At 44.9% G+C, this 515,713-nt stretch overlaps 1 protein-coding gene and 1 non-coding gene across 4 annotated transcripts; both read left to right on the top strand.

Annotated features, from left to right (window-relative positions):
* The first annotated feature begins 30,687 nt into the window (after positions 1-30,687).
* On the top strand, positions 30,688-372,789 carry LOC142436063 (thyrotropin-releasing hormone-degrading ectoenzyme-like). Of its 3 annotated transcripts, none has more exons than XM_075539994.1 (10): positions 30,688-30,840; positions 33,847-33,960; positions 60,272-60,409; positions 126,693-126,758; positions 146,104-146,169; positions 146,784-146,971; positions 152,297-152,385; positions 158,925-159,058; positions 159,162-159,217; positions 372,734-372,789. In XM_075539994.1, the coding sequence occupies exons 1-10, from the start codon at positions 30,721-30,723 to the stop codon at positions 372,753-372,755; spliced, it is 993 nt and encodes a 330-aa protein (XP_075396109.1). In that variant the 5' UTR covers positions 30,688-30,720; the 3' UTR covers positions 372,756-372,789. The 3 variants fall into 3 exon arrangements, with proteins under 3 accessions (XP_075396109.1, XP_075396107.1, XP_075396108.1); XM_075539992.1 differs by lacking the exon at positions 372,734-372,789 and adding an exon at positions 238,682-239,221; XM_075539993.1 differs by lacking the exon at positions 372,734-372,789 and adding an exon at positions 193,896-194,226.
* LOC142436065 (U1 spliceosomal RNA) lies at positions 91,480-91,644 on the top strand. Its single transcript, XR_012781758.1, has one exon. It is a non-coding gene; the product is annotated as a U1 spliceosomal RNA (small nuclear RNA).
* Positions 372,790-515,713: the final 142,924 nt, after the last annotated feature.

The following is a 515,713-nucleotide window of genomic DNA, read 5'->3' as shown; positions in this document are numbered from 1 at the left end:
AAGCATACAATTTTCTACACCTTGCCTATTATAGATGATATTCTTAAATATGGGATTATAAGAAAACAATATCTATTATCTTAAAAATATTTTAGAGAATGCAGTGTGCTATCATGGGTTAGTCCAATTATAAGAAAGCAGTTTTGGAAGAAAATTCAAAGAAAGATAAAGAAAAGAAAAACAATATGAGCATTGTTATATCTCATATGTGTTTGCCTTTGGAGATAAGCAAACTTTAAAATTTTTACTATTGTCTTTTCATATATGTAGACAAGTGTAACACAATGATTTAAGCTAACTCTAAAAGTAAAATGGATCCTTTGCCTTTGTGCTTGAAGTGTAAGTGACTGGCTTATAATGCCACTTTACCACCTGCTGTTATGCACAGAGTGGAAGCGTCACTTTGTTAGAGTGGAGCCACCAGAGCTGTGTCCTATGTATTTTCTTAATTTAAGAGTGCCAACAGAGCATGGTTTGCATCTAATCTCAAATTTTCCCTTTTACTTGAAGGTTTGAAATTTCCTACTTCTTAATATAGAGTATTTATGTATGAGAGAAGACGGTTGTGATGTTTTTCATTAACACCAGATAATATGCCATCCTACTGAATACAAGCTCTCACTTAGTAAGGAGCAACGACATTTATAAAATAGTAATCTAGCTGAACATGTGCATGAACTCATTGGAACATGGGCAAATGAATTTATGGGAAGTCTACTGAGAGCCCTGGTACAATACAATTCTACAAGGACGGCTTGTGCAGAACTCATCGCCAGCATCCCATATAATAAACCTGGAGATTTTTGTTTGTTTATTTTTTTCTATATAGTAACAGAAGATGTCTATGTGATCAGCATTTTCAATTCTTTTGTCCATGTTACGAACTGCCTTTATTATTTTTCTTTTTTATCATTTTATTGGAGGCTCATACAACTCTTATCACAAGCCATACATCCATCCATTGTGTCAGGCACATTTGTACATTCATTGCCATTACCATTCTCAAAACATTTGCTCTCCATCTAAGCCCCTGGCATCTGATCATTTTTCCCTTCCCTTTCTGCTCCCCCTCCCTCATAAACCCTTGATAATTTATAAATTATTATTTTGTCATATTTTGCACTGTGCAACGTCTCCCATCACCCACTTTTCTGTTGTTCATCCCCCAGGGAGGAAGTCATATGTAGATCCCTGTAATCACTTCCCTCTTTTCACCCCACCCTCCCTCCACCTTCCTGGTATCGCCACTCTCACCCCTGGTCCTGAAGGGATCATCTGTCCTGGATTCCCTGTTCCTATATGTGCCAGTGTACATCCTCTGGTCCAGCCGAATTTGTAAAGTAGAATTGGGATCATGATAGTCGAGGGGGTAGGTAGATTTTTTTTTTGAAAAAGATTTTTTAAATAATAAGTTTCACTTCAGGCTATGTAGTATAGTAAAGAATAAAAAGATAGATTGAGGTTAACCACAGTTTTTTCACATTTAAATGCTAATCCCACCTATTTTTGACATATTTGACCTTTAAATGAATATCTTTTTCATAAACATTAGCTAAAGAACAGATGCATCGAGATTAATGACATAGCTTCTCAAGCAAAGTAGCCTAGATTTTAAGTACCTGAAAAAAAATTTAAGGTATATATGGTAATAGTCCCTCGGTGGTGCCAATGGTTAACACTCTTAGCTACTTATGGAAAGGTTGAAGGTTTGGTTCCATCCAGCAATGTCTCAGAATAAATGTTTGGTACCTCTCTTTCAAAAAAGTAAAAACCAGCTATCAGGCACCCTGTGATGCTCACCTTTCTGACATGATCGCCGAAGACAAGGCAGGTGATTAAGCAAATGTGGTGAAGAAAGCTGATGGTGTCTGGCTATCAAAAGATATAGCATCTGGGGTCTTAAAGGCTTGAAGATAAACAAGTGGCCATCTAGCCCAGAAGCAACAAAACCCACATGGAAGAAGCACACCAGCCTGTGAGCAGGAGGTGTCAATAGGATCAGGTATCAGGCATCTAAGACCCAGAATAAAACCATACCCAAGGTGAATGGGAGGGGTGCCATGGAGTGGAGGCCCAATGCCCATCTGTAGACAGTTGGACATCCCCTCACAAAGAGGTCTCAGGGAATAGCACTGATGAAACACACAACTTTCTTGTTCTTGATGCTTCCTTCACCCCACTTTCATGACCTCAATTCTACCTTACAAATTGGGTTAGACTAGAGCATGCACACTGCTACAGATAAGAGCCCCCAACACAGGGAATCCAGGAAAGATAACTCCCCCAGGCCAACAATGAGAGTTGAGATACCTGTAGGATTAGGGGGGAGAAAGGAAGACTCGATCATAGGCATCTATTGGAATCCCCTCCCAGGGGGATGAATAATGGAAAAGTGGGTGAGGGGCGACAGAGGATGGAGTAAGTTATGGGAATAATAATCTATAACTTATAAAGGGTTTGTGAGGGAGGGAAAGTGGGAGAGGAAGGGGAAGAAATGGGGAGCTGATATCAGGTCTCAGGTTTCAAGAGCATACTTTGAAAATGATGATGGTACCCTCCAGATTCCTGTCCCTCTATGTATTGGTCTATGTATTGGTCTGAGTGGCGATAAAAGGAGGAAAAGTAAAGCTGAAGTGGACTTGGAGTCTTGAATGACCTGCAAGCTCATTTCAAACATAAAAAAAAAATGATGATGGAGGCATGTGTGCAAATATGGTTGACACACTGGATGAATGTATGGATTGTGATAAGAGACATAAGAGCACCCAGTAAAAGTATTAAAAAACAAAACCAAAAAGACCTATGGAGAACCATTCCATTTGGACAGTCATGGAGTTGCCATTCATCAGAATGTACTCCCCTCAACTGGTTTCGTTCATAATGTTTGTTGGAAGGAACTTCGGATGTCTCCCAGGATCAACATATTCTGTCTGCAGAGACAAGTGAATCAAGGTAAGCAGGCTTGGCAGGCAAGCAACACACCAAATGAAGACCAGACGAGTGGAAGTTGGAGGTGTTCAAATGCAGCCTCATCTTCTTACAACTGCTTGATACCTCATAGCGGATCTCATGGAGGGGCTTTGGCATCTTGGGATCCCATGCTACCTGCTGAAATGTTTGACAGTTGCCCGTTCTTTTTGCTATCCTGACTCTGCATAACTATCTTCTTTGGATACTTCCAGAGTCTTTGAATCTTTTCATATTGCAAAATAGGCTTGGGTTTCTTCTTTAGTTAATCAGATGATTCTTCATTAGTTTTAGAAATGATGGCTTTGTTCACCTCATTTAGTTTTAGGGTTTTGCACATTTCATTACAACGCTTTACTTTGTTTCTGAAAGCCACCCTTGGCATCTTCTGTTCAACTTTTTATTTAAGCACATCTTCTGCTTGCTTTCCCCACTTGTCAGTCAGCCTGTCTTACTGTGGCGGCTTGTGTCTTGCTATGATTTCAGAAGCTATGCCACTGTTTCAAACGTCAGCACAATGACCCAAAGGGAACAGGTTTCAGCAGAGCTTCCAGACTAAGAACAACGAAGAAAGAATTGGCTGCCCACTTCAGGGAAGTAGCTGCTGAAAACCTTATGCTTAGCTTCAAAATATTGCCAGCTTTTGATGGCTTGATGAATGGGAGGAAGGCTGCGTGGGAGATAGTGCTGGAGATGAGCCCTTCGGGTCAGGGGCACTCAACTGTGACTGAGGAGGAGCTACTTTCTTGGAGGAGAGTCAACCATGCTGGCATGAATGGTGTGTAGGCTTTGGAGTCTTCCTTTGTTGATGGGCTATGGGGGAAGAAAGAGCTGAAAAATCTGATACTGTTTGGAACTCGGAATGTGCAAAGTATGAATTTGGGAAAATTGGAACTAATCAAAAATAAAGGGGAATATATAAAGATTAATATCTTAGGCATTAGTAAGCAGAAATGAACTGTCATTAGCTTTTTTGAATCAGAAAAGCCTGTGATTTACTATGCCGGGAATGAAATAGTCAAGAGGAATGGCATGCCTTCATGGTCCAAAGGCACATTTCACGATCTACTCTGATGTATAATGCTGTCTGTGATATGGTTATCTCTGTCCACCTTTGAGGAAATCCAACCAATACTATTATTCAAATGTATGCACCTGCCACAAAAACCAGTGCTGAAAAACTGGCTAGTTCTACGAATGTCTTCGGTCTGAATTTGATCAAACATTAAGTTGCATTTGTACTTATTGAAAGTTGAAACGTACAAGTAGGAAGCCAAGAGGGAACAGTAGCTGGGGAAAGGGGGACATGAGGCTAGAAACAAAGCTGAAAAGTCCATGATTGAATTTGAAAGACCAACGACTTAGTCATAGCAAATACAGTTTTTCAACAACACAAAAGTCTGCTATACACACTGACTTCTCCGGATGGAATACATAGAAATCAAATCGACTACATCCCTGGGAAGAAACGATAGAGAAGCACTAAAACGAAGCCAGGAAACGACAGTGGGATGAACCACCAATTGTTCATATGTAAGTTAAGTTTGAAGTTGATGGAAAATAAAACAAGTCCCCCAGAGTGGAAATATGGCCATGCGTCTACCCCACCAGCATTTGAGCACATCTGGACTGATTTGATGAACACTTAAGTCACCGAAGTCCAGATGATCTGTTGGAGGACTCGAGAACATCATTCATGAAAAAGCAAAAGGTATTAAAAAAGACAGGAAAGAAGACAAGATTACAACCTACTCAATGGCCCCTAACAACAATTATCTCTTTGCTTTGTATACTCTATGGTCAGTGCAGTTTTGCAGTTATTTGTGACTCCATTTTGGTTTGTTCTTTATTTCCTGATTTTTATTTAATCTTCTTTGTTTTCTTCACGTGCGCTCCCTTAGCTATCTTTCCACAACTCCTGTTGTTTTATGTAATTAGTCCACAATGTGTCAAACCTGTTCTTGAAATGATCTCTGAATTCAGGTACACTATTCTCAAGGTCTATTGTGGCTTTTATGGACTTGTTTTAATTTATTAGCTTCATTTTGAACTTACATATGAGAACCTGTTGGTCTATTCTCTATTTGGCCCCTGGCTTTGTTCTGACTGATTATCCTGATGCAGATATGAAGTCTGTAGATAGTGATGCTTCAGAGATATAACATATTTGGGGATAGACTACCACAATAATAGATGAGGAGGTGCCCCCCCCTAAGAAAAACTGTAAAAAGCTCTGCTGATGTGAGGGAGATAGTGCATTTGGAGTCCATTCCACCAGGTCAGACTGTTAATCAAGCTTTCTATTTAGAGGTTCTAAAAAGATTGTGTAACATAGTATAACAAAAAAAAGACCTGATTTGTGGCAGACAGGGGGCTGGTTTTGTCACCATAAAAAAAATGTGCCTGCTTACAGTCATCTCAGTGTACCAGTTTGGGGCAAAAAAACCAGAATACTTTTCTTGCCCCATGCACCTTACTCACCTGACCTCGTTTTGTGGGGGTTTTTTTGTTTACACAAATGAAGAGGGACAGAAAGGCCAGCGTTTTGACAACATAGGACTGAAGAAAAAATGAAGGAGTTACTGTCAGATGTCCATACAGATGAGTTTGAGAAACGTTTTCAAGAATGAAATTGCATATTTATCAAAGGTATTAAAGTGTAATGAAGTATACCTTGAAGGTGATAAGGTTGTTTTGAAAAAAAATTTAAATACATAGCTTTGAAAACAAAACTTCTGGTTTGGGGCGGAGGATATGCCCTCATAGATATTGCCGTATAGTAAGCCATACTTTTTTTATTTCTTAGTCCATATAAAATTATGTTTACATTAAATACTGTTGGAAGCTTGGTCATGTAGTGAGTTCTGTACTGGGCGGAAAACCACAAGGTCAGCAATTTGAAAAAAACCACCTGATCGCAGGGAGAAAGATGAGGATCCAGTGAAGATTTGTAGTCGCAAAACCCCACAAGGCTGTTCTACTGTGCCCTGTAGCTTTGCTATGAGTTGGAACTAGTGCATGGACAATGTGTCTGACTCTCCGTCTGGTAGTCTATCAATGCAGTAGCATTGTGAAGGAGTTTGAAATATTTTAAGGATTAGATGTTACATAGTCACAACATGTTCACATGCTCCTAGAAAAATGGCTTCCATGGATATTCCCCTGAGCTCATAAAGTGAAGTGCAGTAAAACAAGGCATGCCGGCATTCGCTCTGGAGGGATCCATGTGCACAGTTGCCCTTTATGCTATTTAAAATGGTATTTATGATTAAATTATTCTTCTTGTAAAAATCTATCATGCAATCTCTGCATTATTTCTATCACTAAAGCCATGTTTTACAACCATTAATTCTTCTTAGTTTCCAAATATTGCATTACAGTCACTTAGTTAATCAATTTTAGAAGGCAGAGTTGATGAAAGTCCTCAATTTCTTCATTTTTGGCATCGCGACTCCTATGTAAGTATGAGCGTAATCGTCATATCAACTGGCCTTCCTTTTGGGTGTCTGGGTGTTATTCTATCATTGACTGCATTATATTTCAGGTCATATCTGCACTGTTCTTTTTGATGTTGGCTGTGACTCCGTTCTTCTTCAATTTGTCATTCTTGGGATATTAGACCATATGATGGTCCGGTTCAAATGTCCAGGACCAGTTCGTGTCGGTTCACCAATGCCGTGGATTAGTAAACAATCCATCATGTTTTACAACTTCCAGTTTTCTTTTATCCATATTTTATATATTTCAGTTTCTGATTTTTAGTTAATGTCGCATTTGTTCCCATTTGAATCGTGTTACAGTAGTAAATGAAGGTCTTCAAAGCTTTGCTCCATTCATGTCATCAAACTGACAGTACCTTTAAGAAGCAGCTCTTCCCAGTTGTATTTTTATTGCTTCCCAGACAGAGGGGCTTATCTGCCGCCACTATCTCCTGCAATGTCAAGCCACAATCTATAAGGTTCCCCTGGCCTTTTTTCCACCCAGAAACAGCTAGTCGGGTCTTAACTTTCAAGTTTGCTTTAATCTGAAAGCTCCATTGAAAATTTTCCACTGTGGGTGACTGCTTATATTTGATACACTTGCGATATAGCTTCAGTTTTTATCGCAACATGCAAGCCAGTACACAACATAATCTGACAAAGGAGTGGCTGGTATAACATGCTAATTATCTAATTAGATAATATAACTCATAAACCCATTAATTGGGCATTCATATCCTCCACGTATCCTAACTCCTTCAGGGTGAACTAATGAGAAGGGCAGTGCTGCCAATGTATGGCATCTTGGTAAGGATCTACTCTCCAGAGTATTGTTAATCCCCACCAAATGATTGGATAGGAGAATGCAAATAGGGTCTATAGGACTGTATGTTTAGAGAATTTTGCCATTCCAGTGGGAATCTGAGAAGCAGGAATGGCGAATTCCATGACCATTAAGAAAGAAGAGCCACAAACAAAGTGAACTTTGTTATCTGGACTAATATCTTGGCATTGAGAAGTGGTGGTGGTGGTGGTGGCAGCATGAGACAGCATGGTGGAATTCTTGACCCAGCAGACAAGTAAAGCTGAGTGACTCTGGGAAGAAGCCTGGCTGGTAGAGTACCTTGGTCTTTGGGAATTTATCAGCATCAAGGAAGCTATGAAACACTAACCCAACTGCTTCAGAGGACAATGAGCCAAAGGCTAAAGTCAAGAGGTAGAGAGCTTTCTACTACATGGCTAAAAAGAAATACTGGTCAATTGAACTGTATCCTTAGCATTTTTAATTCTGACTATTAGACTGTTAACTTTCCTGATAAGCCCCATAATTGTATTATTTATGAGTTTTGTGTGGGTAATAATTATTAAACCAAGCCAAGATGTAGAGTATGGTGGGATGGACAGTAGTGTAATGGTAGGATAAAGAAGATTGGAGGATGGCTATGAATCATACTTGGCCAGATGTGGAATGAGACCCTTCTCCCCTCAAGTAAAGTTGGAGGAGCCCCGAGGGAGGGGGCCCATGCCATTGCTGCAGTATGGAGTGCCTGTTCTCGCTTTGGGTTCTTTGATAAACAAACCAAGGAGGGACATCAGCTCATCTGTTGAATGATAGAAACGATTAGTCTATTTACGTTTACATTAAGCAGAAATAAATATAAATAGAACAACTTCTAATTTACTCTCACACCTTAGTGAATGGCCTTATGAAAGTTGTGAAAGACACCCCCACGTTGGGACGGTTTGCTTCTGAAGCTTAAATGTACATATGAATCTGCTGAGTATATTGTTAAAATGCAGATTCAAATTCTGTAGGTCTGAAGCTCCGTGGGAGATTCTACTTTTTAAAAAATTCCCAGGTGATGCTCATGACTCGAGAAAAGAGTTATCTCTTAAACACATACTTTTCTAGGTTCTCCCAAACTTGAATCAGGGCATATAAAGTTATACATATTCTTCCCATTTTATTTGTTTGCCTTCTAACTTTCCACTTGCCATTTCCATTCATACACTTGGTATTCTCAATGCTGAGCACTCTGACCCATCTAGTGGATACATTGTTTTTTCGCACGTCACTTTGAAGAGCTCTTTAAGAGAGTGTGGAGTTAAGAATAGGGAAAGGAGGCTACTTAATTAGGATCTGAAAGTTAATGGCTATCTCATATTTAGAAATTTAATGCCTTACACCATTCACAGAATTGGAAAATGCCAAAATTTTCTAATTAATCACTGTAATAGTTTCTTTTAACTACTCAGAGTTATTTTCCTTAATAGAGGCAATAAACAAATGATGTATCTTTGTGATATAATGATAACCACAACACATGTGGTATGACTCAAAATCTTGAGAATTTTCAAGTGTTTTATAATAACATTTAAAAACATTTTTATGAATAAAATATTTTGAAATATTGACAAATACTTTTGCAAAGGTCAATTTTCAGCTTTTGATTATTTAATATGATTTTTGTATTATCCTGTATAGATTCAAACACCTTTCTGAAATACTTCTATACTCTACTTCTGAATTGCATACCACATCATTAATTTTTTCATAGTTTATTTGTTTTGAGTAACACATGGCAGTGTTAGATCCAGCAATTACATTAATATATGAGGACACACTGAGTGCTCAGCAATTGATGGGAATTTAGGGGTGGTAGTGTTCAGGAGGGCAGGAACCAAACACGCTGAGTTTTTAGAAGTGTCAAAAGCAAAACTTCTAAGTATTTCTGTAGCCACCTCGGAGACCTTGGAAATTATTTTTGAAGAATATTAGTACCTGCTGTTATCAAAATGGATCTCTTGTCCTGAAAACCGGTCTTTAATGCTTAGATCTGTTGTAAGTTACACAGCGCTAGACTGATAGAAAAGAGCCCAGCGGCACAATGACAAAGCCCCGACCTGCTAACCAAATGGTTAGTGGTTTGAACTCACCCAGTGTCTCCACAGCAGTGACAGCTTGATGCTCTGACCCTGGAAGATCACAGTCTAAGAAAGCAAGCCCCAGAGGATCTCTGTGGGTTGGAATTGATTTGAGGGCATACAACACACACAACACACCACACACACACACACTCATACAGAGATACAGCTATGCCCAGTGTGAATTAGAATCATGGATTCATAGAATTTTATATGCTTAAATTCAGTTAACTTTAGTGTGTATATGCCTCTATGTGTCTCTGTGTGTACATACTGGTTTATTTATATGGAAGCCCATCTGGCATAGTGGTTTAAAGTTCAACTTTCAACAGAAAGGGTGGTATTTCAAACTTTCTAGCTGTACACTTACTAGCTGCTCTGGGAGAGAGGGATGTGTCAGTCAGCTTGCATAGATTTACAGCACTGAGAACCCTGTGGGGGCAGTTTTCCTGCATCCTTCAGGTCTCTCTGAGTTGGAATCAATTCAGAAACAATGGTTTACTCACACACACACATCCATATGCAAACATACATTTGATCTGGAAATGATTTGTATGAGTGTTATATATATAACACATAAAATTTAAATATACACAATATGTAATAAGTAAAATTTATTATTTGTGTACTAATAGATACATATTGTGAAACTTAATGGGAAGTAATCTATTATTTACTGAAGAAACCTTGGTGGCACAGTGGTTGAAGTGTTAGGCTGTTAACTGAAAGGCTGGTGTGAATTGACCAGTTGCTCCGAGGGAAGAAAATACAGCAGTCAGCTTCTGTAAAGTTCTAGCTTGGGGTGGGTGGAGAGTGGGCATGTGGGCTACAGTCTTGGAACCTATGTTGGTATTGCTAGGAGCCCTCCAGTCACCTCTGACTCATAAGGACCCTGTGAACAACAGAAACACTGCATGGTCCAGAGCCATATTGGCAATTGTTCCTATTCCTGAGCCCCTTGAGGCAGTCACTATGTGAGTACCTCTCACTGAGGGCCTTCCCCCTTTTCTCCACCCCTCCCCTTTACCAATCCTGATGTCCTTCTCCAGTGACTGGTCTCTACGATACGTCCAAAGTATGTAAGACGAAGTTTTAAGATGTTTGTCTCTAAGGAACACTTTGGCCTTACTATTTCTAATACAGATTGGTTAGTCCTTTTAACATTCCATGGTACTTTTAATATTCTTCTCCAGCACCACAATGCAGATTCATCAATTCTTCTATGGTTTTCCTTATTCATTGTCTAAATTTAGTTCAATTAACACCTTATGCATAAAACTCTGTGGAGCAGTTCTACGCAATCATATAGGATCATTATGAATCAGAATCTATTCAAGGCAAGTGGGTGGGTTATGTGTTGAGACCCAGAGATGTAGACACACAAAAATCTCTAGGAGGCAGTATAGCATTGATGAAACACGTAACTATCCAATATTTCCTCCCCTTACTCTTATGGTCTTAGTTTTACCTCATTAATCATGTTGCACCTGCATATGTTCATTTGCATAACTAAAATCATTTGATACATTAAATCCAAGATAGCTAAACACTTCAGAAATAGTAATTGGAGTAAGAATTCCCCGAGGGTACTAGAAGAGGGCGGGGGGGGGGGGGGAGGGAGGCAGGGACAGGGGAACTGGTACAATGATGACCGGATAGCCCCACTTACGGGGAATGAATAGCAGAAGTGTAGGTGAAATGGCAACATTGGGTGGTGTAAGATATGGCAAGATAATCATCATCATAATAATAATAAAATAGTTAGGGTTCCTGGCTAGGGGAGGGCAGGGGGGATAAAGAAGAGTTGATATCAAAGAGTTCAAGAAGAAATAAAATGTTTTTAAAATGATGGTGGCAGCAGTTGTATAACTATGCTTAATCTAATTGGAGTATGGGTTGTTATACTATCTGATATAATGATCTAATTGAATGATGGGTTGTTTAATTGGAAGAGCTCCCAATAACAATAATAATTCTCCTTGAGGTAAAACGTGACAAATATTTTCAAATGCTTCCTTCCCAGGCCATAAGGATGGCTAAACTATATGGGTGCCATCCCCCATGTATGGCCTGGCTATACCAACTGCTATAGTCAAACATGAGCAGATGTTCTATTGTTCTTGGACCTAAGCATTTTAGTGCAGCAGTTCATGTTGTTTATATTAGAATACTGGTTCCCATTTTAATTACTATTCAAACAGACTTCAGGTATAACAGTAGAAAATTTGCGTAGTATATTAGGATGTGAAGGAAAAATAAATAGTGATCTGTTAGTCTGGGTACATTAGAGAAACAAATCCACAGAAACTCATATGTATAAGACAGTTTCATGTAAAGGTTAAATTCACATCAAGAAAACATCCCAACCCACTGCTGCCCAAGCCCACAGTCCAACATTAGCCCATAGGTCCAAAACCAATCCACAAAGTCCTCCTCCATCTCACAAAACACACACTATGATGCCGACTGCAGGAGGAAAGCCAAATCAGTGAATGTGTAAGCATCTCAGCACTGGCAGGGGTCTCCACATGGGTGCTCCAGCACCCAGGGCTGCACCAGGGTAAGTCCATGTGGCTTTTCCTCATGGGACGTCTTGCAGGAAGTGAGCCTTGCAAGCTGAAGCAGGAAATTGGCTAAGGCAGCTGCACCCTGGTCTGACCATCACAAAGCAAGAGACTCCAGAACTAGAAAGGCAAGGCTCACTGAGCTATTTATCTCTCTGCCCTTCAATTAACCCCACCTGTGTTTATTGACCAGGTTGACACAATAAACTTTATCTCAAGTGAGCTGGCCAATACTATTTTGTTCTTCGTAGTCTCCCTGCCATAGGATCAGTTACCTGTGGCTTTGACCTATGGAGTGCTCATGCTCAATTAACCGCGGTGCTAGGAAAATGGCTGCTGGCAAATTTCCATCTTGTCAATTCCATTAGGAAGCTACATTTTTATGATAGGTACAAAAATTTTCTCTTCTTTGCATTTTCCCATTAGGCATATAAAATGTTGTCCTTTTTATATAATATACTTTAGAACTATAACTTAGTGATGCACATTAGATACTGGAGATTGGAGAGGTAAAAGGTTCAGTTCAGTCTCTGGCTCATTATTAGTTCTTTCTGTTTTTCATTTCTTGATCTAATGTAAATTGAACTGGGAAATATTTGGAACACTAGTAATGGGTTTTGAGGGGAGAAAATCATTGAATAAAAGCCTTTAGAAACTGTTCTGTGAAGAAAAGTGGAAAAGGTGGATTCTTTATATTCTCAAGAAGATATTTATAACAAAGCATCGGGTACCTTCAGTAATGAAAAACATCGTTCATATTTTGATCAATACCTCCCAACTGATACATAGTTCAGACTGAATGGGACATGACATTCATTTTTCTTCACTACATTGAGTGACTTGATACTACATCGAAATGGTAAATTTATCGGCTTGGATTATAGAAAGAAAAACGTTTTGCATGTCACGGACTAATTGAGAAGAGTTATTCTTTTCCTTTAAAGGAAAATTGGCTGTATGATAAGGTTAGAATATCTTAAAGTAACATAAAGTTACCACATTTTATTTTCTTATAATTGTACTTTAAAAATTTGATTTCCTTTATATTTCTTGTCTCTCTGCTTTCATTACCCCAAATACCCTCAGAGGTTTCCCTAGAAACCTCTAAATTCACAGTGAATTCCAGTATCCCTGTTTATACTACTAGCACTCTGATTGCCTAGATGCCAGTTAGAATTAGGTAATACTTTATACTGCAATGTGAAGTGATGAAAAAGCCACTGGCTGTTAGTAATTTTGTTATTTTGACATCAACAAATATTTTATTTTATTTGAAATTAATGCTACATAGTTTTAAGATAAGAACCTAACATTGGTTCCTTTACTTCCACTTGCTGCATTTATATAAATAATTCCTTTTTGAGATAACTTCTGTTTAAAGTGCATATGAATTTGGGAATCCATTTTGCTGAGAACTCTAATTTCAAAACTTAAGGGTGCTCATTTTTCATACTTTTATACGGCATGCAGATGTGTATCTGTCAATTTAATAGTGTATGAAGCTACCCCAAATCTCAAAAATGACTGCGGCTGTATCAGAATTTTAAAATAACCAACTCTTGAATTCTAGATTGTGGGGCAGCCCTAATCTGCTGTTATTGTCGGGTGAAATGAGTCAGTTCTGATGTACAGAAGAATGACAAATACCCGGTCCTGCACCTTCCTCACCATGGTTTTTATTTTTGAACCCATTATTGCAGCCACGGCGGCAATCCATCTAGTCAAAGGTCTTCCTCTTTTTCACTGCCACCGCCACTTTACCAAGTAAATGTCCATTTCCAGGGACTGTTCCTTCTTAAGAATGTGTCCAAAGTACGTGAGATGAAGTCTCACCATCCTGGCCTGTGAGATGCATTCTGGCCTCCTCACTTCTTCTAAGACAAATGTGTGTTATCTTGACAGTCCATGATACTTTCAATCATTTTCACAGCCCAATAGCTCAAGTGTATTCATTCTTCTTCGGCCTTCCTTATTCGATGTCTAACTTTCCCATGAATCTGAGGCGAATGAAAATACCATGGTTTGGGTTGGAGAAAACTGAGGGCTTAGAAGAGTGGATGTGGCCTTATTTCTACCCTCACAACCAGGGGCTGGGAAATCCAATTCTACTTAGATGAACAATCTCCACCGTGCAGAAAGTGTGCCCGTCTGCCCCTGGCACAGTGGGGTGAAACACATAGGGAGAGCAGCAGGGCAGCAAGGGGAACAAAATAACCCAGTCCCTGAGGTTTCCGGACTTCTGATGTGGGGGACAGTGTTAGAAACCTCATCAGACTTGGTCAGAAAACCTACATAGGGGTCAGCAGACAGACCTGCAACTACCTACTTATTTTTATTATTTTTGTTTCTTTTTCTTTCACCCTATGTCTATCTAGATAAGATTGGCAGGTCAGACAATCCTGAGGAGAGAAGAAAAGGACTGGCTGTTCCAGGGGAGACTGGGAGAGGAGGGGGGATGGAAAGCCTATACACTCAGGGATAAGATAACAACAGAGATCTAAAATTGATGGTGAGGGAGGGGTATAAAGCCTGGTGGGGTTTAATGTATCCTAAAGGAATTATGGAGAGCTGAATGGAGAGTGAACAAGATAGTGGGTTGGGAGGAAGGGGAAAGTAAATAGAGGAAAGAAATAGGAGGCAAAGCTATTTATAGAGGAAAGAGATAGAGGCCAATGTAAATATATTTATATTTTATGTTTTAAGATAGTAGATGGGCTTTGTACCTCTTCTCAAGGCCCCCTTAACACAAGGACACTTGTCTAATAACCTGACATTCTTTGATACTCACCTTTCCAACACCTTTCCAACATGGTTGCCGAAGAAAAAATGGCTGCATAAGCAAATGTGGTGAAGACAGTGGGTGGTGCCTGGCTATCAAAAGATACAGCATCTGGGGTCCTAAAGGCTTGAAGTTAAACAAGCAGCCATCTAGCAGGGAAGCAAATAAGCCCACATGGACAAGCACACCAGCCTGTGTGATCACGAGGTGTCGACTGGACCAGGTATCAGGTATCAAAAGATCCAAAACAAACAGCTATATCGATGTGAACAAGGGGGTTGGAGTGGAGAAACAAAGCCTATCTGTAGACCATTGGATATCCCCCCCACAGAAGGGTTATAAGGAAGGGATGATTAAGCCAAGGTTCAGTACAGCAGTGACGAAACACACATCATTCCTCTAGTTCCTGACTGCTTCCTCCCCAACACTACCATGACCCAGTTCAACCTTACAGATCTGTCTAGACCGGAGAACATACATAGGTACATATAAGAGCTCATGGTTTTCATGACAGATAAACGCCTCAGGAACAGTAGTAGGAATAGCGATATCATGGTAGGGGGATGGTTGGGGAAGGGGCATGGGGAGAAAGGGGGAACACATCACAAGGTTGGATATATAGGCCCTTCCAAAGGCAATGGATTACAGAGATGTAGGTCAAGGGAAACAATAGACAGCTTAAGATACAAAATAATAATAACAATATAAAATATATCAAGGATTCATGAAGGTGGGAGGGGAAAATAGGGATTTATACAAAGGGCTCCAGTAGAAAATGTTTTGGAAATGATGGCAATATATGTGTAAATATGCTTGATACAATCAATGTATAGAATGTTATAGGAGCTGTAAGAGCCCCCAAAAGCAAAGTCACTCCTAAGGACCCCAGTTGCTTCCTCTGTACCCCAACCTTGAGTCATGCACATCTTAATCATCCAAATAACATACTTGCTTTTCAATACTTTACATTGAGATTTACCCAATGTAACATGCCATTGGAGCTCTTCACTGCTGCTTCCATGAGCATTGGTTGTGGTTCCAAGCGTGGTGAAGCCCTGACAGCTTTCACTGCTTCTCTGTGTACCATGATGCTTTATTTTTGTGAGGATGTTTGCTTTCTTTGAATTAGGTTTAATTCTTAATCTTCGCAAGATTTTTGCTTCAAGCCCTCCTCACTTTCAGAAAGCAAGATTGTGTCCTCTGCCTCCAGAAGATTGTCAGTCAGCCTTCCTCCAATCCTGATCCTCCATCCTTCTTCATAAAGTCCATCTTCTTTGATTGTTTATTCAGCCTAAAGGTTAAATAAATATAATGCGACTATGTCACCATTTCTGGGTCTTGAACGATGCAATATTCCCTTCTGTTCTTACAACTGGCAACTCTATCAACCGTCATCCGTAATTATTGACTGCCCGTAACACAGTGTTGTTTTTCCTTTGACATGATGATACCAGTGTATATGATTAGACTTTGTGTTATGTGTTAAAATATTTTATAACTCATTTGAAATTCTGTTAGTAATGAAGTTGGAAGGATGATCATGGAAAATTAGTATTCTCTAAAAAGTATTAATAAAATTTAGCTGCTTAAGTTTATATTATATGTATTTTATAAATTTACTGAAGCTATTCACTGACACTGTCACCTTACCTCTCCTTCTTTCTGGATAGCTCACTATTCTTGACTAACGTGATGTCACGTGCTCTTAGTTTTCTTCCTGTCTTTATGACAGCACAATCTCAATATCCTTTTTGTACTTTGTACCTATTTTTCCACTTCTATGTCTCCTAAATCTTTATTCTCCTCAGATATATAAATGTCCTCCTATAAAGAGGAACAACAGTCTCAGAAACATACAGAACCAGTTCTGCCTTGTCCTGCAGGGTTGCTCTGAATCAGCATTCCCTCAATGGCAATGAGGTTGAGTCTTCTAGTAAGTGCTTTTCACAGTCTCCTACAACTTAATCTGTTAACCATATCTTCAATTACTTCCCCATCCCAAATTTCCTCAGTCTATTGGACTTCCGCAGTCAGTCTCTTAGTAGACTAAAGCCTATAGCTAATGAGTTGATACTGACTCAGCGTGACCTTATGGGACAGAGGAGAGCTGTCCCTTTGGTTTTCCAAGCTGGGAAATCACTATAGGAGAAGGTAGCTTCATCGTTCTCTTTTGGATCAGCTACTGGGTCTGAATGGCTAGCCTGGTAGCTAGCACCTCAGCTCTTAGCCCGCAGCACCACCAAGCTTCTTGCTTACTAGACTAGACAGCTCTAAGGTGATGTTGCAGATGCAGCTCAAACTCAGCATGTAAGAAACAGGGCTGCAGCTTCATGCTACAACCATGTTGAATGATCAATCGTTCCTAAAGATATCACGCACTCTTTGCATTCTTTTCTATTTCTAACATACATCTCTTTCAATTTATTTATTTTTCTTGTAATTTGGATACAAATTTACAGAGAAAACTAGTTTTCCATTCACCTCTGTTGTGGCATTGACTATAATTCCAACAATGTAACTCCTTTGCAATGTAAGGGTAAGTCAGAAAGGTTTGGCAACTGGGCTTCTTGTTCATACAAATGTGCATTTATTTCAAACAAAGTATGTTAATTAACTTTGTGGTGAAGTGAAGTTACTTGATATGGTTCTTCTATCCATGCCCTTGTAACTCTTACCCAATGATTGGTTGGAGCCATGCAAAAAGGGTGTCTAAAACACTAATAGAAGGGATTGATTGGCTTTAAAATTCCTTTGGATATGTAAATGAGCAGAAAGAGAGATAATCAAGACCCAATTTAGAAAGACAAGCCACGTAGGGAACTTGCGCAAGATCCCTACCTCTGAGGCGATGGAGGCAACAGAGGTCCTGCCACCCAGACCATGAGACAGAGAACAGGAGCAGCATTGAGACCACTATGTAGTGCAGAGGAGCAGCACTGAGCCTGTGAGGCAGGCCACTGGGTACACTGGTTCCCAGAGCACCGCAGAGGTCAATGGATCACATGTTGAGATAATGAGAACCAGTGAGAGGAAGGGCTGGGAGCTTGGCTAAGAAGAAGAATTGTAAAACAAAACAAAACAAAACAAAAACCCTTAGCATTTTATAACCTGTTGTTGTTAGGTGCTATCAGTTGGTTAGGACTCACAGTGACCTATGTACAACATCATAAAACCCAGCCCAGTCCTGCCCCATCCTGACAACTGCGCCCATGGATGAGACTAAGCATACTATTCTTTTCTAAGGACAGATCTCACCTGATAACACGCCCAAAGAATGTGAGATGAAGTCATATTTCTAAGTAGCAGTCTAGCTGTACCTCTTCCATGACAGATTGGTTTGTGCTTTTAGAAGTCCTTGGTACTTTCAATATTCTTCTCCAACACTATAATTCAAACGTTTAATGCTTGAGGTATCAGTGGTAGATACAGATGCAGTTGGGGTCTTTGACAGACGCAGACCCTTATTGGTGAGTAACAGAGAAAACCCCTACCCTGGAATATTCAAGGTAAGCTCTGCTATGCTCTGCAGAAAAACAGCCTTTAACCTACTGGGCTACTGGGCCTCAGTGGAGAGTGGAGAGTGAACACCTCAACATACACCAACAATCACCATGTAGCCTGAGAGTTTTTCAGCATGCCCTGAGCGCTGCCTGGTCCAGAATAACGAAGTTGGACATGCACGGCAGCACTCTGTCATTAAATGGAAGTGGTATATACAAGACCAGGCTAGAGCAGGATCTGACGGTACAAACAAACGGCATGAAGAAGTAGGCTAAAGTCCTATGGTCTCCACTCCTGCCAGCATACTATCTTTTTCCCCAATCTTAACTTATGATTTCATGTGGAGTGCCTTATGATCAGCTGACTGAGAAACAGGAAATGCAGGCTTGATTTACTGATGGTTCTGCATGGCGTGCATGCATCCTTCAAAAGTGCACAGCAGCAACACTGTGTAGCCCCTCTCTGGGACCTTGCTGAAGGAACTGGTGAAGGGAGTTCCTCCTAGTGGGCAGAATTTTGAGCAGTGCATCTTGGAGCTTGCTTAGAAGGAAACATGGGCAAATGCACAACTTTATATTGATTCATGACTATTGCTAATGGTTTAGCTGGAGAGTCAGGGACTTGAAAGGAGTATGATTGGAAAATTGATGACAAAGATGGTGTGGGGAAGAAGTATGTGAAAAGGCCTATCTGAATGTCTCATTTGAATGCTCAAAAGAGGGTTACCTTCCCATGCAGAGGAGGATGTTAAGAATCAAGTGGATAGGATGTCATGTTCTGTAGAAATCAGTCATTCTCTTTCCTCAACAATTCCTGTCATTGCCCAAAGTGACAAAATATCCATGGTGGCAAGGATGAAGGTTAAGTGTGTGCTCAGCAACACAGACTCCCACTCATCAAGGCTGATTTGGCTACTGCCACTGCCGAGTGTCTGATGTGCTGACAGCAGAGAACAACACTGAGCCCAAGATATGGGACCATTCCTTGGAGAGATCAACTTGAAACCTGGTGACAGGTTGATTACAGATCTTCCTTCATAGAAATGACAGTATTTTATTCCAACTGAAATAGATACTTACTCTGGATTTAGCTTTGCTTTCCCTGCACACAATCCTTCTGTCAATACTACCACTCATAAACTTACAGAATGTCTTATCCATGAGAAGCTTACACAGACCATTTCACAGCAAAGAACTGTTGCAATGGGCCCATGACGATAGATTCCACTGGTCTCCCCATGTTCCACTGTCCTGAAGCTGTTGAGTTGATGGGAGGATGGACTAGATTTCTAAAGACACAATTACGGTGCCAGCTAAGTGGTGAGTTGTTGCTGGGCTGGGGAATGTACTCCAGGAGGCTGTATATGTCCTAAATCAGCACCCAGTATGTGGTTCTTTTTCTCCAATAGCCAGGGTCCATGGGTCCAGGAACCAAAAGTTTAAATGTGAGTGACATTACTCACTATTATTTCCAATGACCTATTCATAATACTTGTGCTTCCTTTTCCTGTAGCCATATGCTCTTATGGTCTGGAAATCTTAGGGAGGAATACTCCACTGGAGATAAAGCATTGATTCCATTGAACCGTGAGTTATGAATGCCTCCTGGCCATTTTGGATACCTCATGGATCAACAGCCAAAGGAGAGTGTTAATGTTCTGAGTGGGATGATTGATCCTGATTGCCAAGGGAGAATTGGGTTGGCATTGCATAATGGAGGTATAGCAGGGTATGTGTAGAACCAGGATATCCCTTAGACTGTCTCCTTAATAATACTCTGTGCTGTGATTTAAGTCAAGAGTAGACTGTAGTAACCTGATTCTGACATTAGGATTGGGTCACCCCATCAGGCGAACGAACAACATGATCAGCTGAGAGTAAAGGGAATTTACTAGCCAAGAGTAAAGGAAATAAAGAATGAGTAGTGGAAGATGGTAGTTCTTAATACCACCGACAGCCATGTGATCAGTTACAGAAATAGCGATTTGTTGGAAATGTTTTCTTTGTATATGTGTATTAAATAGTTTTATTTTGTTTAGTTATAAAATATAAAATTTAAATGGGGTGAGTGCATTTTTTGGTTCTGTGCATATTAGTTATATAATATTAGCTGCAAGTATGACTTTATTACTGTCTTTGTTTGTAGACTATATAGCAGTGGTTCTCAGCTTTCCTAATGCTGCGACCATTTGATACAGTTCCTCATGTTGTGGTGACCCTCCAACCACAAAATTATTTTCGTTGCTACTTCATAACTATAATTTTGCTACTGTTATGAATTGGGGGGCCCCTGTGAACAGGTCATTAGACCCCCCAAAAGCGGTTGCAACCCACAGGTTGAAAAATGCTGATGTATTATTTAAGGAGATACTAAGCTGACAAAGGGGTGAACTGTGATAGGTTTGTGTTAAGTTTGCCAGGACTCTCTTATGATACTATCTAACATAGTGTAATCAACTCTGTGAGAGGATCTTCTGTGAAGCATCAAACCAGTTTGTGGAGAAAAGACTCCTTAATTTGATCATAATCTTGATACAATTAAGGGAGTTTTCATTCAGAGTTTGGCCTGTCTTATAAATTGACAGTGTGTGGGAACTAGCTCACGTCTATTGCTGAATTTGGATCCTGCAACTGGTATGTCAGCCTCCTATTTTATTGTCTGTCCATTCCAGGAGTCATCAGCAGACTGACGACTTTGAATCCATTCAGCCTATCTCAGATTCATCAGCATGGCATGCATCAATCTTTGCTCTTCCTACTTCATTTCCTAGCTTCCTGTTAATCAACCTATCTAGTTAAAGAGTCAAGAGAAGTCTTCTGCTTGCATCTGATACACATACTTGAGCCAGAATTGACTTGCTCACTTTTACGATTATGTGAGCCATTTCTTGTTATAAATCTGTATCAATACACACTGAACTGCTAATGCCAAGGTCAGCAGTTTAAAACCACCAGCCAGAGGGAGAAAGATGAGGCTTTCTTTCCCCCATAAGGAGTTATAGTTTCAAAAACTCCAAAAGGCAGTTCTATGAAACACCGTGTGTTTGTTTGAAACACCTTGTTCTGTGGTGTTTCTGTGAGTTGGAATTGACTCAGTAGAATGACTTTTGACTTTATATATGTACACCTACAAGTGCCAATGATTTTGCGTCTCCAGAGCACCCTGTTGAACATATCCATCCACTCTACAGTCTATGCTCCTTTAGACTCCCGTTCCCTCTGTAGAATGTCCTAAAACTCCAAGAACATTTAAAAGGAACATGGTTTGAGTCCCCTGAGGATGCTAAAACTACAATTTTATACAAATTGTGTAAGTCAACGTGTGCAATCCTGTTTGATGGCATTGACATATGGAATAATATATTTCTATTTTCCCCGAATAAACTGGCTTTGTAAAACAAATAAATAGCTTTGCAGTTGGTAAATTACAAATTTAATTTTAATACAATTTTATGGAATGTAAATTTGAAAAATATTAAAATGGTATCGAAATTGAAAACAAACAAAGAGCACCCAAGCCTATGGGAAGGTTTAGAAAGAGAAACATCATCGTCAGAAATGTATAGACCTAGATGGAAAATATGTGGAGAAACAACAGTTTCATATTTTTATCTTCTCGTTATCTGATGCTAAAACAGTGTTTTTAAAAATGTATCCTGGTTTATGGTATGTATTTAAATGATTTGCCTTGCACATGCGTAGGCACTGGAAAACCTCAAGTTTGTAGGATAAGTAAGCAGGCTATAATCTGAAGCAGAAATTGGTGCTGCAGTTTGGGGACTGAATTTTTTCTTTTGGGATCCTCAGCTTTACTCAAGGTGTTTTACTTTACTGAACAAGGCTCTCTACATTTTCAAGGCTAGTCTCCTTTTTTTAAAGCAGTGTTTCCAAAATCAGGCAACATCACTCCATGGGGGACACTGGAATGATCCAAGGAAGCTGCAAAAACAGATACCTACACTTTATCGTGGATTATGGGCTACAGTACAAAAGTTTTTAATAGTCAAGGGAGTGCTGAGTATTTTATTTTGTGAAACAAGGTGACAGGCCAGATAAGGTTGGGAATCTAAAATGATATAAAGTCAATGGATTATTGTATTAACCACAGCTACAAAATACTTTTGTACAAAATAAGATTATTGGTTGACTCAGGCGCTATAGACTAGTTAAACTGACATACAAAAATAACCATCACATAAGTCTAAAATAAACGTTCCCTATCAGCTTCTGATAATTAAGTTTTTGGTATTAGATTACTATGCAGACAATCCAGAATTTTCTTAGAATTCCCAAGTAAATTAGCTTCCAAAATATTTGAATATTTTTCTGTTTTCAAGGCATTGAAAAATTGTGCTTGCATATTTTAATTGATGCAGCCTCATTAAAATTCAATTTTTAAATTAAATTAATTTCAGATATTGTGAATTAATATTTTCTTCTTGAGAATGGAGCAAAGGAATATTTGTTACTGAAATATTTAAAATGTAGAATTTGATATTTTAACATTGTATAAAGTCATGTGCATATCATAACTAAGAAAATGAATCGATTATCTTCAAAAAATTTCTATTGCTTCATTGTAATTTCCTCCCACCCTATTATTTTTAATTCTATTCATCGCTATATATTAGTTTTCATTATCTACACTTGTATATAAATGAAATCATGCAGCATACATTCTTTTATTTTAAGTACAACTGTCTAGATTTACATATACTTTTGTACATATTGATTGTTAATTCCATTTATTGTTGTATAGTATTTAGTTGTATGGAAGTATCATCCTGTTAATTCCATTTATTGTTATGTAGTATTTAGTTGGATGGAAATATCACCCTGTTATTATTTATTCATCTGTTAGTGAGTACTTGGGTTGTTTCCAGTACAAAGCAATATAAATAAAGTTCTTATGAGCATTGTTTTAAAAGTTTTTATATACTTATATTCTTTTATATAGGCAATTATATTGATCATTAATACAGATATCATATCATTCCATAGTTCAGTTACATCAAGCAATATTGTACAAATGCTACCACAGTTTCAAAGCATCCTTTTTTTTCTTGAACTCCTTGTATCCTCCCACCCCCATTACCACTCTACCCCCATAAACCCTTATTATACTTTCTGTCCCTGTAAGTTCCGTGTACTGAAAAACAATGACCATAATGACAAATATTCAAGAGGGACACCTCCAATGACAAAACACATCTTAAACCAAAATATGAACAAACAGAAAACCCTCTCTTTTATCTTTGACCTGTCCCTCTAATGTGGATAAAAGGAAATCACCTGAGGCTTATTTTCTATGTAGATCCCACAAATGTATCTTGGACTCCTTCTGACATCCACAGCCTTCTGCAAACCTGATTCTCACAATTTAGGCTCTGATACTATTCCTTCCTTTGACTTTGGATTATATGATTTTTAAATCCATCAGCCACTGATGGTGGTGTGCTTCTTCCATGTTCTCTTAGTGACATCTCACTTAGATGGATGCCTCTGTGGAAACAAGCCTTTAAGAAGCATTTTCATATGACACCCAGGCACCATATAATTTCTTCACCATACTCTTCTATAGCTACCATAACTTCTGGGTTTTCTTCCATTGGGCAGGGTCATGAAGTAAGAATTAATTGTACTTAAGTTGGATCCAATATTTAATATAAACCCAAAACTCATTCCTGGATCTATGTTTGTTGTTTTTACAAATCAGCTTTTGGGTGCCATGCAGAATCTTCATGTGATTTTGTGGTAGAGAGTCTTATGGACCATCCCCTGGGGCATTAAGATCTTCTATTATTAATGTCTTTGAATAGCCTCTGGTGAATTTTTAAATTTTAAAACTATCACAGGTGATTCCTTGAGTTTTTAAGGTATAGAGAAGAGGATGGTTAAAATGCCTTTCTATATTTGTTAGAACAAGCAGTGCTTTATTTGGGGGGAGGAGATTAAACTTTTAAAAAATATTTTTATTAGGGGCTCATACATATCTTATCACAATCCATACATACATCAATTGTGTAAAACACATTTGTACATTTATTGCCCTCATCATTCTCAAAACATTTGCTCTCCACTTAAGTCCCTGACATCAGGTCCTCATTTTTCCCGTCCATCCCCACTCCGCCCTCCCTCATGAAACCTTGATAATTTATAAATTATTATTTTTGTCATATCTTGCCCTGTCCGATGTCTCCCTTCACACACTTTTCTGTTGTCCATCCCCCAGGGAGGAGGTAACATGTAGATCCTAGTAATTGGTTCCCTCTTTCCAACTCACCCTCCCTCAACACTCCCAGTATCACCACTCACACCACTGGTCCTGAAGGGACCATCCACCCTGGATTCCCTGTGTTTCCAGTTCCTATTTGTACCAGTGTACATCCTCTGGTCAAGCCAGACTTGCAAGGGAGAATTCGGATCATGATAGTGCAGGGGAGGAAACATTTAGGAACTTGAGGAAAGTTGTATGTTTCATCTTGCTACATCGCACCCTGACTGACTTGTTTCCTCTCTGAGACCCCTCTGCAAGGGAATGTCCAGTGGCCTACAAATGTGTTTTGGGTCTCCACTCTGCACTCCACCCCCCCCTCATTCACTATGGTAAGATTTTTTGTTCTGATGATGCCTTATACCTGATCCCTTTGACACCTCATGATCGTACAGGCTGCTGTGCTTCCATGTGGGCTTTGTTGCTTCTGAGCTAGATGACTGCTTGTTTACCTTCAAGCCTTTAAGACTCCAGACGCTTTATCTTTTGATAGCTGGCCACCATCAGCTTTCTTCACCATATTTGCTTGTTTACCCTCTTTGTCTTCAGCGGTTGTGTCGGGAAGGTGAGCATCATAGAATGCCAATTTAATAGAAGAAAGTATTCTTGCATTGAGGGAGTACTTGAGTGGAGGTCCAATGTCCTTCTTCTACCATAATACTAAACCTGTGAATATATGCATATAGATCTATTTCCCCATCCTCATACATAAATATATTTGCATATGCACATGTATTTAACTAGACCTCTATAAATGCTTTTGACCCCCAGCTCTTTCCTCTATTTCCCTTGACTTTCCTCCTGTCCCACTATCATGCTCAGACCCCATCAGGGTTTCAGCAATTCCTCTTTGTTACATTACCCTTGATCATGCCTTACCAGGCCTCCCACACCCTCCTCACCACCAATTTGGATTACTTGTTGTTCCCTTGCCCTTGGGTTTGTTAACATCACTTCCTTCCCTGCCCCTTCCCCTCTCCCATGTCCCCTGGAACTGTCGGTCCCATTGTTTTCTCCTCCAGATTGTTCATCCAGCCTATCTTAGATAGACCTTCAGAGATAATAACATGCACAAAAACAAGACAGAGCAAAACCAAGCAACAATATACAACAAAACAATGACAAACAAAACACAACAAAAAAAGCTTGTAGTTAGTTCAAGGATCATTTGTTGGCCTTTACGAGTGTTTTCCAGTCCAGTCTGTTGGGGCACCGCGCCCTGGCCCCAAAGTCCACCATTCACTGGGGATCTCGCCACTCCATTACCTTGATGTTCTGTTACACCTCCTTAGTGTTTTGCCTCGGTATGGAGGGATCAGTTCGGGTGCAATTCACACACTGTGTCTCCGGTGTTGTGCCCTGTAGGGCCATGGGTCAGTGAGGGGCGTCATGTCTCATAGTGGGGCTGGCCATGTGGTCCTCTCTGTGAACATTCTGCTCTAATTGGGGTCATCGTCCTCAAGGCCTGGTGGCTCAGGATGTGCTCCACTCTCTCTTCCTCCCCTTTCATCTGCTTCTGTGTGCTCTGACCAGATATGTCCGTCTCAAGGAGCTGCATATTCAATGCTGTCTTTTGAAATAAATTCTTCTGGGGGAGGGGCAGGTGTCCACTTAGTAGTTGGGATTGGGGCCGGCCCCCCAGTCCTCTCCACTGGTTCCCTACTCCATGCTGGCATGTTGCATTCACATCTTGCAGCTTGGGTTGAAGTGTGGTCCTTCTTTCCCTGTGGAGATATAAGCAATACCCTCCCCTTGGGTAGATTAGTACCCTGTGCCCCAGCTACCCATTTCTTTTTATTATTATTGTTATTTTTTTCCTTGATCCACCTCCTTTTTAGTTGTATACCATGTGTATCCCTGTATTTGATCTGGTTCCTGCCATATTACCTGGTCCTCACCCCAGGAAAGTTTGTGTACAGTAGCTTTTTCCCTACGACAAGCAGTGTTTTCAATGCTTTGTTAAATGATTGCCTGCCCCCACCCTCCACACACACACCATCTGTAGACATTGTTTTCCATGCCTTTTGTAAAGCCTCTCTCTATTAGTCTGGGTTGACTAAAGAAACAAATTTATAGACACTCATATGTATATAAGAAAGAGATTTATATAAAGAGTAATTGTATATTAAGAAAACATCCCAGTCCAGATCAAGTCCATAAGTCTGATATTTGCCCATATGTCCAATACTAGCCCATAAATTTCTCTTTAGACTCACACAACACATGCAATGATGCCGAGTGCAGGAAGATCACAGGCCAGTGGGTGGAAAGTCTTGTGGATCCAGTGGCAGTGGAAGTATCTTAGCACTGGCGTGGGTGTCCATTTGGTTCCTACAGCTCCAAGGCTCTGGCTGCCTCAGCATAGCTCCACGTGTCTTGTCAAGAGAGAGAGGAAGCAGAGAGCCGGTGTGTATCTGACCTCCAGTGAGCTATTTATCTTTGTTATGGCTCCAAACGAGGTTATCAAGCTGCGACCACGACCGCATTGAGTTGACCCACATGAAATCGAACCTTTAAGTTGGTGCATATTGCTGTTAACTTCAAGGACGGCCTGTCCTGATCTTACTTGCTTCTGGATATGGACTTCACAAGGTTCCCATTGGAATGAAGATTCTTCACATCAAAGGATATGATTATCTCTTCAGAGCACTAGTTTGATATAAGTGGGCAATATAAAAATTGGATACCCAAAATGGTGAGGGTAAAGACATGAAGTGTTTGGCTTATAAACTTTCATAGGTGGGGGAATATGTTCTTAGGATCATGGTGTTCACATAAGTATAGAATATTTTTGTTTGGTTCAATTGTAGAATGTTATGTTGAAAAGGGGTGTCACATTTTTAAATTGTATGCCTTTAGTTTTATCCTGTTAGGTACAGACATGATTTTATTATTGTTTGCTTGAAAATTATATATGGCTAAAGAGTTGTGTACAAGTGCCAAATTGACCAGTGGTGGTCTGTGGCAGTTACATAATCTTGAAAAGGCATGTAGTCTAGCCTATCAGGCCCTAGCCAATGAGGCCTCCATGTGGGCATGGCCTTCTCGTGAAGATTCTGGGAACTCCTGTATTCCTCCCTAGAGACAAGAGACACTCTCTGCTTAGTCTTCCTGCTGACAAGCCACATGGAGCTACACTGATGAAGCCAGAGTCCTGGAGCTGAAGGAGCCACGTGGAGACTCACACCAGTGCTGAGATTGGTATCGGCCACATGGTCTAATATCGGACTTATGGACTTGATCTGGCCTGGACTGGGATGTTTCCTTAATATACAATTGCTCTTTGATATAAGTTCTCTTTTGTACACATATGAGTGTCTCTGGATTTGCTTCTCTAGTTTACCTGGATTAACACACCCTCTGTATTTTATTCTGTTCATCAACCACTTCATCTGGAATCCAGTTGCACTTGCTAAAATTCTCTCCTCTGGTTGATATGTAACTTCATTACCCTGGCCTGACTTGTGTGCTTTTATATATGTGGATACCAATGAGTCACCAGCAACATGTTTTGATCACAATGATCGATTTCTTTGCCACCATTTTTAACTGTTCCTCCCTGCCCCTCACGATACCTGCCTGTGCTATGAGTCTTTTTTTTTAGCTTAATCTCCTGTGTGTATCTTCTTCTTTATCCCGGATCCCTCGACTATTTAGCCTCTGTATTTAGAATCTTCAATTGATGTCTTTTGAACCGATCTAAACTCTATTTTGGAACGTGAGATTTGCTCACTTAGTATTGAAAACCCACCTTCTCTGTGCTCTTGGAGAACTATAGCATGCATAGGTGCCTCCACTGTGTAACAGGCTGGATCCAAAAAGATAGGTCAGTAGTCCCTGAAAACAAATGACTGTAGATATACAACGCCTTTTGCCACATATTGGTGGCAGACAGTCATTACACTGTTTTTCTATTGTCTGTTTTGTTCTTATTTAAACCAGTTCTTAAATTAAAATCTTAAATCATCATTCTTGGTAGTCAGGTTATAATGGAGCTTACAGACTAAGACAGGATAAGAAGAAGACCTGACTGTCTGATTCCAAGATTTAGTCAGTCAAAAAGCTATGGGTCATAAAAGAGTACCGTGTGATAAAAAAATGGAACATGAGTACCATTAGCAGAATGCATTGTGGCCCCAGCAATGAACTGGGACATACCAACGATTCTGAAGGTGGCATAGAGCCAGGAGGTGTTTTGTTCTCTTGTACATGGAATCACTCTGAATTGAATCTGAGTTGACTGCAATTAAAAACAAAAAACAATAATTTTAAGTGTTTTTTAAATTATCACTGTTGCTAGGGAGAGTACTGGCTAGAATATAGTGGTAGGATAATTCATTTCAATTGTTGTATAATGCTCTTGTACATGGTGATTTCATAGTTTCTTTGTCCATTATCCTGGGCAGAGGCATTTAGTTTCTCATATTCCTGCTCCCAGTGAGTACTAGAGTGGGCATTCTTGTAAAGTTTTCCGTGGCATTTTAGAGAGTTACAAGAAATGTATCAAGAGATGAAACTTCGGAGCCAGAGACCGAGAAAACGATAGGATTGTGATTAAAAGTGGAGGTGCTGGAGGCAAGCTGCCTGGGTTCAAACCCCTATCCTGTCACTCTTCAGCATTCCCAGAAAGCCGTAGGCACAGCTTCTTTCAGCCCATTTTCATGAATGTATACCCTACCTCAACTCATGCCATCCAACCATCAGCTTGGCTTAGGTTCCCTCGGCTCGGGTACAGCCTGTCATAGCCAATGCCCAGCTACTACTGCCTGCTTCTGTCGCCAGAACCCCACAGGCCTGTGGCTTCGCAGCAATCACCATTTTGTGTGTCTGTACCATTTCTGATCCATGGAGAGATTTATTTTTGAGTCCGGAGGTGTTTTTGGTTTTCTCTTTTAATCTTTTATTTATACCTCTAGATGTCTGGAGCAGAGGAAGCACATCAAAGCATAGGTTATTGTGCCATCTTCACCCAAAAGTTGATCACACTTCTGTGATTTAAAATTAAACGCAGATCTTAGAATCATCTAATCAAAGACTTTTGAAGCTGGAGAGAGTTAGAGGGATGATTAAGGCAAATAAGCCAATTGCAATAGGTAAGGGGTCTGCAGTCTTAAGAAGTTACGTGATTTACTGCTACCATGTACCGGTTCATTTTAGGGCAGGACAACAGCTAAAGTGTTGGGCTGCCTCAGGTGTCCTTTGCCGCTCTGTCCACTGCCATATGACCCTCTACAGGCTATCCTTAAGTGCCATGTTTCCTTCAAACAGAACCTGGAAAGAGATATCAATGTAAGCAATCAGAAAATGACAAGTCTCATTTTAAGACTGATAGATAATACTTGTTTATCCTTGAGAAATATGGAAGTGAAAGTCAGAGCATAGTATGCCCAGTACTGAATTGAAAATACCGTATATACTAGAATATAAGCCGACCCGAATATAAGCCGAAGTACCCAATTATTACCTGGGAAACCAGAAAAACTGATTGACTCGAGTGTAAGCCTAGGGTGGGAAATGCAGGATGTGAATTAACACAGAGACCCGAGGGGAGAGACAGAGCGCAGCCACAGACACATCCTTACCAGTTCAACTGTCTACATAAGTGAATCACTACGGGTGCTTCTGCGAATTGGAGCCATCCACGTCATAGGACGCCTCTGATTGGTTAGATGTGAGTAAACAAACATTCAAAGCCCTGCAGTGTCAGCGGGGCTTCAAATGAACAGTGGAGGAACGACAATCGCCCATGAGATGTTACACCTCGCTGGGGTACCACTGACCCGTGCATAAGCCGAACCTCAGTTTTTCAGCACATTTTTTGTGCTTATACACGAGCATATACGGTATTTTCTTTAGAAGACCCAGTGCATTTGACTTTGTGGATGTCTATTGCCTTGGGTTTCTCTACGTTCCTGCAACTTACGAGATCAGTAATAGTGCCAATACTTCCAGCCACCCATATCATTGGGTTTAAAAAGCAACTGTGATGAATGGATCTGACCATCATTTACAGGGATAGCCTCTATTTCTGCTGTCATACAGACATGACAGGTAGGTTAATTTAGGAAATAAAAAAAGAGTGACCAAAATAGAGCAATACTCCCTTCTAATTAGGATTTCTGAATTTATTTTAGGATACAGGTTTAGAAACTGGTATTTTTATTAAAGTCTTTGGAACTGTTTTATTCTGTTTCTAGATCTTTTAGCTGTGCCTAAGCATCCGTATGCTGCTATGGAGAACTGGGGACTAAGTATTTTTGTGGAACAAAGAATACTACTGGATCCCAGTATGTCATCTATTTCTTATTTGCTGGATGTCACCATGGTCATTGTTCATGAGATATGTCACCAGGTATGAGAAAAAAAAAGATCAGGTGTAAGTATAATGTGCAAACGATTGAGAATGTAGAATGATTTCAGATACATAGATTAGGAGCTAAAGTATCATCCTTCTAATTAAGTTTTAATTATCCACTGAGGACTGCTTAATTCTTCCTAGAAGATAAGTCATTTTCCCCTGGATGGCAGCACAAACAAAACAAACACACAGTATATTGAAAAAGCAACTCTTATTCCGTTGACTTGAGTCATGAGGCGGCTCTGCCACTCGGCATCCTGTGTAGAGTCCTTCTCGGGCCACTGTTCCTTGTCAGCTCTGCTTTATCCTCTGTGATTATTGGGGTGTGTATATGGTAAATGCAGTGATAGCAATGATTTATTGCATTGCTGCAAGATGCAGCTGAATTTTGTGTATGTGTCAAAATGTGCTTTTGCTGAAATCAATTTGCTATTCCCTTTTCCCCATTACACAGACACTTAGGAAGTCTTTCACTAACTCAGCCGTAGACTCTTTGTTCTCAAATGATTGATATTTTTTGCCTTGGCATGTTTAGAAATTCATATGCAAATTAGTCAACTTTGTAGTGAAGCTAAGATAAAATTAATTTCACTTTGATTTTATACACTTGCTTACAATGAGTGGAAAGAATCGTCGAGCTTTTGCAGGGCTTATGGAATCCTGAATTTATTGAAGGAAAAAAAAACACACCGAAAAACATACGCTCATTCTAGTAAGAAGTAATAATTGCCCTGATTACCACAACTGTGTACAGGCTTTAGCTGAAAACATTAGGCATTTTATCATGCTGCAGTATGATTCTAATTTATCATAATCCACCAAAAATATAATCTATCAAAACTTAAAGAGTGGGGTGCAAAAAGGTTTCAGTGAGAAGTGAAATGCTAAGTACCAATAAATGAACTGGCAAACGATTCTGGAGCTCGGGATCCTTTCCTTAGATATTTGCCTTTTGCAGTGAAGTTGTGATGGAGAGATGCTGGTACCGGCATCCTGGTCACGTTGGGGATGTGCGCCTCTTTATCTGAGGTGCCATTGCTCAGATATCCAGGGCTTCTCTTTCATGGGGGAGAATCTAGTTTTCACCTAAGCATAAAATTCTTTGCAGGAAAAAGCACTTTTTCCTTGAATGTTCCTATGAATGACAAATTAGAAGCATTAACAAAGCACAAACTCCCTACCGTCAAGTCTACTCTAACTCGCTGAGCAGAACTGCCCCTGCTTCCAAGTCTGTACATCTTTACAGGGGTCAAGAGCCCCATCTTTCTCACCTGGAGTGTGCCAACTGCTGACCTTGGAGTTAACCACCCAGCGTGTAACTCACTTTGCCCCTGGAGCTCCTGGTTAGAAGCATAGTTCTGTAGCGGTAAGGCCGCACTGCTAATGCTTCAGTGGCTCATTAAACTGGATTCCCTTTATTCGATAGTCTACATAACTTCCTTGTGATCATTTAGTGGTGCTGTGCTATTTACTGTGAAAGAACAAACCAGGAAATAGGAGACACCTCCAAAAATGTTCAACTATTACTGCTACTTATATTTTATGCCATTCTGCCATTCTTCATTCCCGCTAAATACTCATGTTCCTGTGATTCTTACAATAGACGTATTTTAAAGGTAAAACGTGCATTTTTAAAAGTAAACATTATTTTTAAAAACTTTATATTTTGTGATCAAGAACTTTAGGGTACTCTCTTACTTTATTTTCTTAGAGATCTTCTTGGGTAAATGATACTTACTTTTGGATAGTGGAATGTTCAGTCATCGCAGTCTTTATTGTGACTCTTAATGACTGTTTATAACCCGCCTCTTCCTTGCTCCTGTGGAATGCTCCTGGCTCGCCTGGCCTAAGGCATTGTTGCCCCTTTGGCTTTTTTGTTTCCTAAACAGTTCTTTTCTACCACAGTGATGGCACCAACCATTACATCTGCCTGGAATCTTCTTCCCCATGGCTTTCTCATGGCTGGTTCCTTCTGTCATTAAAGTCTGAGCTCACATGTCACCTAGTTAGAGGGATCTTTTTTTTGGTTTTATTTTCCAATCTAAAGGGACCTTCTCCCCTGATCATATTTTATCGTGCTTTATCACAATCTGAAACGATAGGGTTCATGTGCTTCTTTATTTTTGCCTTTCTCATTTCACACCATCCCCAATAAAATGTCAGCTGTCTGAATTTTCACTGCTGGATTGCAAAATCTTTAGGATAATTCATGGAATATATACATATATATATTTTCCAGCAATAAAAAGCACATACATATATATGTATACTTTTGAAAAATGAAAGATATTTATTTACCCTTTTGTTGAACTATTAAAGGGACTCAGAATAATGCATCATGATTTGATCAGAGGCCAGAGAAATTGCAGTATTTTTCTTGAAGGGACATGGAGGAATGTTATGCCTCAGTTGCTCATTATAATAATATCATGTAGAATTGGGTGTGGAGCACCTTAATATTCCTTCATTCCGGCACACAGCTGGTGTCTCCTGTGAATATTTCTTGCCACTGGAAGGTGATGCTTTGGTACCTTCTGTGATGAGTTGTTCACTATCTCTGGAGACAGTAGTTTCTATCTTCAGGCGTCTTTCAGCAGACATCTACTAACCAGAACTTTCATCCATTGGTTCTGGTTCACCCTTTGTGGGACCACCAGAAACAATCCTTCTTCTCATCCACATAAGAGACCTTCAGCTATTCGAGGACAACTGTCATTGACTTTTTTTTTTCTCATTTGTACTTTTTTTTTCAGATTAACTATTCTTTTTGTGTTTCTTGATAATTTTTCTCATCCTTCTTTGAAATATATGTGTATTTGACAAGTATAACGAAGCAGTTGAATAAATCAATACAGTCTTGCCACACATATTTTAAGATCATAAAATCAATGGGGAATGACTCCAGTTATGATGATTACAGTTTGATATATTTAATTTTAGATGAAATAATTCTGGACCATATTGTAAGTATATCTGTATCAATTCATTTTGTCACGACAGTGGTTTGGTGACCTTGTGACGCCTGTTTGGTGGGAAGACGTGTGGCTGAAGGAAGGCTTTGCTCACTACTTTGAATTTGTTGGCACAGACTATCTGTACCCCAGCTGGAACATGGTAAGTGCACTCTTCCAGAGTCAGATGGAAGCCCAGTGCCAGGCTGAGCTGGTGTTGCTTCAGGCTATTGGTACGGTCCAACATGCTTGAAAATACAAGCGATGCATGAAAAATATACATATCTAGTAATAAAGGAACCAGTTATAGAAATGATAGTGATATAAAAAGTTACCTTGTATTAGCAATGAAATAGCAATTTGTTTATTATACATTGATGTTGAAATAGTACATCTTATCCAAGTGGAAATATTTAACATTGTGGTATTTGATAATACAGATAAAACATCCTTCACAACAGAGAAGGTAGAAGGAATTGATAAGTGATATTTTCAATGTATACTGTATTTCAGTATGTGGCTATGTGAGACCTTACTATTTCTTGCATGTGATGAAACAAACAAAACATAGCTGAAGTATTTGGTGCATTGTGCTCAGAGATTTATGTAACATAACAGTAAGCTTAAATCATGTAAGTATGCGTTCACTTTACTTATGAAGAACAGTGTAAATTTTGCTCAGACTCCAGCAAGGTACTTACACATTTGAACCTGAAGTCGAGTTGGTTGTTTTTTATGTAGTGATGTTCAAGCACATTTGTAAGAAAAATGGGGAGATAATGTGGTTTGTATATTCCTTATTTTGTAAGTTTTCCCATCTTATATAAGCTTCCATTAATATTATTAATATTAACATTAAGTGTGCTTATATCAAGTAAAAGGATTTTAAATTGCACCCTGGATATATGGAGGTTTGCCATTTAACATTTTAATTTATTGTAAGTAGTAATGTGTAAAAATTTCTAAGTACAGAAATTTAACCAACTTAAAAAGATAGAATTTTATCTGTGATACATCATAAGTGATATAGTTTTTATACCTTTTTAGATATTATAAACTAAGATGAATAGGTGATTATCTAATTTCAAGTCATTATTCCAAGTGTGATGTTCAGATAATGTAAACCAAGGGGAAATCTGGAATATGAAAGTCATGTTGCAACTTCTTTACCATGAATTCAACTAACTCATGCTGATTAAATAATGTGACCTTACACATTCCTCAGAGGAAATGCTGCAATGGTAATTCCCTTTTGATATCTTTTAATTATGTTCCTTTAGTTTTGCCCATGTCTTCTAAAAGCAAGGTGTTTACTTTGAATAAATGTATGTTTACTTAGATTTGTATAGCTGGGTGTACACATAAAGAATTTTGTTAAAATCTTATAAGAATTATTTTATTATGATACTGGTGGTAATTAAAAATTCTTCATATATATGCAAAAATATCAATAATCACAAGAAATATTATTTTATGTATTCTTTAACAAAAATGAAATATTATAACTTAAATGTTTAAGGATATTGAAACATTAACAGAAGTACCTTTTGGTTTTTTGATGACTTTTAACCAACTTTGCTTATACTTTTCATTTAATTTTTATTGTGCTGTGGATTATTACTGATTTAAAATTTCATTATGTTTCAATATTAAAAGATGTCCTTATTACAAATGATATGTTAATCATACTGATAAAGGTTTTTCTTTTTTTTGTTGGTTTCGCTTCATTAAGAAATAAAACTTGTCCATTCATAATTATGAAAAAGATGAGTACCTCTTAGATTAAAAATAATGAACAGAATTACACATGCCATCCTTGATAATCATTGAACAGTAAGATTAAGGTTAAATAACTGAATTTGTTTTTGAGAAATTTTTGAAAGAAAATATTTCTTCATCATTTCCCATTGTTATCAACATAGGTCACTGATAATATTCTTTTGTAAGGGGTATTTAAAAAATCATGTCTCAATAACATAAGTGAGACTTTGCCCTTCTTAGAATACAGGTCAAGCAATGAAAGAGCAGAAACCTGTGGTGATCAAGATATCAGCTATATGTCTTTGAAATCTACATTTTATCATTAAGAACTGGACACCATTACAGTGAGATGGAAAACTTCCTTATAAAACTAAGGACATTTATTCATGAGAAATAACAAGTCCTATGATGATAATTCTGCATTCCTATTATAAAAATTAAAATACGTTCCTTTTTGATGACACTTTTTTTCAGTAGCTTGCCTTATTTGGTTTATAGAGAGCTCCCAATGTATTAAACACACACAATCTGTAAGAAGGAGCCCTAAATAAATGGACTTTTTAGATACTATTATCTCCTTTTAGAGAAAGTCTTAAGTTAGCCATATAAAAAAGAGAGAGTACTAAGTGGGTTCACGGCTGTACCAGCAATATTTTACATAATGGCGTCAGCAAAAGAGAGAAAGAAATACGCAGAGGAATAGGAGAGACAGCTGCGTCAGCAGTAACTCATACTGTTGTGAGAGGCACAAAAGCTTCGCTAGAAATGCACGGCTTAGGCTTCACAAGTGCTGAGACTAAAATAGAAAAACCAAAAGTCAGGCCCATGTCAGGAATAAAAAAATTAGGAAGCTGACCTCTTTTACTTTTAATTTCAAAACAATACTTTAATTCTTTTTAGGCATGAAGGCTCATGCCTTGAAATTCGATTTAAATTTATTAAAGAGGTTTCTTTGGTCTATCTACCTTCTGTAGAGTATCGGTAAAGTAGCTTCAAATTATTTTGTATTCTTAATAAAGCTTCCATATTGATCGAGGCTAGTATATAGTTGCTTTGTCTGCTTAACTATTAGAGAAATCTGACGATGTGTGTGTGTTTTCAGAGCCCATTTATAACATAGAAATAATTAGTTTTTACAGTTGTAACACAACATGTGTGACTATTTGGTTCATAAACAAAGAAGTCAACTTTGGATATTTCATGAAATATGATTTAAGGTGGGCCAATGAATGGGAGACATTCTCTAAGTATTTGTACCTCACTGGCTCACGCTTATCATTTGAAAAATTGGACTCTGTTACTGATGTACTAAGCTCACTGTTTGTTTGCTTGTTTGTTGTGAAGATAAAAAGACTTATGAGCCTTTGAAATGTTTGAATTTCTAAACAAATGTGAGCAAGCAACCTGGACCTGGAAAATGAATGCTCCATTAGAACCGTGCATCGATTTTATAGAGAGAATTCGCTAACATTTCCAACCTTAGTAGACCACTCTGACACTCTATAGATTTATATCAATTATGTTTAGATTACAAAATAATTTCTATCAACTTTATATCAGGACTCAATCTCACCAAATCAATTCTTCTCTCTACTGGCAACAGAAACTACTGTACTCTATAGGAATATAAGCCTTAGATAATGTTTCATTCATCAAAGAGAATTGTCAAGATCATTAGAAGCAACTTCCTTAGCTCAGGGCTAAGGGTACATTTCAAGGGGCAAGTGGTCTTTTTGTTTGACATTATTTTATCAGAGTTGGCTGTTAGTGACAACTTTATTGGATGGATCAATTTATGGTTTGCTGTTGATAGCAGCTGTATTAAATCTTATTGTTTCCTCAAAGGATGAAAAAGAAAGACTAAAACAACATGTGATTGCTAGTCTTCAAGGGGTCTTTATCATTTGAAACTGAAAGAGGCTATGAAAGATGCACAAATAAAGGCTGTGACGAACTCTTTGTTCATAGATCCAATGGTCATGCATGTTACATCAGAGGCCTGTGCATATTAGATAGTCTTTCATTGTAATTAGGATAGTCCATGTTTTTCTATTGTCAGTGTGTCCTTGAGTCTCCTGAAGGTGGCATTGTAAAGGAATGCTTCTACAATGACAATCATTTTACTTGGGCCTATGTTCTTTTGTTACATGAATTGGCATGGTACAGAGCCTTATCCAATAATAAGGTTTTGAGTTTTACACTCATTAAGGTCTGCAGACTGGCTATTCTTCCTCGATTTTGACAGAGACAAATTGGCAGAGTGACAAATAATGTCGAATCATGAAGTTCACTTCATGGTGCTTACTGCTTAGGACATTACAAAATATATATATATATATATGTATTAAACCCTTGCTAATTGTCCTCAGTGATTTCTAATGTGGGCAAAAGTAAGAGAATAAAAATGAATGGTGCCAGTAGAGTCAGTTTCTTTGTAATGTGCACCAACAAAGGAAACTTTAATAGGCATGACAATAAATTTACACTCACCTTTTAAGTAATTTTATTTTCATTAAAAAAGAAGTAAAGAAAATTATTGGCAAACATAAATAGGCATAAACAAACTTATTGAGTTCATGTTTTTCTAGTTTAAATGTAGAGATATAATTCTTGTGAGCAATAATACGCACTCTGTTGAATATTTGGCAAGTGGGGAATAGAAAATTAGAAAGCTTGGTTAACATTTCATTTGTTCTGTTGTTTGGTCCTGAAATCTTATTGATGTAGGGAATACTTCCGTAATCTTCGCACAGTTTCTTAGTGTATATCCTGGCAATAGCTGGCACATGATTGCTGTTGCATGTAATTTATCATTCAATATCTACTTGTTCACCAGAGCTGTGGGATGAGAGACACGGTGTTTGTGAAATGTTTATTTTAGAAGTTTACATTAGAAGTATAGAATACCAAGTACAGTTTTCTATATAGTTGTGCCTATCTATGGTGATCAGAACCCACATTATACTTTAATCCTAAAAAAAACCAGTCAATTCGAAAGTGATTCAATCCTTTGCTACTTTTGGGGATATTTTATTTTCAAATGACAAATACGTACATAGCACATACATAAATGTGAAAGCTTCAAAGTCTTCTCAGAGCTAGTGCCAGAGTCTGTAGTCATGTTGATTCTGTTCAGAAGCCTAAGAGTGGAATTTGCATAGAAAGAATTGAGGAAAGTTAGAGAACTTGCCTGGATCTCTTGAGGTCAGTCTCCCAAATGTGGGAATGAGTTTTCCCCTTACAACTTTTCTCCCCTCTCCCATTTGGAAGCAATTATTTAACCACTGAAAATAGGTATTTCATTTTAAAGAATAGGAAAAATAAGACAATAATTATTCTCCCCCTTTGAGAGGCATCAGGGATCCATAAGTCCCTATTCTGTAAGAAAAGTTTGCTTTTTCGGAGCGTTAGTGGACAGTTTTTGGCGTTGGTGGATAATGGACCTGTAACAAAAACAAAGGAAGTAAACCAGGGCGTACTAGCTGTGCTGAGAACAGCAGCTAATGCCATGAAAGGAAGCTATGTAGCGGAGGTGCTTTAGCCGGATTCACAGTAAACGCAGAGGGAATCCCAAGGTGCATGTGTCCAACACAGCGAGGGTTACACCAGGACTCAGAAAGTGTACAAATAAGAACAATTCAAAGGATTCTTAGTGTTTGGAAGCAGGACCAAGGGTCAGATTCCAACTAATGGTAATAATAGATATTAAGAATTTCATGAAAGAACTTACAGTTATCAAAGAAACAGTTTAAGCAGGTGCCTGTTATAATAAAGAGCATGGGGGGGGGTCGTATTTGACCTCTGGTTTTCTTACTGCCCAGAGTCAGACATGCCTCCCAACATGGTCCATCCTCTTTCTCCCACTGTGTTAAGCTGAGTTGTCTAGAGAAGCAAATCCAGTGACTCGTATGTGAGATCCAGGCCCACATCTGGATGCGTCTTGAGGGGCAGTTGTGTGATTGAGGGGTAAATTAGAGAGACACGGGGCAAGGCATGCATGGGCTCACCTTTTCCATTGGAGATCAGACCCAGATGAGGCAGTACTGTACCTTCTCCAGCCTTACATAATTTCGGGCAAAGAAGCCACAGTAAGCACATACATAATAGGAAGTCGTTATATTTAGAGACATACGTGTAACAAGAGGAGGACGAGCTAGGGGTATACATACACTAGAAAGGGGAGATCCTAAAGGCATACATGTGACAGGACGGCGCATACATAACAAGATGAGTAGATGCTAGAGTCAAGATGGCAGCCGAACCTTAGTCATCTCTGAGCTGGCTTGACCACAGGTGTCTTTGAACTCTTCTCCAGGGGAACAATTTATGATCCTTACAAAAGGGAGCGGACCCTATTCTTAGCATGGGGCCGACATTAGGGTCTGATTGCTTTTGATGGCAGACAACCTTCAGGCAGATCGCTTTCAAGCAGTTGACTTTCAAGCATATATTATAATAACAAGCATGTGCATGCAAGCTCCTTAAGATTGACATTATTATGGGAGCGTCCTGGGGAATAACTTTTACTTATGAAACTGACAGGAATGTATCTCCAACCCATGAATGTGAAGGTGTCTCTCGAAGGGAGCCCCAGCCTCCCAGACTCCTTAATACATAATCATAGAAAATTTATTCGTGGATACTCTCTTCCCGGTTCTGTTTCCCACACATATATGTATAAGAAAGAGCTTATATCAACAAGTAATCTTATGTTGTCAAAAGAAGGCATGCCACCCAAGTCCAACTTCAGTCCATAACTGAGATTGTAGTTTATAAGTCCCTCATCATACTCACATAGGTTCATACTGGTGACACAGAATGGTGAAAATCACAGGCTGCTGGAAGCAGAGTTGTGTGGATCCAAGGTTGCTGGAAACATCAGGGTGCCAATAGTCCTCAGGGTAAAGCGGCCCATATGGGGCCACCTTTGGAGGTAGACGCAGCAGCCCAGGGAACTCCTAAAGAGGAGGAAGGCCAAGTGATGAGAGGGAGGCAGTTTTCAGAGCCCCTTACTCATACAAAAGGCCACATCGCCAACGAGGTATCATAACTGACATTTGATAGGTCAGACTCCACCCCTAGTTCAGAGTGTATAGTTGGCATAAAATAATCCAATCACCACAGGCCATCACTTGTCAATTTGACACCTTTACAGATGTTTTTAGCCATAAATAATTTCAAAACAGATAACATTGACTTTATTTGTACCTAATATGATACAACTAACAGAGGTACTACTGAAAATACACCAGCCCTACTTAAGCCCTTGTGGTAGTTACATAATCTGGTGCCAATTTTGGACCTGCCAGGACTAAGAGTGAAGGCGTACAGTCTAGTCTGGCAATCAGGTCGCAGCCAGTGAGGCCTCTGTGTGGGCATGGCCTTCTGAGAATTCTGGGAATTCTGATATTTTCCTCCTTAGAGATGGGAGACATTTTTCCTCCCTCTCCTCACTCCCTCGGAAATGCTCTACTGAAAAGGCTGACTCCCTGGGGGACATCCCTGAGGAGAAGTCACATGGACCTACTTGATGCAGCCCTGGGTGCTGGGGAAGCCCTGTGAAGACCCCTGCCAGCGCTGAGATGCTTGCAGTGCCACCGGATTCATACGACTTCCCACCTACTGGCTTATGATCTTCCTGTCCCTGCATTGGTTTCATCTGAAGAGCAATTTATATATTGGTATCACACATATGGGCTAATGCCAGACTTATGGACTTGATCTGGACTGGGCTATAATGTTTTCTCAATATTTAACTGCTCTTGTATGTAAACCTCATAGGCATATGCATGTTTGTGAATTTGCTTCTCTAGTCTACCTGGACTAACACAGCCTTATATTCTATAGGTGAATTAAGCAAAACTATCCTCTGCCTAATGATTACAGCTTTCTGACACCCACACCTCAATTCCATAATCCTATTCATATGTTCCCCCACCTCTGACACTTTGTAAGCCAGCCACTTCATGCCTTTATCTCCGCTATTTTGGGAACTCTGCTTCTAAACTGCCTATTTCTCTGGTGCTCTAGTGCTCAGAGTAAACAAGCTTGATCTTTGATGTGAGGAATATTCCTTCCAGTGGAAACCTTATGAATTTTCAAACAGAAGGGAAGTCAAGTCGACATTGGTCATCCATCAAGTCAGCAGGCAAAGTGAACCAGCTCACAAGGTCAAATCACTTCTCTTCATCTGGTTGAGTTCTGGTCACTTCAGTACTAGCCATTCCTAGCTAGGTCAGTGGGTACACAGTAAGCTACGGAGTTCCCCACAGAACTCCCTCTGCTTCAGAACAATGGCCCTTCACAAAGTCTCTACAACTCTAGCTCCATAGCACTGTCATGCCATCAACATAGACTCTGCAAAAACTCTTCAAACTTCAGTTTTATCTGTTTCATCTGGCCTCTAAGTCTTGTACACCAAGTCTAAAGTATCAGTGTCCAAACTCAACATGTCTCTCTGTTGCTGCATTTCCTCCACTTCAATTCACCAAGTGGATCCAGGTGGTCACCTAGCAAGCATTTTTGGCTGCCCACAGATGCTTTGTGACCTTCAATCCTAGAGGGAGCTTTTCTTCCTGGTTCCCAGCTTAGGCACAAGCTGCTGGAGCACAATTCAAAAAGGCAAAGACACCTGTTTTTCTTGTCTCCCAGCAATTGTCTCTCTTTGTAATTCTTTCAAAATGCAAACGTGTTGCCACTCAAAGCACTGAGTGGGGCTTAGCTTTGCTAAACCTTCCATGCAAGCCATTCCTAATTCCCATTTCACAGATCCAACTGTACAAGAAGCCAGTGAGCTTAGAAAGTCTCTGTGATCATTAAATTCAACCTTCATTTCTGCCAAATATTATGTCAATAAGTAGGGAAAACAACATAATCCCAGTACAGTCACATCTTAAACATAATTCTTAAAGCAGTCAAATCCAATACTTTCTTAGTTAACTGTCTGATTCAGATACAATAAGACCATAGGCCTCAGGCAAGACCAAACCAGGCTTGGGCCTTCTGTCACTATAGAAAAGTCCTAGAAGAATATTTGCCCCCTGAACTCAAATTTAACATCCTCTGCACTTATTTTCACCATTACAGTAGAAATAACCAAGTCCAGCTTATAAGAATCAAAAATGTCACTTCCCATGTCCTTGATAGATAACAGCCAAGCAAAGCACGTGGCTATATCCGACTTTCTCCAGCTGTCCCAGGAAGAAAAATCCAATCCCATAAGGCAGAGGTCAGAGAATCTCCGCTGTGCATCTTATGATTTATGGTCCCATGACTGGACCATAATGAGTTAGGCTGGGTGTTCTAGAGAACAAACCCAGTGAAACTCATTTCTGTGTAAGAAAGAATTGTATCTCAAGTAATTGTATCCCGGCACAGTTGAACTCCAGTCCATGATGCCGGTCCATAAGTCCCTCTTCAGACTCACGTAACTTCAAGCTGCTGCTGCAGGCTGGTGCAGCAGAAAGATCACAGGCAGGTGGGTGCGGAGGCGCATGAGCCCATGGGAGCTGCAAACATGGCAGTGCCCATCACCTCTCAGATTTGGGCGGTCAACGTAGAGCAGCCCTTGGGTCAGGCACAGAGCCCAGAGAAGAGGACGTGGAAGAGCAAGGCAGTTCCTGCAGCTCCTTATGCTCATGCGCGGGGGTGAGGACGTGGTAAAGAAAACTGACCAATCCTCTCACTTAGTGTTGTGTACACCCTATGTGCATAGTACCATACAATCATTTGGCAGGAGTTACAAAGAAATGAGTAGAAAAATCATATTTCGATATTTCACTTGTTATACTTGTGTATTAAAATAGCTGTTAGTGTAACTAATATATAAACAAATTTTATGTATGCTTGCTTTCTTATTATAAGGTTAATTCTATATGTTTAAGTCAAATGTGATGCTGACTCACTAGTGGCCATGCAAAGGGCATCAATCAGAAGCAAGACTGTATCAGGATATACAGGTGTTAATTGTTGAAGTGTATTAATTGGGTTTGAAGCTTAGTGGCAAATAAAAGAAAAATTGATTTATGAGTGTAATAATACATCAGTGAAGAATAAGTAATTCATTCACACGGTAAGGTTTATTTACACCTTTATTTCCTTTACAAAAACTAGGACTTTGGGCTTCCGTTTGGTTTTTAGTGGCTTTTGAAGAGCTTGGAGGTTATCAAGGTGTGTCATTTAAGTCTTGGGACTGTAAGTCTTCTTTATTTATTGCTTCAAATGGCAGAATAGCTCTTTTAGGCAAGACATGTTAGACAGGAAAGAGAAAATAAACATTGGTTATTAGTATTCACACCTGTTTTCCTCCCTATAAATCCAGGTATGTGCTTTGGAGGTTTGTTTTAGTTTCATTTCCTCAAATTTTTATTTGAATTTTTCAAATTTAAAACAAACCTTCAAGTTAGTTCTACCTTACAAATCTGGCTAGGCCAGAGTATGTACACGGGTTCAGATGAGAACTCTCAACACAGGGAATCCAGCATTGATAACCCTTCAGGACCAATAACGAGAATAGTGATACCATGAGGGTAGGGGAAAGGTGGGGGGAGAAAGGGATAATTGAACACAATGATCGACATATAACCCCTCCTAGGGGGATGGACAACAGAAAAGTAGGTGAAGGGAGACAGCAGACAGTGTAAAATATGAAAATACAAATAATTTATACATTATCAAGGGTCCATAAGGGTTGGAGGGAGGATAAAAAAGGGCTGATACCAAGGGCTCGGGTAGAAAGAAAATGTTTTGGAAATGATGATGGCAACATGTGTACAAATATGCTTGATACATTTGATATATGGATATAAGAGCTATAAGAGCCCCTAATAAAATGACTTATTAAAATTTTAAAAAGAATTTTATATATGTTCTTAGTCAATGATTTTTAAAAAACATGAATTCATTTTAGAAAATACTGTTTTGAGTTTTGAAACTAGAGATAAAAGATAAATAAGCATTCCTTTCAGAATAAGGAATTTTCACAGAGAACCGTTTTAAGGCATTTTGGGTGTCAAGGTCTTTCTGTATGTCCTGAGGACTTTTAAAACCAAGTACTAAATGGGGAAAAATCATATATTTCCCAGTTAGAAGACCATTAATGAACGTGAAGCTGAATAGTAATGCAAGGATACCCCTTATATAATTTTATAATATTGTAGGGAAAGTTACTCTAGTTATTCCTTTTTCAAATAAGAGCAGTAGGTAAGCAAAATATGCCAACTTGCTAAATATATATATACACACATATATAATCATTTGATAAACTAAAATTTTGATAACACCAAAAAGAGATGCCAAAACTATGAAGTGTTCTGTCAGATATCCGTGCCTTTAAGCATATCTTTATTACAGTGGATTATGCTGTTCTCCTGGTCACCATCTCTGATAGCAGTGTACATCTCCCTATAATAATTGTTCAGCATCAGATATCATTTAGCATGTTTCCATGTTAGTTAAAAATAATTTGTCTTACAAAACCTATAATGACACACAACCAACAATGAACACTGGGGATTAAAAAGATACCTAAAAAATAATGAATTTGTAATTATCACTCATATTTAGCCAGGCAGCTATGCGATCTAAAAACCCTTACAACACAATGCCATGTCTAAACTAGTGAAACTGGGCTTGTTTTGCTTTTAATTTTCATAAGATTACTTTACCACTGCGCAGATGACACCAGAGAAAGGTCATCAGTCAAAATAAAGAAGAGCTCTACGTTAATATGTTATGCAGGGCTTTCTACAGAAACCAAACCAGGGCGCTTATGATTACAGATGATAGGTCGATACAGAGATAGTAATTTATAGAGTGAAACAAATTAGCAGCAAAGTAGTCTGCACAGCAACACAGAGATCTCAGGCCAACTCACTTTCATGGGACATTTAATATAAAAGATACTCCAATTTACATGGTCACTAGCCCAAGGCCAACGAAGCAGACAGTAGGATGAGGAAGTAGTGAGGTGGAGCAGAGGCAGGTAGCTCAGGGAAGCAAAGCAGGTCTCGGTGGAGCCTGGAGGTGTAGTGATACGATGTAGCTGGCAGTTGTTGCAGTGTATGCAGTGATGGCAAGACAAGCGGAGTCAGCCCGCAGGTTGCAGACAGAGCAAGGTGGAGCAGCACAGTTACAAGGTCCACCAGGTGGAGCAGAGCTTTGCACATCCCACAGCTAAGCTACCACAGCACACCTGTTGAGATGGGGCAGGCAGCTCAGGCAGCTCACTGGCTGGTTCAAGCACCTGGGAGAGAGGGAGAGAGGCCTGCCTCCAGAGAGCCATTGATCTTGGTCTCACCTCCTAAGGAGGTCATCAAGCTGAAACCTGATTGACAGGCTATCCTCCACCCACATCTTCCTACAGGTTCCTTTTTGGCACACAAAGAAACTATCACAAGATCTTTGTGAAGAGAAAGGGGGGAAAAAGAGATGTATTTGTCATCCATTAATAATGAAAGAATTTTACCATTAAAGAATAGGAAACATTTACTATATAACACAAAACACATGGCATGTATTCACTTATCCCGAAGAAAGATAATTTACTAAACCGATCCTTTGAGAGTACACGTCTTCTCTATTGTTGCTTTTCTCAAGAGTGTGAAGTGTATTATATGATTCCAAACCACCATGCTTTACACCCTTTAGGTATCTCTCTGCATCCATGAAGGATCCCTGGTGGCAGAGTTGGTTACACACTGGACTGCGCCTCAAAAGAAAGATGAGGCGCTCTGCTCCCATAAAGATTTCAATTCCTGGAAACACTAAAGGTCAGGTCGACATCCTAGGTCAGGTAGTCACTATAAGTCAGAATCAACTCGATGGGAGTGGGTTTGGGGTCTGCATCCATGAACCCTGAGGTAGTTAGTTTACTGTGCCAACCTGGCTGACAAACACATGTGGGCTCCATTAAAGGACAGAAAGATAAATGGCTCAGTGAGCCTCGCCTTTCTAATTCTCAGGTCTCTTGTTTTCTGATGGTCAGATCAGGGTGCAGTTACCTTAGCCAGTTCCCTACTTCAGCTGGCAAGGCTCACTTCCTGCAAGACATTCTTGAGGAGAAGCCACATGGGCCTACCCCGATGCAGCCCTGGGTGCTGGAGCAGCTGTGTGGAGACCCCTGCCAGCGCTGAGATGTTTACACGTTCACTGATTCGACTTTCCTCCTGCAGTCGGCATCATAGTGTGTGTTTTGTGAGATGGAGGACTTTGTGGATTGGTGTCAGACATATGGGCTAATGTTGGATTTGTGGGCTTGGGCAGCACTGGGTTGGGAGGTTTTCTTGATGTTCACTTCCCCTTTATATAAAACTCTCTTATACATGCATTTCTGTGCATTTGTTTCTCTAAAGTACCCAGACTAACACAAACCCCAAAAGGTGATTTATATTTTATCAATTTAGTTTCATTATTTTCTAAATAAATCAGCAAATGGAGTTAATATAATCTTAAAATCAATACAAGGAGTACAACCTGACACATGTTTACAATGAAGTTCGATGAATCTTTCGGCTACCCTACCATTTATAAAGGAGCCCCGATGACATCGTGGAAGTTGGACTTGCTACTCCAGTAAACAGTTACAGCCTCAGAAACGTGAAGGGGGAAGTTCCGAACCTACAGGATGAGTTAGCATTGACTGGCCTATGTTATGAATCAGCATCAACTCTCTGGCAAAGAATTTTCCATTTTGGTTTTTTTGGGAACTGACTCAATAGCATCCAACAATCACCAACACTGGCCCATAGATTCAAATTTTGGTTCTCTTTCACATACTAACAATGTAATCTTATTTATCCATCTCCAAAATGTTCTTTATATATTTAAAATCCCTGTACTGCTTCAGTCATATGGTAATTTTAAAGATAAACATTAAGAGTGTTTCCCTATCATTATTACCAATACCATTGTTACTGTGAGAAGCAGACGTACAGTTTTACTGCACATAGAGCCCAAGAATGTTTTGTGATGGAGAGTTTTATGAATCATTTATTAAAATTTATGAGACGAGCAGAAAAAAGAGGATCTTCACATATATTTTGAATATGTCTCTTCTATTCCTGAATAATTCTGAAATGTTGATAATTTAATATTTCTATACAATACAAATGGATTGATAATTCAGAGTTTATATTCCATATAGGGAATTGTCCTCAACTAATTCAATAATCAGTTTATGGATATGATAGCTTGCTTTATAAAATAAGGTAATATTTATTTGGTGGGGAAATAAAAATGAAAACTATTTCTGAATTGGGTAATTTTCTGGGCCTGAGATTCTCTGTTCTGTATGCTCCTCGGGGCTGGAGTAGTTGTTGTACATTACTAAACCTTCAAATCAGAAAAAGAAATAATTTTTAATTTCACTGAGATGATAAAGTCTTCTGTGATCTGATAGCATGTGATCAGGGCAGGTATTTGATGAACTGCCCAGTTATATCACTAAATATTGAAATTAAAGTGTAAAAATGAGAGTATTTCATGAAACTACTCATCAAGTCAATAAGAATTTGTTACAGAATTCAAGTTACTTGAATTGCTATTTATTTCATAAATTAAAATAATACAGAATAAATTAGCAATTTGGTTCATATTCTAAAAAAGTTAGTGTTGCCTCCCTCAATGCATGAATACCTTCTTTTATTAAATTGGAACTCTATGATGCTCACTCTCCCGACACAACGGCTGGAGCCAAAGTGGGTGAACAAGTAAATGTGGTGAAGAAAGCTGATGGTGCCCGGCTATCAAAAGAGATAGTGACTGGGGTCTTAAAGGCTTGAAGATAAACAAGCAGCCATCTAGCTCAGAAGCAACAAAGTCTTCATGGAAGAACACACCAGCCTGTGTGATCGAGTGGTCCCGAAGGGATCAGTTACCAGGCATCAAAGAACAAAAAATCATATCATTGACTGCACACCTCCATGATAGGATCGCTGAACACAAATGGGTGCATAAGCAAATGTGGTGAAGAAAGCTGATGGTGCCCGGTTATCAAAAGAGATAGTGTCTGGGGTCTTAAAGGCTTAAAGGTTAACAAGCGGCCAACTAGCTCAGAAGCAAAAAAGCCCATATGGAAGAAGCACACCGGCCAGTGCGATCACGAGGTGCCAAGGAACCAGGTATAAGGCATCATGCAAAAAAAAAAAAAAAAAGATATGTGTGTGTATGTATGTGTATATGTGTGTATATGTATATATGTATATGTATATATGTATATATATACCATATTAAATGAAGGGGGAAGTGCAGAGTGGAGACCCAAGGCCCAAGTGTCAGCCAATGGAGATCCCCTCATAGAGGGGTTTAGGAGAGGAGATGGGTTAATTAGGGTGCGAGGTAGTACCGATGAAGAACACAGCTTTCCCCCAGATCCTGGATGCTTCCTCCCCCCAACTACCATGATCCGAATTCTACCTGGCAGGGCTGGATAGGGCAGAGGTTGTACACGGGTACATATGAGGGCTGGAGGCACAGGGAATCCAGGGTGGATGATACCTTCAGGACCAAGGGTGTGAGGGGCGATGCTGGGAGAGTGTAGGGTGAGTGGGTTGGAAAGGGGGAACTGATTACAAGGATCCACATGTGACCTCCTCCCTGGGAGAGGGACAGCAGAGAAGGGGGGGAAGGGAGACTCCGGATAGGGCAAGATATGACAAAATAACGATGTATAAATTACCAAGGGCACATGAGGGAGGGGGGAAAGGGGAGGGAGGGAAAAAAAAAAGAGGACCTGAAGCAAGGGGCTTAAGTGGAGAGCAAATTCATTGAGAATGATTGGGGCAGGGAATGTATGGATGTGCTTTATACAATTGATGTATATATATGTATGGATTGTGATAAGAGTTGTATGAGTCCCTAATAAAATGTAAAAAAAGAAAAAAAAAGTTAGTGTTGCTTAGCTTATCCTTGTAAATTTTCAGACTGAATGATTTTAAGATTGAAACAGTGTTGAAATATGTTTAAGAAAATTAGTAGGCATTAACCAATACTATGAATTTCATTTTACTAATCAATATTAGAGTACCTTGATTAGCTTAGTATGTGTGTCTGAAAAATGACACAGATTTCTTGTGATGATGTGAGGAATACATGTGCCAGGACTTAAAAGGATTGCCAAATTTTATTTGATTTTAATGTCTTATCGGCTGTCAGAAAATTGAGTATAGAGATAGAGTATAATATTCTCAGTGTCAAAGTAGAGATAGGATTATTGAAAGATGAGAATCTTGTCAGAGGTAATATCTCTCAGAAGCTTAAAAAATCTGGGCAGGATCCTGAAATGACACACTGAAATGAAGAGTCAGCAGGCTTGAGTCTGTGTGAAAAGATGGGGCATTGGTGTCTCAGTGGTAGAATCTTCAAACCAACAGACCCAGAGTTAGCTCCCAGCCCACGCACCGCAGTCCTGCCACCATCAGTCTGTCTGTGGAGGCTTACATGCTGCTATACTGCTTCTATAGAAATTGCAGATGAAGATGAACTAGGAAGAAAGACCTATAATACAACTTCTGGGGATCACAACAATACAGTCCAACAGCCATCGAAAGACTGATGCCTTGACCGGGGCCTCCAAGACCTGTGAGCTGACTCATTAGCAGTTAATGATAACAAGTATTACAGGAGAGGAAAACAGACTCCCCTGGGAGATTACACCATATCAGGGACAGTCTTGTTTACCATCACGTCTCAACGTTTCACCCGAACTACAGCACATAGGAAGGGCTTCATCATAAAATCGGACAAAATAACAATAATTATGAAATGAAATAATCAGATAAATTATGAAAAACATTAGTTCCCGTGTCTATATCAGGACTGCATTTATTTGACTAAAAATAATATAGAGATTAAAAATACATGAAACAATATTGGACATGTATTTGGAGCAAAACAGAGGAAGAAGTTATAAAATCCTCAAAAAATAAGGGGAAATTAAATTACTTGTGTTAATTAAGAGGGTTGTAGGAAAACACTTAGCATATGGTGATTGTTCACAGTAATTTTTGGGGCCACTAGAATCAGAATGAGCTATGTAATTAGAAAACCTGTTCATAATTATTACTATGATTGACAGTGTTTGGAGCATCTTCATGATTATTGTAAAAGACCTAAGATTATCGTAATTAATGAAAACTTGAGTGATGGATTGATGATAACATCTGCCATGCCAATATTGCACTGTAGCTTTAAGAGGATTGAGTAAGTCTGTGGGAATTCCAGGATTTGATTGCTTATAATCCAGTGCAGTGAATGTTCAACCTTAGCATTTTCTCTGAGGTGCTTCAGGTCTTGGCTATTAGGAAGTATGGCACAGGGATCTTGAAAATTACAAAGGACACACAACAGCTGCAGGATGTGGTTGCTGAAGGGACCCACCATGTGACCCACGTTCTCTTGTTTGAGAGCGTGCTGCTGTTCATTGCTGTCAAGCCAGCAGCTCCTAAAGTCGTGAGCCAGGAGTCACTTAAGTCGCTGATAAAGTTGCTCAGGACATTCTTATAGAAATAGAGTTGCTTTCTCAGTTCATACGTTGATTCAGACACATTAGCAAACTTATGGCTTTGCAGTAGATGAAAAGTGATCGACAGTTAAAAGAACCCCATACTTATTTCAGATAGTTACTATACAACAGAAGAACACAAACTCATTTCTTGTCCACAAGTCAAATTTGACTCCTGGTGCTCTTATAGGACGTAGATGAACTGCCCCAGCCTATGTCCAAGGCCTTAAGTGACCCTGGGTGGCAGAGGGGATAATAGGTGATAGCATGGTTCCTTGAGTTCCGAAGGAGCTTATTACTGAGATCCTGGCATAGTGTAGTGTCATAAGAGAGCTTCCTGAAGTTTCTGTTCATGTACTATTTTCTCTGAAAACTTTTGTCTACAAATACAGAAGCAAACCTTGTGTTTATTGCATTGAACACATTAAAAATGATTGCTTCAAAATTTATTTTTAATGCCCAGTGTATATGTATTTGCTTATACAAGTTTGACTTCAATATAAATATTGTGTTTCTATAACCTATACATGAAAATAATGTATTTCATTTTCTCAGGTGTCTTATTTTAACTGAATTTTGAAATGTTAATTTTTATATACATTGTTATATAGAATCAGAAATTATTTTCAATAGCTATTTTTTAGTCTTACTTTATCTACAAGTATGTTTAAGTTATCTATAAAATATAAATTAGTTAGGTTCTTTTAATATCATAGCACACTTGGGATCCAAATAATTTCTAAATTTCAGAAATATGCATTTATATTATGTGTTTACTTATGGTAATTGAAAAGTTAACTAGATACCATGTCACTGTGAAGCATGAATGAAACCTAGTAGATTTTATTCTTCAATACATTTTCCTCTAGTTTGAATTCTTGATCATATTCTTCTACTTTCACCTTTGTCATGACATGAATAAATCATGAAGAATAAGAGTGGAAAGCTCAGCTGTGTGTGTGTACCTGTCTGTTTTATTTTAACCTTGTATAGTTCTGGGGTTCATGTTAGTAATGATACATGCGGCGAACTTTTGAACTGAGAAACCTTTTTAATCTTGTTCTTATGATAAGATAGATTTTCATAGAAATGAAACATAGATGGCATATTACATCTTATTTCTTTATGGTGTATTCACTTAGTGCCATCGAGTCATAGTGGGCCTATAGGACAGGGTGAAGCTGCTCCTGTGAGTTTCTGAGACTGAGTAGTCGGTACAGGAGTAGAAAGCCTCATCTTTTCTCCCAAATAGATGAATTAACTGATGTGAAATTAACAAGAGCATAAGTCCAGAAAAAACATTTTACCCTTAAATTTCTCTCTAATCGCTACATCATTATAGTTTCTTTATGCTAATAACCTTGCATGTGTCACATGATGTTAACTGATTGTACTCCGGTCCACTGTTCTTTACCTACTGGGAGTTTCTTAGAGGCAAGAAAAAGATTGTAGTTATATTTGTTTCTGTAGCCTTTTAGTACTAATACAGCCCCTCTCGTACAGTAAACAGTCAGTAAACAATTAGGTTTAGATTACATTGTTGAATAATTTAATCCAATGTTTTTATTGATCAGAAACCATGGATTAGAAAAGTACCTATATTACGTAAGAGAACATTATGGGCTTTAAAAACATTCAGTGTTTCATAGTGATTAGATTTAATTTACATTTAGAAAATATATTTTGGAATAAGGTATTATTTCAAATATCTAAGAAGGAATACATTTCATTTATTTGGTTATTTTCATACATACATGAATATATATGTATATATATATGTCTATCTACGGGCAAGTCAAGAGAATCGATAGTAGGGTTTCAGTTTACATGAGTTTATTCCAAATAAAACACTTGTAAGCATGTCTCTGTGATGAGTGGGTGACTGCAGAAACATTATTGCAGTGATATACTCTTATTACTCATTAATCATCACTTATCTGTCAAATACTATTGATTGCCAAAGGACAAACAAATATTTCCTAGAAGAAGTATAGTGAGAATGCTTCTTAGAGGCAAGGGTGGTGAGACTTGATCTCAGATACTTTGGATGTGTTGTCAGGAGAGACCATTCTCTGGAAAAGGACATGAGAAAAGATGAAAGGCATCAACAAGACAGACTGACAGCGGATTCAAGCGCAAGAGCAGTGAGAAGGTGGCGCAGGAGCGGGCCATGCTGACTTCGCTTGTATGTAAGGTCCATAGGCGTTGGAACTGATTCGATGGCAGCCACAGTCTGTCGTTGGGGTACCGTCAAAAGGGAGGTCCAACCAAGCAGCGACTTCAGAGACGATCTGCTGGGCCCATTAAATTCAGTCACAAAGGTCAACTCAGAAGGTCATGGTGGTTGTTTGGGGAGATTCTAAAGGAATGATCCTGATTGGTTTCTCACAAAGGAAACAGGGCGATTACAGGGATGCATTATGAAGACGTTTTTAAAATACTGAAAACTGCATTCACAATGCAAGACTGTGAATTCTGGTTCTTTAATTTTGGTTCTTCCAGACAACTCTTGCTTCCTCCAACGAAATGAAATTTATTTTCTCGATCAGTCTGGATAATAAGGTTGGGGGAAATACTGATTGGATTATGATTCAGCTGTAAGTAATTGCTAATAAAGTTAATCGTGATTACCATACCAATGGGTATAAAACAAGCCATCTCAGAAACCATTGGGGAGAATCACTACTAGGAAGAAAGAAAAGCCAGGAGAGGGGTGTGTCCTTTGGACCCTAAGGTCCCTGCACATGCACTTGATCCAAGAGACCGCCGTGACACCAGAGGAGTGGCAGAGGATCCGCAGCCAGACCAGGGGCTGGATGATGAGACAGACTAGTGGGTTTCCCATACTGCAGAGCAGGGAAGGTTGAATGTTTGGGGGCAGGACGCTGGCTTATGAAGTGGGGTTCTTCTGTGCACCTAATTTAGGGAGCTTGGCTTGTTGACCCGTGGCGCTAGAGCTGAGTCACTTCTGGGAGAGGCTTAGAGTGGGTGACAGATTCTTCGGGCATTTATTGGCAGCCTAAAAGAGCTTTGTATCATTGCCAGAGCAGGGCCGGGGTCCACCAAGAGGCTGAGGGCCAGAGAGGGGCTGAGTATGGGCACTGCAGAGAGGAAACGGTCCTGAATGAATCCAGTATCCTGAGCATTTCTCACATGAATTTAACTTCGTAAAGCCCCTAATAAACCTCATAATTGTGAATTTAGTTTTATGTGGCAATTTCAGTTAGCTTGAAAGTCAGCAGGAAAGCCGAGTCCTGTGGGAGAGAGAGCAATGAATGTAGAGAGTGCTGTGGGGACAGCCAGGACAGGGGTACTAGTTCTCCTGGGGTAGCAAAGTGTGCTCTATTTTATTGGGAATTTTGTTTGGCAACTTTCCCACATCCACCTTACCACCCTGATCTTGCCACTTCAGGCTTCTTTTTATTAAGGAGCCCCTTCAGAACAACAGAACTTCTGCTTTGAAGGTATAAATCGAAGAAGGATGAGTTATTTGGGTAAAGGTGAGATAGAAAGACTGCCACCAGCAGTGGATAGACTTAGGAGGTTTATTGAAAAGCAGTAGCTTCACATTTTAGTAATTTTGCTTATATGATTTTATAGTAATACTTTTTGACTTATCCTTACATCTCTATTTAATTCAGACATGAAGTATATTATTTTGTTTGATCTCCATTGGTTACCCCCAAATTGAATTAAATTTGAACGAAACAATTGCTAACAATATTTTGTGATCACAAAGCTCCAGTCCATATTGTAAACCTTGTGTGGAGTTAAGAAATGTTGTTTGCCTCTTGTTTTCTTTTTATTCCTCACTCTTAATTCACAGTTAAGTCTCTACCCATGAATATGATAAAGTCACTCCTCTAGATTCCTAGACTTCCATGAGAAATGCTTGAAAACTTTTCTCTCTCTCTCTCTCTCTCTCTCTCTCTCTCTCTCTCTCTGTTCATCCCCAACCATTTATCCCATTTTGTTTCTGATTTTCATTACTCTGCCCACCCAGCCCTGTGTGCCGAAAATATCCCTTTCTCTTTCATTCTCTTAAAAAAGACAACTCAAACTATCACCCCAGGCACCTTCCTGGCCCTTCACCAGGCCAAAGAATATAAAACCACTGCTTTCTCTGTGTAGTCAAAATATATCTGGAACCCACTTTTATTTTGTATGTAGAAGAAATGGTTTTTCACTGTTTGTTTTCACCCCTTTTCCCTTCTATAACTATAGTCTTTGAAGGTAGGGCCCATGCTTTGCACCTCGATGCTCATGACCACCCACACCATCTGAAATGCAGCAGGAGTTCAATAAATAGTTGTAGAACAACACATGTTCTTCTTCTCTGTTCATAACCCCATATACTTACAGTTGAGAGACACTGAGGTCTGAAAAGGCTCAGCATCTTGTTCAAGACCATACAGTGAATGAGAGGTGTTTTTCTTTTAATCAGGGCTATTTTATCAAACTTTGAGCACTGTTAATGTATTTTATTTTAGGAATGCTAAAAGATCCTTTTATGGTTACATCCCTCCTTCTAGATAATTGAATCTTTTAAGCTACTCTGATGTAACCTACATCTGCTGTAGGCATTTCTTTCCTGATCTCTCCGTGCCTGTGCATACCGCACCGTGTCTTAAATTGGGTCACGTTTCACTCAGATCCTCCTAAACTTGGCTTCATGTATCTACCTTTTTTTGATAGTCGTTCAGATTTTTCTCTGCTCTTCCACTCTGACCCTACCCCTTGTCCCTCTCATGATACCCTTTACTTTCCCCCTACCCCCAAGACAGAGTCAAAACCACTGTCTGGTCTTACCCTTTATTAAAATGATTCCATCTCATAATCGATTTAAATGATACTGACCTCTTCCTATCAGTTCTCCTTATCTTCAACCTATCACTAGTGACAGATGCTGACTCGTAGTGACCCTATGAGTCAGAATCAGTAGAACTGTCCCATGGGGTTTCCAAGGCCGTAAACCTTGATGGGAGCAGAAAGCCTGTGGTTAATGGTCCAGTGGCTAATCTGCACTGCCTGGGCTCTTTGTGACGGTTGTTAGACGGGGCCTATGCGGTTTAGCTTATCACGCTTTGACATGTTCGGGTGGAGCTCATGTTGAGATATCAAAGAATAGAATAAATGACTCAGGCATATTTAAGAATGTGATAATAATTCTAATTCTTTCCACATATAATGGTAAATGCTAACGAATGAAATGCTAATGTAAGAAATAAAAAATAGATTCTGACATTACATTGATTTTTCTATACAAACTACAATTTATTGGCAACATTTTGACCATTTCCCTTTGCTCCGGGACTCTGGCTTTCCCTGTAGTTGCCTGTTGTGCATCTCCTTTTGAGTCATGGTCCCTTTCATCAGAGGATATTATAGCTGACCTTGTAGCTTGCCCTCCAAACCAAACTTTCTCTCTGATTCCTGTTAATGACTTCATGGTTTTTAATTTGTTTTTATTATTCTTTCATTTTGTAAGCCATGTGAATCTCTGAGAATTCCGTCCCCATCATTTACAAGTGGACTAAGACATCAATGTCAACTTAATTATCATTAAAGATTATCTCTGAGCTCCACCCATCTTTCATTAACACCTGTTCTAATACTCCACCAAAAGCTCTCTCAGGTACTGTGGCCACTTCCTGTCTCCTGTCTACATACCTCCAACCTCCATGAATACTGCAGTTAAGTTAATTTTACAAAGACATAACTTTTACTGTACATTATTTCTGCTACTGTCTAAAAACCAAACTCTTTAAGTTGGTATTTGAGGATTCAAACAGTGTGGAGTTTGGTGGGTTTTTTTTATTAAATACTTCTACTGGGGGCTCTTACATCTCTTATCATAATCCATTGTATCAAGCACATTTGCATATGTTGCCATCATCATTTTCAAAGCATTTTCTTTCTACTTGAGCGTTTGATATCAGCTTCTCATTTCTCCCTCCCTCCATCCCTCCTGAACCCTTAATACATTATAGATTATTATTTTCATATCTTACATCATCCTCTGTCTCCCATCATCCACTTTTCTGTTGTTTGTCCCTGTGGGAGGCGGTTGTATGTCAATCCTTGTGCTAGATTGTTTTCTCTGATTATAGTTTACCATTTTGAGCTGCTTCCCCTATCCATCTGAGCAACTCATCCTTCAACATGCATTTTCCTATAAAAGAATATGTATCAAAGAGATTACGGAAACTATTTAGATATGCAGATATTAAAAAACTTAATACAGTGCTTGTATTGTAATAATAGGAATCATTGCACCTATTAACATTAAGTCCCCTTTAAACATAACTCAGGTTCTTCAATTTGGCTTGTTTTGCTGATTCTGTGACCATGGTAGACTGGCCACCCCTTTGACATTAAACTATGAAATAAAATTAGCTTTTGACTAAACACCACAGATAGATTTTTTTCCCTACAAAACACAGACATCCATCCATCTTTTCTTGTACTAAAAAGTTACTTTCAGTGTGTCAGTGTGGGCTCCGGATGCCATGCCGGGTCATAGTATAGAAGCTCATTAAGTTTGACTTTGTTTTTAGTTCCCAACCCCTGGTAAACAACAGACAATGAATCAATACTTAGTGATTCCTTTGTTCTTGTTGTTGTTCTTCCTGTTGCTGCTGAGGAGGGTCACTGAAAATTAGGATGCTGTATATAATTTTAAATTTTGTAGTGACATAGGCATAAGTCTTTGTAGAATATTAGTATGTTTTCCCCTTGAGACTCTGAGGTTTTCTGAAATTGGACTTGCCTCTGGCTAGGATCTTTCTCGCTTTCTCCTCAGTTGAGGGTACTCCTTCTTCAGGATTCTGTGAGGGTTTTCCTGCCAGGATTTTTCCCTTGCTTTTCATCTCTTTATGCACATAAGCCTTTTTTCTCAATTACACAGTATCCTTTTTTCCAACCATGTAGATGAATTGTTTTGCTAATAACCTGACTGTACTATATTTACACATGGCTTATGGACATTCTACTTACCGAAAAGAAAATGTTTGTTTTTTTATTGGTGTAAAAATATTCACTGTACATATATAACATAACAAAATTGATATATGACAAAATTTCCTACAATTTGATTGTTTTTATTTTTAAGATTACCATTTTTAATATCATTTAAATATTACAAATTTTTAAAAGGGGGTTACTACTTTTAATATTGATAATAATTTTTAATATTGATAAATGTGTGTATTATGTATTGCTAAATATTAGGAACTTGAATTCAAATAAAGCATCATTTTACACTCGGTTTATATACTATAGTTTTAGATTATTTGTGTGAGGAATAGGTATTACAGGAGGTGACCACTATTTGAAGATGTATGTTTTTATCTTCAGAATGGAGATAGCTCACCTTCAGCTAGTACTTCTTAAAAATGTTCACTAGTCAAGTTGAAGTAAAATGATATATTTTATAATTTCCTCCATCAATTCTAAATCAAGTAACTTTTAATGCACATTTTGAAATTACATGAATGACAGGTATGAACATTTGCTTAGAAGTAAATCAATTGTAAAATTGTTTTGAATTGGTGCATGATTTTCCATTATTATATCAATCCAGGTCATTTGTCTAAAGCCTGAGTATGTCTTTTTTAGTAGACTCAAGATGAGATATGTATGTATTATTTTATTTATTATTAACCATTTAAACTATCATATCTATTTGCATTTTATTTAATTTGCCTTGAAGTAGGACGTTTATTTGAGAAGAAATATAGCCTATTTATGCCATATTCTCATATAATTCAGTCAAGTGTAAACTTCTTATATATGGCCTCCCGGGATCTGGAGCACTCCTCTGTAATTGAGAATGTGGTTTGGTTCAATTGTTTCAGCATTGCTCTCTTTGAGAGAATACAGCTGATTTCTGTAGAACTCTTAATGTAAAAGAGGAATAAATAAGCCCAATATATAGCCACTGAACTGTACAAAGTAAACAATGATGAACAAAATATTTTTTAAAGCATGAGAAAAAGGAATGTACACTTACATGTGCTAGTTAACTATTCTTTTCATGGTATATTTATTCTCCATTTCTATTTTATTTAACTCCAGGACTAGTCTTCTCTCAGCTTGAAATTACAACTTGCTCAGAAATAACATACTGTTTATCTGCTGGCTCAAACCTGGGACGCTCCAGGACTGAGCTCAGAATGATTTGAGCAATTTAACTCTGCAGCCTTTAATCTCCATAATGATACTCTTTAGCTCCTAACTGTCTGGGGGCTAGTTAGCCCTTGTTATCCCTTGCACCTTCTTTTTGATTTCACTCCTCCCCCCTTGGAGGCAGGAGGCCAGGAGGACTAAGAGCTGCCAGCATCCTTGGTGTGCTGGCGACAAAACCCAAGCCACTTCCTTAAAGGAGGATATATTAAAATCCAAAACAACAGAAAAGTACTTTTTACTTTGTTTTATTTCTACCATAATAAATTTACTTTTAATAGAGTAGAGACTGATATCTCAATGATACACAGAAGAGAAGTCTTGTAATTTTGACTTTTTATAATTTCATGGTAAATTATTATTCTTATGCATTGTTATCTGCTTTGTGTTTGTTATTTGGAATTCTCATATGCATCACATATGTTATATCTTTCATTACTTGTGTTCTCTTCACATTCTTAAGGGGGGAGAGAGAGAGAGAGAGAGAATGTGTGTGTGTGTGTGTGTGTGTGTGTGTGCGCGCTCACTCACAGGGGGCATGGAAAGGGGAGGGAGGATGACCTGTTCACATGGTATTAGAGATTAGTGATACTAAATAGTGAGACAGTACTGTAAGCCTGAAATCTAGTTAGTATTCTTATACTGAATGCACTTACAAAGGCACTGTGAAACCTGGATTGTCGTCTTTATGTTGTAGCACACCCCACGAAGCCTGTATCCTAGCCACTTTCATTATGTGTCCACTGTCCAAATTTTGCTTTCCCCACTGTTAAACAGAGTCAATTTTTTTTAAAAAAAATCTCTTTAGAGCCCAGAGTAGTTCATTGATTTTGTTTCATGCCGTGCTCAAAGCAGCCGCCTACATTTTCAAGTAACTTAGGAGGCATTTTATTTACTGGGTTTCACTTGAGTCTCACCATCTAAGACTAATGAGCTTCATCAATTAAGTGACACATATTCTGTAGCAGTTGTCACACACATTCTGTCATAACCCTGAATCACCTATGATATTGACTCATCTGTATTGCAGGAAAAGCAGAGGTTCCTGACAGATGTTCTGCATGAAGTGATGCTGCTTGATGGCTTGGCCAGTTCCCATCCGGTCTCACAGGAAGTGCTACAGGCAACTGATATTGACAGGGTGTTTGACTGGATCGCATACAAAAAGGTGGGAATAAATAAGACCCAAATGCCGCTTGGCTGTTTCACAATGCAGGGAAGTCAAATTGCTTCATGCTGCGTGGATTCTATGTATTGCCTCCTCCTAGCAGATAGAAATGGACTGTGAGCTGGAAAATATGAAGTTAGTAGGCTCATGCCACTTTAAGAGTTAGGGCTTTGTTTTATAAAGTAGAAGACCAGATATGATTATTTGCCAAACCATGCATAGAAATATTGGAAGTACTAATGAATAAATGTTTGGAGACACAATATGAGATTGCTGTACAAACGGTGTTATATAAACGTCAGATATTATTAACAATAAGAAAACAGACTAGTATAGTGACAATTATTTTTCAGTGGTAGCTCTTAAATATTTGTTTATTTTGGTTGGCTAATGTAGAAGGATATAGGCAATGACCTGCTATGTATATTTTATAAACAATATGGGAACATTTTGGGAATTAAGCCTTTTATTGGAAATAAGAGTAATAAACAAAAACTAGAGATGAGACTTAAGATGATATAGTGTGGGGGTGATAGTTGAATGGTAGTTGTTCAATGGTTAAGTGCTCAGCCAGTAACCAAAAAGCCACTGGATGGATCTCACCAGCCCACTCCGAGGGAGACGGGCGTGGCTCCTTAAAGATACACAGCCTGAGGAAGAGAAGGGCAGTTCCCCTCTGTCCAAGGAGTCGGGATTGGTTCAATGGTAGTGGATAGATTTCTTTGTTTGGGACAATAATTAGACTTAGAGCTAGGATCTCTTGCATGAACTTTTTTTCTGTAGTTAGCTGGGCCAGGATAATGATGTTTCTTTGTACCTCTCTCCCCCGGTTCTGTTTTTAACACTAGCATGTGTCTCATTATTTCTTACTTATATGGCAATGAATTTTGTTTTACTGGAGCTGAAATAATTGTTAAAGTAGGTTTAATGTCTCCAGTCATCAATTTTAGGATGTTATGAATTGTACCCATTAGGATTGGTTTGTACTTTATAGATTGAATATTGTTTCTGTTTTATTAAAATTACGAATACGGTTTTCTAGAAAATATATCCCTTTTTAATAAAAATGCTTTTACTTTTGCATTCTAGTAGTGACTGTCTCATTGCCAATGAGTTTATGTTGACGTATAATATATAAAAATATGAACTGTTTTAATAGAAACCCCCATGTACAATTACCCATCAGTGCAATGATTAAAAAGTGTGTTTTGGTGTTTTATTAAAATAGGCGACATTAAGTTCTGTGTCATTAGAAGTCTTTGCGTGAAGACCTATCTGTGCACAACAGAACAGAGCACCAAAGTCGTTATGTTTGAGTCCACTGTTGCAGCCATTTTGTCAGTCCATCCTGTTAAGTGTCTTATTCATTTACAATGACCGTGTCTTTTACCTCCCATGATGTCTTCTTCTGAAGACTGGACGCTCCTGACTCAGTCTCACCAGGCGAGCTTCGAAGAAGCATTTTGGCTGTATCTTCTAAAAGACTTTTGCTTGTGATGGCATCATTCTTTCAGTATCCTTTTCCAACCCTCTAATTGTAAACGCATAAATCCTCTCTGATCTTCCTTTATTATGAACTAACTGAAGACACCATGGCATGGGTCTGCACGTCTGATTCCTCAAAGTGACGCATTTGCTCTTTCACTCTTTAAAGAAACTTATACAATAGATGTGCCCACTGCAGTATGTGACTGTCATTTGATTTCTTGGCTGCTGCCTTTATGAGCATTGAGTGTAGATCCAATTATATCTCTGATCAATGAAATCTTTCTACCGTTTATCCTGATTGGCTTAGTTGTGAGGATTCATGTTTTTTTAAATTGAGTTGTGGCTCATATTGAAGGCAGTAGTAGGTCTTCAACAGTAAGTGCTTCAAGCCCTCTTTTCTTTCAGCAAGCATATTTCTTAACTTGTATGTTGCCAGTTGTTAATGAGGCTTTTACAGAATCTGATGCCACATTATTTTCCATCTCATCCAGGCTGAGGATTATTTGTTTCACATACATGTTGAACGAGTATGGTGAGAAGGTCCAGCCCTGATGCTTACCTTTCCTGATTGCCTGCATACTGTTCCCTTGTGCTGTTTGAATGAGTTAAGTGTTCCTGAATTCCCATTATTTGCAGTGTAATACATAGTTTGTAATGGCCCACACTGTTCAACATCTTTTCATAGTTGTGATACACAAGTAAACATCTTTCTGGTATTCTTTGCTTTCAGCCAAGACTAATTAGACATCAGTAAAGATGTCCCACGTGCAGCTCCCTGACGATGTTGAATTATCTTCAGCAAAATTTTACTTGCCAGTAAGAATGGGCTCAAACACGGATATCTTTCAGTTGGTTGGGTAGGTTATGCCAGTTTCTTGAGGTACACTAGTGAGGGCTTCTACTGCTACATGAGAGTTTTAAAGTGTTTACTTTGATATTTTTCCAATTTCTGAAAACTTGTTTTTAACTTCCACCTTCAGTGAAACTTAGGCTTCTTTCAGTATCACCTGTTCTTGATACAATGCTACCTACTGAGTGATTAAATGCAGACCAATCTTTGTGATATGGGTGCTTTGTGTATTCCTTCCATCTTCTTTTGATGTATATATAATTTAATATTTTGTCTGTAGAATCCTTCAATTTTAACTGGAGGCTTACTGTTTTTCTTCAGTTCGTTCAGCTTGACATCTGCTCATCCTCTTCTGCCCTTGGGGCTTTCCAACTGTAGGACTTTCCACATGTTGTTAAACTGTTTTCCGCTGTCTTCTCAAGCTGCCGTGTTTGGTTAAGATCTTTTATTATCTCTTCTTTTGAAATGCACTTGTTTGTCATGAAAGATGTCAGGTCCATTTCAATTTTACTTTTCTTAAGCCACTCACACCAATATGGAGAAATTTTTCTGGTGCTGTTTTGCTTTTAGAAGAAACATAATACCTGGATGCTTCCTCCCCCCAACTACCATAATCCGAATTCTACCTTGCAGGGCTGGATAGGACAGAGGCTGTGCACTGGTACATATGAGGGTTGGAGATACAGGGAATCCAGGGTGGATGATACCTCCAGGACCAAGGGCGTGAGGGACGATGCTGGGAGAGTGGAGGGTGAGTGGGTTGGAAAGGGGGAACTGATTACAAGGAGCCACATGTGACCTCTTCCCTGGGAGAGGGACAGCAGAGAAGGGGGGAAGGGAGACCCCGAATAGGGCAAGATATGACAAAATAACGAGGTATAAACTACCAAGGGCATATGAGAGGGGGGAAAAGGGAGGGAGGGGGGGAAAAAAAAGAGGACCTGATGCAAGGGGCTTAAGTGAAGAGCAAATGCCTTGAGAATGATTGGGACAGGGAATGTATGGGTGTGCTTTATACAATTGATGTATGTATATGTATGGATTGTGGTAAGAGTTGTTGGAGTCCCTAATAAAATGTAAAAGAAGAAAAGAGGAGAAAAAAATGATTAGGGCAAAGACTGTACAGATGTGCTTTATACAATTGATGTATGTATATGTATGAACTGTGAAAAGAATTGTATCAGCCCCAATAAATTGTTAAAAAAATAAATAAAGAAAGAAAGAAAAAAAATTTATCATTTTGAACAAAAAAAAAAGAAGAAACATAATATATAAAAATTTCTCACACTTATTTTTTCATTTCTACCAGTTACTTTAGCTACTGTATGCTCAAAAGCAAGCTTCTGAGTCTTTTATGACATTGATTTTGCTATTCTCTATTTTCCTGTCTTTTTAATAGTCCTTTGATGTTATCCTATATTCATCTTTTCTTTGGTTCTTCGTGTTCAAGGCAGAACATCTAGAGATGATCTTTAAATTCAAGTACAATATACCAAAAAATTGAATTCTGATGCTAATGAACCTGTATTTAGTTTTCTCAGCTTCATCCTGAAATTGCCTATGAGGTTTTTGGTTTGTTTCACAGTCAGCCCCTGGTCTTGGTTTGACTGATGCTATTGCATTATTTCATTGTCATTTCACGCAGATGAGGTCATTTTCATTCTTCCATATTCTTCATGGTGAAGTCTATATGGACTGAGGCTTTTTATATTTTGAACAAGGATATTTGCAATAATGAAGTTATTGCTTTTAAACATATTTTATTATATGATTTCTAGCATTCTTTATCACTAAGGCCATATTTTCCAATTATTGATTTTTCCTTTTCATTTCCAACTTTGGAGTTTTAATCATGAATCACTATCAGTGCATCTTTATTTTATATTTGTTGAAGTTCAAGCTGAAGAGTTATGTGGTTGGTGTATGAATTTGAATAATAATTTTGCTGGCTTCATTGTCCTTGGTAGATATCATCCTATCACAGACAGCGTTATACTTCAAGATAGATCTTGAAATACTCCTTTTGATATTATCTACTAATCAATTCTCTTGAATTTGTCATACTAGAAATAATAATCCCTATGACTATCTGACAAAAAAATATTGGTCAATATTAGCCTGTTTTGGCTGTTACATATCTAGGATATTGGACTTTATGTGTTTCATTTCTTTTGTTTACAACTTCTAATTTTTCAGAGTTTAACTTCACATATGCCATGTTCTTTTGAAGCTGTTCCTTCTCATTGTGAGTTGAGCCCCACCAGTAAATGAAGGTGCAGAAAGATGTTCTCCATCCGTGTCATTAGGTTTACTCTAACTTGAGGAGGAAACTCATTAAGATTTAAAACATAATTTTTTTAATAGAAAAAAATCCAACCTCCTTGCTTTTGGGTTGATTTTCAATTCAATTGAGCTTCCTCATAGGGTCTTCCAGGCTGTGATGCTTATGGCAGCTGACTGACACATCTTTTGTCTGAGGAACAGCTTGGGGTTTTAAACCTCCAACATTTTGATCAGCAAGCAAGCACTTTAAACAACAATATGCGGGTTGGTAGTCAACGTCTATATAGAAGTCATCTTACGGTTCCATGTTGAGCTGGGATCTGCATGGTTTGCAGTTTGGAACCACCAGGAGCTCTAGGAGGTCAAGATGGCACTCGACCCCCCTAAGCAGTTCCCATCTTGGAAACCCACAGGGGTCGCTGTGAGTCATCATCACCTCCATAACAGTGAGTTTTTGTTTTGTAATATTATGTACACATCAAAGGAGCTTAACAATAGTGTAATTCTCTTTCTTTCTTCTTGTCAGTTTTGTTATTTTTCATATATTTCCTTTATACAGATATATTTAAAAGCTAATAATATATTGTTATTATTCAATTATTTAAAATATATTTTAATAATAGGAAATATCCTATATGTCTATCTATATAGTTTCTATTTGTTATATTCTTCATGAATTTGTTTTTTATTTCTTCTGTATAGCTTCACAGCCTTGTAACTTTATGGAGTAGCTGTATTCTATCCTTTAGGGCCACTCTGAGTTAAAATTGATTTGATGGCAGTGGGTTTTTTGTTAAAGGATTTCTTTAACATTTCTTGTAGTGAGAATCTGATAATAATAAATTCTTTCAAATGCTATGTGCCTGAAGAAATATTTAATTTTTGTTTTGTTTTTGAAAAATCATGAGGAACCAATGGAGAGTTTAAAAAGGAGGACTAAGAATTACATTTGTATTTCAAGAAAAATATTTATAAAGGTGTTATAGATATTGGAATCAATAAAACAAGTATGGATATCATTAGAGTACCCAGCATTTATTTTATTTTATTGTAATGTATTATGTTGTTACATTCAATTAAATTTTACTTCTGTGCCTCTGCACTCGTCTTCCTTTGTGTCTCAGTTGCTAGTCAATTTTAACTTCTGCCAACGATCAAGCCTCTCATTACATAGATGTTATGCTAGATTATCATCTCTGTAGTTATTTACTTAATAATTAATCTAATTATTCCCACTTCTGTTTCATTGATCTTCCGGAATTGTAACGTCACCCTGATTTAAATATTTTCATAATCTTAGGATAGAAAGAGGAAGAATGAGAACTGTTCTGTGAAAACAGGTTAGTTAGCTCAGTAATCTTTCATAATAGCTTTAAAAAGAGAATAAATGATAAAAGTGCAATGAAAACAGGAAAGCACTGTCCATAAACCGGAAAGACTGGAAAGGATGGATTGAGACAGTCTCTTTGTTCTAAAAGCACAAAGAGAAATAAGAATCAATGACCCAATGACCTGGATGATGAGAGTGAGAAAATGCTCATTAAATTTACATAAGATGCTAAGTTGGAAAGGTTTAGTGTAAGCTTAGAAGTGAGAAACAGATTTCTAAATGACAAGCAAATTTAAAGACGATCCTTTAAATGTGAACGTATTTCATCACTTATATGAAGATTACAACATTTTAGAGACCAGCTACAATGACAAAAAACAGAGCTGAACAATATTCACAAGGAACAAATTTGAAAAAATAGACATTTTAACTTGCAATGTTCTGGTGGTATAACTAAAGTTTTTAAATATTCTTGTACCTATTAGATTAAACATATCTAACTTATATGTCTTCTACACAAATGGACATGAAAAGCCAGCCTGTCCTTTAGAACTGCTGGTTCTATTGATACCAGGCTCCCCATCTTTAGCATTACGTCATCCAGACCCTGGTTAATAATCGGGAAAGTGCACAGATTAATTCTATGCACAGAATGTATTGGTTCTATAGAACAGAAATGAAATTAGAGAGTGCTTTCTCAAGAATGTTGTAACCTAGTGAACAAAAACCCAAAACCAAACAGTGCTGTGAAATCAAGTCTGACTCAGAGCCACAGTACCTTCAACAATAAATTGTTTCTCAAGCCAGTGATTACTTAAATTATATCAGTTTATGGTAATTCCTGGATACTTCACAATACTCTTCAGCCCCCCTTTCTCTCATTCTGTTTGCCAGGACATTCTGTCAGCTCTCCCCTCAAAATAATTCCAGAGTTTGAACCCTTTTCCTCACCAACAATATTGCTATCTTGTTCGAATGACCAACCCCTTGCCTTAGTCGTAAGAAGCTCTGGTGGGGCTCGAGGTCAGCAGCAGTTCGAGCCCATTGCTTGCTCCATGGGAAAAAGACGAGGCTACCTGCTCTCAGAGGTTTTCAGTCTCAGAAACCTGTAAAGAGTCACTGCGAGTCAGGACAGACAGCATGTCAGTGGTCTTTGTTTTCTTTCTTCAGCATTTTCCCAAATAGTCTTTCTGGAACTAATCCTGCTCCTGTACAGTTGAATTTTAACCAGTCAGCTTGATATATTTTTTTACCCTTAAGTCAGATGCCATCTTTAACTGTTAAGGCATTATCTAATGTCAAAACTTTTACAATGACTCCCTACCAAAGTGGGGATAAAAGCCAATCTTTACAGTGAACTCATAAGACCCAACCTCTGATCTCCCCTCATCCAAATCTCCCCAACTTGCCAGTGACCTTAACTTCCCTCTTCCCTCTGTGGTTTTGCCTCTTATGACTCCCTTCTCAGGTCTCCTTTCTCACCACGCCCTGATTTCTGATGACTACATCCAGTTCGATCCCAGGGTCAGGCCTTTGTGACGGGCTGTCTTCTCTACGTAGAGTTCTATTTAAACCATTGTCCTGATTCTGTTAGCTGTACCGCATCTTCTGTGTAAAAGCCACCTTTTCAAAGACGACTTCCATGTAAAAAATGACAGCGAACACGTTCATTCTTCATTTCCCTTATTTTGATTCATACATCAATTTGTCCCTTAGCATTTGTCACTTTATAACATATATATATTTTATTCTATATTATATTTACTATGTCTACTGCTCTACCCCTGCTTACTAACATCCCACACCTCCACTGTAAATGTTCTAGAGAGATATTAGCCCGTACTATTCACTCATGTGTATCCAGTATTCATTAAATGGTATACAGTATATATTTAATAAATACTGATTGACTTTAATTAAAGTGGCTATCAGAAAAAGCAATATAAGCAAAATGCCATGATATTTATGAGAGAAATATTGCATCTTTTTATAAGAATTAGAAAAATGAGTTGGTATTTGAACTAGGATGAAGACGTTAAGGACATAATGTCATGTCAATTCAGGAGGGGAAATGAAGATTGTTTTGCCCAAGTATTTTGTTCTCTAATGGGGTCTCCTGGGTCCTGTCACATTTAAGCTGACCCCTCAGCTTTGACCCCTGGGGACCTCTTTTCGTTCACTTAGCTCTCCTCCTGTTCTTTGAACTCTCCGCCTCGGGCACAATCAACTTCCGAGTTCTGCAACTTCTTCCTATTCTGTTTTTTTAATCACTTTATTGGGGGCTCATACAACTCATCACAATCCATCCATCCATCCATTGTGTCAAGCACATTTGCACATGTGTTGCCATCATCATTCTCAAAACATTTGCTTTCCACTTGAGCCCTTGATATCAGCTCCTCATTCCCCTCGTCCCCCCACCACTTTTCTGTCCCTCATGAACCCCTGATAATTTATAAATTATTATAATTTTGTCATATCTTACATGTCTCCCTTCACCCACTTTTCTGTTGTCCACCCCCCAGAGAGGAAGTTATATGTAGATCCTTATAATTGGTTCCCCCTTTCTACCTCACTTTCCCTTCACCCTCCCAGTATCGCCATTCACACCACTGGTCCTGAAGGGATCATCTTCCTGGATTCCCTGTGTTTCCATTTCCTATCTGTACAAGTGTACATCCTCTGGTTCAGCTAGATTTGTAAGGTGGAATTGGGATCTTGATGAGGGGAGGGGAGCATTTAGGAAGTAGAGGAAAGTTGTGTTTCATTGTTGCTATTCTGAACCCTCATCTAAACAATCCTTCTTCGCCTTTGCTGTCTCTATCCATAGTCTCAACTACATTTATACTATCAAATGTAGTTAATGACTGTTTTGTTCTCTTCATGTTCCCATACATGGCGTATATATGAGGGGGTAGCCCCCCAAAGTGGAATTTTTTCAAAGCTATGTATTTATTAATTATTATTATGTTACAAAACAACCTTATGATCTTTAAAGTACTCTCCATTAAACTTAATACATTTGTCAAATCTGTGATTCCATTATTGGAAACATTTTCCAAACTCATCTGTTTGGATGGCTGACTGCACCTCCCTCATGTTTTTCTTCACCTCTTCTGTGCCTTGAAGTTGCTGCCCTTTCATGTCCTTCTTCATTCATAGAAACAAAAAGAAGTCACATGGAGGTAGGTCAGGTGAGTAAGGTGCGAGCGACAAGAGAGGCATGCTGTTTTTTGCCAAAAACGGGTGCACTGAGATAGCTGCCTGAGCAGGTGCGTTGTTGTGGTGGAAATCCCAGTCCCTCGTCTGCCACAAATCAGGTCTTCTTTGTCATACACTGTTACATGATCTTGTCAGACCCTCTCAGTAGAAAGCTTGATTGACCTGGTGGGTAAACTCCAAATGCACTATGCCCCTCACCTAAAAAACAAACAAATGAGCATCATCTTGATCTTTTAGTTTCATTTGATAAGTGTTTTTTTGTTTGTTTTGGGGGTACAATTAAAGATGGCATCTTCATTGGCTTGATTGATGTTTGCTTTCAGGCTCCTAAGAATCGCACCATGTCTCCTCACTAGTAATTACCTTAGAAAAAAAGAAAAGTCTGGTCGTTTCCTACCTGTTCTTTTAAAGCCATGACATGCTTCTACTGGCTGCTCCTTTTCCTGGCCAATGATTACCCGAGGCACCAATTTCCTAGCAACCTTTCCCATTCCCAAATCTTCAGTTAAAATTCACTGAACTGAGTTGCAATATAATCCAGCTAGTCCTCCATCTCATCCGTGGTCTCTTGCTGGTCCTCAAGCACAAGTGCATGAATTTTGTCAACATTTTCTTCTGTGCAGGAAGCTGATGGACTTTCCATAACAAGGGTTGTCATCAGTTGACATTGTACCTTTTCAGAAATGAGAAACACACCCATGCACCTGTTTTTTCCATACCACTGTCCTAAGCTGTGTTCAACATCTGCCAGGTTCTGCAGCGTTTTTCCCAAGCAGGAAACAAAATTTCTGACCTTCACACTGTTCTCTTAAATTGGCCATCACAAAAAAATGAGCTTTAAGCAAAACCGCCTTTATGAAGATATTCACTGTGGCCAGACAGAGCCCCATGTAACACCAGAGGTGCACTAATTTACAGCAAGTTGCTCTCTGTAGGGGGTAAATGCACACTACAAATGCTCTGCCTCAGGAGCTTTTTCCCTTTATTGGGCGGAGGAGTGCCCCTGATGTTGGTTAACATAGTCTCTGTGATCACTCTCAGAAACAAAGTTGGAGAACAGACTTTTGGTCAGATTTATGAAGGTATTAATATTAATATACATAATAGTAGCAATTTTTGTTAGCACCTTTTGTTTTAAAGAATTTACACTATTATCTTTACCACTCCTGTAAAATAGATATTATTATATTCAATTTATCAATCAGGAGAGATGCAAATAACTTAATGATTTAAATAATTAATGATTTAAAGCTGTGCTCATGCTTCTAGGCAGCAGAGATATCTATCCATATATTCTTTTACTTCTCTAGTATATCATTCTTTAAATAGAAATATGATTTGAGATGTAATCTTTTGCTATAGATGTAAGTAAAGCATATGTGCTTTTTATTAATATTCTGTATGAATAAGTAAATACAGTGTATTAATGTATAGTTTACATTAAATGAAGGCTTAAGAAATGGAGGTTATGTGATCTGGGAGGTCACTATCAATATTCAGAGAGTACATTGGAACTGACTCAATGATAATGGTTTGATTTTTTTATTTTCAATCATCTCAGTTCAAAAATGTGAATAATATTAAGAGACTGAAAAAATTAGGTGAAGACGAGAGGGGCAGAAAGAGGATCCGAGGTGGCGGGGGGAAGCGAGAGCAGTTACATATATTCCCTCTGCAGGCTAGAATTCTAAGAGTTAGTAATTGGCTTCAATGCATGAATGGTCACCATAGGAAAACCAGTCACCACAGTTCTGTCAACATCAGGGTCAGAATAAGATAAATGGCCCGAAATTCCAGTAGCAAATTTCAGATGATGTAAGAAAGAACTTTTTGGTATAAAAAGCAATTCAGTATTTGCATGTGAAATACTAAAGATAATAAGAATTGATTTTTAAATGTATTTGAAAATTAAATTACCAAAATAGATTAGAAGACCATTGGAAAAATATTTCTCAATGTTGGTTTCATAGTACATGGTAGTTGACACATGTAATGCACAGCCTTTAATTTATTAAAATTAGTTTTACTTGAATACATTTCTGCTTGCATCATCCCTTCTCTACTTTGGTTATAAATTTACATTTAATGGTAGGAGAAGCTAATTACTTGCTTCTAAGGTAAAAGAAATTAATATTGAAGTAATTTCTGTCTATCTGGCTTGTCTGCTGGTATCTCTAAAAAATCTTGAAAAGAATTTTCCAGATGAAATATACTTTTCACTCTTATTCTTTATTACTTGAGTGTCTTGGCTTAGCTTTTGGCCTTGAACGACCGTTAGAATAGGCCAGAGGTGATTTTAAGACATAGTGTAAAGGAAAAGCTTCTTTGTTCTTGTAAAGAAAATGTACATAGTGAAAGGACATGATTTTATTGGCATTTCTATGATAAATGCCTTTACCACTTACTGGTAAATTATTAATTTGTGCTTTTTGCTGAACGAAGTAAGTTTTCTCTTGTCCATATTTAGTTCATCACTGTTTGAATGCTTTTTTTTTCTATTTTCTTGGGCAAAATTTAATACCAAGAACAGCTTCTTTTTTCTTCTTTTTATACTTGGTTGAGCTTGTAGTTCTCCTACCTAGATGTTCTGGACTTATTTAGCATTTATTTGATAAAACTGTCTTTTATTAAGTGAAAATAGGTAAAAGGCTCCTTACTTGTATTCATTTCATTACTAGATTAATACAGGCAGAGATTATAATGCTTTCTCTGCTCCTCTTGGGTCAAATTATTTTGTTGTTACCTAGTGTTTTAGCTATATTAATTTTAAAATTCCTTTGTTGCATCATGTTCAATCATTTTTATTTCACTAAAATGTTTAAATAAGTGCAATACTTGTTTTGAAATTATTTACCTAGTCTTTCGTATGATCCTTTCTGGTAGTTGGAATTGTGATAACATGACACACACACGCACACACCGCTATCCTAGTTTTATCTTATATAAATTGACTGTAGTAAAATTCTACTTTGCAGTGTTCTCAACTATTTCTTTGGCTACTCTTGTTATTCTTAGTATTTGCATATGTAATGAAAAGCCTAATTCTAATGACTTTTGCACTTATTTATGTATTCAATAGCTTTAATTAAGAATAAAATTTGCCTTGTAAATTAGTACACATGGCGATGTACAAAGATTATGCTATTCCCACAACTTACTATCCTGCTATCTATGGGACTTACTATCATCTATGGGACTCTAATTCACTTAGGCTAGGAGGTACCTTCACTGCATTTCCAGTGGAGCTTCAAGGTCAATCCAATCCTGAATCTGTCTGAATCTCAGATTGTTTTATAAATGATATACAGAGAAGAAATGGATATTGAAGACAAACAGTGAAAAGAAGTGGAAATAAACCAATGCATATTCCCACAGCACATACTTAGTAAAGGGTGTTTCGAGAATGGAGAGATTCTATAATATTTAGAAAAAGGACAAATAACAAAGTTAGAAATGAATTGAGGCTTAAAAGACAAACGAGCAAGTCAACTGGAATTAAACGTTGACATATTTCTACAAACAAGAAGTATAGAAAAAGCAAATGAACAGTGATATAACATCTTTTATAAAAATTAGTTTTGGGAGAAAACGCTAAATAAGTATATTCACAATATACATAATCTGATAGTAGTGGAAAATATGAGACATTTAACTTAAGCAAATTATCCTGTAGAATAATAATGTGTTGTTTTAGCATCTTATAGGCTTTTTAGTCATCATAAACATTAGTCCATTTAAAATCAGCCTGATATACCAATGTATACTATAAAAATTTTGAAAGCTATATCTGATTACCAGATACATATAGAATTCAAAAGTTTCATCATCAGGCCCACTTTAATTATCTCTTTTTATGTAGATCCAAAGCTATGCAGTACTTATCAGGTATCAAACAGTTCACCTATGTTAATTGAACAAATTAAAATCTCAGTCAGAATTTCTGCTTCAATTAGGTCTAATACTGAGGTATCACACAAGAAAGACACAATTCTGTTCCGAGCTAACAAACAAGCAGCCATTATTGGCTCAGGTTACATTTTTGAAAGCAAATACACTATTTCTTTTGAAATAATGAAAAAAAAATGGCCACAGTTTTACAGGTTTTGCCAGGATTTATTTTAGGAAGGCTGTTGGCTATTTGATAACCTACTGAGAACATTATCTGGAGACTACCTCTTCACTTCATCAGTCATTCTATTGCATATTGCCTGGTAACACTGATAGCAAGTTGCTGCTTTTTCTGTTTCTTAAAAATAGAATGTCTTTCTGGTTTCTTTAGTGAGTTTTTTTTATATAAGTATTAGAACACTTGGCCCTGGTTTCATACAGCATAATCTTAACTTTTAAAAAAGAGAGAGAGAGGTTAAAAGAAATACTGAAGTGAGCTTTTGTCTTGAGGACATTTTTTCCAACGAAGAGAATTTGCACATATATTTTCAAGGTTTCATGTAGTGACAGAAAGGGAGCAAAGCCAATGGTGAGAAATTTAATGAGATAGTTTACAGAAAGAAAAATGAAAAAGTGCCCCTTTAGCGCAAAGGGACTACAAAGAATTTTTCTGTTCTAAATCTAGGTGGTGAGTGAAGAAGAAAAGAACCTTTCCCCTAAAATTTGGAATTGCATTACAAACCTTAAGTCTTTATTTTAAAATGCTTGGTTCACTAATCAAAATGCTCCAAGATTCCAGGCTTAATGTAAACAAAATACATTCTAGATCAACCCAAATGTATATACTTCATTACAAATTATTTCTACAGATTATAAAGAGTACTTTATAGTAAAAAAATCACCATTTACACAAAGAAATATGGTTCCATGTGTGGGTATATGCTAATAGAGGAAGTAGACATAAAAACAGTCATGTATACAATTAAGATAATGAATATGTCAAGTATGAGGTATAAATATTATATTAATAAATTGAGGAAATAAGATATTTGAACATATGACCAAAATGCAAGCAGTTTTGGAGAACAACTGAGGGGGAAATGAAAATGGAATTATGTTTTGAAACAGTAAATAAGTTTAATGTAGATTAGAGGAAACTGAAGAGAGACTTGTGAACTGAATCACAGGAGTATGGAAAATCCAGAGTAAAACATAAAGGGAAAGAGAGAAGAGATATCAAAGAGAGACAATGGGGGATAAAGAGAAAGTCTAAGGTATGGACCTTCCATTGGCCCAAAGCTTTGTTTCATTTACATTATGTTTCTACTCTTTGTTTTTTTTATTTGAATTATTGCTTTTTAACATCAAGACCTATAGTTTTTGCCTTAAAGACTGATCTCATTCTTAGAAACAGAACTTTGCTTAATCTATGTTTTTCTTACAGTGATGAATTCTACACATGAGAACCACTTAAAATAATTATCTTTATTGCTCTTTAATGGCATCTTTAGCAAGACAAAGGTACTGTGTTTGTTTTAAAAAATAAACACTACATATGTTTTTACATTGTTGCTGGTACATTGAGTCAGTTCTAACAACAGAATGAAACACCGCTCGGTCCTGTGCTATACTTGCAGTCACTGTCATGGCGAGCTCAGCATTGAAGCCACCATGGAAATCCATCTACTCCAGGGTCTTTCTTGCTGTTTTGTAAGTACTTACGTCACTTATTTGAGCTTTCAACGAGCTGAACCATGGGTTAGTACATTGTCTGCCTGGGGTCATACTGTCCATCAATAGCAGAGCAAAGATTTCAACCTGCTTTACCTGACTCCAAATTCTGCCTTCTCATATATATTGACCTTTTAGCAGAGCATTTGTTTGATCTCTGTTTTGGAGAGGCCTTTAGGTATAATTTCCTGCCTGTCCAAGGGAATTGCTCTCCTACATATATGGCTTCTAAAATCGCTTTTGATCAGAGGTTTTCTTTCTCCCACTCTTACATAATTTGCCCTAGTTAACTTTTCCTGGTGTGTACTCCCATTTTTGTTTAGACAAGGAGTCTAAGGGATGCAGACAACGGCTGTCTTGAAGTTGGAAGTCTCCGAATAGCTATCTGGAAGAGAGAGGATGGAACAGTGTAGGCTAGAGGATGCTATAGGCATGGTTAGGCTTTCTTAAAGGGCAGAGCAGACCCCAAACCAATAGACTGGTTTATCTCAGTAGCCTGATTGTAATACTTTTCTAATGAGAAGCAATTAATTTAGCAATATAAAAAGATCCAATTTACGGTAGAGAATTTTTGGTGTACATGCCCTTGGTAAGCACTTAAAGCTAGCGTGAAAAAAAAGATCCTCCAGTTGAATGTTTGGGCTTTGTCATATAGTCCCCAAGTTGATTTTCAGCTCCATCCTGATGAAGTGGAAACCTTTTGTTGCCACACCATTTTCCTTCCTGAAAGATATCAGCCATATCAGTAACTTCATGACTCAGTTGCTTCCTGCTCTTCCTGAAGCAATTAAAACAATTAAAACAATTTCAGTGTTAATTAAAATGTCCAAGAAATTTTTTTTCAAATTTGAAATAAAGCATGGATGTAAGACTGGGGGAAAGTTACCATGTTCACAGATGCCTGAAATGGCAACGCTTGTCATTATTATAACAACCTGTAAACAATGTGTGCCAGTTGATTTTGTGTAATTTTCCTATATTCATTAAGTTATTTAATACTCATGACAACTAAATACTTTAGACACGGTTTCCATCCACATTGTATAGATGAAAAACTAAGACAATAATTTAAATAACATAACAAAATTAACAACTTCCGAACTCAGGATTAAAACACTGGCAGTTGTAGCTGTACCTTTTAATAGATATGTGTGTGTGTGTGTGTGTGTGTGTATGTGTGTGTGTGTGAAATGTTTTCAATTGTGAATTAGGTCAGGGAATTATATTTCATACCTTCAACCAGGGAATTATAATTCATACCATCAACTGCATTCAACAGTTCAAACTACTCCTTAGCACAGCCCCCCAATTTCTCTTTCCTTCTTATGGACTCCCATCCTCCCTTTCACAGAATCCATTACCTGTCATTATTGAAATTCCAAGCTTTCTCTTCCCACCCTCTCTCCCTAGGGAACCTCCAAGGTCTGATCCCTTTGATATACAAATCTTGCCCTTGACTTTTATCTTTATAGAAGTGGTCTGCTATGTTATTTGTCCTTATTTGATTGATGAACTTTGCTCAGCATAATGTTCTCCAGGTCCATCTGTCTTACGTTTCATGTTTTCATCATGGTTTTTAGTGATGAATAGTATTCCACTGCACAAATGTTTCTTTATCTGTTTCCTCTCATGGGAATTTGAGTAGTTTCCAACTTCTTGTTATTTTGAACAGTATTGAGATAACCACGAAAGTGCATATGTTTGTTTATATTATGGCTCTTATCTCCCCAGCAGACACTTTGCTGTATTAGATGGAATTTATATTCCCAGTTCTTTGAGGTGGTGCCGTTTGCTTTCCACGGTGGTTATGAATAGACCGGCCGGCAGCGTGTGAGATTGCAGTCTCACTGCACCTTCTGCAGCATTTGCTGTTTTCTGTTTCGTTTTTAATTGCACTGTGTTGTCAATCTTTATTTTGACTTGCTTCTCTTGGATCGGTAATTATTGTTAACATTTGTCTCATGTTTTGTAGCCATTTGGATATCATTTTTGGTTAACTGTTTATTCATATCCTTAGCCTACTGTTAGCAGTTTCACTGATGTGTAAGTTATATATTATTCAATTCAAAGTTCAGTCATATTAAAAACAGCTGTGACATCATTGCCACAGTCCATTTTGAAACCTTTCCTTCTTCCTTGTGCTCATTGTTGTTAGCTCCTTGTTTCCCCTCCAAGTTTCCCAGCGTGTCCTTACGAAACTCCTGAGGCAGTTTGTGTCTGTATAGATTGGCTTACCCTGGATTTAATTTACAGAAAACAACAAAAAAAGTAAACAAAAATAACAACAAAATAAACCAGAGAAAAACTTCAATTAGAAAATATTAAAATTTGGAACAACTTTAAATGGGTCTACAAAGAGATGACATGATAGCCATATCCGTCATAAGCTACAATGTACTCTGTCTTGAAGAGCAAGACTATTTCTCTCCCTAGTATGTGGTCAGAGAGGATTCTCCAGAGGTTTAATCCACATGCAAATGCATTTTAGGCTTTCACTGTCATCCGTAACCTCAGCAAAGTATGTAGATGCTCAAAGTGTACGCTCTCATACTGTTCCACCTCTGGATTTGGATTTGATTATTGACAAGCCTCTCTCAGATGGCTGCTTATTTTAAGATTAAAAGACCCCAGAAACAGTTCTTTTAGATAGCTGTGTACTATCTGAATTCTTCACCACACTTTGTAATGGATTGTCCCCATATTTTCGGTGAACTCTCCCTGAGGACAATAATCAAGTAGAACCATGATAGAAGAAAGAATTGTTCTCATGAGGGAGGGTGGGGAGAGGAGAGAGCTGATACCAAGGCCTCAAGTAGAAATTGTTTTGGAAATATTGATGTAAATATATGTACAAGTGTACTTAATATTAATGAATAATGGATTGTTAAAGATTTGGAAGAGCCCCCCCAATAAAATGATTAATTTAATTTAAAAATAAATACATAATTTTTAAAGAATTAATTATTCTTAGGGTAAGGCTATAATTAAGTGTAAACTCAGAACTCATTCATATATCTGTGGTTTATATATGTCTCTGGTTCACTTTAGAAACATCAGTATCATTTTATTGGAGAGCATTATAAATCATCCCCATGAGACATATGATCAATCTATTGATATTATCATTAATTTATCCAGTGGGATAACATTCAAACCCCTATTGAAAAAAGGAAATTATGCATGTGAAGGTTAGCTTTTTAGACCAAAATACATGAGTTATTCCCTGGACAGATTAAAAACGTCAATGACTGGACATTGTTTACACAAACAGCGAGGATTGGAGATCATGGAAAACTGTAACCCTGATTGACAAAGGCAGAGTCATGCCTGCTAGATTTACACATGCCGTAAAAGAGCAAAGAGAGCATGAACATTATAAACACATGTAGTCTTGAGCCATCATCCATCAGGCACCCTTAAAGTAAGAGATCTGAACCGAAGTCCAATGGCCGTCACATCCCAAACCTGGACACGTAGCAATCATCTGCTTTTTCTCACGCTGAGCCTTTCCAGCCTAAGTCCACGGGAGTGTTTTAGTTCCTTAAATCTGCTACAGATGAGTGCAAGGTAACAGCAAGTTCCTTTAGTGTGTTTTCTAAATCAGATCCTTCTAGACTCTATAGAGTGATCTATGAAGGATGTTGTGCACCTTTATTTACTTATTTTTTGATGTTTTCTTCCTTTTTAAAAATCATTTGTAAGGCAGAATTGGGATCATGATAGTCGGGGGAGGAGGGAGCATTTAAGAACTAGAGGAAAGTTGTATGGTTCAGCAGTGCTATACTGCACCCTGACTGGCTCGTCTCTTCCTGTGATCCTTCTGTAAGGGATGTTCAATTGTCTACAGATGGGTTTTGGGTCTCCACTTTGCATTCTCCCTCATTCACATTGATGAGATTTTTTGTTCTGAGTCTTTGATGTCCAATACCTAATCCCATCAACACCTCATGATCACACAGGCTGCAGGCTGGTGTGTGTCTTCTCTGTGGACTTTGTTGCTTCTCAGTTAGATGGTTGCTTGTTTGTCTTCAAGTTTTTAAGGCCCCAGGAGTTTTATCTTTTGATAGCTGGGCACCATCAGCTTGCTTTGCCTCATTTGCGACGCACCCATTTTGTCTTCAGAGATTGTGTCGGGAAAGTAAGCATCATGGAATGCCAGGTTATTAGAACAAAACATTCTTGCGTTGAGGGAGTACTTGAGTAGAGACCCAATGTCTGTCTGCTACCTTGATACTTAACATATAAATATATGTGCATAGATCTATTTCCCTATTGTTATATATAAATATATTTACATATGTACACGCCTGTATTTATACCTCTATTAATGCCCTTTGCCTCCTAGTTCTTTCATCTATATCCTTTTACTTTCCTCTTGTCCCACTATCATGTTCGGCCCTCATTCAGGTTTCAGTAATTCCCCTCAGTCACATTGTCCTTGATCAAGCCCTACAGGCATCCTACACCCTCCTTGTCATCGATTTTAGATCACTTGTTGTTCCCTTTTTCCTGGGTTTATTAACCCCCACTTCCTTCTTTCCTCGAGTCTGAAGGCACAGTTCTATGTAGAACAGTTGTCTGTGGCCTGAGTCACCAGGGGCTAGATAAAACACAGTTCCAAAGTATCCAGTTAGGAACATATTATTTTGCCACTTTTAATTGGATCATTTTTTTTCTTGTTGAAGTACTGCAGTTTTCTATAGATATTAGAGTTTAGTTCCTTGTTTATTGTCTTGTTTCCAAAGCTTTTTATCCCTGTTGATTGCTTCTCTTTTTAATCTTTTGATAAACCCCTTTGATGCACATAACTTACTTTTAGTTGGTCCCACTCATTTATTTTGTTTTTACCATGTGCTTCCTTTATTATATTTCATAGTAAGTCTGTACACTGAAAGAGGGCCCTTACATTTGTGCTTAAATTTTCATTTATGACTTTTATAATGATTGGATTTTATGTGGGTGTTTCATCCCTCTTATATTCAATTTTGTACATGAGGAGCAATATAGATCCTTTTTTCATTCTTCTACAAATATAGATCACTTTTGGCAGCACCTGTTGTTAAAGAGACGATCTCTTTCCCCTCTGAAGGTCTTTGGATCTTGTCAAAGATTGGTTATTTGTAGGTGGGTGAATATATTACGGGGTTTTATATTCTGTTCCATTGGTCTATGTATTTATCACTGTACCAGTGACAGGCTGTTTTGAATACTGTGTTAAATTTCCATGCATTTGACTTTTTGCCCATGTTCTTTCTATTGTTGATTTATAGTTTTATAGTGTTGAGTTCTGAGAAAATGGAATGTATAATCTTAATATTTTTAAATGTATTAAGTCCTGATTTGTGGCCTATCATATGGTCTCTTCTAGTGAAAGTTCTTTGTGCACTTGAAAAGAATGTATAGATACTGTGATAATCCTTGTTGGAGTGCACTGTATATGTCTAGGAAGCCAAGTTGGTTAGTTGTTTTATTTATTTCTGTATTGCATTTCTTTACTGATGGTCTGTCTCTCTTTGATTGTGCTGCATTGAGATCTCCCATTATTATTGTTTTATTTTCTATTACTTTCTTTAACTCTGAAAGATTTTGGTTAATATATTTTAGGGGTCTTTTCCTGTGTGCATAATATGTTTATTAGAGTTATGTCTTCCTGTTCTACTGTTCCTATAATTACTAAATGTCATTTTTTGTCTTTAATAATTTTATTTTTTTAACATGAAGATTTGTTTTATCAAAAATTAATATTTCCACTCATTCTTTTGCCATAACCAGGTAAAATTTTCTCTGCATTATACTGTCTAGTCTATTTTATCTTTGTTTCTAAGATATGTTTCTTATAGGAAGCATATTGATGGAACAACTGCTACTTAATCCATTGACATTCAGTGGTATTGTGTGACTGTGTAGTTTACTGATTTCTTTGTTCTTCCTATACTTTTATGGTGTTTTGAAAAATTATTTTAGTTTGTTGGTCTTGAGGTTTTATTTTTATATTCTCTCAGTTTCATTGAATGTCGTTAATTCTCTCTCCATCATGTTTCCTTTAATGTTTTTTTTGTAATGCTGGTCTTATTTTAACATATTCCTTAAATATTTTCTTGTCTGAGAATACCCTTATTTCTCCCTCATATTTGAGGGTTAGTTTTACTCGATATAATAATCTTGCATGGCAGTTTTCTCCTTTCAGGATGTTCTAGTGGTAAATCCATAGACTTCTTGCCTCTATAGTTTTTGCTGAGACATCTTATCTTATAATTATAGGTCCTCTGCTCTTTTTGTTAATTGTTTCTCCTGTTAGTTGTACTTGGGAGAATATCTGCAAACATACTAATTTGGTTTCCATGTATTTGATTCTATTTCTCTGTCCTTTTGCAATTATGTCTAATTCTGTTATCTTATAACTTATCTTCTGGAATTATCTCTGGTGTAGAATTTCTAGTTCTGCTATTCATTGCAGTGTTCTCTTGAGCATTTTCCCATCCTTTGAAAGTACCTGATCATTCTTCAGAATTTTATTGCTGGTAGTTTCAGGGCTCTTTATTCCAAATATTCCTTTATCTCTGTGTGCTTTTCATTTGTTTCTTCCTGTTTTTCTTCTTCTTCTAATTGTTCAGTTTTGTGTGTGTGTGTGTGTGTCCCATGATTGATACTATTTTGACAGCACCATGGTGCAGCTGTAATTTTGCATTGCCGCTGTGTCGTGTTAGAGTATTTGGTTTGTCTTGCAGGCCATGGGGACAGTGGGGGCTTCTTTGACAGAGCTGCGATAAGCCAGGGCCTCTCTTACCTGGGTGTGGGGATGCACATAGCCTTCCTTGTCATGTCACAAGGACAATCAAGGCCATTCTTCCGAGGGACAAAGGATGTCCAGGCCTTTGTGGACAATGTTGGGAAGTCTAAGTCCTACCTTGCCTAGTGATAGGGCTGGGATTTATTGCCTGGCCACAGGAGTGACAGGGACATACATTGCCAGCTCGTAAGGATGGCCAGTGACTTTCTTGCTGGGCAGCTGAGCCTGCAGGTGCTCTTTTGTGTGGGCATTGGGTTGGCCGGGTCTTACTTTCTGCAGTAGACTTCTTAACTTTTGTTTCTTTTCTCTATTTATAGACCATATTACAGATATCGTAAAGCAGATGCATTAATTTATTTTATAATAGAGCTTTTGTAATCATAAATACATGCATGGATCTGTTTACTTAGACTTTTTATAACAGACCATAGATCTTTAGCACTAAATTATCACTTGGGTCAGTCAGTTCCTTATAGAGGTAAGTGGAGCTTAGTTGAATTCTATTAATTGTACCCATGAAATCCCCAGAGGTATAAATGTTGTAATGCAAATTTAATTTCTGTTTCAGTTAGAGTTGCCCTCACAGCAGTGAATTGTGATATACATTTTTTAAAGGTGCCATATAAAAAAATAAAATAAAAGGTGCCATATATACTTGAGTATTAGCCAACCCGAATATCAGCTGAGGCACCTGATTCTACCATAAAAACTGCATAAAAAATGTGCTGAAAAGCTCAGCTTATTAAAAAAAGTTTATACAGTATTTACCATGAAAAAGAAAGTCAGTATATCTCTATGATATTTCATATGAAGCAAATCATAATTTCTTCAATACCCATATTAATTTAAAAAATAGTTCTTTCTTTTTTCCCACAACCCTGAGACCAGAAATGGATGGTGTATAATTACCAATACCACTTATTCTGAAAGGATAGCTTTAGAAGATCTTAGCAAGGGGAACTAAAGCACTTTATTTTGACCTCTTCCCACTTTTCCTGAAATGTAATTAAGATTAAAATTTGCCTGGCTTATCTCTATTCCTTCCCTCAATTACACAGTGGCTCTCCCTATCTGATGATCTCTGACAACCACTATCAGCTTCTCATAACACGGTGGTGGCGGGAGTGTGAGGGCCGACTGGTATTTCAGAAACCAGAATGGGTGCTCAGGGTGAACAGATTTCAGAGGAGCTTCTCAACTCAGAGCCCACCATGACAAAGGAAGAGGAATTACCCGCTGAAAACTTGATGAATAGCACCGCCTACTGACAGATACAGTGCCAGAGATGAGCTCCTCAGGTCAAAAGCACTCAACCTGTGACTGAGCAAGAGCTGCTTACTCACACTGGAATTCACCATAACGATGGGATTTGCTGATGTGCATAATTCAAAATGAGAATAAACATCTGTAAAACCTACTTTTATGGGAATATTAAACATACAAAGTATAACTCTTGGAAGTCATCAAAAATAAAATGAAAGAAATAAAGGTTGGTATCCTAGGCATTAGTGAGTGGCATTGGACTGGCGTTGGCCATTTTGAATCAGGAAATCGTACAGCTTACTATGCTAAAAATGACAGATTCAAGAGAAATTGTGCCACATTCATCATCAAAGACAACATTTCGAGATTTATCTTGAAAGTGAAACACCAACCACTAAAGCTCAGCTCAACCCAAATTACTGCCATTAGGTTGCATAGCATTGCCCCCTGTAGGTTGCTGAGACGATTGCTATCACTCTTTCCAGCAGTAGCACGCACGGGCTTTCTCCCAGGTAGTGGCTGGTGCTTGTGAATGGCTGATCTCATGGTCCGCAGTCCGATGTGTAAACACTTTGTCACCAGGGTTCCTATCCACTAAAGCAAGTGATAAGGAAACTCAAGGATTCTCCCAACCGACCAGTCTCAGATTTATCAAACGTGCAATCAAGATGCATTGATCATGATTGATTGTGAGATTTTGAAAGTTGGAAACAAAGAGGAGGAGGAAATACAGCACTTGTGGTAGAAACGAAGCTGGAGATGATATGATCAGATTATGGACGTTTAAGGATTTCTCTATGGAAAAGACCGCCTTTGCAGCAAAATAGACAAGTGTGAACAGGGTCCTCCACATGCACATGGAAGATACAGGAATCAAATTGCTTAAATCAATTGTAAGAGATAACGGAGAAGCCCAAGATTACCAGACAAAGTTAGGCCAAGAGCTGGGTGTGAAAGAGATCATCATTTATTCACAGATTAAATACAGCGTTAAATGGAGGAAATTTAAAATAATTCCACAAGAGTCAAAGTACAGTCTTCGGTAGGTCCCACCTGAAATTTGAGAAGGCCTCGAGAATAGACTTGACTCACTCGGATCCTTATCACTGAGGATTTGATGCGCTGTACAGAGGGGCCTCCAGAGCGTCATACACAAAGAAAGCACAAAGTCATAAAAAAAAAAACACAAGGAAGAAAAGTTCAAAGTGAATGTCAGAAGGGACTCTGACACTTTCTCTTTAGCATAGAAGAGTGAAAACAAAAGGGTTAAGTGATGAAAAGCTGAACAGAAAAGTCAAAGGGCAGCTCAAGAAGAAATAGTGAAGTTTTATAATGAAATGCGCACCTAAAGTAAGAGAGTCAAAAAAGAACACATTTAGTTTATCTAAATCTGAAATAACTAAGGGAAACCCCAAGCCTCTGGTTATTTTATTGAAGGATTTCATGGGCAAAGTATTGAAATATAAAAAGGATCAAAAGATGGTGAAAGAGATACAGGAGTCACGATACCAAAGATTATTGAATGATGTTCAATCATTTCCAGAGTTAGAATATGAGGAAAAACCAAAGGCACTTACAAAAAAGGTCCTGACTGTTATGAATGCATTAGTGAAAAATAAGGCTTAGGCATTAATGAAATGTCTGTTGAATTGTTCCGATAAGCAAATGAAGCACTTAAAGCAGCCCCTCTTGTATACCAAGAAATCTGGAACACAGTGTTTTAGCTAACTGACTAGAAGAAATCCATATCCAAAAAAAGTAATACTCAAAATATATGTGGTGATACCCCACAAAAAACAGAACTTTTTTCCAATATAAGTAATTAATTTTTTTTAAAACCAGCTTAACACCTTCAAAATACACTCCATTCCACTTAATACATTTTTCAAATCTTTAATTCTTTCTTTGGAAACATTTTTCACACTCATCTGTTTGGAGGGCTGATAGCACTTCCCTCATTTTTTTCTTCACCTCTTCTCAGTCATCAAATCGCTGCCTTTTCTTTTTGTTTGTTTGTTTATAGTATAATTTAAAATCATTTTACCGGGGACTCTTATAGCATCTTGATCCATCAAGTGTATCAAGCATATTTGTGCACATGTTTCCATCATCATTTTCTAACCATTTACTTCCTATTTGAGCCCTTGGTATCAGGGGTTCAGAGGAGAAGACTCAAACCCATATGTAGAGAAGAGGACAAACCCTCACACAAGCAGAACAAGGAAGGGACGAGCCAACCAGGGCAGGGCGCAGCATAGCATTGATAAAACACACAGCATTCCTCTGGTTCTTTGATGCTTCCTCACCTCCCACTAAATTATTACCCCAGTCCTACCTTTCAGCTCTGGCTGGACCGGAGCATGTACACCGGTACAGATAAGAGTTTTCAACACACAAAATCCAGGTCAGATAAACCCCTCAGGAACAGAATTGGAAGTACAGGAGGGTAAAGAGAAGGTGGGGGGTGCTTGCTGAAGACAAAGCAGGTGCATAAGCAAATGAGGTAAAGAAATCTGATGGTGCTCAGCTATCAAAAGATATAGCACCTGGGGTCTCAAAGGCTTGTGGATAAACAAGTGGCCATCTATCTGAGCAGCAACAAAGCCCACCTGGAAAAAACACACCAGACTGTGTGATCATGAGATGTTGATGGGATCAGGCATCAGGCATGAAAAAACCAGAACAAAAAAGTCATAAGATTGTGAATGTGAGGTAGTGCAGATTGGGGACTCAAGGCCCATCTGTAGGCAATCAGACATCCCCTTACAGAAGGGTTGCGGGGAGGATATGAGACTGTCAGGGTGCAGTATAGCACCAATGAAACACACAACTTTCCTCTAGTTTTGTAATGCTTCCTCCCCTCTCCCTACTATCATGACTCCAATTCTACCTTACAAATCCGGCTAGATGGGAGCATGTACATGCATACAGATAAGAGCTGGAAACACAGGGAATCCTGGACAGATAAACCTATCAGAACCAATATTGAGAGTAAGGGTAAGGTTCAGGTTGGGAGGAGGGGGAATGAGAAAGGAGGAACTGATCACAATGATCTACATAAAGACCCTCCCAGGGGGATGGTCAACAGAAAAGTGGGTGAAGGCGGACATCGGTTAGTGTAAGACATGAAAACATAATAATAATTTATAAAACATAATAATTTATAAAATTATAAATATAATAATTTATAAATTATCAATATTTCATAAGGGAGAGAATGTGGGGGACAGAGGAGAAAATAAGAAGCTGATACCAAAGACTCAAATAGAAAGAAAATGTTTTGAAAACGATGGCAACAATTGTACAAGTGTGCTTCATACAATGGATGGGTATATGGATTGTGATAACAGTTGTATGAGCCCCTAATAAAATGATTATAAATAAATAAGTAAAGAAATAAATAAAGTTAAAAAAAGAATGTCAGGGAGGAGGGAAGGAAGGGGGAACCAATCTCGCAGTGATTGACACATAACACCCCTATCCCCTAGGAGGATGAACAACAGAAACGAGGGTGAAGGAGATAGCAATGGGTGGAAGATATGAAGACAAGAATAATTTCTAATTTATGAAGGGTCATAGGGAGGGAGAGGGAGGGAAAAATACTGCAGTCCTTTCACATCCTTTTGCATTCACAGAAACAAAAAGTAATCGAAAAGAAGAGCAATCGGGTGAGTCAGGTGCATGGGGGGGGGGCAGCAAGAGATGCAGGCTGTTTTTGGCCAAAACCTGGCTCCCTGAGATGGCTGCGTGAGCAGATGCATTGTCATGGTGGCAAAATAGTCCCTCATTTGCTAAAAATCAGGCCATTTTTATCACACACTGTTATGAAATCTTTTCAGAACCTCTAAATAGGAAGCTTGATTAACAATTTTACCTGGTGGAGCAAACTCCTAAGTCACTAGGAGTCTACATTTTTGTCCATTCAGGAGGTTGACAGATGTCCGCAAAGAGGTTTGTCATCAGTCAATATGTCTCCTTTTCTGAAATGAGAAAACTGTCAGCACACTTGAGTTTTTCCCATAGTGCTGCCCTTATAAGCTGTGTTCAACATCATGACAGTTTCTGCAGCCTTTTTCCCAAGCAGGAAATAAAATTTCACAGCTGCATGCTGTTCTTTTAAATAGGCCATTACAAAAAATAAGGTTCAAGCAAAACTTTTTAAAGAAAAAATTCACTGTGACCAGAGAGACCTTACCAGGGGATGATGCTACTGGGTCCACTAACTCAGAGCGAGTTGCTGGATGCTCACCTAGCGGGAAGAATGCATGCTACCAGTTCCATTGTACTCAGCACAGTTCCCGGTTTCTATGGATACCCCCTCGTAGGATCGTATTATTGATATAACTTGGAAGTAAAATTTTGCTGAAGATGATTAACTAATAATTACAGCAATATATTGACAGATTGTTGTCAGAAATTGGAGCTAGATTCAGAAGATTATGTGGAATGGGGAATATTATTGCTCACGTGAGACGGATCTTGGCTAGAAGCCGGGAATACTAGAAGGACGATGCAAAGACGTCAGCAATGTGAATCATAACAGACTAAGGATAACTTTGAGAAGACTTGGAATTTCATTGTTCTCTGTACTACCTGAACATCGATCAAGAGGAAGCTGTTCTTATAGAACAAGGGTTTAAAGCATAATTTAAATCAGGAAAGATCTTGCTTTTTGATACATAAGACAAAGTCTTGCCAACCTCTCTTCTAAGAAGCATTCTAGGTATACTTCTTCCATGACAGATTAGTTTGTTCTTCTGGTGGTCTGTGATGACTTCAATATTCTTCACTAATACTATAATCCAGTGCATTAGTTTTTCTTACATCTGTTTATTCCTTGTCCAACTTTCACCTGCATATGAAACTATCATGGCTTGTGTCAGTTCAACTTTAATCTTCCAAGTGGCATCTTTGCTCTGTAACACTATAAATAGGTCTGTGATGCAAATTTGCATAATGAAATGGATCATGTTATTTTTGACTGCTACTTCTATTAGCATTGACTTTGGATCCAAGCAAAAATGAAATCCCCGACACCTTAGATCTTTCTCTTACTGAGTTGTGCCTGACCTCAGCCGTAGTATTTTCGATCATGTCATAAGCATGTGAAAGTTGGACAATGAATAAGGGAAACCAAAGAAGAATTGATGCATATCAATTGTGGTGTTAGCAAAAAATATGGAAAGTACCATGAACTGCCAAATTTGTTTTTGGAAAAGTACAGTCTACATGCTCCTTAGAAGTGATGCTTTGGATGTGCTCTTAGGAGAAACTCGTGTATGAAAAAGTACATTATAATTGGCAAAAAAAGAGGAAGCTCCTGGCTTTACCCAGCGACTGCAATAATGGACTCAAACATGAAATAAATTATGAGCATGGTGCAGGACTACACTGTGTTTCATTGTGCTCTACGTTAGGTCTCTGTGAGTCAGAGCTTACTCGATGGCACCTAAATACACCAATCCTTCGCCAAGCCAGACAGGCAGTTTAGAACTACAGAGAGCATTAACCCACATACCTGACATGACGGTCTTGGAAACAACAGCAAACTGCCACTAAATGTCCAGATATTATTATTACAGAGATCCAAAACGTTATCAAATATAAGGGTGGCAAAACCAGAAAGGCCCTCAATGAGCTGGATTCACCCAGTGGCTGAAACAAAGAGCTCAATTTTAAAAACAGTTTTGCGGATGGCACTGGAGCAGGCAATGTTGAGTCGCTTGTATATAGAGTCTTCATGAGTGGGAACCAACTTTACGGCACCTAGCAACAACATGCTGAATCTGATGGGCCCATATTTTTCTCCCTTATGACATTTTTATTCCTAATTCTAATCTTATTTACTTTAAGACATAAATCTTCCAAAGTTATCCACTTCTGCAAGGACAAATATTTTTTGTTGTCTCAGGACCAAATATATTCATTAAAAAATCATTTTATTGGGGTCTCTTATGGCTCTTATCTCCATCCATTGTATCCAGCATATTTGGACATATGTTGCCATCATCATTTTCAAAACTTTTTCTCTCTACTTCAGCCTTGGTATCAGCTTTTTCTCCTCCACCCAAAGCCCCATGAAGCCTTGATAATTTATAATTTTTTTTTTCAGTCTTACACTGACCACTTTCTCCCTTCACCCACTTTTAAGTTGTTTGTCCCCTTAGGAGGGGTTATATGTCCATTATTGTGATCAGTTTCCTTTTTCTCCCCCCATCTTCTCCTAACCCTCCTGATATTGCTACTCTCATTATTGATCCTGAGGGATTTATCTGTCCTGGATTCCCTGTATTGCAAGCTCTTATCTGTACCAGTGTACATGTTCTGGTCTAGCTGGATTTGTAAGGTAGAATTGGGGTCATGATAGTGGGGAGGGGGAAAAAGCATTAAAGAACTAGAGGAAAGTTGTATGTTTCATCAGTGCTATTCTGAACCCTGACTGGCTCATCTCTTCCTTGTGACCCTTCTGTGAGGGTTGGCCAATTGTCTACAGATCGATTTTGGGTCTCTACTCTGTCCTCCCCTTCATTCACATTGATAAAATTTTTTGTTGATGCTTGATGCCTGATCCCATAAACACCTCATGATCACACAGGCTGATGTGATTCTTCAATATAGGCTTTGTTGCTTCTCAGCTAATTGTCATTTGTTTATCTTCAGTCCTTTAAGACCCCAGATGCTATATCTTTTGATAGCTGGGCACCATCAGCTTTCTTCACCACATTTGCTTATGTACCCATTTTGTCTTCAGCAATCCTGTCAGGAAAGGTGAGCATCACAGAATGCTGGGCTATTAGAACAAAGTGTTCTTGGGTTGAGGAAGTGGAGTACTTGAGTAGAGGTCCAATGTCTGTCTGCTCCCTTTATACTTAACATACGTGTATATGTACATAGGTCTATTTCCATGTCATTATATAAAATATATTTACATATGTAAATGCCTGTATTTAGACCTCTATAAATGCCCTTTGCCTCCTAGTTATTTCTTCTCTTTTCTTTTACTTTCCTCTTATCCCACTCTCATGTTTGGTCATCATTTGGTTTTCAGTAATTCCTCTTGATACGTTGCCTTGGATCAAGCCCCACCAGGCAACCTAGGCCCTACTCACCATAGGTTTTAGATCACTTGCTGTTCCCTTGTCCCTGGGTTTGTTGACACCCTCCTTCCTTTCCCTGGCCTCCCCTTCTCCCATATCCCCTGGGAGTGTTGGTTCCATTGTGTTCTCCTTCAGAGCATTTATCCCGCCTATCTTATTTAGCTAGACATGGAAAAACAGTGATAAGCGTAAAACCAAACCAAAAAGATAACAAAACTCAAAGCAACAACAACAAAAAAGAAAAGGCTATAAATAGTTCCAGGTCTGTTTGTTGACCTCAAGAGGATTTCGGTTGAGTCTGATGGGGTGCCACGCCCTGGCCCCAAAGTCTAGTTTTGGTATTCCTCACGGCCTTCATTGCTTTGCTCCCTTTGCTGCTCCATTGCTCACCCTTAGTGTTTTGACCATGTGGTGGCGTCAGATCGGGTACAGTTCCCACCTGTGTCTCCAGTGTTGTCCCCTGTAGCTCTATGGGTCAGTGAGAGACGCCATGTCTCATGGTGGGATGGCCCTGATATTTTCATCAAATATTTTCATCAGCTCATTTTAATGCCTCTCTTCATTGACATTGCTGATAGCTAAAGTCATGATGTTGCTGGTATATAAATAATTTTCTATGAGTAAAAAACATCATCTTATCCCCCCCTCAAAAATAGAACCTAATAATAATTTAATTTTTCATGTTTGAATTTATATTGATCTATTTTAAAGCACACCAAAGTCAAATTGCCTCTAGTTTTCTAAAATGGAAAGTTTCTACTTCATGTCTAATGGTGGTTTATTTCTTCTAGACATAGAAATAAGTAATTTTTCTTGTTTTGGTTGATATAAGAAGAATCCAGGGAAATTAGGCAAATTTTGCTGTTGCAAACAAGCTAAAGTTAAAATGTAAAAACAGAACTAATTAAAAACCTAACCAACTGTCATCTAGTCCATTCCAGTGCATGGTGACAGTGACATGGTTTCTGAGGCGCTATGGTTGTAGGAGGGCAGAGAGCCTCGGCCGTTCCCTCGGGGCAGCCTATGGTTCATAGTCCACTGCTTACCCTGTAGAACCACCGGGGCTCCTCGGTGTTGCCTGTGGAGTGCCAAGTACTTACTCATCGCCACTGTGCATTTTTACTCATCAATCTTAGGTGTTGGCAGGGGAGATACTGTGATCAGGAAGGTGCTTTTCCAGGGGAAAGCTTATACATTGCATGCCAGATGCGCTGACCCCTGTGATTTCCCCAAATGTGGGAAACCTGACTGCATAATTTGTGGTGGTGGGGGACGCATCCGCGCTCTCCCGCTGTGAATATATATATAAATCTTAGGCATATCTTTTTCCTGTGAAGGTTGGCTTTCTTCACCTTTACCCATATATTGGAACTTCAGATTTAATCCAATTTAGCTTATTCTCCATATAGAAAAACTTACGGAATTTAAATAGTGAAAATCCCACATTGTCTTGCTGTGGTAGTTCTGCCAAGATTATGCCTGCTTGTTTTGATATAAAAGTGTCGACTGTTTCTTTCTGTTTATAACCTGCCATTGTTATGAGTTTGCGTCATGTTAAATGACTTGTTACTTGTTACTTTGTTTCCCTGGATGATACTTTTGAACTTGAAACTCTCCAGAGACAAACATTGAAAACACTGAGAAACCTGAGATGAAAGCTGTCTATATGTTTTCTGACAGGTGATTGTGAGGAATGTTTACTTTACTGACTGACTTCCAGATGTTGCCAAGCCCAGAGTTGTTACCGGCTCCCCATTACACTTTGGCAGATACAAGAGTCCAAGTTGAGGTTATGATTGCCATCTCTCTGGAGAAGCAAGTAAACAAGTCATCTATTTTTCAACGAAATTAGTGAAGAAGCTAATTTATTTCCTTGAGAAGAACTGAAGGTAGTTTCATGAAATTTTAATCTGAGTGTTTGATTCTTTGTGAACTCTGCGAAGTTAGAGTAAACGAAAGAAACTTAGAGAAAACCGTATCTGTGCAATCATTTCCAGTAACCTGCGAATACAAGGGGAAAGTAAAAGGCATTTCTACTTGAGTCCCGGTTCATATACACATGGATTTACTCTAAATAAAACATGTTTGAACATGTCTTTGTGATCAGTGAATGAACACAGACAAATCCTCTTAGTATATACTTGCCATAGTTTCATGAAGGTACTATTGAAAAAATAAAAATTTTAAAGGCCCAATCACAAGGTAACTTCTGAGGGGATCTGCTGGAGCAGGTAAGGGCAAGGCACAGAGCTCAGCTCAGATGATTCTGGTGCACGGTTGTTGGATTTAAAGAGATCTGCAATGGAGAGTTTCTCAGAAAGAACAGGATGATCACAGGAATGCAAGACGAAGACGTCTGAAGAAAACTCAAAACTACATTGAAGTGAAAACGACCCAAAAAGTTGCTCTGGGGAATTTCGGGAACAACTCTGCTCACCTACCCTCCGTGTTCTGGTCATTTCACTGGGAACCTTCCATGCCCGATCTGGCCTCTTCAGATTTCTTGGTATTACCCAAACTCAGCATGAAAAGGAAAACACAGTTGGAATCCCTTGGGGACACCAAAACTACATTTTTGATAGGGCGTGCATCGCAGTGTGCAGGAATCTTCAGAAGTGCTGAGCAGGAAGGAAACACGGCCTTAAGAAGCACATGGACCTAGAAAGTGGAAGGTTTGGTTGGTTTGTTTGTTTCATAAGGGTTTCTATGATTTTTGTAGACTTATTTGGCCCTCATGTAGTGAAATAATCCTCTTAGCTTCTAGAAAATCAGGTATGTCATGTGTGAAATCAGGTATGTCATGTGTGAGTGATTCCAACAATGACAGTTAAAAAGTTTATTCAATATCAAGTGCGTGCCCTGGGCAAGTTGTTTTACTTCTTCCTTGCCTGTTATGTACACGAGTAATAAAATGATGTGCGGTTCTCAGTTGGTCCATTTCTTTTGTGGCTTAATTGCAGTGATTGGGGCATTAGTTATGCTGGCGTTCCCTTTCATTACATATTGTACTTATCCGGGATATCCTAGGGTGGCAAATTTAGTTTGATAGCACAGTGAAGTTTGAGGTGCATGCCTGTGTTCAGTATTGTTCTTGAACTCTGCGATGTCCTATCGGTGTAAATAATCCCATCCACCTCCTGTGTGAGCCCATCCTTGAAGATCTCCTCATATGGATGCTTAATGAAAAATATACGACGCCTTTGTCCTTGTCAGCGGTGTCAGCACATGTGAGATATTCAGCACAAGTGCGAAATAAAGCTTCTGCTCTAAGAGGGGCCTGGGGACATTTTGTTTGGATGAGTAAACAATGTGTGCATCCTGGTGTCATGGAAAAAAGGACTCTCCTGAGTTCATAGGAAGGACATTGCTATTGATGGGTGACCCTGTGTAAGACAGCCGATCTTCAGAGAGTGTTCTGGGCTATTCTGTCTCCAGGCCTTTCTGATTTGGAATTATTTTTTCAGGTTCGAACTGCCGGCTAATCACAAACCACCTGTGTCATGCAGGCTCCTGTGCACGGGGAAAGAGTGCTTAAAAGACTGTTTAAATCTCCCTGCCTTGAATTTATTTGTTTTTCCGCAAATTTATCACCCACCTTCCAATAGATGTACTAAATTCAACCTATTTGTTACAATCAAGAGGTTTTTATCATTAGACCAGCAAGCCATCGACTTTTACAAATTACCTTATGAATCTGGTAGTACTATAATGTACTAATTTTAATGTTGGAATAGAAAAAATGTCACAGGAGCACATACTTGGTTTTGAAAAATATATTTTGATAATTTTGAATTTTCTTCAAAAATTGAGATAAAATATTTTTGGATACTTAATTCTGTACATATGAACTCTTTTGAATCTAAAGGCTGATATAATAGAGTAAAATAATTTAAAAGGTAATCAGATAATGAACTAAATAAGAAAATGATTCAGTTTAGTATACGTTGGGATAACTCTTAAAATTTAGAGATGTATTTTTTTACCTTTATACAATGGAATCTTGACATGCCACACTAGTTTTTGTCTATTATCTAAGTATGTACGCATTTGTATAAGTAATTGGTGATTTTTAGGGAGTGAGTACCTTTGCACCAAGTTTTTGGATCATAGGCAACCAGAGATAGGATTGATAAGAATGAAGATTGCAGAATACTTCATTGTGCTCATGCGGAACCTAGTCATGGCTCAAAAGGAAGGGAGAGGGATGGTGCTGGGGTGAAAGGGGGATGATGTCAAGGAGTCTATGTAGGAGAAGAATGTTGAGAAACTGATCGTGGTAGCAAATGTACAATTCTACTTGAAGTGATTGAGCTGTAGAATAATATGCTGTATGTATTTAATCCCAAGTCATAAAAAAGGCAGCTGCTTGAATAGAACAATGGAATATTTCATGGTTCAAAGCCCCGAAAGGGCCACGTCCTTTCGCAGTACTTATTTAATCTGTGTGCTGGGTAAGTGATCAGAGAAGAGAGACTACATGAAGAAGAATGTTGCATCAGGAATGGTGGAAGGTTTATTAACCATCTTTGATAAGTGAGTGATATAACCTTGCTTGCTGAAAGTGAGGAAGACTGAAGCGCTCACTGATGAAGATCAAGGATTACAGCCTTGTTCAGAAAAAGGAGTCTGACTTAATGTCAAGAAAACAAAAATCCTCACAACTGGGCCCATAGGTAACATCAGGATAAATAGAGAAAAGATGGAAGTTGTTAAGAATTTTATCTTGCTTAGATCTAAAATCAATGTTTATTGAAGCAGCAGTCAAGAAATCAAAGAACCGATTGCATCGGGAACATCTGTTACATGAGAGTTCTTAAAAGTGTTGTGCCTGACCTAAGCCATGATTTTTCAGTTGCTTCATATACCTGAGAAGGCTGGACTTTGAATAAGGAATGCACTTGAATTCTGGAGCTGGCGAAGAATATTGAAAGTACAATGGATTGCCAAGTGAGTAACGCATCTGTCTCATAAGAAGTACAGCCAGAATTCTCATAGAAGCAAGGATGGTGAGACCTCGTCTTCGGTGCTTTAGACATGTTATCAGGAAAGAAAAGTCCCTGGAAGAGGACAACATTCCTGATATGCTAGAGGGACAGCAAAAAAAAAAAAGAAAGAAAGAAAGAAAAAGACTCGACGAGACTGGTTGACCCGGTGACTGTAACAATGGGTTGAAACCTAACAATCGTGATGATCATGCTGGTTGGGCGACAAGTCTTTCTGTTGTACCAATGTGCCGATTAGTCCGACCGGCTTGATGGGACCTCACAGCAACCTTTTGTTCCTAAAACAAATCTTTATCAGTTATGATGAAAAAGGATTTCAGGACAACAACTATATTGGTAGGAAATTGGGTGTTTGGTTGAATGAAGAATTGGGGAAAATCTGTTAGTTTGGAAATGGGTACAGCAAGAATTTACATAAAGCAATTTGATGTTTGCAGGTTTAGTGGTGAACATACTCTTACATCCAGGCAGATTAAAGTTGAGATCTTGGATGCAAAAGGAGAATATAGTTTTATTCAATTTACCTTTTGAAGAACAGTATATATTTGGTGAAAATCTCCAACTCATAATGTTGTCATGGTTAAGGGATATTTTCTCATTTTCAAGAATCAGTGTTTTAGCCATGTTATTTTTTTGCCCATTCAAGGCAGTTTCTCTTTAATTCTCAATAGACTCTGAGTTCCACCAACCACATATTCATTATATCCCACTTTCCTTAAGTTTAAGACTATCACAGTTTTCTGGCTTCTTGTTATGTAAGGGAAAATGTTCACATAAAAACAAACAAACAAACTTACCTCCCTGTTTGGATTGTCTATGATGCTTCTTCAACATATTTATGTGTATAATTTTCCTTTCAATATTCAAAAACATAGTATTTCTAGTCATTTCAATGTGGTTTGCACACTTGAATCTCAGTATATTCTTGAGCAAAAATGTCATGCATATTATTACTTTTTAACTTCTGAATTTATTTATATATATTCAAATAAATTATTCTAAAATCCTATTGAATAATAATAACAATTGCTTACTGCTTTTCAAATGTTGGTAGAAGTTTTAGAAATATGAGAGCAAGACTCTAGCTATTTTAAAACTATTTCAAGGCTTCTTTTGTCCTGGTTACTAAGCTTGAAACGGACATGTTTTTGGTTGGGATGACTGTACTTTCTACATTTCCTGTTGATAACAGTATAAACAGTTCAAACAGAAATTCAAGACTGGGGTTGGAAAACACAGGAGCCTGGCCTTACACAGAAATAGAACACACGACATTCAAACGATCAGATTCAACTTTGTCATAACTTTGAGAAACAAAGGTTTACAGCAATTAAGACAACACGGAATTAACAAAAAATAGCAACTTAAAAATGAAAGGGTTGTTTTGTGACATTTTGTTTGACCTTGACACACCCTTCTCCAACACTCCCTGGTTCAACTATTGTTGAATTCAGTAGCTCACATTCCCTGCGTGGTACTCTGATCCCTCTTTTTGTAGAAATAGACCTTATTTTCATGGAATTCTAGTTTTCAATGAATAGTATTCAAAATGCCGTGTTTTAAGCAAGAGTACTCTGAAGCATGCAAAAAGACAAGGAAATGTGAGTTATCTCTTAGTGTCATTGTGTGAATTCCAACTCATAGAGACCCTATCCTACAGAGTAGACTTGGCCCTTTGAGTTCTGAGGCTATAAGTTTTATTTTTTTAATTTTTTTTATTTTAACAATTTATTGGGGCTCATATAATTCTTTTCACAGTTCATACATATACATACATCAATTGTATAAAGCACATCTGTACAGTCTTTGCCCTAATCATTTTTTTCTCTTTTCTTCTTTTACATATTATTAGGGACTCATACAACTCTTACCACAATCCATACATATACATACATCAATTGTATAAAGCACATCCATACATTCCCTGCCCCAATCATTCTCAAGGCATTTGCTCTCCACTTAAGCCCCTTGCATCAGGTCCTTTTTTTTTCCCCCTCCCTCCCCAGTCCCCCCTCCCTCATATGCCCTTGGTAATTTATACATCGTTATTTTGTCATATCTTGCCCTATCCGGAGTCTCCCTTCCCCCCTTCTCTGCTGTCCCTCTCCCAGGGAAGAGGTCACATGTGGATCCTTGTAATCAGTTCCCCCTTTCCAACGCACTCACCCTCCACTCTCCCAGCATCGTCCCTCACACCCTTGGTCCTGAAGGTATCATCCACCCTGGATTCCCTGTACCTCCAACCCTCATATGCACCAGTGTACAGCCTCTGTCCTATCCAGCCCTGCAAGGTAGAATTCGGATCATGGTAGTTGGGGGGAGGAAGCATCCAGGATCTGGGGGAAAGCTGTGTTCTTCATCGATACTACCTCACACCCTAATTAACCCATCTCCTCTCCTAAACCCCTCTATGAGGGGATCTCCATTGGTCGACACTTGGGCCTTGGGTCTCCACTCTGAACTTCCCCCTTCATTTAATATGATATATATATATACATATATACATATACACATACATACACACACACACTTATATCTTTTTTTTTTTGTTTTTGCATGATGCCTTATACCTGGTCCCTTTGGCACCTCATGATCGCACTTGCCGGTGTGCTTCTTCCATGTGGGCTTATTTGCTTCTGAGCTAGATGGCCGCTTGTTCACCTTCAAGCCTTTAAGACCCCAGACTGGAGGCTATACGTTTTTATAGAGGAGAAAACCTCATCGTGTGAAATGGCTGGTAGTTTCAGACTGCTGACCTGAGGTGAGCAGCCCAGTGCCACTGTAACTCATTACGTCACCAGGACTTCTTTTGTGGTAGTCATACACAGAATAAATTAATAGTATTTGTTCCTAAGGAGCTTATACATTAGAATTACCAAAGACTTTAATTCACTGTTATAAATCAAAAGCTAAAGGACCACATGAGCAAATGGAACCATTAGTTTGGTGTGTTAACAAATAAATAAAAATTCAATTAAAAGAAACTATAAATAGGACCAAAACAAATTTTGGAGCAGCAAAGCATAACAGAAATGAAAAATTCACAAGAGGATTTTAATAGCAAATTTAAGCAGGCAAATGGGGAAAACCCACCAGCTTAAAGATCAGTCCATTTGAAATATCTATTCTGAAGAGCAGGGAAAAAATGATGATATAAAATGAATGAACCTAAAAGACATATCGCAAATCATCAAGCATAGCGGTATATGCATATTGGGAAAGCTTAGGAGAAAACAGAGAGAAGGAGAAAGATTATTTGGAAAAATTTAATGAAAGAACTATTCCAAAATCAATAAAGACATGCTTTTCCCCTATAAGGAGTTCAAGGAACTTCAAGAAAGATAAATACATAAGGCTCCACTCTGAGATACATTGATTGATACAGTTTAAAGAAAAATGAGGTAACACTGAGAGCAGTAACGAAGAAGTGACACTTTACATACAAGTGACCTTGAAACCACTGAGGACAGAAAGTAGTGAGATGACATTTTTAAATTGTTGTGAGTAAGTGAGAATTTTTCAGTCACGAATTCTGTATCTCAGAAATGAAAAGAGGAGAGAGAGAGAGAGAGAGAGAAAGAGAGAGAGAGAGAGAGAGAGATTCACAAAGAAAAATAGCCCGGTTGTTGTTGTTTGTTGTTACCATTAAACCTGCCCCCAAATGAAAGAAAAGGCATCACAACTGGGAAGGTTCACATAATCCCTGCCCATCACACTTGGATTTATGAATACATTTCCGAGAACAAGATTCAATAAAATAATGTCTCTGCAAGAGGTCTTTCAGGCAAGGTAAGTTCAGGGCGGTGATGTCAGCTCCGAAGATGGTGGCAGCTACCTAGAATCCTTGGGTTGTCCAACGAGTGCTATTTACAGAGGATCCATGAGAACATGCAGTGATCACAGATGCTTCTTGGGAGAAGGTGTCAGAAAACAGAACACTACACGGATGGCGAACGGTCAGGGAGCTGCGCCGAGTATTTATTTCGTCATAGACAGCATACTTGTTCCTTCCTCAAGGGCATCGGCGTTGTCCGGAGAGAAAGTCATTGGTAAACCTTACCCCATCTACCCTGCTGCCCTGGTGTTTTCCTTTCAGAAGCCCAGAACCTTAACCCCCTGGAGCAGTTCCGTTCTGCACGTGTGGGTTGCCACAGTCAGAATTGACTCAACAGCCACTGGTTAGGGTTTTTTCATTTTTATTTCAGCTTACAAGGATTTTTATTTTCAACTTGGGTCCAAAAGCAGCAGTCCTAAGAAGCGGCAGTCAAGAAAGTAAGCAACATATTTTTCCGGGCAAATCGGGTGCGTGAAAGCTTTTCATATTGTTAAAGAGCAAAAATTGTCATCATGAGGATTAGGAGGCGTCTGACTCAAGACAGGACATGTTCAGTTGCCCCACATGCGTATGAAAATTGGAGCACGAATGAGAAAGATGACGGTGTAATTGCTGCATGTGGATTAAGGGGTGGAGAGAGTGTCTGAAGGACCTTGCGTGAGGGCCCAAAGAACACACAGAAAGTTCTGGGAGAAGTCCAGCCGGCTTACTGGGTAGAAGAAGTTAGGGTGACAAAATGCTGTCTCATCTATTTTTGACTATTATCAGGAGGACAATCCCTAATAAAGGACATCTCACTTGGTAAGTTAGAGGGTCAGCAAAAAGAGTGGAAGGGCCTAAGTGAGATGGCTTGACAGGGGTCGCAGCACTGGGCTCAACATGATCATTGTGACGGTGACACAGGCCTGGGGAGTGTTTCCTTTGTGCGTAAGGTCGCTGTGGGTTGGAACTGACTCATAGGCACCTAACAACAACAACAACCATGATAGAGAAATGCTGGGTTTTCAGAACCTGATTCATATTCTAGTAGGGCACCCGATATGGTTCTTTATAAATTCTTAAAATTAGACAGACTGTGCTATTTACTGAACCACATTTTAAAACAAGTGCTATTGGAGAAAGGAGAGAATAATTTAATTTGGACTTAACTCAGGAAAGATTTCTTAGAAATGTTATACAAGTGTCTTCCCCTATAACGTTAACACTTTGATGTGTGGAAATTGGACAATTTCAGGCACGGAGAAGTTGTCTCGCGATAAAGATAAGGGAAGATGTAGAATCTGTTTCCGGAAGAGCTTTCAGAGGAAGAAGGACCTATCAGCAGGCTGGGGATGGCTCTCTTAGATGCTCTCAGAAAATAATGAGAATGGAATCTCAGAGAAGAAGCAGATGCAATCATTCTTTTTCATGTCAAACAGCCATCATCTTTCTTCTTTCAATAAGTCAAATTTAACCAAAGAAGGAACTAATGTGTTACAGATGTCATTTATATACATCTTGATATACATGGTAAAATAAAATACAAGTTGTATTTTAAAAGAAAACAAATGACTATAAAGGAACCATGGCAGCATGAGTTTAACCGTGTAACTAAATCTTGAATTTTAAACTAGTTTATAAATAATTGTACAGATATTTGGTTAATTTGGATTTTGATAGCTAGGTGAAAAGGTAACTATTTCAATTATCAAAAGAAATTGCAACTCAATAAAATTGGTACTTTATTTAGGATTAGTTCTGTACTCTATATTTTAGGAAAAATATCCATCTGACACTAAAATTGCATGATATTCACAATATTCTGTTTTTTGAAAAATAAACCATATAAGTTATTACTTTTCAACTAAATCCAGTAATGAATCTTAAAAAAACACAAACCTTGCGCCAGCTTTGAGATAAGGGAGAAATTAGGGAATTGTTTTACATTCAAAATGTACTTAAAATCTAATTTGTAATGATTCTGTTCATTACAAATGTGTATAATTTGTAACGATCCTGTTAATTTGTGACATTTGCTAGCACAATATTGTGCAAGTGTCATTTAAAAGCCTTGTTTATATAGCATGTTCGACAGGCCTTGTTCACTAGCATTAATTCATGCCGCGCTTTTTCTTAATACGCTAAATTTCGTATGGAATTCCAGCTGTGAACATCTAGTCCTAGTGCTGACAAGGAGCAATCGTCCAACAGTGAGTGACCAGGATGCCGATGGTGGGCTGATCTTCCAAAACACAACTGGTGCCGGCATCTTTATGCGGTTATTTTATATCCTGTCTGACTTGAAATATAAAACGAATTTAGGATGAAATAATATATACTTTTTAAGAAAACTTGTGTATTGAATCTTTAAGACAAAGTAGTTTCACTTATTTAAAATTGTAATTGAGATTTCTCCATTTGGTTTAGAAATTTAGATATATGTATATATAGTATTCATTTTCATAAACATATATAATACTTTTTTGTGAATTAATGCTTTGCTAATATCCTTTATACCTTGGGGAATATGTCCCGGATGCTCATTAGACGCAAAGGCAGGAAAAGTATGTCCACAGGCTTCAGATATGTGGTCAGGAGGAACCAGGCCCTATGAAAGGACATCACGTTTGGCAAAGTGGGAGGTTAGCGGGAGAGGAAGATCCTCAAGAATCTTGCGGACACGGTGGCGGGCCCAGTGGAGCCTGCCTGGGAACTGTGAGGGCACTACAGGCCCGGGAGTGTTTCACTTTGTTTTCTGTAGGTTGTTACGAGTCAGAGTCAACTCAGTGCCAACTAACAACATTTATTAATTTTAAAATAAAATTTTTAATTGTAAGATTTTAATTGTAAGATTTTAATGTTTTAAAGGATTACTGCAAATAATGTTTTAAAGGATTACTGCAAATATTACTGCAAAAATTTTAAAGGATTACTGCATTAATGCAAATGCAATTTAACCCATCTTTCTATTGATTCTCTACTATATCTACTAAATCCGTTTATTTTAAAGAATAAAAAAACTCAGAAAAATCCCATAACAAAAATAAAAACTCAGAAAGCTCTCCATGTATGTTATGAAACAGGGATATTCCACCGGAAAAAATTGAGATAAAACATAGAAGACTAAACTGAAATTAATCTCAGATGTTCTAGTTTAGCAGGACACATATTACTTTTAAAATAAAGCATTAATTAATAAATATTTTAATCCTAAAGGGAATATCAGGCATAATCTCAAGCTCTAGACTCAAAAAAATATCAGCCTTTTGTTAAAAATATAGTAAAACATGCAAACACTGGAACTTGTGCATAAAAGAAGTCTGTGAGAGAAGGAAACCTGTACTGTTCCCACGAACAGAGCAATCGGGTCGTAGGAAGACTGCTCTCTGTCAAAAGTGGAAAACATGCTGGGTTGTAAAACACAAAGCAGGTCTGTTGAGTTCCAGCTTTTAAAGATTCCACTATAGCTTCTTAGACTTTTATTGAAAGAAATAAAACAGAAACGAATATATATAGAACTGAGTAAATGAAACAGAATTGAAGAAATGTAGAACTGAGTAAATAAAACAATTGAAGCACCTAATCCTCTCCCTGATCCCACCCCCATCCCTGAGATAACCCTTCTAATGTGGTTGTTTTGTGCTCTAGAGTAGAACCCCTCCCATAGCGACCCTGCAGGACCCTACACTCACCCAATTGGGTTTTCTTGGCTGTGATCTTAACAAAGCTGATTGCTAGATCTTTCACCCAAGAGACTGTGTGAGTTTGAATTTACGACCTTTGGTATAGCAGCCAAATGCTTAAACATCGCAATACTAGGGCTTCTTAAACATTAAGCCTACTGTCATCTAAGAGATTCCAATGCATAGTGATCCTATGGATGGTTTTGAAGGCTATAATTTTTTTAAAATATCATTTTATTGGGGTCTTGGACAACTCATCACAATCCATCGACCTATCCATCCATGTGTCAAGCACATTTGTACATTTGTTATCATCATCCTCCTCTAAACATGTGCTTTCTACTTGAACCTTTGTCCTTATTTTTTTTTTCTCTTCCTCTCCCGCCTTCCCTCCCTCAAGAACCTTTGCTAATTTATAAATTTTTTTCATGTCTTACACTGTCTGATCTCTTCCTTCACCCACTTTTCTGTTTTCCGTCCCCCAGGGAGGGGTTTTATTTAGATCGTGTGAACGGTTCCCCCTTTCTCCCCGACCTTCCCTCTTACCCCACTGGTATGGCTACTCTCATCATCTGTCCTGGGGGGGTTTTACTGTCCTGGATTCCCTGTGCTTCCAGTCTTATCTGTACCAAGGGCTATAAATCTTTATGAGAGAGGATAGCCTCATCTTTGTTGAGTATAGTGACTGGTGGATTTGAATCACCACCTTTTAGTTAGCATCTCAATGCTTACCCAATGCTCCCCCAGAGCTCCTTCCTTAACCAGTGAGGAGACTGCAAATTTATCTCATCCATATTTTCTGTCATTCATGTTTACTAGTTTATAATATTGGTCTAAATTTGTTTGAAACTTTCATCTTTTATGAGGTACTGAAATTAGAAACTGGAAATTAGAAACAGTATTGCAATTATATCTTTTTATATGTGTCCTTTTACTTGCATTTTTCTCATGATGGAATTGCTGGATTATAAGGTATATATACACATATTCCAAGTCAATTTACATTTTCTCAAGACCTATTTTTTCTGTTCTTTAAAGTATCGCATCTTACAAGTCTCTCTGAATTATTGATATTCTTCTTATTTCACTAAATTATATAAACAACAAATATGTCGAAATTCTTTCATATCAAACCTATAATTCCACCTGCACATTCCATAAACTCTGCTTTCTTTTCTTTTTTTATGAAAATGAAGAATATCTTCTTCTATCTAGGCCAAACACTCCAGTGGATGCTGTAACTTTCTTTCTTGTACATTCAAGGATATTTCTCATGCAAAGCCATACTCTATTAAATCATCAGATTTCCTGCTTGACACATTAAGTCTTACAAACATGCATTAATATTTAAATATTAATATTCCCTTGACTCCTTTAATCTCAACTCTTTTATATCTTTGCATCATTATTAAAAATTCCAATTCTTTTACCATTCTCTTAACCAAAATACTAAATCAACTGCCATTGAGTTGCTTCAGACCAGCAACTGTATAGTACAAAGTAAATTTCCTCCCTAGGATTTCTGAGACTGTAAATCTTTCCTGGAGGTTACAGCCTCATCTTTATTCTGCAAAGCATGTGGTAGATTTGAACTTGTGACCTTGAAGTTAGCAGCCAAATAGGTTAACGAGGGAAACCTCTGTATGTCTGAAAGCCCATCCCTTTAAGACTTCTTAATATTAAGGCTTTACTAATATGATCGAACTATTGAAATATAAAGTGTGTTAATTATAGCTAGATAAAAAATTTTTAAAAGAAAAAATTTGTAAGGGAAGCCAAAAACATTTTTTACTTGAAAATTATTTTTTAATGTATATAGATGTCAATTTTCCCCAAAAATCTATCTATGGAGCTAATATAATCCTAATAAAAAATTTAGAAGTTTTATGACAAAAATCAATACTCTGGTTCTGTCTTCAGTCTTACTGTTTTGTCATATCGCTCTTGTTATATCAAAATATAGCTTCAGTTCACCTTGGTTGACTTTCTTTCCCAGTACATTCTAGAGTCAGGATCCATCTCCTCTTGAAACAAACTTGATTTCAACTGTTGTTGTTAACAATTTCACTGTCCATTTCTCCTTCATTTCTTTTGGTGGCTTCTCCCAGGGAGCCCTGGTGGTGCAGTGGGCTACACACTAGTCCACAAACCACAAGGACAGCCATTGGAGACCAGCAGCTACTTCCTTTGAGAAAGCTGCAGTTTCTACTCTCACATACATTTAGAGATAGAAAACCACGGGGCAGTTATGCTCCATCCTACAGGGTCACTCTGAGTAAAAATCGACTTGATAACAAGTGTTTGTGTTTTAATTCCCTGACTTTACTCAGTAAATCTTGAAATGTCCCAGACTTGCTCTTCCTACTTTGTGTGTTTGTGTGAATCTTTTCCATTTATACTTGCTCCTTCTGGCTGTTAGCTCCTATCTCTCTTCTAAATTCTAACTTTCCAAATGCATCGATATTCTACTATTTGTCTGGAATGCTCTTTCCCTAAGTACAACAGAACAAAACACTATCCATTTCTGCACCATCTTCACAATTGTTACTGTGTCGAGCCCATTGTTATAGCCACTGTATCAATCAAGCTGGTTGCAGGTCCCCCTCTTGTACACTGACCTTCTGCTTTACCAATCCTGATGTTCATTTCCAGGGACTCACATCTCCTGATAACACACCTAAAGTATATGAGCCAGTCTTTCCATCATCGCTTCTAAGTAGCATTCTGACCACGCTTTGTCCAAGACAGAGTTTTCTATTCTTTTGGCAATAAGTGGTATTTTCAGTACTGTTCACCAGCACTGTAATTCAAATACTGTATTTACTCAAGTATAAGCCAACCCAAATAATAGCCATGGCACCTGATTTTACCTAATTATATGGTGTATCAATTCTTCTTTTATCTTCCTTATACTTGGATTACTTTTAAATACATAATGTGGAGATTATATTGTATTGCATATTGTTTACATATTGTTTACATTGATGAGTTAGAAGATACATGGAGGAATATGTATGTATGTATATATATATATAGAGAGAGAGTTTATATTTATATATAAGGAAGATTCAACAATTCCATGGGCAACTATAGCTTTTAATTCTATTTTACCATGAATTTCTGATGCTCTCTTGGATAAGAGGGCAATATCCCAGATGTTTATATTAAAATTTTATAATGTAAATTATCAGTAACCCTGTGGGAATAGTGGTTATGAGTTGGGCTGTGATCTAAAAGGTCAGCAGTTCAAAACCACCAGCTTCTCTAATCTTAGAAAGATTTAAGGTCTCAGAAGCTCACAGGCATTTCTAACCTGTCCTATAGGGTCGCTGAGTGGGAATCCACTCAATGGCAGTGAGTGAATGAATATACATGATAAAAGAGCTCTGCTGACATAGTAGTTACATGTTGAAGTGCATACCACAAGGTCAGCAGCTTGAAACTCCCAGCTGCTGCACGGGGGAAAGATGAGGCCTCTTATCCCATAAACAGTTACAGTATTGAACCCCACAGAAGCAGTTCTCCTCTGTCCTGGAGAGCCATTAAGAATCAGTGAGTGAGACTGGTACAAACCATTTGTAATCAGCTGCTAACTTAAAGGTTGGGGCTTTGATCCCACTCAATGAACACAGGAAGAAAGATCTGGCAATACAGCATTGTAAAGATTAACAGGGGAAAAAAAAAACCTAAACGTGAAATTTCTATGAGCCAGGGGTCAACTAAATGGTATCTATCAATGACAAAATACATTATATACATTTTCTATATATTTATAAAGGTGACTGTAGTATGAAACTTCACATAATGATGTTAAGATAGATCCATGAAGGAGGAGAGCTTCTTGTGGGATTTTCACTGAGACACTTGGAATAAAAGCTGTGTGGAGATCGAGGCATGACTTCTGGAATTTATAATCCAGAGATCACCCCAAGGCTAAAGACTGGGACCCTGGGGCATGCATTCTGTTTTCTTATGCCAAATTAATTCCTTTCCATTTTTTCTTCTTCATCTACTTTGTCTCTCATCCTTCCTTTATGGTAACAAATTTGTGAGTGGGATATATTCAGGATTAGGTATTTCTTTCTATTATTCCTTTTTTTAACCTTAGAGAAATATAAAACCAAATAAATCTATTCTATTCTTTAAAAAGAAAACATGTCTAAAAGGGAGAATTATTTAAGATATGCTTTATTCCAGAACAAAAGTCATTCTTAAATAGAAAAACTACACTTGAACTTCAACTTATCTTCACACGTATCTAGGTTTAGTGCCATGACATCTTTCAGAAATTTGCATTTTAAAATCTACTTTGCTTTTAGAGTCAATAGCCTGATTGTTCAGCAACTTAAATGATAAGAAATCTCAACTCATAAGTCTCTGTGTCTAATTGAAGGACTCACCCAAGTGGAAGAAAGCTGGTCTGGAGGAGCGTTTAAGGAAGTACTGTGTTTATTAGACTATACTTCTGAAAATGTGAAGAAATTACCTGACACCTTTGCCTCAGTCTGTCCCACAGGCTAACTGAACTAATGATTCATGTTTTCCCCAACCTCATTAAAAGGAGGTTCAGGCCATAGGCAAACACCTTTGTAGGATGCAATGTTTACCCATTAACAGACTGGCTGAGAAGAGTAGAAGAATAAAGCTGGGCTTTGCATGTGGTTTCCCTGTTCTAGAACATATTCATTACTAACTTACTACAGTTACCTGCCATCCAACAGTCTACACTTGCTTAAACTCAGCATTTAAAATTGCTTTTCTAGGTTACTTCAGATCTACCAAGAAGTAGATCTATGATTGTAAAGAAGCAGGGAAAGGCAGGGAGAACTTTGTGTTCACATTATATGGTAGGTTGGTCGCCTGGGCAAGGAGATGGTTGGAAGGAGTATCAGTTCATAAGGCTTTCAGATTGTGCTCCAATTGCAAACACATTCGAAGAAGCCACTGAGGAGTCCTTAAGCGAGGGTTGGACGAGTCACTCGAACGAACCCCTGGAATTAACTTGCGTTAGTTGCATTATCGAGCCCTGGTTGTACAGTGGTTGCATGTGGGGCTGATCGTTGCCAAGTCAGTAGTTTGAAACCACCAGCTGCTCTAGGGAGAAAGACGAGCAGTTCTCCTCTGTCCTACAGGGCTACTGTTCGATGAGTCAGAATTGACTCAATGGCAGTGAGTTAGAAATGTGTTTAGTTCCCCGATTGTGCTCAGCCATTGACTGGTGGGACCTAGTGGAAAGTTTAGCTGGCTTAAATATGATAGGGATGGCAGTGGGACGTCAAAGAGGAATGATTTCATCAGCTCTACATGCACATATAGCATCTGATCAGTCAAAATTTTCACTTTTGTTAGCCCAATACTTTTCTTTTCATCTATTTTATTTTTTCATCTATTTTATTAATAGATTCCCTTCCATTACAGATCTTAGGCATCTTGTTCAATTACATCAATTCTGATCCCATTGAATTAGATTCCCCTTCACAATCCTCTATCAAAACCTTACTGATTCCAAACAGTGTTTCTGGAGAGAATCCTGTAGCTATTTTGATTTGTGAGGATAAATTGCTCTGAAGTGCTCAAGATTACCAATTTTGGAGATGCATATAACTGAGGCCTTCTAATCCTAGCTCCATTACTTACTGTGCATCAATTTGGGTAAGTAATACAACTTTCTAAACTTTAATGTTCTGATCCAGAAAATAAAGTTTATAGTACTTATAATATTATATCATAATATCGCACTGGTGATATAATAAGTGCTTAATAAATACTGAATATATTATTAATAATGTCAACTAGGATTTATGACTTTTTAACTTATATGACTTTTGTACTTCTTTTGAATCTCTATTAACTTCTCACTGGAGTTAGTTCAAACTTATTGTTACTCTTTAATTTTCTTAAACCTGTGTCCACATAGTCTACATTGTTAAGAAGTGAGAGACTTTCAATCAGTTAGCCAACTGGTAATTTATTGCGAATCTTTTGCATCTGGGACTGTTTATGACAGTGATTCCATGGTGGTGACCTGGGCAAATGAAGAGTCTATCTTGATTGAGCAAACAGTTTAGCCTCTGTAGTATATTATCATAAGTTATGAATTTACATATCAAAGTCCCCCATATATTTTACTTCCTTTTTATTATGCCTTTGTGCTATCTTTTCTAAGACTAACCTTGATCTTGTTCTTACTTGGCTTTTCTGGAGACTGGTTCCAACACTTGGCTTTTGCCATGCCGCATTTTCAGTCTTTATCACAATCAGTTCTTTTCACAAGATTTTCTCCCATAATTTTAAAAGAAAGAAATATAATTTACTTGAATGTATTTCTGGCTCTTTTTCCTTCCTTCTCTTTTCTCATTTTAGTTTCAATTTGTTTTTCATATTCATGAGCTTATACAAGGATCTCTCACAAAAGTGATCCGCTGTGATCATTGAAATTCCAAATATTTATTCTTATATGATATCTTTTATGATGCCACTTCTGTTTTTAACACAATATGCCATTCTTTGCACTTCATTCCATTTCTTTATTGATTCCCTTGAGTCATGAGTATAGTTCATTCATCTCTTGAGAGGCTATCATTGGTCCTCAAGTGCTAGTAATACAGAAGCTGTGGATTGGCTATAAGACTCTCGTTTCTTTGTCTGTATTTGGACTCCAGCACTTTTTTTGTTGCTAGTCTTAGCCACTTCAAAACCCAATTTGTATCTTCAGTCAATCTCATTCTCATGTTCACATTTTCTTCTGTTTCGAAAGTTCCTTACCCGTTCTTCAAGCCGCATGTGTTTCAAACTGCGCTGTAGGCACCTGAATAGCACTGCTTTTTCCATTCTTTATATTTCCTAATGTCACCTTCCAATCACTCAGATTTTAAAATTCAAAAATATCTTGGTTTTTTTTCCCCTTAAACGTACCTCTTCTTTTTATTTTCATTGAAGCCATTTTGCTTGGGTTAGTTTACTTTCTGGAGTAGCCTCATCACACTAATCATGCTGAGTGCGTGTGCTTTATTCTTCCACATATGTATGATACTACAAAGGCCACTTCTGCCATCTTCATGCCATTGTGTGTTTATTTATACTTTATTTGTGTTCATAGAATTCCCCCCATCCTGAAACGTCCAATACAATTACTACTACTTAAAACCTTTTAATCCTTCATTAACCAGAAATAACAATCTTTCCCCATTGTGAATATTTTATTTTTTCATTCCTCTATGTAAAACGGTGGGGAGGTTACTGTGTCTGGCCTCCCTGGCTTCCCTTTGCCATGAGGCCTGGTTCAGACATGCTACTACCTCCTTCCCTCCCCATTCTTTACCTTATTCTGACACTACTGTACCTCTCAGGGTACTCCACTTCTAGGCGAGGTGTGAGGATTTATTGAAATGATTACACAGAACTCCAGACAGAACTATGGGAATTCATTAGGGAAGTCCCAGGAGCCATCCTAGATTACTAGAATCGTGTTTTTGCACTGGGCTACTCACTTCTGGGTCAGAAGTTTGGAATCACCAGCCACTCCTTGGGAGTAAGATAAGGCTTTGTCCTCCTTTAAAGCATTAGAGTTTCAGAAGTTCTGCCTTGTCCAGAAGATCACACTATGAGTCAGAATTGACTGGATGGCAATGAGGTGTGTTGTTGTTGTTGGTTGGGATTAGGGTAGTTTTTGTTGTCAGGGGCTGTTGAGTCAGTTCTGACCCATAGCACTCCTGTATAGAACAGAGCCAAACACTGCCCACCCTGAGCTCTCCTATGCTTTAGCCCATTGTATCCATGGTGTCAATAGGCTAATGGGAAGTTAATAGGTTAGCACAAATCAGGATATCTGTAAGGATACAGTCATCATCCAGAGCAACAGCTCTCAACAAACAACCAAGTCTCTCCCTGGTCTTTGGCTTCTGCTTCCATGGCCCAGAAGCACAGCTCTGCCTCACAGCTTCATAGTCCTGATGCCGCTCCTCTGTTCAGACTCGTGATCCCTTGCCTTGGCCTCAGATCATGGACTGGGTCTTTCTGTCTAGTCCATATTTCCATGCCATGCCCTCCGGTGCCTCTGGTTCAGGCCCCACCTGCTCAGGCAGAGATCTATGATGCTCTCATCCATTGGTCCTGGGATTCTCTCTGTACAGAGATGGCTCTTATGTCCAGAGGAACAGCCGTGATGGATAGGGTGGGCTTTTGTTTTTGTGTCTTTTAGCAGAGTGTAACCCCAGGAAACGAAGGGCTTGATTTGGTTCATACCCTCTACTAAATTTTGGACTTAACTCTAGCTCAATCCTGTCCATTAGATTAGCATAGAAGTCCTTCTAAAGTAGGGTTACAGTCACAGGAATAGAGTCTAGAATTCTAATACACCACATAAGAAATTGTGGCTAGGAGGGCTGTCTTAACTGACTGCATCTCATTATCTCATACTGTTTTGCAGCTTCTCTTTTTTTGACATAGGCTCCTGAGAACCATGAGGACAGAGACTTGTGACATCTTCATTTATATTCTACAGGATAATAGGCATACTACCTTGCTTAATAAGCATCACTAAAAGAATAAATGAGAAGCTCTCTCTTAACACCGAAGTATACCAGTGAAGAAATAAACTCTGTAGCCCAGCTGAGTATCCAGTTTGCAAGAGCTCAGAGTAGTGGCGATGTCCATAGGTACTGGTTCTTTCTCTCTCCCCTAATTAATACCCTAAGGGAGCGCAGCCTTACTGAGTAGGCGCTGGGGATGGGGGCAATGGGGGCACGAGGACACAGCGCCTTCCCTGGAATTATTGAATGCCTGCAAGACTGACATGCATGCAATTTTGTATAATGTGGAATAAAATTAATTTTATGAAGACATCTGAAAAGGAATACTCAAGGTATAAAAATTACTACATGATCAATATTTCATAAGCAAAGTGTTGTATATTATTCTTTTTGAAACCTGGAAAAAAAAGAACCCATAAAAGTCATTTCCCGCCCCCCACTATTTCCCTGAACCTGTGTTTAGCTAACACAGTGGTGAATGTGCACGAATTAATTGGAAGCTTTCAAGAATCTTACAGAAACAAGTACATTATCCCCCTGAGCTTCTTAGGCTTCCTAAAGGTTCACTTTCTAATGTTGGGGCAGGAACTTGGCTTCTGAATATAAAGTACAGTGTGTAAACACTACTTCCTTGGTGAACACACGCTTTATGGAATCGTGACAAAGACTGTGGTGGTTAATAAATGCTCCCAGTAGCTCCTCATAGCGGGTGCTGATCACGTGCTGGCCTCCTGAGACAGTTGGCGAGCTATCGGGGTATAAAACTCTATGAAATAGGGATGTTTACATTTTTGCGTTGGAAAGAAAAGGTTACATTAAATATAGAAGAGTGCATGCTACTCTGGAGACGTTAAAATGCCCAAGTGCGCAATGTAGACATGTGGTCTAGAAGTTAATTAAGCCACAATTAACGGAGTGGTGATAGTATGTAACTTTTAAAATATTGATATTTCTAGTCTCTATTTCCTGTTAGAACAGGGCTCCAACAACCCAGACAGAAAAGGAGCACATTCCTTATGATTAGAAAGGATTTTCTTCATCATTAGATGATGGGAAATTGATCGTTTTTATAGCCTGTCAAGAGACCAAGTCGTCATTACCTGGAGGGAAACACTTAAATCATCTGAAGACGGGGATTCTGCTCTGAAGGGAAGTTTGAGTTGACTGCTGGATATTTTAAGTCCCGCTCCCCAGATGGCCTGGTGAGATGTGCCGCAAAGCTGACAGTTTACAGCCTTGGGGTGGGCCGATTAGATTGGAAATGTATAGGAGGGAAGCTTGTCAAGGAAATTCAAGGAGCAGAAATGATAGGTCCTAAAGGGAATTCTAACCTGGTCCCAAGATTGAATCATAAATGCTTACATTTCATGAGCTTACACAAGTGTGCAGAAATAAGGAGGAGGGCACAAAAGAAAGGGAAAAAATGGTCAAACTTGTGGGAGGAAAAATATATCAGAAGACTCATAAAATTTCTGACTTGTCCGGCTCATCATTTATTGATTTGTGAATAAAATTTTGAAGAATTTTGGTGGTAAAAGAAACTTTTCCCAGACACATCTTCAGTGGATATCCTGGGAGCTGAGTGTGGCATGGCTTTAAAATTCTCGTTGTACGGGAAACAATCTGCATCACAAGGAATAGAAATACTTTCTTGCTTCTCGTGATCGGCTACAGCAGTCTGTCCTGGGCAGGCTGAGGATGTAGGCAGTTCTTACAGTTCTCTTGTCAAAATCGCAACTGGTAGGAGACGACTTATAGAGGGGATGCCTTCCTCGGAGGACCAGGCTACCATTGTATTTAAGCTTGTGTTGCGGTGAATAGACCGAGTCCAGGGCAATATGTGTGGCTGGGGGTAACTGTTCACAATCCAGAGCACCACAGGCCGAGAATTTTGCATGGATATAGATGCCTTCTTGAAGGCTTATTTATATTTGTTCAAGTCACTGGTTGTTGTTAGCTTCTATTGAGTCCCTTCCTAGTCACAGCAACTCCGGAACAACAGAATGAAAGACTCAGGAGCCCTGCGCCAGCCTCCCCGCTGTTCTGTTTGAGCTCCCTCTTGCAGCCACAGGTCAATCCATCCTTTACAACTGTCCCTCCCCTTTACCAGCATCGTGTCCTTTTCCAGACACTTCTGTCTCCTGACAACAGGTCCAAAGTGTAGCAGATTTCACTTGCCGCTCTCAATTCTAAAGAGCATCTGGCTGTACTTGATCTAAGAGAGTCTTTTCTTCTGGAATTTCATGATACCGTCAACATTTTTCATCATCATAACCCCAATCCAGCCATTGTTCTTCTGCTTTCTCTATTCATTGTCCACCTTCCACAGGCACACGAGCCGACTGAAACACCGTGGCTTAAGGGAGGTTTGTCTCAGTCCTCTAACTGACATCTTGGCTCTTTCTCATTTTAATGCAAACTTTGAATCAGATTTGCCTCATTTGGTTTATTATTTAATTTCTTGGCTTCCCTTTCTATGAGCTTTGATTTGGTATCCCAGGAAAATAAGATCATTGATAACACTTTTCGTCTTTTCGTTTATTGTGATGTGGTTTATTGGTACTACTGTAAGGGTTCTTGTTTCTTTTGCATTCAGTTGCAGTCTGTACTACTGAAGGTCGCAGTGGTTAATATTCATTAGCAAGTGACTCAAGTCCCCATCACTTCCTGAAGCTAGACTGTGTGCATACCGTGGGTGGTTAATCTGCCTTTCTCTAATCCTGATGCTGAAATTTTCTTCCATCTAGTCCATCTTCTCAGATTATTTGCACAACATACAGATTGAATAAATCCAGTAAAAGGTTGCGCACCCAACATATGCCGCTCCTGTTGAAATCAACCCATACTCCCTTGTTCTTTATGAATGCTGCCTTTTGGTCCTTGTACTGGTTCTGCATGAGCACCAATAAATGTTTTCAGGCTCCTTCTTCACAATGTCATCTGTAGTTTTCTATGATCCACCTAGCCATCTTTGCTACATGTAAACATCTTTCTGGTCTTCTGTTTCCAGCCCAAGATCCATATAATATCAGCAACAATAGGCCTGGTTCCCCATCGTCTTCTGAAGCTGGCTTGAATTTCTGGTAGCCCCCTGTCAATGTAAACCTCTATTTTCAAATGATCTTTGGCAACCATTTTCTTGAAAGTGATATTAATTATATTTTTTGTTAATTTCTACATTCTACATTCAATTTTACATTCTTTAGAATTGTTTACTCTTATGGCAGATACATATTTCTTCCTGTACTTTGGCTAGTTAGCTCACTACCAGATTCTTGGCACAGACTGGAACCGTATATACTCAAGTATAAGCTGACCTGAATATCCAGCAAGGTACCTAATTTTACCACAAAAACGGCATTAAAAATGTGCTGAGAAGCTCGGCTTCTACACGAGTATATGCAGTAAGGACTTCCAGAGTTAGGTGATTTGCAAACATATTTTGATCGGTGTCTTTTCAGCTCCCAGGAGCCTGGGTTTCACCCGTGTCTTCAGTGCTTCTGCCTTCAGTACAATCAGTTCTTGGTCATACTCTACCTCTAAATGATTGAAACCAAACCATTATTTCTCTTATGTTGAGTCTGTGTACCTTCTATCTTCTTTTTATGCTTCCTGTATCATTTGATATTCTGCCCAGAAAAAATAAATCCATGTTATTAAGTTAATTGCAACAGGGGCACCCTCTATTGAGTTTCCCAGGCTATGAATTTTTACAGGAGCAGGTAACCTCATCTGTCTCCTGGGGAATGGCTGCTGGGTTTGAACTGCCAACCTTGTACTCTGAAAGCCAATGATTGCAAATCAAGCCTTGAATTTATCTCACTTAGAAGATAATCTATTATACGTATACAATCAAATCTCTATATAGGCTCACTCCCATTGAGTTGGTTCAGACTCACAGCAACTGTGTAGGACAGGGTGGAACTGCTCATGTGGCTTCTGAAGCTGTAACACTTTATTGCAGCAGAAAGCCTCATTTTGACCCTGAGCAGTAATTAGTGGTTTTGAACTGTTAACTATGCAGTTAACAGCCAAACACAAAACCTCTATGCCACCAGGGTTCCATATATAACAGTAGATATTACATATTCAACTATAGGATATTAGTGGATATTTTACTTTCAAAACTATCTTTTTATCAGTGACTTTTAATGGGCAAAATATTTATAGAGGCACATATTTACATTTATTGGAGTTAGTTTACACAGACTAATTCAAGCAGATGAACCATCAAGCATTTGTAACAAAGTTAAAAAGACAAACAGGATAGTTCCTGGCAACTGACAACCTTCAATGATTTGAAGGGTGTTGATATTATTTTGGTGAAACCCAAGGCCTTGGATTAAAAAAAGGAAAATAACTCCTTTCTTCCCAGTCGTACCTATCTCTGTACAGTAGAACCCCGGACCTCGACGCTAATCAGTTATAGGAGGAGCATCAAGATGCGATGCAGTCGAGCTCTGATTCAGTTTTTCCCACAAGAGACAACTGAGCATGGATTAATGTGTTCTTGACCACCAAGTGTTTACCTTAACCTTACCTTTTTATATCAAACATTACACAGAAATTTCAAAGTGAATGCGTTCAGAGTTAAATTATATAATTTAAACAAGAAACACAACATTTAAAAGTTTCTAACAACTACAGTCTGACCCACACCTTGAGATTGATGAGGATCTGGATCTGTGGACACGGATGTGGAGAGAGAGTCACTGTTTGGGCAAATCAACTGGGAGCTGCTTTTGAGGTGTTTTCCCTTCTTTGCCTTTTTTTTTACTAGGACCTGGCTGGCTTTCTTAAAAAAAGAAAAACATATTCTGTTTAATATGGTCTGTGGTTGGCATTTCCTTATCTGTTTTCTAAAAGGGTTTACTAAGTTATCATCAACAATATCAATAACAAGGTTAACCAGTTCCTTATCATGATAATTCTTTTCAAAATACTCTTTTTTTTGAACCCATGTTTTTTTTTATTATCTAAAAACAGTACAGAAAGCCACGAAAACTAAGAAAAGAATAGCAAAAACCCTTGGAATGCAGCCGCAAAAGGTTTAAACAAGGCCTAGACTGACAATGCCAGCTAACGCACGTGACCGAACCACGAACTGCTTCCTTTACAAAAATCACGTGCGTCGGGTCAGGTTCTGATGTTTTGTTTGAGCTCTGATGCAAAATGCTCTCTACATTTCGCATCAAAATCCAATTATGTCGCTCACTGATGCAGTCGAGTACCGGGTTCTACTGTAGATAGATTTTAACCTTTTCCCCGGTGAAGCATGTTGATGGCAGCAGTTTCTGTTTTGGGTGCTATTTGTAAAGCATCAGGTAGGCGGTTATTACTGTTATTGTCCGTGTTAGGCGCCATGGAATAGAGTCTATCGTACTTACCCCCAGCCTGGACGTCGCCCAGCCACCATTCGGAGGTTGGAGCCCATGGTTGCAGGCAGTCTGCATCCTGGTTGGCAAGGGTCTTTCCGTCTGTTTGGTTTTGCCTTTCTACCATGCATACGGTGACCTCTTCCAGGACTTAGCTGTTGATAGCAAGATCAAAGTCCATTAGAAATGTCTTGCCAACCTCACTTCTTTGGAACATTTTCAATGCACTTCTTCTAAGCGATCCCTCCTCCTTTTTCTGGTACTGCGGGCTACCTTCCACAGCCTCTCTCAAGTGCCCCCGTGCTTTGGCTTTCCTTACTCAGCGCCGAACTTCCCCTGCCTATGAGGCCACTGGAAATACCAGGACTGGAGTCAGGTGCCCTTGATTTTCAAAGTGATGTTCTTACTCATCCCCATTTGAAGAGGTTTCTGCCGCAAGTTTGTCCTGTGCAGTATGTCTCTTCACTTCTTGACAGCAGTTCCATGAACATTGATCTAAGGAAGATGAAATCCTTGACCACTTCCATCTTTTCTTCATTTATCATGGTTTTATCTACTTGAAAGATCCAGGATTCAGTGTCCCGTGCACCTCAGGCCTTGGCCAGGGTCCCCAGATGCATTCAGAACCCTGGTCAATGTGGTCCATCCAGTGCATACTGGCAAAGGCACTTCCCCCCTCCCCCCCCCACCCTGCCGACTGTCCCCCAAAGCATTTCCACTCATTCTTTCCCACACCGGGAAGTCAGGCCTCTCGCTTTCCCTACCGACAGGTATGGCTTGTGTTCCCGGGTTATGTTTGCTCCCTTTCCCTTGCGTTGTTTGTTCCCTTACGTTGTTTTCCCATGTGTATGTCTGCTCTCTCTGATAGGGCTGTCTACCCGGCCCTGGGGGGGAGGGGGACCTCATCAAAGATGAACATGTCAGCCTCTTATTAGACACCTCTACCCTCTTGACCCGTTGATCCCAGCTGAGGTGAGGCACCCTCAAGCCTGGTGACCTTAGGAAATCTAGAACAGAGGGTGTACGGTTCGTTGGCACCGGTCAGCCTCTCTACCAGACTGTATGGCCCTCAGCCAATAGATGAGAGTCCCACAAGTGTGAACTTTGATGCTTTTTCCTCCAGCCGCGGTCTCATAAAGGGCTCGTCCATGCGTGCAGACTAATTTCACTCAGCAGACTGACTTCCAGCTCCTTCCACATCTGAAGGTGTGTCATGGATTCACAGCTGTTTTTTGGGATGTGTATGGTTCCATTGTTTGTATATACCCGTGTTTCTTTATCCAATCATCTACTGGTAGGAATTTAGCTGTTTCCAGATTCTTGCTATAGTGAACTATGCTGCCATGGAAACGGGGGCCCAAACGTCTGTTGTAATCTGCTTCTTGTTTGCGTTGGGTATATGCCCAGTAATGGTATTGCTGGATCATATCATTTTTCACTTGTTTGGTTTTTTCACAATTGGTTTTTATTCATTATGGTTTATCATATCACATAATTATGATGCAGAAGTAATAGCAGGTATGAATATGGTAAGTTACTTCAAAGAAACAATTCAGACACTTTTATGATGAGTTACATTGTCTACACCTTACCACAATGACATATTACTAGAATGTATTTGCTATTGCTATGTGTTGTCTGTTAATCATCTGTGTTAGGTGTCATCATATCACCTTGACAGTGGCTGTACTTATCTACAAGCCCACCAGCAGTGGATCAGAGTTCCAATCTCACCACACCCTCTCCAGCATTTGTTGTTCTCAGTCTTTTTGTTCTTTTTTTTTTTAATTGGTCAGTAGTTTTGGGTGTTAGGTGGTATCTTATGATTGTTTTGGCTTTGTTTTATTTGTTTGTTTGTTTTTACTTACTTTATTGGGCGATCTGATGGCTAGTGACCCGAGAGCATTCCTCAGGTGTTTATTAGCCTTTTGAATGTCATCCTTGGTTCTTGCTCACCTTCTCAGGGGATCATTAGTTGTTGTTTTTTTATTGTTGTAGATTTTTACATACTGTAGATTTTAGTAATTAGTCATTTGTTTGTTGCATCATTACTAAATATCTTTTCCCAGTATGTGGGCTCTCTCTTTACTCTTTTAAGGAAGTTTTTTTTTTACATTTTATTAGGGGCTCATAGAACTCTTATCACAATCCATACATATACATACATCAATTGTATAAAGCACATCCATACATTCCCTGCCCCAATCATTCTCAAAGCATTTGCTCTCCACTTAAGCCCTTTGCATCAGGTCCTCTTTTTTTCCCCCTCCCTCCCCGCTCTCCCCTCCCTCATGAGCCCTTGATAATTTATAGATTGTTATTTTGTCATATCTTGCCCTATCTGGAGTCTCCCTTCCCCCTTCTCTTAAGGAAGTCTTTTGATGTACATAAGTGTTTAATTGTTAATAGGTCCCACTCATCTATTTTGTCTTCCATGGATTGTGATTGGTTTGTTATCTCTGATAGCCCATATATTCCCTGCCCTAGGGCACTTTACAATTGCCCCCAATTGTCTCCTGAATGACCCTGATAGCTTTGGGATTTACATTCAGGTCTTTTATCAACCTTGAGCTTATCCTTGTGCATGTGGTGAGATATGGGCCTTGTTTCATTCTCTGCAGGTGCATAGCCAATGTTTCAGCACTGTTTATTCAAGAGGGTATCAGCTTCCCAATTAAAGCCTTTTGGACCATTGTCAAAAATCAGTTGCCTGTATGCAAATGTTTTTACTTCTGTGTTTTCTGTCCTGATCTTTGGTGGGTGTTTCTGTCATTATACCAGTACCAGACTGCTTTGACAGCTGGTACTGGTTTTGAGGTCAGGGAATTCAAGACCACCTAATTTCTTTTTTTTTTTTTTTGGACTTCTTAGCTTATCCTGGGCTGTTTTCCTCTCCAAATGAAGTTGGTAATAATTTTTTCCATTTCTTTGAAGAATGATGCTGGGATTTGGATCGGGATTGCACTGAATCTGTAGATTGCTTTAGGTAATACTGATATTTTCACAATATTGAGTCTTCCAATCCATGAATATGGGTATCCTTCCATTTTTGTAGATCCCCTTTAGTCCTTTGGAGTAATCTGTAGTTTTTTTCATACAGATCTTTTATTTTTTTTATTAGATTTATTGCTAGGTAACCAGCTTCTGTGTGGCTACTGTGAATGATATTGTTGCCCTGAAATCTTTCTTGGTGTTGCCCCCACTGGAATATAGGAATCCCATTGATTTCTGCTTGTTAATCTTGTATCCTGCTATACCACTAAACTGCTCTGTTGTTTTCAATATCCTATTGTGGACTCTTGTGATTCTCAATATATAAAATCACATTATCTATAAATAGCGACAGTTTCACTTCTAATTTAGCCACGTGCACTCCCTTATTTCTCGCTGTTGTCTTAGGGTATTAATAGGCTAGGATGTCTAGCACAGTGTTGAATAAAAGTGGCGATAAAGGACATCCTTGTCAGGTTCCCATATTCAGAGGAAATATTTTCAGCTTTTCTCTATTGAGTGTAGTATTGGCTATAGGATTTTTGTATATGGCTTTTACTATATTGAGACTTTTCCCTTCTGTCTTCTTGAAAGTTTTTATTAGGAATGGGTGTTGGATATTATATTATCAAATGCTTTTTCTGAATCAGCTGATTTAATCACATGCTTCTTATCCTTTTTCTTGTTAACATGGTGCTTTACATGCATTATTTTTCAAATATTGAACCATCCCACCATCCCTGGTATGAATCCCACTTGGTCATGATGTAAAAATCCTCTTTTTACAATATACATGTCATTGCCTTTGAATTTGACATCTTAACGTGGTAAATTGTAGGACTGATTCAGAATGGTCAATGCTAAACCATTTCTGGTGACTAATGGCTAGGATATCCATCCTTTTGCTTTCCATTTGATTTCTGAGAACTCACAATTTTCCTAGATTCAAACAACATCACACATCTCATATTAGGGTTATTAATACATATTTGCAGCTTCTGCTCCTCATTGTGAGTCACGCTTCAGCAGCTACTAGTCTTGCAGGCTGCACTCCATCTCCATTATTATGCTCAGCTGTACTTTTGAGAAGGCAGCTCTTCAAGGCATATTTTGAGTGACTTCTAACTTGAGTGGCTCATCATCTTGTGCTATATCTGTGAATATCCCCCTACTAATCATAAGGTTTTCAGTGTATCTCACAATGCTCTGCTACTATTTATAAGGTATTCCACAGCGAATCCCTTAGAAGTTGAGAGCTGATTTCTTCTTTATAGCCTATTCCTAGTCTGGAAACTGTTGAAAACTTCTCACCTCAGGTGATCCTACTGGTATTTGACCCATCTTCTAGCAGTACAGCAACCTGCAATCTACCACAGTACAAGAAACTGACAGCTAGCAGTATTGACAAAGTGATTACTTAATTTTAAACCTAATGCTTGAATGAATGGTCTCTAAAAGAGGTAGACAAGCCTACAGTGATATCGCAGGTGTACCTTAATTTGAAGCCCTGTATGTGGGTGGTTCTTTTCATGTATTTTATCAATTTATCATTTTATCTACTAAAATAATATAATATGCCTCCCATTTCTTATCAAAGTGTAAAACATACGGTAAAGTAACGTAATATCAGGACTCGCATGGCTCTGTACCTCCCTGCTTCACAATCTTTCTCAAATGATGTGTGTTAAATCGCTGAATGTAACCATTCGTTGCTGGGGTAGAAAAATGTTCAGTATAAGATACATTTTGAGGAAACTAGGAGGTTTTCTATGAATTTATTTGCTGTTTCCAAAATCTACAGTAAGAATGTTGTCTTCAATTCTAGCCCTGTTAACCATTTGTACATTCTTTGTTACCTCTGTGTGAGCCGAAGGCCTATTCAGTACGAAATGACTCTTTAACAGAGGGAAGGAAAGGCCAGGGGGGGATAAAAGATATGTAAACTAATTTTCTTATATATTACCTGTGACCTGAGCAGCATTATATATATATATATATATATATATATATATATATATATATATATATATTTCATTTCAAAATAACTGAAATAATTTGTTGTTTTATGAAATTATTGTAAACAATGATCTTGTGCTTTCTGATAGCAGAAAGCTTTACAAGTAACGCATGAATTAATATCCACTTATCTAGTCTCTGCTTTTTTGTGTGAAAGTTATGGTGAATAATTTTTTTGCTATTTACTAGATGACTCCATATAGGTAATGTTAGCTGTCAATAGCCGGGTCTTTAGTGTTTTCCTATGTAGATATTTAGACTAGATCAGACTTCCTGGGTCCCTAGCTCTATCACTTACTAGCTTTGAAAACTTGGATAGCTATACAGGCATGTATATATATAATTACATTTATATGCAATGACAGGGTACTAGAGCTCTACACGTATATTTATTTATAAAGTATTACAGTAGCAGATGAACATTGGGCTTCCACTCAAGTACTCCCTCACCCCAAGAACAATGTTTTACTAACACGGCACTCTGTGATGTTCACCTGCTCTGACATGATTGCTGAAGACAAAATGGGTGCATAAGCAAATGTGGTGAAGAAAGCTGATGGTGCTTGACTATCAACAGATATAATGTTATTGGATTGGGGAAAGGAACGCGAGCTCACCTTGGGCGCACGGAAGAATTACAGCCAGTTGAGATGCAAATGCGGCAAACGGAGTTTTATTTTTCTAGCTCGAGCTAGGGCTTTCTTCCCTACACTGCCCAGCGCAGCGGGACCCAGCGTCCAAAAGGGAATCAGCCCCGAGTTCTTTGTTCCCTGGGCTTTTATGGGGCTAGGGACCGGGGGCAGTCCAGTGTTGCTGTTCTTTAAACTTATTGGAGAAAACTTCTGGCATCAGCGTTGTCCAGTGGTGGTTGGTGAGTAGTTCTGCACGTATTTTCTTGACTGGTCAATTGGGGGTGGTGGTCGCTGCTCCCTACTGGTCCGTCTGGGACAGGTGATGCCGTCTCTGATAGAATTACCTCAGTGTCCAGGAATCTGAAATTAGAGCTTAAGCCTGCCCCAGACTTTGGTTTTATACGGCCTGTCATGGTGCTAGTGCCGGCAGTTGTAAACCAGGACCCCACAGTGTCAGGGGTCTTAAAGGCTTGAAGAAAAACAAGTGGCCATCTGGCTGAGAAACAACAAAGCCCACATGGAAGAAGCACATCAGCCTGCGTGATTGCGATGTGTTGATGGGATTAGGTATCAGGCATCAAAGACCTCAAATAAAACAAACAAATTAAAGCATATCAATGGGAATGAGGGGGAGGGCAGAGTGGAGACTCAAAATCCTTCAATAGTAAATTGGACAACACGTGTCAGAATGGTCACAAGGAAGAGAAGATCCAGTCAGGGTACAATATAGCACCGATTAAACCCACAACCTTCCTCTGGTTCTTTACTTCTTCCTCCTCCCCCACTATCATGACCCAATTCTATCTTAAAAATCTGGGTAGACCAGAATTTGCATACTGGTACAGTATACACATTGAATCCAGAACAGATAACCCCCTCAGGACCAATAAGGGGTGAAAGCGATACTAGGAGGGTAAAGTTGGGGGGTGAGTAAGGGAAATACCATCACAATGACAGACATCTGGTCCCCAATCCCAGGGGGATGGATAGCAGAAAAGTGGGTGAAATGAGACAGCAGAAATTTAGACATGAAAAAAAGAGAGACAATAATTTACAAACTATCAAAGGGGCATAGGGGAGCAAAAGTGGGGGATGGAGGAGGAAAAAAATGAGGAACTGATGCCACAGGCTCAAGTAGAAAGAAAATGTTTTGAAAAAGATGATGACAAGATATGTACAGATGTGTTTGACACAATGGACATTTGTATAGGTTATGATAAGAGCTGTATGAGCCCTCAATACAATAAAATTAAAATGAAAATATATATCTTATTTATTGGGTCCTTATAAATTAAAATGTATAAAACTTTTTGATAACTATTTAACACTGTATGTGTTCTGTCAGCATTATCATCATAGTTATCTTCATCATTACCACATCACAAACATCTTTCTAGTCTGCCTAGTGTTGGGAAGATAATGAATCCTGTCTAGCCTTAATGAAGCAAGATCATAATTTTAAATGACAGGTTGTCCTTATTCACATGAACTCATTCATGAAACAAATACTTAACTGAAAATTTGCTGGCCAAGTTTCTATGCCCGAGGGATAGTGCGAGCAACAAGATAGATACATTTCTGCTACCGTGGAGCACATGTTCTGTGACGAGACAACAGAAAACAGACAAATACGTAAAATAATAAATGGGTAATATAAACAATAAAATATGTGACACAATAAAATTGGGATATTTTAATTTTAAAGAATTCTGTTTTGATGAAATATATGCAATAACATGTATAATAAAACATTTCATTTTCCCTGTGTTATCAAATGACATTAATTACATTTAATTATTATATAAAATGATCATTATCTATGTCCAATTGTTTTCATTCCCCTTAGCAAAATCTCTGTATCCCTCAAGAAATACCCATTTGCATTCCCCTTCAACACAATGAAAGTTGGTTTCCAAACATTTGCTTATTCTTGATATTTTTTTTAAATGACCTTGTTCTTTATTTTTTTTTAATTTTAACAATTTATTGGGGCTCATATAATTCTTTTCACAGTTCATACATATACATACGTCAATTGTATAAAGCACATCTGTACAGTCTTTGCCCTGATCATTTTTTCTCTTTTCTTCTTTTAAATTTTATTAGGGACTCATACAACTCTTACCAGAATCCATACATATACATACATCAATTGTATAAAGCACATCCATACATTCCCTGCCCCAATCATTCTCAAGCCATTTGCTCTCCACTTAAGCCCCTTGCATCAGGTCCTCTTTTTTCCCCCCCCTCCCTCGCCATTCCCCCCTCCCTCATATGCCCTTGGTAATTTACACATCGTTATTTTGTCATATCTTGCCCTATCCGGAGTCTCCCTTCCCCCCTTCTCTGCTGTCCCTCTCCCAAGGAAGAGGTCACATGTGGATCCTTATAATCAGTTCCCCCTTTCCAACTCACTCACCCTCCACTCTCCCAGCATCGCCCCTCACACCCTTGGTCCTGAAGGTATCATTCACCCTGGATTCCCTGTACCTCCAACCCTCATATGCACCAGTGTACAGCCTCTGCCCTATCCAGCCCTGCAAGGTAGAATTCGGATCATGGTAGTTGGGGGGAGGAAGCATCCAGGATCTGGGGGAAAGCTGTGTTCTTCATCGATACTACCTCACACCCTAATTAACCCATCTCCTTGATATTTTATATAACTTGTTTATACATATTCTTTTTATTCATGTAATCCATATAGCAAGTCTTTTCATGTTTCATACATATCATAGCACACATCAGGACTTTTTCTTTATGAGTTACAACTCAATGAATGTCTGTATCACATGGTATTTGTCTATTTCTCTGTTGATGGACATATCCGTTTTCCTTGTTTCTATCTTTTGGTTATTGTGGATAACACTGCAATGGACATTGGTGGACAAGTATTTCTTTGATTTACAAAGATTGTTAGCTCAAAGCAATTTGAATGCTGTAGCTAATTTACTATTTTCCCTTTCTACTTTTGTTTCTGTTGTTGGTTTCTGTTCATCTGGCTTTAGCCATCCATCATTACTTGGAACATCACGTTGACTACGTGCCTACCTTTTTGTCCAGATTTTGTTCTGTTATAGTAACGATACTTAATGTGAGTAGGCAGACGCCCGTAGTATTTTCCCTGACTTGCTAAGTATTCATATTAACCACATTAGTTATACTTACATTGTTTTATCTGTATTTGAGTAAACATTGCTTCTCAAAGATCTAGCACAAAACTTATGTAGTGAGGTGATATAATATTAATAACTAACACCCATATACGTTGTTTATACGTGTCATGCAGTGGATTCTTACTCATAGCGACTCTGAGAACAACGCAGACTTGTCCCATTGGGTTTCTTAGGCTGCTTGAATGTTAACTGAAAAATCAGCAGTGTGAACTCACCAGCTGCTTAATGCAGCAAAGAGGCATCAATCTACTTCCGTGAAATTCTTAACATTGGAAACCCTGTGCGGCAGCTCTGCCCCAGCCTGCAGAGTTGCTCTGAATTGGTTTGAATTGACAGCCATGGGCAATACTGATGTGAGCAGAGCGCAGGGCTGTGCTCTATGGAGCAGCCAGTAGGTTTGAACTACTGACCTTTTGATCACTAGCTGAACTCTTAACCATGGAGTTATCGGGGTTCCTAACACATGGTGCTTAGTATTTTTAAGATTCTGTTCAAACAATTTGCATTTGTTAATTAATTTAATCTTGGGAGCAGCCATATGAAATATGCACACAAGGAATGTGAGATGAGAGGAGCACTGAGATCGTTGTCCCAGGGATACCTGGACAGTAATTGGCAGACACACTGTTTGAGGCCAGCAGTCTGGTGCAGAGTTTGAACTGTTAGCCAGTATTCCAAAGTCTCCAGTCCCACAACAATTCTATTCCGCATGGAGCCAGGGGTGCATTCAGTAGCTATGTCACTCTACATTTATACTTTATTATGCTTATTAATGTCATATCTTCCTTATTAGTTTATAAACTTATAGTGGAACTAATTTTTATTTACTTTGTAGATGGCTCAGTATGATTTTTATTTCACCCAAATTATAGCTTATTATTGTTCTGAGATATTCTTTCCAAGAATTTTCTATTCTGCAACGATCAGTATTGCATCCATAAAACTTTCAGATCTACAAAACAAATAAAGTTCTTCCAAGTGGTATACGTGTTCTTGCTTTTGTTTAAGGCATATTTTAAAATAAATTACAAGAATACACTGTGTTTTATTGGTGTCAGAAAATTTTGGAATCATATCACTAGGTTCAAATTCTTTTATTTTTTAAATATGTTTTCTACAGGGTGCTGCTTTAATTCGAATGCTGGCTAATTTTATGGGCCATTCAGTGTTTCAAAGGGGTTTGCAAGTAAGTAAATTGCTTTGTTTTCTCTTAAAATTTTTCTTATTTTATGCTATGCAGATGTTTTACAGTTTAAGAAATTACTGATATAAGATTACTAAATGGTATGGAAAAGTTTAAGATGTATAAGGTTAGCATCATCTTTCAATATGAGAAATGAAACTTATAAATACCATGTTCTCAATAGCACCAGAATAAGCTTGAAGTATTGTGTGATTGAGAATATGTTTAATTTTCATTTTAAATTAAAATTATAAGAGCCCAAATAATTGATATAAAATATTTAGAATACCTACTTCTCTCTTTTTTCTCCACTGATAAGTTTATGTAAGGTAAGAAGTGATAATAACCTTAGGAAAATTATATTGTGAAGAAAAATCTTAATAGTATTTTCAGCTACGTGTATTTTGTGTTTCTGTTGCTCCGCTGTTGATATATATATATATATATATATAGATAGAGATTGTTATTTATCTGATGATCATTTAAATTTTTCTTTTTAATTAGAAAATACAGTGCTGTACAAATTAAAGGAAAATAAACAATTTTATCAAAATGTATTTGCAGTAGGAAGTATGAGATTTAGGAGTAAATTTCTTAGAAAAAGAGGCTTCTTAATGGCTTTTAAAGTAAATACAAATACAGAAAAATAAAACTTTTACTCCATTGAAATCTGCTAGAGCAAATCATGTTCCTAGCAGCTGTGATTGATGAATTATTTATGATGCATTCTGCTACTTAGAAGTGTCCTTTAAAGTAAATTGATGTTCACCTGAAATACAATTATGCTAAGACAGAGAGAGCTATCAATCTTATCTGTTCTTAGTAAGCTTTCATTTTAAAATTTTAATAAACTACATCTGAGATCAGGTCATATTTTAGTAGTATAATTCTATGTTTACCCCCCACAATTTTTAAAGGTAAAATACAAAGCAAGAGTTAACTATGTTTTGACAAGGCTAGTTATACGTAGCACAACAAAGCAAAACTATAAATTTCCTGAAGAATAATTTCCCTTAGAAAATATTTTCACAGATTTGTTCCAGCAGTGGTTGGAAGTTACTTTACTCAGCTCCTTCCATTAGGGAAACCTTCAGAATAGCTGAATCCATGGAACCTATTTTGTTGGGGAGAAAGGGTCTGTTCTGATCACATAGTTGGATTTCTCCCTCCTCTCGAGGAGCGCCCTCCAAGAATATCAGAGGAATGTCCTTCTCTACCGCCATTTCTTTGTTTTCCCCATTGATGTTGTAGCATGACAGTTCTTGAAAAAATCTAAACTTGTATAAGAGCAATACAAATTGAATTTGATTTCTTGGTAGCTAGTTGATGTGAAATCATTTTCTGAGTACAGTTTTTGTTCTTTTTCTCATCTGTCTGTATAGATTTGCTCAGCAGATTGAATAATCATAGTTATTTTATTTGGAAAGGATTATTATTTTGCAACCTTTTTTGCTTTATTTTGTCATATTTTCCTTAGTATGCAAAATGTGTACATTTTAAATATATCCTTTTATATTGAAGTATATTTAATAGACTTCAGATCAAGTATATCTGAAAAAACTATTCATCTGATTCTCATTACATTAAACTTGGATATAAAACTTGTTTTAATGTGTTACTTATCCTCTGAAACTTGATTTGGCTTTAATTTTCAAGTAAGGGGCTCTATGTTTGTCCACATTGCATTTTATTTGCATTGTGACATCTCATTGGTCAGATAGATCTGTATCCTTCAGTACTTCACTTTCAGCTTTATTTATACTCATCACTCAAACTGATTTAGTGTATCACCAGCAGTTTGGATTAGTGTACAGTAGATCTCTATGTCGGGGTGATAAATTATCATCTCCTGAGCATGAAGATGTATGGGATGCATTTTGAAGATGACCTCCTGAACAGACACTTCATGTCATGATGCTGACGGGTCAGAGTTGATATTAATATGCTTCCTTTCCAAAGGGGCTCAGGGGAGTATTGGTTTGCATGTTGTTGAGACAGCTAAGCCTGGCTGTCAGGGTTTACCTCGGCTGGACAAACGATGAATTCTTTTCATAATAACTATGACTATTTTCTGTTGACAAATAGAATTTTTTCATTTGCAAATAGACACTAGATTATGTTAACAGTTATAGGCAATATAAAATTTAAAATTGTATGTTTTTTCCTTTTTTTATTTTCGTTCCACCTCCCTACTCTTCTGGTCTCACTCGAGCATGCTCAAGCTTGTTCTGCCATCTGTCTGCCTGCCGGTCTATCTGTCTATCTCTTCTATTTATTCTCTGTTGTTTTATTTTTTGTATTTGCAGCTTTATCTTCATGGTCCACACATGAAAAACATTACAATGATATTTTCTGTTAATTTTCTATATACCTAAATTTTTCTTTTCTGGAAGTTTCGTGTAATATTTGACAGTAAAATTTTGAGAGAAGAAACATTGAATCCTTTTGTTGTTGAGTTAATATACCACTTATAAACAACATACATATATTTAAAGTAGGTTGCTTATATTTTTCCAAATGTGCACTCTCTATATTGTTCTTAAGATTGCATTTCCCAAAATAATAGCAAACATATTTCAGAAAGCATGACACAGTGAAATGAATACAGAGCAAAAATGATAGTCTTATTTATTTAAAAAATATTGGTGGGATTTCTGCAAAACACTAAATCTCCCTTATCCTCTGGTTCCAAAGTTTACAATTCAAAAGTTGAACTAGATAATCTCTAAGAGCCTTTCCATGTTTCATCATCTCTGAATCCAAATTTTATTTAATTTGATTTGCTAGTTAGACAACTTGACTTTCATGTGAAACTAGTGTTCATAATTTGATGTGGAGAAATGTGAATAGATGGGCAAAAATATGCCACTGCTCTTCTTGAAGCTTGATTTAGATTCTGAATATTAACTCCATTTGACTTCTAGGGCATATAATACCTTAATTTTAGTCCATCAGACCAGCATTTATTGTTATGCAGAGTTTTGATAGTGACTTATTTCTTTTTGTCAATATTTGACATACATATTTGTTTGATTTTAGTTACCTAAAATCATTTCATGATTTGCTATGGATAATTTACATTTTCATAGTTAAGACTTTATCTGTCTTAAATTATGTTTTCGAAAAACTAAACAGTGCTTGGTGAATTTTACTGGATATTCTATCTCAATGATATTCCTTTTTAACCTGACAGGACACCTTCTTAAGTACCCATCTTTGAAGGTTTGCTTCAGGAAACCATAGCTGGTATATAATGCAGTAGCAAAGCATAGCAATATCATTCTAATATTTCAAGCACAAAGGGATTTAGCATAGAGAATATGGGTTTTATAAAACAGTTGGGAGGGATAAAAGAGTAAAAATGGGGAAGACTTCATAAAATCAAAACATTCAGGAAACACTATAAAATGACACTCATTTGCTTAGTTGCCAGCCGTACACCTGGAAGCCACCAGCAGTACCTTCTTCTGCACTTGACTAAGGGAAGTGTTTCTTTCTTAGTGCCTTCCCGATAGCTTGTGCCTGCTTCTCACCTGACAGACATTTGCCTTGGAGCCAATTAGCAAGGGATTCTGAGAAATGTGGCACCCAGGCCTCCAGCCTGCACAGTGCTCAACAGGGTATAGAAGGTAGCAAGGGGACAGGTGAGCTGACGACAGACAATTGAACAAACGTAATCGATCCATTTTGTTGTTGTTTTACTTTAGTGATTTTATTATTATTTGTACTATATATGTAGCTTTTTGTATTACGATACAGAGCTTTTTTATTTTCTTTTGTTACTTTAGTGATAGCTCCATTATTTTTGTTCCTTCCCTAATCATTGTATTACTTACTGCAGAAACATGTTCCCGTTTCCACCGGGTTTGTAATCTCCAGGCCCCTCTGGGAGGGACTGGACTGGCTTGGTGGTGTCAGGGTGAATCAGTACTGGTATGATATGTCTGAAATTTCCAACTATCTAATTATGACACTTCTAAAATAAGCGCTGACGAAAAAAGACAGGGGAATTGACTATTATAAAAGTTTTCTGTTTTTAATTAACTTAATATTTTAAACTTCTGGTTTACGTGATCGAAACTGTTGGCTCTTCAGTCTACTCCCTTCACCCCCCTCCTACTAGGATATGATAAATATATGGAGAAGAAATTAAGCAGCAGTTTTTCTAAATTACATTTAATTTAAAATCAAATATGCACAGGACAAAAAGCCCATCTGGAAAGTGAGCCAGTATGGCGTCCCAACCTGTATGTCTTCCTCACTGTAAGTGTCTGTCCAGTGAGAATTGTTGTTAAAAAAAATTACTGCAGGCTGTGTTCCCAATGGAGACTTAAATAGAGTTAGTGAAAACGCAGTAAAGAATTAGCAATAACTAGAAAGTCTCCTTGCACGTCGGGAACAAGTTATGCATCATATAATGCTACCTTTGAGGCCTCATTTTTGACTGTGTTATGCATATATCAAACAGCTTCCTAGACCAGTCTGTGAAGAGAAACTCGAAGCATCACTTTGGGAGGTCTGTATTCGTTCTCTACCGATCACAACACCCCAAACTCGTGCCGTAACCTCATTACTACCCTTTCCGCGCGTGGACAAGTTTCCGTGCTCAGTGCTGTTTTCCTTTCTTTCCCCGGGGTAACTGGAACTATAAATGTAATGTAAGTGTGCTCCTCTTTCGTCTCTCTATAAATTCTTGGTGATTGGACATGTCCCTCTGCAATGTCTCTTGCAACTCAAACCTTCAAATCCATTACAGATATTATCAAACAACATCCTTTGGTAATAGTTACATCTCTAATTTGCCAGAGTCTGTGCGGTTTCCATGCACACGCCTTCATCGTTACGCAGAGGAAGCAGTGTATGAGGTTAACGTGGGGGTGGGATGGGGGACGATCAACAAAGCAGGACAAACGAACTGGGATCTACTGCCTTTGTGCCATTCTTTCTTCCTAATTTGAGTCCGTTTAGTTCAGATCCTAGTTCTAGAAGAACTCGCAGGATTACTTTTAAAGTAACCAATTCAGATGCTGATTCTTTGGACTTTTAAAATTACACAAGTGCTTTTAACTTCATTTATATTTGTTTTAATCTCCCTAATTACATTTTCTCTTGTTTTTCGCCCAGTAATAAAATAGTAAAGCTATAATTATAGGATCCTTAGATAACATTGATTGGCCCAGTAGCTATTACAAAAATAATTAGTATGTAATACTATTGCTTTTTCCTTTCAAACAAAACAATAATGTTTTAATGATTTGGGCCTGGTTGTACCATTCTTCATGTTGTTATGAGTCCACATGAGGGAATTAAAATTGTGAAGAAAGATCATTGTTAAGCTTGATATAAACCCAAGCCCTAAAATCTATGTCAGAAAGTGGGTCACCTTCCTGCTGAACCAGAGAGAGTAATTTAATATCATCTAAAATATGGTTGAATAGAGAAAGATTTCTCTTGATTAGTATTTAACTGCTCTTTTCCATAAGGTAACCTACAACACAGTGTTTGGGTCCAATTATCAAGGTGAAAATTGCTTATGCAAATCAATGTAAGGCAATGAGGTGTGGATAAAAAGCAAAAAGGAAATATCATTATTATTGGTTTGTGCTCATAAAATTCTGATGGCCTGAAGTAATGACAGGCACGATGCTACAGGGAGTATTAGCAGCAAAGCATGCTCAGTAACTTGTGTTCCAGGGAGATGCTGCTGTCTGTTAGCATGTGTATGCAGGACTTTTGTTTGAGACCTGCAGGCTTACAGTTGTGAAAGACTGCTCCCTGCATGTGGGTTTTCACGAAAATGAAAACTCAGATAGTAATAGAAGAGCAGACACAGTGTGTCAAAGTTAAGGTCCTTTCTGTGGAGATGGTTTGTGTTTCCGTCCAGATGGTGACTCAGTCACACTTAATCTAAAATGAATGGCCATGGACAGTTTCTGCTCAAATGTCTCTCTGTTTCATTTAAAATACGGCACAGTTTTATATATGTGATAGGGAAAAGAGTTACCGCTTGGTAATCATTGTTTGTGATGATACTTATGATAGTCTTACAAAACCGATTCATCACAACTGGTTCTAGCCATTTGGACTTTACCAAATTAGCATTTATTAACAAGTTAAATTACAAAGGCAAGATTAATGAACATGTAAAAGAGAAAAACATTTGATTTTTATTGAAAGATTGCTTGATGTGAAAATAGTTTCATGTGTAACAAATACTTTTAAAACTTAAATAGCCATGGCTATTTATATCTCTAAATAAAAAGGGATTACTTTTTGTCACTGAATTTGTTTATTGGAAGGCTTACACACGGAATCCTTACCATGTGCTTCTGAACTGCAAGCTTTCCTGTGACCTCTGCAGCTATATGGATGGAGCCATGCCTTAAGCATTTCGGTGCTAACTGAAGAGTCCAAAGTTCAAACCTCGTAGTTTCTTCTCAGGAGAAAGAAAGGCCGTCTGCCCCTGTAGGGAGTGCAGCCATGAGACTGACCGGGACAGGGCGTCAGTGCCCACCGACGGTCGCTAGGTATTGGAATCCATACAGTAGCAATGCGTTTCTGTGTAAGGATACAATTATTTGTAATCAACCAAAAAGCCTTTACTATTAAAGATGCACCCTTTTCTCTCCTTTTTTTAATTTGGACATTGCTTAAGTAAGACCAAAAAAGAATTGATGCATCTGAATTATGGTGAGAACATTTTTGAAAGTTCCACAGGCTCCCAAAAGGACTAAGAAGTCTGTTTTGCAAGAAGTACGCCCAAAGTACTCCTTAGAGATGAGGACTTCAAGCGTTCATCCTAGATCCTTACATACTTTTTACAAACAAACTGACATCATGTTTGGTAAAGTAGAGGGCCGGTGGAAAGAGGAAGGTCCTCAAGGAGATGCACTGACTCAGTGGCTGCAACATTGGGTACAAACCAAGGCGAAATGGTGAGCACGGTCCAGGACAGGGCAGTGTTTCATTGTATGTGAATCGGGTCGCTATTGGTTGGCACTGATTTGATGGCACCTAATAGAAACAACACATTCATTTTATTTATACTTTTATGAAGATTTTAGCCTTGTGTTTTATACACTTAAAATTGCAGCCTTTACTCTCCTTTTCAAAACTTTGTACAAATGCATATGCACTACAGATACTGAACATTAACATTTATATTGAAAATATCCTTCTCCCCTGGGATATCAAATATCTAAAATCATATGAAAGATGACATTTTGTAAGTTGGTGACTTAAAAGAAATCTGTAAATACTGCTCCTGGTCACGTGTTTGAAAACTTACAGTAAGATCGAATGTGTTGAAAGACCTCTTTTCGGTCAATGGTAATCGTGCTTTAGCTCTCCTCTACCTTCTAAGTCTGTCTTGAGAAAGACACAACTTCACCTTGGCTGAACAAAGAGAGTGTGGGTCCTGCAAGCTATGGCCTTCAGACATTCTTTTAACTCAGACCTGAAGCCAAGCCTGAGACCACCTTTCAGCTGGTGTGTGAACAATAACACATGGGTGAAACTAACATGCCCCTCAGAAAAATCAAGTATATACACCTGAACAGATAGTATTTATCTAAAAGCAAAATCAAGCAGAATTGTTTCCAGTAAACTAACAGAAAGGGGGCAAACCATGGCTAATGAAAACAGGAAAACCAAGGCAGGAATGTGGGAAGTGCTGACACCTTGTGAGAATTGTAACCCCGGGCCAGGGAACTCCCCATGCATGCATTGCTGGATTAGAAATGAATTTGCTCTGGAAACTTTCATGTAAATCATAATAAATATTTTAAAGACAAAAAATGGTGGCATCACTTGCTTTCCTCAATATGATTCCATTTGTAAGCAATCTCCAATAGCCACCATCTGTTTGTTGGCTCAAGGCCTCCACCTGTGATTTTTAAAAACATTTAAGAACACTAACCATTTAAATATAAAAATTGCCTGTTAATACTTTGTGCTAACAGAACAAAATTATAGTTTTTCTTCCTATACTAAAAGCTATACTTAGTTATTTCTACAGCCCATATTTATGACCCATTAAATATCATTTATTCTATACATTCTTGTTATGTACTTACGGTAAGTAGTGAGTATTTAGTGCATGCTGTATAGAGCAGGTATAGTATACATTTCCATGAATCATAAAATATGATAAAGGATTCAAAGACAAATATATGGTGCTAACTGTGTTAAATGCTACGAGGGAGTGAGAGGAGGTAACTTTATCGGGTACTTAGAAGATCTTTCTTCAGAAAATGGATGATACACAAAGTTCTGAGGGATATAAAAGGGCTGAGGGGAGATCATCAGGAAGAGGAAAGAGCTTGTGCAAAAGGTAAGAAAAATTGAGCATGTCAAAGGAAGCAAGCTAAGGTGCTTGAGAAAAGTTGGAAGGACAAAAGACAAGGTCGGAGAGGTACGGGTAGGAGCCCGTCATGGGGTATCCAAATAGACTTTGCGGAGAAAATTGGATTTTATCCTAAGTATAGTGGGGTGTTCTTAAAGGGTTTTAAACTGGGATGTTCTCTATCTTTCTGCAAATATTGCAGTGGCCTTGAAAGAATCAGCCTACCATTACGGTAACTGGCTAATAAAATTAGAAGGGAATTTAAGTATCTGGTAAAAGAGGATGAAAGGTTGGATATGGCATAATTAGGTATGCAGAGGCAGGGACATATTCAAAATGTATTTTGAAGGTACAATTAGCGGGGACTTGGCGTACATTGGACGAAGAGTGAGGTGTGGGAGCAGAGGGAGAGAACAGAGTCAAGGACGCCTCTGCGGTTTCCTGTCTGAGGGCCTGGGACCAACCGGGAAGGACTGTACCGGTTGGGGGTTCCGAGAAGAGGGAGGGCCACCTCAGATCCAAATGGAGCAGCTACCAAGGCAGGCAGAGTACCAAGTGTGCAGTGTCGCCAGTGCCTGGAGAGAAACACGTTTCAACAACAAGAAAGCGAGCAGCAAGGTTAAATGTAAGATACATGTGGAGTAGGGGAAAAATGGAAACGTATTCTTTTGGAAGACTGCAATTTTATTAGGTTGAGTGGAATGGGTATAAGCGCATACTTTTTAAAAATTGCAAAAGAAGGATATTAGAAAAGTGAAGTAATTTGCTATAAAGGATATAAGGACTCACAGAAAGCTTTTGTTTTATTGACTACTTCAATATGGGAGCCCGTTGTACTAACAAGAAAAGGAATTTGGTAGTGCTCAAGAAGAGAAAACTGGCATCTCGGTCCTTGCGGTGGTGAAGGGACTAATTTTTATAGTAGAAAGATGCTTTCAATAAACTTGAAAATCTGGTAGTGGGGAGATGAGGGAGCTCCTTTCTAATTGTGCTTTTTTTCAGTGTTGTTTGAGCAAGGGTCTGTAGTGGAAAGCTGAGGATGAGAGGTGAAATGTGAGCATGTAGGTCTGAGAATAAAGAGGCACACCTACTAACTACTGATTGCCTCTTTGAGCTGGGTGATTATGAACGTATCATAGACTGAATCTGCTTAATTACAGGATTTTCTCCAGTGACGTTCAGCTGCACGAGTGCGGGTTTAGAGAAGAAAAATACTTGAATTCATCTGGAATTGTTTTTTTGCCAAGCTAGTATAATTGAAGAACAGAACTGAAAAGTTGAGGTGGCTATTTGCCAAGAATTGATTAAGATGAACTATGAAATCTAAGGAAAAAGAAGACAGAAAGTATCTCACACACATTAACAATACGAACACAAATAATAAACTAGTATAGTGTGTATGATTTTAGCACTGAAGAAAAGAAATTGCCTCTGAGAATATAATAAATTTAATGTCCTTATAGAAGTGTCCTTAAGCCCATAAATGTAAAAATGTTCAAGGAAACCTTACCAATCTAGAACATGTGGGGCGGAACCTTCTGGTCTCGATTACATTGCTAGGCAGTCGTAGGTCCTGATGTCATGGAATGTGTAGGTATTGGAGAGAAGTGGAGATAGTGCGTATTTTTAAGTGTTACCTGTACGTCTTTCCAAACCTCTCCTCTTGAGGTCAATGTCTGTACATAGAGGTATGGCGAGAATGAATGTCGTATGCCCATTTTCTGGGCTAGCTGCTAGCAAACCTGGCATCTCAGTAAATGGCTGCATAACTACATGTGCTAGGCCTTACAACTTCAGGAAATCTCTTAAACTCAGAGGGGAATTAGTTTTTTTCAGGTATAAAGTTTCGACTTCAACTTTTTCCTCCGTGCTTTTTGTGTTTAATTTGTTGTTATTTTAATAGTTTTACTGGGGGCTCTTACAACTCTTATCACAATCCACACATGCATCCATTGTGTCAAGCACATTAGTACATAAGTTACCTTCATCATTTTCAAAACATTATCTTTCTACTTGAGCCCTTGGTAACAGCTCATTTTCCTCCCTCCCTCTCCCACGCGCCCTACCTCATGAACCTTTGATAATTTGTCATTTTTTTTCAGGTCTTACACCAATCTCCTTTCACCTGCTTTTCTGTTTGTTGTCTGTCCCCCTGGGAGAGGGTTATATGTTGACCATTGTGATCGGTTCCCCCTTTCTTCCCCACCTTCCCCTTGCCTTCCTGGTATCACTACTCTCATTATTGGTCCTGAGGGGGTTAGCTGTCCTGATTTCCCTGTGTTGCAAGCTCCTATCTGTACCAGTGTACATGCTCTGGTCTAGCCAGATTTGTAAGGTAGAATTGGGGTCATAATAGTGGGGAGTGGGGGTCACGGAGGAAGCATTAAAGAACTAGAGAAAAAGTATGTGCACACTGACTGGCTCATCTCTTCCTCGTGACCCTTCTGTGAGGGGAAGTCCAATTGTCTACAGATGGGCTTTGGGTCTCAACTCTGCCCTTCCCCTCATTGACATTGATGTGATTTTTTTTTATCCAAGCATTTTTCTCCTTTAGGTTAATTCGTATAATTTCCTTTCATTGGCCCTCTGGAACATTTTGACTTCTCTTGGAAGTAAAGTTGAACAGAGAGAGGTTCAACCCAGATAGTATTTTTTTGAGCTTGCTCATAAAGTTTCTAATGTATCCTGATCTTTTTTGCATCATGTATATTTTTCTAAAGATTTATACTGTTTTCTGAGCACATGCTTGTAAGGTATACATTAATATTATCAGATGACTGGTAAGAGCCAAATTCCTTACCCAGTTCTTCTGAGTGTGTTGTCATTGAGTTGAATTTGACTCGTAGTGAGTCTTTGTGAAACTGACAAACAAACAAACACCACACTGCTTAGTCCTGAGATAAACTCACAATTGTTATATTTGTGCCACCATATATATTTATCTTACCAAGGATTTCCTTGCTGTGCACATCCAATATCTCTCAATTAAAATGCATTTTCGTTTCCTGTAGTCTCCTGCACTGGGTGCTGAGCAAGAGTAGGGTGGGGGCGGTGATGGTCATAGACGTGACTTAACGTCAGTGCCCTCTTGTTTCCTAGGAAATAGTGCATTTTGCCAGCCAAGACCAAATATGTCTGTTTGGTAAGCTTGTAGTGGTCTAAGTCCTTTACCAGGGCATTCAGCAAAGGCAGTTCCCAAACTTCAGTTTTACCAATAGATACACTTTATGTCTGAGTAATATTTCACTCTCGCAGTGAAAGTGAGAAGTAGGGCTATTTTAGTACTCCAGAGCACCCCAACAGACTATTACTTTCACACTATTTCACTTACAGGTGTAGGACCCTGTCAGGTTGTTCTGGAACACAGTACACATCCCAAAATAGAAATAACTGCCTTTCTGCTGGTGTGCCTGCATGTTGGAGTGTGATCTATAATTAATACATAAAATACATATAAAAACAAACCTGGTATAAGAATGTTTCGCTGTCTTTAATTAAAAATCAAATGAATAGACAACTAAAAATCTTCATGGACTTACAGTTTATTTTGAGTGAAAATCGTCTGCCATACTGAGTAGCTTATCATGAAAGTATGAGTTTTAAAATACTCATTAAGTAGAATGATGAAATTTTTAAACGTGCAAAATTGCATTTTGCTCCTGGAGAAATATCTGGATCCTCCTATAGCCAATCAAACTACTTAGGGAGATAACTTTTGGCATAAACACACATTAAAAAAAAACCCACAGAATCAGAATGACATATCAACAATAAACTTCTTTTCAGCGATTGTTCTGCATATTTAAATAGCTTTGTTCTTAAATGGCACCTTGCTGTTTTATGGTGGCTGGAAACCTCCAGATCTTGACAAGTGAGTAAGGGTTCCAAGAGATCAAATGTTCTTCTGGGAAGCTTGACAACAGTTGAATGGTAAATATGGACAATTAATACCTGTGCCTCTGTTTCCTCCTCTGTTCTTCTCTCTGATAATGAACATGTGAACTTTACTGCTTTTATTTTGTTTTATGCTTTGTCACTGCTTTGATGCTCATTTTACATAATCTCATAATCTCTAACTAGTCTTCTCATATTACCTAAAATAGCATCTGGTCTATACTCCAGCTTTGTGGTATTTTACTTTGTCATCTGTCACTGTGTGAGTCTCCTTGCTGCTTTCGTTCAAGGTCAGGGATTGTAGAGACATCCTCTGAATGCTGGCACAGGCCAGCATTCCAATAGATTTTATCCCACTCTCGGTGACATTGCTGTGACCTGGCAGTTTGTAATCTGTGGTGGTGGTGTTCATGGACCCCTTCAGGTTACCACACTCTCACAGTGCACACACTGGCACAGATTGGAGTCCGGAGCTCGTGGTCCTTCCTCTGCTTATGGACCCCGGCTGTGGAAGCTTTTGTAAAGACAAGAAAGTAGCTTATTATAATTATGCACTGTCGTCGCTGTCGCTTTATGTGCACCTCCGTCGAAGAGCTTCTGCACAGGCTGCATCCCTTTCAGTTTCTGTGTGTGTACAGGTTTGTGTGTGTGGACTTTAACCTTCTGGTCTGCCTCTTTTGAAAACTTTCCCCGATACTTATTATGCGGAGCCCTGGTGGTGGAGGGGTTCTGTGTTGGCTGTGACTCACAGAGTTACAGTCTCAGAGACTCACAGGGGCAGGTCCCCCGTGCTACTGGGTTACTGTGAGGAGTCATCCACTCGTTGACAGTGAGTCCATTTTATAACACACACAAAAGCTGGTGGGTTATTAGGGAAATTTAGCCATATCTTTGTTTTGTTTGTTCAGCTTACGGTACCTTTTAGTATTCTATCAGTTAGGGTTTGGAGTTGCAAGCCACAGAAGCAAATTCCAGCTGTATTATCCAGAACAAATTTAGTGCAGGGTTCAAAGGTAGCGCATTGGGTCAAAAGAAAGTCTAAATAGCTGGGCTTTGGAAATAGAGTAGTAACTAAAGGGTTCTGTGAAATACAGAGAGGCAGCCAGAGTCGAGCTACAGAACTCTCAGATCCAGTTGCTGACATGGCCCCCACCCAGCTCCTGTCACCAAGACAGGACATACATTTCAATGATCTTCCTTCCCTTCTTTGCTCTACTCCACGGGCATCCACAGACCTCGAAGGGAGCATGGGGTTGTCTGAGGACAGGGGGCACGCCCATCCTCTCTTACCAGAGAGAGTGGCAAGTGTGCCTGTAGTATTGTGTCCCTCTCCTTGCTCTCTTATAAAAGTCCGTATTGAATTATTGCCCCCATAGAAAAGTGCTGTTTAAATGTCGGAAAGCCAAACACTGACATATTTTGGTATCAATTGTTCAAGGCACATTTTATCGTGATAGAAAGAAATAATGTTTTAAACCTGTTTCAACCTTCCTGCCATACAGTCAGGAAAAAAAATCAATGCCTGAATTTATTTATCATTTCTCAAACTAGTCGTGCAAGTAGATGACATCCTCATAGCAGAGTCACTGCGTGCAACATGGGGCCTGGTCTCACTGTAGAAAGCATTGTTCGTGGTGTGCTCATGAGCGAGTCTTCCCTTTTACTCATGAACTGAATTCTGACTTTGTTCAACGTCTCACCTTCACCTACTCTAGGCAGCCATATCCTGCTAAGGACTGGATTCTGCCTTTTGCAAGATCCAAATGGTACTGCTTAGTGCCTCAGAAGCATGTTTTAGCTAGGTTGGTTAAATTATATACTAAATAATCCTAATATGTATAATTCATGACATCATAAAATTCTGATAAAGGAGAAATTTGAGGTATTGGCTGCAGGATCTGAAGCAAAGGTCTCTTGAGTCTTTAACATCTGATGGAAGGAACAATTCTGTCTCTGCCGACTGTGATATCTGAATCTTGTGCTTGGGCCTCAGCTGCTAAGAGCCCAAACTGGAGGAAAGATTCCACTAAGGGGGCTCAGTGAAGTGCTCCGGAGGGAGGGGCTGCACCTCTACTGTAATCTTCCTTTTCTTAGAGGACGGGACACGTTTTTATCACTTTGAAAGTCATCCTGGGGAAAAAAAATAAAGAAAAGTCATCATAGGGTAAATTTTCGTTTTACTTTCAGCTAAACACATCTAAAGTACGTCATGCATCTTTGGTTTTTATTGAATGGTCCCTCTGTAACCTGAGGGATAGACTACTCATGCAGCTAATCTGCTGCCCTAACACACGGAAAGACTCATTAATAAGAAAGTAAGCATTCCATAACTATTTGCATGTAAACCTTGAAAGATAATAGGCCTTTACTTCCTCAGCTCAACATTTTACTTTCCCTCTGGCCTTTCTTAGTCCCACTGGCTTTTATATATGAAACGTTATGAACTGTACTACTTGTTAGCCAAAAGTGGAAAACCAAAAATGGTATTATATTCAATCATTCAAAATCTTTTGATATGGAACTGCATATGTATTAATGTAAATTATATATAACAAATAAACACTGAGAAAAATGAGTTTGAGTATTTGAGCGAATCTGGTGTGAATAGTAAGGAGCACTGTTGGTGTGTGAGCTGCTAATCTCAAGGTCAGTTGTTCAAACCCAACAGCCACAGAAGAAAGATGAGCCTGTGCATGCCTGTCCAGATGTGGTTGGGAAAGCCTATACAGAGTTGCTATGAGTCAGAATGAACTCAGTGGCACTGGGTTTGGTTTTCTTGCTTTTATCAGTGTAATAAATCTTTTACTTCATTGCAAATTAGTAATAGAAAAGCATATTGACTAAGGAACCTCAGAAAACACACGCAGATTGAGCATTTATTGCGTACTATATTGGGAACACAGTTTGGTTAAACAGTGATAAGCCAAAACAACCAGGTCCTTACCTTACACAATAGAGCCCTGGTGGTATATTAGATCACTTATTGAACTGCTAAGTGCAAGGTCAATAGTTCAAAAGTACCAGCTGCTCTATATGATTTCTGCTCCTGTAAAGATTTATAACTTTAGACACCCAAAGGGGGCAATTCTACTTTGTGGTATACATCATAATCAATTGGATACCAGTACCATTTTGTTTTTGACCTTATGGGGAGAGGCGCTAGTCCTGCAGTGGGGAAGTGTTCTGTGCTAACCAAAAGCAAAGTAGTTTTAACCAAACATGGCAGATCTCTGTAAAACAAAAGAAGCAAAATTCTAGGAAATGCTACCGGAAGTGTGACTCCCTCCTACAGGACGACCATGCAGTGGAAACAGCTGGATGCCAATGGTTTGGGTGGGATTTACTTAGGGAGTTTTTAGATTATGTGGGCAGTTAAATTAATGAGCAGGCAATTGAAACACAGAGTAATATGTCTTCTGATAGGGTACAAGGTACTTGGCTCAGAATTAGAAAGGAGGCAGAAGTGGGCAAAGATTCTCAGGGAAAATGCATTAAAATTGAGACTTGACTATTAAAGTGAATTTGCACAGTAAAGGAGAAAGGTAAAGTTTGAGTGGAGAACTAGGAAATAGAGAAAATATTGTATTAGGCATCTTCAAATAAAGTAGCTAATCTGAGACTGGGCAACAAGTGCTAAGAGGCTTGAGGAAGTACAGCGGGGCTAGTCCATGAGGGAGCTCAAGGTGTAGTGTTTTCTGAGCACACCATATTGGCTGGCTAGCACAGTGGTGTGTGGTAGGGTTGAAAGAGAGAAGAAGCAGTGGCAGGCGCTGTGTCCAGGTGAGAAGCTGTAATGTGTAGCGTGGCACCTTAGAGGAAGATTCAGGATATCAGAGCAGTAATGTGACGGGAAGGACAGGAAGGCGTGAAAGATGACTCTTTGGTTCACATTCATCATTGGGGAAAAGCCCTCAAGAAGAGACAGTTTGGGGGAGGAGAGTGAGTTTAGCTTTCTTTGAATATGACCCTTAATTATCTTTGGGGAATCTAGTGGATATTGGGCTGTAGACATATGTATGGGGTTTGGATATGGACCAGGGTCTGTGATTTCAAATTTCCTGATATCTTAAATGATTATATTACCTATCCCAATGTTATGTGAATTAAGTGAAGGAATATAAAGCAATTCAGTGTTAAGAGAGGCAAATGACATTATAGTTTTTTATGTGAAACATTCCTTAATTATTAGTGATGCTACCCTTTGGTTGGTTACGTAATTCAGTTTCCTATTCAGTAGCCTGAGCTTATTAAGAAGATTATTGTAGCTAATATCACCTCAATCACTATTGGTGGTGTAGTAGTTACGTGTGGGACTGTGATCCACATGACTGGCAGTTCAAACCCACCAGCAGGTACATGGGAGGAAGACAGGGCTATCTACTCCCGCAAACAGTTACAGTTCAGAAACCCTCGGAGGGTCACTATGAGTCAGCATTGACTTGATGGCAGAGAGGTTTGGGTTATATAATATTGAACCTTCCTTTCAACTACATTTTAAAGTAGTTCACTTCACTTTTAACTACTATGCATGTTGGCTTTCCCATAGGTAGATATATCAGAATATGCTTTCGGTTAATCCCTTTTTAACTTGTAATCAGTTTATATTGCTAGATAGGTCTCATAAGTATATCCAACTAATCATCTTCATTATTTTCAACTTCTTTCATTTCTGAAATATCTAGTATAGACAGCCCATCACTGTTCTTACAGTGGATGTCAAAGCATTATACTTTATACATTTATATTGTAATGTCATATCTAATGTTGGATTTTCATATATGTGTCTATATTTATTAATAAATTTCTTATCCAATCATTGTCATATTCATTTACTGGTAGGTTAGAATAGAACTTAAAGTCGTTCGATGTAAACATGCCCCAACCATTGGAATTGCTTTGGCTCTGTAATTTTTGGTCCAAGACTTTCACAGCTTCAGTCACAGGGACCTACTCAAATTGCATCTTGTTATTTACATTTTTTTCTCAACGACCTTTTGCCCATCACTGTTCCTCCATTCCCACGAAACCTTCCTGGTCTATACTAAGTGCATTATACAATTCATGGAAATAAAAGAATAAATAGATGATATGGTTTTTAATAGGCATGATCCTCACATTTTCTTTGTAATTCTCCAAAGACTAAGAATATATTTCCATATGTATATCGTTGTTGTATAAGAGAAAGGCTGGGATAACTAAAGAATATGTGTTTGGGGAGGAAAGACAGTTGAAATCTGAAGAATTCCAATGCCATGAATATTGAAGCTGATGGGATTCCAACAAAAACATACCATTTCTATCCTGAATATCCAGCCTGGCATATGAAGACCCCCTTCTTAATCCTGACTGATTGCCATTTCAGCTTGTTAGAAACAAATTGGAGCCTTATACAGAATTGGGAGAGTAAAAAAGACATTGAGCTAATGATCAAAATCAAGCTAAGATCCAACCGATCTCATGGTAGACTGACTGTAGATATTCTGATCCACCCCAAGGGGAAACCTGTATTCCTGCATCGGTCCTTTCCAGATCCGTCGGTGTCCCTTTGCTGCCTCTCTTTTATTATCCCAATACCTCTGCATAAACAGAACTCAACAATAATAGTTCTCATTTAAATAGATGTTTCACATACATTTATAAGTTTCAATGTCCATTGTTTTTCAGTGTATTCAAGAGATTCCCCCAAGATACACACACAAACAAATTAAAAGCAAAATTTCTAATAATTTTAACACCTAATCAGAAAATGATTTAAATCCTAGTCCCAGGGTTCAAATAGAGAGTGCTTCATATAGCTCTCCTACCCAAAGCTAAACTCCAGGTTCAGATTAGTTCTTTGGAGATCTAAATTCGCAGTAAAGTTGTCCAGAGCATCTTGATGAGAAATCTGTCATTGCTAAGTCAGTGTGGATGTTGCTTCTCCAGGCGTCTGATTAAGTGGGAGGTGCCATCTGAACATGTGAGTTGCCCACAAAAGCTCAATCTGTCACAGGTGCTACAATTTGTATTTCAGAAAATCTGCTTCTACAACTTTAATTATCTCCAAAGCATCCCACTTTACATAAAGTTCTCAATGGAGTCAGCATTTTTCTCCCAGTTTCAGAACTGGCATGTAAATTAAGCATTTGCCTGTTACCTCCAAGTTCTAGGGCTGAAAGGATCTCAAATGAGACACTTTGCTTAACATCATCTATGTTCTTCTCCTTCTCCCACTTCGACATCGGAAAACTAAGTGCCCAGTCGTCATAACTGAGGACGCATTCACCGCGATGCATCCATGCCTCCCAGAGAGGAGGAAGGCTTAAATTAGAAAGAGAGTGTGTAGGTTTAACTAATAGTTGGGAATTCCTAAATTAAAAAAATATTAGACCAGGATAAAATTTCTTTTTAATAATACTTTTTCATCAAGTCAATGAAAAGCAATGTTTATCTCTGTGATAATAGGCACCTTCGCACTAGAAAGCCTGTGACAACAGTCCTCTTTGGGCAAAGTGATACCTCTTACCTGTTTGACTAACAGAAGGCCATTGGGACTCATTTACACTGGCTACGTAGACAAAAATCAGCCAGTCCCACTTGACCAAATCTTTCTTAGTTAGGCCTTCTGATAAGGGTCACACAAAACCACACATTGCTTTCATTTTATACTCTTCCATGGAATCTGAACTCGAAAGACATCCACCGCAGTAAAGATTTGTTATTGTCAGAGTTGTTCTTATCCCATGAAATATTTTTTTAGATTCCAGTCTAAAATCCTGATGGGCAAGGTTTCCCAAAATATTACACTGGGGAGGTAATTTAATTCAAAAAGCCAAGGTTGACATGATAAATGAAGGGATGTTTTTTGACCCCCCCAAATCTATAAATGATTCAACTCTCAAAAATAATTTTTAAAGATTAAAGTTATTTGATACTTAATTAGAAAATATGCTATGCTTAAGTTTTTTTTGAATAGTTTAAAATTTAATTCTTATAAACCTTTATGAGTATTTCTCTTTGTATCAATATAAGCACAGCAAATAGAATTGTTTATTTGATTTGAGAAATGATTATATTAACTGGTAATTGCTTAGCAGTTAAATTGTAATTCAAATCTTATTTTCTTTGTAGGATTATTTAACCATTCATAAGTATGGCAATGCAGCCAGAAATGATCTCTGGAATGCCTTCTCAGAGGTAAAGTATAGGAAGAAAAAGAACCCAAACCATTGGTAACTTTTATTGACGCTGACAGTATGTTTTCATTTTGAGCTTTTATTTCCTTTGTCACATATTATTTATAAATGTATAGTAATGAGCTATATAAAATGTAATAAAAATACAATGGGATTTAAATGTACTTAATGTTATTGATGCCTTTCATACTTTAAAAAGATAATAATTATGGAATACAATTTTAATATATTTGGGAAGTGAGTCATGCTAAAGTGAGAAATACTGCAAGTTTTTAAGGAAATATGTTTTCTTGTGTGCATGACAAATATTTAAATATACCAACTAGACACACTGGGGATATTTAATGATGCTGCATGTATTTACTTTACCAGTAAAATGTATTTTATTCTCCATTATGTAAAAAAAATTAATGCTAATGAAACTTCCATATATATATGCATGAAGCCTAACTTAAGGTGAGAAAATTAATTTTAGTAACACATTATATTAGCTTCACTGATCTTGAAATGTTTCATATTTAGGTAAATATTAAAGGTAAAAGTGAAAATGATTTAATATAATTATATGTATAATTCATGCTTATAAAGCTCATTTATCCAATTTGGGTTCTAAAGGCTTTGAAGAGGAATGGAAAATATGTAAATATACAAGAAGTCATGGATCAGTGGACGCTCCAGAAGGGCTATCCTGTTATCACCATCTTGGGAAATGCAACAGCCGAAAAGAGGGTAACCATTACCCAGCAACGCTTCATTTATGATATAAGTGCTAAGACCAAAACCTTTGAACATCGAAACAGCAGGTACCACTGACTCTCTTTTAATTTAACATGAATATAGGAACTTTTCTTTTTGCCATTCACCTTTTAATTTTAATATTTTAAGATAATTTTGACAACATAATTCTGAAATATAAGTTAAGACTCTTTTTATTTCTTTATTTCCATATGGTATTTTTGATTCCTTTTACTGCCGATACCTTACATATTTTAACCCCTGATTGATGAGCACACTTATGGTATTTCATTGAAGACTATTTTAAATTATTCTAATCATTTTATATGTGAGATATGATATTTTACTTTTTGTTATAATATTTTTTAATCATCTTTAAGAAAGTTAAGGTGTGTTGTGAATTGAATAGGATCAATCTAGAAAACCAAATCATAAGTATTTAGATAATAAATATTATCCTAGTTAACAAAACTCAAAAACTAAATAAATACCTTAAGGTGATCTTAAGTAGAAGTGGCAATATGAAAATATATTCTCTTTCCCTCAAATGTGGTGTTTAAAACTATAGAAAACACACCTGAATTTTGATTTGCTATAAATTTAACATTGGGGAACCCATTTAGTTACTTAAAATTCAGAATATAAACATTCTATCCAATTTTTCTAGTTTATTTTTACTACTTTGTTTCAGTAAAGACTGAGTCAATGTAAGAAAGTACACTTCAAATCAGGCAGTTTTTAAATTTATATATAGAATGCCCTGGTAAGGGATTGGAGGGGTGAAGGGAGGGCAAGTATAGAGATCAAAAGTAATAAGTAAATAGAAGTGCTCATATTAGTTTACTCATGCTGTGTCCTATCACCTTGGGAAATTAGGATGCTGGGCTTCATCATCCATTATTATGTAGGATTGGTGGGGAATATTTTAAACTTACATGAATGGATAGCATCTTCAAGTTAGCTTGATGTGAATAAAAGTGTTAGGGAGATTCATGAACATTTTCTGGTGGCTGATATTGGAACTCCATTTAAGAAAACATGAAGTCTTCACTGTTGTATTGAGATAAATACTGGTACAGCAGCTATACTATACAATACGATACGATACTATAGTATACGATACGATACTATAGGTGTAGGAAGGAGCTGGGCTCCACAGCAGTTAGAATGGAAAGATTGGCCCTGGGTTCTCACCCAGCCATGCTGCCGGGGACAGACTTGCAGGTCTGCTGCCATACAGATGAAAACCCAATTCTGCGCCATCAGGTTGATGGCGACTCCTAGCCCCCCTAAACACAGGGTTGAACTAGCCTGGGAGTTTCTGAGACTGTGGCTGGGGCTGGGAGTAGGACCCCCTTCTTTCTCCAGCGGAAGAGCTGGAGGCTTCAAACTGCTGACTTTGCAGTTTGTTCTACTCTCGTCAAGATGGGGGCACATGGAAGTTAAAGGCTCAAGTAGAGAGAGGCCTTCACCAGGTATGAGGAGTTGCCTTTTGCAATTAAACTGCCCGAACACGCAGAATAACACTCCTCCCTTCACCCTGTCGGGATCTGCCTGTCACTGCTTCGTCCCCTTCTCTGGGTCCCCACAGCTGTCAAAGGCTGCCCTGATCACCCACCGTCTGGCCCCAGGCGAAACACGCTTCGGCATGGACCACGAAGTACACAAAAACGACTTGACTGTGGCGAAGCCAGATTGGGGCCATGCCTTTGAGAATGAACAGTCTGACACAGGCCTCCCCGATGCAGAAAAACAGAAAGGACACCCAGATGACAGAACAAATATTGAACAAAAATACTCTGCCAGCCCATAACCTGCATCAGAGGTGTCAGCCAGGAGCCTGGCTCTTCACGGGGGAAAGTCTCTCAGCATGAGTAAGCAGTTTTAGCACAGAGCGCTTAGCTTCTGCTGGCATTATAAAACCACCTGGATGGTTCTGAATCTGAGAAATTGGTATATAAAAATGTTGAGGAAAATTAAAATCCCCTTGGTGGCGTAGTGTTAAAGTGCTCAGCCGCCAGCAAAGATGGCATGTCGAAGCTGCCAGCCACTCCCTGGCAGAAAGGGGGAGCAGTGTGCTCCCATTAAGACAGCAGACCGGCACAACCCTAAGGCAGTTGTACCCCGACCTGTTGGAGGACCATGCATCAGAATCCATTTAATGGCAAACAGAGCAAAAAAAATATATACATGACATTCTATTATTTAAAATAATTTTCCTAGTAGGACAGAATCCATCTCTAGATGAGAATTTACTATTCCCCACTTAGATTATTGCTTAATTTATATTAATGTTCAGTTAAAGCTTGAAAATCAAGTCTGTGTGCTCCTTGTACAAGCCTTCCGAGGTCTCTAGAAGAGACATTCCTGACGTGCTAAAATAAATGTTTCCCACGGCTCTCGACTTTTCAGCTACTGACTTGGATCGTTCATTGGAGGGGCAACTGGGAACTCACAGACAATATTTGAGATTAAAGGGTTTTATTTAAGGAAGTTTACAGGTTACATACAATCAAGGTGAAAAATACATAGGACATGGTTGTCCTGTCAGGAGAAGTCACCAAGTTCTCTTCCAGGTGATAACAAAGACCCAGCAAGCATGGCACTCCTGTGTAAGGTTCAGCCCAAAGCACTTAGCTCCAGCTCTGTGCATCAGCAAACCCAGTTAAGTGGCCAAAGGCCCCCCACTCTACAGGCCAGCTGTAGGTCCCAAAGCACCCAGCTTTACTGATCATGACTTTCGCTTTGCCATGACTGTTCTGTGGGACAATTATCATTACCTCTTACCTGGAACATTTTTAATGTGTAATGTAATTATTTTTCCATATGTAATAAATGTACATCCTAGCTGTTAAGTAGAGGAAGAATGAATCTTTGCTATTTCTAACAATTGCATATATTTAGTAATGTGTTTAAGTGCATAAAATCCTTGGTAGGACTTTGGTACACAGGAAGTTGTGAATTTTCGTAGTTTGTTTTTCCTTCATTTCATTATAAATTTAATACATTTCACTGTTAACTAATACCACCTGAAGCATGGGGCACCTCCTGGGAGTCTTGGGCAACAGGGCATTCTGTGTGTCCGCACACTCACCCTTTCCTTATGGGCCCCGCCTGCAGCAGTCTCCGGAGGGTTTCCCTGTGTGCATCAATGCTTCGTGAATGTTAGTAGCAACTCCTGGGTGTGATTTTTCTCATTCCACTTTTTAAAACGTACCAATTCTTTTCCATGTTAGTACAATCAGAGTTCTTAAGAACTACTGAAGAAAGGGATATATTTTTTGAAAATTTTCTATTGTTACTTAAAATATGATATCCATATGATCAGTTAAACAGAAACAACAAGAACATAATCTAACTACACACATTAATTTTTTCTAATCACTTTTTAAAATATTACATACTACTAGAGTCTTAGACTTATTTAGAGGGTCTTTAGATGTTTTTAGTCATATATATTGTTTGCTTTTTAATTAATATCTGTTTGGCTTCACAATTTAGATCGTCAATTCAATGTGGAAGATATACACCTATAAAGTCTTGTTCATAAAGTTAGTCTATGTCTTACAGAGAAATTGATTTGGTCTTTCATTTTACTTATACTCCACCCAGTTCCTTTCGGTCTAATTACAGAGAGTAATTAATTGAATGTCTCCAATATCTATTGTTTGCAAGTACACACAAAAAATAAACTTGTGTTTTAAATTGAAAATTAGATCCAGCATTTAGATTAGATCCAGGTACTATTGCCTCTTAACTTATTTTTCCAATTAACCAAAATAGATTAATTATCTTTGGTGAGGGATGCTGTTTAAAAAATAATAAAATAATCTGGCTGTGATGTTCCCACGGTGTGTCCATTGTCATATATTTATCACATGTTTTTCATTGCATGCGTCGAGGCCTCTCTTAAGGAACATAAATTGTTTTGTTCACTAACTTCTATCCAAAGAACCAGGTTAGGCAACAATAAATTGGTTCTTTCATGATGGATTATGTGGAGTCAATTACAGTGTAACAGGGTACCTTCACATGGTTGGCACTCAGAAATGTTTCTCTGATTAAGTTCAGCTTATCATTTAAAATTCAGAATGTCAAGGATGGCCTTTTGACTTTTGACTTTGGGGATAGCAGTTGTTATGACATAATGAATTTTCCCCTTTTCCATCTGACATATTACTCTTGATGAATTCCCATGTATTAATTGTGAGTGTGAGAAATGAACTCTGTGACACGTAAAACAATTATGTGTCGAGGGACCGATTCAGCACTGCTCTTCCCAAATCTCCAGAAAGACGCCCATTTTATGATCAGTCACTCGGCGTCTCCCCTGGTTCTCAGTTCTTCAGTCGCTCTCCAGTTATGAAGCTGACACAGTATAGCTTCTTATATCACAAACAAAATATATGACTTTAATACTCATTGCTCGCTTGTTGTGAAGTCTTGCCAATGACACAATGATAAAAGCAAACTAAAACAACAAGACAGGCCCACGTCAGCAAGTCCATTCTGACTCGTCATGACCCTGCATAGGGTTACTGACCCTGTAAACGTGTACAGTTGCTGATTGCCCCACTTTCCTCCCGTGGGACAGTTCTTAGCTTTGAACTTCCAGCTGTTTAGCAATAGCACAATGATTAGTTGAAGGAATCAGGTTATATTTCAAGAAAATAAAATATAATGCTTGAACGCAATGTAAAATCATCTATCATTAACTGGTTAGCCTTTCAGATTAAATAGATACTTTATGTAAACATATAGGCCTTGATTTTTATTACTATAAAAGGCAAACCTTATCAAATGTTTCTCTTTTATAACTCTGACCCACATTTGAACATTAAGTATCGGTGGTGCTTGGCCAATTGTGCCCTGTCGGGTGCATTGTGTTTATATGGATTTTAGGGGGATCTTGTCAGTCTTGTTTTATTCTCTTTGCCTGAATCACCTTATGTGTGCCATATTAACCTTATGGAAATATAATAAAATATCTCTCTGAACAGTTATAAAATAAATAAGGAGAAATTGGTGAAATGTGAATACATAAAATCACTAGTGTTTAATATTAAAACAATAGAAATGAATTATTTTAAGATTCAAATCAATATATACTGTAGTATTTAGCCACTTTTAACTCCTAATGCAAACATTTTGGGTTTTTTTGGCAAAGTATATTATTAGGAGATCTCTTCTACATTGACAGAAAACTTCTGAGTGCACAGTCTTCTTGGTGAGATAGAAACAATGAATTAGAATCTACTTTGATGTCTGAGTGCTTTTTTTATTGTTGTTTTTGGTAGCTTCCCTAAAAAGCATTAATAAAAATCCCTCTGAAGATGCATGTTTTTCAAATGAACACCAATTTGTATTTTTAAAGCTACTCTTCTATTTTGCAGCTACCTGTGGCAGATTCCATTAACCATTGTGGTAGGAAATAGAAGCCATGTGTCTTCAGAAGCAATTATTTGGGTGTCTAACAAATCAGGTAAGATATATATTCTCCCCTGTGGACAATTGGTTTCAGATAATTGTTCAGCAACTTAACCTCTGGTTTCTGGGGTTATAAAAATGTGCATAAAGACAAACTAGAAAGAGAAGATGGAAGAATGATAATCACCTCTACAAGATAAGAAAGCATAAGAGGATCTCTTCGGTATAATTTCTGACTCATCCAATTTCACCCTGCCTATATAATTCTTGTTTATTCGTTCCTTTCATAGTGAAGAGAAAACATTTAAATGCTTTTGTAGATCTCATCGTAGCTGTTTTAAACTGTATAATTTCATAATCACACATTTAATTAAAATGTAAGCAGAACTCCCATTAGAGCAGTGTCTCACAAACTGAAACTGAGGCAACAGTTTTAATCCCATTCCACTGTCTTTGCATTTTCAGACTATCTCTTTTAGAGACCAGAGAAGCAATATCCTTCATGGGATTAGATAATTATAATTATTGGATTTGAAGGGAGAGGATTAGAGTTGTCCTCAAAGTGCACCCTTTGGGGGTCAAACCTCAAGGTGCAGGGAGAAGAGCCAGTTCATTGTCTTTCTACCCACAGACCCAGTGCTATCAAATAGATTCCAACTCCCAGCAGTCCTCGGACACGGGAGCACTGCCCCTTAGGGTGTCCCAGGCTGTACCTGCACGCACAGGACACCGGTGTCCTCTTTCACCCCCAGAGGAGCTGTGAGACTGAACCAGGGACGCTTAGTTAGCAGCTGTTGCTCTTTGACCCCAGCACCACCAGGGCTCCTTATTGTCTGTGTAAATGGCGCCAAACAGGAGAGGGGCCTATTTGCAATCACTCACAGAAGAGTACTTGAGTCCCTTCTAAGTCCTTCATGGACAGCAGGGTCCACATGAGGGTTCCTTTTGCTCCGCTTCCCAGCGAGTTGGAGAAAAGGCGATGATCATCTTCTATTAACACTTCAGTGGCACTAAGAAGGTCACATTTTTCTACCTTTTTCCCCTTGCTGCTTTCACCAATGCTGTTAGTGTATTTTAATTCTTTATGCTATAAACATCGTTTTGAGCATATATCTTTTGTTTTAAGTAAATAAACAAATGTTTGTTTCATTTCATACATGGCACAGTTAAGTACTCAAAATAGATGCATGGCTACATATAGGCAAAATGTACTGAATCCAGAATGTAATCTGACTATCAGAAACATAAACACTTGTAATTCCCAGGGGTGAAGGTTACTCATAATTTCGTGTTAATGTAATTTTAATATGAAACTGCATATTATAAAGAGTTACAATTCCATTCACGTTTATTGTATATAAGACATTCACATGTAATGTGGTGGTACATTGAAATGCTGACTGTAACATTTATTGGTTTCTTCTCCTTTAAAATAACTCATTACAATTTGTTCTTTTAATTGCTTTGAGTTAGCGTTTATTTCGTGATTCTGAATTCACACTTACTATCTTATTTTCCTTTATAATTCTCTTTTATCCCCATGAAGCACCTTTACTTGAATACATAATATGTTATTACATGGTGAATGAAACTAGGGAGTTGTAATTGTCCAACGATTTGAATTATGCCATCCCTCCATACATTTCTTAGAAACATGAGACATAATAATCTTCAGAAATAAACTACGACATATCCCTTTGAAATGTAGAGTGGAAATGAGAAAGTTAAAGAAATGTAGAAGTACTTACTGATTATATATTTGAATCAGCCTAAACACTCAGCTTAGAAGGTGAGGGCTATAGGGAGTCTGTTCTTACTGGAAACCTGCTGGAGAAGGTATTTCCTCTTTATCCTTTACTTTCTCCTTTTTGGGAAGACCATAAGCCTTCCCTTGACCAATACAGGTTGTACTTGAGAGATTGCTTCATCTTGAGTTATTAATCAGGATAATGACAGTCCATTCTTTCAACATGTTTGCCTTAAATATCACCAATGTTAATATGAAGAACTGCTATGAACAACTGCACAGGTATACGCTTTAAAACTCTAGGGGATGCTATTTATGAAGGGGGTATTGTGAGTGGCACATCCCCACCCCACAGTCAGGCACTGCACACATATCAGAGTGTAAGGTGTCCTTTTGTTTCAATCCCAGCAGTGTTCTCTATTTGACACGAACATGGTAACACTTAATACTTAAGGTTGCTCAATACCGTCAAGTGTTTACTCAATAGCAAGTAAGTTTTCCACATGTCACTTGAAGGCCTTATAAATGCTTTATAAATGCACAAATTGGGGTGACCGATTCCCAGTGAAGCTAAAAATAAAAGTCATCTTTCTAGTTTGCCTTTTTCAGTGTCATTTTACCTATGCACCATCTTCTCTTGAAGTCCTGAACTTCGATGAGGCCTAGTAAAAACCTGACACCACACTATAATTAGGTAAAAAGAAAAGATTGGTTAACCTCAACTTCTTTTATATGTTATCTCCTATTTTATTCAAAACAAACAACTAATGTACATGAAAAGTATCTGCATTAAGCCAGGGAGAAAAACGCATTGGTCAATTGTTATAAACACATGTAAAAAAATGCCAAATTTTAATGACAACAACCAGATCAATGTTTTGTAATTTTTCATGGTCAGTAAAGATTTTATTTCACATATATTCACACAAGGCCATAGTTAATTATAAAGTTTAAATTTGATTATCATCATCATATTTTCTTGAGAGTTAAATTTTTGAAGCCCTTTGGATAAATATATAATTATTTCTAAAGATGACATAAAACGCTACCTAAAGTATTAAGTCAATTTTTAAGTTATTAGAAACAGCCAAAATTTTTTCTCTCTTTCATTTTCACTGAGAAAATACCAACAATCTAGGCATTATAAATGTAATAGCTTGCATATTTACTGGATATTTGCTTACCCAAGAGTGGAAGGCAATACATTCAGTTACATTTTAGGAAAGAACACAGTCAGAATAGAGTAGACACTGGCTCTGAAAGGTCAGTAAACACTAAACTAGTGCTGAAGTGCTCTCACCTTTGCCTTCAGCATTGGCTTACTTGAGACTCAGAAGCCCTTAGAAGCAATATGATTTTAATCCCCATCTTCTAAATGAGTTTATTACAATTTGATGGTAACTTGGATCAAGTCCGTTGGCAAATTAGGTAAAGAGCTAGGTCTAGGGCTGTGATTTTCTTCTGTTATTTTTAATACTTCTCTCATGAGCACACCCTTATTTACCGTGGATAAAATTGTAAAGTTTTGTTAGGCTGTCTGGGCGATCTCTTAATTATGTAACACTTTGTCATTGGGTGTATGCCAGTGACTCTTAAAGAGCTACAGAACATTATCTCATTTAATTATCTTACAAGTTTAGGGAGGAAGTCCACCTAAGTTATCACAGAGTTTATTGTGTATTTCCAGTTTTGTTATCCTGGTTGACATTTCTTCTCATCTGCAGCCAGCCAAGTTTGTAAAGAATATATCACCTTCTTCTTTTGGTCCTGGGGTGTGTGTGTTGGGTGTGTGTGTTGGGTGTGTGTTGGGTGTGTGGTGGTGGTAAATGAATGATAAGAACTAAAATATTTTAAAGTATTAACTGCTCTGTGTTTTGATATGGCCTAAGACTTGTGTCATTTTGGGAACATTCCAAATAGAAATTTTAATTATTATTACCGACCCTCAAAATATAGCTTCCATAATTTTTTATGGTTCTCATCATGCACTGTACATCACGAGGCCATGGAAAAAGAACACTTTAAAATTCATTGCTTGCCATTAGTTAATTTGAAGAATATTTTAGGGATATAATTAACTAGAACTGAAAAGGTATTTAAGAATGTATTACTATATCTTGCCAGGGATTATTTCTCTACAGATTTCACTTATACCAGAGACATAAAAATATTCACGAACAGTAATAACCTTCAGGTTTTAGTTATCAGTTTAATAATGGCAAACTTAAAAGCAGGAGATGGCTGCCTTTTATTTCCTTTCCTTCTTTTTTACTGACCAGACTACATAAAAGGGGTAAGAATTGCTTTTATCATTTATACATACATATTATTTTAATTTGAGTATAGATTTAAATTTTTTAATAAAATTGATTTAAAAACAGGAGCCAATTATATCACATGAGATTTATATAAAAGATGAGCATGAAATAACTTTTAAATTATATTTAATAATTATAAATCATGACAATTTGAAACCTGTAAAACCCTAAATTATATGATCAGATATGAGGCTTGAATTTTAAATATTATCACCTATAAAGTGACTACTTAAGGAGTGGGGAGATCCAATTTATTCTGTGAATTCAGACATGATTTTAATATTTTATAAGGAATAGATCATTGTGAACTTACAGATGCATGAAAATAAAGTCAAAGTTGATCAACAGAAACAGTATCCTTAATGTTTCAATTTTATTTTTTATACTTGCCACATTTTCTTGTTAACTATATCTCTTGTCATCATTGCATCCATAAAATGGGGATGATATTCTAAAGCTTCTTTATAGCAATTGTGTGGATAAACATTGAAGTTTTGAAGAAAAGGAGATTATAAAGTCTCATAGGTAGAGAAAATCATTCATACTCTAAAATAGAACTTGATAGACTTTTCCTTCTGCATACCACTATTAAACTAGAGATCAATTGTCAGCCTAAGAGAATGTGTACCATTTCTTTTCCATTGAATTGTAGCATTGAAAGGGACCTTATAGGCCATTGTTTGTCCATCAGGTTATAGGTAAAGTGGTTTTAAAAAAGGAATATGCTATCGAAGTTTAAACATTTATGTATATAGATGTATAGTCGGGCATGACTTTCTTGCCCCTATTCTAGTTTATTTTAACTGTCATATTTCTCCTTTCAAATTAAAAAGAGAGAAGGAATGTGAAAATGTGTATTTTATGATAGTAAAAGCACTATACCACGTTGTGTCAGGAGCATAGACCAGACTAGAAAGAAGCCTAGATGGTGGAAGACCTGAGATGGACTATTTTCAGCTGTGTTGGACAATTGAATTACAACTGTCTGAACCTCGTTTGCACGGGTACTACATATAAATGTGGCCAAAGTACAGTGCTTTGAAACATTAAATATTAGATTTTTTTCAATAGTTTGGGATTATATTTTAGTGGACTGTAATAGGTGCCTCTTCATCTTGCTGGCATGTTTGGACTAAATCTTCCACTTCATTCCAGTTTTGAGCAATTAATGACCACTTTTGTCCACGATATCTTTTGTGGTAGTAGAATTATTTTCTGATGGACTCTATGTAAAGAGATTCCATTCAAAAACTATATGTTTGAATGCGTCCTTGGGGAAATAATAGGAAAACCTGATTTGGAGTCTGAGATGTAAAAACATTGACAATGGACTGAAGCTGACTCCAATGGGCTGCACATGGTCTCTGTGATACATTTTCTGGTGTGAGCTATCATGGAAATGATTTATTTTTCCCTTGGGCATGAGACACTGTTTTAGCATAAGCTCTGCTGAATCCTGGAGGCTTTGTAGATAGAGAACATGAACACATGCTATAGTAAACGGTGGCATAGCAAGCTAAGCATTTGGACTGCAAGTTGGTTCAAACTAGCCAGCTGTTCCTTCAGAGAAAGATGAGGCTAGCTGACCTCATAACCAGGAGCAGCAGTTCCGTTCTTCCCGATAGGGTCACTGTGAGTTAGAACTGACTCCATGGCAGTGGTTTTATACATGTATACGTGTACACTTACATATATTTCCTTACATTTATGCACAAAGATTAAAAATATTTTATTTAAAGAGTATGCAGGTTCTAGGACACACAAGGTCTGAAAGCATCCACAATGAAGTACAAAATCATTGGAATTGTGACCTATGGTTTGTAAATAAATAAGGAAACAATTGAAAATGAATAGCATTCTCCATATGTACCATATTTGTAGGAGTTAAATGTGTAAGAAGTTATAAGATTGTTTTTACCAGCTCGCTTTCTTTAATTGAATTACCTGGCTAATATAATCAAGTTACTATTTTCCAAGGTGATTCCAATAAGCAGAATTTATTATCTTTGTTTTTAATTATGTGTAGAAATATTAGAGTCTTAAGTAAATGCAGTTTCTTTTTCCGGCGTTATTGATGATGCTGCATCATCTGTTATTTATAGTATTTCCAAGAAAGCACAAGGAAGAGGCAAGGAACACCCATGACTCTGAAATAAATGAGCTCGATTGTTTTAATAACTTTCTTACTGAACGCGTTAAGAGAATGTAGTTCTCAAAACTTTTCCCTTCATTCTAATCATACTATATGCATATATAGTCTATGTCACACAGACACAAGTACATGTTAGGTCACATGTATGTTGAAAAAACAATTATGTGTAGGGGATATGGATTTTGTCAGGAATAGAGGCTAGTTATAACCTACTAAACATTTACTGGTATATCCTAGATGCAAATGATTACGTGAAAGATTAGCTTTTAATTGAGCAATAATAATTATTAGTAACTTTACCTTGGTATTAAGAAAATATACTTTATATATCATTAACATCTAAATCTATTTCATCCTGAAAAACATGCTGTTTGTAGAGCACCACAGGATCACTTCTCTGGGCAAAGGAAGCTGGTTGTTGGGGAACATCAATCAAACCAGATACTTTAGGGTCAACTATGACCTAAGGAATTGGAGATTATTAATCGAACAGTTAATAAGGAACCATGAGGTAAATTCTGGATTTTATCTTTAAGATCCGTTTTCAGATGTGAACCCTGGATTTTAATTCTAAATTTCTAACCAGGACAATATTTTTCTGGTTGGCCTCATAGGTTCTCTCAGTCAGTAACCGAGCAGGTTTGATCGACGATGCCTTCAGCCTAGCCAGGTAGGTGTGTTTTCCTATGCAACTACCCAATCAAGACTCACACTAGTGAGACTTTCTCTATTAAACTCAATCGCGTGTATGTTTTGAGTAATCTTTTGAAATAATTTGTTTCATGTGCTCTGGGGGTGGGATATGAATTATAATCATATAATCTTGATCAATAGTTAGCCATAGGGTGTTTCTGAGTCAGAAGAAGCTTGATCAATTTCTACTGAAAATTCGATTGACCTCTCTGGAGATTAATAATTGCTTCACCATTTCACTAATTAACTCTACAAAATGGCCATTGCACCATATTTAATGTTTGATAGACTACACTTTTCAGTGTTAGCAGTTTTTTTCTCTTACATAGATTAGTATATCTTTTTAAAATGTGGTGCATTATGAAAAGCTATTGCTTTCAGAAACAGGTAGTTCCAAATTTTGATTAAAAATGCAGATTAAACATCTCAAGAAAAGAGTCATAACAATCTTATAGTAGCATTTTCATTGATATTTTTCATAATTTGTTATACTATTAAAGTAAATTATGCTTTGCATAATTAAATAAAATTATTTAAATTAAATAATTTGAAAATAAACCCAAGTGATTTATTCAGTTTGGAGACGAACTAGTAAAACAGCTCAGTTCTGAATTGTTTGTACTGCTTCACATGCAAATTTTAATTTACTAATTTGATTTTACAAGCTACAGATTAGGACACAGTGGTTCTCTTAACTTAAGTGTTTGTCATTATTCGTTATGTTAATTCTCCTATGATACTGTGAAAACCACCTAGAGATGTCTCGTGCATTAGGCACTGTCTCATAACGGGGCATTAAACTGCTTTCACAGTGTGCACATCCCATCACATAGCAACTTTCTTCTGCATGTTAAAAAGCATATAGTTCCCTAGAGCTTTGTATTTAATCAAAACCAATGAGTCTAAATATCGATCCCAGATAACTACTTTGATAGAGGCAAAATCAAAGCTTGGAATCAGGTTTCAGAAAACAGCACTCATTAAATAAATAATAATATATATAAGGAAAACCTCATTTAAAAAAAGGTAAAGGACTTTCAGTGGTTCTTTTAAAAGAAATTTATATCTGGCCTTTGCTGTTTCCTTGTTAAAGAAGCCAAGAACCAGTATCAATATTTTCTGTTACTTGATGTCAGTGCCTCATTTTGGGTGGAACTTCAGGTTCAAAAATAGCTGCTCACAGAATGCTAAGACTAAGGATCATTTAACAGCAATAAAATGTCTAATACAGTTGTATTTATTCAAAACAGTTGTTTAATTAGAAGCATTTTTTGCTTACAACCAGGTAATTAAGAATTATTCCATATTACAACATCAACTTATTGGGCAAACATTTAGAAATAATAGAGATTGAGAGGATCTCCTTAGATACCGATGTGTGAAAATAATGATTAAGAGGTATTTTTTGCTTGAAAGTATGATGTAAAGACTTTAAAGTATGTTTTAGATACAGTGGAAAGATTAAGTCGACATAGAAGTTCCAAAAAATCCAGAAAGTCAATGAGCATACACTTACTCCAATATTTCACCCAGAGAAAATCAAGACAAGCAAGTAGTGCAATAGATTACCACAGAAAGTTAAAGTAGCTAGAAGAAAACTTATATCATGAACTAACAATTACCTGAAACTTAAAAGGCACCAGGCACAAATCTGTGTACAGTTATTCATTTAATGAATAATTGATAAAGCCTTATGAAATATGTAGGATTGGTTGTTGCTGCTGTCGGTGCCCTTATGTCTGTTCTGACGTACAGTTACCCCATGTAAAACAGGACACAACATGCCAGTCCCGTGCCGCGCTCCCCCTCTGTTCTTATGTCCAATCCTATTGTTGCACCACAGCGTCAAGACGTCTTTGTCTCTGCTCCTCTGCTTTACCAAGTGTGCTATTCCTTTCTAGGGGCGGGTCTCCATCATGCCCATAGTAAATGAGATGAAGTTCAAGCAGCATTATGGCTGCCCATCTTCTGAGACAGATTGGTTTATTCACTTCACATGCATTGTATTCTCAATATTTTCTTGCCAGCACCATGATTCAAATGTGTTGACTCTTCTTCAGTCTTCCTTATTCAGTGTCCAACTTATCATGGTCACATGCGTGTGAGGTAATTGAAAAGACCATGGCACCTTAGTCCTCAAAGTAACATCCTTGCCTTTCAAAAGTTTGTTTTTTATATGTCGAATGATCCTGTTACTGTTTTATAAATAAGGAAGCTGAGGATCAGAGAAGTCGTTGAACCTGACCACGTAACACTGCTAGCAATTAACAGGGCACGTGTGTGCATCCAACTTGTAGGACGGTCGAACCCATACTGTTAAAAAGGACAAGAGCCTACACTTCAACAGCAATGCCATTTATTTTAATAAAAGGGAAGTTTACTTTAGAAAACTGAAGGACTTTAAAAAGACATTTCTATAAAGAGGGGGAACCCCCGCCCCCCAAATGGAGAAAAAAGCCCCACTGGGCATAACTTTCACACTATGCATTTTTCTTGGTAGGTGAGTAACTTGCTCTTAGCGCACCCAGTGGCGTCACCTGGGAAAGTTCTTTCTGGTCTCAGTGAATTTTTTTTTTTTTTTGTAGAAGTAATATCACTGGAAATCAGTTTTTCTTTTGGCCAATGTAAGAGAACAGGATGCAGTTGTGAAATTTTATTTCCTGCCTGGAAAATATGCTTCAGAAACTCAAGTGTATGAATGCTTTTCTTATTTCAAGAAAGGTAAAATGCCGATTGATGATAAAACTCATTCTAGACATCCGTCGACATCTCAAAAAGACAAAAATGTTGACTCATAATCCACTTGGAGTTCCTTCCACCAGGTCAGATTATTAATCAAGCTTTCTATTTAGAGGTTCTGAAATGATAGAGTAACTGTGCCACAAAAAAGACCTTATTTGTGGCAGATGGGACTCTGGTTCTGCCACCACAACAATGCACCTGCTCAGGTAGCCATCTCAGTGTGCCAATTTGGGGTGAAAAAACAGCATGCCCCTCTGGCCCCATGCATCTTAACTCACCTGACCTCACTCTGTGCACCTTCTTTTTATGTCCGTGAATCCAGAGGGACATGAAAGGACAGCAATTTGACGACACAGAAGGTGAAGAAAATAATGAGGGAGGTACTGTCAGCCATCCGAACAGATGACTTTTAATGTTTCCAAGAATGGAATCACAAATATGACAAATGTGTTAAGGGTAATGGAGAGTACTTTGAAGGTGATAAAGGTTGTTTTATTTAAAAATTTTAAATTTATAGTTTTGAAAAAATAATTCCATTTATTTTTTCCCTTTAGTGGGTACCTTCTCGTATTCTGAAAGTTTTAGAATGCTTATGAGAAAACAAGTAGTGATATTTTAAAGACAGAGAGCAAAAGAAAATGGAAAATATGTGAATATTTTTCACTCATTAACATGTTAATTTTAAATGTAATATTTAAAATATTTATAACCTTTGTCTGTCTGTTAGAATATTATTAGAAATATATCCCCTAATTTATATTCCTTGTTGACTGAGTCAGAACATTGCTTTCCATTTTAATTTTGGAAGTCTTAAACACTTGAAACAAACCATTTTATTCTCATTTATTAAAATTCACCAGGGAATATGCAAATGTTATTAGAGCAATAATTATGAATTTTTAAAATGATCATGAGATACCTTCATTTTAACATATGTAGTTGTAAACAAAGCCACATGGATGTAACACCCAAGAATCAAATCTCCTCAATGTGTGGAAAGGCAGATAGGGAAGCTCCGTATCCTTATCCAGAATTAGAGCAAGGCAAACTATGGAACAGACCATCAATTGCTATTGTGCAAGTTCAAATTGAAACTGAAAAAGATGAGAACAAGTCTAGTAGGATAAAAATATAAGAGTATTCAGGTGAGTATATCCCACCTGAATTTAGAGAATATCTCAATAATAGCCTTGCAGCATTGCCTGATCATTAATGATAAAAGACTAGATGATTCTGGGATGACATCATGAGCATCATAGATGAAGGGAGCAAAAGGTCATTAAAAAGACAGGAAAGATAGAAGACATCAAAGTAGATGTCAGAAGGGACTCTGAACCTTGCTATTTATTGATCATAGAGCAACTAAAGCAAATGGAAAAATTAAAGACAAAGTAAAAGCTGACTTGAAAGTTTTATAGGCTCGCTCAAGAAGACAAGTGAAGCATTATGATGAATATGCATGAACATTCAGTTAGAAATCCTACACAGAACAACATGCAGCATTTTTCAAAATGAAATAAATAAGGAAAAAACTCAAGCCTTGAGCGAAAATACCAAAGGATTCTATGGAAAATATGCTTAATAATGCAGGAAGTATTAAAATAAGAATGAAAGAATCATAGTTACTGTACCCAAAAATTTGGTCACATTCAACCATTTTAGAGGTAGCATCTTAATCAAGAACCTATAGTATAACAGGAAGAAGCCCAAGCTTCACTGAAAATATTGAAGAAAAAAAAAGATTCAGGAACGGACAGAATAGCAATTGAGATATTTCAATAACTAGCCATAAGCTGGAAACACTCCCTCATCCATGTCAAGTATTATAGGAAACAGCTACCCCATCAACCAACTGGAAGAAATTCATGTATTTGCTCATTCCAAAGAAAAGTGGCCTAATATGTTGTGTAAATTATTAAAACAAAATCATAATATCACATGAAAGTAAATTTTTGCTGATAATAAGTTTAAAATAGTTATAACAATACATAGAGAAAAGACAGAAATTCAAGCTGGATTGAGAAGAGGATGTGAGATGAACTATATGATTGTAGATATCAGATGGATGTGGTTTGTTGACAATGCACAGGCATTTGATTGTGTATCCCAAAACAACCTATGGATTACTCTACGAAGAATACTTAATAGCGCTCATGCAGAGCCTATAGAAAGACCCAGAAGCAGTCACTGGGCAATCAAGGGGATGCTGAGAAAAATGATCCCAGATGCCAGACTGCAAGAAGAACGCACCATCATGATTGTAAAAAGGCTCATAAACAACTTTCCATATGCAGATGGCACACCTTGCTTGCCAGCAGTCAAGAGGACCTGAAGCATTTACTGATAAAGATAAAAGGCTACAGCATTCAGCATGGATTGTACTTCTCCCTAAGGAAAAAATAAATCCTCACAATTCTGCCTAATGAAAAATAAATACAACTGAACTAATAGGGACATCATGATAAATGGAAGGCGGTGGTGGGGAGAATTGAAATTGTGAAGCATTTTGTTTTATTTGATACCACAATTACACTCATGCAAAGAAGCAATCGAGACATCAATTAAATCTGTAAAAGGATTATTTAATATGTTAAAGAGCAAAGATGTCACTTGCAAGATTAAAGTGTGCCTTATCAAAGTCATGATATTTTCAATCTCTTCATGTGCATGAGAAAGATGGACACAGACTGGAGAATAATGAGTCATTTGAATATGGTATTGACAAAGAATATTGTATTTACCTGGGTTGCCAGAAAAAGTGACCAGACTGTCTTTGAAACAGTACAGACCAAATGCTTCTTCAAGGTAAGGCTGGTGAGACTTACGTCAAGTACTTTGAACGTGTCATCAGGAGGGGCTAGTCCACAGTTGAGAGTGAGTGAAAAAGAAAAAGGTACTCATGTGCAGAGTGAAATTACTCCATCAATATTTCAAGGCTGGTACCATTGGAAAGCAGATAGCCAGGCCTTCTTCTCAGAAAGTTCCGGATAAATTTGATCCACCAACCTTTGGGTTAGTAGCTGAACGCTTCCTATTTGCACCACTTGGGTACTTACTCTTCTACAGGTGGGAACTCCAACTGTGAAAATGAACCCAAGTTCCTGTCTGGCATCAGAGGAGCTGCTAGAACATTTCACAGTTGCCCACCGCTGAGATTATCTGGGAGAATTACTGACCTTCAATCCAAAGTAGCTAGTGCTTTGGCAGGAACAAAATGTCTCCTCCGAGGAGCCCTGGTGGCATAGTAATCACTCATCAGCCTGCTAATGGTAAAGCCAGCAGCCAGAAATCACCATCTGCTCCTGGAGTGAAAGCTGGGACTTAATACTCCCAAGAAGAATTAAAGCAGTGGTTCTCAACCTGTGGGTCGCAACTCCTGTGGGGGTGGAACGGCCCTTTCACAGAAGTCTCCTGATTCAAAACAGTAGCAAAATGACAGTGATGAAGTGGCAATGAAAATAATTCTATGAGAGGACCTGATGCAAAGGGCTTAAGTGGAGAGCAAATGCTTTGAGAATGATTGGGGCAGGGAATGTATGAATGTGCTTTATACAATTGATGTATGTATACGTATGGATTGTGATAAGAGTTGTATGAGTCCCTAATAAAATGTAAAAAAAGAAAAAAAGAAAGATCAATAAATAAAACTGAGAAAAAATTTAAAAAGAGTTGTATGAGCCCCTAATAAAATGTTGGTTTTTTTTTTTTTAAAGAAAAGAATTCTGTGGTTGGGGGGTCACTCCCCCATGAGGAACTGTGTGACAGGATCACAGCATTAGGAAGGTGGAGCACCACTGTGTTCGAGTCTCAGAAACCTCCAGGCACGGTTCCATCTTGTCCTATAGGGTTGCTCTGAGTCGCCATCAACTCGATGGCAGTGAGTTTGGTGTGGGGTTTCATTGCCAAAATGGTTGCAATGATCCCACACAGGAAAGGTTGTAAGAGTGCGCAGTGTTTCTTTCTGTTGTGCTTGTCACTACGAGTTGGAATTAACTCTGAGGCACTAACCACAAGAAATCCAAACTCAGATTTAATTGGGGAAATGTTTTGCATTTACTTGGACTTGCAGGACATACATATTTTAGTATATGCTAGTAAATTCTCTAATTATGTTATTTAATCTATTGTCAACCTTTGGAGTCTGACTACATCCTGCTCCATTAAGCATGTTCAAAGAGACTGAGTAGAAGATAGCAAATATTCATGAAATTCTCGAAGGATCTCATTCATACTTCTCAGTAAAAGCACTTCATGAACTGGTCACTATCAAAATTGTATAGCTGAGAAATCAAGGTTAAAAGTCACTCAGCTCAGCAAAAATTGGGCAGCTCTTAAGTTAGGGATGGGGGATAACCTCAAACAATTGAGCAGCAGTTGTTCTGACCCCAAATCATAGGAATTTTGCCCAGTATTTGAAAATTCTTAAATCCCCGTTTGCTTAGTCAATTGAAGATATAAGTATTCATTTAAAAAATGGTTCTACTTAAAAAAAAAGCCTTGTCTACCCTCCCCAGCAAGAATAGGTATTTTTTTTAGCAAGTCAAGTGTGTGTTTGTGTGTGTGTGTGTGTGTGTGAGAGAGAGAGAGAGAGAGAGAGAGAGAGAGAGAGAGACAGATTTGCCAATTGGAAATCCTAGGGGGTAATTCTGTATTGTTCTATATACTTCGTGTGAACTGGCAACATGCTTGGTAGAGGAGCACTGATGACATAGTGCTTACCTGTTGGTCTGAAATCTGAAAGGTCAGCAGTTTGAAATCACCAACTTCTACACAGGATTGAAAGATGAGACTTTCAATTCCTGTCAAGAGTTACAGTCTCAGTGCTGTCCTCTGAAGTGCATTCTTCTAGCGAAGGGGTGGGGGTGTCCACATAGTTGGGTTTGGGGCTGGCCCCGCACACCTGTCTATCGGTTCCCTGGTACATGCCGGTATGTTGTAGTCACATCTTGGCACATGGGGTTGAAGACTGGTCTCTCTCCTACAGCCTGGGGAGAGGGGCACATCTGATTAGAGCACACAGGACAAAGGAAAAGGGATGGAGAGGGAGGGGAACTCATCCTGGCCCAGCAAGCCCCAAGGACGATATTTCTGCACAGATCAGACAATGCACAGAGAGGACCATAGGGCTGGCCCCACTATGAGGCACAACGTCCCTCACTGAGCCATAGCGCTAAGGGGGACAACACTGCAGACACAGTGCATGTGCCAGTCTGACCCCATCACCCTGGAGGGAAACACCGAAGGCATGCAACAGAGCAGCAAGGGGAACAAAGTGGTGAAATCTCCAGTGAATACAAAAAATAGACTTTGGAGACAGAATGTGAGACCCCATCAGACTTGACTAGAAAGCACTCTTAAAGGCTAGCAAAGAGACCTTGAACTATTTAGAGGCTTTTCCACTTTTATCAGTGGCTTTCTTTTTGGTTTTGGTTATTTTATTGTTTTGTTGATTTTGACTTCCTTTGTTGTCTCTTTTGGCTTTGCCTGGTTTTTGTGCTTATTAATGTCTCTGCATGTCTTCTATCTAAATAAGATAGGTGGGATAAACAATTCGGAGAAGATAAGAATGGACTGATGATTCTGGAGGGATACTGGAGAAAGGGAGGTGGGAGAAAGGAAGGGGATGAGATACCAACCCAGGGATAAGAGAACAAGAAGTGAACTAAAATCAATGGAGAGAAAGACTTCAGATGCCTAGTGGGCCCTAACCAAGGGCAATGTAGCAGCAAGGATTACTAAACCCAAATGAAGGCCTAACATGAACATGATGGTGGGACAAGAGGAACGTAAAAGGAAATAGAGGAAAGAACCAGGAGGCGCAAAGAACATTTATAGATGTCTAAATACAGGCATGTACATATGTAAATATATAATGAGAGGGGAATAGATCTATGTACATATATCTATATGTTAAGAATTAAGGTTGTAGATGGACATCGGGCCTCGACTCAAGTACTCCCTCAATACAGGAACATTTTTTTTCTAATAATCTGGCATTCTGTGATGCTCACCTTCCCAACAAAATCACTGAAGACAAAATGAGTGCATAAGCAAATGTGGTGAAGAAAGCTGATGGTGCCCGGGTATCAAATGATATACCATCTGGGGTCTTAAAAGCTTGAAGATAAACAAGTGGTCATATAGTTGAGAAGCCACAAAGCCCACATGGAAGAAACACACCAGCCTGTGCGATCATGATGTGTCAAAAGGATCAGGTATTAGGCATCTAAGACCCAGAACAAAATTATACTCAATGTGAATGGGAGTGGGGGGTTGGGGGGAGAAGTAGAGACCCAAAGCCCGTAGGTAGACAATTGGACATCCCCTCACAGAAGGGTCACAAGGAAGAGATGAGCCAGTGCAGTAGAGCACCATTGAAACACACAACTTTCCTCTAATTCTTTAATGCTTCCTTCCCCCACACTATCATGACCTCAATTCTACCTTACAAATCGGATTAGACCAAAACATGCACAGTGCTACATATAAGAGCCTGCAACACAGGGAATCCATAAACCCCTCTGGGCCAACAATGAGAATAGAGATACCAGGAGGATAAGGGGAAGGTGAGGGGAGAAAGGAGAAATCGATCACAAGGATCAACATAAACCCCCTCCCATGGGGACGAACAACAGAAAACTGGGTGAGGGGCAACAGAGGAAGATTTAAGATATGAAAATAATAATCTATAACTCATCAAGAGTTCAGGAGGGTGGTGGGTAGGGGGGGAGGGAGAAAAATGAGGAGCTGATATGAAGGGCTCAAGTAGAAAGAAAATGCTTTGAAAATGAGGATGGCAGCATCCGTGCAAATGGGCTCGACACAATAGATGATTGTATGGATTGTGATCAGAGATGTAAGAGCCCCCAATAAAAGTAATTTAAAAAAAGTTACAGTCTTTGAAACTCAAAGGGACCGTTCTACGCTGCCCTATAGACTCGCTGTGGGTCTGCATTGACTGGGTTGCAGTGGGTTAGAGTGAGTTAGATGAGTGTAGCCTTATCCTGAGGATAGTGCATTATCTCATCCTTATACTACTGCTTGCTACTCCAATCCATAGTGCAATGTTGTATTTGTGTGTGTTGTTGAATTAATCAGTCATTGATTGTTGAAAGGATCGACTTCTATGCAACTCTTTTCAGTAAACTGCTCTAGGTATTCTTATTTATGGCTATATTAAAATATATAAGTAACCACTGAACGCTTTCTAATTGTCAAGACTAAAACAAAACATAAATATAGTATGAAAACCTTCTTTTGCTCTTGCTCCATACTCATTTAACCCTCCTCAGATGTGAAAGTACTAATACTATATGCTCATTCATTCTTTGTATTTTCACAGGGTTTAATATTTACATATGAAAGCATTCGTTCTCTACTCTCATTTGTAAAAATATGTCTGGAGAGTTTGATTCTAATTTTTCAGTACTATAATCATGACTGCAGTGAATATTTTGAACAATCTTTTATTATAAAAATGACTTATTAATTTGTTATTGTAAGTGGAATATTTGATACAAAATGTATAAACACTTTGATACATTCCAAGAGATTCTACCAGTGTAAAGGTTCATCAACCACGCACCTAAAAATTCCAATTCCCTCACAACTCAAAGCGAATACAATAGGTAGTATAAATACTTTTAAGTTTTTAACGTTTAGCAAATGTGATTATGCATCCTTCCAAATGTATTTGTGAATTTTGATTTTTATTCTGTGAAGTGTTTTCTGATTAATGAAGGATTAAAGCATAATAGAAAATCAACAAAGGGTTTTTTCTTTTATCCTACTTTATTTTCATTGTTGTGGGTATCTGGGATGTTAATCCTTTTTCTAGGCTACATTTTATTGGATGTTTTCACAGTACTATGTTGATTTCTTTATTTTAACTTTGTTGGGTAGTTTACATTCAAAGAATGTTCAAAATTGTCAAACTATTCCTTTTGTGGCTCTCTAGGTCTACTGTCCATAGAAGGCTCCCCTAAGAATTTAGAATATCTTTGTACTTCAGTTGTTACTTTAGTTTGCAATACAATTCGTCAACTCTTTCTTCTCTTTTATTATACGGGATAAAATGTAGATCTAATTTCCTTTAGCATTAACACACTCATAACCAGTTATTTTAATTAATTTTAAGCATTTTTATTTGGTAATTTTATATAATATCTTACTATTTACAGGGGATTGTCATTGGTCTGTTGGTATTCTTTTGGGCTTTGTTTTTGTTGTTGTTTGGCTCCCATACTGTGTGGTTCTCTTTACATTACTGTATAGGATGGCATCATTGGTAAGCATTTCCTGTTGCTCTTCTTTGAAACCTGACAGTTTTTCTCTTATTAGCAATTTTGTAATCAGTTTGGCATATTACATTAAAACTCTATTTTGACTTTGACTGAATATGCATGGGATGTATGAAATACTGTATGGAGAGTAACGTTCTTATTTCGATATGTTACAGAGGGAATTGTTCTCTTTACACACTTATCACAGCCCAGTTGTGCTTGCTTGTGTATAGGTAAACAATTACTCAGTTACTTCCAAATCAGATTATATTATGTCTCGATCTTTGAAATCAGTGATAAAATACCTAAATATTTTGATCATTGTTTTATTTGGTTTAGTTTCTTTTATTTTTGGAGGCAATATTTTAGATTGGGAAGGTATGCCAACGAGTAAGACAGATTCACTCTTCTCAAGACGCTCAACTCACAGTCTACTAGGGAAGATATTCAGTAGCTAAGTAGAATATTCAATATAGAAATGCTTTGGATAAGTATTACAAAATCATTGAGTAAATGTCACTTATTTCTGCACAGACAGTGATAACTTATGGCACTCTTAATGCGACGTTCTTTTAAAATACATAATATATAGTTTGGTCTGCAAAGTTTAAGGAAGATAGCATATTAAGAGAATAAAAGTTTACCATGGGGATCCATTAAAAGATTAAACACAGGTAAGTGGGAGCAAACACATTTATAAAGTAGATGGCTTGTGGCAGGAGAGTGATTCATGCTATCCCTTGTGTAAAGTGGAGATTTAAAATTTCTTAGAAATGGAAGTGGTGTCTAGATAGCTGATCTAAATATAACCCCCTCCCTAGGGCATGGACAACTGAAAAAGTGAGTGAAGGGAGACATGGGACAGTGTAAGACATGAAAAAATATATATTATGAAGGGTATGGAAGGGAGAGTGGGGGGAGGGAGGCGAAAAAAACAAGAAGCTGATACCAAGGGCTCAAGTAGAAAGAAAATGTTTTGAGAATGATGATAGCAACACATGTACAAATGTGCTTGACACAATGGATGGATGGATGGATGGATGGATTCGGATAAGAGTTGTATGAGCATCCAATAAAGTGATTTATTAAAAAATATTTTTGAGCTTAGTGTTTGATAAAAACTGAAAATTAGAAGAAAATGAAATAGGAATCAGTAATAACAAAAGGGCTGGCTATTTAAACTTATTCACATGCTCTGAGCACAGTTTTCAAAAATATGTGTATATTAATGCTTCATTGACCTATGGTATTTAATAACATATTTTAAAATACATGAAAATTATTTGGAAAATTTGTTCATAGTCTAAAGCCATCCAGAGATCGCTTTTAGTTGTTGCTCGGTACAATCGAATTGCTTCCTGCTCACAGCGACACTGTGCACCAGACTCACAGTGCTTGTTAGGTTGGGACCCTTTGTTGCTGCCACTTTGTCACTCCATCGGGCTTCTCATCTTTGTCAGTGCCCTCAGACTTGACCAAATAGATGTCCTTCTCCACAAATTGGTTTATCCTGATCACGTGTTCAAAGTATGTACAATGAAGTCTGATCATGCTTGCATCTAGAGGGCATACTTTTAAGATTGATGTGTTGGTTCTCTTGGCAGTCCATCGCACTTTTCAATAGTCCTCACCAGCACTGTATTCAAATGTATCTATTCTTCTGTATTATTTATTACTGGGTAGATAACTCTCACCTGCATAAGAATCTGTTGAAATTGCCACAGCTTCAGTTAGGAACACCTTAGCCCTGAACGCGATGGCCTTGCATGTCCACCATTTTAAGGGGACTAGGGACAGGAGATTCGCCCAGTGCAGTACAATGTTTTACTTGTTTTGACTGCTGCTTCCATAAAAATTGCTGTGGATCCAAGCAAGATGAAATTCTTAACAAAATCACCATCTCTACATTTATCAGGATAATGTCTATTGGTCCAATTGTGATGGTTTGTTTTTTCTTTACATTAATTTGTCATCCACACTAAAGACTGCAGTCCTTAATCTTCATCAGCAAGTGCTCCCATCCTCCTCACTTGCAGCAAGCAAGGTTGTGTCAACCGCCGATCATAGGTTGCTAGCAAGCTTTCCTCCAATCCAAATACTTCATTCCTCTGTATGCAATCCACTTTCTCCTGTTATCTCTCAGCACGCAGATTCAACAAGGATGCTGAAAGATTACAGCCCTTGTGCTCACCTGCCCTGATTCTAAATGATTCCGTCTTCTCTCGTTCTGTTCAGATGATGGCCATTGGTCCGCGTGCGGCTTTCCCAAGAGCACAGTGACGTGCCCCGTAGTCCTCACTCGTGTTTACCTCCCCCTCCTCATGTGCAGCTCTAAGTTGAGGTGGCAGCTCTCCATCAGCTGTGTACGGATTGCCTTCTGACTTGAGGGGCTTGCCTTCCTGCACTATAGCTCACCATGATCTCTTGCTGTTCATCGTTTTTCCGCATAGTTGCCAGTGTTCCGTGACTGTTCATGACATTTTATGTTCCTAATAACTCTGAAGTGAATAGCCTTCACTTTGTTCTTAGTTGGTCTTAGTCTGGAAGCTCCACTGAAAACTGTTCACCTTGAATGATGCTGCTGGTATGTGAACTACCCTGCCATAACTGTCAGCAGCTTTTCTTTCCTGGCTTCTTACTCACCTCCTGCTTTCTTCATGTATATTGCTTTGGGTGTCATGTATGTTGAGACGCTGGAAGATCCCGAGGTAAATCTCCCTAATTGTCTTCATTGTAATCCTCACTGTTGTTGCCATCATCATCTTCACCATGAGCAGTTAGTTTATTGATATACAGGAAGACCCTCGATTATGATCATCCAGCCTGTAAAACAACTCCTTGCCCTTTAACTACGTAAATGCCCTCATTTTGAAACGAGTAAACCAGCCCCAATTGCACTGAAATGCTTTATCTCATCGCCTTCACTTGTTGCACTGGCAGCTCTTTAATCATGAAGGAAGCTTATAGCTTTCCCTTGGACAGCTAAATACGGACCGGTGCGCCTGCTCCGACTGACCTGGGAATTTTAAAGACACCATTAAGAGATGGACACCTTCATAACCCATGGGCTGCCAGCATTTAGTCACTGCCTAGATACATATTTCGATTATGCAGAATACATAATTTATAGCAACTTTTAATATTATAACACTTTTAGAGAGTAACAGTGATACTTTTATTGGATGTTAGAAACTCTCATTACATACATTAGTTTTCCAAGGGATAGCTGTTTTTAATTTTTTAAAATCATTTTATTAGGGGCTCATACAACTCTTTTCACAATCCGTACATACATCATTTGTGTCCAACACATTCGTACATATGTTGCCATCATCATTCTCAAAACATCTGCTTTCTAGTTGAGCCCTTGGTATCAGCTCCTCATTTTTCCCTGTCCTCCCTGCTTCCCCTCCCCCTGAACCCTTGATAATTTATAAATAATTAATAGTTTATCTTATCTTACACCATCCCACATCTCCCTCACCTAGTTCTCCGCTGTCCGTCCTCCAGGGAGGAGGTTATAGGTAGACCTTGTCATCTCTTCCCCACTTCTCCCTCATCTTCCCTTTATCCTGCCAATATTGCCACTCTTACCACTGATCCTAAGGGGGTCATCTGTCCTGGATTCCCTGTATTTTCAGTTCCTATCTGTGACAGTATACATTCTCCGATCCAGGTAAGGTAAAATTGGGATCATGATAGTGGGGGGAGGGGAAGCATTTAAGAATTAAAGGAAAATTGTATGTTTCACCTTTGCTATACTACACTCTGACTGGCTCGTCACGTCCCCACAGCCCTTCTGCTAGGAGACATCCAATCTCCCCCAGATGGGCCCTGGGTCCCCACTCTGCACTCCCCCTCATTCACAATGCTATGATTTTTTTTTTCAGCACAACGTGCTTTCTCAACTTTTGTTAGGCCATGATTAATCTTTAATCTGCAAACTTAATTAAAGATGAAGATAGCCCTCTGGTATAGTGGCTACATGTTTGGCTGCTAACCACAAAGCTATCAGTTTGAAACTCCTAGCTGCTCTTCTGGAGAAAGACGAGGGCAACAGCCTGGGAAACCCAAGGAGGCAATTCTACCCCATTGTATAAGGTCATTATAAATTAAAAATGGCTCTGTGACATTGAGTTTGGTTTTGAGAGTAGTTGTTTCAGTAATAACACACAAGGACATGTGTCTAGAGATTATTCCTGCCACTCTTAGTAGTGCCCTAAATATTAGCTAGCAGTCATCAGTAGTGTTTAATACATGTTTGATGAATGTATAATTTAAAAATTAATAACTATAGTTTTATTGTCTTGTTTCATCGCTTATAAATTTGTGTCATATTAGAGAAACTGGAAATTCAGTGAATTAGACACTGACAATAAAATGGCTCATAAAGAAGCACATTTTGAGAACATTCAAAATCTGCCTTTCAGTTTTATTTTATTTTTTATCTAAATCCTGGTTTCAGGAATTGTAACAGCATTGCAAATATAGCCTTAATATTTTTGCAAACTGGATTATAATAATCTCACTGAATCTGCTTTAAATCTCCTTATTGGGTTTTTACCAACATGTATTTTATTAAAGGGTCTTCTTTGTTTTCTGATGGGTCTCCAGTCTTTGGTTTAAAGTTTGCCAGATGAAACATGTGGTGATCATCTCTTTACGTATTGCAAAAGTGAAAAGTCAGAGGATGTGCTTGAAAACACAAAACTCTGAGCCAGATCAGAGGAACAGCCACTGGTTTTAGGTTGATAGGTGACTGCTTAACTTTGTAGAAATGCTGCCCTTTCAGGAATGAAATTGAGAATAGATGGCTTAGACCATTTTGTACAAAACACTGCCAGGTCGAAATCTTTCCCAGTTTCCTCAGTTTGCAATCATTGCAGCAGACACTTCACCACAGTTAAGTAGGATTGTCCAAAGACAACTCTGGGATTACTGCATCCTTCTGACACTTCTTAGTGCTTTGCAAATGCAAATTTTATGGAAAACATTTAATTCTGGAGTTCTCTCTTCAATCCCTGCCCTTTCCTAGATGGCCAAAGCCCAAACATTATTCTTTCTTAGTTGTGTTTTCTTCTAGAATCATGAGTAGTATTAATAATAATAGAGCACTAATTCAAATGTGTTTTTTTTACCCAGTAGGCAGGAAGTGAAAGATAATTCTCTAGCTACTTGTATTGTACTCATTTGGGAGAAATATTCCTATATGATTATGCTCTTAGCTATCTTCTGTTAAGACAACAGAATGTGTGTGAAAAAGAATTAGCATTATATATTAATGAAATCCCAAAAGTGATAAAATTGTTTATTGCAAAGTAAGATTCATTGTTGGCTATATGCTTCTAGTCTTCTGCCATGGACCAAAAGTGATTAAAATTAATTTGTATCGTAGCTATCTGCTCAGCCCTGTGGCCAGTGCAGGTTGTTGGGTGCTATCAGTGGTGATTCATAGGGAGGGAGCACACACAGGAACTTCATGGCCACCCTCAAAGGCTCACAACATTTCTCACATCGTTGAGCCTGGTGATTCTAATGATCTATTTGTCATAACTGTAAATGCCTATCTTCGGATATTCAAAAGAGCCACCATGAAATCCTTTCCTTTTAAATCATTTTTCTGTATGCAATTGCTTAAGAATTCATATTCCGAAGGCTTCTAAATTAGCCTGGGTGTGTGCAACACGTTATGACAGAGAAATGTTAAAAATAGCCTGAGACACATTTTCAGGATGTTCTACTGTAAAGAGCTGTGAGCCATTAGCTGCCTTTCTATGATAACCCAGAAAGAGCCTCGAGACTAGAATTTTCACACTGACCTGTCCCTGCAGGCATAAGCTGGCTGGTTCAAGTGCAGACAGTTAACAAGTGCCTTTCAGCTTTATTTAGAAATTTGTTGAGTGTGTTCTCCTTGAAATGAGGCTATCGCTATCGAGGGGACCACCCGACCTTCTGGCCTCCACTTTGACCTTTGTTTCTTGCCTGTCTTTTAAAAAGACTTTCTGCTTTCCTCTTGAGTGATGGTCTTGAGGTTCAACCACAGCTCACCAGGTCTGCTGTCAGTACTTGCCTTTTGTGTTGTGGAAAAAAGTACCTGCTGTGAACAAGTTGTTAGTTTTGTAAAATCCTATCATGAAATCTCCAGCTCATTTACCAACTACTGTTCTTCCACCAGTCTCCAACATTTGCATTCCAATCAACACTAATTATCAATGCATCCTGATCGCATGCGATCAATTTCCAAATGAAGTTTGTGGTAGAATTCTTCAATTTCTTCATCACTAGCTTTTGTGGTTGGTCCATACATTTGAATAATTGCTTATTGATTGGATTTCCTTGAAGCTGGATAGATATAATCCTGTAATTAACAGCATTGTACTTCATGATGGATGTAGTGAGATCCTTTCTGACAATGAATACCACACCATTCCTCTTGATTGTGTTTTTCCTGGTGTAGAAAATGAAATGACCTTCTGATTTTAAATTGCCAATACCAGTCCATTTCCATTTACTAATGCTTAGAGCATTGTTGTACATGCATTCCAGTTCATTTTTGAGCACTTCCACTTTTCTTACATTTATGCTTCACATATTCCAAGTTCCAATCATAGAAGACTGTTGCAGCTGTTTCGCTTTACCTTGAGTCCTACGCCATGAGCAAATGAAGACAGCAAATGCTCCGCTCTTGCCGGCTTTCCTCAATTCACTTCCACGTAGTGGACTCCCCTCCAAGAAAGCAGCTCCTCTGCAGTCACATTTTGAGGGCCCTCCCACCTGAGGGGTCCATCCACATGCAGTTTATCTGACAGTGTTCTGCTTCCTTTGTTCAGGCTTTCAACATGTGAGCCTGCTTTGAAGCTCTGTCCAAGGTTTTAAGCAGCTTCTTCCTCAAGAGTGGGAGTCTAGTCCCTCCTTAGTTGTGCTTGGGGTGGCCCTGCTGGCATTTGAAACACCAAAGACATAGCTTCCAGCATCACAACAACACAGAAGAGCCCACAGCATGACAAACTGGCAGACAAGTGGTGCATTTGAATTGAATTTGCATTTGAACTGGGGTGCTGGAGAAGGACAAACTGCTCTGTATTGAAATCAGTAAGACCAGAGTGCTCCTTAGAGGCAAGGATGACAAGACTTCCTCTTACATGCTTTGGACATGTAGTCACAAGACTAAAGTGGAAGGGTGGCAAAAAAGAGGAAGGGGTTCAGCCAAGTGGATTGGTTGACACCATGGCTTCATCAATGGGCTCAGGCGCAGGAACCATCGGGAGGGTGGTGCTGAACCATGCAGTGTTTTGTTCCACTGTGCACAGGCTCACTATGTGTCACAGTGGGCTGATGGCACAGAACAATACCGTCGACAACGACAGACAACAACCCCACCTTGCTTGCTGAAAGCGAGGAGAACTTGAAGCACCTGCTGATGAAGATCAAGGATGGCAGACTTCAGTATGGATTTCAATTCATTAAAAAAAACAAAAACCCAAAGTCTTAAAACTGCACTAATACATAATATCATGATAAATGGAGAAAAGATTGAAGTTATGAAGGATTTCATATTGCCCTTTTCCTTGCTTTGATCATGGAAGCCACAATCAAGATCTAAGGATATGTATTATATTAGGTCAATCTGCTGCACAAGACCTCTTTAGAGTGTTGCAAAGCAAGGGTATTATTTAGAGGCCCAAAGCATTGTCTCTTCAATCACCTCCTATGCAGTGACGTTCGACATTGAATAAGGAAGACCAAAGAAAAGTGATGCACTTGAGCCATGGTGTGGGAGAGTATTGACAGTACCAGGGACTGAAAGGACAAACACATCTGTCTTGAAGTGAGTACAGTCAGAGTTCTCCTTACAGAAGATGACGAGGCCTTGCCTCACATCCTTTGCACAGACCATCTGAGAGACCAGTCCCTGGAGAAGCACGTCATGCCTGGGACAGTGATGGGCAGTAAAAGAGGAAGGCCTCAAGGGCAGGCTGCCACAGTGCGTGCCTCAGGGAGCTCATAGGCACTCTGGTACGCACGGTGCAGGCTGGGCAATGTTACATTCTTTTGTACCCAGGGTCACAGGGCCAGAGCTGCCCCAAGGCAACTAGCCAATGCCACCCTACTAAGTAGTTCTAAAAAGTCCAACTATTTCAAGTACTCTGTGGCTTTTGAGGATGGTAAGCTCTTTTGGAGACCCATACGTCATTGCTTCTCATTCTTCCTAATGCGGGGACCCTTTAATACACTTCCTCATGTTGTGGTGACCCCCTAACCTTAAAATTATTTTTGTTGTGACTTCATAACTATAATTTCGCTACTGTTTTAAATCAGGCAACCCCTGTGAAAGGGTCATTTGACCTCCAAAGGGGTTGCATCTCAGGTTGAGAACTGCTCTTGTAGGTAGTGTGGCTTCAAAGCCAGCAGATTTGTAGACTCTGCTGCCAAATGTTGACATCAGCAGTTATAAGGGTGAAATATCTTAATGTTACGTCTAAATGTGTGAGAATGGTGACATCATTTAACATCATTCTGTGAGACTGATCCACTTTCTTTGAAAAGTACCCACTTGTGTTTGTCTCCTTGGGTTTCCTAGAGACTCAGAGTGTAGTCGTTCATGATATCTAATCCATATACTCTAGCGTTCTCCTTAATGTTTTAATTCAGTGTGAACTCACAGCATATAGGTTGACCATTTTCTTAACATATCCTTGAAAGAAATGCAGACTAATCCTGTCTTCCAGTTTGACCGCAGAAATGGCAAGTACATGGTGATCAGAGCAGGAATTAATCCACTTGTAGTCTATGCTTACTTCGCATTCTCTGTGGAAAATCCATCTCTCTGATCTCTTTTTGTTCTATACCATTATATTGCATCTTTATTTAAAAGCACTGTTATGAGAATTTTCAATGTTATTATTCCTTAGTTTGGGAATTCCATAATCTTATCAATGGTCAATAGATATTTGGCAGATTGGAAAATAAATATAACTAATCATTTACTTGTGCAAGAGTATTCAAGAACTCTGCTGTTTGCCAGCCACAGTACTGAATATTAAAAAAACAATATGGTCTGTAATCCCCTAGTTATTTATTCAGCCAAAGTAGAATGAGGTAGTTGTAAAAATGTGGCTCTTAGATAAAATCTGTTTTCACTACTTCCTGGGAGAAGTTCTGCCTCTGTGTAATTCCTAGCATTCACCTGAACACCACTGCGGTCATGTCTGAACACGACTGGTTATTGCCCCAAAGAGAATGGTCATTGCAATTGGGTGCAAATTGTTTGGAATTATATAGGTTGTTTGTGATTATAAATTCTCAAATCCACTTTTGTTTCTTCATTTTACTTTAATTTTGACAGTCACTCTGTTGATCCTCACTATTTTCTAGAAGTTCACTGCTGTCTAGCTTTCCTTTTCTTTGTACAAGGAGCACTTACCTCAGTCTACTGAATGCCTTTTACTTTCCTGATTGATAAGAGCCTTGGCTATAAAGCGAGGAAGAATTGGAATTATCACTCCATGAATTGGTTTTAGGGATAAAAACAAGCCACAGCATATTGGTCTAGTCAACACCCTTCATCGGCCTCAGCACATGTTCCATGGCTGTGGTTGTTAGTATGCACGCCTGCCCAGCCTGTACTGACAGCCACTTCACAATCACTAGACATCATATTTATTTCCTGTCTATCATCTCACAATTCACCACATTCATCGATTTCTTTCACACAAGCATCCAGACACTGCGTGAAAAGTGTTGTGTTGCTAATTTGAAGGTCAGTGGATAACACCCACCAGCCCTCCTCTGGATCCCTATAGAGCAAGGGTTCTCAAACTGGGCCGTGACCTACTTTGGGTTTGGACGATCCTTTCACAGGGGCACCCAATTCATAACAGTAGCAAAATGACAGTGATGAAGTAGCAATGAAAATGTTATGGTTGGGGGCCACCACCACACGGGGACCTGTGTGACAGGGTCTCGGCGTCAGGAAGGTGGAGAAGCGCTGCTCTTGGACCTCTTTTTCGTGATGGTTGATTTAAGAGAACAGCAGGCGGGTGTGAAATTCTGTTTCCTGCTTTGTAAAAATGCCACAGAAACTGTTGTGACGTTGAACACAGCTTCCAACGGCAGCGCTATGGGAAAAACTCAAGTGTCTGAGTGGGTTTCTCATTTCAAAGAAGGTGGAGTATTGAATGATGACAAACCCCATTCTGGATGTCTTTTAACATCCCAAACGGATGCAAATGTCGACTCCTAGTGCCTTTGGAGTTCCTCCCACCAGGTCAGACTGCTAATCAAACTTTCTACTTAGAGATTCTAAAAAGGTGGCATAAAACGTAACCATAAAAGGTGACCAAAAACGGCTTTATTTGTGGCAGACGGGGGACTGGTTTTTCCACCACAACAATGCACCTGCTCATACAGTCATCTCAGTGTGCTGGTTTTGGGCAAAAACAACATGCCTCTCTTGCCCCATGCACCTAACTCACCTGACCTCACTCCCTGTGACTACTTTTTGTTTCTGAGAATTTAGAGGGACATGAAAGGACAGTGATTTGATGACATAGAAGAGGTGAGGGAACAAAAATGAGGGAAGTGCTATCAACTATCCAAACAGATGAGTTGGAAAATGTTTCCAAGAATGGAATCACAAATTTGAAAAATGTATTACGTATAATGTAGAACACTTTGAAGGTGATAAGTTTGTGTTGTAAAAAAAAAATTAAATACATAGCTTTGAAAAAAAATCACTTTGAAGGATACACAAAAAATCTCCTTTCAATTCTATTGCAATGAATTAGAAAGGCATATTTAAAATAAGGAATATATGGATATAGAAATCAATACAGGAGTTATTAAAAGTAATTATGCATTACTTTATATTGTCTTGTAATATATCTCTAGCTCAAAATGGAGATTCATAGAGCCCCTTATGATAATCATTTTCCTTAACAAACAAATATCCAATAACAACAACAAAAGGATCTACTCATAATTTTCTTCCAGAATTTATCAAATCTACTTTTGGTCTCTTATTTATCCAAGGTAGCAGTGCTATCTTGTTTAAGACGTTCAAAGATAATTGGAACATGATCGATAATTAACAGCTTATGATAGTTTTTGCTTGCAGTGAAACTATAGAAGGTTACGTTTTTCAGTTTGAAGAGGTGATGTTTTGAAGTGAGAGGAAAGGAAAACAAGGGGAGGGATCAATTCAAACTAAGCCAAACTTTGGCTTGGGTGGTAAATCTTCACATCTTGGGAGATGATTTTAAATACATCATGTACGCTGTTAATTGCATTCGATTTGGACTACCCTGTGTGGAATGCTTGAAATATTCTCATAGGGAATGGAGTGTCAGTGAAAAGGCTCTCACTGTTCTGGTGGTAAGAAAACATCAGATTAGGAAAATCGGACTGAGTGGAATTTTGCCAAAGCCTATTGGATATTGTTTAAAGATAAAAGTGCAGGCCGACTCAGGAGTTACGAAATAGCACCGTGCCCTCCAGAATCAAACCACATTTGATTAGCAGATTGGATTCTTCCTTTCTAGACTGAGACTGATCTGGAATGGAGTTGATTCAGGCATCTGAGTGAAGGGAGGCAGCGAGCCGTGGCTGCTCAGGTGCTTCACCCCATTAGAGTTTAGGATTAACGGAAGTTCGGCATCAAATTTCCATGTCACTTAGGTTGGAGTCTGGGCTGCCCAAAAGGGGGAAAATAGATTTCAGTAAGGTAGAACATATGTTAGGACTGCAGTCTTGATCGGGCAACTGCAGGCCAGGCTAATGGTCCCCGAGGAGAACCACGCTTGAGCGTCAGAAGGTGTTCCGTTTGCTCGCTGAACACACTCGCCATTAGCGAGACGTTCTTGGGAAGACTGTCAGAAATGCCAAGCAGAAAGAAAGAACAGGCGAAGATTAGTTGACTCTGCATTCCAAGTCACCAATGTATTGGAAGTTAATTGCAGACGCCTAGGGCAGATCATGAATTTTATCCATGGTCTATGGAAGAAGCTGCTCCTTCTCCTCTTTCAGTGGGTAGTGAATGCTATTACAGGCATGTGGTCACTGAGCAGAGCAACTCGCGAGCTGCATTCCCAGCCCACTCTGCTTTTACTTTCTTAAGGTGCCTGATTCCATTTTTTAAATGTTCCTGGCTTCTGTTGGATCTTGATATTAATAGATTATTATTTCTTATAAGGGTGACGAGCGGAGAAATACACATAAAAATTTGAGCTTCATTAGACCCAGGCACCTGTGGTTTTCAATAAATTATATATGTAGTGTAAATATTAGGGAGTTGGTAGGTAGGTAAGTGTGTACATATGTGGGTAGGTTTGGTAGGGAAGTAGCTGGATAGATAGATAGATGGATGATAGGTGGAATGTAGAATGATAAAAGTAGATATATAACAGAGTCATGGTATTTGAATGTAGAATGATAAAAGTAGATATATAACAGAGTCATGGTACTTAGTTCATGCCATGATGAAATTACCATATTTAGTCTCAGGAAGATTAGTTTTGACATACTGTTGTCATATGAGCACAGATAGAGAAATTTAAAATTTGAGCACAAAAGCTGATGTTTAGTACATAAATTTAAGTTGTTTTCCTAATGGAGGAAAATGTCACTGAAGATAAGTATTGAAAACATGTGAATTCTATAAATTCTGTATTAAATAATTATCACATCCAACAATATGAAGTTACAAATGTTTGAAGCAGAAATATTAAGAAATTTTCCAACTTCAACTATATGCCAAAGGTAAAGTAAAAATGTGTCCTTTATTAATCATTATGAAACTATAAAAAGCATATAAGCTAATAAAGTATTTTATATTCATGTAATTAGTCTGTATTTACTATTACCTTGTGATATATATGTATTATTCAGTTTACCAATGTAAATAGTGAGTTTGAAATAAATTGTGTATTCTCACAAATAAGTAATATGAGAGCTTCTTTACAAACAGGCAAAATGAAAATAGTGGGAAGCATTAGAAGTTCTCCAAATGGTTTTAGTGTGTTGACCTTTTTAATTTTAGTGTTTGATGCTTGTTACTAAGAATAATTTACAAATACTGAATTCTGTAATACAAAGTTCGTTAGCAGTATATTGCAACTATATGGTAGTTTTAGCCTATACAACTGGAAATACATGCGGGTTGAAAATACATATAGGATAGGATGAAATTTTGCTTCAAAATGTTCTTTCAACAGTGTTACATTTCATATGTTCACCAAATATTTAATAAACACTATGTGCCAGAAATTAGTATAGACACAAGAGTAAATAGCAAAGAATAAAACAGCCAGTAAAACAACCAAAGTTCCTGCCCTCATAACTGCTCTTGTGTTTTAATTTTTAGTTTTGAGAAATTATATTCGTGAAGAGCACAAGCTCCATAATTAAATAGGAGTATTAATTCTCAGCTCCAGTAACATGTGACTGTGAGCAAGTTATTGAATTCTTTGATCCTAAATTCCTCTGTCTATAATATATCGCTAATACAGTATCTATGCCATAAGTTTGTTTAATTCAAAACATTCACTACATCCCAGCCACTATAAGTGCTCAATCTATTTTTTTGCTAGTAAAGCATATTAAGGAATATATGTATGACCAAACTACATCCTCAGTCAAGCATGGCATGCTGGGGAGGTACACCATAACACTGAGCTCAGGTTTGGAGGCCAGGTAAATAGTTAGTTCATATTATACCATTATACTTTAGTTTACTTCAGTGTAAATTTCTTAGGGTGTATTTCTTTGTAATGTACACCCATGTTTTATCATTTGAGTCCATTTTTTGCTATTTTATTGGGTTCTTGAAGAAATTTACAAAAGAAGCCTGGTTACATTCTGAGACTTTCCACACAAATTGAGCAATGGCATTGTTTGGTCACATTCTATTTAATATGGTACCCATGTTGTCGTTAGTTGTCCTCTGGTTCTCCAATCTAGTTTCCATGTTGCATGAAGTTTTCACCCGTGCTTTGGGTGGGGTGTTTCTCTTCTGCACTCACACAAGTTATTCTTCCCCCACGAACTGGAGTCCACTTGCCCTAAGATTCCTATCTAATTTTCCATGCTGCACTTGTCAGTTTGATCTCATATATGTCTCAAAAGAACACATTATTGAAAGCATAAATTATTTACTAGTCAAGGTAAACTATTGTTTAGATTTTTGTTTATTTTTCCCCAAACCATTTTATTAGTAACTAATCCAGACATTATACCATTCCATAGTTTAGTCACATCAAGCAGTATTATGCAATTGCTACCACCATCAGTTTCAAAACACTTTTGTCCTTCATGAACCTCTTGATATTTGCTTCCCCTTTACCCCAACTTCCCCACTGTTTACCCCAGGGACCCTTATTCTAATTTTGTTTCTACAGGTTCATCAATCCTGGTTTCATATACTGAAAAACATATTACAAAGGTTCCTTAAGGCTACCCATGATAACAGAATACTTCAGAGATAAACTTCACTATGCAAACAAATAAACAGAAAATATTGAAACCAGATCAAGTGATAAGGTTTTAATCATTCAAGTGAGGTTTGTCAGTTTAATCTGCTATGTCACCTCTCCAGTACTCTCTCTTTGTATCCAGTTTATTATGGTTAGAGGGAATTCACTGGAGGCTTAGTTATAGATCTCAAAAATATGTTGTCATCTGTCGCCTTCTGCAAACCTGAATCTCACAATGTAAGTTCTGATATCATTCCCTCCTTTTGCTTTGGATTATATAATTTACAGTCCTTAGGGCACGGGTGTTGGTGTGCTTCGTCCTTGTGGATTTAGTTGACATCTCACTTAGATGGCTGCTTGTTTGGAAACAAGCCTTTAAGACCCCAGATGCCATTCTAGCTGATAGCCAGGCACTATCAAATTTCTTCACCACACTGGTATAGCACCATATCTTCTTTGCTTTCTTCTTTAGGACAAGTATCTTACAGGGTCATGTCATGAGAACTAATTGATCTTAGATTAGAGCTAGGATTAAGGGGGAGCTCCATATCCATTCTTGGATCTATTTATGGATCATGTAGACTTTCTTCCAGGAATGACTGCTAACAAGTCACTCCAAAAGTTCGTTGGGATGTATTGTCTCCGTTCCAACCCGCTAGAAGGATATCAGACACAAAGAAACATCTGGTAGTTGTTAATACAGCAGCTTAAAAGAGACTCACATGAGAACAAGCATGTGGGGTTTTTATGCTGTTGTTGTTTTAAGATCATTTTATTGGAAGCTCTCACAGCTCTTATAACAATCCGTACATGAATTGTATCAAGCATATTTGTACGTATGTTGCCATCATCATTTTCTAAACATTTAGTTTCTATTACAACCCTTGGTATCAGCTCCTCTTTTTTCCCTCCTTCCCCCTCTTCCCCTCTCATGACCCTTGATAAATTATAAATAATTATTATTTTTATATCTTACACCAATGGTTTCTGCTGTTTATTCCCCTGGGGGTGAGGGTTTATGTATCAATCATTGTGACTGGTCCCCCCTACCTCCCACCTCTCCTCATGTTCTCCCTACCACCCTGGTATCGCTACTCTCATTTCTGTCTCTGATGGTTTCATCTGACCTGGATCCAGTGTGTCATGAGGTCTTATCTGTACCTGTGTTCATGCTGTGATCTGGCCCACAGTGAAAGGCAGGACTGGGGTCATGATAGTTGGGGATAAGTAAGCCTCAAGGAACCAGAGGAATATTGTGTGTTTCACCAGTGCTCTCCTACCCCCTTGTTGACTCCTCCCTTTCTTGGGACCCTATTGTGAGGATCTGTCCTATTGTCTACAGATAGGTTTTGGGTCTCTGCACTGACCCCCTTTGTTCTCAACACATTTTTTGTTGCTTATTTTGGGTCTTTTGATACTTGTTACCTGATCCTATTGACACCTCGTGATCACACAGGCTGGTGTGCTTTTTCCATGTGGATTGGTTACTTCTCTGCTAGATGGCTGCTTGTTTAACTTCAAGCCTTTAAGACCACAAATGCTGTATCTTTTGATAGCTGATCACCGTCAGCTTTTTTTCACCATATTTGCTTATGCACCCATTTTGACTTCAGCATTACACCAGGAGGGTGAGCCTCACAGAATTCCAGGTTGTTAGAACAAAGTGTTCTTGTGTTGAGGCAGGGCTTGAGCAGAGACCCAAAGTCTCACATGAGAACAGTCATGTAGTTAAAACAAAACAAAAAAACAATACACAGAAATCACATGGTAAAGACTCATGTAGGCAATAATCACATGGTATCATTTATTTTAAAGGAAGTTTTAAAACTGAAGTTTCATTATTTCCTCCCGATGAAAAGAGAAATGATTTTTGGTAAAGAGTCAGCTGATTCATACCAACTGAATGTGCTACCAGAATATATGAGTGTGCTAATTTTGGTACAAATTTCATAGAATTATTATTAGCTTCACTTTTAAAATATATGTAGTGGTTTGATTATTTGCCTTTTAAGGACTTCAGTTATGGGAAGTGAAATGCTACATGATTTTGTTCTCTTCTACTTACCCCATGACTCACCGTTAGTGACAAAATAAATGGAAAAGATAAAACAAATATTTTTGCTACGCTCATACACAGGCACCAAAAACTATAAGCTATCAAAACAGACCAAAAAAAAGAGAACGACTGAAAATACAGTGAATTCTAGTCAAAATGTCAAAAGGATTCTGAGAATAGATACAAGAATCTATGGGTCTCCTCTCTATAGTTTACTGAGCACCGAGGTCTCCAGGAGTAGAAGGCCTTGTGTGGAAGAATGAAATCTTGATGGACTACATGGTGAAATCTTTCTACACATGGAAGAGCAGGAAGCAGTCAAGCCTGTAAGAGATTTACGAACCCCATATTTTTACAAGAAAAAGGGTGCAAAAATGGTGGAATGTGGAAGAAGTGTGTATATGGCAATTGACTTGGCAACCATTAATTGAGACAGCTGGAGAGAAACAATTACATGCTAAATCACCACCGTGATAACCTGCAATACACAGGGTTGAACTGTGAATCACACAGCTTTCCAGCATATTCTGAAATGGGACTATGGAGCAGAAATATGCCTCTAAACAGATGGAACCGTTGATTTGATTAGAACTAGGTCTGAAATAACACCCTTGATGTAAACTGCATTGGCTTCAAACTATTCTACATGATTGCTCTTTAGCCATAATTGTTCAGCAACCACTTCTATTGAATAAGACTTTCCCCGTCAAATACAAAGGATATTTAAGCATAAACTAGCATAAAAACCTAGCAACTATGGGGAAAATTATTAACAAGGAGAGCTAAAATCATGATTCAGCACAACTACAAATGTCATGCAGAACATGTTAAAAGTATCCCTCTCTTAATTCTAAGAGATTAAAATGAGAGTTTGTGGTGCCCAGCTATCAAAAGATATAGCGTCTGGGGTCTTAAAAGCTTGAAGGTAAACATGGGGCCATCTAGCTCAAAAGCAAAAAAAACCCACATGGAAAAGCACACCAGCCTGTGTGATCACGAGGTGCTGAAGGGATCAGGTATCAGGCATCAAAGAACAAACAATCATATCATTGTGTGCTCACCTCCATGGTACCATCGCTGAAGAAAAATGGGTGCATAAGCAAATGTGGCAAGAAAGATGATGGTGCCCAGCTATCAAAAGATATAGCATCTGGTGTCTTAAAGGCTTGAAGGTAAACAAGTGGCCATCTAGCTCAGAAGCAACAAAGCCCACATGGAAGAAGCACACCAGCCTGTGCAATCACGAGGTGTTGAAGGGATCAGGCATCATCAGAACAAAAATTTTACTATAGTGAATGAGGTGGGGAGCACGGAGTGGAGACCCAAAGCCCATTTGTCGGCCACTGGACATCCACTTGCAGAGGAGTCTGGGGGGAGGGGGGAAGACGAGCCAGTCAAGGTGTAATGTAGAACTGATGAAAAATACAACTTTCCTCTAGTTCCTAAATACTTCCTCCCTCCCTGCCCCCCCCCCCCCCCGCCAACTATCATGATCCAAATTCTCCCTTGCAAGTCTGTCTGGCTAGACCAGAGGTTGTACACTGGCACAGATAGGAACTGGAAGCACAGGGAATTCAGGGCAAATGATCCCTGCAGGACCAGTGGTATGAGTGGTAATACTGGGACCGTAGAGGGAGGGTGGGTTGTAAAGGGGGAACCGATTTCAAGGATCTACATGTGACCTCCTCCCTGGGGGATAGGCAACAGAAAAGTGGGTGAAGGGAAACGTCAGACAGGGCAAGATATGAGAAAATAATAATTTATAAATTATCAAGTGTTCATGAGGGAGGGGGTAGTGGGGAGGGTGGGAAAAGATGACCTGATGCCAGGGGCTTAAGTGGAGAGCAAATGTTTTGAGAATGATGAGGGCAATGAATGTACAAATGTGCTTTACACAATTGATGTATGTATGGATTGAGATAAGAGTTGTATGAGCCCCTAATAAAACTATTTAAAAAAGCAAAAATGAGAGTTTGAAGCAAGGATAGAAAAATTAAATACTCTGATAAGGAGAATAAAATTGATCTAGCATTAGAAGAGAATCATATAAAATCTAAGAATACTATAAGCACAAGGAACACCAAAAGGATATATAGAGTATGTCTCCGATAGTTGAGATAAATTAAATAGGAAATAGGTAATCATCATTATGCAATGACTATGTAAACAGGCATCATTTGTGTGTGTGCAACACACTTGATAATTCTGGAAATGTCAGATGAAGAGGAGATACAAATGGTAAAGACATTTAATACCTGGAAGCTCAGTGTTCTTACAATAAGTATGTACATATGTATATTGAAAGGGTACCAGGTGTTTTAGAAAACAAAACAAGAGGATTAAAATTAAGATATTTTCTGTTGAACACACTGGATTTTAGGATGAAGAAAAAGGAACATTCAGGCTTACTCAGATGTTTATTAGCAAAAAAATTCCAGTAGATACATGATCATACGTGTAATCACATTATCACATATCAGAAAAACTGATGGCATCCTTGAGTCATTGAATTATGAAACTCCAATTTAAAGCTTACAATGAAAATAAATTTTTAAAATTTATTTCTTTAAGTCTTTATTTATTTTTACATTTTATTAGGGGCTCATACAATTCTTATCACAATCCATACATATACATACAATTGTATAAAGCACATCCATACATTCCCTGCCCCAATCATTCTCAAAGCATTTGCTCTCCACTTAAGCCCTTTGCATCAAGTCCTTTTTTTTTTTTCCCCTCCCTCCCCGCTCCCCCTTCCCTAATGTGCCCTTGGTAATTTATACATTGTTATTTTGTCATATATTGCCCTGTCCGGAGTCTCCCTTACCCCCCTTCTCTGCCGTCCCTCTCCCAGGGAGGAGGTCACATGTGGATCCTTGTAATAAGTTCCCCCTTTCCAACCCACTCACCCTCCACTCTCCCAGCATTGCCCCTCACACCCTTGGTCCTGAAGGTATCATCCACCCTGGATTCCCTGTGCCTCCAGCCCTCATATGTACCTGTGTACAACCTCTGCCCTATCCAGCCCTGCAAGGTAAAATTCAGATCATGGTAGTTGGGGGGAAGAAGCACCCAGGATCTGGGGGAAAGCTGTGTTCTTCATCGGTACTACCTCGCATCCTGATTGACCCATCTACTCTCCTAAACCCCTCTATAAGGGGATCTCCATTGGCCGACACTTGGGCCTTGGGTCTCCACTTCCCCCTTCATTCAATATGGTATGTATATACATACATACATACACACACATATATATACATATACACACACATCATTTTTTTTTTGCATGATGCCTTAGACCTCGTCCCTTTGGCACCTCGTGATTGCACTGGCTGGTGTGCTTCTTCTATGTGGGCTTTTTTGCTTCTGAGCTAGATGGCCGCTTGTTCACCTTCAAGCCTTTAAGACCCCAGACACTATCTCTTTTGATAGCTGGGCACCATCCGCTTTCTTCACCACATTTGCTTATGCACCCATTTGTCTTCAGCGATCCTATCATGGAGGTGTGCAGCCAATTATATGATTTTTTGTTCTTTGATGCCTGTTAACTGATCCCTTGGGACCACTTGATCACACAGGCTGGTGTGTTCTTCCATGTGGACTTTGTTACTTCTGAGCTAGATGGCCGCTTGTTTATCTTCAAGCCTTTAAGACCCCAGCCACTATCTCTTTTGATAGCCGGGTACCATCAGCTTTCTTCACCACATTTACTTGTTCACCGACTTTGGCTCCAGCAGTTGTGTCGGGAGAGTGAGCATCATAGAGTTCCAATTTAATAAAAGAAAATATTCATGCATTGAGGGAGTGTTTGAGTAGAGGCCCAAGGTCCTTCCGCCACTTTAATACTTAACCTATAAATATAGACACATAGATCTATTTCCCTATCCTCCTATATATATTTGCATGTACATGTCTTTGTCTAGACCTCCATAAATGCCCTTTGACTCCTAGCTCTTTCCTCCATCTCCCTTGACTTTCCTCCTGCCCTACTACCATGCTTCGTCACCACCTGGGTTAGAGTATACCTCTTCTCTACGCAACCTTACCCTTGATCATTACCCACCAGGCCTGCCACTCCCCCCCCCCCCCGCTACCATTTTGGGTCCCATGTTGTTCCCTTGTCCCTGTGTTTGTGAACACCACTTCCTTACCCCCCTACCCCCCCACCCCAAGTCCCCCCGGAACTGTTGGTCCCGTTGTTTTTCCTCCAGATAGTTCATCCTGCCTGTCCTATTCAGACAGACCTGTGGAGACTCTAACGTGCACGAAAACAAGAAAGAGGAAAACAGAGCAACAGTATACAACCAGACAAAACAACAAAACAAAACAAAAAAAAACACTGACAAAGAACAGAACAAAACAGTTCTCAAGAGAAAAGGTTGTAGTTAGTTCAGGGATCGTTTGCTGGCCCTTAGGAGCGTTTTCCAGTCCAGTCTGTTGGGGCACCACGCCCTGGCCCCAAAGTACACTTTCAGCATTCCCTGGGGACCTTGCCTCTCCATTCTCTTGCTGTTCTGCTGCACTCCCCCAGTGCTTTGCCTCAGTGTGGTGGGATCAGGTCAGGTGCAATTCACACACTGTGTCTCCGGTGCTGTCCCCTGTATCACCCTTGGTCACTGAGGGGCATTATGTCTCGTAGTGGGGCTAGCCATGTTGTCCTCTCTGTGGATTGGCTGCTCTACTCAGGAATATCATCCTCACGGCCTGGTGGGCCAGGCTGTGTTCCACTCTCTCCTCCTGCCCCTTCATCTGCTCCTGTGTGCTCTGATCAGATATGTGCATCTCCCGGAGCTGCAGAATCAATGCTGTCCTTTGGAACAATGAAAATAAAATTTTATACCAAGAAAGAAATTTAAAAGTCAATAAATAAAGCTCCATAAAGACAAGAGATATTATAGAAAGTGTAAATACCTGGCTTATTCATAATGCTTGTAGGATACAGTGGATACTGGTTAAACTACTGACAAATCAGGTAAGAAAGAATAAATTGATTCTTTTATATTTTAATTGAGATATTTTCTTTTAGAACAAAATAACAGTGAGTCTACGTGTTATGGTGATTTTTAGCCACTTAGGTTCTATGAATTTTGCATTTTTTTCTTAAAACTATAATTTTTAATGAACTATTTTATCAGTCATCTTTTTTCTTATTACTATATGAGTCTTATAAAAATTATTGTTTTTCCAGTGTTGTGTGTTAAATAATAATGATATTGTTTTGTTTTAAATTTATATTTTAGACCTTTTATAAATATGATTCAGTTAACTTGACGGTATTTTCTCACCTTTTCAATTTCTTTTTTTTATTAATCGTTTTATTAGGGACTCATAAAATTCTTATCAAAATCCATGCATACATCAATTGGTAAAGCACATTTGTACATTCATTGCCCTCATCATTCTTAAAATATTTGCTCTCCACTTAAGCCCCTGGCATCATGTCCTCGTTTTTCCCCTCCCTCCCTACACCCCCTCATCTTTTCAATTTCATGTGACTTGCAACTTCATTAATAATCTTGAATTATATACCATTATTTCAGGAAAATATAAGATATTTTGATAATTTAAAAAAGATATATACTTATTTGGATTTTCATATTTAGAATATGAGCACATATCACTGTTGTTAGATTGTATTTTTGTCATTCTTTGTTATTTTATTGATGCTTCTACTTTAGAAAATTACCTCTTACAAATGGTAATGAGGGATAATTTTCAGATAGTAACGAAGGATGATTATTTTAATTAATGAGTGTCACTGATAGAAAATAGTAAATCCATACCATTAATGTCCTTGAATTGTTATTCATCATTGAGTTAGAACATCATAATCATTACTCTTTCCTAAACTTTATTTGAATATCATCAGCATTAAAGAAAAATCAAAGAAAGCTTATGGTTTATATTCCTAACCTAAAGATCCCCAGTTTAATAAAATTTCTATATAAATAGTGTATTTTCAGAAACAAAATTGTATGTTAAATTGAGATACAGTAGAGATGTTGCCATTCCGCTGGTCAGAGAGCAATTTTCTCACCTCCATCGATGGTACCAAAACAGGTCGCCGTAGTTTTCTTCATGGCTGTGCTGAGTGGGTTGAAATATCAACCGTTAGTTTTGTAGTCTAGTGCAAACTCTTGCTAGAGAAAGCAATTTCCCTTCATCCCTCTTTGCCTGGAGAGATTTATAAATTGTCTCTTAGTTACTGTTACCTAGAAAAAAAATCTCCAGGTGATAGAGAAACTTCATGTATTTTTTGCTTAATTTGATTTGATTTAAACACTATTCCAGTGTATAATAATTCTAAGAATATAAAATGGTGAGGTATAAATACAAAGTCCTTTGCAGGTGTAAGTTCTCAAGTAACTTCATAGCATTGTTTCAGTGCAGCGTCTACTGTGTACATGTCACAGCTCAGCCATGGGTGTACCTTTACCCTTTCTCTGTACTTGAACCCCTGAAGAAAGAGAGCAAAGTGTCAAAACAAACAAAAACTAACCAGCATACCTTCCTTCTCACCGCTGAATTCAGGGTAGCCCAGCTAGCTTTTCAACAGAACCCGCCTTTTAGTTGATGTCCCTCCTCGCTCTCCCATAGAAAAAATCTTTTTTACTGCCCACATTTCATCTGCAATGGGATTGGGTGGCTTTTAACTCTAATTTGAAATAGAGTATAACATTCTGAGAGGCAGGAAAATACCTCTGTACATCATGAGGAATTATAGTCGATGTTTCATCTCTCTGTTAAGTCAAGATGAACATTCCCCCAAGACTAGAGAAGAAAATAAGGACTCGCACAAAGATGTGTCCTTCTCTGGTCCTTGTCATGTCCCTCACTGTGATTGCTTGAGAGAAGTTTATTTCTTCGACAGGCTTTTATACCTCTAGTAACAGAAATGATTCAAGTTAAAAGAAAGAGACCCGAGTGCCTATTAAGCTTCTTAATTGTAATACGCCCTCTCCCCTCCCCCTTCAATGCAGTAGAAAAATATGCAGAAGCAAACAAACAGCTTCCTGCAGCCACGTGTACAGTCGACAAGAGGCAGATGAAGGGGCTTTCTCTTGCTGACGGCTGTCTATCACCTCATTTGCATTGTTTCCACAGTGGTGCCCAACATGCTGCCAGCCTGGCTTTCCGCATCTGACGTGAACGCCTGCTTCAGGATGACGTTGGAGGGCGGTGGTACTCACGGATTTATGGGCACTTGTATGTGGGACTCTTGTCACTATAGAGCAGGCCTGTCGCTCTGGTGACAGAGCTTGTTTGACTGGTTTTGGATTTATGATGGAGATAATTCAGAACAGAGTCATAATTTTCCCATGGCAATTACACTACCATTTGGTAATTTGTCCCTAAGCAGGGAATGGATGTGCTGGGATCTACCCACGAGTTTAGTAGCTCAGTGCAGGGAACAAATCAAGGTCAGAATGCAGATGGAGAGCACATGGTCACAGAAGTTCTAGTTCTGCTCCTTCAGCCTTAAGGCGCTGTATAGTTTATATAAGAAATACTCCTCTGTTTGTGATTTTTTTAACCCTTAGAATGACCATGAGAGCTAAATATCATTTGCCCATTTTGTCAAGGAGGAAAGCAAGATTGAAATGATTGACTTTCTTGAAGATAATATTCATCAAATACTTTTAAACATATGCCTTAGGATGACATCATGATGCCTACTCCCGGCATACACAGAAAGCTTAGAACTACTTCCCACTTGACAGTCTAACATTTTATTATGAAGAATTTCAAATATATGAAAAAGCTGACAGAAGATGTAGTGAACTCTTTTGCATCCATCCCTCTGCATCAGTAATAGTTAACTCAGGTGTGCCTCCTTTAATCCACCACCCTCTGTACCCATTCCTTCTGTGTGGAAGCCCATTTGAGGCATCATTCATTCCATCAGAGCAATTTTCACTATATATATATTTCTAAAATAAATATGTACTTCATGACACCCCCACCCCATGTTTTCAGTTTGTGAGTTATGCTAAGACCCAAAATATGATCTCTGTTCATTGAACTCTTCCCCTGTTTCTCATTCCTATTTGAGTCTCACCGATTGCTAAATCTGCCCATAGAAAATTGAGAATTGGATGGCTTAAAACTGACTGCTTTGCAAATAAAACAATATGCAAAGCCATGGAGAATACAGTAGCCATGCCTTATCATTTTTACCATTTGCTTTGTCTCTAAAAATAGATCCTGACTAGTGAAACTTGTTTGTTTATTATCCAGAAGTTTCGGACACATTTTCAATGGCTCACTGTGATACTGCCATAAGTTGGCCCTTGATCAGTCAAATAGTTTGCATCATTAGAAGGAAAATGATTCCACAAGTAGGAGCCGTGTTTCTGTTCTAATGGAATCTGCGGAGGTGGCTATTTCAGATACTGAAATAGTTGCACTTTCTTCAACATTATTACTATTATTTTACTACAGCCAGGACTGTATGTAGCATTTGGAACAGATTATGATGTATTTCTATTAATAACTTTAGCACTAGCTATACTAGTCCAATGATTTGAACCCATTAAGCCTGAGTGTATAATGAAATAAATCTCTTCATTTAATTTGAAGAAGGAACTTAATTTTGGAATTGTTTTTTATATGGGTTCACAAATCCTTTTTGTTTTATATTCTGTGAACTTTTATCTTTGTACTCCACTTAGTTGTTTTCATTTCATTTACCAAGATGCTAAATTATGTTGCTTTTAAAATTTGGTTTTATCATAGCAAGTGCATTTGAATAATTGAAAATAAAGGCAATTTATTAAAATGCAATTTACATTTGAATTTAGGCATTAGCACAAACATTTTATTTGGAAATTGGTAGCTAAAAAAATTAAGGCCTGAGGTAGTCAAAAGAAATAGTACTTTTAAGTCACTTGGAAAGATTTCACTATTTTTGTTTTGTAATGTTTGGTGGTGAGCCCTTCCCAGATATCCATGATCCTTGTTTCTTAAAATCATACTTTAAAATGTCCATATTCACTTTCTGTCCTGTGATCCTGCATCTTCTTAGTTCATTGAACCACTGCTGTTGGTTCCCAGCTGGAGCGAGGGCTGTTCTAAATACCATAGTACAATTTCAAGGGTATGCTCAACATGACGCTAAGTGTAAGTTAACTTTGTACAGGATCGGATAATGTCATGAGCCACCTGATTATAGTGCAGATGACTACCATTCTCATGTGGTCAATAAGAGCTGATTGTGAAGTTATAACTGATGGGTCCAAAATGAACCAGAAAATATAACTGTTATTGCATTCAACATTTTTTTAAATGTTAGTTTCATTTAGTCGCTCCCAGTTCCCTTCCACTCTGATGTTCTCTTTTCCCTATATCTTATCTGCTTGGATTGCACATGTTATATGCTTTGGACATCTGCTACCCGTTTTGTTGATTCCATGAGCCTGTGCTTACACCTTTACTTATCATGTTATTTATTTCTGATCAAATCCAGTAGAGAAGTAAAGATTTCCATTAAGGAATGACTGCTGTCAGAGAAACCATGGAAGAGGGTCAACTAATAACCTGTGTATGGGAAACACATTTATGCTGATCCTAATTCTTAACGCTTACAAGTTCAGATTTCAAGGACTTCATTCCAACTCGACACACACCGAGGGTTGAATTCCTGTGGGCCATCACTGTGACTATCCCCACCGCATGATGGTGGACAAAGACTGAAAACACAAACTTAGAGATTTTTTCAGGGATCACAGAAGCCAAATGCCAATTTTCAAAACTCAACTTGGAGATTTCATGCATAGAAATTTATTTAGAACATGTAGAAGAGTAATAAAGATGCCAATAGCCCTGTTACTTTTTTTCATGGAAACTTATGTAGCCAAGATTCAATCCATGAGGGAATTTTGAACAGCTCATAGTAATGTAAAAAAATTAGGATGTTAATATGATATATAATTTTTATATATAGTATAACAAAATCTCTATAAAAATGCAACACTCAAATGTTATACAAGGAGAAATATTCCTAGTTATTTTTAACTGATTTGGTTTGAGTAATATCTTTCCCTCCTTTAGTTTCATGTTTTCCACACATTTCTCTATAAAGCAGTTTTTAAAAGGAAATTAAAGTCTCCTATGACTTATGGATCTTTAGGTTAATGATTTGAATCTGGATGGCATTAAACTCAACCTCCGCAAAATCCTGCTGGAATTTTTTGTCCATTTTTTATCCAGGTAGCTTTGTAGAACATCAGTAAATTCACCAATAAGCAGAATTCCATCACCTTTTGCCTGGGAATAGTACACTGCATGGATAATTTCCCCAGTTTCTTTTAAATATTTTCCCATATTTAAACCATCGGATAGCTCTGCTGATTAACTAAAGGTAGAATATATAATTTTCTAAGGGTATGCTTTTAAAATATCTTCACTATTAATCAACTTCTAAGTAACCTTCTCAGTATCTTGTTAGATTACACAGTTGAACAACAATAAATAATGTGTAGATAAGCTTTTGGAAAATGTTTAATGTCTGCACCTTTAAAAAAAGATTTCAAAAAGATATATCATGCAATGTCTATCTTAAAATATCGTGTTCTGTGTTTTCATGACATCCACTTCATTCACTAGTTATCTATTTTTCTCATGAGCATAGTCCATATAGTGAGAGAGGAGATCAAGTTGGAATCATATTTCATTTTGCTCTCATCTTGAAAAACTGTGTGACAGACTTGAGTGTGTTTTCTGCAGCAGCCAGAGTCACCCTTCCCAGTAATAAATCTGACCATGCCCTTCTCCAACAAGACTTGCAGTGGCCTTTTGTCCCACGTAGAAAGCAAACTCGAGCCTTATTACTTAAGGTTCTTTGTTCTGTAGCCATCACCCTCTGTCCTACCTCATTCCCATTCCACCCAGGAAGGTCTTCTTGCTACTTTTCCAACTCCCGCATGTGTTCCTGCTCAGGACTTCTGAGGTTGCTGCTCTTCTCAGCCATATTCTGAGATGTGTTCTGCTATGGTTGTTCAACCTGTTCCTTAACTTAATACAGTTTTGTTTAGTGAGGATTCAAGCTATTCTCTCATAATTCTCCTTCCCTAAACTTACTTGCTTTAATTTCACAGCATCTGGAATTATGCTCTATGTTTAGTTGCGTGTGGAATAGAGTGTCGTAAGTTCTAAGACAGTGACATGTGGACAGGTGTTAGGGAATGGTACGAGTGATACTAGAGGAGGCCAGTGTGTGGGAGCTTTCTTGGCAATATTATAAGGGCTTTCTCGCCTATCCTGGCTTTCATTCTTTGACTTTTTAACAAGGCGAGTTTGGCAATTTGTTTAATTGTAATAAACCTATGTCTATTTCTAAAATTGACGTACTAGTATTAACCTTGAAGTTTCTTAAAGATAGTAGTCTGAAATGCATTAACACATCTCTAGGTAACACAATAACTATAAAATGTCGCTGTGAGGACTAAGGTGTGCTCGACCCAAGCCGTGGTGTTTTCTTTTTTGTTGTTGTTGTTTTGTTTGTTTGTTTTTGTTTTGTTTTAAACGTTTTATTAGGGGCTCATACAACTCTTATCACAGTCCATACATATACATACATCAATTGTATAAAGCACATCCATACATTCCCCGCACCAATCATTCTCAAAGCATTTGCTCTCCACTTAAGCCCTTTGCATCAGGTCCTCTTTTTTTTCCCCCTCCCTCCCCACTCCCCCCTCCCTCATGTGCCCTTGGTAATTTATACATCGTTATTTTGTCATATCTTGCTCTATCCGGAGTCTCCCTTCCCCCCCTTCTCTGCCGTCCCTCTCCCAGGGAGGAGGTCACATGTAGATCCTTGTAATTAGTTCCCCCTTTCCAACCCACTCACCCTCCACTCTCCCAGCCTCGCTCCTCACACCCCTGGTCCTAAAGGTATCATCCACCCTGGGTTCCCTGTGCCTCCAGCCCTTATATGTACCAGTGTACAACCTCTGCCCTATCCAGCCCTGCAAGGTAGAATTCGGATCATGGTAGTTGGGGGGAGGAAGCATCCAGGATCTGGGGGAAAGCTGTGCTCTTCGTCGGTACTACCTTGCACCCTGACTGACCCATCTCCTCTCCTAAGCCCCACTATGAGGGGATCTCCAGTTAAGCCATGGTGTTTTCAATTGCCTCCTATGCGTGTAAAGTTGGACAATGAGTAAGGGGGGGAATCCATGTATTCTGACTGTGGTGTTGGTGAAGAATATTGGACGTGACATACCCTTCTCAAAAAGCAACCAGACTGATCTGTCCTGGAAGAAGTGCCGCTAGAGAGCACCTTAGAGGCAAGGCTGGCAAGACTTCATCTCATGTACCTTGGGCATGTTGTCAGGAGAGACCAGACCCTGGAGAAGGGCAGAATGCTTGGTAAAGTAGGGGGGCGGTGAAAAAGAGGAAGGCCCTTGATGAGATGTATTGACACAGTGAAGTGACTGCGGCAAAGGGCTCAAACAGAAGACCAAGTGTGAGGATGGAGCAGGATGGGAGGTGCTTTACTCTGTTATGCATAGGGATGGTGGAACCAGTGTGAGGGTACCTAACAACATAGCGGCCATACAGGGAGTAGTCAGTGGGTAGGTGCTGTTGCATCGCTTCCAGCTCCTCGTGTCATCAGGTAGAACTGAATGAAATGCTGCCCAGCAGGGCGCTCCTTTACAATCACTGCAGTGGCTCAGCCAAGTTTTGCAGCGACTGGTTCACTCCATCACCCTGAGGGTGTGTTTCCTCTACGCTGTTTTATCAAGTCTGAAGTCCTTCTTTAAGGACTAGGCCCTGCTGCTAACAATTCTTTATACAATTGTAATTCTTTTAACTTCAGCCTTTTACTTTGCCATTGTTTATGGAGCAAATCAGTTTTTCATTAAAGAGTTCGTACACATTTTATGTCATTCATTGCGTTTCCCACGATCTAAGATTACTTCCTCCCTCTGTTGCCTGTTCCCATTCCTACCTCATTCCTAATCCCACTGGCTGTTGTCCTTGGGAAGATGCTGCTCTTTTAGAGTCTCAAGGTGGACGTATATCTCTAGGATTATTGTACTCCTTAAAAAAAACAGTCTCTTGCCTGGCTGAAACTTGAGCGCCATGGGAGTGAGTTCATTTCCGGATCTAACAGGTGACCAAGGGCCATGATCAGAATCACCTGTGTCTGATTAGGAAGCCTGGTGGTTTCTGTTATTTTGAGTGTTCCTCATACGTCTGCTCTATTGGGAATATTCTGATGCGACCCCTTTCAGAGCAGCCGATAGTGGTAGTAGAGCCGGCCTAGTTCTTCTGGTCTCAGCGTGACAGAGACAGGTGTTTGCGTGACCCCTAGTTCATTGATCCAATTATTCCAATTATTCCCATATGGCTTCAAATTTCTTCCTCACTCTTCCAGAGGGGGAAAGCCAGTAGTTCACTTGGATGACCCCTCAAAAGCGTTTAAGAACAAGACACTACTCCTTTAGGTGGGATGTACAGCATTGCCTTCGTGGACTCTGGTGTGACAGTTGACCATGACCCTGAGCCCGCAGCTCTAACAACGTCTTCCCTCAAGGTTTTTGGTTATATCTAAGAAGGTTTCAGAACTTGGCCCCTATATGCTTGACTACATTCGTGGATGTATTTTTGGCAATAGTAAACATGCCTGTACAAGTAATCAGTTTTCAAACAAGTATACTTAACGGGTATACTCCCAGTCTCCCTTCCACACCTTACAGCCGTCATGCTTATCCTGAATCTACTTGGAAATCATCCTAATTGCAAGGTTGGGTATTAACAGTATTTACACCTGCTCACTTTGGCTGTGGGACTCCGGCTAGCGTTCGTCATTTTTGCTCTCCCTGCTCTTATGCATTGCCTTCCTCTCTACTGTAGTTAATATGCCTGCCTCTGGTCCGTAATCTACCTTCCCTTGCCCTCAACCTCTGATCATTATCAAAGAATATTTCTTTCAATGTGGATTTTTTTTACTTTTTAGAGTAGTGGTTTCATACTTTACCTGCCCTGTTACAACTGATTAATTTTACTCAGCAAAATATCCTCTAGGTTTATTCATGCTCCAGGTGTTTTACAAGTTCACGGTTTAGTTTGTGTAGCATTCAACTGTGCGCATGTACCTTAGAGAAGCCTTTCTCCCGTTGCTGACCATTAGATTGTCTCCATCGCTTTTGCTATTTTGAAGAGGGCTACAGGAACACGAGTGTGCATGTATCTGTGTGTGTCACAGCTCTTATTGTGTGACAGCTTTTATTTTCCAAGGAGATGGCTTGCTGGGTCGCATGGTATTTCTATTTCCACATTTAAGGAAGTGCTACGCCATTTTTCACAGTGACAGCATCACTTTACCGTGCCACCAGATTTATATGGAGTCTTGCTAGCCTTTTTTGTATGCTGTTTTACATTTTTTTCTATAAACTTTGCTATTAATGCTGAAGTATAGTCATCCCTTTGTTGTGTTGATTTAATTTCTTAAATATCTTATAATCATAAGAATTACTTCATATGGTTGTTGGCCTCCTGGTTGACATTATGAAATTCCGTTTATGGTTTCTCAATTTTTATTGGATTATTTATCTTTTTCTTGTGTTCAAGTTCTCTATAAATTCTATAGATCAGTTCCCTTGCTGCGTTGGTACTGGCAAACACATTTCCCCGGGCTGTGGCTTCCCTTTCCATGTTTTGGTGGCACCTTGGGTGCACAGCAGTGCCTGCTCTTAGGAAGACCCCAGTGATCCAGCGTGTCTCCTGCTCTTGAAGTGTTCTCACTTACATTTGATCGTGTATTTAGCTCTGTGTTACGGCTCTCATGTGTGTCCCTGTGGTATCAGTGATAACCTCTCTAGCTCTAGGTTTCACATCTGTAATTCATCTTGAATTTCTTTTATGTATGATATGAGATATATACCCAGTTTAATTTTTCTATAAATGAGTATCCAGCATGGTCAGTACCACTTTAATATTATTTTTTCCTAGATAATGCATTTTGACCCTTTACAAGGACCAGCTATCCATAGTCGGATGGATTTACCTCTGGATTTTTTTATTCCATTCCATTGATTATGAGTCTATTGAAACACTAAAAGGCTTTTTCTTTTCTTCTTCCCCTTCTGTTTTTTTTCCACTCCAGTGGCTGTTCAGTAGGTTTTGAGATTGAGAAGTATAATGTATCCTACCTTGTTTTTCCTTAGTATTGTTCTTACTCTAGAGTGTCTCTTTTCTTTCCATATAAAGCTGGTAATTGGTTTTTACCTCTCTTTAAAGAGTTATATTGGAAACTAGGTCAGGTTTGCATTATATCTATTGATCTTTTGGGGTGTTATTGATATTTCCACAATGCTGTGTCTTTCTGTATAATGAACATGGTGCACTCTATCATTTATTTATTTTTCTTTGGGTTGATTTTATTTGTGTTCTTAGTTTTCTTTGTATAGGCCTTTTGTTTCTCTGGTTAGATTTACTCTTAAGTATTTCCTTTGAGTAGTTCTTGTAAATGGTTGTAGCCTCTCACTGTACTGGTGCAGTCCGTATGCTAAGGAAAGAATCAGAGAGGCTGGCTTTTATGAAGGAGAATGTAGCATCAGGTTTGGAGGTAGGCTTATTAACAACCTAGTGTATGAAGATGACACAACCTTGCTTGGTGAAGATGAGGAGGTCTCGATGCACTTGAAGAACAAGGATTGCGGTCTTCATTCTGGATTATGAGTCAATTCAAGACAACGAAAATCTTCACAACTGGACCATCGTGGTAAAGGGAGAAAAGATTGAATTTGTCAAAAATCTGTCTTGCTTTGATCCACAATTAATGCTCATGGAAGCTGCTGTCAAGAGATCAGAAGGCATAATACTTTGGGTAAATTTGTTGCACGAGGCTTCTGGAGTTTTGAAAGGCTTTGATGTTACAAGCCATAGTATTTTCAGTTGCCTTACAAACATATGACTGTTGGACACTGAATAAGGATGAACGAAGAAGAATTAATCCAAATGAGTTGTGGTACTAAAGAAAAATATTGAAAGTACTGATGACTGGTACAATGAAAAACTGGTACAATGATGACTGCAGCTGATGACTGACTGGTACAATGAAAGAAGTTTAGCCAGAGCGCTTCTTCTAGACAAGGATGGCAAGACTTTGTCTCTCATACTTTGGACGTATTATCAGGAGAGACCAGTCCTTGAAGAAGGACATCATTCTTGGTAAAATGGAAGACCAGCAAACAAGAAGGCACATCAACGAGGCATTGGCACGTGTCTACAAGAATGGGCTCAGGCATGGGGACACTTGTAAGGACGGCGCAGGACTCTCAGGGTTTCGTTCTGTTGTGCGTCGGCTCCCTATGTGTCAGAATGGTCTCAGAGCAACGAAGAACAGCATTGTAAATGATCAGTGTTTTCCTGAGTTTCTTTTCAGATTTCTGCTTATTGGTGGAAACGAATCTTGACTTATTGTTGCAAATTGATAATAACATCTGAAAATAGAGTTTATTTATACTTTTTCAATTTGGATGATTTAAATTTTCCCTTTTTTGCACCGGAGCTCTAACTAAGACTCCCAGCACAACAGTGAATAGAAGTAACCCTTCAGGGCATTCTTGTGCAGTACCTGTGCACAGTGTGATACTTACAGTGATTCTTCATTGTGACTAATGTTGGCCATTGATTTGTATATGTGTCCTAGATTTTGATGGGAATTACCCATCTATTACTATTTTATCAAGAGTGTGTGTTATATTTAGGAAAATTAATTTTCTGGAAATTAAAATTTTTAATGTAGTTATTGAACTGATTTCCCCCCCTAATATTGAACCATTCTTAAATAAACATTATGGATCCCACTTGGTCTTGATGTATTTTTAAATATGTTCTTGTGTACTGTTGAATAAACTTTGTTGAGAATGTTAATATCTATGCTTATCAAGGATATGTGTCTATGATTTTCCCTCTTTAGTGATGCTTTTGCCTGGTTTTAATATCATGGGTATGTTTGCTTCATTAAGTGTGTTTGCAAGTATTTCATCTTTTTCTGTACTCTGGAATAGCCCAAGTAGGATTAGAGTCAGCTCTTCTTTGAAGAGTTGGTAAGATTCTACAATGAAACTTTGTGTGCACAGACTTTTGTTCTGCTGCTGTTGTGAGTTTAATAATAGGATTCATTTCTGCTTAATGATGGCTCTGTTCAAAATATCTTCTTCATTCTTTATTACTTTAGGTAAGTTGTGTGTTTCTATAAATATGTACATTTTATAGTTTAAAACATTTTTGGAGCACAGTTGTGCATATTTTGGTTATCCTTTTTATTTTACCTGACTCTTGTGGTGTTATCCATTTCACTAGTCTTTTTCCTTCTTTTTCTTTGTTACATTTCCAATGATTTGTGTATCTTTTCAAAGAAACAAGGTCTACATTGTTGAGTCTGTCTATTATTTTAATGTTTCATTAGTATCTGATCTGTTGCTTCTGTTCTTCTGTTGATTGTAGGCCTTTTATAGAGCTCCTTTTCTAATTATTAGAGATGTTGGGTTAAAGTGGTGATTGGGTTCTTTGTTATTTGTGTGTGTGTGTGTGTGTGTGTGTGTGTGTGTGTGTGTTTATTGCTAGATTGTTTTTCTGAGCAGTACTTTTTCTGTGAGTATTGAGGTTTTATTCTTGTTTGCTTTAAGGAGTTTTAAAAAATATCTATTATTTGATAGTTTTTTATTTAAAGCTATTATTTAACTTTGGTGTAGTTGATTGTTTATTGATCTTTCTATTGCTGATTTCTAATTTTAGAGCACTTTGCTCTTAAAAGATGCATTATAGTATTTGATGTTTTTCTTAAATTATTGTGATTTAGCTTTGTGGCCTAGCATGTGATCTATTCTGTAGAATGATCCATATGTGTTGGAAAAGAATGTATAGTATGTTGTTGAGTGAAGTGATCTGTATGTGTGTATGAAATCATGTTGATTGATGCATTCAGTTTTGTTGCGTCTTTGTTGAGTTCCTATGTAGCTGTTCTAGTCTTCATTAAAAGTGGTGTATTAAAGTCTCTTGCTACTACTTGCAAGTTTTCTGTTTATCTCTTCAATTCTGTTAGAGTTTGATTTATGTCTCTTGAGGCTTTTTCATTGACTTTTTTATGACCTAGACAATTATTATGACAATATCTTCTTGTTCAATTGATTCTTTCATCATCATACAATCAATGACTTGCCTCTTATGCTGCTTTGTCCCTTGTATGTTTTATCAGAAATTAATATTGCCCATCCCCTGTTCTTTTTTATTCTTATTAGCTTGAAATTTTTTATCTCTTGATTTTTAATCTATTTTTGTCTTTGTATCCAACGTGTGTTCCTTGAAGACAGTATCTGATAGGCCCCGTTTTCTTATCTATTTAGTTACTCTTTATCCCTTACATATTGCATTTAATCTATTTCTGTAGCGTGTAATTAACAATGGGTATTAATTTATTGCTGTTATTGTGTGTATGTGATGCTACTAGTTTCTTGCATATAATTTTCTGGACTTTGTTAATTTTTAAATTGTTGATCTTTCTTCACTTCTATTGTTATGGTTTTCCTTTTGCCATTGTTTTGAGGAAGTTTATTAATTTTTATTAATTTTCTTTATGTTATCTTGTTATTAATTAATTTTTCCAAGTTTAGAGCAATATAATTTAAAATAGACATGCCATCTCCAGTTGGACTTTCTATAAGTACAAAATATATTCCTTCTCTTTTACTTTATAATTCTCTCATTTAAATTGATACCCAGGGCTCCCTAATTTTAGTCTTGGCTGTTTGCCTTACCCAGGACACTCCTGTATTGCCCTGCGGGTATGCTGACTTGTGTGCTGACATCCGGTCGTTGCCTGGCATGGTTAGCTCTTTCCAAAGAAGTCCCTTTAGTATTTCCTGTAAAATGGGTTTTGCACATTCTTTTCATTTCTGTTTTTCTGTAAGTGTCCCAGTTTTGCTGTTGTATTTGAAATTATTGGTTGGCAATTTGATTTTTTTTCTTTTAAAGTTTTATATACATTATAGCAATGCCTTCATGCTTGTGCAGTATCTACCAAGAAATCAGAGCTTAATTTCATGATTTTTCTTTTAGTTAAGTTTTCAGTTCCCCTGAGTTTCTTTCCAGATTCTTTCCTTATCTTTGGTTTAACCAAGTTTGATTATAATATATTTGGTAATTTTATTTAGCAGTAGGTTTGGCATTCAGACAGCATTATCTACGTTTATATCTGGGTTCTAATATTTGTTGCAGTGGCTACACAGGACTCACAAAACTTTTTCATGATTAAAGGGTATATAATGCAAGTTAACAGGTTGCAATACAAGAAATGTTCAGGAGAGAGTTGTTCATCAGGACACATTACACAGTTCTTTCAGGTCTTCTAATAAATACCCCAAAGGCACGCTACTCTCCTGTAAGCCTCAACTCACAGGCCTTCAGCTCAATTCCCTGGTTCAGCAAATCCACCTTCCCACATTAAGGACCCAGAGGGAACCCACTTCACAACCAGGCTCCAGCCTCAAAGCCTTCCGTGTTAGTTTCTCCGGGGCCTGGGAAATCTGCCACGCTGCTCTATGCTCTAGCTTCTGGTGGTGCTGCTTCTCCTCGATGGGACAACCTCCTTCTGAAACAAGGAGCTTCACTATGCAGAGATCCCGGCGTCCAGAGGGCACTCCACTCCTGGCTCTTATAGCTAATGAGTTCCCCTTTCCTGCTTGACCTAAGGGGTCATATCTTATACCCAACAGGATGGTTAGCGAAAGTATCCTTTCAGCAGTTTCTCAAAGATGCATCCACTCAGTGCATCCCCCTTTTCTGACCCAGTCCAAGGCAGGGAAAGGTTTTAGGGGAGGTACAATAGCTTTCATTAGAAAAGTCATGTTAAGAAATTCACTGGCCCTGCAGCAATCTATCTGATTGGAGTTCAGTCAGCTTCTTGAAGGCATACCTTTTTGTTCTCTCAGCTACTGGGAACATTTTCTTCCCATAACTCTTTAACACTTTTCTCTGTGCTTTTTGTTGTATCTGCTTGCTCTGAAATTCTGATCTTACAAAGTTATTCCTTTTGATGGTATCCTGCATAATTCTTTGGCTTTCTTTAGTTTTTTCTTTCTACTTTCTTTTTCTTCTCTGACTATTTTTCTAACATATTAGTATGGAGAAATGTTTATTTATGCTTACAAATACAGCCTTCTATTGCTGCATCTTACTTATCCTTTCAGTCTACTTTTTCAGAAATCATAATGCAATTCTCAATTTCCATTTACTATTTTCGTATGTTTGCTCACTTTTTATATTTTTCAAGTTTGATTTTGTGTTTTCCTGCATTCTTCTAATATTTTATGTTTTATTTGATTTCTTCTTCAGCTTTATTGATTTTTTTCCCCTCAAGCCTTTGTAAATACCTAAATGTCATGTTATTTGAATTCCTTCTTAGTTAGCTTCATTGACAGTTCTTCTTAGAAATGTTCCTTAGTTCTATATTTTGGGCACATATTTAAGCTATTTTTGTTTTGTTTTGTTTGCTTAAGCTATTTAATATTGTGAATTGAAAGAATGTGTTTGTCTTGTTGTTGTTTGCTTTTGAGAAATTGTGATGCTGGTGTCCGCCTATTTAACTGGTGATTGTGTGCTAGTGTGCTCTTAAGCACTCAGCACCAGTATCTCTGTGGGAATAACAGATAATAGGAATGTGTCCAGGCCCCTCTGTTTTCTGCTTGTATATCACAGCTGATGGTGGATTTGGCTGGTGTGGGTCATTGTTAAACTAGGGAAGGTAGGAAAAAGAAAATAGAATAGTAAAGAAAAGTAAGGGGAAAAGAAAATAGAAGTAGAAAAGAAGAAAAAAATAAAATGAAAGCATAAAGAAGAAAAGCACAAAGAAGAAACACTACCATGAGGCAAAGGTCAAACAAGCATCCACTCTCCATCTTTACAATTCGTTTCTCTAGTACCCCACTCCTGGTACCATAATGTGTTAGTCTGGGTTGACTAGAGAAACAAATCCATGGACACTCATATAGAGGTAAGAAAGAGCTTTATATAATAGAGTAATTATATATTAAGAAAACATCCCATCCCAGTCCAGATCAAGTCCATACATCCAATATTAGCCTATATTTCCAATACCAGTCTATAAATTCCTCTTCTGACTCATGCGACACATGCACTGACACCAAATGAAGGAAGGTCACAGGTCAGTAAGTGGGAAGTCTTGTGGATCCAGTGGCAGTGGAAGCATCTCAATGCTGGTGTGGGCCTCCACATGGTTACTGCAGCTCCAGGGCTATGGCTGCATCAGTGTAGCTCCATCTGGCTTGCCAACAGGCATGTCTCGCCAGGAGTGTGGGTCCTCCTCCATGGAGCTATTTATCTCCATAGCGCCTTCAAATGAGGTCATCAAGATGTGACCTGTTTGACAGGCTAAACTCCACCCCTTCACGCTTAAGAGTCTAAAGTTGACACTAAATTATGTAACCACCAAATGAAGAAAGTAAAAAATTTGATGAAACGTGAGGGAAAAAAGGAGAAAATTAGATGGGCAAAAACTCCAAGGAGAAGACTGTTGGAGGTAGAGCAACTGACACTATTCTTGCCTTCTAGTATCAAAGGAAACCACAGTATTACTTTTAGGTAGGTCTTTTACCAGTCAGAGAATAAAGAACAGAGATGTTTGCATAATGTCCCTACTATCTTACTCACTTTACAACTATTTCTTTTTGGCAGCCACCTGGCTATTCAAAACTATTGATTACGCAGCATTAACCTTTTCTTTTACACTCTGATGAATAAATGAAATTAGAAAAAATGTTATGAATATAGCTCTAATAATTTTTTTCAATCCTGCTGTTGTCTTTTAACCTTACAAAATGCTCAACATTTTAAAAAGTCATTATTTCTATGTTTAATATACCTAGCAAATGTACTTTGTTTTAAAATAACTTTGAGATTATATCCACAGTTTAATTTAGATTGAAACCCATGCATGAGGTGCCTATTTTGTGCTAGATTCTGCTTTAAACTTTGAGGATAAAGAGATAAAGTTTGCATCATTCTCTTCAAGACCCTGCATCCAATGAGGTGGAAAGTTAATATTATGATAGAATTATGATTGTTAAACATCATGAGTAAATGTGTTATAAAGTTATTATCTGAGTCCATAAAAGAAGCACCAAGTCTGTTTCTCCATAAAATGTTTGGAGGAGAAACAAACGAAAAGAAATGGGGAGGCCCAATAGTGGAGGAGAAAGAGGAGAAGCTGCGTGGCCTCTGCAGCGTGCACGCGGCCAGCTTCAGGGGACAGGAGCCTTTGACAGCTCAGCACTGCCGGTCAGATTCTTCTTTATCTAGAAAATTGCCGTGTGGATGGCTGGCAACAATACATCCTTGCTGTATTTTCTTTTTTGTTCTATGGTTTTCAGAGAACTATTTGGGTTTCCATCCTATAGCGTAGTATTTTTCCATAAAGAACCTATAAATAGCTTTTAATAATGAATAATAACGATTTACAGATAAAAGTTGGTAAGCCTTTAATTAAACATTTAGCAAATGCTTAAAAAAAAAGCTGTACCCTAAGGGACAATGATAATGTTTTCTGCATATATTGTACAATATTTAATAGGATGTTCATTAGTTTTTAAATGTACAATCAATTAATGAAAACTGGAAAGAGTCTGGTCAGAAAAGTATAAGGATTATTATTTTTCTCCCCAAGTTTCATGCACTCAGAAATCAATTGTTTAAAAAATAGTACAGAAAATATACTTATTTGTTTATAAGCCGTGGATCTCAGGAGATTCAAGTGTTCACATTTGCAGAATTTCATAATGGTTTTAAAACAGTGGTTTGGGATCTGAGATGAAAACAAAGCTCATAAGATTAATGTATTTCAATATCAGCATATATCATCTAATTTAAATCATCTTTTGAAATATATATATTTTAACCATTAAATATATATTTCTTTGCAAGTTCTGGTGAATTAGGGAAGAAAGAAGGTAAGTGATGGAACATTGGCTTGGGAAGAGATACAGTTGTATTTGACAGTTTTTCTCTGTTTCTTTAACAGTCTACATTTGCTTCCCTTCATTATTGTATTTTCTTTAATTCCTAAATAATTCTTCTGCTCATCCCACCTGAACAGTATAGAAAATAGGAGATATCATCTACAACCTTTTCATAATATATTAATAACACATTTAATAGTACATGAAATATTCTTTAAGTTTGTTGTTTGTTTGTTTTTCATTTTGTTAGCAACGTTTTCCTGTAATGATGAAAATTTAGGAAAACTGCATTTCCACATCCGGACCTTAAGTGTACTCCCTACCGTGCTAATGACTTGAGCTAATGGAGTGCTCCATTCAGTGGAACCCACAGTTTGCTTATATTGATTACATTATCAGTAGTAGTAATCACAGATACCATTACCAACACATACACATATCTAAGCTAGGTGACTTATTCACTAACATAATCTCTTACGATTCTTAATTTTGTAATGAAGCTGATCATCTCCTTGTCCAATTAAGTGTAACTACATAGTTTCATCGAGTAGGCTTAAATGCAAGTATATTGAATTATGTAGTGGGTAATTACTTGCATATGTTTGTAACAAGGCCAAAAGGTCAGGGCGGGAAGGCAAGTCCCAAAAAGCCTGCACATAGGGGACTTCAGAATCCTTACCAGTCCTCCTGCAGAAATTGTCCAGGTCCTGTAGAACGTTGAAATCAAAAATGCCCGTCGGAAGCCAATGTGCGTGGTTGTTAAGCTGGGACTAGGGCCAGGCAACTTGGGAGAGAAAAACAAGTCTTTTCTTTCACAAGGTCTGAGTGAGAGGGAGAGACTCATCAGGGCAGCCATAGACTGATTTTGAACGTAGGCAAGCGCCGCGCCTAAAGGTCCTGGAGATTTGGGGAAGATGGGTGGCTCTTAGGGGACCCCAAAAGAAGGGGGGAGCCACACACCTATCCCGGGTTTTTGGCACCAAAACACAAGGTCTATTTGGATGTGAAAACAGAATGAAAGACCCAATTAACGAAGTTTTAGAAGCAGGCTTTATTGAGAAGCTTGCGGGCGGGTTCAGCAACTCAGGATATTGAGCTATTGAAGCTGCGCCGGGGGAAAAAATCCTGGCGGCGTTTTTATGCCCACTGTTGGCAGGCACAGCTGGGGAGGATCATAGCTGGGGAGGTTCTGCACGCACAGGTGCTTCAGAAGGGAGAAGGTCGTTAATCTTATCTATATGTCAAGGAAGGATGGAGTGACCATATCTTCAGAAAACATTCTGGCTTTGGGACGAGCTGGTTCCAGGAATTTGGGGTTGAGCAGGGGAGGGGAGGTCGGTTAGGGTTCAGCCTTGAGAGCTAAGATGGAGGTGCAGGACTCAAAATGGAGTCTGTTGTGCCAAGACTGGGACACAGCGTTGTGCCGCGGCTCCGGCAAGCAGCAGGCCTGGGGGCGCCTGCGTCCACCCTGTTGGTTTGGGCAGGACTCTGGCTGGGTGGCCGGCTCCAGGCTGGCTTTCGGCTAGGCCGCAACCTGCGGCCTCCATTTTCCCAGCCCCGTGACTCCACTCTCAGGCAGAATGGCACCACCTGTGTCTGTTGTAGCTACACTCCATTCCCAGACAGCAAACCGCCCAGACTGCCGGAAAGTTCAGCAGAACAAGTTTCATTTCCTGCGCAGGGACCAGACCATCTGCTCTCTTGACGGGAGACTGAGCGGCCCCCCCAGTCTAATTTTCCAAAGGTTTTTATACTTTTGCAATGTGCAGGTGTGCAAGCAGGCAGAGCTCAGAGGCGAGGTATTGTGGTTAGCCATTCTTAGTTGAACCAAAACTGCTCTGGTCCTTCTCGCAAGCCTTCTGAACATCCATTTCCTTCTGTACGTTCCCTTGGGCTACGTCTGCACAGCCTAACTCCCCAGTATCAGCTAGTTCATTGGCAGTTCATAGCTAGTTTATTTACCATTCATAATGGCTTCTGAAAGCTCAAAATGACTTCTCTTGTCAAGGCTATTTAAGCTTTGCCCAGAGCTGCTATATTCTCTCCTGTTCTTAGCCAAGTTCAAATCATTGAATCTTCGGTAGCCAGCCCAGTGTATGGTGGGCTCAGCACTAAGAGTTTTGTGGCTTGTACTTTCTGTGTAAGGAATGCCACTAGCTTATTGGTTATTACTGGGCCAAATGTGAGGCTTAGCAGGAGGAGGATTAGGTGCCGGCTAGGGCCGTTCATAGGGTGTTAGCCAGGCTGACCACTTAAGTAGCTTTTCAAACCAATTGGTTCCTCCATTTCTTTTCTTGACTCTTTGTTCTAATCCTTTCCTAACCAGGGCTCATCTATCTTTATTGATTCCCGAATGCTTTGCATAGAATTAGTTTCTCCCAATGCTGTGCACAGCATTCCTTGTTTCCAAAAGAGCAAGTCAAGCCCTCGGCGGGTTTGCAACACAACTGCTACAAGGGAGTGTAGGGATCTTTCTAAATGGGAGACAGGTTTTTTTTTTAATCCCTGTAGATCTAAAGCAATTTGCTGACTAAGAGTCTGATAGTTTAAGTTTCCTTGTATTAAAGCAACTGACCCGACTGCAGCTAATCCCATAATCCCAAGCCCTGTTACCAGTGGGACCAATACTGGGGCTCTTTGAACTCATCCGGAAATTCCAAAGTTATCCCTACACCTCCTTCACCAGAACACAGGTACACTTGAGGACTAACATGCACTAGCACACAAATACCCGGGTCCGCTATGAATACTGGGGAAAAGAGACAGGGTGTTCGTCCTGTGGAACAAGTAAAGAAAGTACTCATTGGAGCAGATAACAAATTAGGATCAACATTTGGTTCAATGGGAACAGCTTGAAGGCAAAAATCTCGATATCTTGATATATTAAAGGGATACTTAGATGAATAAAAACACAGTCCTTGCCCTTGCAAATCTTTTAAAGTGAGCTTAGACTTGAGTCCATACTAACATCACCTATAGACTGCTGCTTCGTGTAGTCCTTTTCACTAACATTTCTAATTGGATTACACTCTGTACCAATAGTGCTATTTGTACCTGTGCCTACATAGTAAGGGGAAGCTGGGTTCAGACAAAGCCAACAATCAGCTGTGAGGTGAGGATTTGAGTTCATAAATTGGAATATAGCATCCCGAGAATCAAACACAGAACCTTGAGGTGGCTCCTGAATGAGAAGGGCCCTGTGAGTTGGGCTGTCAGTAAACGGGAAAGTTACTGGAGAGTCTGGAGGGTGCGGCAAAGGAATCTTAATGACACCAGCTGTGGCTCTTCAGGATTTATCCCGAGGTTTGGGCCTTTGTACGGATGGCAGGTTGCCATATTTTACTTTGCTGGATAGAAAAGGTTGTCCCGGGATCTCTATCATTTACATAATGTTGAATTCCCCATGTTTTCCCAGTGAACCCAATAACACTTGAATCCAATTCTTATTGGGCTACATTTGGAAACCATACAGGTAGTGGGATCAAACCCTTCCGACTTGAGTCTCATTCTTGTAAAAATAATAGGGTCATCTTTAACAAGTTTCCACCCTGAAAATGATAGTTTCACAACCCCAAGCTGCACAATGGTAATGTCCCTCCCCTTGGCAGTTAGGGAGTCCATGAGCCGGGCATATATAGACATGGTTTGTTTGGAGCCTTCTTTCTATAGAGGGTATTCCGCACCCATAGGACGGGATTCCAGTATAGGTCCCATTGTGCCCTTTACCTTTAAAGGATCCAGAATGCCAATTCTTTCCTAGCAAATCAAACAAATCAAAATGAAAACAGGGGGTCATACCCAGTATAAGAGGTTACATATTCACTGCTGGAGGTTAGAATAGCAGTCCACAGATGTGTTTGTACTTGGGGGAAACACTGGGTGCTGTCAGCAATACTCGGAGAAAAACAATTAAGTTCTGTAAAGCCTTAATTTTGAGGGATTTTCCGTCTTTCTGGGTGTCCATCTTTTCAGGATATGCTCAGGGAGGGCTTTTTTTTTAACTTATGACTGATGAATCCACGGCCCCCTCCCCACTATTTTAACAGCAGTTGGTGTTGTAAGTATCACTTGGTATGGGTCAGTCCACCTAGGTTCTAAGGTGTCAGGTTGTTGCTTCTTTACCCATGTCCAGTTTCCTGGTTGCACGTTGTTGGCTGCCTGTTCCCTTTCCCTTGGTTAGGCCCAAAATGAAGGTGTCAGAGCAGATGATTTGTCTCTCACCTGTTGCACAGCCTGCAGGCACTCGATGAGGGAACGATTAGTGACTTCCATTATTTCTACTTCCTTCAATCTTGGGAGGATTTGGGGAAGGTCTGCCAAACATAAATTCAAATGGGGTCATGCTTTTCACATAGGGAGTGCATCAGACTTGAAGTAGGGCAAAAGGTAAAGTAAGGATCAACCCAGTTCTCGCCAGGTCCTAAATGCAACTTAACGAACAATTCCTTTAGGGTTCTGTTTATTTTTTTCTACTTGCCCTGAAGAGCATTGCTAAGACTTTAGTAATTTGAGCAATAAATGTTGGGCCATTGTTGGACCCCAAGGTGGTGGGAAGGCCAAATCTAGGGACGATTTTAGTTACTAATAATTTACACACAGTGGCTGCAGTTTCCTTCTTGGTTGGGAAGGCTTCCACCCATCCAGAATAGGTGTCTACGAACACCAGCAAATATCGGTAGCCATACTTTCTAAGTTTGATATCCATAAAGTCCACCTCCCAGAATTCTCCAGGACTACTACCTCGAGCTCCTGGTTGGGGTTGCTCCTTTTCTTTCTGGGATTGTTTACCCGAGCACAGTGCAATCAACGGTGGGTGACATCTGCCACCCAGTGTCCAAGCCTGGGTATGTAAAAGGGCCTGAGAAGCAACTGAGACAGTTTAGAGAGGATCCCAAATGCATACCTTCATGTAGTCCTTGAATCAGATCTCTCCCAGAGCTTCTGGCATGAATCTTCTTCCATCAGGATGGAGCAGCCACCCTGGATGCTCCCAGTCTTTTTGGCAGGCCAGCTCTTGGCTTATCTTTAGATCATTTTCTGAGTATGTAGGTTGTGGCTGTAACACTGGGGATGGCATGGTCACAGCCACTACCTTGGGGATTTGTGGTATAGTCCTGGCATTCGAGATCCACCGGTCCGGCGGACTGGTTAGGAGTGGTTCAACCATAGGTCCCCCTACCACAGCAATATCCTGTCTCAGTGTAAGCTTCCTAGCTTCTATGACTAGGATGGCCGTGGCAGCCTCAGCTCGCATGCAGCTCAGCCATCCTGCAGCTACAGAGTCCAGTTTCTTTGAAAGATAGGCCACAGGTCTCTTCCATGGCCGCAAGTTCTCAGTTAGCACTTCTTTTGCTGTGCCTCTGGCCTCACATAGACAATTGGAAGGGCTTTACTATGTCTAGTAGGGCAAGAGAGGTTGCCCATATGAGCGACTTTTTAAAGGATTCAAACGCTTGTTGTTCTACTTCAGTCCATTTAAGTTCTTTTTCCTTTCCCCAGTACTTGCATATAGGGGTTTCGTTGTTTTTGCAAATCCCAAATTCCACAATGGACAGTACCCCACAGCTCCTAGAAACTCTTGCAACTGCCTCTTAGTCTCAGGGACTGGGATTTTGAGGATCGCCTCAGTGCGGCTGGGGGACAAGGTCCGCTTTCCCTCCTCCAGTTGGTAGCCTAGGTATACAGCTTTATGGACACACAGTTGAGCCTTTCTTGCAGATACCCTGTACCCCAATGGGCCAAGGACTATTATCAGGTCCTTGGTAGCCCGTTGGCATTCCTCCAGGGTTTCGGAGGCCAGGAGGAGGTCATCTGCATACTGGAGCAAGGTGGTTTGGGGGTGTATCTCCTTGTGTCCCTGTAAGTCTTCACTGGGTTTATGTGCAGGGGACACGGGTATGGAGAACAAAGCATCCTTTAAGTCCAAAACAGTATAACAAATTCAGTTTGATGGAATAGTACTCAGGAGGGTCTCGGGGTTTGGCACGTGGGGTGGCCAGTTTCTATCCTCTCATTTGCCTCTCTGAGAACCTGCACTGGTTGGAAGTCCTCAGTTCCCGGCTTCTGCATGGGTAGCAGGGGAGCATTCCATGTGGACTTGCAGAGGACCCAAATGCCTGTCCTCTTTAGTCTGCAAATGGGAACAGAAATACCCACCTTTGCTATACAGGGAGTAGGGTTAGCTTGACACACCAGTGTAGCTGAGCTCAGAAGTTGTACGACCCCAGGCACCTGAAGTTCAGAAAGGTCTCGCACGTTGTTCTCTGCCCAAATAAAAGGAATATCTTTTAGCGATTTATCAAGAAGTTCCTTTGATGAGGTCTCTTCTGCTCCTTGATAAAACACATATCACTCTGACATTGGAGCGGTGAGCAAAACTTTTGGCTTTTCAAGTTCAAGTGTTAAGGTGGTTGTAGCAGATGAGAAAGTAATTATGCCTGCCATTTTTCATAATAAGTAACGATCAATTAGGGGAAAGGGGCATTGAGGCATTACCAGGAAGGAGAGTGTGTGTAACTGTCTCTTGTGTTAAATCTGTTATTCTGGCCCTTGTCCATGGGTGTGCTTGGGTCTGCCCTGGGGCCCCTGTAATGGCCTTTCCTTTTGACAAGGCACCTGTAGTCTTTTCTGAAACCAAGAAGGTGACCCCTTTGTCCACCTAGAAATTTACTGGCTGGCTCCCTACATGGAGAGTGAGCATGGGCTCTTTGGGGTCAAGTGAAACAGAGCCTGGACACCTTTATTCAGCTTCGAGGATTATTGTCTGTAGCTTCGATTTTTCTAGGCAAGGACTAGGCCCGTTCTCTCTAGTGGTGGCTCGTCTGCCTCTCCTGGGCTTCTCAAGGCACTGATTTTTCCAATGTCACTGTTTTGTGCAGTAGGTACCTGGATACTTCCTCAGGACTAGGCGAGTGAGAAGCAGGATATTAGGGTTAGCCATTCTTAGTTGAACCAAAACTGCTCTGGTCGTTCTCGCAAGCCTTCTGAACACCCATTTCCTTCATGACATTCCCTTTGGCGACGTCTGCACAGCCTACCTCCCCAATATCAGCTAGTTCATTTACACCTCCTAGCTACTTTATTTTCTTTTCATGGTGGCTTCTGTCAGCCCCAAATGGCTTCACTCTTGTCAAAGCTGTTTCAGCTTTTCCCAGAGATCCTACACAGTCGCCATTGTAGCCGAGAGGTAACAGGATCTGTGACCATGGCCAAGATGGCACCCACCAGTCCAAACATGTGGAAGGGCGCTGCCTAGGGAGCTGGGTGAAGAGGACTGGGAGTTAGCCCTGCCTGGTCCCGGGAGCCAAAAGTTTCCCTTTTCCCCTCCATTCCCTTTGCCTTTCTCCTGGTTTTTCAAACAAGCTGCTCTAGCCCTATAACGCCAAGCACAAAATTGTCATAATTCTTAATGAAAACGTATCTGGTACCCAAATTATAAATGTGACAATTTGGTCACTTTTCAAAAACACTGAAAATTTTATGCTTTTAAAATATATTTTGAATGCCATATATATTGATAACTATGAAAGTAAAGAATAAAAACCAAAAAAAAATACTTCCTAAATTTAAAACTTGAGGCGTTATAGGGCTAGTGTTCTTCCAGATTTGGTTTGTTCCTTCTTACAGGCTGGTTTTCCGTGGCTCAGGCTTAGGCCAATGGCGTTCGGCAGCCTAGGCGGCGTCACTGTTACCTTTAGGCTTTCAGCTATGCTGCTTCAGGCACTTTTGGGGACAGCTCTTACTTAAAACACAGCTCCTCTGCCATGATGTTCCAGCCAGAAATTCCAATTTCCCTTAAGGTTCCCTGAGCTGCCACGTGTCCCTTCCCTTCAGAGATTTGAGCATCAGCCCTGCCAGCAGGTGTCTTGGAGGGCCTTGGGGCCATCCCAAGCCGTGGTCCTCCTAGCCTGTTGTCCAGAAAAATGGTTGGACCTAAAGGTCGCCCTCGGCGACTAGTCCTTGACGCCTTCCCTCGGGCTGAGGCATGAGATTCAGGGCAACCCAGGGGTGTGCTCTCAAGTGGGGGTTATTGACCTGGAGGCAGCAAGCTGTCAATCGCCTCCTTGTTTTCTGCTTTCTAGATGGGACTTAGCAGCTTGATGCTCAGGAATTGTCCCCTTGCATGAATCGTGTGCAATTGGGATAGAGTTGATACAGAGAGGCTGGGCAAACAAAAGCTGATAGATTCACTTTGCAACTCTATTTGGCCACAGTATCATTTTGAGAAAGGAGAATGGTGGGCAGAGAATGGTACGCTTTCCCTTCCAACCGTGATTCACCGGGAACAGTTCAGTAGAGTGCCGGGAAAGTGGGTGGAGATGCCAGGACTTAGAGCATTTCTCCTCTCGAGGAGCAGTAGGTGACCTTCATCCCCAGTGCACCCAGGAACCCCTAAGGCAGGCGTCCTCAAACTGTGGTCCATGGGGCACATGTGGCGCGATGCCATTTATCCCACCCTCGGGGTGTTTTTGCTGCCACTGCCTGTCCTGCTTAGCAGCCGACTCGTGCAGTGTGCATAGGAATTTGACCATAGGTTTTTTGAAAACCATAGTCTGGCCCTCCAACGGTCGGAGAGACAATGAACTGGCCCCCTGTGTAAACAATTTGAGGACCCCTGCCCTAAGGGATCCTGGACTTCAGGTCACTATTGTCCCAGCCCTGAACCCTCCCTGAACATTCTACCCCTAGTAGAGGCACCAGGGGCATTTGGTCCCCGGGTAACTTACAAGCCTTTTACTCAAATGGAACCCGAGAAAATTAAAAACGACACAGGCAGTTATTCTACTTTTGATCCCTGTTGAATCCGCCTGTAGCATACCATAAACTGGTACTGGCAGTTAGTAAATCGTCTGGATTTGTCAGAAATTTCTGCTACAAGTAAGACCACTGGACTTACACTGAATATGTAAGCAACGTGCTCAGTGTGAGGCCAGGTTGGAATTCAGTGGAATGCCTCTGAGGTAGTGGTTCTCAGCCTTCCTCATGCCGCGACCCTTTAATACAGGTCCTCATGTTTTGGTGATCTCCAACCACAACATTATTTTCGTTGCTACTTCATCACTTATTTTTCTTCTGTTATGAATCATAATGTAAATATCTGATATGCAGGATGTATTTTCATGGGTAAAAATTGAATATAATTAAAGCATAGTGATAATCACAAAACAATATGTAATTATAGATTGTGAAATATTTATTTCTAATAACAATTAAATGAAACTTTGTCGTGAAGCATGGTGTAGCATGGGTAACAGTCTATGCGGGCGGACCTGCCTGGAGACAGAGCTGTGTCTCAGTTCCTATAACCATGTGTTTTCTGATGGTCTTGAGCGACCTCTGTGAAAGGGTTGTTTGACCCCCAAAGGGGTCACGACCCACAGGTTGAGAACTGCTGCTCCAAGTAACTTCCCCTGGATTAAAAGCTCAAGATTTGAATCAACCAAACGATAGTGAAACTGTCTTTCCTCTGGTTTGTCTTCGCTGGTGACTTCTATTTCAGTTCCAGCTCTTTAGAAGCCTGGTAAAGCTTGACAAGCCATCACCCCTGTCTCTCCTGCTCATTATTCCTCATGGCTGTCTCCTCCTGTATGTTTTCCAGGAGCTTCTAAGCTTGGTCCCTCAACCCAGAAATGTTTTAAGCTTTATGGTTGTGCCTTCCCAGGGACAGCTACTCCGTGTCACCACTGCAGGGCACCCACCATTTATTCCATCCCCTCACCTTTCACCTGCTATTCGTACATATGAGCAGCCTTCCAAGGGTTGGTGGACAATTTCTTTGGTCTTTCAATTTCGTGTGTCTGTGAACATCCTGAAGCACCCTCATCTACGGAATGAATGCAGCTCCCAGAGATGTGCACGTGTGAGGGACAGGGACGGTGACAGGGACGGGGACAGGGACAGAGAGTGGGTGCATGCGGGGAGAGCAGAACACCCAACCTCACTGCCATCAAGTCCATGCTAGCTCCGGGGAGCAGGAGAAGGAAGCACTGCCTTTCTGCCCTGGGGCCATTGGTGGTTTTGAACTATCGACCATACGGCTAGCAGCCCAGGGTGTAACCAGTATGCGGCCGGGGCTCCTGAACGAGTGCAGGTGGGGAGAACTACATTGCTCCCTGGAAAGTACTAGCAGTCTCCAAAAGTGAAATACCTTCGCTAGAGTATGGAGACAGTCAGAACCCTAGTGACAAGACCCCAGCTTATATTTTTTCATGTATTTCCATGACTAATTCAATCAAAAAGGATGGAGGGGAAGATGGGAAATAAATCCAACGCCCAGCAAAGACAGAGTAGATGACCCAGTTTTTGAGCAGCGGCTCTCAACCTGTGGGTTGTGATGAAGTAGCAATGAAAATAATTGTATGGTTGCGGGGTCACCACAACAGGAGGAACTAGGAAAGGGCCGCAGCATTAGGAAGGTCGAGAATCACTCTTTTAGATGGCGGAGGTTGGGTCAGTGGCCTTACACCTTGTGCTAATAGCCCCTGAGAAATCCTTGCTGATGTGATATGATAGCTATCCTTATTGTCTCCATTGAGTTGAGCCGAGTTTTCTGTTCACTGTCTTCAGTGACAGTTTAGCAGAAGAAAGATAATTATAACAGTTGCAAAATTAAAATTGGAGCTGTGAAGGAGGGAGCTAGCACAACGCATAATCGAAAAAACCGAGACGTTCTTGAAACGTGTCAAGGAGAAGACAGCCATGAGGGATGTTGAGAGACAGTGCCCTGGGTGTGCCAAGGTGCACAGGAGCCCCTGAAGCTCGAGCTGAAATAGAAGCGGTCATCAAAGACATGCCAGAGGAAAGCCTTTCTGAGTTGCGCCTGGAATTAGGGGCACACATAGAACAGCTGCATTGTGCTTCCAAGCAGGTCTGTGAAAACAGCACCTCACCTCTGGGGAAAAGTTTTTAATGAGCAAGACAAAGAAAAATGTATTCATTCTGGTTTAAAATCTGCCCTCCACCTAAGCCCCTGGCATCAGCTCCTCATTTTTTCCCCTCTCTCCTTCATGAACCCTTGATAATTTAGAAATTATTATTTTGTCATATCTTGCCCTGTCCAACACCTCCCTTCACCTAATTTCCAGTTGTCCATCCCCCAGGGAGGAGGTTATATGTAGATGCTTGTAATCGGTTCCTCCTTTCCACCCCACCCTCCCTCCACTCTCCCAGTATCGCCACTCACACCACTGGTCCTGAAGGGATCATCTGCCCTGGATTCCCTGTGTTTCCAGTTCCTATCTGTGCCAGTGTACATCCTCTGGTCTAGCCAGATTTGTAAGGCAGAATTGGGATCATGATAGTGGGAGGAAGAGGGAGGAAGCATTTAGGAACTAGAGGAAAGTTGTATGTTCCATCATTGCTACACGACACCCTGACTGGCTCATCTCCTCCCCAAGATCCTTCTGTAAGGGGATGTCCAGTGACCTACAAATGGGCTTTCTTCTTGAGGAGTTCTTGACCTCCTTGCTCTCCTGCTACCGCTTTCCACCCACATTCAAATTCAACTCTGAAAGTGCATGAGGACAGGGCCTGTCCAATGTTACCTAATATTTATCGAGCTTTCAATTATATGCGAGGTACTGTGCTGAGTGTTGTTTAGGTATTATTTTCATTCCCATGTAAACCTGAGGTAGGCGCTGTTGCCTCTACCCTCATTTGGTATGTGAGGAAACAGAAGCACAGAGAGGCTGAGAAACTAGAACCAGATAAAGGATGCATGGTTGAGACCAAGTAGGACTCTAGAAACCACCATGCCATGTTGCTCTTTCTTTCTGCATTCCAAGGAAGGCCGTTCATAGCTCAATAGCCTCTGGGGCTGGTCAGTGGGAGGGACTTAGCCATGTAGATTGAAAACACTTACTTCAGCCCAGGAGGGGACAGACTAAAGGTAATGGAAGGAAGGATGTGAATGGAAGGCCAATTCCTAGTTTCAGAGTTAGGCCACCTAGGGAAGTCCACTCAGAGATGCTGTCATATGACAAAGGAAAAGTCAAGGAAAAGGCCATATGTGAAAATCCACATGGACCACCAACAGAGAGGTCTGGAAAGACCTATGAGCAAAGCAAAAGCCCTTAGAAGAACTAGACTGACAGGCAGATTATTGACACTAAATTTCAGTTGTTATGGATGTGAAGCCCCAAACTAATTCCTTATTTCCCACCTGAGCTTGAATTTCCTTGTGAGACAGATAGAAATCAGGCAGATAGTTTAAAATATAGTTTAATAGAGATAGAAGAATAAGCCTTCGCTCTGCAGATGAAGCTTTCTAATAGTGAAACCTAGAATAAGGCAGGTGTACCCCGTAGTCATAGCAGTCCTGGGCCACCATCGGCCTCTTCCAGGGGGAGAGGGACAGTTTGGTGTAAGTAAGAAAGTGGAGCAGAAATCCTATTGTCTTCAGGCAGGGGGCTCCCAAGAACTGACAGAGAGCTGAGGTAGGTAGGTTCAGAGGTATATTATCCCCAAAGAAGTTACCCACGTCCCTAAAGTGGAGCTTGTCCACATACGACGAGCAGCAGAAATGAGGCGGAAACTTTCCTTCTTCCTGCTCCTGATAACACAGGACACTGGGGCACAAGGTGGAGAGAAAATTGCTGAGACCAAGAAGAACAGTTAGGGGTAAGCAAGGAGACAAGCAGGAGGTCCAGTTACGGGAACTGGAACAAAAGACAGGAAGTTAATGACAGTGGTGCAAGGTAAGTTTCTCCTAGTAGGCTAAATTCCCAATCAGGAAAAACCACCGATTGCAACAGTCTCTTACTTGATTGTTCTTTTTCCACTCTTGCCCCATGACAGTGCGTTTGCCACACGGCTGCTGGAAGACCTTTCAAAGTTCAGATAATATCCACTATCGATTTAGAAAGTTTCACTGGCCATTCTCTGCATGGGCCCCCCAGCACCACACAACAGACCCTTACTCAACTCTCTTCGTTCATCTCCTCTCTTCTCTGCTCATTTATCAAAGCACCAGCTTTTAATGATGACCCAATTTTGGTCTCTTGAACACTCTACACTCATTTCCTATCTCATTTTGCACCGATCCTTTTCTTGGACTGTTTTCTAGTATTCCATGGTTGCACATCATTCAATGCCTTAACATTGAATGGCTTCAAACAGCAACCCTTTTACCATCCGTCAGTGTTGTAGGTCAGTGTGATGGATTGCTTGTGTTCTCCCTAAAGATATGTTGAGGTCGAAGTCCCTGAGCCCGTGAGTGTGATCCTGTTTTGAAAGTGGGGGTTTCTTTGGCTAAACAGCTAAGTCAAATGAGATCCTATCAAAGTTGGGTGGGATTTGCTTCATGATGAGCATCTTATAAAAAGAAGAGGACGAACAGAAAGTCACACTCCGCGTGAGGACAGCATGGCACATCCTTCTAAAGCCAAGGGATGCCGATGGTTGCTCAGAGTCACCAGGAACTAAGGGAGACACAGGAAACAACTCTTCTCTCAAACGTCTCAGGAGACAGCATGGCAGACACTCTGAATTGTACTTTTAGCCTCCAGAACTGTGAGGAATACATTTCTGTGCTATCTTGTTATCATAGCCCTGGAAGACTAAGTCAGGCAGAACTCAACTATACATCTTTTGTTCCAAATGGCATTGACTAGGGTCACATGCTGGTATGCACTTGACAGCTAGTCTGGAGGGTCTACGACGGTTTTGCTAAATGTTCCTCATTGCCAAAGATGATGAGAAGGTTGGGCTCAGCTGGGCGCCTCTCCCTGTCTGTGTGTTCTCAAGGCTTCTCCACATGGGCTCTGCAGCAGGGCACACAGGCTTCTTACCTGGCAGCTAAAAGTTCTGAGTGAGGACTCTTCAGAGTCAGGAAGTGGAAGCAGCCAGTTTCTTACAGACTGGATACGGGCACTGTGTCAACTCTGCTGTATTCTATTGATCAAGGCCCTCAGGGAGGCCAGCTACTTCAAAGTGCTTAGACTCCTTCCAGCTCTCACTGGGAAGGAAGGCAACTAATTTCCGAGCCTCTTTTAGGTTGCTGCATCCTGAAATGTCCTTCCCCGAGATCTTGCCTCCAACATTCAGGCCTCAGCTCAGATGATTTTCACATGGTCCGCCATCAATCCTCTTAGGCTGTCTTCTTCAGAATTCTCATCAACATTTGAAATTAGTCTACTTGTCTTTTCCCACTGAAATCGAAGCTCTTTGTTCGGTCTACTGTTTCATCCAAGGACCTAGAACAGTGTCTGTCATGTTGTTGTTGTTAATTGCCCCTCGTCATCACCAACTTATGGTGCCTGAGATAGTTAACATTTATTGTGCCGACCTGGCTGATTAACACATGTGCGGTTAATTGAAGAGCAGAGGGATAAATAGTTCCGTGAGCCTGGCGTTTCTAGTTCTCGGGTCTCTTGCTTTCTGATGGTTGGAGCAGGGTGCAGCTGCCTTAACTAGCTCCCTGTTCACCTAGCCGGGCTCACTTCCTTCAAGACATTGCTGAGGAGAAGCCGTATGGACCTACCCCGATGCAGCCCTGGGTGCTGGAGCAGCTGCGTGGTGACCCCTGCCAGCGCTGAGATGCTTACACACTCACTGATTCAACTTTCCTCCTGCAGTCGGCCACATAGGTGTGTTTTGTGAAATCGAGGAGGACTTTGTGGATTGTTGTTGGACATATGGGTTAATGTTGAACTTACAGGCTTGGGCAGCACTGAGTTGGGATTGTTTTCTTGATGTGCACTTACCCTTTATATAAAACTCTCTCTTATATCCTTTATATAAAACTCCCCCTCTCTCTGGATTTGTTTCTCTAATGTGCCCAGATTAACACATAATGGTACCTTGGGAGTGGGGTACTGGAGAAACAAATCCTAAGATAGAGAGTAGATGTTTGACCTCTCCCTCATGGTAGTTCTTCTTCCTTGTCTAGCCAGAGGCCAGACAAAGCCACCCTTTACTCGGTTGTTTTCTGGGGAAAATATGGGAAGTATGAAAATAGAAAGTTTGTAAGTCCACTTGATTTGAGCCATTAAAATTTGATCTTTAGGTAGATTTAGCCCATGCCTGTAAAGAAAACTTTGAAAATATATGCCCCACCCAGTGCTTTGGAGGATCCAGGAACCAATGGTTTTTGTTAGAAGCTGGATAAAATCTGGAGCCATGAAGAAAACTCCTCTCTGGGACAGAATGTTAAAGGGAGCCTGAGAGAAGGCTGAAAGGCTTGCTAGGGGACCAGCTGAATCTACTAGTTGAGTGGAAGTGGGAGAAAGGCAGCAATAAAGAGACGGGTTGAGTTTGACCACTGACACCTGTGGACTCGGTTTACAGGAAAAAGGGGAGAAGAGAACGGGTTGACTGGTCTAAAGTTCATGACCTAGCACGAGGGGGCTAGGCTGATGAGTATTGGTGAGAGCCTATGGTCTTAAAGACAGAATGACCATATGGGCCCCCTGTGGAGGCGGAGTGAGGCAGCCACACGGAGTTGACCTTGTGGTTAGCAGCCCAGTGCTTGCTTGACAGCACCAGCTCCGGGGACAGTTTTCTGTGCTTCCCATCGGTTCTCAAGCCTATCAAGAGACCACCTACACTAGAACAATTTAGTGTGCTTCATAAGAATGCAGATTGTTAACTCAATCCTGAGCAGTGAATCTGAATCATTTGGGTCAGAGGTCAGTTAACTAGGACTTGTGGTTGTCCTGTGAACTGAGAACTCCTGCCTCAGGTGCACTGTGAACATTAATAGTCTATATTAAACTATGTCAGTGGATAGATTATATCACCATATTAAAGCTCCCTAAAGTAAGGGGTTATGTCTAGATGATTTTGATTCTCTGATTTATACTGAAAATCATTTCCTTCAGTCAGTAACTCATAGGTTTTACTTATAATTTGCATACTTGTCTAAAAATAGGGATTATAAAACTCAGTTATGTAATTCCCTGACAAAGTATATGATTGTTATCTGAAAATATATTCGTATCCCAAAAAGTTACCAGAATATTTTTATCCAAATGATTTTGTATTCTCAAGAAATTTTTGAGGGGAACTGATAGCAACGATGAATGTTTCCACCCCACCGTTTCCACCCCACCTCGGATGGGGGCAAATAATGGATATGCGGGTGAAGGGGATACAGTGGATGGTGTAAGATATGGAAACAAAAAAGGGAGAAATTCACCTTTTCTGTTTGTAGTGGAGCTGTTATTCTTGTGGGATGGCAAACGGTGTCTACTACCTGTGTTAAATGTCATGCCACTCTGCTTCTGCACCTCCGCGGTCGGCAGCTTATTCCCCACCAGGTGCCACTCCTTTACCAAAGCACCAGGCTGTCTCTCCCCACTCCTCAGGCCCCACACCTCAAATCGGGAAACAGTACACAGGGGCCTATCAATTGCATTGGTTTATTGTTCTGAAATTGGTTCTTATTGTGTGTCCATGTATTAATGTGGAAATAATCTGAACCTCTCAGATTTCTTTGAAATTTGTTTAGTGAAATAATACTTTATTGGGTTTATGTGAAAGTTTACAAAGTAAATTAGGTTCCCAGTTAATATTTTTAATGCAAATTGTTCCATAACATTGGTTATATTTTTCACAAAATATCAACATTTTTGTTATTTCTATTCTGTTTGTTCTTTTTCAATTAATTGAACTTCCTTGCGTCTTCCTACCATCTGATTTTTGCTTTAGGGTAAATGTTTATCATTTGGTTGATTACGTACAGGAGCTCAGCACTCAGGGGTGAGATTGTTTGTTATTAGAGAATGTATTGATTGATGAAACGTGGCCTCCAGGAGTGACTTCTGCTTCAAGGTCAAATGGAGTTCCTTTAGGCGATCAGTCCAATAAAGGAACTTGAATTTTGTTCTTCCTTTTTCTCCCGTTTTATATGACATCTACTTGGATGGAACGGTAGGTCAGTATAAGGCATCATTTAGTTCTGAGCTCAGGATAAATGAAGTGATGGTTCCTGTGGACAATTAGACTGTGGACTAGTTTCTTCTTTGAGTCTTTGGTTTCTTTAATTCTCTGGTGTCTGAGTTGGATTCTTGGAAGCTTTTAAAGGACAGGTGCTACTCACCAAACTAGGAGGGAGACAATTAACTTCAAGAACTATGTATGTCAATTGACTAAGTTGTCCCACAGAACTATGGTCCCATAGTTTTTTAAATCGCTTTATTAGGGGCTCATACAACTCTTATCATAATCAACACATACATCAGTTTTGTAAAACACATCTGTATATTCATTGCCCTCATCATTCTCAAAACATGTGATCTCTACTTAACTCCTGGCATCAGGTCCTCATTTTCCCCCTCCCTCCCTGCTTCCCCTCCCCCTCCCTCATGAACCCTTGATAATTTATAAATTATTATTTTGTTATATCTTGCCCTGTCCGACGTCTCCCAAGTTCACCCACTTTTCTGTTGTCCATCCCCCAGGGAGGAGGTCACATGTAGATCCTTGTAATCGGTCCCGTAGTTTTTAACTGAACAATTTAACCAAGGATTTGTTCAATTCTGAAAGGTGTGTGGAGATGCCTAGACAATGTCTGTAACAGTGCCTGCGCTTTTTCCTTCTAAATTGTGTTTATGGTTTTGTGGTTCTTGAGAAGACACACAGCAAACCATATACTGTTGGGTTTCTACATGTATGACAGTTTCTACATGTATGAGAGCCTCTACATGTAGAGAAACTGATGACATGCTTCCAGCTGTGGGAGCATTAGCACCCTTCTTTTCTGAGTTGTTCCTTCCTTAGTAATACACACCCACTCCCCTCGAACTTTTCTACTTAATCTTTGTAGTTACTGTTCGCAATGTGATTCCATATAGGTCGTTCTCAAAAGAGCATCATGCTCAAGTTCATGAAGCTCACTACAAGGAGATTTTAAGATGGTGCTCGGGGATACTTTGGTTTCAGTCTTTAAAATTATCTCAGGGCAATGGTTCCAGAGCTTTATCCCTCTTCTTGGCTCCAGAAAGACTAGACTCTAGGAGAGTTTGAAATTCTGCTTGGTTTTTGTTTTGTTTTATTGAGTTGTAGGACAGGATTCTTCTATAAAATCCATGACCAAATTGTGCAGTAATGAGAGGGGGGCACCAGCCCAGTTTCTGGCCTCAAAGGGAGGCAGTTGTTTAGAGAGGTAATTAGCCAGACCCTTCATATCCGCCTACGTCCAGTTCTTTCTCTCCCTCTGTTTCTCTGGGTCAATAGAGCTACATTATCGTGCCTTGGATGACTGCTTGCAAGCTTTAAAGAGTCCAGAGGGTATTCAGTGAAGCAGGAAGTAAATCAGTAGCTCTGCACACTTTACCAGGCAAAACGAACAACAACAACTACTGGGATGTTCCATGAAACCATGTCCCTAAACCTCCAAACTAAGGAACCAAATATCAGTTTTGATTGAATATAAGCAGGGTCAGCAGCTACTCTTATTTAACTTGTTATTGTAAACATACTTCTTGTACAACGTTTGCCAATTCTACTTTTACAGCTATATAAATCATTGACAGCAATTACAATAATTGGGTGTGCAACGTACCCGTAATCAATTATATTGTTTTATTCAATCCTTCCCCCCTCCTTCCTGCCTCTGGTAGCCACTAGTAAACTTTGGTGTTTATATATTTGCCTTTTCTTTCTTGTAAGTGAAGTCATACAGTATTTATCCTGTAATTGGCTTATTTTGCTCAGCTTAGTTCCTCAAGTTCCACGCATACGTAGCATGTATTAAGACTTCTCCTAAAGGCTGAGTAGTATTCCTGTATGAGGGGGTACAAAAAGTACATCACAGGAAAAAGCTCCTCTGGGCAGACCTTTCGTAGTAGGCTTTTCCCCCTGCTAGGACAGCATCTACTTGTTCTGAGTTAGTGCACCCAGTAGCATCTCTTGGGAAGCTTCTCTCTGATCACAGTGAATTTTTTTCATAAAGCTGTTTTGCTCTAATCTCGTTTTCTTTCCTTTTTTTGTGTGATGGCTGGTTTAAGAGAACAGTGTGTGGCTGTGAAATTTGTTTCCTCCTTGGGGAAAAATGCGGCAGACACTGTTGTGATGTTGCACACAGCTTATACGGAGAGCACTATGGGAAAAACTCGTGTACAAGTGGTTTGCTCGTTTCAAAAAAGGTGAAATGTTGACTGATGACAAACCTTGTTCTGCATGTCCATCAACTTCTGAAAGAGACAAAAATGCCAAATTGTGGGGCATTTGGTGTTCGTTTCACCAGCTCACACTGTTGACTAAGCTTTCTATTTAGAGGTTCTGAAAAGATTGCATAACAGTGTGCAACAAAAAAGGCCTGATTTGTGGCAGATGGGGGATGGGTTTTGCCACCACGATAATGTACCTGCTCATGCAGCCATCTCAGTGCACCAGTTTTTAGCTAAAAGAGCATGCCTCTCTCGCCCCATGCACCTGGCTCACCTGACCTCACTCTGAGCGACTTCTTTTCATTTCCACGAATGAAAAGGGGCATGAAAGGCCAGCAATTTGATGATGTAGAAGAAATGAAGAAAAAACTAAGGAAGTGCTGTCAGCCACCCAAATAGGAGTTTGAAAAGGGTTTCCAAGGAAGGAATGGCAGATTTGTCAAATGTATTAAGTATAATGGAAAGTACTTTGAAAGTGATAGGTGTCTTGTCAAAAAATTAAGTACACAGCTTTGGAAAATTTTTGTTTCTTTATGGGGGTTCTATATATATATGCATGCATTTATATGTGTATATGTACATACACAGCACGTTCTTGATATAAATCTATGTGTGTGTGTGTGTGTGTACATACATAACAGAGCTCATACAGCTGTAGAAGTAGGTAAGGACAGTGTGGCTTTAAGTCAGCCAGTCAGATTTTAAACTGGAAGCTTTTCCTGACTTGAGTAGCTTCAGCTTCTATACCACAGGCTGTAGAAGTAGATGAATCTCGGGTCAGCAAATCAGGCTGTGACAGGAGAGAGAAACGAAGTCAAGGTTGGCAGGTCAGATAGCAGGTTGCTGATTGCTCTATGGATCGGCAGCCATTATGGCAGGCCGCTGGTTCAAGTACAAAGAATAAGAGACAGACAAGTCAGATACAGGACTCAGACGCAAAAAAGCCAGCAAGTGTCTCCTCAACCTCCGCTTAAATATGAATTAGGCCCCACTCTGAGTAAACTTCCTCTCAGGTGTATTGGTGCTGTTACCTGAGTAAAAGGATTGTACTCCACCTTAATCTGATTAGCTGATCACAGCAGATCCCATTATGGGATACATTGTGTTATACAACATCATAGGGATTACTAGGCCTCAGTTACCAACCCCCTGAGAATTCTGATCTGGTCAAGGTGATACAAAACCTAACTATGACAGTTAGTTCTCTATTTTTGGTTGTTTTCTTTGTCACTAGCTAGAGTTTTGTTATTCTTAATGATTGTTTCAAAGAAACAACTTCTGATTTTATTGGTTCTATTATCTTTCTGTTTTTAATTTTATTTCTGGGTGATCTTTACTATTTCCCTTTTTCTGGTACATTAAGGCTTCTTTTTGGTCTCCTCTTTCTAGTTTCTAGAATTATCAAGTTAGGCTGTTAATTGGAGATCCCTTCACCCTCTCCTTCCTGTTTATTGCTGTAAGTTTCCCTCTGCACACTGTCTTCTCTGAATATTGTATGTTGTGCTTTCATTTTCATCAGATTTTTAAAATGTGGGATTTCTCTTTTGATATTTACCGTGACCCACTATTAGTTTCATAGTATGTTAATTAATTTCCATATTTTCAGGGTTTTTTTCTGTTACTGATTTCTGGTTTCACTCACTTGTGATCAGAGAAAATACTTCATATGATTTCAATTTTTAAAAATTTATCAAGACTTGCTTGGATTTGACTCAATGGCAATGGGGTAGAACAAGATCTCTCAATTTTATCTTAGTCAGTAAAATTGCTGGCATTACCCTTAATGAAGACTCTCTTTAGGATACCTGGTCATTCATTCTCCAGGAGACCTTTTGTTTCTCATCAACCTTTCCTCTTCCACTTCCAGAATTATATTTTTCCTTTCTCCTGAGGCCTGTTTTTGAGCCCATCATTTGCATATTTACTCAGTTTATGAGTGGTGTCATTGACTACTTCATTTCCGTGCAGTTTGTTATTTCTAGCTTCCAGCTACTGGATCTAATAGTTTACACACCCAGATCTGTGCCTAAATTGTGAGTAATATCCACAACAGTATCCCCAACATTCCACTCATGAGGAGGAGTCCAGGGTCCCAGCACGAGCTCCCAGATACAGTCTACCTGGTTCCCAGGGTTGGACCAATCCTCACCACTGGGATCCTGTTTGGCCTCACTTTTCATCGTTTTTCCACCTGCTATTTGCCAAGGGTTCTGCCTCCCTCCCTCGTTCTTGCTGCGTCCTCTTCTGTGGTGGGAAAGCAATAAAAGGCTGGATCATCTTCACGTGCTGGTGATCTGGTGCTTCACAGCAGATCTCCCAGAATGACCACAGTGTTCTCCTTGCATCTCCATTATTGCCCAACACGTTCACTTCCATGTGTTGCTACATAATACCCAGGCTTTCTTAATCATGCCGTGTTTTTATTTTTAAACTTCCTTGCCCCTTTATCTGACCATTCTCTGTTGCTGTTGATGCTTGTTTAGTTCGGTTTACATAAAAGCTCCAGCGGGTCAGTTTTGCTTTGTGTTATGTATGTGTTTTGGTGGTTCCTAAGGCTTAATAAACCAATACTAGGGAGTATCTTACAACATATAAAGAAAGATTAGCATTGAGGGTCTCAGAAACAGACCAAAACTCAACTTCAGAAAAGCTCCCTGCTTGAGCAAATCTCCCAGAATTTGGTGAATTCTTCTGTACTTGCTGAGGATTATTTGAAAACCAGCACATTGTTAGGCTCTCTCTTTTCTGGTGCTTTTGCGTAGTCAATAAAACACAAATAAGCATCTCTCTGCCATTTTATAGTTTCATCCACCATCTATCTCATGTCAGCAAGAATTCTCTTTGTATCATATCTGCTTCTGAATCCAGCTTGAATTTCTGGCAGCTCACCGTTGATGTCCTGTTGTAACCATTTTTGAAATATTTTCATCAAAATTTTACCGGCATGTGTTATCAGTGAAAATTTTATCATTTCCATTCTGTTGCATCACTTCATTTTTCTTTGGAATGGCCAGAAGTATGGATTTCTTCCAGTGGGTTGACCGGGCAGCTGTCTTCCAGATTTCTTGGTGAGTGAGTGTTTCCTGTATTTTGTCAGTTCCCAGAGCCTGGTGTTTCTCTAGTGCCTTTAATGCAGCTTGGGCTTCTTCCTTCAGTACTATTGGTTCTTGGTCCGATGTCACCTCTGGAAATGGTTGAATGTCAACCTATTCTTTTGATACCATAACTCTGTGTATTCTTTCCATCTTTATTTAAATGATTTTATTGGGGGCTCATACAACTCTTATCACAATCCATACATAAATCTATTGTTTCAAGCACATTTTTATGTTTGTTTCCTTCATCAATCTCAAAACATGTTCTTTGTACTTGAGCCTATGGTATCTGCTCCACATGTTTTCCCTCCCTCCCGCCACACCCTCCCTCATGAACACTTGATAATTTAGCACTGTCCAACATCTATCTGCCTTCACTGACTTTTCTCTTGTCCATCCTGCAGGGAGGGGTGTTATATGTAGATTCTTGTTACTGGTTCCCCCTTTTTACCCCATCTTCCTTCTACCCTCCTGGTTTTGCCACTCTCATCACTGGTCCTAAAGGGATTCCCTGTGTTTCCAGTTCCTGTCTGTATCAGTGTATATCCTGTGGGTCTAGCTGGATTTGTAAGGTAGAATTGGAATCATGATAGTGGGGGTGGGGGTCGGGGAGAGGAAGCATTTAAGAACTAGAGGAAAGTTGTATGTTTCATCGTTGACTGGCTCTTCTCCTCCCTGTGACCCTTCTGTAAGGCGTTCCCAATCTGTACTCCGCCTCATTCACAATGATTTGATTTTTTTGTTCTTTGATACCTTAAACCTGATCACACAGGCTGCTGTGCTTTTTCCATGTGGGCTTTGTTGTTTCTGAGCTAGAGGGCCACTTGTATACCTTCAAGACTTTATGACTTCAGATGCTATATCTTTTGATAGTCGAGCACTATCAGCTTTCTTCACCACATTTGCTTATGCACACATTTTTCTTCAGTGATCATGTCAGGAAGGTGAGCATCATGGAATGCCAATTTAACAGAACAAAATGTTCTTGCATTGAGGGAGTACTTGAGTGGAAGCCCAATGTCCATTTGCTAACTTAATACTAAACCTATAATATGTGCACATAGATCTATTTTCCCATTGTCATATATAAATATATTTACATATGTCCATGCCTGTATTTAGACCTCTGTAAGTGCCCTTTGCCTCCTGGACACCCCCTTACTGAAGGGTTGTGGAAAGTAGATGAGCCAGTCTGGGTTCAGGGTAGCAACGATGAAACATATAACTTTCCTCTAGTTCTTAATGCTTCCTTCCCACAATATCATAATCCCAATCCCACCTTACAAAGCTGCCTAGACCAGAGGATGTACATTGGTACAGATAGAAACTGGAAACACAGGGAATCCAGGGTAGATGACCCCTTCAGGACCAATGGTGAGAGTGGCGATGCCTGGAGGGTAGAAGGAATGTGGGGTGGAAAGGGGGAACCGACTACAAGAATCTACAAATAGCCTCCTCCCTTGGGGATGGACAGCAGAGAAGTGGGCAGGGGGAGATGTCAGACAGTGTAACATATGACATAATAATTTATGAATTATGAAGGATTCATGAGGGATGGGAAGGAGGCAGGAGGGGCACAAAAGGAGGAGCCAATATTAAGGACTGAAGTAGAAGGCAAATTTTTTGAGAATGATGATGGCAACAAATGTACATATGTGCTTGACACAATGGATGGATGTATAGATTGTGATAAGAATTGTATGAGCTCCCAGTAAAATGATTAAAAAAAAAGATTAAGTGACTGGTCACTACACATACACTGGGAATAGGATAAAATTTTCAATAACATTCATTCATAAAGCCAGGACTATACCTTCCAGATTAACATATGTGACAAAAAAGCAAAGAGAGAATACAAACAGTAACTATATGATAGTCCTGGGACACCATTCACAGGGTATTCCCAAAGCAAGAGATCCAGACTGAAATCCAACAAACTCAAATTCCAGAGTATTAAGATAGCAGTCATCTGCATCTTTGGACACTAGAGCACTTTGCCCTAAGTCCAAGGGAGTATGTTTTAAAGCACTTTCTTAAACCTGTTTCAGGCGAATCTAAGGTAAATCCCACTGATTTGGAAAGCCACTAAGGAGCTAATAAGGTCTAGTGGGCTTTATCTTATCAGCTCCTTAGTGACTTTCCAAATCGGATCCTTCTGGTGTGGCCCATGGAGGATGTTGTGAGCCTGGAAAGAACAGAGTCTAAAATCCTAGATGACTACAGCATCCAGTCTGGATCACCAAGGACTGGATAGAAACCAGGTCAAAAGTGTCCAGTTAGGAATGTAATACCAGGCGTATTCTCTCCTTGGGTTCTATAAGTACCGTTAAGCATGTTTCCCCCCAGATGGCATCTTGCTCTACCCAGTTTACCCATCAACGAAAGTGTAATTGCCTTTTCCAAGACAGACCCGTCTCCCCCTCATGTCTTGACTTGAGTTTCCAGGATGGTTTGCTAATCACTCTCGTAGGAGTATCTGTTGAATTTGGGTGACCGTAGGACAATGTTGTATGGCAGCAACTGATTGGTCGTCTCCCTCCTTCCTCCCTTCCCATCTTGAGAAATTGATCCCAGTGGAGGGGACGTGTCTTCCGTTGAAGTGGTTTGTAAGATGCAGTTGTAAAGAGGGCAATATATAGTGCACGGGTACTATACTGGCTCACTACCTTGTTTGGGAGGCCAGATTTCATGACAAAAAGATGATTACATGACCCAAGAGCAGAATTCTGCCTTTATCTTGGTGTTTATCCTTATAGTAGTGTGCCAGTCCTTTTGTGATTGACTAACTTTACGAAGCATAATCATTTCCAGGCCCATCTATGTAATGGGGTGTTTCATGGTTTCATCACTGTTTTTCAGGGGCACATAATTTCCATGTGTACCAGAGTTTCTTCCTCCATTCTTTTACTGATGGGCATTTGGGCTCTTTCCAGCCTCTTGCTATTGTGAACAGTGCTACGGTGAATGTAGGAGAACACGTGTCTGGGGTCTGTCTCTTACTTCTTTGGGGTATATGACAAGCAGAGGTGTTGCTGGGTCTAATGCTACTTGCTTCAGGTAGTCGCATAGCGTTCCCCACTGGTTGTAAATGTTTACAAGACTACCAGCCATGTATGAGTTTCAAATGCTCCATGCCCTCTCTAGCATTTGTCATTCTCTGTTGTGTGTTTCAATTGCTATTGTGAGGAGTGTACGGTAATAACTCATTGTTGTTTTGATTTGCATTTCCTGGGTGGCTAGGAAATGGTGAGCATATCTTCATGTATGTGTTAGTCATTCACAAGCCAGCTTTGGTGAATGTCTATTTTATGTCCTTTGCCCACCTTTCAATTGGACTAATTTTTTTCTTAGAAAAATTCCATAGATTTTGGTAACAAGTCTCTCGTTAGTTGTGTCATTGTTACCCCACCACCCCAATCTGTGAGTTCTCATTTTACTATTTTGATGAAATTTTTTGAGGTGCATAAGTGTTTTATTTTAGTAGGTCCCAGGCATCTGTGTTGTCTTTTGCTCTGTGTGCTTCCTTTATTAGATTTGCTAGTCCATGTATGCCCTGCAATAGACCCCTTAAGTTTCTAATTGATGATCCTGATAGCTCTGGGGTTTACATTTAGGTCTGTAATCCAGTTTAAGTTTGTTTTTGTACATGGAGTGAGGTATGGGTCCTGTTTCATTCTTCTGCAGATGGAGATCCAAGTTTTCACCCACTTTCCTGTTGCCCATCCTCCAGGGAGGAGGTTATATGTAGATCACTGAGGGGTCTACGGGGCCATCCCCAATCAAAGCCAAACTGACAACCCCGCCTCCATTTCCCCTAGAAGTATGCGCTACAGAGGACAACACTTAGCCTACAGGTTGGGGAGAGGGGCTGGCCCGCCATGCCCACATGGAAGTGTAAACCCAAAGGAAAAAGGGAGTGAGGGTTTAGACTGGATACTGGCACACCAAGTCCTGAGGAGGACGGCCCTGCATGCTGCTGCTAAGGCACAGAGAGGACTGTAGGGCTGACAACAGCTTGAGACATGGTGTCCCCTCACTGGGACATATTGTGAATGAGGACAATACTCGGGACACCCAGCAGGGAGTGAGTCGGGCCTGACCATCCCCACAATGGGATGAACCAGGAAGGAAACAGAACAGATCAGCAATGGGAGCATTGCCAAGCCACGAAGCCCTTGAAGTGTCCCCACAATAGATTTCAGGCTAGGAGGGGCAGTTCTCAGAACCCCTCTAGACTGGTGAGGAGATAATCATAAAGGTCAGCAGACAGATTTGGAATTTTGTATGTGTTTTCAGGGGGGTTTTCTAGGTTTCCCCCCTTTTTTTGTTTTCCCTTTTTATTCAGTCTTTTGTTTTCTTTTTGCTTTGTCTCTTTTATTGCTTTGCCTACCAATATAAGATAGGTTTGGGAAGAAAGCCCAAGGAGAAAGTAAAGGGACCGGCATTTCTGGAGGCACTTGGGAGAGGAGACAGTGGGAGAAAGGAGTGGTGAGCAAACGATGCCATAGACAGGAAACAACTAGGGAATTAAAAGGAACAACAAGGAGGACATAGAGATCCTGGAGGTGGTGGTAGAGCAACGGCAATCTAGCTGAGAGAAGAAGGGCATGCATGATGTTGGGAAAGGAGGAAGGTAAAAAGAAAACAGGAACGATCTAGGAAGCAAATCTAAGGATACAGGAATAAACATAGGTGTGCACTTATGAAAATATATTAATAAAAATCGAGGTATTGGCCTATGTACATATATTTACATAGCGATAAATTAAGGAAGTGGATGGACTTTGGGCCTCTGCTTAAGCCCTCCCTCAACACAAGAACACTTTGTTCTAACAACCCAGCATTCAGTGATGCTCACCCTCCCAGCATAATAGCTGAAGGCAAAATGAATGCATAAGCAAATGAGGTAAAGAAAGCTGATGATGCCCAGCTATAAAAAGATAAAACATCTGGGTTCTTAAAAAACTGATGGTAAACTTGCAGCCATCTAGCAAAGAAGCAACAAATCCCATATGAAAGGGCCCTAGCCTGTAAGATCATGAGGTGTTGACAGAATCAGGTAGGCACCAGAAGACTGCAAACAAACAAAAACCCCCATATTGTTTAGGATAAAGGGGTTGGAGCAGAGCCCCAAAACCCATCTGTAGACGGGAGGACATACCCTCACAGAAGGGTCACAACAAAAGGATGAGGCAACCAGAGCACAGTATAACACTAATGAAATGTACAACATACCTCTGTATCTTGAAGGCTTCCTCACCCCCCTCTATCATGATCCCAGTTCTGCCAATCAGTTGTGCGTAGGCAAGAGCATGTATACAGGTACAGATAAAGGATCATGACACACAGAATCAAGGTCAGACCAACCCCTCAGGAACAGAAACCGAAGGGTACCAGGAGGGTAGATGGAAGGTAGGGGTAGAAAGGGGAAACCGATCACAATGATTGCTGTATAATACTGCTCCCCAGGGGGGTAAACAACATAAATGTGGTGAAGGGACACAGCACTCAGTATAAGATAGGAAATCAAGGGGTCACGAGAGTGGGAGTGTAGGAAAAGAGAAGAATTGAACCAAGAGTTCAAAAAGAAAGTAACTGTTTAGAAAATGATGGCAACAAATGATAGTGGTATAAATGAGCTTGATACAATTGATGTCATGGACTGTTAGAAGAGCTGTGAGGTAGTTAGTTTGCTGTGACAAGCTGGCCGATAAACACATGTGGGGCGAATTGAAAGGGAGAGGGATAAGTGGTTCAGGGATCCACGCCTTTCTAATGCTGGGGTGCCTTGCTTTATGATGGTCAGATCCGGATGCAGCTCCCTTAGCCAGTTCCCTGCTTCAGCTCCCAAGAATAATTTCCTGAAAGACATCCCTGAGGAGAAGCCACATGGACCTAGTAGACACGATGCCGGTGCAGAGATGCTTACACATTCACTGAATCGGCTTTCCTCCTCCAGTCAACATCATGGTGTCTGGTTTGTGAGATGGAGGAGGACTTTGTGGTTTGATACTGGATAAAGGGGTTGAGGGATTAATTTTGGACTTGTGGGTTTTGGCAGGACAGGTTTGGGATTTTTGCTTGATGCACACTATATATAAACTATATAAAGCACTTTATATAAACTATATAAAACTCTCCCTTAGACATGAGTTTCACTGTAGTTCTTTCCCTAAAGTACCCTGACTAACACATTGTGGTACCTTAGCAGTGGTGTACTGGAGAAACTAGCCATAAGATGGAGAGTAGATGTTTGTCTGACCTCTCCCTCATGGTAGTTTTCCTTCTCTGTCTAGCCAGTGGTCAGACAAAGCCACCCTTTATTCAATAGATTACTGGGGAAACTATGGGAAGTATGAGAGCAGAAAGTTTGTAAGCCCACTTGCTTTGAGCCAACAAAATTTGATCTTTACATGGGCTTAGGAAACACCTTAGAAGACAGCTATGCAGAGAATTGATTTATATGCGAAACAGTGCTTTCCTGTACTCAGGAACCACAAGTCTTTGCCAACACTAAAAAAATCTGGGAGTACAAAGAAAATACCTCCCAGGGAATGGGTGTAAAAGGGAGCTTATGAGCAGGCTGACGGTTTGCAAGGTGACCACGTGAATCTACTTGCTCAGTAGAAGTTGGAGAAATGTAGTAATAAAAACACTAATTGAGTTTGGCCTCTGACACTTGTGTATTTGGTTTACAGGAGAAATGGAGAATATGAGAGTGAATCAACAAAAATTCATGATCTAGCATGAGTAACCCAAGCTTCTTGAATATTGGAGAGAGCTCATGGTCTACAAGCAAGGTGATCGGTGGACACCGTAGAGCTGAGGAAGGCATGGGTTGACCAGAACCCCAACAGATGGAGGATTTTCGAGGCTGTGAACTGGTGTGGATCATGGCTGACTTTATGAATGGCTTGTTCGGTTTTGACTTTGTTGATGGACGCAAAATTCAATAGGGTCCTATTGGAATGAAGATTTATTCAGGTCGAAAATGATTTTTTCCTCTGAGAAAAGGTTTGATCTAAGAGGGCCGTAGATTAAGCAAACAGCGAAAATATGAGGTACAAGTGCACGGAGTAGATGGCTTAAAAACATTCCAGAGGGAGGAACATAATCAGAGGCTTATAGAATTAAGTTATTGGTGTCACGTAATTTCAATTCTGAATGGGTGCCAGGATGGCAAGTTTGGATATAGTTCGTGGATTGTGCCAACCTGGGCGATACACACGTGCGGTTAAATGAAGGGCGGAGGGATCAATGGCTCCTTGAGCATTGCCATTCTAGTTGGGTCTCTTCATTTCTGAATGTGGGAGCAGGGTGCAGCTGCCTCAGCTTCTTACCTGCTTTAGCTGTCAAGGCTCCTTTCCGGCAAGACGTCCCTGAGCCGAAGACACATGGACCTACCCAGAGGAAGCCCGGGCTGTTGGAGTAGCCGTGCAGAGATATGCTGACATATCCAATGCCCACGCTGCTCTGCTTACACATTCAATGCCTCAGCTCTCCTCCCTCAGCCAGCAACATGTCGTCTGTTTTGAAAGATGGAGGAGGACATTGCAATTGGTGTTGGACATGTGGGTTAATGGGTTATTGTCGGACTTGTGGGTTTGGACCACACTGCTTTCGGATGTCTGCTTGATGAACACTTAACCTTGATATATGAGTCTCACTTAGACATGAGTTTCTGTGCCCCTGTTTCTCTACGAGAGCCAGAGTCACAAATAGGATACCTAGCAGTGGGGCAATGGAAAAACTCATCTTAAGATGGAGAGTAGCTATTTCTTTGACCTTGCCCTCATGGTAATTCTTCTTCCTTGTCTATGTAGAGGTCAAAGCTACCCTTTACTCAGTTGTTTTCTGGGGAAAATATGGGAAGTGGGAAAAATGAAAGTTTGTAAGCCCACATGCTTAGAGCCACCAAAATTGGGTGATCTTTAGCTGGGTTAAGCTACCTCTGGGAAGACTGCTGTACAGTGAATTAGATGCCCACCAGTGCTTTCGTGTACTCAGGAACCATAAGCTTTTGCCAGAAGTTAAAATAAAATCTGAGAGTAGGGAGAAAACATCTCCCTGGACTGTGTGTTAAAGAGAGCCTGTGAGCAGGCTGAATTGCTTGCTCGGTGACCACGTGGATCTTCATATGGAGTGGAGGTCGGAGAACTGCAGCAATAGAAGGACTGCTTGTGTATGGGCCCAGATACCTGTGGATTTGGTTTACCTGAAAAGGAGAAAAAGAGGGTGATTCGACTAAAGTTCACCACGTTGCATCAGGAGCCCAGGCTTGTTGAACAATGGCGAGGGCCCATGGTCTACAAGCAAGGAGACCGGTGGACACCCCGTGGAGGCTGAGTGAGGTAGCTGGCACGGGTCGACCAGAAGCCCACTATAGGGCGATATTGGAGACTGTGAATTGGTGCCTAAGAGTGCTGACTTTATGCACGGCCTGTCGGGCTTTGATTTTGCCGATGGACACAGACTTTGAAAGGTTCCTATTGGAATGAAGATTTCTTCATAGCGAGCAATGATTGTTTCCTCTGAGCACTGGTTTTATATTAGTGGGCCATAGATAAAGTGAATAGCTAAAATTTGGTGTATGATGGCACAGAGTAGTTGGCTTACAATCTTTCTGAGTGGGGGTACATTCCATAAGTTTTAGAATTAAGGTCCTGGTGTTACTTAATTCCATGTTGTGGTTAAAGAATTTTGAACGGGTGCCAAGTTCGCAAATGTGGATTTAGTTCGTGGATTGTGCCAACCTGGGTGATACACACGTGCGGTAAAATGAAGGGCGGAGGGATTTACGGCTTCTTGAGCATTGCCATTCTAGTTGGGTCTCTTCATTTCTGAACTTGGGAGCAGGTTGCAGCTGCCTCAGCTTGATCCCTACGTTAGCTGTCAAGGCTCCTTTCTTGCAATACGTCCCTAAGCCGAGACACATGGACCTACCCAGAGGAAGCCGGGGCTGTTGAGTAGCCGTGCAGAGTTATGCTGACATATCCACTGCCCACGCTGCTCTGCTTAAACATTCACTGCCCCGGCTCTCCTCCTTCAGCCAGCAACATGTCGTCTGTTTTGAAAGATGTAGGAGGACATTGCAATTTGTGTTAGACATGTGGGTTAATGCGTTAATGTCGGATTTGTGGGTTTGGACCACACTGCTTTTGGATGTCTGCTTAATGAACACTTAACCGTTATATATGAGTCTCACTTAGACATGAGTTTCTGTGCCCCTGTTTCTCTACGAGAGCCAGAGTCACAAATAGGATACCTAGCAGTGGGGCAATGGAAAAACTCACCTTAAATGGAGAGTAGCTATTTGTTAGACCTTGCCCTCATGGTAATTCTTCTTTCTTGTATATCCAGAGGTCAGACCAAGCCACCCTTTACTCGGTTGTTTTCGGGGGAAACTATGGGAAGTGGGAATAATGAATGTAAGCCCACTTTCTTTGAGCCACCAAAATGGGGTGATCTTTAGCTGGCTTTAGACCACCTCTGGGAAGACAGCGATGCAGTGAAATTGATGCCCACCAGTGAGTTCCTGTACTTGGAACCATATGTCTTTGCCAGAAGTTAAAAAAAATCTGGGAGTAGGGAGAAAACATCTCCCTGGGACTGTGTGTTAAAGAGAGCCTGTGAGCAGGCTGAATTGCTTGCTGGGTGTCCACGTGGATCTACATGTGGTGTGGAGGTCGGAGAAATGCAGCAATAACAGGACTGCTTGCGTATGGGCACGGATACCTGTGGATTTGGTTTACCTGAAAAGGAGAACACAAGGGTGACTCGAGTAAAGTTCACCCCGTCGCATCAGGAGCCCAACTTGTTGAATAGTGGCGAGAGCTCATGGTCTACAAGCAAGGGACCAGTGGACACCCCGTGAAGACTGAGTGAGGTAACCTGTATGGGTCGACCAGAAGCCCACCAGAGGGCGATATTGGGGACTGTGAACTGGTGCCTAAGAGTGCTGACTTTATGCACGGCCTGTCCGGCTTTGATTTTGCCGATGGACACAGACTTTGAAAGTTTCCTATTGGAATGAAGATTTCTTCATAGCGAGCAATGATTGTTTCCTCTGAGCACTGGTTTTATATTAGTTGGACATACATAAAGTGAATAGCTAAAATTTGGCGTATAAAGGCACAGAGTAGTTGGCTTACAAACATTCTGAGTCGGGGAACATTCCATAAGTTTTAGAATTAAGGTCCTGATGTTACTTAATTCCATGTTGGGGTTAAAGAATTTTGATCGGGTGCCAGGTTTGCAAATTTGGATTTAGTTCATGGATTGTATCAACCTGGGCGAAACACACGTGCGGTTAAATCAAGGGCGGAGGAATCAATGGTTCCTTGAGCATTGCCATTCTAGTTGGGTCTCTTCTTTTCTGGACTTGGTAGCAGGGTGCAGCTGCCTCACCTTGTTCCCTGCTTTAGCTGTCAAGGTTCCTTTTTGGCAAGATGTCCCTGAGGCGAAGACACATGTACTTACCCAAAGGAAGCCCGGGTTGTTGGAGTAGCCATGCAGAGATATGCTGATATATCCACTGCCGATGCTGCTCTGCTTACACATTCACTGCCTCGGCTCTCCTCCTTCAGCCGGCAACATGTCGTCTGATTTGAAAGATGGAGGAGGACATTGCAATTGGTGTTAGACATGTGGGTTAATGGGTTAATGTCGGACTTGTGGGTTTGGACCACACTGCTTTCAGATGTCTGCTTGAAGAACACTTAACCTTTATATGTGAGTCTCACTTAGACATGAGTTTCTGTGCCCCTGTTTGTCTACAAGAGCCAGAGTCACAAATAGGATACCTAGCAGTGGGGCAATGGAAAAACTCAACTTAAGATGGAGAGTAGCTATTTGTTTGACCTTGCCCTCGTGGTAATTCTTCTTTTTTGTCTATGTAGAGGTCAGACAAAGCCACCCTTTACTCGGTTGTTTTCTGGTGAAACTATGGGAAGTGGGAAAAATGAAAGTTTGTAAGCCGACTTGCTTTGAGCCACCAAAATGGGGTGATCTTTAGCTGGGTTTACACCACCTGTGGGAAGAGAGGTACGCAGTGAAATAGATGCCCACCAGTGCTTTCGTGTACTCAGGAACCATAAGACTTGGCCAGAAGTTAAAAAAAAAAATCTGGGATTAGGGAGAAAACATCTCCCTGTGACTGTGTGTTAAAGAGAGCCGGTGAGCAGGCTGAATTGCTTGCTGGGTGTACACGTGGATCTATATATGGTGTGGAGTTCGGAGAAATGCAGCAATAACAGGACTGCTTGCGTATGGGCACGGATACCTGTGGATTTGGTTTACCTGAAAAGGAGAACACAAGGGTGACTCGAGTAAAGTTCACCCCGTCGCATCAGGAGTCCAACATGTTGAATAGTGGCGAGAGCCCATGGTCTACAAGCAAGGTGACCAGTGGACACCCTGTGAAGGCTGAGTAAGGTAGCCGGCACGGGTCGACCAGATGCCCACCAGAGGGCGATATTGGGGGCTTTGAACTGGTGCCTAAGAGAGCTGACTTTATGCAGGGCCCGTCCGGCTTTGATTTTTCCGATGGACACAGACTTTGAAAGGTTCCTATTGGAATGAAGATTTCTTCATAGCGAGCAATGATTGTTTCCTCTGAGCACTGGTTTTATATTAGTGGGCCATACATAAAGTGAATAGCTAAAATTTGGCGTATAAAGGCACAGAGTAATTGACTTACAAACTTTCCGAGTGGGGGAACATTCCATAAGTTTTAGAATTAAGGTCCTGATGTTACTTAATTCCATGTTGGGGTTAAAGAATTTTGAACGGGTGCCAGGTTCGCAAATGTGCATTTAGTTCGTGAATTTGCCAACCTGGGCGATAGACACGTGCGGTTAAATGAAGGTTGGAGAGATCAATGGTTCCTTGAGCATTGCCATTCTAGTTGGGTCTCTTCTTTTCTGGACTTGGTAGCAGGGTGCAGCTGCCTCACCTTGTTCCCTGCTTTAGCTGTCAAGGTTCCTTTTTGGCAAGACGTCCCTGAGGCGAAGACACATGTACTTACCCAAAGGAAGCCCGGGTTGTTGGGGTAGCCGTGCAGAGATATGCTGACATATCCACTGCCGATGCTGCTCTGCTTACACATTCACTGCCTCGGCTCTCCTCCTTCAGTCGGCAACATGTCGTCTGTTTTGAAAGAAGGAGGAGGACATTGCAATTGGTGTTGGACATGTGGGTTAATGGGTTAATGTCGGACTTGTGGGTTTGGACCACACTGCTTTCAGATGTCTGCTTGATGAACACTTAACCTTTATATATGAGTCTCACTTAGACATGAGTTTCTGTGCCCCTGTTTCTCTACGAGAGCCAGAGTCACAAATAGGATACCTAGCAGTGGGGCAATGGAAAAACTCATCTTAAGATGGAGAGTAGCTATTTGTTTGACCTTGCCCTCATGGTAATTCTTCTTCCTTGTCTATCCAGAGGTCAGACCTAGCCACCCTTTACTCGGTTGTTTTCTGGGGAAACTAAGGGAAGTGGGAATAATGAAAGTGTATAAGCCCACTTGCTTTGAGCCACCAAAATGGGGTGATCTTTAGCTGAGTTTTGACCACCTCTGGGAAGACAGCTATGCAGTGAAATAGATGCCCACCAGAGCTTTCGTGTACTCAGGAACCATAAGTCTTTGCCAGAAGTTAAAAAAAAATCTGGGAATGGGGAGAAAACATCTCCCTGGGACTATGTGTAAAAGAGAGCCTGTGAGCAGGCTGAATTGCTTGCTGGGTGTTCACGTGGATCTACATATGGTGTGGAGGTCGGAGAAATGCAGCAATAAAAGGACTGCTTGCGTATGGGCATGGATACCTGTGGATTTGGTTTACCTGAAAAGGAGAAACGAGGGTGAATCGACTAAAGTTCACCACGTCGCATCAGGAGCCCAGGCTTGTTGAATAGTGGCGAGAGCCCATGGTCTACAGCCTTGTGACCGGTGGATACCCCGTGAAGGATGAGCGATGTCCTCGGCACGGGTCTACAAGAAGCACACAAGAGGACGATATTGGAGACTGTGAACTGGTGCCTAAGAGTGCTGACTTTATGCACGGCCTGTCCGGCTTTGATTTTGCCGATTGACACAGACTTTGTAAGGTTCCTATTGGAATGAAGATTTCTTCATGGCGAGCAATGATATTTCCTCTGAGCACTTGTTTTATATTTTGGGCCATAGATAAAGTGAATAGCTAAAATTTGGCGTATAAAGACACTGAGCAGTTGGCTTACAAACTTTCCGAGTGGGGGAACATTCCATTAGTTTTAGAATTAAGGTCTGATGTAACTTAATTCCATGTTGGGATTAAAGAATTCTAAACGGGTGCCAGGTTCACAAATGTGGATTTTGTTCGTGGATTGTGCCAACCTGGGTGATACACACGTGCGGTAAAATGAAGGGCGGAGGGATTTACGGCTTCTTGAGCATTGCCATTCTAGTTGGGTCTCTTCATTTCTGAACTTGGGAGCAGGTTGCAGCTGCCTCAGCTTGATCCCTACGTTAGCTGTCAAGGCTCCTTTCTTGCAATACGTCCCTAAGCCGAGACACATGGACCTACCCAGAGGAAGCCGGGGCTGTTGAGTAGCTGTGCAGAGTTATGCTGACATATCCACTGCCCACGCTGCTCTGCTTAAACATTCACTGCCCCGGCTCTCCTCCTTCAGCCAGCAACATGTGGTCTGTTTTGAAAGATGGAGGAGGACATTGCAATTTGTGTTAGACATGTGGGTTAATGCGTTAATGTCGGACTTGTGGGTTTGGACCACACTGCTTTTGGATGTCTGCTTAATGAACACTTAACCGTTATATATGAGTCTCACTTAGACATGAGTTTCTGTGCCCCTGTTTGTCTATGAGAGCCAGAGTCACAAATAGGATACCTAGCAGTGGGGCAATGGTAAAACCCATCTTAAGATGGAGAGTAGCTGTATGTTTGACCTTGCCCTCATGGTAATTCTACTTCCTTGTCTATCCAGAGGTTAGACCAAGGCACCCTTTACTCGGTTTTTTTCTGGGGAAACTATGGGAAGTGGGAATAATGAAAATTTGTAAGCCGATTTGCTTTGAGCCACCAAAATGGGGTGATCTTTAGCTGGGTTTAGACTACCTCTGGGAAGACAGCTATGCAGAGAAATTGATGCCCTCCAGTGCTTTCCTGTACTCTGGAACCATAAGTCTGTGCCAGAAGTTAAAAAAAATCTGGGAGTAGGGAGAAAACATCTCCCTGGGACTGTGTGTCAAACAGAGCCTATAAGCAGGCTGAATTGCTTGCTGGTGTCCACGTGTATCTACATATGGTGTGGAGGTCGGAGAAATGCTGCAATGAAAGGAGTGCTTGCGTATGGGCAAGGATACCTGTGGATTTTGTTTACCTGAGAAGGAGAACACGAGGGTGACTCGAGTAAAGTTCACCACGTCGCATCAGGAGCCCAACTTGTTGAATAGTGGCGAGAGCCCATGGTCTAAAAGCAAGGTGACCAGTGGACACCCCATGAAGGCTGAGTGAGGTACCGGCACGGGTCGACCAGAAGCCCACCTGAGGGCGATATTGGGGACTGTGAACTGGTGCCTAAGAGTGCTGACTTTATGCACAGCCACTCCGGCTTTGATTTTGCCGATTAACACAGACTTTGAAAGGTTCCTATTAGAATGAAGATTTCTTCATGGCGAGCAATGATTGTTTCCTCTGAGCACTGGTTTTATATTAGAGGGCCAAAAATAAAGTGAATAGCTAAAATTTGGCGTATAAAGGCACAGAGAAGTTGGCTTACAAACATTCTTATTCGGGGAACATTCCATAAGTTTTAGAATTAAGGTCCTGATGTTACTTAATTCCATGTTGGGGTTAAAGAATTTTGATCGGGTGCCAGGTTTGCAAATTTGGATTTCGTTCATGGATTGTATCAACCTGGGCGATACACACGTGCGGTTAAATCAAGGGCGGAGGGATCAATGGCTCCTTGAGCATTGCCATTCTAGTTGGGTCTTTTCATTTCTGAACGTGGGAGCAGGGTGCAGCTGCCTCAGCTTCTTACCTGCTTTAGTTGTCAAGGCTCCTTTCCGGCAAGACGTCCTGAACCGAAGACACATGGACCTACCCAGAGGAAGCCCGGGCTGTTGGAGTAGCCGTGCAGAGATATGCTGACATATTCACTGCCCACGCGGCTCTGCTTACACATTCACTGCCTCGGCTCTCCTCCTTCAGCCGGCAACATGTCGTCTGTTTTGAAAGATAGAGGAGGACATTGCAATTGGTGTTAGACATGCGGGTTAATGGGTAAATGTCGGACTTGTGGGTTTGGACCACACTGCTTTCGGATGTCTGCTTGATGAACACTTAACCTTTAAATATGAGTGTCACTTAGACATGAGTTTCTGTGCCCCTGTTTCTCTACGAGAGCCAGAGTCACAAATAGGATACCTAGCAGTGGGGCAATGGAAAAACTCATCTTAAGATGGAGAGTAGCTATTTGTTTGACCTTGCCCTCATGGTAATTCTTCTTTCTTGTCTATCGAGAGGTTAGACCAAGCCACCCTTTACTCGGTTGTTTTCTGGGGAAACTATGGGATGTGGTGAAAATGAAAGTTTGTAAGCCCACTTGCTTTGAGCCACCAAAATGGGGTGATCTTTAGCTGGGTTTAGACCACCTCTGGGAAGACAGCTATGCAGTGAAATTGATGCCCACCAGTGCTTTCCTGTACTCTGGAACCATATGTCTTTGCCAGAAGTTAAAAAAAAATCTGGGAGTAGGGAGAAAACATCTCCCTGGTACTGTGTGTCAAAGAGAGCCTGTAAGCAGGCTGAATTGCTTCCTGAGTGTCCACGTGGATCTACATGTGGTGTGGAGGTCGGAGAAATGCAGCAATAAAAGGACTGCTTGCATATGGGCATGGATACCTGTGGATTTGGTTTACCTCAAAAGGAGAACACGAGGGTGACTCGAGTAAAGTTCACCACGTCGCATCAGGAGCCCAACTTGTTGAATAGTGGCGAGAGCCCATGGTCTACAAACAAGGTGACCAGTGGATACCCCGTGAAGGCTGAGCGACGTAACTGGCACGTGTCGTCCCGAAGCCCACCACAGGACGATATTGGAGACTGTGAACTGGTGCCTAAGAGTGCTGACTTTATGCACGGCCTGTCCTCCTTTGATTTTGCCGATGGAGACAGACTTTGAATGGTTCCAATTGGAATGAAGATTTCTTCATGGCGAGCAATGATTGTTTCCTCTGAGCACTTGTTTTATATTTTGGGCCATAGATAAAGTGAATAGCTAAAATTTGGCGTATAATGGCACAGAGTAGTTGGCTTACAAACTTTCTGAGTGGGGGAACTTTACATAAGTTTTAGAATTAAGGTCCAGATGTTACTTAATTCCATGTTGGGGTTAAAGAATTTTGAACGGGTGCCAGGTTCGCAAATGTGGATTTAGTTCGTAGATTGTGCGAACCTGGGCGATACACACGTGCGGTTAAATGAAGGGCAGAGTGATCAATGGCTCCTTGAGCATTGCCATTCTAGTTGGGTCTCTTCATTTCTGAACGTGGGAGCAGGGTGCAGCTGCCTCACCTTGTTCCCTGCTTTAGCTGTCAAGGCTACTTACTGGCAAGATTTCCCTGAGCCGAATACACATGGACCTACCCAGAGGAAAACCGGGCTGTAGGAGTAGCCGTGTAGAGATATGCTGACATATCCACTGCCCACGCTGCTCTGCTTACACATTCACTGACTCGTCTCTTCTCCTTCAGCCAGCAACATGTCATCTGTTTTGAAAGTTGGAGGAGGACGCTGCAATTGTTGTTAGACATGTGGGTTAAAGCGTTAATGTCGGACTTGTGGGTTTGGACCACACTGCTTTCGGATGTCTGCTTGATGAACACTTAACCTTTATATATGAGTCTCACTTAGACATGAGTTTCTGTGCCCCTGTTTCTCTACGAGAGCCAGAGTCACAAATAGGATACCTAGCAGTGGGGCAATGGAAAAACTCATCTTCAGATGGAGAGTAACTATATGTTTGACCTTGCCCTCATGGTAATTCTTCTTCCTTGTCTATCCAGAGGTCAGACAAAGCCACCCTTTACTCGGTTGTTTTCTGGGGAAACTATGTGAAGGGGGAAAAATGAAAGTTTGTAAGCCCATTTGCTTGAGCCACCAAAATGGGGTGATCTTTAGCTCGGTTTTGACCACCTCTGGGAAGACAGGTATGCAGTTAAATAGATGCCCACCAGTGCTTTGGTGTACTTAGGAACCATAAGACTTGGCCAGAATTTAAAAAAAATATCTGGGATTAGGGAGAAAACATCTCCCTGGGAGTGTGTGTTAAAGGGAGCCTGTGAGCAGGCTGAATTGCTTGCTGGTGTCCACGTGTATCTACATATGGTGTGGAGGTCGGAGAAATGCAGCAATAAAAGGACTGCTTGCGTATGGGCACGGATACCTGTGGATTTGTTTACCTGAAAAGGAGAACACGAGGGTGACTCGAGTAAAGTTCACCACGTCGCATCAGGAGCCCAACTTGTTGAATAGTGGCGAGAGCCCATGGTCTAAAAGCAAGGTGACCAGTGGACACCCCATGAAGGCTGAGTGAGGTACCGGCACGGGTCGACCAGAAGCCCACCTGAGGGCGATATTGGGGAATGTGCTGATTTTATGCACAGCCAGTCCGGCTTTGATTTTGCCGATTAACACAGACTTTGAAAGGTTCCTATTAGAATGAAGATTTCTTCATGGCGAGCAATGATTGTTTCCTCTGAGCACTGGTTTTATATTAGAGGGCCAAAAATAAAGTGAATAGCTAAAATTTGGCGTATAAAGGCACAGAGTAGTTGGCTTACAAACATTCTGAGTCGGGGAACATTCCATAAGTTTTAGAATTAAGGTCCTGATGTTACTTAATTCCATGTTGGGGTTAAAGAATTTTGATCGGGTGCCAGGTTTGCAAATTTGGATTTAGTTCATGGATTGTATCAACCTGGGCGATACACACGTGCGGTTAAATCAAGGGCGGAGAAATCAATGGTTCCTTGAGCATTGCCATTCTAGTTGGGTCTCTTCTTTTCTGGACTTGGTAGCAGGGTGCAGCTGCCTCACCTTGTTCCCTGCTTTAGCTGTCAAGGTCCTTTTTGGCAAGACGTCCCTGAGGCGAAGACAAATGTACTTACCCAAAGAAAGCCCGGGTTGTTGGAGTAGCCGTGCAGAGATATGCTGACATATCCACTGCCGATGCTGCTCTTCTTACACATTCACTGCCTCGGCTCTCCTCCTTCAGTCGGCAACATGTCTGTTTTGAAAGAAGGAGGAGGACATTGCAATTGGTGTTGGACATGTGGGTTAATGTCGGACTTGTGGGTTTGGACCACACTGCTTTCGGATGTCTGCTTGATGAACACTTAACCTTTATATATGAGTGTCACTTAGACATGAGTTTCTGTGCCCCTGTTTCTCTACGAGAGCCAGAGTCACAAATAGGATACCTAGCAGTGGGGCAATGGAAAAACTCATCTTAAGATGGAGAGTAGCTATTTGTTTGACCTTGCCCTCATGGTAATTCTTCTTTCTTGTCTATCGAGAGGTTAGACCAAGCCACCCTTTACTCGGTTGTTTTCTGGGGAAACTATGGGATGTGGTGAAAATGAAAGTTTGTAAGCCCACTTGCTTTGAGCCACCAAAATGGGGTGATCTTTAGCTGGGTTTAGACCACCTCTGGGAAGAGAGCTATGCAGTGAAATTGATGCCTACCAGTGCTTTCCTGTACTCTGGAACCATATGTCTTTGCCAGAAGTTAAAAAAAATCTGGGAGTAGGGCGAAAACATCTCCCTGGTACTGTGTGTCAAAGAGAGCCTGTAAGCAGGCTGAATTGCTTCCTGAGTGTCCACGTGGATCTACATGTGGTGTGGAGGTCGGAGAAATGCAGCAATAAAAGGACTGCTTGCATATGGGCATGGATACCTGTGGATTTGGTTTACCTCAAAAGGAGAACACGAGGGTGACTCGAGTAAAGTTCACCACGTCGCATCAGGAGCCCAACTTGTTGAATAGTGGCGAGAGCCCATGGTCTACAAACAAGGTGACCAGTGGATACCCCGTGAAGGCTGAGCGACGTAACTGGCACGTGTCGTCCCGAAGCCCACCACAGGACGATATTGGAGACTGTGAACTGGTGCCTAAGAGTGCTGACTTTATGCACGGCCTGTCCTCCTTTGATTTTGCCGATGGAGACAGACTTTGAATGGTTCCAATTGGAATGAAGATTTCTTCATGGCGAGCAATGATTGTTTCCTCTGAGCACTTGTTTTATATTTTGGGCCATAGATAAAGTGAATAGCTAAAATTTGGCGTATAATGGCACAGAGTAGTTGGCTTACAAACTTTCTGAGTGGGGGAACTTTACATAAGTTTTAGAATTAAGGTCCAGATGTTACTTAATTCCATGTTGGGGTTAAAGAATTTTGAACGGGTGCCAGGTTCGCAAATGTGGATTTAGTTCGTAGATTGTGCGAACCTGGGCGATACACACGTGCGGTTAAATGAAGGGCAGAGTGATCAATGGCTCCTTGAGCATTGCCATTCTAGTTGGGTCTCTTCATTTCTGAACGTGGGAGCAGGGTGCAGCTGCCTCACCTTGTTCCCTGCTTTAGCTGTCTAGGTTCCTTTTTGGCAAGCCTTCCCTGAGCCGAAGACATATGTACTTACCCAAAGGAAGCCGGGGTTGTTGGAGTAGCTGTGCAGAGATATGCTGACATATCCACTGCCGATGCTGCTCTGCTTACACATTCACTGCCTCGGCTCTCCTCCTTCAGTCGGCAACATGTCGTCTGTTTTGATAGATGGAGGAGGACATTGCAATTGGTGTTAGACATGCGGGTTAATGGGTTAATGTCGGACTTGTGGGTTTGGACCACACTGCTTTCAGATGTCTGCTTGATGAACACTTAATCTTTATATATGAGTCTCACTTAGACATGAGTTTCTGTGCCCCTGTTTATGTACAAGAGCCAGAGTCACAAATAGGATACCTAGCAGTGGAGCAATGGAAAAACTCATCTTAAGATGGAGAGTAGCTATATGTTTGACCTTGCCCTCATGGTAATTCTTCTTCATTGTCTATCCAGAGGTCAGACCAAGCCACCCTGTACTCGGTTGTTTACTGGGGAAACTATGGGAAGTGGGAATAATGAAAGTTTGTAAGCCCACTTGCTTTGAGCCACCAAAATGGGGTGATCTTTAGCTGAGTTTAGACCACCTCTGGGAAGACAGCTATGCAGTGAAATAGATGCCCACCAGAGGTTTCGTGTACTCAGGAACCATAAGCCTTTGCCAGAAGTTTAAAAAAAAATCGGAGTAGGGAGAAAACATCTCCCTGGGACTGTGTGTTAAAGAGAGCCTGTGAGCAGGCTGAATTGCTTTCTGGGTGTCCACGTGGATCTACATATGGTGTGGCGGTCGGAGAAATGCAGCAATAAAAGGACTGCTTGCATATGGGCACGGATACCTGTGGATTTGGTTTACGTGAAAAGGAACACGAGAGTGACTCGAGTAACGTTCACCACGTCGTATCAGGAGCCCATCTTGTTGAATAGTGGCGAGAGCCCATGGTCTACAAGCAAGGTGACCGGTGGACACCCCGTGAACGCTGAGCGGGGTAGCTGGCACGGGTCGACCAGAAGCCCACCAGAGGGCGATATTGGAGACTTTGAACTGGAGCCTAAGAGTTCTGACTTTATACACGGCCTGTCCGGCTTTGATTTTGCCGATGGACACAGAGTTTGAAAAGTTCCTATTAGAATGAAGATTTCTTCATGGCGAGCAATGATTGTTTCCTCTGAGCACTGGTTTTATATTAGTGGGCTATAAATAAAGTGAATAGCTAAAATTTGGCGTATAAAGGCACAGAGTAGTTTGCTTACAAACATTCTGAGTCGGGAACATTCCATAAGTTTTAGAATTAAGGTCCTGATGTTACTTATTTCTATGTTGGGGTTAAAGAATTTTGTTCGGGTGCCAGGTTTGCAAATGTGGATTTAGTTCGTGGATTGCCAACCTGGGCGATACACACGTGCGGTTAAATGAAGGGGGAGGGATCAATGGCTCCTTGAGCATTGCATTTCTAGTTGGGTCTCTTGATTTCTGAACGTTGGAGCAGGGTGCAGCTGCCTCAGCTTCTTACCTGCTTAAGCTGTCAAGGCTCCTTTCCGGCAAGACGTCCCTGAGCCGAAGACACATGGACCTACCCAGAGGAAGCCCAGGCTGTTGGAGTAGCCGTGCAGAGATTTGCTGATATATCCACAGCCCACGCGGCTCTGCTTACACATTCACTGTCTCGGCCCTCCTCCTTCAGCCGGCAACATATCCTCTGTTTTGAAAGATGGAGGAGGACATTGCAATTGGTGTTAGACATCGGGTTAATGGGTTAATATCGGACTTGTGGGTTTGGACCACAGTGCTTTCAGATTTCTGCTTGATGAACACTTAACCTTTATATATGAGTCTCACTTACCATGAGTTTCTGTGCCCCTGTTTCTCTACGAGAGCCAGAGTCACAAATTGGATACCTAGCAGTGGGGCAATGGTAAAACTCATCTTACGATGGAGAGTAGCTATTTGTTTGACCTTGCCCTCATGGTAATTCTTCTTCCTTGTCTATCCAGAGGTCAGACCAAGTCACCCTTTACTCGCTTGTTTTCTGGGGAAAATATGGGAAGTGGGAATAATGAAAGTTTGTAAACCCACTTGCTTTGAGCCACCAAAATGGGGTGATCTTTAGCTGAGTTTAGACCACCTCTGGGAAGACAGCTATACAGTGAAATAGATGCCCACCAGAGCTTTCGTGTACTCAGGAACCATAAGCCTTTGCCAGAAGTTAAAAAAAAAAAATCGGAGTAGAGAGAAAACATCTCCCTGGGACTGTGTGTTAAAGAGAGCCTGTGAGCAGGCTGAATTGCTTGCTGGGTGTCCCCGTGGATCTACATATGGTGTGGAGGTTGGAGAAATGCAGCAGTAAAAGGACTGCTTGCATATGGGCACGGATACCTGTGGATTTGGTTTACCTGAAAAGGAACACGAGGGTGACTCGAGTAACGTTCACCACGTCGCATCAGGAGCCCATCGTCTACAAGCAAGGTGACCGGTGGACACCCCGTGAAGGCTGAGCGGGGTTGCTGGCACGGGTCGAGCAGAACCCACCAGAGGGCGATATTGGAGACTGTGAACTGGTGCCTAAGAGTGCTGACTTTATACACGTCCTGTCCGGCTTTGATTTTGCTGATGGACACAGACTTTGAAAAGTTCCTATTAGAATGAAGATTTCTTCATGGCGAGCAATGATATTTCCTCTGAGCACTTGTTTTATATTTTGGGCCATAGATAAAGTGAATAGCTTAAATTTGGCGTATAAAGACACAGAGCAGTTGGCTTACAAACTTTCCGAGTGGGGGAACATTCCATGAGTTTTAGAATTAAGGTCTGATGTAACTTAATCCCATGTTGTGATCAAAGAATTTTAAATGGGTGCCCCGTTCGCAAATGTGGATTTAGTTCGTGGATTGTGCCAACCTGGGTGATACACACGTGCGGTAAAATGAAGGGCTGAGGGATCAATGACTTCTTGAGCATTGACATTCTAGTTGGGTCTCTTCATTTCTGAACTTGGGAGCAGGGTCCAGATGCCTCAGCTTGTTCCCTGCGTTAGCTGTCAAGGCTCTTTCCTGCAATACGTCCCTAAGCCGAAGACACATGGACCTACCCAGAGAAAGCCCGGGCTGTTGGAATAGCCGTGCAGAGATATGCTGACATATTCACTGCCCACGCTGCTCTGCTTACACATTCAATGCCTCGGCTTTCCTCATTCAGCCGGCAACATGTCATCTGTTTTGAAAGATGGAAGAGGACATTGCAATTGGTGTTAGTCATGCGGGTTAATGGGTTAATGTCGGACTTGTGGGTTTGGACCACACTGCTTTCAGATGTCTGCTTGATGAACACTTAACCTTTATATATGAGTCTCACTTAGACATGAGTTTCTGTGCCCCCATTTCTCTACGAGAGCCAGAGTCACAAATAGGATACCTAGCAGTGGGGCAATGGAAAAACTCATCTTAAGATGGAGAGTAGCTATTTGTTTGACCTTGCCCTCATGGTAATTCTTCTTTCTTGTCTATCCAGAGTTCAGACCAAGCCACCCTTTACTCGGTTGTTTTCTGGGGAAACTATGGGAAGTGGGAATAATGAAAGTTTGTAAGCCCACTTTCTTTGACCCACCAAAATGGGGTGATCTGTAGCTGGCTTTAGACCACCTCTGGGAAGACAGCTATGCAGTGAAATTGATGCCCACCAGTGAGTTCCTGTACTTGGAACCATATTTCTTTGCCAGAAGTTAAAAAAAATCTGGGAGTAGGGAGAAAACATCTCCCTGGGACTGTGTGTTAAAGAGAGCCTGTGAGCAGGCTGAATTGCTTCCTGGGTGTCCAAGTGGATCTACATGTGGTGTGGAGGTCGGAGAAATGCAGCAATAAAAGGACTACTTGTGTATGGGCACGGATACGTGTGGATTTGGTTTACCTGAAAAGGAGAACACGAGGGTGACTCGAGTAAAGTTCACCAGGTCGCATCAGGAGCCCAACTTGTTGAATAGTGGCGAGAGCCCATGGTCTACAAGCAAGGTGACTGCTGGATACCCCGTGAAGGCTGAGCGAGGTAGCTGGCACGGGTCGACCCGAAGCCCACCAGAGGACGATATTGGAGACTGTGAACTGGTGCCTAAGAGTGCTGAGTTTATGCACGGCCTGTCAGGCTTTGATTTTGCCGATGGACACAGACTTTGAATGGTTCCTATTGGAATGAAGATTTCTTCATGGCGAGCAATGATTGTTTCCTCTGAGCACTTGTTTTATATTTTGATCCATAGATAAAGTGAATAGCTAAAATTTGGCGTATAATGGCACAGAGTTGTTGGCTTACAAACTTTCTGTGTGGGGGAACATTCCATAAGTTTTAAAATTAAAGTCCTGATGTTACTTAATTCCATGTTGGGTTTAGAGAATTTTGAACGGGTGCCAGGTTCGCAAATGTGGATTTAGTTCGTAGATTGTGCGAACCTGGGCAATACACACGTGCGGTTAAATGAAGGGCGGAGGGATCAATGGCTTCTTGAGCATTGCCATTCTAGTTGGGTCTCTTCATTTCTGAACGTGGGAGCAGGGTGCAGCTGCCTCACCTTGTTCCCTGCGTTAGCTGTCAAGGCTCCTTTCCTGCAATACGTCCCTAAGCCGAGACACATGTACTTACCCAAAGGAAGCCCGGGTTGTTGGGGTAGCCGTGCAGAGATATGCTGACATATCCACTGCCGATGCTGCTCTGCTTTCACATTCACTGCCTCGGCTCTCCTCCTTCAGTCGGCAACATGTCGTCTGTTTTGAAAGAAGGAGGAGGACATTGCAATTGGTGTTGGACATGTGGGTTAATGTCGGACTTGTGGGTTTGGACCACACTGCTTTCGGATGTCTGCTTGATGAACACTTAACCTTTATATATGAGTCTCACTTAGACATGAGTTTCTGTGCCCCTGTTTCTCTACGAGAGCCAGAGTCACAAATAGGATACCTAGCAGTGGGGCAATGGAAAAACTCATCTTAAGATGGAGAGTAGCTATTTGTTTGACCTTGCCCTCATGGTAATTCTTCTTCCTTGTCTATCCAGAGGTCAGACCTAGCCACCCTTTACTCGGTTGTTTTCTGGGGAAACTAAGGGAAGTGGGAATAATGAAAGTGTATAAGCCCACTTGCTTTGAGCCACCAAAATGGGGTGATCTTTAGCTGAGTTTTGACCACCTCTGGGAAGACAGCTATGCAGTGAAATAGATGCCCACCAGAGCTTTCGTGTACTCAGGAAGCATAAGTCTTTGCCAGAAGTTAAAAAAAAAATCTGGGAATGGGGAGAAAACATCTCCCTGGGACTATGTGTTTAAGAGAGCCTGTGAGCAGGCTGAATTGCTTGCTGGGTGTCCACGTGGATCTACATATGGTGTGGAGGTCGGAGAAATGCAGCAATAAAAGGACTGCTTGCGTATGGGCATGGATACCTGTGGATTTGGTTTACCTGAAAAGGAGAAACGAGGGTGATTCGACTAAAGTTCACCACGTCGCATCAGGAGCCCAGGCTTGTTGAATAGTGGCGAGCGCCCATGGTTTACAGCCTTGTGACCGGTGGATACCCCGTGAAGGATGAGCGATGTTCTCGGCACGGGTCTACAGAAAGCACACAAGAGGACGATATTGGAGACTGTGAACTGGTGCCTAAGAGTGCAGACTCTATGCACGGCCTGTCCGGCTTTGATTTTGCCGATTGACACAGACTTTGAAAGATTCTTATTGGAATGAAGATTTCTTCATGGCGAGCAATGATATTTCCTCTGAGCACTTGTTTTATATTTTGGGCCATAGATAAAGTGAATAGCTAAAATTTGGCGTATAAAGACACTGAGCAGTTGGCTTACAAACGTTCCGAGTGGGGGAACATTCCATTAGTTTTAGAATTAAGGTCTGATGTAACTTAATTCCATGTTGGGTTTAAAGAATTCTAAACAGGTGCCAGGTTCACAAATGTGGATTTTGTTCGTGGATTGTGCCAACCTGGGTGATACACACGTGCGGTAAAATGAAGGGCGGAGGGATTTACGGTCTTGAGCATTGCCATTCTAGTTGGGTCTCTTCATTTCTGAACTTGGGAGCAGGTTGCAGCTGCCTCAGCTTGATCCCTACGTTAGCTGTCAAGGCTCCTTTCCTGCAATACGTCCCTAAGCCGAGACACATGGACCTACCCAGAGGAATTCGGGGCTGTTGAGTAGCCGTGCAGAGTTATGCTGACATATCCACTGCCTACGCTGCTCTGCTTAAACATTCACTGCCCCGGCTCTCCTCCTTCAGCCAGCAACATGTCGTCTGTTTTGAAAGATGGAGGAGGACATTGCAATTTGTGTTAGACATGTGGGTTAATGCGTTAATGTCGGACTTGTGGGTTTGGACCACACTGCTTTTGGATGTCTGCTTAATGAACACTTAACCGTTATATATGAGTCTCACTTAGACATGAGTTTCTGTGCCCCTGTTTGTCTATGAGAGCCAGAGTCACAAAAAGGATACCTAGCAGTGGGGCAATGGTAAAACTCATCTTAAGATGGAGAGTAGCTCTATGTTTGACCTTGCCCTCATGTAATTCTTCTTCCTTGTCTATCCAGAGGTCAGACCAAGCCACTCTTTACTCGGTTTTTTTCTGGGGAAACTATGGGAAGTGGGAATAATGAAAATTTGTAAGCCGACTTGCTTTGAGCCACCAAAATGGGGTGATCTTTAGCTGGATTTAGACTACCTCTGGGAAGACAGCTATGCAGAGAAATTGATGCCCACCAGTGCTTTCCTGTACTCTGGAACCATAAGTCTTTGCCAGAAGTTAAAAAAAATCTGGGAGTAGGGAGAAAACATCTCCCTGGGACTGTGTGTTAAAGAGAGCCTGTGAGAAGGCTGAATTGCTTGCTGGGTGTCCACGTGGATCTACATATGGTGTGGAGGTCGGAGAAATGCAGCAATAAAAGGACTGCTTGCGTATGGGCAAGGATACCTGTGGATTTGGTTTACCTCAGAAGGAGAACACGAGGGTGACTCGACTAAAGTTCACCACGTCGCATCAGGAGCCCAACTTGTTGAATAGTGGCGAGAGCCCATGGTCTAAAAACATGGTGACCAGTGGACACCCCGTGAAGGCTGAGTGAGGTACCGGCACGGGTCGACCAGAAGCCCACCTGAGGGCGATATTGGGGACTGTGAAATGGTGCCTAAGAGTTCTGACTTTATGCACAGCCAGTCCGGCTTTTATTTTACCGATTAACACAGACTTTGAATGGCTCCTATTGGAATGAAGATTTCTTCATTGCGAGCAATGATTGTTTCCTCTGAGCACTTGATTTATATTTTGGGCCATAGATAAGGTGAATAGCTAAAATTTGGCGTATAATGGCACAGAGTAGTTGGCTTAAAAACTTTCTGAGTGGGGGAACATTCCATAAGTTTTAGAATTAAGGTCCTGATGTTACTTAATTCCATGTTGGGGTTAAAGAATTTTGAACGGGTGCCAGGTTCGCAAATGTGGATTTAGTTCGTGGATTGTGCCAACCTGAGCATACACACGTGCGGTTAAATGAAGTGCGGAGTGATCAATGGCTCCTAGAGCATTGCCATTCTACTTGGGTCTCTTCATTTCTGAACTTGGGAGCAGGGTGCAACTGCCTCAGCTTGATCCCTGCTTTAGCTGTCAAGGGTCCTTTCCGGCAAGACGTCCCTGAGCCGAAGACAAATGGACCTACCCAGAGGAAGCCCGGGCTGTTGGAGTAGCCATGTAGAGATATGATGACATATCCACTGCCCACGCTGCTCTGCTTACACATTCACTGCCTCGGCTCTCCTCCTTCAGCCAGCAACATGTCATCTGTTTTGAAAGATGGAGGAGGACACTGCAATTGGTGTTAGACATGTGGGTTAATTGGTTAATGTCGGACTTGTTGGTTTGGACCACACTGCTTTCGGATGTCTGCTTGATGAACACTTAACCTTTATATATGATTCTCACTTAGACATGAGTTTCTGTGCCCCTGTTTGTCTACGAGAGCCAGAGTCACAAATAGGATACCTAGCAGTGGGGCAATGGGAAATCTCATCTTAAGATGGAGAGTAGCTATATGTTTGACCTTGCCCTCATGGTAATTCTTCTTCCTTGTCTATCCAGAGGTCAGACCAAGCCACCCTTTACTCGGTTGTTTTCTGGTGAAACTATGGGAAGGGGGAAAAATGAAAGTTTGTATGCCCACTTGCTTTGAGCCACCAAAATGGGGTGATCTTTAGCTGGGTTTAGACCACTTCTGGGAAAAAAGCTATGCAGTGAAATAGATGCCCAACACTGCTTTCGTGTACTCAGGAACCATACGTCTTTCCCAGAAGTTAAAAAAAAAACCTGGGAATAGGGACAAAACATCTCCCAGGGACTGTGTGTTAAAGAGAGCCTGTGAGCAGGCTGAATTGCTTGCTGGGTGTCCACGTGGATCTACATATGGTGTGGAGGTCGGAGAAATGCAGCAATAAAAGGACTGCTTGCGTATGGGCATGGATACCTGTGGATTTGGTTTACCTGAAAAGGAGAAACGGGGGTGATTTGACTAAAGTTCATCACGTCGCATCAGTACCCCAGGCTTATTGAACAGTGACGAGAGCCCATGGTCTACAGCAAGGTGACCGGTGGATACCCCGTGAAGGATGAGCGAGTTCCCCTGCACGGGTCGACCCGAAGAACCCCAGGGTACGATATAGGACACCATGAACTGTTTCCTATGAGTGCTGACTTTATGCACGGCATGTCCGGCTTTGATTTTGCTGATTGACAACAACATTGAAAGGTTCCTCTTAGAATGAAGATTTCTTCATGGCGAGCAATAATTGTTTCCTCTGAGCACTTGTTTTATATTTTGGGCCATAGATAAATTGAATAGCTAAAATTTGGCGTGTACAGACACAGAGTAGTTGGCTTACAAACTTTCTGAGTAGGGGAACATTCCATAAGTTTTAGAATTAAGGTCTGATGTAACTTAATTCCATGTTGGGTTTAAAGAATTCTAAACGGGTGCCCCGATCGCAAATGTGGATTTAGTTCGTGGATTTTGCCAACCTGGGTGATACACACGTGCAGTAAAATGAAGGGCGGAGAGATCAATGGCTTCTTGAGCATTGCCATTCTAGTTCGGTCTCTTCTTTTCTGAACTTGGGAGCAGGGTGCAGCTGCCTCAGCTTGTTCCCTGCGTTAGCTGTCAAGGCTCCTTTCCTGCAATAAGTCCCTAAGCCGAAGACACACGGACCTACCCAGAGGAAGCCCGGGCTTTGGAGTAGCCGTGCAGAGATATGCTGACATATCCACTGCCCACGCTGCTCTGCTTACACATTCACTGCCTCGGCTCTCCTCCTTCAGCCAGCAACATGTGGTCTATTTTGAAAGATGGAGGAGGATATTGGAATTGGTGTTAGACATGTGGGTTAATGGGTTAATGTCGGACTTGTGGGTTTGGACCACACTGCTCTCGGATGTCTGCTTGATGAACACTTAACCTATATTTATGAGTCTCACTTAGACATGAGTTTCTGTGCCCCTGTTTGTCTACGAGAGAAAGAGTCACAAATAGGATACCTAGCAGTGGGGTAATGGAAAAACTCATCTTAAGATGGAGAGTAGCTGTTTGTTTGACTTGCCCTCATGGTAATTCTTCTTCCTTGTCTGTCAAGAGGTCAGACAAAGCCACCCTTTACTCGGTTGTTTTCTGGGGAAACTATGGGAAGTGGGAAAAATGAAAGTTTGTAAGCCCACTTGCTTTGAGCCACCAAAATGGGGTGATCTTATCTGGGATTAGACCACCTCTGGGAAGACAGCTGGGCTGTGAAATAGATGCGCTTCAGTGCTTTCGTGTGTTCAGGAACCATAAGTCTTTGCCAGAGGTTAAAAAAAAATTGGGATCTTGATAGTGAGGGGAGAGGAAGCATTGAGGAGCTAGAGGAAAGTTGTGTTTCACCGTTGCTCTCTAGTACCCTGTGCAGGCGTGTCACTTCCCCAAGACCTCACTTACGGGATTGTCCAGTGTACTGCAAATGGGCTTTGGCTCTCTACCCAGCATTCCCTGTTCATTCACAATGAGATTTTTTTTGTGCTGGTGTTGCCTGATCCCTTTGATACTTCGTGATCGCACAGGCTGGTATGCTTATTCCATGTGGGCTCTGTTGTTTCTGAGCTACATGGCCGCTTGCTTACCCTTCAAGCCTTTAAGACCTCAGACGCCATATCTTTTGATAGCAGGGCACCATCAGCTTTCTTGACCACATTTACTTATGCAACCGCTTAGACTTCAGGGAACGTGTCGGGAAGGTGAGCATCATAGAATGCCAATGTAATAGAACAAGGTATTCTTGCAATGAGAGAGTCCTTGAGTGGAGGCCCAAAGGCCATCTGCTACCTTAATAGGACACCTATAAAGATATGGACATAGGTGTATTTCCCCATGCTCACAGATAAATATATTTACATCTGTGCGTGCCTTTCTTTAGACCTCTATAACTGGCCCGTGCTTCCTAGGTCGCTCTGCTATTCCCTTTCATTTCCCTCTTGTGCCCACTGCCATGCTCAGTCTTCATTTGGGTTTCAGTAAATCCTCTTGGTTCCTTCACCCTTGATCACGCCCTACCAGGATTCCTACATCGCCCTCACCACGGATTTGCATCCACTTGTTGCTCCCTTGTCTCTGGGTTTCTTGACATCACTCCCTTTCCCCCCAACTTCCTCTTTCCCGTGGCCCTCCCCCGAAGCGTTGGTCCCCTTTTTCTCTCCAGCAGATTGTGCTTCCAGCATCTCTTTTTAGACATACAGTAGAGGTAATAACATGCACAAACACAAGACAGAGCGAAAGCAAGCACCAAAAATAAGAAAACAGCCAAAATCCAATGACCATCAAAGAGAACACAACTCCTCAAGAAAGGAAAGCTCGTAGTTAGTTCACGGACTGTTTCTTGGCCCTTAGCAATGTTTTCCAGTCCAGTCTGTGCGGGCACCAAGTCCTGCCCCCAAACTCCTCCTTTGGCAATCCCTGGGGACCTTATTGCTCCACTTCCTTGCTCTTCTGCTGCACCCCCTTAGTGCTATGCCTCGGTGTGGCGGGATCCGTTCCCGCACTGTGTCTCCAGTGTTGTCCCTTCTAGGGCAATGGGTCTTTGAGGGACGTCGTGTCTCATCTTGGGCTGGCCATGTGGTCTTCTGTGTGGACTGTCTTCTCTGAGTGGGAACATCATCCTCAAGGCAGGATCCCGGAGCAAACTGAGTGACTTTCTTTCCAGCAGCTTCTAGGTAGGCTGTGCCCCATGAGGGGCCCTGAGGGGCCTGTGTAAACCTGAGACTGCTGGAGGTTAGAAGAGCAGTCCACAGATGTGTTTCTGCTTGGGGGAAACAGTGGGTGCTGTCAGCAATACTCGGAGAAAAACAATTAAGTTCTGTAGAGCCTAAATTTTGAGGGATTTTCCGTCTTTCTGGGTGTCCATCTTTTCAGGATATGCTCAGGGAGGGCTTTTCTTTTTTTTTTACTTATGACTGATGAATCCACGGCCCCCTCCCCACTATTTTAACAGCAGTTGGTATTGTAAGTATCACTTGGTATGGGCCAGTCCACCTAGGTTCTAAGGTGTCAGGTTGGTGCTTCTTTACCCATGTCCAGTTTCCTGGTTGCACGTTGTTGGCTGCCTGTTCCCTTTCCCTTGGTTAGGCCCAAAATGAAGGTGTCAGAGCAGATGATTTGTCTCTCACCTGTTGCACAGGCTGCAGGCACTCGATGAGGGAACGATTAGTGACTTCCATTATTTCTATTTCCTTCAATCTTGGGAGGATTTGGGGAAGGTCTGCCAAACATAAATTCAAATGGGGTCATGCTTTTCACATAGGGAGTGCATCGGACTTGAAGTAGGGCAAAAGATAAAGTAAGGATCAACCCAGTTCTCGCCAGGTCCTAAATGCAACTTAACGAACAATTCCTTTAGGGTTCTGTTTATTTTTTCTACTTGCAACTGAAGAGTTTCCAGTTAATATTTAGAAGCATTGCTAAGACTTTAGTAATTTGAGCAATAAATGTTGGGCCATTGTTGGACCCCAAGGTGGTGGGAAGGCCAAATCTAGGGACAATTTTAGTTACTAATAATTTACACACAGTGGCAGCAGTTTCCTTCTTTGTTGGGAAGGCTTCCACCCATCCAGAACAGGTGTCTACGAACACCAGCATATATCGGTAGCCATACTTTCTAAGTTTGATATCCATAAAGTCCACCTCCCAGAATTCTCCAGGACTACTACCTCGAGCTCATGGTTGGGGTTGCTCCTTTTCTTTCTGGGGTTGTTTATGCGAGCACAGTGCAATCAACGGTGGGTGACATCTGCCACCCAGTGTCCAAGCCTGGGTATGTAAAAGTGCCTGAGAAACAACTGAGAAAGTTTAGAGAGGATCCCAATGCATACGTTCATGTAGTCCTTGAATCAGATCTCTCCCAGAGCTTCTGGCATGAATCTTCTTCCATCAGGATGGAGCAGCCACCCTGGATGCTCCTAGTCTTTTTGGCTGGCCAGCTCTTGGCTTATCTTTAGATCATTTTCTGAGTATGTAGGTTGTGGCTGTAACACTGTGAATGGCATGGTCACAGCCACTACCTTGGGGATTTGTGGTATAGTCCTGGCATTCGAGATCCACCAGTCTGGGGGACTGGTTAGGAGTGGTTCAAACATAGGTCCCCCTACCACACCAATATCCTGTCCCAGTGTAAGCTTTCTAGCTTCTATGACTAGGATGGCCGTGGCAGCCTCAGCTCGCATGCAGCTCAGCCATCCTGCAGCTACAGAGTCCAGTTTCTTTGAAAGATAGGCCACAGGTCTCTTCCATGGCCGCAAGTTCTCAGTTAGCACTTCTTTTGCTGTGCCTTTGGCCTCACATAGACAATTGGAAGGGCTTTACTATGTCTAGTAGGGCAAGAGAGGTTGCCCATATGAGCGACTTTTTAAAGGATTCAAACGCTTGTTGTTCTACTTCAGACCATTTAAGTTCTTTTTCCTTTCCCCAGTACTTGCATATAGGGGTTTCATTGTTTTTGCAAATCCCAAATTCCACAATGGACAGTACCCCACAGCTCCTAGAAACTCTTGCAACTGCCTCTTAGTCTCAGGGACTGGGATTTTGAGGATCGCCTCAGTGCGGCTGGGGGACAAGGTTCGTTTTCCTTCCTCCAGTTGGTAGCCTAGGTATACATCTTTATGGACACACAGTTGAGCCTTTCTTGCAGATACCCTGTACCCCAATGGGCCAAGGAATATTATCAGGTCCTTGGTATCCCGTTGGCATTCCTCCAGGGTTTCGGAGGCCAGGAGGAGGTCATCTGCATACTGGAGCAAGGTGGTTTGGGGGTGTTCCTCCTTGTATCCCTCTAAGTCTTCACTGGGTTGATGTGCAGGGGACACGGGTATGGAGAACAAAGCATCCTTTAAGTCCAAAACAGTATAACAAATCCAGTTTGACGGGATAGTACTCAGGAGGGTCTCGGGTTTTGGCACGTGGGGTGGCCAGTTTCTATCCTCTCATTTGCCTCTCTGAGATCCTGCACCGGTTGGAAGTCCTCAGTTCCCGGCTTCTGCATGGGCAGCAGGGGAGCATTCCATGTGGACTTGCAGAGGACCCAAATGCCTGTCCTCTTTAGTCTGCAAATGGGAACAGAAATACCCACCTTTGCTATCCAGGGAGTAGGGTTAGCTTGACACACCGGTGTAGCTGAGCTCAGAAGTTGTACGACCCCAGGCACCTGAAGTTCAGAAAGGTTTGACAGGTTGTTCTCTGCCCAAACAAAAGGAATATCTTTTAGCGATTTATCAAGAAGTTCCTTTGAGGCGGTCTCTTCTGCTCCTTGATAAAACACATATCACTCTGACATTGGAGCGGTGAGCAAAACTTTTGGCTTTTCAAGTTGAAGTGTTAAGGTGGTTGTAGCAGATGAGAAAGTAATTATGGCTGCCATTTTTCATAATAAGTCACGATCAATTAGGGGAAAGGGGCATTGAGGCATTACCAGGAAGGAGTGTGTAACTGTCTCTTGTGCTAAATCTGTTTTCTGGCCGTTGTCCATGTGTGTGCTTGGGTCTGCCCTGGGGCCCCTGTAATGAAAGCCTTTCCTTTTGACAAGGCACCTGTAGTCTTTTCTGAAACCAAGAAGGTGACCCCTTTGTCCACCTAGAAATTTACTGGCTGGCTCCGTACATGGAGAGTGAACATGGGCTCTTTGGGGTCAAGTGAAACAGAGCCTGGACACCTTTATTTACCTTCGAGCATTATTGTCTGTAGCTTCGATTTTTCTAGGCGAGGACTAGGCCTGTTCTCTCTAGTGGTGGCTCGTCCGCCTCTCCTGGGCTTTTCAAGGCACTGATTTTTCCAATGTCACTGTTTTGTATAGTAGGTACCTGGATACTTCCTCAGGACTAGGCGAGTGAGAAGCGGGGTATTAGGGTTAGCCATTCTTAGTTGAACCAAAACTGCTCTGGTCGTTCTCGCAAGCCTTCTGAACACCCATTTCCTTCATGACATTCCCTTGGGTGACGTCTGCACAGCCTACCTCCCCAATATCAGCTAGTTCATTTACACTTCCTAGTTACTTTATTTTCTTTTCATGGTGGCTTCTGTCAGCCCCAAATGGCTTCACTCTTGTCAAAGCTGTTTCAGCTTTTCCCAGAGATCCTACACAATCGCCATTGTAGCCGAGAGGTAACAGGATCTCTGACCATGACCAAGATGACACCCACCAATCCAAACATGTGGAAGGGCGCTGCCTAGGGAGCTGGGTGAAGAGGCCTGGGAGTTAGCCCTGCCTGGTCCCGGGAGCCAAAAGTTTCCCTTTTCCCCTCCATTCCCTTTGCCTTTCTCCTGGTTTTTCAAACAAGCTGCTCTAGCCCTATAACGCCAAGCACAAAATTGTCATAATTCTTAATGAAAACGTATCTGGTACCCAAATTATAAATGTGACAATTTGGTCACTTTTCAAAAACACTGAAAATTTTATGCTTTTAAAATATATTTTGAATGTCATATATATTGATAACTATGAAAGTAAAGAATAAAAACCAAAAAAAAATATTTCCTAAATTTAAAACTTGAGGCGTTATAGGGCTAGTGTTCTTCCAGATTTGGTTTGTTCCTTCTTACAGGCTGGTTTTCCGTGGCCCAGGCTTAGTCCAATGGCGTTCGGAAGCCTAGGCAGGGTCCCTGTTACCTTTAGGCTTTTAGCGATGCTGCTTCAGGCACTTTTGGGGACAGCTCTTACTTAATACACAGCTCCTCTGCCATGATGTTCCAGCCAGAAATTCCAATTTCCCTTAAGGTTCCCTTTAGAGATTTGAGCATCAGCCCCGCCAGCAGGCGTCTTGGAGGGCCTTGGGGCCATCCCAAGCAGTGGTCTTCCTAGCCTGTTGTCCAGAAAAATGGTTGGACCTAAAGTTTGCCCTCGGCGCCTAGTCCTTAACCCCTTCCCGCGGGCTGAGGCATGAGATTCAGGGCAACCCAGGGGTGCGCTCTCAAGTGGGGGTTATTGACCTGGAGGCAGCAAGCTGTCAATCGCCTCCTTGTTTTGTGCTTTCTAGATGGGACTTAGCAGCTTGATGCTCAGGAATTGCCCCCTTGCATGAATCGTGTCCAATTGGGATAGAGTTGATACAGAGAGGCTGGGCAAACAAAAGCTGATAGATTCACTTTGCAACTCTATTTGGCCACAGTATCGTTTTGAGAAAGGAGAATGATGGGCAGAGAATGGTACGCTTTCCCATCCAACCGTGATTCACCGGGAACAGTTCGGTAGAGTGCCGGGAAAGTGGGCGGAGATGCCAGAACTTAGAGCATTTCTCCTCTCGAGGAGCAGTAGGAGACCTTCATCCCCAGTGCACCCAGGAACCCCTAAGGCAGGCGTCCTCAAACTGTGGTCCATGGGGCACATGTGGCGCGATGCCATTTATCCCACCCTCGGGGTGTTTTTGCTGCCACTGCCTGTCCTGCTTAGCAGCCGACTCGTGCAGTGTGCATAGGAATTTGTCCGTAGGTTTTTTGAAAACCATAGTCTGGCCCTCCAACGTTCGGAGAGACAATGAACTGGCCCCCTGTGTAAACAATTTGAGGACCCCTGCCCTAAGGGATCCTGGACTTCAGGTCACTATTGTCCCAGCCCTGAAGCCTCCCTGAACATTCTACCCCTAGTAGAGGCACCAGGGGCATTTGGTCCGCGGGTAACTTACAAGCCTTTTACTCAAATGGAACCCGAGAAAATTAAAAATGACACAGGCAGTTACTCTACATTTGATCCCTGTTGACTCCGCCTGTAGCATCCCAATATTACAATTTAACCCTAAAACGCCGATCATAACCTTTCCCTAACATTTAATGAAATGAATATAAATGTATATATATTGATAACTATGAAAGTAATGAATCAAAACGAAATTTTTTTTGCCCCAAAATTTAAAAGTGAAGCGTTATAGGGTTAAAAAGAAGGATGGTTCTTATCAGAGGGGCCAATGCCTTAGGATCATAAGTGAAGCGGTGAGCCCACTGCACCCAGTAGTGCCCAAACCCTGGACCCCCCTAGGGGAAATTGTGAATGCTTTTACCCCCGTGCCGGTACTTAGAATGAACAAACACACACGCCTGATAATCCTAAGATTTTTACTTACTTCCTGTGATACTCACCTACTTTCAAGGGCACTCCCACCTCACAATCCTAGCCTTGTCTCAGTTAAACTGTTCACCCTTTTGTGCGTTTGTTGGTTTTTCCAGAAGTTCTCAAGTTACCAAAGCCCCTAATCCAAGTGTGCCAGCTCCAGGACCACCATCTCCTGGACCACTTCAACCTTATCCATCCTAGCGCTGAATGGACAACCCCTCCCAGCAGAGCAGGAAGGGTGTGGACCCAAAGCCCCACATCGCCCCTTTTGCCAGCAGGAAGTTGCTAGAGATGTCGTTGCCCAGTACCCCAAAGATTTGAGTCCACATCTCTTCAGGGTGCAAATGTTAGGTAGCTGGCATAGGGACTGGGGTGTCCATTACACATGCTCAGAGGGCCCAGTTAGCGGCCCAGGAAGGAGTGGCACACTGCGTGCTCAGAGGTCCAGGTTTCCGGCCAGGAAGGGCAGGTCCACCTGGGTGGGCGCTGCACCTGCATCGACCCACCTAGGCCAAGTATATTCAATTCAGCCACTAGGATCGACCAGGGTTGCCCACTACACCTCCCTAACTCTCCTAAACCTCACTTGTATCACAAACCAGGCTTTGGCGTGAATTCTTTCTCACGCAGAACCAAGGACCGAGGGATATCTGTCCCCAGGGAGATCTGACCAACCCAGGAAAGCTCTTTGGAGGCAGCAGGAGTGGATGTGAGTGGCTGGTGGATACTGTTCAGATGCATGGGTTTCTGCTTGGAAGGGTTTTTAGTCTCGGCTGACAGGATCAGAGGAGGTAGTATGTCTGGATCACATAGTATCCATGTCCACAAATGAGCTGCCCATTCCAAAGTCCTGACAGTGCCTTTGGAAAACACTGTGCTTTGGAATGTCACTCTTTGCAGAGGGCAGTGGGAGGGGCTGGGACCCAGGTATGCTGCCCCTTACTCCCAGTTGCCGGTTTCTGGATCCTGATTATATCTCTCACAGGATCAGTTAGTGGGCTTGTTGTCTGCCTCAGGCTTTGTTCACCAAGGTCCTCCAGCTAGGTGGTGGTGTGTGTGCATGAGCAGAGGCTTCCTGCCAATCCCCCATGAGTTGAAGAGCTCCCCTGGTGTGGGCTCCGTGAAAGAGGTGCCCCAGACAGCAGGACTACCCAGGAGGGTGGGCCCTGCAGGAACCGGAGGGCCATTCCCCCTGTGGAATGACCACAGAGCCCCGCCTCTCTCACTGTCCAGCTGCCGGGGCTGTGGACCCCAAGCTTCATTCCTCACATAGGAATAGACACAGGGTGAGGCGACTGCAGCACCTGCTTTTGCTGGTCTAATCCAGCCTGAGATCATCCTAGCATCAGCCCTCTGCCAGGGTCTTTTTTTCCCTCTCCTTTTATAGGGGCTCATACAACAAAAACCACAATATGTGCAAACACCTCTGATATAAGGCACATTTGTACATTTATTGCCCTCATTATTCTCAAAATATCTTCTCTCCACCCAAGCCCCTGGCCTCAGCTCCTCATTCCCCCTGCCCCCATTCTCACTACCCCTCCTCATAAATCCTTCATCATTTACTAATTATTATTTTGTCATAACTTGCACTGTCTGATGTCCTCCTTCACCCCCTTTTCTTTTGAGGTTTTATGTAGATCCTTGTCATCCGTTCCCTGGTGCCAGCCTACCCTCCCTCCACCCTCCCAGCATCCCCATTCATAACACTGGTCCTAAAGGGCTCATCCACCTTGAATTCCCTGTTTCTAGTTCCTACTTGTCCCAGTGTACATTCTCTGGTCTAGTCAGATTTGTAAGTTATAATTGGGATCTTGATAGTGAGGGGAGAGGAAGCATTGAGGAGCTAGAGGAAAGTTGTGTTTCACCGTTGCTGTCTAGTACCCTGTGTAGGCTTGTCTCTTCCCCAAGACCTTACTTAAGGGAATGTCCAGTGTACTGCAAATGGGCTTTGGCTCTCTACCCAGCATTCTCTGCTCATTCGCAATGAGATTTTTTTGTGCTGATGATGCCTGATCCCTTTGATACCTCGTGATCGCACAGGCTGGTATGCTTATTCCATGTGGGCTCTGTTGTTTCTGAGCTACATGGCCGCTTGCTTACCCTTCAGGCCTTTAAGACCTCAGACGCCATATCTTTTGATAGCAGGGCACCATCAGCTTTCTTGACCACATTTGCTTATACAACCGCTTAGACTTCAGGGAACGTGTCGGCAAGGTGAGCATCATAGAATGCCAATGTAATAGAACAAGGTATTCTTGCAATGAGAGAGTCCTTGAGTGGAGGCCCAAAGGCCATCTGCTACCTTAATAGGACACCTATAAAGATATGGACATAGGTGTATTTCCCCATGCTCACAGATAAATATATTTACATCTGTGCGTGCCTTTCTTTAGACCTCTATAACTGGCCCGTGCTTCCTAGGTCGCTCTGCTATTCCCTTTCATTTCCCTCTTGTGCCCACTGCCATGCTCAGTCTTCATTTGGGTTTCAGTAAATCCTCTTGGTTCCTTCACCCTTGATCACGCCCTACCAGGATTCCTACATCGCCCTCACCACGGATTTGCATCCACTTGTTGCTCCCTTGTCTCTGGGTTTCTTGACATCACTCCCTTTCCCCCCAACTCCCTCTTTCCCGTGGCCCTCCCCCGAAGCGTTGGTTCCCTTTTTCTCTCCTGCAGATTGTGCATCCAGCATCTCTTTTTAGACATACAGTAGAGGTAATAACATGCACAAACACAAGACAGAGTGAAAGCAAGCACCAAAAGAAAGAAAACAGCCCAAATCCAATGACCATCAAAGAGAACACAACTCCTCAAGAAAGGAAAGCTCGTAGTTAGTTCACGGACTGTTTCTTGGCCCTTAGCAATGTTTTCCAGTCCAGTCTGTGTGGGCACCAAGTCCTGCCCCCAAAGTCCTCCTTTGGCATTCCCTGGGGACCTTGTTGCTCCACTTCCTTGCTCTTCTGCTGCACCCCCTTAGTGCTATGCCTCGGTGTGGCGGGATCCGTTCCCGCACTGTGTCTCCAGTGTTGTCCCTTCTAGGGCAATGGGTCTTTGAGGGACGTCGTGTCTCATCTTGGGCTGGCCATGTGGTCTTCTGTGTGGACTGTCTTCTCTGAGTGGGAACATCATCCTCAAGGCAGGATCCCGGAGCAAACTGAGTGACTTTCTCTCCAGCAGCTTCTAGGTAGGCTGTGCCCCATGAGGGGCCCTGAGGGGCCTGTGTAAACCTGAGACTGCTGGAGGTTAGAAGAGCAGTCCACAGATGTGTTTCTGCTTGGGGGAAACAGTGGGTGCTGTCAGCAATACTCGGAGAAAAACAATTAAGTTCTGTAGAGCCTAAATTTTGAGGGATTTTCCGTCTTTCTGGGTGTCCATCTTTTCAGGATATGCTCAGGGAGGGCTTTTCTTTTTTTTTTACTTATGACTGATGAATCCACGGCCCCCTCCCCACTATTTTAACAGCAGTTGGTATTGTAAGTATCACTTGGTATGGGCCAGTCCACCTAGGTTCTAAGGTGTCAGGTTGGTGCTTCTTTACCCATGTCCAGTTTCCTGGTTGCACGTTGTTGGCTGCCTGTTCCCTTTCCCTTGGTTAGGCCCAAAATGAAGGTGTCAGAGCAGATGATTTGTCTCTCACCTGTTGCACAGGCTGCAGGCACTCGATGAGGGAACGATTAGTGATTTCCATTATTTCTATTTCCTTCAATCTTGGGAGGATTTGGGGAAGGTCTGCCAAACATAAATTCAAATGGGGTCATGCTTTTCACATAGGGAGTGCATCGGACTTGAAGTAGGGCAAAAGGTAAAGTAAGGATCAACCCAGTTCTCGCCAGGTCCTAAATGCAACTTAACGAACAATTCCTTTAGGGTTCTGTTTATTTTTTCTACTTGCAACTGAAGAGTTTCCAGTTAATATTTAGAAGCATTGCTAAGACTTTAGTAATTTGAGCAATAAATGTTGGGCCATTGTTGGACCCCAAGGTGGTGGGAAGGCCAAATCTAGGGACAATTTTAGTTACTAATAATTTACACACAGTGGCAGCAGTTTCCTTCTTTGTTGGGAAGGCTTCCACCCATCCAGAAACGGTGTCTACGAACACCAGCAAATATCGGTAGCCATACTTTCTAAGTTTGATATCCATAAATTCCACCTCCCAGAATTCTCCAGGACTACTACCTCGAGCTCATGGTTGGGGTTGCTCCTTTTCTTTCTGGGGTTGTTTACGCGAGCACAGTGCAATCAACGGTGGGTGACATCTGCCACCCAGTGTCCAAGCCTGGGTATGTAAAAGTGCCTGAGAAGCAACTGAGACAGTTTAGAGAGGATCCCAAATGCATACCTTCATGTAGTCCTTGAATCAGATCTCTCCCAGAGCTTCTGGCATGAATCTTCTTCCATCAGGATGGAGCAGCCACCATGGATGCTCCCAGTCTTTTTGGCAGGCCAGCTCTTGGCTTATCTTTAGATCATTTTCTGAGTATGTAGGTTGTGGCTGTAACACTGGGGATGGCATGGTCACAGTCACTACCTTGGGGATTTGTGGTATAGTCCTGGCATTCGAGATCCACCGGTCCGGCGGACTGGTTAGGAGTGGTTCAACCATAGGTCCCCCTACCACAGCAATATCTTGTCCCAAGGTAAGCTTTCTAGCTTCTATGACTAGGATGGCCGTGGTAGCCTCGGCTCGCATGCAGCTCAGCCATCCTGCAGCTACAGAGTCCAGTTTCTTTGAATGATAGGCCACAGGTCTCTTCCATGGCCGCAAGTTCTCAGTTAGCATTTCTTTTGCTGTGCCTCTGGCCTCACATAGACAATTGGAAGGGCTTTACTATGTCTAGTAGGGCAAGAGAGGTTGCCCATATGAGCGACTTTTTAAAGGATTCAAACGCTTGTTGTTCTACTTCAGACCATTTAAGTTCTTTTTCCTTTCCCCAGTACTTGCATATAGGGGTTTCATTGTTTTTACAAATCCCAAATTCCACAATGGACAGTACCCCATAGCTCCTAGAAACTCTTGCAACTGCCTCTTAGTCTCAGGGACTGGGATTTTGAGGATCGCCTCAGTGCGGCTGGGGGACAAGGTCCGTTTTCCCTCCTCCAGTTGGTAGCCTAGGTATACATCTTTATGGACACACAGTTGAGCCTTTCTTGCAGATACCCTGTACCCCAATGGGCCAAGGACTATTATCAGGTCCTTGGTAGTCCGTTGGCATTCCTCCAGGGTTTCGGAGGCCAGGAGGAGGTCATCTGCATACTGGAGCAAGGTGGTTTGGGGGTGTTCCTCCTTGTATCCCTGTAAGTCTTCACTGGGTTGATGTGCAGGGGACACGGGTATGGAGAACAAAGCATCCTTTAAGTCCAAAACAGTATAACAAATTCAGTTTGACGGGATTGTACTCAGGAGGGTCTCAAGTTTTGGCACGTGGGGTGGCCAGTTTCTATTCTCTCATTTGCCTCTCTGAGATCCTGCACCAGTTGGAAGTCCTCAGTTCCCGGCTTCTGCATGGGCAGCAGGGGAGCATTCCATGTGGACTTGCAGAGAACCCAAATGCCTGTCCTCTTTAGTCTGCAAGTGGGAACAGAAATACCCACCTTTGCTATCCAGGGAGTAGGGTTAGCTTGACACACCAGTGTAGCTGAGCTCAGAAGTTGTACGACCCCAGGCACCTGAAGTTCAGAAAGGTCTGGCAGGTTGTTCTCTGCCCAAACAAATGGAATATCTTTTAGCGATTTATCAAGAAGTTCCTTTGAGGAAGTCTCTTCTGCTCCTTGATAAAACACATATCACTTTGACATTGGAGCGGTGAGCAAAACTTTTGGCTTTTCAAGTTCAAGGGTTAAGGTGGTTGTAGCAGATGAGAAAGTAATTATGGCTGCCATTTTTCATAATAAGTCACGATCAATTAGGGGAAAGGGGCATTGAGGCATTACCAGGAAGGAGCGTGTAACTGTCTCTTGTGCTAAATCTGTTATTCTGGCCGTTGTCCATGTGTGTGCTTGGGTCTGCCCTGGGGCCCCTGTAATGAAAGCCTTTCCTTTTGACAAGGCACCTGTAGTCTTTTCTGAAACCAAGAAGGTGACACCTTTGTCCACCTAGAAATTTACTGGCTGGCTCCCTACATGGAGAGTGAGCATGGGCTCTTTGGGGTCAAGTGAAACAGAGCCTGGACACCTTTATTCAGCTGCGAGCATTATTGTCTGTAGCCTCGATTTTTCTAGGCGAGGACTAGGCCCGTTCTCTCTAGTGGTGGCTCGTCCGCCTCTCCTGGGCTTTTCAAGGCACTGATTTTTCCAATGTCACTGTTTTGTATAGTAGGTACCTGGATACTTCCTCAGGACTAGGTGAGTGAGAAGCGGGGTATAAGGGTTAGCCATTCTGAGTTGAACCAAAACTGCTCTGGTCATTCTCGCAAGCCTTCTGAACACCCATTTCCTTCATGACATTCCCTTGGGCGACGTCTGCACAGCCTACCTCCCCAATATCAGCTAGTTCATTTACACTTCCTAGCTACTTTATTTTCTTTTCATGGTGGCTTCTGTCAGCCCCAAATGGCTTCACTCTTGTCAAAGCTGTTTCAGCTTTTCCCAGAGATCCTACACAATCGCCATTGTAGCCGAGAGGTAACAGGATCTGTGACCATGGCCAAGATGGCACCCACCAGTCCAAACATGTGGAAGGGCGCTGCCTAGGGAGCTGGGTGAAGAGGCCTGGGAGTTAGCCCTGCCTGGTCCCGGGAGCCAAAAGTTTCCCTTTTCCCCTCCATTCCCTTTGCCTTTCTCCTGGTTTTTCAAACAAGCTGCTCTAGCCTTATAACGCCAAGCACAAAATTGTCATAATTCTTAATGAAAACGTATCTGGTACCCAAATTATAAATGTGACAATTTGGTCACATTTCAAAAACACTGAAAATTTTATGCTTTTAAAATATATTTTGAATGTCACATATATTGATAACTATGAAAGTAAAGAATAAAAACCAAAAAAAAATATTTCCTAAATTTAAAACTTGAGGCGTTATAGGGCTAGTGTTCTTCCAGATTTGGTTTGTTCCTTCTTACAGGCTGGTTTTCCGTGGCCCAGGCTTAGGCCAATGGCGTTCGGAAGCCTAGGCGGGGTCACAGTTACCTAAGGCTTTCAGCGATGCTGCTTCAGGCACTTTTGGGGACAGCTCTTACTTAATACACAGCTCCTCTGCCATGGTGTTCCAGCCAGAAATTCCAATTTCCCTTAAGGTTCCCTTCAGATTTGAGCATCAGCCCCGCCAGCAGGCGTCTTGGAGGGCCTTGGGGCCATCCCAAGCAGTGGTCCTCCTAGCCTGTTGTCCTGAAAAATGGTTGGACCTAAAGGTCGCCCTCGGCGACTAGTCATTGACTCCTTCCCTTGGGCTGAGGCATGAGATTCAGGGCAACCCAGGGGTGCGCTCTCAAGTGGGGGTTATTGACCTGGAGGCAGCAAGCTGTCAATCGCCTCCTTGTTTTGTGCTTTCTAGATGGGACTTAGCAGCTTGATGCTCAGGAATTGCCCCCTTGCATGAATCGTGTCCAATTGGGATAGAATTGATACAGAGAGGCTGGGCAAACAAAAGCTGATAGATTCACTTTGCTACTCTATTTGGCCACAGTATCGTTTTGAGAAAGGAGAATGATGGGCAGAGAATTGTACGCTTTCCCATCCAACCGTGATTCACCGGGAACAGTTCGGTAGAGTGCCGGGAAAGTGGGCGGAGATGCCAGAACTTAGAGCACTTCTCCTCTCGAGGAGCAGTAGGAGACCTTCATCCCCAGTGCACCCAGGAACCCCTAAGGCAGGCGTCCTCAAACTGTGGTCCATGGGGCACATGTGGCGCAATGCCATTTATCCCACCCTCGGGGTGTTTTTGCTGCCACTGCCTGTCCTGCTTAGCAGCCGACTCGTGCAGTGTGCATAAGAATTTGTCCGTAGGTTTTTTGAAAACCATAGTCTGGCCCTCCAACGGTCAGAGAGACAATGAACTGGCCCCCTGTGTAAACAATTTGAGGACCCCTGCCCTAAGGGATCCTGGACTTCAGGTCACTATTGTCCCAGCCCTGAACCCTCCCTGAACAATCTAACCCTAGTAGAGGCACCAGTGGCATTTGGTCCGCGGGTAACTTACAAGCCTTTTACTCAAATGGAACCCGAGAAAATTAAAAATGACACAGGCAGTTACTCTACATTTGATCCCTGTTGAATCCGCCTGTAGCATCCCAATATTACAATTTAACCCAATAACGCCAAGCATGACCTTTCCCTAACACTTAATGAAATGTATATAAATGTATATATATTGATAACTATGAAAGTAATGAATCAAAACGAAATTTTTTTTGCCCCAAAATTTAAAAGTGAAGCGTTATAGGGTTAAAAAGAAGGATGGTTCTTATCAGAGGGGCCAATGCCTTAGGATCATAAGTGAAGCGGTGAGCCCACTGCACCCAGTAGTGCCCAAACCCTGGACCCCCCTAGGGGAAATTGTGAATGCTTTTACCCCCGTGCCGGTACTTAGAATGAACAAACACACACGCCTGATAATCCTAAGATTTTTACTTACTTCCTGTGATACTCACCTACTTTCAAGGGCACTCCCACCTCACAATCCTAGCCTTGTCTCAGTTAAACTGTTCACCCTTTTGTGCGTTTGTTGGTTTTTCCAGAAGTTCTCAAGTTACCAAAGCCCCTAATCCAAGTGTGCCAGCTCCAGGACCACCATCTCCTGGACCACTTCAACCTTATCCATCCTAGCGCTGAATGGACAACCCCTCCCAGCAGAGCAGGAAGGGTGTGGACCCAAAGCCCCACATCGCCCCTTTTGCCAGCAGGAAGTTGCTAGAGATGTCATCGCCCATTACCCCAAAGATTTGGGTCCACATCTCTTCAGGGTGGAAGTGTTAGGTAGCTAGCATAGGGCCTGGGGTGTCCATTACACATGCTCAGAGGGCCCAGTTAACGGCCCAGGAAGGAGTGGCACACTGTGCGTGCTCAGAGGTCCAGGTTTCCGGCCAGGAAGGGCAGGTCCACCTGGGTGGGCGCTGCACCTGCATCGACCAACCTAGGCCAAGTATATTCAATTCAGCCACTAGGATCGACCAGGGTTGCCCACTACACCTCCCTAACTCTCCTAAACCTCACTTGGATCACAAACCAGGCTTTGGCGTGAATTCTTTCTCACGCAGAACCAAGGACCGAGGGATATCTGTCCCCAGAGAGACCTGACCAACCCAGGAAAGCTCTTTGGAGGCAGCAGGAGTGGATGTGAGTGGCTGGTGGATACTGTTCAGATGCATGGGTTTCTGCTTGGAAGGGTTTTTAGTCTCGGCTGACAGGATCAGAGGAGGTAGTATGTCTGGATCACATAGTATCCATGTCCACAAATGAGCTGCCCATTCTAAAGTCCTGACAGTGCTTTTGGAAAACACTGTGCTTTGGAATGTAACCCCTTGCAGAGGGCAGTGGGAGGGGCTGGGACCCAGGTATGCTGCCCCTTGCTCCCAGTTGCCGGTTTCTGGATCCTGATTATATCTCTCACAGGATCAGTTAGTGGGCTTGTTGTCTGCCTCAGGCTTTGTTCATCGAGGTCCTCCAGCTAGGTGGTGGTGTGTGTGCATGAGCAGAGGCTTCCTGCCAATCCCCCATGAGTTGAAGAGCTCCCCTGGTGTGGGCTCCGTGAAAGAGGTGCCCCAGACAGCAGGACTACCCAGGAGGGTGGGCCCTGCAGGAACCGGAGGGCCATTCCCCCTGTGGAATGACCTCAGAGCCCCGCCTCTCTCACTGTCCAGCTGCCGGGGCTGTGGATCCTAAGCTTCATGCCTCACATAGGAATAGACACAGGGTGAGGCGACTGCAGCACCTGCTTTTGCTCGTCTAATCCAGCCTGAGATCATCCTAGCATCAGCTCTCTGCCAGGGTCTTTTTTTTCTCTCCTTTTATAGTGGCTCGTACAACAATAACCACAATACGTGCAAACATCACTGATATAAGGCATATTTGTACATTTATTGCCCTCATTATTCTCAAAATATCTTCTCTCCACCCAAGCCCCTGGCCTCAGCTCCTCATTCCCCCTCTCCCATTCTCACTACCCCTCCTCATAAATCCTTCATCATTTACTAATTATTATTTTGTCATAACTTGCACTGTCTGATGTCCCCCTTCACCCCCTTTTCTTTTGAGGTTTTATGTAGATCCTTGTCATCCGTTCCCTGGTGCCAGCCTACCCTCCCTCCACCCTCCCAGCATCCCCATTCATAACACTGGTCCTAAAGGGCTCATCCACCTTGAATTCCCTGTGTTTCTAGTTCCTACCTGTCCCAGTGTACATTCTCTGGTCTAGTCAGAATTGTAAGTTATAATTGGGATCTTGAAAATGAGGGGTGAGGAAGCATTGAGGAGCTAGAAGAAGCATTGAGGAGCTAGTTGTGTTTCACCGTTGCTGTCTAGTACCCTGTGTAGGCTTGTCTCTTCCCCAAGACCTTACTTAAGGGAATGTCCAGTGTACTGCAAATGGGCTTTGGCTCTCTACCCAGCATTCCCTGCTCATTCGCAATGAGATTTTTTTGTGCTGATGATGCCTGATCCCTTTGATACCTCGTGATCGCACAGGCTGGTATGCTTATTCCATGTGGGCTCTGTTGTTTCTGAGCTACATGGCCGCTTGCTTACCCTTCAGGCCTTTAAGACCTCAGACGCCATATCTTTTGATAGCAGGGCACCATCAGCTTTCTTGACCACATTTGCTTATACAACCGCTTAGACTTCAGGGAACGTGTCGGCAAGGTGAGCATCATAGAATGCCAATGTAATAGAACAAGGTATTCTTGCAAAGAGAGAGTCCTTGAGTGGAGGCCCAAAGGCCATCTGCTACCTTAATAGGACACCTATAAAGATATGGACATAGGTGTATTTCCCCATGCTCACAGATAAATATATTTACATCTGTGTGTGCCTTTCTTTAGACCTCTATAACTGGCCCGTGCTTCCTAGGTCGCTCTGCTATTCCCTTTCATTTCCCTCTTGTGCCCACTGCCATGCTCAGACTTCATTTGGGTTTCAGTAAATCCTCTTGGTTCCTTCACCCTTGATCACGCCCTACCAGGATTCCTACATCGCCCTCACCACGGATTTGCATCCACTTGTTGCTCCCTTGTCTCTGGGTTTCTTGACATCACTCCCTTTCCCCGCAACTCCCTCTTTCCCGTGGCCCTCCCGCGAAGCGTTGGTCCCCTTTTTCTCTCCTGCAGATTGTGCATCCAGCATCTCTTTTTAGACATACAGTAGAGGTAATAACATGCACAAACACAAGACAGAGCGAAAGCAAGCACCAAAAGAAAGAAAACAGCCAAAATCCAATGACCATTAAAGAAAACACAACTCCTCAAGAATGGAAAGCTCGTTGTTAGTTCATGGACTGTTTGTTGGCCCTTAGCAGTGTGTTCCAGTCCAGTCTGTGCGGGCACCAAGTCCTGCCCCCAAAGTCCTCCTTTGGTATTCCCTGGGCACCTTGTTGCTCCACCTCCTTGCTCTTCTGCTGCACCCCCTTAGTGCTATGCCTCAGTGTTGCGGGATCCGTTCCTGCATTGTCTCTCCAGTGTTGTCCCTTCTAGGGCAATGGGTCTTTGAGGGACGTCGTGTCTCATCTTGGGCTGGCCATGTGGTCTTCTGTGTGGACTGTCTTCTCTGAGTGGGAACATCATCCTCAAGCCTGGTGAGCCAGGATGTGCTCCACTCTCCCTTCCTCCCCCTTTGTCTGCTCCGTATTCTCCATCAGATATGTCCCTCTCCCAGAGCTGCAGATTCAGTGCCATCCTATGGAAAAACATATTTGGGCGTGGGAGGGGGGCCTGGTGGCGGAGGATCTGCTCAGATCTTTCGAGGGTCCAGGAGAGGGTGACTGCTCAGCTGGGCACAGGCATATGGGGCTCTGAGCTCTGGCTCCAGACACTGGTTGGGAATGTGGCTTTGTTGTTAACCAGTTGTCTTCCTGTTTGTCAGTACCTGTGTCTTTTTGAGTGAGTTTTCTCATCTGGAAAGTAAAGGTATTCCAGGGTCTAGTGTCCCATGTCACTAAGTGATCGAGAGGGGTTAACCCGAACCTGATTCAAACCATGTGGACATGTCAGGCGCATTCTAGTTCTGGGGTGGCGATTCAGAGTCCAGGACAATGATAATGTCCAAGAGGTGATATAGGTGGCTTTGTATTGAAACGGGAAGCCCACTGTGGAGGTTTTGTCCTTCCGCTGATGGCCACTTCAACTCCTGCTAAAAGAGTTTCACTGGCTCAACAGCCGAGCCGGGAGCCAGTGCCATGAAAACCATGTGGCTAACTGGGACAAAGGGCAGAGAGACATTTTTTACCTTGATGGCTTGGGAAGCCCCCCAATCTCCATGCAAACCTTCTGGTGTGAGTACTTTGGAAGCAATCATAGGCTGACAGTAATTCCAATCTTTCCTTTGACCATGTGTCCGTTCTCTTTTTTGAACCTGAGAAGATGGCCCCTGTGTCCTCCAAGATATTTCCTGGCTGGCCCCCAACTTGGACAGTTAGCACGGGAACTTGGGGGCCAGTGAAACAGAGCCCTGAGACATTCCTTCAGCTTCCTCAAGCGTTATTGTCTCTCACTTGGGTTTTTCTAGGCGAGGACGAGGCCCGTCCTCTCTAGTGGAGGTTTGTCCGTCTCTCCTGGAGTTTTCAATGCAATGTTTTTTCCAATGTCTGTCTCTTCTGTAGTAGGCACCTGGATCCTTCCTTCCTCAGGGCTTGGCGGTGCCACAGGTCAGTCTCTCCGTGAGTGGGCCATGATCTCTTTTTCTGAGTCTCTGTTGTGTCTCATGGCAATTCCTAGTATTTTAGCTATTTCTTTGTCTCTGTCGTGGTAGGGTCATCTGTGTTGTGATACACCCAATAAGACACTTCTACCAAATCACGAAGATTGTTCCCTTCAAATGCTTCCCATTTCTTTTTCATGTCTGAGGCGGGCTGAGTAATAAAGGCAATACTTATTTCCCTCTTGTTTTCGGGGGCCTCTGGGTCATTGGGGGTACAAAGAACGCAGGCTTCCATCAGCCACTCTAAAAAGGCAGGCAGGCAGGCCGACAGACATTCGCTTGTAGGCGCCTGAAAATTCTCACTGACCTTAGATAAATGCATAGGTTTCCTAGTTGTCCCGCGGAGGCCCTGCAAGAGAGACTGGTGATACCTGGCTTAGCCCTCGGGGCCTTACTGGGAGTTTGGGTCCCACATTATTCGTGGAGTGGTAAAAAGAGTTTCTCTCCACTGGGGAGTGCCCGCTGGCTGACCATCAGTTCTATTGACTGCTTTCTGGGCCTCTCTCTGGAAGGGCTCCCCTTCCTCTGCTGTGAACAGCACCTGCAGAAGTGGCTGGCACTTGTCTGAGGTGGGCTGCTGCATGTGGAAAAGCTAGTCTAGCAAAGAAATCAGACCTTGTGGTTTCTCAGACAGGGGGTTTTGTTTATTCCAATTATGCAATCCTGGGGGAAAAAATGGGACATAGACCCAAAGAGGGACTCTTGGGGTTTCCCCAGGTGTTTGGGCTGCTTGCCTTAAGCAGAGAATGCTGCTGACCAGTGATCCTTCTTGGGGGGTGGAGAGGACATGCCAGCCCTAGTGCACGTGTTGGGGGGTGACTTTAAAAGAAGTGGTATTTCTCTTCCTTTTGCCCCCATGAACTGATAGGCAGGCAGCGGTCACAATGGGTCTTAAGCCAGCTCTCCCGCTCCTGAGTCGTCCTGCAAAGTGGGATAAAGAGGACGGGGATGGGGAGGGGAGGAGAGGGACGGCCTCCACTTTGGTGGCTTTAGGAATTTGGACCGGTTGTCTTTCCTGGTCATGCCATGTTTCGTGAAATCTTGGAGAAAAGAACCCATTCTGTTGGGGGAGGGAGTAAGTCATTTATATATGCTGGCTTACTAGTGGCCCTATCAAGTCACACATCAATTTTATCTAACCCTAACCCTAACCCTAACCCTAACCCTAACCCTTACCCTTACCCTTACCCTTACCCTTACCCTTACCCTTCAGAAGACCCCACCAGAAAGCCAGCCTTTGGTGGTGGTGGTGGTGGTGAGCCCTTTTCAGTATATAATGTCTGGCTCTACATTTTGCCAGACCTGTTAGATTGACTAAGTGCCCTTTTGGCATAGTGGTTACAAGTTGAGCTGACATCACAAAGGCCAGTAATTTGATACCACCATCAGCCCTGTGGCAGAAACCTGGTGCTTTCTGCTTCCATGGAGTTAGTCTTGGAGAGTCACAGGGACAGAGCTACCCTGTACCATAGGATCCTGTTCAACAGGGTCCCTCAGTATGAGCTAGTATTGACTTGATGGCCATGAGTTTAGAGGGCAATTTTGGCTTCCTTTTAAAAGGAACCTCATTCAGTGAACTGACTCTTTCTGGTCAATCCTTTCCTCTGACTCTGGTCTGAATGTAGCACCTCACCTGGGGAGTGAAGAGGTCTGAAGCTTGGAGCTGCCTCCCAATGAAAGAAAGTAAACCATGATAGTTCATAAAGGCACTTGTGTAAATTGTAAACCACCAACCTTGGCTTAATTCATTTTTTAATTGGATAGAAATACTCTAATTATGTTGATGACAAATAAACCAAACATATATATGTGGATACACACATACACACACACACAAATACACACACACAAGACGGATGTTTAGGGGCATCTACCCAGCTCTGTCAGAGAGATTTGTCCCAGGTCTGGGCATAGGAGTCAGTCTTCTTGCATTTCAGTGTCTGGCTCTGTACCTGACCTTAAGCCTCATGACCTTGATCAGATTGCTTAACATCTCTGAGCCCTTTTGGCAACACCGTGTATCAGGGCTGAGAAGGGGCACTGAGTAAGCCCTGACACATGGTGGTGGAGGGACTCAGCCAAAATAAAGCATACAAGGGTAATGACAATTGCATTCTCTCCAGTGTGGGCCTCAGAGAAGCTCTGGTTCTAGAAATTCCCACAGAAATAATTTTACCAACCTGGGCCTTCAGCCCTCACGCCAAACTTAACACGTTTCTAATCCACACAATGTTTACAGCTTTGGGTTCTCATCCCTCTCCTTCTTCCAAGAGACCAAGGAGAATGGAGTGTTTGAGCAATATCCAGGCCACATGACCATCTTTCTCAGTTCTTAACTCACCTTTTCCTCTCTCAAGCACAACTTTAATGTTTCCATGAGTGTCCGTGGCTATGATAAAGAATACGTGTTATGGGAGGTAATCAAGGCCTGCGTCTTCCATAAACCATTGCCAAAGACTCTTTACAGATAGGTAATGGTAGGCCCATATGTTTTACTTACCTATTGCTGCATAGTGACTTTCAATCCTACTCAGTGTATTATTTGCTCATAATTTTGTAATTTGAGGAAGGTTTGGCTGGGGCAGCACATCTCCACTCCACGTGGCATTGGCCAAACCAGCTCAAGCAGCGAGACCCGGCAAGATGGGTTTGCTTTGGTTCATAGGTCTAGGGCCTGGGTTCTTGCTGTTGCATTGGCTCCCCAATTTCCCTCCATGTGATCGTATCATGTGCTTGCCTTTAGCTTCCTCACAGCAGGGTGATTTTCAAGATAGATTTTTTTGTCAGGATAGTTGGGCTGTAGGCCCAGTGACAAAATCCCTTAAAGGGATTAAATTGAATGCATAATTTAATACGTGACTGCCAAATATCCCCCAGGGCACACAAGTTGAAACCACAAGACTTCTCCCTAAGAGAGGTTCCTTGTAGCTTTTGATTGTCTTCTAAGTCCCTTTTCCTTTTCCACAATAATGTCTGGGTTGCTTTATCAATCATCTTCTTTCTTTTTATGTAGCACTATCTCTGGCTGTTTAGTCCAAGCCAATGCAGTTCCTTCCCAAAGTTACTGGGTTTCCCTTGCACTGGATTACATGATGCATTCAATTTTATGAAAGCCATGTCCCCACATCTCTTTGAAATGGGTCCCTCTCTGTTTTAGGTTGCAATTCAGCCTATTTAGGCTGTAGCACAGCCTTCTGGAGACTCTTAGAAAACCTTTTGTGTACACGAGACTGTCTACAAGGCACTGGATTACATTCTTTTGTGATCTCAGTACAGGGCATGAAAGCTATCTTCTTGATCTGATCCAACGCAGAAGCCCTGCTCATGCCATTCCTATTATGGGACATTATTTTTTGGCAAGAAAGACTTGGGGTTGAAAAATAGGTTTTGTTAGGCAGATAGGCAGTTATGAGATGTCCATTGACGCATGCCCAGGAGAACCAAGCATAGAACAAAAGCCTAGGTTTTCCCGCTGGTAGGTACGGATGGGCGTTAAACCTGGATCAGCCCACCTGGGCCAGGTGATTGCAATTCAGCCAATGGGATCGACCTGGGGTCATTCACCATGCCTCCCCCCGGGAATCCTTGAAAAGGCAGGAGCGAGGGGGAGAAAGGAAAAACTGGGGACAGGAACTGGGGAGATAACTTGAGAAAGAACATGAGACAGGTCTTTTTTTGGAGGAAAACTTAGGAGAGAGATCTTTGCGTGACCTCGAGCAGTCTCTGCCAGGCTGCATGGTGGGGAGCAATCCTAGGGGTGGCGCGTAAAACCTGAAACTTCTTTTAACTTTCATTAAACTCACTTGGATCACGAGCCAGGCTTTGGCGTGAATTCTTTCTCATGCAGAGCCAAGAACTGAGATGTAACTCTAGCCCGGAGAGAGATCTTACAGTTCATATTTAAGTCCAGCAAGTCCCTGCTCCTTCATAGTTCATATTTTCTGCTAAAAAAAGCACACAACTAAACCCCAAACAGAAGTAACTTCTTTAGCTTTTCTTTACCCTTCTGTAGTTTATAATTATTTGTCTGTTGCCTCCATTGTTAATGACGCTGAGAGTTCAGATTCTAGATAAAGCAGAAGAATGTCACTGCCACCCAAAATAGTTGCTCTTAGTGTTAGTTGGTGCCCAATCAATCCCTGCCCATCCACTCACTTGCTGCCATTGAGTCAATTCTGACTCATGGCAGCAGAGTATACTTGCCCTGGTAGGTTTCTGAGACTATACATCTGTACAGTAGAAAGCTTCAGCTTTCTCTCTCAGAGCAGCTGGTTGTATTGAACTGCTGACCTTATGGCTAGCAGGACAAATATGTTACCAGGGATCCTTTTCAAGACTGTGCCCTTTCAGAAACAGATCACCAGGCCTGCTTTCCTAGGAACTTGTGGGTGGGTTTGAAGCATCAACCTTTTGGTTAATATGCAAGTGCTTAACAAATGGGCTTTATCGTGGTTTGGAAAACCTAAGTCACTGGTCTTTTGCCTAAAGAGTCACTTTCAATGGCCCTGGCTTGTTTCATGGGAAGGGCCAGTTCAGGGGCTCCCGGACAGATGGTGGGGTAGGATCCTTATATAGTAGGGCCATATTGGGTGGGGCGGCAGGGAAGTGTGTGTGTGCTGTATGCGTGTGTAATCTGCATCTTTAACAAATGCCCCCCCCACTCAAATGAGAAACACTGGCGCCAATTGTCCCCTGCCTCTCTTGCTGCTGCCTTTTTTGGGATTTTTCTGGCTTTTAGCAGCCCTGGAGGCCCCTCCTATCTAGGCAGGAAAAGGAGCCAATAAATAAGTTCACACTAAGGTGCTAGAGAGTGATAACAGCTAATCCCTTCCAAGGGCAATTGCTCTCAGAAAGAAAGAAAAAAAAGAGAGAGAGAGAGAGAGCTCAGGGGGTTGGGGGGAGCAATTTAACTCCAATGAAGAGTGTCTCCTGGAAGAGTCCTACACTTTGTCGCTGCAATGGGAGTCATATATGAACATGTGTGTGTGTGTGAAACCCCTCGCATCAGTCTCTTCTTCTGCTTTTGTGTAAATTGGACTTTAAACACATTCTCTAGGAAGTGTTTGAATGCCTCTGTTTATGGAAGCTTCTTGACAGAAGGGGGATTTTTGTCTCTTTTGTTCAGTGAGAGAGCCCCAAGGTCTGGCATTTAATAAGTAAGTAGCAAGCTGGTTGAATGAATGAGTGAATGAGTGAATGAGTGAGTGAGGTAAAGAAGTCTTCAGCAGCCTTCCAGGTCGAGACTGGCCCCCTCAGAAGCCTGGCTCTTGTCTAAAGTGAGGTACACCTCTCCCCCTTCCCATTTCATGCTTCCCCGTGGTCTGCCTGGGATTGAGCTGAAAAATGATTTTTCATGCATGTCATCCTAATTATATCATTATCCCTCACAGCAAAGCTCTCTGACCACCCTGAAGACCTGTATTTAATGTGAGGAAAGGTGATTTAATGGAGTGGAGAGCGCAGCATAAAACAGACAACCCTTTCAGAATAGCAGAGCAGGCTGTCCCTCCAAGGGGAAAGGAACAAAAAGGGAAAAGAAAAATGGCGAGCGAGGGGGGGCAACTCTCACTCTCCTAATAGGCTGAAATAAGAAGTCATTTTGGTCAACTTCATCAGAAGACAAACCTGAAAGGGGCCCCTTGCCCTCCCCGCCAGCGCATAACTGACTTACCATGCATTTTACCGTGGAGCTGATTATGCGCTGAGTTGTGGCAGACGGGGAGAGTTATTGACATATGGTCTCCCTTCACACCTTTTGTTACAGCCAGACATCAGGGACTGAGCTGCAGGATATTAAAGGATTTGGAAGCGTTATCAAGGAATGGTACATATTTATCAAAACCAGGGTGATATTACAAAGCTGGGTTGCTGCTACACCTGGGTGTGTTATGTGATTAAAAATAATGACAATGCATCCTCTTGATGGATTTTGCACCTGGGCGAATACTGAGCAGGTCTGCTGGACCACCCTTGGTCGAGAATTCACAGCTAACAACCCCTTTGGTCTCAGAAGAAAATTGTGGCTGCTAGCTCACACTTGGAATCCAGGTAGGGCAATGTTTAAGCACTTCACTGTTAACCGAAAGAGCAACACTTGGAATTCACCAGCTATCCCGAGTGAGAAAGATGTGACCATGTGCTGCCACAAAGATTACAGCCTTGGAAACCTTCCGGGAGGTTCTTTCCTGGCCTACAGGGTTGCTCGAGTCAGAATTGACTTGACTTCCATGGCATTGAGCTGTTTTGAGTTTTGAATGGCTGAATTGGAGACTTCAGGATTGCAGGAAGATTTGAGAACAGCCTGAAATATGCAGGCGACCAGCCTTGCTTGCTGCAAGGGAAGAGGAGTTGAAGCACTTACTGATGAAGTTCAAAGATGATAGTCTTCAGTATGGATTACAACTCGAGGTTAAAAGAACAAGAATCATCACCACTGAACCAATAAGCAACATGATAAACAGAGAAAAGATTTAAATGATGAAGCATTTCATCTTACTTGGACCCATCCACAACCAACGCTCATGGAAATATCTGTAAAGAAATCACTGGATAAATTGCTTTCAGTGAATTTGCTGCAAAAGGCCTTTTAAACATTTTTTTTTGAACCAAGGTGACTTTGTCACCTTAAAAACTCAGGAGTATCCTATCCCAAGGCATGATTATTTTCATGTGGAAGCTGGAAAATGCATAAGGAAGTCCCATGAGAAGAATTGATGCATTTGAAATATGGTCCTGGTGAGGAATATTGAATACACCAAGGAACTTCTAGGAGAACAAACAAATCCATGTTGAAAGAACTACAGCCAGATTGATTCTTAGAAGCGAGGATGGTGACATTTGGCTTCATGTACTTTGGGTGTTATCAGGAGGGACCAGTCCCTGGAGTTGGACAGCATGCTTGGTCAAGACAAAAGGAGGACAAACCTCCACAAGATGAGTTGACACAGTGGCTCAAATGTAGGAATGGCTGTGAGAAATGCGCAGGGCAGCGTGTTGTTTTGTTCTGCTGTACATAGAGTGGCCATGAATTGGAACCAAATTGACAGCACCTGGTTACACAATGGACTAATGGCAAGATCAACCATTCAAAACCACCAGCCACTCCTCAAGAGAAAGATGAGGCTTTTTTACTCCTGTAAAGAGTCACAGTGTCAGAAAGTCACACGGGGAATTCTATCCTGTCATATAGGGTCACTGTGAATCGGCATCGACTCTACGGACGTGAACGGCAACAACAACAACAACAACAAACGCACTAATGGTGGCTGGGTACATGTGCAGACACCCATCCACTCGCACTGGAGCTAAGTTAGTGGTTTCAGCAGGAAGCTTACCTCGGTGGTTTCCAGAACTCCCCTTTGCTGAACCAATTTACACCAGGTCTTTCAAATATTCCTGGTACCCCGAGCATCTCTCATTTCCCAGAGTTGGTTGCATGACTTAAGGCCTGATGATCATGGGGCCACATGAAGGACGCCTATGTGCTCCAACCACTGCCTTCCTAGAGAGTGCTGTGGACAATTGCCTTCAAGTCAGCCAGCTGACTCATGCGGACTCCATGCGCTACAGAACTCAATGCCCACTGGTCCTACCCCATTCCTTCAATGGGTTGTAGATTTGACCCCTTGTCAGCTGGGGGGTTTTCAGTGGCTGATGGCTTGAAGGAGTTCGCCAGGCCTTTCCTCCTAGTCTGTCTGTAGGCAGAAAACATCGCTAAAATCTGTTCAGCATCATAGCAATATGCCAGCCTCCACTAGCAGTTAGGTGGTAGCTGTAACAGGAGGCGCACTGGCCAAGAATCAAACCCAAATTTCCTGCATGGCTAGTGAGAATTCTGCCATGGAACCACCATTTCCTCTCTCCTGGTTTCTAGTGTTTATGTATATAAGATTTCAGTACCTTCTAACAAGCAGTAAGTAAGACTGCACCACGGGTCACCTCTATTTAGCTCTCCCACAAATTTTTCCACATGAATTATAAAGTGTGTGACAGTTGTAATATGTTTCTCTTTTTAAAAATTGCTGGGTGAACTTAAAACAGCACAAGGAAGTGCCAGCAGAGCAAAATGATACCCACCTGCTTATTTATCTTAAGAGAAGAAAAGTCGTGAATGCATTCACTCAGGTGAAAATATCATTCATGGAAAGAAGTGCCTAATGGTCACCAGGACCCATGGTTAATCCAGGCGTGGTCATCTGATTCCAATCGATCAGACCTAGCTATAAATCACTTATATGTCTGGGTAATTAAAAGCAAATATAAATTTTCAAAAAAAATAACGTTGCATGGGATAGAAAGAGAATACATAACAACATCAGACATAAATATGCCTCAAGACAAACTCATTGTGCACATCCAGAATACATAATGGCTCTTGCTAAGATGCGTTTCCCACTAGACCCAACCCCAAGCCAGTAAAAGCCAGAAACTCTACAGGAAACTGTGGATTGTACTACTCTGAAATGGGAGCTGTGTCTCTAGACCGAATTTGGGGCTGTTCGTGCTGAGGACTCACCAATACCTGCTGCAGTGACAACAGTCCAGGTGAGAATAAGGAAATCTGGATGACAGCCAGGATATAGGAGCACTGAGACCTCAAATTGCTTCTAGGCGAGCATGGCCTAATGGGCTTCCATTTCTGCACCTCTGGCAGGAGGAGTTTGTTCTGGAAAGTAATGGTTTCTAAGGAAGTATTTCTTAAACTTTCACATGCATGCACTTACCCAGGTTCCTGGAAATCGGGCTGGGGGGCAGATTCTGATTTTGTGGGTTCAGGGTGGGGTCTAGGATCCAGCAGTTCTAGAGGCCCTGGTACTCTTGGGCTGTTAACCACAAGGAGAGTAGTCCTAAACCACCAGCCACTCCTTGGGAGAAATATGAGGCTGTAGACTCCGGGCAAGAGTGACAGTCTGTGAAACCCACAAGGGCAGTTCTGCCCTGTCCTGTAGGGTCTATATGAGTCAGCATCAACTCGATGGCATTAGCATGGGAGAAGCTAATGCTGATGTTGTTGCTGTTTCCTTGACCTATCATACTTTGAGTGGCAAAGTCCCAAGGGCCTTCCCGGATGTGATGGCCAAAAACAGTAGTGTTCACCCTTGGTCATACTTTGGAATCCCTTAGGAGCTTTCAAGCCTCCCATTGGCCTGGCCCCATCCCAGACCAATGAAGCAAGGCTTAGTGGAAGCAGGATTCAGGTCACGGTCAGTGAGAAAGCCCCCTTGGCAATGCCAACGTACAGCCAGTGCAGAGTCGAACTGGTCGACGACTCCACATGGTTCCATATACTTTGGTGAAGCCAGCTGTTTGGGCAAGGTTTTCAGAGTTACCACCCATGTAGACTTGTTGGTGATAGTGCATTAAATAGAGCACATGCAGTGCATTGCATGAGTGGCCTATGTCATGCAACCACATCAGGGGGATGTTGAGCCAATTTCTCTGGGAAACCAAGGGTGTTGGCTCCATCCTGAACGTTGGCAGGGTAATGGACTGACACAGAGGAAACTCATTCTCTTTGTGGCGGTGCACTAATGGGTTCTTCACAGAAGGCCAAGTCCATGGCTTCGGATGCAGATGCTCACAGGGCTGAGGGAGCAGGTCAAATCCTAAGTCCGAGGTGGGTGTTTGCATATTTACATGCCCTCACTGCCATCAAGTCCATTCCAACTCACAGGCCCATGGGACTGAGTAAAATGGCCCCCGTGGGTTTCTGAGACTGTGATTCTTTAGAGGAGTAGAAAATCTCCTCTTTCTCCAGAGGAGCGGTTGGTCATTCAAACTGCTGACCTTGAGATTAACAGTCCAACTCCTGACCACTCTTGCCGCCGTCAGAATTCTATTTATATACACAAGTGTATATATATATATATATATATATATATATATATATATATATATATATATATATATATCCTTTCCCAAAAGAACTCCACATTTTCAAATCATTCTTGACACTCATGGCCTTTTTTCCTTTATAGCCATGCCTTTGGTTGAAACACAGATATAAGAGAAATATTTATCTACTTATAGGAGTACAAAAGGAGCTTTGGTGGCATAGTGTTTGCATGTTGGGCTGCTAACACCAAAGTCAGCACTTTGAAACCACCAGCCACTCCGTGGGAAGAAGAGTCTGTCTACTCCTATAAAGAGTTACAGTCTCAGAAACTCACAGGGACAGATCTACTCTGCCTCACAGGGTCACTATGAGTCAGCATCACCTCCCTGGCAGTGAGGTAGATTTTGGTTTCATAGAGATACAAGTCAGTCCTGAGCTGCTAAAGACAAGGTTGGCAGTTTGAACCCACCAGCTGCAGAGAAAGAGGAGGCTTTCTATTCTCATAAGGAGCTACAGTTTCTGAAATACCCACAGGGGAAATTTTAACCTCTCCTGTAGGATCAATATGAGTCAGAATCGACTTATCGGGGTGAGCAAGTGGAGGGGACCCTAAACAGGTTCCGGTGGACCTTAAGAGTTCTACTCATTGTGCATGCTCTGTAAAATGTAAACCAAGATTTTACTTTTGCAAACATTATATTTTCTAAACACGTCTAACTGTGAAACTATACTCGCATGCGGGTCTTTGAACCTGGTCAGTGGTCTGGGGAAGTGAAGGGCCCTGACATCCTTTGTTGTTGTTAGTGCTGTTCAATCATTCTGACGTCACAGGGACCTTCTTTGCAACACAAGGCAGCACTGCCCGGTCCTTTGCCAGCCTCAGAGGTAGTATGTTGGAGCCCATGGTTTCAGCTACCGTGTCCTCCAGTTCACCAAGGAGTTTCCTCTTTGTGCTGCTTACTAAACCCGTTTCTGAGGAGTCCATTCCAACTCACAGTGACGCCGTGTGGGTCAGCACCACGGGACCCCACAGAGCTTTCAAAGGCTGGTCGTTCAGAAGTCAATCAGCAGGCCTTTCTTCTGAGGGGCCTTGGATTTGAACCGCAAACCTTTTAATCAGCAGTGGTTGAGCGTGCTAACTGTTCACATTACCCGGGGACACCCAACCCTTCTTACCCTCATCGATTCATAGGAGATCAATCTCCAATCCAAGAGGGCAGAGAAGATAGATAATACAGCCTGAGCTGCGTATGTCAGGTCCAAACTTTTCAGTGTCATGGAACAAATAGCCAAAAACCTTGATGAAATGGCTGGGAAAACTCAGTCCAAATCATTCCAAAGAAATGAGTAGCGGTGCACTCTTGGGAACTTGCGCTGTGACAGCAGCCACCAGGAAGACCCCGGGAGTCCAGAGCCTTGCCACCCCAAATATGTTCACAGACTAGCAACATCAGGAGCTTGTTAGAAGTGCAAATTCTCAAGCCCTACACAAGGTCCACTGAACCAGCTTGTGCAATTTACCAAGACCACCAATGGATCGGGGTACCTGTGAAAACCAAACCAAACCCATACTCACTGCTGTCCAGTCGAGTCAGACTCAGAGCAGCCCTATGGGCCAGGGTAGAGCTACCACTGTGCATTCCCAAGACTGTAATTCTTTAAAGGAGCAGACAGCTTGTTGTTCTCCTTCAGAATGTCTGCTAATTTAGAACTGCTAGTTTGGTGGTTAGCAGCCCACTGCCTAACCGCTAGGCCACCAGGTCTCCTTTTGTGCTTGTGAGAGGTCGAGCAAATACCATTAGCAACTAGAGAAGAACCTGGAAGAAGAAGAGCAGGATGCGAACTGTGAGTCAATTTGATCATTAGCACATTTCTGTGTTCACTTATTCTGTTCCTTCCCTTGTGTATTCAGTCAACAATTCTTCTTTGAACATCACCTCTGAGCCAGGATCTGTGATATGCTAATTAAGCTGGTTTAGGAAAGGGGTCTGCCTAAGTGACTCCTGCTTCCTGGCTTTTCCTGCTTCCAGATCCCCTCTCTTTACTTCCTTCCACATTAGAAGCACATCCTTACATGTGCAGCTGATCCCTAGTTCAGGACCGGAAGTTACGTGTTGGCATGCATGCATGCTCATAGCTCGCTCAGTGGGAGTGCAAAAAGTCAATTCCTTCAAGAGCCTAGCACAGTCTGTAAGGTTGGGATGGTGTTAAAAGTGGTGGGGTTGGTGTTAGTTCCCGTTGAGCCCATTCTGCACAGGATGCCTTCATGTGACAGAGTAGAAATGTCCCCATTGGGTTTCCTAGTCTGTCATCGTTACCAAAGGAGCCCCGGGGGGTACTTTAAGGGAAGTGTTAGACTGTCAACTGCAAAGTCAGGGGTTCACACCTACCAGCTGCTCCGCAGGAGACAGATGAGGCCCTCTGCTCCCATGAAGATTTACAGCCTCAGAATCCCATGATTGGGTCGCTATGAGCCAGGGTTGGTTCCATGACAGACCCAAAGCCCACTTTCTGTCGAGTTGATTCCAACTCATGGTGATCTTATATACTTGTTGTTGTTGCTGTCGGGTGCCATTGAGTGGTTTCTGACCCAAAGTGACCCTATGCACAACAGAACCAAACACTTCCAGGTCCTGCACCATCATCACATTTGTTCTCTGCCTGAGTTCATTGATGCAGCCACGGTGTCAATCCAGCTCGTTGAGGGCCTTCCCCTTTTGTGCTGCCCCTCCACTTTACCAAGCAGGATGTCCTTCTCCAGGTAATATGTCCAACATATTTGGGAGGCAAAATCTTGCCATATATGCTGTCAAGGTCACTCTGGCCTGACTTCTTCCAAGACAGATTAGGTTGTTCGTTTAGTAGTCCATGGCAGGGTAGAATTTTCCCTATAGGTTTCTGAGATATTATGTCTCTATAGGAATAGATAGCTTCATCTTTCTCCCACAGTGAAGCTGGTGGGTTAGAACTGTTGACTTTGCATTTAGTAGCTCTGTGAGTAGACCGCCATGTCACCAGAGGTCCTTTGCGTTTGATGGCAGTGGGGTGGAATGTTTACAATGGCAAGACCTTTTTCTCATGCATTGCTACTGACCGCGGTCTAAAGCCCAAGTGCTTAGCCATTGGGCCACCAGGATTCTTCGTGGTAAGGATGTGTTCCTGCCAAAGTTCATGAACACTACACAGCAGTGGGGTTTTGGAACTGCTAAGTAGTTTAGCTTAGGGACTGAGGCATCCATTACGCATGGTGAGCAGTCTGAGCCTTTGTCCCATGAACGAGTGGTACACTGCGCATGCTCAGAGGCTCAGGTTCCCAGCCAGGAAGGGGAGGTACACCTGGGTGTGTTCTGCACCTGAATTGGCCCAACAAGGCCAGGTGAATTCAGTTCAGCCAATGAGTTCAACCAGGGTCACCAGCACGCCCCACCTCTGGGAGTAATTTAAAAGGCAGGAGCACAGAGCAGACCTCGTGACTTTCAGGGAAGCTTCTAAGGAGATGCACATTTCTGAAGAGCCCTGCAGGTGCCTTTATAAACCTGAAACTTCTTCTAATTCTCATAAAATTCACTTGGATCACAAACTAGGCTTGGAGGTGACTGAGAGATCTCACAGAACCATTGATTGCCCTGGCATGTTTTGGAGTCCTGATGGTGTCATGGTTATGCTTTGTGCAACAGTTTAAAACCACTAGCCACTCCACAAGGGAAAGATGGGGCTTTCTATTCCTATAAAGAGATACATCCCCAGTAACTCACAGGGGAATTCTACCCTGTCCTATAGGGTTGTTATGAGTCAGCATTGACTCAATGGCAGTGAGTGAGTGCCCTGGCAAGAAAGCCTTGGGTATCTACATTGACTCTCAGTTTCTGGTTAGCTTTTCACCACTTCACCCCATGAACTTGAACTGCAGTGGATGAGGGTTGGGAGCTCTGGCTCTGGGGCTGCTTGCTTGAATTTTCACATCATGGCCCTGCCCGTGATGGGACCTTTGACAGTTGGGCAAATGAGCTCAAGCCCGAGTTTCCTTTTCTGCAGCATAGACTGAGGAAGGAGATGTCTTCCTTCTTGTGTGCTAACTGACTTTTACCAGTTAGTATGAATTAGATCTTTCCACGAGGAAGATCAGGGAGAAGAGGGAAGGATGAAGCAACTTGGATAGAGGTGAAGGCAGCGTGAGGGGTCAGAGAGAGATGAAAGGACCACCATGTCACCTTTGACTACTCTTAGTGAGGCTGGCTTGGAGTGCAGGAGACGGGGAGAGTGAGGACACGGGCTAAAGGCAGTGCTCATTCATTACTTCCGGGCAGAGTTCAGACTTTGGCATGCTTGTTGGATGCTGGCGCTGTGTTCATCCAATGAAACTTCAAAATTCTGTCCTGTCACTAACCCTTTGTCTCTCCTTTGTTCACGATTTAGAACTTCTATTCTCGGGTTCTCTTTAGAGCCCCAGGAAATCAGAAGTCACAAGTCACTTCTGTTTACAGAGAGGCCCCCAGCATGCAAAGGCAGGAGGGTGTGTTAACAGCACACCAGTCCAGTGGCTGGTCACGCCCATGCAGTACATTCTCCATCCCTTAGCTCAACAAAAGGAAAATCACCAATGAAAAAAATTTTTCTTTTTCATGGATATGTACTTTTTCAGTTCCCTCCCCCACCCATAATCTGTGTGAATTACAGTAGAACACGCACACACACACATACACACAATTTTCTGACAGAATGTGTTACTCCAGTACATTCTACCCTCCTCCCTCACTGCCTCCTACCCTTTTTTCTCCTATCTACTTTCTTCCCATGACACCCAATGGACAGGTAGGGGAATTCAAAATAGACCCCAGTCTCAAATGTAGTTTAAAGCTCACTCACGCACTGCTATTGTGCCAGTTCTGACCCATAGTTACAGGATACAACTGTCCTTGTGGATTTCTGAAACAACAATTCTTTGTGTGAGTTGAAACTGCCCTTTCTACAGGAATGCAGCAGGTGCGTTTGAACTGCCAACCCTGCAGTTAACAGGTCACTGTGAAGGGATTTTGCCACTTTGCCACCAAGGATCCTAAACGTAGCATGAGGAGAACATTTATTAAATCTTCCATGGTACACAGGCAAGGGGGAGACCTGAACTACAGTTCTCGGGATTCTTGGTGCCTCGCAGTGGACAGTTCCAGCCGCATCGGATCCAGGCTTCCCAAGATTTGCAGAGCCACCAGCATAGTCTTTGCTCCTCTCCAGGATTCACAATTGCTTCCTGGTTGCTCAGGTATATAGGAGTTTAGTGGTTCTCTAATGCAATCATCCCATTTTGCAAAGAAGGTGCTGATGCCCAGACCGGGGAGAAGATTATCTGAGGCCACTGAGAAGGACACCATCACCTCAAGTCCTTCTGACCCCCCACAAGTTTCTGCCAACAGCAATGAGCTCTGGGTTACCTACTCAGTCTTTTGAAGCCTTAGCCAGCTGATGCAGCTGCCAGTTGGATTGATCAGGGTATGTGACCCAGAGCTCCTTAGAACGTGCCCCCACCCCAAATGCAAATTTACTGCCATAGAGTTGATACTGATTCATAATGACACTATAAGGCAGGGCAGAACTTCCACTGTAGGTTTCTGAGACTAACTTTCAGCCTTTCTCCTGAGAAGTGGCTGGTTGTGTGGTGGTTTAGATCTTGCAGTTAGCAGCCTTTTAGCATGAGAGGTAGGGTCACATTTCTGTTCTGATTATGCTCCATTTTCTGAGATGCCAGTGCCGAGGCTCCCCCCCCTGCAGGTAGCAGTGAGATTTTTCTCACTAAAATGCGCTGGATGGGAAACTTGGGGCAAGTAGTGCATCGCAGCCAAGGAAGATCTCATTGACAGTGCAGTACTTGAATAAGGCAGGAAGACACAGGAGTGGCCATGTGGCGGTGGGGAAAGTGTTCCAGGTAGGAGACAGTCAGTGCAAAAGGCCTTGTGATTGGGTTCTCCAAGCTTCTTCCTGGAACAGCAAGGAGACCAATGTGAGTGGGGCATGACACTCTGTGTAATGAGGAAAGATGATCACTGTGTGGGCCTCCTGTATGATTGAGAAGCCAAGGGGAATTTTTAAACCCTAAGCCAGATCAATGCTCAAGGAAGCATCAGTCAAGACATCAAACGACACGTTGCATTGGCTAAATGTGCTACAACAGATCTCTTAAAAAGACTGAAGATCAAGGATGTTACTTTGAGGACACTGCCTGATCTTGTGCCAAATCTCGCCATGGTTGTTAGGTTGGAGTCCATTGTTGCAGCCATGGTGTCAGCCCATCTCCTTGATGGTCAGTCCCTTTTCTTGTGGACCTTCAGTTTTACCGAGCATGATGTCCCTTTCCATGGACTGGTCTTTCCTGATAAAATGTAGTAGCTACCAGTTTGGATGTCATGCCTTTAGAACAGTGGTTCTCAACCTTCCTAATGTTGTGACACTTTCATATAGTTCCTCATATGTGGTGCTCCCCCCAACTATAAAATTATTTTTGTTGCTACTTCATAACTATAATATTGCTACTGTGATGAATCGGATGACCCCTGTGAAAGCATTGTTCGACCCCCCTCCCCATGGGGGTCGCGACCCACAGGTTGAGAATCACTGCTCTGGAACATTTTCATCATAGAAGAGAGTTCGGTTGCACAGCTCTGAGTTAGAGGGTGAGACGCGTTATTTGACATTCATTTGCTGATGTGTTTGCGAACCCAGTGGAAACACCCGGGAATGAGCATCTTCTTTAGCCATATTCCTGGATCATTCAAATGCCATCTCCCCTGTGAATGCCTCACTCCATCCTTGGCTTTCCATACTTGCCATATGAAAATGGGATAATATTTCAATACTTAGCATTATATATAACCCAGTATTTGGTAGTCTGCCTCAAACAGATGCGAGTCTCTCTCTTTTTCTACTAATATTTAATTTTGATATGTGAAAACATACAAAGCAAAATCTGTTCCATTTCAACCCTTTCTGGACACAATGTTCAGTGACATTGGTCACACTCTTCATATTGAATTAACATTCTTGTTCTTTCTATTCTAGGTGTTTCTTTTTACTTAATCTCTCTGCCACAACCCTCTCACATATATTTTGACTTATCTGTAGCCCATTTAGTTTTGTGCTGATTTTTTAAAGACTGCAATACTCAAGGATGCAATCCTTTAAGAGCTAAATTGTTATTTAGTTTAAAGATGACTTCAGGGGACAGTTTCAATTCAAGGTTTGAAGAGTAACTCAGGGTCATAGTCTCTGGGACTCTTCCAGTTAAGTAAGTCTAGATAATTAAAGAATTTTAAATTATGTTCCACAAGGTTCTCCCTTTCTACCAGCATCCTTAGGAATCATGGTGCTATGGTGCCTGCTAACCTCAAAGTCAATAGTTGAAACCACCAGCCACTCTGCAGGGGAAAGAAAAGGCTTTCTGTTTCCTTAAAGAATAGCAAGCGAGGAAACCACAGGGGGTGTTCTATACTGAGTCAAAATTGACTCCATGGCAGTGAGTTTATGTTGTTATCGAAAAAAGAACACATTTTAATGGGGGCTCTGACAGATAATATAACAATCCATAAATCAATTAGATCAAGCGAGTTTGTACATATGCTGCCACCATCATTTTCTAAACACTATCATTCTACTTGACCCCTTTGATATCAGCTCCTGTTTTTTCCCTCTTTCCTCAACCCTCACACCCTTACTAAATTATATATAAATTAATATCTTTATACACACCGTCTTCTGTGTCCCTTTACCCATATTTCTGTTATTTGGCCCCTAAGTTGTGTGTGTGTGTGTGTGTTCCATTGTTATCAGTTCCCTTTTCCTCCCCTTCCCTACACAGCCACCCTGTGCCCTCATGGTATCTGAGTCAGTTCGAGTTGACTAGAGAAGCACATTCATAAACACTCATGTGTCTTAAAAAAGCTTTATATAGAAGAATAATTGTATATTAAGAAAACATCCCAGCCCAGTCCAGACCACGTCCATAAGTACGAAATTAACCCATATATCCAACAACAGTGTGTAAATTTTTTCAGACTTATGCAACACATGCTATGACACCAAGTGCTGGAAGAACACAGGGCAGTCGGTGGAATGTCTTATGGACCCAGTGGAGGTGGAAAGTGGCATGGGTCTCCACATGACTCCTCCCCGTTCAAGGCTCTGGCTGCCGTCAATGTAGATCCATGTATCTTGTCAGCAGGAATATCAAGTCATGGGTGTCTCTCACCCCCAGGAAAGAATACAGGAGTTGCCAGAATCCTCAAGAGAAGGCCATGCCCACATTGAGACCTCACTGGCTATTGCCTGAGTGACAGTCTGGACTCCACCCCTATGTAAGATGATGGGAGATTAAAAAGATACCACAGTATCGCTACTCCCATTGCTGTTCCTGAGGACTTTATCTGTCCTGGATTCCGTGCGTGGTTTCTATTTTTTTTTATGATTTTTCTTTCAGCATCTATCTGTGGTGTCCCTGATCTGAATGCCCTGATGCAGTATCTGTGAGTCTCCTGTGAGCAGGGACTGTGTTCTCTACATCTGGGTCTTCTTAAAGCTTTGCAAAATGTTGTCATTTAAATAACACTCAATAAATATTTATTGAAGGAATGGCATTGCAGGTGACAGTCAGTACCTATTCTCCCATCAGTTATATGGTTGGCGGTCTTTTTACCTCTCAGACATATAGCTGAATCATTACAATGTGAGGGTCTGAGCCTGGTTATATTATTGGGACATGTAGTCAAAAGACAAAATATGTTTGCCTAAAGCACCTTTTGAGTATGATGTTTCAATAAAATAAATTGGACAGATCCTGGCAGCAGACATGTTTCAGCCGCTCACAAGGTATGTGGCTTTGGGTAGTGTACCCTAAGCTCTGAATTCAAGGTAAGTAGTTTCAATGGTCAATTGCATGTGAGAGCTGGACAGTGAGTAAGGAAAACTGAAGAAAAATCAATGCATGTGAATGATGTGCAAACAATACCGAAAGTCGTCTGGGCTGTCAGAAGAACAAGCAAATCCCTCTTGGAGAAAGCACGGCCAGAATGCCCCTTAGAAGTGAGGATGGCAAGTCTTCATCTCACATCCATTGGACATGCTATCAGGAGAGACTGGTTCTTAAGAAAGGACATAATGCTTGTTAAAGTACAGGGGCAGCAAGAGGGAAGAAGACCCTTGATAAGATGGATGTCCACAGTGGCTACAGCAATGGGCTCAACATGGACCAACGACTGTGTTGATGACACAAGAGTAGGCAGGGTGTCATTCCGTTGCACAGTTCCGGTCTCTGGTACAAAGGAAAATAAGTTGCCCTATCCTGTGGGGTCGAGGCTATTGTGCCTGCTGTGTATTTTGTCCTAAGGACTTGCAGTGTTGTTCTTTATACAGTGTTGTTGTTATTAGCTGCTTTTCGGTCCATTTTGACTCATAGCGACCCCATGCATTTCAGAGTAGAACTGTTCCATAGGGTTTTAAAGGCTATGACCTTTTGGAAGCAGATATTCAGGCCTACCTTCCTTAGGCACCTCTTGGATTCTGGGTGGGATTTAACTGCCGACCTCCTGGGTGCTAGTCAAACACTACCCAGGGAGTCCTCCCACTGAATAGTGTGAGTGTATTCCCACCTAGGGTGCTCCTCTTCCAGTACTTGTTTGGACGGTATTCTCTTTTGATCCATAGGGTTCCATGGACTCATTTTCAGTAGTACATCATCAGGTCTTTCTTCCCAGTGTGTCCTAGCTTGGATGCTCTGGTGAAGCGTGTCCAGAGTGGCTTGCTCTGGTTATAATCGTAGCTGGTGACACCGCTTACAGCAATCACAGCTATAGACAAATGACAACATGATGACAAACTGACAGATGGGTGGCAGCCTAGGGAAGGAATGATCAGCACAAAACAACCTGAGTGGAAATCGAGCTACGGAGTCTCTGAGAGTCCAGGCTCTTCGTCCTGGCACAGCCTGGGGCAGGGCCTGGAGCCAGGAACTGTGGCTGCTGGGGTGAGGACCCCCAGCTTCCCCACTTGGCATTCCCTCCCCAAACACAGCTGGCAGCCTGTGGGAATTGTCTTTCCCCTTGCACGTGACGGCACTGACGAGCATAACGCAAACCTGCTGGTGGTTAATGACTGGTGACATTATGAGGCCACTGCCCACCTTTGGTTGAGGGAATTTGCCAATGCTCGGAAGTTGTTGGGCTCTAACGAAATGCAACCCCTGCAAGCAAGCACTGAGTCAAGTGCACGAGGTGTGGGGCACTCTGACATCCCCGCGTGACCGTGAAAAGGAGGCTGCGGAGCTGTGGTGGCTGCTGAGGCTCCTTTCTCCTGGCAATACTGGCGTGCTGAAATGGCGGGCTGATTTGCCATGGAAAGCAGGGTTTCATGGGAACTTGAGGATTAAGAATCCACATGCCTGCAATCAATATTGTATGTTCATTGTATAATTTACTTTGAAAGGGAGACGACACAGTTCTCCGAATTTTGGGGTGAAGTAAACCACTTTTTCAAAGGAGTAAATGGATTTCTGTGTTTATAAATCATGCCCACCACTTGGGAGTGCAGAGGAGGATATGGGAGGATGGTAAAGAAGAGCAGCAGGAGAGGACCTGAAGACCTCATGCTTCCTCAGGGTCAGAGACCAGGCAAAACCAATGTCCCTGGAACACCACTGTCTCTCTGGAATGGTATTAGCACAGCTTGTTACTTGCATACTGTACTGAGTTCATTCTGACTGGCAGCGCCCCTATAGGGAAGAATAAACATGCCCCAATGAGTCTCTGAGACTATAATTCTTTACTCAAATAGAAAGCCTCATCTTTTTTCCATGGAGGAACTGGTGGATTCAGAACTGCTGACCTTGTGGTTAGCAGGCCAACACCGAACCTACTATACCACCAGGACATTTCTGTTTAGCCTAGAGACTTTCAAATGGATAGAACAAGACCCATCCCAACCCTGCTCACGGCTATCAAACCCCCTTTCTGTGAAGTCCCCACTACGTTCTGTGAAGTTCACCACTTTCTCCGTGTGTGTGTGTGTGTGTGTGTGAGAGAGAGAGAGAGAGTTATAAAAACAGGAACTTTGACCTCTTTTTAGAACTCTTGCATTTCCAGGGCTTGCTCAACAAAGCACGAATCCCCAGTGTCTTCAACCTGACTTGTCCCATGTGGAAATACACATTGGGGTTCCAGACACATTGAGCTAATGAGTGAGTGGACACTACTGTGCTATCTAAACAAACCCTGTGTGACAGGGCTGCACCTGCCTTACTTAATTGAATAACCAGAACCGTTTTCTAAAATAGGTAATATCAACTTAATCTCCCTGCCATCGAGTCACTGATGATGCATAGCGACCTTGTAGGACAGGAGAGAATTGCCCCCATGAGTTTCTGAGCCTGTAACTCTTGACAGGAGTAGAAAGCCTCATCTTTCCCTCACTGAGTGCTGCTGTTTTCGAACTGCTGAGTTTAAGGTTAGGGACACAATGTGTAGACCACTACACCACCTGGAGATGCTTGTGTCAACTTTCTATATACGAAAATGAAATGTCGCCAGGTCCGATGCCATCTTCATGGTCACTGCTGTATGTGAGTCCAAAGTTGTGGGCCAATACATCTCAAGGAGAATCGCCTGCATATCCAATGACACATCCCTGCACCAAACCCGATTTCCTTTTCTACTGATCAGCCTTGCTTAATGACTTGGCCAAAGTGAGCAAGCATAAATCCTCCCAGCCTCCCTTGCCAGGCACAGTGTGGTTTCTGAGAGCAGTGTTTCTTCTACAATGGGAGTGGTCATGCTTTTGCCACACTCGGCAGATTCTATGAATATTTTGACTTTTTTTAAAACTTATTTGATCATAGAGCATGTTTCCCCTTTCCCTTTGTATGAGATGACAAAATTTCACTCACTTCCTAGTCATCCAAGGAAAGAGTAAACTTCCCTGCCCTGCCAGCGAAGGGCTTGGCCAATAGAATAAAAGTGGAAGGAGTTGTGTGCCACTCTAGATCAGAGGTTTTAAGAGAAATGGTCCTTTTGTTGCTTACCTATCCTTCAAGAGGAACGAACCCTGGTAATATAGTGGTTATGCGCTGGGCTCTTAACCTCATGAGTCACATGCAAGTCTTTCAATTTCAAAGCCTGATTGTTCCCCTGCACAAAGCTAACAGAGATAAGCAACAACTGCTGGTAGGCTGGAAAGATTGCCCGAACTCAGTGTACTTTGTGGATTTCTTACTGCCAGGAGAAATACAGGCGATGTGGCAGGTGACGGTCCTAGTATCTCTCAGCTGCCAATCAGAGGCAGGTTCTGAGCCTTCAGTCAGGGCCACTGGAGGAAGTGGCTCATGGTGCTGCTGCCATAGTCCATCCCAGGTCAAGCCCTCTGAGGTGCTGGGTTACAGAGTTTTGGATTGGCACTCAGTGAGGGCTGCTTCAAAGCTCCTTCCTTTCTTAAACTTGCTCCTGCAACCACATTCTTTCTGAAGGTCCTTGGCAGTAAGCCGAAATCCCAACCAATTTGCTAAGTCAGGACAAAATGCAAAATTGATGGTATCGAGAGACATTAAACCACCTACAACCTTTTAGACCATGTCAACAGATCATCTGTAGCCTCAACTGCAGAAACAATTCACTAAATCCTCTCTGTTTCTCCACAAAGATTAGGAATGCCCTTTATCTTTTCAAAACAGATATTGGTCTGGCACCACTTCGGTTCCAGCTGAGGTAGTGGATTCACCTGAGCTAAGCTCTAGAGAGGATCACTTAATCTTCATTCAAGATATATGTCATGAGGACTGTAGATCATGCAGGGACTGCACAATCCCTCTGTGTCGGCAGCGGCTGCATCACAGCCTGGCCCATTGGGAAGAGAGACGGACCCATGGCAATTATAAGGCAAGATGCTGAGGGTGCTGGGGTGGTCTAGGGATACAGGAAAGGAACTATTGGGCATGGAGGCAATTATGAAGGGTTCTTTTTTCCCATGGACCAAACCCATGCCAGTTGCCATGAAGTTAACTCTGATTCATAGGGACTCCTTTGGGCCAGAGTAGAACGACATTCTGTTGTTTTTTTTCTATAACTGATTTTGTTGTTGTTGTTTGAAATGCAGCACCAGGCCTTTCTTCAGAGACACTTCTGGCTGGGCTTGAAGCTCCAACCTATGAGTTAGTAGCCCAGTATGTTAACCAACTGCACCACCCAGGGACTCCTCCATGTGACTAAAGAATGACTTAAGGACTTCCCCCACAGACCCAAACCAAAACCAAATCCACTGCCATGGGGTTGACCTCATATATGGCACAATAGACTGGCTCTGCTGATTTTCAGAACTGCACATCTTTACGGGAGCAGAAAACCCTCATCTTTCTCCCAAGGAGTAGCTGGTGGGTTTGAACCATTAACTTTGCCATTAGCAGCAGCCCAACTCTTAACCCATTATACCACCAAGAGTGGTTCAATTTGGAAAAATAGTATGTGATCACCTATCTATGAAGGGAAACCCCTCTCATAGAGTGCACTTACACAAATGAGAAAGAAATGAGTCCCCAAATGCCCATCTTAATCAACAATCTGGGGAAGGGTGTTCTGGGAAGCAGCTTTCAAATGTGCCTGGAGATTATACAATTAATCAACCTAATCCCTGTTTTAAAGAGCCCTGGTGGTACAATGGCTAAGGACTGGGTGGCTAAACAAAAGGCTGGTAGTTTGAACCTACCCATGGGCTCTAAAGGGGAAAAGACCTGACGAGCTGGTCCCATAACGATCTCAGCCTAGGACACCTTTGGGGGCAGTTCTACTCTGTCCTGTAGGGTCACTATGAGCTGACATCAACTTAAAGACACACAGCACGTTTGACTCTACGTCATTTGTTGATAGAGTTTGTGGAGAGCATTCTGAGTAGAAAACAGACTCAGGGGCATCTGACATCAACCAGCAACAGTCTCTTTCCTTGAGAAAGACTGTGGAAAGGGATGAAGAGGGAGCTTCCAAAAGCGTGTGGAAAAATGATACGAAAAAATAATGGAATTTTGCCATGAGCTTTTTGAAGCTCTCTTCATGAGAGCTAGTCCTCCATGGAGGTTTCTAGAAAAGTGAAACATGAAGGAAGATGCTGGTAAGTCCCACTGAACAATTCCAGGGGAGATTGGGTCTTGACTCAGAGTACTTGAGCATTCTGGCTTATTCCTCCAAATAGCAAATCAGACTAGACCAGGTTCTGAGACTCAAGGAAGGCAAATAAGACACACCAGGCCCATGATTCAGACTTATGGGGAAAGTCACACTGGAGAGGGAAGGCCTCTTTACCTTGTGTGCCTGACAAGTGTCTCATTTGCATAATCTAAAACCCAGCCCTGGAAAAAAGGCTAACAGTACCAGCTTCAAACTTGTATTTGAATCTTGTCTCTGTCACTTATTAACTTAGCCACCTTAAATCCCTTCCTCTAGTTTTCCATCTGTAAATGAGGCACAGTTCCAATCATAGGGCCTTCAGTAAATGGATATTATTAGCTAGGCATGCACTCCTGTGTTCTAGGCGAGAGTTCTCAGCCAGGTTTTTGTGGGAGCTTGTTCTTCAGGATATTGTCATAGATGAGTGTGTCACCCAGATTCCTCTCAGGGCCAAGAGAATGATTTCCCCAGTTGCTGAGAGAGCCACTGATAGAAAAGGTCCCAGCTGTCTGGCCCCTATCAGGATTGCCTCAGCTGATGAGAGCTCTTCCAAGGTCTGCTCCTTCCCCAAACTAACCTTCATCCAACGACTTGTCAATGTAGGGGTATAAATGGCATAGTGGAGGCATTTGACCCCCCTGTAACTTCACAAAAGGCAATGGAGGAAAATCAAGATAAACAGCCCAAGGCTGATTCCAATGAGACAGAGATCAAAATGCCTCCACCCTCGTTTCGTTTCACAGTTTCTGACACCAACCATCCCTACCATGACACTCTCTTCTTCTCTGCTGGGTTTGATAATCCTTAAGTGGCAATGGCCACACAGAACTCGCAAACAATACTTATGTTTCTGGGGTTAATTGGGGACCTAGCAGGTGACAATTCAGGATCAGAAATGACTGGGGATATAGTTCTTCAGTCAGGACAGTCTCTTCCCAGTGGTGTCCAGAGGCAGAACTTTTTCTGGTCCTTGGCCTCTGCCCTGCAGCTCCTTGACCTCTGCTCTGCTTGGGACCGTGTGCAAAGTTCTTTCAGCTCTGCTGATAAGTGCGTTGAGGCAGCACGCTTTGTCTGGAAGCCTTGGCCCAAAGACACTCAGCTTTCTCATTCTGTGTGCTGGCGAGCTCCCTGTTCTGGGGTCTTGGTGCTGCTGCCTCTGCTTCCATGAGCTATTTATCTGCCACTGTTTTTCAGTGTCTCCTGATGCATCCAGTGTCAGGGATCTCTGTCTCCTGGACAGAGGTGGTGCTCAGAGTAATGATCCTGGGTCCAAAGAGCACACTCCACTGCTGGCTCGTCTTTCTCGGTGCTCTTGAAACTCCACTTTCTCTTTCTGAGTTAACTCACCCAGGATGACCATACCGACCAATCCCCACATTAGGGGTCTACAGGTCTTATTTGAATGGTCTCACCTCTTCGAGGATGCCATGCACTTTACTGATATTATTAGCATGCTATCTACTTCCCTCGGTGGCATAGTTCCACCCTGTCATTGGTAGGAGTTACAAAGACTATAGCTAGAGGAGAACTAGTAAGCAATTCGCTGCAACGTATTAGGCTACAAAGTCCCAGGCTACTGGTCACCACTTGGCCATGTCCCAGTTACAGAGCTCCCTGTGATGGCTCCTTTTGCATATCAATGTGGCGAGGCTATGGTGCCCAGTTTTTGGGTCAAACAAGCATTCATCTATTTGCTCTTGTTTTTTAAACATTTTATTAGGGGCTCATACAACTCTTATCACAATCCATACATATACATACATCAATTTTATAAAGCACATCTGTACATTCTTTGCCCTAATCACTCTCAAAGCATTTGATCTCCACTTAAGCCCTCCGCATCAGGTCCTCTTTTTTTGTCCCTTCCCTCCCTGCTCCCCCTCCCTCATGAGCTCTTGATAATCCACAGATTGTTATTTTGTCATCTCTTGCCCTTTCCGGAGTCTCCCTTCCCCCCTTCTCTGCCGTCCATCTCCCAGGGAGGAGGTCACATGTGGATCCTTGTAATCAGTTCCCCCTTTCCAACCCACTCACCCTCTACTCTCCCAGTATCACCCCTCACACCCCTGGTCCTGAAGGTATCATCCACCCTGGATTCCCTGTGCCTCCAGCTCCCATATTCTCCAGTGTACAGCCTCTGCCCTATCCAGTCCTGCAAGGTAGAATTTGGATCCTGGTAGTTGGGGAGAGGAAGCATCCAGGATCTGGGGGAAAGCTGTGTTCTTCATTGGTACTACATCGCACCCTGACTGACCCATCTCCTCTCCTAAAGCCCTCCATGAGGGGATCTCCAGTGGTCGACATTTGGGCCTCTGGTCCCCACTCTGCACTTCCCCCTTCATTCTCTATGGTATATATATCCATATACACACACAGAGATATATATATTCCTTTTTTTTTGCATGATGCCTTATACCTGGTCCCTTTGGCACCTCATGATCGCACCGGCTGGTGTGCTTCTTCTAGGTGGGCTTTATTGCTTCTGAGCTAGATGGCCGCTTGTTCACCTCATCTATTTGTTCTTATGAAGGAGTTGGTCTCAAGCAAAATAGAATAACTTCCATAATGTGGGAAGTGGTAAACCTATCAGCCAAAGGCCTTCAGCGCACCCTAGGGTGTGTTCTGACCATTCTTATTCTTGTCTTTTCCCATCACCTAACCTATGGATTTTAGGATGAACATCTACAGAGCTCTTTAGGCTGTTGCCTGACCTATGAATTTGGAACTTGCCATTCCCCTATGTGAGCCAATTCCTAGAAATAAGCGTCACTCTCTGGGGCTCTGGTGTCGTAGTGGGTGGCCCATTGGGCATCCAACAGCAAGGACATCAGTTTGAAAACACCAAGGGCTCCTTGAGGGAAAGATGAAGCTTCGTAATCTCCTGAAGAGTTACAGTCTCCAACGCCCAAAAGGTCAGTTCTATACTGTTTTACACAGTCACTTTGAGTCCACCTTGATGGCAATGAGTGGCCGGTGCAGTGGTTAACCATAGGAGCCCTGGTGGATATATCGATATCTCCAGTTTCAGCTATATAACTGGTTTGGTTTCTCTAGGGCACACTGACTATGACACTCTCCATAGGCAGGGCTGAGACCTCTGTTGAGATTTCCCTCTTGTGCCCTTCCTTGATTCCCCCCACAGGTGCTTATTCCCTGAGCATTCCTCAATAAATGTCAGGAATCCAGAGCTAATTCCATCACAGTGTCTCCTTCTTCCAGGGAGTCTGAATGGCTTCCGGGGAGTATGAACTGCAGTCTCCATCCAACTTCCTCCTTCTATTTCTATGATCTGGATCTTATTTGGGGCTCATTTGGTTGTAAACAGGCAAAGAGACCAATACTTGGAAGAGAGAATCCTAGGAAAATGGAAAGGTGGGGAGAACAAGAGGACAGCTGGCTCTGTTGACGGTTCCTGACCACCACTGGCATGTTCCTGTGTTCTTTGTGTCTGTCTCTCAGGGCACATGCTGTAATCTCGCAACATAGACCGCCTAATCCACATGGCGGGACATGTGCTTCTGAATTATGCTTCTTAGATGCCAGGCCACTTGCAAAAGCGGGACTTTCTTTTTCGTTTTTTGTTTGGAAATGCTCCAGAAAAAGCGTCTAGTTGACACATCTTATGTAAGTGTCTCCACTGGGCCAATGAAAACAGCCTTGTGACCGTATTGAAATGTGGTGTCTTCCCCAGAGAACTGATGTTTCAGCCAGTGTGGTAGTTCACAGGGCCAGATAAGAAAGGGGGTTGGGACAGATTAAAATAATAATAATGTCTACTTTCAAAGAATAGGTCCTTATTATTTTTCGGATGCCCCCATCTGAACACCCTACTACTGAATATAGGCAGGAGGTAGGGCCCACCTGTCACTCAAGCAGCTAAAAATGTACAACACTTGCTGTAGCAGCTGCTAATGTGCCCATGTATTAGCACTTGGCACCCACCACTCCCATAAATGCCAATGGTCTCACAGGAAGCACATGTAACTCCCCACACAGGGAACAGTCATTGAGCAGACAGGGGAGTTGACATCCTCCAGGACCTAATGCCACTTTAACCAATGACACATGGGGATAGGTGGAGCCACACTCCAGTTCCCTCAGCCTTTGGGTGGGACAACTACAAGAGGATTTATACTGTGTCTGGGAACCTACTCAATGACATTTCTTTATCGGCCCCTTCCCTTTGCTCTATCAGTATTACCCTTCTCTACTGTTCCTTCCTGGAGGCACCTCCCAAGGAAACAATAGTCTAGCTGCCATTCCAATTCTAGTGGATTCCAATTCTTGGTGACCGCATTCATGTGAGTCAATCAGATCTGTGATTTCTGCAGATTCTTTCTCTCCCCTTTTTAAGAGTAGTTTTAAGGACACTGTGAAAGCTTCCCACCATCCAGTTCCAGAACATTTTTATAGACCCTGCAGCCATTAAGCAGTCATTCCCCATTGCCCCTCCCACCCCACCCTGGGAAACCACCAATCTACTCTATGGCTCTACGGGATTTACCTGTCCAGCATATTTGCTCTAAATGGACTCACAATACATGGCATTTGGTGTTTGGTGTCTTTCACTTCATGTCTTGCGTTCACCTGTGTTACAGAGTCTGTCCGAATCAAAGGCCTTAGTTTTCTTGTGGCAGACTATATGTATATCCCACTCTGTGTAGATCACATTTTCTCTATTCTTCTACTGATGGGTATTGTTGGCTTATTGTTTACCTTTTGCCCATAGTGATTAGTGCAGCATCCATCTGGGTACTCGTCTTTCATTCTTTTAGATATGCACTTGGGAATGGACTCCCTGAATCAGCTGGCAAGGGTTCATGACCAAGTGGGTTATGTTGGGCTGCTAACCATAAGGTCAGCATTTTGGACCCTTTAGCTACTGCGAGATAGAAATGCTCTCATAATAATCCACAGCCCCCCAGACCCACCAGCCGCAGTTCTACTCTGTCCTTTCGGGTTGCTGTGAGTCAGAATCGACTCGATGGCAGTGGTAGTGATGAAGCCAGCGACTTGAGAGTGAAACCAGGGACCGTGGAGAATTCTGGCAGTAGCCATGGTGTCCTCACTTCCCAGATGCCAGCAGCCACTAGTGAACAAAGGAGGCACAAGCAACATTCTCGCTGACTTCATGCTGGCGACCCGGCTGCCCCTGCTTCCTCAAATGCCATTTCATCAGCTTTACTGGCAAGGGGGTGTACTCCTTATTATCATGTCACAAACTCTTTCAATGGCCCACCTAGCCAGGTGTGATTCCAGACACTGTGCAGCCACCATCAGCGAAGGTGGCTGCCCACCTCATTTGTACACATGCAAAGAATGTGATCATTCTTGGCACTGGTGTCCTTAGTCATCCTGGTTGGTATATTTACATCCTTGGGGAGCTGGGTCAGTGAGCAAGCGCTTCTCAAGGTGCCCATATGATCTGTTTACTGAGAGTGCCAGCCCAAGGATCTGACTTGCCACCCACAGTGAACGCACCTCTGAGGCAAAGGGGAAGGCTTCTTTCTAACTGGGAGACCAGCAGGTCTTCTGCAGACATCACTCCCCTGCAGCACTCTGATCCGAGGCCTTTCATATTCCAAAGAGCAGCATTAAGATTCCCATCTGTCACCCAGTCAGACTCACATGTGCGAATTCTCTTTTCAGAGCAAGACAGCCAATGCAGTGATCTGGGTAAAGGGGCAGTCTCACTCTGAGGAGACTCAGCCAGGAGTGTAGGGACAGGGAGTGAAATGTGCAGCTTCCAGCTGCCACCCAAGCCTCCTTAGTGCAGTGGCATGAGAGCAAAGAGATAGTCCTTTGTGACTCTTTGACCTCCTTCCTGGCCTTGGTGGAATTAACACTGCTCAGTGCTAGTCTCTTCTGAATATATGGAAAAGATAGCTCAGAAAAGAATAGAGTTAAATAAGAGCAGGACAGAGTAAGGTGGCTTCATGGTGTTGCATTTGTGTGTCTCAGAGCCCATCCTGGCTCACAGTGACCCTCTGTGACAGAGAACAACTGTTCCACAGATTTTTCTAGGCAGAATTTTAAGGAAATGTACCTAGCAGCACAGTGGTTGCATGTGCGGCTGTAACAGAGAGACTGGCAGTTTGAACTCACTGATCCCCATTGAGAGAGTGAAGACATGACTGCCTGCTCCCATGAAGACTCCTTTCCTGTTGTTGTCTGTCCATTTGTGGTGCTGTGGTGAGTTATGTGTTACTGTGATGCTGGAAGCCACGATACTGGTATTTCAAATGCCAGCAGGGTTACCTCAAGTGAAGAGGTGTCAGGGAAACTTCCAGGCTAAGAACACAATACAAAGAAGGGTTCCACTGCCCACTTCAGAGGAAGTAGCCGCTGAAAACCCTTACACTATAGCACAGTGTGCCTTTCCTTCCCGTCACAGGGAGTCAGAATCGCCTCAATTGCACATAACAACCAACAACACCTTTGAGGAGGGAAATTTCCTTCAGTAGGGCTGGGTGAGTTTAAACTGGGTGGCTTCTTGGTTAGCACTTGAGCTCTGAATCATCTCACCACCAGGGCTACCATCTTCATGATGCAGGCAAATAAAACCATCTTGGTCCTGCTCGGTATTGCCAGCGTCAGCATGCCTTTCTCCCATAAGCACATGTCTGGTGGTTGGACCACAGCAAACCCGGTTGACGCTATTTCCTCATCACCCCGTTTGTGTCAGAATAGAAGTGAACCATGAAGTTTTCTTTGATTAAAAACATTTTTATTGTGATTTGGGTGAAGGTTAAAGAGCAGCTCAGCTGTCCATTGAGCAACGCATACACATTTTGTTTCATGTCATTGATAGCAATTCCCACAATGTACCATCACTTCCCCCACATCTTCTTGTTTCTTGTCTCCAAGCTTCCTTCATTCTCAACTTTTTTGAACTTCGTTCTTGGGGGAATGCTGTCTTTTGATCTCATGTGATCTATTATTCTACGGTATTTGTATGTCTCTAATGTCATTGTTCCCATTATAGACCTGTCTATTGTTTGGTTGAACATTGAGCCATGATGAGTTCAGTTCCAGACCTGCAGGGTAACTAAGCACCATAGTCTTGCAATTTCACCAGCCTTTATCCAAACAGTAAGCTTGGTGTTTTATCATGTGTGGGAAGCCGTAGCTCTCGCGAGATGTGGGAAGCCACAGCTCTCGTGATGTGGGTAGCCGCAGCTCTCGCCGCCATTACTAGATGGCGCTGGGCATTCAGGGCGGTGGTCCAACTAAGTGATAAACAACCACTTAGCGCATGCGCGATGCTGAGATGACGTAGTCATAACTCTACCCTGGAGTATGCAAACGAAGTTTCTGGCGAACTCACCAATCAATGCATGAGGATTTGGCAAATGCACCAATCAGGGCACAGCACGTCCCCATAGAGAGCATATATAAGCAGCAGTAGTTTGGGGTTTCGGGGTCTTTTACCGCATTATGAAAAATTAAATGCTTGTGGAAGAATCCTGTTGTGGTGTGTCTTTTCTTGCTGGCGAAATCTGGCGCGCGACAATCATGATTTTGAGTTTTGCCCCACATTTCCCTTCTACTCTAATCAAGCCCTTCTAATGTGATCTCTTTCATAGCAGTCGATAGTGAGAGCTAGGCACCATCTAGTTCTTCTGGTCTCCAGTGGTGGAGGGTGATCGTTGCTTGAGTCACTAGTCATTGATTCATTGTGCCCAATCAGTTCTCCTCTTCTGCTGTCCTCTGGATGGGGAGAGACCAACTGTTGCCCCTTTCCTGATTGCTCAGGAACTTTGAAAATCCCAGAGATGATGGTCCTGATCCCCCAGCCTCAACAACTCATTCCCTCACAGTTTTTGCATCTGTCTCAGAGATTTTTTTCACCCCCACCCCGTTTTATGACATTGGTCCCTGTATGCTCCACCATATACCTGGATCTATTTAACAACCAAGGTCAATACATTCTATAAAATTTTCAATGGCCGAGGATTCTGAAGAAGATTGCCAGGCTTCTCTTTCACAGCTCCTCTAAGTGGGTTGGGAATGACAACTTTTCCCTTAATAGCAGAGCTCATTAACTGTTTACACCCCTAGATACTTCTTACTCTTAGAAAACTCACTGCCATCGAATCCATGCTGACTCACAGTCAACTTATAGGGCAGCGTAGAACTGCCCCTGTAGGGTCTCCACATAGACTCTCACTGTGAGCCACAGCCTATTGCTCAAAATTTAAGCTCAAATACGACTTAAACGCCAAACATTCTGTTTCCTTAAAATAGGGTACTGCCAGGTTCAGCTAGAAGTCTGCATGACCTATCAGATCTCAACGCCGATCTCAAATCACTTCACATGATCCATTCTACCAGTCATGTCAAGGACAACTAGAGGTCTGCATGAGCGAGCCCAAATCGCCTCCTCACTTACCCATTCCAGAGGCTGTGCCTGTATAACCTATCGACTAACACATTCCCATATGCCGTGGTTATGAAACCAACCATCATGCTGGAATAAGGACCAATCACGATGCAAGGGTCAGGATCAATGGGAAAGCAAAATACGGGCTGAGGGGAGCCAAGAGGGGTCGCTTCACTCAATCCCTAAACCTGATCTAATGTCACTAGACTGGGGTCTTCCTCACATCTCAAGGGCACCCGATTCATGATTGAAGTGAATTGTGCTTATTCAATCATTGTTCTGCTTGCTGTCCTGCTGTGCTGCATCCTCTTCTTGCTTTTTTGTGCATGGCTCCCTCTGTTGTGGTGACAAATGGCTTGAGAGGGATTTGACATAGGGAGAAATCCCACCTGCATCAACTGTCACCAGAAGCAGACACTAAGTCCATTTCTCTCACCTCACAGAACTATGCACACCAGACACTGGTAGGGCTGCCTGGGAGGGGAACCCTTAGTGCAGTGGTTCTCAACCTGTGGGTTGCGACCCCTTTGGGAGTCATATGACCCTTTCACAGGGCTCACCCAATTCATAACTGTAGCAAAATTACAGTGATGAAGTAGCAAGATAATCATTTAATGGTTGGGGGAGGGGGGCATCACCACAACAAGAGGACCTGTATTAGGAAGGTTGAGAACCACTGCCTGAGTGTGTTTAGGACTTTGCTGCCCTCAAGGTCATCAGACATTCCTGAAGGCAGAGCCACTGCAGGAAGCCCTTCTGGGAAATGCCCTGAAGACAGGTCTCAACCAACTCCACCCTCACCCTCTGAGATCCTATTCATAGGATGCATGGAAATGCTCCCTGCCACTTCGAAGGCTGTAAGTCCATGGGAGCAGAAAGCCTCCTCTTTCTCCCTTGGAGTGGTGGCTGGTGAGTTCAAACTGCTCACTTTCTGGCTAACATAACCCACAGACCAGCTCCCCCTGAGCTCAGTTTGGTTTGCCGCACAGCACACATTGTTTGGAACCTTCTGAAATAGCTATGCACATGTGCAGGTTGGGGGGATTTCGCACAAGATGCAGTTTTCCACCCTCTCTTGGCAAAAATATTTTTTGCAAAAGGCTTGTATTCTCTTCTGGATCTGAGTAGCAGCTACTCTCATGAAGTCATAGCACATACATTCATGCTACATTCCTCCCAACTCTCTAATGTCTTACGCCGAGTCTGCTCCATGCTTTTCTGTGTCCTACATGGCAGCTGTAGGCAACCAAGGCATGGGCTCTGCAGCCTGGGTCCAAATCTCTCCTTCCCACTTCCTCACTGTGTGGTCCTAGGCTCATGACTTTATCATACTGTGCCACTGATTTTTCATCTGTAAAAGGAGGCCAAATAGAGTCCACACATAGGCTTGTTTAGTGGAATAATTGAATTATTATACACAAAAAGCTTAGAACGGTGCTTGGCATCTTGCAGATACTATTAGGTGGTTTAGCATAGGGACTGGGTCATCCATTACATATGCTCAGGTTCAAACTTCCGGCCAGGAAGGGGTGGTACACCTAGGCGGGCATTACACCTGGATTGGCCCATCTGGGCCAGGTGAATTCAATCCAGCCATTGGGGTTGACCATGACCGTCAACCATGCCTCCCTATGGAGGAATTGAAAAGGCAGGTTCTTGACCGCTCCGATGTCTCCCTTCACCCACTTTTCTGTTGTCCGTCCCCCAGGGAGGAGGTCACATGTAGATACTTGTAATCAGTTCCCTCTTTCTAATCCACCCTCCCACAACCCTCTCAGTATCACCACTCACAAATGTGATGTTTCCAGACTGAAATAGAATAAGGACGAAAGACCTGATCATCTCCATCCACACATCGACCTCTGGCCCGCCACGGTTGGCTTCCCCTCCCAGACCTGGTGATAGCACAGACTGGCATAGTTTGCTCCGCTTCCCATGAGGTGCCCATGAGAGGCTGACTCGACAACCACGGTCAAGATCAACAGCTTGAACTCCTTTATGGGTCTACAGAAACAAGAACAACCTTCTGAAAGGAGGTCACATTGCTATTTGGGACTGGGAGAATGCCTTTGTGACAAGGATTGTGCTCTGGATCCCAAAGGCGACTTTTAAACACAGCCACATAGCAACTCCGGAAATTGCCATAGTAGAAGCCAGGTTTAAAAAAAAAAAAAGTTCTACTGGCTTGCTCAAAGGAGGCCAGAGTTGGATGGGGGTGGGGTGGGGTGGGAGACTCCTCTAAAAATGAACAAATTTGTTTCCTTACATATTTGTCATGTCTTTTGGTCCTGAAAGAAAGGGGGGAAAAAGCAGACGAGAGGAGGAAACGGCGACTGACAGTCATCTTGTTGGTATTCCCACAGCATCCCCTCCTTAGGCACTTGCTGCCATCTCATCCAACTCCACTCAGTATATTTTCACCCAGCAATGATGCAGAAATGTCTGTGTACTCCAGTGTTATTGTAGTCGGGCAGCGTTTACGGGTTTGACTTTCAACTCAGCATGGCAGGACGTCTAGACAATTATAACCAGCACCTGCTCTGTCTGTGCGGTGGGCAGGCAGTGACGGATCCCCAGCTTCCAGAACAATAGTGCCCCCTCCCAGCTCAGGATAATGCCGGTGACACTCGGCCTCCTTGTTGTCTGGGGGAGCTCTAGGATCTCTCCTCTGAAACCTCATATTATTGGCATTTCTTTGAGTGAACACATCAAATTAGTGACTGTAAAGGAAGGTGTAGGAGATGATTATTGGTGACAAGACAAGCCTCAACCACCTCCAGAGAGCATGTCTCCTAAGTGCAAAGTATGGAGAGGGAGGAAACAATTGACCACAAATGGAATAGGCTCTGAGTCTCACCACACAATGTATGTGCGTGGTCACTGAGGCGCCAACATTATGGCTGGAGGACGGATATGGTTTGTGCAGCAGTGATTGCCATCCAGAACGTGCCGTGCTATTGAAAAACGATTTTTTTATTCTGAGCAAATCTCTGTTTCCACTTGCTTTAATGCTTCGCCAGAGAGCCAGAGACTCTGGGAGGGGTGGGGACGCACAGGGCTGGGCTGACCTCAGGAACTCATGTGTAAAGGGCTTTTTCACACTTGGAAGCAGGCTGGGTTCACAGCTGTTCTTTCTGGTAAAGCTTGTTTCTGAACCTTGCCACGTCTGAGTCCGAAGAGGGAAATGTAGGTGACAAATGCTGCGAGGAGCCCTGGGCACATCTTGGCTATGGTCCTGCTTAAGTCTGTTTCATTTGAATCCCAGTTTTACCTTTCCTCCTTTCTGGGTTCCGAAGCATCAGATGGGTGCCAAACGCTTCCACGGACAACTAAAGCTGAACAAGGTGCAGGCAGATGAAGAGCAACGGGAGGTTGGTGTTTGGGAGACTGAATACTTGGGCTTCCTAGGCCAGTCCAGCTGGTGGTTAGAGCCCTGTTTCAGATTCCACTGAAATCTCCTAGTGTCCAAGGACCAAGTGGCTCCTAAGTCCAGAATTTCTGTTACATGTCTCACCAAGGAGAAGCTGGGCCAAAATGCATTGAAGAATAAAGCAGGAGCTTGGCTTGTGAATCCACTCTCTGATTCTGAAATTTCAAAGGCTCCGTGCACAGACATTTCAACACTGAAAGCACAGCAGGGAAAATCAAAGACTTGGGCTTCCTCCTTGCCCCTCTTTTAGGGCTTTTATGGTTTTCCAAGGCGCCTCCCAGAGCCGAGTGTTGTATAGGTCATGTTTAAAAATGTCGTAGTTCTGAGGGACTTGCTGTTCTGCTTTCTTTTGCAAGGAGACCCGGTTTCTTGTCATGTGGCCAAACACAGAGCACAGATGTCTGTGGGCCCCCTACCTTTCCCCTGACTTTTGCTCTCTTCTCTGGATACACTACTGACCTGTTCTCCCTTACAAGATCTGAACTGCTCACACACAATTCGTTAAATTCTCATCCTAGCGAGAAGCATCTGAGCATCTTATTAGAGCCTGTATGAGTTCTGTTCTGGATGCCTATTTGTGTAACTTCAGGTCTCTGGCATGGAAACGTCCCATGCCCACAGACCCACACAGGTAATATAAACTCCAACAGTAGTTTAAGGTGGTCACAGGGAACACTGGGGCCCGTGTCTCCTGGTGAACCCCTCAGGCTGTCTAAAGGGGCTAGTTCCATCTCAATGCAGCCATGCAGGAATGTACACCGGTTAGGTAGCAAGACAAGGGGTTGTTCCTCTCCATGCTTAGGGGGCCCCCTACAGGAGGTTGGAAGCCAATGCGGGCTAAGCCCAAGCCAGGAGAGCTTACTTGACGCCTCCCAGCTGAAAGCCCTTAAAAGGCTGGAATCTGGAGACCACCGCCCCTTCCCTTCAGCTGCTTCTCTGCCTTCCACTCAGCAGGGCTGAGTGTGCAGTGTCATGAGGGTGCCCGTGTTCAGTTTAGTGTAACGCCGGAACCTTCTTCTCTCATGTACATAAACCCACTCGGATTACCAACCAGACTTTGGTGTGAATTTCTTTCCAGTGTGTAGCCAAGGACCGAGACATTTCCCACCCGAGAAACCTAACAGAACCAGACTTACAATAAACCTATATTTTTATTTATAAGGCAAGAGGTGACCAGGTCTAGACAATAATGGTGAAGAGGGCCCTGGGTTTGAGAAAGATTCTGAAGTAGAATCCATAACCCTTAGAAATGTATTGGCCTTGGGGAGGGGCAAAGAGGGCTGGATTGAGAAAGTCTCTGGCATCCAGTTCTGACTTGACTTCTGGATCCTGAATCCTTCAGGGCCATGACCTTGCCCTCCAGCCAGACCTTCCAATAGCTGTCTTCTCAGAGCCTTGTTAAGTTCTCATAATACATTACACCTGCCATCCTGTGAGCGGCTACCAAACCCAGGCACTTTTTTCAAAGACAAGCTCGCTCTCTCTACCCCTAAGAGCAGGTAGTTTGGGGATGATGGATATGAGATACCACAGAAGACAAATCTGTTATCTTCCATGGTGCACAAAATATGCTGTCACAACCAGGACTCGTGACAATCCCTCAGTTTCCTAAATTGCTTCACTGCTACTTTTTAATTAAGCCTCATTAGATTGTCATATATTGATAAGAGGGATGACCCTGAACTAGATGCATAAATTAAAGCTTTCCTCATCCTGTGCTTTTATATGAATGTGTTAATTATTTTTGTCATTAGGGAGAATAATGGAGGGATGGAGCAATACCAAACGGAGTTTGACAAAGTGTTGGTGTTTGCTGCGGCAAACGTGGTGCGTGTCAGATACAATCCGTCACCCAGTGAGTCTGCAATTAACACCAAGGGACAAAGGTAGGATTCCCTGTAATAAATAACCTTCCTCCCAGATGCTAATGGAGACCCAGCAGGACCCACTGTTGTGTTGTCGCAGTGATTCCCTGTAATAAATAACCTTCCTCCCAGATGCTAATGGAGACCCAGCAGGACCCACTGTTGTGTTGTCGCAGTTGTACACGGGCCCTTAGAGGAGACAGAGCTGGTGTTTGAAACGAGTCTTGTTTACCCCAGTTGGCTCACACATTTGTTTTTTAAATGGCATAATCACTAACATTTAAACACAGGGTGATGTCACATAACAATCTGCAGCTTCTGAGAAATGGAGAGGCCCGACTTTGCTGGTTGACAGTGCAGAGGGACTGGGGGAGCAGTCAGATATGGTGATCAGAGTTTGGAATCCTTGCTTTCCAAGTACATGTGTCAAGGAGTTCAAGGGTTCAGAAATTTAGGAGGGAAGTTCCAGAAGACAAGTTTGTGTGGTCGATAATAAACCAATATAGGGGTTGAGATTTCAATCTGTTGGCTATTTATTTTGTGCTTGGTAGCCAACCAGCCCAGAATTCCTGACCTCGCCGACCTGTGAAACAAGGACCATTCCAGAATGACATAGAAGCAAGCACGGAAGCGAGGGCATCCATTACCCCGAATGCGTAGGGGTCAGGAACTAAGTGCTTTCTGTAGAACAGCTCCAGAAGGCAGACCTTTGGCTGGAAAACCTGTTAGGGAGCTAGCATATGGACTGGCAGGCCTATTACACATGCTCAGAGGTCCGAGCTACCGGCTCATGAAGCAGTGGCTCACTGCATGCTCAGAAGTTCAGGTTTCCAGCCAGGAGGGGGAGCTATACCTGGGTGGGTCTGTACCTGCATTGGCTCACCTAGGCCAGGTGAATTCAATTCAACAATTCAGCCAATGGGGTTGACCCACGTCATCGACCACGCCTCCCTAACCGCTCATAAAACTCACGGGGATCCCAAACCAGGCCTCAGCGTGAGCTGTTTCTCGCGTGGAGCCGAGGACCGAGGCACACCTGTCCCCGGAGAGGTCGAAAAGAAGCGGTGCTGTGTGATTCGGAGCTATGAGGTAAGCCGGCCCCAGGAGTGGGCCCTCCCATGTTGGTCTCACGGATTGGGGGCCCCTCTGGGCTCCTTTTACCTCACCACCCTCGGGAGAATTGTTGGGTTGAATTCACGGTGTCCGTCTTTGCGCCGTTTCTTGCTGGTGTCCGTCTTTGCGCCGTTTCTTGCTGGTGTCCGTCTTTGCGCCGTTTCTTGCTGGTGTGCGGGACATGACGTGCCTGCTTTCCCGGGAACTCGCCTGCCTTCCCGGGCTGCATTTGTGAGGGGGCTGGGACGCTGCTCCCTGGAGGCTGGGAGGATTTTGACTCCCAAAGCCTTCTCGAGGCTCAGTGTATAAGGTTTATTTGGACGTGAAAACAGAATCAAAGATGCAATTAACGAAATTTTAGAAGCAGGCTTTATTGAGAAGCTTGCGGGCGGGTTCAGCAACTCAGGGTATTGAGCTATTGAAGTCGCGCAGGGGGAAAAAAATCCTGGCAGCGTTTTTATGCCCACTGCTGGCAGGCACAGCTGGGGAGGATCAAAGCTGGGGAGGATCTGCGCACACAGGTGCTTCAGAAGGGAGAAGGTCGTTAATCTTACCTATATGTCAGGGACGCGTGGAGTGACCATATCTTCAGAAAACATTCTGGCTTTGGGACGAGCTGGTTCCAGGAATTTGTGGTTGAGCAAGGGAGGGGAGGTCGGTTAGGGGTCACTAAGATGGAGGTGCAGGACTCAAAATGGAGTCTGTTGTGCCAAGACCGGACATTTTAGACTGTGCCCTATAGGGAAAAGGGATGAAGTTAGTCCGTTTCTGTAACTGCTTCCTGTGGGTAGTGGGTAAAAAGCAAGGGGAGGGGCTTTTCAGGCAGAGTACTGACAGTTGCGGCCTAGCACAGGGTGGAGAGGTTGGTATTGCTGGTGAACTGCTATACGGGCAATTTCGCGAAGTCGACTTTGCCGGAGCTGGATGAGACAAGGAGCAATTAAAAGCAAAATTATAACTAAAATTATGGGTCCTAGTATGGGGGCTAGGAAGGAGTACAGAGAAGAGTTCCACCAGGAGGAAGATCCATCTGTTCTGAATCTGTTGTTTTGCAGCGCTCGGTTTAGCTTGTTGAGGGTCTGGACTCTAGTATCCACAATCCTCAGTTTATTAATATAATAACAGCCTTCCTCCTGGAGGAAGAGGCAGGTTCCTCCTTTTTCAGCCGTGATGAGGTGTAAAGCGCGGTGGTTCTGCAAGGCAACTTGGGCAAGAGAGGTTATTTGTCTTTGCAGGGAGGCTAGAGACTTGGCAGAGGCATCGACTGCCAGCTGGAAGCATGCGGTTAACTTGTCTGCTGTGATGATAGTGTCCAAGGGCTCCGCCGCTGAGTCCTACTGCAATTGCTGCTGAGGCGAAGGAGATTCTCACTGCTATCAGGAGAAAAACTGCTCTTTTAGTTTGACGACTGTATACTTGGATGTATTTGTCCTGGAACTCAACCGGAGTGTATATAGGGAGCTGTGGAACCAGAGTGACGGGTAGAGGTAGAACTGATGTTTATATGCATAGTGAGTGTATGGTTGCACCAAAAGAAAATTTTTTCTGGCCCTGTTAGTGGTTTGGAGGGGATTTGGGTGACATTACATGTCTGTGTCGATGGATTGGAGTAGCAAAAGGGCACTTGAGTGTTTTCTGGTTGGATGTACAGAGGGACGTTGGGGATGGTTATGGCTTTTGTGGTCTTTACGTTGGATGAAAATGACAGGGCAGGACCTGGTACTGCTACCAGAGGAGGGCGTTCTAGGGCCGCACACATGAAGCAGGTGGAGAGGTTGCCTAGTCCAGCAAAGTGGCGATGGCCAGTTCCTGCTGTAGCAGGGTGAGCCAGGAGAAGGGAGACTCAGAAGGTTTAGAAATTTAGTTAGTGAGTTGAAGGTCTTGGATCTGAATATTACGGTGGATGGTGGATTGGACCTGGAGTAGCGACCTCCATACATACAGTTTGGCGTCCAGAAATTTCTCTCGGCGAGTGGTGCACTAGGCTCCTGGAACCGGAGACGTCCACCGGCTATCCCAGGGGTCTGGGATTGTGAGAGTGTATTTAGATTGATGGTAGTAGAATCATCCCTGGGGACGAAGGGAAAGGTAATGTATCTGGCAGGAAGACCAAGGACACCCTCCATTTTTCTGCATTCACTTTTTTGCACATTGGTTAGTTGCCTTCTGGTCATACAGGAAGCGTTTTAAAATCAGTGAAATTTAAGTATATGTGTGCTCTGCCCCCTGTGGGTGGGCAGTTAGCGGTGGCCAGCAAATAATCATAACACTTAGTGCAGGCGTAATTGGTATAGTTTTCAGTCAAGTAAAATCGCCAGGCAAAAGGGGAAATTATACTAGGTTTAGCTGACTGGCTTGGTGAGGTGAGTGAGGCAGAGAGACATAGGACTAGTAGACTGAGCAGACCACTGGGAGCCATGGTCAGGGTTTACTGCCATCTGGACTCGGGACAAATGTACCCAGGAATCTAGTCTAAGAACCTTGATTGCTGAGGGAGTGGTAAGGGACAGTGTAAGGGCCTTTCCACCGGGGTGCTAAGGGTTTGGGTGCAAGGGATTTAATTAACACAGCATCTCCAGGATGCACTGGTTTTTGGTGATCAGCAGAGGTCAGAGAGGGTTCAGGGATGGCAGAGTTGGCGTGTTGTCTAAGAAGGTTGTGGAGCAAGCACAAGTATGGAAGGTAAAAAGCTAGCAGAGGGCAATCGGTTGCAGGAAGAGGCGAGAAAAGGAAAGGTTGTCTGTAGAGTATTTTGAAAGGACGGAGGCCGGACGGCTCCTGAGGGGCTGCGCCAAGGCGAGTATAAGAGCAAAGGGTAATAGTTGAGACCAAGAAAGTTGCAGTTCTAGGGAGAGTTTGGTGAGCTGTTGTTTTATGAGACCGTTAGCTCGTTCAACCTTACCAGAAGACTGGGGGTGGTAGGCTGCGTGGAGTTTCCAGCAGATGCCCAGTGAGGCACAAACTGCCTGCTGCACCATAGATATGAAGTCGGGACCATTGTCCAACTGAATTGAAGCAGGCTGGCCAAAACGAGTAATGATGTCTTGAAGAAGGTGAGTGGCGACTATGCTTGCACTCTCAGAGGAGGTGGGAAAGGCTTTGATCCATCCTGAAAATGTGTTCACCATAGTGAGGAGGTATTTAAACCGCTTATGCTTTGGCATGTGGGTAACGTTTATCTGCCAGTCCTGTCCCAGTAGGTGCCCTTACATCTGGTGGAGCTGTTTATGAGGGTGTTGAGCTTTCTGGCTATTGGAGAGGGCACCGATGTTGCATTTTGCATGTACTGTGTTGATAGTACTCCATAGTCCAGTGGGGTGAAATATGGGGTTAGAAACGTGTAGAGAGCTTTTGGCCCGATGTGTGGAGAATTGTGAATATTGGTGATGATTGTTTCCTCTTGTAACTTTGGGAGAATGAGTAAGTTCTATTTGTGTACCCACCATTTTTGTTGAGGAAGAGAGCAATACTGGGTGTTTTCCTGATCAGTGTAAGTTGGAGTGTAAGTGGGAGGTAAAAAGCATACTGAGCTAGGAGCGGGAAAGTTGTTGGGCTAAGTCAGTAACAGGATCTGCAGAGTGGGAGGGGGGCCTGTCTATTCCCATAACCGAGACCAGGGAAGGGGAAGTAGGGCCTGAGTGAGAGGGCGAAATGGAGAAGGTAGTCCGCTACCTGGAGCACAACCCTGGGCTCGGCGAGGGTTACCAGAGTCGAGGAGCCAGGGCCTCTTCAGTCCATGAACCCCAGCAGCTCCATACCTTGCAGTTATGTGTCTGGAGTTTCCAGGATCTTGGCACCTCGGCTTTGCAGAGCCGGTGGCAGAGCCAGGGTCGGGCAGTTCGACTTCCAGTGGCCTGGCTGTTTGCACTGCGGGCAGGGCTTGGTAGGAGGCTTGGGATTGGGGCAAACTTTTGCCCAGTGGCCGACCCAGCCACATTTGAAGCAGGCTCCTGGCGGTAGGTGCCGGCTCCCCTGGGGAGCGTGGCGATGGACGGGATTGCCTGCCGGCCTTAGGGCTGCTACCAGGGCTTGGGAATGGAGGCTAACCATCTGTTGGACCCTCACCTGGCATGTGGCCTCAGCTGGCTCCTCCCAAGCGTTGAAAACTTTAAATGCCATTTTTACCAGATCCTGTATAGGGGTTTCAGGGCCCTCCTCAGCCTTCTTTAGCTTTTCTTTCTGATGTCAGGGACTGACTGGAAGGTGAAGTGAGAGGCCAAAATAGAGGCCCCACTTTTTAGACCCTGGGTCTAAACGTGTGTACTTTGTGAGTGCCTCCTGGAGGCGGTTAAGAAAAAGAGCAGTAACTTCTCTCAGTTTGTCATAGTTGACAACCTTGTTGGAGACTGTTTCCAGACCTCTAATGAAGTACCTGAGCATGAGGTTTCTATAAGGAAGATCAGACGCCCGGCCGGGCTGGTAACTCCAACTGGGGTCCTCTATTGGGATGGCATGCGCCCCCAAGGGGACTATTGGGTCGATAGCGTGGTTTTTGTCTGTGTACGTTCCTTGGCAGTAAGGGTAGAAGCAAGGATCATTTGGATGCCATGCCAGGTTAAATCATACGTTTGGGAAATGTAGGTAAATTCTTTAATAAACTTAGAGGGGTCTGCTGAGAAAGAGCCCAGGCGGGTCTCTATCTGCGACAGGTCCTTTAAGGAAAAAGGGACGTGGACTTGAATGAGTCCCTATACACCTGCAACCTCTCTTAATGGACAAAGGGCAGCTGGAGGGTTGTGGGAGCGGGTATGAAAGGCAAGCGGTGAGGACAGGAGAGAGCGATGGGGTGGCGCAGCGGGCGGGGGAGACTGATAGGGCAGCGGAAGAGGCGCGCTGAGGAGCTTGGCTGGCTCTTCTGGGGTTTGAATGGCAGGTTCTTTCTGCTGAGGAGATAGAACTAACCATATTTGGCGGGCGGAACAATGGCTACAGAGGTCAGGGCAGGAACGCAAGTCCCAAAAAGCCTGCACATAGGGTACTTCAGAATCCTTACCAGTCCTCCTGCAGAAATTGTCCAGGTCCTGTAGAACGTTGAAATCAAAAATGCCCGTCGGAAGCCAATGTGCGTGGTTGTTAAGCTGGGACTGGGGCCAGGCAACTTGGGAGAGAAAAACAAGTCTTTTCTTTCACAAGGTCTGAGTGAGAGGGAGAGACTCATCAGGGCAGCCATAGACTGATTTTGAACGTAGGCAAGCGCCGCGCCTAAAGGTTCTGAAGATTTGGGGAAGATGGGTGGCTCTTAGGGGACCCCAAAAGAAGTGGGGAGCCACACACCTATCCCGGGTTTTTGGCACCAAAACACAAGGTCTATTTGGATGTGAAAACAGAATGAAAGACCCAATTAACGAAGTTTTAGAAGCAGGCTTTATTGAGAAGCTTGCGGGCGGGTTCAGCAACTCAGGATATTGAGCTATTGAAGCTGCGCCGGGGGAAAAAATCCTGGCGGCGTTTTTATGCCCACTGTTGGCAGGCACAGCTGGGGAGGATCATAGCTGGGGAGGATCTGCACACACAGGTGCTTCAGAAGGGAGAAGGTCGTTAATCTTATCTATATGTCAAGGAAGGATGGAGTGACCATATCTTCAGAAAACATTCTGGCTTTGGGACGAGCTGGTTCCAGGAATTTGGGGTTGAGCAGGGGAGGGGAGGTCAGGTCGGTTAGGGTTCAGCCTTGAGAGCTAAGATGGAGGTGCAGGACTCAAAATGGAGTCTGTTGTGCCAAGACTGGGACACAGTGTTGTGCCTCGGCTCTGGCAAGCAGCAGGCCTGGGGGCGCCTGCGTCCACCCTGTTGGTTTGGGCAGGACTCTGGCTGGGTGGCCGGCTCCAGGCTGGCTTTTGGCTAGGCTGCAACCTGTGGCCTCCATTTTCCCAGCCACGTGACTCCACTCTCAGGCAGAATGGCACCACCTGTGTCTGTTGTAGCTACACTCCATTCCCAGACAGCAAACTGCCCAGACTGCCGGAAAGTTCAGCAGAACAAGTTTCATTTCCTGCGCAGGGACCAGACCATCAGCTCTCTTGAGGGGAGACTGAGCGGCCCCCCAGTCTAATTTTCCAAAGGATTTTATACTTTTGCAATGTGCAGGTGTGCAAGCAGGCAGAGCTCAGAAGCGGGGTATTGTGGTTAGCCATTCTTAATTGAACCAAAACTGCTCTGGTCCTTCTCGCAAGCCTTCTGAACATCCATTTCCTTCTGTACGTTCCCTTGGGCTACGTCTGCACAGCCTAACTCCCCAGTATCAGCCAGTTCATTGGCAGTTCATAGCTAGTTTATTTACCATTCATAATGGCTTCTGAAAGCTCAAAATGACTTCTCTTGTCAAGGCTATTTAAGCTTTTCCCAGAGCTGCTACATTCTCTCCTGTTCTTAGCCAAGTTCAAATCATTGAATCTTCGGTAGCCAGCCCAGTGTATGGTGGGCTCAGCACTAAGAGTTTTGTGGCTTGTACTTTCTGTGTAAGGAATGCCACTAGCTTATTGGTTATTACTGGGCCAAATGTGAGGCTTAGCTGGAAGAGGATTAGGGGCCGTATAGGGCCATTCATAGGGTAGTTAGACAGGCTGACCAATTAAGTAGCTTTTCAAACCAATTGGTTCCTCCATTTCTTTTCTTGACTCTGTTCTAATCCTTTCCTAACCAGGGCTCATCTATCTTTATTGATTCCCGAATGCTTTGCATAGAATTAGTTTCTCCCAATGCTGTGCACAGCATTCCTTGTTTCCAAAAGAGCAAGTCAAGCCCTCGGCGGGTTTGCAACACAACTGCTACAAGGGAGTCTAGGGATCTTTCTAAATGGGAGACAGGTTTTTTTTTTTTATCCCTGTAGATCTAAAACAATTTGCTGACTAAGAGTCTGATAGTTTAAGTTTCCTTGTATTAAAGCAACTGACCCGACTGCAGCTAATCCCATAATCCCAAGCCCTGTTACCAGTGGGACCAATACTGGGGCTCTTTGAACTCATCCGGAAATTCCAAAGTTATCCCTACACCTCCTTCACCAGAACACAGGTACACTTGAGGACTAACATGCACTACCACACAAATACCCGGGTCCGCTACTAATACTGGGGAAAAGAGACAGGGTGTTCGTCCTGTGGAACAAGTAAAGCAAGTACTCATTGGAGCAGATAACAAATTAGGATCACCATTTGGTTCAATGGGAACAGCTTGAAGGCAAAAATCTCGATATCTTGATATATTAAAGAGATCCTTAAATGAATAAAAACACAGTCCTTGCCCTTGCAAATCTTTTAAAGTGAGCTTAGACTTGAGTCCATACTAACATCACCTATAGACTGCTGCTTCGTGTAATCCTTTTCACTAACATTTCTAATTGGATTACACTCTGTACCAATAGTGCTATTTGTACCTGTGCCTACATAGTAAGGGGAAGCAGGGTTCAGACAAAGCCAACAATCAGCTGTGAGGTGAGGATTTGAGTTCATACATTGGAATACAGCATCCCGAGAATCAAACACAGAACCTTGAGGTGGCTCCTGAATGAGAAGGGCCCTGTGAGTTGGGCTGGCAGTGAACGGGAAAGTTACTGGAGAGTCTGGAGGGTGCGGCAAAGGAATCTTAATGACACCAGCTGTGGCTCTTCAGGATTTATCCCGAGGTTTGGGCCTTTGTACTGATGGCAGTTTGCCATATTTTACTTTGCGGGATAGAAAAGGTTGTCCCGGGATCTCTATCATTTACATAATGTTGAATTCCCCATGTTTTCCCAGTGAACCCAATAACGCTTGAATCCAATTCTTATTGGGTTACATTTGGAAACCATACACGTAGTGGGATCAAACCCTTCCGACTTGAGTCTCATTCTTGTAAAAATAATAGGGTCATCTTTAACAAGCTTCCACCCTGAAAATGATAGTTTCACAACCCCAAGCTGCACAATGATAATGTCCCTCCCCTTGGCAGTTAGGGAGTACATGAGCCGGGCATATATAGACATGGTTTGTGTGGAGCCTTCTTTCTATAGAGGGTATTCCGCACCCATAGGACGGGATTCCAGTATAGGTCCCATTGTGCCCTTTACCTTTAAAGGATCCAGCATGCCAATTTTTCCTAGCAAATCAAACAAATCAAAATGAAAACAGGGGGTCATACCCAGTATAAGAGGTTACATATTCACTGCTGGAGCTTAGAATAGCAGTCCACAGATGTGTTTGTGGTTGGGGGAAACACAAGGTGCTGTCAGCAATACTCGGAGAAAAACAATTAAGTTCTGTAAAGCCTTAATTTTGAGGGATTTTCCGTCTTTCTGGGTGTCCATCTTTTCAGGATATGCTCAGGGAGGGTTTTTTTTTTTTTTTTTACTTATGACTGATGAATCCACGGCCCCCTCCCCACTATTTTAACAGCAGTTGGTGTTGTAAGTATCACTTGGTATGGGCCAGTCCACCTAGGTTCTAAGGTGTAAGGTTGGTGCTTCTTTACCCATGTCCAGTTTCCTGGTTGCACGTTGTTGGCTGCCTGTTCCCTTTCCCTTGGTTAGGCCCAAAATGAAGGTGTCAGAGCAGATGATTTGTCTCTCACCTGTTGCACAGCTTGCAGGCACTCGATGAGGGAATAATTAGTGACTTCCATTATTTCTACTACCTTCAAACTTGGGAGGATTTGGGGAAGGTCTGCCAAACATAAATTCAAATGGGGTCATGCTTTTCACATAGGGAGTGCATCGGACTTGAAGTAGGGCAAAAGGTAAAGTAAGGATTAACCCAGTTCTCGCCAGGTCCTAAATGCAACTTAACGAACAATTCCTTTAGGGTTCTGTTTTTTTTTTACTTGCCCTGAAGAGCTTCCAGTTAATATTTAGAAGCATTGCTAAGACTTTAGTAATTTGAGCAATAAATGTTGGGCCATTGTTGGACCCCAAGGTGGTGGGAAGGCCAAATCTAGGGACAATTTTAGTTACTAATAATTTACACACAGTGGCAGCAGTTTCCTTCTTGGTTGGGAAGGCTTCCACCCATCCAGAATAGGTGTCTACGAACACCAGCAAATATCGGTAGCCATACTTTCTAAGTTTGATATCCATAAACTCCACCTCCCAGAATTCTCCAGGACTACTACCTCGAGCTCGTGGTTGGGGTTGCTCCTTTTCTTTCTGGGGTTGTTTACGCGAGCACAGTGCAATCAACGGTGGGTGACATCTGCCACCCAGTGTCCAAGCCTGGGTATGTAAAAGTGCCTGAGAAGCAACTGAGACAGTTTAGAGAGGATCCCAAATGCACACCTTCATGTAGTCTTTGAATCAGATCTCTCCCACAGCTTCTGGCATGAATCTTCTTCCATCAGGATGGAGCAGCCACCCTGGATGCTCCCAGTCTTTTTGGCAGGCCAGTTCTTGGCTTATCTTTAGATCATTTTCTGAGTATGTAGGTTGTGGCTGTAACACTGGGGATGGCATGGTCACAGCAACTACCTTGGGGATTTGTGGTATAGTCCTGGCATTCGAGATCCACCGGTCCGGCGGACTGGTTAGGAGTGGTTCAACCATAGGTCCCCCTACCACAGCAATATCCTGTCTCAGTGTAAGCTTCCTAGCTTCTATGACTAGGATGGCCGTGACAGCCTCAGCTCGCATGCAGCTCAGCCATCCTGCAGCTACAGAGTCCAGTTTCTTTGAAAGATAGGCCACAGGTCTCTTCCATGGCCGCAAGTTCTCAGTTAGCACTTCTTTTGCTGTGCCTCTGGCCTCACATAGACAATTGGAAGGGCTTTACTATGTCTAGTAGGGCAAGAGAGGTTGCCCATATGAGCGACTTTTTAAAGGATTCAAACGCTTGTTGTTCTACTCCAGTCCATTTAAGTTCTTTTTCCTATCCCCAGTACTTGCATATAGGGGTTTCGTTGTTTTGCAAATCCCAAATTCCACATTGGACAGTACCCCATAGCTCCTAGAAACTCTTGCAACTGCCTCTTAGTCTCAGGGACTGGGAGTTTGAGGATCGCCTCAGTGCGGCTGGGGGACAAGGTCCGTTTTCCCTCCTCCAGTTGGTAGCCTAGATATACAGCTTTATGGACACACATTTGAGCCTTTCTTGCAGATACCCTGTACCCCAATAGGCCAAGGACTATTATCAGGTCCTTGTTAGCCCGTTGGCATTCCTCCAGGGTTTCAGAGACCAGGAAGAGGTCATCTGCATACTGGAGCAAGGTGGTTTGGGGGTGTTCCTCCTTGTGCCCCCGTAAGTCTTCACTGGGTTGATGTGCAGGGGACACGGGTATGGAGAACAAAGCATCATTTAAGTCCAAAACAGTATAACAAATTCAGTTTGACTGGATAGTACTCAGGATGGTCTCGGGGTTTGGCACGTGGGGTGGCCAGTTTCTATCCTCTCATTTGCCTCTCTGAGATCCTGCACCGGTTGGAAGTCCTCATCTCCCGGCTTCTGCATGGGCAGCAGGGGAGCATTCCATGTGGACTTGCAGAGGACCCAAATGCCTGTCCTCTTTAGTCTGCAAATGGGAACAGAAATACCCACTTTTGCTATCCAGGGAGTACGGTTAGCTTGACACACCAGTGTAGCTGAGCTCAGAAGTTGTACAACCCCTGGCACCTGAAGTTCAGAAAGGTCTGGCAGGTTGTTCTCTACCCAAACAAAAGGAATATCTTTTAGCGATTTATCAAGAAGTTCCTTTGAGGAGGTCTCTTCTGCTCCTTGATAAAACACATATCACTCTGACATTGGAGCGGTGAGCAAAACTTTTGGCTTTTCAAGTTCAAGGGTTAAGGTGGTTATAGCAGATGAGAAAGTAATTATGGCTGCTATTTTTCATAATAAGTCATGATCAATTAGGGGAAAGGGGCATTGAGATATTACCAGGAAGGAGCGTGTAACTGTCTCTTGTGCTAAATCTGTTATTCTGGCCGTTGTCCATGGGTGTGCTTGGGTCTGCCCTGGGGCCCCTGTAATGAAAGCCTTTCCTTTTGACAAGGCACCTGTAGTCTTTTCTGAAACCAAGAAGGTGACCCTTTTGTCCACCTAGAAATTTACTGGCTGGCTCCCTACATGGAGAGTGAGCATGGGCACTTTGGGGTCATGTGTAACAGAGCCTGGACACCTTTATTCAGCTTCGAGCATTATTGTCTGTAGCTTCGATTTTTCTAGGCGAGGACTCGGCCCGTTCCCTCTAGTGGTGGCTTATCCGCCTCTCCTGGGCTTTTCAAGGCACTGATTTTTCCAATGTCACTGTTTTGTATAGTAGGTACATGGATACTTCCTCAGGACTAGGCGAGTGAGAAGCAGGGTATTAGGGTTAGCCATTCTTAGTTGAACCAAAACTGCTCTGGTCGTTCTCGCAAGCCTTCTGAACACTCATTTCCTTCATGACATTCCCTTGGGCGACGTCTGCACAGCCTACCTCCCCAATATCAGCTAGTTCATTTACACTTCCTAGCTACTTTATTTTCTTTTCATGATGGCTTCTGTCAGCCCCAAATGGCTTCACTCTTGTCAAAGCTTTTTCAGCTTTTCTCAGAGATCCTACACAGTCGCCATTGTAGCCGAGAGGTAACAGGGTCTGTGACCATGGCCAAGATGGCACCCACCAGTCCAAACATGTGGAAGGGCGCTGCCTAGGGAGCTGGGTGAAGAGGACTGGGAGTTAGCCCTGCCTGGTCCCGGGAGCCAAAAGTTTCCCTTTTCCCCTCCATTCCCTTTGCCTTTCTCCTGGTTTTTCAAACAAGCTGCTCTAGCCCTATAACGCCAAGCACAAAATTGTCATAATTCTTAATGAAAACGTATCTGGTACCCAAATTATAGATGTGACAATTTGGTCACATTTCAAAAACACTGAAAATTTTATGCTTTTAAAATATATTTTGAATGCCATATATATTGATAACTATGAAATTAAAGAATAAAAACCAAAAAAAAGCATATTTCCTAAATTTAAAACTTGAGGCATTATAGGGCTAGTGTTCTTCCAGATTTGGTTTGTTCCTTCTTACAGGCTGGTTTTCCGTGGCCTAGGCTTAGGCCAATGGCGTTCGGAAGCCTAGGCGGAGTCACTGTTACCTTTAGGCTTTCAGCGATGCTGCTTCAGGCACTTTTGGGGACAGCTCTTACTTAATACACAGCTCCTCTGCCATGATGTTCCAGCCAGAAATTCCAATTTCCCTTAAGGTTCCCTCAGCTGCCACGTGTCCCTTCCCTTCAGAGATTTGAGCGTCAGCCCCTCCAGCAGGCGTCTTGGAGGGCCTTGGGGCCATCCCAAGCAATGGTCCTCCTAGCCCGTTGTCCAGAAAAATGGTTGGACCTAAAGGTCGCCCTCGGGGATTAGTCCTTGACCCCTTCCCTCGGGCTGAGGCATGAGATTCAGGGCAACCCAGGGGTGCGCTCTCAAAGTGGGGGTTATTGACCTGGAGGCAGCAAGCTGTCAATCGCCTCCTTGTTTTGCACTTTCTAGATGGGACTTAGCAGCTTGATGCTCAGGAATTGCCCCCTTGCATGAATCGTGTCCAATTGGGATAGAGTTGATACAGAGAGGCTGGGCAAACAAAAGCTGATAGATTCACTTTGCAACTCTATTTGGCCACAGTATCGTTTTGAGAAAGGAGAATGGTGGGCAGAGAATGGTACGCTTTCCCTTCCAACCGTGATTCACCGGGAACAGTTCGGTAGAGTGCCGGGAAAGTGGGCGGAGATGCCAGAACTTAGAGCATTTCTCCTCTCGAGGAGCAGTAGGAGACCTTCATCCCCAGTGCACCCAGGAACCCCTAAGGCAGGCGTCCTCAAACTGTGGTCCATGGGGCACATGTGGCGCGATGCCATTTATCCCACCCTCGGGGTGTTTTTGCTGCCACTGCCTGTCCTGCTTAGCAGCCGACTCGTGCAGTGTGCATAGGAATTTGTCCATAGGTTTTTTGAAAACCATAGTATGGCCCTCCAGCGGTCGGAGAGACAATGACCTGGCCCCCTGTGTAAACAGTTTGAGGACCCCTGCCCTAAGGGATCCTGGACATCAGGTCACTATTGTCCCAGCCCTGAAACCCTCCCTGAACATTCTACCCCTAGTAGAGGCACCAGGGGCCTTTGGTCCGCGGGTAACTTACAAGCCTTTTACTCAAATGGAACCCGAGAAAATTAAAAATGACACAGGCAGTTACTCTACTTTTGATCCCTGTTGAATCCGCCTGTAGCATCCCAAAATTACAATTTAACCCTATAACGCCGAGCATGACCTTTCCCTAACATTTAATGAAATGAAAATAAATGTATATATATTGATAACTATGAAAGTAATGAATCAAAACGAAAATTTTTTTGCCCCAAAATTTAAAAGTGAGGCGTTATAGGGTTAAAAAGAAGGATGGTTCTTATCAGAGGGGCCAATGCCTTAGGATCATAAGTGAAGCGGTGATCCCACTGCACCCAGTAGTGCCCAAACCCTGGACCCCCCTAGGGGAAATTGTGAATGCTTTTACCCCCCTGCCGGTATTTAGAATGAACAAACACACACACCTGATAATCCTAAGATTTTTACTTACTTCCTGTGATACTCACATACTTTCAAGGGCACTCCCACCTCACAATCCTAGCCTTGTCTCAGTTAAACTGTTCACCCTTTTGTGCGTTTGTTGGTTTTTCCAGAAGTTCTCAAGTTACCAAAGCCCCTAATCCAAGTGTGCCAGCTCCAGGACCACCATCTCCTGGACCACTTCAACCTTATCCATCCTAGCGCTGAATGGACAACCCCTCCCAGCAGAGCAGGAAGGGTGTGGACCCAAAGCCCCATATCGCCCCTTTTGCCAGCAGGAAGTAGCTAGAGATGTCGTCGCCCAGTACCCCAAAGATTTGGGTCCACATCTCTTCAGGGTGGAAATGTTAGGTAGCTAGCATAGGGACTGGGGTGTCCATTACACATACTCAGAGGGCCCAGTTAGCGGCCCAGGAAGGAGTGGCACACTGTGCGTGCTCAGAGGTCCAGGTTTCCGGCCAGGAAGGCTAGGTCCACCTGGGTGGGCGCTGCACCTGCATCGACCCACCTAGGCCAAGTATATTCAATTCAGCCACTAGGATCGACCAGGGTTGCCCACCACACCTCCCTAACTCTCCTAAACCTCACTTGTATCACAAACCAGGCTTTGGCGTGAATTCTTTCTCACGCAGAACCAAGGACCGAGGGATATCTGTCCCCAGAGAAATCTGACCAACCCAGGAAAGCTCTTTGGAGGCAGCAGGAGTGGACGTGAGTGGCTGGTGGATACTGCTCAGATGCATGGCTTTCTGCTTGGAAGGGTTTTTAGTCTCGGCTGACAGGATCAGAGGAGGTAGTATGTCTGGATCACATAGTATCCATGTCCACAAATGAGCTGCCCATTCCAAAGTCCTGACAGTGCTTTTGGAAAACACTGTGCTCTGGAATGTCACCCCTTGCAGAGGGCCGTGGGAGGGGCTGGGACCCAGGTATGCTGCCCCTTGCTCCCAGTTGCCGGTTTCTGGATCCTGATTATATCTCTCACAGGATCAGTTAGTGGGCTTGTTGTCTGCCTCAGGCTTTGTTCACCGAGTTCCTCCAGCTAGGTGGTGGTGTGTGTGCATGAGCAGTGGCTTCCTGCCAATCCCCCATGAGTTGAAGAGCTCCCCTGGTGTGGGCTCCGTGAAAGAGGTGCCCCAGACAGCAGGACTACCCAGGAGGGTGGACCCTGCAGGAACCGGAGGGCCATTCCCCCTGTGGAATGACCTCAGAGCCCCGCCTCTCTCACTGTCCAGCTGCCGGGGCTGTGGACCCTAAGCTTCATGCCTCACATAGGAATAGACACAGGGTGAGGCGACTGCAGCACCTGCTTTTGTTGGCCTAATCCAGCCTGAGATATTCCTAGAATCAGCCCTCTGCCAGGGTCTTTTTTTTTTCTCTCCTTTTATAGGGGCTCATACAATAATAACCACAATACGTGCAAACATCACTGATATAAGGCACATTTGTACAATCATTGCCCTCATTATTCTCAAAATATCTTCTCCCACCCAAGCCCCTGGCCTCAGCTCCTCATTCCCCCCGCCCCCATTCTCACTACCCCTCCTCATAAATCCTTCATCATTTACTAATTATTATTTTGTCATATCTTGCACTGTCTGATGTCCCCCTTCACCTCCTTTTCTTTTGAGATTTTATGTAGATCCTTCTCATCGGTTCCCTGGTGCCAGCCTACCCTCCCTCCACCCTCCCAGCATCCCCAGTCATAACACTGGTCCTAAAGGGCTCATCCACCTTGAATTCCCTGTGTTTCTAGTTCCTATCTGTCCAAGTGTACATTCTCTGATCTAGTCAGATTTAAAAGTTATAATTGGGATCTTGATAGTGAGGGGAGAGGAAGCATTGAGGAGCTAGAGGAAAGTTGTGTTTCACCATTGCTGTCTAGTACCCTGTGTAGACTTGTCTCTTCCCCAAGACCTTACTTAAGGGAATGTCCAGTGTACAGCAAATGGGTTTTGGCTCTCTACCCAGCATTCCCTGCTTATTCGCAATGAGATTTTTTTGTGCTGATGATGCCTGATCCCTTTGATACCTCGTGATCGCACAGGCTGGTAGGCTTATTCCATGTGGGCTCTGTTGTTTCTGAGCTACATGGCCGCATGCTTACCCTTCAGGCCTTTAAGACCTCAGACGCCATATCTTTTGATAGCAGGGCACCATCAGCTTTCTTGACCACATTTACTTATGCAACCGCTTAGACTTCAGGGAACGTGTCGGGAAGGTGAGCATCATAGAGTGCCAATGTAATAGAACAAGGTATTCTTGCAATGAGAGAGTCCTTGAGTGGAGGCCCAAAGGCCATCTGCTACCTTAATAGGACACCTATAAAGATATGGACATAGGTGTATTTCCCCATGCTCACAGATAAATATATTTACATCTGTGCGTGCCTTTCTTTAGACCTCTATAACTTGCCCGTGCTTCCTAGGTCGCTCTGCTATTCCCTTTCATTTCCCTCTTGTGCCCAATGCCATGCTCAGTCTTCATTTGGGTTTCAGTAAATCCTCTTGGTTCCTTCACCCTTGATCACGCCCTACCAGGATTTCTACATAGCCCTCACCACGGATTTGCATCCACTTGTTGTTCCCTTGTCTCTGGGTTTCTTGACATCACTCCCTTTCCCCGCAACTCCCTCTTTCCCGTGGCCCTCCCGCGAAGCGTTGGTCCCCTTTTTCTCTCCTGCAGATTGTGCATCCAGCATCTCTTTTTAGACATACAGTAGAGGTAATAACATGCACAAACACAAGACAGAGCAAAAGCAAGCACCAAAAGAAAGAAAACAGCCAAAATCCAATGACCATCAAAGAAAACACAACTCCTCAAGAAAGGAAAGCTCATATTTAGTTCACGGACTGTTTGTTGGCCCTTAGCAGTGTTTTCCAGTCCAGTCTGTGCCAGCACCAAGTCCTGCCCCCAAAGTCCTCCTTTGGCATTCCCTGGGGACCTTGTTGCTCCACTTCCTTGCTCTTCTGGTACACCCCCTTAGTGCTATGCCTCGGTGTGGCAGGATCCGTTCCCACACTGTGTCTCCAGTGTTGTCCCTTCTAGGGCTATGGGTCTTTGAGGGACGTCTTGTCTCATCTTGGGCTGGCCATGTGGTCTTCTGTGTGGACTGTCTTCTCTGAGTGGGAACATCATCCTCAAGGCAGGATCCCGGAGCCCACTGAGTGACTTTCTCTCCAGCAGCTTCTAGGTAGGCTGTGCCCCATGAGGAGCCCAGTGGTGCCTGTGTAAACCTGAGTCTGCTGGAGGTTAGAATAGCAGTCCACACATGTGTTTGTGCTTGGGGGAAACAGTGGGTGCTGTCAGCAATACTCGGAGAAAAACAATTAAGTTCTGTAAAGCCTTTATTTTGAGGGATTTTCCATCTTTCTGGGTGTCCATCTTTTCAGGATATGCTCAGGGAGGGCTTTTTTTTTTTACTTATGACTGATGAATCCACGGCCCCCTCCCCACTATTTTAACAGCAGTTGGTGTTGTAAGTATAACTTGGTATGGGCCAGTCCACCTAGGTTCTAAGGTGTCAGGTTGGTGTTTCTTTACCCATGTCCAGTTTCCCGGTTGCACGTTGTTGGCTGCCTGTTCCCTTTCCCTTGGTTAGGCCCAAAATGAAGGTGTCAGAGCAGATGATTTGTCTCTCACCTGTTGCACAGCCTGCAGGCACTCGATGAGGGAACGATTAGTGACTTCCATTATTTCTACTTCCTTCAATCTTGGGAGGATTTGGGGAAGGTCTGCCAAACATAAATTCAAATGGGGTCATGCTTTTCACATAGGGAGTGCATCGGACTTGAAGTAGGGCAAAAGGTAAAGTAAGGATCAACCCAGTTCTCGCCAGGTCCTAAATGCAACTTAACGAACAATTCCTTAAGGGTTCTGTTTATTTTTTCTACTTGCCCTGAAGAGCTTCCAGTTAATATTTAGAAGCATTTCTAAGACTTTAGTAATTTGAGCAATAAATGTTGGGCCATTGTTGGACCCCAAGGTGGTGGGAAGGCCAAATCTAGGGACAATTTTAGTTACTAATAATTTACACACAGTGGCAGCAGTTTCCTTCTTGGTTGGGAAGGCTTCCACCCATCCAGAACAGGTGTCTACGAACACCAGCAAATATCAGTAGCCATACTTTCTATGTTTGATATCCATAAAGTCCACCTCCCAGAATTCTCCAGGACTACTACCTCGAGCTCGTGGTTGGGGTTGCTCCTTTTCTTTCTGGGGTTGTTTACGCGAGCACAGTGCAATCAACGGTGGGTGACATCTGCCACCCAGTGTCCAAGCCTGGGTATGTAAAAGTGCCTGAGAAGCAACTGAGACAGTTTAGAGAGGATCCCAAATGCATACCTTCATGTAGTCCTTGAATCAGATCTCTCCCAGAGCTTCTGGCATGAATCTTCTTCCATCAGGATGGAGCAGCCACCCTGGATGCTCCCAGTCTTTTTGGCAGGCCAGTTCTTGGCTTATCTTTAGATCATTTTCTGAGTATGTAGGTTGTGGCTGTAACACTGGGGATGGCATGGTCACAGCCACTACCTTGGGGATTTGTGGTATAGTCCTGGCATTCGAGATCCACCGGTCCGGCGGACTGGTTAGGAGTGGTTCAACCATAGGTCCCCCTACCACAGCAATATCCTGTCCCAGTGTAAGCTTCCTAGCTTCTATGACTAGGATGGCCGTGGCAGCCTCAGCTCGCATGCAGCTCAGCCATCCTGCAGCTACAGAGTCCAGTTTCTTTGAAAGATAGGCCACAGGTCTCTTCCATGGCCACAAGTTCTCAGTTAGCACTTCTTTTGCTGTGCCTCTGGCCTCACATAGACAATTGGAAGGGCTTTACTATGTCTAGTAGGGCAAGAGAGGTTGCCCATATGAGCGACTTTTTAAAGGATTCAAACGCTTGTTGTTCTACTTCAGTCCATTTAAGTTCTTTTTCCTTTCCCCAGTACTTGCATATAGGGGTTTCGTTGTTTTTGCAAATCCCAAATTCCACAATGGACAGTACCCCACAACTCCTAGAAACTCTTGCAACTGCCTCTTAGTCTCAGGGACTGGGATTTTGAGGATCGCCTCAGTGCGGCTGGGGGACAAGGTCCGTTTTCCCTCCTCCAGTTGGTAGCCGAGGTATACAGCTTTATGGCCACACAGTTGAGCCTTTCTTGCAGATACCTTGTACCCCAATGGGCCAAGGACTATTATCAGGTCCTTGGTAGCCCGTTGGCAATCCTCCAGGGTTTCGGAGGCCATGAGGAGGTCATCTGCATACTGGAGCAAGGTGGTTTGGGGGTGTTACTTCTTGTGTCCCTGTAAGTCTTCACTGGGTTGATGTGCAGGGGACACGGGTATGGAGAACAAAGCATCGTTTAAGTCCAAAACAGTATAACAAATTCAGTTTGACGGGATTGTACTCAGGAGGGTCTCGGGGTTTGGCACGTGGGGTGGCCAGTTTCTATCCTCTCATTTGCCTCTCTGAGATCCTGCACCCTTTGGAATTCCTCAGATCCCGGCTTCTGCATGGGTAGCAGGGGAGCATTCCATGTGGACTTGCAGAGGACCCAAATGCCTGTCCTCTTTATTCTGCAAATGGGAACAGAAATACCCACTTTTGCTATCCACGGAGTAGGGTTAGCTTGACACACCAGTGTAGCTGAGCTCAGAAGTTGTACGACCCCAGGCACCTGAAGTTCAGAAAGGTCTGGCAGGTTGTTTTCTGCCCAAACAAAAGGAATATCATTTAGCGATTTATCAAGAAGTTCCTTTGAGGAGTTCTTTTCTGCTCCTTGATAAAACACATATCACTCTGACATTGGAGCGGTGAGCAAAACTTTTGGCTTTTCAAGTTCAAGGGTTAAGGTGGTTGTAGCAGATGAGAAAGTAATTATGGCTGCCATTTTTCATAATAAGTCACGATCAATTAGGGGAAAGGGGCATTGAGGCATTACCAGGAAGGAGAGTGTGTGTAACTGTCTCTTGTGCTAAATCTGTTATTCTGGCCGTTGTCCTTGTGTGTGCTTGGGTCTGCCCTGGGGCCCCTGTAATGAAAGCCTTTCCTTTTGACAAGGCACCTGTAGTCTTATCTGAAACTAAGAAGGTGACCCCTTTGTCCTCCTAGAAATTTACTGGCTGTCTCCCTACATGGAGAGTGAGCATGGGCTCTTTGGGGTCAAGTGAAACAGAGCCTGGACACCTTTATTCAGCTTCGAGCATTATTGTCTGTAGCTTCGATTTTTCTAGGCGAGGATTAGGCCCGTTCTCTCTAGTGGTGGCTCGTCCGCCTCTCCTGGGCTTTTCAAGGCACTGATTTTTCCAATGTCACTGTTTTTTATAGTAGGTACATGGATATTTCCTCAGGACTAGGCGAGTGAGAAGCGGGATATTAGGGTTAGCCATTCTTAGTTGAACCAAAACTGCTCTGGTCGTTCTCGCAAGCCTTCTGAACACCCAATTCCTTCATGACATTCCCTTGGGCGACGTCTGCACAGCCTACCTCCCCAATATCAGCTAGTTCATTTACACTTCCTAGCTACTTTATTTTCTTTTCATGGTGGCTTCTGTCAGCCCCAAATGGCTTCACTCTTGTCAAAGCTTTTTCAGCTTTTCCCAGAGATCCTACACAGTCGCCATTGTAGCCGAGAGGTAACAGGATCTGTGACCATGGCCAAGATGGCACCCACCAGTCCAAACATGTGGAACGGCGCTGCCTAGGGAGCTGGGAGAAGAGGCCTGGGAGTTAGCCCTGCCTGGTCCCGGGAGCCAAAAGTTTCCCTTTTCCCCTCCATTCCCTTTGCCTTTCTCCTGGTTTTTCAAACAAGCTGCTCTAGCCCTATAACGCCAAGCACAAAATTGTCATAATTCTTAATGAAAACGTATCTGGTACCCAAATTATAAAGGTGACAATTTGGTCACATTTCAAAAACACTGAAAATTTTATGCTTTTAAAATATATTTTGAATGTCATATATATTGATAACTATGAAAGTAAAGAATAAAAACCCCCCAAAAATATTTTCTAAATATAAAACTTGAGGCGTTATAGGGCTAGTGTTCCTCCAGATTTGGTTTTTCCTTCTTACAGGCTGATTTTCCGTGGCCCAGGCTTAGGCCAATGGCGTTCGGAAGCCTAGGCGGAGTCACTGTTACCTTTAGGCTTTCAGCGATGCTGCTTCAGGCACTTTTGGGGACAGCTCTTACTTAAAACACAGCTCCTCTGCCATGATGTTCCAGCCAGAAATTCCAATTTCCCTTAAGGTTCCCTCAGCTGCCACATGTCCCTTCCCTTCAGAGATTTGAGCGTCAGCCCCGCCAGCAGGCGTCTTGGAGGGCCTTGGGGCGATCCCAAGCAGTGGTCCTCCTAGCCTGTTGTCCAGAAAAATGGTTGGACCTAAAGGTCGCCCTCGGCGACTAGTCCTTGACCCCTTCCCTCGGGCTGAGGCATGAGATTCAGGGCAACCCAGGGGTGCGCTCTCAAGTGGGGGTTATTGACCTGGAGGCAGCAAGCTGTCAATCGCCTCCTTGTTTTGTGTATTCTAGATGGGACTTAGCAGCTTGATGCTCAGGAATTGCCCCCTTGCATGAATCGTGTCCAATTGGGATAGAGTTGATACAGAGAGGCTGGGCAAACAAAAGCTGATAGATTTACTTTGCAACTCTATTTGGCCACAGTATCGTTTTGAGAAAGGAGAATGATGGGCAGAGAATGGTACGCTTTCCCTTCCAACCGTGATTCACCGGGAACAGTTCGGTAGAGTGCCGGGAAAGTGGGCGGAGATGCCAGAACTTAGAGCATTTCTCCTCTCGAGGAGCAGTAGGAGACCTTCATCCCCAGTGCACCCAGGAACCCCTAAGGCAGGCGTCCTCAAACTGTGGTCCATGGGGCACATGTGGCGCGATGCCATTTATCCCGCCCTCGGGGTGTTTTTGCTGCCACTGCCTGTCCTGCTTAGCAGCCGACTCGTGCAGTGTGCATAGGAATTTGTCCATAGGTTTTTTGAAAACCATAGTCTGGCCCTCCAACGGTCAGAGAGACAATGACCTGGCCACCTGTGTAAACAATTTGAGGACCCCATCCCTAAGGGATCCTGGACTTCAGGTCACTATTGTCCCAGCCCTGAACCCTCCCTGAACATTCTACCCCTAGTAGAGGCAACAGGGGCATTTGGTCCGCGGGTAACTTACAAGCCTTTTACTCAAATGGAACCCGAGAAAATTAAAAATGACACAGGCCGTTAGTCTACTTTTGATCCCTGTTGAATCCGCCTGTAGCATCCCAAAATTACAATTTAACCCTATGACGCCGAGCATGACCTTTCCCTAACATTTAATGAAATGAATATAAATGTATATATATTGATAACTATGAAAGTAATGAATCAAAACGAAATTTTTTTTGCCCCAAAATTTAAAAGTGAGGCAATATAGGTTTAAAAAGAATGATGGTTCTTATCAGAGGGGCCAATTCCTTAGGATCATAAGTGAAGCGGTGATCCCACTGCACCCAGTAGTGCCCAAACCCTGGACCCCCCTAGGGGAAATCGTGAATGCTTTTACCCCCGTGCCGGTACTTAGAATGCACAAACACACACGCCTGATAATCCTAAGATTTTTACTTACTTCCTGTGATACTCACCTACTTTCAAGGGCACTCCCACCTCACAATCCTAGCCTTGTCTCAGTTAAACTGTTCACCCTTTTGTGCGTTTGTTGGTTTTTCCAGAAGTTCTCAAGTTACCAAAGCCCCTAATCCAAGTGTGCCAGCTCCAGGACCACCATCTCCTGGACCACTTCAACCTTATCCATCCTAGCGCTGAATGGACAACCCCTCCCAGCAGAGCAGGAAGGGTGTGGACCCAAAGCCCCACATCGCCCCTTTTGCCAGCAGGAAGTAGCTAGAGATGTCGTCGCCCAGTACCCCAAAGATTTGGGTCCACATCTCTTCAGGGTGGAAATGTTAGGTAGCTAGCATTGGGACTGGGGCGTCCATTACACATGCTCAGAGGGCCCAGTGAGCGGCCCAGGAAGGAGAGGCACACTGCGCGTGCTCAGAGGTCCAGGTTTCCGGCCAGGAAGGGCAGGTCCACCTGGGTGGGCGCTGCACCTGCATCGACCCACCTAGGCCAAGTATATTCAATTCAGCCACTAGGATCGACCAGGGTTGCCCACCACACCTCCCTAACTCTCCTAAACCTCACTTGTATCACAAACCAGGCTTTGGCGTGAATTCTTTCTCACGCAGAACCAAGGACCGAGGGATATCTGTCCCCAGAGAAATCTGACCAACCCAGGAAAGCTCTTTGGAGGCAGCAGGAGTGGACGTGAGTGGCTGGTGGATACTGCTCAGATGCATGGCTTTCTGCTTGGAAGGGTTTTTAGTCTCGGTTGACAGGATCAGAGGAGGTAGTATGTCTGGATCACATAGTATCCATGTCCACAAATGAGCTGCCCATTCCAAAGTCCTGACAGTGCCTTTGGAAAACACTGTGCTTTGGAATGTCACTCCTTGCAGAGGGCATTGGGTGGGCCTGGGACCCAGGTATGCTGCCCCTTGCTCCCAGTTGCCGGTTTCTGGATCCTGATTATATCTCTCACAGGATCAGTTAGTGGGCTTGCTGTCTGCCTCAGGCTTTGTTCACCGAGGTCCTCCAGCTAGGTGGTGGTGTGTGTGCATGAGCAGAGGCTTCCTGCCAATCCCCCATGAGTTGAAGTGCTCCCCTGGTGTGGGCTCCGTGAAAGATTTGCCCCAGACAGCAGGATTACCCAGGAGGGTGGACCCTGCAGGAACCGGAGGGCCATTCCCCCTGTGGAATGACCTCAGAGCCCCGCCTCTCTCACTGTCCAGCTGTCGGGGCTGTGGACCCTAAGCTTCATGCCTCACATAGGAATAGACACAGGGTGAGGCGACTGCAGCACCTGCTTTTGCTGGTCTAATCCAGCCTGAGATATTCCTAGCATCAGTCCTCTGCCAGGGTCTTTTTTTTTCTCTCCTTTTATAGGGGCTCATACAACAATAACCATAATACTTGCAAACATCACTGATATAAGGCACATTTGTACATTCATTGCCCTCATTATTCTCAAAATATCTTCTCCCACCCAAGCCCCTGGCCTCAGCTCCTCATTCCCCCTCCCCCATTCTCACTACCCCTCCTCATAAATCCTTCATCATTTACTAATTATTATTTTGTCATATCTTGCACTGTCTGATGTCCCCCTTCACCCCCTTTTCTTTTGAGATTTTATGTAGATCCTTGTCATCAGTTCCCTGGTGCCAGCCTACCCTCCCTCCATCCTCCCAGCATCCCCATTCATAACACTGGTCCTAAAGGGCTCATCCACCTTGAATTCCCTGTGTTTCTAGTTCCTATCTGTCCAAGTGTACATTCTCTGATCTAGTCAGATTTGAAAGTTATAATTGGGATCTTGATAGTGAGGGGAGAGGAAGCATTGAGGAGCTAGAGGAAAGTTGTGTTTCACCATTGCTGTCTAGTACCCTGTGTAGACTTGTCTCTTCCCCAAGACCATACTTAAGGGAATGTCCAGTGTACTGCAAATGGGCTTTGGCTCTCTACCCAGCATTCCCTGCTCATTCGCAATGAGATTTTTTTGTGCTGATGATGCCTGATCCCTTTGATACCTCGTGATCGCACAGGCTGGTAGGCTTATTCCATGTGGGCTCTTTTGTTTCTGAGCTACATGGCCGCTTTCTTACCCTTCAGGCCTTTAAGACCTCAGACGCCATATCTTTTGATAGCAGGGCACCATCAGCTTTCTTGACCACATTTGCTTATGCAACCGCTTAGACTTCAGGGAACGTGTCGGGAAGGTGAGCATCATAGAATGCCAATGTAATAGAACAAGGTATTCTTGCAATGAGAGAGTCCTTGAGTGGAGGCCCAAAGGCCATCTGCTACCTTAATAGGACACCTATAAAGATATGGACATAGGTGTATTTCCCCATGCTCACAGATAAATATATTTACATCTGTGCGTGCCTTTCTTTAGACCTCTATAACTGGCCCGTGCTTCCTAGGTCGCTCTGCTATTCCCTTTCATTTCCCTCTTGTGCCCACTGCCATGCTCAGTCTTCATTTGGGTTTCAGTAAATCCTCTTGGTTCCTTCACCCTTGATCACGCCCTACCAGGATTCCTACATCGCCCTCACCACGGATTTGCATCCACTTGTTGTTCCCTTGTCTCTGGGTTTCTTGACATCACTCCCTTTCCCCGCAAATCCCTCTTTCCCGTGGCCCTCCCGCGAAGCATTGGTCCCCTTTTTCTCTCCTGCAGATTGTGCACCCAGCATCTCTTTTTAGACATACAGTAGAGGTAATAACATGCACAAACACAAGACAGAGCAAAAGCAAGCACCAAAAGAAAGGAAACAGCCAAAATCCAATGACCATCAAAGAAAACACAACTCCTCAAGAAAGGAAAGCTCATATTTAGTTCACGGACTGTTTGTTGACCCTTAGCAGTGTTTTCCAGTCCAGTCTGTGCCAGCACCAAGTCCTGCCCCCAAAGTCCTCCTTTGGCATTCCCTGGGGACCTTGTTGCTCCACTTCCTTGCTCTTCTGCTGCACCCCCTTAGTGCTATGCCTCGGTATGGCGGGATCCGTTCCCGCACTGTGTCTCCAGTGTTGTCCCTTCTAGGGCTATGGGTCTTTGAGGGACGTCGTGTCTCATCTTGGGCTGGCCATGTGGTCTTCTGTGTGGACTGTCTTCTCTGAGTGGGAACATTATCCTCAAGGCAGGATCCCGGAGCCCACTGAGTGACTTTCTCTCCAGCAGCTTCTAGGTAGGCTGTGCCCCAAGAGGGGCCCTGAGGGGCCTGTGTAAACCTGAGACTGCTGGATGTTAGAATAACAGTCCACAGGTGTATTTGTGCTTGGGGGAAACAGTGGGTGCTGTCAGCAATACTCGGAGAAAAACAATTAAGTTCTGTAAAGCCTTAATTTTGAGGGATTTTCCGTCTTTCTGGGTGTCCATCTTTTCAGGATATGCTCAGGAGAGCTTTTTTTTTTTTTACCTTATGACTGATGAATCCACGGCCCCCTCCCCACTATTTTAACAGCAGTTTGTGTTGTAAGTATCACTTGGTATGGGCCAGTCCACCTCGGTTCTAAGGTGTAAGGTTGGTGCTTCTTTACCCATGTCCAGTTTCCTGGTTGCACGTTGTTGGCTGCCTGTTCCCTTTCCCTTGGTTAGGCCCAAAATGAAGGTGTCAGAGCAGATGATTTGTCTCTCACCTGTTGCACAGCCTGCAGGCACTCGATGAGGGAACGATTAGTGACTTCCATTATTTCTACTTCCTTCAATCTTAGGAGGATTTGGGGAAGGTCTGCCAAACATAAATTCAAATGGGGTCATGCTTTTCACATAGGGAGTGCATCGGACTTGAAGTAGGGCAAAAGGTAAAGTAAGGATCAACCCAGTTCTCGCCAGGTCCTAAATGCAACTTAACGAACAATTCCTTAAGGGTTCTGTTTATTTTTTCTACTTGCCCTGAAGAGCTTCCAGTTAATATTTAGAAGCATTTCTAAGACTTTAGTAATTTGAGCAATAAATGTTGGGCCATTGTTGGACCCCAAGGTGGTGGGAAGGCCAAATCTAGGGACAATTTTAGTTACTAATAATTTACACACAGTGGCAGCAGTTTCCTTCTTGGTTGGGAAGGCTTCCACCCATCCAGAACAGGTGTCTACGAACACCAGCAAATATCGGTAGCCATACTTTCTAAGTTTGATATCCATAAAGTCCACCTCCCAGAATTCTCCAGGACTACTACCTCGAGCTCGTGGTTGGGGTTGCTCCTTTTCTTTCTGGGGTTGTTTACCCAAGCACAGTGCAATCAACGGTGGGTGGCATCTGCCACCCAGTGTCCAAGCCTGGGTATGTAAAAGTGCCTGAGAAGCAACTGAGACAGTTTAGAGAGGATCACAAATGCATACCTTCATGTAGTCCTTGAATCAGATCTCTCCCAGAGCTTCTGGCATGAATCTTCTTCCATCAGGATGGAGCAGCCACCCTGGATGCTCCCAGTCTTTTTGGCAGGCCAGCTCTTGGCTTATCTTTAGATCATTTTCTGAGTATGTAGGTTGTGGCTGTAACACTGGGGATGGCATGGTCACAGCCACTACCTTGGGGATTTGTGGTATAGTCCTGGCATTCGAGATCCACCGGTCCGGGGGACTGGTTAGGAGTGGTTCAACCATAGGTCCCCCTACCACAGCAATATCCTGTCCCAAGGTACGCTTCCTAGCTTCTATGACTAGGATGGCCGTGGCAGCCTCAGCTCGCATGCAGCTCAGCCATCCTGCAGCTACAGAGTCCAGTTTCTTTGAAAGATAGGCCACAGGTCTCTTCCATGGCCGCAAGTTCTCAGTTAGCACTTCTTTTGCTGTGCCTCTGGCCTCACACAGACAATTGGAAGGGCTTTACTATGTCTAGTAGGGCAAGAGAGGTTGCCCATATGAGCGAATTTTTAAAGGATTCAAACGCTTGTTGTTCTACTTCAGTCCATTTAAGTTCTTTTTCCTTTCTCCAGTACTTGCATATAGGCGTTTCGTTGTTTTTGCAAATCCCAAATTCCACAATGTACAGTACCCCACAGCTCCTAGAAACTCTTGCAACTGCCTCTTAGTCTCAGGGACTGGGATTTTGAGGATCGCCTCAGTGCGGCTGGGGGACAAGGTCCGTTTTCCCTCCTCCAGTTGGTAGCCTAGATATACAGCTTTATGGACACACAGTTGAGCCTTTCTTGCAGATACCCTGTACCCCAATGGGCCAAGGACTATTATCAGGTCCTTGGTAGTCCGTTGGCATTCCTCCAGCGTTTCGGAGGCCAGGAGGGGGTCATCTGCATATTGGAGCAAGGTGGTTTGGGGGTGTTCCTCCTTGTATCCCTCTAAGTCTTCACTGGGTTGATGTGCAGGGGACACGGGTATGGAGAACAAAGCATCATTTAAGTCCAAAACAGTATAACAAATTCAGTTTGACGGGATTGTACTCCGGAGGGTCTCAGGGTTTGGCACGTGGGGTGGCCAGTTTCTATCCTCTCATTTGCCTCTCTGAGATCCTGCACCGGTTGGAAGTCGTCATCTCCCGGCTTCTGCATGGGCAGCAGGGGAGCATTCCATGTGGACTTGTAGAGGACCCAAATGCTTGTCCTCTTTAGTCTGCAAGTGGGAACAGAAATACCCACTTTTGCTATCCAGGGAGTAGGGTTAGCTTGACACACCAGTGTAGCTGAGCTCAGAAGTTGTACGACCCCAGGCACCTGAAGTTCAGAAAGGTCTGGCAGGTTGTTCTCTGCCCAAACAAAAGGAATATCATTTAGCGATTTATCAAGAAGTTCCTTTGCGGAGGTCTCTTCTGCTCCTTGATAAAACACATATCACTCTGACATTGGAGCGGTGAGCAAAACTTTTGGCTTTTCAAGTTCAAGGGTTAAGGTGGTTGTAGCAGATGAGAAAGTAATTATGGCTGCCATTTTTCATAATAAGTCACGATCACTTAGGGGAAAGGGACATTGAGGCATTACCAGGAAGGAGCGTGTAACTGTCTCTTGTGCTAAATCTGTTATTCTGGCCGTTGTCAATGGGTGTGCTTGGGTCTGCCCTGGGGCCCCTGTAATGAAAGCCTTTCCTTTTGACAAGGCACCTGTAGTCTTTTCTGAAACCAATAAGGTGACACCTTTGTCCACCTAGAAATTTACTGGCTGGCTCCCTACATGGAGAGTGAGCATGGGCTCTTTGGGGTCAAGTGAAACAGAGCCTGGACACCTTTATTCAGCTTCGAGCATTATTGTCTGTAGCCTCGATTTTTCTCGGCGAGGACTAGGCCCGTTCTGTCTAGTGTGGCTCGTCCGCCTCTCCTGGGCCTTTCAAGGCACTGATTTTTCCAATGTCACTGTTTTGTATAGTAGGTACCTGGATACTTCCTCAGGACTAGGCGAGTGAGAAGCGGGGTATTAGGGTTAGCCATTCTTAGTTGAACCAAAACTGCTCTGGTCGTTCTCGCAAGCCTTCTGAACACCCATTTCCTTCATGACATTCCCTTGGGTGACGTCTGCACAGCCTACCTCCCCAATATCAGCTAGTTCATTTACACTTCCTAGCTACTTTATTTTCTTTTCATGGTGGCTTCTGTCAACCCAAATGGCTTCACTCTTGTCAAAGCTGTTTCAGCTTTTCCCAGAGATCCTACACAGTCGCCATTGTAGCCGAGAGGTAACAGGATCTGTGACCATGGCCAAGATGGCACCCACCAGTCCAAACATGTGGAAGGGCGCTGCCTAGGGAGCTGGGTGAAGAGGCCTGGGAGTTAGCCCTGCCTGGTCCCGGGAGCCAAAAGTTTACCTTTTCCCTTCTATTCCCTTTGCCTTTCTCCTGGTTTTTCAAACAAGCTGCTCTAGCCCTATAACGCCAAGCACAAAATTGTCATAATTCTTAATGAAAACGTATCTGGTACCCAAATTATAACTGTGACAATTTGGTCACATTTCAAAAACACTGAAAATTTTATGCTTTTAAAAATATATTTTGAATGTCATTTATATTGATAACTATGAAAGTAAAGAATAAAACCCCCCAAAAAATATTTCCTAAATTTAAAACTTGAGGCAATATAGGGTTAGTGTTCTTCCAGATTTGGTTTGTTCCTTCTTACAGGCTGGTTTTCCGTGGCCCAGGCTTAGGCCAATGGCGTTCGTAAGCCTAGGCGGGGTCACTGTTACCTTTAGGCTTTCAGCGATGCTGCTTCAGGCACTTTTGGGGACAGCTCTTACTTAATACACAGCTCCTCTGCCATGATGTTCCAGCCAGAAATTCCAATTTCCCTTAAGGTTCCCTTCAGAGATTTGAGCATCAGCCCCGCCAGCAGGCACCTTGGAGGGCCTTGGCGCCATCCCAAGCAGTGGTCCTCCTAGCCTGTTGTCCAGAAAAATGGTAGGACCTAATGGTCGCCCTCGGCTACTAGTCCTTGACCTCTTCCCTTGGGCTGAGGCATGAGATTCAGGGCAACCCAGGGGTGCGCTCTCAAGTGGGGGTTATTGACCTGGAGGCAGCAAGCTGTCAATCGCCTCCTTGTTTTGTGCTTTCTAGATGGGACTTAGCAGCTTGATGCTCAGGAATTGCCCCCTTGCATGAATCGTGTCCAATTGGGATAGAGTTGATACAGAGAGGCTGGGCAAACAAAAGCTGATAGATTCACTTTGCAACTCTATTTGGCCACAGTATCGTTTTGAGAAAGGAGAATGATGGGCAGAGAATGGTACGCTTTCCCTTCCAACCGTGATTCACCGGGAACAGTTCGGTAGAGAGCCGGGAAAGTGGGCGGAGATGCCAGAACTTAGAGCATTTCTCCTCTCGAGGAGCAGTAGGAGACATTCATCCCCAGTGCACCCAGGAACCCCTAAGGCAGGCGTCGTCAAACTGTGGTCCATGGGGCACATGTGGCGCAATGCCATTTATCCCACCCTCGGGGTGTTTTTGCTGCCACTGCCTGTCCTGCTTAGCAGCCGACTCGTGCAGTGTGCATAGGAATTTGTCCGTAGGTTTTTTGAAAACCATAGTCTGGCCCTTCAACGGTCGGAGAGACAATGAACTGGCCCCCTGTGTAAACAAATTGAGGACCCCTACCCTAAGGGATCCTGGACTTCAGGTCACTATTGTCCCAGCCCTGAACCCTCCCTGAACATTCTACCCCTAGTAGAGGCACCAGGGGCCTTTGGTCCGCGGGTAACTTACAAGCCTTTTACTCAAATGGAACCCGAGAAAATTAAAAATGACACAGACAGTTACTCTACTTTTGATCCCTGTTGACTCCGCCTGTAGCATCCCAATATTACAATTTAACCCTATAACGCCGAGCATGACCTTTCCCTAACATTTAATGAAATGTATATAAATGTATATATATTGATAACTATGAAAGTAATGAATCAAAACGAAATTTTTTTTGCCCCAAAATTTAAAAGTGAAGCGTTATAGGGTTAAAAAGAAGGATGGTTCTTATCAGAGGGGCCAATGCCTTAGGATCATAAGTGAAGAGGTGATCCCACTGCACCCAGTAGTGCCCAAACGCTGGACCCCCCTAGGGGAAATTGTGAATGCTTTTACCCCCCTGCCGGTACTTAGAATGAACAAACACACACACCTGATAATCCTAAGATTTTTACTTACTTCCTGTGATACTCACCTACTTTCAAGGGCACTCCCACCTCACAATCCTAGCCTTGTCTCAGTTAAACTGTTCACCCTTTTGTGCGTTTGTTGGTTTTTCCAGAAGTTCTCAAGTTACCAAAGCCCCTAATCCAAGTGTGCCAGCTCCAGGACCACCATCTCCTGGACCACTTCAGCCTTATCCATCCTAGCGCTGAATGGACAACCCCTCCCAGCAGAACAGGAAGGGTGTGGACCCAAAGCCCCACATCGCCCCTTTTGCCAGCAGGAAGTAGCTAGAGATGTCATCGCCCATTACCCCAAAGATTTGGGTCCACATCTCTTCAGGGTGGAAATGTTAGGAAGCTAGCATAGGGCTTGGGGTGTCCATTACACATGCTCAGAGGGCCCAGTTAACGGCCCAGGAAGGAGTGGCACACTGTGCGTGCTCAGAGGTCCAGGTTTCCGGCCAGGAAGGGCAGGTCCACCTGGGTGGGCGCTGCACCTGCATCCACCAACCTAGGCCAAGTATATTCAATTCAGCCACTAGGATCGACCAGGGTTGCCCACCACACCTCCCTAACTCTCCTAAACCTCACTTGTATCACAAACCAGGCTTTGGCGTGAATTCTTTCTTACGCAGAACCAAGGACCGAGGGATATCTGTCCCCAGAGAGATCTGACCAACCCAGGAAAGCTCTTTGGAGGCAGCAGGAGTGGATGTGAGTGGCTGGTGGATACTGTTCAGATGCATGGGTTTCTGCTTGGAAGGGTTTTTAGTCTCGGCTGACAGGATCAGAGGAGGTAGTATGTCTGGATCACATAGTATCCATGTCCACAAATGAGCTGCCCATTCTAAAGTCCTGACAGTGCTTTTGGAAAACACTGTGCTTTGGAATGTCACCCCTTGCAGAGGGCAGTGGGAGGGGCTGGGACCCAGGTATGCTGCCCCTTGCTCCCAGTTGCCGGTTTCTGGATCCTGATTATATCTCTCACAGGATCAGTTAGTGGGCTTGTTGTCTGCCTCAGGCTTTGTTCACCAAGGTCCTCCAGCTAGGTGGTGGTGTGTGTGCATGAGCAGAGGCTTCCTGCCAATCCCCCATGAGTTGAAGAGCTCCCCTGGTGTGGGCTCCGTGAAAGAGGTGCCCCAGACAGCAGGACTACCCAGGAGGGTGGACCCTGCAGGAACCGGAGGGCCATTCCCCCTGTGGAATGACCTCAGAGCCCCGCCTCTCTCACTGTCCAGCTGCCGGGGCTGTGGACCCTAAGCTTCATGCCTCACATAGGAATAGACACAGGGTGAGGCGACTGCAGCACCTGCTTTTGCTGGTCTAATCCAGCCCGAGATCATCCTAGCATCAGCTCTCTGCCAGGGTCTTTTATTTCTCTCCTTTTATAGTGGCTCGTACAACAATAACCACAATACGTGCAAACATCACTGATATAAGGCATATTTGTAAATTCATTGCCCTCATGATTCTCAAAATATCTTCTCTCCTCCCAAGCCCTTCCCTCAGCTCCTCATTCCCCCTCCCCCATTCTCACTACCCCTCCTCATAAATCCTTCATCATTTACTAATTATTATTTTGTCATATCTTGCACTGTCTGATGTCCCCCTTCACCCCCTTTTCTTTTGAGGTTATGTAGATCCTTGTCATCGGTTCCCTGGTGCCAGCCTACCCTCCCTCCATCCTCCCAGCATCCCCATTCATAACACTGGTCCTAAAGGGCTCATCCACCTTGAATTCCCTGTGTTTCTAGTTCCTACCTATCCCAGTGTACATTCTCTGGTCTAGTCAGAACTGTAAGTTATAATTAGGATATTGAAAATGAGGGGAGAAGAAGCATTGAGGAGCTAGAGGAAGCATTGAGGAGCTAGTTGTGTTTCACCGTTGCTGTCTAGTACCCTGTGTAGGCTTGTATCTTCCCCAAGACCTTACTTAAGGGAATGTCCAGTGTACTGCAAATGCTCTTTGGCTCTCTACCCAGGATTCCCTGCTCATTCGCAATGAGATTTTTTTGTGCTGATGATGCCTGATCCCTTTGATACCTCGTGATCGCACAGGCTGGTATGCTTATTCCATGTGGGCTCTGTTGTTTCTGAGCTACATGTCCGCTTGCTTTCCCTTCAGGCCTTTAAGACCTCAGACGCCATATCTTTTGATAGTAGGGCACCATCAGCTTTCTTGACCACATTTGCTTATGCAACCGCTTAGACTTCAGGGAACGTGTCGGGAAGGTGAGCATCATAGAATGCCAATGTAATAGAATAAGGTATTCTTGCAATGAGAGAGTCCTTGAGTGGAGGCCCAAAGGCCATCTGCTACCTTAATAGGACACCTATAAAGATATGGACATAGGTGTATTTCCCCATGCTCACAGATAAATATATTTACATCAGTGCGTGCCTTTCTTTAGACCTCTATAACTGGCCCGTGCTTCCTAGGTCGCTCTGCTATTCCCTTTCATTTCCCTCTTGTGCCCACTGCCATGCTCAGTCTTCATTTGGGTTTCAGTAAATCCTCTTGGTTCCTTCACCCTTGATCACGCCCTACCAGGATTCCTACATCGCCCTCACCACGGATTTGCATCCACTTGTTGTTCCCTTGTCTCTGGGTTTCTTGACATCACTCCCTTTCCCCCCAACTCCCTCTTTCCCGTGGCCCTCCCGCGAAGCGTTGGTCCCCTTTTTCTCTCCTGCAGATTGTGCATCCAGCATCTCTTTTTAGACATACAGTAGAGGTAATAACATGCACAAACACAAGACAGAGCGAAAGCAAGCACCAAAAGAAAGAAAACAGCCAAAATCCAATGACCATCAAAGAAAACACAACTTCTCAAGAAAGGAAAGCTCGTAGTTAGTTCACGTACTGTTTGTTGACCCTTTGCAGTGTGTTCCAGTCTAGTCTGTGTGGGCACCAAGTCCTGCCCCCAAAGTCCTCCTTTGGTATTCCCTGGGCACCTTGTTGCTCCACCTCCTTGCTCTTCTGCTGCACCCCCTTAGTGCTATGCCTCGGTGTGGCGGGATCCGTTCCTGCATTGTCTCTCCAGTGTTGTCCCTTCTAGGGCTATGGGTCTTTGAGGGACGTCGTGTCTCATCTTGGGCTGGCCATGTGGTCTTCTGTGTGGACTGTCTTCTCTGAGTGGGAACATCATCCTCAAGGCCTGGTGGGCCAGGATGTGCTCCACTCTCCCCTCCTCCCCCTTTGTCTGCTCCGTATTCTCCATCAGATATGTCCCTCTCCCAGAGCTGCAGATTCAGTGCCATCCTATGAAAAAACATATTTGGGTGTGGAAGGGGGGCCTGGTGGCGGAGGATCTGCTCAGATCTTTCGAGGGTCCAGGAGAGGGTGACTGCTCAGCTGGGCACAGGCATATGGGGCTCTGAGCTCTGGCTCCAGACACTGGTTGGGAATGTGGCTTTGTTGTTAACCAGTTGTGTTCCTGTTGGTCAGTACCTGTGTCTTTTTGAGTGAGTTTTCTCATCTGGAAAGTAAAGGTATTCCAGGGTCTAGTGTCCCATGTCACTAAGTGATCGAGAGGGGTTAACCCGAACCTGATTCAAACCATGTGGACATGTCAGGCGCATTCTAGATCTGGGGTGGCGATTCAGAGTCCAGGACAATGATAATGTCCAAGAGGTGATATAGGTGGCTTTGTATTGAAACGGGAAGCCCACTGTGGAGGTTTTGTCCTTCCGCTGATGGCCACTTCAACTCCTGCTAAAAGAGTTTCACTGGCTCAACAGCCGAGCCGGGAGCCAGTGCCATGAAAACCATGTGGCTAACTGGGACATAGGGCAGAGAGACATTTTTTACCTTGATGGCTTGGGAAGCCCCCCAATCTCCATGCAAACCTTCTGGTGTGAATACTTTGGAAGCAATCATAGGCTGACAGTAATTCCAATCTTTCCTTTGACCATGTGTCCGTTCTCTTTTTTGAACCTGAGAAGATGGCCCCTGTGTCCTCCAAGATATTTCCTGGCTGGCCCCCAACTTGGACAGTTAGCACGAGAACCTGGGAGCCAGTGAAACAGAGCCCTGAGACATTCCTTCAGCTTCCTCAAGCGTTATTGTCTCTCACTTGGGTTTTTCTAGGCGAGGACGAGGCCCGTCCTCTCTAGTGGAGGTTTGTCCGTCTCTCCTGGAGTTTTCAATGCAATGTTTTTTCCAATGTCTGTCTCTTCTGTAGTAGGCACCTGGATCCTTCCTTCCTCAGGGCTTGGCGGTGCCACAGGTCAGTCTCTCCATGAGTGGGCCATGATCTCTTTTTCTGAGTCTCTGTTGTGTCTCATGGCAATTCCTAGTATTTTAGCTATTTCTTTGTCTCTGTCGTGGTAGGGTCATCTGTGTTGTGATGCACCCAATAAGACACTTCTACCAAATCACGAAGATTGTTCCCTTCAAATGCTTCCCATTTCTTTTTCATGACTGAGGCGGGCTGAGTAATAAAGGCAATACTTATTTCCCTCTTGTTTTCGGGGGCCTCTGGGTCATTTGGGGTACAAAGAACGCAGGCTTCCATCAGCCACTCTAAAAAGGCAGGCAGGCAGGCCGACAGACATTCGCTTGTAGGCGCCTGAAAATTCTCACTGACCTTAGATAAATGCATAGGTTTCCTAGTTGTCCCGCGGAGGCCCTGCAAGAGAGACTGGTGATACCTGGCTAAGCCCTCGGGGCCTTACTGGGAGTTTGGGTCCCACATTATTCGTGGAGTGGTAAAAAGAGTTTCTCTCCACTGGGGAGTGCCCGCTGGCTGACCATCAGTTCTATTGACTGCTTTCTGGGCCTCTCTCTGGAAGGGCTCCCCTTCCTCTGCTGTGAACAGCACCTGCAGAAGTGGCTGGCACTTGTCTGAGGTGGGCTGCTGCATGTGGAAAAGCTAGTCTAGCAAAGAAATCAGACCTTGTGGTTTCTCAGACAGGGGGTTTTGTTTATTCCAATTATGCAATCCTGGGGGAAAAAATGGGACATAGACCCAAAGAGGGACTCTTGGGGTTTCCCCAGGTGTTTGGGCTGCTTGCCTTAAGCAGAGAATGCTGCTGACCAGTGATCCTTCTTGGGGGGTGGAGAGGACATGCCAGCCCTAGTGCACGTGTTGGGGGGTGACTTTAAAAGAAGTGGTATTTCTCTTCCTTTTGCCCCCATGAACTGATAGGCAGGCAGCGGTCACAATGGGTCTTAAGCCAGCTCTCCCGCTCCTGAGTCGTTCTGCAAAGTGGGATAAAGAGGACGGGGATGGGTAGGGGAGGAGAGGGACGGCCTCCACTTTGGTGGCTTTAGGAATTTGGACCGGTTGTCTTTCCTGGTCATGCCATGTTTCGTGAAATCTTGGAGAAAAGAACCCATTCTGTTGGGGGAAGGGGTAAGTCATTTATATATGCTGGCTTACTAGTGGCCCTATCAAGTCACACATCAATTTTATCTAACCCTAACCCTAACCCTAACCCTAACCCTTACCCTTACCCTTACCCTTACCCTTACCCTTACCCTTCAGAAGACTCCACCAGAAAGCCAGCCTTTGGTGGTGGTGGTGAGCCCTTTTCAGTATATAATGTCTGGCTCTACATTTTGCCAGACCTGTTAGATTGACTAAGTGCCCTTTTGGCATAGTGGTTACAAGTTGAGCTGACATCACAAAGGCCAGTAATTTGATACCACCATCAGCCCTGTGGCAGAAACCTGGTGCTTTCTGCTTCCATGGAGTTAGTCTTGGAGAGTCACAGGGACAGAGCTACCCTGTACCATAGGATCCTGTTCAACAGGGTCCCTCAGTATGAGCTAGTATTGACTTGATGGCCATGAGTTTAGAGGGCAATTTTGGCTTCCTTTTAAAAGGAACCTCATTCAGTGAACTGACTCTTTCTGGTCAATCCTTTCCTCTGACTCTGGTCTGAATGTAGCACCTCACCTGGGGAGTGAAGAGGTCTGAAGCTTGGAGCTGCCTCCCAATGAAAGAAAGTAAACCATGATAGTTCATAAAGGCACTTGTGTAAATTGTAAACCACCAACCTTGGCTTAATTCATTTTTTAATTGGATAGAAATACTCTAATTATGTTGATGACAAATAAACCAAACATATATATGTGGATACACACATACACACACACACAAATACACACACACAAGACGGATGTTTAGGGGCATCTACCCAGCTCTGTCAGAGAGATTTGTCCCAGGTCTGGGCATAGGAGTCAGTCTTCTTGCATTTCAGTGTCTGGCTCTGTACCTGACCTTAAGCCTCATGACCTTGATCAGATTGCTTAACATCTCTGAGCCCTTTTGGCAACACCGTGTATCAGGGCTGAGAAGGGGCACTGAGTAAGCCCTGACACATGGTGGTGGAGGGACTCAGCCAAAATAAAGCATACAAGGGTAATGACAATTGCATTCTCTCCAGTGTGGGCCTCAGAGAAGCTCTGGTTCTAGAAATTCCCACAGAAATAATTTTACCAACCTGGGCCTTCAGCCCTCACGCCAAACTTAACACGTTTCTAATCCACACAATGTTTACAGCTTTGGGTTCTCATCCCTCTCCTTCTTCCAAGAGACCAAGGAGAATGGAGTGTTTGAGCAATATCCAGGCCACATGACCATCTTTCTCAGTTCTTAACTCACCTTTTCCTCTCTCAAGCACAACTTTAATGTTTCCATGAGTGTCCGTGGCTATGATAAAGAATACATGTTATGGTAGGTAATCAGGGCCTGCGTCTTCCATAAACCATTGCCAAAGACTCTTTACAGATAGGTAATGGTAGGCCCATATGTTTTACTTACCTATTGCTGCATAGTGACTTTCAATCCCACTCAGTGTATTATTTGCTCATAATTTTGTAATTTGAGGAAGGTTTGGCTGGGGCAGCACATCTCCACTCCACGTGGCATTGGCCAAACCAGCTCAAGCAGCGAGACCCGGCAAGATGGGTTTGCTTTGGTTCATAGGTCTAGGGCCTGGGTTCTTGCTGTTGCATTGGCTCCCCAATTTCCCTCCATGTGATCGTATCATGTGCTTGCCTTTAGCTTCCTCACAGCAGGGTGATTTTCAAGATAGATATTTTGTCAGGATAGTTGGGCTGTAGGCCCAGTGACAAAATCCCTTAAAGGGATTAAATTGAATGCATAATTTAATACGTGACTGCCAAATATCCCCCAGGGCACACAAGTTGAAACCACAAGACTTCTCCCTAAGAGAGGTTCCTTGTAGCTTTTGATTGTCTTCTAAGTCCCTTTCCTTTTCCACAATAATGTCTGGGTTGCTTTATCAATCATCTTCTTTCTTTTTATGTAGCACTATCTCTGGCTGTTTAGTCCAAGCCAATGCAGTTCCTTCCCAAAGTTACTGGTTTTCCTTGCACTGGATTACATGATGCATTCAATTTTATGAAAGCCATGTCCCCACATCTCTTTGAAATGGGTCCCTCTCTGTTTTAGGTTGCAATTCAGCCTATTTAGGCTGTAGCACAGCCTTCTGGAGACTCTTAGAAAACCTTTTGTGTACACGAGACTGTCTACAAGGCACTGGATTACATTCTTTTGTGATCTCAGTACAGGGCATGAAAGCTATCTTCTTGATCTGATCCAACGCAGAAGCCCTGCTCATGCCATTCCTATTATGGGACATTATTTTTTGGCAAGAAAGACTTGGGGTTGAAAAATAGGTTTTGTTAGGCAGATAGGCAGTTATGAGATGTCCATTGACGCATGCCCAGGAGAACCAAGCATAGAACAAAAGCCTAGGTTTTCCCGCTGGTAGGTACGGATGGGCGTTAAACCTGGATCAGCCCACCTGGGCCAGGTGATTGCAATTCAGCCAATGGGATCGACCTGGGGTCATTCACCATGCCTCCCCCCGGGAATCCTTGAAAAGGCAGGAGCGAGGGGGAGAAAGGAAAAACTGGGGACAGGAACTGGGGAGATAACTTGAGAAAGAACATGAGACAGGTCTTTTTTTGGAGGAAAACTTAGGAGAGAGATCTTTGCGTGACCTCGAGCAGTCTCTGCCAGGCTGCATGGTGGGGAGCAATCCTAGGGGTGGCGCGTAAAACCTGAAACTTCTTTTAACTTTCATTAAACTCACTTGGATCACGAGCCAGGCTTTGGCGTGAATTCTTTCTCATGCAGAGCCAAGAACTGAGATGTAACTCTAGCCCGGAGAGAGATCTTACAGTTCATATTTAAGTCCAGCAAGTCCCTGCTCCTTCATAGTTCATATTTTCTGCTAAAAAAAGCACACAACTAAACCCCAAACAGAAGTAACTTCTTTAGCTTTTCTTTACCCTTCTGTAGTTTATAATTATTTGTCTGTTGCCTCCATTGTTAATGACGCTGAGAGTTCAGATTCTAGATAAAGCAGAAGAATGTCACTGCCACCCAAAATAGTTGCTCTTAGTGTTAGTTGGTGCCCAATCAATCCCTGCCCATCCACTCACTTGCTGCCATTGAGTCAATTCTGACTCATGGCAGCAGAGTATACTTGCCCTGGTAGGTTTCTGAGACTATACATCTGTACAGTAGAAAGCTTCAGCTTTCTCTCTCAGAGCAGCTGGTAGTATTGAACTGCTGACCTTATGGCTAGCAGGACAATATGTTACCAGGGATCCTTTTCAAGACTGTGCCCTTTCAGAAACAGATCACCAGGCCTGCTTTTCTAGGAACCTGTGGGTGGGTTTGAAGCATCAACCTTTTGGTTAATATGCAAGTGCTTAACAAATGGGCTTTATCGTGGTTTGGAAAACCTAAGTCACTGGTCTTTTGCCTAAAGAGTCACTTTCAATGGCCCTGGCTTGTTTCATGGGAAGGGCCAGTTCAGGGGCTCCCGGACAGATGGTGGGGTAGGATCCTTATTTAGTAGGGCCATATTGGGTGGGGCGGCAGGGAAGTGTGTGTGTGCTGTATGCGTGTGTAATCTGCATCTTTAACAAATGCCCCCCCCCCCCACTCAAATGAGAAACACTGGCGCCAATTGTCCCCTGCCTCTCTTGCTGCTGCCTTTTTTGGGATTTTTCTGGCTTTTAGCAGCCCTGGAGGCCATTCCTATCTAGGCAGGAAAAGGAGCCAATAAATAAGTTCACACTAAGGTGCTAGAGAGTGATAACAGCTAATCCCTTCCAAGGGCAATTGCTCTCAGAAAGAAAGAAAAAGAAGAGAGAGAGAGAGAGAGAGAGCTCAGGGGGTTGGGGGGAGCAATTTAACTCCAATGAAGAGTGTCTCCTGGAAGAGTCCTACACTTTGTCGCTGCAATGGGAGTCATATATGAACATGTGTGTGTGTGAAACCCCTCGCATCAGTCTCTTCTTCTGCTTTTGTGTAAATTGGACTTTAAACACATTCTCTAGGAAGTGTTTGAATGCCTGTTTATGGAAGCTTCTTGACAGAAGGGGGATTTTTGTCTCTTTTGTTCAGTGAGAGAGCCCCAAGGTCTGGCATTTAATAAGTAAGTAGCAAGCTGGTTGAATGAATGAGTGAATGAGTGAGTGAGGTAAAGAAGCCTTCAGCAGCCTTCCAGGTCGAGACTGGCCCCCTCAGAAGCCTGGCTCTTGTCTAAAGTGAGGTACACCTCTCCCTCTTCCCATTTCATGCTTCCCCGTGGTCTGCCTGGGATTGAGCTGAAAAATGATTTTTCATGCATGTCATCCTAATTATATCATTATCCCTCACAGCAAAGCTCTCTGACCACCCTGAAGACCTGTATTTAATGTGAGGAAAGGTGATTTAATGGAGTGGAGAGCGCAGCATAAAACAGACAACCCTTTCAGAATAGCAGAGCAGGCTGTCCCTCCAAGGGGAAAGGGACAAAAAGGGAAAAGAAAAATGGCGAGCGAGGGGGGGCAACTCTCACTCTCCTAATAGGCTGAAATAAGAAGTCATTTTGGTCAACTTCATCAGAAGACAAACCTGAAAGGGCCCCCTTGCCCTTCCCGCCAGCGCATAACTGACTTACCATGCATTTTACCGTGGAGCTGATTATGCGCTGAGTTTTGGCAGACGGGGAGAGTTTATTGACATATGGTCTCCCTTCACACCTTTTGTTACAGCCAGACATCAGGGACTGAGCTGCAGAATATTAAAGGATTTGGAAGCGTTATCAAGGAATGGTACATATTTATCAAAACCAGGGTGATATTACAAAGCTGGGTTGCTGCTACACCTGGGTGTGTTATGTGATTAAAAATAATGACAATGCATCCTCTTGATGGATTTTGCACCTGGGCGAATACTGAGCACGTCTGCTGGACCACCCTTGGTCGAGAATTCACAGCTAACAACCCCTTTGGTCTCAGAAGAAAATTGTGGCTGCTAGCTCACACTTGGAATCCAGGTAGGGCAATGTTTAAGCACTTCACTGTTAACCGAAAGAGCAACACTTGGAATTCACCAGCTATCCCGAGTGAGAAAGATGTGACCATGTGCTGCCACAAAGATTACAGCCTTGGAAACCTTCCGGGAGGTTCTTTCCTGGCCTACAGGGTTGCTCGAGTCAGAATTGACTTGACTTCCATGGCATTGAGCTGTTTTGAGTTTTGAATGGCTGAATTGGAGACTTCAGGATTGCAGGAAGATTTGAGAACAGCCTGAAATATGCAGGCGACCAGCCTTGCTTGCTGCAAGGGAAGAGGAGTTGAAGCACTTACTGATGAAGTTCAAAGATGATAGTCTTCAGTATGGATTACAACTCGAGGTTAAAAGAACAAGAATCATCACCACTGAACCAATAAGCAACATGATAAACAGAGAAAAGATTTAAATGATGAAGCATTTCATCTTACTTGGACCCATCCACAACCAACGCTCATGGAAATATCTGTAAAGAAATCACTGGATAAATTGCTTTCAGTGAATTTGCTGCAAAAGGCCTTTTAAACATTTTTTTTTGAACCAAGGTGACTTTGTCACCTTAAAAACTCAGGAGTATCCTATCCCAAGGCATGATTATTTTCATGTGGAAGCTGGAAAATGCATAAGGAAGTCCCATGAGAAGAATTGATGCATTTGAAATATGGTCCTGGTGAGGAATATTGAATACACCAAGGAACTTCTAGGAGAACAAACAAATCCATGTTGAAAGAACTACAGCCAGATTGATTCTTAGAAGCGAGGATGGTGACATTTGGCTTCATGTACTTTGGGTGTTATCAGGAGGGACCAGTCCCTGGAGTTGGACAGCATGCTTGGTCAAGACAAAAGGAGGACAAACCTCCACAAGATGAGTTGACACAGTGGCTCAAATGTAGGAATGGCTGTGAGAAATGCGCAGGGCAGCGTGTTGTTTTGTTCTGCTGTACATAGAGTGGCCATGAATTGGAACCAAATTGACAGCACCTGGTTACACAATGGACTAATGGCAAGATCAACCATTCAAAACCACCAGCCACTCCTCAAGAGAAAGATGAGGCTTTTTTACTCCTGTAAAGAGTCACAGTGTCAGAAAGTCACACGGGGAATTCTATCCTGTCATATAGGGTCACTGTGAATCGGCATCGACTCTACGGACGTGAACGGCAACAACAACAACAACAACAAACGCACTAATGGTGGCTGGGTACATGTGCAGACACCCATCCACTCGCACTGGAGCTAAGTTAGTGGTTTCAGCAGGAAGCTTACCTCGGTGGTTTCCAGAACTCCCCTGGGTTGAACCAATTTACACCAGGTCTTTCAAATATTCCTGGTACGCCGGGCATCTCTCATTTCCCAGAGTTGGTTGCATGACTTAAGGCCTGATGATCATGGGGCCACATGAAGGACGCTTATGTGCTCCAACCACTGCCTTCCTAGAGAGTGCTGTGGACAATTGCCTTCAAGTCAGCCAGCTGACTCATGCGGACTCCATGCGCTACAGAACTCAATGCCCACTGGTCCTACCCCATTCCTTCAATGGGTTGTAGATTTGACCCCTTGTCAGCTGGGGGGTTTTCAGTGGCTGATGGCTTGAAGGAGTTCACCAGGCCTTTCCTCCTAGTCTGTCTGTAGGCAGAAAACATCGCTAAAATCTGTTCAGCATCATAGCAATATGCCAGCCTCCACTAGCAGTTAGGTGGTAGCTGTAACAGGAGGCGCACTGGCCAAGAATCAAACCCAAATTTCCTGCATGGCTAGTGAGAATTCTGCCATGGAACCACCATTTCCTCTCTCCTGGTTTCTAGTGTTTATGTATATAAGATTTCAGTACCTTCTAACAAGCAGTAAGTAAGACTGCACCACGGGTCACCTCTATTTAGCTCTCCCACAAATTTTTCCACATGAATTATAAAGTGTGTGACAGTTGTAATATGTTTCTCTTTTTAAAAATTGCTGGGCGAACTTAAAACAGCACAAGGAAGTGCCAGCAGAGCAAAATGATACCCACCTGCTTATTTATCTTAAGAGAAGAAAAGTCGTGAATGCATTCACTCAGGTGAAAATATCATTCATGGAAAGAAGTGCCTAATGGTCACCAGGACCCATGGTTAATCCAGGCGTGGTCATCTGATTCCAATCGATCAGACCTAGTTATAAATCACTTATATGTCTGGGTAATTAAAAGCAAATATAAATTTTCAAAAAAAAATAACGTTGCATGGGATAGAAAGAGAATACATAACAACATCAGACATAAATATGCCTCAAGACAAATTCATTGTGCACATCCAGAATACATAATGGCTCTTGCTAAGATGCGTTTCCCACTAGACCCTACCCCAAGCCAGTAAAAGCCAGAAACTCTACAGGAAACTGTGGATTGTACTACTCTGAAATGGGAGCTGTGTCTCTAGACCGAATTTGGGGCTGTTCGTGCTGAGGACTCACCAATACCTGCTGCAGTGACAACAGTCCAGGTGAGAATAAGGAAATCTGGATGACAGCCAGGATATAGGAGCACTGAGACCTCAAATTGCTTCTAGGCGAGCATGGCCTAATGGGCTTCCATTTCTGCACCTCTGGCAGGAGGAGTTTGTTCTGGAAAGTAATGGTTTCTAAGGAAGTATTTCTTAAACTTTCACATGCATGCACTTACCCAGGTTCCTGGAAATCGGGCTGGGGGGAGATTCTGATTTTGTGGGTTCAGGGTGGGGTCTAGGATCCAGCAGTTCTAGAGGCCCTGGTACTCTTGGGCTGTTAACCACAAGGAGAGTAGTCCTAAACCACCAGCCACTCCTTGGGAGAAATATGAGGCTGTAGACTCCGGGCAAGAGTGACAGTCTGGGAAACCCACAAGGGCAGTTCTGCCCTGTCCTGTAGGGTCTATATGAGTCAGCATCAACTCGATGGCATTAGCATGGGAGAAGCTAATGCTGATGTTGTTGCTGTTTCCTTGACCTATCATACTTTGAGTGGCAAAGTCCCAAGGGCCTTCCCGGATGTGATGGCCAAAAACAGTAGTGTTCACCCTTGGTCATACTTTGGAATCCCTTAGGAGCTTTCAAGCCTCCCATTGGCCTGGCCCCATCCCAGACCAATGAAGCAAGGCTTAGTGGAAGCAGGATTCAGGTCACGGTCAGTGAGAAAGCCCCCTTGGCAATGCCAACGTACAGCCAGTGCAGAGTCGAACTGGTCGACGACTCCACATGGTTCCATATACTTTGGTGAAGCCAGCTGTTTGGGCAAGGTTTTCAGAGTTACCACCCATGTAGACTTGTTGGTGATAGTGCATTAAATAGAGCACATGCAGTGCATTGCATGAGTGGCCTATGTCATGCAACCACATCAGGGGGATGTTGAGCCAATTTCTCTGGGAAACCAAGGGTGTTGGCTCCATCCTGAACGTTGGCAGGGTAATGGACTGACACAGAGGAAACTCATTCTCTTTGTGGCGGTGCACTAATGGGTTCTTCACAGAAGGCCAAGTCCATGGCTTCGGATGCAGATGCTCACAGGGCTGAGGGAGCAGGTCAAATCCTAAGTCCGAGATGGGTGTTTGCATATTTACATGCCCTCACTGCCATCAAGTCCATTCCAACTCACAGGCCCATGGGACTGAGTAAAATGGCCCCCGTGGGTTTCTGAGACTGTGATTCTTTAGAGGAGTAGAAAATCTCCTCTTTCTCCAGAGGAGCGGTTGGTCATTCAAACTGCTGACCTTGAGATTAACAGTCCAACTCCTGACCACTCTTGCCGCCGTCAGAATTCTATTTATATACACAAGTGTATATATATATATATCCTTTCCCAAAAGAACTCCACATTTTCAAATCATTCTTGACACTCATGGCCTTTTTTCCTTTATAGCCATGCCTTTGGTTGAAACACAGATATAAGAGAAATATTTATCTACTTATAGGAGTACAAAAGGAGCTTTGGTGGCATAGTGTTTGCATGTTGGGCTGCTAACACCAAAGTCAGCACTTTGAAACCACCAGCCACTCCGTGGGAAGAAGAGTCTGTCTACTCCTATAAAGAGTTACAGTCTCAGAAACTCACAGGGACAGATCTACTCTGCCTCACAGGGTCACTATGAGTCAGCATCACCTCCCTGGCAGTGAGGTAGATTTTGGTTTCATAGAGATACAAGTCAGTCCTGAGCTGCTAAAGACAAGGTTGGCAGTTTGAACCCACCAGCTGCAGAGAAAGAGGAGGCTTTCTATTCCCATAAGGAGCTACAGTTTCTGAAATACCCACAGGGGAAATTTTAACCTCTCCTGTAGGATCAATATGAGTCAGAATCGACTTATCGGTGCTGAGCAAGTGGAGGGGACCCTAAACAGGTTCCGGTGGACCTTAAGAGTTCTACTCATTGTGCATGCTCTGTAAAATGTAAACCAAGATTTTACTTTTGCAAACATTATTTTTTCTAAACACGTCTAACTGTGAAATTATACTCGCATGCGGGTCTTTGAACCTGGTCAGTGGTCTGGGGAAGTGAAGGGCCCTGACATCCTTTGCTGTTGTTAGTGCTGTCCAGTCATTCTGACATCACAGGGACCTTCTTTGCAACACAAGGCAGCACTGCCTGGTCCTTTGCCAGCCTCAGGAGTAGTATGTTGGAGCCCATGGTTTCAGCTACCGTGTCCTCCAGTTCACCAAGGAGTTTCCTCTTTGTGCTGCTTACTAAACCCGTTTCTGAGGAGTCCATTCCAACTCACGGTGACGCCGTGTGGGTCAGCACCACGGGACCCCACAGAGCTTTCAAAGGCTGGTCGTTCAGAAGTCAATCAGCAGGCCTTTCTCCTGAGGGGCCTTGGATTTGAACCGCAAACCTTTTAATCAGCAGTGGTTGAGCGCGCTAACTGTTCACATTACCCGGGGACACCCAACCCTTCTTACCCTCATCGCTTCATAGGTGATCCATCTCCAATCCAAGAGGGCAGAGAAGATAGATAATACAGCCTGAGCTGCATATGTCAGGTCCAAACTTTTCAGTGTCATGGAACAAATAGCCAAAAACCTTGATGAAATGGCTGGGAAAACTCAGTCCAAATCATTCCAAAGAAATGAGTAGCGGTGCACTCTTGGGAACTTGTGCTGTGACAGCAGCCACCAGGAAGACCCGGGTAGTCCAGAGCCTTGCCACCCTAAATATGGTCACAGACTAGCAACATCAGGAGCTTGTTAGAAGTGCAAATTCTCAAGCCCTACACAAGGTCCACTGAACCAGCTTGTGCAATTTACCAAGACCACCAATGGATCGGGGTACCTGTGAAAACCAAACCAAACCCATACTCACTGCTGTCCAGTCAAGTCAGACTCAGAGCAGCCCTATGGGCCAGGGTAGAGCTACCACTGTCCATTCCCAAGACTGTAATTCTTTAAAGGAGCAGACAGCTTGTTGTTCTCCTTCAGAATGCCTGCTAATTTAGAACTGCTAGTTTGGTGGTTAGCAGCCCACTGCCTAACCGCTAGGCCACCAGGGCTCCTTTTGTGCTTGTGAGAGGTCAAGCAAATACCATTAGTAACTAGAGAAGAACCTGGAAGAAGAAGAGAGGGTCGGAACTGTGAGTCAATTTGGTCATTAGCACATTTCTGTGTTCACTTATTCTGTTCCTTCCCTTGTATATTCAGTCAACAATTCTTCTTTGAACATCACCTCTGAGCCAGGATCTGTGATATGCTAATTAAGTTGGTTTAGGAAAGGGGTCTGCCTAAGTGACTCCTGCTTCCTGGCTTTTCCTGCTTCCAGATCCCCTCTCTTTACTTCCTTCCACATTAGAAGCACATCCTTACATGTGCAGCTGATCCCTAGTTCAGGACCGGAAGTTACGTGTTGGCATGCATGCTCATAGCTCGCTCAGTGGGAGTGCAAAAAGTCAATTCCTTCAAGAGCCTAGCACAGTCTGTAAGGTTGGGATGGTGTTAAAAGTGGTGGGTTTGGTGTTAGTTCCCGTTGAGCCCATTCTGCACAGGATGCCTTCATGTGACAGAGTAGAAATGTCCCTATTGGGTTTCCTAGTCTGTCATCGTTACCAAAGGAGCCCCGGGGGGTACTTTAAGGGAAGTGTTGGACTGTCAACTGCAAAGTCAGGGGTTCACACCTACCAGCTGCTCCGCCGGAGACAGATGAGGCCCTCTGCTCCCATGAAGATTTACAGCCTCAGAATCCCATGATTGGGTCACTATGAGCCAGGGTTGGTTCCATGACAGACCCAAAGCCCACTTTCTATCGAGTTGATTCCAACTCTAGGTGATCTTATATACTGTTGTTGCTGTCGGGTGCCATTGAGTGGTTTCTGACCCAAAGTGACCCTATGCACAACAGAACCAAACACTTCCAGGTCCTGCACCATCATCACATTTGTTCTCTGCCTGAGTCCATTGATGCAGCCACGGTGTCAATCCAGCTCATTGAGGGCCTTCCTCTTTTGTGCTGCCCCTCCACTTTACCAAGCAGGATGTCCTTCTCCAGGCAATATGTCCAACATATTTGGGAGGCAAAATCTTGCCATATATGCTGTCAAGGGCACTCTGGCCTGACTTCTTCCAAGACAGATTAGGTTGTTCGTTTAGTAGTCCATGGCAGGGTAGAATTTTCCCTATAGGTTTCTGAGATATTATGTCTCTATAGGAATAGATAGCTTCATCTTTCTCCCACAGTGAAGCTGGTGGGTTAGAACTGTTGACTTTGCATTTAGTAGCTCTGTGAGTAGCCCGCTATGTCACCAGAGGTCCTTTGCGTTTGATGGCAGTGGGGTGGAATGTTTACAATGGCAAGACCTTTTTCTCATGTGTTGCTACTGACCGCGGTCTAAAGCCCAAGTGCTTAGCCATTGGGCCACCAGGATTCTTCGTGGTAAGGATGTGTTCCTGCCAAAGTTCATGAACACTACACAGCAGTGGGGTTTTGGAACTGCTAGGTAGTTTACCTTAGGGACTGAGGCATCCATTACGCATGGTCAGCAGTCTGAGCCTTTGTCCCATGAATGAGTGGTACACTGCGCATGCTCAAAGGCTCAGGTTCCCAGCCAGGAAGGGGAGGTACACCTGGCTGTGTTCTGCACCTGAATTGGCCCAACAAGGCCAGGTGAATTCAGTTCAGCCAATGAGTTCAACCAGGGTCACCAGCACGCCCCACCTCTGGGAGTGATTTAAAAGGCAGGAGCACAGATCAAACCTCGTGACTTTCAGGGAAGCTTCTAAGGAGATGCACATTTCTGAAGAGCCCTGCAGGTGCCTTTATAAACCTGAAACTTCTTCTAATTCTCATAAAACTCACTAGGATCACAAACTAGGCTTGGAGGTGAATGCTTTCTCGTGTGTAGCCAAGGAGCAAGGTATATCTCTATCCTGAGAGATCTCACAGAACCATTGATTGCCCTGGCATGTTTTGGAGTCCTGATGGTGTCATGGTTATGCTTTGTGCAACAGTTTAAAACCACTAGCCACTCCACAAGGGAGAGATGGGGCTTTCTATTCCTATAAAGAGATACATCCTCAGTAACTCACAGGGGAATTCTACCCTGTCCTATAGGGTTGTTATGAGTCAGCATTGACTCAATGGCAGTGAGTGAGTGCCCTGGCAAGTAAGCCTTGGGTATCTACATTGACTCTCAGTTTCTGGTTAGCTTTTCACCACTTCACCCCATGAACTTGAACTGCAGTGGATGAGGGTTGGGAGCTCTGGCTCTGGGGCTGCTTGCTTGAATTTTCACATCATGGCCCTGCCCGTGATGGGACCTTTGACAGTTGGGCAAATGAGCTCAAGCCCGAGTTTCCTTTTCTGCAGCATAGGCTGAGGAAGGAGATGTCTTCTTTCTTGTGTGCTAACTGACTTTTACCACTTAGTATGAATTAGATCTTTCCACGAGGAAGATCAGAGAGAAGGGGGAAGGATGAAGCAACTTGGATAGAGGTGAAGGCAGCGTGAGGGGTCAGAGAGAGATGAAAGGACCACCATGTCACCTTTGACTACTCTTAGTGAGGCTGGCTTGGAGTGCAGGAAACGGGGAGAGTGAGGACACGGGCTAAAGGCAGTGCTCATTCATTACTTCCGGGCAGAGTTCAGCCTTTGGCATGTTTGTTGGATGCTGGCGCTGTGTTCATCCAATGAAACTTCAAACTTCTGTCCTCTCATTAACCCTTTGTATCTCCTTTGTTCATGATTTAGAACTTCTATTCTCGGGTTCTCATTAGAGCCCCAGGAAATCAGAAGTCACAAGTCACTTCTGTTTACAGAGAGGCCCCCAGCATGCAAAGGCAGGAGGGTGTGTTAACAGCACACAGGTCCAGTGGCTGGTCACGCCCATGCAGTACATTCTCCATCCCTTAGCTCAACAAAAGGAAAATCACCCAAGAAAAAAAAATTTCTTTTTCATGGATATTTACTTTTTCAGTTCCCTCCCCCACCCATAATCTGTGTGAATTACAATAGAACACGCACACACACACATACACACAATTTTCTGCCAGAATGTGTTACTCCAGTACATTCTACCCTCCTCCCTCACTGCCTCCTACCCTTTTTTCTCCTATCTACTCTCTTCCCATGACACCCAATGGACAGGTAGGGGAATTCAAAATAGACCCCATTCTCAAATGTAGTTTAAAGCTCAATCACGCACTGCTATTGTGCCAGTTCTGACTCATAGTTACAGGATACAACTGTCCTTGTGGATTTCTGAAACAACAATTCTTTGTGGGAATTGAAAGCTGCCCTTCCTACAGGAATGCAGCAGGTGCGTTTGAACTGCCAACCCTGCAGTTAACAGGCCAATGTGAAGGGATTTTGCCACTTTGCCACCAAGGATCCTAGCATGAGGAGAACATTTATTAAATCTTCCATGGTACACAGGCAAGGGGGAGACCTGAACTACAGCTCTCGGGATTCTTGGTGCCTCGCTGTGGACAGTTCCAGCCGCATCGGATCCAGGCTTCCCAAGATTTGCAGAGCCACCAGCATAGTCTTTGCTCCTCTCCAGGATTCACAATTGCTTCCTGGTTGCTCAGGTATGTAGGAGTTTAGTGGTTCTCTAATGCAATCATCCCATTTTGCAAAGAAGATGCTGATGCCCAGACCGGGGAGAAGATTATCTGAGGCCACTGAGAAGGACACCATCACCTCAAGTCCTTCTGAACCCCCACAAGTTTCTGCCAACAGCAATGAGCTCTGGGTTACCTACTCAGTCTTTTGAAGCCTTAGCCAGCTGATGCAGCTGCCAGTTGGATTGATCAGGGTATGTGACCCAGAGCTCCTTAGAACGTGCCCCCACCCCAAATGCAAATTTACTGCCATAGAGTTGATACTGATTCATAATGACACTATAAGGCAGGGCAGAACTTCCACTGTAGGTTTCTGAGACTAACTTTCAGCCTTTCTCCTGAGAAGTGGCTGGTTGTGTGGTGGTTTAGATCTTGCAGTTAGCAGCCTTTTAGCATGAGAGGTAGGGTCACATTTCTGTTCTGATTATGCTCCATTTTCTGAGATGCCAGTGCCGAGGCTCCCCCCCCTGCAGGTAGCAGTGAGATTTTTCTCACTAAAATGCGCTGGATGAGAAACTTGGGGCAAGTAGTGCATCGCAGCCAAGGAAGATCTCATTGACAGTGCAGTACTTGAATAAGGCAGGAAGACACAGGAGTGGCCATGTGGCGGTGGGGAAAGTGTTCCAGGTAGGAGACAGTCAGTGCAAAAGGCCTTGTGATTGGGTTCTCCAAGCTTCTTCCTGGAACAGCAAGGAGACCAATGTGAGTGGGGCATGACACTCTGTGTAGTGAGGAAAGATGATCACTGTGTGGGCCTCCTGTATGATTGAGAAGCCAAGGGGAATTTTTAAACCCTAAGCCAGATCAATGCTCAAGGAAGCATCAGTCAAGACATCAAATGACACATTGCATTGGCTAAATGTGCTACACCAGATCTTTTAAAAAGACTGAAGATCAAAGATGTTACTTTGAGGACACTGCCTGATCTTGTGCCAAATCTCGCCTTGGTTGTTAGGTTGGAGTCCATTGTTGCAGCCATGGTGTCAGCCCATCTCCTTGATGGTCAGTCCCTTTTCTTGTGGACCTTCAGTTTTACCGAGCATGATGTCCCTTTCCATGGACTGGTCTTTCCTGATAAAATGTAGTAGCTACCAGTTTGGATGTCATGCCTTTAGAACAGTGGTTCTCAACCTTCCTAATGTTGTGACACTTTCATATAGTTCCTCATATGTGGTGCTCCCCCCAACTATAAAATTATTTTTGTTGCTACTTCATAACTATAATATTGCTACTGTGATGAATCGGATGACCCCTGTGAAAGCATTGTTCGACCCCCCTCCCCATGGGGGTCGCGACCCACAGGTTGAGAATCACTGCTCTGGAACATTTTCATCATAGAAGAGAGTTCGGTTGCACAGCTCTGAGTTAGAGGGTGAGACGCGTTATTTGACATTCATTTGCTGATGTGTTTGCGAACCCAGTGGAAACACCCGGGAATGAGCATCTTCTTTAGCCATATTCCTGGATCATTCAAATGCCATCTCCCCTGTGAATGCCTCACTCCATCCTTGGCTTTCCATACTTGCCATATGAAAATGGGATAATATTTCAATACTTAGCATTATATATAACCCAGTATTTGGTAGTCTGCCTCAAACAAATGCGAGTCTCTCTCTTTTTCTACTAATATTTAATTTTGATATGTGAAAACATACAAAGCAAAATCTGTTCCATTTCAACCCTTTCTGGACACAATGTTCAGTGACATTGGTCACACTCTTCATATTGAATTAACATTCTTGTTCTTTCTATTCTAGGTGTTTCTTTTTACTTAATCTCTCCGCCACAACCCTCTCACATATATTTTGACTTATCTGTAGCCCATTTAGTTTTGTGCTGATTTTTTAAAGACTGCAATACTCAAGGATGCAATCCTTTAAGAGCTAAATTGTTATTTAGTTTAAAGATGACTTCAGGGGACAGTTTCAATTCAAGGTTTGAAGAGTAACTCAGGGTCATAGTCTCTGGGACTCTTCCAGTTAAGTAAGTCTAGATAATTAAAGAATTTTAAATTATGTTCCACAAGGTTCTCCCTTTCTACCAGCATCCTTAGGAATCATGGTGCTATGGTGCCTGCTAACCTCAAAGTCAATAGTTGAAACCACCAGCCACTCTGCAGGGGAAAGAAAAGGCTTTCTGTTTCCTTAAAGAATAGCAAGCGAGGAAACCACAGGGGGTGTTCTATACTGAGTCAAAATTGACTCCATGGCAGTGAGTTTATGTTGTTATCGAAAAAAGAACACATTTTAATGGGGGCTCTGACAGATAATATAACAATCCATAAATCAATTAGATCAAGCGAGTTTGTACATATGCTGCCACCATCATTTTCTAAACACTATCATTCTACTTGACCCCTTTGATATCAGCTCCTGTTTTTTCCCTCTCTCCTCAACCCTCACACCCGTACTAAATTATATATAAATTAATATCTTTATACACACTGTCTTCTGTGTCCCTCTACCCATATTAATGTTATTCGGCCCCTAGGCTGTGTGTGTGTGTGTTGTAAATCCATCATTGTTATAAGTTCCCTTTTCCTCCCCTTCCCTACACAGCCACCCTGTGCCCTCATGGTATCTGAGTCAGTTAGAGTTGACCAGAGAAGCACATTCATAAACACTCATGTGTCCTAAAAAAGCTTTATATAGAAGAATAATTGTATATTAAGAAAACATCCCAGCCCAGTCCAGACCACGTCCATAAGTACGAAATTAACCCATATATCCAACAACAGTGTGTAAATTTTTTTCAGACTTATGCAACACATGCAATGACACCAAGTGCTGGAAGATCACAGGGCAGTCGGTGGAATGTCTTATGGACCCAGTGGAGGTGGAAAGTGGCATGGCTCTCCACATGACTCCTCCCCGTTCAAGGCTCTGGCTGCCATCAATGTAGATCCATGTATCTTGTCAGCAGGAATATCAAGTCATGGGTGTCTCTCACCCCCAGGAAAGAATACAGAAGTTGCCAGAATCCTCAAGAGAAGGCCATGCCCACATTGAGACCTCACTGGCTATGACCTGAGTGACAGTCTGGACTCCACCCCTATGCAAGATGATGGGAGATTAAAAAGCTACCACTGTATCGCTACTCCCATTGCTGTTCCTGAGTATTTTATCTGTCCTGGATTCCGTGCGTGGTTGCTATATTTTTTTAATGATTTTTCTTTCAGCATCTATCTGTGGTGTCCCTGATCTGAATGCCCTGATGCAGTATCTGTGAGTCTCCTGTGAGCAGGGACTGTGTTCTCTACATCTGGGTCTTCTTAAAGCTTTGCAAAATGTTCTCATTTGAATAACACTCAATAAATATTTGTTGAAGGAATGGCATTGCAGGTGACAGTCAGTACCTATTCTCCCATCAGTTTTATGGTTGGCAGTCTTTTTCCTCTCAGACATATAGCTGAATCATTACAATGTGAGGGTCTGAGCCTGGTTATATTATTGGGACATGTAGTCAAAAGACAAAATATGTTTGCCTAAAGCACCTTTTGAGTATGATGTTTCAATAAAATAAATTGGACAGATCCTGGCAGCAGACATGTTTCAGCCGCTCACAAGGTATGTGGCTTTGGGTAGTGTACCCTAAGCTCTGAATTCAAGGTAAGTAGTTTCAATGGTCAATATGCATGTGAGAGCTGGACAGTGAGTAAGGAAAACTGAAGAAGAATCAATGCATTTGAATGATGTGCAAACAACACCGAAAGTCGTCTGGGCTGTCAGAAGAACAAGCAAATCCCTCTTGGAGGAAGCACGGCCAGAATGCCCCTTAGAAGTGAGGATGGCAAGTCTTCATCTCACATCCATTGGACATGCTATCAGGAGAGACTGGTTCTTAAGAAAGGACATAATGCTTGTTAAAGTACAGGGGCAGCAAGAGGGAAGAAGACCCTTGATAAGATGGATGTCCACAGTGGCTACAGCAATGGACTCAACATGGACCAACGACTGTGGTGATGACACAAGAGCAGGCAGGGTGTCATTCCGTTGTACAGTTCCGGTCTCTGGTACAAAGTAAAATAACTTGCCCTATCCTGTGGGGTCGAGGCTATTGTGCCTGCTCTGTATTTTGTCCTAAGGTCTTGCAGTGTTGTTCTTTATACAGTGTTGTTGTTATTAGCTGCTTTTCGGTCCATTTTGACTCATAGCGACTCCCATACATTTCAGAGTAGAACTGTTCCATAGGGTTTTTAAGGCTGTGACCTTTTGGAAGCAGATTTTCAGGCCTACCTTCCTTAGGCACCTCTTGGATTCTGGGTGGGATTTAACTGCCGACCTCCTGGGTGCTAGTCAAACACTACCCAGGGAGTCCTCCCACTGAATAGTGTGAGTGTATTCCCACCTAGGGTGCTCCTCTTCCAGTACTTGTTTGGACGGTATTCTCTTTTGATCCATAGGGTTCCATGGACTCATTTTCAGTAGTACATCATCAGGTCTTTCTTCCCAGTGTGTCCTAGCTTGGATGCTCTGGTGAAGCGTGTCCAGAGTGGCTTGCTCTGGTTATAATCGTAGCTGGTGACACCGCTTACAGCAATCAAAGCTATAGACAAATGACAACATGATGACAAACTGACAGATGGGTGGCAGCCTAGGGAAGGAATGATCAACACAACACAACCTGAGTGGAAATCGAGCTATGGAGTCTCTGAGAGTTCAGGCTCTTCGTCCTGGCACAGCCTGGGGCAGGGCCTGGAGCCAGGAACTGTGGCTGCTGGGGTGAGGACCCCCAGCTTCCCCACTTGGCATTCCCTCCCCAAACACAGCGGGCAGCCTGTGGGAATTGTCTTTCCCCTTGCACATGACGGCACTGACGAGCATAACGCAACCCTGCTGGTGGTTAATGACTGGTGACATTTTGAGGCCGCTGCCCACCTTTGGTTGAGGGAATTTGCCAATGCTCGGAAGTTGTTGAGCTCTAACGAAATGCAACCCCTGCAAGCAAGCACTGAGTCAAGTGCACGAGGTGTGGGGCACTCTGACATCCCCGTGTGACCGTGAAAAGCAGGCTGTGGAGCAGTGGTGGCTGCTGAGGCTCCTTTCTCCTGGCAATACTGGTGTGCTGAAATGGCGGGCTGATTTGCCATGGAAAGCAGGGTTTCATGGGAACTTGAGTATTAAGAATCCACATGCCTGCAATCAATATTGTATGTTCATCGTATAATTTACTTTGAAAGGGAGACGACACAGTTCTACGAATTTTTGGGTGAAGTAAACCACTTTTCCAAAGGAGTAAGTGGATTTCTGTGTTTATAAATCATGCCCACCACTTGGGAGTGCAGAGGAGGATATGGGAGGATGGTAAAGAAGAGCAGCAGGAGAGGACCTGAAGACCTCATGTTTCCTCAGGGTCAGGGGCCAGGCGAAACCAAAGTCCCTGGAACACCACTGTCTCTCTGGAATGGTATTAGCACAGCTTGTTATTTGCATACTGTACTGAGTTCATTCTGACTGGCAGCGCCCCTATAGGGAAGAATAAACATGCCCCAATGAGTCTCTGAGACTATAATTCTTTACTCAAATAGAAAGCCTCATCTTTTTTCCATGGAGGAACTGGTGGATTCAGAACTGCTGACCTGGTGGTTAGCAGGCCAACACGGAACCTACTATACCACCAGGACATTTCTGTTTAGCTTAGAGACTTTCAAATAGATAGAACAAGACCCATCCCAACCCTGTTCACAGCTATTAACCCCCCTTTCTGTGAAGTCCCCACTACGTTCTGTGAAGTTCACCACTTTCTCCGTGTGTGTGTGTGTGTGTCTGTGTGTGTGAGAGAGAGCTATAAAAACAGGAACTTTGACCTCTTTTTAGAACTCTTGCAATTCCAGGGCTTGCTCAACAAAGCACGAATCCCCAGTGTCTTCAACCTGACTTGTCCCATGTGGAAATACACCTTGGGTTTCCAGACACACTGAGCTAATGAGTGAGTGGACACTATTGTACTATCTAAACAAACCCTGTGTGACAGGGCTGCACCTGCCTTACTTAATTGAATAACCAGAACCGTTTTCTAAAATAGGTAATATCAACTTAATCTCCCTGCCATCGAGTCACTGCTGATGCATAGCGACCTTGTAGGACAGGGGAGAATTGCCCCCATGGGTTTCTGAGCCTGTAACTCTTGACAGGAGTAGAAAGCCTCATCTTTCCCTCACTGAGTGCTGCTGTTTTCGAACTGCTGAGTTTAAGGTTAGGGACACAATGTGTAACCCACTACACCACCAGGAGATGCTTGTGTCAACTTTCTATATACAAAAATGAAATGTTGCCAGGTCCCATGCCATCTTCATGGTCACTGCTGTATGTGAGTCCAAAGTTGTGGGCCAATACATCTCAAGGAGAATCGCCTGCATATCCAATGACACATCCCCGCACCAAACCCGATTTCCTTTTCTACTGATCAGCCATGCTTAATGACTTGGCCAAAGTGAGCAAGCATAAATCCTTCCAGCCTCCCTTGCCAGGCACAGTGTGGTTTCTGAGAGCAGTGTTTCTTCTACAATGGGAGTGCTCATGCGTTTGCCACACTCGGCAGATTCTATGAATATTTTGACTTTTTTTTAAAACTTATTTGATCATAGAGCATGTTTCCCTTTTCCCTTTGTATGAGATGACAAAATTTCACTCACTTCCTAGTCATCCAAGGAAAGAGTAAACTTCCCTGCCCTGCCAGCGAAGGGCTTGGCCAATAGAATAAAAGTGGAAGGAGTTGTGTGCCACTCTCGATCAGAGGTTTTAAGAGAAATGGTCCTTTTGTTGCTTACCTATCCTTCAAGAGGAAGGAAACCTGGTAATATAGTTGTTATGCGTTGTCTCTTAACCTCATGAGTCACACACATGCAAGTCTTTCAATTTCAAAACCTGATTGTTCCCCTGCAAAAAGCTGACAGAGATAAGCAACAACTGCTTGTAGGCTGGAAAGATTGCCCAAACATAGTGTACTTTGGGGATTTTTACTGCCAGGAGAAATACAGGCGATGTGGCAGGTGACGGTCCTAGTATCTCTCAGCTGCCAATCAGAGGCAGGTTCTGAGCCTTCAGTCAGGGCCACTGGAGGAAGTGGCTCATGGTGATGCTGCCATAGTCCATCCCAGATCAAGCCCTCTGAGGTGCTGGGTTACAGAGCTTTGGATTGGCACTCAGTGAGGGCTGCTTCAAAGCTCCTTCCTTTCTTAAACTTGCTCCTGCAACCACATTCTTTCTGAAGGTCCTTGGCAGTAAGCCGAAATCCCAACCAATTTGCTAAGTCAGGACAAAATGCAAAATTGATGGTACCGAGAGACATTAAACCACCTACAACCTTTTAGACCATGTCAACAGATCATCTGTAACCTCAACTGCAGAAACATTTCACTAAATCCTCTGTTTCTCCACAAAGATTAGGAATGCCCTTCTATCTTTTCAAAACAGATATTGGTCTGGCACCACTTCGGTTCCAGCTGAGGTAGTGGATTCCCCTGAGCTAAGCTCTAGAGAGGATCACTTAATCTTCATTCAAGATATATGTCATGAGGACTGTAGATCATGCAGGGACTGCACAATCCCTCTGTATCAGCAGCGGCTGCATCACGGCCTGGCCCATTTGGAAGAGAGACGGAACCATGGCAATTATAAGGCAAGATGCTGAGGGTGCTGGGGTGGTCTAGGGATACAGGAAAGGAACTATTGGGCATGGAGGCAATTATGAAGGGTTCTTTTTTCCCATGGACCAAACCCATGCCAGTTGCCATGAAGTTAACTCTGATTCATAGGTACTCCTTTGGGCCAGAGTAGAACGACATTCTGTTGTTTTTTTTCTATAACTGATTTTGTTGTTGTTGTTTGAAATGCAGCACCAGGCCTTTCTTCAGAGACACTTCTGGCTGGGCTTGAAGCTCCAACCTATGAGTTAGTAGCCCAGTATGTTAACCAACTGCACCACCCAGGGACTTCTCCATGTGACTAAAGAATGACTTAAGGACTTCCCCCACAGACCCAAACCAAAACCAAATCCACTGCCATGGGGTTGACCTCATATATGGCACAATAGACTGGCTCTGCTGATTTTCAGAACTGCACATCTTTACGGGAGCAGAAAACCCTCATCTTTCTCCCAAGGAGTAGCTGGTGGGTTTGAACCATTAACTTTGCCATTAGCAGCAGCCCAACTCTTAACCCAATATACCACCAAGAGTGGTTCAATTTGGAAAAATAGTATGTGATCACCTATCTATGAAGGGAAACCCCTCTCATAGAGTGCACTTACACAAATGAGAAAGAAATGAGTCCCCAAATGCCCGTCTTAATCAACAATCTGGGGAAGGGTGTTCTGGGAAGCAGCTTTCAAATGTGCCTGGAGATTATACAATTAATCAACCTAATCCCTGTTTTAAAGAGCCCTGGTGGTACAATGGCTAAGGACTGGGTGGCTAAACAAAAGGCTGGTAGTTTGAACCTACCCATGGGCTCTAAAGGGGAAAAGACCTGACGAGCTGGTCCCATAACGATCTCAGCCTAGGACACCTTTGGGGGCAGTTCTACTCTGTCCTGTAGGGTCACTATGAGCTGATATCAACTTAAAGACACACAGCACGTTTGACTCTACGTCATTTGTTGATAGAGTTTGTGCAGAGCATTCTGAGTAGAAAACACACAGGGGCATCTGACATCAACCAGCAACAGTCTCTTTCCTTGAGAAAGACTGTGGAAAGGGATGAGGAGGGAGCTTTCAAAAGCGTGTGGAAAAGTGATACGAAAAAATAATGGAATTTTGCCATGAGCTTTTTGAAGCTCTCTTCATGAGAGCTAGTCCTCCATGGAGGTTTCTAGAAAAGTGAAACACGAAGGAAGAGGCTGGTAAGTCCCACTGAACAATTCCAGTGGAGAATGGGTCTTGACTCAGAGTACTTGAGCATTCTGGCTTATTCCTTCAAATAGCAAATCAGACTAGACCAGGTTCTGAGACTCAAGGAAGGCAAATAATACACACCAGGCCCATGATTCAGACTTATGGGGAAAGTCACACAGGAGAGGGAAGGCCTGTTTACCTTGTGTGCCTGACAAGTGTCTCATTTGCCTCATCTAAAACCCAGCCCTGGAAAAAAAGGCTAACAGTACCAGCTTCAAACTTGTGTTTGAATCTTGTCTGTCACTTATTAACTTAGCCACCTTAAATCCCTTCCTCTAGTTTTCCATCTGTAAATGAGGCACAGTTCCAATCATAGGGCCTTCAGTAAATGGATATTATTAGCTAGGCATGCACTCCTGTTTTCTAGGCGAGAGTTCTCAGCCAGGTTTTTGTGGGAGCTTGTTCTTCAGGGCATTGTCATAGATGAGTGTGTCACCCAGATTCCTCTCAGGTCCAAGAGACTGATTTCCCCAGCTGCTGAGAGAGCCACTGATAGAAAAGGTCCCAGCTGTCTGGCCCCTTTTAGGATTGCCTCAGCTGATGAGAGCTCATCCAAGGTCTGCTCCTTCCCCAGACTAACCTTCATCCAACGACTTGTCAATGTAGGGGTATAAATGGCATAGTGGAGGCATTTGAACCCCCTGTAACTTCACAAAAGGCAATGGAGGAAAATCAAGATAAACAGCCCAAGGCTGATTCCTATGAGACAGAGATCAAAATGCCTCCACCCTCGTTTCTGTTCACAGTTTCTGACACCAACCATCCCTACCATGACACTCTCTTCTTCTCTGCTGGGTTTGATAATCCTTAAGTGGCAATGGCCACACAGAACTCGTAAACAATACTTATGTTTCTGGGGTTAATTGGGGACCTAGCAGGTGACAATTCAGGATCAGAAATGACTGGGGATATAGTTCTTCAGTCAGGACAGTCTCTTCCCAGTGGTGTCCAGAGGCAGAACTTTTTCTGGTCCTTGGCCTCTGCCCTGCAGCTCCTTGACCTCTGCTCTGCTTGGGACCGTGTGCAAAGTTCTTTCAGCTCTGCTGATAAGTGCGTTGAGGCAGCACGCTTTGTCTGGAAGCCTTGGCCCAAAGACACTCAGCTTTCTCATTCTGTGTGCTGGCGAGCTCCCTGTTCTGGGGTCTTGGTGCTGCTGCCTCTGCTTCCATGAGCTATTTATCTGCCACTGTTTTTCATTGTCTCCTGGTGCATCCAGTGTCAGGGATCTCTGTCTCCTGGACAGAGGTGGTGCTCAGAGTAATGATCCTGGGTCCAAAGAGCACACTCCACTGCTGGCTCGTCTTTCTCGGTGCTCTTGAAACTCCACTTTCTGTTTCTGAGTTAACTCACCTAGGATGACCAAACCGACCAATCCCTACATTAGGGCTCTACAGGTCTTACTTGAATGGTCTCACCTCTTCGAGGATGCCATGCACCTTACTGATATTATTAGCATGCTGTCTACTTCCCTCGGTGGCATAGTTCCACCCTGTCATTGGTAGGAGTTACAAAGACTATAGCTATCAAAAGAGATAGTGTCTGGGGTCTTAAAGGCTTGAAGGTGAACAAGCGGCCATCTCGCTCAGAAGCAAATAAGCCCACATGGAAGAAGCACACCGGCCAGTGCGAGCACGAGGTGCCCAAGGGACCAGATATAAGGCATCATGCAAAAAAAAAAGATATAAGTGTGTGTATGTATGTGTATATATGTGTATATGTATATATGTATGTGTATATATATATTATATTAAATGAAGGGGGAAGTGCAGAGTGGAGACCCAAGGCCCAAGTGTCGGCCAATGGAGATCCCCTCATAGAGGGGCTTAGGAGAGGAGATGGGTTAATTAGGGTGTGAGGTAGTATCGATGAAGAACACAGCTTTCCCCCAGATCCTGGATGCTTCCTCCCCCCAACTACCATGATCCGAATTCTACCTTGCAGGGCTGGATAGGACAGAGGCTGTACACTGGTACATATGAGGGCTGGAGGTACAGGGAATCCAGGGTGGATGATACCTTCAGGACCAAGGGCGTGAGGGACGATGCTGGGAGAGTGGAGGGTGAGTGGGTTGGAAAGGGGGAACTGATTACAAGGAGCCACATGTGACCTCTTCCCTGGGAGAGGGACAGCAGAGAAGGGGGGAAGGGAGACCCCGGATAGGGCAAGATATGACAAAATAACGAGGTATAAATTACCAAGGGCATATGAGGGAGGGGGGAAAGGGGAGGGAGGGGGAGAAAAAAAAAAGGACCTGATGCAAGGGGCTTAAGTGGAGAGCAAATGCCTTGAGAATGATTGGGGCAGGGAATGTATGGATGTGCTTTATACAATTGATGTATGTATATGTATGGATTGTGGTAAGAGTTGTTTGAGTCCCTAATAAAATGTAAAAGAAGAAAAGAGAAAAAAAATGATTAGGGCAAAGACTGTACAGATGTGCTTTATACAATTGATGTATGTATATGTATGAACTGTGAAAAGAATTGTATCAGCCCCAATAAATTGTTAAAAAAAAAAGACTATAGCTAGAGGAGAACTAGTAAGCAATTCGCTGCAACGTATTAGGCTACAAAGTCCCAGGCTACTGGTCACCACTTGGCCAGGTCCCAGTTACAGAGCTCCCTGTGATGGCTCCTTTTGCATATCAATGTGGCGAGGCTATGGTGCCCAGTTTTTGGGTCAAACAAGCATTCATCTATTTGCTCTTGTTTTTTAAACATTTTATTAGGGGCTCATACAACTCTTATCACAATCCATACATATACATACATCAATTTTATAAAGCACATCTGTACATTCTTTGCCCTAATCACTCTCAAAGCGTTTGCTCTCCACTTAAGCCCTCCGCATCAGGTCCTCTTTTTTTTGTCCCTTCCCTCCCCACTCCCCCTCCCTCATGAGCTCTTGATAATCCACAGATTGTTATTTTGTCATCTCTTGCCCTTTCCGGAGTCTCTCTTCCCCTCTTCTCTGCCGTCCATCTACCAGGGAGGAGGTCACATGTGGATCCTTGTAATCAGTTCCCCCTTTCCAACCCACTCACCCTCCACTCTCCCAGTATCACCCCTCACACCCCTGGTCCTGAGGGTATCATCCACCCTGGATTCCCTGTGCCTCCAGCTCCAATATGCACCAGTGTACAGCCTCTGCCCTATCCAGTCCTGCAAGGTAGAATTTGGATCCTGGTAGTTGGGGAGAGGAAGCATCCAGGATCTGGGGGAAATCTGTGTTCTTCATCGGTACTACATCGCACCCTGACTGACCCATCTCCTCTCCTAAAGCCCTCTATGAGGGGATCTCCAGTGGACGACATTTGGGCCTCTGGTCTCCACTCTGCACTTCCCCCTTCATTCTCTATGGTATATATATAAATATATATATATACCCATATACACACAGAGATATGTATACATATATATATTCTTTTTTTTTTTTTGCATGATGCCTTATACCTGGTCCCTTTGGCAACTCATGATCGCACCGGGTGGTGTGCTTCTTCCAGGTGGGCTTTATTTCTTCTGAGCTAGATGGCCGCTTGTTCACCTCATCTATTTGCTCTTATGAAGGAGTTGGTCTCAAGCAAAATAGAATACTTTCCATAATGTGGGAAGTGGTAAACCTCTCAGCCAAAGGCCTTCAGCACAGAAAGGGAGTTTCCCTAGGGTGTGTTCTGGCCATTCTTATTCTTGTCTTTTCCCATCACCTAACCTATGGATTTTAAGATGAACATCGACAGAGCTCTTTAGGCTGTTGCCTGACCTATGAATTTGGAACTTGCCATTCCCCTATGTGAGCCAATTCCTAGAAATAAGCCTCACTCTCTGGGGCTCTGGTGTCATAGTGGGTGGCCCATTGAGCATCCAACAGCAAGGACATCAGTTTGAAAACACCAAGGGCTCCTTGAGGGAAAGATGAAGCTTCGTAATCTCCTGAAGAGTTACAGTCTCCAACGCCCAAAAGGTCAGTTCTATACTGTTTTACACAGTCACTTTGAGTCCACCTTGATGGCAATGAGTGGCCGGTGCAGTGGTTAACCATAGGAGCCCTGGTGGATATATCGATATCTCCAGTTTCAGCTATATAACTGGTTTGGTTTCTCTAGGGCACACTGACTATGACACTCTCCATAGGCAGGGCTGAGACCTCTGTTGAGATTTCCCTCTTGTGCCCTTCCTTGATTCCCCCCACAGGTGCTTATTCCCTGAGCATTCCTCAATAAATGTCAGGAATCCAGAGCTAATTCCATCACAGTGTCTCCTTCTTCCAGGGAGTCTGAATGGCTTCCGGGGAGTATGAACTGCAGTCTCCATCCAACTTCCTCCTTCTATTTCTATGATCTGGACCTTATTTGGGGCTCATTTGGTTGTAAACAGACAAAGAGACCAATACTTGGAAGAGAGAATCCTAGGAAAATGGAAAGGTGGGGAGAACAAGAGGACAGCTGGCTCTGTCGACGGTTCCTCACCACCACTGGCATGTTCCTGTGTTCTTTGTGTCTGTCTCTCAGGGCACATGCTGTAATCTCGCAACATAAACCATCTCCTCCACGTGGCGGGACATGTGCTTCTGAATTATGCTTCTTAGATGCCGGCCACTTGCAAAAGCGGGACTTTCTTTTTCATTTTTTGGTTGGAAATGCTCCAGAAAAAGCGTCTAGTTGACCCATCTTATGTGAGTGTCTCCACTGGGCCAATGAAAACAGCCTTGTGACCGTATTGAAATGTGGTGTCTTCCCCAGGGAAATGATGTTTCAGCCAGTGAGGTAGTTCACAGGGACAGATAAGAAAGGGGGTTGGGACAGATTAAAATAATAATGTCTATTTTCAAAGAATAGGGCCTTATTATTTTTCCCATGCCCCCATCTGAACACCCTACCACTGAATATAGGCAGGAGGTAGGGCCCACCTGTCACTCAAGCAGCTAAAAATGTACAGCACTTGCTGTAGCAGCTGCTAATGTGCCCATGTATTAGCACTTAGCACCCACCACTCTCATAAATGCCAATGGACTCACAGGAAGCACATGTAACTCCCCACACAGGGAACAGTCATTGAGCAGACAGGGGAGTTGACATCCTCCAGGACCTAATGCCACTTTAACCAATGACACATGAGGGTAGGTGGAGCCACACTCCAGTTCCCTCAGCCTTTGGGTGGGACAACTACAAGAGGATTTATACTGTCTCTGGGAACCTACTCAATGACATTTCTTTATCGGCCCCTTCCCTTTGCTCTATCAGTATTACCCTTCTCTACTGGTCCTTCCTGGAGGCACCTCCCAAGGAAACAATAGTCTAGCTGCCATTCCAATTCTAGTGGATTCCAATTCTTGGTGATCGCATTCATGTGAGTCAATCAGAACTGTGCTTTCTGCAGATTCTTTCTCTCCCCTTTTTAAGAGTAGTTTTAAGGACACTGTGAAAGCTTCCCACCGTCCAGTTCCAGAACATTTTCATCGACCCTGCAGCCACTAAGCAGTCATTCCCCATTGCCCCTCCCACCCCACCCTGGGAAACCACCAATCTACTCTATGGCTCTACGGGATTTACCTGTCCAGCATTTTTCCTCTAAATGGACTCACAATACATGGCATTTGGTGTTTGGCATCTTTCACTTCATGTCTTGCGTTCACCTGTGTTACAGAGTCTGTCCGAATCAAAGGCCTTAGTTTTCTTGTGGCAGACTATATGTATATCCCACTCATTGTAGATCATATTTTCTCTATTCTTCTACTGATGGGTATTGTTGGCTTATTTTTTACCTTTTGCCCATAGTGATTAGTGCAGCATCCATCTGGGTACTCGTCTTTCATTCTTTTAGATATGCACTTGGGAATGGACTCCCTGGATCAGCTGGCAGGGGTTCATGACCAAGTGGGTTATGTTGGGCTGCTAACCGTAAGGCCAGCATTTTGGACCCTTTAGCTACTGCGAGATAGAAATGCTCTCATAATGATCTACAGCCCCCCAGACCCACCAGCCGCAGTTCTACTCTGTCCTTTCGGGTTGCTGTGAGTCAGAATCGACTCGATGGCAGTGGTAGTGATGAAGCCAGCGACTTGAGAGTGGAACCAGGGACCGTGGAGAATTCTGGCAGTAGCCATGGTGTCCTCACTACCCAGATGACAGCAGCCACCAGTGAACACAGGAGGCACAAGCAAGGTTCTCGCTGCCTTCATGCTGGCAACCCGGCTGCCCCTGCTTCCTCAAATGCCATTTCCTCAACTTTACTGGCAACCGGGTGTACTCCCTATTATCATATCACCAACTCTTTCAATGGTCCACCTAGCCAGGTGTGATTCCAGACACTCACTGTGCAGCCACCATCAGCGAAGGTGGCTGCCCACCTCATTTGTACACATGCAAAGAATGTGATCATTCTTGGCACTGGTGTCCTTAGTCATCCTGGTTGGTATATTTACATCCTTGGGGAGCTGGGTCAGTGAGAAAGCACTTCTCAAGGTGCCCATATGATCTGTTTACTGAGAGTGCCAGCCCAAGGATCTGACTTGCCACCCACAGTGAACGCACCTCTGAGGCAAAGGGGAAGGCTTCTTTCTAACTGGGAGACCAGCAGGTCTTCTGCAGACATCACTCCCCTGCAGCACTCTGATCCGAGGCCTTTCATATTCCAAAGAGCAGCATTAAGATTCCCATCTGTCACCCAGTCAGACTCACATGTGTGAATTCTCTTTTCAGAGCAAGACAGCCAATGCAGTGAGCTGGGTAAAGGGGCAGTCTCACTCTGAGGAGACTCAGCCAGGAGTGTAGGGACAGGAAGTGAAATGTACAGCTTCCAGCTGCCACCCAAGCCTCCTTAGTGCAGTGGCATGAGAGCAAAGAGATAGTCCTTTGTGACTCTTTGACCTCCTTCCTGGCCTTGGTGGAATTAACACTGCTCAGTGCCAGTCTCTTCTGAATATACGGAAAAGATAGCTCAGAAAAGAATAGAGTTAAATAAGAGCAGGACAGAGTAAGGTGGCTTCATGGTGTTGCATTTGTGTGTCTCAGAGCCCATCCTGGCTCACAGTGACCCTCTGTGACAGAGAAGAACTGTTCCACAGATTTTTCTAGGCAGAATTTTAGGGAAATGTACCTAGCAGCACAGTGGTTGCATGTGCGGCTGTAACAGAGAGACTGGCAGTTTGAACTCACTGATCCCCATTGAGAGAGTGAAGACGTGACTGCCTGCTCCCATGAAGACTCCTAGCCTGTTGTTGTCTGTCCATTTGTGGTGCTGTGGTAAGTTGTGTGTTACTGTGATGCTGGAAGCCACGTGACTGGTATTTCAAATGCCAGCAGTGTTACCTCAAGTGAAGAGGTGTCAGGGAAACTTCCAGGCTAAGAACAGATTACAAAGAAGGGTTCCACTGCCCACTTCAGAGGAAGTAGCCGCTGAAAACCCTAACACTATAGCACAGTGTGCCTTTCCTTCCCGTCACAGGGAGTCAGAATTGCCTCAATGGCACATAACAACCAACAACACTTTTGAGGAGGGAAATCTCCTTCAGTAGGGCTGGGTGAGTTTAAACTGGGTGGCTTCTTGGTTAGCACTTGAGCTCTGAATCATCTCACCACCAGGGCTACCATCTTCATGATGCAGGCAAATAAAACCATCTTGGTCCTGCTCGGTATTGCCAGCGTCAGCATGCTCTTTCTCCCATAAGCATATGTCTGGTGGTTGGACCACAGCAAACCCGGTTGACACTATTTCCTCATCACCCCGTGTGTGTCAGAGTAGAAGTGAACCATGAAGTTTTCTTTGATTAAAAACATTTTTATTGTGATTTGGGTGAAGGTTAAAGAGCAGCTCAGCTGTCCATTGAGCAATGCATACACATTTTGTTTCATGTCATTGATAGCAATTCCCACAATGTACTATCACTTCCCCCACATCTTCTTGTTTCTTGTCTCCAAGCTGCCTTCATTCTCAACTTTTTTGAACTTCGTTCTTGGGGGAATGCTGTCTTTTGATCTCATGTGATCTATTATTCTACGGTATTTGTATGTCTCTAATGTCATTGTTCCCATTATAGACCTGTCTATTGTTTGGTTGAACATCGAGCCATGATGAGTTCAGTTCCAGACCTGCAGGGTAACTAAGCACCATAGTCTTGCAACTTCACCAGCCTTTATCCAAACAGTAAGCTTGGTGTTTTATCATGATTTTGAGTTTTGCCCCACATTTCCCTTCTACTCTAATCAAGCCCTTCTAATGTGATCTCTTTCATAGCAGTCGATAGTGGGAGCTAGGCACCATCTAGTTCTTCTGGTCTCCAGTGGTGGAGGGTGATCGTTGCTTGAGTCACTAGTCATTGATTCATTGTGCCCAATCAGTTCTCCTCTTCTGCTGTCCTCTGGATGGGGAGAGACCAACTGTTGCCCCTTTCCTGATTGCTCAGGAACTTTGAAAATCCCAGAGACGATGGTCCTGATCCCCCAGGCTCATCAACTCATTCCCTCACAGTTTTTGCATCTGTCTCAGAGATTTTTGACATTGGTCCCTGTATGCTCCACCATATACCTGGATCTATTTAACAACCAAGGTCAATACATTCTACAAACTTTTCAATGGCCGAGGATTCTGAAGAAGATTGCCAGGCTTCTCTTTCACAGCTCCTCTAAGTGGGTTGGGAATGACAACTTTTCCCTTAATAGCAGAGCTCATTAACTGTTTACACCCCTAGATACTTCTTACTTTTAGAAAACTCACTGCCATCGAATCCATACTGACTCACAGCCAACTTATAGGGCAGCGTAGAACTGCCCCTGTGAGTGTCTGAGACTCGAACTCTTTATGGGAGCAGAATGCCTTATCTTTCCCACAAAGCAGCTGGTAGTTTCAAACTGCTGATATAGCAATTAGCAGCCCAACTTGTAGCCACTAGGCCACAAAGGCTCTTTTTCTTCTTAGCAAAGAGAGGGAAAATAAGCAAACGGAACATTCCCCTGGTGCTTCCCTTGGATGTTGCGATGGGAGCTGGATCCCGAAGGCCCGGATTGGCTGAAGCTCCATTTACACAGGAACACATGCCTTCCTTGTTAGTATTTGCATTGGGCAAGCCATTTCCTGTGCTGACATTTTGCATCTAGTTAAATGCCAGCAACTCCAGAGAGACGTAGCTTTTACCTGTGGCTCTGCCCTTCTGGACAAGCCTTTGGTGCTCGATGGGGATACTTTCAGTCTATGATCTTACATGTCCTTTTGGATCCCTTCGTCTCTTGTTTTTGTTTTGATTAACACAAACTGGATGAACAGCTTCAGGCTTAATATAGTCGCTGCTGAATATTTCATTGGGAAATGTTGTTAAGAAGGCAGTTGGCATCCATGATCTAAGTGTATGCATAGAGATTTCTTTTCAGATGGTAAAGTGGCTTTGAATAATTATTGTTATTATTAGTGAATCAAAGACATATGTGCCTCAAAATGTGAACATTAGGTGTGTGTGTGTGTGTGTGTGTGTGTGTGTGTGCATGTTTTAAAGAGCATATGGCTTGGTGATAGAGAGGGCGAAGCACTGGTGAGGAGCACATGACAGTGTTCAGAGAGATGACAAAGGGTAGTGATGAAACAAAACAGATTCCAAGCTCACATCCTCTGCTCCCTGCCTCAGAGGGAGGTCGCAACAAGGAGCAGAGAAGCCAAGGGCATTTCCTGCCCTCTCACAGCTGGCAAGCGCCACAGAAGGCACGGGGTTTTAATGCCGAGGCTTTGCTGCTGTGAGGCCGGGAGGGGGGCTTGCCATAGTTTCCACACGCTGACATCACAAACATACCGCAAGTGGGTGCCGTTAACACACCAAAGTCAATGTTCTCACAGCACCGGAGGCTGACAGCATCATGCCAGTGCACCAGCTTGATGGGCAGGCTCTCTTTGTCCATCCCTGGGGGCTTTGGCTGGTGGGCGGTATTCTTGTTTTGGCTTCAATAACCTCCATGGTTGGTGGTCCTTGGAGCTCTCTGCATGGCAGCTGCCTTCTTCCCTTGGAGTTAGTTTGCTTCAGTGTTGAATTGAATCCTTTTGTATCAGCCAAGTGATTGGTGTAAGGTACAACCTCTTTAATGTCACAAAGAAAATCTCTGCCCAGGTGGGATTACATCCACAGTAAAAAAATCCCACTCCTGTAGAGCTCACTCCAGCTCATCATGGCCCTCTCCAGGGGGGTTCCATGGCTGGGCATCTTTATGGAAGCACACAGCCACAGTTTTTCTCCAGAGAAACAGCTAGTGGGTTCTGAACTACCGACCTTCTTGTCAATAGCCCCCTTCTTAACATGTGCGCCAGAAGCCCTGCTCTGCGGTTTGATGAGAAGCCCTTCTGGCCATTGCTAAGGGCTACATGGCAAAGCCATTTGGTACAAGCAACGTTGTCATCAGCAAAGAATGAGTTTAGCTGGCCTCAGTAGGATGCTCAGCAGGGAAGTGATAAACTGCTTGGCTTGGGTTTTATGCAGGAGAATCATGGGAGCTGAGATGTGCAGTCTCTTGATTTGAACCCAGACACTCTATCTCCCAGCCTGAACTCTGACCATCATACTCAACTTTTGGGGGCCAAATGTTTGACTCACTTGAGAGATGTGCAGGTGAAAGCGTGCCCCAGAAATATCTCCCTCTCATCCCTGTCATCTCAGAGAGTTCTCCAGATAAGGATTGATGGTTCATGTGAAGGGACATATTGTAGCATTTCCCTTGCACTCCTCAAAGGCAAGAAAATGACCCACAGCACCTCGAGTTGCCAGCAGTGTCAAAGGGGATGTGCTCCTTGAGACTCAAGCTGAGTCCCCAGGAGATGAGCTCTCAACTGTGGAATTAGCGCTTTTGAAAAGGGGCAAATCTTCCAGCAGTTCTCTCCTCAGAGGCCCGGCCGTACGCTCTGCAGACTTGTGGGCACGCTCACTCTGGTGAACCCAAATTCTTGGGAGAGGCTGATCTGTCCCTAGAAAACTGGCCACATGCAAAAGCATAGAGACCAATATCTGCCTCCTGCTGGAAGGATCTGGAAGGAGAAGGGTGGCTGGAGTCCTCTAGGAGGGAAGTTGAGAGCCAGGAGAGGCAGCAAAGCCACAGTTCCAGCAGGTGGTGTCCTAAGGCCAAGGGAGCTTGCCAAGGATCAAGTGAGTCCTGGAGGTGTCTGCAGCCCATCTTTCTGAGGGCCTCCATTTATTTCATATATCTATGGATAATGGGAAGGGCCCCCAAGGCCCGCTGGCTGACCTCATATGATATGCCGTGAACTGTCCTCCTTGGCATCCTCCAAAGTCTCTGAATGCTGCAGCCGCTCCCACCCACTGTAGCCTTCTTGGACAGGATCTCCTCAACACTGCTGCAACCATGGGCTCACACACAAGGACCATTGTGAGGACGGTGCAGGACAAGGTGGTGCTTCAATCTCTTGTGTGTACTTTTGTTATGAGTCAGGAGCTCACTCAAAGTATCTAACAAGTTATTGTGAGATGACATAAGAAGACTTCGTGGAGGCCCTTCCAAGAGAGGGTTGGAAGATAGCATGGTAAGAGGCCTGGTCAGGAATGTGCTCATTGTTTCCATACCCTTCTCCCGGAAGCCAATGCTCTAGGGAGGAAAGGCAGGCCCAGAGACAGGGAAGGGCTAGGGAAGAGGGAGCGATAGGAGAGCAATAGAAAAGACAGGTTACTCTCCCTCATTCCCAGTATAGCTCCTCAAACCTGAGGTAAAGCCTCTGATTCTGAGGCTGAGGCTTATAATAGGATCAGACTGAACATTTCATCCCTCAAGCTGCCTGGAAAGTGTGGGAGCTGATTAAGATGGCAAGAGATGAAGAAGGAAGGAATCAACTAGTTACAGATATGAAAGCACCTGTTAGTGAAGCCTTCTCAGTTTCTTATTGCCTTATCAATGTCATCAGTCCACTTAATGTACTCACTTTCCAAACGGCTATTAACCAATTGTACATACCTTGAGTTCTTTCTAGGAGGCAATATTAATATTCTCATTTCCGAGTTGAGGCCACAGAAGTTTGGACAACTTCTGTTGTTGTTGTTACTGGCAGGTGCTCATCAAGTTGGTTCCAACTCATAGCAACCCCCGTGCATACCGGAAGGGAGCATGGCCCCGTTCTGTGTCCCCCTCTCTGGAGGGCACTTGCCTCAAATCTTTAAATTCAAAGCTTCATGTTTTGTCAAATGAAATCATTTCTTCAGTCAATCTCAGAAATCTTTATGTAAAAACGTTGGAAACGCCTTTCACTCAAGGTCTAGGGAGGCTGAGTAAGGTGGGAGGGGCTCCAGGACAGATCGTGGGAATCACTCCTGCAGGTGGGTGGTAGGATGGCGAGGCCAGTCTGACTTGCCTCCCTGGTGACTGACCTCAACCAGCAATGTGCAGCTGGACACATGGCATGAAGTGACCTCTGGTCTTCGTGGCGGTGGATGCCAGTAGACCGTCAGGTATGGGAGACCCATGAGAAAATAGGTTACTTTTCTCTTTCTCTCCAAGGTTCTCTGTGATCTCTTTATGCTGCCTGAGCCCGCATGCATACTGACAAAGGCAGACATGTGCACACACATGGCAAAGTAAATAGAGACGCCGACATTCACAGACGTATCCATCCACGTGCAAATAGGCACATATGTGCACATGCATGCCAAAGCAGACACAGACATCCATGAATGCACATGTATTCGTGAAAGCCGATTTTCATGGGGAAAAAGATCAGCTCTATCACTGTCAAGTCCACTCCAACTCAAAGCAACTGTAGAACACAGAGGAGAACTGCCCCATTGGGTTTCCAAAGCTGTCATCTTGTCAGACACAGTCAGCCACCACTTTCTCCTGCAGAGCAGCTGGGGTTTTCCAACTGCCGGCCTTTCACTTAGCAGCCGAGCACTTGCTGATTTTCATAGGAGTCTGGAAATCAGTTTCATTGCCTGCTAGTCACACCTCCTCTGTGAGTTAGCACAGCCTTGTAAGCTTGGCAGGAGAAAAATCTTCCTTCCCGAGGTAGTTGAGTGGTTTTCCCCTGAGGAAATTGTTCAGAAAAAGATTTCCTTCAAGAAATCAGAACACTCTTGAAGAGAAATTTCCTGCCAAAACATTTGTTTGCTTGACACTGAGAAAAGTGAAGCAGCCCCCTGACTTCCCCCTTGGGTCCTCTTTCTCATCATGACTGCTCTGCTCAGCTACAAGGCTCCAGGTCCTGGGAGCAAGGGTGCCCTTCTAGTTGGAACCTCACAGGGCTCCACTGTGAGTCAGGGAAAGACCTGGAAACTTGAGCATCCTGAAACGGGGCCTGCATAGCAATATCATCTGTCATCAGCCTCATCGTTTCTCTCATTTTTTGTAAGATCATTGAGCCCTTGGAGCCCTGAGAAGTTCTCTCAGAGGAAGCCATCCTCCTCCCATGAATTCAAGAGGGACTGCTTAAAGATTGTTCTCTTCTACTTACAGGAATACCAGCAACCAATTGCCATTGAGTCAACTCGGACTCATGGAGAGCCCAAGTGTGTTAGAGAAGTCCGAATTTTCCATGGCTGGGGTGGGTTTTTTTCCAGAGGCATATCACCAGGCCCTTCTTGGTAGGCACCTCTGGGTTAACTCAAACCTTTAACCCGTAGTTTGCAGCCTAGCTCATGAACAATACCATCCAAGGACGGTGCAGTTACTTGCTAATGGTACCCTGCAGTAGATGAACCAAGGTCAAGTAACTGCCTGAGAAACATCAACCAGCGGAAAGCAGAGTGAACCCCAGGGTTCTTGGGAAGAGGGCCAGAGAGAGAAAAAGGAGAAAACAGCTTTCTCGGGACATCAGAAAGGAAAGGACTCCACTTTGTGGATGCCATAGAACAATGCCATAGAACAATCCCAAGCGAAGCATGGGTGAGAAACAGACCCCACCCAAACCCAGGGGGCTGGATTCTGTCGCCAAGTGTTGAACACCAGACATGGATATGACAGAGCCGCTAGTCGTCCGTGGAAAGAAACTGTTTGCCCATTGTCTGGTAGTTTTGTAGCATTTGAACAACCAGGCCTCTGCTGCCTCTTCTGGCCTGAAATATAATTGCAGCCATAACCGCCCAGCGTTTCAATGGGTAGAACTCCCTGGGGAGGGCTAACTACCCAAATCATTTGGGAGATCATTTTAGGATTGTCCAGGAGATCTTTGGCTGTGTCTATTATATGAACGATGGTGTCTTTGTTTTAAAAAAAGAAACTTTTTATTGTAAGGTGGGTTAAGATTTACAGAGAAAATCAACTTTGCACGTAACAATTTATACACGTTTTGTTATGTGACATTGATGACAATCTCCTGCAATGTAATATCACTCATGCCATTGAAACTCTGCTTCCTGTTTTCATTCACCCTTCTCCCGTAACCTTGCCCGCCTTTTGAATTTGGCCTTGGGCAAATACTGCCTATTTGCTTTTGAATGGTTGATGGTTCTGAGGAATGTGTGCTCCTCAGTGCTATGATTCATTTTGGTGTAGTTGTTCTTATCAGGTGCCATTGAGCCAGTTGCAACCCACATTGACCCTATGCCAAACAGAAAGAATCACTACCTAGCCCTGAATTATTCTCCTAATTGTTCCCAAGCTTGAGCTCCTTGTTTCAGTCACTGTCAATCCATCTCCTTAAGGGGCTTCCTCTCTTTCACTGTCCCTCTACTTCACCTGGCATGATGTCCTTCTCCAGGGACTAGTCTCTCTTAATAACATGACCAAAGTATGTGAGAGGAAGTCTCACCATCCTTGCCTTTAAGGAGCCCTCTGACCATACTTCTTCTAAGACAGATCTGTTTGTTCCCTTGGCAGTCTATGTTACTTGCAATATTCTTCACCAGCACCACAATTCAAACACATCAATTCTTCTTCAGCCTTCCTTATTCAATGTCTGACTTTCACATACTTATGAGGCAATTTAAATTACTATGGCTTAGGTAAGGTGCACCTTAGTCCTCAAAGTAACATCCTTGCTTTTTAGCACTCTACAGATGTATTGTGCACCAAATGTATCCATATGCAATGCGTCATTTGATCTCATGATTGCAGCTTCCAAGAGCATTGATTATAGACCTCATCAAGACAAAAATCCGTGACAACTTCAACAAATAAAAAAAAAACAACAAACTTCTCCATTTATCATGGTACCTATTGATCAAGTTGTGAGGATGTGTGTCTCCTTGACATTGAGTTGTAATCCATACTGAGGGCTGCAATCTTTGATTCTCATAAGGTTCACTTTATAAACCTGTCTATTTTTCAGGGGGTTGAATTCAGTTCCAGACCTGAAGGGTGATGAAGGACCACTAGTCTATCTAACCAATAAACCTCATCTTTTATCATTATTATTATTACTATTGGTAGTAGTAGTATGACTTTCAGTTTTCTTACACATTACTCCCCACTCTATCTAGGATCATGTACCATGATCCCTTTCAGAGCAGCTGTTTGTGATAGGCAGGCACCATTTAGTTCTTCTGACCTTAGCATCATAGAGGCTGAGGTACGCATAGTCCATTACTGATTTGGACTAATTGTTGCCAGGCATCTTGATTTCTTCACTGTTATTTGCTCCAGACAGGGTGCAATAGTTTATTGTGCCAGCCTGGCCGATAAACACAAGTAGGATTAATCGAAGGGCAGAGGGATAAATGGCTTTGTGAGCCTCGCCTTGCTTGTTCTGTGCCTCAATTTAAAGGGGTACACTACCTGTGGGATGCCTAACTTGTGGACTGTGTCGCTGTAAGTTGAGGTCCATTTAATCCCACAGGATTGGAATGTTCGTCTCTGGAGCTGGGGACCGACAGTTGGTGACTTGCCTTGCTGTTTGCTGCCTGGGTATATATAGCCCAGCTCTCTCTACAGAAAGGGACTGGCAACTGGCGGCTCTCAAGCCTTAAAGGACTGCTAGTGTCTCACTGTTTTATAATTTCACTGTTAGTTTCTTGTGTTATCTATCTGTATATAATTTAGTGGTTCATTTCTTGTATTGTATATCTAGCTTTATAAATATATTTATATATAATTACTAGCAATATGGTTTTGTCTCTCTAGAGAACCCTGTCCAACACATAGGATGAGACCAAGAACCGACTTTTAGTTTGCTACTCACTAGCTTTTGAAGACCCCAGTCACTTCCCTGATGGATACAGAACATTGTCTTTGTGAGCTAGTTTGTACCAATTGATCTTGAGGTCTCTCAGAGTTTGTTCCTGATGCCCTATATTTAGGACACGCTCCCTCAAGGGGTTTTGTTATAGCTAAGACATTTTCATAACTATGCCTCCTGGATGCACTATTATATTCATGGACATATTTGTAGTATATGCTAATATGTATATAGAACTATTCTCTGGCAAACCTATATTTATTCATGGGGCTAGTCCCATTCTCCTTCCCACAACTGCTCAGATTTTGTGGTTTTTCTATCTATCTATTTATCTCTCTAGCTATCCTTGTATGTTATTGTTATTATTGAAGTATTTATCTCTGTTACCTTTAATGCTTGTAGTCTACTGAGAAAGGAGAGTGTTTTGATGTTCCAAATGTTTCCCCATTTTCTGGGTTACATGACACAAACCAATAGAAGAAGAGAAAAGAAAAAAATTTAACCCAAGTAATAACACCAACAATAAAACCAATTTAGTCTTTTGGTTAAGAATTAGTCAGACTTTCCAACTTCTAGGCTAACCCTTGAAAGAAAACGAATGAGATAAAAGACCATAGGGAGGAAGAAAGGAGAGTGGGAGACAAGGGAATAAAGAAAGAAGGTGGCAGGGTTGTGTGAACAATTAATGTGGACCTTCTTTGATGTGTGTTAAAAATAATATTGACTGTTTTTTTCAATACTCACCAAAATTATTTATATCAATCAAGAAAACCTCACTACCATGGAATCAATTCTGACATATAGCAACCCTTTGGACAGAGTATAGAACTGCCCCTGTGGGTTTTCAAGGCTGTAAATCTTTACAGGAGTAGAAAATCTCATCTTTCTCTTGTGGAGTGGGGGTGGGGGGAGTTTTGAACTTCTGATCTTGCAGTTAGAAGTCCAACTCATAATCTACTTCACCAACAGGGCTCCTCCTTTCATCATTAATCTAGACTGTTTGACCTTCTTGGCTTACTGGATTTTATTTTCTCGCTTTGGAAAATGTGGTACCAAAAAACACACCATTTCCTAGCCCCCCCAAAAAATCAAAAGTAAGCAAAAACAAAACAGGAAAAACTAGCAACCCAATCCAAACCAACTAACCTATTTAGCCATATAGATAAAAGATACTTGTAGCCAACATCTGTGTTGGGGGCAATAGGAATGGATGGGGACTGCGGTTAACAGGCACGTGTCAGCTCATCCACAGGGGACATTCAAATTCTAGCTCCAGACTGTTGTTGCCTTGGGGAAATTCAAGGATTTTAAGGCCTGATTTTCTGTTTGTAACTGAGATGCTGAGAATATAAAATTCGATGTGAAATCATCAATTTTTCAAATATTGGATCACATTAGTTAAAATCACTTTTCAGGCTGCTCATTATCATACTAGCACATCATTAGGCTAAAATCATATCAAAGACGTCTGGTTTGTCCCCTGTGCCCTTTAAGGACAACTGAAACATAAGGACGGGAATGTGACATTCATTCTTCCTCTAGTCCCTCAGCCTTTGCCTCCATCGGCTGGCGTTCATAGAAGAGGCAGACGGTTTTGTTCAACTTCAGCATAATCAGAGTCCTGAGAGTTAAACACAATACATATATAATTTCATACTAGTCGTTTTAATATTAGCCCAAACAAAACCAACAAAAACCCAACCCATTGCTGTTATGTTGGTTCTGGCTCCCGAGGACCCCCTGGGTGCCAGGGAGAAACTACACATCACAGGATTCTCAAGCCTGTGGGCTTCTAGAAGCAGGCCATTAGTTATTTCTTCTGAGAGGTGCAACTGCCCACCTCTTGATACGTTGAGCCCTTAATCATTTGTGCCACCCAGGGTCTCCCAGTCTTCGTATGTGACCCCCAAATTCCTTGACAGGCTACCTATAGGAAGGTAGACTCTATGCCCTTTCCCCTTAAATTGGGATATTTCATGACCTCTGTGACCAATAGATTATGGAGAAGATGGCACTGTGACATCTAGTTTGGGCAACCCCCTTCCCTCCCCCAAAGTGCTTCACAGCTTCTGAAAAATCCCTTCAAAGACTTCTTCTTGAGTACTCACCCTTAGAATGTCCAGCCTCCACGTGCTTCCTCTCTGGAAACTTCTCAGCACCCAGACACTATGCTGAAAGAAGCCTAAGCCACCTGGAAAGGCCACGTGGAGACACTCCAACCAACAACCCAGCTAAGCACCCAGCTAACGGCCAGCTTCAGCTGCCAGCCCTCTGAGTGCACGTGTAGGCACTGGAGTCACCAGAGGCCCCTGCCCCAGCTCCCATGTGACTGCCAACTCATGGGAGACTCCAAGCACGACCCAGTGGCCTCCCAGCAACCACACGATGATGGTCCTTGTTTGAAGCCACTGCGTTTGGGGAGGGGGCGTTTCTTGCCCAGCCACAGGGATGAGAACCTGCATCTCAACAACATGCAGGTGGGTGAGGGGGCCGTCTCTTGAGCAAGGCAGCCTCCCTTCTTGTCAACTCCTGGGGATTTTTGTTGTTCTTGCCACTGCTGCCCCAATTCCCCAGGAGCTAGAGGAAGGCAGGCAGCAGGCCTCAGGTGGCCAGGAGGCAGGAGCCTCTGTGGGATGCAGTTACAATGGGAGACATAACCTTAAAGGCAGGAGCCTGACTTTACCTTTGCCTCCTGGAGATTTGGGATCCAGAATACCTGTCAAATCCCATCTTCTGTCCAACCCTGATCATATGTCTGTCTTATGTTTGCACACAGGACGCAGACTTGTGAACACCCAAAGAACAGGGTCTGGCGCCAAGAAACCAGCGCCACAAGGAACTGATGTTTCTCCAGCAATGGGGAGGGGTGGGATGAGAGGAAGAAAGGAGTACAAATCCCTGGATGAAAACAAGGTGGGGAAAGGAAGGAGCAAAGGGAGAGAGTGTAGGAGGGAGACTGTGAGGCTGAAGGGAAAAGGCAGGGAAGGAAAGGAGAAAGGTGGGGGTGGGGAGAGAGGAGCGAAGAAGAAATGGAAGAGTGCGGGAGGGAAGATGGAAGGTGAAGGCAGACAGGAAGACGGGAGCAAAGGGAGGTAAGGAAGAAAAGAGGAAGAGAAGGGCAAGAAGAAAAAAGGAAGGTAGGGAAGAAAGGAAGAAAACGAGAAACCTAATGTCAATGGCACCCTCTATGTTTTTATTTCCTGTTTTTCTGAGGTAGCCTCTTCAGCAGAAGCAAATGGGCTGAATCGCCTCAAACTCCACCTAGGCAGAAAGCACGGGTTTCATTTCGCCAGGGCCTGAGAAAATGTTTGAACTGAGCAGCTTTAACATGGAAACAGTGATTACCCCACGTGGCTGTTGCGCTCTGATGATACCAAGGCAACGGGAATAGGGGCTCATTATTTCACCAGGTGACAAAAAAATTGTATTTTGACGTTTCACCCTGAACGTGGGGAAGGGGGGCGTGGGGGAGGAAGCAGGGGCCCTTTGTGGAGTGTCCTCTTGCCATTGTGATGCCCCTTGGCCTGCCAACAACCTAAGGTTCTGCACGCTGCTAGTGAGGGGCTTGGCTGCAGGCCCTAGCCAAGCATTTCTTATCAGATTTACTGTGACAAGTGATGGGAGAAAAGCAAGATGCTGTTAACAGCGCATCCGTTGAGACCCTACTATTTAGAAATTTGGATTTATATTTTGTCAGAGAGAAGTAGCACTGATGTTAATCTTTGCACTACCATGGAAAAAATCATTCATAATCTTATAACAATAATCCATAGCATTTGTGGAGCTCTGAGAACCAAGGGATGGTCAGAAGCAGTTTTAGACAGATGTCTCATTTCATCTTCAAAGCAACCCAGTGAGGAATAAGAAAAGTTGGCTTATGACTTCCCTTTTGGAAAGTGAGTCTTTGGAAGCACAGAGAGGTCCAGGTTTTCCCAAGGTCACATAGTCAATAAGTTAGAGAGCCTGGATTTGAACCTGAGCGGTCTGCTGCCAGAGGTACTTTTTTTGCTCGTGTTTATTAAGGCAACTTGCAGCTCTGGCAAGGATTCAGATAGAATTGAGGATCATTTTTTTAAACAATTTATTAGGGGCTCATAAACTCTTATCACAGTTCTTACATATACATACATCAATTGTATAAAGCACATCCATACATTCCCTACCCCAATCATTCTCAAAGCATTTGCTCTCCACTTAAGCCCTTTGCATCAGGTCCTCTTTTTTCTTTTCCCCTCCCTCCCCTTCACCACTCCCTCATGTGCCCTTGGTAATTTATACATCGTTATTTTGTCATATCTTGCCCTATCCAGAGTCTCCCTTCCCCGGTTCTCTGCTGTCCCTCTCCCAGGGAAGAGGTCACATGTGGATCCTTGTAATCAGTTCCCCCTTTCCAACCCACTCACCCTCCTCTCTCCCAGCATCGCCCCTCACAACCTTGGTCCTGAAGGTATCGTCCACCCTGCATTCCCTGTACCTCCAGCCCTCATATGTACCAGTATACAGCCTCTGCCATATCCAGCCCTAACAGTGCTTCTCTCTATCCTTGTGGAGCCCTGGTGATGGGCTGGGCTGCTAAGTAGTAGGTTAAACAGGCTTTCCCCTCCTGTGAAAAGTTACACTCTCGGGAAACTCACGGGTGCCAGTTCTACCCTGTCCTCCAGGGTTGCTTTGAATCATGCTTTTTTAATGTCTCTCCCTGTTGTTGTTGTTAGTTTGCCATCCAGTTGGGTCTGGTCCATGGAAAACCTATTCACAGCAGAATATAACAATAACAGCTCCTCCTCCATCCACCCAAGTGTTCCTATGCTCAGTCCTCTTGTTGTAGTCACTGTGTCAATCCAGCTCTTCAAGGGCCTTCAACCTTTTTTCACAGCCCTTCCATTTTTCTAAGCATGATGCCTCTCCAGGGACTGGTCTCCACTGACAACATGTCCAAAGTCTCACCATCCTTACTTCTAATGGGAATTCTGGCCGTACTTCCAAGACAGATTTTGTTTGTTCTTTTGGCAGTCCATGGTACTGTCAATATTCTTTGCCAGTACCATGGTTCAAATTCATACAGTTTACCTGGGTCTTCTTCACTCAATGGCAAGCTTTTCACATGCAGATGAGGCAAATGAAAATACCATGGTTTGGATCAGGTGCACTTCCTGCTTAAAGTAACATCCTAACTTTTCAACATTCTAAAGAGCTCTTATGCAGCAGATCTACCCAGTGCAATGTATCTTTTCATCTCTTGACTGCTGCTTCCAGGAGCATTGCTTGTGGATCCAGACAAGACAAAATCCTTGACAACTTCAAGTTTTTCTCAATTTATCATCATGTTACCTATTGGTTCAGTTGTGAGGATTTTGGTTTTCTTTGTGTTGAGTTGTATCCCACATTGAAGGCTGCAATCCTTGATCTTCACCAGCAAGTGCTTCAAGTCCCCCATCCTTGTCAGCAAGCCAAACTGTGTCGTCTGCATATAGCAGGTTGTTAATAATATTTCCTCCAAATCTGATTCTGTGTTCTTCTTCATATAATTTGGCTTCTCTGATTATTTGCTCACCATACAGATTGAAAAAGTATAATAAGTGGGTGTAACCTGGATGCACACCTTTCTTGATTCTTAAACCATGCAATCTACCCTTGTTCTATTTGTGCTGCTGCTTCTTAATCCATGTACAAGTTTCACATGAGCAAGACAAAGTGTTCTGGAATTCCCTTCTCAAAACTATCCATGTTTTGTTATGATCCACACAGTCAGATACCTTGGGTGTTAATAAAACATAAGTAAACATCTTTTGGGTATTCACTGCTTTCAGGCAAGATCCATCTGATATCTGATATGCTTTGTTCCACATCCTCTTCTGAATCTGGCTTAAATCTCTGGGAAACCAAACACACTGCCTTGTAGTTGATGACAACTCATCCTGACCCTATAGTATAGGGTAGAACTAACTGCCCCTGTGAGTTTCTGAGACTGTAACTCATTATGGGAGTAGAAAACCTTGCCTTTCTCCCACGGAGGGACTGGTGGTTTTGAACTGCTGACCTTGGGGTTTGAAATCCAACCTGTAACCACTGTGCCACGATGGCTCTTGAATGCTGAATATGGTAACTTTCTGTCAATGAATTAATGCAACTGTTGTTGTATTAGCTTCAGTACAATTTGACTCACATGTGATGCCAATGATAGTGTTACATAATTTGACCATTCCGTTGGTCTCCCTTCTTTGGTATGTATACACATATGGATCTCTTCCAGTCCGTTAGCCAAGTAGCTGCATTCCAAATTTCCTGACATAGATGAGTGAGTGCTGCCAGTGCATTATCAGCTTGTGGAAACATTTCACTAGATATTCCAGCAATTCCTGGCATCTTGTTTTGGGCTAGTGCTTTCCATGCATCTTGAATTTCTTCTTTCCTGACCATTGGTTCTTGCTCATATGTTACCTCCTGAAATGGTTGAATGTTGGTCTATTCTTTTTGATACAGTGACTCCATATGGTTTCCATCTTCCTCAGATGTTTCCTTCATCATTCAATATTTTGCCCATAGAATTTTTTAATATTGCACTTCGAGACTTGACATTTTTCTTCAGTTCTTTCAGTTTAAGATATGCTGAATATGATCTGTTTTGGTTTTCTAACTCTAGGCCTTTGCACATTTTGTGATAATATTTTACTTTGTATTCTCGAGTTGTCCTTTGAAATTTTCTTTTTAGCTCTTTACTTCATCATTTCTTCCATTTGCCTTAGCTACTCTCTGATTAAGAGTAAGTTTCAGAGTCTCTTCTGACAAGCACTTGTATCTTTTCTTTATTTCCTTTTTTTAAAATGACACTGTGCTTTATTCAGAGATGTTCTCAAAATTTGGTGGGTTATTATCAAGGTTGTATATTGACTCTCGTGTACTTGTTTGCATTTTCTTGAACTTCAACTTGAGCTCACATATGAACAATTGCTGATCTGTTCCACAATCAGCCCCTGGACTGGTTTCAGTTGCTGATATTGAGCTTCTTTTATTGTCTCTTCCCACAGGTGTAGTCAATGTAAATTCTGTGTATTCCATCTGGAGAAGTCCACATTTATGGTCACCTTTTTTGTTGTTGATCACATGTTTGAAGAAATCATTAATCATGCAAAATTCTAACATACAATCAAGATAAATTGTTAATTATTGGTGATTGGAGTGCAAACGTTGGAACCAAAGAGGAAAGAACAGAAGTTGGAAAATATAGTATATGCTATCAGCAATTTATTGGTCTTGCAAACTCTGTCATGCGATCTCCAGCTTGGTTTCTATCACCAAGACCATATTTTTCAACTACTGATCTTTCCTCTTTGTTTTCAACTTTTGCATTCCAATAGCATTTTGATAGCAAGTCTGACAAATTTGGGACTGAATATGGTGGTAGAATTATTCAATTTCTGCATCACCAGCTTTGGGTGGTTGGTGCATAAATTTGAAAAATAGTTGTATTGATTGGTTCTCCTTGAAGGGGGCTAGATAGCATCCTATCAAAGATAGCATTGTACATTAAAATAGATCTGAAAATGTCCTTTTGATGATGAATGCAATGTTGTTTCTCTTGATTGTGTCATTTCCAGCAGAGTAAACCATAAGATTTTCTGTTTCAAAATGGTCAATATCAGTCCATTTCAGCTAACTAATGCTTACAATATCAATCTTTATGTATTCCATTTCATTTTTAATGACTTCCAATGTCCCTAGATTCATATTTCATACATCCCAAGTTTCAATTATTAATGACGATATGAACTGTTTCTCCTCATTTTGAGTTGTGCCCCATCAGCAAATGAAGGTCCTGATGGCTATACTCGATTTGCATCATTATGGTCGACTTGCCTATGAAAAGTCAGCTATTCCTCTTCCTCAGCCGTATTTTGAGTACTTTCCAGGTTGAAGAGCTCATCTTCTGGCACACGTTCTGACAATGTTCTTCTGTTGTTCATGGGGGGTCTAGTAACTGACAGTGTTGCTGCTATCCATAGGGTTTTCAATGGCTCATTCTTCCCATGCGGGCAGCCAATTCCTTCTTCATTGTCTGTTCTTTGTCTGGAAGCTCTTTGGGTGACCCTGCTGGTATATGAAATGCCAATCACATAGCTCCCAGTATTACACAAAACAAAAGTCACCACAGTACCACAAAATGCCAGACAAGTGATGGACCTCTATTCTTAGTGAGGCGTGGCCTGGTGGGAGGAGTGGGCCCTTAGGTGGTTCTGATCCACTTATTGGAACAAATACTGTTAGTTCTTATTTCATAAATGTGAAATGCATAAAAGAGAACCCCCAAAATATCCTCCAATTCAGACTTTCTGCCTTTTAAAAAAGGATAACCCACTCTGATTCAAAGTCATTGAGGTGTTTTGTTTTCCCCTCCCTCTGAGTCTACAGAGACTAGATTAATCACAGCTGAGGTGGAGTGACTGAAATGACTTAAAGCACTAGCTAGACTGGCTGTCAGAACCAGCTACAGTCAACAGCTACAGACTGACAGAGCTGCTCAGCCAAGATCTGAGGGTTCTCAACTCCCACTTCTACTGATGGGCACAGCCAGTGGCCTCTGGGAGTTGACTGGAACCCAGCAGCCAGCTGTGAGGAGCAAGCTAATTCATCTCAGCCTGGCCCAGGTCATCAAGTCACTGAAGGAGTATCAGGAAAGAGGGAAGAAATTTGGGGTCCCACATTTGGCCACAGACAAAAGTTGTTCTGTGTTCAGACAGTAGTTCTGGGCCTGAGTTTGGGGCAGGTGTGATGAAGGAAATTCAGCTCCCTCCCTGCATCTGGGAACAGATGGTGGGGCTGCCCTGGAAACAGCAGGCCAGTCAGCTGGAGCAAAAAAGGCTTGGACTCTAAAGCCCTGGCAGGGCAGACTGAAGCTACCTGGACTGTTTTTTCTTAACCCAATGGCTCCTGCTACCCTCACCACCCCCAACTAGGTAAAAGGGAAGAAAGATGCATTTTCTTTACAGAGGCAACTTTCTAGAAAGGAGACCAGCCCACCAGCTGTGAAAGGTCCCCTTAAACCATTTTACTTTGAGCAGGACGAAGAAATGTTGAGATTCCCAGAGCCACGTGGAATTGTGGATCCTCTAGTTTAGGTTCCAGTGATGCCAGATCGATTTTTCTAGAGAAAGTCAAAATTCCTGTTTTCTGAAAAACCTGCTGATTTTTTCAAAGGCGATTCAATAACATTGGATAGAAGCCAGGTAGGCCAAAGAGCCTTGATGGCACAGTGGGTTATGTGTTGGGCAGCTAACTAGAAGGTCAGTAATTTGAAACCACCAGTCACACTGGGGGAGCTGGGGTGGGGGGCTATGCAGAGATGAGACCTTCTAGTCCATATAGAATTTCAGCCTCGGAAACCCACAGGGGCAGTTCTGCTCGGTCTTACAAGGTCACTGTGAGTTGGAATCTTCTAAATGGCAGTGAATAAGCAGGCCAACCAGAGTCCACACAGGTCCTCATTTGGCCATGGGAGTTCCCAGTCTGTGACCCTCACAGAATCGACCTTTGTGTATTGATGTTAAAAGTGAGATCCAGAGAGGGGAGCGCCTGTCCCCTTGAGGAGCAACGAGTTGACTTTCCAGTCTCCAATCTGTAGCACACACTCCCGGTGCTCCTTCTCTTCACTCCCAAATTCCTGATTCCGTGTACTCGCCTCAGTCACCGAGGGCCAGCTCTGAAGGTCCCTTTGCTGGTGCTGGCTGAATGTGCTGAGGAACATATGCCCCTGGGAACAGCCCTGACCAGGCCCCTCACTCCTTGGATGGCAAAACTCTGAGAGGCGTGTGCTACACCTACCCCTGGAGACTTCCTAAGTGATTAAGCAGCAGGTTCCCAGGTTTGTAATTGGATTCACAATCTATTTGTTATCGGTGGCCTTCCCTCCACTGGCTCACAAAGCCACATCATTACCTGCATGCTCAGAGTTTCCTAAATAAGCTCATTGCCTTTAAGTCTTTGGCCAGGGTCTGCTTCAGGGAGAACCCAAACTAAGCCCAGGTCTGAATCGTTATGTGTCCTTCCTGCCATCCAGTTGATGCCGACTCATGGCGACTCTATAGGATAGGGTAGAACTGCACCTGTGAGTTTCTGAGACTGGAACTCTCTTTTTTAAAACATTTTATTAGGGGCTCATACAACTCTTATTACAATCCATACATATACATACATCAATTGTATAAAGCATATCTGTACATTCTTTGCCCTAATCACTCTCAAAGCATTTGCTCTCCACTTAAACCCTTTGCATTAGGTCCTCTTTTTTTTTACCCTCCCTCCGCTCCCCACTCCCTCATGAGCCCGTGATAATCCACAGATTGTTATTTTGTCATATCTTGCCCTATCCGGAGTCTCCCTCCCCCCCTTCTCTGCCGTCTGTCTCCCAGGGAGGAGGTTACATGTGGATCCTTGTAATCTGTTCCCCGTTTCCAACCCACTCACCCTCCACTCTCTCAGTATCGCCCCTCACACTCCTGGTCCTGAAGGTATCATCCACCGTGGATTCCCTGTGCCTCCAGCTCCTAAATGTACCAGTGTACAACCTCTGCCCTATCCAGTCCTGCAAGGTAGAATACGGATCATGGTAGTTGGTGGGAGGAAGCATCCAGGATCTGGGGGAAAGCTGTGTTTTTCATCGGTACTACATCGCACCCCCCTGACTGACCCATCTCCTCTCCTAAACCCCTCTGTGAGGGGATCTCCAGTGGCCAGCAAATGGGCTTTGGGTCGCCACTCTGCACTTCCCCCTTCATTCACTATTATGTATATATATATATACCATATATATGGTATATATATATTTTTTGCATAATGCCTTATTCTGGTCCCTTTGGCACCTTGTGATCGCACAGGCTGGTGTGCTTCTTCCATGTGGGCTTTTTTGCTTCTGAGCTAGATGGCCGCTTGTTCACCTTCAAGCTTTTAAGACCCCAGACACTATCTCTTTTGATAGCCGGGCACCATCAGCTTTCTTCGCCACATTTGTTTATGCACCCGTTTGTCTTCGGCAATCATATCATGGAGGTGTGCAGCCAATACTGTGATTTTTTGTTCTTTGATGCCTGATAACTGATCCCTTTGGGACCTCGTGATCACACAGGCTGGTGTGCTCTTCCATGTGGGCTTTGTTGCTTCTGAGCTAGATGGCCGCTTGTTTATCTTCAAGTCTTTAAGATCCCAGACAGTATCTCTTTTGATAACCAGGCACCACCAGCTTTCTTCACCACATTTACTTGTTCACCAGCTTTGGCTTCAGCAGTTGTGTCGGAAGGATGAGCATTGTAGAGTGTCAATTTAATAAAAGAAAGTATTCATGCATTGAGGGAGTGCTTGAGTAAAGGTCCAAGGTCCTGCCACCACCTTAATACTAAACCTATAAATATAGACACATAGATCTATTTCTCCATATATATATATATATATATATATATATATATATATATATATATATATATATATATATATATATTTTGCATGCACATGTCTTTGTCTAGACCTCTATAAATGCACTTTGACTCCTAGCTCTTTCCTCCATCTCCCTTGACTTTCCTCCTCTCCCACTACCATGCTCTGTCCCCACCTGGGTTACAGCTATACCTCTTCTTTACGTAACCTTACCCTTGATCATTCCCTACCAGGCCTGCCACTTCGCCCTCACTACCATTTTGAGTCCCATGTTGTTCCCTTGTCCCTGTGTTTGTTAACACCACTTCCTTACCCCCCTGCACCTCCACCTATCCCAAGTGCCCCCAGAACTGTCGGTCCTGTTGTTTTTCCTGCAGATAGTTCATCCAGCCTTTCTTATTTAGATAGACCTGTGGAGACACTAACATGCACGAAAACAAGACAGAGGAAAACAAAGCAACAGTATAGAACCAGACAACAAAACAACAAAAACACTGACAAAGAACAAAACAAAACACGTCAAGAAAGAAGAGCTTGTAGTTAGTTCAAGGATCATTTGTTGGACCTTAGGAGTGTTTTCCAATCCAGTCTGTTGAGGCACCACAACCTGGTCACAAAGTCCACTTTCAGCATTCCCTGGGGACCTTGCCACTCCATTCCCTTGATGTTCCACTGCACCCCACCACACTTTGCCTCGGTGTGGTGGAATCAGGTTAGGTGCAATTCGCACACTGTGTCTCCAGTGCTGTCCCCTGTATCACCCTTGGTCACTGAGGGGCATCATGTCTCATAGTGGGGCCAGCCATGTTGTTCTTTTTGTGGACTGGCTGCTCTGAGACTGGAACTCTTTAGGGGAGTAGAAAGCCTCATCTTTCTCCCTTGGAGTGGCTGGGGATTTCAAATTTGCCATTTCAGACATTACGTTTAGAAGCCCAACACATAACCCCTATACGCATCCATAGCTACAGAAAACAATAAAGAAACAAAATCCAACAACACTCATTGCCATTGGGTGCATAACAATCCTATCGAGAGAAAATACTCCGGCTTCCTGGGTTTCTAAGGCTGTAACTCTTTGTAAAAATAAAAGTGTGTTATGTTTTCAGTGAAAGTTTACATAACCGATTAGATTTTCATTTAACAAATTCTCTACTTGTTTAGTGACATTAGTTACTTTTTTCAATAAAAAGGAAAGCAGAAAATTAAAAAAAGAACAAATGAAAAACGTGTTAAGAGTAAAGACAAATGATAAGATGTTAATTTTTAACCTAATCATATCTGCAACAATACACTTTCTGATGTACTGACGGTGAGCAGGGTTTAATCCCATCCCTGGTGAATGGTCCCAGGGGATTTAATGGAGGCTTATTCTCTGTGGAATCTCTGCCAATGCATTTTGAGTTTTTATACGCATCTAAGGTTATAACTCTTTATGGGAGAAGAAAGCCTCATCTTTCTCCAAAGGAACGACTGGTGAATTCTAACTGCTGACCTTGCAGTTAATAGCCCAACACATAACCCATTATGCCACCAGAAGAGAGATTTGTCTCTGGGTGCCTTCCAATGCAAGCACTACAATTATTCAAGGAGGATATTTTTTTCTGTACTGGAGCCAGGTCAAGTCAGAACCAGTGTGTCCATGGTTTGCAGCGAAGTCAGAGGAAGAAGAGGGTAGACTGTCTATAACTTCTCATAGCCCAGGGAAATGCTAGGCCTGGAAGGGGGCATGCTGGCTCAACCATATTCAGAAAATCTGCACACTAACCTCCGCGGCTCAAATAATGACCAGCACCATGTCTCTGAATATCACCTGAAAGCAAAATAGTGAAAGCACCATTTCCATTTCATAATACTTTTATTAAAAGTAAAGTTCAATTCAGTGATGTGAAGAAGCTGGGAAAATTATCTTTTCATTTCTTTCTTTTTCTTTCCCTCCCTTTCCCCTTCTTCTCCACAAACCTGAGAGGCAGAAGGAATAAAGGCAGCATGGCACCAGCTGGAGGACACCGTGGGGTCAGGGTCACCATTTAACTCATCCTTCTCCAGTTTGGAGGGGCAACTGGATGTCCTCATTTGTGAATTTGCTTATTAATCTTTTTGAGTTAACAAGGTCATGGTAAAAAAGGATTGTTGGTGTTTTTGTTAGGAACCTTCTAGTCCAGTCCAACTCATAGTGACTCAATGCATCAGTGCAGAGCTCTCTAGACCAATGGTTCTCAACCTGTGGGACCCTTGCACAGGGTGACTGTAACAAAATTACAGTTATGAAGCAGCAATGAGAATATTTTTATGGTTGTGGAGGTCACCACAACATGAGGAACTGTATGAAAGGGTTGTGGCATTAGGAAGTTTGAGAACCACTGCTCTAGGCTTCTCTATGCTGTAATCTTTACAAGAATGAGTTGCCTGGTTTTTCTTCCAAGAACAGAGCCACTGGTGGGTTCAAACCTTCAACCTTTTGGATAGCAGCTGAGCACTTAACCATTGTGCCTCCAGGGCTCTTTGATAAACTCTATTAGAGGGTCTTCACCATTGCAACCCCATGGATCCTTTTGGCATTTAGGAAAGGCTATGGAACACCTGCCCAATCCCCAGAATAATATTTCCAAATACCTCCAATGAAATACAGAATCACAAAGGCACAAATTGTATTGAAATGCAGTGATAAAAATAAAAGACATTGGATTTGTGGCAAATATACATGTTAATAAATACATTAAATATGATCTGATGGCGGGTCTACTAAACCAAACCCACACCATTGAGTTGATCCTGACTCACTGTGACCCTATATAAAATTCCTCAGGCTAAATCTTTACAGGAGCAGATCATCTCACCTTCCTCTCAGAGAACAACTGGTGTCTTTGAACTGCCAACCTTGAGGTTACCTGCCCAATGGCTCACCCACAGCGTCACCTGAGTTCTAGATAGTGATGAGCATGAACTGTACTCAACGATGGCTGCAACGACTAGCATGGGGTGTGAAAGCATGTAGAATTTCTCTCGGTGGTAATCGCATGGCTATTCTGAACACAGCTGTGGACATGCTAAACTGCCCTGCAAGCTTAGGGAAACTAACTCAACCAGGATTGTCCCTCATCCAATTTGACTTTGCTCAGTGTTAGTGGCTCAGTGTTAGGGTCCCTTGTCTAGATACCAGGGCTGGCATGGAGAAAGTCATTCCTCTGCAGCCTTCTAGTGTGTGGGGGAAGATATTAGTGTTAAGCCTTGGCAGGAAATTGCTGGATTTTCCTGGCAGCCACATTCTTAATAACCATTTACTGGATACTTATTATATTCTGAGGGTAAATTTGTGGTTCAGTTGTAGAATTCTCCTTTTCCATGTGGGAGATCTGGGTTTGAGTCCAAGACAATGAAACTCAGGTGCATCCAACACTCATTTGTCAGGGGGATGCTTGGTTATTGCTGTGGTACTGAACTGATTTCTGTGTTGCTATGATACTGAAATGGGGAAGCTTGGTAGGGTGCGGCTATGAGACTGAACCTGTTTCTGTGATGTGTCCAGACTAAGATGAGCGATGAAGAAGAGCCTGGCATTCTACTTCTGAAAACCAGTTAATGAAAACCCCTGTGAATCACAATGTGATGCACAACCAAAGAGATGGTGCAGGACCAGGGAGAATATTGCTCATGGAGTCACTGGGAGCTGGTTGTCACAGTGAGTTGGACTGGAGGCTGACTCAACAGCAGCTAACAACCATTGTGTTCCAGGCACTTGATTTGCTTTAAAAATCTAGCTCAGCCTTTGGTACAGGGAAGTGATTAATCATGCCTACTTTATAGCACACCGTGAACCCTGATCAATGTCAGGCCCTGCTTGTGTTTTGTCCCTCCTTTTCCACATTCACATCACTTCCATTCCCCTCTTCAGACTAATACCCCCTGCTGGGTGCTTGGTGTGTGTGTGTCCTTATAGGCATACAGCCATGTGCACTAGACCATGCTGCCATGTGCACTAGACCATGCTGCTTTGTGAATGGGCTTTCAGCTTCCATGAATGGTACTGCAATATAAATCTCATTCAGTTTCTGACCTTTTCAACTCCTTGCAATGTCATTAAGAGTTATTGCCATGCTGCATATCAATTGCATGTGCTGCTGCGTGCCACTTGGTCATGAGCAATCATCATCTTTCTTTTGTTTCCTTCTTCAGTTGTCTGTTGATTGGCATCCAATTCGGCTCCAACTCTTCTCTACTGCAGGTATCAGTGTGGTGACCATTCTTGTAAAAATGCCCCAAGGGCCCTGTGAATTGGATAAAAAGCTTGGCCTATATACCCAGGAATTATGCGTTGGGCTGCTAACCCCAAGGTGAGCAGTTCCAACCCACCAGCTATTCCATGGAGCAAAGAGAGGCTGTCTGCTGTCGTAAGAATTTAGTTTTGTAACCTAAAGCATTAATTCTACTGTGCCTTGTAGGGTTGCTAATGAGGAAGAATCAACTGGGGTTTTGTTTGTTTTTCTACATCCAGGAGAGAGCTTTGATGGGGGAGATATTAAGTGCTTGGCTGCTAACCCAAAGGTCAGTAGTTTGAAGCCGTCTTCCACACACTGGGGGATAAAGGCATGGCTGTCTACTTCCCAATAGAAGCCTTGAAAACATCATGGGACCATTCAGCTTTGTTTGATAGGGTCACGAGGAATGAAAGTCAACTCAGTGACTGCGCTTCTTTGGTTGTACGCCCAGGAGGGGCTCACTAGGTCCTGGGGTCCATTCAATGGGCTTTCACTAAGCTCTGCTAGATTGATGTGCAGCAAACCTGCATCATTAGCAGTGTTTCTCTGCTTTCCCCGGATCTCCAATGACACTTGGTATGTTTGTCTTTCTAACTGTTGCCCGTTTGATGGTTTTAAAAGGCCAAGCACAATAAACTCATCTATCCCAGGAACTTTATGGTTCTGTAGCAGATTCTTAGGGTTGCCATGCCACATTCTTTGACCCATCTCTGACACCATCTCACTGCCTTCCAGTCAATACCGACTCATAGCGATCCTGTGGGGCAGTGTACAATTGCACCCTGCGAGTTTCAAACACTACAACTCTTTATTGGAGTAGAAAACCCCATCTTTCTTCCTTGGAGCTAGTAGTTTTGAACTGCTGACCTTGAAGTTAGCAAACCAACTTGTAACCACTGCACTTCCAGGGCTCCTCCTCATATCCATCATAGCAGTGGCGAACGACTCTATGTAAGTGCAGGGTCCTGCTGAAATGGTGTCTTATCACAACTGTGCAGCGGGCAGCTCTCCATTTCCTTCTGCCTCGAAGCCTTTTCAAAGGCATGGAAAGCCAAACCCAGGAAGGTAGGAGAGGTCACCGTACTAGGAGGAATGCTCAACACCACTACAGGCGAAGAAGAGCCCAGCCTCCTGTTTCTGGTAGGCAATTCTAGGACAGAACCCATGTTCCTCAGAAGTCCTGGGGGAATCAAGCCCCTGTATCCTACATTAAAAGCCTCAACACCCCGTTCCCATTGTGATTGCTTCTCCCCCTAACTCAGTCTTGCGTCCGCTTTCCTATTCCCACTCCCTGCCATCAGATCTCAAATAGACTCCCTGCACCCAGGCCTGAGGAATAAGCTCGGCATGCAAGGACACTCAATCCAAGACACACACATTACTCTGAATCTCCAAAACAACCATGTGGGCTACGTGTGTAATCCCCAGTTCACAGATGAGAAATGGATTGAAAAACAGTGACACACCCAAGATCACACAGGCCAGGTTTCAAGTCTGTGTCTATCAGTTATTCTTTTATTCAAGTATGCCAGAGAAGACTGGGTCTTAACACTTGAGGAATCTTCTTGGAAGAATAAGGCAAACTACAGAAAACACAAAATGAATATCGCTTTTGTTCGTTTACCCATTTGCAAAGGACATAATACCTATAGTGCTAAGAATAGTATTCAAAGTATCTATTACTACCCCCTCAAAGCTTACATACTAGTCACCAAACTCAAATACAATGCTATCAAGGTGATTACAACTTATAGCAACCCCATATAGGGCTTCCAAGACTGTAAATCTTTACAGAAGCAGAGAGCTTCACTTCTCTCCCCCTGAGTGACTGGTGAATTTGAACTACTGAGCAGCCCATTGCTAAATGATTAGTTCCATAATCATTACGCTTACTTAACTCTACATTCTTTTAATTATTTCTCTATCAGTCCAAATTGCATCTAGCTACATGGGAAAAAACAAACCGACACTAGTGGTCTAATCACAAAAGCTTCATTTTTCTTATATTAACACCAAAAATACCAAACCAGTTGCCATTGAATTGATTCTGATTTACAGTTACCCCATATGATTCAGGTAGAACTGTGCTCCATGAGGTTTTCAAGGGCTGAATTTTTAAATGTAGATTGCCAGGTTTTTCTTCCAAGGCATCTTTGGCTTAGCAGTGAATTGTGTTAACCCTTTGCACCACACAGGGGTTTTGTCTTATACAATAGTAAGTCTTGAAATAGGTAGCCTAGGTCTGGCGTATTTGCTCAGGGACTCATCTTGGATATAGGAAAATGCATGCTTTTTGGTCTGCCAAACTCATGTAACCTATGTGACTCTCCCATCTTTCAATATTCTGACTAGGGAGCATGACAGCAGAAGAGCCAAGGACAAAAATGAAATGGGTTATGCCAGACAAGTGTTTTGCCTTAAACAACAACAAAAACTTTCTTGGGAGTCCTACTCAGTATCTTTCACCTACACATATTTAGCCCAAACTGGGTCAAATGCTCATGCATAGCTGCAAGGGAGCCTAGGAGTGAACGATTTAAGTAGTTACATTATCACCCTAAACAAAATTGAGCTTCTATTAGTAGTAAGAATGAGAAAAATGGATACTGTTTAGGCATATAGCAGGGTTGGGTAGAATTCTATTTTGTGTCTTAATTTACATTTTGAATGAACTCAGAAAAAGTCATAGAGAGTAGAACAAAGGGATGGATGTGCATCCAGCCACCTCAACTACTCATTTCTTTTCATGCTCTCCCTCTAGCTTCCCTGAATAGTTCTTGGTTACACATTGGGCTGCTAATTGCACGGTCGGTATTTTGAAATCACCGGCTGCTCTTCGGGAGAAAGATGGGACTCTACTCTGTAAAGAGGTACATTCTCAGAACCTCACAGGTACAATTTTACCCATGTCCTGTAGGGTCGATATGAGTTAGCATTGATTCAATGGCAGTGAGCTTGGTTTGGATAGATCTGTGGAATCTTAGGATGGAATAGTTTGAATACACGGAAAAAAATTCAGTGGAATCATAACCCTCTAAATAATTACCCTCTAAAGCCACAAAGATCAACTGTGTCCAGCATGGTGACAGTTTAGCATATGCCATGGGGACATTGCACATATCCCAGTGTTGTTAATCAACAAAATCTTACGCACTGCCTCTTATAGTGACCCTATGCACAATAGAATAAAAGCCTTTCTAGTCCTGTGACATCCTCACAATGGTCATATTTTAGCCTATTGTTACAGCCACTGTGTTGATCCATCTCATTCAGGGTTTACCTGTTTTTTGATGATGCTCTACCAAGTATTTTTTCCTTTTCTAGGGACTAATTTCTCCTGATACCATGTTCAAAGTATATGAAATGGAGTTTTACCATCCTCACTTCTAAAATACATTCTGGCTGTACTTCTTCCGGGACAGACCTCTTTGTTCTGCTGGGCATTCATGGTATATTCAATATTATTTGCAACATCATATTTTAAAGGCATCATATTTTCTCCAGTCTTCCTTATTTATGGTCCATCTTTCACATGCATATGCCAAATATTACCATCAAGTCTATTCTTATTCATAGTGACCATATAGGGTTTCCAAGGCTGTAAATCTTTACAGGGTCAAATAGCTTCCTCTTTCTTCTGTGGAGCAGCAAGTGGGTTGGACCACCAAACTTGCTCTTAGTCATTCAACCCATACCAGACACTGAAATTAAGACTCCTTTCACATGCATCTAAGGTGATTAAAAATATCAAGGCTAAAAGCAGGCATAACTTGCTAATCCCCAGAGTAAAGCATTTGCTCTTTCACATTTTAAAGAGGTCTTTTACAACAGATTTTTCCAATGAAATACGTTGATTTATTGACTGATGCTTCTGTGAGTATTGATTGTGGGTCCAAGTAAAATAGAGTTTAGCTACATTTCTCTATTTGTAATGATGTGGGTTTATATTTGTCAAGTTGAGAAGACATTTGTATTCTTAGTGTTGAAGACTAATATATACTGAAGGTGTACTATATGAGCTTTATCAGTAAGTACTTCAAGGCCTATTGACTTTCAGCCAGCAAGATTGGGTCATCTGCATAACACAGGTTGTTAATGATTCTTCCTCCAATCCAGATGCCTCAACTTCTTCATACAGAGCAGCTTCTCAGATTATTTGAATAAGTATATTGTGATAGATAGGTAGGTTTATAGTGCCAACCTGGCCAATAAGCACATGTGGGATTAATAAGTTTGCAGTTTGATTAGTGGGCAAAGAGATAAATGGCTCAGCAAGCCACACCTATCTCTCAGTTGCTCTCTGGTGACCAGACCAGTGTGTGGCTGCCTTACCTAGTTCTGCAGTTTGCTGCCTGGCTGTACTGCCATATTTACTGTTGCATGGAAGTGAGTTAAACTGAGTCCTCTGTACTGCTATGTGGACTAATTAGCTGTTATATTCCTTCGTGTTCTATCTATCTATCAAATCATAAATGTCCTGTTTTTGTTTCTCTAGAGAACCCTGTCTAACACATATGGTGAAAGGATATAACCACAACACACACTCTCCTGATTTTAAACCACGCACTATCCCCTTGTTCTATTCGAACCACTTCCTGTTGGTTTATGTACAGGTACCACAGGAGCACAATTAAATGTATGGGAATTCCCATTGTTCTCATATGTATTCATATGCTACCCAAAGTTTGTTATGATACACAGTAAAATCCTCTGCATAGTCAATAGTACATAAGTAAGCATTTTCCTTGTATCCTCTGCTTTCAGCCAAGGTCCATCTGAAATCAGCATTGATATACCTTGCCTCATGCCCTCTTTTAATACAGCCTGGATTTCTGGCAGCTTCCTGTTGACATATTGCTATAACTACTTTTAAAGTTATCGTCAATAAAATTGTACTTGCATGTCATATTAATGTTATTTTAAATTAATTTGCAGATTTTGTTGTGTCATATTTCTTTAGAATGGACACAAATATTAATCACTTCCAGTTGGTTGGCCAGATAGCTATCTTCCAAATTTCTTGACATGGACTATCACTGCATGAGCGTGTTGAAATATTTCCATTCCTATCCCTTTCTTGCTTTGCACTAATGCTTACATTGCAGCTTCAACTTCCTCTTGGCCTTTTGAACTAGTAGAACCTCAACTAATTCTTGGGTACAGAGACTCTGTATACTCCTTCCATATTCTTTGGATTCTCCCTGCATCATTAAATAGTTTGATAAATAATCCTTCAACATTTTAATCCAAGAATTGGATTTTTTTTCTTCTGTTCTTTCAATTTATGATATGCTGACTGTACTCATTCCTTTTGCTTTCCTAATTCCAGGTCTTTACACGTTACAATATAATTCTTTACTTTATCTTCTCAAGCTGGCCTTTCAAATTTTTCTGTTCAACTCTTTTATTTCATCATTTCTTCCATTTGCTTTAGCTGCTTTAGGTTCAAGAGCAAGTTTCACAGTCTCCTCTGATATCCACTGTAGTATTTTCTTTCTTTACTGTATTATAATGATCTTTTTGAGGAGCCCCCAATAAAATGATTTATGATAAATAAATAAATAGCCACAAATGACATGACAAAAAAAAAAGATTGATGACCTTGATGCTATTTCACAAGTCTTCTGGTAGCTGATCATTAATGTTCAATATGTCCAAACCATTCTTGAGATGGGCTCTAAATTCAGGTGAGATATTGTGATAGTAAGGTTTGGTGTCAATTTAGCTTGACCAGGATCTTCAGAAGGTGCAGGTCACAGTCTCCTTGGGGGTGTGACCTATTTCATAGCTATAAGTAGACTGTGGAGAATGGGCTCACTCTTTTTCTTCCTGATGAAAAGACCCTGGACCCTACGTCTGGCTTCTTGGGATGGCAATCACCATGAGACCTGCTGACCCTAAGAGCTGTCTGTGGCCTGCCAACTGCCTGTTGACTTTGGATTCTCCCAACTCTGCCTCCACCAACCTGTGGTTTTCCTGTTTCTTGGGCTATTCCTCCAACAGCTTCATGAGTCTGGAAGGGCCTCTAGTTTGCATCTGATTTATGGGCTGGAGTTGGACTGGGGTTTCTTGTTGTGTGGACTTCTTAATGTAAAATTCTTTATTGATATAAATTTCCTTCTTCTACATGTATCAATATCACTGGTTTGTTTCCCTAGAAACCCCAGCCGACCACAGATATAATATAGGCTGTATTTGGGCTCTTTTGCGTTCTTACTTTAATTTTCTTCAGGTTTGACTTGAACTTGCATATTAGTAATTGATAGTCTGTTACATAGTTAACCCCTGGTCTTATTTTGTCTCAATGATATTGAGCTTCTCTATCATGTCTTCCCACAGATTTAGTCAATTCCATTCCTGTGTATTCCACATGTATATATGCCGCTCCTGTTGTTGAATAAAGGTGTTTGCAATGAGGAAGTTATTGCTCTAGCAGAATTCTTTCCTGCAGTCTTCAGCTTCTTTTCGATCCCCAAAGCCATAGTTTCTAATTACTCTTCCTTCCTTTTTGTTTCCATGTGTGCATTCCAATTGTCAACAATTATTAATGCATTTTCAGTACATGTGTGATCAATTTCAGACTAAAGAAGTTGGTACAATTCTTCATTGGCTTTAGTGGTTTGTAAGAAAATTTGAATAATGGTTCTATTAACCGGACTTCCTTGTGTATGAAGATAGATATTATTCTGTCACAGGCAGCATTGCACTTCAAGATAGATCTAGAAATGCTCTTTTTGAGGATGAAAGAGACATTCTTTTGAATTTGTCATTGTCAGCGTAGTCATTCTTATCATTTTAAGATTCAAAGGGACTATTTCAACTCACCAATGCCTAGGATATTGATCTGTATAGGTCAGATTCCGTTTTTTATGATTTCCAATTTTCCTAGATTCTTATTTTGCACGTTTCATGTTCTGATTATTAATGAATGGTTGCAATGGTTTTTCTTATTTTGAATTATAATCCATCAGCAAATGAAGGTGCCAGAAGCTTTAGTACACTTTGTTGCTAGATGCCTTCATGTCAGTTCTGTCTCATAATAATGCCTACACAACAGAATGAAACATTGCCTGGTCCTGCCCCATACTCAAAATTTTTGTTATGTTTGAGCCCATTGTTGTAGGAATTGTCTCGATCCATTTGATCGGGTGTCTTCCTCTTTTTGCAACCCCTCCACTGTAATGTGTATGATGTCCTCCAGGGACTGGTCTGTCCTGATAATATCTGCAAAGTACAGGAGATAAAGTCTCGCCATCCTATCTGCCAAGGAACATTTAGCTACACTTCTTCTCAGACAGATTTGTTTGTTCTTCTCTCCACCCATGGTACTTTCAGTATTTTTTTGTCAGTACCTTAATTCAAATGCACCAGTTCTCCTTCAGTCTTTCTCATTCAATGTTCAAATTTCACATGCATAAGATGTGGCGGAAAAAACCATGCCTTGGGCCAGGCGCAACTTAATCCTACGTGCAATTCTTGATCTTCAGTACTTTAAAGTGGTTATGTGCAGTAGATTTGCCTAATGCAATATGTTATTTGGTTTCTTGATTGTTGTTTCCATGAGCATTAGTTGTGAATCTAAGCAAGACGAAATCCTTGATAACTTCAATATTTTCTCCATTTATTATGATGTTATCTACAGCTCCTGTTGTGAGGTTTTGAGTTATCATTAAGGTGGACTCTACTTTGAGGAAGCTCTCTTTCTCGGTGATATTTTGATTGTTTTGCAATCTGAGGGGCTCATTTTCTGGCATTATATCAGACAATATTTTACTGCTATGCATAAAGTTTTCAATGGTGAATCCCTCAGAAGTGGACTGATTGTTTTGTCGTCCTGTCAGTTCTTAGTCTGGAAGCTGTGTTGAAATCTGTTCACCGTGGGTGATCCTGCCTGGTATTTGAAGTACTAGTGGACTAACTCCCAGCATCACAGCAAAGCACAAGCTACCACAGTGCAGCAAATTGACAGATGGAGCGCGGGAGGGGAGTTGTCATTGTTAGACACTGTTAATTTGGCTCTAACTCATAGCACCCACAGCCTGTTTCCTCACAGTGAATGTTGGAGACCGTTTTTGCAGCCAGTATGCCAATTCATCCCATTGAGGACCTTCTTCTTTTTTTCACCACTCCACTTTACCAAGTATGATATCCTTCTCTAGGGACTATGCTCAGCTGTTAACATGTCCAAAGTATGTGATATGGAGTCTTGCCATTCTCACGTCTAGGGAGCATTCTGGCTCTACTTCCGCCAAGAAAGATTTGTTCCTTCTTCTGAAAGTCCATGGAATATTCAATATTCTTCACCAGCATCATAATTCAAAGGCATCAACTTTTATTTTATCTTTCATAATTATTGTCCATTTTCAAGTACATATGAGGTGATTGAAAATGCCATAGTATGATAGTTATATAATTTTATGTCAGTTTGAAGATATGAAAAAGTGTAAGGTTGGTATCCAATCTGTCAATCACACCATAGCCTGATGGTGCCTCTTTGTGGCCATGGCCTTCTCATAAGGAGGGCCCTGGGAACCTCCCCTTCTTTTTGCATTCACCTGACTGCTTCCTGCCCACGTTGAGAGCTGCCAGAGTCTTGCCATGCTTCCATCGACCTTGGGTCCACACGACATTGCAATCACTGGCCTTTGACATCCCTGCATTCTGCATCATTGCATGTAACTGTGTAAGTTGGAAAGGAACTTATGGGCTAGTGTTGGACTTATGGACTTGAGTTGGACTGGCCTGGGATATTTCCTTGAAATAGAAATACTACAGTGACTCCTTGATAGAAAACTATTTATTGCACATATATGAGTGGCACTTGATTTGTGTCTCTAGTCAGCCTGGCTTACATCCAGTTCACTGCCATCAAGCTGATTCCAACCCTTAGCAACTCTATAGGACAGGGGAGAGATATCCCTGTGGGTTTCCAGTACTGGAACTGTGTATGGGAGCAGAACTGTTGATCTTGTGTTGAGCAACCCAACTGGGTTGGTTCTGACGCATTATGTTTGTAACCACTATACCACTAGGGCTCAGCTGTGCCTTATTCCTCAAAGTGACATCTTTTAACACTGGAAATTGGTCTTCAGCAAGATCTACCAGTGTACTCGGTCATATGACTTATTTTCTTTTTACACTGTTTTGATTGTGATGTGAGGGAAAATCTACAGAGTATATTGATTTTCCTTACAATTCATGCAATGGTTTATGATATTGATTGCAATACCTACAATGCAATACTACTTTTTCTATTCCCTCCCTTTTTTTGCCGTTTCCATTGGTCTTTCGTTCCCATTCCTTCCTGCCTTCTGAGTAACTCCCTGACAAATGCTGGGCTCTGAATTGTACATCGTTGACAGTATAGGTCTCCTATTTGGGGGCTGAAAGTTGAGCCATGGAGGTGAGGTCATATCCTAATGTTAGTCTTCTTATTTTGAGTTCTACATTTTCCCCAGTTGATCCAGGGCCTACTACTGTGAGCACTTTCAGAGTAATCTGCAGTGAGAACCCTATGCTATCTTGGTCTTCTGGACTCAGCGCTGTGGAGCCTGGGCTTCATGTGGTCAGTGAATCCCTTTCATCTTCTTTTGATGCTATCTGTGTAATTCTGTATTTTGAATCTCTTCAATTTTTTCAGCTAGTGAAATGCACATGCTTTTCATTTTTGCTGTCCTAATTCCAGGTCTTTGCACCTTTTAATATAATTCTTTATTCCATCTTTTTGAATTCCCCTTTGAAATTTTATGTTCAGCTTCTTTATTCAGCGTCTTTACTTCATCAACTATTTCTATATTTCTCTCTCTCTTTTTCGTACTTCATCATTTCTTTCATTGGTTTCAGCTACTCCACATTCAAGGTGACATCCGTTTTGTCTTTTCTTTAGTTTCTATCTTTTTAATTATCTTTGAATTTCTTTATTTATGATGTTCTTGATATTATTGCAGAACTCGTATCATCTCAGGTGATTTGTGTTCAATATGTCAACTTTCTTCTTGAAGTATCCTCTAATTTAGATGAGATATACTCAAATTCATACTTTGACTCTTGTGGACTTGTTTTAATTTTATTTGAATTCGAGTTGAATTTGCCATTGATGGTTTTTTCCACAGTTGGTCTCCAGTCTCGTGACTGATGATATTAAACTTCTTTATACCGTAAATACTTGAGTATAAGCCTAGTTTTTTTCAGCACATTTTTTATGCTGAAAAAGCACCCCAGCTTTGGGGGGTAAAATTAGTTGCCTTGGGTTATACTCGAGTATGTATAGTAGTTTATTTCAACAGATATAGTTGATTTAATTCCTGTGTATTTCTATCCAATATACATGATCCATGTCTATGGTTACTGTTTACATCCCTGAAAAATAAATCTTCAATCAATAAGCCACCCTTATTGGAAAATTCTATCATGAGATCTCCCATGTGGCTTCCATCCCCATGGCCATATTTTCTAACTAGTGATCCTCCTCCTTAGTTTCCAAATTTTGCATTCAAGTCATCAGTAATCTTGATTGCATGTTTCATCAATTTCAGACTGAAAAGGTTGGTAAAAATCCTCAATGGCTTTATTGTTAGCATTAGTGGTTGGTGTGTCAATTTGAATAATAACTTTATTAATTATTCATCCTTGTAGGTGTAATATATCCTACACCTAACAATGGTGAACATTGGAATCGATGTTGAAACATTCTCTTTTTTAACATGAAAGTCATCCATTCCTTTCAAATTTGTTACTCTGGTATGTAAACCATATTATTGTGACATTCAAAATGGCCAATACCAGTCTATTTCAGTTCAATAACACCTAGAGTGTTTGATCTTTATGTGTTCCATTTTTTCATGGCTTCCAATTTTTCTAGATCCATATTTCATGCATCCCATCTTCTTGTTAGTGGTTATTGCAGTACTGCTGTTTCTTCTCATTTTGAGTCATTGCCACATCAACAAATATAGGTCCTGAAAACTTTATATCACTAAGGTCAACTCTACTTTGAGGAGACAGCTCTTCCCCAATTATATTTTGAGTGTCTTCCAACTTGAGGGGTTCATCATCCTGCACTATATGAAACAATATTCCACTGCTATCAATGCGCTCCACAAACACCACTATTTTTTTCAGATGTAGATTGGCAGGTTATTCTTTCTAGTCTATTTAGCTTGTAAGCTTTTCTGAAAATTTTCCACCACAGGTAACTATGCTTGTGTTTGAAATACCAGTGGTATATCTCACAGGATCATGGTGACTTTCAAGTTATGATAGTTCAAGAACCTGACATGTCTGACAACTTGGCATGCTAGCCTAATTCCGAATGGCCAGCACATCTCTCTTCTTGCTTTCTCTAGTTTCTGTAGACCACTGTACCTAAGCATGCATGGCTTAGGAGGTTGTGGAGTTAATTCTTGCTTCCTGGAGTAACCCTTAACCAATAACCCATAGGAGTTGTTGGACAAATAGCCACACTCCCTCACATTCTGTGCAGAATAACTAGTAGATTTTCTACAGTGTCTCCAGTAAGATTAACCTCCAGTTGCTCACAATTTTAAATTGTTTCATAATGTACTTTTCATTGGCTGCCTTCTTTCCCTTTTCTATTTCCCATTTCCTTATTGATATCTCCCCCCAAAATGGCTTAATTAAAACCTTTGTCTCAGGATCTAATCCTATGGGGAACCAAAACTCAATCACACAAGACATTTGTCAAATCATGGACTTAGTGGTTATATCTATTATATTTGTAGGTCATGGAAGAGGAGGATTCATACCATCACTTTGAATAGTCATTCGGAGTGCCAACTGGGTCCCCAGTATAAATCCTGGACATCAAAACTCACTGTTTCCTGTATCACAACACTTCCTTTTAGACTTCTGTCATTCAAAAAACTCAACCAATAGCTTGCTGTCTCACTTCAAATTTTGTAGTGTGCAAATATGGCTATGTTTTCATTGTGTGTTTAGCCCTGGACAAATCAGCTTTGACCAGGAAGGTGAAGTCATGTGGAAAAACAAACCAAAAACACTAGCAGCTGTGTGTTGTGGAAGAAAACGCTGTGGATGAAGTGCAATTTTTAGGGAACAGAGACCAGTAAGATAAACCAATAAGTGCCCACTGTTCTGATGTTAAGGAGAACGCTGGTGAGGCAGTAATTAAGCACTTAAGGGCTAATCAATCAGCAGTTCAAACCCACCATCTTCCCCAAGGAAGAGTTACGATGTGGAAGTCTGACCCCCTTAAGATTTACATTTATTAACACTACCAACTGATCTGAGAGGGATAGCATTAGGGAATCCTGGATAGCATTCCAAACGAGCTCTAATGGCAGAGTGGACTCCTCATTGAGCTCCTAACCACAAAGTAAGTGGTACTACCCTATCAGTTGCTCCATGTGAGAAATATGAGTTTGTCTGCTCTGGTAAAGATTTAAGCCTTGGAAAATCAAAGGGTGAAGTTCTATTCTATCTTGTAGGGTCTCTATGTGTCAGCTTCAACACAATGATAATGAGTTTGCTTTGGAATTTTGGGATAGAATAGGAGAAATATGTGCAGCAAAGTTTAAACTTATTTTAAAAGTTCAGGGGTATTGCTCAGAGAGAGGTTCTTGGAACCCACAAGACTGTTGTCCTTAGGCACCTTCAGATCTGGAACTGAACTCACTCCCTTGGCTCAATCTCCAGCCAAACAATAGTAGATCTATAAGGTAAAAAGTAACACTAATCAACTATTTGAATCAAAAGGATATAATTTATTCAAAGATAAAGTTCAGAAGGGTGAGGAAAGAAGGTGGAATGGAAACAGGAAATACAAGGAGGAAGTGCGATAAGTGATATTACATTGAGCAGATTGCAGTCAATATCATGAAGCAAAATATGTGTGAACTGTCAAATGGAAAACGGATGTATTCTGTAAACCTTCACCCAACTCACAATAAAGAGATTTTTTTTCAGCCTTGGAAACCAATGAGGCAATACTATTCTGTCCTATAGGGTACTCATGAGTTTAAATCAACTCAGTGGCAATGGGATATTGAAGCTGATGCTTTCTGCCGATTCTAAAAAATAGGGTTATTAGCAATTATTGTGGAAATAGCATGAATGAGACTATGTAAATGTGGTTGGTTACAGATAAATTCTTGTAAATGTTAAAGGATAAGTGATTGAGGATGGACTTACCCAAAAAGAGAAAATTATTGCAAGATTTTGTTCAAGGGATAAAATAAAAATAGGCTTCCTGTGGATAAGACTTAAGCCTATAGATATGGAATTTAAGGAACTGGTATTCCATGATGGTCACCTTCCCGACACAATCACTCAAGACAAAAGGTGGGTGTATAAACAAATGAGGTGAAGAAAGCTTATGGAGCCTAGCTATCAAAAGATAAAGAGTCTAGGGTTTTAAAGACTAGAAGGTTAACAAGTGGCCATCTAACTCAGAACCAATAAAGTGCACATGAAAGAAGCACACCAGCCTGTGTGATCACAAGATGTAGAAGGGATCAGGGATCAGGCATCAAAGAACAAAAAAATCATATCATTGTGAATGAGGGTGGGGGTACAGTTAGGGGATCCAAGATCTATCTGTAGGCAACTGGACAACCCCTTACAGAAGGGTCGCTGGGAGGAGATGAGCCAGTCAGGATGCAGTGTAGCAACGATGAAACATATAACTTTCCTCTCGTTCCTAAATTCTACCGCGCCCACTATCATGATCCCAATTCTACCTTACAAACCTGGCTAGACCAGAGAATATACACTGGTCCATATAGGAACTGGAAACACAGGGAAACCAGGACAGATGACCCCTTCAGGACCAGTGCTGAGAGTAGCAATAACAGGAGGATGGAGGAAAGGTGGGGTAGAAAGAGGGATCTGATTACAAGGATCTACATATAACCTCCTCCATGAGGGAGGGACAACAAAAAAGTGGGTGAAGGTAGATGTCAGACAGTGTAAGATAGGACAGAATAATAATTTATAAATTATCAAGGGTCCATGAGGGGGAAGGGGGAAGGAGGGGAAATGAGGAGCTAATACCAAGGGCTCAAGTAGAAAGCAAATGTTTTGAGAATGATGATGGCAACAAATGTACACAGTGGATGTTTGTATAGATTGTGATAAGAGTTGTAGGAGCCCCCAATAAAATGATTCTTTTTAAAAACCTCAAAGAGCAAAACACACTATGGTTTATTGTACATCAATGATACTTCAATAAAATTACATAAAAGAGGGGAAAAAGAAATGGTATTTAAGGTAAAGAAAGTATTCCCTTTGAAGACCATATTGCAAATATATATTTAGGCAGGCAATTAGATAAAGATATTTTAAGTCTGGGCTTCTATACCTGCCATCTGTCTGTTATGAAAAGTATAATTAGCAACTAGAATCTCTCATACAAAATCAACTCAATATGGTCTTTCTGGTCTGACCTCCGTGGTGTTCTACTCTGCTTTGATGGAGCTCATCATATCATGACTCTATAACAAGATTGAGCAGTTATTTGCATTCTTATGTGGAAGGTAAATCTGTTTGGCCATTCTGTTAGACTAGTTCATTTTAATTCCTACCATCCCATCTGCCATTTTAATTCAAAACAAGGAGAAAAGCATGTATGTGCCTTTTGAGGAAGGAGAAGATTTTGGTGTGGAAGAAATTCTCTTCTAGACTGCAAGGTAAGTATTTACCCCTCTAGCCCTGTTGGAGGAGGGTAAAACTAAGAGAGACAAGGCAAAGAGAACAACATAGTTAGTTTCATGCCTCCTTACTTGACCTGGGGATTGAGGGGAATATCAGTGACTATGGACCTGTTGTGCTCCCCATTTGGAAGCATGAAGAATAGAGGCTGCCAGGCAGAGCAGCCCTATGGGAAGTCACTGAAGACAAACATATAGAGAGTGCCATCAAGTCTACTGTGATCCATGGAGACCTTATATGAAATGGAATGGAGTGCTGTCTGATCTGGCACCATTGTCACACATTCCTGAATGTTGAAGTCCATTGTTGCAGCGATTAGGTCAATCTGCCTCAATAAGGATCTTCCATGTCCCTCTATTTCATCAAATATGATGTCTTCCTCTAGCAATTGTCCACTGATAGTGTGACCAAAACACATTAGTCAGTCAGTGTTCTCTTGTGATCCATAAGGTTTTCTTTCAGTAATTTTTGGAAGTGGACTGTCAGGCCCCTCTTCCTTGTCTGTCTTAGTCTAGAAGCTTCACTGAAACCTGTCCACCATGGGCAATCCTGCTGGTATTTGAAATCCTGGGAACAGAGCTTCCAACATCATAACAATACACAAACCATTATAGTACAACCAACTGACAGATGAGTGGAGGATATCTATCTATCTATCTATCTATCTATCTATCTATCTATCTATCTATCTATATATGGAGAGAGAGAGAAAAACTGGCAATGCAGTCTGATTAGGCAATATTCTGATGATCTGCTGCTAACAGAAAGTATCCCCACAAATAACATCTTAAAGTAATGATAATATCAATTTTGCTCACAAATCTGCAATCTGGGCAGAGCTCAGTGAGGACACTAGTTTTGACTTCATCAAGCATTAGCTGGGGTAGCTCAAAGGACAGAGGCTGCAGCTCTCTTAAGACTCACTCCCTCACACGACTGATACTTCTATTGGTTGGAGCTCAAGAAGAACCCTATATGTCACATTTTCATTTGGCCTGGTCTTCCTTGCAACATCCTGACAGGGTCCCAATGGTGAACAATCCAATACGACCAGGTGGAAGTCACAGAGCAACACTTCTGCCATAGTCAAAGGCCTGCCAAGATGCAAGGAAGAGGGAAAGCAGGCCCTGTTTCTGGAAAAGGGAACACAAACTCATCTTGCAACAAGAGAATGTGCGATGTGAAACATTAGGACAGTCATCTTTGAAGGACACAACCTGCCACCAGCCAAGATACAGAGACAGATTTCTACGAAAGCGAAAGGGCAGGACTTAGACTTAAAGATAAAGCCACAGACTTCTTAGGACAAGAGCAATGGGGAGACAAGCAAAGGAAACCTCTAGAACGCAAGCCTAACATGGCTAAAGATAGGGACAATGTCAGGACTGAACTGGAAGCAAGCAGACACCTGTGCAAGGCAGAACCCGTGAAGTTGTGAGTGCCTTCAAAGCTAAGTCAAAGTACCTTGGGGCGTGAGAAGGGAAGGAGCAGGAGAAGAAATTAATGGGTAGGTTCATGGAATTTTTAAGTCTGGGGACAGAGCATCAGGAATAGCTGGGTTCTGGCACTCAGTTGATACCATCAGAGTTTGAACCTTTTCCTTTCAGTGCTGTTTCCTTTTGAGTTTCACGCAGGCTTCCTGATGACAGCTGTAGTTTTATCTAGAAGCTCAGGAATTCTATTAGAGAGAGGCTTATTCCCTTTCTAATCATTGGTGGTACTATCAGGTAAGCATTGGATTGCTAACTGCAAGGTTGGCAGTGCTACCCTACCAGCTATCTCATAGGGAAAAAAGATGGAACTTTCTGCTCACATAAATATTTACAGTCTGAGAAACCCCATAGGGACCTTTTATGATTCAAAATGGACTCATTGGCAATGGGGCAATTGTTTCTGGGGCATTTTTTAGGGTTAGATATCATTAACCTAGCATGAGTCTCATACTGAGTCTGACCCAGTCCCTTTGGACAGAGGAAAGTCATGCCCTGACTACCCAGGCCTGGAGCTGACAGATTGGGTCAATGCCAGCAGAAGCATGGAGATGGAGCATGGTGGAAGAGTGATCCCAAAGATACAAGCCATGTGCTGTGCGTGGAAGAAGGGCAAATGAATGCTGCATTAATTAACCAGTCATTGACAAAATGAGGTTGCATAACAAATGGCTCCAAAACCCAGCAGTTCAACAAACAGCCCAACCCCTTCCCTCCCACACACACAGTTCTTAAAATTCAGGATCAGGGAGATTAACTGGAACTTTGAACTTGGCACTTTGGGGCAGTAGAGATCTTGGTGTGACTGAAAGCCCAGAAGAAGCCTAATTTGGGGGAGGTGAGATAATAGGAATGGAGTTTTCAGTGAGCATTTCCTTGAGAGCCTTCAAGCAAAAGCGATTTTTCTATATTCATGTTTTAGAAGTAGATCTCTACCCATTGGGTAAAGCTTTGGGTATTGGATTGGTGTCGGTATGCAGGGAAAAAATACATGGGCTTGTTATGGATTAGGAGCCTGTGGTAGTCACCTAATCTTGTGTCGAGTTAAGGATTAGGAGTGTAGGCGTGGAGTGTAGGCTGCCAATCTGGAGATAGTCAGTGAGATTTTTATGTGGGCATAGCCTTCTCCTGAGAACTCTGAGAAATCTGGTACTTCCTCCTTGGAGGTGGAAGACACCTCTCTCTCTCTCTCTCTCTGCTACTCCTTGGGAGACATTGCAGAAGGCAAGCCAAATGGATGCGACCAGACCTCTTAAGCCAAAGAAGCCTCAGAGAGATCGCTGCCAGCACTGAGATGCTTTCAATGCCACTGGATCCACAAGACTTTCCACCCATTGGCCTGTGATTATCCTGCATTCAGCATCACTGCACATGTTTTATGGGTCTGAAAAGGAATTTATAGATTGGTATCAGACATATGGGCTAATATCAGACTTATGGATTTGATCTGCACTGGGCTGGGATGTTTGCTTAATGTACAATTACTGTTTGATATAAAACTATCTCTCTGGATTTATAAGGTAGAATTAGACCAGAACATGTACTCTGGTACAGACAGGAGCTGGAAACACAGGGAATCCACGACAGATGATCCCTTCAGGACCAGTGGTGAGAGTGGCAATACCAGGAGGGTGGAGGGAAGGTGGCGTAGAAAGGGTGAACCGATTACAAGAATCTACATAAAACCTCTGCCCTGGGGGATGGACAACAGAAAAGTGGGGGAAGTGAGATGTTTGACATGTAAGAGATGACAAAATAATTTGTATATTATCAAGGATTTATGAGGGAGGGAGGGGGAGGATGGAAGTGGGGAAATGAGGAGGTGATACCAAGGGCTCAAGTAGAAAGCAAATGTTTTGAGAATGATGAGGGCAACACATGTACAAATGTACTTGACACACAATGGGTGGATGGATGGATGGATGGATGGATGGATGGATGGATGGATGGAATGACTGTGATAAGAGTTGTATGAGACCCCAATAAAATTATCAAGGGTTCATAAGGAGGGGGGTGTGGGGAGGGAGGAGAAAAATGAGGAGCAGGTGCCAGGGGCTTATGTGGAGATCAAATGTTTGACAATGATGAGGGCAATGAATGTATAAATGTGCTTTATAATGGATGAATGGATGGATTGTGATAAGAGTTGTATGAATCCCTAATATAATGATTAAATAATAGGGAAATGATTTTTAAAAACCACCAACTCTCTGTCATACACATGAGTCTCCCTCGAGTTTTCTCTAGCATACCCAGACTAATACACAGATCGCCCCTGTCCTATAGGGCCGCCATGAGTTGGCATGGACTTGAGGGCAGTGGGTTTGTTAGGACTTTGGAGTTCAGCAGGCCTTTGTTGGTGTGTTTGAGTCCATTTTTGTAGCTGTTGTGTGCAGGTCAGTGGCTCATCTTCCAGCACTCTATAGGACCATATTTTGTTGTGACCCATAAGGCTTTCATTTGTTAATATTTGGAAGTAGATCACCAGGTCTTTCTTCCTAGTCTGCCTTAGGCTAGAGCAGTGGTTCTCAATCTGTGGGTTGTGACCCCTTTTGGGGTCCAGTGACCTTTTAACACGAGTCTCCCGATTCATGGCAGTAGCAAAATTACAGTTATGAAGTAGCAAGGAAAATGATTTTATGGTTGGGGGTCACCACAACATGAGGAATTATATTAAAGGAAGGTTGAGCACCACAGGGTTCGAGGTTACACTGAAGCCTGCCCATCATTGCTGACCCTTCTGGGGTTTGTCATATTGGTGGCACGGCTTCCAATTTCACAGCAACACTCTTGCTACCACTGCACCACGAACTGATAGACAGGTGGTGGACTGTTCTTAAAAGCCACCTGATTTACGATGCTTTGTTTTGACAGCCCTGGAAAATGGATACAGAATCTAGTTTCATAGTCAATGCAAGACACACCTTGGGGCAGTAGGGATGGCATGAAGTGAATAGATTCAAAGTATATTTTAGGGAGAGGAAGGATGACAGTTAATGCCTGGGGGCTGTGCAAGAAGGAAGGAAGCAGAGACGCCAATGATATTAAGTGCCTGAGTTAAGACAGGAATTTCCAGGGAAGCTGGTGGGTCATAACGGGAGAATTTCACACTCCCCGGGGACAGGGGGAGCATTGATTAGTTCATATGTCTGCGCATCTTCTCAGACAATAGAGGCTTTGTGATCCTCAAATGAAGCATGCAGTTGGAGCTCAGAGAGGGCATGCAGTGCAAATGAGGACTGGGTTGGTTGAGATGGGTGGACCAGGGCCACTAGTCTATTCTGAGGAGCTTCAGCAACCTTCCGAGTGTCTCTTGGAGAGTGGGCATGTCTCATGGCCACAGAGGTCCTTTTAATGTTTCACCTCCCACTGCAGCAGCGAGAGGCTCTATCAGCTCATCCTGGAAAGGAAACATACTACCTGCCATCAGGTTCATTTCTTCCAAAAGGATGGAAGAATACAAATGAAAGACTACAGTTTGAAGGGGTCTAAGGCAGACTATCAGGCTCATTAAAGCTTCATTTATTAAAACTTCATTATTCAGAGATATTCTCCCAGTAGGATGTATGCTGGGGTGGGGGTGGGCTGAGGAGGAAGGCTTGGAGCAGGGTAGGGGATCAACCCCACACCACCAAAAAATACCTTCCCACGAAGCAATTCCAGTGGGCACAGATTAGATAGAAGTTTCATCCTCTGGTCACTTGATGTTTGTCCCTCTCTTTTATCTGAATGCACTTTCCACATTGCTCAGATGAAGCATCAAATTTGTATTAAAATGCAAGTTAGGAAGCATCATCCCCAACCAACCCTGTTCATCAAAATGGTAGTGCTCTCTCCGGGTGGTGCTTGTTTGTCAACAAGCTGAAGCAGTTGAGCTGGGGCTTTGTGAGGCCCAGGAGCATGAGTTAATTAATATCCGACCCATAATGCCTTGCTGGGTTTATGCCAACAAAGCCCTGTCACTCCTTACCTTTGGATTTACTCACTCCTTGAAACAGGCATTTATTTACACACAGTTTGACCTCATGATGGTGTTCAGCAGATGTGGATCTTACTTATTTGCATTGTTCTGTGACAGTTGCAAAATTCGTTAGTGGCTCAGGGATCAATCCTCTGTGGACTTCCCCGAAGCTAGATGAAGCAAGCGGGTTCTCGCTGATTCATCCTCCCTCCTTAGCAATGCTTGCTAGTCAGGATAACATAGTGCTCATTAAAGAAACTGCCTGTATCAGTTTAAATTTGTGACCTGGGCGGGAGGGAGGGTCATGATCACAAGTGACAGAAACTGACACTTGACTAACTTAGGGAAAAAGGCCTAATGGTGGATAAATGGTGGGAAGACAAGAAAATGTGGCAAATGCCTGGGCAATCTCAGGGCTGTGAAGCAGGTACTGGCGAAACACTCCTCCTGAGGCCAAAGCGTGCCCTCTGTAGTACATTAAATCACATTCACACACACCCATTCATGTTCACATGGAACCTGAGGCTATGGCCTTACTTGGAGAGGAGGTCTTGGCAGATGTGCTTAGTTAAGGATTTCAAGAGCTCCATCTTTCTGGGTTTAGATTTCAGATGGATGCTACATGCACTGATTGGTGTGTTCTTATAAGAAGAGGACTGGGCACTAAGAGACCCCGTGTGAAGACACTGGCAGAGATTGGATCAGTGCATCTATAAGCCAAGAAATATCAAGGATTAGCAGCAGTGACGAGAAGCAGAGAGAGGCTACTTTGATTCTCCTTCAGAGCTCTCAGAAGGAATGAATCTTGCCCACACCTTAATTTTAACCCTTTGCCCTTCAGAAAAGTGAGAGAACAAATGCCTGCTGTTTAAGTCACTCGATTGGTAGCCATTTGTTACAGCTACCCAAAAGAACCATTATGGATTGATCTGTAGCCCCCTCAAAATATGTGAGACATTTGAACCTTGGTGGACATGATCCTGTTTGAAAAGAAGGGAGTTCTTTTGTAATATAAATGAAGCCATATGGCCACTGGAGATCCCCTCATAGAGGGGTTTAGAAGAGGAGATGGGTGAGTCAGAGGGGCGATGCTGGGAGAGTGGAGGGTGAGTGGGTTGGAAAGGGGGAACTGATTATGAGGATCCACATGTGACCTCCTCCCTGGGAGATGGACAGCAGAGAAGGCGGGGAAGGGAGTCTCGGTATAGGGCAAGATATGACAAAATAACAATGTATAAATTACCAAGGGTACATGAGGGAGGGGGGGAGTGGGGAGGGAGAGGGAAAAAAAAAAGAGGACCTGATGCAAAGGGCTTAAGTGGAGAGCAAATGCTTTGAAAATGACTGGGGCAGGGAATGTGCGGATGTGCTTTATACAATTGATGTATGTATATGTATGGATTGTGATAAGAGTTGTATGAGCCCCTAATAAAATGTTTAAAAAAATGAGGCCATATGAGAATAGGCTTGAGCCTAAACCTAAACACTTCTGAGTTAAAGGCCAGGATAGACCCAGTAACACACAGTACGGGGAGAAAGATAGCGAGGAATGCCAAGGAACTTTCTGGTATCCACAAAGAAAGACCCTGACCTAGAGTCGCACCCCAATTTGAACCTGTAAGCTCCAAAGCAGGGGGAAAAGTGTTTTAAGGTTACTGACTTGTTGGATAATTTTTGGTTAAGGAGATTAAGACAGGAACTTAAGTCATCCTCCAGTCCTTCCGCTGGCTTCGTTCCATTTTTCTCACATTCAAGAGTCCTCCCAGAGGATTCAGTCAGGTTGTTGTTGTTGTTGTTCAGTGTCATAGGGAGGGTTTGAATTCATTGTGACCATACATACAACATAATCATACACTGCCCGGTATTGTACCATTCTCACAGTTGTTCTTAAGTTTGAGCTCATTGTTGCAGCCACTGTGTCAATCCCATTTGTTGAGGGCCTTCCTCTTTTCCATTGTCCCTCTACTTTCCAGAACACGATGTCCTGCTCCAGGGACTGATCTCTCCGGACAACATGTCAAAGTTAAGGCGAAGTCTCCTTATCCTTGCCCTGAGGAACATGCTGGCTGTACTTCATCCAAGTTAGATGGGTTTGTTCTTTTGGCAGTCCATGGTACATTCATTACTCTTTTACATCACTATTAATCAAATATATCTATTCTTCTTTGGTCTTCCTTATTCAGTGTTCAACTTTCACATGAATATGAGACAGTTGAAAATACCATGGCCTGGGTCAACCCGCCCCAGTCCTCAAAGTAATCTCTTGCTTTTCAACACTTTAAAGAGGTCTCATGTAGCAGATTTGACTAGTGAAATGTATCATTTGTTCTCTTCTCTGCTGCTTCCATGAGAATTGATTGTGGATTCAAGCAAGACAAAATCCTTGACAATTTCGATCTTTCCTCCATTTATCATGATGTTATCAATAGGTCCAGTTGTGAGTGTCTGGGCTTTCTTTACATTGAGTCATAATCCAAACTGAAGGCTTTAATCAATCCTTCATCTTCATCAGCAAGTGAATCAAGTCCTTCTCATTTTCAGCAAAATTGTGTCATCTGTATAATGCAAATTGTTAATAAGCCTTCCTCCAACCTGATGCTCCATCAGGCACTGCCCCTTAATGAGTTTAGGTCATGAAGGGTAGTCCTCCATAGGCACATTGATTATTACCCTACCCCCCTCACATAATAAATTCAGAGAGAGAACATTTCCCCAAAGCAATCGAAAACTTACTAGAGAAGTGGAGGGTGCTCAAAGCCAAAGGTGACACAAACTGGAAATCAGTACTAGTTTTCAATACCTGCAGTCATCTAATAGTTCACTGCACTATCTAAGGAAAGGTGAGGAGAACTGGGGCAATTCCATTAAAAAAAGACAATGCAGGGTATGTAAGTCCGTCATTCCTCTGGAGAAGAAAAACACATAGTTGGGTTGTAGAGCTTTGTTTGCTAATCAACCAAATGTAGTTGTAAGGCAGGGGTGTGTGTGCACGCGTGTGTGTGCATGCGTGTGTGTGTGTGTGTGTGTGTGTGTTGAAGGGAGGGGCTTGCCATTCTATTTCATAGCCAGGAGAAAGATGAGCCTCTTCCCATATCTTTTGCTCTGTGGCAAGTTACTGATCTACAAGGAACTTTTATTTGACAAGGACATTGCCGAGAAAAAAATGGGAAGCTTATGTTCATCTCTGCTGAGAGGTGGAGTCAAAGAGATGGGCTTTATGACAGACACCCTGATCGTGCAACAAAACTATGAAATGGCCTCATACATTCAACACACATTTGCTGCGCCTCCCCAGTGTGCTGCCCACATATTACCAGGCAGAGTGTTTTATGGGCAGCATTTTAGAGTTAGGCAGGCAGAGGGAGTGTCTTTGTGGGTGTTGCCTTTACCAGTCCTTGGATTGTTCTGGGACAGGCATGTCTTTTTCCTCTAAAGTAACTGATCGCGTGTAAAGAAGGAATCTCCTCAGTAAGACGGGTTAAACCAAACCCAACCTATGACAATCATCTCAATTGGAACACATAGCGACCTTATACAAATACCCATAGGGTTTCCAAGTTTGTAACTCTTTTGGGGGGCCAACTACCATGTCCTTCTCTTGCAGAACCACTACAGAGTTGACCGTTGTGTTAGCAGCTGAATACTTAATCACTGTGCCCATTTTGTTTGCTGAGCCGCCCTCAAAACACTGAACAGGTTTTCTGGGTACCAAGTGTGTCCAATTCTATGTCTGACATAGGGTGTTTGCTGAGCCGCCCTCAAAACACAGAACAGGTTTTCTGGGTACCAAGTATGTCCACTTCTATATCTGGCATAGGGTCTTTTCCCCAAGTTGATAGGAGGTGCAAATCAGTTACTAGGGGTTTGGCAGAGTCAGTATGGAAACTGGGAGGGTGTGTGAAATTTGAACCAGAGTAGAACAATTCCAAGACACTTCCTAGGGATTCCTGGCATATAATATGCAAATGATAGTCAAGATATATAACTGTGTCTCTGTTCTTGGTTCTGTCAGTGCCTGGTGTGGCCACAAGGAGAAACCTTTTCTCCTGCTATTTTGAGCATCTAGTGTGAATGACAGGAGATAAGTCACATGCTAATGAACCCTGGTGGTGTAGTAGTTAAGCACCATGGTGCCCGGCTATCAAAGGATATAGCGTCTGGGGTCTTAAAGGCTGGAAGATAAACAGGGGGCCATCTAGCTAAGAAACAACAAAGCCCACATGTAAAAAGCACATCAGCCTACCCCGACAAAGCGGGTGCATAAGCACATACGAGCATGTTTTCTTGATGTGCACTCACCCTTTACATACAACTCTCTTATACATATGTGTTTCTGTGGATTTGTTTCTTGAATGCACCCAGACTAACATAAGCTGCGTGGAACGCATTTAAAAAGCCTAGACAAGGGCAGGGCAGGATATTCGGAGGGACTGGATCCAGAATTAGAGAGGAAGGAGCCCTGGTGGCAAAACGGGCTGCTAGCTCCCTGTCCCAAGGGGGACAATGAGACTGCTGGCTCCCATGAAGATTTACAGTCTTGAAAACTCCATATAGGGTCACTGTGGTTGGAATCCACTGGACGGCAGTGACCTTTTGGGATTGAAGGTGGAAGCCACCAATGACTTCCTGCCATTCAGCCAAGGAGCCTCCGGAGAGTGTGTGAACTTCTGGAATGCAGTAAACAACCTCTGCACATCTGCTTTTTGTGCTGCCCAAGTCATGCCCTTGGCCTTTGCTTAAACATATTCATCCAGAAGTGAACCATCACATCTGCTCCCTCGGGAAGCTGGGGGCTGAGCTCTCTGGTTCCACTCTGTCAGCATTTCTGGTCCGGGTACCTCCCCTCTGCCCCGGCACAGGCAATGTGCTTTTGGAAGCAGTGCTCCCTGGGTAGTGGGTGTGATTTGCCTCCTCTGGCCTAACATGATGAATGCTGAGAGGGGGTGGATACTAGGGGGTTAAACTCCCTGAACTTTACCTAGCCCAGGGGAAAACTTATTATTTAAAGTAAGTTTTAGACAAAATCTTTAGAAAGATAAATTGTTAACTTTATGTACACAATCACTCCCCAACACATAGGCTCAACCTCATAGGCTGTGTATGACCTTGAGCAGGTGCTCAGTCACAATGGGTTTCTATCAGGATTGAGAGTTCAGCTCTCTCAACTCTCCAACTGGTTATTAGTACCATAATCTCGTTTCTATTTATGTATTTACTTTGTTTTTAGAGGGAAAAGACTCCCAATTCAACTATATTTTATTAGGAACTCCTTTGCTAAGTTTTACACAAGAAAAAGGCCCAAACCACTGTTCTGGATGAAGGAGAGCATCCGCATGAGGCCACAATGGTGTCAGAAGGACCCACAGCCACAGTTACTTAAATAAAATGACACCCATTCTGTCCTGCTGACTCTGACTCATAGTGACTCTGTGTAGGGATCCTGAAGTTGCTACCTTTACAGGGAGCAATAACCTCATCTTTTTCCTGTGGAATGACTAGTGGTTTTAAACCAGCGACCTTGCTCTTAATAGTCCAACACTATCCAGCATTACCACCTGGGCTCCTGAAAATTTAAATAAGACATAGAAAACAAACAACTTTGTCACAAAAATGTGACTGAAGACAGATCAATTCATGGAGTTTCAGGAGGGCCTGTGAGAGCATGAGCGGGACCTTCATTACGATGTGCACACTAGCGTATATCGTTGAGTCTGGCCCGGGGAGTGGACGCAAGCACACTGCCGGAGGGACAAACTTTCCACTGCCAGTCAGCAGTGGCCCCTCAAAATGGATGTAGGGTCTCCACATAGACTCTAACTGTGAGCCACAGCCTATTGCTCAAAATTTAAGCTCAAATACGACTTAAACGCCAAACATTATGTTTCCTTAAAATAGGGTACTGCCAGGATCAGCTAGAAGTCTGCATGACCTATCAGATCTCACCGCCAATCTCAAATCACTTCACATGATCCATTCTACCAGTCATGTCAAGGACAACTAGAGGTCTATATGAGCGAGCCCATATCGCCTCCTCACTTACCCATTCCAGAGGCTGTGCCTGTATAACCTATCGACTAACACATTCCCATATGCCGTGGTTATGAAACCAACCATCATGCTGAAATAAGGACCAATCACGATGCAAGGGTCAGGATCAATGGGAAAGCAAAATACGGGCTGAGGGGAGCCAAGAGGGGTCCCTTCACTCAATCCCTAAACCTGATCTAATGTCACTAGACTGGGGTCTTCCTCACATCTCAAGGGCACCCGATTCATGATTGAAGTGAATTGTGCTTATTCAATCATTGTTCCGCTTGCTGTCCTGCTGTGCTGCATCCTCTTCTTGCTTTTTTGTGCATGGCTCCCTCTGTTGTGGTGACAAATGGCTTGAGAGGGATTTGACATAGGGAGAAATCCCACCTGCATCAACTGTCACCAGAAGCAGACACTAAGTCCATTTCTCTCACCTCACAGAACTATGCACACCAGACACTGGTAGGGCTGCCTGGGAGGGGAACCCTTAGTGCAGTGGTTCTCAACCTGTGGGTTGCGACCCCTTTGGGAGTCATATGACCCTTTCACAGGGCTCACCCAATTCATAACTGTAGCAAAATTACAGTAATGAAGTAGCAAGAAAATCATTTAATGGTTGGGGGAGGGGGGCATCACCACAACAAGAGGACCTGTATTAGGAAGGTTGAGAACCACTGCCCGAGTGTGTTTAGGACTTTGCTGCCCTCAAGGTCATCAGACATTCTTGAAGGCAGAGCCACTGCAGGAAGCCCTTCTGGGAAATGCCCTGAAGACAGTTCTCAACCAAATCCACCCTCACCCTCCGAGATCCTAATCATAGGAGGCATGGAAATGCTCCCTGCCACTTCGAAGGGTGTAAGTCCATGGGAGCAGAAAGCCTCCTCTTTCTCCCTTGGAGTGGTGGCTGGTGAGTTCAAACTGCTCACTTTCTGGCAAACATAACCGACAGACCAGCTCCCCCTGAGCTCAGTTTGGTTTGCCGCACAGCACACATTGTTTGGAACCTTCTGAAATAGCTATGCATATGTGCAGGTTGGGGGGATTTCGCACAAGATGCAGTTTTCCACCCTCTCTTGGCAAAAATAATTTTTGCAAAAGGCTTGTATTCTCTTCTGGATCTGAGTAGCAGCTACTCTCATGAAGTCATAGCACATACATTCATGCTACAGTCCTCCCAACTCCCTAATGTCTTACGCCGAGTCTGCTCCATGCTTTTCTGTGTCCTACATGGCAGCTGTAGGCACCCAAGGCATGGGCTCTGCAGCCTGGGTCCAAATCTCTCCTTCCCACTTCCTCACTGTGTGGTCCTAGGCTCATGACTTTATCATCCTGTGCCACTGATTTTTCATCTGTAAAATGAGGCCAGAATAGAGTCCACACGTAGGCTTGTTAAGTGGAATAATTGAATTATTATACACAAAAAGCTTAGAATGGTGCTTGGCATCTTGCAAATACTATTAGGTGGTTTAGCATAGGGACTGGGTCATCCATTACATATGCTCAGGTTCAAACTTCCGGCCAGGAAGGGGTGGTACACCTAGGTGGGCATTTCACCTGGATTGGCCCATCTGGGCCAGGTGAATTCAATCCAGCCATTGGGGTTGACCATGACCGTCAACCATGCCTCCCTATGGAGGAATTGAAAAGGCAGGATCTTGACCGCTCCGATGTCTCCCTTCGCCCACTTTTCTGTTGTCCGTCCCCCAGGGAGGAGGTCACATGTAGATACTTGTAATCAGTTCCCTCTTTCCAATCCACCCTCCCACAACCCTCTCAGTATCACCACTCACAAATTATCAAGGTTTCTTGAGGGATGGGGGAGCGGGGAGGGAGGGGAAAAATGAGGACTTGATGCCAGGGGCTTAAGTGGAGAGCAAATGTTTTGAGAAAACGAGGGCAATGAATGTACAAATGTGCTTTACATAATTGATGTATATATGGATTGTGATAAGAGTTGTATGAGCCCCTAATAAAACGATTTTTTAAAAAAGAAAAAAGGCAGGATCCCGCAGCCCACTGAGTGACTTTCTCTCCAGCAGCTTCTAGGTAGGCTGTGCCCCGTGAGGGGCCCTGAGGTGCCTGTGTAAACCTGAAACTTCTTCTCTCAAAAAACTCACTTGGATCACAATCCAGGCTTCGAAGTGAATTCTTTCTCGCGCGAAGCCAAGGCCTGAGTATATCTCTCCCAGGAGAGATCTAACAATAGTATCTCTTATTATAGCATTAGGAGCCCAGGTGGTGTAGTGGACTGTGCATTAAGCTGCTAATCGCAAGGTCGGGGGTTTGAACTGACTAGCCCGTCCGTGGGAGAAATATGAGGTTGTCTATTTCTGTAAGGCAGTGGTTCTCAACCTTCATAATGCCCCCACCCTTTAATACATTTCATGTTGTGGACACCTGCAAACATAAAATTATTTTCATTGCTACTTCATAACTGTAATTTTGGTATTATTATGAATTGGTTGACCCCTGTGAAAGGGTTATTTGATCCCCAGAGGGGTCGCGACCCACAGGTTGAGAACCGCTACTGTAAGGATTTAAAGTCTCAAAACCCCAAAGGGGCAGTTCTTTGTCCTATTGGGCCGGTATGAGTGGGAGTCAATAAAATGGTAGTTAGGTTTTTTTCTGCATCAGTATCAGATTCTGGTGGCAATCTCAGTCATCCTGCATTGTGGTCTGGTTTGAACTCTGGTAGATCTGTGGGAAATGACTGCCCTGGTTTGAGGTGAGGGCCATGGTGCTTCAGTGGTAGATCTCTCATCGTCTTTCACCGGGAAGTCCCGGGTTCGATTTGCAGCCAATGTGCCCCAGACTGTCAGTGAAAGTTTGTGTGTTGCTATGACACTGAGCAGGCTTCAGTGATGTTTCCAGACTGAAATAGAATAAGGACGAAAGACCTGATTATCTCCATCCACACATCGACCTATGGCCTGCCACGGTTGGCTTCCCCTCCCAGCCCTGGTGATAGCACAGACTGGCAGAGTTTGCTCCGCTTCCCATGAGGTGCCCATGAGAGGCTGACTCGACAACCACGGTCAAGATCAACAGCTTGAACTCCTTTCTGGGTCTACAGAAACAAGAACAACCTTCTGAAAGGAGGTCGCATTGCTATTTGGGACTGGGAGAATGCCTTTGTGACAAGGATTGTGCTCTGGATCCCAAAGGCGACTTTTAAACACAGCCACATAGCAACTCCGGAAAGTGCCATAGTAGAAGCCAGGTTTAAAAAAAAAAAAAAGTTCTACTGACTTGCTCAAAGGAGGCCAGAAGGGATGGGGGCGGGGTGGGGTGGGGTGGGAGACTCCTCTAAAAATGAACAAATTTGTTTCCTTACATATTTGTCATGTCTTTTGGTCCTGAAATATAGGGGGGGGGAAGCAGACGAGAAGAGAAAACAGCGACTCATCTTGTTGGTGTTCCCACAGCATCCCCTCCTTAGGCACTTGCTGCCATCTCATCCAACTCCACTCAGTATATTTTCACCCAGCAATGATGCAGAAATGTCTGTGTACTCCAGTTTTATTGTAGTCGGGCAGCGTTTACGGGTTTGACTTTCAACTCAGCATGGCAGGACGTCTAGAAGCAATTATAACCAGCACCTGCTCTGTCTGTGCGGTGGGCAGGCAGTGACGGATCCCCAGCTTCCGGAACACTTGTGCCCCCTCCCAGCTCAGGATAATGACGGTGACACTCGGCCTCCTTGTTGTCTGGGGGAGCTCTAGGAGCTCTCCTCTGAAACCTCATATTATTGGCATTTCTTTGAGTGAACACATCAAATTAGTGACTGTAAAGGAAGGTGTAGGAGATGATTATTGGTGACAAGACAAGCCTCAACCACCTCCAGAGAGCATGTCTCCTAAGTGCAAAGTAAGGAGAGGGAGGAAACAATTGACCACAAATGGAATAGGCTCTGAGTCTCGCCACACAATGTATGTGCGTGGTCACTTAGGCGCCAACATTATGACTGGAGGACGGATATGGTTTGTGCAGCCGTGATTGCCATCCAGAACGTGCCGTGCTATTGTGAAAAACGATTTTTTTTATTCTGAGCAAATCTCTGTTTCCACTTGCTTTAATGCTTCGCCAGAGAGCCAGGGACTCTGGGAGGGGTGGGGACGCACAGGGCTGGGCTGACCTCAGGAACTCATGGGTAAAGGGCTTTTTCTCACTTGGAAGCAGGCTGGGTTCACAGCTGTTCTTTCTGGTAAAGCTTGTTTCTGAACCTTGCCACGTCTGAGTCCGAAGAGGGAAATGTAGGTGACAAATGCTGCGAGGAGCCCTGGACACATCTTGGCTATGGTCCTGCTTAAGTCTGTTTCATTTGAATCCCAGTTTTACCTTTCCTCCTTTCTGGGTTCCGAAGCATCAGATGGGTGCCAAACGCTTCCACGGACAACTAAAGCTGAACAAGGTGCAGGCAGATGAAGAGCAACGGGAGGTTGGTGTTTGGGAGACTGAATACTTGGGCTTCCTAGGCCAGTCCAGCTGGTGGTTAGAGCCCTGTTTCAGATTCCACTGAAATCTCCTAGTGTCCAAGGACCAAGTGGCTCCTAAGTCCAGAATTTCTGTTACATGTCTCACCAAGGAGAAGCTGGGCCAAAATGCATTGAAGAATAAAGCAGGAGCTTGGCTTGTGAATCCACTCTCTGATTCTGAAATTTCAAAGGCTCCGTGCACAGACATTTCAACACTGAAAGCACAGCAGGGAAAATCAAAGACTTGGGTTTCCTCCTTGCTCCTCTTTTAGGGCTTTTATGGTTTTCCAAGGCGCCTCCCAGAGCCGAGTGTTGTATAGGTCATGTTTAAAAATGTCGTAGTTCTGAGGGACTTGCTGTTCTGCTTTCTTTTGCAAGGAGACCCGGTTTCTTGTCATGTGGCCAAACACTGAGCACAGATGACTGTGGGCCCCCTCCCTTTCCCCTGACCTTTGCTCTCTTCTCTGGATACCCTACTGACCTGTTCTCCCTTATAAGATCTGAACTGCTCATACACTTCGTTAAATTCTCATCCTAGCGAGAAGCATCTGAGCATCTTATTAGAGCCTGTATGAGTTCTGTTCTGGATGCCTATTTGTGTAACTTCAGGTCTCTGGCATGGAAACGTCCCATGCCCACAGACCCACACAGGTAATATAAACTCCAACAGTAGTTTAAGGTTTAAGGTGGTCACAGGGAACACTGGGGCCCGTGTCTCCTGGTGAACCACACAGGCTGTCTAAAGGGGCTAGTTCCATCTCAATGCAGCCATGCAGGAATGTAGACCGGTTAGGTAGCAAGACAAGGGGTTGTTCCTCTCCATGCTTAGGGGGCCCCCTACGGGAGGTTGGAAGCCAATGCGGGCTAAGCCCAAGCCAGGAGAGCTTAATTGACGCCTCCCAGCTGAAAGCCCTTAAAAGGCTGGAATCTGGAGACCACCGCCCCTTCCCTTCAGCTGCTTCTCTGCCTTCCACTCAGCAGGGCTGGGTGTGCAGTGTGATGAGGGTGCCCGTGTTCAGTTTAGTGTAACGCCGGAACCTTCTTCTCTCATGTATATAAACCCACTCGGATTACCAACCAGACTTTGGTGTGAATTTCTTTCCAGTGTGTAGCCAAGGCCCGAGACATTTCCCACCCAAGAAACCTAACAGACCCAGACTTACAATAAACCCATATTTTTATTTATAAGGCAAGAGGTGACCAGGTCTAGACAATAATGGTGAAGAGGGCCCTGGGTTTGAGAAAGATTCTGAAGTAGAATCCATAACCCTTAGAAATGTATTGGCCTTAGGGGAGGGGCAAAGAGGGCTGGATTGAGAAAGTCTCTGGCATCCAGTTCTGACTTGACTTCTGGATCCTGAATCCTTCAGGGCCATGACCTTGCCCTCCAGCCAGACCTTCCAATAGCCATCTTCTCAGAGCCTTGTTAAGTTCTCATAATACATTACACCTGCCATCCTGTGAGCAGCTACCAAACCCAGGCACTTTTTTCAAAGACAAGCTCGCTCTCTCTACCCCTAAGAGCAGGTAGTTTGGGGATGATGGATATGAGATACCACAGAAGACAAATCTGTTATCTTCCATGGTGCACAAAACATGCTGTCACAACCAGGACTCGTGACAATCCCTCAGTTTCCTAAATTGCTTCACTGCTACTTTTTAATTAAGCCTCATTAGATTGTCATATATTGATAAGAGGGATGACCCTGAACTAGATGCATAAATTAAAGCTTTCCACATCCTGTGCTTTTATATGAATGTGTTAATTATTTTTGTCATTAGGGAGAATAATGGAGGGATGGAGCAATACCAAACGGAGTTTGACAAAGTGTTGGTGTTTGCTGCGGCAAATGTGGTGCGTGTCAGTGTCAGATACAATCCGTCACCCAGTGAGTCTGCAATTAACACCAAGGGACAAAGGTAGGATTCCCTGTAATAAATAGCCTTCCTCCCAGATGCTAATGGGGACCCAGCAGGACCCACTGTTGTGTTGTCGCAGTTGTACACGGGCCCTTAGAGGAGACAGAGCTGGTGTTTGAAACGAGTCTTGTTTGCCCCCAGTTGGAGCTCATCCACCCCAGGACGGTCCTATCCACTGCCAGGGACTCGCAGCTCCTCCTCCACAGTATGCAGCCAGCTCTCCAGCTCCCAGATGCTCCCCCGTATGCAGGGCCTGGGGCAGGACGTGGGGTTAGCAGTGGGCACTGGGCAACCTGGGGTCCCATCCAACCTGGCCCAGGGCGTGCACAGTCCCACCTTGCAGGCCTCCTGGAGCGTGGTCTCTTTCCTCCTACAGTTGGCCCTCAGCTCGCCCCAGAGCTGCTGCAGTTCCTGTAGCCTCGCCTAGAAGGTCTCTGAGGCCCAGTGGCCCCCCTGTAGGCCCCTCTGTCCCTCCTCCAGCCACAGTGGGCAAACAGACCTCCTCCAGCCACCAGCCTTGTGGGTGTTGGTTTTGGCACTAGCTTGTAAGCTTCGTTCCCCCTCTATGTAATGGGCACAACAATGGATTTTTTTATTTCAAGGAGAGAAACCATATACAGTCCTGAGTGGGGTCCATCTTTTGTAGATGGGAATAGACACACTTAAAAAAGAAGGGAAAAAAAAGGATTGACCTCCAGTCCCTTCACCGGCAGGGACAAATGCTCTGGTCTCACTGTGTCCCCTAAAAACATCATGTCAAAACGTTTTCTTTTAAATTATGGACATCACTGCATTATAGTTACGACAGCCAAAGGTGGAAGCCGCCTTTGAGTCCGTGGACAGATGGATGGACCAAGTCAGTGAGTTCGAGTTCTAGAATGGAGTGGTGTCCTTTCATTAAAATAGGGGGATAAATGTCAGGTCACAAATGAACCGTGAAAAGACATGCTGGGAATGAAATAAATAAAATTCCCAACTCACTGCCATCCAGTCAACTCTGACTCATGGTAACCCTAATGGGCAGAGTGGAACTGCCCCCACGGGTTCCGGGGATGGTAACTCTTTTACAGACATAGAAAGCTTCATCTTTCTCGCAAGGCGCAGCTGGTGGACTTGCACTGCCGGTCTTGCAGATCACAGTCCAATTCGTAACCACTACGCCAGCAGGGCTGCTTGTAATGACATAAGCCAGACACAAAAGAACAGGTGTAGGACCGAGCCAAGTAGAGAAAGGGTGAGCACAGGCAAAGGCACAGAGGCAGGCAGATCGGAGATATACGGGTTCACGTTGGCACCCTTGGGCGGGTTAGTGCCCTGTGACCCCGCTACCCATTTATTTATTATTATTATTACTTTTCCTTTCCCCGCCTCTTTTTTATCTGTCTACCATGTGTATCCCTGAATTTGGTCTGGTCCCTGCCATATTACCTGGTCCTCACCCCAGGAATGTTCATACAGTAGCTTTTCCCCTATGTCCCTTTTGCATTTTTTTTAAAGCTTACCTCCGTGGACTCAATGTGTACTTGTCCTTTTGTGCTTGGTTTACTTCGCTTAGCATGCTTTCCTCCAGTACTTCCCATGCAGTGATGTGCTTCAAACTTTCATCACTACTTTTTAGCGATGCGTAGTACTCCATTGTATGTATGTACCACAGTTTTTTTTCCCCCCACTGAAAAAGAAGTCATTATTCTGATCCCACCAGCTGTACCATCTGTTATGCGCCTTCCTCCTTGGCAATCCGGTCTTTCTTGAGTGGTCCCATGAAAGCTTTTTTCTCTTCCACGGTCTGGAAACGGCCATGGCCCAACTTGGAGGTGGTGTCGATGAACTTGAGGTCGATCTTCTCCAGGGCACGGCGCTTGGTCTGCAACAGCAGGGACTTGTGCAGAGTCAGCACTCGCTTCTTGGTGCCCACCATGCCGCCCTTCAGCATGACAAAATCATTGATCACTTCCCCATAGTGGACAAAGTCGCCCAGGGGGTTGATGCTCTTGTCAGAGAGATCGTAGTCGGTGGAGGCGTTGTTCTTGATAAGCTTGCCGTCCTTGACGAGGTAGCCCTGGCCAATCTTATAGATCTTCTTGTTGATCTCTGTGCAGTGGTGGTAGCCTTTCTGCCCAGCGCGGGCCATCGAGAAGGCCACACGGGCGGGATGCCAGGCCCCGATACAAGCCACCTTGCGCAACCCTCGGTGGATCTTTCGGGGCAGCTTCTTGGTGTACCAACGACTGGTGACCCCTTTGTAGCCTTTGCCCTTGGTCACCCCCGTGATGTCGATCATTTCATCCTGGCCGAACACCTGGTTCACTGGCACCAGCTTCTCTTGGGCCCAGTCCAGCTTCTCAGCCACGGAGCCCCCGTTCACCTGCATCTCCGTCAGGTGCGCCTTCTCCTGGCGTAGGGGGAGCAGGCTCGTCTGGGTGTGGGTGATGGCGCGCATGACCGGGCAGGACTTCTTCATGCTGCTAAAGTCTTTCTCGAGCTGCTTCTTACCCTTGTCATCCTGCCACTTCTTGCAGTACTTGGTGAAAGCCTTCTTCTTCGACTAGTGCCGGTTCTTGTAGAACCGCCGCTTGCACTCGTCGTCACTGATGTGTTCCGCAAAGACCGTCTTGAAGGTCCGGAGGCCGCGAGGTGTCTCCACATAGCCCACGATGCCCACCACCACCATGGGAGGGGTCTCCATGATGGTCACGGCCTCCACCACTTCCTTCTTGTTCACCTTGGAGCCTGGCCTGTCGACCTCGCGCACAATGTGGGTCATGCCGGCCTTGTAGCCCAGGAAGGCCGTCAGGTGGACCGGCTTGGAGGCGTCATCCTTGGGGAAGCTCTTCACCTTCCCGCCGTGCCAGCTGCGGCGCTTCCGAGGCAGGAAGCCCAGAGACCCATGCTGGGGCGCCGAGAACTTCTGGTGTGACATTACATCGTTGATCCCCGCTGGTAGAGGTACCCCAGCTTTTTAATCCAATTGTCAGGTGATGGAAATTTGGGTTGTTTCCAATTCCTTGCAATTGTGAACTGTGCCAATGAACTTTGGAGCACAGATGTCTGACCTTGGTTTGTTTCTTGCCCAGTAAGGTGGGGGGGGGGTTGCTGGGTCATATGGTAACTCTATTTCCATCTGTTTTAGATATCGCCAGTAGACCTCTTTCTTACACACATATGAGTCTCCCTGGATTTGTTTCACGTATGATGTGTCTGTGTCATTGTGTGGTCGTGGTCTCTTTTAAGACTTGATCGATGTTTTCTTTACATTGTTTGTCCTGATGGTCTCTTTTGTACCCTAAAACAAGGAGTCAAGGAGATGCATGGGACTTGATTGCTGAAGGGGGGCAGGAGTGAAGAAATGGACCCAAAGGGTGTCCATACCACTTCTGGGCTCTGCTCTGGAGCTGTTGCCAGCTGTCCATAAACTGTTGGCACCTGTGGCCGAGGCTGCGGGCTGACCCCAGGCTTCTCTGGCAGAGGAGGGCTGCCTTCTGCTCCGGGATATGGGGGATGTCCGGAGGCTGAGGAAGGGGATCAGGTTGTGCTCAAGAGGCCCCTGGCATGGGAGTATACTGGCTCAGCTCTTCCTCTGCAGGGTCCCACAGAAGAGGTCCCCTGGCCTGGCCCCGATGCTAGACCCAGTGGCATACCTGCCCCTGAACTTGGAGGAGGCCCATCTCCTGCTCCAAGGCCTCGTGTCTGTGCAGCAGCCTCTCCATGTTCTCCAGATCCTTCCCAAGGTCCAGGACTCTAGCAAGGGCACCCTGTGGAGGACGGGCACATTACAGGCTTGGCCTCTGCCCTTCTGCCCAGGGTTCTCTTCGATCCTTTCTTCCTGGCTGGTCTTGGCCTTGGCCTCGGGCAGGTGACAGAGCCTGATTAGTGTCTGCACAGTGACACTGCGGGTGTTGGGGACAAGGCTGCTGGATGGAAAACCAGTACCTAGCAGGGGTCCCAAGTCTTCCTGTCAATTCCCTTCCTGCCTCCCTTCCATGGGGTCTCTGTCTCATAAGCCAGGTGTTTCTGAAACCGCATCAGCTTCTCTTTGTGGTCCCCAAGAGGGACAGGCTATTCCAGCTGCTGGCCCCACCCCTGGATCCAGTCACCGTCCTGTGTGATGGTGGGGACATGAGTGCCCTGATGTTCATACTGCCTTGGCCCCAAGCGGTGACCCCGTCTACCCCTCGGGCTGTGCCAAGGAGTGAAATGCTGACCAGGCTCAGGGACAGCACAATAATTTTTCTTTCACCCAAGATGACAGGGCCCAGGCCCAATAGTATTCAGATCTAGGAAGTGGCTGGGCAGGGGCCATGGGTGGGTTCTCATGTGGAGGGTGCCCCTCACCCACCCCTGGGGCCCTGTCTACTCTGCCCATCAGGATGACAGGTGTCCACACGGGTCTGAGAATCAAGGGCCCTGGGCTCCAGTCCTAGCTTTGCCCCTGGAAAAGCCATTAAACTCTCCACATCCCGTTCCACCGCAGGCCGCCCCTTGGCCCCTAGTGGGGCTGAAGGTCACTTGTAAAGGTAAAATGGGGTTCAGGTGGGGTGCCCTCTGACATGGCTAGCAGCCATGAGAAAGCCGGCAGTAATCAGAGAGGTGTGAAGCTTGTGTCGCTGACCTTCTCCCAGGGCTTCCACTCAAGCCGGCCGCTCTCGTATCGTGTCCAGCAGGCCCTGAACCCAGGGGCCTGGCAGCACCCTGGCCTACTCTCTCAGCGCAGCCTCCTGCGTAGTGGGAGGTGGGAGGTGGGAGGTGGACCCAGCCCTGAGTACCGAGTGTACCCCTGCTGGGGCTGGCTCACAGCCCATAGCCCTCACTATAAGTCTCTAACTCTCACTAACAGCTCTGCAGTTGAGGGTTGGCCAGGCTCCTGGGCAGAAGGAAGCAGGGGCCATGTGATATGGGCAGATCCAAATGCCCTCTGTGGTCCCCAGAGTGTGGCCTAACCCATCCCCATGCACTTCTGGGTGCATGGGAACCTCGGCTTGGTCACCAGCCCTGGATTGGAGCCCCTGGCTCCTTGGTAATCCCTCACCCACCAGCACAGGTTCGGTGTGCATACACAGTTCACCCGTGTGCCCCCAACAGTCTGGATACCCCGGCCTTATCAGGGTCACGCCCATGACTGTCCCGGCCATCACCTCCCTGTCCTGTGTGCTCAGCACCTCTGGAAGGTGCCATGCTTCTGGATCAGCCGCTCCACCTCTTCCACAGAGCCCTCCAGGGCACTGGCTTCCTGGGAGACCTGGGGCAGCCATGGAGGTGACACAGAGGTGTGGGGGGGGGGATCGGGGGCACAGATGGTGGTTCAAAGGGAACCCTAGACAGCAACATCTGCCAGAACCTTGGTTTACAGCCTGGGCTCTCTGGGGGTGCATCAAGGGGCCTGCGGCTGGGGTGGGGAGGTGGGTGCTGAGCAGGAGGGGAAGGAACCTGAGGAAGAAGAGCACTCCAACCTGGGGGCCATTAGGAACATGCCAACTTCTGACGAGGTGGGGAGGAGCCCCATCAATTTCCAACCAAACCGTGTAGGGATTGGCTGGCCGGGGCCAGGTGTGGGGAGGAGATGGCCCTGAGTGACCTGAGGCTCAGGTGTCCCCTTGGCTACTTGGGAAGACACACTATCTAGCTCCGTATCAGAATAGCAGCCAGTGATCCAGGAAGCAAGGGGGATTGGGGTGGTACTACAGGAGGACTGGAGGTCCTGGGGTCAGTGTGTCTGTGTGTGGTGAGGGGAGCTGTCTCCTGGGCCTGCAGGATCTTGTCCAGATGCCACAATGTCTGAGGAAGAGCTGCTTGCGGTGCATGGCCTGCCGTCTCCCTTGCTTCCGTTCCCAGGCCTGAAAGACCTGCTCCCAAGCATCCTGCATGGCGCATAGCCTTTCCTGGACCTGGGCATGGGCATGGACACAACCGAAGGTGGTGCTGAGGGAAGCTCCAGAGAAAAGGTGCCTGACTGTTCCACCCAAGGGGAGGGTATTGTTTGTGTTTCCACAGGGGAAGAGGGACCAGATATAAAGCCAGTGCCAGATGAATGCAGTGTGCCCACACGGAGTGGGGAGCGAGTGGAGGGGCCTGAGGGCTGGACTCCCATACCAGCTATGTGGACAACTGCCCCTGCCCCAAGAAGAATTTACTTCAGAGGACAGCACTGAAGCTGCATCTAGGAGAGAGGGGCATGTTTGATCAGAGCAAATGGGAGCAAAGAAGGGGGAGGAAGAGAGAGTGGAGCACATCCTGGCCCATCAAGCCTGGAGGACGATATCCCGGCTCTGAACAGCCAATGGACAGAGTGGACAATGTGGCTGATCCCACTATGAGACACACCGTCCATTGATGGCCCAGGGCCCTAAGTGGGACAACACTGGAGACTCAGGGTTAAAACTGGCCCAGACTGATCCTATGACACTGAGGCAAACCTCTAAAAGTGTGTGGCAGAGCAACCGTGGGAGCAGAGCAGGGAGCCCCTGAGGTAGTACAAAGGACAGACTCTGGGGCCAAAGCATGGTACCCCATTGGACCTGACTGAAGGACACACCTAGAGATTAAAACTCAGACCTTCATCTATGAATAGGTTTTTCTTTCTTTAAAATTTTTTTCTTTTATTTTATTCTTAAAAAAGCATTTTATTAGGGACTCATACAACTCTTATCACAATCCATACTTACATCAGTTGTATAAAGAACATCTGTACATTCTTTGCCCTCATCATTTTCAAAGCATTTGCCTTCCAAAATTAATTTATTCTTCTATGGGTAATTGGTTTCCTTTTTGTTGTCATTGCTGTGTTCTCACTCATTGCCTATCTTGCAATGACTTGATTTTTGGTGCATATTATTATCTCTACAGACCTATCTAGATACGATAGACTGCATGAATAGTTTGGAGGAGAAAACAAGGGGACCAATAGTTCCGGGGGAATAGGGGAGTGGGAGAGAAGGGGGCAAAGGGGTAGTGCTGACCAACCCAGGGACAGGGGAGCAATAAGTTATCCAAAATCAGTAGCAAGGAGGGTGTGAGTGGTCTGGTAGGGATTCAGCAAGGGCAAGGTAACCGAGAGAAATTACTGAAACCCAAATGAAGGCTGAGCATGATAGTGGGACAAGAGGAAAGTAAAAGGAAATAGAGGAGAGAACTAGGTGACAAAGGATATTTATAGAGGTCCAAAGACTGTAATGTACATATGTAAATATATTTATATGAGTGTAGGAAAACAGATCTATGTGCATATATTTATAGGTTTAGTACTAAGGCAGCAGATGGACATTGGGCCTCCACTCAAGCACTTACTCAATGCAAGAGCACGTTGTTCTATTAAATTGGCATTCCAGGATTCACACCTTCCCGACACGATTGCTGAAGAAAAATATGTGCATAAGCAAATGTGGTGAAGGAAGTTGACGGTGCCCGGCTATCAAAAGATATAGCGTCTGGGGTGTTAAAGGCTTGAAGATAAATAAGCGGCCATCTAGCTGAGAAGTATCAAAGCCCACATGGAAGAAGACCACCAGCCTAGCTGACCACGAGGTGTGGAAGGGACCAGTTATCAGACATCAAAGAACTAAAAATCGTATCAGTGGGTGCCCACCTTCCTAATACGATCAGTGAAGACAAACGTGTGCATAAGCAAATGTGGTGAAGAAAGCTGATGGTGCCTGGCTGTCAAAAGATATAGCATCTGGGATCTTTAAGGCTCAAAGATAAACAAGTGGCCACCTAGTTCAGAAGCAACAAAGCCCACATGGAAGAAACACACCAGCCTGTGTGACCACGAGCTGTCGAAGGGATCATGAGGTATCAAGAATCAAAGAACAAAAAATCATATCATTGAAAATGTGGGTGAGTGCAGAGTGGAGACCCAAAGCCCATTGGTAGCCAACCGGACACCCTTTACTGAAGGGTTGTAGGGAGGAGATGAGCCAGTCAGGGTGCAGAGTAGCAACGATGAAACATATAACTTTCCTCTAGTTCTAAAATGCTTCCTCCCCCCACTCTCATGATCCCAATTCTACCTTACAAATCTGGCTAGATAAGAGGGTGTACATAGGTACAGATAGGAACTGGAAACACAGGGAACGCAGGACAGATGACTCCTTCAGGACCAGTGGTGAGAGTGGCGATGCCTGGAGGGTGGAGAGAATGTGGGGTGGAAAGGGGAAATTGATTAGAAGAATCTACAAATAGCCTCCTCCCTGGGGGAGGGACAGCAGAGAAGAAGGAAGGGGGAGACTTTGGACAGTGCAACATATGATAAAATAATATTAATTTATGAATGATGAAGGTTTCGTGAGTTAGGGGGGAATGGGGAGGGAGGGGGAAAATGAACAGCAGATATTAAGGGCTCAAGTAGAAGGCAAATGTTTTGAGAATGATGGTGGCAACAAATGTACATATGTTCTTTTAAAAAAAAAAAACCTTTTATTATTTAAGCTTAATTTATTCCCAAGCCATGAGTTTTTGCTTCTTCAGTTTCTTCTGGGAAATCTTTTTCTTCAGTGCAACCTCCTCTTCTGGCTTGGGAACGATTTGTTCCTTCTCAGTCAGGATCATTTCAATGTGGCAGGGGGAGCTCCTGTGTGGATTAATCTAGCCAAGAGCTCTGTAAGTCCGGTGGTGCATCTTGGGGGCTTTGTTCACCTGGATGTGCTCGATGACCTGAGAATCCACATCTAAACCCTTAAGTTCAGCATGACTTTCTGTATTTTTAAGCATGTGAACCAAAAATTCAGCACTCTTTTTGGGCTACCAACTCTGGGTCCCACCCCACTGTTTGGCCTGGGCACATCTACCAACACCATCATTGTCCCGTCGGAAAGGCACACACTGCTTATGCAGAGTGACGTCTTTCAAGTATTTGGTGGCTTTCCAGATGTGCATGCCTTTGATGGCCCGGGCAGTTTCACGGGTGTTTTTGAAGTGGACCCGGAGATTCGACCCTCTGTATTTTCAGGATTTTGTAGGGTTTTCTGGATCAAATGAGTAGCGAACCATTTTAGCAGGTCACCTCAGGCCGCTACAGTTAGAGGAAGAGCCTGTACATATGTTCTTGACACAATGCATGTATGTATGAATTGTGATAAGAATTGCACGAGCCCCCAATAAAATGATTAAAAAAATAGAAAAGAAAGGTGCTTGGCCCTGTGGGGCCAGGGTGCGGTGGTTCAGTGGGCTGGGGGAGGGCCAGAAAGGGGAGCCGACCTCCACGGCGGACGGCCCTGTAGCCTGGAGCACCTGCTGTCCCCGCTGGGTGGCGCACTGGTGCAGCTCCTTCTGGGCCTCCAGCTTGGCCCGCAGCTCTTGTTGGACACTGAAGCTTTGGGCTCCACTGCCGGGGTCTTGGGGCTCCTCCACCACCTGCAAATCTCACTGCACACTGGCTGCCCAGGAGGCATAGTCTTGCACCTGGAGCCTGGGAGAGCACGGGAGAGCACGGGGTGAGGGGACCTGGTACCGAGGCAGTGTCACAGCCGGCCTGAGTCCACCACCACTCATGTCCAAACCTCCATGTCTCTGCCGCTCAATCCCACAGCCTTACCAAGTGTCTACTTGGCCTCAGCTCTGCCCGCCACCCCTCCTTCCCACCCAGTTCTCCAGGGCCAATGAAGTCCCTCATGGGCCGCTTGATAGCTTTGCCCACCCATCCACAACTTTTCCAGACCCCCACTTAGAGGTAGCCTTTGGTGGCCTTGTGTGAGAGCCGAGGGACTCAGGACTCTTGTCCCTTCACTGCCTCACTGTGCAGATGGAGGTTTTTGGTGGTTTTTTTTAAATTTAAATTTAAATTTATTTATTTTATTGGGGGCTCTTACAACTCTTGTTACAATCCATACACCAATTGTATCTGACATAGTCATACGTATATTGCCATCATTCTTTTCTAGACATTTACTTTCTATTGAGCCCTTGGGATCAGCTCCTCTTTTTTTCCTCCTCCCCCAATCATGGTTCCTTGGTAGATTATAGATTGTTATTATTTTCATATCTCACATCGACCATTGTCTCTTTTATCCTCAGGTTTCTGTTGCTCCTCTCCCTGCGAGGGGTGTGTGGTTATATGTCATTCATTGCTATCGGTTCCCGTTCCTCCCATCCTCTACCTCCCTTCCCCCTACCCTTTTGGTATCTCTATTCCCATTCCTGTTCCTGGGTTCCATGTGTCGTGAGTTTTATCTCTTGCTAATACCTATTCACTCTAGTCCAGAGTGGGAAGCGGCACTGGGGTGATGATAGTGGGGGGTGAGGAGGCCTCAAGTTGTCAGAGGCAGATTGTGTGATTCATTGGTGCGATCCATGTCTCCTCAGGGGGGCCTCCACCCAGTGGGACACAGCATCTGGGAGGCTTGTGGCTTTCTCCTGAGACAGCATGGTGGCCAAGGGCCCGAGCATTGAGTGTGGGACTCTGGGCCTGGGGTGGCAGCACTTGCAGAAGCCACCCCCTCCCCCAGGCACCCACCTGGATACGGACGAGCACGTGAGACAGTTGGCTGTGAACTTTGAGGGTGGCCTCAGCGTCTCAGAGCAGGTGGGGTCTGGCCTGAGTCAGCTCCCACAGCTCCAACCAGGCAGCCCTGCCCCCAGGCGGGGGTCAGCAGTTATCCCAGCATGCTCATTCCTCCCCCTCAGCTTCTGTCTGGTCAACCCTTCAGCTTCCTGGCTGGGTTTAGAATTTGTCCTAAGCTCCCAACGGGCCACCGTCCTGAGATCTTGCTCGGCGCTTTAGGCCTTTCTGCAAACTCTCCTCCCAGGAGCCCATTATCACTAGCAGTTTACCCCTTGCTCTAACGATGCTCTAGGAGGCCTGCTTGGGAAGTGTTGGGCTGTTGTCTGGTTCAGTCCCACTAACTGCTCCTCAGGATAAATAAGAGGTTCCCTGCTCCTGGAAAGATTTACTGACTTGCAAACCCTCTGGAGGATCCCCATGAGTCAGCAGGTGGGGTCATTCTAAAGCCCAGCACACGGCAGGTAGCCACGTTGTGTGCCACCCAGGCATGCTGTGTGTTTGGAGGAGACTGCACACCCTTCAAAGGTAGAAGCTGCACCCCTCCATGGTTCTTGCATGCAGCAAATGCCGGGCCCCTGAACTCCGGGCCAGCCTCTGGGCTAGGATCATGGGCAAATCGGGATCTCGCCTAAGCTCCATCTGGGCTGGAAACGCAGTAGCTTGTACTGTGACCTGGGTCAGCCTGGGACTGTGCAGGGCATCCTCAGCCCAGCTCAACTCTTCCCAGAACGCCCCTGCAGGTGCAGTGAGCCCGTGGCTTGGGAAAGTGACCCTGCTAAGTGGGTTTTGTGACCAGGCTCCCTGATCCACCGACCCAGCTTTGTCTACTCCACAGGCCGCAGACAGCAGGGGCTGCCCTGGGTTCCCTGAACTCGGGTCCTCTCCAGAGACAGTGGTTTGGCAGAGCTGCAGCACAGAAAGGGTCTCCCTGGAAGCCTCTTCATCCCATGCCCAGCACCTCCTCCCAAACTCACTCCTGCTCCAGGTTGCTGGTACTCACTGTAGGTCCTGTCACCACTGCTGGCCCTGGGGGCAGTGCTGGGCCGCCACTCCAGCAGGCTCTCCGCTAGTGGGGCAGGCTGCCCCCTGGTGGCCACCCATCTTCACTTGGTGCCGAAACATTGCAAACTTGGTTAAGAGGAGCTGAGAAGAGAGGAGAGGGGTCACAGGGGGCCCTGGCTGGTGGGCTGTGAGACACCTCAGTGAGTGACTGGGCAGGGCAGGACTGAACAGCCACAGAACTTGCCCCTCTACGCAGAGAGGGGAATAGGAAGCCACAGCTGTCCTCAGTCCAGACTGATGTTCCCCATCAGCCCCTTGTGCATGCAGCCCCCCTCCACTACCCGTCTTCATTCGGCTCCAGGGCACCTTCCTTGCCCCTAGCCCCTTCCTCACTAGGGTGTGCTCATAGTCCTCTCTCCTCTGGCCACCTGCTGCTGGCTGCTCAGCCAGCTCTGCAAGTCCTCGGCTTCCCTCAGGAAGCCCTGCAGTGCCAGCATCCTCTTCAGATCCTGGCCCCTGTGGTGACAGCCTGAGCCCCCCAACAGTTAGTGTACATGTGTCCACACTCTGGAGGTCAAGGGACCCAATCAAAGGGGCTGCCTGAAGGACAAGGTTCTTCATGGTCTTTGCCCAGGCTGCTCCTCTGGATTCAAGAAGCAAACCCAGGGCATGGGGAGTTGGGGCTGGCGAGGGTGTGGCTGTGGGGAAGGGCATTTGACTGGAGCCAGGGAGCTGAGCCCCTGCCCTGCAGGCTCTCCTCAAAAGTTTGTGGGAAGAGGAAACAGTGAAGGACTCATCTTTTCCTGACAATGTCAACATGACCTCTGTCACGGTTCTCTTCAAGGCAGGGGTAGCATCTAGGGGAATAAGCAACCCCAGCCAGGTTTCTGGTACCCACGGATGCAGTGACCCTCACTGTTGGGCTGCCAACCCCCGCAGTGTCTGCAGCTGCTTCCAGAGCTTCCCCTGCATCACACCCAGCTGCTCTGAGACCTCAGTTACAAGGATCTATGTATAACTTCCTCCCTGGGGGATGGACAACGGAAAAGTGGGTGAAGGGAGACAAAATATGTAAGATCTGACAAATAATCAAGGGTTCATGAGTGAGGGGGGAACAGGGAGGGCGGAGAAAAATGAGGACATGATGCCAGGGCCTTAAGTGGAGAGCAAATGTTTTGAGAATGATGAGGGCAATGAATGTATGGATGTGCTTTACACAACTGATGTATGTATGGATTGTGATAAGAGTTGTATGTGCCCCTAATAAAATGATTTTTAAAAATTAAATCATTATAATTTCTAAGGACAATGCCATTTGTATTTCAAAGCAACATTCACGAAAGCTATTTTTTCACCTTCACTATCTTCTATTTAGTTTTAGATAGTGAAAAAACAATTCTTATGCCTTTTTATGAGATGTAATGCAAGTAGACATAAATTTATGCATAATTAAAAATTTCAATGAACAAAATATTTTGTTAAAGAATTTGACCTTTTGTGAAAATCATCGAAAGCATATAGCATTTTATTGAAGGGTTGGGAATTTTTTTCCTCTATTTTATTCTAGTATTTGGTCTGAGGTTCTTACGGCATATTCTGATTGTTGTCATGTAAGAGAATGTACATTCCATATAAGAGAAAACTTTCCTTATAATATTTTCCTATCCATTGCTTCCTGCTGAATCTCTCATTTGTTCTTTTATCATTATTTTTTCCTATAAAAAACCCAGGCTGCTTAATTTTATTCTTATTAATCATTTATATAAGTTAGGAAAATATTTATTATATATACATTTTTATTAAAAATCTTTTATTGGAGACTCTTACAACTTTTGTTGCAATCCATATTGATTGCATCAGGCATTTTGTACATATGTTGCCTTCATTCATTTATAGACATTTCTTTCTTTTTCTTTTTTAAAATCATTTTATTGGGGCTCATACAACTCATCACAATCCATACATACACCAATTGTGTAAAGCACACTTATACATTCGTTGCCTTCATCATTCTCAAAATTTGCTTTCCTCTTGGGTTCCTGGAATCAGCTCATTTCCCCTTTCCCCTCTCCCCCTCTCACCCTGCTCCTCTTCCTTCATGAACCCTTAATAATTTATAAATTATTATTTCCTCTTATCTTACACTGCGCGGCATCTCCCTTCACCCAATTTTCTGTTGCCCATCTCCCAGGGAGGAAGTTATATGTAGATCTTTGTGATCGGTTTCCCATTTCTACACCCACTTCCCTCCCAGTATCGCCACTCTCACCGCTGGTCCTGGGGGGTTCATCTGTCCTGGATTCCCTGTGTTTCCAGTTCCCATCTGTACCGCTGTGTATCTTCTGGTCTAACCAGGTTTGCAAGGTAGAATTGGGATCATGAGAGGTGGGGGGAGGAAGTGTTTAATAACTAGAGGAAGGTTGTGGGTTTCATTATTGCTACACTGAACCCTGAGTGACTCATCTCCTTCCCACTACCCCTCCACAAGGGATGTCCAGTTGTCTACAGGTGGGCATTGGTCCCCCGTCATGCACTCCCCTCATTCACGATGATATAATCCCCACTCCCGCCTTTGTTGCTTGAAAACTGGTCCCCTCAGCACTTCATGATCACACATGTTGGTGTGATGCTTCCATGTGGGCTTTGTTGCTTCTGGGCCTGCTTGTTTACTTTCAAGCCTTTAAGACCCGGGACGCTATATCGCTTGATAGCCGGGCACCATCAGCCTTCTTCACCACACTTACTTATGCACACATTCATCTTCAGCATTTATGTGGGGAAGGTGATCACACAATAATGGTTTTTGTTCTTTGGTGTCTGCTACCTGATCCCTTCAACACCTCGTGTTCACTTAGGCTTGTGTGCTTCTTCTCTGTGGGCTTTGTTGCTTCTGAGCTAGATTTCAGCCTGTTTGCCTTCAAGCCTTTAAGACCCCCAGAGTTTCATTATAATGTGCACAGAGTGGCTATGAGCCAAACCCACTCGACTGCACCCAACAACAATAACAACAGGACTTGTGCTTCTAACAATATGCTGAAGAAGACCTTAAGAGAATCTCCCCTTCGTTTAGAGCAGCGGCTCTCGACCTGTGGGTCGTGTCTACTTAGGGGGTCAAACAGCCCTTTCATGGGGTGGCCTTAATTATAGCAGTAGCAAAATTACAGCTATGATGTAACAACAAAAATAATTTTATGGTTGGTTGGTCATGACTACATGAGGAACTGGATGAAAGGGTCGTGAGTAAGAATGTTGAAAACCACTGTCCAAGAGGAAGACTCAATTCTTGATACAGTTGAAGGGCAACAAAATAGAGTCAGCCCCAATATAGATGGGATAGCACAGTGGCTGCAACAATAAACACAAGCCAAAGAAACACTGCAAGGATGGCACAAGACAGGACAGTGTTTCATTATATTGACATAGAGTTGCTATGTGTCAAAATCCACAAGAAAAAAAATAGGACTTGTTTTTCTAACAATGTACCTAAGTAGACCTTAAGAGAATCTCCTATTAGTTTAGCGCAGCGGTCCTCAAACTGAGGGTTGTGACCCCTTTTGGGGAACGAATGACCCTTTCATGGCAGTGGGCCGTTCATTAAAGTGGAAAAATTAGAGTTATGATGTAGCAATGAAAATAATTTCATGATTTGGCAGTCACCACTACATGAGGAATGGTATGAAAGAGTCGTGGCATTAGGAAGGTTGAGAACCACTTCCCTAGAGGAAGACAGAATTCTTGGTAGAGTAGAAGGGCAGCAAAGGAGAGGCAGCCCCTGCAAGATTGATTAACCCAGTGGCTGCAACAATGAGCACAAGCAAATGAACAACTCTGAGCATGGCATTGGACTGGGCAGCATTTCATTATATTGTACATAGAGTTCTTGTGACCAGAAACCCACTCAACAGCACTCAACAAAAATAACTACAGGACTTGTGCTTCTAACAATATGGTGAAGTAGGACTTAAGAGAAAGTCCTTTAACTTTAGAGCAGCAGTTCTCAACCTGTGGGTCGCGCCCCTTGGGAGGGTAGAATGACCCTTTCACAGGGGTGGCCCAATTCATAACTGTAGTACAATTACAGTGACAAAGTACCAATGAAAATAATTTTATGGTTGCTGGTCCCCACTAAATGAGAATCGATATGAAAGGGTAGTGGCATTAGGAAGGTTAAGAACCACTTCTCTAGGGCAAGACACAAATTTGGTACAGATGGGAAGGAAGAGAGCGGCAGTCTCCAACAAGTTGGATTAGCACAGTGGCTGCAACACTGAGGCCAAGCACACAAGCACGGTGAGGGTGGCACAGGACAGGGCAGCGTTTCATTATATTGTGCATAGAGTTGCTAAGAGTCAAAACCCACTCGACGGAACTTAACGACAATAACTACAGGACGTGTACTTCTAACAATATGCTGAACTAGATCTTAAGAGAAACTCCTCTAAATTTAGAGTAGTGGTTCTTAACTTGTGGGTCGCGACCCCTATGGGGTTTCAGACGAGCCTCTCACAGGTGTTGCCCAATTCATAACAGTAGAAAAATCACAGTAATGGAGTAACAATGAAAAAAAATTACTGTTGGAGGATCACCAAAACATTAAGAATTGTATAAAGGAGCCATGCCATTAAGAAGGTTCAGAAACACTGCCCAAGAGGAATACACAAAACGGGGTACTGCAGAAGGGCAGCAAGTGAGAGGCAGACCCTACAAGATGGAATAGCTCAGTGGCTGCAACAATGAGTGCCATCAACAAACCACTGTGAGGACGGCACAGGACGGGGCAGCGTTTCATTATCTTGTGCATAGAGTTGCTGAGAGTCAAAACCCACTCGATGGCAACTAACAGCAACACAAAAAGGACCTGAGCTTCTAACAATATGCTGATGTAGATCTTAAGAGAAATCCTCTTAGTTTAGAGCAGGGTTCTCAACCTATGAATCACGAACCCTTTTGGGGAGTGAGTGGGTTGAATGACCCTTTCACAAGGGTTGCCTGATTCATAAGATTAGCAAAATTACAGTAATGAAATATCAGCGAAAATTTTGTATGACTGGGGGTCCACCACTATATTGGGAACTGCATGAAAGGGTCGTGGAATTAGGAAGATTGAGAACCACTGTCCGAGAGGAAGACACAAATGTTGGTAGAGTAGAAGGGCAGCAAAGGAGAGGCAGCCCCTCCAAGTTGGAATAGCTCAGTGGCTGAAACAACCAGCGCAAGCAAAGAACCACTGTGAGGAATGCACAGGATGGGGGAGCGTTTCGTTATATTTTGCATAGAGTTGCTATGAGCCAAAACCCACTTGAAGGCACCTAAATACAATAACCACAGGACTTTTGCTTCTAACAATGTGCTGAAATATATCTTAAGAGACATTCTTCATAGTTTGGAGCAGAAATTCTCAACCTGTGGGTCACGACTCCATTAGGGTGATGAACTACCCTTGCACAGGGGTCGCCCAATTCATAGCAGTAGCTTCATTGCAGTTATGAAGTAGCAATGAAGATAAATTTATGACTGGGATTGTACCCACTACATGAGGAGTGGTATAAAAGGCCTGTGGCATTATAGGAAGGTTGAGAGCCACTGTCCTCGAGCAAGACAGAAATCTTGGCAGAGCAGAAAGGCAGAAAATGAGAGGCAGACCCCCAGATGATAGATTAGCGCAGTGGCTGCAACAATGAGTGCAGACAAGAAACCACTGTGAGGATGGCACAGGACGGGGCAGCGTTTCATTATCTTGTGCGTAGAGTTGCTGAGAGTTGAAACCCACTGGGCAACACCTAACAACAATCACTGTAGGACTCATGCTTTTCACAATATGGTGCTGTAGATCCTAAGAGAAACTCCTCTTAGTATAGAGCAGTGGTTCTCAACCTGTGGGTCGCTAGCCCTTTGGGGGGGTCAAATGACCCTTTCACAGTGGAGGCCTGATTCATAACTGTAGCAAAATTAAAGTTACGAAGTAGCAATGAAAATAATTTTATGATTGGGGGTTCATCACTACCTGAGAAAATGAATGAAAGGGCAGTAGAGGGGCAGCAAAAGAGAGGGAGCCCCCCAAAAGTTGGATTAGCCCATGGCTGCAACAATGACAACAAGCAAAATAACCACTGTGAGGGTGGCACGAGACGGGGTCACGTTTCATTATCTTGTGTATAGAGTTGCTATGAGCCAGCACACACTCAAAGGCACCAAACAAAAACAACAGGACTGTGCTTCTATGAATATGCTGAAGTAGACCTTAAGAGAAACTCCCCTTAGTTTAGACCAGTGGTTCTCAAACTGTGTCACAGTGCCTTTAGAAGACTAATGAACCTTTCACATGGGTGGCCTGATCCATAACAGAAGCGAAATTACAGTTATGATGTAGCAATGAAAATATTTTATGGTTGGGGTGTCACCACTACATGATGACTGGTATGAAATAGTAGTGGCATTCAGAAAGTTGAGAACCACTATTCTTGAGGAAGACACAAATCTTGGTACGGAAGGGCAGGAAAAGAGAGGTAGTCCCTAACAAGATGGATTACCACAGTGGCCGCAACAATGAGCGCAAACAGAAGAACTACTGTGAGGATCCACAGGGCAGGACAACGTTTCATTCCATTGTGCATAGAGTTGGTATGAGCCAAAACCCACTCGAAGGCAGCCAAAAACAAGAACAGGATTTGTGCTTCTAACAATATGCTGAAACATACCTTAAAAAGAAACTCCTCTTAGTGTAGAATAGCAGTTCTCAAACTGTGGGTCGTGATGCCTTTTGGGGGTTGGGGGAGAGAATGACTATATCACATGGTGGCCTGATTCATAACAGTAGCATAATTTTAGTTATAAAGTAACAAGGAAAGTAATTTTATGATTGGGGGGGGGGGTCACCAATACATGAGGAATGGTGTGAGAGAGTCGTGCATTAGGAAGTTTGAGAACCACTGCCCTAGAGGAAGACACAAATCTGGGTAGAGTAGAAGGTCAGCAAATGAGAGGCAGTCCCCCAAAAGATGGATTAGCACAGAGACTGCAACAATGAGCGAAAGCAAAAGAAAAGTGTGAGGGTATTAGAGGATGGAACAGTGTTTCATGATACTGTGCATAGAGTTGTTATGAGCCAACTATGAGCCAAACCCACTCGACAGCCCCTAACAACAATAAGAACAGGACTCGTGCGTGTAATAATATACTGAGCTAGACCACAGGAGAAACTGCTCTTAATTTAGAACAGCGGTTCTCAACCTGTGATTTGTGACCACTTTGGTTGGTTAACAACCCTTTCACAGGGTGACTAGATTCATAAGACTTGCAAAATTACAGTTATGGAAAAACAGTAGAAAAAAACCTTAATGCTTTGGGGACCACCACTACACATTGGGAAGTGTATGGAAAGGTCATAGAAATAGGAAAGGTGAGAAACACTGTCCTAGAGGAAGACGCAAATACAGTAGAAGGGCAGCAGAAGAGAGGAAGTCCCTACAAGACGGATTTGCACGGTGGCTGCAACAATGAGCGCAAGCAAAGAACCACTGTGAGGATGATGCAAGTCTGGGCAGGCCTGTATTATATTGTGCACAGGGTTGCTATGAGCCGAAACCCTCTCCACGGCCCGAACATCAATAACAGGAGGAATCATACATCTAACAGTATGCTCAACTAAACCTTGAGAGAAACTGCTCTTAGTTTAGAGCAGCCGTTCTCAACTTGTGAGTGGTAAATCCTTTGGGGGTGTTCAAATGACCCTCCCATAGGCGTGGGCCGATACGTAACAGTAGCAAAATTACAGTTATGAAGTAGCAACAGTATAATTTTTTTGGTTGGGGGGTCATTACTACACGAGGCACTGTATGAAAGGGTCGTGGCATTAGGATTGCTGAAAACCACAGTCCTACAGGAAGACACAAGTCTTGATACAGTTGAAGGGCCACAATATAGAGTCAGCCCCCAAATAGATGGAATAGCATAGTGGCTGCAGCAATGAGCTCAAGCTAAGGGAACACTGTGAGGATGGCATAAGATGGGGCAGCGTTACATTATATGGAGCATAGAGTTGCTATGAGTCAGAACCCACTCGACTGCACCTGACAACAAAACAACAGGACTTGTGTTTCTTATAATGTGCTGAAGTAGACCTTAAGAGAAACTTCTATTAGTTTAGTGCAGCGGTTCTCAACTTTTGGGTCATGAGCCCTGTTGGGGGATGAATGAACCTTTCATAGTGGTCGCCCAGTCATAACAGTAGAAAAATTAGAGTTACAAAGTTGCAATGAAAATAATTTTATGATTTGGCAGTCAGCACTATATGAGGAACGGTATGAAAATGTTGTGGCATTAGGAAGGTTGAGAACCACTGCCCTAAAGGAAGACATAAATCTTGGTAGAGCAGAAGGGCAACAAAAAATAGCCAGCCCCCCCCCCCCCCCAATATGGCTCCAACAATGAGCACTAGCAAACAACCACTGTCAGGATGGCACAGGTCTGGGAAGCATTTCATGATATTGTGCAGAGATGCGATGAGCCAAAACCCCCTCCGCGGAACTTAACAACAATAACAACAGGGCTTGTGTGTTTAACAATATGCTGAAGTAAATCTTAAGAGCAAGTCTTTTTAGTTTACAGCAGGGTTCTCAACATTGGGTCGTGAACACTTTCAGGTGGGGGGTGTTTCGAAACACCCCTTCACAGTGATGGCCTGATTCATAACAGTAGCAAAAGTACAGTTATGAAATATCAATGAATATAATTTTATAATTTTATGTTTGGGGTCCACCACTACATTGGGAACTGTACGAAAGGGCCGCAGAATTAGGATGTATGAGAAACATTGTCCTAGAGGAAGACACAAATGTTGGTACAGCAGAAGGGCTGCAAAAGTCAGGCAGCCCCTACAAGATGGAATAGATGCAGCAGTGAGCGCAAGCAAAGGACCACAGTGAGATGGCACGAGATGGGGCCGAGTTTCATTATATTGTGCATACAGTTGGTATGAGCCAACACACACTCAAAGGCACCAAACAATAATAAAAAGAACTTGGGCTTCTAAGAATATTCTGAAGTAGATCTTACGAGAAACTCCTATTCGTTTAGACCATTGGTTCTCCAACTGTGTGTCGAGACGCCTTTGAGGAGACTAACGAACCTTTCACATGGGTGGCCTGATCCATAACAGAAGCAAAATTACAATGATGATGTAGCAATGCAAATATTTTATGGTTGGATGTCACCACTACATGAGGAATGGTGTGAAGTGGTTGTGGCATTTGGAAAGTTGAGAACCACTGCTCTAGAGGAAGACACATATCTCGGTACAGAAGGGCAGGAAAAGAGAGGCAGTGCCCAACAAGATGGATTAGCATAGTGGCTGCAAAAATGAGTGTGAGCAAAGGAACCACTGTATGGAAGGCACAGGACGGGAAAGCATTTTATTACATGGTGCATAGAGTTGGTATGAGCCTAAACCCATTCGAAGGCACCAAACAACAGGATTTGTGCCTCTAACAATATGCTGAAGAAGACTTTAAAAGAAACTCTTAGTGTAGAGTAACAGTTCTCTAACTGTGGGTCACGACGTCTTAGGAGGGAACAATGAGCATTTCACATGGGTGACCTGATTCATAACAATAGCAAATTTATAGTTATGGTGTAACAAGGAAAATAATTTTATGATTGGGGGGGGGTCACTAGTACATGAGAAATGCTGTGAAAGAGTCATGACATTAGGAAGGTTGAGAACCACTGCCCTAGAGGGAGACATAGATCTAGGTTCAGTAGAAGGGCAGCAAAAAGAGGCAGCCCACAGCACGGTGGAATACAACAGTGGCTGCAACAATCCGCACAAGCAAAAGAACCACTGGGAGGATGGCGCAGGAGAGGACACCTTTCCATCATATTGTGCTTAGAGTTGCTAGGCGTCAAAAGCTACACAACAGAATCTAACAATAACTATAGGATTTGTGCTTCTGACAATAGGGTGAAGTAGATATTAAGAGAAACTCCTCTTAGTTTAGACCAGCGGTTTTTATCCTGTGGTTTGCGACCACTTTTGGCGATCGAATGACCCTTTCACAGGTGTGAAATGATTCATAACTGTAGGAAAATTACAGTTATGAAGTAACAATAATGTTATGATGGGGGTCACCACTACATGAGGAACTGTGTGAAAGGGTCATGGCATTAGGAAATTTGACAACCACTGCCCTAGAGGAAGACACAAGTCTTGGTACAGTTGAAAGGCCACAAAAAAGAGGCAGCTACCCAAAAGTTGGATTAGCACAGTGGCTGCAACAATGAGCACAAGCAAAAGAACCACTGTGAGGATGGCATAGAATGGGAAAGCATTTCATTATATTGTGCATAGAGTTACTATGAGCCAAAACCCACTCGATGGTACCTAACACCAATAACAACAGAACTTGTGCATCTACCAGTATGCTGAATTCTATCTTAAGAGAATCTCCTCTTAGTTTAGAGCAGGGGATCTTCACCTGTGTGTCGCGACCCCTTTGTGGGTATGGAATGAAAATTTCACAGGGGTGTCGTGACTCATAACAGTAACAAAATTACAGTTATGAAGCTGCAATGAAATCATTTTTATGGTTGGGGGGGTCACCACTAAATGAGAATAGATATGAAAATATCATGGCATAAGGAAAGTTGAGAACCACTGCTCTAGAGGAAGTCCCAAATCTTGGTATGAAAGGGCAGGAAAAGGGAGGCGGTCCCCAACAAGATGCATTAGCACAGTGGCTGCAACAATGAGCGCAAGCATAGAACCACTGTGAGGATGTCACAGGACAGGGCGGCGTTTCATTATATTGTGCGTAGAGTTGCTATGAGACATACCCACTCGACGGCACCTAACAACAACAACAAATGCACTTGAGCTTCTAACAGTATGGTGAAATAGACCTTATGAGAAACTCCTCTAAATTTAGAGCAGTGGTTCTCACCATGTGGGTCGTGACCCCTTTGGGGCTTAGACGAACCCTTTACAGGGTGGCACTATCCATAACTTGTAACAAAATGAGAGTTACGAAGTAGCAAAGAATATAATTTTATGATTGGGGGTCTACCACTACAAAGGAAACTGTATATTTATATTTGCATGTACATGTCTTTGTCTAGACCTCTATAAATGCACTTTGACTGCTAGCTCTTTCCTCCATCTCCCTTGACTTTCCTCCTCTCCCACTACTATGCTCCGTCCCCACCTGGGTTACAGCTATACCTCTTCTTTACGTAACCTTACCCTTGATCATTCCCTACCAGGCCTGCCACTTCCCCTCACTACCATTTTGAGTCCCATGTTGTTCCCTTGTCCCTGTGTTTGTTAACACCACTTCCTTACCCCCCCGCACCTCCCCCTATCCCAAGTGCCCCCGGAACTGTCGGTCCTGTTGTTTTTCTTCCAGATAGTTCATCCAGCCTGTCTTATTTAGAGAGACCTGTGGAGCCACTACCATGCACAAAAACAAGACAGAGGAAAACAAAGCAACAGTATACAACCAGACAACAAAACAACAAAAACAAACCACTGACAAAGAACAAAACAAAACACATCAAGAAAGAAGAGCTTGTAGTTAGTTCAAGGATCATTTGTTGGACCTTAGGAGTGTTTTCCAATCCAGTCTGTTGAGGCACCACAACCTGGCCCCAAAGTCCACTTTCAGCATTTCCTGGGGACCTTGCCACTCCATTCCCTTGATGTTCCACTGCACTCCACCACACTTTGCCTCGGTGTGGTGGAATCAGGTTAGGTGCAATTCGCACACTGTGTCTCCAGTGCTGTCCCCTGTATCACCCTTGGTCACTGAGGGGCATCATGTCTCATAGTGGGGCCAGCCATGTTGTTCTTTTTGTGGACTGGCTGCTCTGAGACTGGAACTCTTTAGGGGAGTAGAAAGCCTCATCTTTCTCCCTTGGAGTGGCTGGGGATTTCAAATTTGCCATTTCAGACATTGCGTTCAGCAGCCCAACACATAAACCCTATACCCCACCATAGCTACAGAAAACAATAAAGAAACAAAATCCAACAACACTCGTTGCCATTGGGTGCATAACAATCCAATCGAGAGAAAATACTCCGGCTTCCTGGGTTTCCAAGGCTATAACTCTTTGTAAAAATAAAAGTGTGTTATGTTTTCAGTGAAAGTTTACATAACCGATTAGATTTTCATTTAACAAATTCTCTACTTGTTTAGTGATATTAGTTACTTTTTTCAATAAAAAGGAAAGCAGAAAATTAAAAAAAGAACAAATGAAAAACGTGTTAAGAGTAAAGACAAATGATAAGATGTTAATTTTTAACCTAATCATATCTGCAACAATACACTTTCTGATGTACTGACGGTGAGCAGGGTTTAATCCCATCCTTGGTGAATGGTCCCAGGGGATTTAATGGAGGCTTATTCTCTGTGGAATCTCTGCCAATGCATTTTGAGTTTTTATACTCATCTAAGGCTATAACTCTTTATGGGAGAGGAAAGCCTCATCTTTCTCCAAAGGAGCGACTGGTGAATTCCAACTGCTGACCTTGCAGTTAATAGCCCAACACATAACCCATTATGCCACCAGAAGAGAGATTTGTCTCTGGGTGCCTTCCAATGCAAGCACTACAATTATGCAAGGAGGATATTTTTTTCTGTACTGGAGCCAGGTCAAGTCAGAACCAGTGTGTCCATGGTTTGCAGCGAAGTCAGAGGAAGAAGAGGGTAGACTGTCTATAACTTCTCATAGCCCAGGGAAATGCTAGGCCTGGAAGGGGGCATGCTGGCTCAACCATATTCAGAAAATCTGCACACTAACCTCCCCGGCTCAAATAATGACCAGCACCATGTCTCTGAATATCACCTAAAAGCAAAATAGTGAAAGCACCATTTCCATTTCATAATAATTTTACTAAAAGTAAAGTTCAATTCAGTGATGTGAAGAAGCTGGGAAAATTATCTTTTCATTTCTTTCTTTTTCTTTCCCTCCCTTTCCCCTTCTCCACAGAACTGAGAGGCAGAAGGAATAAAGGCATCATGGCACCAGCTGGAGGACACCGTGGGGTCAGGGTCACCATTTAACTTATGCTTCTCCAGTTTGGAGGGGCAACTGGATGTCCTCATTTGTGAATTTGCTTATTAATCTTTTTGAGTTAACAAGGTCGTGGTAAAAAAGGATTGTTGGTGTTTTTGTTAGGAACCTTCTAGTCCAGTCCAACTCATAGTGACTCAATGCATCAGTGCAGAGCTCTCTAGACCAATGGTTCTCAACCTGTGGGACCCTTGCACAGGGTGGCTGTAACAAAATTACAGTTATGAAGCAGCAATGAGAATATTTTTATGGTTGTGGAGGTCACCACAACATGAGGAACTGTATGAAAGGGTTGTGGCATTAGGAAGTTTGAGAACCACTGCTCTAGGCTTCTCTATGCTGTAATCTTTACAAGAATGAGTTGCCTGGTTTTTCTTCCAAGAACAGAGCCACTGGTGGGTTCAAACCTTCAACCTTTTGGATAGCAGCTGAGCACTTAACCATTGTGCCTCCAGGGCTCTTTGATAAACTCTATTAGAGGGTCTTAACCATTGCAACCCCATGGATTCTTTTGGCATTTAGGAAAGGCTATGGAACACCTGCCCACTCCCCAGAATAATATTCCCAATACCTCCAATGAAATACAGAATCACAAAGGCACAAATTGTATTGAAATGCAGTGATAAAAATAAAGACATTGGATTTGTGGCAAATATACATGTTAATAAATACATTAAATATGATCTGATGGTGGGTCTAATAAAGCAAACCCACACCATTGAGTTGATCCTGACTCACTGTGACCCTATATAAAATTCCTCAGGCTAAATCTTGACAGGAGCAGATCGTCTCACCTTCCTCTCAGAGAACAACTGGTGCCTTTGAACTGCCAACCTTGAGGTTACCTGCCCAATGGCTCACCCACAGCGTCACCGTGAGTTCTAGATAGTGATGAGCATGAACTGTACTCAATGATGGCTGCAACGACTAGCATGGGGTGTGAAAGCATGTAGAATTTCTCTCGGTGGTAATCGCATGGCTATTCTGAACACAGCTGTGGACATGCTAAACTGCCCTGCGAGCTTAGGGAAACTAACTCAACCAGGATTGACCTCATCCAATTTGACATTGCTCCCCAGCCTGCTGGGGCTCAGTGGCTCAGTGTTAGGGTGCCTTGTCTAGATACCAGGGCTGGCATGGAGAAAGTCATTCCTCTGCAGCCTTCTAGTGTGTGGGGGAAGATATTAGTGTTAAGCATTGGCAGGAAATTGCTGGATTTTCCTGGCAGCCACATTCTTAATAACCATTTACTGGATACATATTATATTCTGAGGGTAAATTGGTGGTTCAGTTGTAGAATTCTCCTTTTCCATGTGGGAGATCTGGGTTTGAGTCCAAGACAATGAAACTCATGTGCATCCAACACTTATTTGTCAGGGGGATGCTTGGTTATTGCTGAGGTACTGAACTGATTCTGTGTTGCTATGATACTGAAATGGGGAAGCTTGGTTGGGTGCGGCTATGAGACTGAACCTGTTTCTGTGATGTGTCCAGACTAAGATGAGCGATGAAGAAGAGCCTGGCATTCTACTTCTGAAAACCAGTTAACGAAAACCCCTGTGAATCACAATCTGATGCACAACCAAAGAGATGGTGCAGGACCAGGGAGAATATTGCCCATGGAGTCACTGGGAGCTGGTTGTCACAGTGAGTTGGACTGGAGGCTGACTCAACAGCAGCTAACAACCATTGTGTTCCAGGCACTCGATTTGCTTTAAAAATCTAGCTCAGCCTTCTGGTACAGGGAAGTGATTAATCATGCCTTCTTTATAGCACACCGTGAACCCTGATCAATGTCAGGCCCTGCTTGTGTTTTGTCCCTCCTTTTCCACATTCACATCACCTCCATTCCCCTCTTCAGACTAATACCCCCTGCTGGGTGCTTGGTGTGTGTGTGTCCTTATAGGCATACAGCCATGTGCACTAGACCATGCTGCTTGGTGAACGGGCTTTCAGCTTCCATGAATGGTACTGCAATATAAATCTCATTCAGTTTCTGACCTTTTCAACTCCTTGCAATGTCATTAAGAGTTATTGCCATGCTGCATATCAATTGCATGTGCTGCTGCGTGCCACTTGGTCATGAGCAATCATCATCTTTCTTTTGTTTCCTTCTTCAGTTGTCTGTTGATTGGCATCCAATTCAGCTCCAACTCTTCTCTACTGCAGGTATCAGTGTGGTGACCATTCTTGTAAAAATGCCCCAAGGGCCCTGTGAATTGGATAAAAAGCTTGGCCTATATACCCAGGAATTATGCGTTGGGCTGCTAACCCCAAGGTGAGCAGTTCCAACCCACCAGCTATTCCATGGAGCAAAGAGAGGCTGTCTGCTGTCGTAAGAATTTAGTTTTGTAAACCTAAAGCAGCAATTCTACTGTGCCTTGTAGGGTTGCTAATGAGGAAGAATCAACTGGGGTTTTGTTTGTTTTTCTACATCCAGGAGAGAGCTTTGATGGGGGAGATATTAAGTGCTTGGCTGCTAACCCAAAGGTCAGTAGTTTGAAGCCGTCTTCCACACACTGTGGGATAAAGGCACGGCTGTCTTCTTCCCAATAGAAGCCTTGAAAACATCATGGGACATTTCAGCTTTGTTTGATATGGTCACGAGGAATGAAAGTCAACTCAGTGACTGAGCTTCTTTGGTTGTACACCCAGGAGGGGCTCACTAGGTCCTAGGGTCCATTCAATGGACTTTCACTAAGCTCTGCCAGAATGCTGTGCAGCAAACCTGCATCATTAGCAGTGTTTCTCTGCTTTCCCCGGATCTCAAATGACACTTGGTATGTTTGTCTTTCTAACTGTTGCGCGTTTGATGGTTTTAAAAGGCCAAGCAAAATAAACTCATCTATCCCAGGCACTTTATGGTTCTGTAGCAGACTCTTAGGGTTGCCATGCCACATTCCTTTGACCCATCTCTGACACCATTCTCACTGCATTCCAGTCAATACCGACTCATAGCGATCCTGTGGTTGGGCGCCCAGCCCTAAGGCCTAGGGAGATCCAGGCCTGGGGCACTCCAGCCCATAGGCTTAGGGAGCGCCAGGCCTGGGGCGCCCCAGCCCTTAGGCTTAGGGAGCCCCAGCCTGGGACGCCCAAGCCCTTAGGCTTAGGGAGCCCCAGGCCTGGGGGCACCCAGCCCTTCGACTTAGGGAGCCCCAGGCCTGGGGCGACCCAGCCCTTATGCTTTGGGAGCCCAAGGCCTGGGGCGCCCCAGCCCTTAGGCTTTGGGAGCCCCAGGCCTGGGGAGCCCAGCTCTTCGGCTTAGGGAGCCCCAGGCCTGGGGCGGCCCTGCCCTTAGGATTAGGGAGCCCCAGGCCTGGGGGCACCCAGCCATTCGGCTTAGGGAGCTCCAGGCCTGGGGCGCCCCAGCCGTTAGGCTTAGGGAGAGCCAGCCTAGGGCGCCCCAGCACTTAGGCTTTGGGAGTCCCAGGCCTGGGGCGGCCCAGCTCTTAGGATTTGGGAGCCCCAGGCCTGGTACGCCCTAGCCCTTAGCCTTAGGGAGCCCCTGGCCTGGGGCGCCCCAGGCTTTAGGGTTGGGAGCCCCAATCCTGGGGCGCCCCAGCCCTTAGGCTTTGGGAGGCCAAGGCCTGGGGCTCCCCCGCCCTTAGGCTTTGGGAGACCCAGGCCTGGGGCGCCCCCGCCCTTAGGCTTTGGGAGCCCCAGGCCTGGGGTGCCCCAGCCCTTAGGCTTTGGGAGGCCCAGGCCTGGGGCGCCCCAGCCCTTAGGCTTTGGGAGTCCCAGGCCTGGGGCGCCCCAGCCCTTAGGCTTTGAGAGCCCCAGGCCTGGTACGCCCCAGCCCTTAGGCTTAGGGAGGCCCTGGCCTGGGGCACCCGAGGCCTTAGGCTTTGGGAGCCCCAGGCATGGGGCTCCCTACCCTTAGGTTTTTGGAGCCCCAGGCCTCGTACGGCCCAGCCCTTAGGCTTAGGGAGCCCCTGGCCTGGGGCGCCCCAGCCTTTAGACTTTGGGAGCCCCTGGCCTGGGGCACCCCAGCCTTTAGACTTTGGGAGCCCCAGGTCAGGGGCGCCCCAGCCCTTAGGTTTTGGGAGCCCCAGGCCTGGGGCGCCCCAGCCCTTAGGCGTTGTGAGCCCCAGGCCTGGGGCGCCCCCGCCCTTAGGATTTGGGAGCCCCAGGCCTGGTATGCCCCATCCCTTAGGCCTAGGGAGCCCGAGGCTTGGAGCGCCCCAGGCCTTAGGCTTTGGAAGCCCGAGGCCTGGGGCGCCCCAGCCCTTAGGCTTTGGGAGTCCCTGGTCTGGGGGGCCCCAGCCCTTAGCCTTTGGGAGCCCCAGGCCTGGTACGCCCCAGCCCTTAGGCTTAGGGAGCCCATGGCCTGGGGCGTCCCAGGATTTAGGCTTTGGGAGCCCCAGACCTGGGGGGCAACTGCCCTTAGGCTTTGTGAGCCCCATGCCTGGGGCGCCGCAGCCCTTAGGCTTTGGGAGCCCCAGTCCTGGGGCACCCCAGCCGTTAGGCTTTGGGAGTCCCAGGCCTGGGGCGCCCCAGTCCTTAGGCTTTGGGAGCCCCAGGCCTGGAGTGCCCCAGGCAGTAGGCTTTGTGAGCCCCAGGCCTGGGGCGCCCCAGCCCTTAGGGTTTGTGAGCCCTAGGCCTGGTAGGGCCCAGCCCTTAGACTTAGGGAGCCCCTGGCCTGGGTCGCCCCAGCCTTTAGGCTTTGGGAGGCCCAGGCCAGGGACACCCCAGCCCTTAGGATTTGGGAGCCGCAGGGCTGGGGCACCCCAGCCCTTAGGCTTTGGGAGCCCCAGGCCTGGGGAGCACCAGCCCTTATGCTTTGGAAGCCCCAGGTCTGGGGTGCCCCAGCCCTTAGGTTTTGTGAGCCCCAGGCCTGGGGTGCCCCAGCCCTTAGGATTTGGGAGCCCCAGGCTGGGACGCCCCAGCCCATAGGTTTTGGGAGCCCCAGGCCTGAGGCGCCCCAGCTCGTAGGCTCTGGGAGCCACAGGCCTGGGGCGCCCCAGACCTTAGGCTTAGGGAGCCCCAGACCTGGGTGGACCCAGCTCTTCGGCTTAGGGAGCCCCAGGCCTGGGGCATCCCTGCCCTTAGGCTTAGGGAGTCAGAGCCCTGGGGCACCCCAGCCCTTAGGTTTGGGAGTCCCATTCCTGGGCGCCCCAGCACTTAGGCTTTGGAAGCCACAGGCCTGGTACGCCCCAGCCCTTTGGTTTAGGGAGCCCCTGACCTGGGGCGCCCCAGCACTTAGGCTTTGGGAGCCCCAGGCCTGGGGAGCCCCTGCCTTTGGCTTAGGGAGCCCCAGGCCTGGGTAGCCCCAGCCGTTAGGCTAAGGGAGCCTCTGGCCTGGGGAGCCACAGACCTTTTTCTTAGGGAGCCCAGGCCTGGGGCGCCCCAACCCTTAGCTTTTGGGAGCCCCAGGCTGGGGCGCCCCAGCCCTTAGGCTTTGGGAGCCCCAGGCCAGTTACGCCCAAGCCCTTAGGATTAGGGACCCCCTGTCCTGGGGCGCCCAAGCCCTTAGGCTTTGTGAGCCCCAGGCCAGGTACGCCTCAGCCCTTAGGATTAGGGACACCCTGGCCTGGGGCACCCAAAGCCCTCAGGCTTTGGGTGCCCCAGACCTAGGGCGCACCAGCCCTTCGGCTTAGGGAGCCCCTGGCCTGGGGAGCACCAGCCCTTAGGCTTTGTGAGCCCCAGGCCGGGGGTGCCCCAGCTGTTAGGCTTTGGGAGCTCAAGCCTGGTGCGACCCAGCCCTTAGGTTTTGGGAGCCAAAGCCTGGGGCGCCCCAGCCCTTGGGCTTTGGGAGCCCCAGGCCTGGGGCGTCCCAGCCCTTAGGCTTTGGAAGCCCCAGGCATGGGGCGCCCCAACCCTTAGGATTTGGGAGCCCCAGCCTGGGACGCCCCAGCCCATAGGTTTTGGGAGCCCCAGGCCTGGGGCGCCCAGCCCTTAGGGTTTGAGAGCCCAAGGCTTGGGGCACCCCAGCTCTTAGGCTTTGAGAGCCACAGGCCTGGGGCTCCCCAGCGCTTAGGCTTAGGGAGCCCCAGGCCTGGGGGCGCCCAGCCCTTTGGATTAGGGAGCCCCAGGCCTGGGGCGTCCCAGCCCTTAGGCTTAGGGATCCCCAGGCCTGGGGCGCCCCAGCTCTTAGGCTTAGGGAGCCTATAGCCTGGGACGCCCCAGCCCTTCGGCTTAGGCTGCAACAGACCTAGAGCGCCCTAGCCCTCAGGCTTTGGGAGTCCCAGGCCTGGAGCGCCAAGCCCTTAGGCTTTGGGAGCCCCAGGCCAGGTACGCCCCAGCCCTTAGGATTAGGGAACCCCTGGCTTGGGTGCCCCAGCCCTTTGGCTTTGTGAGCCACAGGCCTGGTATGCCCCATCCCTTAGGCTTAGGGAGCCCCAGGCCTGGGGGCGCCCAGCCCTTCGGCTTAGGGAGCCCCAGGCCTGGGGCGTCCCAGCCCTTAGGCTTAGGGAGCCCCAGCCCTGGGGCGCCCCAGCTCTTAGGCTTAGGGAGCCTATAGCCTGGGAAGCCCCAGCCCTTCGGCTTAGGGTGCAACAGACCTAGAGCGCCCTAGCCCTCAGGCTTTGGGAGCCCCAGGCCTGGGGCACGCCAGCCCTTAGGCTTTGGGAGTCCCAGGCCTGGGGCGCCAAGCCCTTAGGCTTTGGGAGCCCCAGGCCAGGTACGCCCCAGCCCTAAGGATTAGGGAACCCCTGGCCTGGGGCGCCCCAGCCCTTTGGCTTTGTGAGCCACAGGCCTGGTACGCCCCATCCCTTAGGCTTAGGGAGCCCCTGACCTGGGGCGCCCTAGCACTTAGGCTTTAGTAGCCCCAGGGCTGAGGCGCCCCAGCCCTTAGGTTTTGTGAGCCTTAAGCCTGGGGCGCCCCTGCCCTTGGCTTTGGGAGCCCCAGGCCTGGGGTGCCCCAGCCCTTAGGCTTAGGGAGCCCCAGGCCTGGGTCGCCCCAGCCGTTAGGCTTAGGGAGCTTCTGGCCTGGGGCGCCACAGCCCTTTTTCTTAGGGAGCCCCAGGCCTGGGGCGCCCCAACCCTTAGGCTTTGAGAGCCCCAGGCCTGGGGCGCCCCAGCTCTTAGGTTTAGGGAGCCACTGGCCTGGGGAGCCCCAGCCCTTAGGCTTAGGGAGCCCCATGCCTGGGCGTCCCAGCCCTTCAGGTAGGGAGCCCCAGGCCTGGGGCGCCACCGCCCTTAGGTTTAGGGAGCCACTGGCCTGGGGCGCCCCAGCCCTTAGGCTTTGGGAGCCCCAGGCCTGGGGCGCCCCAGCGCTTATGCTTTGGGAGCCCCAGGCCTGGGGTGCCCCATTCCTTAGGCTTAGGGAGCCCTAGGCCTGAGGACACCCAGCCCTTCGGCTTAGGGAGCCCCAGGCCTAGGGCGCCGCAGCCCTTATTCTTACGGAGCCCAAGGCCTGGTACGGCCCAGCCCTTAGCCTTAGGGAGCCCCAGGCCGTGGGCGCCACAGCCCTTAGGCTTTTGGAGCCCCAGGCTGGGACGCCCCAGCCCATAGGTTTTGGGAGCCCCAGGCCCGGGGCGCCCAGCCCTTAGGCTTAGGGAGGCCCAGGCTCGGGTCGCCCCAGCCCTTAGGCTTTGGGAGTTCCAGACCAAGGCGCCACAGCCCTTAGGCTGGGAGTCCCAGGCCTGGTACGCCCCAGCCCTTAGGCTTAGGGAGCCTCTGGCCTTGGGCGCCACAGCCCTTTGTCGTAGGAAGCCCAAGCCCTGGGGCGCCCCAACACTTAGGTTTTGGGAGCCCCCGGCCTGGGGCGCCCCAGCCCTTAGGCTTTGGGAGCTCCAGGCCTGTGGCGCCCCAGCCCTTATGCTTTGAGAGCCCCAGGCCTAGGGGCACCCAGCCCTTCGGCTTAGGGAGCCCCAGACCGGGCGTCACAGCCGTTCGGCTTAGGGAGCCCCAGGCCTGGGGCGCCCCCTCCCTTAGGTTTAGGGAGCCCCTGGCCTGGGGCGCCCCAGCCCTTAGGCTTTGGGAGCCCCAGGCCGGGGCGCACCAGCCTTAGGCTTTGGGAGCCCCAGGCCTGGGGCGCCCCAGCGCTTAGGCTTTGGGAGGCCCAGGCCTGGGGCGCCCCAGCCCTTAGACTTAGGGAGCCCCAGGCCTGGGGGCACCCAGCCCTGCAGCTTAGGGAGCCCCAGGCCTGGGGCGTCCCAGCCCTTAAGCTTTGGGAGCCTCAGGCCTGGGGCGCCCCAGCCCTTAGGCTTAGGGAGCCTATGGCCTGGGACGCCCCAGCCCTTCGGCTTAGGGCGCGACAGACCTAGGGCGCCCCAGCCCTTAGGCTTTGGATGCCCCAGGCCTGTGGCACGCCAGCCCTTAGGCTTTGGGAGTCCCTGGCCTGGGGCGCTCAAACCCTTAGGCTTTGGGAGCCCCAGGCTGGGACGCCCCAGCCCATAGGTTTTCGGAGCCCCAGGCCTGGGGCCCCCCGCCCTTAGTGTTTGAGAGCCCCAGGCTTGGGGCGCCCCAGCTCTTAGGCTTTGGGAGCCACAGGCCTGGGGCACCCCAGCGCTTAGGCTTAGGGAGCCCCAGGCCTGGGGAGTCCCAGCCCTTAGGCTTAGGGAGCCTATAGCCTGGGATGCCCCAGCCCTTCGGCTTAGGGCGCGACAGACCTAGGGCGCCCCAGCCCTCAGGCTTTGGGAGGCCCAGGCCTGGGGCACGCCAGCCCTTAGGCTTTGGGAGTCCCAGGCCTGGGCCGCACAAGCCCTTAGGCTTTGGGAGCCCCAGGCCAGGTACGCCCCAGCCCTTTGGATTAGGGAGCCCCTGGCCTGGGGGGCCCCAGCCCCTAGGTTTTGGGAGCCGCAGGCCTGGGGCGCCCCCACCCTTAGGATTCGGGAGCCCCAGGCCTGGGGTTCCCCAGCCCTTAGGCTTAAGGAGCCCCAGGCCTAGGGCGCCACAGCCCTTAGGCTTTGGGCGCCCCAGACCTAGGGCGCCCCACCCCTTTGGCTTAGGGAGCCCCTGGCCTGGTGTGTCCCAGCCCTTAGGCTTTGGGAGCCCCAGCCCGGGGGCACCCCAGCCGTTAGGCTTTGGCAGCCCAAGCCTGGTGCGACCAAGCCCTTAGGTTTTGGGAGCCAAAGCCTGGGGCGCCCTAGCCCTTAGGCTTTGGGAGCCCCAGGCCTGAGGCGCCCCAGCCCTTAGGCTTTGGAAGCCCCAGGCCTGGGGCTCCCCAGCCCTTAGGATTTGGGAGCCCAAGGCTGGGACGCCCCAGCCCATAGGTTTTGGGAGCCTCAGGCCTGGGGCTCGGAGCCCTTAGGCTTTGAGAGCCCTACGCTTGGGGCGCCCCAGCTCTTAGGCTTAGGGAACCCCTGGCCTGGGGCACCCATGCCCTTAGGCTTTGGGAGCCCCAGGCCTGGGGCGCCCAGCTCTTCGGCTTAAGGAGCCCAGGCCAGGGGCGTCCCAGCCCTTAGGCTTAGGGATCTCCAGGCCTGGGGCGCACCAGCCCTTCGGCTTATGGCGCGACAGACCTAGGGCGCCCCATCCCTCAGGTTTTGGGAGCCCCAGGCCTGTGGCACGCCAGCCCTTAGGCTTTGGGCGCCCCAGACCTAGGGCGCCCCAGCCCTTCGGCTTAGGGAGCCCCTGGCCTGGGGCACCCCAGCCCTTAGGCTTTGGGAGCCCCAGGCCTGGGGCGCCCCAGCCGTTAGGCTTTCGCAGCCCAAGCCTGGTGCGACCCAGCCCTTAGGTTTTGGGAGCCAAAGCCTGGGGTGCCCTAGCCCTTAGGCTTTTGGAGCCCCAGGCCTCGGGCGCCCCAGCCCTTAGGCTTTGGAAGCCCCAGGCTTGGGGCTCCCCAGCCCTTAGGCATTGGGAGCCCCAGGCCTGGTATGCCCTAGCCCTTAGGCTTAGGGAGCCCCAGGCCTTAGTCTTACGGAGCCCCTGGCCTGGGGCGCCCCAGCCCTAAGACTTTGGGAGCGCCTGGCCTGGAGCGCCCCACCCCTTAGACTTTGGGAGCTCCAGGCCTGGGGCGCCCCAGCCCTTAAGATTTGGAACCCCAGGCTGGGACGCCCCAGCCATTCGGCTTAGGGCGCGACAGACCTCGGGCGCCCCATCCCTCAGGTTTTGGGAGCCCCAGGCCTGTGGCGCGCCAGCCCTTAGGCTTTGGGAGTCCCAGGCCTGGGGCGCCCAAGCCCTTAGGCTTTGGGAGCCCCAGGCCAGGTACACCCCAGCTCTTAGGATTAGGGACCCCCTGGCCTGGGGCGCCCCTGCCCTTAGGATTTTGGAGCCCCAGGCCTGGGGCGCCCCAGCCCTTAGGCTTACGGAGCCCCAGGCCTGGGGCACCACAGCCCTTAGGCTTTGGGCACCCCAGACCTAGGGCGACCCAGCCCTTCGGCTTAGGGAGCCCCTGGCCTGGGGCGCCGCAGCCCTTAGGCTTTGGGCGCCCCACGCCTTGGGCGCCCCAGCCGTTAGGCTTTGGGAGCCCAAGCCTGGTGCGACCCAGCCCTTAGGTTTTGGGAGCCCCAGGCTTGGGGCGCCCCAGCCCTTAGGCTTTGGGAGCCCCAGGCCTGGGGCGCCCCAGCCCTTAGGCTTTGGGAGCCCCAGGCCTGGGGCGCCCCAGCCCTTAGGCTTTGGAAGTCCCAGGCTTGGGGCGCCCCAACCCTTAGGATTTGGGAGCCCAAGGCTGGGACGCCCCAGCCCATAGGTTTTGGGAACCCCAGGCCTGGGGCGCCCAGCACTTAGGGTTTGAGGGCCCCAGGCTTGGGGCGCCCAAGCTCTTAGTCTTTGGGAGCCACAGGCCGGGGGCGCCCCAGCGCTTAGGCTTAGGGAGGCCCAGGCCTGGGGGCACCCAGCCCTTCGGCTTAGGGAGCCTATAGCCTGGGACGTCCCAACCCTTCGACTTAGGGCGCGACAGAACTAGGGCGCCCCAGCCCTCAGGCTTTGGGAGCCCCAGGCTTGGGGCACGCCAGCCCTTAGGCTTTGGGAGTCCCAGGCCTGGGGCGCCCACGCCCTTAGGCTTTGGGAGCCCCAGGCCAGGTATGCCCCAGCCCTTAGGATTAGGGAGCCCCTGGCCTGGGGCGCCCCAGCCCTTAGGCTTTGGGAGCCCCAGGCCTGGGGCGCCCCCGCCCTTAGGATTTGGGAGCCCCAGGCCTGGGGTGCCCCAGCCCTTAGGCTTACGGAGCCCTAGGCCTGGAGCTCCACAGACCTTAGGCTTTGGGCGCCCCAGACCTAGGGCGCCACAGCCCTTTGGCTTAGGGAGCCCCTGGCCTGGGGCGTCCCAGCCCTTAGGCTTTGGGAGCCCCAGCCCGGGGGCGCCCCAGCCGTTAGGCTTTGGCAGCCCAAGCCTGGTACGACCCAGCCCTTAGGTTTTGGGAGCCAAAGCCTGGGGCGCCCTAGCCCTTAGGATTTTGGAGCCCCAGGTCTGGGGCGCCCCAACCCTTAGGCTTTGGAAGCCCCAGGCCTGGGGCTCCCCAGCCCTTAGGCTTTGGGAGCCCCAGGCCTGGTATGCCCCAGCCCTTAGGCTTAGGGAGCCCCAGGCCTTAGTCTTACGGAGCCCCTGGCCTGGGGCGCCCCAGCCCTTAGACTTTTGGAGCCCCTTGCCTGGGGCGCCCCACCCCTTATACTTTGGGAGCCCCAGGCCAGGGGCGCCCCAGGCATTAGGCTTTGGGAGCTCCCGGCCTGGGGCGCCCCCTCCCTTAGGCTTTGGGCGCCCCAGGCCTGAGGCGCCTCAGCCCTTAAGATTTGGGAGCCCCAGGCTGGGACGCCCCAGCCCTTCGGCTTAGGGCGCGACAGACCTAGGGCGCCCCATCCCTCAGGTTTTGGGAGCCCCAGGCCTGTGGCACGCCAGCCCTTAGGCTTTGGGCGCCCCAGACCTAGGGCGCCCCAGCCCTTCGGCTTAGGGAGCCCCTGGCCTGGGGCATCCCAGCCCTTAGGCTTTGGAAGCCCCAGGCTTGGGGCTCCCCAGCCCTTAGGCTTTGGGAGCCCCAGGCCTGGTATGCCCTAGCCCTTAGGCTTAGGGAGCCCCAGGCCTTAGGCTTACGGAGCCCCTGGCCAGGGGCGCCCCAGCCCTAAGACTTTGGGAGCCCCTGGCCTGGGGCGCCCCACCCCTTAGACTTTGGGAGACCCAGGCCAGCGGCGCCCCAGCCCTTAGGCTTTGGGAGCTCCAGGCCTGGGGCGCCACAGCCCTTAAGATTTGGAACCCCAGGCTGGGACGCCACAGCCCTTCGGCTTAGGGCGCGACAGACCTCGGGCGCCCCATCCCTCAGGTTTTGGGAGCCCCAGGCCTGTGGCGCGCCAGCCCTTAGGCTTTGGGAGCCCCAGGCCAGGTACACCCCAGCTCTTAGGATTAGGGACCCCCTGGCCTGGGGCGCCCCTGCCCTTAGGATTTTGGAGTCCCAGACCTGGGGCGCCCCAGCCCTTAGGCTTACGGAGCCCCAGGCCTGGGGCACCACAGCCCTTAGGCTTTGGGCACCCCAGACCTAGGGCGACCCAGCCCTTCGGCTTAGGGAGCCCCTGGCCTGGGGCGCCGCAGCCCTTAGGCTTTGGGAGCCCAAGCCTGGTGCGACCCAGCCCTTAGGTTTTGGGAGCCCCAGGCTTGGGGCGCCCCAGCCCTTAGGCTTTGGGAGCCCCAGGCCTGGGGCGCCCCAGCCCTTAGGCTTTGGAAGTCCCAGGCTTGGGGCGTCCCAACCCTTAGGATTTGGGAGCCCAAGGCTGGGACGCCCCAGCCCATAGGTTTTGGGAACCCCAGGCCTGGGGCGCCCAGCACTTAGGGTTTGAGAGCCGCAGGCTTGGGGCGCCCAAGCTCTTAGTCTTTGGGAGCCACAGGCCTGGGGCGCCCCAGCGCTTAGGCTTAGGGAGCCCCAGGCCTGGGGGCACACAGCCCTTCGGCTTAGGGAGCCCCAGGCCTGGGGCGCCCCAGCCCTTAGGCTTAGGGAGCCTATAGCCTGGGACGCTACAGCCCTTCGGCTTAGGGCACGACAGACCTAGGGCGCCCCAGCCCTCAGGCTTTGGGAGCCCCAGGCCTGGGGCACGCCAGCCCTTAGGCTTTGGGAGTCCCAGGCCTGGGGCGCCCAAGCCCTTAGGCTTTGGGAGCCCCAGGCCAGGTACGCCCCAGCCCTTAGGATTAGGGAGTCCCTGGCCTGGGGCGCCCCAGCCCTTAGGCTTTGGGAGCCCCATGCCTGGGGCGCCCCCGCCCTTAGGATTTGGGAGTCCCAGGCCTGGGGTGCCCCAGACCTTAGGCTTAAAGAGCCCCAGGCCTTGTGCGCCACAGCCCTTAGGCTTTGGGCCCCCCAGGCCTATGGCGCCCCAGCCCTTTGGCTTAGGGAGCCCCTGGCCTGGGGCGTCCCAGCCCTTAGGCTTTGGGAGCCCCAGCCCGGGGGCTCCCCAGCCGTTAGGCTTTGGCACCCCAAGCCTGGTGCGACCCAGCCCTTAGGTTTTGGGAGCCAAAGCCTGCGGCGCCCTAGCCCTTAGGCTTTGGGAGCCCCAGGCCTGGGGCCCCCAGCCCTTAGGCTTTGGAAGCCCCAGGCCTGGGGCGCCCCAGTCCTTAGGATTTGGGAGCCCCAGGCTGGGACGCCCCAGCCCATAGGTTTTGGGAGCCCCAAGCCTGGAGCACCGAGCCCTTAGGCTTTGAGAGCCCCACGCTTGGGGCGCCCCAGCTCTTAGGCTTAGGGAGCCCCAGGCCTGGGGCGCCCAGCCCTTCGGCTTATGGAGCCCCAGGCCAGGGGCGTCCCAGCCCTTAGGCTTAGGGAGCCCCAGGCCTGGGGCACACCAGCCCTTATGCTGAGGGTCCCAATGGACAGGGACACCCCAGCCCTTCGGATTAGGGCGCGCCAGGCCTAGGGCGCTCCAACCCTTAGGCTTTGGGAGCCCCAGGCCTGGTATGCCCCAGCCCTTAGGCCTAGGGAGCCCCAGGCCTTCGGCTTAGGGAGCCCCTGGCCTGGGGCGCCCCAGCCCTTAGACTTTGGGAGCCCCTGGCCTGGGGCGCCCCAGCCCTTAGACTTTGGGAGCCCCAGGACAGGGGCGCCCCAGCCCTTAGGCTTTGGGAGCCCCAGGCCTGGGGCGCCCCAGCCCTTAGGCTTTGGGAGCCCCTGGTCTGGGGCGCCCCAACCCTTAGGCTTTGGGAACCCCACGCCGCGGCGCCCAGCCCTTAGGTTTTGTGAGCCCTAGGCCTGGGGCGTCCCTGCCTTTAGGCTTTGGGAGCCCCAGGCCTGGGGCGCCCCAGCATTTAGGCTTATGGAGCCCCCGGCCGGGGTCGCCCCAGCCCTTCGGCTTTGTGAGCCCCAGGCCCTGGGTGCCCCAGCGCTTAGGCTTTTGGAGGCCCAGTCCTGGGGCGCCGCAGCCCTTAGGATTAGGGAGCCCCTGGCCTCGGGGCACCCAGCCCTTAGGTTTAGGGAGCCCCAGGCCTGAGGCGTCCCAGCACTTAGGCTTAGGGAGCCCCAGGCCTGATACACACCAGCCCTTAGTCGTAGGGAGCCCCGGCCTGGGGCGCCCCCGCCCTTAGACTTGGGGAGTCCCGGCCTGGGGCGACCCCGCCCTTAGGCTTTGGGAGCCCTAGGCCTGGGGCGCCCCCGCCCTTAGGCTTTGGGAGCCCCAGGCCTGGGGCGCCCAAGCCTTTAGGCTTTGGGAGCCCCAGGGCTGGGGCGCCCCAGCCCTTAGGGTTTGGGAGCCCCAGGCCTGAGGGGCCCCAGCCCTTAGGATTTTGCAGCCCCAGGCTGGGACGCCCCAGCCCATAGGTTATGGGAGCCCCAAGCCTGCGGCGCCCAGCCCTTAGGCTGTGGGAGCCCCAGGCCTGGTAAGCCCCAGCCCTTAGGCTTAGGGAGCCCCTGGCCTGGGGCGCCCGAGCCCTTAGGCTTTGGGAGCCCCAGGCATGGGTTGCCCCAACCCATAGGTTTAGGGAGCCCTAGGACTGGGGCGCCTCTGCCCTTCGGCTTTGCGAGCCCCAGGCCTGGGGCGCCCCAGCACTTAGGCTTAGGGAGCCACAGGCTTAGGGCGCCCCAACCCTTAGGTTTTGGGAGCCCCAGGCCTGGGGGCACCCAGGCCTTCGGCTTAGGGAGCCCTAGGCATGGGCGTCCCAGCCCTTCGGCTTTGGGGGCCCCAGGCTTGGGGCGCCCCAACGCTTAGGCTTTGGGAGCTCCAGGCCTGTGGCGCCCCAGCCATTAGGCTTTGGGAGCCCCAGGCCTGGGGGCACCCAGGCCTTCGGCTTAGGGAGCTCCAGGCCTGGGCGTCCCAGCCCTTAGGTTTAGGGAGCCCCAGGCCAGGGGTGCCCCAGCCCTTAGGCTTAGGGAGCCTAAGGCCTGCGACGCCCCCCCTTAGGCATTTGGAGCCCCACGCCTGGGGCGCCCCAGCCCTTAGGCTTAGGGAGCCTCAGGCCTGGGGGCACCCAGCCCTTCGACTTAGGGTGCCCCAGGCCTGGGGCGTCCCAGCCCTTAGGCTTAGGAAGCCCCAGGCCTGGGGCTCCCCAGCCATTAGGCTTAGGGATCCCATACCCTGGGACGCCCCAGCCCTTAGGATAAGGGAGCCCCAGGCATGGGGCTCCCCAGCCCTTAGGCTTTGGGAGCCCCAGGCCAGGTACGCCCCAGCCCTTAGGATAAGGGAGCCCCTGGCCTGGGGTGACCCAGCCCTTAGGCTTTGGGTGCCCCAGGCCTGAGGCGCCCCTGCCCTTCGGCTTTGGTAGCCCCAGGCCTGGGGCGTACACGCCTTAGGATTTGGGAGCCCCAGGCCTGGGGCGCCCCAGCCCTTAGTCTTAGGGAGCCCAATCCTGCGATGCCTGAGACCTTAGGCTTAGGGAGCCCCAGGCCGGTGTGCCCCAGTCCTTAGGCTTGGGAGACCCAGGCCGGTGCGCCCCAGCCCTTAGGCTTTTGGAGCCCCAGGCCTGTGGCGCCCAGCCCTTAGGCTTTGGGAGCCACAGGCCTGGGGCGCCCCAGCCATTAGGCTTAGGGAGCCCCAGGCCTGGGGGGACGCAGCTCTTCGGCTTAGGGAGCCCCAGGACTGGGGCGTCCCAGCCCTAAGGCTTAGGGAGCTCCAGGCGTGTGGTGCCCCAGCCGTTAGGTATTGGGTTTCCCAGACCTGGGGCGCCCCAACCCTTAAGTTTTGGGAGCCCCAAGCCTGGACGCCCCAGCCCTTAGTCTTAGGGAGCCCCTGGCCTGGGGCGCCCCTGCCCTTAGGCTTTGGGAGCCCCAATCCTGGGTTGGCCCAGCCCTTAGGCTTTGGGAGCCCCAGGGCTGGGACTCCCCAGCCCTTAGGCTTAGGGAGCCCAAGGCCTGCGACGCCTCAGCCCTTAGGCTTTGGGAGCCCAAGCCTGAAGCGCTCCATCCCTTAGGCTTAAGGAGCCCCAGGCTGTGGCGCCACAGCCCTTAGGCTTTGGGCGCCCCAGGCCTAGGGCGTCCGAGCCCTTCGCCATAAGGAGTACCAGGCCTGGGGTGCCCCAGCCCTTAGGCTTAGGGATCCCTGGCCTGGGGCGCCCCAGCCCTTAGGCTTTTGGAGCCCCTGGCCGGGGCACCCCAGCCCTTAGACTTTGGGAGCCCCAGGCCTGGGGCGCCCCAGCCCTTAGGCTTTGGGAGCCCAAGCCTGGGGCGCCCCAGCCCTTAGGCTTTGGGAGCCCAAACCTTGGGGCACACCAGCCCTTAGACTTTGGGATCCCCAGGTCTGGGGCGCCCCAGACATTAGGATAAGGGAGCCCCAGGCTTGGGGAACCCCAGCCCATAGGCTTTGTGAGTCCCAGGCCTGGGGCTCCCCAGCCCTTAGGCTTTGGGAGCCCCAGGCCATGTATACCCCAGCCCTTAGGATAAGGGAGCCCCTGTCCTGGGGCGCCCCAGCCCTTAGGCTTTGGGTGCCCCAGGCCTGGGGCTCCCCTGCCCTTAGGCTTTGGGTGCCCCAGGCCTCTGGCGCCCCTGCCCTTAGGCTTTGGTAGCCCCAGGCCTGGGGCGTACACGCCTTAGGATTTGGGAGCCCCAGGCCTGGGGCGCCCCAGCTCTTAGGCTTAGGGAGCCCAATCCTGCGATGCCCGAGACCTTAGGCTTAGGGAGCCCCAGGCCGGTGCTCCCCAGTCCTTAGGCTTGGGAGACCCAGGCCGGTGCGCCCCAGCCCTTAGGCTTTTGGAGCCCCAGGCCTGTGGCGCCCAGCCGTTAGGCTTTGGGAGCCACAGGCCTGGGGCGCCCCAGCCATTAGGCTTAGTGAGCCCCAGGCCAGGGGAGACGCAGCTCTTCGGCTTAGGGAGCCCCAGGACTGGGGCGTCCCAGCCCTAAGGCTTAGGGAGCCCCAGGCGTGTGGCGCCCCAGCCATTAGGTATTGGGTAATTCCCAGACCTGGGGCGCCCCAACCCTTAAGTTTTGGGAGCCCCAAGCCTGGACGCCCCAGCCCTTAGGCTTAGGGAGCCCCTGGCCTGGGGCGACCCAGCCCTTAGGCTTTGGGAGCCCCAATCCTGGGTTGCCCCAGCCCTTAGGCTTTGGGAGCCCCAGGCCTGGGACTCCCCAGCCCTTAGGCTTAGGGAGCCCAAGGCCTGCGACGCCTCAGCCCTTAGGCTTTGGGAGCCCCAAGCCTCAAGCGCCCCAGCCCTTAGGCTTAGGGAGCCCCAGGCTGGGGCGCCATAGCCCTTAGGCTTTGGGAGCCCAAGCCTGGGGCGCACAAGACCTCAGGCTTTGGGAGACCAAGCCTGAAGCGCTCCAGCCCTTAGGCTTAAGGAGCCCCAGGCTGTGGCGCCACAGCCCTTAGTCTTTGGGCACCCCAGGCCTAGGGCGTCCGAGCCCTTCGCCATAAGGAGTACCAGGCCTGGGGTGCCCCAGCCCTTAGGCTTAGGGATCCCTGGCCCGGGCGCCCCAGCCCTTAGGCTTTTGGAGCCCCTGGCCGGGGCGCCCCAGCCCTTAGACTTTGGGAGCCCCAGGCCTGGGGCGCCCCAGCCCTTAGGCTTTGAGAGCCCAAGCCTGGGGCGCCCCAGCCCTTAGGCTTTGGGAGCCCAAACCTTGGGGCACACCAGCCCTTAGACTTTGGGAGCCCCCGGCCTGGGGCGCCCCAGCCCTTAGGGTTGGGAGCCCCAGGCCTGGTCCTCCTTATGGCGAAGGGCTCGGACGCCCTAGGCTTGGGGCGCCCAAAGCCTAAGGGCTGTGGCGCCACAGCCTGGGGCTCCTTAAGCCTAAGGGCTGGGGCGCTTCTGGCTTGGGCTCCCAAAGCCTAAGGGCTATGGCGCCCCAGCCTGGGGCTCCCTAAGCCTAAGGGCTGGGAGCTTGAGGCTTGGGGCTCCCAAAGCCTAAGGGCTGGGGCGTCGCAGGCCTTGGGCTCCCTAAGCCTAAGGGCTGGGGAGTCCCAGGCCTGGGGCTCCCAAAGCCTAAGGGCTGGGGCAACCCAGGATTGTGGCTCCCAAAGCCTAAGGGCTGGGGCGCCCCAGGCCAGGGGCTCCCTAAGCCTAAGGGCTGTGGCGTCCAGGCTTGGGGCTCCCAAAACTTAAGGGTTGGGGCGCCCCAGGTCTGGGAAACCCAATACCTAATGGCTGGGGCGCCACACGCCTGGGGCTCCCTAAGTCTTAGGGCTGGGACGCCCCAGGCCTGGGGCTCCCTAAGCCGAAGAGCTGCGTCCGCCCAGGCCTGGGGCTCGCAAAGCCTAAGGGCTGGGGCGTCGCAGGCCTTGGGCTCCCGAAGCCTAAGGGCTGGGGTGTCGCAGGCCTTGAGCTCCCTAAGCCTAAGGGCTGCAGCGCCCCAGGCCTGGGGCTCCCAACCCTAAGGGCGGGGGCGCCCCAAGCCTGGGGCTCCCACAGCCTAAGGGCTGGGGCGCCCCAGGCCTGGGGCTCCCAAATCCTAAGGGCTGGGGCGCCCCATTCCTGGGGCTCCCAAAGTCAACGGGCTGGGGCGCCCTAGGCCTGTCGCGCCCTAAGCCAAAGGGCTGGGGCGTTTCATGCCATGGACTCCCTAAGCCTAAGGGCTGGGGCGCCCCAGGCCTGGGGCTCCCTATGCCTAAGGGCTGGGAAGCCCCAGGCTTGGGGCTCCGAAAGGCTGGGTGCCCCCAGGCCTGGGGCTCCCTAAGCCTAAGCTCTGGTGTGCCCCAGGCCTGGGGCTCCCAAAGCCTAAGGGCTGTGGCGCCCCGGCTGGGGCTCCCAAAGCCTAAGGGCTGAGGCGCCCTAGGCCAGGGGCTCCCTAAACCTAAGGGCTGGGGCGCCCCAGGCCTGGGGCTCCCTAAGACGAAGGGCTGGGGCGCCCTAGGCCTGGGGCGCCCAAAGCCTAAGGGCTGTGGCGCCCCAGGCCTCGGCTCCGTAAGCCTAAGGGCTGGGGCGCCCCAGGCCTTGGGCTCCAAAAGACTAAGGGCTGGGGCGTCACAGGCCATGGGATCCCTATGCCTTTGTGCGGGTCCCCCCAGGCCTGGGGCTCCCAAAGCATCAGGGCTGGGGCGCCCCAGGCCTGGGGCTCCCAAAGCCTAAGGGTTGGGGCGCCCCAGGCCTGGGGCTCCCTAAGCCTAAGGGCTGGGGCGCCCCAGGCTGGGGATCCCAAAGCCTAAGGGCTGGGGTGCCCCAGGCCTGGTGCTCCCAAAACTTAAGTGCTGGGGCGCCCCAGGCCTGGGGCGCCCTATGCCGAAGGGCTGGGGAGCCCTAGGCCTGGGGCTCCCAAAGCCAAAGGTTTAGGTTTCCTCAGGCCTGGGGCTCCCAAAGCCTAAGGGCTGTGGCGCCCCAGGCCGGGGGCTCCCAAAGTCTAAGGGCTGGTGTGCCCCAAGGTTTGGGCTCCCAAAGCCTAAGGGCTGGGGCGCCCCAGGCTTGGGCTCTCAAAGCCTAAGGGCTGGGGCGCCCCAGGCCTGGGGCTCCCTAAGCCTAAGGGCTGGGGCGTACCAGGCCTGGGGCTCCCTAAGCCTAAGGGCTGGGGCGTACCAGGCCTGGGGCTCCCAAAGTCTAAGGGCTGGGGCGCCCCGGCCAGGGGCTCCAAAAGCCTAAGGGCTGGGGCGCCCGGGCCAGGGATCCCTAAGCCTAAGGGCTGGGGCACCCCAGGCCTGGTACTCCTTATGGCGAAGGGCTCGGACGCCCTAGGCCTGGGGTGCCCAAAGACTAAGGGCTGTGGCGCCACAGCCTGGGGCTTCTTAAGCCTAAGGGCTGGAGCGCTTCAGGCTTGGTCTCCCAAAGCCTGAGGGCTTGTGCGCCCCAGGCTTGGGCTCCCAAAGCCTAAGGGCTATGGCGCCCCAGCCTGGGGCTCCCTAAGCCTAAGGGCTGGGGCGCTTGAGGCTTGGGGCTCCCAAAGCCTAAGGGCTGAGGCGTCGCAGGCCTTGGGCTCCCTAAGCCTAAGGGCTGGGGAGTCCCAGGCCTGGGGCTCCCAAAGCCTAAGGGCTGGGGCAACCCAGGATTGGGGCTCCCAAAGCCTAAGGGCTGGGTCGCCCCAGGCCAGGGGCTCCCTAAGCCTAAGGGCTGGGGCGTCCAGGCTTGGGGCTCCCAAAACTTAAGGGTTGGGGCGCCCCAGGTCTGGGAATTACCCAATACCTAATGGCTGGGGCGCCACACGCCTGGGGCTCCCTAAGCCTTAGGGCTGGGACGCCCCAGTCCTGGGGCTCCCTAAGCCGAAGAGCTGCGTCCCCCCTGGCCTGGGGCTCACTAAGCCTAATGGCTGGGGCGCCCCAGGCCTGTGGCTCCCAAAGCCTAACGGCTGGGCGCCACAGGCCTGGGGCTCCAAAAGCCTAAGGGCTGGGGCGCACCGGCCTGGGTCTCCCAAGCCTAAGGACTGGGGAGCACCGGCCTGGGGCTCCCTAAGCCTAAGGTCTCGGGCATCGCAGGATTGGGCTCCCTAAGCCTAAGAGCTGGGGCGCCCCAGGCCTGGGGCTCCCAAATCCTAAGGCGTGTACGCCCCAGGCCTGGGGCTACCAAAGCCTAAGGGCAGGGGCGCCAGAGGCCTGGGGCACCCAAAGCCTAAGGGCAGGGGAGCCCCAGGCCTGGGGCACCCAAAGCCTAAGGGCTGGGGCGCCCCAGGACAGGGGCTCCCTTATCCTAAGGGCTGGGGCATACATGGCCTGGGGCTCCCCAGCCCTTAGGCATAGGGAGCCCCAGGCCTGGGGCGCCCCAGCCCTTAGGCTTAGGGAGTCCATGGCATGAAACGCCCCAGCCCTTTGGCTTAGGGCGCGACAGGCCTAGGGCGCCCCAGCCCGTTGACTTTGGGAGCCCCAGGAATGGGGCTCCCCAGCCCTTAGGATTTGGGAGCCCCAGGCCTGGGGCGCCCCAGCCCTTAGGCTGTGGGAGCCCCAGGCTTGGGGCGCCCCCGCCCTTAGGGTTGGGAGCCCCAGGCCTGGGGCGCTGCAGCCCTTAGGCTTAGGGAGCTCAAGGCCTGCGACGCCCCAGCCCTTAGGCTTCGGGAGCCCAAGGCCTGCGACGCCCCAGCCCTTAGGCTTTGCGAGCCCCAGGCCTGGGCGGACGCAGCTCTTCGGCTTAGGGAGCCCCAGGCCTGGGGCGTCCCAGCCCTAAGACTTAGGGAGCCCCAGGCGTGTGGCGCCCCAGCCATTAGGTATTGGGTTTCCAGACCTGGGGCGCCCCAACCCTTAAGTTTGGGGAGCCCCAAGCCTGGACGCCACAGCCCTTAGGCTTAGGGAGCCCCTGGCCTGGGGCGCCCCAGCCCTTAGGCTTTCGGAGCCACAATCCTGGGTTGCCCCAGCCCTTAGGCTTTGGGAGCCCCAGGCCTGGGACTCCCCAGCCCTTAGGCTTAGGGAGCCCAAGGCCTGCGACGCCCCAGCCCTTAGGCTTTGGGAGCCCCAAGCCTCAAGCTCCCAGCCCTTAGGCTTAGGGAGCCCCAGGCTGGGGCGCCATAGCCCTTAGGCTTTGGGAGCCCAAGCCAGAAGCGCCCCAGCCCTTAGGCTTAAGGAGCCCCAGGCTGTGGCGCCACAGCCCTTAGGCTTTGGGCGCCCCAAGCCTAGGGCGTCCGAGCCCTTCGCCATAAGGAGGACCAGGTCTGGGGTGCCCCAGCCCTTAGGCTTGGGGATCCCTGGCCTGGGGCACCCAACCCTTAGGCTTTTGGAGCCCCTGGCTGGGACGCCCAAGCCCTTAGACTTTGGGAGCCCCAGGCCTGGGGCGCCCCAGCCCTTAGGCTTTGGGAGCCCAAGCCTGGGGCGCCCCAGCCCTTAGGCTTTGGGAGCCCAAACCTTGGGCGCACCAGCCCTTAGACTTTGGGAGCCCCAGGCCTAGGGCGCCCCAGCCCTTAGGCTTACAGATCCCCAGGCCTGGGGCGCCACAGCCCTTAGGCTTAGGGTGCCCCAGGCCTAGGGCGCCCCACCCTTCGGCTTAGGGAGCCCCAGGCCTGGGGCGCCCCAGCCCTTATGTTTAGGGAGCACCTGGCATGGGGCCCCTCGGCCCTTAGGCTTTGCGAGCCCCACCGGGGCAACACAGCCCTTAGGCTTTGGAAGCCCCAGGCCTAGGGCGCCCCAGCGCTTAGGCTTTGGGAGCCCCACGCCTGGGGCGCCCCAGCCCTTAGGCTTAGGGAGCTCCAGGCCTGGGGAGCCCCAGCCTTTAGGTTTTGGGAGCCCATGGCCTGGTATACTCCAGCCCTTAGGCTTAGGGAGCCCCTGGCCTGTGGCGCCGCAGCCCTTAGGCTTTGCGAGCCCCACCGGGGCGACACAGCCCTTAGGCTTTGGGAGCCCCAGGCCTAGGGCGCCCCAGCGCTTAGGCTTTGGGAACCCCACGCCTGGGGCGCCACAGGCCTTAGACTTAGGGAGCTCCAGGCCTGGGGGCACCCAGCCTTTCGGAGCCCCAGGCCTGGGGCTTCCCAGCCCTTAGGCATAGGGAGCCCCAGGCCTGTGGCGCCCAACCCTTAGGCTTAGGGAACCCATGGCCTGGGACGCCCCAGCCCTTCTGTTTAAGGCGCGACAGGCTTAGGTTGCCCCAGCCCTTAGGCTTTGTGAGCCCCAGGAATGGGGCACCCCAGCCCTTAGCTGTGGGAGTCCCAAGCCTGGTACGCCCCAGCCCTTAGGTTTAGGGAGTCTCTGGCCTGGGGCGCCCCAGCCCTTAGGCTTTGGGAGCCCCAGGCCTGGGGTGCCCCAGCCATTAGCCTTAGGGAGCCCATGGCCTGTGACGCCCCAGCCCTTCGGCTTAGGGCGCGACAGTCCTAGGGTGCCCCAGCCCTTCGGCATAGGGAGCCCCAGGCCTGGTACGCCCCAGCCCTTAGGCTTAGGGAGCCCCAGGCCTGGGGCGCCCCTGCCCTTAGACTGGGAGCCCTAGCCCTGGGGCACCCCAGCCCTTAGGCTTTGGGAGCCCAAGCCCTGGGCGCCCCAGCACTTAGGCTTTGGAAGTCCCAGGCCTGGGGCGCCCCAGCCCTTAGACTGGGAGCCCTAGCCCTGGGGCACCCCAGCCCTTAGGCTTTGGGAGCCCAAGCCCTGGGCGCCCCAGCACTTAGGCTTTGGAAGTCCCAGGCCTGGGGCGCCCCAGCCCTTAGGCTTAGGTAGCACCAGCCCTGGGCCACCCCAGCTCTTAGGTTTTGGGAGCCCCAGGCATGGGGTGCCCCAGCCTTAGGCTTTGGGAGCACCAGTCTTGGGGTGCCCCAGCCCTTCGGCTTTGGAAGGCCCAGGACTGTGGCCCCCCCAGCCCTTAGGTTTTGGGAGCCCCAGGCCTGGGGCGCCCTGCCCTTAGGCTTAGGGAGCCCCGGCCTGGGGCGGCCCAACCTTTAGGCTTAGGGAGCCCCAGCCCTGGGCGCCCCAGCTCTTAGGCTTAGGTAGCCCCAGGCCTGGGGTACCCCAGCTCTTGGGCTTTGGGAGCTCCAGACCTGGGGCACTCCAGCCTTTTGGCTTAGGGAGGCCCAGGACTGGGAAGCACCAGCCCTTAGGCTTTGGGAGCCCCACGCCTGGGGCGCCCCAGCCCTTAGGCTTAGGGAGCTCCAGGCCTGGGGGCACCCAGCCTTTCGGAGCCCCAGGCCTGGGGCTTCCCAGCCCTTAGGCATAGGGAGCCCCAGGCCTGGGGCGCCCAACCCTTAGGCTTAGGGAACCCATGGCCTGGGACGCCCCAGCCCTTCCGCTTAAGGCGCGACAGGCTTAGGTTGCCCCAGCCCTTAGGCTTGGTGAGCCCCAGGAATGGGGCACCCCAGACCTTAGCTTTGGGAGTCCCAAGCCTGGTACGCCCCAGCCCTTAGGTTTAGGGAGCCCCTGGCCTGGGGCGCCCCAGCCCTTAGCCTTTGGGAGCCCCAGCCCTGGGGCGCCCCAGCCATTAGCCTTAGGGAGCCCATGGCCTGGGACGCCCCAGCCCTTCGGCTTAGGGCGCGACAGTCCTAGGGTGCCCTAGCCCTTCGGCATAGGGAGCCCCAGGCCTGGTACGCCCCAGCCGTTAGGCTTAGGGAGCCCCAGGCCTGGGGTGCCCCAGCCCTTAGACTGGGAGCCCTAGAGCTGGGACACCCCAGCCCTTAGGCTTTGGGAGCCCAAGCCCTGGGCGCCCCAGCACTTGGGCTTTGGAAGTCCCAGGCCTGGGGCGCCCCAGCCCTTAGGCTTAGGTAGCCCAAGCCCTGGGCCACCCCAGCTCTTAGGCTTTGGGAGCCCCAGGCATGGGGCGCCCCAGCCCTTAGGCTTTGGGAGCACCAGTCTTGGGGTGCTCCAGCCTTAGGCTTTGGAAGGCCCAGGTCTGCGGCCCCCCCAGCCCTTAGGTTTTGGGAGCCCCAGGCCTGGGGGCACCCAGCCCTTATGCTTAGGGAGCCCATGGCCTGGGACGCCCCAGCCCTTCGGCTTAGGGCGCGACAGGCCTAGGGCGCCCCAGCCCTTAGGCTTTGGGAGTCGCAGGCCTGGGGAGCCCCAGCCCTTAGGTTTTGGGAGCCCATGGCCTGGTATACCCCAGCCCTTAGGCTTAGGGAGCGCCTGGCCTGTGGCGCCGCAGCCCTTAGGCTTTGCGAGCCCCACCGGGGCGACACAGCCCTTAGGCTTTGGGAGCCCCAGGCCTAGGGCGCCCCAGCGCTTAGGCTTTGGGAGCCCCACGCCTGGGGCACCCCAGCCCTTAGGCTTAGGGAGCTCCAGGCCTGGGGGCACCCAGCCTTTCGGAGCCCCAGGCCTGGGGCTTCCCAGCCCTTAGGCATAGGGAGCCCCAGGCCTGGGGCGCCCAACCCTTAGGCTTAGGGAACCCATGGCCTGGGACGCCCCAGCCCTTCCGCTTAAGGCGCGACAGGCTTAGGTTGCCCCCAGCCCTTAGGCTTTGTGAGCCCCAGGAATGGGGCACCCCAGCCCTTAGGTTTGGGATTCCCAAGCCTGGTACGCCCCAGCCCTTAGGTTTAGGGAGCCCCTGGCCTGGGGCGCCCCAGCCCTTAGGTTTAGGGAGCCCCTGGCATGGGGCGCCTCGGCCCTTAGGCTTTGCGAGCCCCACAGGGGCGACACAGCCCTTAGGCTTTGGGAGCCCCAGGCCTAGGGCGCCCCAGCGCTTAGGCTTTGGGAGCCCCACGCTTGGGGCGCCCCAGCCCTTAGGCTTAGGGAGCTCCAGGCCTGGGGAGCCCCAGCCTTTAGGTTTTGGGAGCCCATGGCCTGGTATACCCCAGCCCTTAGGCTTAGGGAGCCCCTGGCCTGGGGCGCCGCAGCCCTTAGGCTTTGCGAGCCCCACCGGGGCGACACAGCCCTTAGGCTTTGGGAGCCCCAGGCCTAGGGCACCCCAGCGCTTAGGCTTTGGGAACCCCACGCCTGGGGCGCCCCAGCCCTTAGGCTTAGGGAGCTCCAGGCCTGGGGGCACCCAGCCTTTCGGAGCCCCAGGCCTGGGGCTTCCCAGCCCTTAGGCATAGGGAGCCCCAGGCCTGGGGCGCCCAACCCTTAGGCTTAGGGAACCCATGGCCTGGGACGCCCCAGCCCTTCCGCTTAAGGCGCGACAGGCTTAGGTTGCCCCAGCCCTTAGGCTTTGTGAGCCCTAGGAATGGGGCACCCCAGCCCTTAGCTTTGGGAGTCCCAAGCCTGGTACGCCCCAGCCCTTAGGTTTAGGGAGCCCCTGGCCTGGGGCGCCCCAGCCCTTAGGCTTTGGGAGCCCCAGGCCTGGGGTGCCCCAGCCATTAGCCTTAGGAAGCCCATGGCCTGTGACGCCCCAGCCCTTCGGCTTAGGGCGCGACAGTCCTAGGGTGCCCCAGCCCTTCGGCATAGGGAGCCCCAGGCCTGGTACGCCCCAGCCCTTAGGCTTAGGGAGCCCCAGGCCTGGGGCGCCCCAGCCCTTAGACTGGGAGCCCTAGCCCTGGGGCACCCCAGCCCTTAGGCTTTGGGAGCCCAAGCCCTGGGCGCCCCAGCACTTAGGCTTTGGAAGTCTCAGGCCTGGGGCGCCCCAGCCCTTAGGCTTAGGTAGCCCAAGCCCTGGGCCACCCCAGCTCTTAGGTTTTGGGAGCCCCAGGCATGGGGTGCCCCAGCCCTTAGGATTTGGGAGCACCAGTCTTGGGGTGCCCTACCCCTTCGGATTTGGAAGGCCCAGGTCTGCGGCCCCCCCAGCCCTTAGGTTTTGGGAGTCCCAGGCCTGGGGCGCCCTGCCCTTAGGCTTCGGGAGCACCAGGCCTGGGGCGGCCCAACCTTTAGGCTTAGGGAGCCCCAGCCCTGGGCGCCCCAGCTCTTAGGCTTAGGTAGCCCCAGGCCTGGGGTACCCCAGCTCTTGGGCTTTGGGAGCTCCAGACCTGGGGCACTCCAGCCTTTTGGCTTAGGGAGCCCCAGGACTGGGAAGCACCAGCCCTTAGGCTTTGGGAGCCCCAGGCCTGTGGCGCCCCAGCCCTTAGGCTTAGGGAGCCCCAGGTCTTGAGCGCCCAGGCCTAGGCTTAGGGAGCCCCAGGTTGGGGCGCTACATCCTTTAGGCTTAAGGAGGCCCAGGCTTGGAGCGCCGCAGCCCTTAGGATTTGGGAGCTCCAACCCTGCGGCACCCCAGCCATTAGGCTTAGGGAGCCCCACGCTTTGGGCGCCTCAGCCCTTAGGCTTAGGGAGCCTCGGCCTGGGGCGCCACAGCCCTTAGGATTTGGGAGCCCCAGGCCTGGGGTGCCCCAGCCTTAGGCTTTAGGTGCCCCAGGCTTGGGGCGCCCCAACCCTTAGGCTTTGGGAGCTTCAGTCCTGTGGCGCCCAAGCCCTTAGGCTTTGGGAGCCCCAAGCCTGGGGGCACCCTGCCCTTAGGCTTAGGGAGCCCATGGCCTGGGACGCCCCAGCCCTTCGGCTTAGGGCGCGACAGGCCTAGGGCGCCCCAGCCCTTAGGTTTTGGGAGCCCATGGCCTGGTATACCCCAGCCCCTAGGCTTATGGAGCCCCTGGCCTGGGGCGCCGCAGCCCTTAGGCTTTGCGAGCCCCACCGAGGCGACACAGCCCTTAGGCTTTGGGAGCCCCAGGCCTAGGGCGCCCCAGCGCTTAGGCTTTGGGAGCCCCACGCCTGGGGCGCCCCAGCCCTTAGGCTTAGGGAGCCCCAGGCCTGGGGCCCCCCAACCCTTTGGTTTTGGGAGCTCCGGACCTGGGGCGCCGCAGCCTTTAGGCTTAGGGAGCCCCTGGCCTGGGGCGCCGCAGCCCTTAGGATTTGGGAGCCCCAGGCTGGGACGCCCCAGCCGTAGGTTTAGGGAGCCCCAGGCCTGTGGTGCCCAGCTATTATACTTTGGGAGCCACAGGCCTGGGGCGCCCCAGCCCTTAGGTTTAGGGAGCCCCAGACCTGGGGGGACCCAGCTCTTTGGCTTAGGGAGCCCCAGGCCTGGAGTGTCCCAGCCCTTAGGCTTAGTGAGGCCCAGGCATGGGGTGCCCCAGCCCTTAGACTGGGAGCCCTAGAGCTGGGGCACCCCAGCCCTTAGGCTTTGGGAGCCCAAGCCCTGGGCGCCCCAGCACTTAGGCTTTGGAAGTCCCAGGCCTGGGGCGCCCCAGCCTCTAGGCTTAGGTAGCCCAAGCCCTGAGCCACCCCAGCTCTTAGGCTTTGGGAGCCCCAGGCATGGGGCACCCCAGCACTTAGGCTTTGGGAGCACCAGTCTTGGGGTGCTCCAGCCCTTAGGCTTTGGAAGGCCCAGGTGTGCGGCCTCCCCAGCCCTTAGGTTTTGGGAGCCCCAGGCCTGGGGCGCCCTGCCCTTAGGCTTAGGGAGCCCCAGGCCTGGGTCGCCCCAACCCATAGACTTAGGGAGCCTCTGGCCTGGGGCGCCACAGCCCTTTGTCTTAGGGAGCCCCAGGCCTTGGGCGCCCCAGCCCTTAGGCTTTGGGTGCCCCAGGACAGGGGCGCCCCAGCGCTTAGGCTTTGGGAGACCTACGCCTGGGGCGCCCCAGCCCTTAGGCTTAGGGAGCTCCAGGCCTGGGGGCACCCAGCTTTTCGGAGCCCCAGGCCTGGGGCTTCCCAGCCCTTAGGCATAGGGAGCCCCAGGCCTGGGGCGCCCAACCCTTAGGCTTAGGGAACCCATGGCCTGGCACGCCCCAGCCCTTCCGCTTAAGGCGCGACAGGCTTAGGTTGCCCCAGCCCTTAGGCTTTGTGAGCCCCAGGAATGGGGCACCCCAGCCCTTAGCTTTGGGAGTCCCAAGCCTGGTACGCTCCAGCCGTTAGGTTTAGGGAGCCCCTGGCCTGAGGCGCCCCAGCCCTTAGGCTTTGGGAGCCCCAGGCCTGGGGCGCCCCAGCCATTAGCCTTAGGGAGCCCATGGCCTGGGACGCCCCAGCCCTTCGGCTTAGGGCGCGACAGTCCTAGGGTGCCCCAGCCCTTCGGCATAGGGAGCCCCAGGCCTGGTACGCCCCAGCCCTTAGGCTTCGGGAGCCCTGGCCTGGGGCGCCCCAGCCCTTAGACTGGGAGCCCTAGAGCTGGGGCACCCCAGCCCTTAGGCTTTGGGAGCCCAAGCCCTGGGCGCCCCAGCATTTAGGCTTTGGAAGTCCCAGGCCTGGGGCGCCCCAGCCCTTAGGCTTAGGTAGCCCAAGCCCTGGGCCACCCCAGCTCTTAGGCTTTGGGAGCCCCAGGCATGGGGCACCCCAGCCCTTAGGCTTTGGGAGCACCAGTCTTGGGGTGCTCCAGCCTTAGGCTTTGGAAGGCCCAGGTCTGCGGCCCCCCCAGCCCTTAGGTTTTGGGAGCCCCAGGCCTGGGGCGGCCCAACCTTTAGGCTTAGGGAGCCCCAGCCCTGGGCGCCCCAGCTCTTAGGCTTAGGTAGCCCCAGGCCTGGGGTACCCCAGCTCTTGGGCTTTGGGAGCTCCAGACCTGGGGCACTCCAGCCTTTTGGCTTAGGGAGCCCCAGGACTGGGAAGCACCAGCCCTTAGGCTTTGGGAGCCCCAGGCCTGTGGCGCCCCAGCCCTTAGGCTTAGGGAGCCCCAGGTCTTGGGCGCCCAGGCCTAGGCTTAGGGAGCCCCAGGTTGGGGCGCTACATCCTTTAGGCTTAAGGAGGCCCAGGCTTGGGGCGCCGCAGCCCTTAGGATTTGGGAGCTCCAACCCTGCGGCACCCCAGCCATTAGGCTTAGGGAGCCCCACGCCTTGGGCGCCCCAGTCCTTAGGCTTAGGGAGCCTCGGCCTGGGGCGCCACAGCCCTTAGGATTTGGGAGCCCCAGGCCTGGGGCGCCCCAGCCTTAGGCTTTAGGTGCCCCAGGCTTGGGGCGCCCCAACCCTTAGGCTTTGGGAGCTTCAGTCCTGTGGCGCCCAAGCCCTTAGGCTTTGGGAGCCCCAGGCCTGGGGGCACCCAGCCCTTAGGCTTAGGGAGCCCATGGCCTGGGACGCCCCAGCCCTTCGGCTTAGGGCGCGACAGGCCTAGGGCGCCCCAGCCCTTAGGCTTTGCGAGCCCCAGGCCTGGGGGATGCAGCTCTTCAGCTTAGGGAGCCCCAGGCCTGGGGCGTCCCAGCCCTAAGGCTTAGGGAGCCCCAGGCGTGTGGCGCCCCAGCCGTTAGGTATTGGGTTTCCCAGACCTGGGGCGCCCCAACCCTTATGTTTTGGGAGCCCCATGCCTGGACGCCCCAGCCCGTAGGCTTAGGGAGCCCCTGGCCTGGGGCGCCCCAGCCCTTAGGCTTTGGGAGCCCCAATCCTGGGTTGCCCCAGCCCTTAAGCTTTGGGAGCCCCAGGCCTGCGACGCCCCAGCCCTTAGGCTTTGGGAGCCCCAAGCCTCAAGCTCCCCAGCCCTTAGGCTTAGGGAGCCCCAGGCTGGGGCGCCATAGCCCTTAGGCTTTGGGAGCCCAAGCCAGAAGCGCCCCAGCCCTTAGGCTTAAGGAGCCCCAGGCTGTGGCGCCACAGCCCTTAGGCTTTGGGCGTCCCAAGCCTAGGGCGTCCGAGCCCTTCGCCATAAGGAGGACCAGGCCTGGGGTGCCCCAGCCCTTAGGCTTAGGGATCCCTGGCCTGGGGCGCCCAACCCTTAGGCTTTTGGAGCCCCTGGCCGGGGCGCCCCAGCCCTTAGACTTTGGGAGCCCCAGCCCTTAGGCTTTGGGAGCCCAAGCCTGGGGCGCCCCAGCCCTTAGGCTTTGGGAGCCCAAACTTTGGGCGCACCAGCCCTTAGACTTTGGGAGCCCCAGGCCTGGGGCGCCCCAGCCCTTAGGCTTACAGAGCCCCAGGCCTGGGGCGCCACAGCCCTTAGGCTTAGGGTGCCCCAGGCCTAGGGCGCCCCACCCTACGGCTTAGTGAGCCCCAGGCCTGGGGCGCCCCAGCCCTTAGGTTTAGGGAGCCCCTGGCATGGGGCGCCTCGGCCCTTAGGCTTTGCGAGCCCCACAGGGGCGACACAGCCCTTAGGCTTTGGGAGCCCCAGGCCTAGGGCGCCCCAGCGCTTAGGCTTTGGGAGCCCCACGCCTGGGGCGCCCCAGCCCTTAGGCTTAGGGAGCTCCAGGCCTGGGGAGCCCCAGCCTTTAGGTTTTGGGAGCCCATGGCCTGGTATACCCCAGCCCTTAGGCTTAGGGAGCCCCTGGCCTGGGGCGCCGCAGCCCTTAGGCTTTGCGAGCCCCACCGGGGCGACACAGCCCTTAGGCTTTGGGAGCCCCAGGCCTAGGGCACCCCAGCGCTTAGGCTTTGGGAACCCCACGCCTGGGGCGCCCCAGCCCTTAGGCTTAGGGAGCTTCTGGCCTGGGGCGCCACAGCCCTTTGTCTTAGGGAGCCCCAGGCCTTGGGCGCCCCAGCCCTTAGGCTTTGGGTGCCCCAGGACAGGGGCGCCCCAGCGCTTAGGCTTTGGGAGTCCCACGTCTGGGGCGCCCCAGACCTTAGGCTTAGGGAGCTCCAGGCCTGGGGGCACCCAGCCTTTCGGAGCCCCAGGCCTGGGGCTTCCCAGCCCTTAGGCATAGGGAGCCCCAGGCCTGGGGCGCCCAACCCTTAGGCTTAGGGGACCCATGGCCTGGCACGCCCCAGCCCTTCCGCTTAAGGCGCGACAGGCTTAGGTTGCCCCAGCCCTTAGGCTTTGTGAGCCCCAGGAATGGGGCACCCCAGCCCTTAGGTTTGGGATTCCCAAGCCTGGTACGCCCCAGCCCTTAGGTTTAGGGAGCCCCTGGCCTGGGGCGCCGCAGCCCTTAGGCTTTGGGAGCCCCAGCCCTGGGGCGCCCCAGGCATTAGCCTTAGGGAGCCCATGGCCTGGGATGCCCCAGCCCTTCGGCTTAGGGCGCGACAGTCCTAGGGTGCCCCAGCCCTTCGGCATAGGGAGCCCCAGGCCTGGTATGCCCCAGCCCTTAGGCTTAGGGAGCCCCAGGCCTGGGGCGCCCCAGCCCTTAGACTGGGAGCCCTAGAGCTGGGGCACCCCAGCCCTTAGGCTTTGGGAGCCCAAGCCCTGGGCGCCCCAGCACTTAGGCTTTGGAAGTCCCAGGCCTGGGGCGCCCCAGCCTCTAGGCTTAGGTAGCCCAAGCCCTGGGCCACCCCAGCTCTTAGGCTTTGGGAGCCCCAGGCATGGGGCACCCCAGCACTTAGGCTTTGGGAGCACCAGTCTTGGGGTGCTCCAGCCCTTAGGCTTTGGAAGGCCCAGGTCTGCGGCCTCCCCAGCCCTTAGGTTTTGGGAGCCCCAGGCCTGGGGCTCCCTGCCCTTAGGCTTAGGGAGCCCCAGGCCTGGGTCGCCCCAACCCATAGACTTAGGGAGCCTCTGGCCTGGGGCACCACAGCCCTTTGTCTTAGGGAGCCCCAGGCCTTGGGCGCCCCAGCCCTTAGGCTTTGGGTGCCCCAGGACAGGGGCGCCCCAGCGCTTAGGCTTTGGGAGACCCACGCCTGGGGCGCCCCAGCCCTTAGGCTTAGGGAGCTCCAGGCCTGGGGGCACCCAGCTTTTCGGAGCCCCAGGCCTGGGGCTTCCCAGCCCTTAGGCATAGGGAGCCCCAGGCCTGGGGCGCCCAACCCTTAGGCTTAGGGAACCCATGGCCTGGCACGCCCCAGCCCTTCCGCTTAAGGCGCGACAGGCTTAGGTTGCCCCAGCCCTTAGGCTTTGTGAGCCCCAGGAATGGGGCACCCCAGCCCTTAGCTTTGGGAGTCCCAAGCCTGGTACGCCCCAGCCGTTAGGTTTAGGGAGCCCCTGGCCTGAGGCGCCCCAGCCCTTAGGCTTTGGGAGCCCCAGGCCTGGGGCGCCCCAGCCATTAGCCTTAGGGAGCCCATGGCCTGGGACGCCCCAGCCCTTCGGCTTAGGGCGCGACAGTCCTAGGGTGCCCCAGCCCTTCGGCATAGGGAGCCCCAGGCCTGGTAGGCCCCAGCCCTTAGGCTTCGGGAGCCCCAGGCCTGGGGCGCCCCAGCCCTTAGGCTTAGGTAGCCCAAGCCCTGGGCCACCCCAGCTCTTAGGCTTTGGGAGCCCCAGGCATGGGGCACCCCAGCCCTTAGGCTTTGGGAGCACCAGTCTTGGGGTGCTCCAGCCTTAGGCTTTGGAAGGCCCAGGTCTGCGGCCCCCCCAGCCCTTAGGTTTTGGGAGCCCCAGGCCTGGGGCGGCCCAACCTTTAGGCTTAGGGAGCCCCAGCCCTGGGCGCCCCAGCTCTTAGGCTTAGGTAGCCCCAGGCCTGGGGTACCCCAGCTCTTGGGCTTTGGGAGCTCCAGACCTGGGGCACTCCAGCCTTTTGGCTTAGGGACCCCCAGGACTGGGAAGCACCAGCCCTTAGGCTTTGGGAGCCCCAGGCCTGTGGCGCCCCAGCCTTTAGGCTTAGGGAGCCCCAGGTCTTGGGCGCCCAGGCCTAAGCTTAGGGAGCCCCAGGTTGGGGCGCTACATCCTTTAGGCTTAAGGAGGCCCAGGCTTGGGGCGCCGCAGCCCTTAGGATTTGGGAGCTCCAACCCTGCGGCACCCCAGCCATTAGGCTTAGGGAGCCCCACGCCTTGGGCGCCCCAGTCCTTAGGCTTAGGGAGCCTCGGCCTGGGGCGCCACAGCCCTTAGGATTTGGGAGCCCCAGGCCTGGGGCGCCCCAGCCTTAGGCTTTAGGTGCCCCAGGCTTGGGGCGCCCCAACCCTTAGGCTTTGGGAGCTTCAGTCCTGTGGCGCCCAAGCCCTTAGGCTTTGGGAGCCCCAGGCCTGGGGGCACCCAGCCCTTAGGTTTAGGGAGCCCATGGCCTGGGACGCCCCAGCCCTTCGGCTTAGGGCGCGACAGGCCTAGGGCGCCCCAGCCCTTAGGCTTTGCGATCCCCAGGCCTGGGGTACGCAGCTCTTCGGCTTAGGGAGCCCCAGGCCTGGGGCGTCCCAGCCCTAAGGCTTAGGGAGCCCCAGGCGTGTGGCGCCCCAGCCGTTAGGTATTGGGTTTCCCAGACCTGGGGCGCCCCAACCCTTATGTTTAGGGAGCCCCATGCCTGGACACCCCAGCCCTTAGGCTTAGGGAGCCCCTGGCCTGGGGCGCCCCAGCCCTTAGGCTTTGGGAGCCCCAATCCTGGGTTGCCCCAGCCCTTAAGCTTTGGGAGCCCCAGGCCTGGGACTCCCCAGCCCTTAGGCTTAGGGAGCCGAAGGCCTGCGACGCCCCAGCCCTTAGGCTTTGGGAGCCCCAAGCCTCAAGCTCCCCAGCCCTTAGGCTTAGGAAGCCCCAGGCTGGGGCGCCATAGCCCTTAGGCTTTGGGAGCCCAAGCCAGAAGCGCCCCAGCCCTTAGGCTTAAGGAGCCCCAGGCTGTGGCACCACAGCCCTTAGGCTTTGGGCGTCCCAAGCCTAGGGCGTCCGAGCCCTTCGCCATAAGGAGGACCAGGCCTGGGGTGCCCCAGCCCTTAGGCTTAGGGATCCCTGGCCTGGGGCGCCCAACCCTTAGGCTTTTGGAGCCCCTGGCCGGGGCGCCCCAGCCCTTAGACTTTGGGAGCCCCAGCCCTTAGGCTTTGGGAGCCCAAGCCTGGGGCGCCCCAGCCCTTAGGCTTTGGGAGCCCAAACTTTGGGCGCACCAGCCCTTAGACTTTGGGAGCCCCAGGCCTGGGGCGCCCCAGCCCTTAGGCTTACAGAGCCCCAGGCCTGGGGCGCCACAGCCCTTAGGCTTAGGGTGCCCCAGGCCTAGGGCGCCCCACCCTACGGCTTAGTGAGCCCCAGGCCTGGGGCGCCCCAGCCCTTAGGTTTAGGGAGCCCCTGGCATGGGGCGCCTCGGCCCTTAGGCTTTGCGAGCCCCACAGGGGCGACACAGCCCTTAGGCTTTGGGAGCCCCAGGCCTAGGGCGCCCCAGCGCTTAGGCTTTGGGAGCCCCACGCCTGGGGCGCCCCAGCCCTTAGGCTTAGGGAGCTCCAGGCCTGGGGAGCCCCAGCCTTTAGGTTTTGGGAGCCCATGGCCTGGTATACCCCAGCCCTTAGGCTTAGGGAGCCCCTGGCCTGGGGCGCCGCAGCCCTTAGGCTTTGCGAGCCCCACCGGGGCGACACAGCCCTTAGGCTTTGGGAGCCCCAGGCCTAGGGCACCCCAGCCTTAGGCTTTGGGAACCCCACGCCTGGGGCGCCCCAGCCCTTAGGCTTAGGGAGCTCCAGGCCTGGGGGCACCCAGCCTTTCGGAGCCCCAGGCCTGGGGCTTCCCAGCCCTTAGGCATAGGGAGCCCCAGGCCTGGGGCGCCCAACCCTTAGGCTTAGGGAACCCATGGCCTGGGACGCCCCAGCCCTTCCGCTTAAGGCGCGACAGGCTTAGGTTGCCCCAGCCCTTAGGCTTTGTGAGCCCTAGGAATGGGGCACCCCAGCCCTTAGCTTTGGGAGTCCCAAGCCTGGTACGCCCCAGCCCTTAGGTTTAGGGAGCCCCTGGCCTGGGGCGCCCCAGCCCTTAGGCTTTGGGAGCCCCAGGCCTGGGGTGCCCCAGCCATTAGCCTTAGGAAGCCCATGGCCTGTGACGCCCCAGCCCTTCGGCTTAGGGCGCGACAGTCCCAGGGTGCCCCAGCCCTACGGCATAGGGAGCCCCAGGCCTGGTACGCCCCAGCCCTTAGGCTTAGGGAGCCCCAGGCCTGGGGCGCCCCTGCCCTTAGACTGGGAGCCCTAGCCCTGGGGCACCCCAGCCCTTAGGCTTTGGGAGCCCAAGCCCTGGGCGCCCCAGCACTTAGGCTTTGGAAGTCCCAGGCCTGGGGCGCCCCAGCCCTTAGGCTTAGGTAGCCCAAGCCCTGGGTCACCCCTGCTCTTAGGTTTTGGGAGCCCCAGGCATGGGGTGCCCCAGCCCTTAGGATTTGGGAGCACCAGTCTTGGGGTGCCCTAGCCCTTCGGATTTGGAAGGCCCAGGTCTGCGGCCCCCCCAGCCCTTAGGTTTTGGGAGCCCCAGGCCTGGGGCGCCCTGCCCTTAGGCTTCGGGAGCACCAGGCCTGGGGCGGCCCAACCTTTCTGCTTAGGGAGCCCCAGCCCTGGGCGCCCCAGCTCTTAGGCTTAGGTAGCCCCAGGCCTGGGGTACCCCAGCTCTTGGGCTTTGGGAGCTCCAGACCTGGGGCACTCCAGCCTTTTGGCTTAGGGAGCCCCAGGACTGGGAAGCACCAGCCCTTAGGCTTTGGGAGCCCCAGGCCTGTGGCGCCCCAGCCCTTAGGCTTAGGGAGCCCCAGGTCTTGAGCGCCCAGGCCTAGGCTTAGGGAGCCCCAGGTTGGGGCGCTACATCCTTTAGGCTTAAGGAGGCCCAGGCTTGGGGCGCCGCAGCCCTTAGGATTTGGGAGCTCCAACCCTGCGGCACCCCAGCCATTAGGCTTAGCGAGCCCCACGCTTTGGGCGCCCCAGCCCTTAGGCTTAGGGAGCCTCGGCCTGGGGCGCCACAGCCCTTAGGATTTGGGAGCCCCAGGCCTGGGGTGCCCCAGCCTTAGGCTTTAGGTGCCCCAGGCTTGGGGCGCCCCAACCCTTAGGCTTTGGGAGCTTCAGTCCTGTGGCGCCCAAGCCCTTAGGCTTTGGGAGCCCCAGGCCTGGGGGCACCCAGCCCTTAGGCTTAGGGAGCCCATGGCCTGGGACGCCCCAGCCCTTCGGCTTAGGGCGCGACAGGCCTAGGGCGCCCCAGCCCTTAGGCTTTGGGAGTCCCAGGCCTGGGGAGCCCCAGCCCTTAGGTTTTGGGAGCCCAAGGCCTGGTATACCCCAGCCCCTAGGCTTAGGGAGCCCCTGGCCTGGGGCGCCGCAGCCCTTAGGCTTTGCGAGCCCCACCGGGGCGACACAGCCCTTAGGCTTTGGGAGCCCCAGGCCTAGGGCGCCCCAGCGCTTAGGCTTAGGGAGCCCCAGGCCTGGGGCCCCCCAACCCTTTGGTTTTGGGAGCTCCAGACCTGGGGCGCCGCAGCCTTTAGGCTTAGGGAGCCCCTGGCCTGGGGCGCCGCAGCCCTTAGGCTTTGCGAGCCCCACCGGGGCTCCACTGCCCTTAGGATTTGGGAGCCCCAGGCTGGGACGCCCCAGCCCATAGGTTTAGGGAGCCCCAGGCCTGTGGTGCCCAGCTATTATACTTTGGGAGCCACAGGCCTGGGGCGCCCCAGCCCTTAGGTTTAGGGAGCCCCAGACCTGGGGGGACCCAGCTCTTTGGCTTAGGGAGCCCCAGGCCTGGAGTGTCCCAGCCCTTAGGCTTAGGGAGCCCCAGGCATGGGGTGCCCCAGCCCTTAGGCTTAGGGAGCCCCAGGCTGGGGCGCCATAGCCCTTAGGCTTTGGAGCCCAAGCCTGGGGCGCACAAGCCCCTAGGCTTAAGGAGGCCCAGGCTGTGGCGCCACAACCCTTAGGCTTTGGGCGCCCCAGGCCTAGGGCGCCCGAGCCCTTCCGCATAGGTAGTACCAGGCCTGCGGTGCCCCAGCCCTTAGGCTTAGGGATCCCTGGCCTGGGGCGCCCCAGCACTTAGGATTTTGGAGGCCCTGGCCGGGGAGCCCCATCCCTTAGATTTTGGGAGCCCCAGGCCTGGGGCGCCCCAGCCCTTAGGCTTTGGGAGCCCAAGCCTGGGGCGCCCCAGCCCTTAGGTTTTGGGAGCACCAGGCCTGGGGCACCCTAGCACTTAGTCTTAGGGAGCCCCAGGCCTGGGTCGCCCCAACCCATAGACTTAGAGAGCTTCTGGCCTGGGGCACCACAGCCCTTTGTCTTAGGGAGCCCCAGGCCTTGGGCGCCCCAGCCCTTAGACTTTGGGTGCCCCAGGACAGGGGCGCCCCAGCGCTTAGGCTTTGGGAGACCCACGCCTGGGGCGCCCCAGCCCTTAGGCTTAGGGAGCTCCAGGCCTGGGGGCACCCAGCTTTTCGGAGCCCCAGGCCTGGGGCTTCCCAGCCCTTAGGCATAGGGAGCCCCAGGCCTGGGGCACCCAACCCTTAGGCTTAGGGAACCCATGGCCTGGCACGCCCCAGCCCTTCCGCTTAAGGCGCGACAGGCTTAGGTTGCCCCAGCCCTTAGGCTTTGTGAGCCCCAGGAATGGGGCACCCCAGCCCTTAGCTTTGGGAGTCCCAAGCCTGGTACGCCCCAGCCGTTAGGTTTAGGGAGCCCCTGGCCTGAGGCGCCCCAGCCCTTAGGCTTTGGGAGCCCCAGGCCTGGGGTGCCCCAGCCATTAGCCTTAGGAAGCCCATGGCCTGGGACGCCCCAGCCCTTCGGCTTAGGGCGCGACAGTCCCAGGGTGCCCCAGCCCTTCGGCATAGGGAGCCCCAGGCCTGGTAGGCCCCAGCCCTTAGGCTTCGGGAGCCCTGGCCTGGGGCGCCCCAGCCCTTAGACTGGGAGCCCTAGAGCTGGGGCACCCCAGCCCTTAGGCTTTGGGAGCCCAAGCCCTGGGCGCCCCAACACTTAGGCTTTGGAAGTCCCAGGCCTGGGGCGCCCCAGCCCTTAGGCTTAGGTAGCCCAAGCCCTGGGCCACCCCAGCTCTTAGGCTTTGGGAGCCCCAGGCATGGGGCACCCCAGCCCTTAGGCTTTGGGAGCACCAGTCTTGGGGTGCTCCAGCCTTAGGCTTTGGAAGGCCCAGGTCTGCGGCCCCCCCAGCCCTTAGGTTTTGGGAGCCCCAGGCCTGGGGCGGCCCAACCTTTAGGCTTAGGGAGCCCCAGCCCTGGGCGCCCCAGCTCTTAGGCTTAGGTAGCCCCAGGCCTGGGGTACCCCAGCTCTTGGGCTTTGGGAGCTCCAGACCTGGGGCACTCCAGCCTTTTGGCTTAGGGAGCCCCAGGACTGGGAAGCACCAGCCCTTAGGCTTTGGGAGCCCCAGGCCTGTGGCGCCCCAGCCCTTAGGCTTAGGGAGCCCCAGGTCTTGGGCGCCCAGGCCTAGGCTTAGGGAGCCCCAGGTTGGGGCGCTACATCCTTTAGGCTTAAGGAGGCCCAGGCTTGGGGCGCCGCAGCCCTTAGGATTTGGGAGCTCCAACCCTGCGGCACCCCAGCCATTAGGCTTAGGGAGCCCCACGCCTTGGGCGCCCCAGTCCTTAGGCTTAGGGAGCCTCGGCCTGGGGCGCCACTGCCCTTAGGATTTGGGAGCCCCAGGCCTGGGGCGCCCCAGCCTTAGGCTTTAGGTGCCCCAGGCTTGGGGCGCCCCAACCCTTAGGCTTTGGGAGCTTCAGTCCTGTGGCGCCAAAGCCCTTAGGCTTTGGGAGCCCCAGGCCTGGGGGCACCCAGCCCTTAGGCTTAGGGAGCCCATGGCCTGGGACGCCCCAGCCCTTCGGCTTAGGGCGCGACAGGCCTAGGGCGCCCCAGCCCTTAGGCTTTGCGAGCCCCAGGCCTGGGGTACGCAGCTCTTCGGCTTAGGGAGCCCCAGGCCTGGGGCGTCCCAGCCCTAAGGCTTAGGGAGCCCCAGGCGTGTGGCGCCCCAGCCGTTAGGTATTGGGTTTCCCAGACCTGGGGCGCCCCAACCCTTATGTTTTGGGAGCCCCATGCCTGGACGCCCCAGCCCTTAGGCTTAGGGAGCCCCTGGCCTGGGGCGCCCCAGCCCTTAGGCTTTGGGAGCCCCAATCCTGGGTTGCCCCAGCCCTTAAGCTTTGGGAGCCCCAGGCCTGGGACTCCCCAGCCCTTAGGCTTAGGGAGCCCAAGGCCTGCGACGCCCCAGCCCTTAGGCTTTGGGAGCCCCAAGCCTCAAGCTCCCCAGCCCTTAGGCTTAGGGAGCCCCAGGCTGGGGCGCCATAGCCCTTAGGCTTTGGGAGCCCAAGCCAGAAGCGCCCCAGCCCTTAGGCTTAAGGAGCCCCAGGCTGTGGCGCCACAGCCCTTAGGCTTTGGGCGTCCCAAGCCTAGGGCGTCCGAGCCCTTCGCCATAAGGAGGACCAGGCCTGGGGTGCCCCAGCCCTTAGGCTTAGGGATCCCTGGCCTGGGGCGCCCAACCCTTAGGCTTTTGGAGCCCCTGGCCGGGGCGCCCCAGCCCTTAGACTTTGGGAGCCCCAGCCCTTAGGCTTTGGGAGCCCAAGCCTGGGGCGCCCCAGCCCTTTTGCTTTGGGAGCCCAAACTTTGGGCGCACCAGCCCTTAGACTTTGGGAGCCCCAGGCCTGGGGCGCCCCAGCCCTTAGGCTTACAGAGCCCCAGGCCTGGGGCGCCACAGCCCTTAGGCTTAGGGTGCCCCAGGCCTAGGGCGCCCCACCCTACGGCTTAGTGAGCCCCAGGCCTGGGGCGCCCCAGCCCTTAGGTTTAGGGAGCCCCTGGCATGGGGCGCCTCGGCCCTTAGGCTTTGCGAGCCCCACAGGGGCGACACAGCCCTTAGGCTTTGGGAGCCCCAGGCCTAGGGCGCCCCAGCGCTTAGGCTTTGGGAGCCCCACGCCTGGGGCGCCCCAGCCCTTAGGCTTAGGGAGCTCCAGGCCTGGGGAGCCCCAGCCTTTAGGTTTTGGGAGCCCATGGCCTGGTATACCCCAGCCCTTAGGCTTAGGGAGCCCCTGGCCTGGGGCGCCGCAGCCCTTAGGCTTTGCGAGCCCCACCGGGGCGACACAGCCCTTAGGCTTTGGGAGCCCCAGGCTTAGGGCACCCCAGCGCTTAGGCTTTGGGAACCCCACGCCTGTGGCGCCCCAGCCCTTAGGCTTAGGGAGCTTCTGGCCTGGGGCGCCACAGCCCTTTGTCTTAGGGAGCCCCAGGCCTGGGGTGCCCCAGCCATTAGCCTTAGGAAGCCCATGACCTGTGACGCCCCAGCCCTTCGGCTTAGGGCGCGACAGTCCTACGGTGCCCCAGCCCTTCGGCATAGGGAGCCCCAGGCCTGGTACGCCCCAGCCCTTAGGCTTAGGGAGCCCCAGGCCTGGGGCGCCCCTGCCCTTAGACTGGGAGCCCTAGCCCTGGGGCACCCCAGCCCTTAGGCTTTGGGAGCCCAAGCCCTGGGCGCCCCAGCACTTAGGCTTTGGAAGTCTCAGGCCTGGGGCGCCCCAGCCCTTAGGCTTAGGTAGCCCAAGCCCTGGGCCACCCCAGCTCTTAGGTTTTGGGAGCCCCAGGCATGGGGTGCCCCAGCCCTTAGGATTTGGGAGCACCAGTCTTGGGGTGCCCTAGCCCTTCGGATTTGGAAGGCCCAGGTCTGCGGCCCCCCAGCCCTTAGGTTTTGGGAGCCCCAGGCCTGGGGCGCCCTGCCCTTAGGCTTCGGGAGCACCAGGCCTGGGGCGGCCCAACCTTTAGGCTTAGGGAGCCCCAGCCCTGGGCGCCCCAGCTCTTAGGCTTAGGTAGCCCCAGGCCTGGGGTACCCCAGCTCTTGGGCTTTGGGAGCTCCAGACCTGGGGCACTCCAGCCTTTTGGCTTAGGGAGCCCCAGGACTGGGAAGCACCAGCCCTTAGGCTTTGGGAGCCCCAGGCCTGTGGCGCCCCAGCCCTTAGGCTTAGGGAGCCCCAGGTCTTGAGCGCCCAGGCCTAGGCTTAGGGAGCCCCAGGTTGGGGCGCTACATCCTTTAGGCTTAAGGAGGCCCAGGCTTGGAGCGCCGCAGCCCTTAGGATTTGGGAGCTCCAACCCTGCGGCACCCCAGCCATTAGGCTTAGGGAGCCCCACGCTTTGGGCGCCCCAGCCCTTAGGCTTAGGGAGCCTCGGCCTGGGGCGCCACAGCCCTTAGGATTTGGGAGCCCCAGGCCTGGGGTGCCCCAGCCTTAGGCTTTAGGTGCCCCAGGCTTGGGGCGCCCCAACCCTTAGGCTTTGGGAGCTTCAGTCCTGTGGCGCCCAAGCCCTTAGGCTTTGGGAGCCCCAAGCCTGGGGGCACCCAGCCCTTAGGCTTAGTGAGCCCATGGCCTGGGACGCCCCAGCCCTTCGGCTTAGGGCGCGACAGGCCTAGGGCGCCCCAGCCCTTAGGTTTTGGGAGCCCATGGCCTGGTATACCCCAGCCCCTAGGCTTATGGAGCCCCTGGCCTGGGGCGCCGCAGCCCTTAGGCTTTGCGAGCCCCACCGAGGCGACACAGCCCTTAGGCTTTGGGAGCCCCAGGCCTAGGGCGCCCCAGCGCTTAGGCTTTGGGAGCCCCACGCCTGGGGCGCCCCAGCCCTTAGGCTTAGGGAGCCCCAGGCCTGGGGCCCCCCAACCCTTTGGTTTTGGGAGCTCCGGACCTGGGGCGCCGCAGCCTTTAGGCTTAGGGAGCCCCTGGCCTGGGGCGCCGCAGCCCTTAGGATTTGGGAGCCCCAGGCTGGGACGCCCCAGCCGTAGGTTTAGGGAGCCCCAGGCCTGTGGTGCCCAGCTATTATACTTTGGGAGCCACAGGCCTGGGGCGCCCCAGCCCTTAGGTTTAGGGAGCCCCAGACCTGGGGGGACCCAGCTCTTTGGCTTAGGGAGCCCCAGGCCTGGAGTGTCCCAGCCATTAGGCTTAGTGAGCCCCAGGCATGGGGTGCCCCAGCCCTTAGACTGGGAGCCCTAGAGCTGGGGCACCCCAGCCCTTAGGCTTTGGGAGCCCAAGCCCTGGGCGCCCCAGCACTTAGGCTTTGGAAGTCCCAGGCCTGGGGCGCCCCAGCCTCTAGGCTTAGGTAGCCCAAGCCCTGGGCCACCCCAGCTCTTAGGCTTTGGGAGCCCCAGGCATGGGGCACCCCAGCACTTAGGCTTTGGGAGCACCAGTCTTGGGGTGCTCCAGCCCTTAGGCTTTGGAAGGCCCAGGTCTGCGGCCTCCCCAGCCCTTAGGTTTTGGGAGCCCCAGGCCTGGGGCACCCTGCCCTTAGGCTTAGGGAGCCCCAGGCCTGGGTCGCCCCAACCCATAGACTTAGGGAGTCTCTGGCCTGGGGCGCCACAGCCCTTTGTCTTAGGGACCCCCAGGCCTTGGGCGGCCCAGCCCTTAGGCTTTGGGTGCCCCAGGACAGGGGCGCCCCAGCGCTTAGGCTTTGGGAGACCCACGCCTGGGGCGCCCCAGCCCTTAGGCTTAGGGAGCTCCAGGCCTGGGGGCACCCAGCTTTTCGGAGCCCCAGGCCTGGGGCTTCCCAGCCCTTAGGCATAGGGAGCCCCAGGCCTGGGGCGCCCAACCCTTAGGCTTAGGGAACCCATGGCCTGGCACGCCCCAGCCCTTCCGCTTAAGGCGCGACAGGCTTAGGTTGCCCCAGCCCTTAGGCTTTGTGAGCCCCAGGAATGGGGCACCCCAGCCCTTAGCTTTGGGAGTCCCAAGCCTGGTACGCTCCAGCCGTTAGGTTTAGGGAGCCCCTGGCCTGAGGCGCCCCAGCCCTTAGGCTTTGGGAGCCCCAGGCCTGGGGCGCCCCAGCCATTAGCCTTAGGGAGCCCATGGCCTGGGACGCCCCAGCCCTTCGGCTTAGGGCGCGACAGTCCTAGGGTGCCCCAGCCCTTCGGCATAGGGAGCCCCAGGCCTGGTACGCCCCAGCCCTTAGGCTTAGGGAGCCCCAGGCCTGGGGCGCCCCAGCCCTTAGACTGGGAGCCCTAGAGCTGGGGCACCCCAGCCCTTAGGCTTTGGGAGCCCAAGCCCTGGGCGCCCCAGCACTTAGGCTTTGGAAGTCCCAGGCCTGGGGCGCCCCAGCCCTTAGGCTTAGGTAGCCCAAGCCCTGGGCCACCCCAGCTCTTAGGCTTTGGGAGCCCCAGGCATGGGGCACCCCAGCCCTTAGGCTTTGGGAGCACCAGTCTTGGGGTGCTCCAGCCTTAGGCTTTGGAAGGCCCAGGTCTGCGGCCCCCCCAGCCCTTAGGTTTTGGGAGCCCCAGGCCTGGGGCGGCCCAACCTTTAGGCTTAGGGAGCCCCAGCCCTGGGCGCCCCAGCTCTTAGGCTTAGGTAGCCCCAGGCCTGGGGTACCCCAGCTCTTGGGTTTTGGGAGCTCCAGACCTGGGGCACTCCAGCCTTTTGGCTTAGGGAGCCCCAGGACTGGGAAGCACCAGCCCTTAGGCTTTGGGAGCCCCAGGCCTGTGGCGCCCCAGCCCTTAGGCTTAGGGAGCCCCAGGTCTTGGGCGCCCAGGCCTAGGCTTAGGGAGCCCCAGGTTGGGGCGCTACATCCTTTAGGCTTAAGGAGGCCCAGGCTTGGGGCGCCGCAGCCCTTAGGATTTGGGAGCTCCAACCCTGCGGCACCCCAGCCATTAGGCTTAGGGAGCCCCACGCCTTGGGCGCCCCAGTCCTTAGGCTTAGGGAGCCTCGGCCTGGGGCGCCACAGCCCTTAGGATTTGGGAGCCCCAGGCCTGGGGCGCCCCAGCCTTAGGCTTTAGGTGCCCCAGGCTTGGGGCGCCCCAACCCTTAGGCTTTGGGAGCTTCAGTCCTGTGGCGCCCAAGCCCTTAGGCTTTGGGAGCCCCAGGCCTGGGGGCACCCAGCCCTTAGGCTTAGGGAGCCCATGGCCTGGGACGCCCCAGCCCTTCGGCTTAGGGCGCGACAGGCCTAGGGCGCCCCAGCCCTTAGGCTTTGCGAGCCCCAGGCCTGGGGGACGCAGCTCTTCAGCTTAGGGAGCCCCAGGCCTGGGGCGTCCCAGCCCTAAGGCTTAGGGAGCCCCAGGCGTGTGGCGCCCCAGCCGTTAGGTATTGGGTTTCCCAGACCTGGGGCGCCCCAACCCTTATGTTTTGGGAGCCCCATGCCTGGACGCCCCAGCCCGTAGGCTTAGGGAGCCCCTGGCCTGGGGCGCCCCAGCCCTTAGGCTTTGGGAGCCCCAATCCTGGGTTGCCCCAGCCCTTAAGCTTTGGGAGCCCCAGGCCTGCGACGCCCCAGCCCTTAGGCTTTGGGAGCCCCAAGCCTCAAGCTCCCCAGCCCTTAGGCTTAGGGAGCCCCAGGCTGGGGCGCCATAGCCCTTAGGCTTTGGGAGCCCAAGCCAGAAGCGCCCCAGCCCTTAGGCTTAAGGAGCCCCAGGCTGTGGCGCCACAGCCCTTAGGCTTTGGGCGTCCCAAGCCTAGGGCGTCCGAGCCCTTCGCCATAAGGAGGACCAGGCCTGGGGTGCCCCAGCCCTTAGGCTTAGGGATCCCTGGCCTGGGGCGCCCAACCCTTAGGCTTTTGGAGCCCCTGGCCGGGGCGCCCCAGCCCTTAGACTTTGGGCGCCCCAGCCCTTAGGCTTTGGGAGCCCAAGCCTGGGGCGCCCCAGCCCTTAGGCTTTGGGAGCCCAAACTTTGGGCGCACCAGCCTTTAGACTTTGGGAGCCCCAGGCCTGGGGCGCCCCAGCCCTTAGGCTTACAGAGCCCCAGGCCTGGGGCGCCACAGCCCTTAGGCTTAGGGTGCCCCAGGCCTAGGGCGCCCCACCCTACGGCTTAGTGAGCCCCAGGCCTGGGGCGCCCCAGCCCTTAGGTTTAGGGAGCCCCTGGCATGGGGCGCCTCGGCCCTTAGGCTTTGCGAGCCCCACAGGGGCGACACAGCCCTTAGGCTTTGGGAGCCACAGGCCTAGGGCGCCCCAGCGCTTAGGCTTTGGGAGCCCCACGCCTGGGGCGCCCCAGCCCTTAGGCTTAGGGAGCTCCAGGCCTGGGGAGCCCCAGCCTTTAGGTTTTGGGAGCCCATGGCCTGGTATACCCCAGCCCTTAGGCTTAGGGAGCCCCTGGCCTGGGGCGCCGCAGCCCTTAGGCTTTGCGAGCCCCACCGGGGCGACACAGCCTTTAGGCTTTGGGAGCCCCAGGCCTAGGGCACCCCAGCGCTTAGGCTTTGGGAACCCCACGCCTGGGGCGCCCCAGCCCTTAGGCTTAGGGAGCTTCTGGCCTGGGGCGCCACAGCCCTTTGTCTTAGGGAGCCCCAGGCCTTGGGCGCCCCAGCCCTTAGGCTTTGGGTGCCCCAGGACAGGGGCGCCCCAGCGCTTAGGCTTTGGGAGTCCCACGTCTGGGGCGCCCCAGCCCTTAGGCTTAGGGAGCTCCAGGCCTGGGGGCACCCAGTCTTTCGGAGCCCCAGGCCTGGGGCTTCCCAGCCCTTAGGCATAGGGAGCCCCAGGCCTGGGGCGCCCAACCCTTAGGCTTAGGGGACCCATGGCTTGGCACGCCCCAGCCCTTCCGCTTAAGGCGCGACAGGCTTAGGTTGCCCTAGCCCTTAGGCTTTGTGAGCCCCAGGAATGGGGCACCCCAGCCCTTAGGTTTGGGATTCCCAAGCCTGGTACGCCCCAGCCCTTAGGTTTAGGGAGCCCCTGGCCTGGGGCGCCGCAGCCCTTAGGCTTTGGGAGACCCAGCCCTGGGGCGCCCCAGGCATTAGCCTTAGGGAGCCCATGGCCTGGGATGCCCAGCCCTTCGGCTTAGGGCGCGACAGTCCTAGGGTGCCCCAGCCCTTCGGCATAGGGAGCCCCAGGCCTGGTATGCCCCAGCCCTTAGGCTTAGGGAGCCCCAGGCCTGGGGCGCCCCAGCCCTTAGACTGGGAGCCCTAGAGCTGGGGCACCCCAGCCCTTAGGCTTTGGGAGCCCAAGCCCTGGGCGCCCCAGCACTTAGGCTTTGGAAGTCCCAGGCCTGGGGCGCCCCAGCCTCTAGGCTTAGGTAGCCCAAGCCCTGGGCCACCCCAGCTCTTAGGCTTTGGGAGCCCCAGGCATGGGGCACCCCAGCACTTAGGCTTTGGGAGCACCAGTCTTGGGGTGCTCCAGCCCTTAGGCTTTGGAAGGCCCAGGTCTGCGGCCTCCCCAGCCCTTAGGTTTTGGGAGCCCCAGGCCTGGGGCTCCCTGCCCTTAGGCTTAGGGTGCCCCAGGCCTGGGTCGCCCCAACCCATAGACTTAGGGAGCCTCTGGCCTGGGGCACCACAGCCCTTTGTCTTAGGGAGCCCCAGGCCTTGGGCGCCCCAGCCCTTAGGCTTTGGGTGCCCCAGGACAGGGGCGCCCCAGCGCTTAGGCTTTGGGAGACCCACGCCTGGGGCGCCCCAGCCCTTAGGCTTAGGGAGCTCCAGGCCTGGGGGCACCCAGCTTTTCGGAGCCCCAGGCCTGGGGCTTCCCAGCCCTTAGGCATAGGGAGCCCCAGGCCTGGGGCGCCCAACCCTTAGGCTTAGGGAACCCATGGCCTGGGACGCCCCAGCCCTTCCGCTTAAGGCGCGACAGGCTTAGGTTGCCCCAGCCCTTAGGCTTTGTGAGCCCTAGGAATGGGGCACCCCAGCCCTTAGCTTTGGGAGTCCCAAGCCTGGTACGCCCCAGCCCTTAGGTTTAGGGAGCCCCTGGCCTGGGGCGCCCCAGCCCTTAGGCTTTGGGAGCCCCAGGCCTGGGGTGCCCCAGCCATTAGCCTTAGGAAGCCCATGGCCTGTGACGCCCCAGCCCTTCGGCTTAGGGCGCGACAGTCCCAGGGTGCCCCAGCCCTTCGGCATAGGGAGCCCCAGGCCTGGTACGCCCCAGCCCTTAGGCTTAGGGAGCCCCAGGCCTGGGGCGCCCCTGCCCTTAGACTGGGAGCCCTAGCCCTGGGGCACCCCAGCCCTTAGGCTTTGGGAGCCCAAGCCCTGGGCGCCCCAGCACTTAGGCTTTGGAAGTCCCAGGCCTGGGGCGCCCCAGCCCTTAGGCTTAGGTAGCCCAAGCCCTGGGTCACCCCTGCTCTTAGGTTTTGGGAGCCCCAGGCATGGGGTGCCCCAGCCCTTAGGATTTGGGAGCACCAGTCTTGGGGTGCCCTAGCCCTTCGGATTTGGAAGGCCCAGGTCTGCGGCCCCCCCAGCCCTTAGGTTTTGGGAGCCCCAGGCCTGGGGCTCCCTGCCCTTAGGCTTAGGGAGCCCAAGGCCTGGGTCGCCCCAACCCATAGACTTAGGGAGCCTCTGGCCTGGGGCACCACAGCCCTTTGTCTTAGGGAGCCCCAGGCCTTGGGCGCCCCAGCCCTTAGGCTTTGGGTGCCCCAGGACAGGGGCGCCCCAGCGCTTAGGCTTTGGGAGACCCACGCCTGGGGCGCCCCAGCCCTTAGGCTTAGGGAGCTCCAGGCCTGGGGGCACCCAGCTTTTCGGAGCCCCAGGCCTGGGGCTTCCCAGCCCTTAGGCATAGGGAGCCCCAGGCCTGGGGCGCCCAACCCTTAGGCTTAGGGAACCCATGGCCTGGCACGCCCCAGCCCTTCCGCTTAAGGCGCGACAGGCTTAGGTTGCCCCAGCCCTTAGGCTTTGTGAGCCCCAGGAATGGGGCACCCCAGCCCTTAGCTTTGGGAGTCCCAAGCCTGGTACGCCCCAGCCGTTAGGTTTAGGGAGCCCCTGGCCTGAGGCGCCCCAGCCCTTAGGCTTTGGGAGCCCCAGGCCTGGGGCGCCCCAGCCATTAGCCTTAGGGAGCCCATGGCCTGGGACGCCCCAGCCCTTCGGCTTAGGGCGCGACAGTCCTAGGGTGCCCCAGCCCTTCGGCATAGGGAGCCCCAGGCCTGGTAGGCCCCAGCCCTTAGGCTTCGGGAGCCCCAGGCCTGGGGCGCCCCAGCCCTTAGGCTTAGGTAGCCCAAGCCCTGGGCCACCCCAGCTCTTAGGCTTTGGGAGCCCCAGGCATGGGGCACCCCAGCCCTTAGGCTTTGGGAGCACCAGTCTTGGGGTGCTCCAGCCTTAGGCTTTGGAAGGCCCAGGTCTGCGGCCCCCCCAGCCCTTAGGTTTTGGGAGCCCCAGGCCTGGGGCGGCCCAACCTTTAGGCTTAGGGAGCCCCAGCCCTGGGCGCCCCAGCTCTTAGGCTTAGGTAGCCCCAGGCCTGGGGTACCCCAGCTCTTGGGCTTTGGGAGCTCCAGACCTGGGGCACTCCAGCCTTTTGGCTTAGGGACCCCCAGGACTGGGAAGCACCAGCCCTTAGGCT

This window comes from Tenrec ecaudatus, unplaced genomic scaffold (genome assembly GCF_050624435.1).
Source record: "Tenrec ecaudatus isolate mTenEca1 unplaced genomic scaffold, mTenEca1.hap1 Scaffold_131, whole genome shotgun sequence".
NCBI lineage: Eukaryota > Metazoa > Chordata > Mammalia > Afrosoricida > Tenrecidae > Tenrec > Tenrec ecaudatus.
The sequence above is the reverse complement of the archived record's forward strand: the minus strand, read 5'-3'. Positions and strand labels throughout refer to the sequence as shown.

Excerpts from the sequence above, each read along its gene's own strand:
- LOC142436063 (XM_075539992.1), top strand. The coding sequence starts at position 30,721 with ATGGAGAACTGGGGACTAAGTATTTTTGTGGAACAAAGAATACTACTG. Across the intron at positions 60,410-126,692 it reads ACTGGATCGCATACAAAAAG|GGTGCTGCTTTAATTCGAAT; the intron begins GTGGGAATAAAT and ends TGTTTTCTACAG. Across the intron at positions 159,218-238,681 it reads GATGCCTTCAGCCTAGCCAG|GAGAAATGGAGAATATGAGA; the intron begins GTAGGTGTGTTT and ends TTTGGTTTACAG.